This window comes from Cygnus atratus, chromosome 2 (assembly GCF_013377495.2).
Source record: "Cygnus atratus isolate AKBS03 ecotype Queensland, Australia chromosome 2, CAtr_DNAZoo_HiC_assembly, whole genome shotgun sequence".
NCBI classification, from domain to species: Eukaryota; Metazoa; Chordata; class Aves; order Anseriformes; family Anatidae; genus Cygnus; species Cygnus atratus.
The window spans coordinates 136,797,421-137,325,454 of NC_066363.1; the positions used below are offsets into that span (position 1 = coordinate 136,797,421).

Consider the following 528,034-nt stretch of genomic DNA (forward strand, 5'->3'; position numbering starts at 1 on the left):
TAGATTTGCAAGAAGTTGCACTTCTAGGGAAATGTTTTCACTGTTTGCTAGACCTAGATCCACTCCTAAGGCCTGCAGACTGCAATGACCACATTGCAAGGCTGGTCAGGATCTAAAGACATAAATAACCAGCCCTGTGGTATATCTGTCACTAACCCCTTTAGCCGTGCCAGAGACAATGGTCAACTGTGCCAGAAAGCCCTCTGCATCCTGGCAAACAACCTCAGCTCTCTTTTGGAGAAATACTGAATGGGAGGTAAGTTCACCCTGGGACAGAGTAAGCAGGTTTCTATTGCCTCATCTTTGGTGTTCAGGGCTATCTGAGATGGCCTGGCCAGTCTCACCTGACCCCAGCAGCTGGAGAACATAGTCTTCCATAAACCCTCTCCCCATCAATGATGGTTTGGTGTCTGGGGACATCTTAAATGGCGTTAGACACCTACTGCCCTGAGGTGGTTGGTGTCTTCCCATGGAAAAACTCCCAAAGCTGGGGTTAGATCAGACATCTAAATGCCAGGAGGCTAGTGGCTTAAGGTGGGCTACACATCTAAAATGTTTTGGAAGAGATTTTATTGTCTGATAAATTGTAAATACAGCCAGCAGTGAGTGCATCTGCACACGTATGTGCACGTTTGTTTTGTCCTCCATATGTGTCCTATCAGTGGGCATGCGCATATTGGACCCAGCACACAGAAAACGTTGAACAAGCACCAAAAACAGTGCAGGTCCTTGACTCTAGATCGAGACCTTAATTCCTTCAAAACCAGGAGGTGTTGGGATCTGAGATTTTGAGCAGACAGAGCCCTGCAAACCTCTGGTTCTCCTGCTCCCCTCCGCTGCCTCCCACCACAGTGTGGCTGAGGAGAGTTGGGGAATGCACTGACTTTGCCAGCTGGGCGCAGCCATGCCCTGGGGGGAAATTCACCCCTGGTCCCTGCAGCAGAGCTCGTGTGTATGCTGGTGCAAGAGGTCTGCTCGCCTCAGTCGTTGCTTGCCCGGCTCCCAGTGTAATTAATTGACATGAAATTATCCAACCATTTTTCAAACCCTGACCCATTGTTTGGATCAGTGACCTCCTGTAGCACCAAATTCCACAGGTTGACTACATACTGTGTGAAGTAATATTTCTATCCATTTACTAGCCATTAATTTCTGGCCTTTGGGAAATCTGAAATATGTATGATCATGTGAAGGATCTCGAGCCGTTCATAGCTGTATGTTGTGTGAAACACATTTGCTCATTTAACCAACTCCCAAGCTCATTTGGCCCTGACCTGAGCGCCAGGCAAGACAAATCAGCCCAGAAGGCAAGAGGAATAACATGAAGCATGCTGCCAGCTGTTAGATGAGCAAACGGGGAGCTACAGAGATTCCCAGAGCCAAATTCTTATCTTATTTATGATAGCATAAATCTAGAGTAACTGCACTGAATTATTCTGGATTTACCCTTCTGTAAAAGAGATCAGAATCTGACACTCACTTTGGAAACTTCCTTCCTCCGATTTCCATCCTTACTAGGAACAGAATGAGACACCATTGTGCCGCAGCTTTTTCAAATATTTCTGTGCAGAAAAGGATCAAATAACCAACAGTCCCAGGGAAAAGAAAAAAAAAATCCCATGCAAAACTTTGCATAATCAACAGAAATCTCCCAGTGTTACAAATCCAGAGGTTGCAATGCCATGAGAACTGGGCAGAGTTTAAGTCTGAAGTGTCCTTTGTCTCTCTGTCCAGCCCATACAGGCATCTGTCCTGCTGTGGGTCGCAGCTGATCAGAGCAGTGGGGCTGAATTTGGTGAGCGGGGAACACTCAGAGCAGGAGCAAAGATGCTGCAGATGAAAGGGAAAGAACTGCAAGCAGGTCTGAGTGTGTGCTAGCAACGCGAATGCAATGTTCCTTGCTTTTTTTTCCATCTTCTCCGTGCCCCTTATGGTAGTATCATGAGGCTGCAGCAAGAGAGAAGCAATACACAAATGCTGTAAAAGAAATATGGAGCAGGCTGTAATTCTGAGTTATGTAACAACGTGTTGTTACAAACCAGACTGTCCTGAAAAGAATATTACTGCTTCCCTCATTTCTAGTAAAGTCCCCAACTTCATTTTCCTAACACGTACTATTTTATTGCCAGTGTGTTTTATGCAAGACACGCCTGATTTGCAAAAGTAGTTCTGAACAGTTTCTTAAACTGATTACTTTGCAAAACATTCTGGGACATTTAATTGAAATGGCATCACCGTGTTTTAAAACATTGTAGTGTTAAATAAACTTGACCTGTAGTACCAAAGCACTCATTTTTCTCCAGCTACGTCATACCCTTGAAATGCATATGTACGTATATAAACCCTGGCTTCCCCAGCTGAAAGACAAATGCAAGCCCCCGTTCAAAAATAATGAAGCTCCCACCTTGTCCCAGAGGAAGAGGCTCTAAGAAAGGAGTGGCTTGATCTTAACTACCAATGGAGAATGAGGTTGAAGGAGAGGTGAGGTGCACCCAGCTCCATTCCTGCAGGTACAGAGCCCCAGGGGTGACCCAGCTGTGGTTGTGCTGGGGAGAGGGGGGTCGAGCATCCCCATGTGATGGGGCTGGGGGCAGCAGGGGAGAGGCTCTGGGCAAGGAGAAGGTCGCTCACCATTGCACCCTGTTCTTGGCCTCCCCATCACCCTGCCTCTAACTGAGGCCATGGAGGTCTCGAGCTGCCAGCAGCCACCCTGTGGCCCTCACAGGGCAGAGACCCTCGTCTCTTCCCCCACGCTGTCCCTCCATCGGTGCCCTTCCTTGGGTTGGAGCTGAAGAAAGGAAAGAGGCAGCTCGGCGCGGCTACCCAAACCAGTGAGCTGTGCTTGAAGACCAATAAAACTATTATCTGCTGGTGTCGAGCCAAGAATCCATTAATGACAGGCTGGTATCTCCCCAGGAATGTAAAATGTTTTACTAAATAAACATTAAAGCAGGAAACCTTCTACTTCTGTCAGTAGGTAAAACTCCAGCGTGCTTCTATCCCAAGGAGGGAGAGCCAAGAGGTGAGCAGAAAAACATTGTTTCACTGATAAAAAAAAAATATTTAGTACCAGGAGGAGCCGGTGAGATGTGTTATACAGTGCCTTACACAGCATGATGAGTGGCTCTGTGCTTTCCTGGGATCAAATAATTGACTGTACAGAAAGGAGAGGAAGGCAGTGGTCTGTGCAGGCAGAAGGCTCCATCATGCTGGAAATAAACTCACAAATTTTTGAACATGTTTTTTGGCCATCAAGCAGAATTTAGAATGAAGGAAAGCAGAAATCTTAACAAGATTTTTTTTTTCTTTTCCTTTTTTTTCATCTGGGCATCACAGCAGTGTGCTTGCACTGTTACACATGGGAAACATTACAGAAAAACTGTACAAGCTAACATTCCCTTCCCCCAGCACGTGAAACACCCTGTAGCGCACTGCATATCTGAAGGTCCTCCCAGTGCTGGTGTGTGAGATCTCCATCTGGGGGCAGAATCTGTGTCCTTCATGCCAGCTGTCCCCTCCTTGTAAAACTTGTAAATCTTGTGGACACTTGTAAATCTCGTGGCTCCTCCAAACTCCATCCCCTGCAGAAGAAATTGTCTTTATACACTAGATAAGGGTTTGCCCCCCTCCATGCACAGCTGAAAGGAGAGGCTGCATGGAACCTGGTCTGAGGTTGAAGCAGGTGGATGTGGTCTCACCAGCAGGATGTGTGTGAAAGCCACCTGCAGGACACATCTATCCTGCCTCCAAGTCAGCACAGAGGCTTTGAGGCTACTTGCAAGGGGACGGAAGGGAAAAGACTCAGGGGAAGCAGTGCAAAAATCTAAATCAAGACCCATGGTTATTGAGATGAGACCATCCTGAGGTACCAGGTGCAGATCACTGGTGCCATGGGCTTACAGCATGAATTAGCTGAATACTTACATTTTTTTTTTGCTTTAAACTTTACTCCCCTGTTTGCTGTCTGTTGGCTTTTGCATCGGATGCCCATCTGCACAGACACATACCAGCGAGCTTGACTACAGCTACATCTATGCAGGAAGAAAGGAGCTCAGAGCCAGACCCTCAGCTGCAGTAAATCAAGCAGCCGTGGATTCAGGCCAACAGAGACCATGCGTGAGATCTCCCAGTTTCTCCTCTCAAATTGTTACACTAAACTAAACAGAAGATTCAGTAGCTCCCTATCTGTGTCTTGGTTTTGCACTCTGGCATTTTGTCTGAACCCACGTGCCAAGGTAAATACAAGAAGGATGATCACACCAGAACTGCATTTGGATTGTCAGTGACTCACCTGCTCACATAACCACCTCTGTAAGGAAAGGTGGGTGTAGTTTTCACCTCTCGCTGTTTTAGGGAAGCAGAGGCATAATTCATGTGGTCTTGCACAGACACCCCGCCTGAAAGAAGATCTCTATAATTCCAGAGAGCAAAAGGAATTAAGTTCTGATTATGGAGGTAGAACTCCTTGGTTCATGCTGTGGTGTGCTGTTTTTCTGTTACAGCCCTGCACAGGGGACATCTCTCTTGAAACTTGGCAGTGAAAGGTGGTGTCACCCTCAGGGCACTGCATGCACGGGGATACCTGACACCAGCACCAGGAAAGCCAAGGTCCAGCAGCTCCATCCTTCACTCCTACCTGTCTGGCTCACACAGCAGCCAAAATATAACCAATGAAACCGAGATGACAGCATCCTCCCCGCTGCTTTATAATGCAGAGCCAGCATGAAGACCTTTGTTTCAGATTCATTCTGGACCACTTCTTCATTAAGGAAGGGGTTGGAGATGGAAAAAAAAAAAAAAAGAAACCTGTTTTTTTTTTCCCCAGAGACCATATAGATGATACAGCCCAATGTGTCCTGGGCTCACTAGCTGCCTAGAAGTAATTGCTGTGTGCAGCCCATCAGACAAACAAATGAGCAAGGGCTGTGGCATCCGAAGGTGACCAGCAGCTTGCTGCTCCACAGTGCTAAGGGAGTCACTCTGGTTTCACATCTGGGCCAAGCTGTTACATTTGTGTGACCTTTTAAAATCAGTGAACTTTTTGAGAAATACACAGGCAGCCAAATATTTAGGTCTTCCGAGTTACTGTGGGCCATTAAGTATTATTTACGTATCACAAACACATGGCTGAAGAGAGACAGAGCTGTCCAAAGTTTGGACTGCGCGTCAACTATTCACTTAATGTACTTTCTCAGTCATTAAAGATGAACACTGTTTGTCACCAAGAGCTTAATCAGAGTCCATTTCTGGTGGGTATGGATATCCAGCTCTGTCCCTCCAAGGTGTTGGGTCAGGGCTTCCCCGTGTTCCCGAGGATGGCAGCATCTACATGCCCTCCTGATTACAGACACTCCCTCACCTGCAAAAGTAGATCTTCTCCCTGCCACAACACTGCTGTGCACTATTCTGCTGCAAGGGTTAGGTAAATCAAAGCCTTCAATTCCTCTCTGGCTTAGTAATGGCATTTACTTCCCCACCTAAGGCAGGGGCCATGAACCCACCTTGCTGCTGCCATCAGCTGAGCCTTGTACAAATCATCACGCAAGACTTGTCTGCTGGCCCTCACCATAACCCTGCGTTTCACCTCCTGGGAACCCTCCTCCAGGTGAAAGATTTCATACTTGGTGCTAAGAGGTTAAAATGGTTGTAGATATCAGCAGCCCCCCCCCCCCCCCCATGAACAAATCCAGTGCCAGTTGTTGCTGTTTGATTTGGGGAGCCCTAATTTAAGAGGCTTTGAGGGAGCTCAACGCACCAAATGTACTGAGTGCCAAAGCTGCTAAAAATCCAGAACTTTTAGAAGAAAATGTCAGTCTGGGGACACAGAAGCTGAAGATCCTGAAGTCACTTTGTGCCTAGCCTCAGCTGCTCAGGGCTGTGCGTAGCTGCCAGCATCAGAGTTAACCATTTGGTGTGCAGGAACCTGTGGAAATCTCCCAGCAACCAATTTATTCCCAGGGTCACATCATTACCACATGAGGGAAGATGCACACACCACACTTTCCAGCAGAATTAGCTCAACCTCTTTGGCTGCTTTCATAGAATCACAGAACCACCTAGGTTGGAAAAGACCTTCAAGATTATCAAGTCCAACAATCACCCTGAAATAGCAAGTCCCAGCACTAAACCATGTCCCTCAGTGCCATGTCCACACATTCCCTCCAGGGATGGGGACTCCACCACTTCCTTGGGCAGCCCATTGCAGTGCTCATTGACCACCCTCTCCGTAATTATATTCTTCCTAACGCCCAGTCTAAACCTCCCTGCTTGCAGAGCTCAATATTCAGAACTGGAGTTGTGCTGCTGAGCTAATACTGGTCACATACATGACATTGTATTAACTCTCCTCCCTGCACAGATTACAGCAAATCCAGAGCATAAGGACTCTGTAATTTATTTCTACTTGTTCCTTTATGTATCTGTATATATATATATATATAACTTTACATTTATCTTTGTTAATAATAAAAATAGCATTTTAAAATCTAATGTTTTGTTGCATGTGGACCCCCATCTTTGCAATACTACAGCAAGAAGCACGCAGGAACCTGTGCACAGGAATGTACACTGAGTCTGCTGCAAAGAGCAACGTGCAGAGGCAGAAAGCATGTCGCAATGTCCACACACTGTGCTGAGCAGGGTTTGTGTTACTGTTTTCAGTCCTCATTGCAATCTTAAAAAAAACTTTTAGAACTGTTCAGTGCAGTCATACTACTTGCTACACCGGGACACATCGCAGGCTATCTGCATCAGCAAAATACCAAGCTGCTGGGGAGGTCTCTGCAGAGGAGCCACCTCCGTCTGCCCTGGGGTCACGTACATATTTCTCCCCTTTCTGCCGCCTTCTAGGAGGAATCTCTTTGAATTCATGAAAACAGGGGATCGGTTGCTCTGTGCAAGTTGCGTCAGGTTAGGTCAAGCAGGAGCCACCAGAGTGCTGGGGAGAGGCAGCATGGCCAAGCTGGGCCAGCCTGGGCTCTGCAAAATAAAATAAATATGTACTGGTGGTGGGAGAAAAAAAATGGAGAAGATAGAGACGGAAACTCATGGAATGTGGGATTTCACTTCCATCCTTGCAAAATCTTCTTTAATACCAACAGTGACAGTGTTTCCGTGATACTTTTCCCACAGCAAAATCTCTTTTGTTCTTGTTTTTGAAATCTGTCTTTTCCAGACAGAGCTTTCCACCATAAAAAAAAAAAAATGTAGCTATTTTTTATGCAAAAATGAGAAAACAAAAACGCACTGGGAGAAAAAAAAAAAAAGTGTTTTTTTTTTTTTACACACCAGAATCACTCTTTACCTTTGCTGTCATTATTTTCCCAGGTTAGCACTGAGGGGAAGGCAAATTGAACTAGCAGGATTTCAAGGGTACAGTGTTCCTGAATGAAATGAATTTTTTATAGCTATGAAAATGAGAGATTTGGGAGCTGGTGCTAACACAGTAAAAGCCACAACAGGGGGTGGGAGAGGCAGGAGAATGAGCAGAGAGCATCACCGGAGGGGCTGGGGGATCGTGCCCTGTGAAACCATAGCACAGAGACTGGGTAGGAGCTGTGCAAGGTCTGGAGAGCAAAGCTGAGTGCACAAGGAACATAGCCTGCAAAAGAAAAAGCACAGGGGAGGGTGTGAAATGAGAGGGTTGTTAACCTGAGCAAAGGGCAGGGATGGTTATTGACTAGCAGTGCTTGGCTGCAATGGAGCAGAGCAGTGTCAGAGCCTGGGTGGGTGCAAGGGAGCCGAGCGAATGACCAGCAGGCAGGGAATGGAAGCACTGAGACGGATGGATCACTCCAGGGCAATGGTTTGTACTCGCTTCATTATTTAAAAGTAGGCTGAGGCAGGTAATTACTCATGAGCCTGACCACGAGGTATTTAGCAGTTGAACTACAGGAGGAACTGCACGCACAGCCTACCTCTGCCTGGCAGGAGGCAGAAGTTGATGATTAATACAGCTGAAGTCACTTTACTGCTCGCCTCTCCACGAGCCTGTTCTCCTCGAGGAATAGGTCTGCTGCGAGCAGCCAGGATCCTGCCAGCCCAGGGATGCTGAGAAATGCCACCGGTACCTCACAAGGCGATGGAGGAGCCAGGCATGGTCGCAGACTGAGCGAGAGGTGGGCACTGTGTACTCCGCCTTCCCTGGGGACAAGAGGGACAAGGCATGGCAATGCCAGCCCAAAGTCACAGCCCTGCTAAGAAGCCCAGCCTGTCTGCAGGTGCTGGCTTCTGAATGTGCACCTGGGGGTGCAGAGCTCAGCAATAGCTTTGTTGGGCTGTACTTTGCCTGTTGTGACAACAAGAGGCTTAATTGTGAGCAGCACTATGAAACCAGTGAGATAGATGTAAGCACCAGCTGATACTCAATACCAGGAATGACCTGTCTTATATGTCCTCTCGCTGTTCTGGTAGAAGCCTACCAGAATGCAGGACACATGTTTTCCAACTCAATAGCAGGTATCCAGCTGGAGAAATGTGTTTCCCTGAATTATGGCCATATGCTATATATCCTGCTTCAACATATCATATCATGTTCCATCTGCACAGAATTTGACACTGCATAAAACAATCTGCTTTGAGTTTGAACGCATATACTTCCTCGCACAAAACAAAACCCTCCTGCTGAAATGGCTGCAAATCCAAATGCCTTGGAGTTTCTGGTGAGGCTCTGCCATGAGAAAAAAAAAAAAAAAAAAAAAAAAGAGCAGGACCAAAGATGTAGGGAGGTGAAGGCATCTGAAACAAATTCCACCTTCTCACTGATAACATTGTCCTAAAGACTGGGCAGAGTGGAAAGAGCAGGGCCCAGAGCATGAAATAGCAGCAGACACACTAGCACTATCGAGCTATACAAAGCACAGTGCGTAGGAGTACATTGTTCAGGCTTTCTCAAGGCTGCTCTAGCTCTTTCACATCTGTAACAGTGCTGCACTTAAAAGGGAGCCAAAGAGTAGATGCCTCAGCAATTTCTAATGCTATAGTGCTCGGCGGTATAGAAAAATTCGGAAAACGTTTGTGCACGAAGATGGCTCCTCCTCACACGAACAAGCTGCTAGGACACGTCAATGTGGCCAAAGAAAAATTCCACAAGCAATACAGAAAAAGGGATGTTGATTTTGTTTGTTTGTTTGTTTGTTTGCTTGTTTTCCCAAGAAAATCTGATTATTTTCAAACTGTTTGGCATGCTTGTAATGGCCCCAGGGTGATCCCATCTGCCTCACCCCCTCAGGCATTCACCCTCTCCTAAGGAGTCCCATTCTTCACTAGGAAGAAAGTCAGAAATATTTGAGAAGTCCTTAATGTTGAACACCTCTTCTTTATTTCCTCTCTCTCTCCCCAAACCCTTCAGCCAGATTTGCCATAGCTGCTGTTTGATGGCTCTGCTGCCTGTTTTGTCAGTGGTGAATCTGGTTGCCTTGTCCCTCAGCAGACCAGCCTTTGGCAGAGATACATCCTGGGTTAAACAGCGTTGTAGGGCTCTAGTTTACATAGAACAAAAAGAAACAGCAACTAAACGATAACGAAGGGTCAGTACAACTTCAGCACCGCTTATGAAAAGAGCCAGCTTGGTGTTAGGTATTGGCAAAAAGGGACAGGAATATTTTTAACTGCATTCCAGTTCCAACAGATACTTATTTCACTAAAATAACAGGACAAATCAGCTAACACTGGGGAGCCTGTGGCATCATGGATGCTGATCTTCAGTGGTGGAACATGTGTGAATGGGTATATGAACAGAGCAGGTACTCCACATCCAGCTCATGGCTGTGCCGAGGGCTGGCAGACACATCTGAGGGGTGCTTCCTCTTGAGCCTGCAGTATTTCTGGTTCAGGATGAATCGGAGCTTTCTGTGTGCTTTTATCTGGCCAATCACAATGACATACAAAACTCTTCAGAGATCCTCATCTGGCCAAATATCAATAGTAAATGATAAAAAGAAGAGTGATGCCAAATTAACAAAATCCCATCTCTGAAAAGTGTCTGGGAGTCAGCTACAGTACACGGCAGTGTTGTGTGCAGCACATCTACTGGAAAGTTGAGATTACTGTTTTTTGGGAAACTGAGGTTTGGGACTTTTATGGACAGTATTGGTGTTAACAGTAGATCTTGTCTGTTGAATGCACAGAAGCCCATCAGAATTGCACGTTGTTGTCATGCCATAAGCCACTGTCAGTTTTATGATAGCAACAAGAGTCTCTTCCCAAGCACAGGACTCCACTAGAGTGGGAGCAAACAAAGGGTCTCACCCTGAAGCATTCAGCTGTCTGTATTAAACAGAATGCCTTACATAAAGTTACCAGAGACATTTATTCCACTAACGACATCCCAGCAGGAGGACTGTCCAGCCGAGGTGCCACAATAGGCATTGCAATAAATCCCCTTCTCCCCATTTTAAGTTGCAAAATCCAGGCCTGTATTTCCCAAGGGAGTTAATTGCAGATGAGTGCTTAGCAGGATTTTTAGGAGCGCCATGGCATCCATTCTCCTTGGTCTCAGGCAGCTAATGATGAAAAGACCTTAGGTGCTGTGACACTGCAGACAGCTCTCCGTACGCTGAGCCGCCAGAAGCCGTGCTGCTGCTTCTTCTGATGGCCAAGAACTGAGTAAGGCCCATCCAGGTAGTCATTTTTGAAAATATTTCTGAGAGCATAGAGAGAAAGAAGGGGAGGAAGGCCTGGTCTGCGAGCCATGAGCTACCCACACTCCCCACTTATCATGCCCAGATAAAATCACCGGGCCCAACTGTTATTCTTTCAGCATCCAGAAGACATCAGAAAGTGATCTGCAAGAACATAATCATTCGTGTTCTAAAACTGGGCACAGGACTTTGCTTGACCCCTAATCAATCCAAAGCACTACGGAGTATTTCCCATATCTATCATCCCAGTTATTTTATCCTGGAATATCCAGGGCAACGGGATCATTTGTTACCTCACATTCAGATTCCATCCCACTAAAAAGCCCAGATTCTTTCTGGCCAGATTTTGCATCTTTTTCTTGAGATCATCTTTCCTTAAATGTAATACTTTATACTTCTTTCTACCACATTTGACTGTACTTGTGTCAAACCACCCCTTTAATGTAGCAATTTGGAAACCCATTTTCTTAAGTGCTTGAGTTTCATTTCACTCTTATCAGAAAAGAAAATTAGACTAGCTGGATATGATTTGTCTTGGATAAATTCATGTCAGCTGTTTTTATCACATCATCATTCTGCAGTTATGAAGCACACAATGTTGTTTTTGCATTTTTTTTCAGCATTTTTCGATGTACTTGGGATAGCTGAGACAGGCTGGCTGATCTGTAATTCTTGGTAACTCATAATTCTTCCATATTTTTAAATATAATTCTTAGTATTTCAAAAAATGACTGTGGCTCACTGTTTAATTATACCAGAGAAACTGTCATCAGGACTTGACTATGTACATTTAATTCAAATGTCCTTTCACTTTTTTTTTTTTCTGTGGTCTGCGTTTCAGTTCCCTTGCTAGCTCTAAGAACGTTTGGCCTCTTGTATCAGGCAAGCTCTATTCACAAAGGTGCGTCACACTTCAGCCTGTCCTGTCATTCATCCTTTGTTCACCATCCCCCTGAAGTGACAATCTTTTTTCTTCTTTTTCTCTTATCTGTTTTTTCTGTCCCCTTTCACATTTTTTACACTTTAGCCTTTCTCTTCTGCTAGTCATAGAATCACAAAATCATTTATGTTGGAGAAGACCTCTGAGGTCATCAAGTCCAACCATTGACCTAGCACTGCCAAGTCTATCATTAAGCCATGTCCCTAAGCACCACATTGATGTGTCTTTAGAAGACCTCCAGGGATGGTGACTTAACCACTTCCCTGGGCAGCCTGTTCCAATGCCTCACAACACTTTCAGTGAATAAATTTTTCTTAATGTCCAACCTAAGCCTCGCCTGGCACAACTTGAGGCCATTTCCTCTTGTCCTATTGCTTGTTGCTTGGGAGAAGAGACCAACCCTCACCCCACTAAAGCCTCCTTTGAGGTGATTATAGAGAGCAATAAGGTCTCCCCTGAGCCTCCTTTTATCCAGGCTAAACAATCCCAGTTCCCTTTGCCATTCCTCATAGGACTTCTGTTCCAGACCCTTCACCAGCTTCATTGTCTTTCTCTGGACACGTTCCAGCACCCCAATGTCCTTCTTGTAGTGAGGGGCCCAAAACTGAACACAGTATTCAAGATGCAACCTCACCAGAGCTGAGTACAGGTGGATAACCCCTTCCCTAGCCCTGCTGGCCACACTATTTCTGATACAAGCCAGGATGCTGTTGGCCTTCTTGGCCTCCTGAGCACACCGCTGGCTCATATTCAGCCAGATATTGACCAATACCCCCAGGCCCCTTTCCACCGGGCAGGTTGCCAGCCACTCTTCCCCCAGCCTGTAGCACTGCATGGGGTTGTTGTGCCCCAAGTGCAGGGCCTGGCACTTGGCCTTGTTGAACCTCATACAGTTGGCCTCAACCCATGAGTCCATCCTATCCAGATTCCTCTGCTGGGATCCTACCTTTGAGCAGATCAACACTCCTGCCCAACTTGGAGTCATCTGGGAATTTACTGAAGGTGCACTCGATCCCCTCATCCAGATCATTGATAAAGATATTGAAGAGAACAGGCCCCAGTACTGAGCCCCAGCCCCAATTCTTACACCACTTGCTACCGGCCTCTAACTGGATGTCTTTTTTCACCTTTTGTATAATGCATTTTTGCTGTCAGATATGGCTCCTGACTCAAGCACCCTGGTTTCTTTCATCACTGTCCTTGCCAGCAGGATAGCTTCCTACGGGACCTTCAGTATATGGACTTCTACCAAATTGCCTGTTTCTTTCCTTCCTTTCCCCTTCTAGCCCCTCCCTGAAGGACCTTCCCTATCAGTTCCCTGAATGTGTGGAAATCTGCCTTACAGGAGTCATTTGGTCTTGCTCTCCTCCTTTTCCACCAATGCATGAGCTCCAATTGCCTTTGAGCAAGTTCCTCTTCATTAGTCATATCTATCACAGCCTTATCTGGCCGTGTCTCCTGTAGCTGCCTCCACACTTTGAAACAGAAAGTTGTCCCAACACATTCCAAAAACTTGAGGAACTGTCTGTGCTCTGCTGCTTTTTGTGGTTTTATTTTTGATTTTTCTTACAACAGATATCTGATTAGATAAAGTCCTTGATTACCACTACCTCATATCCTCAGTATGCTTCTGGTAGTTGCTCAAAAAAATTGGCATCAACCTTCTCTTCCTCGTTAGGTGATCATTAGTAGAGACATACTGTTCCTCTCTATTTTATCTCCAACAGCTCTGTCTCTCCCACTTTCTGGCCATGCATTCATAATATGTCAGATAATACTCTTCCCTTTTCTCCTGCCTGTCCTTCCCACACAAATTACACTCTCCACTAATATTAAAGTTCTGCAATTTATTCTGCAGAGTCTGTGTGATGCTGATTAAAGTGTAGCCTTTGTTGTGTCCCAAGACTTCTAGTTCTTCCTGTTTATTCTCCATACTCTTAGCATTAGTGTAAAGACATCTCAGATGTTTGGCAGTTTGCCCTTACATTATCCCTTCTGTCCTTCTATGGCCCTCCTGCAATTTCCCACTTCCACCCCAGAAATGAGTTGTCAACCAGACCTCCAATTTTTGTATTCACCTGAGGTCTCTCCTGCCCACCCAGATGAAAGCCAGTGTCCTTGGATCCTTCTCACTTGTTCTTCCCTAGCGCTAAAATTCTGTCACTCTGAAAAATAATGGTATTTTTTCTAATTAAGCAATTGCTCTGCAAGATGGAAATTCCCCTGAGAGTCTTCATAAAGAACAGGGCAGAAAGCTGTTAGTAGGAAAGGGGTCTTGGGGGGATAAAAGTCCCCAGTCTGATTTCAGGCTCCTCATCTCCAGAGAGAGCGTCGACAGCAGATGTAATTAAAACTAACACTAATTTTGCAGCAGCACGTGGTGGCCCAAATGCTAGCATGTGACCAAATATAGGGGCTCATCAGGCTGAAGCCAGGCAAAACTAGCCCCAATTAAAACCTTGGAAGAACCCTTCCTAATTCCCAGCTGTACAATGTACTAAATAATAACGCGTATTCACTGAGATTGGTCAGATCGAGCGGTACTTTGCAGGGCTGTAGTCATCGAGGAATAGGCAGCTGATGAGCACAGCAGGGGTAACACGCTGACTCTCCTCCCTCACAATCACGAACAGCTGGAACATCCACAGTTTACAACCGGCCTGACATCGCAAAGCAACAAGCACAAATATTTGGAAATCTAACGGTATAATATAGCTGGATGCTGACAGGAGAACCCCACTCCAGAGGAAAAAACTCCTTCACGGCACATGGCCGCTATGCGAGAGAACAAATTGCACGCTATTGCAACCTACTGTCCTGCTGCCCAGCCTCTGGATGACTGAGAGGCCTGAACTTCAGTCACTCGGCTTCCCCAAGGCTTCAGATGTGCTTCTGAAGCAAAGGTGGAGAGAATATAAAGGAAGAAGCTTCATTCAATGTCATTGACTCTGTCCCTCTGCTAACATTTGAGGTTAAACTCTGAGGTGTGAAAAATGAACATGCTAATTTTACATATTTCAGTGAACAGACTGAACTCTCATCTACATGGAAATAATGGAGAGGAAGGCTGGAACTATTGGTCATGTGGGGCATGAGGGGGTCCAGCATTTTTCCACACACACACAAAAAAAAAGTAAAAATATAGCCCCCCTAAATACATGTAAGAGAGAACTTGGGGTCTATAAAGGGGGAACAGCACTTCCAAAGAAAGGACTTAAGCTCCAAACCATTTCTTTTTTCACTCAAATACTCATTATTTAATTGTTCTGCTGGATAATATCTCTATTTTAGAGAAGTGCATGTCATTTTTTTGTGTGTTTGAGCAACTCAGCCAGTGGGATGGATGAATTGGGTAACGCTCGCTGATAGGCATCCCACAGCCAGGCAGGCTGACTTCAGCTGTCTTCTATCTGCTGGTGTCTGTTCCCACTACTTAATAGATTCTGCTCCCTCTTCTGGCCAGCAACATAATAAAAGAAATCATTTCCCCTTTTCAAATATGATTTTGAGCATGGGGAGTTGAGAAATGGAAAAGAAAATTCATATTACTTTGGCAGGACAAAGAGATCTGAGCTACACATCCACTGAGTTACCATATTTGGATTTCTCTGTAACAAAGGCTTTCAGTATTTGTGGTAAAAGCTGAAAAAATAGTTACTGGTATTTTTGTTCAGCTCGCTGGTTAGCACTTGGGGGGAGAGTGGGACGGGGCAGAGAGAAAAGACCATCTGTCAGCCCTGCTGTATCCCTTCGCTTCTCCTCCTCAGCACTGTGCTGTTTCTCTCAGTTTTGTACAAAAGAATATTGCAGAACTAAAAAAGGAAATGGAGAGAGATTCCGTCTTTAGGAAGAGCAGACTTGCCAAAATGGGCTCAGATGTTACATTAGCTATAGCATCCAAAGGACGTGCTCATCAAGGCCAGCGTTTCCTCTCTTGCAGCAAGTGAAGTCCAAAAGTTTTGTCTCCAAAGCAGATACTGCAGATTCTGAATATTTAGGTCTTTTTTTTCAGGTCTTTTCATTCCCCTAGGAGATAAAAAATCAGAGACATTTGGTAAAAGGGCTTTCAAACCTTTCCTGGCCATCAGAGATGTCTCCTAAAAACAGTTAATGTAGGAGAAGGTACAAAGCACTCTGCAGTGTACATCCAACACACAAAATCTTCACTGTTGCTTCTTAAGGACTTCTTTTGAGGCGAGTTCTCCTAGGTCTCCCCCAGCTGGACTTTGTCTGACCAAACTCCCCAGAAGCACACCTGAGGTGCACCAGAAAGGAGAGCTCAGTGACACTGCAGCTTGCTACCAAGCGTGCCATGTACAGGCTTGCAACAGAAGCCATACTGGGCTTCACGCTGAAAGGAAACTGCATGAAAAACACGGTGTTAACCAAAGCACGGTCTGTACACCTGATGCAGTTGTGCTCCCCGGTCACTGAAATCAAGAGGTGATTCATTCAGCCTTCAATCAATTTGCTATCTGTGAATTTTGAAAAATCTTGGCTTTTTACATTGTGTTCATTTCCAGTTTACAGCACCTGAAGTGTCTTGATTACTTTTGCCAAGAGAGCGTGTTCCAGACTGTTGGGTTGTGGATTTTCTGTGTCATTTTTCCATTGCTTTCCTCCATAATGAGAGCAGGAGCTTGGTCCATAGATCAAGGAGGTGGGAGCAGCCACCAAAATCCACGCCAGCCAGAATACCACTTTAAACCCAGCTTTAAAACCGAAGCTCTTTTTAAAGCTGCTATTCCCAAATCTACTATTAGTCATGAACTTGAAGCACTAATAAATACTAAAGAGAAATATTCCTCTGAAAGTTGTACCGACACTAAGGCTGGACTCTTCTGCAGGTCTCTCAGCTGCTGCTGTTCAGACGCCCAGGCCCAATCCTGCAGCTCTTTGTTCAAGCACCAGTCCAAGCAGGAGGCTTGCCAGAGAAAAGCATGCAAGATCAGATCTTGTGCTCTGGTAGCAATTCCACTTTATATGAAAAGAACCTTGTTTTCAACCACATTCCACGGTTGCCACAAGGTAAGCAGCTCTTGCAGCTCTCGGGCATGTAAGACGAGGCTTTTTTGGGGTGTTTTGTTTTTTGATGGGGTCTCAGACCCCCCGGGCTTCCTGCACTTGAGAGCACCCCGTCCTCTGCACACATTGTCATGAGAGAGGACGGGACTTCTCTTACTGAAACAACTACTCAGTGAATAGTTCTTCATTATCTACGAGATAACCAGGAAAGATTTAATAAATATATTACCCATTGCATCAAAAAAATAAATATCATTTATAAAACATTCATTATCTTTTGCTCATCGTCATAATACAGTGTATATACACGTGCCCAGTACAGATGAGATTTACAAACGGTTGCCTGAATTTTTCCACTTCATGCATTCTCCCACTTACAGTACCGTAAATCACCGCATCAAATGCATAAAGTCATAATGCAGCTTCCTGCAAATTTCTGCCACCAGTACATACCAAAGATCTTGTGAGAGTACAAAAAGTCTTCGAATAGGAAGAATGGCTTTAGGTAAGTCTTAAAGTGGCACTTGCTCCAACTCAGCTCTGCAGCATTTTAGCACTGGAGCCAACATTTGAGAGCTCAGATCTGCTTAACCAAAATAATAGAACATATAAAAGCAAGCTGACTTTTTGGAAAAAAAAAAGTTTAATAATACAGTAATAGTTGTAGTATCGTCCAGTAAAGGTGTATTGTAAAAATGTTCTGAATATTAATTTACCTCAGATTACTTTAGAGTTGTAAATACTTGCATTATAGTGAGGTAGACAGTAAAAAAAAAAAAAAAAAAAAAAAAAAAAAAGGTCTTTTCTCCATTATTAGCACAGAATTAAAATCTTGTAATAATATTTTAAGGAAACGATAATGTTAAGTAAGAATGAAATATTTGATTAATGCTTAATTCTGTACAACTCAAATATAAACTTTTAAAAATATTAGAAATTATAACATTTCGAGTGCATATAATGTTTTGTACATTAAAAAAAAAAAGAGAAATGCCTGTTGTTCATCTCCATTTTGCACTTTTCAGTCTGTTTAAATAAACGAATATTTACAACTTTTATATGAACAACAGTGCATCCCAGGCAAAATGTGCATTTTAAATTATTGCTCCTGGTCGAGTCTTTTTACTAGCATTTTATATTATTATTCTCTTCTCTCTCTTTTTTATTTTTTTTTTCCTTTTTCCACCAATTTGTAGCTCTGAGACACCGGAGGAGCTAACGACTCCGGCCATCAGTGGGGGAAAGCCTGAGCCTACAAACAGTCGCATCAGGAAAAGGGCTCGGCACGCCTCCAAGTGCACTTTCCTCGGGTGAAGCTGAGCCCAAAGGTGGGAAGGGACCAGCAAGCGGACATAAATGCCTTTTCCAGCGCCACTTTTGCGTGTAATACTGCTGCAGGTTGCCAGAGCCCCCGAGCTGGGGCTGCCCAGGGATCTGGAGCTGCCCAGGGATCCGTCCCTGCGTTGCTGCACTTGGTCGTGAAATCCGAGGGAGTTTTCCTTTCCCCTTCACCCCGCTTGTGCTTTCTGTAACACTTCGCTCTTTTCACAGTTTTTTTCATTGCTGTCTTAAAATATAACCTAACTGGTAATTACAATCTTGAGCAATTCTTTTTTTTTTCTTTCTTTCTTTCTTTCTTTCTTTTTTTTTTTTTTTTCCTCGAGGGGGAGGAAGAAGGGGGAGGCTATTTGTGGCCGGTAATCTTGCAGGAATGTGAAAGAGAGAGGGCAGAAATGAAATAGCCCTTTTCAGAGGAACTTCAGAGACGGGGCTCGGTCCGCTCCCTCTCCCTCCCCCGGTTATTTTTTTTTTGTACTTGGGGAATTGCCTTCACCTTCGGAGGGAGGGGAGATGGCCAGATAAAGCCCGGGGTGGGGGGGGGGAGGCACGGGAAGGGAGACCCGGTGGGGCGCTAGGAGGAGCAGGAGGAGAGGAGGAGGAGGAGGAGGAGGAATTGGAGGAGGAAGAGGAGGAGGAGGAGAGGAGGAGGAGGAGGTGAGGAGGAGGAGGAAGAAGATAAGGAGGGGAGGAGGAAGAAGAGGAGGAGGAAGAAGAGGAGGAGGAAGGGAATAGGAGGAGGAGGAAGAGGAAGGGAATAGGAGGAGGAGGAAGGGAACCGGAGGAGGAGGAAGGGAAGAGGGGGACCATCGTCCTCCCCGCGGCTCCCGGCTCCCCGCCGCCCCCCTCCTCGCCCTTCCTCGCTCTTCATCCGACGTCTTCCTCACCCTCCGCCGCCAGGCGCAGCCCCGGCCCCCCGCCGAGGGGCGCCCGCCCGCTACCTGCAGCCGCACGACTCGACCACCATGTCCTCGTACTGCTTGTACACCACGTTGTTGCCCGCGTCGATGTAGAGGATGCTGATGGGAGTCAATTTGGTGGGCACGCAGCAGCTGGGCGGCGTGGAGCCGGGGTCCATGGAGTTCATCAGGGTCTGGATGATGGCGTGGTTGGTGGGCTCCAGGTGGGAGCGCAGCGGGAAGTCGCACACCCCCTCGCAGTGGTACGCCTCGTACTCCAGGGGGGCGATGATCCAGTCGTCCCAGCCCAGCTCCTTGAAGTTGACGTGCAGCGGCTTCTTGCTGCAGCGCAGCCTCGCCTTCTTGCCGTGCCTCTTGCCGTGCCGGCTGGGCGAGGCGGTGCGGCGCTGGCGGGGCGGCCGGCGGCCGGCGGGAGGAGGAGGAGGAGGAGGAGGAGGCGGCGGTGGAGGAGCCCCCAGCTCTGCCCGCAGCTCCCCGAGGAGGCTCCGCCGCCGGGAGCGGGTGAAGACCACCAGCAGCGCCCTCTCCTGAGGCGGCCTCGTCCCCCTGCCGAAGCCCAGGCCGCGCAGGTCCAGCCAGCGGCGGGGCGGAGGGGAGCCGCGGCCGGGCGAGGCGCGGAGCTCCAGGCAGAGCTGCCGTCGGGGCCGCTCCCCCCGCAGGCCCTGGCGCACGTCGAACACCTCCCAGCCGCCCGGCCGGGCCTCCAGGCTGCGGGAGCCCAGCGGCAGAGGGGAGAGGCAGGGGAAGAGCTGCAGGACGGGGGCGGCCGGAGGGGGCGGAGGGGGCGGCGGGCGGCCGCGGGGGGGCGGCGGAACAGGCGCAGCTCGGCCCCCACCAGCTCCTCCTTGTCCGAGAGGGTGGACACGTCGAACAGGTACTTCTGGCGCCTCAGGGGAGCGGGAGAGAGGTCGTCTGCGGGGGGAGAAAAGAGAATTGAAAGGGAGTGCTCGGGGAGGGGGCGAGCTGAGGGGGGTACGGGAATGGGGAGGGAGGGAGGGCAGGGCGCCCCAAAACCACCTCGGAGGGACCCCTGGGGCTGAGGTGGGGTCGAGGGGCAGAAGGAGGGGAGGGGAAGGGATGGGGATTGGGATGGGGATGGGGATGGGGATGGGGATGGGGATGGGGATGGGGATGGGGATGGGGTTGGGGACGGGCAGGGCAGAGAAAGAAGAGAAGAGAAGAGAAGAGAAGAGAAGAGAAGAGAAGAGAAGAGAAGAGAAGAGAAGAGAAGAGAAGAGAAGAGAAGAGAAGAGAAGAGAAGAGAAGAGAAGAGAAGAGAAGAGAAGAGAAGAGAAGAGAAGAGAAGAGAAGGGAAGGGAAGGGAAGGGAAGGGAAGGGAAGAGAAGAGAAGGAACTACACCAGACAGGAGATCCCATTCCCACACCAGAGGCAGCACATGGCAGCCCTTACTCAGGCATGGCCTTGGCCAATCAGCCCAGCCAGCATCCACAGTGTGCTTGGATACATATCTACATATATACATATGCACATATATACTTATATGTTCTTCTTCAAGAGAAAAAAAATAGACTTCTTTTTGACACATGGGTGTACAAAATGCAGCACAGAAAGCAAACCAGATATCCCTGAGCTGCTTTCCAATAAAATGTTTACAACCCAGCAAATACAAAAATTCCCAAAGCCCCCGGGTTTCCCCAGAAGCTAGTAAAGCTTGTGTATATTTCAATAGTAAAAGTGTCACTGGAGCCTCTGTTCAGCAGCCCCTCGCCGCTTTTCCAAGCTCAGCCTGCTCCAGAGGCCGAAAGGGAGCCTAAAGAAATATACAGCCCCTGTTATTTATTGATACCAAAGGTCATCGCTATTCCTAATCAGTGTATTTCACAACCTCGGCTCTACTTGACAGGTCTGGGGGAACCTCCTGGGGGGGGGCAGGAGGGACAACGGGATGATTTATGGAAACCAAGACCTTCAGGCATGCCACAGCGATGTAAAAATGAGTGCGGCTCAGCACGCAGGCCAGCAGCGAGGATTTACGCACCGGAGAGTCGCGGTGCGTGGCTGCGTGTTCCCACAGCCACCGAGAGGGAAGAGAGGGAGTGTGGGGGCTCCGGTGGGGATGGTGGGGAAGCAACCTGCCCCACTGGCTGCCCCGGGGAGGGGAAGCCCTCTCGCGGGGATCCCGGGGGGAGACTGTAAGAAACAACCCCCTGAAAGATGGGGATGCCCCAGGTGATGGCAACAGCTCCTCTATAGACCCGAAAAAACAAAACAAAACAAAACAAAACAAAAAGATAAGTAAAAACGGCCCTGGGGAGCGGCGCAGAGGGGGGTCAGCCAGAAGGGGGAGTGCACCCCGAGGGCACGACCCAATCCCCCAAACCCCTCTCCTCCTCCTCCTCCTCGCCTGTCGCCCCCCCAGTGCTGCCTGCGCGCACACGGCCGGGGGCACCTGGTGGGCGCAGCGGGGGCTCCTGGCATCGCCGGGCTGCGGCGAAGCTTTCCACCTCCCCCGCTTCTCCAGCGACCCCCAGGGACGCAGAGCAGCCCCTTACCCCTGCCCTCACCCCCGGGGTTAGGATGCGGCCCCCTTACCCCTGCCCTCACCCCCCGGCTTTAGGACCGGCCACGGCTCCATCTCTGCCGGGGTGGTGGGGTCAGGTTTGGTTCCCGAGGGAGATGCTCGCCCTCTTTGGCATTCCCCTTTCGGCATGGGGTGGAGGGGGGAGCAGGGGGCTGCTTCCAGCCCCGCGTCCCTCCCGAGCCAAATCTCCTCCCCCAGCCCTTTCTCGGGGGAGGGCACAGGTGGCAGCGCGGCGCGGCCCCGCCGGGGGTGTGGATTAGGAGGCAGGGAAACGGGGAGACAAGTTCCCCGCGGGTCCCTGCTGCAGGGGTTGTGAAGGCTCTGCAGACCCTTTTGGGAGGGCAAGGGGGCAGCCAGCTCCGCTCTGCGGCTCCCAGAGTTTGCCCCGGGGGGGTGGCCGTGCAAAACGCGCTCTCCACCAGCATCCTCCCAGGCCGCAGCCTGGCGGGGCTGGGGCACGGCGGTGGCCCGTCGTGTGGCACGGCACGCCGGGGACACGGCCACCGGGAGCAGGAAGGTGGCCCCGGGCGAGCGGGGCTGCGAGCCGGGCTCCGGCAGCAGCAGCTCCGCGGTGGAAAAGTCCCGCTGGTTGCGGCGGTTCCCGGCTCTTTTGTCAGCGAGGGGCAGGGATCCCGGTTATTTCAAATAAGCGGCTTCGGATCCGATCAGATAAACGCTATTTATTCGCTCTCGTAACCTAATAATTCCAGATGAATACATAATCCTAACCCGGGACTGGCTCGCTCCCAGTGCGGTCGGGAGGGTGGGAGAAAAAAAAAAAAAAAAAAACAGAGGAGGAAAAGAAAAAAAAAAGTAAGGAAAAAAAAAATCAGGGAGAGAAAGCGGCACCTCGGGAGCCTCCAGAAGCAGGGCAGGGGTGGCTCTGCTTTGGGGACCTTTGTTCCGGCACACAGGACAAGGAAGGCGAGGGGACACCCGGGCTGTCCCCATCCCTTTGTGCGACCCGGGACTCGGCATCTCCGGGTTTCCGCCGAAGCAGAGAAGGGTTTGGGGTGAACCCCGTGGTTTCTACCACCCTGCTCAAAGCTCTGCCTTTTTCTCGGGCCAGCTGAGGCTGTCCCTATTGTTAGTCCAGTTCCTGAATTATTTGGAGAGAGCCGGGCAGGGGAAAGCACACATGGCTGCAAACGCCCCGAGGGTCTGTGTCTATGCTCGCAGCGTTAATTTAGACGAATTTTAGCTACGTAAGGGGCATTAGCCTTATTTCCACTCGCCGTTGTTTATTTTTGCAGGCCAAGATAAAATATCGGGGGCGGGCAGCGGGGGAGAGAGAAAGGAGCCTGCTACGCCGGATTTAAGCGTGTGCCACCGGCGGGGGACGGAGCAGAGCCCTCCCCAGGGCTTCGGGACAAGGACAGGGACAGGGGCAGGGACAGGGGCAGGGACATGGGCAGGGGTCGGGGGGGCTGTGCCGAGCCCCTGCCCGCCCCTTCCCCGGCTTGGCGGTGCCGGCGGCTCTGTCGTCCCCGCGGCGAAACCCCTTTCGTGGCCGCGACGTTTCCTTTAATTCCCCGTGGGAAGCACCTCGGGCTTCCCAGCTCCTCTTTGTCGCAGGCAGCCCGGCCTTTGAGGCGAGCCGGGGGTTAAGGAAGGCTACACCGAGTTTCCCTTTTCATGGCAGATCAGGTACCGGGCTGCCGGCCAATTCATCAGGGCTCGGATCTGAACTTTACATCACTGCAAATTATACCCAAAACCGCATTCGAGAAGAATTTCCCCCGTTCCCGAATTCTCTTTCGAGCCGCATTTAAACTCGCAAACCAAAAGCACATTCGCAGTATTAAAAGACCCCTCGCAGCCGCTCGCTGGAAATTAAAGCCCGTGTAATGGGGACGGGCTGCCCCTTGTCTGCGGAGTCGCAACGCTGACAGGTATTTGCTTTCGGAGCCCTGCGAACAAGGGGCTGCCTCTCCATGTGTGGCATTTCCCCGGCTCTCAAGTCCTCGGCTCCGATCGTTTGTTTTTTTGTTACACCGGCTTGAGGAGAGCGAAACGTTTCGTTCGCCTGCCTGGCGAGTTACGGGGGAAAGACGGACGAATTCCTCGGGCGAGTTCCTAAATCTACCCAAAGCCGAGCAAACCAACGTGTGTGTGTGTGGGGGGGGGCTGTTTCCAGCCCCAAAACGCGGCGGGGAGGCGCACGGCTGCAACCTACCTTCCATCCCCGGCTCGCAGCATCCGTGCCGGGAAGGCTGCCCCGGGATGGGCAGCGGCAGCCCCGGTCCCCGGCTCGGTTTCGCCGCTTCCCAGCAGCCGGTCCCGGTCCCCGAGAGCTCCGGAGGGGGCTCCGGGGGGCTCCGGGGGGCTCCGGGCTCCGGGTCTGCCCGCCCCGCCGCGGGAGATGCGCTGGGGAGGAGAGGGGCCTCCCCGGGGGGGCTCTGCCTGCCGTAAGAGACACCAACACCCCCCCCGTTTGCCACCGTTTCGCCCCCCGAAATATTTCGATCGACGAGAAATCACGGCTTCTTCCTGCCCCTCCCGGCTTCGTTCGCGTCGCCGAAACGGGACCGAATATCTCCGGGACTCGGAGCTAAGAAAAGCAGCGAGGGGACGCTTCGGAGCATTATTTCTGGGCTGGAAGAGCCGGGATGCAGGGAGAAAAAAAAAAATCCAAACAATATCCAGATCTGCCCACAACTAGCAAGGGCTGAAACTTCCCCTCTCGCTCGGAAACCACATTTCAGGCACACAACGATTTCCGATCGCAGCCTGCCGCGAAATCTCCAGCGCAAGGGAACGAGCAATTCTCCGACCAGCTGCTTTTTTTCTCCAGGACTGCGAAGGGAGGAGGAGAACGAGTACGGCGAGGCTGCGGGCTGGGGGCTCAGCCGCTGCCCGGGCTTGGCCCGGGGCTGCTCCGGGTTTTCTCGCCTCCCGGTTCCCGGTTGGGGTCAGCCCAGCCCTGGGCGCTGGAAATTGAGCAGCCCCAAAACGGAGAGCTCGATCCCACCGTTCTCAAAACAATAATAATAAAAAAAAAAATAAAAATCATCATAATAATCATAGTAATAATAAAAGGGGGCCTCCTCGCACGCCCTGCCGGGGGATTTCTGGATTAAAAATAATGACAATAAAATAAAATAAAAATCGGTTCTAGGATGGGGTTCGAAACGAGCATCCTGACACGCTCGAGCCCCCCCCTCCCCTTAGCCGAGCGACCCCGCAGCGCTACCTGTGCCGCGGGCGCTGCGCGGCCCCGCTCCGCCTCTGCCCGCGGAGGATTCCCGAAAGAAAACGAACACAAACTAAGGAAAAAAAAAAAAAAAAAGGAAAAAAAATCATCGAAAAAAAAAAAAAAACATTTTTCACCCAATTTGCTCCGGTAACGGCTTTAGCGCTCGCTCCTCGCCCGGGCGCACGGCTGGGCTTGGAAGCGGCTGCTCGCTGCCTCGCTGCGGCCGTCTGGTGTGCATTAGTGTTTTTATAAGGGGCTCAAACAAATCGAATACAAGGTCACCAAATAATTAACAGTTGCGAATTCCCTCCTTCCCCATTAAAATACTTCCCCGCTTATATTTCATTTTCCTTCTGCCAACGACAACACTGCCTGGGCAAAAGGCGCTGCGCGGATTGCACTGCGGCGCAGCTCTCGGTCCGCCCAGAAACCCGCTGTTTTGCATCAACATGTTGCACCAGAGGAACTCCGAGAGGGATTTACGCTCTTTCCTTTTGCCCCACGAACAGCCGGACCACCTCCAGCCCCTGCCCGGGGGCTCTCCCCTTCCTCCTCGCCCCCCTCGCTACCCTAAGGGCAGCGCACCCCAAGCCCATCCGATGGAGCTGGCGGAGGAAAAAGGGAGGAAAAAAGGGGACGAGCTCACGTTGCCGTCTCCCCGTCCCTGCCGGGCGAAAATCCCTCTGCTCCGGGAGTCTTTCGGCCCCAAAAAGGGGGAGGCGAGACGAAACCCCGGCAGCTCCCCCCCCCCCAACCCGTGGGTGCCGCTCCTCCAGGGACACCCCGCTGAAAATCGCGCATCCCTCGCACGATTTAGTTTTCGGTTTGTTCCGAGCCATGCCGCCGTTCGTGCTCCTTGTGGCTTTGCTTGTTTAGGGGCTGCCTTCTCCAGCTCCCTCCCGCTTTCCTCTTTTTTTCCCCCCCCCCTTTTTTTTTTTTCCTGCCTGGTGGAGCCCTTGCAGCTCCTAATTGTCCTGCCTTGCCGTGGAGCGCCAATGCTGGGGGTCCTGAGGCCAGCAAGAGCACCATCTGCGTTTTAATGAGTTACTTCATGTGCCAACAGTAATTTTCCTACATTCAGCTAGGTCCTGTCTGATCTTGCGACCGTAACAAGGGGGAGCGAGTGGGGGGCGGGAGGAGGTGGAGAAGGGGGAATCGCAAATCCTTCCCCCCCCCACTTTCTGCACTCTTTCTATCGCTAGGAAAAAAAATGCATATATATATATATATGTATGTATGTATGTATATATGGCAGTGGTGTGGCTCTCGAGCTAGCCTGAAAGGGATCCTATTAGCTCCAGGGGGAAGGAAAGAAAGAAGCCGAGAGCAGGGTGCGATGGCTGGGGCCGGGCCGGGCCGTCCTGGGGTGCAAACCCTATCGGGGAGCGATGCTTTGCGGCCAAAACCGCCCCCCTATTCGGCTGCAGTCCCCCCCAAACCCTGCCGACAAGGTAGAGCCACGGCCGTAGGTAAAGCTCAGCCCGTCTAATTGGGTCCATTTGGGAGGCTATATTGTCTGCAAATGAATCGACAGCAAGTTTTCCCCCCCGCCCCGCTTTCCCCGAGCAAAGGCTGCTCATCAGCAGCACCACCGCAGCTCGCCAATTAAGCGGGCTAGGAGCCCACGGGGAGGTGGGCAGTAAACCAGCTCCCACTTCAGAGGAACGGAAGCTTCTCTTGAAGTTTTTTTGGTGATGTGCCATTGGCTGGTCCGCTTCATTACGGGAGACTAGACAATATTTGATATGTTATGACATGAACACTCAATTAGATCACTGAGTTGAAATACTCCAATCAGTGGCTTGATGCTAAGCAACCCTCTGAAGGTCCAGCAGAAGGTCACAGCCTGTGACACATCAAATCAAAATCAATGGGGGAAAAGTGAGGCTTTCCCTTAATCAAACCGGGACTTCTGTTAGCAAATCACTTCCCCCGGAGTACAATCTCCCATGCAGCAAGATGAGCTAAATTTGTTAAATTAACTGTCTTTCTTCGGCTTAGCAAGAATAGGATGATCTCGAACGGGGCTTTATCTCCCCCGATTTTTCTGCTGGGGAAAAGCGGCCGAGGCCGTTCTTTTAAGGCTGAGCTTTCGAAACCCTGTGCCTGGAAAGTCCCCCACCCACACCCCCTTTTTTAAAAGACCTTCATGGGGCAAAGGCAGAAAGCAAAACCCTCCTGTCCCCTGCCCCTTGTCCCTTGTCCCTTGTCCCTCGTCCCTTGTCCCTTGTCCCCTGTCCCTAGGAGCCGTCTGGGCACCGCGGGGGCACCGACCCGCGCCCCCAGCCCCGACGGCGCCCCCGGCCCCGGCACCCAAGGGACACCGAGGGACACCCAAGCCCCCGAGATGGGTGGGGGGGACACACGGGGACAAGGACGGGGGCCAGAGCTGGCCCCTGCAGGGGGTGTAGGGGAGGAGAGGCTGAAAGCTCGCAGAGGGATCCGGGTTGGTTTTGGGGCTGCGCGGCTGCTGCAGCTCCGGGGAGCCGTGGGGTTTGCGCGGCGCCGTGTTTTGTCCCCAAAATCGAGGGGTCCCGGCGAGTCCCGGGGGATCCCGGGAGGGGGCTGCGGGGTCTTCAAGCAGGGGGGAAGGAAAAGACGCGCAACCTTCGTTAAGAACCTCTTACTGAGTCTGTCATTAACGGCCCGCAAACCGGCATAATGCGAATTAATGAATACCTAAATAAATCAATAACTATCCGGGGGGCATTTTGAGGGAAGGGAATTTCTGTTTTCCCCTGGACCCGCACGCAACCTGCGCCCCCTGCCCTGAGTCCGAGCTATAAAAGAGCGAGGGGAAAGCAGAGCGAGGGCCGGGCCCCCCGGGGCTGCGGGTCGCGGAGGGGTCCCGGGAGCCCAGCGGCATCGCTGCTGCCTTGGGGACAGCGGGGTCAAGGCCTGGGACCCTGCTGTCCCCGTCCTACCTGTGCCTCTCCCTCCTCCGGGCTCCCCGCGAGGGGCGCAGCCCCTGCCCCGAGGGAGCCGAGGGCCGGGTCCTCCTCATCCACGGCCACCCCCGGGGCTGTCCCCACATCCAGGACTTTTAAAGGAAGCGGGATGCGGCCCCAAACAGGCGGCAGCCCGCAGCTGAGCCCCGCTCCGCCCCCCCGTCGGGGCACGTCGGGGCCCGGCGCTACCTGGGCTCGGAGCGGCCCCGGCCAAACGCCGCAGCCCGGCCCCGGCGCTTCCCGGTGCTCTCGCAGGTAAATCCCGATAAAGCAGGGCGGCTTTAGGCAGCGAGTGTTTGCCCTCGGTCAGTTTGAACTTTCTATTTGCCTTAGAGCTGAAGCGATAAGGGAGAGATCTTTCCTTTGGCAGAAGGAAATAAACCAGAAGAGCTTTTTCTTTCTTTCTATTTTTTTTTCTTTCATTTTTTTTTTCCAAGGTTGCATTTACACCCGTGCTTCGCCTGCAGATCGGGCGGGGGCTGCTTTTTCCCTGCCCCCGAGCCGATCTGGGGACGACCACGCGTGGGTCCCGCACGCAGCTCCGGGATTCCCGCTGCGGGCCACTTTGCTTTAAAATAAATGCACAAGTTCCCCAAAGACACCGAGGGGAAGGAAAATAAAAAGAAGGAAAGGAAAGAAGGAGGAGTATAAAAAAAAAAAAAGCCTAACCCAAAAAATAAAGCACGCTGCGGGGAGATGGGGGGGTACGGGGGGGGGGGTCGGCGCTTACCTTGTCCCCTATCCACGAAACTAGTGATGGTGTTGGCGGACTTGGAGGACTGGAAAAAGCTGGCGTTGATGCCCAGCTTCTCGGCGATGGAGTAGGTCCTGAAGAGGGACAGCATGTATTCGTGGGGCTCCGCCCTGGGGGGCGCCCGGCCCCCGGGCTGTCCCCCCTGCCTCTGCCGGCTCTCCCGGGGGGACCGCGGCGCCCTGCGGCCCCTGCCGCCCTTGGCGAGCTCCTCGGCGGCGGGGAGGGAGGCCGGGAGGCAGCACGGTAAATCCCAGAGGAGGCCGGCGAGCAAGGCGGCGGAGAGCAGGGCCCGGCTCGCATTCATAGCGATCGCGGCGGGGCGGCGGCCCGACGTGAGGCTCCGGCGGCCCGACGTGCGGCGGGGACTGCGCGGCGGAGCGGCGCCGAGCGGGGAACTGCACCCGGGCGGGCCCGGCCCGGCTCGGCCCGCCCCGCCCCGCCGCCGCCCGGACCGCCCCGCCGCCCCCGGACCGCCCCGTGGGGCGGGCTGGGTGCCCGAGCCGGCCGGCGGCGGGGGGCCAAGGGAGGGCGAAGGAGGGCGAAGGGGGGCGAAGGGTGCTCGGGGGGGTCGGGGAGGGGAAGGGGAGACGCGGGGAGAGGGGAGGGGAGGGCTGATGGGGAGACCCGGGGGTGCGGGGCACCTGCGGGGCCGGGGAGGGGGGGCTCTGAGCCAGCCCCGGGTCACGTCGCAAGTGACAGTCCCAGCTACCTGAAAGGAGGTGTGGGGAGCTGGGGTCGGCCTCTTCTCACGGATAACTGGCGATAGGACTAGAGGGAATGGCCTCACATTGTGCCAGGGGAGGTTTAGTTTGGAAATGAGGAGACATTTCTTCTCAGAGAGAGCAGTCAGGCACTGGGATGGGTTGCCCAGCGAGGTGGTGGCGTCACCGTCCCTGGGGGTGTTCAAGGAAAGGTTGGACGTGGTGCCTGGGGACACGGTTCAGTGGGTGATATTGGTGGCAGGGGGATGGTTGGAGCAGGTGGTCTTGGAGGTCTTTTCCAACCCTAATGATTCTGTGATTCTGTGCTGTCTTTCTCTTAAAATCTGCCTGAGAGGAACCGCCCCAAGAGGAGCAGGGTGCCAGGCTGGGGCCCAGGAATGGCAGCACTGGACCAGCACCACCTGCAGGATCAGCGGGGCAGCCGGGGCAGACTGCTCCCAGCAGGGCCCACCCAGGTCCCTCCTGCACTGTCGGAAGGGTTCACCCATTTATTTATGTGTGGCTTTTCAGAAAATTGCGTCCCCTGTCGTAAGACTCATCTATCCAAATGATTATATCCATCCACCTCTATGGTTCACAGCCCTGGACAAAGAGGACAAATTTGCACAATCCCGTCTCTCCTGCTCCCTCCTTGCTTCTTCCCAGCTTCTCCTTGTTATCCTGCCTGAACCATAGCACTCTTCCTGCACGCAGCCACAAGCCATCCTCCTCTGCTTCCCCACATCGCTCTGCCCTGTGCTGAGCTCCCCTGCTCTCCTCTCCTCATCTTCCCCTGCTGTCCTCTTCCCCATTTCTTCCATGAGGACGGTGAGGGGGGCATTCAAAGCCAACGAGGGGCTTGGGTCCCAAGTCACCGAGACATCTCCACCGGGGAACAAGACCACGCTGGGGCAGCCCCACGCGATGCTGAGCGGGCTCCCTGGGCTGGCGCTTTCCCGGCCAGCTCCCAGGCTTGCTCCAAGCTGTAGCTTGTGCCGGGGGCTGCCCTCAGCCAGCACTCTGGATGGGACCACGTAGATGTGGGACACGCCGTATCACTTGGATTAGAGAGGGCCAGTCCTTGGCTTGGCTTCTTTCTTGTCTTTCACTTCTCATGCCCATCCCCTGGCTTCACGTCCGCCCTCGTGTTCATTCCCCTTCCCTTTTATCTGCTGCTTTCTGCTCCCCTCCCCTCAGCCCCGCTGCTCCGGTGCCTCACTTTTGTTCCTTCTGCTCCCCTTTGCCATTCTCATCCTTTCTACTCCATGCTGAGCATTTGGGCTATTTTTTCTTGCCATGACCCACTTTCTGCTGGAGCCTTATCACTCCTTTTTTTTTGTTTCCTCCTGCCCCTTTTGTGCCCTCCTCACCCTTTCCACGCTCCTTTCTGCTATCTCCCATCAGCTGCCCAGCTCCAGTTTCTTCTCTGCCAACTTCTGCCCAACCTGAGTCGCCCGGGGCCCATTCTTCTCTGTCGTGCTGCATTTCATTGTCCTATTTTCCCTTTTATGATATTGTTCCGCTTCCCACATCCCCTCCTTGTGGTGCCCAGCACTGCTGTTGCTGCACTGCTGCCCTTTCCCACTCCCACCCCGCTGTTTTCCAGGGTCCCCCTGCAGCTCCCCATGTGCCTGTTCCCTTCCTCCCTTTGTCTCTCAGTCCCTCTCTCCTCTTCCCTCTTTGTTCTCCGCTTTTTCCTCCATTGGCCTCCTCTCCTCCCAAGGGAAGGTGGTTTCATACTAATGCAGAGCTGCAAGGGTCGAGTGGTCCCAAGAGCACCTCTCATCCCGCTGACTTCATTTCTACCTGCTGCTTTCGCGCTTTTTATGCACTCTCTGAAGTCGACTCAGATGGCTGCTCTCCACCCCCATTTGTGTATCATGGGCCCGATTCGAAGCCCTTGCACTCAACGGGGGTCTTTCCATGGCTCAGGTCACCTCTCGGTGCTTGGGCTATCGTTCCTCCCACACCCTGTGCACACCCAACAGCATAAGCAGGTAGCAGAAACAGCAGAATTACCCAACCCGTGCTGCCCCTCTCTCTGTTTATGGCAGCGTCAGGCCCCGTCCTATTGACATGACCGAAGACAATGCCATTGTTCAAGAGCATGCAGTTAATTGCCACGACAGCGAGCTAAGTGAACGACGGAGCGCAAGGAACTGAGAAGACGCGGCGTGCCGCGGTCCCATCGGTGCGAGGGACTCGCAAGTCCCCAAATGCCTGGAGAAGTTTGGGGTCATACTGGGGAGGAGAAAATTGGGAGGCTCGGGGCCCACGAACCAAGGCGGCAGCCCCGGGGCTCGTGGCTCGGCACACGGCACGATGCCGGCAGCAGCAACAATGAGAGCAGGGAAAAAAAGAATAGCCGCGGCCAGAAAAGAATAATAGCATTTTTATTTTTTTTTAAAATGGTTTCCTTTCCGGTTTTCTCAACAATAAAAGTTGGCCGGATTTCAGGTTATAATTGCATTATAAATATTTTGTAACAATTTTCTGTTTGATATACATTTCTCCAAGCTGAAGCAATTTGGGGAAGCTTTCTAAACCGCAGTTTTAAAAGCTGTTTCCTGAATTTCCTTGCACAAGGACACACAATTTTCACATGTTTCGAATTTCTTGCTTTCTGTCAATTTTTCTATTCTGGAAAAAGAATCACCAGAGGCAAAATCTGAAAACCAGGAGACGGCTAAAAGCAAATATATTTTTTTTTTCCCCTGAAAACTTAATGGAAATTTCTCTTGTTATTATCACAAAAGGAGCAACGTTGTTTGGGGCTAGTGTCAGAGGTGGAAATTTATCCCTGCACAAGTGGTCGACCGATGGCCTAAGCAATACCCGGTGCATCTCTATTTTGTGGGCTCTTGGAAGATCTACAAAAGGTGTGCGAGTGGCATTTGTACAGAGCTGATCAGTTTGCAGGCAGTCCCTCTTACTCTCTTTTATTTTATTTTTATTTTTTTTCAGCTAGACTGTGGTTTGTTTTAACATGAACAACCCATCGTATGCTTTTATTTCTGCGACCCCAAGTCATCCTCTATTAGGATGACTAGCAAATACACCCAGTCACAATATGGACTTCTTCCCCCTTTACCACAAACAGCTCTTAAAGCCTGTGTTCAGATCACGTAATCAGGGGGTAGGGATTCCTACGGGCATGGCAGTCAGCATAACGTTTTCTGAAACGCCCGTGTGGTCCATATGTGCTGATTTCCAGCCTTACACCAGCCCCCACACGCCGCGGCTTTGTGAACGGGACTTGTCTTCCAAAGGCCCCAGGTCTGGGGCATCAAGCTCCCGTTGCTTTTAGCTACAACATATTTAGCATCTCCGCTTCCTTGCTGCAGCACTCCCGAAAATGTTGTTGTGCAGTGCCCCATACTAGCAGGAATATTTGTGTTTTCAGGAGGTGGATTTTGACCCAAAAGTTGCTTCCACTTCCCAGAGCCACCTTCCTCCTTCCAGCTCCTCTCCCTCTCCATGCACATCGGGCTGCCTGCTCCTGGCTCATAGCATCCTTGAGGACAGAGCACTGAGCTCCCTTGTCTTGGCCCACCACATTAGCCAAATTTTGTGTTTTCGCTCAATACAGCAAACCATCACTTTTCCTTTTTCTCGGCATGCATGTTTCAGACGGCACACTTTAAAAACTGTTACATAAACCTCAAAATCCTAAGCAGACCAAGAATTTTAACCGTCAAAACAACAGCATGCGAACAAAAAGGAGGTGAAAATAGCCAGAACATGCCTAGATAAATCGGGTTGCTTTAGGAAACCCTGCACCAGCCTCCTGTTGTGGTCCGGCGAGGAAAGCAGCTTCGCTCCCTGGCCACCCCGTACAGGATGCTCGGCTCCCCCAGGGAAGCCCCACACGCTCTGCGGGCACTTGTGCAGTCCCCCAGGCAGGCAAGGACTTTCATGTTGCTGCTCATTTCACTTCTGTCTTTGCCGGTTGGTCTTTTCACAAGAAAAGTCAAAGTCGGGGAAAGTAACGGGGCTAACCCTATGCGACAACTGTTGCTCTCCGCAGCGTTTTATTTTGCCATGAACCAGTGGCAACGTCGCTTCCCTGCAAGCTCTCCGCATTTTTGTCACTGTCCTAGATTAGAACCACATTGTCTCCTGCTCACAGTTAAAAACTTAATATATGGGCATGAAAGCGGAGCCACTCCTGCATTCTTGGAGCATCAAAACACATCCTGACATCGGGGAAACAAACAGCGGCACGAGAAAGTGGGGATGTTTGTAATATCAGAGTGGTTCTCATTTCGTCCGCCCTGGCGTAGAAAATCAAATTATATAGGAAATTGTCTTTCCTGTTTAGGATCATATTTGTTTTTGAAAAATTACTACCAACTTTGTAAACATTAAAATAGAAGCAATAAAGATGTGAAATTTCACACAGGGGATCTACAATGTTTGTATAATTATAAGCATATGGTTACTTTACATGAGGTCTCTGTTATACTTTTATTTACTAGTGCTTTGGGAAAACAGAGGTTCTCAAATTCAGTGTTTATTTACATGTATAGGGAATGTCACAATCCCCGTTAACCTGTCATAATCTGTAATTCTGCTTCGGAGCCCCAGCTATATAAACTGAACCACCAGTTTTATTATCATTTATGATTTGTTCAGCTATGCTGCTCACTCGGACAATTTCTCCTTTTTCTAAATAACGTGCGTGCCCTGCTGCCAGCTGCCAAATGGGAACAACTCACCGCCTAGGTGCCTGGGCAGCTCCTCAGAGCTAATTCCAGCTGCCAGAGGGCTAAAAACAAAAGGCGACAGCTTTGGTGCAGCATTGTCTCGTCCGAGCTTGGTGGCACTTGGATTCATTGTTTTCTGCCTGACTTTCCGCTAAGCCCTGAGTCCAGCCCCGGAGGATACTCAGCATTTCTGCTTTGGTGCTGAGTATCCGCGGTTCCTAATTTTGTAGGACACAAAAGGACCTCAACCCCGGCAGGATCCAGCCCTCCATTTGTGGGCTGAATTATAATATTTGTTGTCTTTAATACTTAGTGTCCATATGCCCAGCTTTGCTTTCTGTTTCAGTGCAATGAGAGCAGGAACTAATACATGAATAGTAGCTTCAGATCTTAGAAAAAAGGGGGAATAATTTGCAAACATTTATTGCACTTTTCCATTCTGCATTAGGATGCTTACAGATTTGACAAATTAGATTTAACTGTGTTTGGGGGGGGTTGTTTTCTTTTTCCCTTTTTTTTTTTGGTTTTGTTTTTTTTTTTTTTCCTTTGGTGAATACCCTAGCTGAGGCTTCCAGCTTTGGCTTTGCGCAGGCTGGTGCTTTGAAACGATGTTCCCTGTCATGAATGATCCCAACCACACACTCTGCCTGCAGATTAACCGGGGCATGCAGCAAATTCTTCTTTTTTTTTTTTTTGAGAGGGACTCCTTGCAAAAAAATGTATCTCCGCGGTTTGGCCTAACAGCACAAAGGAATTTATTTACATCCTTTCATTTTACGATTCCTTTCTGATTTCCCTTGCTTCACTCTCAACACTTCAGCCTTGCAAGGGCACTTTGAGCATGGCAGCTGGGTATTTCGGGTTTCAGGCCCTGTCTACGCAGGGGAATTTAAGATGTCCCAGCCATTGTCCTGACACTAGGACAGGCCCCTCAGCCCCTGGGGGTGTTGGGGTGCAGCTTCGTGGAGAACCCAAAGACGTGGGTAGCAGCCTCATCTGTACTCACACAACCTCAGCAGTTTCCCTGCATCCCTTCTTGCTGCTGTTTCTGCCTCTTCCCTCATTTCAACTGAGAAGTCCCTAACAAAGGTGTCGGAGGAAGCCCCCTGGGAAACATCTCCTTCCAGGGCAAAATTCCTGTAGAGCCGTGGTGATGCCTTGGTGCCAGGAGCTGTGCTGCAGCCATCCTCGAGCTGCAGGGCATGGGAAGGGAAGGCAAAGACTGAATGAACCCTGTGATGGTGACAGCTGTTGTGTTAATTCCACTTATTTTTCCTCATTTCTTTTTTATTCTGTTGTACTCCATCTCACCAAATGTCCAGATTTTCCTTTCCTTTCTTTTCCTTTTTCTTTTTTTTCTTTTCCTTTTTTTCTTTTTTCCTTTCCTTTCCTTTCCTTTCCTTTCCTTTCCTTTCCTTTCCTTTCCTTTCCTTTCCTTTCCTTTCCTTTCCTTTCCTTTCCTTTCCTTTCCTTTTCTCTTTTCTTTTCTTTTCTTTTCTTTTCTTTTCTTTTCTTTTCTTTTCTTTTCTTTTCTTTTCTTTTCTTTTCTTTTCTTTTCTTTCTTTTCTCTTTTCTTTCTCTTCTCTTCTCTTCTCTTCTCTTCTCTTCTCTTCTCTTCTCTTCTCTTCTCTTCTCTTCTCTTCTCTTCTCTTCTCTTCTCTTCTCTTCTCTTCTCTTCTCTTCTCTTCTCTTCTCTTCTCTTCTCTTCTCTTCTCTTCTCCTCTGTTTTGATTTAAAAACCCACTGTTCCCAACCCTGATGCAGCAAGAGACAGGCACCAAAAGGGGCAGCCAGTGACCTTGCCCCTGGAAGCACCTTGTCCATGGGGCAGTGAAGCTGTCCTCGCCCAGAGATGCTGTCCTGTCCCCAGCCAGGCACGGCATCCGCATTCTTTCTCCTTCCCAAATTAACTCAGTTATTTTGCTGAGTAAAAGAGGATTAAACAAGTAGTAAGATGTTATCATTAGAGGCTTCCTATTAAACTATTACTATAAATACTGGCACAGGGAGGATTCAGCTTCCTCAAGCTAAGCATGTTAACAGCTAATGTTTCCTTAAACATTGCCCGCAGAACGCATTGGCTGACCCAAATGTTTATTGGCGCTACCCCTCACAAAACCAGACCCGTTTATTTGAAGTTACTCCGACTGCTTTATATTTAGGGCGGCAGTGCAGTTACCTTCTACATAAAACTGCACCATTAAATAGATTCTCCAAACGATTTTCAACACCACGAAGGCAAAAGAATGATGCAAAGGACTGCTGAAGCTCAAAAAGAAGCTTTCACAAGGCAGAGCACAGCAAAAATCCCTGACCCATAGTGTATTTCGATTCCTTTTGCAGTTTAATCATAATCTTGGATTCCCTTATTTGAAACACTTGCTCTGGGATTAATTAAATCAGCCGGTCTGATCCTGGAGCTACCGATACGTACACTCAGCCTTTATTTTTTCCTAATGTAAGTTTTTTTTTCTACATATAGGGGTACTGGTAGCAAGCCAGAGAAATGCTAGTGTGCTGTAGCATAGCTTGCATGAGCAAAGAGCATTTCCAGCAGCAGACTGAAAATATTAGCCCCTCCAGAAGCAGAAAACACGGGCATTGTTTTTACGCTTGGTGTTTTATCAATGACAACCAAACAGCAGACAAGCCCTTTGGAAAGCCAGGCTGGAAACGCATGGTGCAGGTTCATCCCCTGTGCTCACTGCAGATGAAGCAGAGGAGAGATGCACAATGCTTTGGGATGTACTGGTCTGCCTCTGAATTTCCAGGGTCCGGGGAGATTTATCCATGCTGGGCCTGAGCCCAAAGCCCTCTGAAGGTGAGGGGAGTCTTGGACGGGGCTGAGGTGAGAGGTTTTGTTTCTAGGGTTATTGGGAACGAGCTGCTTCTGTTCAGAGTGTGTCTCCATCACACGAGGAAGGGTGTAAGCATGGCTCTGATTGACATCTGTGGGAGTCGTGGCTGTGGTGCCTTCCCCACGTGCCGAGCATCCCGCAGGTAACAGCCCACGTGCCTGCACAGGAATTCCTTCCCAAGGCTGCACACATTTCTCCTTGGTGTACAAGAAGACCAGGCATTCTGTAACTGCTAGGAACAGGCTGTCTGAAAGGTGTTTTATTAACTAAAGTTTGGGGAGAAAATGAAACTGAAAAGAATACGACTGCATATTAAACTACATGAAGTGGTCATGAAAACTGGGGATCTCTGTATCATAAAATTTTAACAGCTGGATGAAATCAATGGGGATTTTCCTTTTTTTTTTCTTTTCTTTTTCTTTTTTCTTTTTGTTGAGCTTAAGAAAGAAATAGAAAAAAAAAGAAAAGCTTCATTTTACTCAAGCAAGCTATTTATTCAGTTCAGCTTTCTCTGCTTAATTGCAGCAGTTGTCTTTCTTTCTCCACAAATATAAGTCCTGCCCATGCCCTTACTATGCCACCCCTGGCGTAGGCATCCTGCAGCAGGAGGTGTTCAATAGAATCCCCAAATATTTCTTTGGCAAAGGGACTAAGCCCCAAAGCAAGGCAATAGCAATGCTTGGCTGTTTGGCAGGGCATCTTCTATTCCATCACCTGTAGTCACAGCCCAGACTTTCCCTTATTAGGTTTATTTTGCTATAGCACTGCTTCCTTCTTGTTGATGTCAACACTTTCTTTGAGGTAGCTTAAGAAGGATTTCACAGACTGAACTTTATCAGAGCTATAGAAAAGGAAAGCATTGGCCAAAAAATAAAAATAAAAAAGAAATGTAGCGGGCTTCTTATCAAAAAATTAATGTAGATGTTTAGAAAACAAGGCCAGAATTGTGTACAACTTACTGGAATCATATTGCTCGATAGCTCCACTGAGGACTCCCTTATTCATTCAGGGATTAACGGGATATTATTCAGCATAAGTTTGATGGCGCTCAGTCTGACTTGTATGGGTTTGCTCAGGCAGCCTTAGGAACTCACATGTTTCCTCAGCTTGTCGTTTTTTCCATGTCTGTTAAAATGCCAACCAAACTGAGACTTCTGACTTGACATTCCAATGGTTGCATTCCGAAGTTTGTTTATTACGATAACTTTACTCATCATTTACTGATTCCTTGTGAAACCTACCGTGAATGTATCCGAGGAAAAATCTTCTGTTTTCATATTTTCTGCCCATTCAGACCCAACTTGTTTCTCAAGCCATAGTTTCCAGAGCAGAGGTTTGCTTCTGGATGAAGCTTCCCAACGTCCAGCCTGGAGAATAGCAGACACCCAAGGGACTGAGCTCCACGAGCTCCTACGGGGGCGCGGGGTGATGCAGGATGGAGCACCAGCAGTCTGCTAGGGCAGCACCTGGGCTAACCCGCAAAAAGAACAAACAGCCTGGGAGGTTCTCCCATTCAGCCTTCCAATGCCTTTGAAGGGTTACCCCAAATCTCGTTTTCCATGTTTCTCCCACAAAAGTTGATTGGAAACCCTTATTGAAGTGGAAGGGAGTCGCTGCTGAATGCTGGTTCAGGGAGGATGCTGCCGGGGTCCTGGGCAGAGCTGGGTGCTGTGAGCCACCAACACAACCAGGTTATCAGGGCCAAGAGCCAGCAGCACCCTTGGCGGCTCACAGCAGGGTCACACCGCAGCGGCTCGGCTCAGGGATGCGTGCCAGGGGCCAGCACGAAGAAATAAGCAGTGAGAAGGCTTTGCCTTCAGCCCCATGACAAACTGCTCCCTCTCCTCGGGAGAACCATGGAGCATCACCACGCATCACTCAGAATTCAAAAAAATAAATAAAAAAAAAATAAAAACACAAACGCGACGACAAGCCTTCTGGGGAATAGGCTCAGCTGAAAACCCCGGTGATGCTGTGATGCTCCCACGCGGGGAACATCGTGGCAGCCTCACGGGCGGTGAACCTCGGCGATTTGTCCCGGCGAGGCCGAGAGGGTCCCGCGGCAGCCCGGGGCCGTGCCGGGCCGGGCCGTGCCCGGGGCGGCAGCGACACCTCGCGGCCACGCGGCGTGGGAACCGGGCCCGGGCACGGACACGCGGGGGGCTCGGGACACGAACAGCCCCAACGGAGCTGCCTGCGTGGGGGGAACGCGGAGTAAGCAATAAGTTACAGAAAAAAATAAATTAATGAATTAAAAAGTCGAATAACCAATTCCCCACATGGCTGGGACGTAAGGAAGCGGTGCTGATGAAGGTGCTGATTAAAACAGTAGTAGAATGCAAACATTTTTTTTTAATTTATTTTATTTTATTATTTTATTTTATTTTTATTTTATTTTATTTTATTTTATTTTATTTATTTTATTTTATTTTATTTTATTTTATTTTATTGTTTTGTTTTGTTTTGTTTTATTTTATTATTTTTTATTTTTATTTTATTTTACTTCATTTGCCTTACTTTACATTACTTTTACTTTACTTTACCTTACTTTACTTTACTTTATTTTACTCTATTATTTCCTGGGGTGAGGATGTATGGGCAAACAACTGAGGTGCCCAGAGTTGATAAAACTCTGGCCTGTGGTGTGCTCATTTCTGTGCTGAAAGCAGCAGCTTCCAGGCTGGTTTTCACACATGATGCAAGCCTTTTGCACTGCAAGCGTACACCAGCAACTACACCAGAGATACGAAGCAGCTACAAAGAACACGCAAGATGAAGAAATAGGAAGGTGGCTGTAGAGACCCTGGGCATCCAACCTGGAAATCACAAGCACCACCTCACAGCACAGGGGACTGATGAGATAAAAGCTTTTCGCAGAAAAAAAAAAAATGAAGAGGAGAAAAGCAGGGCTATGAAAAAGTGATAGCTATTTTCTCTCCAAAGAGCCACACTTTTCCTTGGACTCAAAGGCTAATTTATAAACCCAGCAAGAGCTATGCATGGGATTACCATCTCGTAAAGGGAGAATTGGGAAGAATTGGGAAGTCTTGAGAGCACAGCTGGGGTGAACAGCACCCACGCAGCCAGAGGTGCCCGCAGGAGCTGTGACCTGTACAGCCACAGCACTCCATCGGCTGGAGCATCCTCGAGGGCATGGCTGCAGGATGGCCCCACATCACCCGAGCCCTGCTTGCTGCTCCTTGGGAAGGTTTCCTCTTGATGTAGAAGGGCCTTTTAATATTTTTTTTCTTTTCGAGCATTCACGTACATTTTGTCCTTTCGGCTTGCTGATAAATGTAGCAGTCTGCTTTCCATTTTCACAATGTGTTTTGCCCACGAACTTAATCTTCCCATCAGATGTTGAGAGCTGCAGACGCACTTGGAAAGCTCTCAGCTCACATGCGCTGCCCCAGACCACACCTTTTCCTTGAGGAATTCCCAGGCTTTCAACTTGAGACTGTGATCTCGGTAAACCCTCGTCTGTGATGTCTGAATATTTGCAATGCTTCTCATTGTTCAGGACTTAGCAGCAGCCAAGTGCACGGGGCAGCTTGCCATTCACCGGCAGAAATGTGCCGGCCTTCCTCCAGTGCACCGGCCCCGGAGCAATTTGCAGAAGGGCACTGCTCTTAAAAATGCTCGCTCTGGACATGAGAGACAGTCTTAAAACCGTGCCTGGGCTCCTCGGTGCTTCCTAAGCTTTGGCACAAGGCAAGGGAGAGCCTGGGAGTTGCAGTGAGAGAAAAATGTCCATGGTACATAAATAAGATCTAAGACTAACGGAGCTGTAAGAACAATAATTGCAGAGCTACACGCTGGTAAATTTTTATCGCACAATAATACACACGGCACCAGCAGAGAGAGGCTCTGATTTCTTTGCTTGAGCATACAAAGTACCACACATTTATGAAAGCACCATTCCGATTCTGTTATGCTGCTCGGAATGTGTTTGAAAAGCACATTAAAGTGTGGGGAAGTGTCCAAAAAAGTTGGATTGGTCTGTTTTATGACTGACAGGAAAGGCCAAGCAATTATCTGAACTCCTGATGGGACAATTTTGTTCAGATGTATTTTGGGGTCAGGAGGCAAGGATTTCATCAGAGAGAGTTCTCCAGATTATGAAATGTACAATGTGTCCAAAACAAGGTCTGAAGTTGATTAGACGTAAGTATTCAAAAGGAAATGATTTACATGACAGCATTGAATGTATTGTCCTCTCAGAAAGATCCGACCCAGCCATGCTGAGATAACTCATTTATGAAATAGGACTTGCGGACCCGGCTAGGAGACGTTTTTTTTTTGTTGTTTTTTTTTTTTTTTTTTTCTTTTTCCTTATAATGCTTTGCAGGGAATTAGTATATAAATCTTCGTGGACCAGGTGAAAATACAGGAACCATTCTCAGCTGGTGTGAATCAGCGTGACTCTACCGACCAGGCTGAGGTACATCAGCAGAAAGCTGGGGACAAGGTTTCTGGGTGTGCTAAAAGGCACTGCTATGTTTGTCATGGCCACTGGGCATGCAGAGCCCTCTCGGGAGAGGCTCTTGAAGCTGGAAGAGATGGTGCTGGTGTCTCACAGGGCTTTGCCATGAGGAAAGGCTGCAATTTGCACCAGCAGCCAGCCAGAGGATGGAGCGGGATTGCTCCGCTCTCCTGGGCTGCCTCCTCTTTACCTCACATAAGATGTAGTCAGAGTCTTCTTAGGAAAAGGCTGCATAAAAAACATATTTAAAAAAAATAAACCATTCTATATTTTCTCTTCTTCCTTCTTTTTTCTATCACTTTTTTGTATTTGAGTGGACAAAGCTGCCTATTTGCAAGTGTTTTATCCCTGGTGTGTTTAAATGCTGTTGTTTATTTCTACGGCTTTTGCATTTTTGTCTTCAAATTCTGGCAGGCATGCATATTTCTCTGTGAAATACTGAGAATGAGTATTTTGAAATTCAAACAGGTTCCCCTTTGTGAGCTTTCTCCTTACAGGTGAGATCCCTTTCTCACACCTTCTTAGAGGGCTTTGCAAAGGTCCCTCATGCTTTTAGCAAGACAGGCTCGATTTCTCCAGAAGATTTATGATGAGTCACAACTTAATCAAGGAACCAAGAAAGATTCATTTTTCATACAACTTGTACAGCATCATCACCTGGGAGGCTCAGTCCTAGTAAATCTTCCTGGCATACCATGAAGGGTGATCCCAAATTTTCAGAGGCTCCCCAAATGCAAACTGAAGGGACACGCTGCTTTATGTCTCCTTCCAAGACAAAAAGAAATATGTTTGTGAAATAAGCCCTCTATATGGTAATTTAATTTGTGGCAGATGTGCCCAATGGTGATGACATCACCCCAAAGCAGGTCTTTTCTCCTTCTCCACTCCCCCCGCCCAGCTTCACAGGAAAGATGCAGAACGTAAGGGGATTTATCAGGTGTCTTTTCAAAAATGTGCTTTATATCCTGAAGTGCCTCGGCGAGCTGGTTTTCCTAGGTAAAAACAGCTGTGAGCTCAGGATTGGGCCAGGCAAACAGAGAAAAAGACTGCACAAAGAATTTCCAGTAAGCATGGATGTTGTGGGTAGGTGGAATAAAATCAAATGTGCATCTCATTTGTCTTTAAGCATGTGTTTCCTTTTGCTTTTCATCTGAAAGCGAATTCGGTGCTGGATTTACCAGCAAGAGACCGTCTCTGGCTGATAAACCAAGCTCCATCCAATTAATCATCGCCAGCCCTGACGAGACAGCCAGCACAGTTGTAATGTATGTCAGCTCCCCCAGTGGTTTTGGTTCTCTGCACACCCCTCCTCAAAATTTCCACCTGCTGCCAAGTTCACACAGCATCGGTTAACGTTTGTCGTCGTGCCCAAGGGTTTGGTGTCCGGGACCTGGGGCTGCCTGGGGGATGTAGGCATCTCTGGGGAGAACTAAACCTAGGACTGAGGTGGGATTCTGAGTCCAAAGTCCCAATTTATTTGGATTTTAGGTGGCCAAGATCTTTCCTCTATTTCATACCAGAAGAAATTTATTAAACAGAAGAAACACAGGACTTTGCAATGTAGCATGCAGAAAGGGGTTTTGGAGCATGCTTTTGCAGACGTAGCATGCAAGGGATTTTGTTTTAATTCTCTGCAGTTGTTGTGTGCTAAACGATCCCAGGGTGGCTGAGGCCGGCAGGGCCCTCTGGAGGCCACCCGGTGCCACCCGTGCCCAAGCAGGGACACCCAGAGCAGGGTGCCCAGCACCACGTCCAGGCGGCTTCTGAAGGGCTCCAAGGAGGAGACCCCACAGCCTCTGGGCAGCCTGTGCCAGGGCTCCGTCACCCGCACAGCACAGAAGTGCTCCTGGTGCTCAGGGGGAGCCTCCTGGGGGCCAGTTTGTGCCCAGGGCCTCCTGTCCTGGCACTGGGCACCACTGCACACAGCCTGGCTCCGTCCTCCCTGCACCCTCCCCTCAGGGATTTACAGACCGCGATGAGGTCCCCTGAGCCTCCTCTTCTCCATGCTGAGCAGTCCCAGCCCCTTTCCTTCTAGGAGAGCTGCTCCAGGCCCTTCATTATCTTCATGGCCCTTTGCTGGACTCTCTCAGATATGTCCAGATCTTGTTACTGGGAAGCACACCGGAAATACTGCAGTCTTTCCACTGTGGTCCTACACAAAAAAAATGAGGGATCCCATGGCACAGGGCATCTCTCTAGCCTGGTTGTGTGAGGGGACATTCAAGATATGTCATCACCCTAGCATGGGGACACCCATTACCCTAACCTGCTCCCATCTACACAGTGGAAAACCCCCATGCTTTCACCACCAAATCCCACAGCTGCAGGAAAAACCCTTTCCTGCAGTGCCTGCTCTTTTTGCTCTTTAAATATCAGCAGCCAGAAATGAGCACAGTGAGTGCCAGAGACATGAAATGGTTGTTGGAGGGTGAGTGCCAGCACTATCAGCGTGGTCACGCTGGCTGCTGCTGGACCCCACCTAACCCCCACAGCCCTGCTTGGGGGATGCAGGGCACTGCCAGCATCCTGACTTTTGGGGGATGGAATGGGTTTGGAGAGCACTGAGAGCTGTGCTGACCATGCTGGGGGGCAGAATTTATCCAGAAATAGGCATATTTCAGAAAAGAAAAATAGATTAGGACAAAATTATTTTTACTGTAGCCATTTAGGTCTTGGCTTTGTGCAAATTGTTTCAAGCCATTGCCTCTTGCTAGGTGGGTCAGTGGGCCAAATCCGATGATAAATACAAAACTCTGAGATCATTATTCCCTCCTTGGATTTTAACTGATGAAAAGCTCTGTTCTGTTTGGCTGGGCTGCAGTCCAAAGCCCGGTGACCACCCCGCTGCAGCAAAATGCTGAATTAAGTTATTCTTGAAAAACTAAAACATCGCCGGGACTTTTACTGATAGGAAACAGATAAAGTCCACTGTGTCTCTTTCCTTAATATTTTATGCCCTTGCAATCATCTTCCTCCAGGCTTGAAAAACCTCTTGCTGTCCAATAATGTAACAGCCAGGGCGCCAAGGAGCACCACTGATTTTTTCTCTAGGATTTTGTTCCTGGAGGGCAGGGGGAGCCCGGCCACCGTGGGCAAAGCACGGCAGGACAGGGCTTTCTCCTGCCTCAGCATTGACCAGAACACGTCTCTGCTGTTTGCGAGTGCCCACCAAAACCTAGGTTGAAGCATCATCCTCACAGGTGTTAGCAGCATGGACTGGACCTTGGTTAAACTCATGCTTTTCTTCTATAGGTTTTAATTTGGGTCATGACCTGAATGTATTTTCGGAGGAGGTGTAACTTGTAGGCTTATCATTCAACTCCACCTTGCTTCTGATTCCAAGCGGGGATGAGCATTTCGGGCCAAAAAGAGAGCCAAGTCCCTCAGACACATCCACCTCCACTGCAGTAGGTGAAACTTGCTTTCCACGAGAGTTCCCAAGCACGTTATGGCAAATTTCCCCAAACCTGCTGCAGCTGCGCTGGCGGTGGGCCAGCAAGCTGGAGGCAGCGTGGAATTGAATATCGAGGTGCAACATACATATCCCAGAGCTACCAGCACCAGAGGCTCTGCCCCGCATGTGGCGGCGGTGGCAGAAGGAGTGCGTGGGGATGGGGATGGGGTGAGGCATCCCTCACTGTGTGGGGAGGAGGAGGTAGGGATGGAGACGGTGCCTGGCTGCCCGTGGCATCCAGCACGTGCTAGGACAACCCTTGGAGGAGCCAGCCGGACTCGGATGTTAGCATCCTCCAGTCTCGGGAACTGGTTAGGAAAAACTAAAAGAGGGCAATCAGAAAGTGTAGCAAAAACTAATTGCCTCTTCTCCTGTGAAGAATGACAAAACCCTGAGCACCAGGAGCACTTCTGTGCTGTGCGGGTGACGGAGCCCTGGCACAGGCTGCCCAGAGGCTGTGGGGTCTCCTCCTTGGAGCCCTTCAGAAGCCGCCTGGACGTGGTGCTGGGCACCCTGCTCTGGGTGTCCCTGCTTGGGCACGGGTGGCACCGGGTGGCCTCCAGAGGGCCCTGCCGGCCTCAGCCACTCTGGGATCTGCGGTTCCCCACCAAGGAGGGTATCTGTAACCTTTCCTTCCCTGCAGCAGCAACCTGTCCTGGTCTGGGTATAACTATGTCCCTCTGTTTTCCTACTTCTCTGCAAGGTCTACATGTTAACATCAATCCTCTCTTGAATTGAGGAGAATTATTTTTACCTTGAAATGGCAACAGTTTTACATGTGACAGGCAGGAGGTGGTGATACGCACCTTGACCATAGCGGGGCATTTGGATCCGTCCCTCGTGAGGTTCTTGTCAGGCCAGCTAAGAAATGCAGCCCAGATGAAGTCATTAGTCGGTGGGTGCGCAAGTGGTTGAGAAACATGCTGAACTTATCACGGTTTGCCATTGAACTGAAAATTCTTTTTTAATGGGGTCACCCGGGGTCTGTCCGGGGCCTGTTTCTGTTTGATATTTTCATTGGTAACTCGGATAATGGAATAAAGTATGCTTATAAAATCTGCCCATCACGCTAAGCCAGGAGGATTGCGAGCGTATTGGGGCCCAGGATTAAAATTCAAAATAGCTCTGAAAAATCGGAGAGGTTTTCCAGAATCAACAAATGGAACCAGATAGAGACATGTGCAAAGAGGTCAAAAGGGCTCGTAGTGAGACAGGGGATGGCAGGCTGGATGGATGGCAGAAGAGACCTGGGAGCTGCTGTGGAGCGAGCACGGACTGGGTGACCGTAGTGGCACCAAAGGGTGTACCCATGGGATGGGAAAAGCCAGAGCTGGGTGGTAACGTCGTGGTGGTGGGAACATGCCAGCTCGAGTGCTGTGTCCAGCATCACCTCTCTAGAAAGATGTAAACGAAATAGAAAGCCTGGAGAGACTGACAGGGGTGTTAAGAGGTTTATAAAACCTGACCTGTGAGGAAGGGTTGAAAGAACTTGGGGTTGTTTGGTCTAGAAAAGATGGATGGGGCTGGAGGGAGCAGGATAACAGCCTTCTGAGGTGACTGTGAAGAGGGTGAAGATCAGTTGCCTTGATGTCCAGTAAGCGTGGACAAAGAGTAGTAGGTTTAACTGGAAACAAAGGAGGTTTAGGTCAGATATGAGGACAAACCTCCCAGCTATAATCAAAGATAAGCTCAGGAGCAAGCTACCCACGTGGGGGTTGGGGACGACAGCCATTAGAGGTTTTTAAGAATCTCAGGTACCTGAAGACAGCAATGGAGCTCTCTTCTAAAGCCTCACTCCTGAAGTTTAAGCAGATCTGGTGCTTGGGAGAGGCTCTCAGGAACCATCTAACACCATAGCACTGATGTTGGAAATTGAGTCAGTCTCCACAATGCTGTCCCTAATTGAAGCGCTAAAAAGTGAAATACCAAAGCTGCAAATGGCAAAGGTAGCTGTGCTTCTTTGTACCTCAGACCAATTGTACACTGGTAAGTCATTGTCCTTCTGTTTCCCCACTTTTTTCCTTGCGAGACAGCCTGTGATAAAGTGTGCTTTAAAAAGCACACAGTTAAACAAGACATGCAATCTGCTTGCTATTATAGATCCTGCCTCGAGCCATGAATCAGTGCCTCTTCCCCACGACAGTCCTGGGTTATTCGAGCATATAGGTTTGTGTTCTAGGAAACAGTAAAAATTGTCTCCTCAATGATAAATAATTGCTTCTCCTTTAGAAGCACTTGTTATCACCTCCTCGAACTGAATATTTTTAGTACTAGCAAAGTATCTTCTTTTCAGCTCCCTGGAGACATCTGCTCTCCATATGGCCGACTTGCCACTGCTTACACAGCCTGTTTCTGGGAAGGAGACTCTTGATATGACAAATTGCAATTATTTCCAGCTCCTCGAACCCTTCACTAGTTCCTGATTCATGTAATCAAGCTTAAAGAATTCTGCACAACCATACATTTTTTAATCGCTCTCGGCGACGACGTTCATGTCCCATTGCTTCTGCTGTCAGCAAGCTGCCCTTAGAGCATCAGGTGCTGAGCCCACCTAGGGTGTGTCATCCCCAGGGACACTTCTGCTCCCCCCAGCCCCTCTGATCCCCTGCAGGAACCCATGGGAAGCATCACGGTGGCACCATCCCTCTGGCCTTGCTGCTGGCACAGGGGTGCAACCCCTCTGAAGAGCCCCGGAGCCATGACCCATGCTGGAAAAGTGGGACCACCCCATTGCTGTGCTGCTGCTTTCTGTGGTTTCTAAACCTCACGCTCTGAAGCGAAAGCTTATTCTGCCATCACATGGTGGGGCCATCTTTTTTTTTTTTGTCCAGTTTGGCAGTGCCTGCCAGAGTATGGATCAAGAGCTGAAAGATAACGCATTGTGCATATATCTATAGTTACCTCTTATTCCCTGGAGTACCTTGTGATGTATGTGTACTCTCTGATCTCACTCTGTAAAACACATGCACTATTCGAATGTATTTCCTCGTGCCTTGCTGCAGGAACTGTCAGTTTGAATCTTTATAGAAGTAGTTACAGTAAAAAGAGACACAAAGCTATGTCAAGTAATTCATTCAGCACAACAGAACGATATTGCAAATAGCAGCAGAGGAAAACCTCACAGCTGATATTTTAAGGGCAAGACCTTCATAAAGATTTAGTGGGCAGTGCTGGATATTAATACTTTTCACTCTGGATATTTACGTATTTTAATCAGTCAAAGCACCCGCTTTCCTTCCACACTATCAGAAATCAAGAAGCTGCCATGCAACCGATCACAAAAGCCTCGTGTGTGGGAGAAGCTCTGCCAAAGCCCCGCTGGGCTGCAGAGATTTGGGCAGCACTCGTGTCAGAGCAGGGTGTAATGCTGAGCCCCCACAGCACCCTCAGCCATCCCTTGTATGGAACCAGTGCTGATTTCAGCTTGAAAATCTGATGCTTGGAGCTTTCTGCACACTATCGTTCCCAAGATCTATAGCTGAAACTCCAAGGGTATAATACGTGGCCATGAGAAACTCATACAGCCATACTATCTTTTCTGTAGTATATATTATATCCCTCTTAATTAGAAATAAGAGAAGTAATTATTTTGGCAGCTAAGTGCCACATACGAAATTCTTGGAGAAAAGTACTCCGGACCCCACTGAAAATACCATGGACAAAGTAAAAGCAGAGTAGCAAAGGTGAAGCATAAAACCTGGGGGGAAAAAAAAACAATGTTTTTGTTAAATTTTTGGTTAGTGAGAAACTAGCCTACCTGTCTTTTTATCCGCTAAGTAAGACATATGGGACACAGATTTTGTTTCTTGCAAATTAAAATAACATGTGGACTTGCTCTTTTGAGTGAGTTCAGAAATCTGTGCTTTATGGATATGCAAATAAATTCTGCATATGAGGCAGCATACAGGGCACATTCAGCAAGCACGACATCGCTTGGCTCCTGCACGTACGACAGTTTCTGCAGTTAAACAATATTAAATGCATTGGCAACTCATTGCACCATTGAGGACCTAAAGGGCAAAGATGTGTCAAACTCCGTGCGCTGCTTTGTCTCAACCTTTCCTACACCCAAGGTTAGAGCAGGACAGTTCAGCAGCGTGTTCCCCACTCTGAGCCACTGCCAACATTTTTTTAACGGGATTAAATTTTGCCTTGTTACTGTACAAAGACACGTTTTAAGCATGCTTGGCCATTCATTTGGAGTAGGATTCTCTTTCGCTGAACTATTATCCTGGATTTGTGAAGAGCGAAGTCTTTATTTCATTACTCATCATAATTCTTCTCTTTGGATTTATCCAATTAGTAGTAGAGCTAATAGGAGGAGAAGCAAAGTTAGATGTACTAAAATCTTTAAAAGCTTTCCCCCTCTGTTAGTAACTCTACCAGTAATTGAATAAATACTGGGAGGAGTGCAGCCTTTTGATGTATGTTTAATTAAAAAAAAAAATACTGAATAAGCAATAAGCAGAGGAACTCTCCTGAGGTGCTGCCCTGCCTTACCGAAGCAGAAGGAGGTTTACAGACTGCAGCAATACCAACCACAGCTAAACCAAGGCACGGGCTGCTCAGTGAGAGGGCTCGGAGGCTGGGGTGGGGATGGGGATGGATAGGAGATCTCTGCCGAACTGTGGCCCCAGCATTTGCTGCCCCAGGCAGTAGAGCAGCAGGGATCACCACTCCCAGCAGAGTCTTTCTTGGGCCACGATGCAGGTGGCAGTCACAGCCACGGCAGACCAAACCTGCTGAAAACATTTCTGTTTGCTGCTAATGCTGAATGAAGCTGTAACTAGAAAGCAATTGAAGTTTAGAGCTACCCAGGCTGGTTTTCCTCGCACTGCTGAGCAGCCACTGGGGCTCTGCACCTTGTACCAGCAGAGACAGATCCATCCCCAGCACTGCAGTGCCACTTCATCCTCCAGGACCAGCATGGGGCCTGTGCTGAAGTCCACAGCAGAAGGGAGCAGTGCACACCTGGGTCAGGCTAAGGGGGTCGGGCAGGTGCAGCTCACGTCCCTGCACTGGAGGATACCAGCAGCATGCTACAACTCTGCAATAGCTGCAGTCTTTACAAAAAAACAGGCAGTGGGGCAGTATCTGCACTACCACAGACACAAAGTCTTACCCAAGGCTTGTTCACCACCATAAAATGTCCTCCACCATATTTTTTTGAGCACTCAGCTGTGAACGTATCAGGAATGGGAAAAAGCAACCTTTGGTTCCTGCAATTGTTCAGTAGGGCAAGTCCCTCACTTGCTTAAACGTGGATTTATTAAGGACTTGATTCTGATCTTATTTCACAGCTACATAATTCCACCACTATGAAGTTGTCCCAAATGACTTTTAAATGCAGCACATGAACATGGAAAAATTAGGAGGATTGCCAAGATGTGCTTGGGGAGAGCATTCTTAGATTTGATTGTGATGTAGAAGATGGAGCACAAAGCCGGATTCTGCCCTCTGGAAGAGTGGTAGCAGCCAGGAGCGAGGATGTCAGAGCTGCACTGGTAAATAGGAGAGGAAAACTAAGACAATGGCTTCTATCACAGACGGACATTCTCTTTCTAGTTTTGTTCCAAAACCCTTTCCATTTCTGTGGATCAAGCATGACCATTAGTAACTAATTGTGCTGTGTAATTAAGCAGGGTCACTCAGCTACTTCTCGTACAGGGCCCAGGACAACACTTCTAACAATGACTGCACCGCCTCCAGCCCAAAAGCCACTATTGGTAGAATTAAAAGAAATTTATGGCAAAAATTAAAACATTTATATTTTAACATCTCCAGACTTTATTAGGTGTTCTTTATACAGTCATCTGGTATGTTTAAAGAGTGAGCAATCATATAAAAGGAAATATGGTCATAACTGATTGAAGTAATAAAACCCTGAAACTAAATAACATCTCATAACTCATTACACAGCATATATTAGATTTCATTACATCAGTATATGACTTAGTAGTAAATTCTCTTGTTGGTCATAAACCTCCAAAGTGTTGTCATCCTGAAAAATGAAATTAAAAAAGAGAAGACAATGCCAGGACGCTGTGGTGGTGCTCGTACTGTTACGGCACAGCCCCACCTGCCGTTGGGGCCAACCAGCCTCGATGGGATGAGGAAGGGACGTCAGGGAACCAGGCCACCAGCACATGTCACCCCATGGAAATGCCAGCACAGGAGCTTCCTAAACCCTTCCCTCTTCCTGAGGCTCAAGCATCAGCAACCCAACAGTTGGGATGCTGAGGCCTGAAGGCTCTTCAGGACACTGGTGCCTTCTGCTGTCCTTCAGAGCGTGCCCTGTGAGACCTGTGCCCTGCTCACGGGTGGGGAGGAGAAAAGCAGGACTCGTTCCCAACACGAGCTCACCAGGTCTCCCGTGCCTGGCTCCTCCCCTCCTCCATTTAACAGTTTATAATTACAGAGCACCCGATCAGCAGCTGTGCTGCTTGCAACATCTGGGAGATCTTAAGGCAGATCCTGCTCCAAGCTGCACTGATGTAATTGTTTTGCTGGGTGAAGGATGATAACTCTCCCCACGTGTGTATATACACTCCTTCAAAATAATCCAATGGTTTTTTTGAAGATCGCTTATGTCAACACGTGCTTTATTGTGTCTTATGTGTTTTAAGTGCTGGATGGGAGCAGCTGGAGGAGAAGTCCCCTTTCAAAGCACACCTCCTCTCGTTCTCCTTGAAACAGTTTGTTGAATCACTGCGAAGCATCGAGGCTTTAATGGCTGCTTTGGAGGCGTCTGGCCACACAGCAGATCCACGGGGTTAGATATATGTATTAAAAGGTAAGTATAAGAATTAAATAAATTCCCCAGTGCTCTAGGGGTGGAGATGGCTACTCCCCTCCTTTCCACAGGAAAGCTCACAACCAGGTAAGGAGGAGGCTGTGCAAAGCTTGGCACACTGTATCCTATATCTTGCACCAAAAATCTACCCTGGGGACCAGCTGCAAACCTACAAGCTGTCCCACATAAGATGCTGCTCCCAGCAGAAGCTGTCCTCCAGGGGTGGGCAGGAGACGAGCCACATAGTGATGCTCCTCGGGGCAAGCCAGGTGGACCTGGGCTACCACACAGAAACTTTACACTACAGATATGAAACGTGTCACAATTGTATTACCAGTCCTATAATGGGTGTAGCAGTGTCTCCTTAAAGCAGCTGTAGTTCTGGAAGGAAATATAGTTTTTATTCTGTATTTTGCAGGGGGAGGAGAAGGCATCCCTGCCCCAACGCAGACTCAGGTCCTGATTCTGCCCTGCTGCAGTGCAAGGATTTCTAGCAGTGCCTCAATAAAGCTCAGAAATGCTGATCTCACCTCTCCTCTGGTAACTCGGCGTTTGCAATGCACAGAGCAGAGCTGAGCCAAGCCTCACCTGGCAGCAGCATACATTTTGCTTTTTATCAGAGCCACCTCCACACTCCTGTGACAGTCTCGTTAGCTCTAATAGCCAGGCTGGGCTCCGAGCATCAGCACAGCCCTGCTTGTACACCGATGGAAAATTAAAGGAGCTTTTCTCCATCTTCTTCGATATGAGAACGCAGCTGAGGATCTTTCAGCATTTGGAGAACTTTTGGTCAATTGAAGCAAACCAAACATACCTAGATGCTTTTACGACATTTCAGAGCAGTGTCTTTTTGAAGCTAATACTCCACCAGGGAGCACAGCTCGCAGACAAAAGCCGTCTGAAGTGCCTTGAAGAGATCTGAGCCTTGGGTTCTGCACTTTGCTGCTTATAAACAATCATTTCAATCTGCCGGGCCGCGGCGGGAGTATGAGGCTTCATAAAAGGGCTTAGGTGTTGTAATACTGAGCACAGCAGCGTTCTGCTGGGTGTCTCGCTCTCCAGCCTCCCCGTGCAGTCCAGAAGATTTAGACACAAAGAACCAGATCCGTGCAGGCCAGCAGGGAACCACTTTAGGAAACGCTGAAGAGAGCACAGCCCAGCTGTGCTGAGTGAGGTGCCTCTTTCTGATCAGGTTTCAAGCCCCAGCTCCCTTCCCAGAGTAGGGACTGAAGCAGCACACACTCATAAAACAGCAACAGCAATTAGAGCACTTGCTTAGGCTTTGGAAGGGAAAGATCCAGGTCTCCTCTTTCACTGCAGAGATGTGAACTCCCCGCTCCCAGACCCACGCTACGACTATTGGGGTATCCTCCTGAAGCCCTTCTGGCTTTCATGGAAAGAAACAGATGAGGTTGGGCCAGGGGAGGTGGACACTTCAGTCATCCCTGAGCACTCTGGCAGCAGGACAGAGAGCTTGAGCACCTTTCTGGCACAGTTTGATGGGTAATACTCCAATAATCTTTAGAGAAGACTGAAGCCTCAGTGAGTGCCACGAACTGGGGGTTCCCAGAGTTAAGCCACACAGGTGTCACCCTCTCTGGTGGCCTGCAAAGCACCAGCATTTTGTGAAGAAAAGGAATCGAGCTCATGGCCTGCCAGCATAAACTAATGTTAAATCACTAGTGAATTGAAAGTATTGAGGCGGTCTTCCCCAGGCTTTCTATGAGAAGACCCACCTTGCCAGGAAAGCAGAAGCCAAGGCGATTTCTGGCACCCCAGCTTATCAGAGCAGCCTGCCACCTAGTCCAGCACCACCAGCACTGAGGTCCTGGGCAAGCCAAGATCTGTTCAACACTGAAGCATTTACATAACTTTACTTGAGGAAACTTGCACCTCTGCACAGCCTGCAGAGGAGTTTGGGGAAACCGAGCTCTGGGATCAGACCCAGTTCTCGAACAGTACTTAGATACTAACCCAAACAGTTTACAGCAGAGATAGTCACCCTAATATTTTCCAAAATCTCAGTCCTTTGGGCCTTAGACTAGCTGGAAAAGAGGCTAAGAAGTGAAGTCACTCAAGGCACTTAAGGCAGCTGCATACCAGGAGGGACACCGAGTTCCAGCTCTGGTCTCACCCCAGAGCAGCGGTGGTGCAGGTTGCATCTCCCTGCCCTGCACTGCAACGTTTGCCCTTACCACAGCCGAAATTTCAGTCCACGAAAGCTGATGACACAACAACACTGCGGTGAAACCCTTTGGATAATCTTTGACTTTTGCTACCTAGAGGGAAAATGCTTCAAGTAGGAATGTGTTTAGCATAATAATGCTAAAACAGTTCCATTGCAATGACAAGCATGATGTTTCATCAAAATTCTTCGGAGATTTGTATCTGCTGCAGCTCTCCTTTGGATGGGAGTTGGATGTAAAACAAGCATATGTTTCTCGTTACGGAGCTGCAGAAAAATCCATTGTTTCTTGGTTGACTGATGTGAAATTTAAAGAAATCAGTCTGCCATAACAAACACGATCTTCAGCAATCAAAACCTATTCTTATATTTCACTATGTCTTTAATCGAAGAACTTGAAGTGAAAGTTCACTTAAAAATTACGAAAATTAATTCAAGCTAAAACTGTCAAACTGCAGGATTAATATTATTAACTCGGACTTTCTTAATTTGACACAAATAATTCTGATGTGCCTAAAATGCTGTGAACTCAGGCTAGAAAAAGATCCCAGTAATTTAAGAAATCTATATAGAATTCATATAAAATATATGAAGATCAAGGTTTTAAAATCAAGTTTGGAAACTCAAGATGCACACTGCTGCCTTGTGCATTATGATATGACCTTAAGTTACAGGTTCATTTTTTTTTTTCCAGTAGGAACCCCTTTCTCATTTAAGAGTACTTTTCAATCTTCTGTACACAGCACAACCTTGCGTACTGCACTCTGCACAGGTCACAGAAGTATCAGCTCCCATATTTTTACACTTACCACCCTAGGAATGAGGAAGGAGGTCTTTTTCAACTCAAATTCCTCACGAGATTTGCTCTCAGTACCACCTCCTGTAGTATCAGTGGTGTGCCCAAACGAATACCAACGCTTTTGTCTAGAAGTTTTTCAGAACAGAGATATTGAAATGAGCTAAGGCAAATGGAAGTCAGAGATCAGTGAACAGTCAAAGTGCCTTGCACAGTGCTACAGAAAAACCTAATGAAAGAAAAACAAGTTCTCCAAGACAGAATGCTGTTTTCTTCTTCATCAGACTACCTTTCCATCCCTGTCAATCTATCCCCCTTTAGCGCTATCAATCTTTTCCTTAAAATCAGACAATTTTTCAGATTGTAAACCCATAGCTGCAAAACCCTACGCTCTTCACAGAACAGCACACAGCCTACACCAGAAATGGGGCAGGACCCCACGGCTGCACAGGTAGGATGGAAGTGTTACAAGGAGATTATAGATATATGCAATCCCCCCCCCCCCTTTTTTTTTTTTTTTTGCAAGACCATTCATCCCCATCCTAGACATTTTTAAGGAAAAATTAAGAACTCAAAAATGGCAATCACACTGACCCTGCATTCTGTCACTAGCAGGATTCAGGTATTTCGTACAAACTCTTATGTTTCAGCTAGCTACCGATTCACACTAGTAACTCAGAACACAGAAAAGAACACTACAGGGTGAAATATGAAATGTCTTGCAAGTTACTCAGCTGCCAGCTGGTAGCACAAGCATCCAAATCCTACATTATGTATTCTAGATAAGAGCTTACAATCTCTAACATGGAAGTGCTACAACTCCTGGTTCCAGGGCAGAGGTCCCCCTTGCACACTGACCTGCCTCCTCCCTGTTTCACATTATTTTTAGATTCTCTTAAATGTCTCAAAGAATACTCACCCATCTCTGCCAGAAAACCAAATACATTTTCCTTTCCAATATCACACTGAGAAATAAGCCAACAGTCTTCAATGACCTCTTGAAAAATACTTCAACGGAAAACTACTGTACAGTATGGGAACTTCACACTGATTAATCTACATCAGAAGCATCCGAAAACATGCCTAAATGGAAGCTGTCAATCTGAGCTGGTCAACAAGTAAGCTTTTGACACTGCTTCCTTTTATCTTCTCCCCTAAAACTTCAATAAAGATTGCTTGGAAAGACTTTTATTAACCTCCACCACTTCCCTCTGACTCTTGAAACATGATACATGAGCGTAAAGAGGTCAATGATTTCAGAAGTGTGATGCCAATTGGCACATGGATGCTTGGCATCCTCCTCAGAGGTCAGACTATTTTCAAGTGCTCGTGGCCAGCAAACCCCTTTTGTCTACCCCAACTTATTTTTGAAAACCTTTGAACGTTAATCCAAACCAATGGTCAAATAAACAGATACGATCTTTCTACAAAACTGTAGCTTTCATAGAACTTTGACCAATTATGCCTCTCAAATGCTCCTTCCATTAGATAATTTAAGTTCTCTAATATTATTTAATAGCTAATGAAGTAGTTCTAATTCCACTGGAAAAAAAAAAAAGTATTCTAATAATTCCATACAACAGAATTGTGGAACTTTCAGGTCTTACCTGTCCCTTGAAGAAAATTAGGAAGTTCTCAAAAACCCATCAGCAAATGATGTATATACTTCAATACGATTTTGCTATAGGAGGTGAAGGAAACCTCACATTCTTAATGTAACTTCCACACAAATTTTTAAGGAATATTGGTAATGCAGATATTTTTGTAGCAATTTGTTTTACCATACCAGGTTGTGAAGCATTGAAATAAATATTTCACCTAGTACTTGCTCTACCCACTTTACAGTTGTAAGCAACTGAAGCAAGCAGATAAGACTACTCTGAGTCACGACTAAGATATGGATTAGAAGTAGGAATGGAAGCTATTTGGTTATATATTAATCCAAAGATACAGGCATGATTTGCTCTATATTTATGTACTTTTTTTTTTTTTAACTGCTCTTTAGCTTTTGGTCCACAGATTACTGGATGTCGCAGACAAGCATGCATAATAAAAGAGATATCATGTTACTACTGCACAAGATTGTGCACTTCATATAGAGGGATATAATAGGCCTCAAATTCTGCAATTTGTGTGCAACACCAAAGACTGTCTCAGAATTAACACTACCATTATACCATGGAAGACTAAACTCAAGGTCTTCAGCCAGCAAGGGCTGGCGCTTTCTGGACACAGCTGAACTGCTTCTGTGTTTAAGCAGAGCCCAAATTCTGTGCAACTCTAATATTAAGTCTGTTAGCATGATGGTTTAAAGTAATTGGTGCCACTCACTGTAAATAACATGCTCTAGGCCAAGAAAAAAATACATGGGATGTTAATTATACCGTAGAAAGCACATCAGCTTTTTAAAAGGATAAAATCAAGATGAAATGAGACAGTCATTAAGGTTTATATGAAAATAATCTTGTAAGCATTGACAACACACATGGTATAAAGAGCTAGTAAAATATTTCCTGATTTTATGATTAAGGAACCATTTACATTTGTCATTACTGAAATATATATGTGCCTAGATACACAGAGTATCCCATGCTGCTGTCTCATGACACCACTGTCACATCAAACACTGGTCCAGTATTCTCATCTCCAGGGAGAAGTGGTGACAAAGGAAACAGCACCCCCATTTTAAGTTAACAGAGGAACTAGCAGCAGCAGCCTTGGGCAATTCTTACCCTACCCTCTAACTGCAGGAAACAGCTGTACTCTGAAAAGAGTAAGAAGCTGGAATGAAGACTGCATACCATTAAGCTAATATGTAATGTATATGCTCATAGGAAAGATTTGAACATTAACCTGTTAACATTTACAAAGAAGTCTTCCAAGGAGATTTTATACTTTGACACGTTTATTTTAGTTGGATGAACAGAACCCATGAACAAGCTGAAACAAGTGTTCCTTCAGCCTCACATTTGCCTCCCTGAAGACTTTAATAACCAAATGTTTAGAGATATCAGAAATATGTGGATATTAACATGAAGTAGTAGTTCAATAGCTATTTTTTGTTCCATGCTTCTCTTTCAAGTCGTTCACGGATTACTTCTTTAAGGTACGGTTCAAGATAATGCTTATCCTGAAAAAGAAGAGAATATTTAAGATTAGTTAACTTAAACTCAAAAGGGAGGTCCAGAAACAATTCAAACCATCCTACAGATTACTTCTCTCTCATTCCTCCTCAGATTTAACTACAAACCAATGTACAGAGGGGGAAGAGAAAAAAAGAACTATGTTACTCATTCTGAAAAGGTAAACTTGGTACCTACCAAGTCTGCAATGACAAACTCTAATGCAACCACTGCTAATTCTTAATGCTTCCCCAATATTAACAAGTAAAATGATGCCTTCAGCTATAACTTCATAATTTTTTTTGACAAATATCCAAGTGCGCAAGATCCACCTTAATTAGATCAAGTCCAAGTAAAATTTTCGTCACGCTGGAGAAGCTTATTTTGAACTTAGCTTCTAAACAGCACTGCAGACAAATTGAAACAGAACACCTTGTCTGTGCATAACGGCAAACCAAACTGCTGCTCAAGCAACTTTTGCAGTCAATACCAAAGTATGACCAATAACACCACAAGAAACAACCTCCACTTCTATACAGAAATTAATGTTCTTATATTATTTTCCAGTCCAAAGTTTAGTGAAAAAGTTCCTGCCAGGTGATTTGGAGAAAGCTGAAACGAGCAGTAATGTAAAGTCTGAATTATTCCACTACAAAGAAACACGTTAATTAAAAATAAAAAGGAAGGTGTAGCTTGATTTGGTTTTCAAATTACAGTAAGACATTTATTTTAATACAAGGCTTTCCTTTAAATTATTGACATTTTCATGAATAAAAGCTTTGGCTCAAGATTTTCTACAAAACCAAGAAACTCATTCAAAAGAATTTCCAAGCCAGTTAGAGCATACTTCCTTACCTGACAGCTTAGAATATTTCATCTGAATATAGAAGTGCTATAGTTTTGAGCTGTAGTTTAAGCCTTTGTCATCTTGAGCAAAAAGATAAAATTTCCAATCTTAAAATACAGATTTTTAAACAGCATTCAAAAGCTGTGTTTTTCATAGGTATCCTAAGAGATGCACACTCATACTCGTTATAAATAACATGGAAGCATGCATCTCTTCACAGAGACTGAAAATCCCAATGACACTACAACGATCAGTCTTAAAGACCTCCACCTTGAGGCAACTCTGTACACATACCTCTTCGTATTTCACCCACTGGTCTTTCGGAAGGATCTGATGTTTCAGGCTTAAGTCAAGTGCTCGCTTTATGCGAAACATTCTTTCATTGTAAAGATCCTCTGGAAGTCTCTTCAGTGCTTCTTTTACATCGTCGTCTTCATAAAACGTATCATCTCGCATTAATCCTGTACCAACGATATTTTACATTATCACTGAGTAGATGTTCCTAAGTAAGATTTAGGACCAACACAGGTGTTTTTGCGTAACATAGACATTACACTTAAAACGCAAAACTGTGAGGGGAAAAAAAAAAAAAAAAAAAAAAAAAAAAACAACCCAGACAAAGAGAACCCCTAACTGCTCACAGAGAACAAATTGTGAACGCTGACATTCACATACTCTATTTAATTCCTCTTTCTCCTTTTCTTAAGAAGGCATATGGAAAATCAATATTTGATTTAATGTGTTTCATAAGATTATACAGAATATATGCAGAACAGTAACTATTCAGGATCTGATGGGTAGACTTATGCTCACTTTATTTCATATCCTTGATTTCAGATGACTGTCTAGGTAAAAGCTTTAAAAGCTGATTCTATCACAGTCAGTCAACTGCAGATGTGACTACTTCAGTACATAAGAATTATTTTCTAAACTCCAGTGTGCATAATGCCTTGATCTCCATCAGCTACAACAAGCAATGGAAACATGAACCTACTGATTTTTTTTTGTGCCTGAGTTTCCACTTCTTCCCTCCATCAGAACTTAGTTCAGGGAGGTGTAACTAGCCTTCTGACAGCATAAGAAGATCCCCACGCTGTTTTTGGAGTGAAGAATTTCTGGAATTTAACCAAACCCGCTTTAAATTTCAGCATTAGCAACGAAGAACAAAATGTTACTTCTGTAACATTTCAAAATTGATACAGATCACAAATGCACACCTATTGCCTTGAGGTTAAAGGTCTTGCTCTCATGTTACTGAGTTGGCAGGAGTCTCCCAGTAAAAAAGAGATTTCCTTTGAGCCATATATTCTTGAAAATATAAGGCGTGGTTTTGTAGTTTCTGTTTAAAGGCACAAGATGCATGGCTGCTAGTTTAACCCATAGATTTCAGTCACATTCACAGAAAATGGAACAAATGTATTAATGCCATCAAGAATTTCAGTGGATAGATAGCACTTCACCTCTAGAAGTGAGTGATCAAAGAATAAACTTTAGTCTTTCAATTTTCTTTTTTCTTTCTAGCTTTCCTGGGGCAGGCATGTTAACTTCTTTAAATGATGCCCTGAAGTTGCAGCCAGTGCTAGTAACAGTCTCTGAATACTCAAATTATCTTGTCATTCAAGAACAGCTCTGCAATCTATATTGTTGAAACAAACTTGGTAATAACAAGGGACAAATTAATGATAATACCATCAAGGCAATTCCCTTCACATAAAGAAACACTATTTTTACAGCTACTTTCCCATTATACAGGCCAGAGAGACATCAGCTCAAGTTACAGTGATACAAAGTGCAAAAATAGCTAAATCCTTTTATACAGGTTGGATACTTTGCAAAAGTAACCCAGACAGACCAACTGCTATTAGCAGCAATCTCCCAGTTTGGAATGCAGCCCTTGGGAAGGTAACAAGATTAGCAGGTACTAACCCATGCAATTAACTTGGTGGGAAATTTTTTTTTAAAAAAATCAAGCTTTCAGGACTGCTTTCTGGAAGTTTTTTCAACAGCTCCAGCTTAACCTTAGATGTTACAAGTTATTTCACTGAAGAACAACCACAGAAACAACAGAAAAGAAGTCACTGACTCATTACTAGGTAGCGGTCATGATGACCAAAGCTGTTGATAACTTTCTTCTCGAAAGAAAAGTAGTAGCTATCGTTGATAAAAAGACATGCATCAAATTGCTCATACATACACCAGTTATGAACCATAACTAGATGGAGAACTGTTAATCATGCAAAATTTTTAAGGCTTAACGAAACACTCACCGAGCTTGTTGAATCCAGCTGCATTGTAATACCACTTGCGGATTCTGTCAATCAGACGGCCACCTCCTGAAACTGAAAGTGACTGTCATCAGTCGGGGAACACGATGAAATGCAACCTTGCACACCGCTACGACAGTATGCAAGTATCTGTTGACTGCTTTCATGTACAGTAACGCAACACCACGTCAGGTTTGAACTTGAGCATGTATGACCAGGCCTCTCTGCTTTCCAGTACTCTTACATGGATACTGAGCATACAGAACGAGTGCTTGTTCCATACAATATTCTGACCTCTGTTTCACTCAATTTAAAAATTAGAGTATTTTAAGACTTGGAACACTGCTAACAAGTCATTCCCAAACACATCAGCAACAGCTTTAAGCTCCATAACTCTTACTTGAGCTAAAACTATAGTGTTTACCACCCTGTTTTTCAAAGCATTTACCTAAGTTTCACAGCTCTCATTACGGGTTAATGCGATTTCAAGACCAGCATATTATGTTGTTAACCTTCTGCTCCCCTCTCCAATTACCTAAATACTATTCCAGACCTGCTTTTTCAAACAGCTGCCAAAGTCAACGGGAAGGTCAGTGCTGAAACCTCAGAAGAATCATTGGCTTTAAGAAGAATTAAAGCACGCAAAATGCAGGATACTGATCTTTTCCTAGCTGTGATTTTGGATATCAAAGGTGGGTTGGTTGGTTGTTTTTTAAGTGTAGTCAAGTACTGTGCAGTTCCAAATTAAATTTGACAAGGGTCTGGAAACCTAAAAACAGCATAGTTCAGGCAATGCAGTGAACACAAGGTTATGTTTCATGACTTTAGGTTGGTTGCCTTATGAAGCCACTTCAGAAAGCCAGTGCTAAGTGTGATACCAGCACACTGTCAGCATATCGCCTGATCAGACTTCGACCTTCACATTTTAGGAGCTGAGAAGAAATCACACTAAATGAACCAAGCCCGAAGCCGCTACTTATTACAGAATGGTTTGGGTTGGAAGGGACCTTAAAGCCCACCCAGTTCCAGCCCCCTGCCACGGGCAGGGACACCTCCCACCAGACCAGGTTGCCCAAAGCCCCATCCAGCCTGGCCTTGAGCACCTCCAGGGATGGGGCACCCACAGCTTCTCTGGGCAGCCTGTGCCAGGGCCTCACCACCGACCCCCGCAGCCCCCCCCGAGCCGCCCCCCCCGCTCACCGCTCGCCCTGGCCGCCATGTTGACCTCGGCGCGGCGCGCTGCCTGCTGGGGAGAGCAAGGGGCGCATGCGCGGCGGGGCGGGTTCGATCCGGGCACGGCCGTGAGGGGAGGAGCGGGAGCGGGGCCGGGGACAGCGCTTTGCCGGTTGTCCCTGAAGAAAGGTCCCGCTGCGCTTCTAAAGACAAAGACAAAAATAAAATGAAGAAAAAAAGTTGAATTATGCCACCAATCTTGCCCCACCAGGCAATTTCAGGCGGCTGAGCGCGATGCGCAGCCTTACAGCAGCACTGAGGGCGCCCTTCAGGCAGCCGCTGCCCCGCAGCAAGAACAGCGCCGCAGGAAATTTTTGTCAGCTTGCAGCCAAAAAGGATTTGGCGTGACTCGAGGTGGTCTTCTCCCCCCGCTCCCCTTTTCTTTTAGCACTTCTCTCGGTTGTCTTTCTGCACGGTGTTTCTGGGAAGCGATTTTGGCATAAGCTCACACAGCATTTCAAGGAACCAGTTTAGCTCTGGCAGCGGTATTTTTTTTTTACATTTAAATTAAAAGCTCAAAGTTTAAGAAATTCACAACATACGTATTCTATAAATTGTAATGGTTTAGCACACGGTGATTGTGCTAAGGGCAGCCAACTAGATTTGCAAAACCAAACTATTTTAGCATTCTGAACCCGCACGTTTTCTGTGATCATTTCTCTTACTAAATTGCTTGAAGACTATAGTTTATTAGCATTTAATAATTAAAAACATTATCTTAAGTTAGATTTAGATCTCTGGGTTTGAAAGGAAGGAGTGGGGAAGCGTTCAGCCATCCCATTTTCAGCCACCACTGCAGCTGATGCTTGTGCATCTCCAGCAGAAACAGTCAACATGACAGAGGATTTCAGTGATCAGTGTCGTGATCAGAACAGGAACAAGAGAGCATCATGACAGACATCAAATGCAGCTTTTTCCTGCGTTTCAAATGAAGATGTTCTGGTAAATCAATCTGTGTACTGCTTATCCTGATGCCATTCCTTACCTTGGGTGGTGTTGCAATTCAAATTTTGATTTTTATTCTGGGTAAAAGTCCCAAGTTGGGATGCGGAGAACTCACTGCTCTTCTCATTCTTTAAATTGCCCTTTAACGTTACTGTATTTCCCCCCTGATTAGGGGAATTTAACCTTTTGCATTTTATTCTGCTATCTGCATTCAGAATCTTCAGGCTTTTACTCCTGTGGCCCAAATAGGTATTTTAAGTTCCAACCTTTAAAAAAAACCCGACATTTTCATTAAATAAAAAGCTTAAATACAAATGACAACATCTGGATTTCAATTTCCTGACCTATTTTAACTGAAAGAATAGAAACTTGTAAACAATAAACTATTAGTTTGCATTTGTGCAAAGTTAGTTTCTTCACTTTGCCCAAATACACTGTGAAACATTTCGTAATTCTGTATTAATGTGGTTTATTCACCAGTAGTATTAACTACTTTTAATACTCCCACAATTTCTATTTTACTTCAGTTATAACTGAGCAAGATAACTATCAATTAAGTACACACTATAGCTTTTTTTTTGTACAGTTTGTTACATCTATACTAAAGCCATACAAATCACATCAGGGTGGAGTAAAACTGCTTCTGCCTCTCAACAGTGCAGAAATGACTTAAAACTAGACGTGTCCCTGAAATCTAGAAGGAGCTTTTCTTCTTATAAATTTGCCTAGATTCAATTTGCTGATTTTCTGTTACATTTCAAGCCCAATTTCACTGTTTAGCTTTTAGGATACTAACTTCAGCAGCCAGCTTTACGAAGAAACACCTGTGTAACCTGTTGAAAAGTGCCTTCTTTTATGATGGGCTCCACATGTCATACTGTACTTCTCTCTACCATACAAAAGAACAAATAACATTACTAGCTCTTAAGATGACTGGGAAAAAAATTAAGTCCCTAACCATTTTTTCCATCTCCCAAGCTTCTGAAGTTATTGAAAGAAAAAAAAAAATCACCTTAATTTACTTTTGTTAGCATGCTCCATCATTCACACTGAATTAAAAGTTAGCAATTAATTACAAGGATCACATCAATAGCAATCAGCATATACTTACCTAATCCTTTTGAAATACACTTTTTAATTCACCGTAAAGTGACTGTACGCCTTTACATCCTACTAGTGTTTCATAAATAATGACTTCTTAAACAAATAATTAAACAAGTTTGAGACCATAAAAGGGAGCATTTTAAAAAAAATGTTTATTTTACAACTTTATTCTATTCCTTTCTACATGTGTTAATAATTAAATAGTTTTTAAGAATTTTTCAAAGTCCTGTATAGAGGCTTTGGCAATCTCTGTACAGAACACCTCATCCGGCAAGGATACTAGCTGGTCCAGAGAGATGTAGCTGGGTTTTGCTGGGTCATACTGGGCTCTTCCCAAAAATATAAGAAACATGTGTCTCTCTTTGATACGTAATAGCTTTGAGTTGAAAACCTAAGAAAGAAAAAAAGGGGAGAATGTTTTAGGTAGCCTACATTTCAGATTCTGATGAATCTGAAAAACAAAAACATTTTTTAGACAAAATGGGGATCTAGCAAGAAAATATTCTACATCTTTTCCTCTCATTTATGTCAACCATCAGTTAGGTTGTATTTAAATACAAAAACGACAGGCTCAGCTGCCCTAGTCATGTCCTGAAACTCACCGGTTTTGAAGATGGCAAGGAAGAACAGAAAGACTGACAACACCAACAACACAGAGTGGAGGAAACTAACCACTTACTCTTCCAGAAAGAGAACAAAAATAATGAGGTGAAGCATCACAAAGCCACAATAAAGACAACTGAGAAGGAAGTGAACAGGACTTGTGATCACTTACAGGTCAAGGAGGACAAAAGTGAGACATGGATTGGAGTTATAGAAAGCATTGGTGCTAAGATACGTTAGATACCAAGATAAGAAACCAAAATCCAGAAGAGGAGTCATTTTCCCCATACAAGTTTGGCTTTTTAGCCAGTTAAATAAGAATCAGTTAGCATTAGACTTGCTTTAGGAAAGTTGTTGTTGCAGTTTGGAAGTAGCAATTTTTTTTTCCCTTGTTCCTTTTTTTTTCCCCTTGTAAGAAGTTAGAGTAACTGCCTGTCAGCACTTGATGAAGTGAGAAATGCTTTGAACTTTTACTTTGTGAGGAAATAACTGTAATGAGAAGATGGAACAAAAATCATCAAGAAATTCATTTATTTTCACTGTTTATTGCTGCAGCAGAAGGAAGGTCAATCTGACTGCATAAAGGATAAAACTTCCTTTGCCTTTAAACTGTATTTTCAGATCTTGGGATGTACAAAATTTAATTTTTAATTAAGCAAATATGAAATAAATGGTTATATGTTTATCCTGCTTACTGAGCAGATCCTCTGCATAATCTGTCTTCTTTCATGTCTCTTACACACAGAAGATTTCAGGACAAGGAATCCCTAAGCTGGTAGTAATTCTCTTTTATGAATCCAAAAGAGACGGGCATGATTATTTCTGTCAAAAACTTAAAATTGACCAGACTCGGGGCTGGAAGGGCACATACACAAGGGACAGAAGAAAGGCACTTTTACACTTGAATACTCAACAGTTGCTGACTTGCTAATAAAAGTCTTCCCAATTAGAGTAAAAGCCACATATAAATTGAACAATTGTGTCCTGCATACAGCGAGCCTCCACTTTCACCAAACTAGTGAAACAGTTATGCACACAACAATTTATCCCTAGATTAACAGCTCACCTGAGGAAAGCGAGTAAGCATGTGGTGGGGAATGCCCATTATGTTGTGCAGGTAGTCAAATGTCTGTCGGAGTCTCTTTCTACTTGCAGTTAAAATCTTGGGGGTTTTATACGCTATCTGTTGAATCTCGTTACGTTGAAAACCGAACTCAATTTGACAAACCTGAAAGAGGATAGAATTTGATTTTCAGAAGTCAGCTACAGCAAACAGCTTATTTTAACATGCCACTGAAATAAACTTATGCAAAATTCTTCTACCCTTTGTCACACAGCAATATGAATGCAAGCCATATCATCATCTTCCAGTTCTCTGAAGTCAGAGTTTAAACTGTTTATCATCCTGCATTAAAGTGCAATTTGCTTATGGAGTATTCCTGAAGTTAAGATGGCTTCTGTGAATGCTATCTATTTTTCAGTTTGTCCAAGATATGAACAAAAAAGCTTGTGTCTCAGTATGCATGGCAGTTACAAGCATAAAAATTCTCCCCAGAGAATCCTTCCTAAGTTGAACCTGAAAGAGTTGTGTGGAATATGCAGCGTATTCAGTTTATTTTACAGTTGGTTCATGTCTAAAGTAAGATGTCTTTTTCAAAGACTGCCTTGACTTCAATTATGGTTTCCCAAAAGGAAAAACAAAACAGATTTTTTCAATAAAATCATGAGAACTCCTCCCGACACGCAGGATGGCAAGCAGTTCACTGAGTTGTTGAGAAAGGAATTCAGCATAGAAGAGTGTCTGGTAATTCAACCAGTTCTTCTATCCTCCAGTGACATTTACAAGGAGCTTGTTTTCTGTCATGAATTGGGTGTGCTTGCCAGGCAACATAGGCAGACTTTCAAATCCAGCTCAGGTACTTCTTCACAGCTGGCACAAAGATGGTGCTTTTGTGTGTCCAGTTTGATGTGCCAAGACAGCTCTTTTCCAGGACTGCCTGGCAAACGCAGAGGGAAGGGCACGAAACTGGGTTTTGAAGATACTGTAGGATTTCCAGGTCCTTACAGGCAATCGTTTCTAGAGATGACTTTAATCAGGTCTTTCGACTCCTGATTCTTCCTTATCTGCTTTATAAATATTTGTGCATCACAAGGAACTAATCAAGACAGCATTCAAGTATGAAGAGATGTGTTTGCACTGTTGTGGTGCTTTCCACAGATCTGAGTTAGCAGGGGTAGCTCGCTGCAGTAAGAAGTATGACTGCAAGTAAGACTTCTTGTTAAGTCAGTGGAGACATACGGCTGGCCCCACTGCAGTTAACTGGGGCAAGTCGCTTCACCTTTTCTCTTCTACTCCGTGAAACGTCTTCCTCGACATAAATAGTGAGCTCAAGTGTAACTTGCTTTGACTGCACTCGGATGATATATTTAATACTCAGTAACTCTCTACATCATGTATGTTAATATCCTTACTGTGCAAGTCCTGGCAATGATCAACACACCCTACACGATTCCCACAACAGATGGTGGTAACGCAAACTTTCCAGCTTTACCCTCTCAAAAAAATCTCTAATTGTGCTTGAAGAGACCTTTGGAGGATAGAATAATCTATCCTTGAGCCTGCTTAGTCCATGATCAGTATCTTTTGGAAGCCAACGTGAGTTGCAACCGTTATTTCCAAATAGCAGCCCACTCAGTGAGGGGTAGCACCAAATCACTCCTGAAGCGGCGTTACAGGGTTATGCTTTGAGAATGCTGCTTGCTCACCACCAGTTTAAATCACGCAGGTCTGACTTCAGATTCTGAGTCCGAAACATCCAACCTCCTGAAAAGCTGGAGCTTCTAATCATCCGTAGATTCAAATATCAAGGACCTAAAATTCCTTCTCCTCTCTTCATACGTTAAAAATAAGGATGCTACACTTCACATTTCCTTGCAGATAGACAAGATAGTCACATAGAACAGCGAGTCTCAAAAAACGCATTCATTATAATATACTGAATCCCCAGCCTGTGGAAACAATGTTCATTAAAAAGAAAGCAGTATTAATTGGAACAGGCTGTTACTTTCCAGTCTCCTCCCTTACCACACACACACATTTCAGATTGCAAGATTCCCAGTGCTTAATGGTTTCAGAGCAGTGAGTCTGTGTGAAAATTATATATTTTAATTCATAGTTATGCATTATAGGGTAATGGGACTTCTCAAATTGTTAGACTACATCATGCTGTTTGGCCTAGCTGGCTTTACAGCACAATAATTAAACCAATACACAGTTACATTTTCAAAGGGGAAAGGAGTCCCTGTGGGTTTGAAGTTATTTACCCAACAGTTGTTAATAACGACCATCTGCTATCAGACAATAGGTGTCAAATGCGCATTTTGGCAGACTAGCTACCTGCCAAGAGGAAAATAATCAAACGCACATTTCTTGCTCCTAAATCCTCATGAACAATTCAAGTTAGCAAAAAAACACAGTAATTAAGGGGAAAAAAAAGGAGAGAGCAAGCCCTATTTTTCACTCATTGTAAAAAAATGGGTAACAATTTGTGTCATCAGATAGCAAAATCTGGCAGGAAGGGACCCAGATGAAGTTTCTAACCTACATCTGAATAGAAGACAGAATAAGACATTGTTCCACGTATGCTGTACACTGGCAAACCGTAGAGGAAAAGAAGTGGTCTGACAAAATCCGCAGTTATTTTCCATCTTCACTAGAATTATTTCATGGAATTCTTTCTGTACAGGATTCTTCTCCAGAGAATTTTACCTTCTGTCAACTCTTAGTCTATGCAGGTACTCAATATATTTTTTAACTTCTATTAACAAGCTTACCTGAAGATTCTCTTTTACAGGCTCTAATTTGCCAGTCAGTAGCCTTGGCAGACGAATTACCAGATCCTTTGTCTGCAATTAGGGAAAACACACAAGGAAAGATTACCATGAGAGCATGGCGCAAATATATCTGTGAAAGAAAAATACAGATTTATTTTTTTTGCAATTGGAAGAGCGATGCACTTTCACTCGCATTTCATTTTCTCTCTAGCCCAAAGCTGAGTTTGCATGAAACAGCTATGCATTAAGATGCAAAAAGTTACTCAAACATCATGTTAATTTGGAGAACAAAAAATACCATAGCCACTATAAAACAGATGGGGAGAGGGAGTAAAAACATTCCCCCAAAGTAGAAATCATGCTGAAAAGCCCTCTCTCAGTACTTGAGTTGTTTCTCCCCATCTCTTTAAAGAGAAGTAAACAAAACACTACCTGCTAGAGGCTATAAAAGGATTTTTCAACTGTAGTGCTTTATTTGTCTACCTTGGGATTTAGTAACACCGTAACATTATGGCAACACAAGAAATCACTCCACATCCCCTGAGCCATGGGACTACTTGTAATCCAACCTGAGTACAAGGCAGTGACTAAACCCTTTTCCGGAGACATCTCTTACCTCAAGCCTGGAAAGGCCAAGAACAGGCACTGTGACAGCTATGACTCTTCAACTAATAGAAGCCAATAGAAGAACGCACGATTCCCCTTGAAAATTGACATTTATTGCAATCACCAGCTACTGCAGGAAATAACTCACATTGCCCACTCACATTCTAAGCAGCTCCAGCTACTAGCTCCTCTGACTATCCCAAAGCATGGTGCTAAATACCTGCCAAGCATGTTACTGTGTGGTAAGCACTCTGAGAAACAAAGACTACCCTTGGTGAACTAGCACGTAACTTGGCATTTAGTTTGATATTGTATTTGCAGATTAGACTATTTTTCACTGACGAGTTAAGTGTTACAGTATCTCGAACAGATGAAGAGAGCCAATTAATCTGCTTCAAGTTAAAAAACTGCTTGCACCAAAAGGATTCAGTCCTGTGAACTACTGCAAATAATAAAACTGGGTACACACATGCTTCTTTGTCAATATTCTGCAGCCAATTGTCTTCAAGAACTGTACTTGAGGATATTTTGAATGTCAGATGTCCTATTACATCTATGGAAGGTTAAAATCACGTTATACCTTCCTGTAATCCTGTGTTACGTTGGTAACGTCAGCAGGGCTTGTGGATAACCTCCCAGCACTGCCATGTAAGCATTCATGTTCTGAGACTTTACAGATGTCATTGACAAGGTACCTAAAGACTTCAGACTATAGTTTTTACCTTTTTTACACTGAGGCCAAGTTCATTTTTGAAGAAACCCAGTCTGTTATCCAATCTTTCCACTGAAAACAACAGCAAATATGGAGCTCTTGAGACCATCTGAGCAATTTCTGTGTTACCAAATTTTTTTGATTTTAGGTAAGCCACTCTAGAAAGAGAACAAAAACAAAATAAAATCAAGTGATGAAAATTTTATTGCCTCCATTTATTCAGTACTTGCTTAAATTCCTCAGTGATATCTTATAAACGGACAGATGTTCTAGCATTAACATGCAACTCTGCCAAAAATAATTAGGGGGAAATCTGCAGTTATCATAAAAGCAAAATACCATCCCTTCCAATTAATTAGAAGTAAAATAAACCTCAGAGCAGAATGTCAATACCGAAGACAGATTTTAATTCCTTCCAGCTGTACTTAAGCAGATAACTATGTTAACCTACATTTAACTACCAGCCTGTCTCCTAGATTGCAAACACATTAATAGATCATCATAGGGTATGGACAAGAAGATATACACAGCCTCTTGCTATTTTAATCAATTCCATTTCTACTGCTGAAAGAACAGAGTACTATACCTCATACATCCCTGTTTTGCCAATAGCACTGGAGGAGAAATATCATACAACAATGCCATCTGTAGAGACATTGTCCAAAGAGACATTTCTAAATCAGCTGAAGTTACTTTGGTTACCATAGGTCCCTACTTTCAGTCGCTGGTCCAAGGATTTAGTCACAAAACATCTGGTTGTCAGAAAGGTGAAAGGACTGACTAAAGTTTTTATGTTTAACAGATCTTTGTTTCTTTCCAACTCAAAACTTTTTCCAATTTCTATTGAATTCAGTGAAAGTGAAATCCTGCTTCAAGTACTACTTACAATAGATTATTACCATAGCTCCCAGGAAAAAAAAAAAAAAAGAATGGGAGGGAAAATACAGCATACAAAAGAGACATGATTAACCCATTTGCCACCATTTACAAAAAACATACTGGTATCTGAAGAGGTTCCCTTTGGTTACAGATGATCAGAAACATAAGTAACTTGTTGTCAGATGAACTTTGGGCATACAAGAACTGATTTCATCTGACTAATTAAGATATTGCATAGACTGCAGAACATTCTGCAGAAATAGATACTCAGCGAAAGACGCTTGGTCTTATAGTGGGGAAAAAAGGCTGTGTGTTACATTATGTCTTGTGGAGAGAAAAAAGTAAAACACCTTCCAGTACCTTCTAGCCACTACAACCTCCCTCTCTTTCCACAAACCCTCAGAAATGAAATAACTGTAAGTGAAAAAATCTCTTCAGAGAAGATGTAAGAACATCTAGAGAACCAATTCCCAACTGAGCAGGTATCCCAACACAGAAGGTAGCAGCCTAGTCTTCAGACAACACTGATGGAACTGGCTACAGAAACCTGAGAGACAAGGACATCAGGAGGGGGAAGAAATGCAGAATAAAAAAATAAATAATTGTCCCTTCAAAATTTATCCCGTTATGTTTTGAATGCTGCAGTTTGGCTATGCTGTACTTCTTCCATTCCATTTTTCAAGGACACAACTGCCAAGCATCCTAGAAACAGAGCTAAATGAACAGATTAAAAATAATAAAAAAAAAATAATATTTTGGTTGTCCTGACTCCCATCCTTTTTTATCCTGGGAACAAGTCATTAAGATTCATACCTGAAGCACTTCTCTACAACCTGGAAAGGCAAGAAGATTCGAAGAGAGACAGCAAGATTATAATCAGCTGACTCCAGGAGATGGTATATCAGAGAAGAACAGTCATTCAATCTGACCATGGCTTGAGATAACTCTGTGAGCACTGGCACCAAGGTCAGCCCTCGTTCTCCTACGGCAGTCAGCAGTTGTGTGTAGCATGTTAGCAGTTTTAAGTCATCATTAACAACACCATAAAAACAAAGCATCTGGTGCAGCTGCAGTACAGACACTGATTTGCAACTGTCAGAATTGTTATGAGTTATGGAATGTTTTGACTTTTACAGTGTTTATCTGAAGTCAAATGCCAAATCTATTGAAATTTGTGTTTTGTTTCCTGGCAACACGGAATCCACAGCAATAAAACATTCCAGAGTGATGTAACCAATACCGTGTCCATCTGCAGTGAAGCGTTTATGCGAAGGTGATACTCAGCTTTCAAAGACGGCTATCTGAGCCACATTCACCCTCTGCAGCACACTTACCGTAGAGATTACATTAAACCATTCATCAATGCCAAAGCGAGATAAACTTACTGAAAAATCAAGCCGTTGAATAAGAAGAAATTGGATTGTACTGTTCAGCCCCCATTTCACTAACTAGATAGTGACACAGGACAGTCACTGAAAAACAAATCTGACTTCACAGGTGAGTTAGAATGCTTATCAGAGAAAAAAAATACATTCTTCAGGAGAGTACAGGCAACTCAGACAATCTCAACTCAAGACTACTGCTGAAAAATGAGCTAGTTTCTTTCTGGATGCTGTTTCTCAAAGTCCACTTACTGAACAAAAGGATGGAACACAGGACAAAGAAGGAAAAGTCAGGTCTGTGTTAGACCTGAGTCTGCTAGTATACCTGTTTCCAAAAAGCTGTATTTTCAGATTTCTGTCTTGGACAGCTACTACATGCAAAATCTAAGCAGGCAGCCTTTCTTTTCTGGATTTTCTAAATACCAAGATATTTTGAGTTCATTACAAAGCACGCATGCGCACACAAGTTGTTCTGCAAAAGAAGAACTGAATTAATGCAATGCTTAACGTAATTTTGAGAATACGTGCCCATTCTCCTGCATTTTTTTCTATAGTCAACACACCTAACGAAAGTATGGATCAGAAGAATGAATTAATTTCATTTCAGAATCTGTTATTAAAAAGATACACAACAAGCAAACACAGCTGAGTAAATAAAGCTAGGATATATGTAACTACAAGAGAAACCAGTAAAGTACACTCCTATAGTCTAGAGCTGGTACCTTGAGTATCTCATATCTTAACGTTATCCCACCTGCCAGAATCTAGAAAGAAACAGCAAAGCAAAGGAATAAAGAGAAACTGTTTGTAGCCATAAACCGAAAAGGGAAAAGACTGGAACACAGTTACAAGCTACCACATTGGCCCTGTGGCAGGAACATTTGCACAAAAACATACGCTCAAAACCTACACTCAATTATTTCAGATAAATGAAGAATTAAGAAGGACATTTTTGGGGAAAAATAGATTATTACAATGCATTATTTTAAATATCTTGAATATTTTAAGTTCAGGATATTTAACTTTAGGGAGGATTTGAAGGGTTTTCTGCCACAGATACAAACTTTATCTTTGAAGTTCTGGAAATAATCCTCCAAAGTTAACAGCCCAAAAATACTGAGGACACACTTCTGTGAATGTATATTCAGTCGCAACCATAAGACCAGCAACAGCACAGGTATCTCAGCCACTGCAGTATGAAGCCCAGCACCCTAGCTTAAGCTCATTGCACAGTTGAAATCTGCACAAAAGCAGCCAAGGTGCACATGTATGTGGCAAAACCCGATGGTTGATTTCGGACACAAGAATGAACAGCTGCTGTAAGTAACATTTTAGACCCTGCCACACACACAGCTCCTCAATAATCGTGTTTTACCCACTGTTATCCCTTCAACTCAGCTACAGTTTCATAAAGCTACTTAAAAACCACACAAAACAGTGTTATCCCATTATATCTTTAGAACTGCTCAGACAAAGATTTGTTAATGAAATAATGGCCACTGAAGAGGATGTTCCACCGTTGGCAGAGAACAAGCAATACTGCTAAACAGCTTGATTCAGACAACACTAAAACCAGTGAAATTAACAGTCAGACTTCAGTTAACGACTGACACATATCCCAACTTTCTAAATCATACTGCTGGAAAAAAGGAGTATACGAATATGTCTATCTTATTTCTTCACTGCTTTCAGTCAAGTAGCTGTTATATTCAGAATGCAACATGTTCTGAAGTTAAGCGTTCGCTAGACAGGCAGACTGTATGAAGTACAGTCTGCAGTGCACAGGATCTAGATTTGAGACAGGACTAGGAGGAGGTGATGCAGAAAACAAAAGTTTGACAGTAAATGGAGAAAACAGCTTGTTTCCCTTACAGTCTCTGAATAAAGATCCATAAACGCAATGACTTAAGAAAATAAGCCATTCCACCTCTAGGGGTTTTGGTAAACACACGCATACACAAAGAAGCTTTAAAAAATAAATAAAAAAATCACATCAGCAACAACAACAAAAAAACAACTCCAAGAGGCAGTTAACTAAATAAGCTTTGGTCTAAGACATGAGATCTTACACAGAGACTGGCATTCATCCTCATGCACAAACAAGCTTGAATGACACCAAGGGCCAGTCTAGTGCAATACAAGTGGGAACACAAACAATGAAAATTGGTTCATGGTAGTCTTGTGCTCAGTTTGGGCTGGACAACAAGAAAAAAGTCACTAAAACACTGTGCTGCTATTAAAATTAAGCACAGAAAAGCTCTGCTCTGCTTCTTTTACTGCAGAATCCACAAGGTAAAATTACATATATCATATAGAATATGGTTTTGAAGTATGATTGATAGAAGACAAAATCCATGACCAGTCATCAGTATCTCCACATCTGCAGATCACTACATGCGCAATCAACATCTGACAACAACAATACGAAAAAAGAGGTTTACATTGTTCTCCAACTTAATGGAAGCCTCAGGGAGCATAGTTTTGGAATCTAATCTGACACGGGTAAAGCGAGTGGCTTAGGATGGCAAGCTGCTTCTTCTGTGGCAGAGACAGGAACAGACGTTTCAGCCTGAGCAGCCGATCTTTGCACCAGTGCTGGACAGGTAAGTAGGACATCAGAAACTGCTGCAGGGTGAGCACAGGCATGTACGCACACAGGTAGCATGAGAATTGCACCTGACGAGCAGCAATGATTGCTTGCACCTCCAGACACGGCAGACACAAGGAACCTCGTTCTGCTGAAACCCTTTCTTTCTGTGCACCAGCAGAAGCTGCTGCCAGCCATGTCTCGGCCAAACTCTCCTCCCTGCTCTTAACCCACGAATGTTAAGGCTCCTGATGGAAGGACTAAAAGAGGTGTATGCCTTGATACACAGCAAAGAATCGGTCAGCTCAGGTATCCTACTCCCTCATTCCCACTGTTCCCGCTATACCTTACCCACAGCTGATGCTATCCAACCTCTCCTGACAGCTCCTCACCTACTAGAGCAATCCTCGCTCTTCCAAACTTTTAACTGCCTTGCCATTGCAAGCCAGCCTGCAACATGATTCACTTAACCAACAGTAAGCAACAACTGCATGGAGAGAGGTGGCTGAACAGCCCCACACCCAAGAGTTGAGCCCACTCAAGCACTTGGCCTAATGCAGTCCCAAGCACATACTTACAGATGGATAAATCAAGGCACGAAATCAGATAACACGTATGCAAGGGGCAGTCTCCTTGGTGAGTCAGTTCCAAGCTGCTACCAAAAGAGATGGTCTTGTTCTGTTTCTCCTCCTGTCTGAAATACGCTTCTCCTCACCCTTTGTACGGAAACTAGCAGCACACAGCCACATATCTCACAAGTCTGACTGAAAACTTAAACGATAAATTTTGGTAATGGTCAGTTTTCAGATGGATCAGGGGGTTGACTCAACTTATAACACCGCTACCACACTAATGCTGACTGATGACAAAGGAACACGGAGCCAAGGGATTAAGTGAGGAAGTAAGCAGCAGCAGCAGCAACGGGCGTTCAGACAAGCTTAAGACAACTCCGAAACTACATCTTCAAGGCCGGGGGCTTAACATCCTGTTGCTACTTAAAAGGCATACCTGGTTTCGAGAGCTTCCAGATCTTCACCTAGGATGTACGGATTTCTGGTCAGGAACAGTCCCAGCTGATTGTCTTCTACACCCACGTCCTTAAGAAACAGGAGTATTTTTTTTATATCTTTCTCAAAGTCCAAGGTCAGTAAGAGCTGACCTGCCTTTTGACGTTTCTCCACTTGGGATAAGTCAACTCCTACAACAAATAAAATGAGATACTGTTTTAATTAAACACAGACCTCATTCCCTATAAATGTTTCAGAAAGGCATGCTGATGTTTCTAGGACTTCTTTTTTTTTCCCCCTCACTTATTTAAGCATACTTTGATTGCTTAACACAGTAAGGTCATGATACCTCCTATATGATGGAAATATTCCAGATAAAACAAGCAGATTGGTTTCAGACTTTTGCTAAGATTATTTTCTGAAGGATGACATCTCCAATGAATCCTGCACGTGAGGAATCAAACACACCAGTGTGTGCCACACACAGTGACCTACTCTTGTCGCACGGAAGCATCTGTACAAGAAATTCCTAACTCCATTATACCTGGGACAATTTTGCAGTGAGTGATTCACACAACAATTTCTTACTGCACAGTGCCAGATCTCCCCATCACAAACATTTGTTTCACCAGCCTTTCTGGTATTCCTCGTGCTTTTGGGAAGCGAGGAAGAAGCCAGCAGCCTTGGACTCAGCTATCTTTCCCGCACAGTCCAAATGCTTTCTGATGAAAACTCCCACCCCCTCATTCTTTCCTATTCAGTCTACTGTGCCCCACTTTTACAGTTCTGCATAGCAATCACTCTCCTTCCTTCCTGGGAGGGAGAGCTGCAGGATCTTTCGCAGCAAATTAAAACATCCTTATCCAGCCCAAATGAAAAGACCAACCAACTTGCACAAAGTGCTCCCTACCTCCAGAAGTTCTGGGAGATATGCCAAGGGAGTAGAGCTAGGCAGCCTCGTCTTTAACTAATACAGCATTCAGTAAGTCATACAGCCTCTTCTTTTTCCATTCACCCTGCATAACATTCTGCTGCCTATAGCAATAGTCACTGTTCCTATAGCTTGAAATTTTCAAATTTACAAAGCCACCACTAAGATCAAAGCACAAATTACAGGAACTCCAAAGCCCAGGGAAACCACACAAACAAAATCACACATACCTAGCTGGACAAGCTTCGTTAGGGTTTCTGAGTGATCAACATAATCTCGGAGCGTGGAAGACTGAAGGGGAAGAAGTGGATCCGCAAGGATCTGTACGGCTTCTTCCTCAGAAATCTCCTCCAAAGCAGATGAAGGCAGAACATCATCCCAGTCTAGGGAATAAATACAGAACAAAGTGCATTTTGTGAATGACAAAGCCGTTCCCCTCAAACGCTACGCAGATCTTTGAATCCGTTTCAAAATGCAAGAACACTTTGCAAGAGATGAAGAGCCAAACTATTGCTGTGTGAAAGCACATGAAAACAGGCTCTGCTCCCAGTTTTTGCTTCTGTAACACTGCCTTGCCACTGCCCATCAAGTCTTCCTCATATGGCCAAATCCAAGCTTAGCCCCCAGGTAGCCTGCCTTCGGTCTCCCAGCTCGATCACACAACAGATCACACCCCCTTCTTGAAAATTCTTCTTTCATGTCTCCACAGATTTAATCTTGCCTGATTACATCCAAACCAAAAGCTAACGTGAAGATTTTTCATAGCCTGATAAGTGCGCCACCTGGCTCCTCTTCCAAATCCAGTGCTTGAGCTGCAGTTGTTTCCAACCTTCAAGGCATTTCACAGACAACTCCAACTGAGCCGTGATGTCTTACCCATTACAAGATGGCTGCTGACTGCCACCAGCTCTGACAGCCAAAGAAACAGAGCTCTGCCTGCTCATTAAGGTTTCCAAGTAAGCATCATTACACTTGCTTCCACTTAAGTGTGTTCAAAGTCACAGAACTCCTTGGTTTTTTTTTGGAAAACATTTCTCTAAACTCATTTATTTTTCCACTGATAGAAGCTCACAGAAGAACAGAAGACAGATCAAGATTGCTGTTTTGCAGGCTGACCGCTAGCATTCACCTCAATTGTCAAGCTGATCACTCGTACTAATTACAAACTCCTCAGGATGGCAATTTTCCGTGTCCTGTTCCTTAGCATGACAACTTCCTGGAAACTAAGGTGATGCTCTTGCGTGTTAAAAACACAAAGCTACACCTGAACAAGAAGAGGTTCCAAAGCCAGCAGGAAGATTCTGATGTTCTAGGAAAAGTTGTATAGACTAGCTCAATTATTGTAGCTCTTACCACTTCTTTTTCTCCAAGCCTCATAAACAGAAGCACGGTGGAACATTTTTAGCAACGTTAACAATTTAAACAGTCATAACAGCTCTCTATGAATTTGTATGGATATGAAGCATTTTCCTTCAGAACCAAACCCATACACACCAAGAGCCATTCTGGTAGCACTTTTTTGCTACTTTTTTTTGGTTAGACATGCATCTTTTGGCCGCTCCAAGTTCTTTGAATCTCCTATCAGGAAACAGGCCTCAAATGATAAAAAAAATAGAAAAAAACAATTATGTTTCTTCCATTATGCGCTGCCAACTAGGCAAATTGCTCCATGCATAGCAGTAAGTCTGCCTGTGGATAAAAATCTGGCACGTAGATCAGCTGTGTTGCAGGTGTGGCCATATACAAGCTGGCTGACCTGTCAGCTCTGGTGCACCACTGTTTCCAGAACCAGCTGCAAAAACACACAGACCTCAGCTGCTGCTCTGAGCCACCCCAAAAATAAGCTCTGTAGGATCCAAGCTGGCTGGACTTAAAGCTGAGCCTGAACATACAGGACTGCTTAATAACGCCAGATCAAGTTTCCTCAACATACATACAAAAACCATTTTTCCGAGGGTGGGATATGTTATCCTCCCTCAGATATAAGTATCTGAGTGAGGATAAAGAAATGCCACTCTGAAAATGTTTACTGGAGGAAAGTGAGGCTATTTTGTCAGGGCAACAACGCTAAGGAGACCTTGCATCTATCTGCTTTCCCTCAACAGAGGGTTTGACGAAGCATTTCTCATCGTGACAGTTCTTAAGAAGGCTTCACACTCTGCTGCCTCCTGTTGCCCATTCCTAATCATCCTGGAACACCCCTCAGGCGTACCGCATCAATGTATGAGCTGCTTTGGGAGTGGCCTCCCTGACACCTGCTCAGCTACTACAAGTAGTTATGAGAAGCTCCTCAGCTGGCTGCTCTAGACTGAAGTTTCTACCCAGCATGCTGTATTTTTATATTAGCTTAAAGGTACTCTTTATAGACTAGAGCTATCACAGGAATTCTGCATTAGCTATGGGACTAAAACCAAGTGAAAGTCACGAAATTCAGGTAAATATTTTAATTAAACTGGACAACAAAAAAAGAGAGCCAATGGCAATACAAGAAACATGACTTGGAGATTAAGAAGAAAGGGTATCCTCAAGGCCTCTTACCTTCACACAGTATTTCTGTGTTCAGGTCGGGGATTGTTTCTGGTTTCGCTTGTTCCTGTTTTGCTGGTAACAACAAATTACTTTCAGGAGAAGATGAGGATCCATCCTCGGCACTGGCAGGCTGCGAACAGTTTTCTACTGATACATGTCTGTATGTCTGCAATCCCCACGGCAGAAAGCTGCGTCTAGAAGCCAACAAAACCAGAGGGGCAGCCCCCTGACATGCCTGCACCGCCTTGCTGGAGCTCCTCAGCCTGTGCAGCTCGGCAGCACGGGCTGCTTTCAGCCAGCAGCAGCAGCGGGAGGCCGGCCGAGCCCACAGCGCCATCCTCCACCTCAGCGCGGCATCCTGCGGGGAGAGAAAGGCCAGAAGGAGGAATAAGGACGGCGCTGCCCCCACCTCACCCAGCGGGCAGGCAGCGGAGCGCTAATTACCCCCCCACGGAGCCCACCGCCCCCCAGGCAGCCATTTTAGAGCTCCACACACCCAACAAACCCCACCAGCGGAGGGCTGGCCACCTCCACAGCCACCGGGAAACAGCCACCGAGCCCGGCGGGGGGGATGAGAGCAACCGTTGGGGACCGTTAACGGCCGTTAGGGACCGTTAGGGACCGTTGGGAACCGTTAACGGCCGTTAGGGACCACTAACGGTCGTTGGGCCGCGCCGCCGCCTCACCTGCCCCTCTCAGCGCCCTCCTCCCCACGCGGCCGCGTGCTCCCGACGAAACCATTCCGGCGCAGGCAGAGGGGTGTCCGGGCGCGGAGGGGCCGTCCCATAGCCCGTAAAAGAGGGAGGGGATCGCGCCTTCCCCCCCCCCATTTCTCCCGTTTCGTCTCGCCCTCCCCCGGCCGCGGTGGCCCCGCCCGTGGGGGCGGTGGGCGCGGCGCTGCTCCCTCAGCGCCTCAGCGGGAGGCGGCGGCGGGGCCCGGCCCGGGCCGGCCGAAGGCGAAGCGTTGGGGTGAGGGAAAAGGACGGGGTGGGGGGAAAAAAGGTCCCGAAATGGCGTCGTGCGTGGGTAGCCGGACCCTGAGCAAGGACGACGTGAACTACCGGCTGCACTTCCGCATGATCAACGAGCAGCAGGTGGAGGACATCACGCTGGAGTTCTTCTACCGGCCGCACACCATCACCCTGCTCAGCTTCACCATCCTCAGCCTCATGGCCTTCGCCTTCACCAGGTGAGCGGCCCCTGGGGGGGCTCTGGGGTGAAGGGGAGGGGGCTGGGGTCCCTATGGGGTCCCTATGGGGTTCTGGGAGGCTCCTGTGGGGTCCCTATAGTGTTCTGGGGGGTCTCTATGGCGTCCTTATAGGGTTCTGGGTGGTCCCTATGGGGCTGCTGTAGGGTCCCTAAGAGGTTCTGGGGGGTCCCTATGGGATCCCCAGGGGATTCTGGGGGATCCCTATGGGATCCCCACGGGGTTCTGGGCTGTACGGCCCACCTCAGGCCCAAAGGGGGTGGAAAACCCCCCTCAGAGAAGCACCCTGCTCTTCTGTGGTGTTTCTTCAGACTTGGTGGTCTTCTCGCTAAAAATGAGCGTGTGGCTCCAGCAGCGCACAAAAATGGCTCTTTGCTAGGTTATCACGGGGCTCGGCAATGATATTACACCGGCAGGTAATTTACCAAGGGTTCATGTGTGGCAGTGACTGTTCTGTGTCATCGTTTTCATGCAGCGTGCTTTATCTGGGGCCCATCGCCCGTTGGTGTAGGCCCTGGTACTGATAAGTGTAGCCACATCCTTTCCCTACCGTAGGAACAGCCTTCACCACCGCAGTCGTGCGTGGAAATAAAGCTGAAGACAGGCACAGGTATTTTCAGGAGCCTTATTTGTAAACAAAAGGTATAGTAGGGCAGGCTGCGGGGTACCTTGCAGCGTTGTTCCAGGTTGTCCATATTTTTTTATTGCCTCCTACTGAATGGGACTGTGAAGACAATATTAGCATCCTCGTCTAGATTCAGTTTCTTGTGCAGTTTCTGGGCAAATAGGGATTCTGGAGAGGTTCTGGCTGAGCTAGTGCATCAGGTTTTGGATTCATTTATGCTTTAGTGATGTTGTATGTATGTAATTGCAGATTGCAATGGCCTTGTTCATTATACTGTGCATTTGACAGAAGACCATCCTTACTTATTCCTAGGCCTGAGATACAATTCAGCATGTAATCTTCAATATCTGAGGGATCCCTTTTTAACAGTTAAATCAGAGATGTTTCTATGTGTTGGTACAATATTTAATCAGGAAGCCTTGCTATAAGTGTTCCTCTTGCCTCATATTCCCGTCTGATAACTTGTCCTGCTGTCGGGCTAATTTAGGTCAAATTGACGACGTATTGGGGAATTCTCATCCAGACATCATTCTGAGGGACTAGTGGAATTGATTGCTCACCTTTGGGAGAAGAAAAGGCTCCTGCCTTTAATTCTTCCAAGCAGAGGATGAGTCAGGCAGCAGGTTCAGGACTATGCACTCTTCTTGGCCCAAAGAATATTTCTTGAATTCTCAGGTGGTTTGTTTTTTTTTTCCTGAAGAGGATTGGTAACTTTTCTTTCCATTTGTCTTGCTAGCTTTCTAACTCGCTTCGGTTTCATGTTTTTTCCCCTTTTTCTTTCTCTGCTCAGCCTCACTTCCTGTGTTTAAGTACCTATTGACTTCTCTTTAACACTTCCCCGTTACTCCTCTTGTTAGGTTGTGAGAGTTACTATTTTTTGGTGTGTTTTTTTTCCTTCCCCTTTTCTGCTATTTCCAGCCATCACAGGAATTTCCTAAATCAGGGTGATACCAGAGTGCTGCCTCTGTTGCCTTATTTGGGACACTGCTCAAACCATATGTTCTGCCTGAAAAGCCGAGGGGGAAGGGAATAGCTCCCCATGTGCTTCCAGTGTGTGCTCCCAGCTCTGGGCTTTCTGCTCCCATCAGCTTCTTGCACAAGCCTCCAGTGGCTGTGTTCATATTTCCTCCTCCTGTGCTCAGTAAGGTGTGACAAATGATTCCTCTTCCTTGCTTCCCCTATGCTGTCAGATGTTCCTTAGCACTCCTGATCAATTTATAAAGCAGGGGATTTTTTCCATGATACATTCATATTGATGTTCAGCAAAATGTTTTTTCAGGAACTTCAGCATAGGCAGAGGAAATCTGGCTTCCCTTAAAGTCTCTCTTGCCTCTTCTGTAATTGTTCAGTGCCAGAAATACACGACGGTTCACATGAACTTACAAAATGCTTTTTCCCTCGGATATACCAAGCCTCCCTTGGGATCACTGGGAGCAGATGACACCGCCTTTGAGCTGGCAGATGAGGGCGAGACAGGACTTCAGGTAGCAGGAATGTTCACAGAGCAGTAATCAGAATGCAGAGGAAGAAACGTGAGTGTTTTTAGCTTCTCCATTTTAAAGCATGGGGTAGTGGGCATTCTGTTTTTAAAGCACATCCTTCTGGTGCCTCTGACAAAGGCTGCAGCTGCCGAGGTTGTTTCCTGCTGAACGAGCCAGACGCAGGCTCCTCTGCTTCCAGGCCGCACCCCGGAGCAGAGGCATGAAGTGGCTCTCGCTTTCCCTGCCCCTTTCCTCCCTGGAGCAGAGGGATGTGGCCCTTTCCCAGCCCCGAGGCGACCTGCAGGAGGGCAGGTGGCTGCTGGAGGGGATGTTTGTGGAGCACAGCAGCATTTATGGAAGATTTCTTTTCCCCTACGCTCTAAATTTAGCATCCTTGCTATTTTTACCCCAGTTCAGTGTCCTCAATTCTTCTCGTTGTGATTTAATACCTACTTTATGTTTTTGCAAGATACTAGTGGAATGCAGTGCTCTGGAACACGGAGAAGATCAGGAGAGAAGAAAAGATTATGAAGTTATGAGGTGCTTTGTTTTTTATTATTTCTTCAAAAAGCGCCAGACTTGAAAAACGCATTTGTGAAGTGGGTTTAAACCGAGAGAATTTTCTTCCGTCCTCCCACACGAGCGTTAGAAATCTCATTTGTGCTGCATGAACGCTGATATTTCCAAGTCAGCATCAAAGTTCCTGAGGCTAAGCGAGGAGATGATTTAGCACATTTTCCCTGATTGCAGCTTGTTGTGATCGCGTCTTTCCTCCACCGGTTATTTTGCCTCCCTGTTTCCTTCGGTGTCCTCAGACTAACTCTTCTGGGCAAGCGTTGTAATTCTTATCTTAACTAGCACGCCGCAGCAGGTCTCTTGCTGCTACCTGTCTTTACCTGCTTCTGGCAAGAAGGTCGGTTATCTATCCCTTCTGAGAGGCACCTCCAAACAAACCAGCCAGAAATGCTTCTGCCACTCGCTTGGGATGAGGAGCAGTTGAGCCCTGCCTGGCCACGCTGAGTTGTGCGGCGATGTGACTTCGGTAATCTCTTCAGAATAAAGAAATCCCCCCCAGTTGGTGGCACCAGTGACAGCCTGTGGTATTTGCATGCATTAAAGCAGGAGTATGGCTTTGGCTGAGCCCTCGGGGCCTGAGGCTCTGTCTGGGAAGGGCTCTGGATGAGACGAGCTCTGGGGGTTGCCAAGGGAGCCAGAGTTAAGTCCTGGAGCTGGGGATTCGGGGCTGGCGTGAAGTGTCAGCCTGTGCAGCGTGGCTGCTGGAAAATGACTGGTAAGTCCGGAGTCAGCTGGTTTAAGGAAAATGCTGTCGGGAGTCCCCAAGGCGTGCAGAGAAACCATTCATGTTTAATGTACTTTTTGCTGCCATGCAGATGAACTAACACAGCGCTCGAATGTCTCCTAATGATGAAAGTCTGCCATGGAGCTATTAAGGTTCGGTTCTGAGGGAAAGGGAAATAATTTGGCAAAGAGAGAGACTTTATGGCTGCAGCAAATATATCTACCGTGGAGCACATTTGTGCTGTCACAGATTATTACTGAACCATCCAGAAAAGTGACAAATGCTCTGCCAGAAAGAGCTGTAGTCCCTCTAAAGTTGTCTGGGACCTTTTTTGTGTCTTGGGTTGGGAATAAATAAAGGAATTTATTTAAATAGATAAACTGATCACAAGTGCATTAAAATTACCCAGATAGAGAAACTTTGAGCAGTAGTAACTGATACATTGTGAAATAGTAGTTGTGCTTGTTACTGTAGTTTGAAGCTTTTCTAATTTTATTGCTGAAGCCTCCTAGAAGCTGACTGCTGATGAGAAGGCTTGGGTGCTGTTTTTGTTAATCTCACTGTGGGACTCTTCTTTCTCTTGCAGGTAGAATATAAATTCTATAATATATATTAGAGGTATAATAGGTAGAATATAAATTCTACCTGCAGGAGAAAGAAGAGCTTGGTCAGGTGTGCCTTGAATTCTTAGATCTCTCTTCTGGTCGTAGTATGACAGTAGCACAAATAATAACCGGTATGTTATTCATCAGAAAACAGGTTAATATTTTCTTTTAGGTTTGGCTGTCTCTCTGGTATACAAAGTTTCCAAGCAGTGTGAGGCGAGATGCTTTTCTGTGGGTTACCCCCAACCCCAGCAGAGGGGGTCTGTGTCAAGGGTACACAATCCGGTAAAATATTAAAGGCTGATTGGAGTAACACTTTTCCCTGACCCTGCTCTCGCTTCAGGCATTTGGCATTGGGAACAGGCCAAGGGAAGTAAGGGGGATTGCAGGGTCAACCAAAACAGCAGAAGGGAAGCTGGGAATTGCGACCAGGCTTCCAGAGTCTTGGTCTTGGTCACCATTTGCAGTGTAAAAGTACTTCTGATGATTTTTCTGTGAAAATTAAGAAGGTAGGATTTTTTTCACGTTGCTTTAAATTTAGTTACTGTTAGAAGTCACTGCAGAAGCAATGCTCCTGGCTTGCAGGTGTGGATTATGTTTAACCACCTTGTAAGAAAGGATAGCCAGAAGTGCAGAGTGAAAATCGTTCGCTGCAATTACTGTCTTGTCTTGGTACATAACCAGCATGCTTATTTCTTCTAGTTTCCATGTAATCTTTTATTTAAGTAAGTACATCTTCAGAGCCTTTCAACTTCATCCTCAAAATAATACTTTAACACTTTGATGTTCTCGCTCTCTCTTCAGGGATGATTCTGTCCCAGAGGAAAATATTTGGAGGGGTATCCTCTCGGTGATTTTCTTCTTTCTAATCATCAGTGTTCTAGCCTTTCCCAATGGTGAGTAAGGTCCATACATCATTTTTTGCAGCGTGTGAATTTGCCTTTATTGCCACTACATTTATTTTGATTAAAGTGCCACTTTTAAATGTAATTTTTCTCTACTCTCCTGAATTCCCTTATGTTAAGGGACAGTATAAAAATGGGTTGCAGTCACGCTGAGTGGAGATAACAGTGAAGTGCCAGTTATTTATAGCTTGTCTGTACCTAACAAGGAAGTCGGGTTTTCAAAATCGGCGTCCACATTTGCAGGTGCACAGCTGCAGCTCAGACTGCGAAATAGTGATGCTGCCAGATCCTTCAGTAATGTTTCAAAACACGCTGCCTCCGTGTGTTTTAACAGAAGTGTAATTCTGCAGTAATTGTGAGACGTAACGCGTAAATCACCTGGTGGTGGTTAGGAACCCTCTACATCACATTACAGTGTAAAACCACAGTTGCTCAGTAGAGATTTAAGTCAGACAAAGATTTTGGAAATTGTATGGGGAGCAGAAAGTCCAAAGGGGGTAAAATCTGTGGGTGACACTTAGTTCTGCAGAGGAAATGCTGTCTTTCCTGGTTTTATTTATTTTAAATTTTTGCTCGTTGCTGTCAGCAAGAGCATAATTCTTGGGTCAATTCCAACCAGTCTTAGGATCGGCAGTGTTCAGAAATAAATGACCGGTGATTTTGCTCATGGCATGCTCCTGGGATGTATCTTTCTAATGTTTGAGCATTATTAATTGATGGCTTTCACAAAACGCTCCCTGAAAAACCAAGCGTCAGAGAAAAATGAACTCCATGCTTACAACTGTGAAAGAGCAATCCACAGCTTGCACTGAAAAAAATAATTCGCCGTATCTTGCTCCCTAACTGTACGTTTCATGTTTAGATGTTTCCTACTTTTTCCAGGCTCATCTTTTCTGCATTTTGCATTAACTCAGGTGTTTTTAATCTGATAAAGTCAGGTTAACCACTGGCTTTAAAGTAAATAATAGTGACACCGGTGAAGAGCACGGGTATCTTAGATGCTATTAGATGTAGGATACTTAGTTTGGAAGTTTTAGGAGGCCTGTTTGCTAACATTTCATGGTCATGTGAAGGCTGAGCACCATGTTTCTTTGCTAGCGTGCAAAAAGAGTGTGTTTGACTTCACTGAGAGCAAGCCGTGAGTTAGCTGTGGTCTAGAAAGCAGAGCAAGAGATTCTCAGCTGAGATATGGTATATGCTAAGCAATGGTATACTGCTGTTTTGGGAACAGCTCCCATTAAAATAATTGAATGTTATGTTTATGTCCTGCTAATCGGCAGTCTCTTTCCCCTCTCAAATGTGCTGCTACATTTTTAATTTTTTTAATATACAGGCAGGAGCCCCAAAGTTTTGGGTATGTTATACAGCTTGACAGAGAATGGTCCGTGCTTATGTCAAACTTCGGATGAGAAATGCCGTTCTTACTGTTTTCTAACAGGCTTTTTGTTTACCCTCCGCAGGACCTTTTACACGTCCCCACCCTGCAATATGGCGAATGGTTTTTGGTAAGTTTTAAGTTGTGTTTCTGACTCAGTGCTTCGGCAGGACCGACCATTTTTCTTTTCCGATGAATGGATTTGTCATGAAACATAATTTGTGTCAAACTTCTGTGGATAACTCTTCCCTCCCACTTCTGAGCTGTTGCTTATAATCTGTTCTTAATTATGTTTGGGAGCGTCATTGGAGTTTCTCTGTGGTGGGATGGTGTAAATTAAATCATCAGAAAAGGAGCATTCCCTCTGATTCTCTGTTTTAATCCTGTTTTGTCGATGTGTTTCCTAATTCCTCTACTGCCATCTCTTCCCAACTCAAAAAGTTTTTTTTATAGCTGCTGTATGAACTAGCTTACTTCTAACTAAATCCAGTTCAGTAGAGTGATTCTTTATCTGCAAAACATGCTATTTTTCTTAAACAGCAGAGTTGTACAGCTGAATATGCATTTATTAATATTCCTACTGTGTATTTTTTCATTTTTTTTTAATTTCAGCAAAATTGCTGTAAATATTAATTGTATTCATAGTTGGGAAAATAATTCTATTAACTACAGAAGTTACTGAGTGAAATCCTGCTCCTTAAACGTCTGAATTACATGGCAGGAACATAAACACTTTAAAAATAACTTAGAGTTCACAGAGCACAGCCTAAATGTTAAGCATATTTACAAAGAATTAGGTAGATTTGATTTCAAAGCTGGTCCTTTTCTTTTTAACGGGACTATGAATGTCCCTCTCTCCTGCCACTTCATAGAGCTAAAAATAAGTAGCTTCCCAAAGTAGCTGATTACTCATCTGTTGACATTGGGAGGATACTGCTGATTAGATAGTACTGGTTAAAGAATCCTGCTGCTTTTGAAGCTGGGGAAACACAGGTCCTACTGCTCGCTTCTGATTACAGCAAATGTAAATTAAAAGAGCTTGCCCAGTCAGAGCTTGACCCCCTGTATTTCTGGGGAAAAACTGCAAGGAAAAATGAGTGACATTTTCCCCTCTGTAATCCTGCTCCCTTTGGCATGACTTACTTAGCCATGCTAGAGGTCTCAGATCTGTACAGTCGATGAAAGGCAGGAATGGCACATCTTCAGCAGTTCAGGACGCACCCCCACCCACAGGCTGCACTTATTTTAGCAGTTTGGCGTCTGTTCACCTGATGCATTTTAGGGCTACACTGCAGAAGACAGTACAGACTCCCTGTACATGTGTGTGCACTTGAATGGAACTTTTCTAGCACATCTGGGGGTTAATAACGCTGCAGTTCTTCTTTTCATAATTGCTATAGTTTGTTTTGGATGGCAGATACGAAGTTTATTCACGTTAATTTTTCTACCCTCCATGACATCACTGCAGGACACAAGTTTGAGTGCTAGACTGTAGCATTGGTGTGTTTATGTGCCTCTTCCAAATGTGGTCTTAGATATCTGTGAGCTTGTGAGTAGTACAAAGATACGTTCCCAAAAGCAGCTTCATCTATCTACAGATCTACACCTAGGACCCTTCTTAACTTCATACAAGTTTTGATTTTTTTTTTTTGTAAAATCTGTACTCTGACGTTGGGAGGAGAGAGGAGGTAGTCTCAAATGCAATGGTGTTTCTTAATTTATAATGGTATGAAAGCATATCATCATCTTTACCTTCAAAAGCTTCAAACAGCAAATTTTCCAACTCGCAAAAGTAACTCGAGCATGCCAGTCCTCCAGTGTATATTTGTAACCACTCTTTGTTGTCAGATTAGTAAATTGATCTTGGTGCTGAAATCTGCATTTAGGCTTGGAGGCTAGCATTAATGAGACCAACAATACTTAAAGTAAAGGCAAAAAGCCAATCCAGTCCTGTGGTCCTGATGTCTCTCTTACTACAGAGCTTCCTGATCTCAGACTTGTGTTACTCGTGCCCAAACTGTCTGGACTGATTCTTTTTCGACTGGGTTGATAGGGCTGAGCACGTATCGTATCACAAGAAGCAGGAGATAATACGAAAGACGGAGTGCTCAAAGGTTACCGCCTGCCTTGTTTCTTAAGCTTCTTTGCTTGTAGCCGCTGTAGGTAGGAAACTTAATTGTGCAAAGTGGGCATGTGCTGAGTAACAGTTTGAAAGCTTTTTGGACCTTCTGTGTCCAAAATTTTTTTTGTGAATGTGATTCTAAAGCGGAGTCTTTTGGCAGGTCTCAGCGTGCTTTATTTTCTGTTCCTGGTGTTCGTGCTCTTCCTTAACTTTGAGCAGGTAAAAGCAGTGATGTACTGGCTGGATCCTAATCTTCGGTACGCCACAAGGGAAGCAGATATTATGGTATGTATCCTCGGCACCTTATTGGACATTTTGGCTACTTTAGGTATGTTTCGCGTGAGCGGGAAGGGATAAATCTGAATTTACTGGCATGTGCAATGCAAGGTTGTGCCTGTACTTGATAGAGTCAACGAGCCTTTTGTGTCAACTGCTATTTAGTGACATTGAAATCAGTTGGTGTGAAAAACAGTCTTCTGGGAGAGCAGATTCAAGAAAGGGGGAGAAAAAAAAAATAAAAAAAAATTGGCTGCACAACAACGACTGGGAGAGGGGAGCGCGAAGCAGCCCTGCAGACCCCAAGGCCACTGCAGAAGGAGGGCAGGAGGTGCTCCGGGCACAGAGCAGAAGTTCCCCTGTGGCGAGGCCCCTGGTGGGACGTTTTACAGGACGTGCAGTGGTGGTGGTGAGGCACGGGCAGCCTGCTGTTAGGGCGCCGGGAGGACACGTTCCTAAATGGAGCCTGAGCATGGGCGGTGGTGGTGTTGCTGAGCAACAAAAGGGAGCTGACACGAAGAGTCTGCTGGTAAGCCAGGCTCACCTGGCTCTCCTGTCATTTAAGCTAGAAATAAATTCAAGTCGGGGGAGGACTAGTATTACTGCTGGCACAGAACCACAGTACAGCAGATTTCCTGCTGGTAGCAGCAGCGGAAACTTCTGAACTACTGATCCTGATAACTGTCATCTAAAGAAAGTTGGAGTAAATTTTTGAATTGCAATGATAATGGAGGCTGCAGTTTGGTCTCTTGTTCTGGCAAAGTTGCTTGAGTATAAAAGAAAGTTAAACGCATGTCATTGTATGACTGGCAGAGTGGCAGCTGAAAAGATGATGTATGGGGTGGGGGGGTCCTAGTAAAAATAAAAGCAAAAATGTTTTTTTCTCTTTTCATATATATACCAGGCGAGAGTCCTGAAAAAGAAGCTTACTTTTAAAGTATAACCTTAATTGTGTCCAGTCATCACAGAATTTCAGATACCATGGCATAACTAGGAGCCTGTACCTTCCTTTGTATGTTGAGTGCTTCTTGTGCTTTTGCTCAGGAAGAGAAATACAACGGCTTTAAGACTTACTTGTGCATGTAGATCAAGGTACCAAAATGACTTCGATTCAGAGTTCCCTGAGATTTGATCCTGGATGTTTTTCTTTATATGTGTGTGAGGGAAAAGAAGCAGAAATGAGGATAGCAACTCTAGTGTGTGTGTGTGGATTTGTCCAACACCCTGCCAAGCTGTTTCCAGTTGTGCTTGGAATGCAGCATATAAACCAGTTTCAGATCCCTTTGGGTACTTGCACTAAAGCTGCAGCTTTACCATCCTTAGGACAGGTGAAACACCTTTCTCTGAATGATAACAGCACTGGCATCTGCAAAAAGCAGTATCACGCTTTCACGTCAGGGAGCACCGCCAACAGGGGATACTTACAGTTCCATGGTGGGACCGATCTGCCTCTTGACAGGGAACGTGAGAGATGGGAGGAGTATTTGTGTGAAATTCTGCATTCTTGTCTTTATGGAGACCAGGATTTAATCATTTCTCTACCATCCCTTTTTCAACTTGATCACGGTTCATTTGTGCAGGGTTAGCAATAGTTCTGGCCTGAGGGAGAAGCCTTTCTCAATTCAACAGCTCTGAGCAGTGCTGTGTTGTTACCTGCAGATGGCAATGTATATTTTAGGAGAGTTGGAGAGCAGAGGGTTCTGTATGTGTGCATTTCCAGTTGGGGGTAGTTCAGTTTGTGCCCGGTGACAGACAGACAACCCCTCAGATTCAGCTTCCTGGTAGAATCCTGATTTATTTATCTATTTCAAGCGGGCAGTGATTTCTAGCTCTTGCTGTACAACGTGATCAGAGAACACATTTCCTTTGATATTGGTGACTGAAATATTAATCGATATTCTTAAGGAATCGACCGCTCATCTATAACAACTGTTGCCAGTTCACTTTGATTTATTTCTTCCCCCTCTTCATCCCTATGACCTTCTCAATATGAATGTGTCCTTGGAAATTGAGAAAAGTAAAGCAATAAGGATACTCAAGTGAACATTGAGATCAATATCTTGACATCACAAACTGGTGAGGATTAGTTATTGATGAGCACTTCTGAACCCCAGACGTCACGAAGGTGGGGAAAGGTAGTTATGTCAAATCAAAACCCCAAAAGAAAAGCAAATAACTGTTTTCTGGAGTACTGTTGTTTGCTGTTGTTATTATTGATTTCACTGCTTCTGCTGTTCCTCTATCACGTGAGAAATACATGCTCCACTAAGCACCGATGTCTACGTTATCTCCCTTTAAATTAGAGCTGTACTGTGATGACCTTGAGTCTCGGTCTCACAAGTTTTCCTGCAGAGTTCAGGAGAAGAAGGGGGTATATTTTAATATCTTTATGATTTCAGGCTTGTTGCACTGGGTAGAAAGGAATTCCCTCGTTCTAGTGTTTCTGCAGCTGCCGGTAATTGAAGTTCTGTTTGTTTATATCTTTTATCTTTAACAGGAGTATGCTGTGAACTGCCATGTTATCACTTGGGAGAGAATCCTCAGCCACTTTGATATATTTGCTTTTGGGCATTTCTGGGGCTGGGCTATGAAGGCTTTGCTGATCCGCAGCTACGGGCTGTGCTGGACTATTAGCATCACCTGGGAGCTCACGGAGGTAGGTCACCCGTTTATCTCAAGCGTAAGAAAACACGTGAGCCTTTAATTGTTCCGGGGGAGAAGGTGAATGTTCCTAGAAGGATGACTCACTAGCTCTCAGTACAGATCTATATTTTAAGCCTTATAAACCAGGTGCAGAGCAATTAGTTGGGTTGCACTAGTGGAGAACAGCAAGCTGAGCTTTAGGTAAGTTGGGCAGGTGGTGGTTTACCTGAGTAGAAGGGAATTCTTGGCCAGCATATTGATGCCATCCATACTTCGTATTTCTGCTGTAATAGGTGCCAACCCTCATATTATTTCAGGTGCTGATTTGTACACCCTGGTTTTGAGCAGTTATTCTCCGTTTTCACCTTGCGGTACCTGTCGTCAACTGTCATGATTCCCTTACTCCAAATATAATGGCATTTAAACATTTTGTATGGTTTATACACCATAAAAATGTTTAAATACTGCACAGTGAAAAGGAGTTGAGGGATCCCCAAGGGAAGTGAGAGGACCCGAGGGGAGAAGTCTATATGAAAGAGCAGGATATCACGCAGCGTGCTGTTTTCTGTTATGAGGCCTGAGGGCGTAACCACTTGTTTAGTTAAGTCATACCCCACAAGCCTCATTTATTCACGTTCACTGACATAAAAATGAGGTTTTTATTGGACCAGGATTTAAATTAGTTCACACCCATTGTAGTCCTCTGTACCATGGTTTGGGGGACCATTGACTTATTTTTGTTATCCAGCTTTACCATGATTCTCCCAAGCATGTGTTTAAGTCAGTTAAAATAGGATTTAGAAGTGTCAAAAGTTATTTAAAAAAAAAAAAACAAACTACAGATACCTAACTTGATTTAGTCAATTGACTATTGCTTGGGCTGCCGATCTTTATTGGTAGATCTGTTTTGAGCGTTCAAGCTGATTAATTAGAATATGCGTCACCAAAAATGCAAGGATGTGTTTTTATAAAAAAAAAAAAAAAGTTTCATGATATTCTTTGATGGGACAATTCAGAGAAAAAAAAATCCACTTTTTATCAGCTTTGAGGGCAGTGTAGTTTAACCTGTTGTACTTAAAATACCGAATGTAAATATAAACACGTGAAATTAACCTTTAAAGCTAGTTTTCTGTAGAGCTTACCTTCTTGACAATGCTTGGCTTATCTGACAGTGCATTTATAATTCAGAAATATAGATAAGGATCTAGTTGTCTGAAATTAAATTTTGGGGTTTGAAAATATTGGTGCCATGAACTCATATCCAAAAAATGTTTTGTTCTGTGGCATTCAAGGATACGCTGTTTTTTAAGCAGTTTTTTGAAACTGTTTTAAGCTCAGAATTTCACAAGTACCCATTCACAAAGAACAACTTTGGTAGTTATTGTACTCATTTTTCCCCTGGAAAAGAAGTTTAAATTGTGATTTGTTTCACACACTCTCTTATCGTTCAGTTGATCTTTACACAACCATCGCCTTCAACTTGACACCGCGTGGAGTGTCTAGTGTTCCCACTTGCTGAAAGGCAGATCATTGGGACAGACAATGTGTTGGGTAAGGTTCAACATATGGAGAGGTTATCACCACCCAAATGGATTTTTAATGAATTGGTTAATTCAGGAGAGTCATTAGAAACCTGCAGAAGTTATCAGGGCAGTTACATCGGGATTTAGCTGTGCATCTCCTGTTAGCATTAATGGATTTGAGCCGGCTCCCCATTCTGAAATGGGACACTTGGCTCACGCTGCTTACTATCGGATTAAAGCTGGGACGTGGGCAGGCCTTGGTCTCTTGTTCTGAGAAAGCAGCGAGCAGCTCCGAGACGGACTGCCCAACACCTGTGGGCTGTTCTTTGCTGCCTCACTACCTGTAACTTCTGGTGCCTTTGTCTGGATTATTGCATAGTGAGATTCATAGCCTGGTGTCCCTTTTTGTGTTAAATTTACTTAAAGCATGAAAGGGAAGCTGTTTGTAGCAAGATAACAAGCAGCACTGTATAGCTTAAGGCCTGAAGAGAAGTCAAATTTTCTTCTTTACAGGTTGAAATTCAATATAGTGTTGGCAAAGACAGCCAAGCTGCTTTGATACATTTTGCAAGAGTTTTCAAAGGGAGGGTCACTTGTCAACATCAGGCACTGTGGTTTATTTTAACTTGACCACTAGTCATTTTTGCTGTGTACCGAGAACATTCTTCTTGTTCCTTTTCACACATCTGATTTTGGGGGTATTTTATTTATGCATTCGTCAACAAAAGATACTCTGCCACAAAATCGTACCGATAATATTCCACAGACACACAAACCAAATTATGTATGTTCATTTACTGACAAAACTTGTGCCATGCTTATGGGAGGGTTATTTACTTACCTATGTGTTTTGTTAAGCAGCTGCATGAGTATTTCAAGGGGACAGCTTAACATGTGGCTCTGTCGAGTGCCAGTCCACAGCTAGATTTTTTTTCAGTCTCTAACTTCTGGGTTGCTCTGATTTTTTTTTCTAATTATTTTATTTTTCTCCCCTTGCAGAACAAATAATAAAATTATTTTCCTTTTAAAGGAGGATGAGAAGAGCTGAATCCATTTCTCAGTAAATTATGCTCGTATCTTGCCTCAACTGTGGCCATCTGGCCAATCGTCTTCCTCCACTCTAACAAAAGCTATCAAAATTATCTGTAACTACATTTAACTGCCTTACTGATGCCTCATAGTAGCCTTCAGTTAAGCTGAGGATTAAGTTCAGAAAGGAACTGATTGGTCTTATGTACTCTTACCCAAAGCCTTCCAAAGTTAGTGGAAGGAATCCCATCAAATTTCAGTGATTGTGGCTCATGTCCTTGAAGTATGGTGTGTACTGAAAAACTGACATTTGAATGTGTTCTTAAAAATGAGTTTGTATTAATTCTGTGCCGTTCCTCACCCAGAATCTTTTTGCTGTATTCTGTAGCTCTTCTTCATGCACCTTCTGCCTAACTTTGCTGAATGCTGGTGGGATCAAGTCATTTTGGACATCCTGCTTTGTAACGGGGGTGGCATCTGGTTGGGCATGGTAGTTTGTCGTTTCTTGGAGATGAGGACCTATCACTGGGCAAGCTTCAAGTAGGTCTAAATTAAAGCTTAATTAAATATTGTTTAATATTAAATTATTTGGAAAAGAGACCTTTGCATATGTAAAATGCGTGTAGTACAGAAATAACATGCAGTCTGCACATGCTAACAGTGCTGTAAATTTAAGTCTTAAAAATCAATTTGATATTAATATTACTTTAGAGCATATCTTTGTAAATATGACTATGTATATATTTTTTCTTTGCAATCTAAGTTACAAGTATTGATGCCAAATGGGGGGGGAGCAAAGCTATTTGCATTTTTCAGTTTATCTTTTTTCACGAATAAAACTTTGAGGAAGGCAATGAACAAAGCTAATTGTAATTGCTTTTCTCCTTATACAATGTTTGTAAACTCTAGATTTGGGTTTGGCTTGATGAGACAGTGTGGCAGTCTGTCAGTATGAAAAAGGAATCAGGCTGGTTGTACCTGTGTTGTGAATTACCTTACCCCGCTGCTGACCCTCTAAAATAAATGAAGTATTTGCAAAATAAAGTAGCATTTGCTGTATAAAAGGGCAACAGCTTGTGGCTGAGTAGGCTCCAGTTCTTAGCTCTCCCACTGTGGTTTCTTCTGTAGTTTTTGCCCACCTTCTTCCCTGCCAGTAGGTGACCAGCATTGTTACCTGCACTTACCAGTGGTATAGATGAAACAGGGTTAAGCACAATGAGTTGCCAAAGGACAGTGCAACTTGAATCAATATCAGAGATGTTAATGCCTTGGGTTAATATCAGAGACGGAAAAGGAGCTTAAACCTTGACTTCCAGATTTGTACCCTGCGTGGACTTCTGTGCTGCTTTCTTCTTTTACTCCCAAGTTCGTTCATTGCTCTGAGAACCATCCAGCCTTCAGCCTCAATTCAGTTTTCCCACATTTCAGTTCAGGCAGAATAATGAGCATTACAGTTGATGTTCCCTCTGATTTTGGAGACCTTACTGAGAATTAAAACAGATAGCAGAATATCTTTGGCAGAACTAGTTTTTACTATTCTTGTGGGATATTTTTCTTGTAGACTTTTTGGACCTTTAATGTGAGGAGGAACTGCAGAGAATGAGAAGCTTTTGCTTATGCCCTTTTGTTTTCTTTTCCCTTTTTTGATGAATAAACAGGGATCTTAAAGATTAGAATATTTCCCCCCCGTCCTGCCCCCCTTAACCTCTTTAACCTTAGATTCCACTAGCCTAAGAGAACATAAATATTACAAAAATGAAATCTGAATCTTTTTTTTTTTCCCCAGAAGGGCCAAGGAAATAGATTGAAAGCTGACTTCTAACCCAGAAATCTCTGGATTTTTTTCTTAGAATTCCCTGTCCTTTGGGTGGTGTTGCTCATCTGAATTGTTACCAAAAGCAATAACCATAACTCATCTGACAGATGAACCTCCATTCACATCCCCTTTCAAAAGGGAATTTAAAAATCTGTTAGCTTATGACAGTGCTACCACATTTCTCTGGAAGAGAGAGCATCTAAATATCAGAATAGCAAGGGCTGTGTGTGCTGTAAGCGCAGTATGCTTGACCCTGTGGAGCCAGCCTCTTAAGCATTTGGGTAACAAGTCTGACAGATCCCTGAAGGACTGATGTCTGTGAGCTCTGGAACAAGGAGGCATTGGGATAAGAGCAGTGGCAACATAGCCAAAGGAGAAATATCCTCTAGATTCTTCAAGGCATTTGGAGAACTGTAATCCTCATCTCTTTTTCCTTCGTGGAGAGAATGAGATGCATTTTTCAGGTAGTTACTGACTCAAGGTAGAGGTGGGTGGGCTTTCATAGCAGAATGTGTCCTGCCTGAAATGCTTAACAGATCACATTTCTCAGTTCCCCCTTGCCTGGTACACAGTTCTTTCTGTAAAGATCTTTGCTATCCAGCAAAAAAAGTGTGATAGTTCTGGAACCTCCGTAACATGGCTATTGCTCTTTTTTTTTTTTTCCTTGCCTCTTCCTTGTCTTTACTCCAGCCATTCTCTTTTTCTAGGGATATTCACACGACCACAGGGAAAATCAAAAGAGCTGTATTGCAGTTCACCCCAGCCAGCTGGACCTACGTCCGCTGGTTTGACCCTAAGTCTTCATTTCAAAGAGTGGCTGGAATCTACCTTTTCATGATCATTTGGCAGGTAAGAAATAAATTCTGTGAAATCAAAGCTGCCATCAGCTCAGTTACTTATTGGCTGTGTTCGGCTAAAAGATATTCTGATGCAATGTATGGCTGTCACTGAAATGCACAATTAAATGAATTGATCATACAAAGCTAGTCGGGGCATTGTTCACAGGAGTTACACGATAGTTCGGGAGTGTAATTACAGAATCTGTGGAAAAGGGGGAAAAAAACACAAACGTTACAGCTTGCTGCACTGGCCATCAGTTTACTCTTTGCAACTGATACAGTTTTAAAAACTGCCAGACAGGTGTTTTGTGTGTGTTTTTTTGTTTGTTTGTTTGTTTTTGTTTTTGTTTTTTTTTCTTTCCTATTAACTTTTGGATGGATCACTGATACTCACAATTCTGGCTGGGATCCAGCAAGACTCCATAATATGTCCCAATTGCTTGGTACGTAGTCAGGCAAATGCTGACAGAATTCACTAAAATAGATTGTTGTTGTTGTTAACTTGCCATATTTAATTTTTGAAAGGAGAACTAGAAGTGTTTAATGGTTTGTGGGTTTTTTTTTGGTTGGTTGGTTTCTGTTTTAAATAGATAAGATCTCTTGTACCCCTCTACAAAACTTGCCTCAGTTATTCGTACCTGATTTAGTATATGAAAGATGCCAGAAGCCTTCTGCAGTGCAAGTTAGTGTCTGGTCCAGATTTCATCAAAGAGACTAAATACTTTCATAGAGGTGTCTAGGGGAGAATTCCTTGTTTTAATTGTTCATTCCTTGCTTCTCCTAGGCACTTTAAATCCTCAGCCTAACAAGCAAGGCTATAGTGGAGCATTAAATAGTCCTTCTCTGTTTAAGTTACCGTATTAACCTTTGTGATTTTTCTGTAGTAATTCATTAAAAGTTATGCAAGTTGAACGCTACTAACTGTCTTTTTTTATTTTTATGTAGCTGACTGAGTTGAACACGTTCTTTTTGAAACATATCTTCGTGTTCCAAGCAAGCCACCCTTTAAGCTGGGGGAGAATTCTCTTCATAGGAATCATTACAGCACCCACTGTAAGGTAATTTTTTTTTCTTATGTTCAGAGTAACTTGACTTCTAGGGACCCAAGAACAATGTGTAATTTGTGAAAGACTACAGTGCTTTTCAAGAAATTCATGCTTTAGCCACCATGAAAAGCAAAAACAATCACCAGTTCTCAATAAAGTGTCTTTTCTGCCCAGTAAACTAGTAAGGTAAAATATATGTAACATCTGTGTTTCCATAGGGATGCAGAACCTCTCTGTTCCATCTTCTGTTTGTATAGCAGCTGCATACTTTATCCTTGAGGACTGAGTGCATGCAGAAATTTGAGTTGATGATTCAGATGCTTGCAAAACTGTAGATGAGGGGAAAATAGAGCTGCTGTTTTTTCTGAGTTCCTTATGTTGCTTGTCTACAGGAAATGTTAGCATGTTATAAGAGAAGATAGAACATTACCTTATTCTGAATAATAGAACAACATATATGCTGTGTTTACTCTTGTGTAGAAACTACCCTGCTTTTATTCATGCATGCTATTTCATATTGTCACAGGAAAAAAAAAGAGGACATAGCTGAATGTAGACAGAATTCACACTGTTTTGATGTTAAGAAACAAGGAATTTCCCATTCATGAGTAAAGCGATGTTACCTTGGACAGCTAAATAGCAGCCATGCGTTGTTTTATTCCTAAAATAGTGTTTTTTAAAGCTGGTAGTTGCTAAAGTTATGTGCGGTGATTTCACAGTGTTAATTAAATCACCTTAAACATCCTTTAATCTCCTAAATGAGTTTTCAGGTGTTTTATGGCACTTCACAGCCTGTAAAGATCTTTATTCTTAAACAATCCTTATGTTGTTTGATTATTAATGCTTGGCTTCCCCCTCTGTCAGCAGAAATCAGAGACTGGGGAAAGGAACTTTGTTCTCATTTATTTAGGGTTCTCCTCTCTTTTAAAAGAGAGGATTTTTAAATTCTCTTAAAAATTTAGGAGCTTAAAGAAAACAGAGCAGAATGGTCTTTAGACTGTTTACAAAGTAGTGAGAAAAGAAATACATGCCGGTTAGAGCGCTCACCCAGGATATGGGGTAGCCACGTTCGCTTACTTCCAAGATTCAAACCCACGTCTCTCAAGAAAGTGCAATTGTTAGCAAATTAAACAGAAACTGTGGAAAAAGTGGGGGATTTTCTAATTCTTCTAAGCTGTTGTGTGTTGCCTAAAGGAATTGCAGATTCAGTGGAGAGACAGGAGGCAAATATGTAGCTCTGCTAGCCTACTAGTTTGGGTACTTTCCCAGTCCTTGCTCTCAGGATTGTTTTCTGTGTTGTTTCAAGCTATTTGATCTATGTGATAATCTGTCCTGCTAGAATTGAAGCCATCTGGTAGACATCCAGCATGATTGCATGTGAATTCAAGCATCAGCACTTCATTTTCAGTACAGATCCATTTGTAACATAAACTAGATTTTAGACTTTTCGAAATGTAAATGTTCTGGGGACTTCCAGCATCGCTGAAGAATGTTCTTGTGTTTTCCTTCGCAGGCAATACTATGCCTACCTCACAGATACGCAGTGCAAGAGGGTGGGAACTCAGTGCTGGGTGTTCGGGTAAGTGTTCTTGCCGCGTACAAACCCAAAGCACTTGGAGAGGTATTAAGTGTGAATCCAGCACAGAAGCAGGCTTGAAACTAGATGAAGCCAGTTTCTGTCTTGTGGTGGTTTTAGTATAAATAACAGTAAAGAGAGATTTTTCTTCTTTTTGCAAGTTCAGAGGAAAGGAAAATTCTGGATTTAGAGGTAGAACATGAGAATTGATGGAATGAGTAAGAAGAAGAATAAAAGGAAGATCTAGAAACTGCTGGATAAAGCTAGCCTCCTTCAAAGTAGCATTGGCCTTGCTGCCTGTATTCTCAGTCAGGTGAGAAGGATAAAGGTTTTGCACCTACTGCTTTCCGGTCACTAGAGTAACATTTACCAGGCTGTCAAGGTGGGCATTGCTGCTATTTGAGGAATCACAACAAAAGACGGTGAAACAAGCCACAGTTCTCAAAAATTTCTATTCTGCTCTTAAAGAGGGAAAAGAATAACACTCTGAACAGTGGTTGCCTTGACTACGATCTCCTTCAACATGACCTTTAAATGAAGAGTTTGCAAGACTGCTTCTGGTGAGAACTTCCTTCTCTAGATGGCTTGACTAAAATGCAACCTTCTGGAAACCAGAAGCGTATGCTGTTGTGGTGTTGTAAAAGCTCGCAAACAAACAACACAGTAATGTCCCTCTGGTTCATGACTTGGAAGCTTACAAACGGGCAAGCATAAAAGATCCTAAATCAAGTCTTATGGAAAAAAATATATGTCAATTTTAAGAAACTATTAAAGAAGCTCATTTCTGATGGCAGTGATTTTAAATGAAAACAGGCATTTCATTCTCATTGTCAAGATTAGTGTATGTCTTATCTCCAGTTGTCTAAATCATTTTTGTGCTTAATAGAAGCAGCTGTTGCTTAAATTAGCATAGCATTTCAATGAGCCATAAAATGCTCAAATCTAGTTTAGATACAGTGCTCTGGCAAACTGCCCCTCACCTTTATTGTTGGTCTCAGGGATGTCCCAGCATTTAAGGAAGTGCTGAACTGTCAGGCTTGTGTTCAGGGACACTACATCACCATTAGCAATACCCATTTTTCAACAGTTAGTTGAGATGAGAGCAGAGCATGCTGCAATGTAATTGAAGGGATTTCTACTCTTGCTTTAAATGTACCCTGGAGAACATGACACATGTCTCCGTGGGTTTGGAAAGACTTAAATATTCACCTCTTTCACTGAGATTCCGCCTTCCTGGATGAATCTATTACTGTCTTCAACTCATGATCATAACATCCAGTGGATATTCAAAAGGTAGTAACTTTCTGTTCTTGTTTAGTTTTACTGGTGCTGAGTAGGAGTTAGTAATGTGTTCTGTAAGCCTAAATCCCCTCGCCTCAAAACATGCGTTGTGATTACTAAAGAGAGACTGCAACTTACATAGTCCTTAAAAAGGCATTGGCTTTTTTTAATGATCATTACAGAGTAACCTGTCTTTCTGGATTTGGTATGGATGTTGCTTGAAGATGAAGGTAACTTATCAATCAAACAGTTAATATGACTACTTAATTTACAATTAAAATCAAATAAACTTGCTCTGTTTGTGCGTAAACATCTTAGTAGCGACAGAGCAACTGAATTAACATTTCAGAGATTCACATTTAAATATAGATGTTTTACTGAAATATGTATTTAAATGATTTAGGAATTGAGAGGTTTGTAGGGAAAAGAAGAAATGAGGCAATCTCAGTCTTATAAAAGTCTTATAAGCTCAGTCTTATAAAAGATGCATTTTAAACTATTTTATAATTTGGGGGGGGGGGTGGAGGAATTTTCAAAGTTTGTGCTCTGAAGGAAGAAAGATACGCTCCCTATTTCATCCAAGAGAAATAATGTCAACATATTCTTTTACAAGATGAAGGGAAATGTAATTCTGAATGTTTGCTTTCTGACTCAAATCATTGAGGATTGATTACAGCAACTATCAGCCTTTGTTCAAAGCTCTCACTGAACACGTTCGTATACTAAGTCAGAAAATAGATATTCAAATAAATTTTTGTGATTGCATATCTGCAGTCTGATCTAATTGTGGAAAGTGTGCACAGTGCAAGTATTCTTCGTGCTGCTTGTTGCTGTAATCTGCTGGAAAAAACAGAGCACTGCCAGGAGCTGGTGGAAGCTTTGGATTCATATCCCCTTCATTCCACCCCAAGCAGCAGAGAGGGCTCCATAGCTTTGAGCCTAACAAGATGTAAATACCTGGTGATGAGAGGGAGATGGAGCTTGGTTTTATTCTTACAGTGCTGAATAGGAGAGTAAATATAGCAATTTTTCCTCTCAATTTCTCCATAAATCCTCTAATATTATAGCATGGACCTGAGTTTACACATAAACCAGAGCAAACGTGTGGGCTCTCAGAGAACGTGGAATACTGTTTCAAGTTGTTTTTCTCGTTAAAATACTGAGGTGAGCAAAGTAACCTATTTAGAATTGTAGTAAATTTGTGTCCTGCAGAGAAATATCCAAAGCGTAGTTCTAGTTCACCCAACAGGGAGTCTATTGGTCGTTCAGCATGCAAAAGACATTTATATCTGGTGAGGGCTGAAGTACAGTGGTACGTATAAACAGAAATTCTCTGCTATTGGCATACGTTCCTGCTTGTTCCTTGGACAGAGGCTTGTGGAATTGTGGACTACTAGCTTAGCACTTTCTGTGGGCTGTTTATGCTGAAGAAAAATAAAGAATGAAAAATACATTTTCCAAAGACTTTGAGTTAATGCTGTTGTTGGGGAGATGCGTGCTCACTAGAGAGTAGTGCTTGTTTAGAGCTGACCGTCCTGAGTCTGGGTTGTGGACACGAGAGTTAAGTCCTTTGTGTTTGTAACCACTTTTTTCCTTCCCTTTCTCTTTTATTTACTCACAGGGTTATTGCTTTCCTTGAAGCTATTGTGTGCATAAAGTTTGGACAGGATCTTTTTTCCAAAACACAAATACTGTATGTTGTGTTTTGGCTTCTCTGCGTGGTAAGTGAGATTTCTCATGTGAAACATAAGGCACAGCAAAGGCATTGAAAGCATCTAAACAGCTTCCTCTCTGGAACATTGGCAGCAGGGGATCGTTGTGAGGGAATGCTGGGGAAGGACTTTGTGCATGTCCTAGGAAGAGCAAATGTGAGATCATTTAGAACGTACTCTGAAGGGACAAGAATAACTCTCTTTCTCAGTTCTTGACCTAGTAGAATGTAGCCACTTAACCAGTACTTAACAAAGAAACAAACTGTGGTTATAGAACTTCTCTTTGTGAGAGAAAATGACAGCTCAGTTGAGGATAATTTGGGAGCTCCTTCCGATGGTGCCCTCTGGAAGAGAACAGGAGGAGTTAATGAATAGCATTAATAAGTAATGCATGTTGCTTCACACTGAAGTCTTACAACTGCATAAGCCCTGCTTTATCAGGAAAATCGTTTTCACTCAGCCTGCAACTTTCTGTGCTTCAGTGTGATGACTGCAAATGCAGCATGAAATGCCCATTTTACAACAGTAAACACACGTTAGTCTTGCCCGACTTGTAACTCTGATGCCAAACGCATTTTAATGAAAAATAAGGCATTTCTACTGGGCTGTGACAGATAAATGCTGCTCCCTTCTGACTGGGAATGCAGTTTGAACAGGTGATAGGAAGTTGGAATTTATTGTTCTGTTATTTAGCTTGATTATTTTATTCCAAAAACTTCAGAGTTTTTATTCCAAAACTTCAGAAGTACTGAATTGCTTCCTCTGTCAGATCACCACAAAACCAAAAATGAAACCCAACCTGAAGTATGGAGCAGGGAGGAGGAGAATTGTTTTTCTCCCAGACTGATTATTCTGGTAACATACCTACAAATGCTTACTAACTGCCCTTTTGTGGTGACTATGCAGGATGAGGACAAAAATCATAGTGACAGTGGATCCTGCATGTATGGGAGTGATCATATGCATTCTTATGGTCCCACTGAAAACTGGTCTGTATGCCTCAGGGTAGCAGAATGTACGCGTATCCTAAAGTTGGAGCACAAGTTTTAATTGCTGTGAAAAAAGATGCAGAGAGAAACAGAGCATGGAAGTCTCCAGATGTGGAATCTCCAGGAATTCAAAGACCTTAAACCAGCTAGGAATTTGGAAAAAAAAAAATTACAATTTTTTTTCTCTCCTTCCTTGTTTAGGCCTTTACAACTTTCCTGTGTTTGTATGGAATGGTTTGGTACGCAGAATACTACGGCCACCGAGAAAAGGTACTTTACTGGGAAACCTGTTCTTGTTTTATACCAGAGTTAAACGACAAAGCTACTAGATGTTAGGATTCTTTAACAGAGCTAACATACGTCGGGGAGAGGGGGATGGTTTGGAGTCTAGCTGAAGTCAATAGAAAGAACTCTGAATTCAGTGAGCCTTGGACAGATCCCAGCTTAACGCTGTGGTTTCTAAAGAATGCTGTCCTCTTGGATACTCAAAACGAGGCTGTAATTTTGGCAAAGCATTCAGGGATGAATGGTCAGCTAATGTTCCCATTGTACAGGTGGAATGCTAGGGGAATATTAAGAACGCTTGGTTACACAACAGATCACCTGGCAAGTGGTGAATTCTTACTGTGCCATCTGTGTTGTACCTCTTAACTATGAAGGGAAACGTCCTAAGTGCTGGTTGTATGCTTTACCAGGACTTCTGCCACAGTTTCCATCTACAAGTCTGTGCTGGTCTCAAGAACCAGCATCCCAATGACGTGTCCCTCTTGTTTTTTGCAGACCTTATCAGAAAGTGAAGACAGCCCATACAGTCCAGATGCTTCCTGGCTTCATTCTAAATTCAGCAGAGGTATCGACACTTTTACATGCGTGTTCTTAAAGTGGGAGCATTATTGCTTAGCATTAGGAAATGAGGCTTGCGAAACTTACCTTGGAGACAGCTGGACTTCCTTAAACATCCCTGCAGGAGCCATGCACATAAATCATCTACAAAGCTATTTGGTTTTACTGCCTTTTTTTCTTCCAACTCTTAGAAATGTATTTATCTTTTCGTGGAGCAGTTTCTTTTTTCTCCTGCTATTCCAGATCATTCTTGCATTCTTGTAGGTTTAGGACATTATATATTTCATAAGTGTCCCGGATGGGTTTTCTACCTAAACATTGCATGTTTGAGTTTAAATATGAGTACGAATTATACTTTTATTCCTCCTTTTTAAGAAAGTAAAGTATGTGCCCTGGAGCTTATGTTCTTGCTGACACTTGCCTAGTTAGTGCAGTGCTGATAGTCATAAACAGCTTCTTCTGTACTTAAAGGCAGCCCACCTCTCTAACTACTTCTCCCTACACTAGAGGTCAGTTACTTTACTCTTTCTTTTACTCTTTAGTGTGGGCTTATTGAAAAAAATCAAGCTTCACATCTGGAAGTGACCTGTCAGAGCTCACGCTCCAGATGTGTTAGTATCATTAAAATATTTCTTATTTATCATATACTTGAAAAGCACCTACAACTGAGCTTTTTTATATACCAAATGTGGTTTCTCTAGATGCAGATATTAACTTATTCTCAGTTTAGTGCATCTGTGGACTTCTATATGGAGAAAAATTGCTTGCACTCGAAAAGTCTCGCCTTTATACATGCTGGAGAAATCTAGCCAAGCAAATATTTGTTCTCTGACTTTATCAGTTTCTTCGTTAATTGCAAACTTCAGCCTCTTCCATGGTTTCCTCTTGGAGTCTTGTTTCAGTTCCCATTGTCTCCCTTTGCTTTCTCAGAGTCAAACACTGCCTGTCAAGAAAGACTGAATCTGTGACTCCAGTTTCATAGTTCTTCTATTCTGATAGTAATAAAACTTCTGCCAGTAACAAAAGTGTAGAGATTTGAATTATTGATGTCATCTCAAAATAGAAGATGCTTCACCGCTATATTCTGCTATGAGAAACTTCTAAAATTTCTTGTAAGAGGAAGAATTTTACAGGTCTTAAATTTGTTTTCATTCTTTTTTTTAATTAGGCCACTAGATGGAGTACGAGTACCAGTCAGTTTGTATTAGCTTGAATTATTCCATACTGTAAATGCTGTAGCTCCAGAAAGCCTTCACTGTCTTTCAAACAAGAAATTTGTCAATGTCAAATAGCCAAAAAGTGTTTATTTCTCAGCAGGTGCTGACAATAGCCCACCGAAACATACGGTCAATAGTGAAAGCCATTCATCTCGAAGGAGGAATCGGCACTCCAAATCAAAAGTAACAAATGGAATTGGCAAGAAATAAGAAAGGTGTCTGAAGATACTCTCCGATGTGATTAGAGATGACAAAGAAAATCAGACCTGGTTCTGAGTTTCCAAATGGAAGATTGATTTTTTTTTATTATTTTTTTTTTTTAATTTTAAATTTAAAAAAAAGGTGTTGAAGAAAAGGATGGTCAAGGTGGAGCCACCGGTGTAGTGCAACTCATCGCCTGCTGATACTTGCCATTCACTGATTTAAACCTAGTTTCTTCAGCATGTGGCAGCAGAAGCTAATGAAGAGTATGCTGGAAAGAAAAATAATTTTGTCATAGCAGGTACACCCTGTTCTGTGTTCAGGTGTTACAAGTGCATTTTAGTATCATAGCTGAGGACATAAACATGAAGGTTAGTAAACTGATAATCAGTTTGCATGGTTGATTGGATTGTTCTGTTTCACTGTGTTTTTGTTGTTTTCTAGACGAGTATGCAATCCTTTGACTAAAAGCCACTGCCCATCTTTCTCGCAACTAAACTTTTCTATACGGCAGTTAGTAAATATTTAAAATGTCCATACGCGTAGACGGCTGCTTGCTTTTATTTAAAGACTCTACAGACCTGGTGACAGTGGTTTTACCAGCTGAGTAATGGGTCCAGGTTTCTTGTAAATGATGTGAAATTGACCTTCAAATACTGTTCTTTTTGTTCTGTATTGTCCTTCTGCTTGACTGTTACATATTCTATTTCTTTGAACGTTTTAAAATCCTTGTATAAAAACCTGTTGCAAAATAGAGAGGGCCGTGCCTCCTGCCCTCAGAGACAGATATCTCATTTAGTTGGTTTTTCTTCTTTACTGCAGCGTTTTGCATCTTCAAGTGCAAGTCTGCCATTCTTTCAGCTGTGTCACATTGCGTTCAGTGTTCCTTCCTGCTCCCCTTTAATTTGCCTCTGCCTCAGCTGGAACCAAGAAATCCCAGCTTCTTCAGACTGAAAGCAGAAACTGCTTTGAAGGCTCTGGTGCCCTACCAAGCCTGATGATAAGGCAGGGTTGTGGTGTTTTTTTTGTTTGTTTGTTTGTTTTTGTTTTGTTTTGTTTTTTTTCTGGAGCCGAGTTGCTTACTACTTCCGTAAACATAATTATTTGTGAAGACTTGCTGTAGTCTTTTGGTGTCTGAGAGCTAGCAAGATATTACTGTGATACACTGCCTTGGTTTGTGCTTCCTATCACGCAGTTGGACACCCAACAGCAAAGTGACTCTTTCATGCAGATTTTTTTTTCTTTTTTTTGGGGGGGGAGGAGGAGGGGTTTGAAATATTAAATCCAATGTCTGGTAACGTAGATAATGCTCCAGGTGTGACCATAATGATTAAATCAAGAGCAATCTGCTCCTGTGTTAAGTTTTCAAAATGTTTTTGTGCCAATTAAATTTGGGGGTTGCTAGAGGTAGGTAGCTTAGGTAAGGGTAATACCCTTAGCCACTAGTCTTCAGAAGAACCTGGGATTTTCTTTTTCTATTAGTAAGTTACTTTGATTTGCCACAGAGTAACTACTAAAGAAAATGCAGCAGAGACTTTATACAAGTGTATGATACTGTAAATAGGAGGAAAAAAAAAAAGTATCCTGTGTAATCCATGAATTCCTGTGTGCCACAGATGATCGACATTTTCAATGCACTTAACTGTTGCTGCTGAACTCCTCAAAGGCCCCTTGTTCCCCACCCCCCTTTTCAATCAAGTAAGTGTACAACTTCAGAGGTGACACAGTGGAAGCTGCTAGATCAGCATTGCTACGGTGACATTAAATGTTACGTGGGAAAAAACGATAGGAAGACTTTCAGGCTTTCCTGCAACTACTTGGTTTTCATTCATATTAGCAGATCCATGTATTATCGTCTCTCTCTCTTTATTTGTGGTGTGCTGCATATTGATGAATGTAGATTTCTTTGGATATTCAGCTCGTTACTTTATTTTCTTGGTTAATAAGTCAGTCTGTGTAAGACTGAAGAATGGCATTGTAAATTTTCTATTGATCCAATACCAAAGCAAGAGGTTGGAAGCTGAATGGTTTCGATACAGTAAGTACTGTGGTTGTGCAAGGCGAGAGCCGGTTTTGTACTTGCAAGGTGTATGCACACCAGCTGTATCTACAACGCTTCCGTGTGCAAGCAGATGCTGAGGTACACCATCTAGTTGCCTGTGGGGACAAGCACACCTTTTGTAACTGCAGACCTTGGTGCTTACGCTGCTGCACTGCACCCTAAAAACTGAAAAGGCAAATACGAAGTGTTGTCTTGTTGGAAGCTGACTTCTCTATGCTGTTACAACAGCGCTGGCCTTGAAGAAATGTTGTTTGACAACATCTTTTTAAATATTTCCCATGATTTTTTGTTTGTTTGTTTTTGCTACTCTGAAAGAGGGAGGGCTAGGGTGAGGGGAAACAACTAAACTCTTCAAGTGCTGCTTGGAAAATGGTATTTCCTGTCCTCTGTCAACAGTTCTGCCTGGAATTCACACGTGTTCTCACAAGTCCTCTGCTGACTGACAACTGTACTTTCAGCTCCATCGTCTTTGGATGTGAGCTTTGCACTAGCAGGCTTTGGAAAGGTGCTTTTGATCACTTCTGTAAACTTCAAGTGATCCCAGTTTTATCATTTTACTACGCTATTGCTGAATTTGGTATGTGTGCGACACCTACAATGACAAATCACCGAGCTGTTTAGCAACAAGCGTCCGTGTATGAAATCTGCTGCTTGAACAGTATTTTGTAATAGTCACAGATGCACTGTCCTGTTTTTAACTACTTATTCTGCCTCAACATCTCCTCCTTACTCTCCTGCTTCCGATGTTCTTTCTCTGTCCTCTGGCGATCTCCCCTGCTGCCGGTGAGAGATCTGAGTTGGCCCCCCAGAGGCTGTCCATCAGCGATGTCAGTCATTGAAGGGAGGCTAATTCGGGGCAGCAGGGCATAAGCAAAGGGTTGTGGCAAGAATTTATGTAGTGGACTAAATAAAAACAAAGTTTTAAGGTGCAAGCATGAAGTGAACCAGTGCCAGCCTGGAGTATTGGATTCCAGTACTAAAGTTGCTGTATAGATCATGTACAGCATCCAATTAAATAGTGGGAGTGTAATTTCAACCAGCGCTTTTGTTACTCTTCTGTGAAGATGATCGTTTATTGTTCCATCTGTTAAAACTTTTAATATTTTTTACCATGTTATCGCAAGAGGACACAGATGTTACCATGTATTTAATAGTTTTGAATAGAGTTGCTCTGTATTGATTGCAAAGTATTGTATTTTGCAATAACTCAGTAAATCAACCCATGTCACCCGTGTCTGTGTGTCTGTCTGTACTTGCAAGGCATAGGAGAAGATTACATACTTTAGAAGTTATTACGTACCTTTAGAAGTTATTTTATTGTACGTAATTGCACGCTGACAAATGTAGCAGTTCCTGCGCAGCAATTTATTATTTCAGTGCAACAGATCTGATAATACAAACAGCTGTATGCCTTCTGGAGCTTCTGTAGCATATAGGATAAACCTTGTCTTAAACAATCCCGTTATTCTTTTTGGATTTGTTTTACTACTGGACGAGAGAACTTGAGTTGCGAGATGGCCTCCAGACAGATCTTCAAAGGAGAAACGAGACTTCCTGTGGAAGAACAGTGAGAGAGGCTGCTAGCAAGTAAACTTGTGCCAGCATAATGGTGTCATCGAGTATCAAAAATACTCTGCTTTGGCTTACGCTGCTGCCATAGTTTCCATAACAGCAGTTTGTTGTTGTTTTTGTATATATATATAAAAAAAAAACTGATTGTGAGCTGCTGATTGCTCCTCTTCTGTTAGCATTAGCCTGATGTCTGGTGTGCAAAGGCTTTCCCTTTTTTCCTCAGTTCCTTCTCTCTACAGGCAGTGAATACTTGTTGGGAAAGACTTCAACATAACTTATCTTCTTGAATGCTAATTTACATAGAGAGCCAATAAATTCTGAGGCTGTAGTGACACGTGGAAGTTTTTTCAACCTCTGAGGACAGCAAAGAGGCAAATGTTGAGTTTGTAGATCTTCTGAAGAGTGGGAAAAGACCTGATGAAACAGATTATAACTACTACCTTCCTCAAGACAGCTTACTGCATTGGAGGAGATGTTTTTTATATCCTATTTCTGATCAATTAATGTTGTAAAATACTGGAGAAAATGAAGCATCCTTTAACAAGTAACACATCAAAAACGTGTTCCTCTGTAAGCATGCAACCTTGCTACCTCTGAAGGATTGCTCCTTGTAGCTGTGTCCTGGTAGTTGCTGCTGAAGGTAGAGCTGTGGGCTGCAGTGTCAGAGTAGAGTCAGATGAGCCAGGTTAGCCAATCCATAGCCACATTAGTTACGTTTCTACTCGCTCATCCCGTGGCAGAGCTTGTGTGCTACGCTTGATAAAGTGATTTGGCACAGACGGGAAGCTGGATCCAGAACTGCTGTGGTGTCTGTCTGTCTTGGGGAATATGACCTGATTGAAAAAGGTACTGGTGCCCATGCCTGCTTTGGCAGCTGCAGTTCTTTGAGTTATAGTGTCTTAGAGGAGTTGCTGCTTCCAGCTACTCAGAATTGCTCTCTCAGAAGTAGAGAGGAGCCCAGCAACTTTTATTTTTATTTTTTAACTTTTTTTTTCTTAGATATGAGTGCTCACATTCAGCTACATCCTGATTACATGCCCATAGGTCTAGGCACTGCTCTCCTATGCCACTCTTCTCCCACTGGTATTTCTCCTTATGACTATGTTGGAGGACTGTAAAGACTACATGGTCACGGGGTGTGGTTTAACCAGAGGTTTCTCAGCTGATTTTAAGCCTTTTATGTTCAAAATAACTTGAAATATTCTGCTTCCCACCCCCTCTGGGTTTGCTCTGCCTTGTTTATCTATCCACGTAGTTTTGTTTTCTGGAGCCCTCGCAGATACTGGTCCTGTCTCAACAAGTTAAGGTAGTTCCATAAAGGTGCAGTTTCACAAATGGATAAAATGAATTTTGGACAAACACCCCCCGAGTTACTGAATTTAATTTTGTGGCTGGGGAGGCTGGTCAGGATTTGAGGACACATTTTTAAGAAAGTAGGGCTAGAAACCCACAAAGCCTTCGTACAGAAGGCTCAAAGCACAAGGGCAGCATGACTGCTGGTGTTTGCCCAGGGAGATTTGTGTACCTGCCCCCCTCTGAAGCCAGCTGATGCGTGGAGCAAGGTTTAAGAGGTGAGCCCTGGAGAGAAGTGCCCTGGCACTGTGGCAGTAGGTGGAGTACACCTGGTGTAGGGCCATAAGACCATCCAGGTGGTCTCTAGATAGAATCAGCCTGGGACTAACGAGGTCAGGTGTTACTTTGCACCAGCTCTGCCTGCTTCCAGCTCCTTTTGGAGTTACTGCTATGCCTTCACACTCCTCAGCCTGTCTGGGTCTGGAAGGACTTACCAGAGAAGGTGTGAAGATAGGCAGCTGTCAGGCTTAAAGCAGCTCCTCGTGTTTTATATGGTACCTATCAATCTGATAACCCGGCTGTATGTGAGAGTCCATGCATAAACCCCCGCTAGAGACCCAGTTTGGGTCTGGAAGGAATACCAATGCTTCTTTTGTTCTGAAGGATTTCAGATTCGTTGCCTTTGACAAAATACACTTGGCTATTCTCAACAGAACACCTTGAGCAGATCCTCTACAACTCTTCTGGAGTGTGTCTTCCACCCAGCTGCTCACTACAGACAGCTGCAGCAAAATGTATCAACCTTCTTCATACTTTAAAGAAGAGTCCAAGTCGTGGTTATCTCAAAGGGCTTTGGAAATGTTCGGTAGCAATCATTTTTTCCCAGCTCCTTTCTACAACTTTAATTTGGATCCTATCTTGTATTTCCTTCATTTCTCAGACCAGGATCGGTGTCTCATGCTTGGACTTCGCTTCTCTCACAAAGGAGCACTCGTGCTGCCCTCAGCAGTCTAAATTGTATTATGATAAGGCCAAGGGAGTTTTTACTTCAATTTGGGGGAAAAAAAAAAAAGTCTGGGAAAGAATGTAAATTGTAAACATTGAATTCCTATAATCAGCAACAACGTAAGTGCCAGACTATACTAAGCATACACATGGATTTAATTTTCATAGTTTTCATGGATCTCGGCTTGCAGATGATCGTGAAATAACTGGATAGCTTATTTAATGCGTTTTGGAGTAGGGGAATTTACAGCGGTAGCATTCCTATGGATGTCATCCAGAGTATGTTCTGCAATTGTTGTGCCCTCCAATTCAGTGTTGCAGTGGGTTTTGCTTAAAAAAATAATGCATAAAATGCTCTTGTGTATGTACATATATGTCTACCAGGTGAGCCATCTCATCAAAACGCTCAGGGCCTGATTGAGTGTAGCCTCTGTGACAGTGACTACTGTGTGTCTGGGTGCTTGAAGGCGTCCAAGTCTGTCTGTATGCACACAGTGTCCAGGAGGATGGACACGAATCCGAGCGGCAGCCTCTAGGTGCTGCTGTAACACAAACACAGAGAACGGGACCTGGATTTTCAAACGTTGCTTCTAATTTTGGGCTGCCAGCTTTAGCCACCCTGGCTCAGTTTTAAAGGCTTCGTAACTCCTGTTGACTTTAATTACACGTGCCAGACAAGCAGGCCTGCAAAGCGCCCGTGTTGTCAAACTTGCTGCAGAACAACCAAAGCAAAATAAAATCAAATGAGTAGCTTTGGGGAGGCTTTTAATTAAAACGTGAAATGATAGCTCTTGTCTTCGGAGAATAAGCGAGAGAAAGACTTCTATTTTGGTTGCTACCAAGCGTACAGACTACCAATTTGTTGCCCAAGTACCTTCCCTGTTTGCAGGAAGCTCTGCTCTCTGCAGAAGATCTTTGGGCTGAAGCCCTGGGCAGGGTTCTTCTGGCTCTCCTCCTCTTACCGCTGCCCTTTGTGCAGGGCATCGGGGTGGGACAGGGTGACCGCTGTTGGAAGGGGTGGTTTGGTTTCTGCTCCCAGGAGCGCTGCCGCACCAGGCTCGCCTCCATTTCAGCCTGTTGCAGTGAAGCTCTGAGCTTGTCTGCTTGCTCAGATGAGCCCGTCCCTCCTCCCTGCAGCCTGGTTTGGGAAAGGGAAGCCGCTGTGCAGATCAATATTGCCTCGCGTCTTTATGTGGCTCAGAATTTGGAAGAGTTCAGTGGGCGTTCAGGACTTCATGCCATCCCCAAAGAATTTCCATTTTTCCAATAAGAGCCAGTTGTCACCGAGCATTTATTTTAAAGGTTTTGAAAATCCTTTCAGTCCCAAACCTCAATGGGGCACCTGACTTGTACCATTTACCATGACTTCTATCTGTCAGCTTTGAGATGTTCCTATTGACCTAGAGAAAAAGAAGTCTAGATCGTTTAACATGCCTGTGGGGAGCTGGGGGAAGAAATTACAGCCCTCGTTCCTTGGGACGAAACATGATGTCCTTGCTTTTCTGAATCTCCTCTGTACAGGGTCACCACCAGTAGAAACCTGTAGTGGTTTCCTTGTAGCCTGACTTCAGTACTTGCTTTCACAAAGCTCTCAATGGACAGGAAAAAGAACATGGTGAAAAGTACCACTAAAGGGAACATTTCCATTAATTAAATAAATGATCTGGAAGAAAACTAGGACCTTTTATTGAATTAGCAGAGACATTTAGGGTTGGTGCTGGTTTTTTTCTCCCCTCTGTGCTGTACAAGCAGCAGGTGATGCAAAATGGTGCTTGGAACTCATTGAACATTCGTGGCTCTGCCCACTAGCTGACTTTGCTGTACTTGGATCAAAAATCCGGATCTCCATGTTCCGTTTGCCCACGTTTCAAGTGCATTTGGAGTGGTGGCACGGAGATTGGGGCGGAGAAACCGGCTGCATTAGAGCTGAAATGCGATTTCCTGGCGATGTTCTCTAAACAACCCAAAACGTCTCAGGCTGAAGCGTTCCCCTTGTTGACTCCAGGTCCAGGCAGCTCGTGTCGTTCATTGGGGCCCATTGCTTTCCACAGCGGTAACGTCATTACCACTAACGACCTTTCATGCTGTACTTTTTTTTTTTTTTCCTTGCACCACTCCAATGTCGAAGGAATTTCTCTGAAACAATGCATAGGACATTGCAACGTTGATGGGGGTGGTCAGTAAGTTCACGTTGAAGATCAGAAACGGGGACAAAGGGTAAGTGACTTGTCTATGTTTCCTCAGGAAGCTGAAGACAAAGATTAGAGTAAGATCCCAGATCTTCAGTTCCCAGGCTGTAACCACAAAATTATCATGGGACTCGCTAAAAAAAAAGTGCTTCTGTAGTAAATCCAAAAATGTTATCCACATTTCTTAATCCCTACAAATGAAAACATACTGTACTACACAAAAACGAAACAGGAGTGAGGTGACACCACCCCCATTTCTATTCTGGTCTTCGTTTTATTTAGCTGGGTTACTTCAATTTACCTACCTTTTCCAATGAGCTTTCACGACCTATACCTCGGCTGTTGATTTAAAACTAGTGTTTACTAAGGTAGGTAAACACGCGTAGGGCAAAGTAGATCTCCAGAGTGCAGATTTTAGTCGGAGCACACACATTTCTCTTTCTGGCTGCTCTGTGACTTGTGCTTCTGCTGCGCAAAGGCGTGTTGTGTTAGATCACCGTGGTTCCTACCAGACCTAGCAGCTCCGTGCTTTTCTCCTTGACACCTGTGGCCTAACACATCAGACTTCCCAAGCAATGAAACAGGCAGGCAGTTTGTGTTCTTCACAGCTCATCCATCCAAGCGATGTTGGGTGAATCAGGGCTGCAGACGGGACATCAGCCGGGGGCTGGGAATGAGGCTCTCATGCTGGTTTTGAATTGCAGCCAGTTTCAAAGGGAAATTGTAGCCCTTTGGAAGACCAATGCCCATTGTTAGCCCCCGCACACATTAAAAGAAAAAAAAATTCAGCTGGAGCTGTTCTAAAATAAATAACATGCAGTGTTTTGGTCTCACAGGCTCCTTGCTGCTTGTTGGGGCACACGCAGGTGCTGGACCCACTCTGGCTGCAGAGCCAGTCCCTGCCACATCTGCCCTGAGGTGCGAGATTATTTCAGACCTTTTGCTTCTCTCAGGTGTGGCCATTTGTCACGAGACCACGATCCCTTCTGTCTCTGAGCTCACTGACTGCAAATCTGTCCCTGTTTTGGGCCTCTGGTATGATCATGGCTTGCCTCTTGCGTATCCGACCATCTGCCTTCTAGCAAGTTTCCAGAGGGCCTTTCTGAGGAAAGCTGCAGCGATTAGCTGATAGCACAGGCCTGTATCTCTCAGCAGATCTTGCAAATGTAGGTCTTTGCTGCTGAGGCATTGGCTTGGCTATGGAGGTGGCTGTGGATATTCCTTGTGCGCCACTGGTTGTTCAAACTGGCTGCATACAAGAGCCATGACTCCATGCCAAATCACCACGGTATTTCCAAGCACGTTCTGACTTAAAACTATACCATTATAGATCACCTGGAGTGCCAAGTACCGAAACACGGTTGCCTCTCTGAAGACCTCGATGTCTACGAAGCCCAAAGCCAAGATAAGGCAGGAGTGTGGCTACTGCATAAACTTAAACTTTTCCTTCTTTTTTAATGAGAAACCTATTTTCCACGGGTTGGAGCACCCAGGCAGGCATTATATTCGTGCACCTACATGAGGAAACTGTATTTTGTAGAAGTGGATGTTTTAACACGGTCCTGACCCTAACGCCAGGACTTAAGTCAGGCCCTCAAGTTTTGGGGTTTGCATTTATCAGAATTGCCTTTGCATCATGCTGTTTTCCTTGTTTGGTTAAAGGAAAAATAAATGAGATAAAGACCAAAGTGAGTTTGTACCAGGTGAAAGTTTTGGTTTCTGCTCTTTAAATGCTGTTCTCAAACATGTTCCAGGCCCGGGTGTTTGCTTCCATCAGCCACACTCTTCCGCCTTGATACGTCAAAGATCTCTCATCAAGGACCAATTACTTTTTGTACTTGACAGGATGCCAACTATTTTAAAGTAAATATGAACCAAAAACGCTGCTCTTGTTTCTGAGCAGCATTCAGGGCTCATCTCTGTCCTTCCATCTCACATGATCCCACAACGCTTCCCCTTTCAGTGGGTGGCCGGGGACAGCGGTGGCCCCTTGAGAGTCTGGTCCAGCCTCTGTTCTCCTCCTCCATCCACAATTGTTTTTTGCTCATCTCCCTCAGCAACTGGAGGCCTAGATTCAACCTCTTGTTGAAGGGGAGGTGGAGGGGAACTTGTCACTGTTGAGACAAGCGACAGAAGCATGGGGTCACCACAGGCCTCCTTGGCAGTCAATAACAGGCAATGTTCAGGAGGTACCTTCAAAGAGCAAGGCAGATCACGGACGGTTTAATCGCCCTCTGGAGATGCAGCTGACCTCAGAAGAAGCCTCCAAGGATCGCAGCAGGCGTGTGGCTACCCCAGCACCTCCTGAGAGTGCCCAAATTGCAAGGGACAGGCTCAGGCCTTTGTCCCATGTCGCTTCACTGATTTCAGCCACCCATCGTTTTTCCCTTCTCCTCATGCCGTTCTGCTGTTTTCCAAATGCCTTGGAGAGCCCTTTATGCACTCTGGAAAAGTTTTTGAGCTGTGTGTAAGCACCCGAATCTTAGCTGTGAAAGCCCGAGTGCACACCTGAACTCGTATGTCTGCCCAGAGGGGCACTGGGGTGGAAATCAGGACAGGTGTGCTCCAGTGATGGGGAACTCCCATCGGAGGGGCTGCTGCGTATCCAACACCACACTGGTGCAATTCCCAGTTCCACCTTCACTGGGGCACTGTTTGCTTTCAGGCTGCCACTGGTACTCTGAGCCTGCCACAGGGTCAGAAAGGAAAGACGAGATCAGTGCCAGAATGAACACGTAGTTCATGTATTTTCTTATAGGACCCGCTAATTTTATATGGTTTTCCTGCTCATGTGATAAACGATATTCAGCGTAGGAAAAGATATGAGACAAACCTTTATTTCTTCGAACTATCCCCATATGAAGATGTAATTCATATTCCCCAGCTTCCTCCCTTAGGAGCTAGCTATGGCTGTTAGAAGAGGGTTAAACCATCTCTCTAGGAAGCAGAGAACTTTATCATAGCTAAGCAGGATTAACACACGTAATCCCCTTACAAAGCTACTTGCCTTCCAACTCTGGTGCATAAAAATAAAAAAAGGATTGGATCAATGTTATTTTTCTCATACCTAATTTGAGAACAATAGAGCACATTAAGTAATTAAAATGTTCACCTTTAAGGTGCTTAAAAGCACGTCTGCTGGCAGATGTATAATTAGCTCCAGTTAGCTCCTTGCTTGTTTACTTCAGTTAATTTATCTCATGTGGGGTCTTTGGGCTTGGAACTTTATTTAGAAAATGGTTTGTGGCTGCGTAAGGTGATGCAGCAGAATAGGTGGGGACCACAGTAAAAATATATATATATATAAATGGTCATCTACTGAACCAACATGCATGCTAATATAGGGCATTTTGGCTCCCCCTTGTTATGCCATCTGCATTTATCTCTTGCCAGAACTACGGTTCTTAATGGGCTGGGTAAAATCACCCCAAATAGTCTCATTTTTCTTGTGTTGTTTTTCTTACAAGGGGGCACCAGTCTGCTCTGCCTGCCTCTGCACATGGCATACAAAGAAGAGTTTTTTCAACTTTCTTTAATGGGGTTGGCTTGCAGAGAAGTGGATCCAGGTGCTCCCAGACCCTGTGGGCATTTTGAGAAGCAGGAAGGTGTCATTTGGGGCAGGGCACCTCCACGTGCACCAGATAAAAGCCAGCCTTCAGTGATGAGGGTTGTCTTGCCTTGGTCCCATTTTGTTTGTGCCCATGCATGGGAGGCTGTCTGGAGACACAAGGAGCAGACTTTTTGCCCATTTTCATGTGCCTCCTGCTGACGGCTTACAGACCGCCTGAAAGCCAGAGAATGTGGGCTGGCAAGACGTCAGGACAGACAGACAGAGCCCCGTGTGGATGGGAGAGGCGGCAGCACTGCAGGCAGCACAGCGGGTGGGTATGTCCCCTTTCCTTTGCTTGGTTTTCATCAGGTATCTTAAAAAATCGGACAGCACTGGGAAAGCAAGCCTTGGGGGATCACTTGTGTGCATTTATTGTCCCGGTGCTGTGCGGGACTCTGCTGAAGAGCCCCCAGGCGGTTAGCATTTATGATCCAGATAAGACACATGGGAGGCTGGAAGATAATGACTGACACTGGGGAGGAGGGAAAAATATTCGGTATTATTATGCTGACGCTTTGTGAGCACTGCAGAGGAAGTGAGCCTTCAAAGTGCGAAACCTCCAGCACTTGAAATGATAAGCAGAGCCTACAGAAATCAGCTTGTGGGATCTGCCTCTCTTGCTAAGCTGTCTTTGAAGGTTTGGGGGTTGTTTGCTTTCAGTTCCCCCTGGGAAGCTTTCCCACCTCTCCGCTCTTGCTTGCTGATGGGAGCTACACTCCCACATCTGTAGGCATCTGTGTTCCAGTGGCAGGCAGGGATAAAACCCAGTATTTTTCGCACAGTATAAATGATTGTACTTCCCTGTAGGTCTTGAGTTCAACAGCCACAGGAGACTGAGCCTGTCAGCAAATGAACCCTTCATGGCTTTTGCTTTCTCAGTGAAGTGTTGGTTTCATGGCTCCTGACAAGTGCATCTCAATAGAAAAATCATGTGTGCAAGGTGACTTTTTTTTCTGTCCAGTTGAAAACTTCTCTGTAGTTTCCTGTTTTTACTGTCTTGCTTCATGAGCAAAACCCACCATGACAGCTTCCCCGCCAAACCTGCAGCAGCATCTTCGATGTTCCAGCAGCCCTGGACAGGCTAAAGGTCCTGAAGAGCTCCTCCCTCACAGCCCACTTCAGCCTTTCCAGCTGCCACAGAGCTGAAACCGAGCGTGGACAGCTGCTGGTCTAGGATAAGGCCACCAAAGCTGGTGGAGATTGACCAGATGTGGATCCACCCGCCGGATGGGGCCTGCTCCTCCTGCTCTGCTGCCGAGCCAGCGTCCCAGCACCTGCTCTCAGCTGTAGGCCGGATGAACATAAGGAGCCTTCAAACTTGGCTTGGCCAATGTTTACTGGGGTGGAAAGAGGACAAATCCCAGGCATATGGTGTTCCCCTGCTTTTCTGTCCCCTAACCATCCCTCTGTTTGACCACTAGTGAGCCCACGTCAGTTAATCAGCTCTCACAGGGTGTCCGTAGTACCTCCGGCCTTCAGCTGGCCCTCACCAGATGCTGAAGGAAGTTGAGGAGCTTCAGCTTTACCAGACAGTGCCCACCCCTGCAGGGCACTGTCCTAGACCTGGGAGCCTCCAGGACTGGGTCAAGTTGTACCCCAGGCCTCTTAGCGGCTGCAGGAAAGAAGCAAGATCTTATGTCTGCCAAGCAGAGAGCCAGCTCCTTCCAGGGATGGGCCATGTTAGGCTGAGTGCAGGATGAGCACAGCTCAGAGCAGTCAGAGATGAAGCCAGCTCCAGGAGAAATGCCTACGTGAAAAGTCAGTGCACGACGGGGACTTGAAGCCACATCTCCAGATGAGAAACTCCAGGCCTTGGGAGACGGACTAGGAAATGGGACAAAAGGTAGCAATTGTGTGTGTTTATCACTTCAGAGATCTGCCTCACCCTCTGACTTCACCCTTCCTGTAGCAGTTGGGTCACCCTGACCTACATTTCAGACCGCAATTTTGGATTTCACAGGACCACAATGAAGACAAGGAAGAGCACAGAGGGCTTTCCTGGTAGATTTGCGAGGAGCAGGTGGGCTTGCATCCAGGTCTGGAGAGCAATGTACTGAAAAAAGTCTTGAACTATTCCCATCCCCAAGTCCTGGAGTACGAGATTTTCTTTACAAACCCCTGTCACCAAAACCAGCCACCACGGGGGTGCACGGGTGCTACGGGTGGAGAAATCCAACCAGCGGTTCCCCATTAAGGCTAAGTCTCCTTCTCATGGGCAGGGATAAAGGTTAGCTCAGCTGTGCAAACTGATTTATATTCGGCTGCACGTGGCCACAGATCGCACCTTTTGTTCCTGGCAGATGCGAATACGGTGTGTTTGCTCTGAAAGTTCACTGTTTCTCATGCAAAATCTTTCCCCTCGCTGTTCATCACGGAGACGTGGAGTTTTGCTTGGCAGGGGGACAGCACAGGAGGGTGGGCAGCCTGGGTGGGAAGAGTCGGTGCCCGGCGTGTGGGGTTTCCTCTTCTCCTCTGAACCCCTGTGCAACTTCCAACAGCTTGGTGAAATGCAAATGGAAAAAGTCTTCCAAGCTGCTGAGAGCAAAGGGAAGACATCTTTCAGTGAAAGGAGGAGCAGGACAGCAGTGCACACAGCCAGTGACAGAAAACTTGTCTCAAGTCTTTTTCCAGCCTGGAGACTGGATTCAAACAAGGGAGCTGTCAGGGCTCAGGGCTGTTTTTCAAAGGTGTAGCTATTTTTTCAGCTGACCTCTCTGTTCCGCCTTGTCTTTGCTCTGGATGTGAGGGCCTGGCATGCCAGCTTCCCTAATTACCTGAAGGGATGCACCCAACCTCACTCAGCTGACGGTTGCCATCGTGAACAGCACATCCCAGGTCCAACCCTACATTTTTGGGTAGCCTATAAGGGGGGTATATCAGACATATCTCTGCTCAGTTACTCAGCCAGCTTTGCCACTGTCTAACAGAGCAAGCTAAAATGGCTCTGCCTGGCTCTGAAAGTCACTCCATGAAGAATTTTTCAAGGATTTAAAATTTTAATTTATAAGAGCTCTTTACCCTCTCCCCCCATTTTATATATTTATTTTTTCTGAATTCCCTCTTTTTCTGGAATTATCATCTCTATTCTGTGGCAATTATAAAATGACCTGAATAATTTGATCCAGACAAACTCTTATAAGAAATTTCTGCTTGAGCTTTGGATATAATGGAGAAACTCTCCCCATGAATATTTTATGCTGCAATGTTAGAAAATGCATATATACATATATACATACATATGTGTATATATAAGTGAGCATTTGCAAATCATTTCCCTTGCTCTGTGAGCTGAGAAAATAATGAAGGAAAGTTATTAGATAATATTATGCTGTTGGCCACAGAGCTGTTTCAAGGTTATTATCCAGCCTGTTGCCCTCAGCACAAAAAAGCTGACTGCACATTCTGCCTGTTCCAAAACTCATCGTGCTAAACACAGGACTAAACCGCAGGCGCAGAACCGAAGAGCACGGGAGAAATGGAAAAGCTATTCCTGAAGCTGGCAGTCAACAACAGGATCTTGAAAAATGATTTGCTTGGATTTAGCAGCATTTCTTCTTCCTCTGCTCCAGACAGGGCTCTGCTAGGAGACGGTTTGGTCTGCTGTGGTTGAACCAGCTGTTGAAATCCCAGCCAGGTCCTGAATGAGCTAAAAACTCATTAGAAGCTGCCTTCAGCGAGCTCTGCTTTCCCAAGCATCACTGCCTCCTCACCTAGGCAATTTGCTGCCCGCCATCAAACCAACAGGTAGCTTATTCCTGCTCGGGCTGTGAGCAGGTGTCCCTGGCTCCTGGCCCCGGCTGGTCACGTAGCAGCACTCCCGTGCCTTCAAATGTCATTGTCCCTAAGCACGGGGATCTTCTAGTGGCACCGGTACAATTGCATTAGTGGTTGGATGAGTCCTGCTGAGATGAGAGGGTCGAGGGAGTTTGGGGGTTCTGCATCAGCACTTCAAGGCTTCAGCAGGTCAGCTATGTTCAAAAGCACGACAGAAGTGAGGGGCTGAGCTGGAAAGCCAGAGGAGAAGTCTAATCTGGGAGTGCCTCTCTGGGAGTAACTTTGTTGAGCCAGAGGATCTCTCCTGGTATTGGTACGGCTCCATTGGAAAACCTTGCTGGTATACCAGCCTAGTAATGTGAACGTGAGCCAGATCAGCTACACCAGGGAAAAATTGCTGATGTTTCTTAGTTTACCCACTGGATTTCTGCCAGTACAGCACTGGGATGTAGGACTGGGGCTGTTTGCAGATCTGACACACATCTGTGGCTGGCTGACATCTTTGACCAAGAGATCAAGGGGACAGGAGACAGAGGCACTGCTCCACGCTTGGATTTGCTGATGGGCAGCAAATTGCTTGGGAGAGCAGGCAGCAGTGCTCAGGAAATCAGAGCTCCACAGAATCACAGAATGGTTTGGGTTGGAAGGGACCTTAAAGCCCACCCAGATCCAACCCCCTGCCATGGGCAGGGACACCTCCCACCAAACCAGGTTGCCCCAAACCCCATCCAGCCTGGCACCAGCAAGGCAGCCCTGGCTTCAAAGGCAGAGTCAGAATTCATGCTCTTCCCCCCCTTTAGCAGTTTCTTGCCATCCTACCCCCACGTCTTCACTTCTACTCAGGTGGAGGACATTTCAAGACAGCATATCCCCACTCTAATGTGCTGTTGCTTGCAGAACTGCTCTGGATTTAAAAGGAGCGATGTTTTACTGGCTTGCTTCTACCTGGCTCGGCTGCCCACGGGTGTCCCCAACGCTGGGCTGTGGCATGGAAGGGGATGCAGGTGGCCACGTGGAGCTGAGTTCAAGCTTTCCCTGCCATCTGGCTCAGCTGTGGAAACAGGCGAGCAGCCGGAGCCCGGTGTGGTTTCAGCAGGTTCAGCACAAGCCCAGCTTGGGCTGAGACCGTCCTGGCCCCGGCACTGCACCCGGGCTGAGGCCACCCGAGATGCTTAGGGGCCTCGTGCCGCAGTCCTCCGTCAATCCTTCTCACGTGCACGTGCTGCAGACCTTCCTCTGATGATTCGATAACACAAATTGCCCATTTACTTTCATTTCAATTGTGCGTGACTGGATCAAAGGATGCACACTCTCTCTGCTTCAATTACACATTTTGGTTTAATGTGGTCCAGATGGCTATTTCATCTCATCTTTTATATTTATTCATGGCCTTTCTATTTATCTTCCCTAAAACAAATACTCACTCGTAGGCGTATATTAATTCAGGGACAAGAACTGCCTCGATCAATATGTTGAGGTTAAGTTTCTACACCACAATATGTCCTATGTACATAATTTCTATTTTTATTACCCCACTGCAAGCCTCAAATATATGAGCAATTTCTTTAAAGAGTTTACTTTGGCTTTTTCTTAAATTTAAACAAATTACATCTATCCCGATCATTAGATTTACAATATGCAGATATTCTTTCATTGACCTTTTGGTTAAACCCCTCTGCAAACTTTGGCTGAACACTAGCAAACTTGCAAAAATACCAAGCAGCCAAAAATGTTTGCCAACATTACATTGCAATGCCTCTGACCATGGTGTGGGTGTCCAGAAGAAGATAAGATTTGTTGTCAAACTTATGAGACCAGTGTGTGAGTAAAAACAGGGGGAAAGCTTGAGAGACCAACAAGAGAAAATAACAAGACTTTTCTATTTATGTCTACGTTGTCTCTCAAGCTGAAGCTGATGGTTGGGTGCTGTGGGTTGGCTTTGGGGGGATTGGCTTTTGCTGCTGGTGGGGACCTGAAGGCAGCACCTGGCACAGAGGTGGCATGAGCACAAGGAGCATGGGATGTGTCTGGAGATAGGGCTCGAGCCACAGGACGGCTGGTTGAATCAGGGGAGGGAGCTGAGAAGGAGTTGTTTAACCTTTCTGGCATTCGATTTGGGCTTTTGGTTCTTGTTTGGATAATGGGATTGCAATTCCTTTTGGTACACTTATTCTAAGAACATCTGAAACACGGCCGCAGCCAGGCAACAGACTTTCATTTCGTGTAATCTGATTTTAGCTTCAGTGATTAGCCGCTCTGTTGTCAACAGCAAAATCTAATTGTCATTGTAGTTTCTCTTCTGGAGCCAATACGTGCTAACGTCTTGCAAACAGGATTTCGTCTCACGCCTTCTCTTCTCATGTAATGGCTCCCAAGACATTAGCAAACAGAAATCTTCAGGTCAGAAATAATTTCAGGCTGAGACGTGAGGAAGCTGGTAGCAATCAGTAGCCAGTTTTTCTGCTGTATAAAATAGGCACAGTGAACTACCTTTTAATACTTGGGGCATTAATAATGGCCTGAAAATCTGATATCTATATGCCTTTTTTTTTAGCATACTTAATATAAAGTTACCTTTCATGACATACATTGGATCAGGTGTCCCAGAATCAAATTGTCGGCAGCATTTTTGACCCGTACTTTCATGAGTGAGAGTGATAGCTCCAGAAATCAGTCTTAAACTGGGACTAGACGGGTTGTTCCCTTCCTGACAAAGTTTCATTGTGAATTATTTTCTGTCGGTAAAATGATTTCCTATAGAGAATTTTTTTTTGTTTTGAAAAGGGATGGGGTAACAATTTTCAACAGATTTTTCCCTCCCCTGCCAATCCCATTAAATCAAAGAACCAGTTAGTTATCTTAAATACAAATCCTCAGCCTGGGAGGAGAAGGAGATGTCAAAGATGGCACGAGGCAAGATTCCTTGGGACGTGGGACAGTGCTGCTAACGCCACACGTGTGTGTGACAGCATCCACAAAGTGCCACGCAGCAGCTTTTGGACTCTCTGCCCATGGAGCTCCCTTTGGGATACCCTGCACACTTCCAGCCTAAAAGTAAGTTAAAAGTCACCCCAAGTTCATGCTTCAAATAAAAAAGAGAAGAAGAAAAAAAAAAAGAAAAAAAAACACATGAGAAAACACGAGCTTTCCAGTGAAATGACCTCTGACTAACTGGAAAAGCAGGAACAGTACACAGTCACCCTCAATGCAGTGGCATAAGAGTTTGCCCACACGAATTAAAGTCCATCTGTTTGTCAATATTTCTCCAGTTGTGCCCCCGGGATTTCTAGGGCACCTGTGTGTTTGTTTGTCCCGAGCCCCGAGCCACGCCAGTCGCCGCAGATCAGCACACGCCGCCTGGTGCTGCCGGCGTAGGAGGGGGGTGACACCCGCCAGGCTGGCCACCGTCCCCACCAGTCTGGTGAAGTTTCTCGATGGCTAAACCACTCTTTTCCCACTCAAAATGTACCTGAATGAGGCATCATCATCTTTGCTCATAACAGCATGTGTAAGGCTGGAGCTGGCCTCGGGCAATTGGGCTTGACCTAAACATTGGAGACCTCACAGCCAGTAGACCTGGGCAGGCTTGGCCCATCCAACATTTTCCCCATATCCAACATTTTTTCACCCCAGTGGGGTGAAAATTTCCACACACGGGTGGGCTTCCATGTACGGCCCATCACTGTAGCTTGGCTGTAGGAAGGATGCTTGCTCCGGTGCGAGGTGGCAGCCAGTTCGGTTGGTGGCATGCGCTGAGATGGGGCACAAACAGGAGCAGAAAGGGGCATGGGATTTCGAGGGTCTGTGAGGCAGCCTTTCCAAAGGGAGGAGGGGAGATGATTGTTTCACTCCAAAATCTACATTGGCAGAGTCTCAGCTATAACTGCATGCTGTAACTTGGCTTCAGAGTCACGGTATACACCCCGGGCAACACAAATGGTTTCAGTTGCGGCAGCTATAAGAAGAACTGTTAATTTGTCGATTTTCTGGGTAAACAATAAATACACATGTTACGATAAAATCTGACCACAAATTTGCTGGTCAGAATTTCTGTTCCTTAAATATAACATCTCTGGGAGCATGTTTTCCAGATCCCTTCCCAGGCTTACCCACTGCAAACCACCCGGTACTTTGGAGGGCGTAGGCTCGCACGGAGCCAGCCGGGCAGGAGGACAGCACAGAGATTTTGGTTGCGCTCATTAGTCCCTGCATTAACAGTTGAAACCTGCAATAACTTGGATTATATCTGTACGATACATCCTGCATATGCACCTGTAGTGATTTCATAGAAGTTTAATAACCATTCATGCTGCTGGAAGGGGAGACGGGTTTCTTATTTCTTGCTCTTGCGCATGTTATCCCAGATTCACTTTCCTTTATTGCTGTGATTTTCCTTCCTCTGTTTGACCTCAGCCCCATAGGACATCTTTAGCCAGATTACTGACAACTGATTTAATCGGTGTTATGGGGATGAACTCTGAGAGGCTCTCGTGGAACAACGTGAGCTGCCTGGTGTTGGCAACCAGTCATAACATGCCCCACCTCATTTTCCTTTTCTATTAATTCTTGCAGTGTTGAGTGATGATGCTCCTCCTTGTGAGTGGATTGTTTTCGGACAGAAACAGGATGCTGCACAGTTCTGAGAGTGGTTTTGCTATTGCTTTTAATAAATGTCACTGCAGCACTAGATGGGAATTTAACTCATGGTGTGTGGGGTTGGAAAGCAAGAAGCCAGCGGTCCTACACCCGGCTCAGCTGGACAGGCTGTGATCCAGGTCTTTTGGGTACCTCTGTGGAATAAGGCAGTGCGAGCACAGTGCTACCAGGGCACTTCATCTGGAGCTGCAGGGTTCTGGGGAATGGATCCCATTTGGGGCCAGCTTATAGCTGGGGCTGGGGCAGGCCTGGCTCCTTTGGGGAGGTGTTTTCTGGGGAGAGCGATGTGTGTGGGGTGGTGGAGTTAGTGGTGTCACCAGCTCTTCTGGCATGTGAGCAGTATCTAGGAAGCATTAATTTTAGCAAGAGAAAGTGACCTTGTGAAAGGGCAAGTACATGGAGAGCTCTGAGTAAAAGACACATGACTACCAAGGAGCATGATTGCTTCCGAACCATGAAATAATGGAAGTGGCTTGTATATTTTCTTTCGCTGGTGTTGCTTATAGACAGCAGTTATACAGCAGCACTTGAGTTTCCTCTCTGGAAATACACTGTAGACCACAGGAAATTGCTAAGTCTAAATAAATGGACTTATTAACTAAATAGGAAATCTACCAAGACAAGCCTCCTTGTGATCACATTTCCCATTGCGTTCTAGTAACTCTTTGAAACTCATGCAGAAATCCTGAAAATCCAAGTAGCTGGAACCACATGGATCGTCCCTAACCAGCACAGCTGCGTGAAGAAGGACATGGGGGTGGATCCTGCAGGGGGACAGAAGCATTGACTCACGCAGTACCACTAGCAGATATCTCCCACAACTTTCACAGCATGGGATCTTAGGTGGTTCTCTACATTTTGAATCACAACTCTCCCACTTTCTCAACATTTTCTCAATCCCCTTGCCTTGTTACCAGGGTTAGCTCCACACTGTGGAGCTAATTGCTCCCCATGCATTGGGATGTGGCACTTTCAACGTGACAGAAATTGCTGCAGCCAAGCATGCCAGCCTCTGAGAACCCACTGAAATTGCTTGACTCACCTTGGTAACACTGTAGGTAATGGCAGGATTGTATTAACTTAGTACTGCCATGAGGGGAAAACGAATCCCACAGAGACAGGCACAAGAGGCTGGTAATAGCAACTGCTGCCCACAAGACATATTAGAAAAATCTCATGCTGAAAAAACGTTGTTTTAAAGCTGTTTGATTCATTGGCTTCTTCCTTGGCAATGTAAAAGAAGTTGAGAAAAATACACTAGGAATAGAACAGAAGGCGGCACTACTCAAGTTCAGGAATAAGAAGAAATCTTTTGCTGCCATGGTGCAAGCAAGGATTGACTAAATGCCATCGCAAAAGGCTAATATCTGAGAACTGTAGTGCATTTCTGTAACTGCACAACGCCCCAGGAATTGGCTGTTCAATGCTGCCAGAGGTCCTCTGGGAACACAGCTGGGTCTGTACCGATGGGACAACACGGAGCCAACAGCTTCTGAGGAACCTGGGGCACGCGGGTGGCTGAGAAGTGGTCCAAAAACTCGCTGAGGTCTTTGCTAAATGGACCGAGCTCCAGCCCAAGACTCTTCAGCTCCTTTTATCCCCACTGTCCTGGGGCAGCTGCCCCAGAGGAGGTGCGCCTGGAGGCAAGAAGGGGCTTGCTGGCCGTGGTTGCCCAGACCTTGCTCTGGCAGGCTGGAGGACATGTGGGACAGGTCGAGCATGTACACACACCGAGGTCCAGGAACAGAAGTCCTCCTGGCTCAGACACTCTTGATGTGTCCTGCTGCTCCTGCCCTTTCCAGACTTAGTTTATCTTTTTCAACTTCTGGTAGCCAGAATCGAAGGCAAACCTCTAGGTTACATCTTACCAGTACCTTGAAAAATAGGACCAACAATTCCCATTTCCACTGGAAATGTTTCAGTACTTACTTCGTTGCTTGTCACATTGTGTTGGTGATTTATAGCCTGCCAATAACTGAGGCACCTGCAATTTTTCCTTCTGCTCTTAATTTAACTCCTGGTTTACTGTAGGAATCATCATTTTTGATCCCTAAGTGCCTGAATTCCCATTTGCCATTCCATTTCTATAATCCCCATTTGTTACCTCTGCCTTCAAAGTTACCTCATTCTCCCCATCCAATAGCCAGCCCAAACTGATAATGTTCTGAGGTCTATGTCACAGGCACACTGTTTTAAACCACACCATTAATCAAGATACACACACACACAAAAAAAAAGAAATCCTCCTCAGTCTGACTCTTCTACCAGAATTATCCTCTAATCCTGTAATTCCCTATTCATGCTTTTTACCTATTTCTTTTTCTTGGCCTTTATCGTTAGATCCCCTCTTCCCCATTTCAACAAATAATTTCCCCTGTGTTCTCCCATCAGTTGGTTCACTGGAGTCCAGATAGATGAGATCTGCGATCCGTAAAATTTCCATCATCCACACGATCAGCTCCTTATTAAAGAAAAATCTCTACACCTACCATTTTAAGCCATTTTCCAGTTACCCCCATGCTTGTGATTACCTTTCCATGCAAAATGCATTTTAAATCACAGAGTCTTCCAGAACCAGACTTTATGGAGGGGAGAGAAATAGTTTGGGAATTGCCTAGATCATTTTCCTCTCTGGTGCTTCGTTAAATGTAGGGTTTTCATTCTCTTCATTCTTAAGCCAAACAGTGCTATTCCTTACCTGAGAGATTTGCTACAAATCACCACAATCAAATCTTCTCTTTCACAGAGTAGGTCTTGGAAAGCTTGAGCACACAGAGCTCTCCATGTACTGCTTCTCCCCGTGATGTGGCAGGATTTGGTGACAGTACAGGTGGCCAAATGCTGCAGAAGGTGTTTTGACTGGGATCAGAGCTTGGAGGGGATGCGTACACCCTGCAGGGAGAAGACAAGGAGCAAATGCCTTAGTGATTGGAAAAGGCCATGGATCCGTCAGGTGGCTGAGCTACCAGGAGCTGCCCAACAAGAGCAAGCCTGGCTCTGCCAGGAGGAAGAGAGTTCAGGCCTTAAAGACAGCACTGGCAGGTCGCTCATCCTCCATGGAAAGGAGCTTTGATGGACAACCATTTCTCTGTCCAGTTAAGAAGCAACACTAATGAGCGTGGTCTTGCCAGACCACGGCCTGAAGCACAGCTCTGGGATGAACCCATCAGGACTTGGATGGTGTTTGTGTGCAACCCTGCAAACCTCTCCAGTATCTCCAGCAACTTTTTAAGGAGCCAGTTCTTGATGCTGATTTCAAAGGGGTTTTGAAGCACTCGCAATTTTGTATTACAGCCGTGTTGGGCTTGAAGGAAGAAGTGTCCACGAGGGTTGTTCAAATGCTATTTTTACTTCTGCAAACAAAGGAACCCTTGATACCAAATGAGTGAGTATATCCCTCAAGTATGCTGGCCTGTCTAAATACGGAGATATTAGTAAGCATTTATTTTCATTGTCCGAAAAAGGAGGAATTACTGTTTCCTTTTTTTATTTTTTATTTTAATTTTAATGGAGAGGAGAAAAAAAGCCCCTTGGACAAGGACACTTTTTTATTTTCCCAAGAAAGATAATTCTTCTCTCTGTGTGCAATATCGGCCTTGCTTCTGCAACAAAAATATTCTTTCAGGATATTTTGATTATGTCCCTTGGGGGGATATCATCATCAGCTGTTTTCCAGATGTTGTAGTCTTTCTTAATCATACTTTCTCACTGGTTGTGAGATCTGATTCAAAACCAAAGAATGTCATCCCATCCGGCACAGCTCTTCTGAGTCCCCAGGAAGTGTTTATTTTTGCAGTTTACATACATGAATTTAATTAAAAGATAAAGTGAAATAAATCTATCTAGAGTGTAGTTAGGCATACAGCACTCTGCTGGCAGTCTGGAGCTACCAGCGTTGCCACTAGGAGGTAAATGTTCAGGAGTTTTTATCATCTGTTTTCTCCATCAGGTTGAACTTTACAGCTCTACTGTGGGGAACGCTGGGTGCCTTTTTCTGTAGTCTTTGGGTTCAAAGAGTGGAGCAAGCACACATGGTACTAACCTTCAGTCCTCTCCCAGCCTCCAGCTATTTTCAGCCAGAAACCTCCTGAGCCAGCTGTGATTCCTGTGTCTCCAGCAATTCTTCAAGGACCTCCCCCTCGTTACCATGTCCAGGCTCCCTTGAGTCCTTCCAACGTGTTCCTTAGCTGGGTGTCCCACAGATGCATCCTCGGCTGCCTGAAGGACCACCTCCTTTTGCTGGTGTTCAGCATGGCTCCCGCTATCTCCACTTTGTGCCAGAAGATTCTTACAACCTCCCCAAAATGTGTCTCCTTACCATGGAGGGGAGCCCCTCCTTGCTCCTCTGATCTGGGGCAGACAGCCATGCCTCCTCTGCCGTCGCCCTTGCGTGCTTCATGGGATGCCCTCTGGTTACACCAAACTGATGCTCCCCTTGGCCATGAGGGGACAAGGACTGCACCAGGTTGCAGTACTTGGGCAAGCCATGGAGATCTACAGTGATGTTTTCCATTTTGTTCCTACTTCCCTAAATGACTTAAAATTTACTTTTTGAACACTAGTAAAACCGAGAGGAAATTTTCACAGAACTAGCTGTCATAACCACAAAGTAACCAGTTCCTCAGCAGTATAATTAGCCATGTTTTTTGTGAAGTCGAGATTTTTCTTCCCTTATTCATTGCTTTATATTTACCTGCAATGATCTCACATTATTGCTCACCTCCTAGTCTAGGCCATTTACAGGTATATTGATCAGCATGTCCTAGCACAAATTACAAGGTAAGTTGGTGTGTTCCTCCACTGCAAACCACAGATTCCAGAGTGGCTGAGGCCGGCAGGGCCCTCTGGAGGCCCCCTGGTGCCACCCGTGCCCAAGCAGGGACACCCAGAGCAGGGTGCCCAGCACCACGTCCAGGCGGCTTCTGAAGGGCTCCAAGGAGGAGACCCCACAGCCTCTGGGCAGCCTGTGCCAGGGCTCCGTCACCCGCACAGCACAGAAGTGCTTGGGGTGCTCAGGGGGAGCCTCCTGGGGGCCAGTTTGTGCCCAGAGTCTCCTATCCTGGGACTGGGCACCACTGGAAAGTCATGAAGTCATGTTTCGTTTCCTCTCTTATGCCCACGTCTGTTTTCCCTAAGAACTGGTGAGGAGTTTTGTCAGAAGCCTTTGGTCAAGGAGCCCTGGCAAGGCAATATGATTCGCTGCATCTGTTGAGAGATTCTTCCACCAGCTCCGTGATGCAGGAATCTGCCTCACTCCAGGCACCTGACTGGTTTCTAGACTGAAATTCTCCATCCAAAAGACTGTTTTCCCCATTGACTCCATACTCCAAGTCATCATTTATTCCTGCATGTAATAGAGGTCAACTGCTCCTTAATCAAAACAGCACTTTCTACATCCATTTCATAGTGTATAATAACAGCTCATTGTGTACTCCTGCTCTTAAAACTAAGTTTCCCATGCATGTCTCAGTGGGTTCATGCAGCACCTTGTTTGGTGGCGTCCTGGCCGTTGATGAGCCTCTGGGATCTCGCTGGAAGCCCAAGGTGCAGATGACAGCCATCCTGGGCAAGTCAGACCACACCTGGTGCACACACTGCCAGCCTGGGATGTTACTTGCTGCATAACAAGAGGTATTCCCTAACCAGAAACACAAAACGTATTTTTGAAAAAAATAAGCTCTATTTCTAAAAATGTATGTGGTTTTGGGAGGTAGTTTTTCCATTAATTTTGATGACAACTGAAATAATTTCTTTTCATTGTTGTTACATTAATCCTCCAGGAATCTTTGTTCTAGGGCATGTTGAGTTCAATGAATTTCTATTGTTTCGTTCATAAACGCCCAAATCTTAAAAATGTCTGAACACAGCAGAGCTTTATGGGCAGACCAAAAAAAAAAAAAAAAAATGTCCTATATGTGGATGTTGAAAATATTTTTTAAATGGATGCCAAATGTTAGGCTAGCAACCTTGAGAGTTTGGACACTCCTCCTAGAAATGCAGATGAAGGGAAAAGTCTCTAAGAAGTTTTTAAATATTTTACTCTGGATTTTCCTAATTATCAGCACCCTTGGGATTTGCAGTTTTGGGAAGAAGGATGTGGTGTGGCCCTGTGGCTTTGCAAAGCCCGAGACTGCATGAGGTGTCCTTTGGCAAGGCTGAAGACAAAACCTATCACCTCCTTCCACTCTCCCAAATTTTCTGCTGGGCAGACCAATCACAAGTCAGGCTGGGGCCACAATGCTGCAAGCATCCCAGGGTGAGCCGAGGAAACTGGCTGGGAAACTTGGTCCTGCTGAGGTGTTCTCAGTGTACGTGATCACTCGTTTCTCTTCTTTTCCTCCTTCTTTTCCTCTGCCACATCTAGACACGAGAATGCCTTCACAAAGCTCATCACTAGTCGGTTTTGAGCACACATATTTTCAAGGTTTTACCCTCCCCAGACATCCCTTTGTTTCTTTATCTTGAAATACAAGTTGCCAGCCAGCTAGGACACTGGGTCTTATTTATGTGTTACCTCAGCATTTTCATAGAATCAGAATCATCTAGTTTGGAAAAGACCTTCAAGAGCATCAATCAAATCATCAACCTGACCTACCATGTCCCTCAGTGCCACATCCACACATGTCATAAATACCTCCAGGGATGGGGACTCAACCACTTCCCTGGGCAGCCCACTCCAATGCTTGTCACACCATGAAGAAATTCTTCCTAATGCCCAATCTAAACCTCCCCTGGCATAATGTGAGACCATTTCCTCACGTTCTTTTGCTACTATACAAGATCTGGGTCTGACCCCATCCATTCTCACCTTCCCCAGGACAGAGACAAAGGAGAAAAGAGTCCAAACATCAACATTCTCAAGAAAACAAGGCAGAATAATTATTTTACTGGTAGGAATTGCCATGTCTGCCATTTACTTTTGATGTCAGTCTATTGCTGTAGTGGGAGGAGAAGCCCACAGATGTGGATGGTGGAAGAGGGTGATCCAGGAGCCTGTGCTTGGCTGCTATTACATTGATCCATCTCCAGTGGCTGCAGGGTCCCGAGGGGCTGGAGATGGAAGTCCTTCTGACCTTGGTATGCCTGAGGTGATTTGGGCACTTGTTAACCTACTGCAGAGTTACACAAGTCTCGCTTAGAGGAAGAAAGAACCATAAACCACAGGATGAAAACATACACACTGGCAAGCAATAATTTCCCATTTTTTGGGCTTTTGCAAAGGAAGTGGATGCAGGTGAATTAAGATTGGAATGCAGTTTCTAATTTGTTGACATTTGGTTACTCAAGTGCTTAAGAGATACAGCAAAACCTTACCTGCAGTTTAATGTAATTGCCATCCAATAGGAAGTGCAGACTGCTTATTTCTGTGCTCTTTCTGATTTATAGCTCCCATGTAAACTCTACACAGACTTCACAGAACAGGGCTGTGACAGGTTCAAGGATTAAGGTCTTCACTGTACATTTCCATTAAAAAAAAATCCTCATATTTGCCAGAGGCAGCCTGCAGTTTGTTTTCATAAAGAGGAAGTGCAGTGAACTTCTTCACAGAGACTTCACTTACGATCTTCCTCATTTCATGTCCCCTTAATCTTAAAATAGACCTTCTAGGCTGAAAGTCGATGGTTCCACTTTGTACAGGGAAAGTATAGCAGAGCAGTGTGAGATGAAATGTAGGAACTAGTCCAGGATGACGCAATGAAGAAAACTTCTTCAGCTGCAACTGCTGAACTAGCCAGGATGTGCAAATCACCTCTCTCCTTCAAGCTGAAATGAAAATGCAACTGAAAATATAATTTCTGGGAGGGATGAGTGATAGTCACAGGATCAGCTGTAAAAAAAGGAAGTCGTTTAAATGTATGAAGTTTGCATTAGCAGCTGTTGGAGGGCAGATGAACAGAAATTATTTGCTGATCATGCCAAACATTTTTAGAGGTTCTTCTCATTTATTCTAGTAACATATGTGTGCGCTGATTCTTTCACTACGAAGCGCTATTTAGCCTGCAGAGAACCACATTTCACCGTGCTTGCACTGTAAAACCACTATAGGAAGAGTTTAGCGAACAGTTAATGACTTCCTTAAAAGAATAATACAGTTAACAGTTGAGAGGATGTACAGCTAAATATGGCCCTTATAAAACTTAGCAGATTGCATTAAAAAACAGACGTGCAGGAAGTGTCTAGTTCCTATTAGAACTGATTGTACACAGTTGCATGGGAAGAAATAAATTTAGTGTACAGAATTTTACATCACATCCTTTGAAAGCAGCGAAATTCTCTGGGGTCCACAGATCTGTGCATCTGGTCCACATGCACATACATACACACACAAACAATTAACTGGCGTGCAGTTACTTTAAAGGAAAATACACATCTAAAAGTCAGAGCCTGCACAGGCTGAAGCAAATGTCAGTGTTCGTACTGACTGCAACAGTCCCTGCTTGGGTTGCACCCAAATCTGAGAGCTGGACTCTCCTCTTCTTGACACCACACTCGCCTGGGGGAACTCCATGCGTGTACAAAAGAGAGAGATGTACACTCCTGCGCTTTGTGTGTTAAAAAAAAAAATAATGTAATTCTGATCTCTTCTTTGATCTAATTTCTATTTTAGAAATAAGACCGGATCTAATTCTAAAATGTTCATCATCAGATGGATCATTTATTATGAACAGCAGGTATGCATTCTGCCTTACTCTAACTGACTGATTTTATGGGATTCTGCATGTTTATTTTGAGGGTATTTTCAGGTAAAAGATCTGAAGCCGGAATAATCTAGCATTAAAAGGTGGCTGTTCACAGGAGCTTGAAAAACCTTTCTCAACTGTATTTGAAATGATTTTTTATTCATTTGCAAGGACGTCAAAGAATCAATTTGCCTCTAGCCACAGTCCTGACGCCGGCAGGCACAGCCAAGGAAATGACCCAGAGAGCAACAAGACGAACCTGTGATGAAATCCAAAGTAAAATTGCCTACTAGAAGCCTAAAGAACTAGACTCAGAGTGTGTCCATGGACTCAAACCCGAGGGTTTAGTTCCCAAAAGACACACTTCCCATCAATATTTGGTGAAATTTCAAGCCTGTGCTGTGAGGATGCCCCAGCTGGGTTCATGAGGAGGAGGGAGATTTCAGGCTGCCTGCACACAGTGTGGGCTCTCACCTTTGAGTAGTGGCTTGGGCTGCTCTGTAGACCCCAGCAGGGACAAGAGTCATGCAGGCTCTCGTTTCTGGAGAAGATAAAAATTCAGAAAAAAAAAAAGAGGAACTTTTAAAACCAAGCATCCTTGAAAGCCCTTAGTCTGTATCACCCCAGAAGGATCCCCCATCCTTTGGTGCCCAGTCCATCACAAGGAGAAGGGTTAAAAACCCAGACTGACAGAACAAAGCAGCAGCCGTAGTACCACGGAGACTTTGGCAGGTGGATAACGAGGTACCTCCTGTAGTGACATATTTTCATATTCTAAGAAGCAAATGAAACCAGTGTGGCTGACCCATCTGCACTCGCAGTACCACTAAGCAAGAGGGAAGTGAAGAGCAACACTGTTGTAAAGAAGAGGGTTTAGCAAACAAAGAGGACTTTTTCATTATGGGGTCTGGGTTTTATGTTGTATTTTTATTGCTGCAGATGGCTTTGTGTGGGATATAGCAGCTATCCTGCTGTGTCGGAAGAATTATGTTCAATTTAAATGTCTGAATTTCCACTCTACAGGTTTTGTAGGAAATAAATAAACAGTTTCATGCAAGAAATGAGCAGAAGGCTGTCTGCTGTACACGGCATTTACAAATCATTTATTTGTCATCTGATATTTAATGGAGTACCTTGCGTCAAGAATATTGAGACAAAAAGTGAAATTAAATGACTGACACTGTCCGGTATGTGCTGCCAAGGCAGAATTATTCTTTGCTCTGACCAAAGGTGCCTGTTCCAGCCATGCCTTGGCAGCTCCGAAGTCGATTAGCCAGTATGCAGGGTTGTTTCCGCTGGCACCTGCCAGCTTCGAATCAAAACGGTGCAGCAAAACCTCCATCCACAATCAGGGCATGAGCAGCATTTCATTAAAATTAGGTAACTTCTGAACTATAGGAGAACTTTATATTAAGAAAATTCAATGCAGCAGCAGAATGCCATTGAGCAGCATGCTTAATGCATCGTTATTATTTACTATCTGCTAGAAGTTAAATATCATTGATAAATATTTTTATTTGCTACAGATTTGAAGAGCCCATAAGAGCCAGAGGGAAATCTACCAGAGCAGAAACAAGTTCTCTGATGTTCTTCATAACAGTAGTCTTACCAAGTCTAATCACTTTTCCTGCTTAGTGCTATTCAAGCAATAGAAATGTTCAATAGCAGGACTATGTGTCATTTTGTATGGTTTTGCTTAGATAATTCCTCTGCTGAATTTATCTGGCAAGAATGGGAGATTGCCATGTGAAAAGGATGACCCCACTCCATCAGCTAACCCATGTTGCTTCTTGGGACATCAGTAGATTGGGAAAAAAAAATTACTTTTACCCACTAACAGCAGCATCAAGCTTTTAATGATCAAGTTTGTCATCACAAACAGCACTGACAGTCACCTTCCTGAGAGCCCACACAAAAGGAGTGGAGTCCCCAGCATCTCGTGACACCATTTTCCAGCTCTGCTGAAGTGCTTGGGCTAACAGCCACTCTACCTGTGGCTCTGGCATAGGTCGTCCTGAGCTGGAGTGATACGTTTATGTATTTACACATACAAATATAGGCAGAGGTGTTGCTTAGAAAGTACTTCCAGCAACAGAACTGGCAGAGATCTGCTTCTGTTGAGTCCTAACTACTGAGCAGGGGTAACACCAAGTGCTGCACAGCAGGGCTGTCACCACCCAGCCATCATCGCCTAACCAAAACACCACCAGCATTGCAGTTAGCACACGCAAAAAATCTTGCAATTCACCCTGTTTGCCCAAGATGTCAACCCTGTACTTCACCCTATTTGCCCAAGACATCAACAAGGACTCAGGAGTTTCTTGTCTCTGCCGGCATTTCTGGTGAGACTCAGGTTCCTGGTCCAGCAGCAGGGAGCAGAGGCACGAGTCCTTGGCAGTGCTGCTGCCATCTGTAGTCACAGCTTGGACCTGGGAGTGCTTCCTGGTGTCGTTGAGGAGTTCATTAGCTCACTTCTGTGGCATCACGTCACATCAGGCTCTCAGCCACAATGATACCAGTGACCACAGTTGTCTCTGAAGTCATCTTAAGAAGAGTGGTCATCTCAGCAGAGTTTCTTCCCCCTCTTGGGGTGTGGAGAAGTTGCTCAGTAAATGCTCTCACCCAAGCTGACATCCTCATACAAGAAAGTGTCATCCTGAGCAAGATCTCCCAAGTGTTTTCTTCAGCTTACAAGCAGGAGATTGTCTTTCACCCAATGATTCATTGACCCTCTGTTGCACCGTCCTCCGTTGCTTCAAGCCAGCAGCCCTCTGAGCAGGCACACGACCGCCATCCCCCACGTCACACATTTCACACAGCCCTTGATACCTGGAGAACCTGTTGTGTCTTGTGTCCTGCAGCTCCATGTAGAACAATGTGGCTTTTCCCAGGACGTGCCACTTGGTACCATTTCTATGTGGGATCCAGCTTCAGAGTCCCCATATTTTCTTCTGCCTGATGCTTCTTTTCTAACAAAGCCTTTGGGGTTTTCTGCTCTGGCTGAAGGACCAGGGCAAGGCTGCCCTCTGTAAGTTCCAGTCTTAAATCATTGAATAATATCCTTTGTTTGTCACAGGTTAGACCTGGGGCTTCCAACTCCCTATTACAAAGGTCTTCAAGACAAAAATCCTCTAAGTAAAGACAACGAGGATCAGAAAAAAACAGGGGAGGTAGGTTTTTATCTTTATAGCAAGGACTGAAGAAAGAAATTAAAATTGTCAGAGCTGAAGAGGCATTTCCCTGCAGCCATTTTTATATACCAGAGATGTGACGTGTTGAGACCATGTAGGTGCACGGCCACACTACTACAGTAACACCGCCAAACAGCCACCAGCCCACAGCCTTCTCTGTGGGAAGAAGGTGGATCAGGGTGAGGGTTAGACCTCCAGGAGATCCCTGCATTGCCAGCTGGAGGCAACTCACATCATTTCTTAAGAACAAGCCCTTGAGCTGCCTACCTGCATGACCCTTAGGCAAGGTTTTGGGTGACCCAGGTGATGCACTCCTAGGTGTATATCTGCAAGATATACAAGAGACTTTTTGTCTCAATATTCTTGATGCAAGGTAATCCATGCAAGGTACCCAGGGCACATGAGGTCATTAGGGAGCTGCTAATGACATGCATGGACAAGAAGCGCTTCCCACCAGAAAAAAAGCTGCAGCAGCTCAGGTTGGTGGTGTATCGGTCACCAAGGTGCTCCATCTGTACCTCTGAGACTCATCACCCAACCCATGTCCCCATGGAGCACATCAGACACAGCCCTGGCTAATTGCTGGTGGCATCCCGGCTTACCAAGGGTCAGCCCTAGCCCTGCCTTTCTCAAAACAAGCTTAATAATGATTAACTTCAGGCTGCATGAGGAGAAAACAAACATTGACTAATAACCTTGATTTCCCAGCACACACAGCTCCGATTATTTTTTTAACATTGGCTCCTCTTGCCTTTCTGTTTGCCTGGGAAACACCAATCCAATGCATTGCCCCCTTTCTGCAGCTTTATACCGAGGGAACGGCGGAAAATCTGGGGTGGTGAATCAGTGATGCAAAGCGAAGCCTGCGACCTGCCAGCATCGCCGCAGCTCCTTTTCTTCCTCTTACCTTATGAATTAATTTGCCATCATGTCAGTTCAATTGTAACTAAACCGGCTTCTTTCCTTCCTTTTTTTTTTTTTTTTTTTTTTTTTTATGATGCACTCTGCAGTGCTCCGCATAGCCTGAAGGTTTCGAATGGCATGTAAATGGATATTGCCCTGCGAGCTGCATTCTGCCGTACAATCGCCACCATCTCTTAAGTCTTAAAAGCCAGAGCATGATGTGAATTATAGGCTTTTCTTCTCCATGTGGGGCTCACAGCTTATAGTCCTAAATTACATTTTGTCAGCCTGTTAACAAAGCAAGATAGAAGACCATTAAAAATAAGCTGCAGTTATGTAAGTGTTCATGAGTGTCTAAATATTAATGTCAGGACTCTGCATAATGGAAGTGCTCTAAATAATCCTTTTTAGCCTTTGTAGTTTAATCTTTATTCATATTTTATCCATTAGTTACCTTCGAATAGCGTGGTTCTTTTGATAACTAAGAGGCCGTGAATAACACTCACTGAAATTGCAACATCCTTGTCTTTCACTGCCGCAGTCAAAAATGACTGTATTCCTGGGGCTGTTTTGTCTTTGGCATTTTAATTGCAAATGATCCACGCTACCTGCAGCAGATTAAACAAAAAAATGCAAACATCCCTTTGCCCATCTCTTGCCTCACTCTGCTGTCTGCAGGAGTACTCGAAATCTCAGCCCACTCCCATTACTGGTGCTTAACTCATACCACTCTAATTCCCAGCGTTATTTACTGGTTTCCAAAACTTACCAATAAAATGCTGCCTCGATGATGTCAAGGTGATAAGATAAAATGATAAAAGGCAGGAATTAAAAGCTTTCATGCTGTTCCTAACTAGCTGCCACCATCCACAACCCATCTATTGTGTTAGTGAATTGCAGGGCTTGGCTGGAGGCCACAGTGGTGTGCTCTGCGTATGCTGTAATATCCAACTGCGGGAGAGAAAAGGTTCGTTTATTTTATTTGCTCTCAGTATGGTACCTTCCCTGCCCTACCAGGGCTTTCATCTAGAAAACACATGAGCAGTAGCTGAATGCAAGGGGTGTAATATTTGCGCGTTAAACGAAAAGAGACCTCAGGTAGTCATTTGTCACGTCGTGGCAGCAGGCTGTACCTCGCGCACAGGCAGCTGAAACATCTGCCGGAGCCCAGAAGGTCCATCTCCTCTGGTCCTCCCTCCTGGTCATCACATCCATTTACATCTCACAGCTACTCTGCCATGGCCGGTAGCACCTGCAGACTTCTCCCTGCTGCACAGGCAAAGCACGTGCCCACCACAGAGGGCTCCCCCTCCACCAGTGTGGACTACTCGAGGTTTTGAGACAAGAATAAATTCCATAAATATCCAAGCCTTCCATTTCTCAGCAAATGCAGGGACAAGCTCATTGCTTCGCTATTTTGTAAATGCGTCTGTACCAGCTGGTTGTAAAGTTTTGAAATCTGTCTCCAAAACGCTCAGTAATTTGTTTGTTAGTTTAGATTGCACTTACTTACTTTAAAGCAGCCAAGCAAGAGGGACTGGAAAACTGTGAGAGGGCTTCCAACAGGACACTGATCCAGTTTAACTCAGTCCATCATCACTATTAAGGTCATGGCCATTCTCGTGTCCCCCAGAGCCATGGGAATGCTATGCAGCAAGATGGGGAATTGCCCTCGTGAAGAGATTCCTCACCATCAGATTTACGGGCACGGATATATCCTAGGTTGAGACACAGTCTTGGGATCCTGTTGTGAAAGCTCTGCCATGACGGTCAGGTTTCTAAGGAAGCTGGGATCACGTTATGTGCTGTTGAGAAAGTTCTCCGTGCCGGTGCCAGATGATTCACGGGGTCACACTGGAGCACGTTGCAGAAATAGCTGCTGCTAGGAGAGAGCATCCCAAACTGTGGCCTACAAAGCAAACCCTACAGCGTGAATCACGTGGGAGTGATTCTCTCCCCTTACTTCCAGCTGCTAAATTGCTTAAAATGTTGCTAAAAATATGACTATTGCTTAATATTACCCTTATACGTAGTCTTTCTGCAACAGAGTCTCACAAGTTGTATGGGGAAATCCTCCCACTCATGTGACAAAAATATTTGATAACTCTTCAGCATCTAAATTTTCCAGGGGAGGCATCCGTTTTCCCTATTTTTAAGCACATTCTTCCTAAATTGGTTGAATGAATGTGGTTATTAGATCATCAAAGAAGTGAAAAGGAGGCCCCAAAAGTGGTGCTGCCAGCCCATCGGTGGAGAGAGTTGGAGCAGTGAGGGGGCCGGGGTGCACGGTGCTTTGCTGCCCTGAACCAAGGCGGCTGGCATCAATACCCCCTGGTTTTGGAAATACCCATGGGGATGGATGCTTTTATTTTCTTTCAGGGCTTCTGTTGATGGTAATAACTTTAAATGAGAACATAAATTTTCACTCCTATTACCCATTCTCTCTAGAGCACCGCAACATCCTGAATTATCGCAGAAATAAGTAATTAGGTACCACCACAGTGTCTAAATGTTATTTGATTTTGAACAGTGACTTCAAGGAAATCAATGACAAAAGAAAATTCAGCTCCCTGGCTTGCTATGAGTAGGATTTTTGGCTGCTAACAGAGCAATAAATCAAGTGAGCATACAGAGGTTTTGTACCATAACAGGTGACTCTAAACATTTCTTTAAGCTTTGCGGAGTGCTTGCAAAATGATATATTTTCACAATAAAAGCACAGAAACTGTAAGTGCGTGCAGAATTTGCACAAGGTTGGTCTTATCTTTTTATGTTTGTGCATCCACACACACCCCTACACAAACGTGCACACGTATGCACACACACATAAGGCTGGTTAAATGGTGAAAGGAATCTACATTTTTGATATCTTTTAATACCCCATGTTCGGTTTGCTACAAAGTGTGGAACGATATTACTGACATTTTGACAGTATTTGGACAACTGTTGATGCCTGCAAAAATCCAGTGGAAGTTTGATGAACTGTAGAGCAAATGTGTCTTCGCAGCAGAAATGCATTGTTTTCCGCGTGCCATTCTCTCCTCTCCTCTTTAAAATACTTCAGCCATCTAATCCGGGATCAGAAATGACACCGTGTCACTTAAATTGCCAGTCGCACAAAACAAGTAATGAACGGTGAGTAGCTGAAACAAAAAAAGTTGGTGCACAACCCGTAATCTGAAAATCATCTTTACAAGCAATCCCATGACTGCTTAGAAACAGCAAATACGTTTTAAGAAATTGGTGCAGGCTCACAAATTGATCTCCTAACCACAAACCGGGACAAAGTATTCATAGCCCCAAGCAACAACTCTCACATCATTATGGCAGAAGAATCGGGTGGTGGTGCCTAGGAGGTGCTTCTAGGGGAGCCTGCTGTGATCTCTCTGTGCTGCCTGATATTTTAGATTGTGCCAGGTGCTTGTGGCCCTCTCCTGTGATGTTCTGATATTGCTCTGGCCTCGCAAGAGCCCTTACCTCAGGGGGAGAGGATGGCCATCAGTCCCGTGTTTCAGCACAGCTGAAAGCACAGGAGGATGATGTTTGCCCTGTGCTTTTGGATCTTTCCAGCTCTGAGCTTGAAGTTTTGCTGGCAAACGCTGGCAAAAGGTGCCTGAGACCTCTGCAGGAGGCACAAAGAGGGTTGGAGGGATGCAGGGAGAGGTTCAGTGGCACATCCATGTGAGCCAGAGTTACCGCCCAACTAAGGGCTGTGGGGCTGTAATAAGAAAACCTCCCCCTTCCTTACATCTCCTCTTACACACAACCTGCAAAAAGCATACATGAATAAGCATGAAGTAGTTATGTTTTCCGTCAGCGCTGTATGCCAGAAATGGGCTTTAGTTCTTTGTTGGCTTCCAGTTTGTGTTAACAGCATAGAGTGAAAGTGATTGCTGAGCAAAGGCCGAACTGGAGAGAGCTGCAGGGATTGTGAAAAATGAATGGCATCTCTGACCTGCTGCATGGCGTGAACGTGGGCTGCACGGCACCTTTGGGATCTTGCAAAGCACAATCACTGACCAGGCATCACATATTTTCCACCTGAAAAAAAAAATAAAAAAAGAGCTATTTACTCTATTTTCTCTTTGAAATCCTTGGAAGCTCTGCTAGAATAAACTCTCTAATCCTGTTTGAACAAGTGCGATTTTATATTCTCAGTGTTTGCTTTGAGTTGCGTTACAAACCCCCATAGCCGCTCACTTGGAAAAATGCTTGTGGCTCAAATACGTTGAATAGATAAAAACAAACACTGCTTGCTTTTCTGATTGAATTAAAAGCATTTTATTTAATGTGTTTACAAAATCTTCTACACGTAATAGGAATTCACTGTAAAATCGGAACAGCAATTTTAGGACTTTTTGAATTTGTTGCCCAGTAATTGCAATAATTTGATTATGTTAGAAAGACAGATTAAAAATTCAGGAAATTGGGTCTCTCTTCAGTAAAATGAAAATAGGTTGTAGGAGACAGATACTTGGGCAGCAAATGCTACACGACTTGCTTCTGCAAACAGCCAGCTGTTCCCATGCGGCGTACCGAAGGGGGTGAAAAGTTTTGATTTGGGATGGCAGCACGCTGTGTGTAGTCATCCAACCGTCCTTGGGCAAGGGGACAAAACTCCCGAAACCCCTTTAGGAAAGCACAGGGCAGCAAGGTCCCGTCATCTCCTGGCTCGGTACTTGGAGGCTGCTCACACGAATGACTCAGTGAACGCGCGTACAGTTTGTCATTTCGGGTTTCATCAGTCCGTGAGTGTGCCTGGCAGTATGTAGCCGTCCTGGAAAAAGGTTCTCCTTGAAATTTTGGTGTGCCCGAATGCCCTTTGCCTGTATTGCACCTTCTGTACCTGCCCTGCCTGAAGGCAGGAGCCCACTGAAATGAAAACTGGAGTTTGGAGTTGGACTCGATGATCCCTATGGGTCCCTTCCAACTCGGGATATTCTATGATTCTATGATTCTAAAACAGCTGGGATATATGTCATGGGGAGTTTGGCCTTATATTGTGTTTTGCACGCTTGGGGTATGTAAAATGGCAGAGTAAGTTCATCAGATGGTAGCAACCCTGCAACCATACCACGTAGGGAGTTCTTTGGTGCAGCAGTACTCATGGCCTTGAACATGTATTGTGGCGTGTCTCATGGTCAGAAGGAGCTTTGGCGACATCGCTGGGGTTACACATTCACTCTTCTTTTTTGAGGAATGGCACGGGATTGATCTCTGAACCAGAGGGTGGCACAGAGGTGACCTGTGTGTTTTTCTCCCGTGTCAGACAGGAGAGGAGCAGGGAATTCAGCTGCCCTCTTCCAGTCACTTGGGGTCTGGTGTCGGTACTAGAGAGAGCAAGAGAAGTCTGCCTGGGTATGAACACCACCAAAATCCAGACATCACTAAAAAAAGGGTTCTCCTCTGAATCCTCCTTACTGGCACCCATTCCCATGGGAGGCCGAACCTTTCCCTTCACCAGGTGTGCAGATTTTGGGAACCTCTGCAGGAAAACCTTCCGGTTCTGTTAAATCGGAGCAGCATCACCCTTACCTTCCCCACAGCCACTACAGCCTGAGGAGGCACTTCTGGCTCCCACTGATGCTCGCCCACTCTCCCTAATCTCAGTTTCTACCTGTTTATCCCTCACTTTCAGGAAATTTATTGTGAAGCTAATACAGATGGAAACCTCCACCCACGAGGTCATAACTCTGATGGAAATCCTCTAAACCATTTATACCTCCCAAAGATTTTTTTTTTTAAGCACTCATGTTGTCAGCAGCACATTTGGGATTAATCTCAGATTTCCATTAAAAAGGCACACTCCTTATCTGGCATGTTGTCACTATTCAGTACATCTTCCTGATACTTTTCAAAGAGCAGGTCCGGACTAGAAATGTAATTTTTGAACTATAGGAGGTAGAATAGCCCTTCAGAGTTTCACCGGGGAGCTGTATTGTGGTTGAGTTATTTTTCTTTATTGCTTTTTGGTGCTGTTGTGACCATAAACCCCAACGAACTGTTGTGGGAGGTAGGAAGGCAGTGAGGGCACCCCAGAAGAGCACACTGGCAGAGAAGGACATGAGCCTCTGCGGTTGCTTTTTGTATTGTGGTGCAGCATGGTCCAAAAATGCCCGTGCTGTCACACCATCAATTATTATTACAGAGGCAACATAAAAGATCTTACAGTAAGGGTTTGTGAAAGCGAGCGTAGCTGCAACTTGCCATCACAGAGAGCTGGGGGTGCAGGGGGCTGCTCTCGGATGTGGAGGAAAGCATCCCCACATGGTGCTCACAGAAGCACAGCATCACAGGGTGTCTGAGGCCGGCAGGGCCCTCTGGAGCCACCCGGTGCCACCCGTGCCCAAGCAGGGACACCCAGAGCAGGGTGCCCAGCACCACGTCCAGGCGGCTTCTGAAGGGCTCCAAGGAGGAGACCCCACAGCCTCTGGGCAGCCTGTGCCAGGGCTCCGTCACCTGCACAGCAAACAGGGCTCTTGTAGGTCAGCCATCCTCTCTCCTGCCATTGACACCAGCCAATTATCAGGCAGAAATTCAGGTCTGGGGGTCTCTTTAGATCCGTACTAGCCTGCAGTGAAGATGGACACCCCAAAGGGGCTTGCCTGGCCCAGCGTGGTCATTGCATGACAAGCCAGACCCTCAGGCACACAGCGATGCCCGCAGAGCTTCTTATTGATGTGATGCTGGAACACCGGGACAGCAAATTGAATTTAGTCTCTTAATAACTTCTATTTAGATTTGCTTTAGTAATGGATAAAAATTAAGGCCTAAAAGCGTTGGAGACCACAATCTTTTTAGACATTCAAGCTCTTGAGAAGTGAGACGTGAATCTCCAAATATCATGGGAAAGAAATGCATGACTCAGGACTGTGCCCTGGCCACAAGAAATGCTGGAAATTGTTTCACTCTGAAGGAGGTGAGCAGGAGCTTCAGAGGTGTCTTTTCTCCTGGCTTTTGGGTACTCCTGGGCCTAAGAACAGAATCACAGAATCACAGAATCGTCTAGGTTGGAAGAGACCTCCAAGATCATCTAGTCCAACCTCTGACCTAACACTAACAAGACCTCCACTAAACCATATCACTAAGCTCTACATCTAAACGTCTCTTAAAGACCTCCAGGGATGGTGACTCGACCACTTCCCTGGGCAGCCCATTCCAATGCCTAACAACCCTTTCAGTAAAGAATTTCCTCCTAATATCCAACCTAAACCTCCGCTGGCGCAACTTCAGCCCATTCCCCCTTGTCCTGTCACCAGGCACGTGGGAGAATAGACCAACCCCCACCTCGCTACAGCCTCCTTTAAGGTACCTGTAGAGAGCGATAAGGTCGCCCCTGAGCCTCCTCTTCTCCAGGCTGAACAATCGCAGCTCCCTCAGCCGCTCCTCATAAGACTTGTTCTCCAGACCCCTCACCAGCTTCGTTGCCCTTCTCTGGACTCTCTCGAGCACCTCCATGTCCTTCTTGTAGCGAGGGGCCCAAAACTGAACACAGTACTCAAGGTGCGTCCTCACCAGAGCCAAGTACAGGGGGACAATCACCTCCCTAGACCTGCTGGCCATGCTGTTTCTTATACAAGCCAGGATGCTGTTGGCCTTCTTGGCCACCTGAGCACACTGCTGGCTCATATTCAGCTGACTATCAACCAATACTCTCAGGTCCTTCTCGGCCAGGCAGCTTTCCAGCCACTCATCTCCCAGCCTGTAGCTCTGCTTGGGGTTGTTGCGCCCCAGGTGCAGGACCCGGCACTTGGCCTTGTTGAACTTCATACAGTTGACCTCAGCCCATCGGTCCAGCCTATCCAGATCGATAGGCATCATAAAGACAGGGACTTAACTGGTGAAAATGAAATTGTCTTTCTACATGTCTGCAACAAGCTCTCTCTCTTTTCTGAAATTTTTTGAGAGAAGCAAGGAATATTTTGCAAAATCCACACCATGACTATCAGGGCTTGAAGAAACAGTGCTCTAAGCTGCTGAAAAAGGACCAAAGCCTTCAGCAATGGATTTATCAAAATGCTTGAATGAACCCTTCTGAATGTGAAGTGGACTGGTATCCTTGATAATAAGGATTCTGACCTTGTTAAATAATAATGTAGGATTTTTGAAGCAAATAAACTCCTGGGGCCTACTATTGTCACTGTACTTTTCATCTCAGTAAATTCAGAGGACTATAACTGTTGAAGATTTATTTTATTGTGAATTTCTGAAGGAAAATCCACGTTAAAAAGCAAGGGCTGGAGCTGTGGCAGATGGTGCTATTCTGAGAAGAAATTAGTGTTTAATAAAGATTGTAATAGTGTGAACCAGATGTTCATCTCACATTTTATCTTTGAAAAGATTTGGGAGAGTGCCAGATAGATACATATGTGCATCACAGAGCTTGAAAAAATACACAACTGGATCCCCTGGGGCTCGTTAAGGGAGGAGTCACATTTTGCAAGCCATCAAACTCAACTGAAAAAAAAAGCAAGATCTGTTTAAGCTGTGACTAAGTATCTCCTAGGAACTCTCCTTCACTGCTCACATGGCAGAGCAGCACTCCAGCAGAATAAGGGTGGCAGTAATCCATTTTTCCAATGAAAACAGCGAGTCTGGTTTGATCACATCACATAGAAATCTTTCGGAAAATAGTACTCAGCTCAGGAAGGCAAGCTTGTAATGATATGTTGCTCTCCTTGGGCTCTGTCTAGCCTCACACGTGGTGCAGTTTCTCAGCCCAGAGAGAACCCTGCACACTCTTCACGGGGTGACATTTTTGGCTTGGCTGCCTGCAAGAAGCACAACTGTGCTTCCACTTCTGCTCAGGAACAGGGTCCTCCCTCCCTTCCTCCGTCCCTGAGGGCTGGCCCTGTGAGAGTGACTTCATTGGATGACTGTAAAAATTGGTTATTTTGACCTCGTTCCCCTTCTGAACTTACAGTAGACAGGTCTTTGACCCAAATGATACCTCAAAGGTGCATGAGGCCTGACTATTTCCACCTGGCAAAGATGCACCCTGCTGTAGTAGAAGAGCTCTGGATGGATAACTGCATGAACCCAAGACAAAGGAAGCTGCCATCGGTACCTGTAGGCATAGGATGCGATCCCTTTATTTTTAGGGGGAGGCTTATTCCCAAAACAGCATGTGCAGTAGGTACCAATGCTGGCAGCCATGTTACTGCAATGAAAGTAGGCACCTATCACAGGATGCAGAATTTATTATCAGCTCCTCTTGTTAAGGTAGAAGCCAAAAGTTCTCCATAAATCTACAGAACCTCCGAGTTCCTGCTGCCCTCCTTTAGCATCCAAACAAGCTCAAGAAGCAAGGATACATGAGGCAGAGCAGAGGAACACTTGGGAAATTATCTTACCATAAGCCTGTGGTGGATGCACTTGCCAGGATCTCTTTTTGTGCACGGCGTTTGTACTTCTGAGTGTTGCTGGGGGATTCAACATCACAGCCAGTTTTGCTGTCAGAGCTCAAGGTGCACTCTCAGAACTTGTTTTGTACATGGGCAATATGTTTTGCATAAACTCAAAAACTGCATTTATTAATGGGATTTTAATTAAGAGGACTAGCTATACTGTGCACACTTGCTTGAGAAGTGATTCACATCAATTTCTTTGTTACTAGCCAGTTATAAATCAATAAAATATGTCCATACAGAGGATCTGACTGGTATGAAATGCAAGGCTGATTCACAGACTGCTTGTATTTACATTCCAGTTCAAGGTCTCCTCAGTAGGGCAAGGCGTTGTCCTGTAAACAGCACTCTTATCTTCTGCAGTGTATTTTCTTGTGGCTCAGATGCAAAATTCAGCTACTGCCATTCAGCTGTGGAGTAAGTGCTTTAGCTTAAAACTCTCCCACCAGAGTTCATGCTGAGTTGCTTTACCTTGCAATTAGAGCAGGTGAGGAGATCACAAAGATGATTATGGATGCTTATGGGAACTCAGTTGATGCAAGGCTAGTTACTTAACTCAGATTTCCACTGAAGCCCTGGAACTAAAATAAAGGTTATTCTCAGTGACAGCATTTTTTGTGTATGTAAACGTGCAGGAGAACTCATTAAGGACTTTATTCTTCTCTGAAATTCTTAGCAGTCACACCAAAACCCTGTGCTGCTGAAAGTGTCCTTCCAGAGTTGGAAGTTAATGAATTTAAAATGATGTTCATTACAGAAAAGAAGAGGGAAAAATTGTAAGTGTCATCATATCACATTAGTGAAGAATTTGGAAAGGAAATAAGGAGTCATCTTTTTAAATGTGAAGACATTTGCGTGGCTTTCCAGCTTTCCTGTGCTACTACAGAAGCACTGCAGCTTGTACTGTCAAGCCAATCCCACTTCTTTGAAGAATTTCTTAAGAATATTAACAAGTAAAAGCAGCTCAGATCTGTGAAGTGAGGGCCACACCAGAAAGAGTGCACCAGCAGGCCAAGCCCTCCAGCATAGCTGGGGAACATGGGCTCATTGCTGACCAAGGTGCAGCCAGCATTGCACCTGGAAATCAGCGATGTCACCTGCCTGAACCATCTGCATCTGTTCACGGAGCACCTAAACAGAGAAACTAGTGAGACAGAAGCAACAATTTCCCTTGTGTCTAAAGAGCTGTTGTAACACTTCAGGCAACGTACAAGCAGATAACTTTAACAGCAAATTGTTCATAATTTTCTTGGCCACAGAAGACTTCTTCTTTGCCTTTGTCCCAGGTTCTGTCCTGAAGGACTCCAACACTGCCCAGTGTCCACTGCACACCAATGCTCTGGCCAGATCCTGCAAGCACGCATGCACGGGCAGTGACTCACAGAGCAGTCCCAATGGCACACACATGGGAATACTCAAGGGAGCTCTGTTGCTCATATGGGTTATCATTAAGAAATGGGGCCTTTATAGTAATGTTTATGACTGTGCCTACTGCCCCACATAAAGAAAGAGGGAAGGAAGAAAGCACCCACTGCCTTCATCAAGGTGCAGGAGATGATTCCCACTCCAGTGCATGTTGCTCTTTTTCCTCCCTTTTGCTCGCACCCTTCTCCCTCCCTCCTGTCCTCCCATTTCCTTCCGCCACTACAAAGCCCTTCAAAGATCAAAGTCATCATTGACCATGAGTTTGCACAATGTTTCTGCTTTGACACTGGCTGGGAGCCAGCTGGCATGTGTTAAAAACTATCATCAGAATCTGTTTAATTACTGTTCCCAATGCAGTATTTTAACAAAACACTGGAACGGACACAGTTCCAGCAAGCTTGTGCCCAGTGATGGGACACTGCAGAAGTGCAGCCATGACTTTGATGTTGGCTGTTTTAATTCCTTTTTATTTCATTCTGTTAATCCACTTTTTGGCCTGCTTGAAAAGATGCTTTTGTAAATACAGTAAAAGCAGATCCCTGAGATTTTCCCCAGTGTGGTATGAATTTTTTAATATAAGAGATCCCATATAGATTTGGACTGAAAGTGTACTGCTCACAAAAGGATGCTTCCCCTGCTAGGGCTTCTCCTACCTACGACCTGCTGTCAGATAAGGACACTTCCTGCTAGCCTCAGAGCCGAGGGCTAGCACAGTGACCAGCTGCTCCAGGCAGGGTCTGCAATTAATCTAATTGTTAACATCCAGGGGAGGTTTAGGTTGGAAATCAGGAGACATTTCTTCTCAGAAGGAGCAGTCAGGCATTGGAATGGGTTGCCTAGGGAGGTGGTGGAGTCACCGTCCTTGGGGGTGTTCAAGGAAAGGTTGGACGTGGTGCTTAGGGACATGGTTTAGTGGGTGACACTGGTGGTAGGGGGATGGTTGGACCAGATGATCTTGGAGGTCTTTTCCAACCTTAATGATTCTGTGATTCTAAAAACCCATTGCTGCTGCTTCTAAGCATTTCCTTTGATATATGTTGTGACTTCTGGTCTTGCCCAGATCCACTGGGTGGTTCCTCTGGCTCACACCTTCCCTGATCTGGACATTCCTGCTGCCTGCAGGGATCACATGCGGCCTAGACCCAGGTAGCCAGCAGTTCCCTGCACTGCAGGCCCCATGCCATGCTGGGCGTATCATCTGCACTGCTGCCCAGAATTATACCACATGGTTGACAGCCACAAGTCTCCAAACAACTGTATTCAAACTGTGGGAAGGCAAAGACTCCATGGGACAGAGAAGTCTGAGGTACCTGACAGCAGAAGAGCACCCAGTCTGTGATACTACAGCACCATCCATTGACATATAACCACGTCAGTCTCTGGCCATTGCACAAGTTGTCTCTCTTTTGAGGAGTGAAACCGTGTTATCACAACTGCTTTGACTATGGTTAGGTATCTGTTAACCTTCTTGGCACCCAGGAACCCAAGCTGCAGGTGCCCAGGGTGGATGGGGATGACAAGGCAAGTCCTGCAGCCCAGGCCATGCTGTCCTGGCAGACGCGTCCTCCAATGAGCCAGGGAACCACTCCTGCCATTCTGCAGAGGACAGCCTCTTTGGCAGCTGGAGGGACTGTGAATAATCCATTTGAGCTCCTGCCACCAGTGCTAAAGTGTGATCAGTACGCAATGATGCCAACAACACAGTCTGAACCTTCTCCTACTTCAGTGACGAACCCAGCCACTCCAACGGTGACAGACAAATGCCAGGATGTAGGGGACGTTCAGAAGAACATTCCCCTTCACACAGATCCTGGGACAGAAAGGCGGTCCCACAGTCAGAGCACAGGACAGCATTGCACACAGGTCATGTATTCTCCTGGTGAAGCGAGGGGGACATACACCCCCACTTTACCTCAGCTCATGTGACAAACATGGCTTCTTGCCCTACTTCCATGCCACATCACGCGGCCTGATGTGGCCCTCAGCCCCAAGAGCCCTGACTCCTATTGTCTTGCCACAAGTGAAATACAGACAGGACAATTATTCATCCTGCTCATCTCTCCTAAATCCCAGGGAGAAGGAGTTCTTCAGGACCTCCTGGATTCTGGACTGGGAGTCTCAGCACCCAGGGTGCCCCAGCAGGACCTAGGACATGCGGTGGCTGGGGGATGCAGCACTGAGTCCTGTGAGGAGGCTGTTTTCACTTCTCACTGATAACTCCTCTACTGCTCTTTCTTGCATATTAATAAGCTCCATCTCCCCCTGGATTTAATGAAGGGTGAACTGCTAGGGGCATTTGTTCAAGACGACAACAGAAACTTCAGATACATAGTCACCCTATCTCAGCAACTGGGGTCTGCAAAGCTAGCCAGGGTTTATCCTGAGGATGAGGCTAAAATCTTACCATCAGAGAGTTGAAATGGGAATTTTATCATTGATTTGGGACTTCCCCCAGTTTTTCAGTGAGATTTCCAGCACTTTAACTGCATGTTGAGATAAAAAGACCGCACATGATGCTGTCGCACTGGTGTTTAGCTGTGCTGCTTCCAAGCTTGGTTTGACCTAAGACAAGAGTTGGGAGTGGAGGGGAGGAAGGGGAGACAGGCTGGGCAGGAAGCAGAGTCCAGTGAACTTTTCCAAACCTTAAACAACTGCTCTTGGCCTGGATTCAGTGTGTACGATGGACCAAGGTTCAGGGTGATTTATTTCTTCTGGAATTGTTTCACATCTCTGGATGTAATGTGTGGTGTTGGCTCCCTCTCCTAAAGAAAGCAGGCCTTCCGACGTAGGCTTTCAAAGTGATCAGCCATTTATCTGTAGTGCAGCATTTGCCTTCTCTGCATTCACAAATTTGGAACTAATACCCTGTACGACATAGCATTTAATGAGTTTGTCTCCCGAGTCCTGCAAAGCATTTAAAATCCTTTTGATGGCATTTTCTCTTCAGTAATTAACGTCTTATCAGTGAGTTTTGCAGAGAACAATGGCCTGATTCTCCTCCGATGCCATTTTACATCTCTGTAGCTTCGCTGACTGCAAATGAGTTACTCCTGCTTTGCATAGTGTGAGGGGAGAATTAAGACCTTAAGCCTACCACTATTTAATTGCATGCTTTGAACTCATTTTCTCTCATTCAGAATTTGTCCTTTGCTTGCAGCACGACATAATTCCCATTTTACTATCATTAGGAAGCTGGTCATTACCGAGAATGTGTATACACTATCCTTTGATTTCAGAAAACCCAAATGAGGAGCACTCTAGCCTCCCTTGGAAGCCAGCCAGGAGAAGCCCCACACCTCATGGTCTCATGGTGATAGGTGGTGGCTCTTCTCCTCCCCTGGGTGCCAGACTGCCCTCAGGGACTGCTCTACAAGCACTGAAGGACATTGATCATTATTTCATTTCATCCCTAATAAGCCACCTCTTATAGATACTTGATGATTTTGCAATTACATTTACATAAAAAATAAAAGCCCAAAACATGAAAATGAAGCTTTTTCTCTAGCATGAAAAGTCCAGCTGCATTTTCTCTTAAAAATGGTCAGGCTCTCCTTGTACTGCAGACTAATTTGTTTTGATGCTCACAGGATGTATATCCTGAGATTGGAACAATTATGCTGAAACACGCATGACCTGGACTCATCTTTATTTTATTTTTTTGGCTCTGGATCCAGTTCTATCATGAGAAGGTAAAAACAACAGCAGCAGACAGAGAAACAGAAATGCAAAGAAAAACAAATAGCTATGATAAGGCCTGACATAGACAGATGCCCACTTGTGGTTGGAATATATTTTGTTTTGGTTTGGTTTTATATATGTATTTATATCTGAACTGTAATTTAGGTAGCAAGTACTGCATTAAGATGCTTTCATCAATTACATACAACTGAGCTAACTTTAGCATGCTCAGTGTGTTATATGGGCAAGTCCTGCAGTACCTGTTTACTCACCTCAGTTAGGAGGTGATAAGTGGTGCCAATTAATGTCAGTGACTATTTCATATGTGCAAGCATTACTCATGTAGGTAGGGATTTCCAGAGACAGATGGCAGAAGTCAGTTATTCAAAGTGTGACGTTGTGTGCTATATTGTAAGAGTAACATTAAGAAAACCTTTGCTACAAGAGCCTTCAAGCTACAAAGCAAAGCGCTCAGAGCTGAGAAACATCCAACATTAAGGTTGTCCTTGCAGCTAGTGCCTTCTGATACCATCTTTAATTATAGTCTTCTTTGTCATTGTCTCTGTAGCTTTCAACTTCTGCAACAAAACGCTGCATGGATCTCACTGGCAGCATCACCTCTCGCAACACAGCCTATTATTTATGCCGATCGGGCCACGCAGAGTGCTGGGGCAGACAGACATCTTCCCTTAGCTATTTGCTGACAGCAGAGGAACGTGGAGCCTTACAAGCGGAGGTGTAGTTTTGAGATCTGGAAGAGAACACAGCTGGCCCATGACTGGCAGTTCCTGCCTGGTCTTTATAGGGTATTCTCCATCTTCTTCTCCTGAGTGCTGGACCACTTCACTTTCCTTCCTCGCTACCTCTGTTGGCATCTCGCATCGTGGCTCTGCCCCTCTGCCCCCTCTTCCCATGCCAACACCTTCCTCCACCCCTCCTCTCCTCCTGCTCCCACCATGCTCCTCCTGCCCCTCCTCACTCTCCAGCTCTTACAACCACAGCCCCTCTATTCCTCTGTGGGTAAACCAGGTTCCCTTCTCATCCCCCTCGCTGCTCAGGCACACACAGCAGACCTTGTCTCTCAAGGGCTGGGAGGAAATCTACAGCAAGCCCTTTTATTTGGAGACCAACCGCAGAGACATTTCTGCGGCTCTCAGCTGGAACGTGCCTGGCGGAGATGGGATTTTTAGATCTCAGAATTCAACAAGTCTCTACCGAGCATGTACAAACTGCAAAGAGAGTAATGCTTACACGTGGTCCAGATTGGGGTGTCATTTGCCAAATGTGTTGAAAAGCAAATTTCTGTTGTTTGGTTGACTCCTTCTGCCAAATGTTTGCTCTGTGCTTCCATGCATGGAGGTAAAACATCTCCTCAAAGAAATGTTTGAAAGAATTTGGCTTACCATAGACAAAATAACATACTTTCCCCTAACCTTGCTCTTGAATGCAGATGCACTATTCTAGATAAAACTTTCAAAACAAAAATAAAACAAAACAGAAGAAGTCAGCCGGAGGCTGATACCCAGCATAGGAAATTTCAGCTCGATGCATTAAACTTTGGCAAATGTATAAGCAACTGACAACAGGATATAATAATGAAAAAGTGTTGGGCAATCTCTGCACCTATAATTCATAACTCCTACACATTTTAAGATAATGGAAATTACTCATGTTCATCAGGAATTGAATAGATGCCTCTGTTATTACTTGTATTATTCAGTTAGCAGCAGCAGCCAAATGTATGTCTAACTGACTTTCATTAACTTCAGCGGTATACCTGGCGGAATTAAAATCTACTCCAATTCAACCCTTCTGTATTTTTCTCCCGATGTACCCCATACAAACCTTAACCATGATACGATCTTTTGGGATAATAAACTAAATCAACAATGCATTTCATTTGCAGGGATTGTCGTGCAGGAGACGCTTCCAAGTATGCAAATTTCTCAAGGAAATATTGAGCCATGGCTCTAAATGAAACTTCCAGAGATAAAGAATTATCTCTTCTATTTTAAAGGTAGGTTTTGTTGTAATAAAAAGGAAAGCATAATAGCCTTGGCTAGAATGGCAGAATGGTAAATTTTACCCTTTTCAGGAGGCCAGCACAGACTGAAGCCCTCAAGGCAGTGAACATCTAGAGCCAAAACTGGGAAAACAACATTTCTTGTCAAAGTCTTCTAATTTTTGGTGACCCTAGCTGTCAGTAATGTGTCATTTCATTTGCTCTTGCTCTTTGGTAGGCATCTCTCCCCTAAATCAGCAAGGCACTTCAGGCCTGTATTTTACATTTAAAGGCTTCAGTGAGTTGCTGAATAGCAGGGACTTAGACCTCCTCTAGGAGTGTTGCCAAATCTGGGGTTTAATGCCAAGTTTTAAGGTCATCTTTGAATCTGGATGAGTGGCTGGTTCAGGTGTCCCCCTCTACATGGGTATCGCAACTTCTGGAATGTAAATCTTCTGGAAAACCTGTTAACATCATTCCCACCATGCAGGAGATCATCTCAGCATCTCACCTACCTCACCTGAAGCCTTCACCTCTCCAGCATTGCTCTTCCCGCAGCAATGCCCCAAAGCCTGTGTTCATTTGTACCCACTACAACTTGTTCCAAAGCAACAAACACAAAATGGCTTCATTTTCATGCTGCTCCTAGCCTGCTTTTACCCTGCCTATCATCTCCTGCAAGACTGCTGCTTGTGCTCTGCCAGCAATGCCAGCCTTTACCTTTGGTTTTTATTTTCTTTCCTTATGCAGGGGAAGAACTCGTGGTCTTCACCATCCTTCTCCACCTCCATCCTTACCTCTCTTCTTTTCCATGGAAAATGAACCCAAAACATTTGGTCTGTTACAAATTTCAGTTGTTGCATGGCTCAGATGCAGGCCGAGCTCAGACTTTCTGCTGTGTTTGTACAAAGTGCAGCTCTCAGTCCTGTTGAACAGCCTCAGTGCTCCCACAGCAGACACAACAAGTGCTGGTTGCTTAATGGTGTCCTTAGCTCCTACCATGCTGCTGTTCCAGCTACTGGGGAGGGCACAGTTCTTGTAGACATATTTTGTATTTCATATCTAACCAAAATAGGAAGAATAAAAAATAAATAACCAGCATCTGTCTATGATTCAGAAGCTGCACAGCAGAAGAGGTCTTTGAATCAAAGGGAAACAAAGATGTCGCTGGGCATTTTGAGGATGCTTAGAAGAGGTACCCTTGGAACTAGAGCCTGTTGAAGAAGGTTGCCTGTTCATTCAACTTCAGTGCTAAGAACCGACATAGAAAAGAACAGTTCAGTGGCATGTTACCTAAATTACTGCCACCTCTCCCATGGTTCAAAAGGCTGCTCTTTAAATAGTCCCACGAGCAACAGCCCTGCCCTACCACATCCCTAAATTCAGGTTATAACACAGAAATTAACACGACTGCACTAGCAAATATTTGGTAAGATCTTCTTATAGAAGAGTTGGGTGGTTTTATTGTTGATAAATTAGAAATATAAAATTTGGTAGTTTGGGGACATAGTAATAAACCTCACAATGACATGTCCTGCTTATGTATTTTAAAACCTTTATTTCAGATTGTTGCTGACATGGGTTCAAACAGATTCAACATCAGCTGCTTTGTTTTATATATCTCATCTATTCCTTTTCATGGGTTCTTCTCTATGAATAAGTTATTTGGGAAAATTTGTCACCCCTCCTGACCTTTGAACGTGATGCCAAAGCTACCCCACCATGGGCACAAATGCAGCCACCAATCACTCGTACAACAAAGGTCAGCTACAGCCAACGCCACCTCACCTCCGATTCACCTACAGCATGACATTTCGGATCTGCTGTGCTTGCTGATGCTTTGGGCCAAGCGTTCTCAGTCTTGCCCTGTGTTATTGGCCAAATCTTAATGGAGAAACCGTGTTATTAAGAGTATTCCTCCACCTGTGGCTCTCTCACCTTATCCCTACTGGTGGTGCAAGTCACCTGCAGCATGTAGTCGTGTAGAAATGGAGGCTTGGGAATTGCTTGGGAACTTGTTAAACACACTTCTTACCTGTGACTTGGCAGCTGTAGGCTGAGGTCCTTTTCCCAAGATTTCCAAAATTGCTTTTTGCACAGCTGCTGCCTCTTTCTGACGATGACTCTTCCTTAAAATGCCAGTAGCCTCATGGCACATCCCACTAAAAGGGCCCTGCAAAGCCCTCTCTATTCTCTGCACCACTCCTGGGTTAAGAAATGTGGCTCTGTGCTTTGAGCAGCCAGTGCATGTGAACCAGAGCCAGGAACAGAGGCTACAAACCCAGGAGATGAACTTCCCGCTAGGAAAGACCCTGAGCTGAATGCTCAAGTTTGGTGGACTTTTGGGTTATAGCTGGGGCTTTTCTGTGGTTGATAACCACACTGCATGTGCTGCACTCAAGGTCCTTCCAGAAGATAAAACGTTTTGCAAAAAACTGCACTTGGGTGAAGTTTGTCCGTTTCTGCATGGGCCATCTTCATCTCTCTCCAGCCTGGTTTTCATCAATGTCAGGGCTGTGATGGGAGGGCTGGTGCCTGTTGGAAAGCCAGGAGAACTCCGCATGGCATGAAGGAAATGTGGTGATGTCTGCCCAGCAGTCTGGACCAGAAACGCCCCGAGCCTGCAGCTTTCCCTTGGCAGCTCCATCGCATCGCCTGTCTCTGATTACCCTCTCATTGTAGTCCTTATTACGTAATTACTTTGGGTTAAAACCACTTTGTTTCAGATTCCTGCTGGGCCTCCCACTTGCTTCTATCCCTGTGAAACCGGGTGACAAGCGGAGCAGGTGCCAGTGCCCCTGTCGTTCTCCATGGGGCCATGCACGGAAATGCTCCCTGCTGGAGGGGCAGGGGTGTGGGGAGGCAGCAAGTGGTTCCCCAAACAACCTGTAGTTATTTCTGTGACCTACAGGGACTGTTTCTTTTCTCTTCTTTCCTCCTCATGTTCATTTCTATCCGTCCAAATCACCTATCCAGCTCCTGGTCCTCGTTCCTGCTCCTTCTAGCATTAGTGTGTGGGCTTAGCATCATGCTTGGCATCAGAGGGGTTTCCCTTGCATTTAAGGCTGTGTGCAGGTGTTTGCAGGTGTTGCAGGTCTTTCACCAGCTGTATGGACTGTGTGGAGCTGTATGGGCTGTGTGGAGCCCACTGGCTGCTGTTGCCTTCGCTTAAGGAGCTCCTTCCCTTAGCTGGTTGCAGATTACATTTTGGTCCTTGAGATATTCTGCTTAGTACATAAATCCCTGATTATCACAGAGTGTAACATGAAGGAAAAGGTGAGCCCAAGCTCACTGGTTTATTTACTGAAGACATGTGTCTGTAAGGTTTGAATGCCAAAAAACAAACAAACAAACAACAAAAAAAAACAACAAACAACAGAACTTCTGTAGTAAATCACCTAGCCCTCAGTGTTTGACAAGCCTTAGGATGCTTCCTGTACTCAGCTTTTCTGTCTTCCCATTTGCTCTTTTATGTTGCTTGTTTTTAACACTGAGTTCTGTTTTCAGGCTATTAAGGATCCTGCCAGCATAAGCGATGCTATTTCTGGTCTCTGCTTTGACTTTGGGAAAGCTGCAGCCTCTTCAGGCCTTCCACCCCTGCAGACAGGGATGCCTGTAGGACCCCAGATCCCGCACATTTGGCCCAACTGGATCCTTCCTCCCCTTGCTTCACTGCACTTCGCTTCCCCCCATCCAACCGTACTGAAATTGTTGCTTAGTTCGTTAGGTTGCGATCCAGCCACCTGTCAAGGAAGAGGATACACAGAACCGGGCCCTAAATATTTGCAACGGGCTTTGAAGGGGAAGGAATCTCTTAAACAATCCGCTCGTGTGCGACACCCACCAGGAGCAGACCGTTGAAAAGCTGGCAAGATTTCCGTGGTGAACGCAGCCTAAAAATCAATGACATGGTGTGTCTGGGAGGTGGACTGAGGACCAGCACGCGCGGGAGCTGGTGAGAGGTACGATCCTGGGACAGGGTCACAGGCAGCACGGCCATCTACCCTCTGGGGACAAGTGTCCTGCACCCCTCAGCACAGAGGTGCACCTTCATCTGGGAGAGGCTGGGAAGGTGGCAGCCTGCTTGTGCTAAATTAACTGCGTTTTACTGCATTAGCTGGCATTCCTGTGGTGACAGGAAGGCAACCGGAGCAGGGCCTGAAGGCGCTGGGATCTCACCACCACCCGAAGGCCGAAGCATGCAAGGCAAAGGGCAAGCAAGGTGAAGGACGTGGAGAAGCACTGACACCAGGGAGCCTCACCCCGCTGCTCCAGCTTCTCACCCCGCTTCTCCTGGGGGCTGTCCTGGCTTCCTCTGGGGCAGGGGCCTGGAAAAGGGATGGGCTTGGCTAGGCCAGCAGCGACCATTATGGGCACAGGGGCCACCCGAGCCAGGCTACAAGGCCCAGCCTGAGCTTTCTGAGTGTAAGGAGGAGTGACAGACGTCGCTTTCACATGTGTCTGGTGGACTTGCTTGCTGGTGGGATTGCGCTGGCAAAGGCGCCCGGCTCAGGCCGAGGCTCCTCAGCTCTGCAATGCCACCATTTTTCCCAGCTGAGAAACAGCATGGACTCGCCACAGCGAGACTTCTTGTTTTGGCTTCTTGGTGCTGTCAATTCCTGAAATATTCGGTTTGAAGGCACGGCTCCCGGATCCTCGTGACTGGGGGCGAATCGCAGCCCTCTGTCGCTCGCCACCCTCTCGCTCCTAAAACTTTCTGAGTCTCCTTGCTGAGGGAAAAAAGCCTGAAAAATAGGGGCAGAAAGCCAAGAGGGGACCCCAACACCGTGATTTTTAACCCCCGTCCTATTATTTCCCCCCCCCCCTCCCGACACCTGACGCTGCCTTCCAGGCTGACAGGGGAGGGCGGCAAGGGGCAGCGCGGCCGGATCCGGCGCTGCGAACACGCGGCAGCGGGCAGGTTTCCCTCGGAGAGAATACAAAAAAAAAAATAAAAATTAAATTAAATAATAAAATTAAACCGGAGGGAGGCTTTCCAGGTCCCGGCTTTCATACGGGGCCAGCCCCCGCTCGCTCGGGCCCGCGGCGCTGCTCATGTTTTCCACTTGGGGGGGAGGAGGGCGAGGGAGGGGAGGCCGGGGCGGGGGTGGAGGTTTGGGGAGGAGGGAGGGAAGGAGGGTGAGGGGGGGGGGGGGGGAGGAAAGTTGCTTGAATTTGCGAGAGCCGGTGGCGGCGCCTCCTCCTTCCACTGGCTGGGGGAGCTGCCAATCTGTGTTGTAATCCTGCAGGAATTTCTGCGGGGTTTAACTGGGAGCCGCGCCGCCGCCGCCGAGCACTCGGGGCGGAGGGCGGGCGGGGAAGAGGGAGGGAGGCAGGACGGAGGGAGGCAGCCGGAGTAGCAGCAGCAGCAGCGGCAGCACCTTCAGCACCCTCAGCAGCAGCAGCAGCCTCAGCAGCAGCCTCAGCCCCGGCTTTGGGCAGCTTTGTGCCGCCGGGCGGAGCGGAGGGGGCCGGAGGGCGGCAGCGGCTTTTTGGGCCCCGCGCCCCCCCCCTCCCACCCCAGCCCGGGCGCTGCCGAGCGGCCGCGGCCCCGCTTTTCTCCTTTGTGCCGGGCCCCGCGGGAATAATGCGGGGCGTGTGGCTAGCGCTAGCCCTCAGCTTCGTGGCCTGCGCCTCCGGGCAGCCGGTGAGTGAGCGGCGGGACGGGGGGGGACCCGGCGGGATGCGACGGGGTGGGACGGGACGGGATGGGGGTGGCCGCTGCCCAGCCCCGGCTGTGCCGCATGGGGCAGGGGTCTCGCCTTGGGGGGCGCCTGGTGCCGGCTGTCCCCCCCCTCCCCCCCCCCCCCCCCCCAAAACCTTTCCATCCCCAGCAGGAGAAGCGGGGAGCGCCCTGCTGCCTTCCAGCCAGCCTCACCCCCAAGTTTGCCGTCCACCTCCCCTCCCCAGCCCCGCTCAAAAAGGACACCAAAAATTGAAATTCTTACAAAATCACAAATTTATTCAGCCGTCACCGAATATAGGACCCCCCCAAACCCCCTGTCCCAGAGCCTGCGGCTGCCCCTTCCCGCAGATGCTGAGGAGGATTCAAGCATCCACAAGTGGCTCCGCTGACCGGGGAGCTCTGCTTAATGCAATTAATTCCCTTCTCGGGATTCCCACTTCCCAAAAAGCCGCTCTCCGTATAAGCGATCCCACCCGTCAGCTGCACGGAGCTGGAGAAGGCATTGGGAAAGGGTTTCAGTCTTCTCCATCGCTGCTTTGAGGCTGTCTGGAGGGAAGGGGGCACGCGAATGACACGGTTGCAGCGTTGGGGCAGATATTGAGAAATAATAACGTGGGGTTTCAGTATGAAATGAAAATACCACGACGATTTAATCCAATTAAAAGGAGCTGCTCCGCTGAACTAAATAATGTCACCGGCACCGATTCACTTCTGAAGTTGTCTGGCTGTTGGATAAATTAGCCCGGTCTCAGCTTTTGTGAAATTTGGCTCGTTATTAGTGATTTCTTAGGACACAATTGCAAAACCCTTTTCCTAAGGACTAATTAAAAATGAGTTGTGTACAGCACCGACTCCTGCTTCCGCTAAGCGTAACTGCGTTGCCCCTTGCTAATGAGGTACAATATATTTTAATTTTATAGAAACGCCGTTCTTACAAAGTTCTCTGATGGCGTAATAACTATTAAACTGCCGCAGCAATTAGTAAAGTATTACGTTTTATGTTCTTTTTGCCTTAGGATGAACAGGCTCCCGCAGCAGGAGGCGGGCTGTCGGGGTGTACCGGTGCGGGGCAAGGGGGAGCCTGGCCCTGGTGCAGCGCCCTCGCTGCTGCCAGAAAGTTGTGGAGAGATTGGAAAAATAAAGGGAAGCTAGGTTTGGTTTGGTTTTGTTCCCCCCCCACACTTGTGTTTTTTCTTTCGCTGTGTCTGGCAGTGGCTACGTGGTCCCTTAAGGCTGGATTTTGTAGAGCAGTCTCTGGGAAAACACGGATGCCAAATGTGTTGTCTGTGCAGAATGCTGTCCTGGTTGGAACAGGAGTTTTATACAGATGCTTAAAAAAACCTGCTAGCTCCTGGAGGACTGTCAAGTGGTTTTAGCTCCAAATTTCTTCCCCTTTGTTTGATTCTGTTGTTATTGTTGTTATTTTGGCAGGGCGATAAGCTAAAAATTTCTCCTTCCTGATGAAGTAAATGATGCAAGAGATTTTTTTTAGCAGGGGAGGGGAGGACAGCAGGAGATTCTCATCTCTGAAGCCACGAATTCCCTGCGTTTGCTTCCTGTAACCAACAAACCCTGCTGTTTACTGGGCTGGACCACATTGATGTCAGAATTGTGTTAGAAACGTACCGGAGATGCATCCTGCTGCTGAAGTGGGAACAGTGTGCCCGTGCGCCCTGGCGTGGGCTCTCACGCTGCAGATGTGCTCCAGTGTGCGAGGCAGACATTTGGGGATGGAGGGAGCCCATCCTGCTGTGCCCTGTGGCAAGCATCGCCCACAGCAAAGCTGGTGGATGGCAGCTGGGGTTTGCGGGATGGTTTGCTGGGCAAGGGGGACGTCAGGTTAGAGCGGAGTCTGGTAATGCCAGCAGCCGTGGAGGTGCTGTGGGGATTCACCCAGGCTTGGCTTGAATGGAAAAGGAAAAAAGTGCTTTTTAGGTACCTTAAAGTTTTCCTGGTTTGCTTTTAGGAGAGGGAGGGAGAGCGATGTAAAACTGCTGGATAGAGAAGGCAAACTCTGTAAGTGAGAGGTCCGGTGTGTCTCTTAAGAGCTTGGGTTCAGCCCTGATGATAGCAGGAGTCAGCGCTCGCTGATTTTAATAGCAACAGAGAGCAGCGCCAAGTATCTCGCTGTCCTTGTCAGTTCCCATTCTGCAGAAGCTGATAAACCTTTCCGCTTCTTCCTGCTCCACATCAGTGGGAGTAATGGTTTTCCAGAGCCTGCCTGGTGCTCTAATCCCCTCGGCGAGCCAAAGCTTTGCTGGCTGGCAGGCTGTTGTACGTACCGCACCGTACGGGTGCTGCTCTCGCAACCAGGAGGAGAGCCGCGGCTCTCCTCTTCCTTCGTGGTGTTTCTGGAGTCGGGGGGCTTTGCTTCACGCCAGCTCCCCCAGCAATGCACATGCAGGGTTGGTTTGCATGCATTCAGTGAAACAGAGCACTGCGGCATCGACATCAACTGTGTGGTCTTTCTCTTCCTCCTGCAAGCGTCTGAGCGCAGCTTTGTTGACATAAATGCAGTTATTGAGGGAGGATACCGGGGTAATATTTGGTATGTTTTTCAGAAATGTTTATGTTTCAGAAGCATGGTGCTGTAATTTGCCTGCGTTTGTTTCTAATGGTTGCTTTGCTTTTGAAATTCGGAGAATTGATACTGTGTCAGGGAGGAGGCATGTTTGTTTGTTTAGTTTTTGAAACATGCAGCTAGACTTTGGAGATAGCAGTTAGAGAGCTGCCGAGGAGATAGGTGGTGTTTCAGTTTTACGTGAGTGCCTTTCCTAAGCGTGTTAAATCTGCGTCGCCAACCGAGTTCCGAAGGAAGATTGGAAACTTTTTAGTCCCGATTCATTTCCACTCTTCCCCAGCTCACATGGGCTGCTTCTCACCGCAGAATTAGCGAAGACCTGCCCATTGCTCCGTGGTGTGGCAGCAGCCGGAGCCAGCCAGCGCTGTCCGACCGGCTGCTCCCCTCGCCCGGGCTGAGCACCGTGCCGTCACCTGCGGGAAATTTGGGAGAGCTCTGGCTTTCGCCTCCAGCCGCGGGTTTTGCCCTTGTGGTGCTGCAGCGAAGTCGCTGCTGGAAGCCTCCCCCTATCTGGATGTTCCCAGGAGCCACTTTCTGGGACTAGGTTTCCCTCCCAGGTTAGCTTATCTTTTAAAAATTAAAGAATAGATGTTTCCTGACCCGAGATCAAACACGGAGGCAGTTTCTCTTTTTAATATCTTAGCCCCGAGGTCTGCATTGGAGCCGACTTAATATTCAGGCCTACAGTGCAGAGATGTTTTCTCTGCATTTTTTTCTAGATCCCTATCGGGGAAGAAGATGAGAGCCTCGTCTTCAAGGGCGAGTCAGGACAAATACCTCCGAGTTTGAAGTCGGGTGCCGGGGTTGTGGTTCTTGGGCAGGTGAAGCCTCTGTGGTAGGTGTGCAGCAATTGCTGCAGCTAATGGGATAGAGATGGCGGACTCTGGCGAGCGAGCCACGAGCCTTGGGTTTATTTGAAGTTTTGATGGATCTAAGTTTCTGTGGTTGTAATCTTAAGCGCAATCTCTGGATGACCAGGTGAAGGCCTGATTGCTTGGCTACTGGAGGTCAAGGCCTGATTTCTTGGCCAGCAGAGGTGCAAGTTATGAAAAACCCCACTTCAAACACACAGCCGTGATCTACTGACTCTAGAGAGGATGGCGGAGAGCTATCTGCTGTCCTCATTGGGGGACATGGCCACATTCGGGCAGGGAGTCCTGGGCTTGGGGAAGAGCTCAATCCTATGTGCAGCAGCCGAGCTCCTAGAGGAGCAGCCAGTTGCTTGTAGAGCTCTCTGTTTGCCCTGCTCTTCATGGCCGATTGTCTTTATAAAACGTCAAGCAGAAGCATATGGGTGGCGTTTATTAATTGCATTATCTCCCCGAATTGACTTTTGCCGTTGACAGTTTAAACATTTTCCTTATGGCCAAGAGTTACAGGCTTTAGTGAGGCTCAGAGACTGAACAAAGGACTCTTGTCTACTTACGGAAAAGTACTCCTTTGTCATCTGAATAGATTTGACCGACCAGGATTTTTAACAGAAATGTTGTGTTTGAGAATGGAAAGCTTATTCTAGGCCCCATGTAAGACCCTGCTTGAATGTAAGTCATAAAGATGCCCTCTGTGTTGCTGCATTTGAGAGAGAATGCACAAGTAATGAGCAAGCAATTTGGTCCGCATTCAAGTTGCTTTACTTTCTGCCTTGCAGCAAGCATGAGAAAATTACTTTAGGCTCTTCTGCGAACAGATTCTTGTTTGGTTATCTTCGGTTCATGCTTACAAGATGATAATAAACTGCTATCTGTAATCTTTTCGGGACTAGTAATTTATTCATAGGTTACATGGCACTATTCGCTGATTTGGGAACAAGATTTCTTTTCCTCACGTTGAAATATAATTTGCAATCTCTTGAGTAAAGACTGCATTAGTGTTTGACCCTGTAATAATGACAGTTCTCCGTATGTATGTTGTTTTCTTGATTAGCTCAGCCCTGAGGGATGCTTTCAAAAGCATACTAGATACTTAGGCAGAAATACAAAATACATGTAATCCTCCAGCGTATTGGAAAACTGATTGCAGAAGGAGAAAAAAAGTGTTTAACAACCATTCGCAACAAGTACTTCTGCGTGGAACAAATGATTTTTGTCGATGCCTTAAGGAGGGGGGTTCATCTAAAGTGAAATAATGACTAATAGGGTGTTGAGGAATCTGCAGGACTTGGCCTTGTCTCTAGACAGGCTATTAGCGTGTCACACAAGCCGTGCTCAGCTAAAGCCTGAGCTGGACGCTCCATCTGAAATCACTATTTTTAGTTTATATATAAACAACTTCCTCAGAAATCTCTCTTATAAGCTAAATTGTTTTGTTCCAAAGGTGAATTGATTTTGGGGAAGTTCAAATAAAAACCTGCTTGGCTGTGTTTGAGTTGTGAGTGTGAAGATGAATACCTATTTTGTACTCTTATTAAAGGTAAGGAGACAAAGGGACTTGCAGAAGGTCAAACAGCCTGTGGAATATGCAGGAACCGAATCAAAAGTTCAGAAAGTACCACTGTGATTAACAACCAGCATGTATTGTCTGGATTTAAATATTATGTTGTCAGACGTGTTGTTCCTGCTTGATTAACCATAATATAGCATAATTTTCTCTAGAGGTGCTTCCACATTGATGGAGGTCACTTGTCACCTTTCAAAGCAGCGTGAAGTGGCCCCGTCCTTATTTTCTGAACAGTATTTCACAAGTGTGAATGTAAGTGGTCTCATGGAGCTGTGGGAAACACAGCTGAAGCAGTACGGCATGGGAGGTGAAGTACTTCTCAGGGAGTGGTTGGGTGCGTGACCGCTGTGGCCTCCAGACTAAGAATGTTTTGAGAGAAAAATCATAATCTGCTTGCTGCCACCGTGAACTGACAACCTAACTAGGTCTTTCATCTTTCCTATCTTCCCCGGGATCCTCTCTGGTGTGTTCATTGCCTGCCATTAGATAGCTCCGCAGAAGTAAGCTTTCCTCTTTCCCTGGGCTGAGCTGCATTAATCCCAGCTGTGCCCTGGTGGGTTTTGGTGACCCTGAGGTACCTGTGGGAACACCTGGCTGGCCACAACAGCTGGAGGACACAGCTGTGACCAGCTAAACCCCATGCACTCGGTCTCTCTTGGCTTTAAGAGCTGAGTCTTGTTTGCTTTTCATATGGGGTCTGCAGGGGAAGGCTGATACTGGTTTGGTGTACCTTACAGGAGAGGACAGCTGTCCAGAAGACAGATTCTTCCTTTGCTGGGTTAATTATCCTTGCTCACTCTGAATGTGGAGATCCCAGAATCAGTGTGTCACTTAAACTGATTACCGGGTGAAAGCCTGCACAAAGCCTTTCCTTTCAAATCACTTTCAAGTATTGTGCAGTTCCTCATTCACATATACAGTCACGGAGGTGTGACGTTGATGGTGTACTTATTATTTAAAATGAAAACCTTGCAAGGGAAGCAAAGCGGAAGGGTGAAGCTAGTTCAAAGTAATGGAAATGCACCATCACTGGGACATGCAAAAATCAAGCTTCCATTGAATTTAAATTTGTGGCATTGTATAAATAAAAATAGGTATGGCTTAGCCCTATAAATAGCAATAATTCCTGCAGCAAGGATGTGCATAAAGTAATATTGGTGAGAAACAGGATTCTGAGTTGTCTGGGTTGCAGAGCATCCCATCCCTATCCTGGCTGTGGGGCTGTGTCTCCTTCCAGCCAGGAGCTCATGGGTGCTCGATACTTGCACAAGCCACTGGTGGCAGTGCAAGCTTGGCTAATGTGGGAGTTTGTACAGCAAGGAGACGGAGTGTCCATGAACAGAATGTGTGAAACTGGTTATGTTAGCAACTGGCTTGTGTAAGTCTCATTGTGAGAAGGTGAGAACTTCTCAAGCACTGCTGGGGCAGCAGACAGTGTTAGAAGATTAATACCTTAGGATTATTAGTGACTTAAGCATCTGTAGCGTGTGGAACTCACTCTCTTTCTACATGGCAGAACAATAAAGATGACTAATAGTGGGGACAGAAATGAAAAGTTACCAAGGTGCCATATATACCTCCTAAATTCTTGTCTTGTGGTATGAAATGAAGCTTCTTGGAGGGTGTTTGAAATTAAGCGTGCGTAGAGGCTGTACTGCATGGAGCATTTAGCACTGAGTTCTCTGTAGGTGTTGCAATTCTATCTTGGAAGTTCTTTGAAACTTTGGGTGTGTGTATTTTATGTAGATCTTTATTCTACATAGGTCTCAATTCTACATATATCTTTTTACTTTGTGTACTTTTGTGTGTGTGTGTGTCTTCTTTTATGAAAGGCTGTATGCCTTTCAAGTGTCAGGAAAAGAAATACGCCGCAGAACACAAGAACTGACAGTTAAATAAACAGAACAAGGCCATGCTCAAAGTTTTCTCAGTAGTTCTCCTGGCCTGGAATCAGGCTGGGAAGAGCAGCTTCTCTGACCTTATTTGCCAGGAAAAAAGCCTTAAACACAAGGTGGTCTTTACGTATATTTTTCCTCTTGTTTCTTTACTTGTAATTTAATGCGACAGTTTTGCAACAGTTTTCCTCCCTAAATAGGATTTGATCCTCCATGGCACTAACAGGTGTTTTTGATTTTATTCTCCAGCAAAGCCTTCCCTCTGTCCTCAAAGCCTTGGTAAGGGGACAGGAATGTGTTTGTCACTGTGAAACATGAGTGAGTTGGAAAAAAATCTTTCTAAATAGGAGAAAAAAAAAGTGGAAATAATAGCAAGGGAGTCAATGCATAAACCCGTACCTGACCTGTCCTGGCTGGGAGATGGCACCAGCACTGTTGTGGCACCAGTGGTCTCCCAGCTCAGCCAAAATCACATATCCATGTCTCAGCTTGAATTGACTGAATTTGTCAGGCTTTCTTCATCTTTTCCTCCCTTTTGACCAAAACACTTTGCTGGATATGTCTGTCTGCTGTGTGAAAACATGGCTGCTTCCAGAAGTTTCCAGAGAGTTTGGCCGTGAGCGGGAGGTGGCTGAGGAAGGCCTGTGGCTAACCAGGAGGTTGTTTCTGCTCTTCTGTCACCAGCTGGGGTCCTCCTGATGGAGCATCTGTTGGGATGTGAAGGGGAGGGATATTAATAAGATAAATTGATATCATTTAACAGCTTTATCTCCAGCCTGTTGAATAACGTTTGGAAACCACACCGCGGCCTGATGGCCTGAATACGCAGGCCTTCAGGGTGAGGAAGGTGGGTCCCATGGGCACCGCTCAAAAACTGACGTGTTTCCTCAGGGTGCCCAGGTGCAGTAGTCACTGGACATCATAGAATCGTTAGGGTTGGAAAAGACCTTCAAGACCATCTGGTCCGACCATCCCCCTACCACCAATGTCACCCACTAAACCATGTCCCTAAGCGCCAGGCCCAACGTTTCCTTGAGCACCCCCAAAGGAGACAGGATGTTAGGGTCAACAGTGACTGAATGTGTCTCCGCTCGTGCTGTGTATCAGAAATGCTTTTCTTGCTGGTGGTGTTTAGTCCAAGCTGCCACGTTTAGTCAAAGAGCAGGGCCATGCTTGGGCACTACAAGGGGAGATCTCGATACCTTTGGTGGGACTCCAGGCTCTGTCCCAGGTAGCGTTTCTTCTGGGTTGGGGAGACACAGGTATGTCCTTGACACTGTGCTGAGCCTCAGTGGATGGGGAGAAATTCATAGCTGCTGAAAACACCAGAGCATCGGGTACTCTTAATAGTATTGCTGTGCTGGAAATGTCATTTCTTGTCTGTTTTGTTACTGTAGGGCATTAGAAAGGGGAAATGACCTTTCTTTCTTTTTGTTCCTGTTCTTACTGCGACTCAAAACCTTGAAAAGCATATTCTACCCTTGGCTGGCTTGGGGTTTTGTCATTTCACTAATGCTACTTTCCTGACCGTATCTCTCCCACTTAACCAAGAGTTAGTGACCTGGTATCTTGATGTAGGTCTCTTTAGGTGGATACCTGCAACTGGCCTTCTGCCTGGTGGCATAAATTGTCATAACACCAAAAGCCAGATAAACTTCACAGTGATGAAGGTTTTCTGAGACTTTTTTGAGAACTGTGTATCTTGTCTATGGGTTAAAGAAGTCTTTGAGCTTGTGAATATTTAGTAATACTACTGTGGTTGTGAGTCTATCACTTTAATTTTTGTTTTTCTCATCTTCTCAATGTGCACTGGAAGAATTAGGCAGCTTTGATAGGAATAGGTTTATGGTAGGATAAAAACTTTGTCTGGGGAAGAAATGTTTGTTTGTTTTTTCTACAATACAGTTACGAGTGTTTGTGATACTTCTTCACCGTGTACTTCTTGCTGTTTCATGTAAAATCTGAGGACCTTACTACTGATTTAAACATGTAAAGGAAGACTGTTTTCCCGGGAAGACTGAGAAAAATTCTTCTAATAAATACTGCCAGTCTCAACCAAAGTATGTGGGTTCCCTCTTCATGAAGATTGTGGCTGTATTGTGGTTGGAGCTGGCACAATTCCTGTGTAGTAGAGTAGCTCACATGGCATTTATGCATTTGTTTGTGATCAGAGATGAAGGCATCCTAAGAGAGGATTAGCAAGATTTCTATTTTTTTTTTCTCTGTGGCTTTCTGTAGGTGCACAGAAAAAGCTAATCTCTCCCTCTCTTGTTGTTTAATGCAGCTCATATAATTGGAAAACCTCCTTAGAAGGGTCTGGGGCAGACAGCTGTGCCAGCTGTGCAATTAGTAGTGTCACCTAATGGGAGTGGAGTGGAGTGGAAAGCAAAACAAGGAGCAATAGGATGCTTCTGTGCATCTTTACAATGTTCCCTACAGCCAAGCTTGCTACAGTGAACTCAGCTGTGAATTTGAAGAGCAGAAAAAAAGATTTTCTTACCACCAGTGTAGTTATACTGTTGGGCTCCACAAAGGGTGTATTTGACCCTAAAGTTACTGCTCTGGCTATATAGCACTCTTTTTACTTCCTGAAGCATGCAGTCTTTGGGTTTGGGCATCGTTGTAGATAATTTGCAGATTAGTTTATTAATGAAAGTTTACCTGACTGGTAGTGAGCGTGCTCTGTTGGCTGTTCTTTAGAGGGTGAACAGTAAAGTTGAGTTGTATGATTACCTGATTTATATTTCCAGGGCCAGTTTTTTGGTCTTTGCCTTCCCAGCTTGGCTACTGGAGAATGCTGTATTTGGGGGTAGCTCTGAACTCCTTAAGGGCAGGAGATGACACTGAGCTTGGTGTGTGGATCTCCAGCTTGGTGCTTCCATTGTTCATTACTGTGATGCTAATCACCTAGCCATGCATGCATATTCAGGGAGTGTTTAGTTAAGGGTGCGTGTGGGGAAATCCTAATTCCCCAAACTGTGCGGAGTTACGTGGTCGTCATATTTGAAATGTGTGACCAATGGTTACAAAGGATGTTTTTTGTAAATGCTGTTGATCTGGTGGCATATGTCAGGGACTGGAAAATGTAGGCTATTTATAATTATCCACAGGTGGAGAGAGAGGCAGCACTGCACAGTACTAGTAATAATTATCAGCAGTGTAGAAAGTTCATCTCTTAAGCCATTGGTTCTAACACACTAAAAAGTATCTGATCTGGAATCTGGCACAGCCTTCAAATGGAGCCGTTCAAAGGAGTCCTGACCTAATTTTGCTAAGGAAGTGTGCAAGCCTTCCTCGTTCTGCTAATTTCTTGCAGAAGGTTTCAATGATAGTCTTCCTACCCTACATGTGCATGTATTTTACTGCAGAGCATTTTGAATAAAAGCAGCCATTACCAGCCAGGTGGTAAATATAGCATGCAGCTTAGCAGAAATGACCTTCAATTAAGCAGAGGCGGTCCCTTCTCCTGCGCCGTGCAGTTGTCAATTACTTTTTTTTTTAAGACTATTTTTGCCGTGTCTTTTTGTGAATAATTGCAAAGCCAGAAGCACAGTGCTGGCTCTGTGTGTAAGAGCAGACTTCGTGCTTATGCTGAACTCCTCTTCCAGTGAACACCTCAAAAATTTGGAGTGTCTAACAAATAGAAGTTTGCTTTCTTTTCCAGGGAAATACATCATTAATTATGAAACATTGTCCACTGAGCTATGTAAATTTTTCTGTTAAAGGATATAGCACAAATTCTTTGACTTTCCTTGGGATAAATCAAAGCAGAAGTGATGACGTTATATCTTAATGGGCTTTCATCTTCAAAAGAAAACTGGGGGGGGAGGGAAATCTATTTTTCAACAGTGGTACAACACCACATACTGCAATAGAGCTCAGGTTTTCCTTGTTATTGGCTGTGTAGGTGTAGGCTGTTTTTATCATAAGATAAAAACAAACAAAGCAACCTGAACCGAGGGCTTTTAAATTGTCTCACCTGTCACTCACACGTTTTCTCATGCCATTATCACTGCAGTGTTGTTGTAAGACTACTGGTTTCCTACCAGAAACACAGCCTTTTGTTCAGTATGGTTATTTGACTCGTGGTAATGGTATGTCTGAGCAACACTGCTCAGAACACAGTAACTGTAGTGCGCTTAATTGTAATTTGTGTCTTAAGTTCCTTATTTACTCTTTTCCTCTACAATCTCTTGTGCTTCCAGCCTCATTAGACTGATTTATTTATTTATTTATTTCCTCCCTGCTGCTTTCGCACTGTCAAGCAAGCCAGGTAACTGCTAGTATTGGCACTGCTCTCTGGTCTCATGTTGCAAGCACAGGATCCAAGAGCAGAAAACGAGGTAAATGAAAAGTTGGGTCTGCTCTGGTCGTTCGCCCTCCGCCGGGAATCCTTCTGCTGGCTCGGCTGAGGGTGGCTGCTGGTGATAAAGGGGGAGCAAGGAGGGGACAGGGGATGACAGAGGCCCCTGTGGGGAGCGATTCGGAGCGGCTGGTACATCCTGGCCAGACCGTAATGCAAGGAAAAGCTGGAGGTGGCTGGTGTGGGGCGGAGGAGTCGCTGTGCTGCTCCACCTCTGGCCAGCCAGCTGTGTCTGGCAGCACGCGAGTCAAGCATTTAAGCAGACGTGGATGATTTGAGCACCGTATCCCTCATCCCCTCTGCTTTTTGGAAAGCGAGCGTGTGGAGCCAAACGTTGTGCATGGCGGTCCTCGCTGCCTTTGGGTTCTCTTGGAAGCTGGGTTGTGCTCCAGCGGGCACGGGGCAGGACGGGGTGGCAGGCGCAGCGAGCCCGTGCTCTTCTGGGACCTCAGCATCCCTGTGTGCAAGCGCCTTGGCTTTTGAAGCCATCGGTAACCGCCCGCCCAAACAGCGGGGAGCCCGCAGGAGCTGGGATTAGTTTGAGAAGTGTCCGGTTACGAGGGGGCTCTAATCAAGGTGACAGCTGCTTTCCCCATGCTGCATTGAAACAAAATCTCCCAAACCCTGAGACAAAGCCTCACCAAAGACGTTAACCTCAGCGCTCTTACTCTTTCCACAAGTTGCTGGATCACTTAGCGCCGTTCACTAATGAAATACTGGAGGGGTAATCTCTTTCCGTGGATGCCAGAGGGGAAAACCGAGCATCGCTATCCCTGGGCCGCGTACACGTGCTCTTTTTACGCTTGCCCTGAAGTATTTATGCCAGAGTTTCCTAATCATGGGGTTCTTCTCCCAGCATCACAAAACATAAATCCTGCGTTGCTTGGCATGCCAACCTATTATTTTAAATAAGTATCTAGGCCTGCCCTTAAGTAACCATTTCTTTCTTTGGCTACTTAAGCTGCCACACTTTATCAGCAATCCAGGGGTGAAGAATGGGAGGTGCTACCTGAAATAGCATTGGTGTGCTGCTGCTGGGGAGAAGTGTGTTCAAGGAACGGACTGTAAGAGCCCTCCCATGGCTCTATTTATACCTCCCATCTAATAATACCTACCTTTTTTTTTTTTTTTTAAAGTCTCCTGTGGGTATCTTACCCACAGGAAAAAACAAAAATACCTTCCCAGGTTTTGGGGTCAGTTTGTTTCCAGTTATGAAGGGCAAGCTTGTGGGGAAGAGCTTTATGCGAAAGAGTGAAATAAATGAAGACCATCACAAATTACTGGTTTGGGGTTGTGACTAAAGTTTTAGGAGTCATCCTCTGATACAGAGCCTTTCTTAGCAGGTTCCTCCTCAAAGAAAACTAGTCCTGGGCTTTATTTTTTTGGGGGGGGCGGGGTGGTGGTGGTGCTAGAGCAGTAAGGTAGATTTCCTTCAAGGCAAAGGGCTATCTTCCCAGGTCTGCCTCTCCAGAGGCTCTGTCACAACAGTATCAGAAAATGGGAGGTTGAACTGGGAAGCTGGAGTCTGCAAAGGCAGCAAGGGTGAGAGATTTAAAAATCATGGAAGACAAGGCCAAAGCTGATCTGATTGCTGAGCCTCACTGCGCAGAGATGTAACTTCACCTGTTGCAAGCCACCTGCCCCATCCCCTTTCCCCTTTCTGGTTAGGATAGGCAAGAACAAGGAGCAAAAGGACTCGGGGGGGTGGGGGGGGGAGAATCAACTTGAAACTTGACTCACAGGGGCGTGATACACATTTAAGAGGTGGTCCAACAGTAACTTGAAAGCCTGAGGAAGGTGGAGCTGGCAGATGGGGGCGGGCGGGCAGGTCCCAGCTGCAGGGCTGTGCAGGAGGCCCCGGCCCCACCACCAGCGCCCTCTGCATGGCTGCCCCATTCCCCTGGCCTCCAGCCGTGACTGAAAACCTCGCCTTTCCCTGGCCACAGAGCCTTCTGCAGCCAGCGTATGGAAAAGCACATCTGTATCACTTCATTTGTGGTCAGCAATGTGAAATGTTTCCAGAGCTGAGAGTACGCGCTGAGCAGTGCTGATAGGTCCCAAAGAAATGGGACGAGAGTTAAGGTACTGGTACATGAGCTTTGTATTTCCCAGCTGTCAGCTGTTTGGTTATTTCGAAGCATTTGCTTTATCCTTTTATTGTTCCTAAGTTGCGCCTAGCTTGGACCTGCTGTGTGGAGACCATGTTGGAAGACGCGCTTGTTGAAGCGAAGAAACCGCTCAGCAGTGAGGAAGCATGAACAACTGACTAAGAGCTTTTCTGCCTCATGATTTTTATTCCGCCAGTGTCTGGAGAAATAGGTAACCCCATAACAAGTATCCCTGGAGCAGAAGACTAAGTGGTGTAGGCCACAACAGCCATGGTTGCATCCAGGCTTTGATAGTGGGACTGCTTAGGCCGAACTCTGCCAGTGGGGACAGATGGGGTGTGCCAAGTGCCTGCTCCTGCAGCAGACGTCGCACACGTTTCCTCTTTAAAAATTCCCGTTTTTGTTTATTTTTATTTATTTATTTATTTTCCTTACAACACAAGTAGCTGCTGGAACAGTAAGGCAGACCTCTCACTTGAGGTGACAGCTTCCTCCAAGGGAACAGGAACAAACACCAGGAAAATTGAAGGGAGAGGCATTCATACAAGAATTTTTCAGGGCTGTTTTGTTTTCTTTTTCCATATGTATTTTTAATCCTCTCATGCTGGCGGTGGAAGAGGCATCAGAAGGCAGCGCGTTCATTAGGTGTGGTGTGGGACTTGTGAAGCCTGACCAAAATGAATACGCTTTGCTGGGTGGTCATTGAGTACGTGCTCTGGAAATAACTCCTTCATTTTCTCTTGAGGTTTGGGAGATGAAGGGGGACTTTCATTCAGCCTTCCTACTTATTTAAAATAATATGTTGGCATGCCAAGCAGCTCAGGATTTATTTTTTCTGATGCTGGGAGAAGAACCCCGTGATTAGGAAACTCTGGTGGTTTGTGAATCCCAGTCTGTTTTCTTGTATTTTAGATGCTTGTGTTTGTTGTATGGTAAGGTGTGCACAAAAGTAAAAGAAAGTGTATTTTGGGGAAGGTTGTGCGATGGGTGATGTTTTCTGAAAGAACAGTGTGTCTCTTCTGGCAGCATCATGGTCAAACAAGTAAATATGTATTTTGGTAAGGAGCCCAATTTTGAAAACATCCATGGATCTGTCCCTTCATACACTCCTTAGCGTGCTTGTAATTACAGCCAGTCTCTGAAAATACCACAGACATCACGTCAAGTATTCTTGTAATTTTTTTCATATTTCATGAACTTAAAATTATTTTTTTTAGTTGTGTGATAAAGGTCTGGATTGCTCCACTGTAAATACACTGTGTTTCTAGTATAATGAGCACAAGTTAGGGATGAAGTAGCCCAGAACTCCGGTGGTGGTTTCTTGGCACTTTCTATGGAAGAAAATGTAGCTGAGTGCTGACTTCTGTTTATTTGTGACCTCAGCTGAAACTGTTGCTAACAGAATTTATTTGGGCATTTGTATTTTCAGCGCAGATGGATCTGTCCTGAGCTAACAAACAAACAAAAATAACCCTAACCATTTCCCTGATGAGAATTTAGGAGATGGGAGTACTGCTGTATTGCTGCTGCTGATCTCCTGTGGGTATGGAGGGCATTGAGGAAGTCAGGCTGTGAGACACAGGGAGAGAGGAGAGCCACAGCATGACTTCATGTGCTGAAAATCTTTCATCTGGTGACTGCTCACAACCAAGTGGTATCACTCCAGGAAAGTTACTCACGTGTTGGAAGTGGCTGCAGCAATGGACAGGAGAGAGGCAGCTTTCCCTGGAAGGATGGAAAAAATGAAGAAAAACTGCTGTAACCATAACTTTTGATTCCTTCTACTTCTGTTTTTATTCTTTTCTTGTTGTTGTTGTTGTCTTTTGGTACATGGAGGGCGTTGGTGCAATCAGTCCCGTGCTGTGCTCTGTCCAGGGGCCACGCAAAGCACTGATGAGGAGCAAGCAGGTACCCAGCACCCTAGGGTACCCTGGGCATGTGTGGGAGCTGGAGGTGAAGGAATTGCCTCCTCTTACCCAAACCCGAGCTGCTCACCTCCTCTGAAATGATGCTTGGTCTGGGGAGCATGGCATTGTTGCAAGTAATCTCGTGAAAGATGAGTGAGAAGGCAGCGGTGGATTTATCGGCGGCGCTCGGGGAAGTGGAGGTGTGTCTGCTGCCGCGGCTGCTCTTGAGAAAGCAGAGGGCCACCTTCTCTAGGAGAACTGGGGCAGGGTGGTAGGTCATAGCAGGCTGTTTGTGGAGGAAATAAACCAGAAATACCACTTGGAGTATCTGAACTCATGTGGAAATACATAGATAAGGCTGCTCTGTCAATACTTCAGCACAATGGAAGAGATCTCTAGCTCTTACAGGAACAACAACAAATAAGTTACTGCCTTGTTAAGCTCACGTATGCTTCTAGTAAAGTACCTGTATTTTATCAGAGTGTCTTTGGAAATCTATGTGATTCAAGCCTTTCAGTATATGAATTAGCCAAGTTTAAGGCAACGCATCACAGTGCATATGGTTATAATGCTCCTGCTTATATGATGAAAATTAGGTAATATTTTATAATTTTACGAGCTATTAAAACTTATTTAGCTTTCACCTAATAAATATTTATTAGCTGCTAAATATCAGTCATTAATGCCTGATAAACGAGGTTCTCCAGGAGGCAGCTTCAGCTAGGAAGGCATCTCTCCCCTTCCTTCCCTGCACAGCTCTGCATTAAGCAAGGTCCTTCCCACCTGCTGCTTTTTGCCTGAGGTTGGAATTTCCCCTTTTCAGTGCTCGTCACTGAGCCTGGATGGAGATACAGGGATCTTGCACTCTCCCAGCACTCAGAAAGGGGGTATTTCTTTGGGAGAAATCCTCTTAGAGGTGTGAATTCATTTGCTGCGCAGGGAGGATTGAAATGGAACATCTATTCAAGCTGCGCTGTGATTTTCTTCGCTGGAGTTCAGATGGATATTATGCATGTCACAGGGCTCAGTTCCCGAACACATTTTTTACTCGTTGAAGTCTGCTTTTAAATGTCAATATACTCACCTCTTAAGTTTAAGCATCCAGAATTGACAGGTATTTTTTCAGAACTAGACTTTGTGGAGGGGAAAGGAGGAAGGCAGTATTAAAATAAAGCTCAGTGGGACTGCTGGTTTAGCTTTAGCATCAGTGGATGACAAGCTTGGGAGTACTACAGATGCCATTTTCCAGGACAGCGTGGGCCGTGCAAATATGTGTAGAGTTCTTGGTTGCTTTTGGGGTGGGCAGGATTTTCTACAGAGCAAGAAAACAGTAATTCAGCCATGTGCATTATGGCTGTTTGATTGGAAGGGCAAAACTCCATTTATATACGGAAGCATCTTACGTTACAAGGGAAAAAGGCAGGACAATGGGAAGCTTAAAAAAAAAAAAAAAGGCCAGAATGGTGCTGTTTTGTTTGTTAAGAAACAGCAAACGAGGTAACGACTTACCAAATGAAAAGATTCACCTCAAAGTCTAACTGGTTATGCTGTGCGTGGTCAGTTATGGTCTAGCAATCTAACCTCCAGCTACAGCTTGGGGTGTGCTGCTGGGTCTTTAAAAAAGAAATGGTTGTTCAGTGGTGTTTTGCCGATGCATTAGGTGGTGGTTTGCTGCGGAATTGCCTTTCAGAAGTTAGGGACTTCACATTTTCAAACGTAAAGTTTCTAGTGCCTGGCAGTTTAAGGATTTCCATGCATCAGCATGATCCATACGGATAATGGAGCCAGATTGAGTTATATGCTTTCGCCCTTTAAAAGGCCAACCATTCTGTGCAGTTTTGCAGGAGAAACTGTATTAATTTCCTTTGTCAGTCATTGCGTTCTGTGCGAGGGTTTATTTTTCTTAAGAAACCACAGCATATGAAACTTTGAGGATTAAAAGTAACTTTGAAGAGTGTAATTACAACTCGGTTCTCCGCTGCATTGCACTTGTTTTGTAAACTGTAACTGTGCAGCTGAACTTCCCCTTTGAATGAAGCCTTATGCACCACGAGGGTTAATATTTAAACCAAACCACCTGCTTAAAATTGGCTACCCATTACCCCAGTTCCATTAAATTAGGAACTCTGGTAACAAAGTGAAAAGGTTCTTGCTTTATAGCCTGAGCCACTTTCCCACCCTCAGGCATCGGACTTATTTTAAGTCTCTTGCTCGGAAGAAAATAGAATTCAGTCCTTCAGTTGCACATGACTGTCTCAGCGTGGCGAAAATAGAAACCGGTGCTATCCCAGATGCATAATTCATCCCGTAGCTAGCAGGCATTCATGCAATACAGTAAATTGCAAGGGCTGCTTCGAGCACGCCGCGTGTGCGGGTGAACAACGGAGCGGGGCTGCGGTGCCCGTGCTCGGTGCCCTTCCCATCGTATGCTCAGGGCAGATCGGCCACTTCTTTCCTGCACCGGTGGGACAGGTGCTGGGAGAATCAGGACTGGGGCCCGGGGAGCCTGGTTTTGTTGAAGCAAACATTCACCTTGCATCTGCTTCAGTTACGGGGAAGCTTAATGCGCTCCTGGTGGAACGCAAAGGGAAGCGATGTGTAAATGAACAGGCTGCAGCTTTGCTGGTATCCCTTTGATGAAAAGATGTAGCTTGAGGCTTTACAGAAAACGTCTGAATTTGTATATGAAAAAGTAGTTTTGTAAGTTATATCACTGACGTGTGATGTATTTTTCTTCCTTCCGTCTTTCCCCCAGATGGTGTTGTTTGCTTCTTCCCCTCCATCACATCAATATTACTAGTTACTGCCACCAAAACTGGAGAGTTGGGATTCAGACTGTTCGCTGTTGAGTATTCAAGAAGTGCAGCAGAATGTAGATCATGTAAATAGCAAAAATCTTTGCTTCTGAGCAAAAGAGAATTTCCCAATTTCCATTAAAAAATATAGAAACTTTTGTTCTTGGTTTTATCTGAGCAAATGCCATCGACTGGAGTCGAGTTTGTGTTGCAGCAGTCAGAGATCTTACAAACACTGTAGTTTGGAGACACTGAAGGATGAAATAACCTCAGGTATAAAGAGGAATACAGAAAGGTTTTGTTGTTTATCTCACGGAGTGAAAACATGACAAAGGGAGCTAACCTGTTACTTGTTTTAATAATAGATACATACACATCTTTTTCTCCTCTAGTTTCATCTGAGAGGAATGAACACTGAACAGTGAAAAGAAATATGGCATGTCAGGGACAGGCAGAAGTTTAGGTGGCTTCTCAGCAGAGAGGAAATGCTTCAAAGTGCGTCCTGTACAGCTGCACAGCAAAACTTTTCATTCATTAGGATGCATTTTGAAAGAGATTTGTTATGCTCTTCTGCATGTGGGCCAGGGCCACAGGTTGGCCACACGGCCTCAGTTCCTAAAGCTCGCCTGGATCAGGAGGGTTGAGGATTTTCCTCATCAAGGGAGCGAGGTTTCACTCGCCATGGGTCCTTGTTGCAGGAGTCAAGCGCGTGTGCTTAGCTCTGCATGGTCTTAGTTGCGCTGGGATTTAGGACAACCACAGTTTCGGTTCACTTTGCCTACGACTGTGTTAGATGCTGTTGAAGAAAGTGTTTTGGTTGCCTAGCACTAAATAGCAGTTTGTCCCTCACTTCGCTTGGCTCTTCAGCTTCTTGCGATGGTTGACCTTTAAATAAAACTCTGTGGGACTGGGATACAGTTTGTGTTGTGACGGGTATGAGCTGGGTTCCCGCTGGGCCTCGTGTGTTAGCCACGTGTAATAGCTGTGGCCTGGGGAGGCTGGTGGTGATGTTCAGTTTAGGTGGATTCCACGTGTTACACTGGCACCTATGCCACTCTTCAGGATCTCTTAATTGTTATAGCTGGGCACTGAATAAAAAGATTGTAGGGGTTTAAAGCACAAGCACATACTTGTGTAGTGTCTTACCGTAATTGGTGTTGCAATAAGTAAGGGGGGAAGTAAATAAATAATGAAGAGAATTTGTATTTTATGAGCAATCCTTTACAGCATGAATTAGAACAAACAAACAAAAACCCCACAACAACAAAAAGCACATCGGATCAGATGCAACCCCTGACTTAATCACGTGCTCCATGCTCAGTGGGCTAAGCAAGCCCCGGTGGTGTCCCTAGTGGGATTCCTTGTGCATAACGTGAGGTGTGGATGAGGGCATCTCATGGAGGTCCAAGCTCAGAGTCGTAGGCTGTGGGCAGGTCCTAATCCAAAAGTACCAGGGCAGCGGGCCAAAGCTGACCCACTGTGTTCCTCGCAGGGTTTGCTGACTGTGTTAAAACGCTCCCTGAAGTTGTTGCATGGTTTTAGATGGCTCCAGCAATGGCCAAAGCACGCTCTTGGCTGCTGGCTATTTACTTATTTTTTTATGAACAAAATAATGTAGGCAACGTTATTGCTCCAGAGAGAGGGCAGAATGGTACAAAATTCAATACCGGCACCAGAGGACACAAGCACTCAGGGAGCAGTGCTGCACGGGCTGCTTTATCCAAACCATATTTCACTGAAAAGGCTGTGAAAGAAGCAAATCCCACCAAGGGCTGTGCCTGCCTAGCCCAGGCTGAGCAGGAGCAGCTGACAAATGCAGGGAAGAGGAAGCTGACAGCCTCGTAGGTTCATCCTGGGAACTGCCGCTGCTTAAAAAGGTATAAATAAATAAAGTGAATCAAATTATATAAACCAAAGGCAATTTACGTGCTGCGTTTGGCAGTGAAAGTTATGAATGCAGCTCCGAGGGGGGATGCAGATCACTGGAGACAAACACGGGGTTGTCTCGGTGGAACAGATGAGTAACTCCACATGAGACTTCTGTACGAGCTGCTCACTTGTTCTGGCCAGCCCTTCGGAGAGGGAACTCAAGTGGCACAAGTTCGTGAGTCTTGACAAGTTTTCGCCGCGCCGACTGGAAGAGAGGGTGTTCCTCCTGGGCCTCAGGCGAAAGCTGTTAGCTGCTGGGATTGTACTTACAGCACCTGGCAATGTGCGTGTGTAGGTGCTGGTTTAGTGGTGCAGAGGCTGGGCACAAGAACTCCAGTGGTGTCACAGGGTTGGGTCTCCCAGTGCTGATGCTGCTCATGGTGCCTGGACTGAAGCCTCTGCCTTAATTTTGGTCTTACTACTCAGCATCCGTGGAAGTCACTCTTGTTTCTGATCCTGTCCTGTTTCCTGACAGATGAGTATTGGTGTCATGTCCTCTATCGATTAGGCACAGCTGAGGTTTAGTTTATTGGGGTGGGTTGTACTTAGCTTAAAATTCCTGGATTGTAGTTCAGCTTTAGAAAAACAGCTTGCTAAAATCTATTACGTAGAGTGCCTCAAACTCTCCAGGAATTGAGTGCGACACCAAGCTGGGTGCTTCGAGGAAGCCTGGGGCAACCTGACCCCTCTTTACTCATCATTCTCTGCCCTGCAGCGTGTGTCATGACCGGGTTTGGGTCATCCCCTTCCCTCTCACACCTTTTTCCTTGTGGTTATCAGCTGAAATGACAGGCCAGCATTTTGAACCATGCTGGGCTCTGGGTGGCACGTCAATGGTTAGCCCAGAGCAGCATTTGCCTTTCCAGCCTGGGCATCCGCAGTGTGTGCTCCCCATGTGCTGCAAGCCACGGATGGGGAGATTTGCTCTCTCCTTGTCTCTCCAAAGCTGTCTGCTCTGCCCCTGCACTGGGACACCGGCATGATTCTGGGGTACGTACCCCATGAGGGCAGCAAGGCTGTGTCTCCAAAGCCCTTGGTAAGCCCTACTCCATTCCAGAGGGCTTGCAGAACCACCTTGGGCTTTGCCAAATCCTTCCCTCTCTGCCGTTAGGGCTGGCAGACGAGCGTGATTAAAAATAGAGCTGGCTGCTAACTGTTGAATCCCCAGGTGGCTGAATTTCCATGTAATAGGACTTTCACCATAATTTATCTGCTTGGGGTATATCAGTGATGAAAAGCTGCCTTTCTGCAATCACAGTTTTATTCATCGCATTTTGTTTCTGCAGTTGCTCAGCTTTTATGTCACTCATCTTTGCTAGTAGGTGGCTTTTGCTACTGTAAAATTTGAGGAACTCTTTTGAAGAGAAGCTACACTCCTTTATTGCACCTGCTCTAGTATGTCTTTTCTTTCCTTTCTTCCTCTCTTGCTTTCCTTGTACTTAAGCCTTTTGAGGAAGCTGATTTCCAGCTCGTCCTGGTGTGGTGACTTGGCTGATATGACCCGTGTTTGTCCCTCGAAGTGTGTGACATCTGCTTGTGTAATGTTTACGAAGCCAGGATATGCAGGGGAACTTTTTCCCCCTCCCCTTGTCCAAATAAAGTGTCAGCCTTGGACCTCTCCCCTCTCAGGTACACCAAGGCACTGCAGCCCTGAAAGGTGTTGTGTGAGCTTGAAAACAAAATATAATTTGCACGTAGGGTTTCCGCTGGTGTGCCACATCACCCTGCTTCACCAGCCTTTTGCAGAACATGACAAGGAAAACATAAAATTGTTAATGAAATATTTGTATGGAAACTACAAGCATTTTACCATAGATCCATATTTTTTCCATAACTTAGCTTAAACTGTTCACTTTTAGAAAGTGCATATGTTATAAAGCTATGTTATTCTGCTTTTATTATCCTTTATATATATTTTATATAAAGTTTTTATACAAATACACCTTTTTAACGCAGTTAACTTCCTGTGTAACTTTCTTGGGAGCTGTGAGATACTGAATGAACATTCCTCCTGTTTCGTGAAGCATCTTGCCTTTGTTAGCATACAATGTTTCTGCAATTCATTAAGCTTTATAAGAGTTTCTTCAACGTGAATGAAAAGAATTGCAGGTATTTCAGGAATCTATGAATAGCTATTTCATAATAAGGGGCTAATAAGAGAGGAGCATTTTTTCCTGGTAATCTGAGTTTCAAGAGCTGCGAGCACTAAGAGCTCAGTGTTACGGTCTCATTGCTAAAACTTGATACTTCAGCTGCATAAAAGAAAGCTGTAGTCTTCAATGAGATTGTGGAGAGAGAAAAATACGGACCTGTGCTGTGTCAGAATATTTCTTGGCCCAGCAGTGAGCGAGCACCTAATTCTCTTTATCTGATCCAGAAGTGACAGCAGCGTTATGTTCGGCGTGGCCAAGAGCTAGAGTAGAAGGAGGGTGGCTGGATAATAAGTCTCATTCGAGTGCCTGTAAAAAGCAAATAGGTAAATTACTTGCAAATCCTATAGTATGCTACAAGTCTGTCTCTGGTAAGGAGCATGAAATAATTCTGCTTTGGAAAAGGCATCTTGGAATGATCATTTTGCCTCTTAGAAAAGTAATTCTGCTCGATTTGCTTTCCTCTGTGTAGTGAATTGCGGGAGCTGCTGTGAGAGCCCTTCAACCTTAATGCCTTCCTTTTAGGAAGTGGTATTGCTAATGGGAAGTTGTACAGATTAGGTTGTATCAGTGCCTGGTTTCTATCAAACAGCTTGGCAGGAATTGCGGCATACTCTGCTAATAGATTAGGTTCTCTAATGGTGTATCTTTACAAGCACAATCTCAAATGAGATACTGTAGGGTGGCTTTTGTTTCATGACTGTACTTAAGAGTATTGCCTTTAAATCATGGGCGCTTATTGTGCTTCAGTTTACTTATGTTTAATTTTTAAGCAAGGATTCCCTTGAGCCATGTACTCAGTTTTACTTAAGCCCCATAATAAGGTAAGTATCAGATGAGGATGATTGTTTAACAGCCATGGATTTTCACAGTATAATTAAGGTTAATGTTTTCCTAAACTTATTTGGTTTTCTATCTTTTTCAATTAGTGTCTAATATAAAAGATAGGTTTTTAGGCTATCTCTGTTCTAATTTTTTGTTTTTTCCTAATGTGATTTAATTATTTCTCAGGGGGGAAGAGCTGTCTGCTTTGGCTTCAATATTTCAGCAACGTATAAATTTACAGGAATATGCAGAGCCCTGTGCTCTGATGTGCTGGGGGTTTCATTTGAGGTGCCAAAGAGGCAGGAGTGCCAATAAAACAAAGCTCTTTTTTACTTGCCAGCAGCCTTAGGCTTTTGCTATTGGGGAATATCACCACAAAATAAGTAAGTCTAAACTTACACTCAGCGCTTATCCTATATCAGTTTTGAAAATAACATTCATTCCTTCCCAAAGAGAGATTCGATTTAATGCTACTGGTTCAAGGTACATTGGCTTTATCAGTAAGACACAGGCACATCCTTCCCACGTATTTGAAAGGAGTAGAAACATTTAGATGATGTCTCACTTAACACAGGAGAAATTGTAGGCCCAGAAAATAGAGTTCACTGAGCAACTTTAAACTGAGAATGTGTTTTGTGCCATAAAACGACAGAATGTGCATAGAGTGTGCTCCTTGCTAATGCCTTCTAGTTATCTGTTACTGTTGTTGTAGCAACTACACGTGAAAATCAAGGAAATTTAGAAGGATGTGAAAGCTTTCTAAACCAGGTAAAGATAACAAAAAATCTGTGTCCCCCCACAGCCCCTGTTCTGTCCTTAAGGTGTCGTGAGGAGTTTGTGTATTGTTTTCTGTTCCTTACAAGAAGTACTTGTATTAAAAAGAAATAAAAAAAGCCCTGTGGGAAAGCCTGTTCTGTAGGAAGCTGTCAAACCTTTCTAGTTGTATATGCAGGAAAGCTTATGTGCTACTTGCACAAAATGTAATTGCTCCAATGTTTAACTTAATCACAGACCTCAGGAGTAAACAGGAATTAAAATCAGGTCAGGGACTTGTCCTTCCTTGGTGGCGGTTGGATTTTGGGAAGGTTGGTTTTTTGTTTTTTTTTTTGGTGTATAGAACTTTATTTTTTCTAAAGTTGTCCTTTTATCCCCTTAGAATTACTGCAGTAAAGCAAAATGCCTGCCTTCAGTATAGGTGAGTGCAGTATGGAGTACAGTCATGCATCTCTTTTCTTTTTTTTACTGCCTGTACAAATTGCATTCTACATGTCATGCTGTGGTGTATTAGTAGGCAGTCTGATTTATACTTGAAAAAAAAATACCATTGCGAGTGTTTTTGAGAACCTGGGAAGGAAGGAAATAGGTAGTCCTTCTTGTTAGCTTTCAGTGGAGTGCTCTGAAATGGTCGCCCTACAGTCAGCAGAACAAAAGCCCTCTTGTTGGTTTATGAGTTTTGGGGTGTGCCTACACCCTAAAAATGTCTTAATAACATTTATCTTGGAAGGTTCATTTGGAGCTTTCATCAGCACCTTGTTGAGGAGGGGAGAGCTATCATCAGTCCCCCTGCCTGGCCAAAATGTGACTTAATCCAGCTGAGAGGGAAACCTCAGCTGTAACGTATCAGCCTGTGCAACTCCAGCCTGGGCCTGTCTTTCTGGCCTTGAAGAAAAAAGTGAATCGTTCACCAAGATTTTCCATTAATCTCTGCAAAGGTATTGCTGGTGAGCTGTACGATGAGAAACTCTGGAAGTAGAAGATCTGTAGGGGTTTTAATACCACCAGCAGGCAGCTGGTAGTGCTGCACTTGGCTGAGGATCCAGCTCAGGACTGCAGCCTGCATGTCATTTTTGTAGGCCTCTGAAGCCTGGTAGGAAGGACGCCTTCCTCTTTTCCACCTTCAGCTTCTCACAGTGGCAAAAGGGAGGAGGATTGTCCTTTCCAGAAGAAGCTGTACCTGCTCTAGCACCCCGTGCTCCCACGGCCTCCAACAGGGATGGACGTGTCATGGAGGCAGGGGGTGAGGGGCTGGTGGCTGCTCGTGTGAGGAATGACAGGTTTGGCCCAGGCCTTGTTGTGCTGACCATGCGAGGAGCTTCCAAGGGGTGGAGGTGTACTCTGGAAGACCTAAACAAGACTTAAAGTGCTTCTTGGAAAGCTGACCTTGAGCGAGTAATTTGCCATATAGGAGCTGGACTCAATGATCCTTGTGGGTCCCTTCCAACTTGGGACATTCTGTGATTATATATAAAACTTGGTTATTTTACCACGAAGCTTGTGATTGTCTTGTGCTGGAAAGGCTTTGCTGTTCCAGACCTCACGGAGGGTTTTTCCTGTGTGAAGCTGATGCTTGTACTTAGGCACCTACTTGCAGATGCCAATGTGTGGGCCTCACACTTGAGCTTGCACTTCAGCCAGTAGGTCTGGACACTGCTTCTGTTTGGTTTCAGTGCCCTGATATTAACTTTTTGTGCCATCCGGGATACCTTCAGGCACTGGGGAGGTCTGCAAAGCCCTGGAGGTTGTGATGGGACCTGCGGGAGGTGCATGTCCTGGAGCAGGAGCTGGAGGCAAGGCAGGGCACCTGGGCATCCCGAATAGGACTGCATACCAGTGATTAAGAAGCTGAACTGGACCCTGGGTTCCGCTGTTTGGAGTGACTAGAGCTCCAGCAATTAAAACAGGATTTTAGACGCTGACCTCAAGGCAAACGTCTGCTTAAAAGTGTGTGTCTTTGCCTGGAGGTGGATCCCCCACTTTGCGCCTGGCCCTCTGGGCAGTGGGGACTCCCCAGGAAGGGGTTTTGGATTCTCCATGCTTGTTTATGCCTTTTTCTTTTCCTTTTCCCCTATCACTGAAGAACAGTGATGGTGCTTCAGGTTGGGGCCAGGAAGCACGCCGATATCCTGTAATTGCCTCTCAGACATTAGCTGGGAAGTGGCTTTTGTATAATTGTCTTGTTTTGTTCTCAGCTTGTTTGTTCCCACAGCCTCCTATTACATTAGGACAATATGTCCCTCTCGGAAGGTTTTCTAAGCCACTGTAAGGTAATTTCATCTTGCTGACCAGGACACCATTGTTGGTAAATGCATTATATGCAGGTATCCTTAGGGGGCTTCATACTGCGTGGGCATTTATCAATAGCCTGACTCAAAAGAGAAGAAGGTGGCACAGGAACAGGAGCAGGAGTGTTGCCTTATGCTGAAGGAACAGGTCCTTGTTGTCCGTAGGCAGAATAGGTGCGTAATTACCAGAACCTGTGAGCACTTTTTGACACAAGCGCATTTCATGTTTACAGGTTGACTATAGGTCAATTTTTCTACTATTCTGTAATTGATAGGTACACACTGCTCTTACCCAAGAGCATATATTTATGGTTCATGAAGGATTTAGTAGGTAAATGTCTCTAAAATGATAATCAGCATGTTTAACTGCAGCAGTTTTCCTGCCATGCAATTCTGGTTTGATTCTTTTCACCACTAGCAAACTCCATTAGTTTCTCATTTCACACCTGGGAGACTTCTGATGCTAACTGTGTTGCAGAATTTCAAGAAGGAGTCTCGCTTGCATTTGGATGCCAGTCTTACTGCCTTTGATTTTTTTTTTTTTTTAAGAGCAAAGCCAAATTTACATAGTGAAGGACTATGAATTTTGAACAATTGAGTGGTTTCTGTCTCTTTGCATGAAAGATATGGGATGTTTAATTTTAAGCTTTAATAGATTACACTTCATTCTCATTGTGCGTGAGAAAGCAAAATATGTTTATGCAGTCTCTGGGTTTTATATAGCATTACATCCTTCCGAGATAATGCAAGTCTAAATAGTCACGTACCTTGTGGATTTTGATTACTGTAACACACTTTAGCTACTCCTTTGGTTTTGATCCTTTTTTTATTTTCAAAGTGGCACGTGGAGAATCTTATTTCTAAAGCAATGCGTTCAGTGTGCACTCCCCTGTACACAGCGGATAGTATTGAGGAAGGAATCTGATATCTGTTACCATTTGTTTAATGGCTATGCAGGGTGGAATTAACAACTGGAAGAGAGTCATAGCGCTCCAAGTGTGAAACAATAGCAGCCATCAAAAGACTATAAGCAGCATTCAAGGGGGTAAAAAGTTTACAAATTTTGCTGGCTAATTAGCCCAGTACTATGTGCCAGAGGAGTTGCTTTTCTATACAGCCAGGTCTGCACATTTAGTCGCAAAACAGCGATGTCTGGGTGCTTGTGTAGCACAGAGCTGTAATAGCTGCTGTTGTGCATGGCCAGAGAAATACAGCCTTTCCTCGCTGAAAGAAGCCTGCAGTCAGGAGTTATGCTGCGCTTGCTTTTTCTTCCTTCCTTATACAGCATCCAGAGAAATGAGCACCCGCTGTCCAAGCCCAGGGACAAGTCGCCTACTTGGTTGGGTTAGAAAGTGTCATTACCAATAAACAGAGATCCCTTCTTGGAACCATCAGCTGCAAAAGTATGGGGCTGCGCTCTGAAGGCGTAGGGTTTGGTTTTTTTTCAGTGCAGCTTACGGCAGCGCTGAGATCCTGAGGTTTCTTTCTAAGCCTCGTAAATACCCTGTTGTTGCAGTAATTGTTCCCTTGGAAAATGCAGAAGATTTGCTGGCTTTGCAAAGTGCCTCTCCACTGTGTTATTTCAAAACTCGTTCAGACCAACTGGAACCTGACTTTATAGGTGCCATTTCATTTCAGTCAGAGATTGACACCCGAGTTTAACTTGTGTTTAGCTCTAAACTGTTGGTTTGCATCTTGTATACAACAGGAGTTTTGGTAGCTGTGCCCTGTGGCTCCAGGGGATTACCTTTTTAATTTTTTTCCTCCTGGAAGTCAGATTGAGCACTTCCTGAAGATGCTAAATACTTCAGAAAGAACACATTCTCTCTGGATGTTTTCGTTAATAGGTTGGTTTTGGTTGGAAGAGAGGTGTCTGAGTTCAGACACCTAAAACCAGGACTGCGAGCAGCCATTGATCTGTAGAAGGAGCTTTTGGTCCTAAATTTAAGTGCTCTGAGATGCGTGACTGAAATACATAGTGACTGTCTCCCCATCTTCTCAGTCTCACCTGAGAGTGCTGCTCCATTAAAGCCCTGAAATGGATAACCTTGCGTGAGGCCTGTGGCTTCAAAATGAGAGGTAAAGTCTGTCTGTAGCAATTATGCTAATTGTATAAATGATACCGAGAGGGAAAGAAATGGTCACGAGTGTTGATTTTGTGTTGCCAGCTGACAGGCAATGCCTTCTGGGCACTCTCTGCAGCCCTGCAGCCCCAGAAGCTCACTCTGTCTCTCTCACTTCACTGCTCAGGTACCAGCTGTGCTCGTGTAAGTGGCCATGGACTTATGGTAATGACTTTATGAAATGCCTTTGCTTACAAAATCCAGTTATCCAAGTCCATTGCCAGCGTGTGCTTGCCGTGGCACACCACGGGACACGTGGCAGTTCCCCCTCGGGTCGCCACTTTGATCCTTCACCTCCCTGTGCCAAGCAGAAAGCGGCACCGAGAGGAGGAGCAGATGCAGATGAGAGGTTTGAAAAACTCCTTAGGTTTCGTCCAAGGCTGTCTTTTAGGCCAAGGCACTTTCCGCCAGGCCAGCTGAAAGCCCCATCCCATGCAGGAGCCACCATCGAGCTCGGGTGGCGGCCGAGCAGCAGGTGCTGGGCTCCCTGTCCAGACCAGCCGCGATGCTGCATACTTGCCAGAGGCTCAGGGTTTATTGGTGAGTAAATATGTGGGGCAGGAGCTGCCTTTAAATTAGCTGTCAGCTGAGATGTGTGAAACCCGCTGTCAATGTCCCAGTTAGAGAGAACTGGTTTCACCTTTGCTGCATCTCAATTAAATGGCGTAACTCACACGTCTGTGGGAGAGCCTGTCTGCCCCAGCCAAATGATGCAAGAGGCTCTGCCACATGAAATCCTTGCTTTGGGAAGAGGATGAAGGGCTGGACAGGTGACAGATGCTAGTCATGCGCTTTGTATACCAAAGGGAACACCGTGCAACACAATAAAGGAATATTTAAAGGCTGGGCATTAATCCGCGCAGCTCCAGAAGTAGGATAATCCAGGTGTGACCTGCCACAAGGTGCGGCGAGTCCCTGGAGCTGCCTGCCATCAGCCTTACTGCAACCCTGGTCCCATGGCTCGGTCAGAGGGCCCACGTCCCCTTCTTGGCCTTGGTTTCCCTGCCAGGGAAGCTGCTTTTGTTCCCTTGGGCACGGCCATCAGCCGTGTGCCCGCGGAGCTGTTGCTAGCCAGGTCTGCGTAGCTCTGTGAGTGAGGGATGCTTACATCTTAACAAAAACGTGTCAGCACGGATTAGGTTGTTAAAAGGAATGAAGTAAGCCTTTGAATCCCCAACATGACAGTCTTAATCCCAGAGTCATTACAACAGCAAGCAACAAGTCTGGAAAAGCCGTGGAGTTGGAGGCTGCTGCCTGGGATGGCTGCAGGCGGAGCAGCCCAGCTCTCCGGGGCCACCGCCGCCTCCTCCTGTAGTGCTGGGGTTTCAAAAGGAGGGAAGATGAGGATACGCTGCTCTCCTTTGGCAAAGCCACCGTGCTTTTATTACAATAGTGCATCCAGAGGGGATATAACATGGCAAATGGCTGCCCGAACTGGGGGGTTTATGGTATCTTCTGCGCTTTGCTTTGAGAATACAAGCCTGAGACTTGACGTGTGCTGGGATCGCTGTGGATGCTGACTGAATCTGTGATTAATTCATCTTTAGCTTTGGGGTATAAAAAGGGAGTATGTGCCCTGGAAATTTTTCCAGCTGCTTACAGAGAAGCAATAATGAAAGTTCAGCGTTGAGATTGATTGATTACTCGCAGATTATAGAGCAGTAATTGCAGACAGTTTTACTGTTAAACACTGCTTGGTATTAAACCACTTTTTTATAGCAGACTAGGAAGGCAGATGTCCATTTAATCTGTTTGGCTCCTTCAGCACTGCATAATGTCATGAATGACAACCTTCTCCAGCAAAATGGAAACCTTCGGCTGCGTGTTCCAGTGGAGCACGCCTGGAAGCGAGTGAGCAGCTTGTTCCGCCGAGTGAGTCATGGCTGAACGTGAGCTTTACTTCGAGGTGATCGAGCTGACTATCAATCAGTAACAGGGTGTTAAATGGATTCCCTAAGGTGGTATAAGGTGGAGAACTGGTGTTGAGGTATCCTAAACTATCCCTTTTGTTTGCATGAATCTTCCGTATTTGTTTAAAAAAGAAAGCAGTACAGACTGTACTGAGTTGATAAAATTTATAAGTGACGCTTTTATATTTTGCTTCAGCAAAGACTGAAGGAACACTTCCCATTTTTTGTTACCTTTGGATTGCAGCTTTAATGAGCACAAAGAGTGGAGCAGCAGAACCCCCTTGGTCTCCACAAAATGGGATTTCTGAAAATCAGGTCCCATTCGCTAGACCGGGCTTGCTGGACTTGCCGCAGAGCTGGCCCAGGCTGGGCGAGGAGAAGTTAACTTCCTGCGCGTGCATGCCCGGGCACAGCTCGATGGAAACTTCTCATCAGCTTTCTAATGACCATCTGGGCTTTTCACTGCGCATGCAAATTGTGTGCAGCTTCAGACCGGCTCTAGTGGGAAAGCAATGAAGAAAAAGCATTGTTTGTCCCCGTAAAGGCCACCGGCGGCTCGCCCGGAGGAGCGCGTTGGGCTCCCAGCGCCGTTTGCTGCCTGCTTGAAGCTGGTGGCTGCTGACGCGGTGTGTGGGGCGAGTAGCAGCGGGGCAGGTTGGATGTACCTGTCTGGGATGTAGCAGGTTGGAGGTACCTGTCCTTTTCCCTGTTTGGTCTGTGTTGGAAGCTGCAAGAACATCCATAGCAGACTTCAAACTGGGAAGAGCGTTAGGCTCGCTGAACATTGCCTGTTCCTTCTTTTTAAAATTGCAAACGGCCTAATGAAGAAAGTGGTATTTGGGTAGGAAATAAAGAGCGAGCCCTTGCTTCACAGCAGACCGAGGAGCAGCCGAGCAGATGGGGCTGTCGACAGCGCCTTGTGACTCTTGCCTCACTCTGGTAATTGAAAACCAGAGCATTATCCTGCAGCTTGTTTTCTTCCGCCTGCGCTATTTTCTTGGGTTTATGTCACTTTTTGGTGTTCTTCCCCATAACTGTTCATTTTTTTCCCCTTCAAACTAATTTTACAAGAGCGGAATAGAGGCTTGTTAAGCCTTTTGGTTGCATAACCTGCTGTATTTGAGCCATAAGCCAGTAATCTGCTCTTTGAGACCGTCACACGTTTCCCGTGGGGATTGCAGCATGAGTGTATGTGTGTGCACACGTAATTAATGGAGGAAGGAAAATCTCTGCCAGGAGTTGAACGAGGGCCTTTATTCTCCAGAAGGGACGGTGCTCTGTCAGTCTGGGAAACGAACTGTTTCAGCACAGCAAATTCTTGGGGTGTCAGTGCAGCTTGATAAGCCAATTTCTCCATAAGGGAAGCGTAGCTATGTGTTTCACAGGATGATATTATTCATTTATTTGTGGGATGAGTCCAGTATGGACTCACTTTTTAAAGAAATGGAGTGAGCTGATGACTCCACTTTATCAAAATGCCGGTAGCTGTTCCGTTCTTCTGCCTAACGATTGTTGTTTATTGTGTCATTAGGAAGTCAGATGAACTTCTGAGTGACTTTTAAGAAACAACATCAGTGACAAACATGAATAGAGTTTCCAGCAGAAATGCTCTTCAGCTTCTCAGTTCTCAAGTGGTTCCTGGTCATCTTCTGTCCTCATTCAATTACTGTCCTTGAAAATGGCATATGAAAGTACCTTTCTAATCTCTTCTGTCTGTCCAAAGTGCGTGAAGAAGTGCTGCTTGCCATGATGTAACATGTTGCAATTGCCTCCTCACAATTTTCTTCCCCAATGTATCATATAAAGCTGTCTCCATTTATATTATTTGCAGAATTGTATTTATCAACGAGTTCTTAATCTAATTTGCTGAAGTCTGGTTATCAGACAACCTGATTTACACACTTCATGCTCTGCCCTGTACGGAGAGGTTTACTCTTGATTGAAGTCCAAATGTCTAAACTGAAATGAAGTTAAACTATTATTGTAAGAGAAAAAAATCTCTCAACAGTTTACAATACGACCACGTTACAGGTGCATTCTTCTATCTCTCTGCTACATTTTTAACATATACATCTACACGTTGTATTGCTCTCATATAAAGCAGTCCTTGACTATTCTGTTTTCTTAGGTACACAGATGCAAGTGTACTAGTAGTGTTGTGGCAGCGCAAAACTTGTGGTCTTGCTGTGGCAGATGTGCAAGTTTTGCCGTATGGTCTCTCTAACTAAGCAGGGTCTTTACGCTTCCCCTGTTTGTCCTCAGATTTGTTTTTAAGCTTCCAGAACTCAGGGAAGTGAACAGGTTTGTGTGAGGTCAGGTCTGTTAAGCAGCCAACATCCTTACTGCTTAGGCTGATGAAACCCCTTTTTGTTTTTTTTCCATTTCAGAGTGCCGAGTGACCCTTTTTACTGAAGCAAACAAAAACAGGAACTAAGAAGCTTTCTAATTCCGTCAGTGTAGCAACCTTTTTTTATTGTTTGCAGAGGAAAAGCAGTGTTTTGAATTAAACTTCTGTTATTAATCTGGGGATAGCCTTGTAAAGTACAATTGCTTTGGACGTATCTACAATGAATCCTTAAGAGAACGTGTTCGTTTGATTGACAGCTACATAGAGCAGATTATGTGCTGCATTTCTGAAGCAGAACTTTTGGAAAGAAAAGAAGGTGCTGATAATAGGAATACATTTGTGCTGTATCTACAGTAACTCAAGGTTGGCAGGTTACTTACCCATTATGTTCATTATTTTTGCCAACGCCTAGCTATGTTAAGGAAAATAAAGATGCCAGCGCTGAATTAGTTCCTTCCATAAAACATTAGTTAAAAGGTGTACTCCTGGTACTCGCAAACTTTACTGAACCAGAGACTTAAAAAAACATTTCTTCTTTCCATTTGCTCAGGAAGGTACAGATTTAACGTGGGAATACCAGTTCTGATGGCACGCAGAGTCGCTGGCCACACCAGCTTTCAAGTTTTGAAACTTAGAAGTGAAAGGGAGAGCTTTTGTAGATAGCGTGCGGACTCGTAGGCAAATAGCCGTGGCAGCTAAAACCGTCCTTGTTGCAGCCTTTTCCCTGCTTTTGCATTTGCTGGAGGATATTGCTGTCGAAGAGCTGAAAGTTCTCAGCCGTCACGATTTACATGATTATTCCACGCGGTGAAGTGCTGTTGATAGGAAGCCCAAGAGCCCTGCTGACGCAGCAATGCACAGAGCGCAGCTCCGGGGCAGCGGGCGCACGTTTCAGCTCAGCGGTCTCAGCTGCGGGATGTGACCTTGGCGGGCAGACCCATGGGAAGAGCATTGACTCGACCCCAAGCCCAGAGTTGCTCACCATATAAGTATTCCTGTTCAGTAGGAAGGTAGAGGAAGCACGGATGTGCCTTGATAATTTGGGAGGGGAGGAGAGAGAGGGAAGCTCTCAAGGCATGCCCAGTGAGGAGAATAGGCTGCTCGCCTGTGCCCATCCATCGGTTATAATTCAGGGAAGACTGCTGTGCTGGCACTTGGCTTCTCGGTTGATACCGCCAGGCTCGAGCCTGCAGAAGACTGAGATTGCTTTTTGATGTGTGCTGATGTGTGGAGGGTTGAGGTTTGCTTTTCCTACCGTGCCACAGAAATACGGTCCTCAAACTGGCGACCTTTATCTGACAAGGGATTTAACAGTAATGCTTATTGTTGTTTTTTTTGAGTTCGAAGCATGAGAAATTTACCTTTCTTTTTCCTCTTCACTTGCTCACCTCCCAAGCCAGGTGCTGTGTTTTTTTTACTGAGTAGGTAAACACATTTTCTAGCTTCTGTTTCTCTACAACAGATACTAAAAAAAAGTGTACAAATGAAATTGCGTGCTCTAGAAAAGACGTGGATTTGGTCTGTTTCTTCTGCTGTGCATTCATGTTGCCCCCTCACAGGAGGCAGCTTAAGTGGTTAGCCAGACTCCTGGCAGCAGTGCAGTGATCTGTAGGATATTAGAAGTGTATCACGAAAATAAGGAAAAATAAAAATTAAAACGGAACTTGACAGACCCTTTTCTGGTTTCTGCTCAGTACCTCCCCGTTTTGTGCTGTATTGTAAGCAGGGCTTTAGCAATAATACAGGCAAAGCCTAACAAAGAGACTTGCTTGCTGGCAGAAAGTTGCTTAAAATAACTTACAGAGGATAAAGAGGCTGCCCAGGTCAATAATGCTGTGAAATCCTCAATGTGCAGCAGCTCCAGGAGGTTTTGTAGGCATATGGATTTTTAAAAGCTTTAGACTGTTGATCAGGCAGTAGAGATTGCAGAGTGCTGCTAACCTCGTATTGATGGTGTTGGGACATCTTTATGAAGGGTCAGGGTTTGGCTGTAGAAATAGTGAAATCCTTGTTCCCTTCAGCAGATCTCTGATCTAAAGTATGAATGCTAGGAGAAAGAAAGAGTTGTTTAGTGCTTTGTTGACAAATATTAAATATAATTAAGAGTCTTTGTTGTGTTTTACTCTTCAGTCAGGTCTATGACTGTCAAAAATGCTGTCAGACAACTTACCTGGCTTACTTTCCTTTAAATCAAGGGAAGCAAATTTCCCTTCGTTGTGGGAGGGAATATATTCTTTTTTTTCTGTTGTATATAGGATTATTTTTACAGCACCATCTGAAGGTAATCAATATGAAGAAAGCTTAATTTAGCCATTTTTCATTGAAGGTAGGCAGTCATGATAACCGGGAGGAACTTTGTTATCATTTCTGTGGTCCTCCAGGTAAAGCAGCAGCTTTCTTGCCCGTGCTTTAAAATGAAAAATTATAACTCACTGAAGGGGTGGCCCTTTTGTGTAATTCCAGCTGAAACTTTTAATTTGAGCAATTCCTATATATTCACAGCAGACTACCTGATTCATTTTCTCTTCCTCTCCCCGACCGCCTGGCTGGGAAGCTGGCTGGGGCTGCAGGCAGGGAGCCCACCCCGTCTGTCGTCCCGGGCTGGGGAGCCGGGCGGGCTTGCCGGGGTGTCCCAGCCTTTTCTTCTCCCTGGTGGAAGCGGGGGAGCCGTGCCTGAAGGGCAGCATACCAGACAGAAGACTGCTCCTGATGCCGTGCCGCCTGTGCAAGCTGCCGTATCTCTGATTTCGCTCAACCACTTTTATAGAAGAAGTTATTAGAGTGATGTTTTATCCCATCTGAAGTAAATTCGTCTCTTATCTTTGTACACATCAAAGGGAATATGAACACCGAGCCTTTGTAGCAGAAATTCAGTGAAGTAAGACGGGATCAGAGCGCCGAATCCAACAACTTAATCTTGTAGACCAGTAAGATGAGTGGGTGTTAGACTGGTTGGCACCTGGAAACACAATAAAGTTGTTTGTTGTCTTACGGTTTGGGGATCTGGGATACAAAGTGGTATCTCACGAGGATGAACCTGGTCTCTTCGTGTCTTCTGCTTGCTGTTTCTGTCCGAGAAGCAGAAAGCAGCAGTGATACCATTTGTCTGCTTGGCTTCTCCTGACCTAACTTAACCCGATTTTCGGTTTATCCGTTCTGCCAGAGGACAAACTGATCCCTCAGCTCTGCACTTCCAGCCACCACCTGACCAGGTGGAAATAGTTACCTGAACACATGCAGAAGCAATCATTTCTGTGGACCCAACGAAGAAGACAGCATATGCAGTGTGTTCTGCTGGTTTACACGAAGTTCACACTAAACTGCAGTTCAATTTGCATTTTATATCATTAGGTACCATTTTTTGGTGGAAAATCTTCACTGTTTCTCAGCACCCAGAGTAATATAAAAGACATTGATTTGTGGTTTGTTTGTTTTTTTAAGATATTTATTTAAAAGGGGATTCTTTTCTCTCATGTTGAGGGCACAGCCTGTATATCCTGTTGAAACAAAACTGAGAGTATAGCATTTCATCTAAGCATTCTTAAAGCTTGCTGGAGCTTTACTTTCCTTAAGTAAGAGCCTAGTGAGCCTGGGATATTGATGTGTTACCACCAGCATCCGTCTCTGTTCTAGAGGGTCCAGGGTTTCTCTTAGTTTAGAGCAGTTTATGACCATCTTCTGAAATGCGTTGCACATGTTTGCTGGAAAGGGGGAAATTCCTTCAGGCAATTGCTATGATAGCACACAATTTTAGAAAGATCAAACAGATTTCAGATCTGCCAGTGGCTGTTTTTCACCTGCAGAGAGCTTTGGTGGAACGTCACCAGAGTCTGCTGACTATATCTGGGAAACAGAAGTGCTCGCTGAGGTCCGTGGACCTTGTTGTTCAACGACTAATTGTCTATTGAATAACAGGTTATGCTTGCTCACCGTGCTGCATTCAAGAAGTGCAAATAATCTGTCTTTAAACTGTGAAGCCTGATTCCTTATCACCTTTGACAAGCTTCAGGTGCAATGCATAATCTTTACTGGTAATATTTAATTGGCGTTCAATGTAACTTGAATAATGTATTTGTTTTATATGCAATCTGCCTGTTCATTCTAAAGGAATTTAATTGGTTGAGATAGCTTATTGCAAATTGCTGCTACTAGCGGCAAAAATGTCTTAATTTAAACAGTTTCATGTTAGTTGATTGTGGACTCCTCACATGGGGTTATTTTGTTTAAATCCACGGACTGGAAAGGAATCGATATGGGGCTTTTGAAACTGGTGGAGGTTTGCAGTGCTCCCACTACGATTGATTACAGCTGCTTTTGTAGGGCTCGAAAAAGAACAACCTGTATTAAAAACATCATTCTTTGGTATGAGCTTGAACAGTTCCAAATAGGTTTCCATGGGGGCTGCCCTGCAATTTGACCACTTCAAGGGATTGCAGTAATCACCAGTGGGCCAGGGCAGTGAGGCAGAGGAAAGGCTATTAGGTGGGAAGTTATTGGCATGCATGCCAGGGAGGTTGCCCTGGCAGCTTTAATCATTCATCCACATTCTCGAGAGGAGGGAGGAAAATTACGTGTTCGTTCCTCTGATTGATTAGGAAGAAGGATCGGTAAAGCATAAAAGGAAAGGGGAGGCGTGGATGGAAAAGCCAACGCACATCAAAAGCACTGACCGGGGCAGGTACGGGTAGTTAGGACCTGGATTGCAAAAGTTACCTGCGTCTCCCATTAGGGTCAGGCTGGTGACGAGCGATTTGAAGATACCCTAACCTCTTCATTCAGCGCTTTCAAAGGAACACATTTAGCTTCTCGGTCACGGCTGTGCCTTAAATTTAACCTGTCTGCACATTGGCTGATGTGTCCTGAAGAAACTGATTAGCGTTTTGAGCCATGACAACGATTTGCATGGTGTTTTTGATCCTATTTTTGGTGAAACTGATCAGTGCTTTTTGGGAAACGTGCAGAAAATTGCTATGCTAATTGAGATAAATCAATCTGTGATGCACATTGCTGGCTGCTAGCTGCTGATGCCGGTTTGCCGGCACATTGCCCTTTCATATTTCAGTCTGGAGTAGCACTTTGGAAGCTGATTCAGCTGTAGCCCACCTAAAATAGTTTCCCTGTTATACTGTGCCTACGTCAAAGGCAGAGTTGAAGAATAAACTGTTCTTTGTACTGATTGATGGCTTGGCATGAAGGCTGCAAGAGCTTTGAATCTTTTAATTTTGGGATTCCCAGAGAAACTTTGGCGTTAAACTTTCACTTTTACGTGGGAAGCTAGAATTGCTTCATACTCTACCCTGACTGTTAAGCAGTCTTGAGGTTTTAAAGGTAAAGGAGACAATTAAGCTGCAGTGTTCGGTTCTCGGTTTCACGGAGAGAATGGCCTGCTGGGGTAGAGTCAGGGAATGCCAAAATCATATAAAATCAGGGGCTTCATGTAAACAGCACAGCAGCACTGTTTGTTTGTAGTTTTGTTTGTTTATATCAGATTTGCCTTATGCTCCATCATTCCTAAGTAATGGTTGGAGTAAATCTATATGGCAATTGGATTAGGAGGGTTCCTTGGTCCTATCCTGTAGCCTCTGCGGAGGGGGTCTGACCACACAGCTCCTGTTCCCCTCTGGGGCCTAGAACAGCAGGAAGTTTTGAGTGCTGTAGAAAAAAAATAAAACGCATCAGTTTCAGCATTTTCAGCATATCTGTAATCTAGGTAACTTTTACTTGCCGAGTTGTGGGTTAAGGCTATGGGACAGCTGAGAAGACTGCCCTAGTGAGGAGCTGCTCTTGACTGGGGTATAGCAATGGCAGAGGCACAGAGAGGCAGAGCTTTGTTGTTTCAGGAGATTCTGTATAACCAAATAAAGAGGTAGGTATCTTCTGCAGGATGGGTAATGAAGGCATCTCTTGTAGGGGCAGACCCACCTCTGGTCTTGCACAGTGGTCCTTTAATACATCTTCAAGTGGGCTAAAGCCTGGTTGAATAGCCTAGGAGGGCTGTTGGATAACTGGAGTGATCTCTGTTACACACCTTCTAAATGTCTGTTGCAGCTGGAGTGCATGGAGCAAGTTCTTTGTTCTGTTCTTTGTCCCAAATTGGCACTCATGGTAAAAATGAAAGCTCTATCCCCACCTGCTGCAGTGCTTGCCTCCCTCCTGCATCTTTGTATAGCGACCTCCGTCCCACCCTGGGCAGCACAGTTACTGGACGAGGAATTGGGTTAATAGAGAAGAAGTTTGATCTAGTGGATAAATGGTGCACAGCTGGAAGTCAGATGCTGTGAGAAGAAGTGGAAAGATAGAAGCTTTTTCCATTGGAATTTACCTCAAACAGGCCAGAACGTTAGAGGACATTTATCTTTCTCCTCAAGGCAGGACAAGCCTCAGCTCCAAAACTGTAAGCAGGCCAAAGACTCGCTATAGAGATCTGTGAGTCTTTCTAATGGGAAGAAAACCAATTCCAATTAAGCTTGAACAAGTTCTGTTATCATTTTAAGTTCTGTTGTCACGTAATGTACCATACGGCATGCAATCGCACATTTGGGAAAATTTCTGAAGGCGCAGATGATTGTTAGAAAACAGACACACAAGTTTCTGTGACTTTGTTAGAGTGTGAACTGCAATCTATCGACTGCAACGTTGCTTTGGTATGTGGCCATCAGCAAAGGGTGGCTGGGATGGTGGTGGCTTGTTCGTGTCTCCTCACCTTGGGGTGCTCTTTGCCTTCAGGTATTTCCCCGTGAGCACCGTGGCTGTGGTGTTGTCTTCTTCAGCACGAGCTACGAGGCTGCCGAAATGCCTGACACCAGTGAAATTTGTTTTTATTAATTCTGTCGCTGTCAAATATGCCTCTGTTTTGGTAATTAGCCTGGCGTAACAGACTGTGTGCATCTTAAAAGCACACATATTTTGACTCTTGGCTCCGACGTCAGGCAATCTCTGTACATCAGCTCGTTGGGTAGACTCCCGCTGCTGAGCGCTCGCAGTAGCGAGGCGCTTTTCACTACTTGTGTTTATTTCGGGCTCGACGCTTTTCCTCAACCACCACAAATGGTCAGACGCTTTCTTCATCCGTCAGGGGAGGTTCAAAGCCCGGAGCTATGGTTTTGTGCAGCATCAGGAAGTTCTCCTACACGAGGCCCAAGCAGCGTGAATAATCTTTCTGGCGTGTGGTGCCGGCGCCACACCAGGCCGCACCAGGCCGGGCTGCTGATGGTGCTGGGTTTAGTAGGGACGCTCGTACAAAGCCGACGTGCTGTTTTACCCTTACCTGAGGAAGGGCAGCGAACATCCTCTATGCTTTTAAAAACCCCTTTTGGAAATCAGCTGTACCGGAATGAGTCACTGAAATCCAACCGTGTTGATTCCTTGGCCAAAAACGATGGTGGGGGAGGCAGGGGAACGGAGCATGGCGGTACAGGCAGTTCCCGGCGTGAGGCTGGTTTTCACATCGCCTCTGCGGACGAGCAGGACTGGCACTGAAAGTCTGCGGCCCTGGGGAGCACTTACGGGGTTTCGTGCAGTGCCGAGGTAGAGCTGGGAGATGGCTACTGTGTCAGAAATGATTCAGGGGAAATGAGCAAAGCAGATGGTTGTGTCCCTACGAAACGCTGGCTCTGAAACTAGCAAAATTCAGTCTAATGCCTCTTGTTATGGAAAGAAGGCTTCTGCTATGATTGCAATTGCCCTAACTGTTGTGTAGGGCAGCTTTCCTGTGGCCAATACCCACCCCGCTAACATCACCCTTGTGCAGGCAGCATGGTGTCTCCAAGGAAGAAAATGGGGACCCCTCAGAGCGTTGTGCATAAATTACACTGCTATTTATTAGCATCCGATTTTTTTTTTTTAAATCCCATAGCACTCCACCCTTGTAACCCATATCACCACTGTTTCTGCCTAAGGTCCCATTACAGTTGGTTTTTGTTGAGAAGAATTTGGCCTGTGAGTGCTTAAAAGTGGCCACCACAACCTTGAAAGGAAATAGTAAGGACTACCTCGATAGTAGTACTTCTTTCCTTCCCCTTTCTTCTGTGCCCAGCTGTAGGACATATCATTGAATGGAAAGAAAGGCATCCGTAATAAGACATTTGGTGGAAAATATTCTTGGAGAGTCCAATCTCATAATGTACAAACCTCCCTCAAAATCTTGTGTTGGTAGCAGGGTGCAGGCAGGCCACACAGGGGTGCTCAGGCTGAAGGAGGGGGGTGAGCACTGTCGGAGCCATCAGCAGCTCGTCCCTGGGAAAAGCAACATGATGGAAATGGCAGGAAGAGTATGACCTCTGGGTAACGCGTTTCTCTGGGAAAAAGTAGTTTCTTGTTTCAAATAGAATCACAGAATGGTTTGGGTTGGAAGGGACCCTAAAGCCCACCCAGTTCCAGCCCCCTGCCATGGGCAGGGACACCTCCCACCAGACCAGGTTGCCCAAAGCCCCATCCAGCCTGGCCCTGAGCACCTCCAGGGATGGGGCAGCCACAGCTTCTCTGAGCAATCATGACTTTTATTCCTGGATCAAGTTAACAAGCTCTTTAGGGAACGGTCTCACCAGCCTTCCTGGTGTAATGAGGAAAGACAAACAGCGAGCAGCGTTAGCAAGATGCCTGCTGGCTTTGGGATCAGCACCTGTTGCTGAGGTCTGTTAGGACATAGATCATAGTCCTTTTGCAGGAAGCTTACAAGGAAGCACAGTTTTTCCTTCTTTTCTCCAGCTTTCTGTGGGAGTTTGTGCAGTGGCCCTCAGGCTTTAGATGAATTTATGCACGTATTTAGCTTTCCAAAAAGGTAGTACATATGGACGGTAACTCACTTTGATGAATTCAGAATCACCAGCTGAACATACTTTTATACCTGCGCTAATTGAACAGCACAATCTGCTAATAGAAGAGGAAAATGTGTTTTCCTTTCTCCTCCTTACATACAAGATTTCTGACTAATCAACAGCTGTAATGCTTGCAAATTTTTAGAGCCTTCTGGCTTAGAGATTTGTGATATAACATCACTTTTAAAATATTAGTCTGGTTCTGTGCATACTAAACGGGTTACATCTAAAAGATTTCCATCTGGGGAAAAACGGAGGCAGTGTACCATTAATAACCTTGCTGCAAACCTCAAATTCTCTATCCCATAGATATACCAAAAAAGGGAGAGAGAGAAATTTGAGTGCATCTGTAAGTAATAAAATGTTTCCTTCCATATGTCAGTTACTCATTGTTGTTTCAAACAGCCACGACATGCGTGGTAGACATGACTTCCTCCTCTTTCTTCTCCACTGCTCCTCACACCAGCTTTCTTGGCTTCGTCCTTATGGCATACATGTCTTTAATGTCTTGCTCCTAAATCATCCCTACATGATGGGAGGACTGACTGTAACAACAGGCCTGCAAAAGGGAATGGCTAGTACAGGGCAATCTTTACTTTTTTTTTTAAATACATAAATAAATGTGTGCCATCCATTTCCAGCCCTACTGCTGTCTGAGGATTGTTTTTAATTTTTGCCATCACAATTTTGATTAATGATTTATGCCTTTCATAAGAAGTTGAATCAGGGTTTGTTTTTTTTTTGTTTCCTCTCATTTTGTGCCAGAATGAGAGGTGGTTTTTTTTGTTGTTGTTGTTTTTTATTTTTAGGATGTCCTGGATGATCCTGAATCTATTAACATAAAAATCATTACAAATTTAAGCTTTACTAAAATAAAGACTTTGAGATTTCAAATTCAGCATATAACTGGTATGGGAGTATCTTCTATTTAGTACTTGATGGGTGCTAATCTGCACTACATCCATGAGATTTAGATTTTATGCCAGTATAGTCAATAACCAGACAGGAATCAGTGATCGTTGGCATGTAGTATGTGAAGTATTCAGGTCACAGGATTTTGCAGCATTATATTCTTGGAATAAAAAAGTAAGTGGGATAACAATGATGGACGAGAATGCAGTCTCTGTCAAGAGGTAATGAGCAGTTTTTGTGGCTTCAGGGCCAGATTAAAGGACTGATAACGTAGACATCCCTGCCTGGTGTTCCTGCCGTTTTAATAGAACTGAAAATAATGCTGTTACATAAAAGTGACACGAGGGCCATCAATTCAATTGTTAGCCATGGGAAATAGCCCCTTAAATATTTGGCCTTCAGAGTAACTTACAGAAGATTCATGGAGTTAGAATTTGCAAAGTTATTTTTCTCCTAAATGCATTAAAGTGCTACTACAGACCTTTCTCTGTGCAAGCATGCTGACAATAGGCTCATTTTTCCAACTTATCTTTTGTGGACACCCTGGAATTGGTCCACGGGCCCCCATGGATTCCCAGCTGACAAGCAAGAAAACGTTTGTCGAGCAAATATTAAATCAAATTCATTTTACATAGCATAAAATTGCGAAGCTTAGCTTCAGTGCTTGATATTCACTTAAGCACCGCGATGTATTCTTTTATTTCTATTAACTGGCTCTCATTTTTCTAAGCTTAATCTCCACAGAATTATTTTTAATGTCTGTGCAAAAATGTTAACTCTTTTTTCTTTCTTATTATTTCTTAAGACAATTTCTGTTCCAAGTGGGCTAAAGGAGTTGTGTGCTGCTGAGCAACTGGGAAAGGAGACACAAGCTGAGGGTGTAGAGGGGATGCTCCCATCCTGACTCTGGTAGCCAGCTTGCAGAGAGACTACACGGGGACAGTGCAGTGCATTTGTCCGTGCCAATGCCCGGGGATTTTTAAGCCAGGGATTGCTTCTTTGCCCTTCTGCTTTGAGAGGGGGCTTGTGTCCTGCCCAGGTTCCACAGGAGAGACCATTCATAATGGAAATGGGCTGAAACAAGGGACTTTCTGTCCAGAGAAGCTGCAAAGCGTCTTCCTCAGATGGAGCTTGAGGTCTAATCTGGGTGCACTTGGGGTTCACTCTAACATTTATTTCTCCATATAGTAAACAGTGTACTAGATCTATAAGAGTCTGTGGGGAACAGCTTTCTCATTCTGATGGAGTCGTGCCACCCACAACACAAGATATTCAATAATTTTTCACACTGTATGTCCTTTGCATCCCCAGAATAAAAGACAATGGATGCTAAAATTACTGCTGAAAACTACCCAGGCGTTTCTTCCATTTCTGTTCCTCTGTTTTCAGCTGATTTAAAGCTTACGAACATCTCGGCATAGCTAGAAAAGAAAGCTTTTGGCAGCCAAAAAGCCATAAATCATTGAAAGAAATGGAGTGAATATGATGGTAGGGAGCCTGGCTGAGTAGGGCACTCAAAGCTTGGGCTGGGTTTGGTTGGCTGCTGAGCTGTCTTTCAGAAACCGAGTCTTTGGAAGAACTTGTCCAGGGTCTTTTCAGTCTTTGACGACTCCTGTGAGGCTGGGAAGAGCAACAAAACAGGGTTGTTTGTTTTGGAGGAGGGGCATTTGCTTGTTGTTGTTGTTTGATTTGTTTTTTCTCTTTTTTTTTTTTTATTGTTATTTGTTCAATTCTGCTAAGTTTGCTTCTGATACAGACAGAAATGGGAAATGGCCTGGGGAATAAATAAGTTGATTGTTAAGTTTGTATTTTTATTCAATAGTAAAAATTCCGGGCATGGATTTGGGATGCCTCTGTTCTCACGCAGACCTATTTTCATTCATTAGCATTTGCAAACCCAGGCGGCTTCTCAGCCGTTGCCAAATCCTATTGGCAATTTCCATTGTTACAAAATTTCTACAGGTAGATCATATTTTTTTTCTCAGCTTGGAGTTGGTAATATTTATTATCCTTGATACCTTTTCAATACTGTGTGTCTTTTCTGTGCTCATTGCCAGCCACCTGCATTTCCTTTTAATAATGTTTTGTTTTTTCCTGCCTGATGTTGAGGAGCGGGCTGTTTTTACTGGGATGGTGGCCGAGAGTAAAACGGGGTGAAGTGGCTTGTTCCATTGTCGCCGTCCGATCAATAGCAGGATATTTGTTCTGCACTGGGGAGTTGTTTTCCTATACGGAAGCGGTCTCAGCTGAGTCTTAATTACAATACCACCTTTGCACCTACCGAGGCACTTGAAGGCTTCCTTTGGAGACATCTTTTAAAGGAATTGAGTCATTGATGGTGACCAGACATCGTCTTGAATTTCTGCTTTGGACTGCAGCCAGCTGTAGGCAGACCGTGTGAACTAGAAGCAGCAGCTGAGAGCAGGCCTTTTGTAAACCTATCTTAAAAACAGTCGCCGTGTGTCCGTCTGTCCATCCGTCACCCCACCCCATATCCCACAGGTAAAAGGTGCAGTACCAAGAGCAGACTTTGACCAAGCACCATTTGATTTTTCTCCTCTTTAGAAGAAAAAAAGGGTAATACTGTTTTAGTTCAGAGCTGTTAGAAGAGCCTTGGGTACTGACAGTGTAAAGGTCTGTCACTCTGATATACTCTTATTTTTTTCACCTGAAGGGAAAAAGTTACCTTAGAAACTCAGATTTGGGTCGTCTTATACATGAGTTACACCTTTCACAGTTTATTACCTCTTTAGGAAAGCTGTAGTGAATATTTTGTTGAATAAAATGGCCAATCAATGCCATGCAGTAAAAAGTGATCACAGTTGGAAACTCTTGGGACTCAGAATGGAGTTTTGGGTGATTATGTGAGATGCATGTTGGCGTAATATTGCACTTTGCCTTATAACTCACAGAGTCCCAGGACATCTGAGGATGGCAGGGCCCTCTGGAGCCACCCGGTGCCACCCGTGCCCAAGCAGGGACACCCAGAGCAGGGTGCCCAGCACCACGTCCAGGCGGCTTCTGAAGGGCTCCAAGGAGGAGACCCCACAGCCTCTGGGCAGCCTGTGCCAGGGCTCCGTCACCCGCACAGCACAGAAGTGCTTCCTGAAAAAACTCCATTGGCAACTGCCATACTTCTCCTTTTTTCAACAAGTCGTGGCAAACATGTTCACAAAAAAATGATGGTGAAATTACTAGCAGTCATAGAGGCAGGTACATTCTTGGTAATCAAAGCCACATAGCTGCCATAGGGCAGTTTATGCTCTGAGGAATCACAAGCTGCTATGGAGGAAGACAATTTCTAATCTTTCAAAGCCCGAATTGTCAGTCTAAAGTGATTATTGACACCTTGTTCTATTGGTGGCTCATTACAGCAGAATCTGTCTTTTGTGGGGAAATAACTTGTAGACTTGTGGTGGAAGTCACAAGAAGCCAATTTTTATAGCCTGTTGAAGCTAAAGCTAAATTTTAGGAGAGAGGCCTCGATTTAGAAATTGAGGTAGGTCGCCTAACCAGAATTTGGTAGATGTGCTATCGATCCATCTGGAAATGTCATAATCCTTAATCAACAGCATTGTCTTTTAAATATTTGTATTTTGTAGGCCCTGTTGTTCATTCTAACTTGTAAAGAGTTTAGCGAGGTTTGGCTCGATGTACATCAGAGATGTTTCCTGATACGCACTCTTATTGCTTCCCATTTGAGATCGAATGACTGACTTCAGATGACAGCCCTTAGATTTGTATACTTGAGGTCTTGACAGAGGGTTTCAGTCCTGGGATTTGCTTCTTTCTTTTTACAGAAGTACTTCAGAGTGTATTGCAAATCCTGTTTATTCATTCATGCATTTAATGAGATGAAGTGTGATCTGAAGGAGACTTGCTTCCCACAGATTGGATAGTTTCTTAGTTTTCATTGGGTAGCCTTGGATATTTTTTATGCTATGATTTTTACAAATTTCGTTAACGTATTCAACAAATGCGTTGCATAAACTGAAAATATAAACTGTTCAGTATACTAACATCAACCTTGGAAATAGGAGAGAAAATTAAGCCTGCTATGCTAGAGAACTGTTATCTTTCTAACCATTCACTTTTATCTGTTTTCCAGAGAGCAGATTTGACCTCTGATAAGGATTTATACCTGGACAACAGCTCTGTTGAAGAAGCATCAGGCGTCTATCCAATTGATGATGATGATTATTCTTCTGGGTCAGGTTCAGGTAAGTTAACATGTCACAATTTGATTTTTAAAAGAAATAATACAGTTGTTTAAGGAAAAACTGTGCAGTTTTCCTGCGTGAGCTGGATATCCTTTCAGTATCATCATCAGTGCTCTATTTACAGAGCACTGAGCACCCCTGAGGCCTGGGTTTTAAATATTAACTTTCTGCTCTTACTCCTTAGTTGCATCATTTCGCTCCTCCCCCCTGCATGTTATTTTCTCTCTGCTCTCCCTCCTTGTTTCTGCGTAGATCTCTCTGGAGTTTAGAAGTAAGGATTAGAGAAAGCTTACTTCTCCCTTGGCATAATGCTAATTTAGCAGTCTGTATGAAAACATAGCAGCAGCGATCTTGTTTTCTCTTATATGCTTTCAGGTTCACGTAAACAGTGTCCATTTATTTGTTGTTGTTCTTTTAAATTTAGAAATCTGGAAACTGCCAGACACATGACAGTTTTCTCTGAGTTAATTACATCCATATAGTGGATAAAGAAATTCATAAACATAACATACTAAGTTCTCAGACTTAAACACTCATTAGAGGCATGTAGCTAGCTCATCATTTTTCAAAAAAACTGTCAGTGAAACCTCATTAATCATTTCTCTTAGAAAGCCTCTTTATGGAACGTCTTCTAGACTGGCTGGGAGACTCCAGCTTTTAAAAGCTAGGTGCAGGATTGTATGGTAGATCTGGAAGAGACGTTTCCTTGTTGCTGTTAGTGTTTGCTGTGCTATTGTGGTCCCGTGTATTTTCCAAGTTTGTTACTTGTTTATTTGGTGTTGTGCTTTTTGTAATCTGTCTTTCGATGTTTATATGTACTTGTGAATCTTTAAAGGTCAAGCCCTTCTTTTGTAGCACCTTGTCTTTGCTGCAGTTGTAAGCCGCAGCTGAGATTTTTCAGAGGGATTTTTTTTTTCCTTTCTTGTGGAGGTTCAAAGACTTGTTAAAACGAGGTCTGCAAAAGTCTGATTTTGCTGTCAGACAAATTCAGGCTCATTGGCCACCGTCACCTGAGTGATACCCAGCATTTTAAAGCCTTCCACAAGGTGAATTTTACACTCCAGTGTGATCAGAGGCTTAATCAGACCTCCTTGCTGCAGACATCTTTGAGGGAAAATTTCAGATTTCATCTGGGGGGGAGGAGGGAAGACGATTTACAATTCAGTGACTTCATACAGTTCCCAGGACTGTCTAAGTAAAATTCTGATCTTTGAGAAAATTGCCATCCCATTCTGTCATGTCTTCAGGTGCTGGTGACTTTGTAAGCCTCGGTGAAAGGAGATAGGTTGAGCATGAACAGAGTTATGGAGAAGGGTCTATTTTCGTTTGTTTTCATCTGTCTGTGACATTTTAGCAATTTCTTATATGGAAGATTCAAAACACATCCCTTCTTTTGAAGTGGAAAGACTTCAAAAGAACTGGCTTCAGACTTCCTTAACCCATCTAAGTAGAAGAAGCGGATCCTGAAGGACAGAAAGTACCTCTAGACATCACCAACAGTAATGCCTTTACTTTCTCTTCTCTCCTTTCCTGTGCTCAGCTTTGAGCTATGGATGGAAGATGGAGTGCATAACGCACTGAGAAAATTGAGAGCTCTGGCACCTCATGCGACCTCTGGCAATCTCTCTTTCTTTCCTGTAAGGAAGTCAAAGAAGTCTCATAAGCTGAGACTATATGGATAGCCCTCCAGAAAGCACATGTGACAGTACCACAATCTAATCCTTTTGAACAAAGGAAGAGGTCTAAGTTCGAATACTCTTCTGAGCAATGTTCAATCCTTAAGAAAAAAAAAAATCTCAAAAGGGAAGGAAATCGTCATCCCCTTTCCCCTGCTTAGCCTCACAGCCTACACCTAGGAGAGTGAGTCTAGATATATTTACTGCTATCTCCATTTTGTGAGGTTGAAAGTGTCCTGGGGTTGTACCAACGATGAATTTTCCTCATACTGTGTTGAATGTGGCTTCCTCTACTTGATACTCAGTGATGTAGTGTTCCTAGCTGCAAGAGACTTCCTACGCAAGACTGGTTTTCTTGCTATGTAATTCCACTCCAAGCAAACAGATCCAAGATGACAATGTGCTGACTCCTTTCCTTGGTATGAAAATTGCTAGCTGCCACCAGGCCTATGGAGATAGACAGAAATTGTCAGCACCACTGTTAATGCCCTTGCAGGTTTGCAAGTGGCATTAACATAGGCAAATGTCACTGTAAGTATGACACATTTCAAACTAAAATTTGGCTGAGGGCTTTTTCTAAGGAGATCAAAAAAGGTGATGGTGGCCTGCTTTTTTTTTTTCCACTTTTATTTTCTTTCATAGCCTTTTTATTCTTCATGTACATTCAGTTTCATTTACCTAACTGTTCAGTCTGAATCCTTTGGTCAACAGTTCTTGAAGGAGCTATGCCTGCTTCCCTGTGGTCCTGTATCAACATCTGCAGTGAATTAATGAGTGTATTGTTTCCTTCTTGCAGTGTCCTTATCTGAGGAGATGCCTCTTCCATCATCACTTGTTTTAGTGTATGTGTTCATATATAGCATAATAACGAAATCATAGAATCATACAGTATCCCAAGTTGGAAGGGACCCCCATGGATCAAGTCCAACTCCTGGCTCCACACAGCACCACCCCAAAATCAGACCCTATGTCTGAGAGCGTTGTCCAAACACTCCTTGAACTCCAGCAGGCTTGGTGCTGTGACCACTGCCCTGGGGAGCCTGTCCCAGTGCCCGACCACCCTCTGGGTGCAGAACCTTTCCCTAACCCCCAGCCTGACCCTCCCCTGTCCCAGCTCCATGCCGTTCCCTCGGGTCCTGTCGCTGTCCCCAGGGAGCAGAGCTCAGCGCCTGCCCCTCCGCTCCCCTCGTGAGGGAGCTGCAGGCCGCCATGAGGCCTCCCCTCAGCCTGCTCTGCTCTGCGCTGAGCAAACCAAGGGACCTCAGCCGCTCCTCATGTGTCTTCCCCTCTAGACCGTTCACCATCTTTATTGTCCTCCTTTGGACACTCGCTAATAGTTTTAAAGTTTTCCTGCTTATACACAACTTGAAATGTTATTAACTACTGGTATTTTTAGCTATGGCATGAAAGATCTTAACTGAGCTCTGGTCTTGCCTGGCAGTAGCTGCTAAGCACCATGACTACCCTTATGTCCAGGAAAGGCACCATCTCTACTAGGTTTGTCTGCAAGCTCTTTGGAAGAGTATCTGATTCTTGGGTCTTCTCTTAAGCTATTCCTGGTCTGTGCAATACATATCAGAATCTGGTTCAGATTTTTGCTTCCCCTTCTCCCACCCTAATAATTCTTGGTCAATAGCAGCCTGAGTTGAGAATGTTTTAGTTATCTCAGGATGAACTGGGTCTACACTGACATTGTGGCTGGGGACCGTTCTTGGAGGCCAGTTATGGTGGTAGGGCTGGAGCTCCTCCAAGAAATCCAGAACAGGAGTCCTTCTCCATGGCTGGACAGCAGTTTTGGAGCCTGATGGCAGGGTGGTGGTGGGTCTACGGTTATTCTTTCTTCAAGTCTTGGATTTTATTTTTTTCTTCCTCATGTGAGAATTAACAGAGACAGGACATGCATGCACACTGTTTCTTTCAGCTACAGCTCCCTGATAGGGCACAAATATTACGGTCATAGTGTCATCCCTGGTTGTCTAATGCTGTATTGATTAAGGGTTGGGCTGGAGGCTTGTCATGTGAATCAGAGTGAGATAAGCCTGCTAAAAAAGTGCCAGTCAGGTATGTGTCACGATGATAGGGATGGAAGGTGTGAAATCGATGCTGGGTCTGTCTGTGCCCACCTTATGCCAGGCTTGCTCATGGTGGCAGTACTCCCAGAGGGAGATGTGCAGCAGCAAACAGTCGTGATGCCAAAAGATAGTGTGAAATGCTTGGATTGTTTGGTAGGAAGAGTTAATCACTGGCTACTTGGCAAGTAAGAGTGCTAACTACCATCGGCTTTTTGTAGTATGCAGTAACTTAAGCTGGCACAGTCTTGATTTGCTGACAAGTTTTCTCAAGCAGCAAGAGGGTTAAGGAGCATTTGTGTTCCTATTATCCAAGGGCAAGCTAGTAGTTGGCACATCACTGAGGACTGTTTTAGATATTTCCAATACTACAGCACAATCTAGAGCTATTTTGTCCACAGTGAAGATAGTTGGGAATCCTGAAGAAGCTGCAGTGCATAAAAGATGGTAGAGAGCTCTCAACTCTTTACTGGAGCTGAGAGAGATGGATATGGATTTCATTACTGCAGGGTTCTTGTGGTGCTGTCACTAAAGGGGCAGTATCCACTTGTAGAGGATCTCAAGGCAGTTAATACCCGGCACTGTCTCCAAGCTGGCTAGTTCCAGAAACCTTCTAAAGAGACAGTGATTTTCAAGAGGAAGAAGTGAACTCTTATACTCCGACCATTTCCCAGTATTCCTCTTAACAGCCTAGTATGAAGTTATGTTCATGACACTCTGTACAATTTTTCTTTTCTACTTGGATTTGGAGAGGGGGACTGATCTGTTTCGTCGTTGTTGATTTTTTTACTTTTAGAGAACACGATACTCTATAAAACTCTACTCCTATGTTGTGGAGAGCGTTAGAGAGGTTTTCTGTTTGTGTTCGGTTTTGATCTCCCAGTCCTATTTACAGGTAATTCTGACAATGTTATGGTCTGCTTAGGAAAGGAAATGCCTTCCTCTTGTTTAGACCTACTCCATGCCAAGCATAGACCTGTCTAGATAAAACTAATCATAAAGCAGGAGCTATGGGGATGTGTCTGAGCCAGTACCTGAGTCAGGCTTAGAGGACAGCAGCCTCAGTGTTTTGGGGATTGTCAGGACTTCCCTGAGGCCATACGGAGGAGGAGTTGGGTCCCTTTGGTGCAAGTCTAGCAACCAGTCCAGAGGTTAGATTAGTCACCCAGTTGTTGAGAGACCTGAGACCTGTATCCTCCGTAATCAGAGAGTTTCAGACCTGTAACTCTCACCATTTTATCTGGCAGATAGAACTATTGCCTGAAGCAAAGGTGGCATTTAAGAATTCGGAGGAGCAGTTGTGATTAAATGGGATTTATCATTTCATAGAGGAAAAAAAAAAAAGAAAGAAAAAGTTCTGTACTCTCAAAGTCTGTTTTATCAGATCTCTAATCTGATCATAAATTTTAATTTCCCTGACTGTGAAAGTCTTGTATAATTTGGAGGAACTTGGAAGGTAAAGCAGGCTGAACTATCCATTGGGCTCTTATTTCTCAAAGAAAACTCTTGAGGCAACGACAGAAAAATGTTCCTGTTGGATGCCTTTCTTCACCTTTGTTTTGCAGCAGGATGTTGGTTTTTGATCTTTGAGTAGCATTTCAGGAAAGCACCTGATTCTTGTTGTGAGGTCTTTATTCTGAAGGTTGCATTGTAATTTTGGTATTTCTGAATAGTTTTCCGGTGATTCTGTGATGGCAGCTTTCATACACTACTTTTTTAATTATTTCACGTTTTCTTTCCTACTGTACAAGAGTTGTCTGAGTTACTGTCTTGTTAACACCCTTTCTTTCAAAGCTTGAAGGTACATAATTTAAACTTCTGCTTTTGTGCTTGGATTTTCAGCCTTTCTCTAGAAAAATAAGATAAAAGTCAGTTTGGAACAAGTGAGTCATACTATTCTGTTGTAAGTTGATATATTTTTATTTGTTGGATATTGCTCTTACAGACATTTGCTGGACATATTACCCAATAGTTATTTGGGTAACCGTCGTCTGTAATGAGCAGAACACATTGAGATTCCTAAGGAGAGGTCCAAGAATAGATCTATTCTTTTCCTCTTTCAGCCCTAGCAATAATTTAGGCTATTGTCTGTGTCTTCTCCCTTCCAGTATCACTGAAGGATATTTATTAGACCTGTCCATCCTGTCCATTATCTTATTCTAAAGGAGCCTTCATACTCCAGCAGGGCTTTGAATGTTGAGGAAATGAAATGTAAGGTCATCTTTAGGTAATTTTTTGTCCTCTTAGCCTTTATGTCAAAAGAAAAAGGCTTTTGCATTATGTGGAGTTGAGAAATATGTGAATTCCTGGTGACTGAAATATACGCTAGTAACAATATTTTCGTAGACAGAAGCTACTCGGTTTTTATAGTTAAGGGTTTAACAGGTTTGCTATAGAGGAGGGGTATTTTTGTTGTCAAAGCAGTGCATCACAGGGAAAAACTGCCCGGTTCACATAGTTTAAGTCAAACCAGAAGCGAAGAAGTGCATCAAGTGATTTATGACACGTAATTAATTGGCAATCATTGAACTATACCTTCAGGATCAATATCAGTGACACAATGGATAACCACACTATCAGCCACGTGCGAAATGGTAACATGCAACTACAAATTTCCAAGCCCATTCTGCAACTGATCCCAATACCTCCCACGTGCACTCAGACTTGGTTGCACACTCACATCCCCCTCACAGGCCAAGATGTTGCAAGCCCCCCTCGTCTGGGCGTGCAGGACCGCCTGCCCACACACCCCTGCTGTGCCCCAGGGTGCTGGTCCCCATGGGAGACCTGGAGGTGCCACAGGGCCCTCTCAGACAGGGTCTCACCAGCTCTGGCTGCTGCTTCCACTGCAGGGTTCCTCCCCCTGTTACAAGTATTCATGCATTTTTCATCCTTCCTTTCAGACTGGTTTCTTCTGTTTCAAAAGCATCATTGTAATTTCCTGGTTACTGCTTAATCCAGCTGATGGTCCCCTTCCTCTTTAATGGGATCAGCCGGGGTAAACGTCCCCCTGATGGTTTAGGGCACACTGGTTGCACTCACATTTTTATCTTAACAGGCATTGTTTTCTAGGCCATTTGACAAGGGTTGGTTGTACGAGCACACCTACCCTCAAAGTTGTAATAAAAATGTAATAGGACTGGAAGAATTTCACAAGTCAATGAAATGTCATCTCTTTTGTCTCCAGGTGCTGAAGAAGATGAGGATAGCACAGTGATAACAACATCCAGAACAGTTCCAAAGTTACCAACAGCTAGTGATGCATCTAGAGCTGAGACCACCACGGTGAAAATGCAGACCAAGATGCCTGCACAAACAAAGGTGCGTGCATAAAGACAGCACCATTTAAAACGGTCCTGCTATACCCCATTGATGCCTTGATGTTAATTTTGTTTGATTTATATCAGTTGAAAAAAGAAAAAAACACAAACTATTTATTTAGGATAAAATATTAGGCGATATTGGATATTAGGAGAAATTTATTTACTGAAGGGGTTGTGCCACGTTGGAACAGGCTGCCCAGGGAAGCTGTTGAGTCACCATCCCTGGAGGTCTCCAAGAAACCTGTAGACATAGAACTTAGTAGCATGGTTTAGTGGTGGGCTTGTCAGTACTAGGTTGAAGGTTGGACTAGATGATCTTAGAGGACTTTTCCAACCCAAACGATTCTATAATTCTATGATTTAATGTTACTGCAGCCTTTTAGAGGAGTACAGAGCTGCTCAATTTCATTTCTACTAGGAAGTCTGTGTAATAACAGCTGGATTTCTCATGAAAGAAGAGAGAGATTAAAAAAATAATTATGATACACAAAACACAATTTTTCATGATACCTTTGAATCTGAGCTCTATCTGTTTTACAGCTTTCAAAGAGTTATTCCAAAATTCAACATGAAACTTCCCTTCTCAAAGGAAAACTTTGTGTGGTTTGACTGTGATTTGAATACTTTCCAGGTTCCATTTAGTATTTCAGTGTTTTCTTCCATCACCATAGGTAATATTTTCTAAGTTACCCTCTAAGGTGTTTTGAGTATAACATATCTGATGTATTAATTTCAGAATTGTTATTTTGAGTGTGAGGTCCTGTATCTGGGCTGGGGCAATCCCAAGCACAAATACAGGCTGGGCGGAGGATGGATTGAAAGCAGTCCTGAGGAGAAGGACCTGGGGGTGCTGGCGGATGAGAAGCTCAACATGAGCCATCAATGTGTGCTTGCAGCCCAGAAAGCCAACCGTATCCTGGGCTGCACCAAAAGCAGCGTGGCCAGCAGGGCGAGGGAGGTGATTGTCCTCCTCTGCTCTGCTCTTGTGAGACCCCACCTGGAGCCTGCGTTCAGCTCTGGGGCCCCCAGCACAAGGACATGGGCCTGTTGGAGAGAGTCCTGAGGAGGCCATGAAGATGACCAAGGGGCTGGAGCGCCTCTCCTATGCAGACAGGCTGAGGGAGCTGGGGTTGTTCAGCCTGGAGAAGAGAAGGCTCCAGGGAGACCTTACAGCGGCCTTCCAGTGCCTAAAGGGGGCCTACAGGAAAGCTGGGGAGGGACTTTTTGTCAGGGAGTGTTGGGATAGGACAAGGGGGAATGGCTTTAAACTGAAAGAGGGGAGATTTAGGTTAGATATTAGGAAGAAATTCTTCACTCAGAGGGCAGTGAGGCCCTGGCACAGGCTGCCCAGAGAAGCTGTGGATGCCCCATCCCTGGAGGTGCTCAAGGCCAGGCTGGATGGGGCTTTGGGCAACCTGGTCTGGTGGGAGGTGTCCCTGCCCATGGCAGGGGTCTGGAACTGGATGGGCTTTAAGGTCCCTTCCAACCCAAACCATTCGATGATTTCATTCAGAGGCCCAAATTCCTATAAACATAGACAATGTTTAACAGCTGTTTGCTAAATATATTTTTGGAGGTTTTAAAATTCTGGATAGTGTTTTTCATTCCAACATCATGACAACGATTAGATCCATTTTCAGCGTCTAAAACAGCTTTCTGTGGTCAGAAAACAACCCATGTGCTGTGACTGTCAGTACTGTGAAGCACATGAGTGGGGCCACCAAAGTTTTGTGGCTGCCTGTGGCCAACAGCGACTGTGCAGACTTGCAGTGTTCCTGTCTGTAAGGGCTGCTCTGTTTTTGTTTCTGTGCTAGTCACCTGAAGAAATCGATAAAGAGGAAAGGCCTGAGGTGGATGCCAAGAAAAAGAGTGACGAGCCAGGGGATGACACTGACGTGTTCACCGAAAAGCATTCAGAAAACCTATTCCAGAGAACAGAAGTTCTGGCAGGTAAGGTGTAGTTTGTCAAGATCCACCTCACCAAAAATAACAGAAAATATAGGGCATCCATATCAAATAACACAAACTCAGCATGTGTTTTCTTGGTAGATTCTTGAACATATACGCAGAGGGTAGCCAGGGTTTGATTTGATGAGAATGAGATGGGCATCTTCTGGAGTTATTCAATAGCAAAGGCTGTTGCTAACTGATTTGACACCCACAAGTTGCATGTTGCCTACTCAGTATCTGGAGCTTCCACAGCTTGGAAAAGGAGTTGCAATTTGGGTTGATGCTTATGGTGCAGAAATATGTTTCTCACCAATGCTCTTAGGAGCACAGTGCTGTCTGGTACAGGCGGACACTGCCTGGGAGGAGCTCACTGCAGGGTTGGATGGATAAGTGGTTGGATGGAGAGGAATGGATGAGCACCATCCTCAGGATATGGAGGGTCCATTTCCATGCACAGCCCAGGAAGGCACAGGCTTGCCACCAGTGTTTTCCAGTGGCTTTTCTACATGTGATTTTTTTGGGACATAAGACCTGTGTTTACAAATATATTTTTTTCCCATGTCTCAGAAGGGGATGTTGAAAGGGAGTGTTAGGTCACACAGTTTTGTACCTTGCTTCCTTCTAAGCACTGAAATGTGAAACAGCAGTAATATCCACGTTGGTGGAAGCATGTGGGTTTGCTCTTGAAGTCTAGCTGGAGATGTTGCTTTCTACTCTCCAGCAAGTATGTGATGAATGTAATGCCTCTATTCCTACAGCTCCATGAAATGTAGTCTCCTATTATTCATCAATAGGAAATTCATTTCAGTCAAGAGCCACCAAGTGAACACACAGAGAAAAGGAATCACCCATTTTTTAGCTAGTGTAACAAAGTAGTTCTTTCAAGGCTGAAAATGCCAACTGTTGGAAAATCAGTTTGAAAGGAACTTATGTTTTATTATTATAAATGAAGATAACTTTATGCTCCGGCAATACTGGTAACTTTGTTAGCTGAGCTTTTGATAATTTATTTAGAAATATGGGTTGTTGAATCAGTCGCAGGTGGAATGCCCTTTTAAATTATTTCCTTCATTAAAATAAACAGGCTTTCTCAGAATGTATTTCAGGCTGCTAATAATCGAGATGGTTTCAGAATGGGAGCCCTTTTGTGCAATTTGAAAATAATGGCAAATTCATTGCGTGAGATGAAAAAGAAAGATGGTGCTCAACCTGTTCTTCTGGCACATTGTGAATCTCTTTCTTTGATTACAGCTGTTATTGCTGGCGGAGTTATCGGTTTTCTTTTCGCAATCTTCCTTATCCTGCTGCTGGTATATCGCATGAGAAAGAAGGATGAAGGCAGCTACGACCTTGGTGAACGTAAACCATCCAGTGCTGCCTATCAAAAGGCACCTACTAAGGAGTTTTATGCATAAAATTCCTATTAGTGTCTCTATTTATGAGATCACTGAACTTTTTTAAATAAAGCTTTTGCATAGAATAATGAAGATCTTTTTTTTTTTCATTAAAGAGCCATTACGGCACCTTTATGATAAAATCCCATTGTATTTAAAACTTTTCATGTATTCCTTTAAAAAATGTAAAATTAAAACTTAACATTTGCAGTGTTCTGTGAATAACAGTGGCAAAGCATTATTTTATAAAACCATTGATGTTCACTGAATCATTTTTAAAACTTTATGCATAAATATAAAATAATGAAAATGATTGTTTTATCCTATGGTTCAATGAAAGTTGTTTAATTTTTGTCAGCATGTCTCAGATTGATCTTACAAGTTAGTTTTTATTTCATTAATTTATCTGTTTCCAAAAAAAAAGCCTTTTTGTAGTTGTCATGGTGCAATTTGTCTTCAGATAATTCAGATAACAGTAACTTTTAGTGTAAATGTAATTTTTCAGCTATGTAAACTTTAACCTCCACTTTGTATAAATTTAAGTGTCAGAATATCAATTTTACACTTCGCATTGTTTCTCAGCGTACCTGTAGCTTCAGTGAGATTTGTAACAGCAAATTAATGTGTAAAATTGGATTATTACTACAAACTGTATAGTCGTATTCTTACTAAACAAATCTCCTGTGAGGAAGATTTGAGGTAAGCTACTGACAAACCTAAGCAAACCCAAAGACTCTAACAGTATTTTGAGAAGTTGCTGCAGATTTCTATGGCCACTGTATTTGTTAATTATTTGCAATTTGAAGGTACAAGTAGGGGTTTAAATTTTTGTTCTTTAAAAATGCATTTAAGTTGTAAACGTCTTTTAAAGCCTTTGAAGTGCCTATGATTATATGTAACTTGTCGCAGACTGGTGTTAATGAGTATATAACAGTAAAAGAAAATGTTGGTATTTTATAAGCACAGACAATTCTAATGGTAACTTTTGTAGTCTTACATGGATAGACATAATTGTAATTCGGGAACATAAACACTACTGAATAAATCATGTGGCCTAATACTGAAAATTCCATTGTGATATACTTTTGTACGTTATTTGTTTCATGTCTGGTTGGTTATGTTTTAATGTCACAAAGTACATCCAGTAGATCTTCAAAAAAAAAAAAAAAGACCAAAAAAAAAAAAAGGCAACAACAAAGGCTGTTGATAAGGCTGATCCTTGGACCAGATTTACTGCTGAAATGGCAGAGAAAGCCTGGAATGTTTAAGTGTTTCATCTGGTGCATGAGTTATAAGTCTCTCAACCTTTGCATTATATTTAATGGCAGTATTGACACAGACCTGTTCTTCCTGCAAATGTTGTTTTCAGTACTGTAAAATTCACAGGAGTACCCAGTTTCATTTATTATGTATATCAGCTTTTGATTTGTTGTTCAGGTTTGTTTTTTTACCCTGGCCTTTTGGAGAAATTTGTTTTGTTCTGCTCGGACTCCAGCAGAAGAGTTGAGACAAGTGGAATATCCTCATAAGAGAAGAAAGAAATATTCCAAGTAGAAGAGAAAAGGCTCTGTTGCTTAGACCACAGATAGGTGTTGGATAGAGGGACATGTGGAGAAGACGATAGTCTGCCTCCCTATATTATGCTTTGTAACAGACAAATGGCTTCGTCTTCTGCTCTGTTAGCCTCTGCTCTTTTGATTTTGAAATTTCCAAAATAGGCGTTCAGGATGTGGAGCTGAACTGCTTCTCAGAAATGGCAATGTATTGTAAATAAGATCTGGTAGCTCGTCAGATAAGAGTTGCGTCACTTGTATTTGTCGCTGTCCCAGGTTCAGTGGTCATTTAGGAACAAACGAATGCTATCCTGTGCTAAAATATTTAATATATTGCTTTTTAAATTACTTATACTTACTGGCAAGTTTTTTCAAAGCCATACAAGTTCAACAAGTAAAAACAGGGTAAGAATTGAACAGGTATATCTTATTGTGCAATATTTAGTGAAATTCAATTAGTAAAATAACTGCTTGAAATAACTGTGCCAAGAAAAGAAAATTTCTGGCAAATGCTGTGCCACTGCTGTAAAATAAAGCATTTGTTAAAGTGCCAAAATAAAGTCTACCATGCCTAAACTAATACTTTATTTGTACAGTCTGACATCCAGTTTTTTGAAGCCCACTTCGCTTGAGGTAGTAGATCTGAGTTTTCTTCAAGGGTCTCACTTTAAGGGTCTTTTAATGAATCTCACTGTAAGTATAGCCATGCATATAAAACACCAGACAAATTGTCTCCTCCTCCATAAGCAAACTGATACTAAGAAGCTGTTTTCTTTTTATTTATACATTTTAGATTCCACCTCTATACTTAATGCCGAGGATACTTTATCCGATGTAGACATCTGTTGCAATTACGCAGGCTGTCAAATATCATGCTTGTGTGGTTCCTTCTGCTAACAAGCAGAGGCAATGTTAAAGTTTCAGCTCTATTTCACCTCCTGTCTTTTCTTCTCCTGCACGTCCCTTTTCCTCTCTGTCACATTATAATCTCAGCCATAACCATCGGTTTGGTTTCCATCGGCCTAAGAGCCCGGCTGCTGCAGCTATCCATCTTCCAGCACCGCTATTCATAAGGGACGGGCAGCTGAATGCGCTTCTCTTACACCGAGACTTCCTAGCATTAGCTGGTCTCCAGTTTTGCTTCCCTTTTGTTCTCCCCTTCCTGGATGTGTTTCTAGCAATACTCTGGCTCCGAGTGGATGTTGCTGGGCAGCTGCGAGCCCCGGTGCCAAGCCGCGGGTGCTGCACTGCCTGCGGGCAGCCAGCAGCGGCAGCCGGGGCTCAGGGTGGCTTCTCCTAAAGTCCCCCAGCTCCTCTCCACTGGAGCTGCTGTGGCAACTGGGAAAGCCCTCAGCCACCTGATGCAGCACCTCCTTGGGAGCGATGGGCTTTAATATTGATCAAAAAGCCATTTTGCTTTGATTTATTCTGGGCTGTACAGGGGTACTTCCTTTTAGTTTATTTGCTAACGAGGCCCAGTGCAAGTAGCCTAAAGCTTGCATTAGACAGAGTCTCTTTACGTTAGGTGGAGTCTCTCACTTTTGTTTTATCTGTGGAAATATAAATTCAGAAGTTGACATCCTGGTTCCTCTTCTTTCTGACTTTAAAAGTGAATTGTAGCTCATGTTTACAGGCTGCATTTCTTTTTTTCTTTTTTTTTTCTTTGAGCATTACAATTCATCAAAACTTCAGAAATTAAAAACAAAATTGTCCTCTTGTCAATAACTGATCTGCATATCAAGAGAATTGCATATTGCATATCCATGACTTCGGCTACATGTTGCTTATTTTCCCTTGGATTTGTGTATTGAAATGATTATGGAGTGTGGTCTTAAGTGACAGACGCTATTTTTAAGCAACTTAACAATACAGGAATTTTTTGTTAGGGAAGAATTATCCAGATTTTAAAAGATTAAAACTATAGGTCTTAATTTTAATAGAGATGATGACAGTATGCTTAGTATAGTTTGTTCAAGTAAGTGAACGAGATGTGCAAAGGAATCTGTTGGGGGACAGATCTCTAAGAAAACTGTTATTCTGATGGATGGGAATAATATAGCAATTATTTTTATATTTTTGTATACGTGTATCACACAGCTCTGAGTCTTGGCGCGAAAACGTAGTGCTGTGAACTTTCAGATCCCTGCCCATCCCTAACTTTCTTCTGGTTCAGGAAGCTCGACTCTGATGCACAGCTTGTCTGAGAAAAGATAGAGCAAAGTGTCCCTCCTCCTGGCACGTCCTCTGGCCCTGGGATTGCTCGTGGCTGTAGCAGAAGGGCTTCGCTAAGGAGCTGGAACAGGAGCAGGACTGCTGACACGTGCATTTCATTTCCTCCTGCCTCTTCTGATGGCCCGGTGCTGGGTTCAGCTGTGTGGGTGGGACGTGGAGGAGCTGTAACCCAACCCCGCCGGTGGAAACGATGCTTTGCAGAGCTTTCTTCCTCTCTCAAGTCAAGCGAGTTGTATGTTTTTGCTTTAAAAGCAAACAAACGATAAAGCTTAGGCTCAGTGTAGCTGGAAATGGAAACGTGGTCTCCTGGCCTGGCTCCTGTGAAGCGATTTCTCACGTGCATCAGATGTGCAGAATAGCCACTCGTGTGGGTGGAAACGCTGAAAAAACGCTCTGTGTGCCTGCAGTATCCGAGCTTAGTTTTGGGAGGGGGTGAGGGGCACGTGTGGAGGAGACAGGGACCATGTGGAACCACAGACGTTAATTTGGGGTGAGTGGTCAGAAGGCAAGAAGAGAAACTGTCCCGACAGCGCGTGCTTTCTGCTGCAAGTTACAAGGCTTTTTGTCTCCTTGAGTTGTTGCCGTCACACTGAATTTGCTCTTTGGAGAGAATCTGTGGGCAGGAGCAGGGGCAGATGGTGGTGGTGTTGCCTGAGAGACTCCCTGTTTGCATACAGGGACCCAAGACAGTGCTACCTGCTGCCGCTGTTGCCAGCCTCAGCTTCTGCTGGCTACCTGCCCCCCAGATTTGCAGAGGAATTACAACAGCAAAACACGTGGAGGGTCTGCAGGGGTGACCCCTGCACCTTCTGCTGTCCCCAGGAGGTGCAGAGAGGGCAGCAGGAGGCGAGGGTGATGCGTTGCACTTGGGACGGTCTCATCCTGTTGTCCATGCAAGGTAGGACGTAGAGGACGAGACGCAACTGGGGCCTTCCAGTTGGGGCGTGCTGTTGAGCACTGAGGCAACTTCCCATTTCTTTTTCATGCTTGGGAGATGTTGAGCTTTCACTACCCCCAACTCTTTTGGAATCAGATGTATTTATGGTTGAGTTTTTTAATTCATATTGCAGCTTTAAAACTGTGCTGGAGTTGGGCTGGGGCTGAGGCGCGCTCTCTGATGGCTGCAGGTCAGGCCCGAAGAGTTCTTCCAGCATGGCAGTTCAGCCTGGAGTGAGAGGAATTAGGAAGGCTCGTGGAAAAAAAATCCAGAAAAAAATATTACAAAACCTGTAATAGTTTGTTTAAAATAAACAGAGTCTAAGCTCTCCGTAGGAGGTGACTTCATTTATCTTTCTTCTGGGGCATTATGCAATTTTTCTCATGGAACTTTTGTTGATTTGCTGAATGCAGAGGAAGCTTCTGATTTTTTATTTATTTATTTATTCTGTTTTTAATCCTAAAATGAACCCGGCACTGACGTATAAGAAACAGTAATTCCACCAGGCATGGCAGCTATTTGAAGCTTATCTAGTGGTGGGAAACTCAGCTCTGCAGAGGAAAAATGTGTGTCCTAGTTACTCACCCCCTTCCTACGGCCATACGTGGTCCTAAAGTCCAAACAAAGTTTGGTGCCCATTTTCCTGAACTCCTGTGGTGGAACTGGAGCTTTCTGTAAACACTGCAGTTCTCCAGAGGACACCAAAGAGAAATGGGAACAGACATACTTTTGATGTTTCTGTGTCATAGCCCATAATACTAACGCTCATCTCCCTCCTACACCCCTTTCTAAATATAGCAGCCGGGGAGAAGTCAACAACCACCAGGCTAAATACTACTGAAAGAATGTAAAACAGCCCAAAGTTCAGTTTTCCTCATTCATCCCTGTAATTTCCAATACCGCAGAACTAACCGAGGAGTCTCTTGTCACAGAAGGAGCAGCGCAACGTGTGCGTCCTTCGGGACCAGCCCACGGTGCCAGCTGAGTTAATGCTGACTGGGGAAGAAAAGTTTCTTGTGAAGGAACAGCTCTTGGGGCCGAGGCTCAGGCTGCTGATGGCACGGTTTAATTTCTGTCCAGGCTGAAAAGCTGGAAGGGAGGGCTGTGCTCGGACCTGGTGCCTCACTTCTGGGCTGTGATATTCATGCTGTTGATGCAAGGCGTGAGGAACAATTCTAGAAAATCTTTACCATCTGAGCTCCATCTTGGAGGAAAACCTTCCCTGAGGATCACAATCAGTTTAAGTTATTGATTATAACTAAAGCAGCAGCAAGAAACCTTGCTTTAAAGCATCAGCTTTTACCTTGCTTTGCATATGCTCGGTTATTTTCCTGAATAAAATTAGTTTTCATTGGTTTACTTGTAACCAAACATAAACTTTATAATCAATTTTGTCTTTTTTGCTCTGCAGGAGCACATACTATTTACATATTTATATTACTACATAACTTACCTTACACTCTTTAATTCTAGTTTTGCCTTTCTGTTATGCTAAAAATGGTAAATAAATATTTATTTACCAGCTGACTCAATTTATAGCTGTTATTTGCCTTATTGACTGAGCAATTCAACCACAGTGTCTTTTAAGCCTTTGAAACCAGTAGGTCTCAATCTTTCATTTTCTATAGGTTGGAAGAGTACCAGCTTTCCTGATTTTTTTTTTTTTATTTTAGCTTCTAAGTGATTTTATCAAAAAAGGACTGAAAATGAAGAAAAAAAAAAAAGACAGAGATTTTTGTACCTTCAGAAGAGCTGTCAGAGAGTCTAAAGTTTTCTTTTATCCTCTCAAACTGGTTAGCGGTGCTCAGCCATGTGATTTCTCCCAATTCATAGTTTGATTTTTGTAACAGCCCTGGCAGTAGAAATCATCATTTTTCTCTGCCAGTCTTTTTATAATGCATTCAACCACTAAAAGCTCAGTGGAATTTTACTTCAGCCTTTCCTGATATGACTTTTAATGTTGATTCTGAAACTCCATAGACTTGTTCAGGTCTGGTTCTTCTGGATTCCAAGAAATACCATACCTGGTCTTAAAAAAAGCAATATATTCCATACACAAGCTCTTAGGATCTTTGCAACATGTGTATCAAACCTTTCAAACTGAGGTCAGACAGACGTTTACAAATTTGAGTAAGAACCATGCCATCTTGTAAATATTTACTGTGGGGGTTCAGAAGAGGTGAACAAACTTTTCCATTGTACCCTGCAGATGGACGCCACATAAATATTTATTTATTTTTTAATTGTAACACATTGACTCTCTTGCAGAATCAGTTTTTCTGCATTTAAGTGATTAATGATATACCAGCTCTTCTTGACTTCAGTGGCCAGTTAGGAATCTTGCAGATAAACCTAGAACAACGTATTGGTAAAGTATGCAGTGTTGTACAGAGTTGGGAGTTTTATCTGTTTGCATTCAAAACCCAACGAAACCAAAATCCTCCTACTTTTAGGCATTTTTAGGTGGTAACAAGCTATTTTGGCGCTCAGTTTCTGTCCACCTGTCTCATATCTGCCACTCCAGGAACTCTCTCTCTCCCAGTCCAGTTGACCAAAGCACCATTACCTAGGGAAGTCAAACTCCTGTTCAGCTTTCCATCTGCCTCCAGTAGGTGGATATTTTATTGGCTCACCCTTTATGAAGACAGTCTGTACCATGTTCAACACAGTTCAACCCAGTCCTGAGCCCAGGGAGTAACTATGTTTTCATGCAGGACATCGGGGTTGCAAAGAACGTCCTTTGAACTTGGAACTCACTGTTGCAATTAAGGTGTCATGAAAAAAATACTGCTTTGGTACATGGCAAGACAGAGAACACCATTTACTCTAAGTCCATATAACCAAAAAGAAAATATGTATTTTATTTACATTTTTAGAAGAATCAGTGGATTTAAAGACATTGAGGATGGTTATATGTTGAATAAGTTGAACCTGGATTTTATAATCATGAAAATGTTGAGATGAACAAAGGTCCATAGCTTTAGTGGAGAGAGCTCCTGAGAAAAAATTGCTCATAATTGAATTCCTTCATAAGGAAAGTTATTTATAGCAGTATTATTTAATGTATATTTAATGCAAATATATGGTAATTGGTGTTAGATATCCATATGCCTTTTTTTTTTTGTAAACGCAGGAATGAAGGAGGACTCATGTATTACTGGCCCAACTACTACCTGAAGACTGGAGATCCACAGGAATGAACAGAGCAGGCTCCTTGAATCTGTGGTTTTACACTAGGTGCCCTTGCCCTGCATCAGTGGCAGCACAAGTCACCCAGGTTATAAGGAGATTCAAATGGGAACAGATTCTATCAGTGCTTAACAAAACCTTTCTGTAGTATGGCAAATGTATTGCCACTGTAAATAGTTTTCTAGTAATCTACGGGAGAACTCGCATTGCCAGGCCATATCTTACTAGCTGGTTTTGCTGCCAGAACTTTTGTCAGGTCATGAGTTACTGATATTTTTATGTCCCTGGAGCATGTGCGCTCATCGCTGCTTCTTTGAGGTGCTGCATGCCCCCGCTGCAAGAGGCTGTAACAGCAGAAGGCTGCTGCACACGGGGTAAGAACCCAAGGCTTGCAGCTGACAACTTTGCTATGTCCTTGGAGAATGCACACAGTGGCATGTTGCTGTTAGCTATATGTTGCCTTGTGTTGTTCAGAGAGGAAATTTAAGGAAGAGAGGCTGGATTTTGTTGGCTTGTAAATCGAATTAGTTTGAGAATGAATAGAAACTTGGGGCAACTAATGCCAACTTCTGATGATAAACCTGTACAGCACATGCTCAGCTGAGATGTCTCCCAGGCAAGCATGCCCTACCAACCCACTGCCTTCAGGTGTTCTGCTCTCTGCTGATCTTCCCAATATATGAAAAAAAGTCTCCAACACAGCAGCAGAAAAGCTAGAAAAATGAAGAACTGTGTAGAAAGATAGATGCCAGAAGGTGCTTGCTGTTGTTTTGTTTTCTTTTTTTTTTCTTTTCTTTTTTCTTTTTCAATAGTGTCCCTACCTTTTTCTCCATTATATGCGCAATTAGGATATATTAATTTGCTGCCATGCTACATGTATAGAAAGACATACAAGCCAGGGTTAAACTCGAACACTTTTTCCTAGGCAGAACTGAAAAACAGCACTTCTTGGGAACTTAAGAATATTTCTTTTCAGCTCCTTTAACTGAAAAAGAAAAGGAAAGAAAAGGTGAAGTTTGCATTAATTAGCAGTCCATGGTTATCTGCCTACAGTGGAAAGCAAAAAAATAAAAAAAAAAACACACAAAAAACTTTAAATGAACAAAACATCTTCTCGTGGTACTGAAATATGATGTGGACCTAGAAGAGACTTTTGGGAGAGTGTCAAAAAATGGAAAATACTTCAACAAAGTAAACAAATGTCATAAAATGAAAGTAGAGAACACGCTGATAAACACGGGGAGCTGGTATATTGGTAATTCCTTCAGGCTGATACAGTGTGCTCCCACTTCAAACACCTTTTGTGTTTGTACCTGCACTGGCAGCTTTTCAAAGGACTCTCATACTTTCCCCTCTTCCCACCCCCCCACTTTACATAATAATTAGTATGTGAATATGCTTGTGATTTCTTCATATTATTTTAATATAGTCACAATGTAGAGACTTCAGTGAAGTTTGGAATGCCACAGAAACAGCCCTTGCTCCAGAAAATATGCAGCCTAAACAGACTGGAAAAACAAAGCACCGAGAAATAACATCATACTGATCCCATGTGGGGAGAAGCATAGTACCAAGCAACTGTCATTTCAGAAGAGATTCAAGATATTTTCAGCCAGTTTCCTGTGCCTAACAGCAGACTGCAGCAGTTGCTTCATATACTGTGTAGTAAAAGGTGAAAAAATCCAGCAGTAAGAAGTGTCATCCTTCCTCACATTTGGTTTCATTCCCCTTTCTAGGAGTTAGATACTGGCTTATTCCCTGAAGCACAAAGTTACAATCAGATAATTCTGATTATTTTTGACATTCATATATATCCAATCCCTTTCTTGAATATTAAGTAAGTTCTTTAGTCTGACACTGTTCCTACCAGTGTCATCATAGCAGCCCTGTAAAGATACATCCGTATGGGTGACTTCAAGCACTTGAATTGTCTAAATCAGTTCAAATTTATGCAAGATGGATCACTTGGGTGATTTGGAGATTTCAGGAGAGGGGTGGGGGCTATGGTTTTGCCCGGTGTAGCTTATAAAGTCTGCGAAAGTTAATGCAGGTCTCCTCAGCTCCAGCCTCTCCCTGATTTGCAATTACAATCCCTAGGAGGGAAGAACAGTAATCTGAAAGTCCTAAAGCTGCTAAGTGAAGGAAAACAAAATTATGCATTTAGTGAATAATGCAAAATATGAGAAAATAATGTAAGAGATGGGTGTGATGAAAATACCTTTCCTGAGGCTAAGTGGGTATTGATGTGTTTCAAACCCATAAACAGATTTGTGCATGTTCCTGGCTGAAGAGGAGTGGGGTGGAGTTCTAGGTTGTGTTATTACCTCTCTTTACATGCTCTTATTTATTGCTTCACAAGCAAAGACAGCAGCAGACATGAGCAGTGTGTTTTTTTTTCCTTCTGACCCGGGATCAGTGACAGCCATGGCAAGATTTCTCCATCCATCTGACTATGTGATGACAGGGAAAAAAGATGGCTCATTATCATCACTCATTCTTCTAAATCCTTGGCTGGAGAAGCATTAATAAAGGAAGCTAATTCAGGAAAAATTAATTGGAAGCCAGGTTTGGGAAGTAATTTAATCGAAAAGGGGGAAAATGGAGAGAGAAGGAAGGAGTCAACCCTCTCTCAGGAGTCAACCCAGATTCTAAATTCAAATACAAGTGCATTTTTATGTGAGCTCCTTCATGCAGATCTGTCCTATGTTCCATCTCTCATTGGAAGCAAAAAGGAAATTCATACATTGGTAGTTAAGTTTCAGAAGTTGTGGTGGCAGCTCCCAGCCTCTGAGGATAGGTGGTATATTTTCTTGCAGGACTTAGAGCAACTCATTTATAACTACTCGTTCACTGTGTATAATCTCTTTACAAAGTCCCTGACTCTGATGCTGACAGCCTGTAAGGCAGGGTATGTAAAGAATATACATAACCCACAGGGAAGAGACAGAAGGACAGGCAGATCTGTAATAACAATTTATATGTGTAACAGTTTCATTTAAACAGTTATTTTGCCACCCTCGGTGGAGCAGGGCTTTCAAGGACCGTGGCTGTTTGAGTGGAACATATTACTGCATCCCACTGGAGTGCTCTGTGATCTTTGCAGAAGAGGACACAGCCAGTGCAGCAAAAAATGTGTTATCTAGATTGTCCACTGAAAAACACAAGTGAAGAAATACAAGTGACTCGCCTCAAATAAAGGGGTGGAAGAGCCAGGCTAGCAGGGACAGCCATTTCTTATAATAATGTCTCTTCCAAATCCCCCAGCAAGGTACACACTGGTGAAACTTACTAGTATTACAGCCTTTTCACTTCGGGAGAAAGTTCATGAATACTAGAACACTGTGTTGAACATTAGAGGGAAATTCTTCACCGTCTTCCTGCTAAAGCAGCTTTTTGGAAACATACCAAGGGCTTTGATCCCCAAAACACTTACCTGTAAGCACTTGGGTAGTCCCATTGACTTAAATGGAACTAATCAAGTGCTTAAATTCAAGTGTTTGCAGATTAAGACTTATGTTTGAATTTTAAGATCTTATCTACAGAAGAAATTGCACCCATTTACTTAAGTGTTTTCATAAACACACCTTTATTTAAATGAATGCGATGTTACTTGTGGATGAGGCCCTAACGTGAAGAGTGGTGGCCCTACATCAGTTCACAGCAGTGTGAAGACAAGTGACAGCTCTCAGTGCTGGAAGCCATCAGCAGGCGATGTGATGCTGTTATGCTCTGAAATACCCACCGAGAAGGCAATTGCCACTGTGCAGGAGGTGTGAAAGCCTCCCTGTGCCTTGTCCCTTTGCCACACACCCTCACACAACAGACACAACGAGCCATCCTACAGCCATCCTGAAGCTGGTGAGGGGCCTGGAGCCCAAGTCCTGTGAAGAGCGGCTGAGGGAACTGGGGTTGTTCAGTCTGGGGAAGAGGAGGCTCAGGGGAGACCTTATTGCTCTCTACAGGTACCTGAAAGGAAGGTGTGGGGAGCTGGGGGTCGGCCTCTTCTCACAGGTAACTAGGGATAGGGAATGGCCTCAAGTTGTGCCAAGGGAGGTTCAGGCTGGAAATGAGGAGACATTTTTTCTCAGAAAGAGCAGTCAGGCATTGGGACGGGTTGCCCAGGGAGGTGGTGGCATCACAGTCCCTGGGGGTGTTCAAGGAAAGGTTGGACGTAGTGCTTAGGGACTTGGTTTAGTGGGTGACACTGGTGGTAGGGGGATGGTTGGATCAGATGATCTTGGAGGTCTTTTCCTACCCTAATGATTCTATGATCCAGAACCGCAGACCCGCATAGCAGGGTAACTACCGCGCTGGGCTCAGTAGGAAACCTCTGAAACTGCAGGGACAGGGAATTTCTGCACCCGAGAGGGTTCCTCCCCGAGGCCCTGCCTGACCCCGTCCCCGTCCCCCGCCCCGCGGCCGCTCCTCCTCCTCCGCCCCCTGCGGCCCCAGCCGGCCCGGCGGAGGCGGGGGCCGTGCTGGCGCCGCGGCAGCCCGGTGTGCTCGGGGAAGGTGCGTGTTCGCTCCCCTCCTTCTCCTCCTCTTTCTCCTCCTCCTCCTCCTCCTCGCAGGGAGCCGGGCGGGGCGGGGGTTCGGGGGGCATCCTGCGGGGAAGCTCGCCCGGGCACCCTCGCCGCTCTGCGGGGACCGCTCGTGTGGCTGAGGATGGGGGGGCGGAGGCCGCCATCTTGTCCCGGAGCCGGCTCCCCCCCCGACATGGCGCCCTTGGGTGCTGCCATGCCCTGCCCTGCCTTGCCCGGCCGGGGGGCGGTGGGTCGGAGGGGGCAGCCGTCAGCCCTGCTTCCCCACACACAGCCAGAAACACGTTCCTCCCGCCTCCTTCCTCTCTTAGGAATTAAAAAAATATATATAGACGTCAGGATATAGCTGGCACTACGCACGTGGGACGCGTGGTCAGCGCCCCTGCAAAGAGCCGGGCACGGTGCTGCCCCCACAGCAATGCCACTGGAAACGCGGGCGTAAATTAGATGTTACGTTTCATGGCACATCATAGCGGAGAAGTGCAAGCGTGCAAAGTGGTTTCGTGCTTCTGAGCAGGAAGCTTCAGTAACTAGTGCCGTTTAGGTTTGTTTTGACAGGAATTTATTCTTCAAAGCCTACCTTTTCCAAGTTGATGGGAAAGAGAAAAGAGAAGGAGAGGGGCAGTTTTACATAAGTGTATACAATTTTATGTACGTATACACATATTTTATAGGACTACTCAATATATGAAAGAAAAGTAAGATACAAAAACCTATAAATTCTGCAAACTAAATCAGATTTTTCTAAGGAACTATTAGATACAGAGCAGCCTTTTGAATCTCATGGCTGTGTCTGACAAGCTGCAAGTCTACTTTGAGTACTACACGAGTGAAAGTTCAAAATACAAGCACTGGATTTGTATTTGATTGTTGATTACCAGCTTTTGCCTTCAAGCTGCAGAATTCTTGGGTCCTGACTTTTCCAGGTGCTGAATGAGCACCCAAAAGGCCTGTTCGTCCAGCACCTGGAATCCCGATTTTGCGTTTTTTTAGGCCTCAGTTTTAAAAAATCTGTCTGTCTGGTTTTCATTCAGTTCAAAATTAGATTAATTTTTACTGTTTCTGGAAACTGTTTCACATCTGCTATCCTTTTTATATCAAAACACTGCGAGAGTGTATTAATCTGTCGATGAAAGGGGCGTGCGTGGGTGTTTTCTCTTATAAAGCAATCTTTGGTAGGACTGTAGAACAGATTCCCTGTGAGGGAATTGGAAGGACTGCTTACATCTACGTCTTTATCTAGAATGTATCTTTCTCTTTTAGCTTGAGACATTTGTAAGATTTAAGGTATGATGACAAAGGTTGGCCTTGATTTTGCTTCAGTTATTTGTCTGCAAGGACGAAGCCATTCTCATGCTTACCTACTATCACTCTTTAAAAACACATCTTCTAGTCTTGACTGGTGTTTTTTTCTGTTAGATTATTATTTTAAATAAGATCTACAATGCTTCTGTCCCCAAGGAAACCCAGCAACACCTACTGTATCTGTGAGAGTTTGTAAGTCTCTTGTTTTCTTGTAAATTTTGACTCGTTTCTTCAGACATACCCGCTCTATCTTAATAGAACTTATGAGTTTTGCCTTGCTATCGGTGTTGCTTTACCCAAACTTCAGTCTTTTTGATGTAGTTTGTAGAGATAAACTTGGATCAGAGCTGCTGCAGCTTTACAGATTCATACTAAGCCTTTGTCTTACCTGATCTTGTTTCTTGGTGTTTAAAATATATGTAATTCTTCTGAACAGCAGAACAGTAAGATGCTAAATCAGATAAGAGCAGATTGCAAATCTGGGCTGAGGAAGAACAACCTGCCATTGACCCCTGTTGGGAGACATCTGACAGTAAAAGCTCATATAAATTCTTATTTGTTTTATAACATGGTTTTGCAAATGCCTGCGTGTCTTTAACACCAAATCGGGAGAGGAAGTAACTTAATCTCTCATTGTTGATATAATTGCACAAACTCATAATGCTCACAGCATTCATTTTTCTGTTTCTGCTATAGCATATAAACTTTCTTGTTTTAAGCTTGAAAACTTTGTCATGTCATTTCTTCCTGCCTTTCCAGTTGTGGGAGGATGAAGATGAAGGATGGCAGTACATCTAAGAGATAGCAGCTGCAGGGGTGAAATACTTTGCTTAAAAAAGTACTTTGTGCGTAGAAATGTACAAAATGATTACAATCTTGAAGCTCTACAGTTCTTTCTGTTCTGTCTCGACAGGAAATATTATCTGTCAAAAACTGCATTGCAGCAATCTTTCACGTTTTTGTTACCAAATGTCTACAATAATCTCAAAGTACTGAAATAAATGTAAGCTCTTTCTTCATTTGACCCCCAGTCACTTACATTTTTCACTCTGATGGCAATAGTGAATTTTTAGCTCTGATTTGTAATCTCCTAAATGCCAATTTCTTGATTAAGTCAGAATTTCAGACAGAATCTGTGGAGAATGTTCCACTCCTTTTTGTTTCGGTTTTACAATAGAAGACAAAACTGTATGTCAACTTGTGAAAAATGTTAATCTTGTTAGCCTCTAGTTTTAAAAATGATGCTTTGGGTACCTTGATTTTACAAGAGGCATAATTTCTTTTTGAGACAGAGAGAATGGACCCGTGTTTTTGTTGTTGTGGTGGTTTTTGTTTTTAACAGAGAGCATTGAGACATTTGGATTTCTGAATTCTCATTTGGATTTCTTATTTCTGTACGGGTATTAAGAATAGCAATGTTTTCTCAGAGTCTTTTAAATCTAATTAACATAGATCTGTTTGAAGAATTTTCTCCACAGTGGGTGTAAGAGAAAAAAGTGAAAATCCTTTTGGTACTGTTGCTGTCAAGGAGGGATTCAGCTGAAGTATCTAATGAACAGGCATTCGAATTAAAACATCTCCCTGAGAAGCTGTTTGTACGTTTTGTCAAAATGTTTCTCTGTACTACCCGCTGCAGTGAGAGGTGTGGTAAAAGATCTGCGATCTTTAAACATGACTTTAAAAGATGCAAAATTTGTTTTAGAAAATAAAAATTGCAGTCAAATTGTTCTCAGTTCTTAATCTCTGAAGATGAATTCTAAATCAGGAACCTATATGTTATAGTGAGGGCATGTTAATCTTGGGTAATGTATCATAGACATTCCTTACATCATAGGAAATACAAGCAGCTAGGAAGATTTACTTTAAACTTTTCCAAGTGACCATTCTGCCTTCAGTAGAACAGTGACATTTGCCACCACTTCAGGATTTGCCCAAACTTGTTTTTCGACCCCACTGATTTAGCATCTCGTGCAACTGAGAATTGTTGTTACCCTCATGAAGTCCATTTTAGTACTGATGTGAGGAAACGGTTCTGGTTTTAATCTATTTGATTTTTCTTTTTTTTTTTTTTTTTTTCCAGTTGCTCATTATAGTGTCTGATCTTTTACTCAAACATAGCACTAGTACATTTCCTGCTAGAACACTGTGTATGAAAGGGAATGAGATCACTCTTCTGCCCTCCCCCAATTTTTCTAGCTTTCATCTGTTACATGTATATTGATATCCTGTGTCTTTAATTTTTGTGTTAGTTTTTTTTTTCAGAGGAGGCACTTGACTGGGAATTTACATAAGACAAGTGAGTCGAAAGTAATTTTGTGTTTCAAGTAGCCCCACAAAAGGGGCTTATGTAATATTGTGCATGTGCCAATAGACATTTGAGAAAGCACTGTGCTTTTTCAAGGCCTTGAAGTGAGATCTGAGGCAGTAGACTCAGTTGGGAGAGCGGGCACTTTTTTATCCGTAGCTGTCGGAAACCAAAACATAAATTTGATTTATCTGTAATGGTTTCCCCTTCTACTCTTCACAGGTTTTGAGATTAGCATTTCTGGTCTTGCTGATTCTTACTATTCTGAATCGCAGGGCTCACCTTCTAGGGCTCTCTAGTTGTGCTCTCCCATACAAAACGTGAGTGCTCTTCCACGGCAGACTGCAAAAACACGCCTTGGAGTTCTAGTTTGTTGAAATTCTTTATTGCTTGGGAAGCAGAAAGAATTCTAAGTTACTAATTTCTTTAAGATTGATCATGTAGTGCAGTGGGTTGTTAATATTTCCTCTTATGACAACTAGATAAGCCAGAAGGGTGTACTACTCATCTCAGGTAATGTATTCAGCACTGCCAAAACATGTACAGAGCAGACAATTTCTACCTTGCTGATGCACTCTGAGATACCCTAGAAGGAGAAGTCAACTTAATTTTAATTACTTGTTCAGTTTGGTTGTCTTGAAAGAGTTGTTAGGTAAGGAAAGTCTAGAGGCTGTTCCGAAGCAAGAGAAAGTCTCAGGAACAGGCTGGAAAGAAATTGTGTATAGGCTCTGAGTTACTGCCCTTGTCAAATTTGGCTGCAGTTACTGCAGGGGTTTCCACCCCAGTGCCAGAGGAGGTGGAAGGAGCAGAGTTTTCAGGACGCTTTTTAGGATCCAGGCACTGCACAGTCCAACCAACCTTCCTTTGAGTAGTACGCCCCATTTTCTCCTCGGCAGTCACCTACTGGTACTAATGCTCATGATTAATTTCTGCAAACAGAGAATCAAGATGTTTTTCACTGGATTGGTTCCCAGAACCGACTTGTTGCCTGGCCACATGGGCAAGGTTCTGGTGTAATTTTGTGGAGGGCAAAGCCACAGCAGTGCTGACCTAGATGGACTTAAGCCACCACTGATCCAAACGTTGTTGCACCGTCCGTAGACTGTTAAAAATACACCTACAGTGACTTTAATACACGTTACTACTGCAGCTAACATCTCTGATTCATGCTTTATTTTGGGCTTACCAGATAGGGCTGAAGAAAAAACTTGCAGAAAGGGTGGTGATGAGCAGGAGTCTCTCCATGGCTACTCTTCAAGGAGTAACCAAATGAGGATGGATGTGCATGTTTCCAGCAAGTCGTGCTGCCCAGGCCAGCAGGTACATCTTGCAGAGTTACCTCGTGTGCAGTACAGTTGTAATTACTAAAAAGACCTGGCGTAGCCAAACCCAACACATCTGGTGCAGGTGGATCATACGGGGCTGTTGGGTGGTTGTCCAGTTTTGGACTGCTGCAGAACCACTGGGCACCTCTGGGTCCTTTAGCAAATCTGGTGGAGAGAGAGGAGAAAGTAGCTGACCTGGAAGAAATGTGGAGGGAGCAGCTTACCCTGGGGGTTGAAACAGCTTTTAAAAGTCTGCTGTGCTTATAGCAGGTGGCAACACTGTCTTCAGCCTCACATCTTAATTTGGCTGGGACAACAAGAAGATATGGGCAGAATAAAATGATTGTTCTTTTTTTTACATATGGCTCTAGGTGAGCTGAAAACTTACTAGCAAGTCTTTTCGCCTAGAGAAAAAGGTATTTCTCAGTATTTTTTCTATTTGCGATCCTCTCATTGCTCAAAGTAGGTCTGTTTTTTTTTTTTTTTGGCCCAGAATATTGCTTTTGAGTAAAGATAATCCTATTGACACAACAGCATGAGTTGTTTTGTGTTCGTAAGTGAGCAAGACTTTACGCTTTCCCTAGAATGGGAATTTTGGCACGGCTAGAAATGCTGATTTTTTTTTTCCACATCATACTCTCCTGTCTAATGTTGTTTATACTCTAACAATCTGTGAAAATTGCTTTATGGCTTAAGCTATTAGGCTGAAAGAAGTTTATGTGTGTGTTAGGCTTTATTTGAAGAGGTATCGGTTATCAGTGGTGATAGATCCCACGTTTCTTTGATCCAAATCATAAGACAAATTTTATTGGAAGTAGAAGGGTAAAAACTAAGCCTACTAAGTGAGTCCTTTATTCGTGACCCTAATATTAAGTCAAAAGGTGAACCCGGCAGTTAAAAACCATTTGGGCTGCGATATGTGTGCCTGTGAAGCAGATCTGGACTTTATGTGCTTGTTTGTTTTTCTGAAACCGGATCTGTTTCCTTGGGACTATGGCGCAGCCCTCCCAGCTGGCTTAGCACTGGGCTAGATACCACACGCGTGTCTGACCTGCCATCGTGCTTCTGCAGCTCTCGAGTGTTTACCGAAGCCAGAGCAGTTATTTGTGCGTGGGTGCGATAGTAAATAGGCATTTGATTTTCCAGCTCTTTTTCCTGTCCTTTCACATGCTCTCTATCTTCTTTGGCATGGCAGTTCTCTGTTGCTTCTTTTCTCAGTGCGTTGGTATTGGAATTAAATGTAGTCAGGCGCCTGCTCTCTGAAACCCAGAGCATGCAGCCCAGTTGAGTAGCATGCAAACAGGAGTGGGAGCATGGGAAAGTTCCTTTGAAGAATGCTATATAAAAATAACTATTGCAAGCTTATCAGTATGTGAACTGTATATAAAAAAACAGATGCACGCTGGATAAATAATAATAACTCGAGTAGGCATCTAATACAACCTCCCCAAACTATCAGAGTGAAGCATGCTGTCTAACAGCTGTCCCTGCAGAGAAGCGGCACGGGAAGGATGGAAGTCAGCTAACAGGAGCCTTTTTTCCTGGAAAACATTTTCGGCTGTGGTGAGGTAACAGCTGGGCTGTGAGCTGCAAGCATCTCTGCAGCTGTGGGTGGTGGGCTGCGCAAGCTCAGCTGCTCCTCTGACAGCAGCAGGTAACTTCACTGCAGCAAAAGCTTTCGTCCGGGAATTAAACGGGAAAGGAAGTTTAAGAAATGCAGGCTTTCTGCTGACCTTGCCTCTCTCCACATGTACCTATCAAAGTACTTTGTATTCAACGAGTAGGGCTGCGGTAAGCGTGGAGTAAGGGGTGTAGGATTAGCGTTGCCTTTAGTCCTGTGCCAGTGGCTCACTGGGAAGTTGTCAGAGTTGTCAGACTGCTACGTCCTGCATTGACCAAAGCACTGCACGGGGCCCAGCCCGGCTTCCAGGTGGTTTCAAAGAAGAGCTTTCTGAGGAGCGACCCTAATAGGAAACCGTGGAAACATGGGCAGGTGTGGTGAGCTTGTCATCCTGCACGGAACGCTGCTTTACTTTTATGTGAGCTCTACCTGATAGATTGACCCTGCTTGCAGGCTAATGGATGTGATAAAATCTAAACCACAATTTATGTAAGTGATTTCTAAGGGGTAATTTATGTATCCCCCAATATCAGTTGTGTTTTAATTTGGACTTGCAGTTCAGTTCATGAAGGGACTGACATTTACATCATCTGGATTCGCTGAAGGAGGCAGAGGCTGCGTTTTTTCCTCCCACTAATAACGCCAGACCCCCAATGTTAAATAGTCCCCCTGCTCATGCTGTGGACAAAGCCCCCTGAATTTTACGCCATGTGTGACAGGGCAAATGAGTGGTTTTGAAGATCACTGGTCATTTATAACTCAATCAAAGTGCTCTGAGTGGGTTGATTCTGCAAGCTTTTGTCTCCTTAATGGTTGGCCTTGTGACTAGAAGCACTTAAAGGTGGCGTTCCCAGAGCTGTGTTTGCAGAGAGCTGCTTAACAGGTAGGGTAAAAGCCAGAGGTGTCCCAGTACGAGGGGACCCTGCCCAGTTTGATAGCACCATGGCTAAAAGCAATTTAAAGAGGAACTGGCTTCGCTTTTTAGCGTGTTCCGGGCCACTTCACATTTCTGTGGGAAAATCACAACCGTAAGCAAACCTACAGCAGACCCAAGAGCTTTGGGCTGTCATGTGCGAGAGCAGAAGGACAGGGTGAGCAATTTGGGGTCTGGCTGTGGAAGTGGGGGCCCTCCGGGCTCTGTGTGCTTCCTGAGCTCGAGTGCATCCCTTCTCCTGGGCCCGGTGTGTTCGTGGCAGCAGCTGGGAGCTGGCTTTCTCTAAAACAACCAGTGTAAAAACTTCCTTCGGAGTGTGGGAGCTGACACCTGCCTGTCCCCTTTCTCTTACACAGTCTGAACGATGCAGCAGTGTTTAAGGCCTGGGAGGAAACCTTTAGCTGTTTTGTTTCCTCCTGTATTTCCTTGGCATCATTTAATCCGTGAGTATTACCAGTCAGGCGCAGCGGTAAAGTCATGTCAGCGTAAAGACAGAGAGATGTCTTACCATAATATTTGCGGAAAGAGGGCTGATCACCCTGTCTTTAATAGCGCTGCAGATGCTGTACAAGGCGTGCCAGATGCTGTACGACGCGTGCCAGGCAATGGCACATCTGTACACCTCGTCGGCTCCAGCCTGCTAAGATCAGTATCTTCCCTTCACGTGACGCTCAAGTACAGTATCAGCTTTTGTGCAGTCACATTCAGAACTGTGGTAAATATCTGGGTCAAGGAGGTGGTACCACAGCTAGTTGGACAGCTAGAACAAAGCTAGAATAAAGAACCTGTGAGTGTTTTAAAGGGTGGATCTCTGTTTCTTTTTCCAATACCGTGGGATTCAAACAAGAACTGTGTTGAGAAAAGGCAGTTTCATGGTTCATTAAACCACCTTCCTTCTCACAAATGTTTTTTTGCCATTTTGGAAAGCCGTTTCCAGTGTAGCTCATAAACATCTTTTGGCATTGGTACTTTTTTCATGTATTTTGGAACTCCTGTCGGTATTTGTGTGTGTACATCCTGTGTTATCTCTGCAGGTATACCTGTGCAAGAACAAGGCATTTATTTTTGCTTGGAGAGTTACTTGTGCTAACAACATTGTCTAAATTATATTATATTATATCACATTGCTTTTGATCTTTTTTTCTAAAGACTTTTTGATGAAACTTTGAAAAAAAAAAAAATTCTGGAACCCAGTGGCTTCTCTTGAGAAATGCTACTCAAGGGCAGTGGTTAATGATCCTGAACCTGAAAACTGTACTGTACACATATTCTGCATTTAGCTTTAGAGACAATTTGTTATGTAAGCATCTTACTAAGTAGCAAATATAGTTTATAGTAAGGGATACCATTAGTCCAGTGCTGCTATACTGAAATATTTTAATTTGAGCACGTGGGTGGGATTTAAACATATAAATTGCTAATGCGACTGCTTCTCCTGGTGATACATCTGTGGACTGAGAAATAAACATAGTCCTCCAAAAGAAGCTTTAGACTCTTGATTCCACTTCGAACATCTGCTCAGGCTTGTGCTGTTACTTTTGGCTACTTCAGAGAGAAGTTTATTCTGTTTTCAGCCTTCTGCTGAACGGTAATTCGTCAAAAGGTATTAAGAAATCGGTGTTCGTTCAGGTGTCATGGTTCTGAGCAGTGTGCTCCTGCCTTTCTCATTAAAAAACAGAGGACCTCTAACACACACCTTGCTACTTCTAGCTGCAGTATCTTGGAGAACTAAATATTCAAAACTAACTTCAAATTTTGCACTGATGTGCTTTCACCTGAAAATTTTATACATCTAGGCTTCGCGGTATGTATTTTCCCATCTTAAAATCTTGTCTACACATAAAATGTTTAACACTTAAAGAAGTTTTTCTAACCTGTAACAGCTCAGCTCAGTGTAAGATCTTCCACAGATCACCTGCCTGATGAATCCTTGGAGGCCCTGCATAAGAATTCTGGATGGAAACATGCCAGCTGTGTTAGTGCATGAACAGAAACAAATGGAGAACAGGCTTTTTTGGGTTTTTAATAACAGCATACTAGAAACTGTAAGTGTTTACCTTTAGAAATATTTTGCTCTGCCCCATAAAAAAACTTAAATACATCTTTAAAAATTCATATTTGGAAATAGAATTGCTTGACTCAGAAAAGCATGAATCGCCATACCCAGACTCACTTGTGTCAGCATTTGTTACTGTTATCTCTGTATAATTGGTGTGTTTACTCCACGGAATGTTCTTTTATTCTTTTTTTCTTTTTTTTGCTTTGATTTCCAGTTGACTCTTTGTACTCCGACCATATGTCTCACTGCAGCAAGCTTTTGATCGGCTCCTCTTGGTGGTGGCAGCAGAAAGGGCTTGAATAGTCAGGCTAATTGAAACGTCTTTCATGTTGCTACTGAGGAGCTTGGAGATGTCGCTTTTGGGTTCCTCCTCCTCCAGTCGTTTACCCATTTCATCTGTCTGTAGTTGTAAGTTTGTAATGGCGTGCTTATCTCAGTGCCTCTGCAGTGGCTAGTGCTGTGAACCTAATCTGAACTGGGACTTAAAAAAAAGTAAAAGAATATTTACGGTGATAGATATCTTCTCTAATAACTGACTTTTTTTTGTTGTTGTTGTTCTGCAATAGCAAAATTGTTGAATAACTTTTGTCTCTTAAATGGCAGTGAAAAATAGAAGTTTTATCTGGAATCAGAACCTCCTCGTGCATAGTAGCTGTGCTGAGCAGAGTAGGCAAACGTTGGCTGCACTGGGGAGTAGCTTTGGCTAAGAAATGGTGTTGGAGCTTTCCTCAGCATCAGAAAGAGGTCTGCCTTTGCAGTTTGTTTCTCAAAATTGGCTAAACCCCAGCTCTGTGTCAAGCTCTTGGAGGAAAGTATATTTATCTTGTTTACAGTCTTTTCTTTTCCTTGGTTCTTTACATTTAAATATGTGAAGCTTTCTTCTGTTTGTACATTGCAATGCAGTCTGCTCTGGCATGGTGGCCCCAACCGTGCATCGCTGCTGAGCTGTAGCAATTTATGTCTGATGTTGACATGTTGGACTACAGTAAGATATTTGAGCACCCTATATTATGCCCTTGTGAGCATGACAAAATCATAAACGACATACTTCATAGCATGCCTCGTTGAAATTAATATCCTTTTCCACCCTTAATACGAGCAAAGAAACGTGTACATCATAAAAATCGTTTTTCTGTCAAGTGTAGTGAGCAATTCTTGATGCTGCCCCCTTTCATATGGTTAGTTGTATTTCCAAATTTGCCCTTTGTTGCTCTGGAAAGCGAAGGCTTGGTGGATGTATCTCACAGTGAGGACGCAAAAGACTAGAATATCAGTTTTCTTAGCAAGTCTAGCAATATGTTCACCACATTTATCAGCTTCACAAAACCACTTGAATGTCGATACTATACTATGAGGAGCACAACTTTTCTTGTGACTACAAAGACTATGAAAAAACTTCAAGATATTCAGACAAGTTACAATAATTTTAATCTGGGAACTTTATTTATTAGTTTGGAATTGTGGTGCTAGCTATACCTGTAAAATTAGATTGTAGGTGTATGGAGAAAATTAACTAAAGTGGTTGGATGCTTTTGAATATGTTGGTCTTTTTTGTCCTTCAAAGCATTTACAATTCGCATAACTGGTTGACTTAAAATGAATATATTTTTTCATATTCTTTGTAGGTATGTACTCATAGAGGAATGCTGTGTCATATAAGGAAAAGCAGAGAGTTTAATGTAAGAGTTTACAAATCCAGAGTGATATATGAGGAATACAGTTGAGATTATCAGCTGACATAACTTTCAGTAAGGCCAGACAGGTCACTTCATCAGAAAACGTGGCCAGTTACACTTCACTACATAATTAATAACTCAGGTTACCTATTTTGTTGCTTCATTTTGGCAAAAAGCGACAACAAACCCCAACCTTAGTAGCGTACAGTCACCCTCAAAACTCAGATTTAATTGTCAGGAGGCACCGAAAGTATTTGTGTTTCCTGGCCCAAATGTGGAGCAACATGAAGCACACACGTGTTCCCTAGGACTGAGCAGCCTTTTGCTGACCTGCTGCTTGGAGGAGCGCCAAGAGGCGCCTGCGTGTGCCAGATACTTGGCATTTTGATTGCTTTTGGCTTTCACAGGGGTCGCAGACCAACTTGTGACGGTGACAGCCCTGTGCTGGCTGCTGGTAGAAAAACTCGCTTTGCTCCTGTTACAACTTCGACCCATCAGCTTCAGCGGTTTATGCTAACCAGTGATAAGGACTGCTCAGTTGCTCCGAGGTCTTACCTTCTTCATTTAGGCTTTGTCCTGGTATGAAGATAGATTTCATCTTTTGGCCAGATGCAATCTGCTTGTCTTTTAGTAAAAACTCAGAAGGAAAATATTCAGCATCGGAATTACTGGAATTAACAGTAAGTGAAGCATAGAAGATGTCTTGCTGAACATGTTTTCAAAAAGAAGCTTGGTTTAGGGTGTTGGGTGATAGGTATTGAAGTATGAGACCATATGGGCAATTTTTGTCTTTGCTGACCCCTAATTTATAGCCTCGTGTTTCTCTCTTGGTCCCGTTATCCTTTTCCATAGCCTAATTCACCTTCTCAGGTAAGAGAATAAGAAGAGGTTGTGAGAGAAGATTCCTGTGCTTATATTGTCTCAAGAAGAAGGGTGTGTTTTTCTCCTGTAGGAGAGGCTGAAGGAACAATATGCAGCTCTGAAGAGTTTATGTCTCGGTTACATAGGAATTTTGTGAAAAGATACAAGATGTACATCTGTCCAGAGGACCTTCACAATCAAGAAAGGCTCACTGAATTAGTAAGAGGCCACCAAGGTTTAGTCTTGGAAGGGGTGTGTATGAATGCACTTGTTTTTTGTGTGTGTGTTTCTGTGTCTGAAGACAACATCTCTTGTTTTTTACACCAGAACAATACTGACGAGCTTGAAGGAAATGTCACCTAAGTTGAGCATCAAAATACCAGATAAATTTAATTACATCCCTGTTCTGTTACATTATGATTTAACTGTCCAAAATCTGCCCCCCTCATTGTCTTTTAATGCCATCAGCTGGCGTTGGCTCCATACTTTGGCATTCACTGGAGTATGAACAACATTGTGTACTTCTTCATTGTTGCTTCCTTGCTGTCTTACTTTCAGTGAATGTTTCTGCTCTATTCAGTTATTCTCCTCTAAAAATCCCGCTGAATTCTTGTCTTTTGCCTCTGAAAAGATAATGTTCTCCCTTTTGTGAACTGTTTGTATTTGGAATGCTCATTAAGAATTACATCAGTTGCTACATGGCCTAGGCATTGTTCTGTGCTAATTTCTTTGTTTTTTTTTTTTTCCTTTTTAAAATTTTTGTCTTGGCTGCCACTGCTTCTTAGGGAAGTTGCAGAGTGATTGTTTCTGGAGCTTTGCTGGGAGGGAGCTCTGCACATGGCTTGCGGCGTGATTCTTTGGGGTTACTCTCTTCCATTTTAGCAGCATCTGCTGAGTGTATCAAGGTACCTGTTGCTATTCTGAGGCTTGGAGGTGCAGAAAGAGTTAAGTGCAGTTCCTTTTACTGCTTCCTTCCTATGTTAAGCTGGAGGACTTCCCACACGGAATATAAATATGGTTTGACCGTTTTCCTTTGCCAGATTGGGAGCTACATCTGTGGTGTCTCTGAGCAGATTTGGACTTTCTCTGTTTTGATCCTTAGACCTCTTTAAATGTTTTCTTTCCTATTGTGTTCACGGAAGTCAGTATCACTAGTTGGTCATACGTGGTCATGCACGACTAGGCCATTCTTATCTTTTCAAGGATTTCAGGATGTATCTTGAGTTGCAGTAAATCTGGATAGTTCTTCTGGAGTTAGCAGAGGTAAAACAGCTCACAGTTTGGTGTTCTCTGTGGACTTCATGGTCAAGTATAATAAGATTTGGTAATGTTTTCAAAGTCTTGTATCCGTATTGTGTTATGCTTTTTCTTTCCTTAGCTTTAGGTGTAAAAAAGCTGATTTTAAGGACTTAGTAATATAAAAGGGAACTTTGACTGTGTCTGTTCCCTAAGCCAAGATTTTCTAACTGACTTGTGAATAAAATGTGCTCCCAGATGAGGAGTCTTGACAATTCTGCAAGAGCAACCTTTGAGGAATGTCCACTTTCCTGCTTCACTCTTCAAGGTCATAAAGCCTTTTTTTTTTCTTTTTTTTTTTCCCCTTTTTTTTCCCCTTGTCTTTCTACGTGATGGAAGAACTCAGTGACTTTATTTTTAGGCAGAAATCTCCTCCTCACTTTGCAAGTCCACCTAGCCTTCCAGCCATCCTACTCCACGGCTGTCACAACAAACTTCCTTTCAGATGCTGTTAAGTGCATGAGACATCGCTGTGCAGCGTGTGAGTTTGTTACCCTGGGGCTTCTCAGTCTATTCTAATGTTATCAAAACTCCTGCGTGCTTTCAAGGTTTCCTACATTCCTTGGAGGAAAATCAAATGGTACATGGTTGGGAAACTGATAGACACTTCACAGGTTTAGCAGATTTTACAGATTTTCTAGAGAGAAATTAAGTGGTTAGTATCCTCGATTTAATGTTTTCTTTCCTCGTTTCCCATAATCACGATTCTTGTGAACTCTCTCTACCCTTTTGTCTGTATTTTCAACTGGGATTTTGGGAAAACTTTGCCCCACTGGAGCAGAAGCATTGCTCTAGCTTTGTTTATCTTATATCTGTTCCCTCTGCCCCTCTTGCAGTTATCTGGTTGCTGGAGGTGGAGTTCTCAGCTGAGGTATTTATTTTTTTTTATCCTTTCTGTTGCGCTTTTCTATCTGTTACATGTAAGTAATTTGTATTACAATGATTATAATGGAGGTAACGTAGGTAGTCTGTTTACAGATCAGTTGTGCTAAAGCTCTTTTATATAAGGAAAAGAAGAAAACCACAAAAGATGAAGATTCCGATGATCTTGCCCTTTAACATCAAAGACAGTAGTTTGCTGTGGACAAATGGATCAGTCAATAGGTGGAAATATCTTTAAAGTAGCTACTTAGCTTCTGGTAAATGCATCTTACAGTCTCTGCACAAAGAAGGTAACGTGCTGTACATTTTATTCTCTCATACTACTCGTTGGAGCTGTAAAGCACTTAATTCCTGCCTTTTATTTCTCTTTTACTTCTCTAACCTTTTCCCCGTGATATTTCAGTCCTTTCAGCTTGTGTTTATGGGTTCATCTCATACATCGTCTCATTCAGTCGCAGATTTAGGCTGAAAGAGCCTTGAGCTCATGTAGTCCATACCCACCTACTTAAGCAGGGTCAGCCTATACTTCTTCAGCTTCCCTGCAAGGATCTTATGGGAGACTGTGACAAAAGCCTTAGTAATGTCACGATAATCCACTGCTCCTCTCTCATCTACCAAGCCAGTCATTTTGTCCCAGAAGGCTCTCGGGTTAATTAAGCGTGGTTTCCCCTTGGTGAGGTTATGATGACTATTCCCAGTCACCTTCTTGTCCTTCATATATTTGGGAATGGTTTGCAGGAGGATCTTCTCCCCTCACCTTGCCAGGGATCGACTGGCCTGTGCTTGGCCACATCTTACTTCTTGGGGGTAGGACTGACATGACCTTTCAAAGACAGCTGAGGGTGGCCTCGCAGCGCCATCAGCCAGCTCTCTCAGCACTTGGGGGAGCAGCCCATCAGGCCCTATGGATTTACAGATGTCCAAGTTGTTTTTAGTGCTCACTAAGTGGGTGCTCCTCCACTGAGAGTAAGTCTTCCTTGCTCCGGGCTTTCTCACTGAAAAGTTTCCCAGCTTTTTCTCACTGTCTTTTGCTTCCCCCCCCGCCCCCTTTTTTTTTTTTTTTTTGATTAGGATTTTTTCAGGGAGAAATCTCTCTACTCAGACTATATTCAGAACAAATCCATCCCTCTGCATATGGGTTCCAGGTAGTGCCTTGGCTGGATGCCCACTGTCTACTCCACCTGAAGCTAAAAGAACTGGAACCCTTTTACCTTACTGCCGTTCAGCTTTGCCCCTCATTTTGGACCACAGGGTTGCCATGGTGGCTAAGCATGCTCCTCTACCCTGGAAAGTTAGGAGTGTGTATAACCCTTCGAGCTGGAGCTGATTAAGCCCTGAGCCGTGCTGAAGTTTGAGAAACCGAGTTCATCTGGCAGAAACCTGCAGTGCCTGAGTTCTGCTCAGAGTCTCAGTTCTGCTCAAAATGGCAGGAAGAGCAGTGGTGGCTCCCACTTGTTGCTTCACATGCCAGCAGTCAGAAGTCCATCTCAAGAAGTGGAAGGTGCGAGTTGTAGGTTTCACACCTCCTTGAGAGCTTCACTCTTTAGAACACCCTAAACACGAGTGTGGGCAGGGCTGGAACGGGACCCTTCTGTGTCCTTGCCATGCTTGCAGGGTTTGCAAGGTCAGGGAAATAAAGCGGAGGAAGCTTAACAGGAACGCTCTGTTGAGCATCCTTGCCTGCTGGAAGGGCAAGGAGAATCCCAGATGCTTAACCCTAATTTAGAAAATGCTTATTTTGCACCAAAGACCCACGGAATGAGTTGCATTAACAGGGCTGCGAGAAAGGACAGTAGACACAGACACAGACACAGATTTCTAGGTTGGAAGAGACCTCAAGATCATCGAGTCCAACCTCCGACCTAACACTAAGTACTCCACTAAACCATATCGCTAAGCTCTACATCTAAACGTCTTTTAAAGACCTCCAGGGATGGTGACTCCACCACCTCCCTGGGCAGCCCGTTCCAATGCTTAATAACCCTTTCGGTAAAGAAGTACTTCCTAACATCCAACCTAAAACTCCCCTGTCGCAACTTTCGCCCATTCCCCCTCGTCCTGTCACCAGGCACGTGGGAGAACAGACCAACCCCCACCTCGCTACAGCTTCCTTTAAGGTAACTGTAGAGAGCGATAAGGTCGCTCCTGAGCCTCCTCTTCTCCAGGCTGAACAAGCCCAGCTCCCTCAGCCGCTCCTCGTAAGACTTGTTCTCCAGACCCCTCACCAGCTTGGTCGCCCTTCTCTGGACTCGCTCGAGCACGTCCATGTCCTTCCTGTAGCGAGGGGCCCAAAACTGAACACAGTACTCGAGGTGCGGCCTCACCAGAGCCGAGTACAGGGGCACAATCACTTCCCTAGACCTGCTGGCCACGCTGCTTCTTATACAGGCCAGGATGCTGTTGGCCTTCTTGGCCACCTGAGCACACTGCTGGCTCATATTCAGCCGACTATCAACCAATACTCCCAGGTCCTTCTCGGCCAGGCAGCTTTCCAGCCACTCATCTCCCAGCCTGTAGCTCTGCTTGGGGTTGTTGCGCCCCAGGTGCAGGACCCGGCACTTGGCCTTCTTGAACTTCATACAGTTGACCTCAGCACTTCCTGAAAATGTGTTTTCTTCCTATCTCATTTTGCTCTTAAAGTTTTACTGAAGACATTCAATGAATAATTAAATGCATTGAAAATTTGTGCCTGCCCTGTTATTAATTAATGTATTTATTGAATTTGGCTGGCATAGTGATGTTCATTTGCTAGTGAAATGTGCAAAAATCAGTACTCTTTTCCCAGCTGACTCACAGGGGTGACAAACTTGATGCTGCAGAGACTGAGACGACAGATGAGCTGTTCTCTCGCCGAATTAGCAGTGGAGAGATTCCTGTATTGCATGTCCAAGAGAGTATGACACTGCCTAGTAAGGAATTATTTCTGAATGCTACTAGCCATTGGCTAGATTTTGCTATTAGACTATTCAAAGAAGGTACAGTAAATTATCTTCCTATCCTTGTGTCTTTGCCCAGGGTTTGAGACCAGGTATGTGCCCCACCACAGGGCAGTGGCAGGGTGCTTGTGGTGAGTATGTTGCATCCTCAAAAGCCCTGGAAACACGTCTGTTCTGTGTTCAGGAGGAAATTCCTGGAAGAAGAGTGGCTCTTAAATGCAGCTCCTCTGGAGCAGCCTTTGGAGTGAGGATGCTGCTGGTTTTGAACGAGGCCAGGAAGAGCAAAGGAAACATTTCTTAGTTAAGGAGAGTGTGATAACTGTGTTTTCATTTCTCCATTGAAAAAAACGCGTGAAGTTGGTAGCTCAGGGCTCTTTGAGGTTTTAAATGCTAATTAAAAAATCCCCCAGTGTTTTCCGTTTAACAACCTAAGTGCATCAGCATTGTCTAGTAGAGTTTCAAACCCTTAAACAAACAAAAGCCCAAATTTAAAATTTTTGAAACTAATTCTACAAAATCGTTGTCTTACTCCACTCGGCAAGAATTTGTCTTTCGGCAAAAATCAGATTATCTTGCTTATTTCTTTGTGGATGATGAGTCTGGCAAAAATCAGGGAAGGAGCATGGTCATCCTGAGAAAATTACTGATGTCTCTTGCAGAGGATGTCTGTGAGCATGTAATTAACTGGTCCAAAGGGAAGGAGCATGGGGAAAGTACAGAGCTGAGCAATAAAAATACACCAATGCTCTCTCGGTGTACTGTAACCACAAATAAGCAGTAACTCAGACTGTCACAGGCTTTTTGCAGTTCTCTGTCAGTGTCCTGAGATAGCCCCGGAGCCTTCTGCTCCTGCTGGTGTAAGACCTTTGCCCTGTCTTGTGGCAATGAGAGAGGAGATCTGTGCTTTATCGTTCATGGGTAAGATCGCAGGTGACTTCAGAGAATCAGAGTTACAGAATGGGTTGGGTTGGAAGGGACCTTAAAGCCCACCCAGGTCCACCCCCCTGCCATGGGCAGGGACACCTCCCACCAGACCAGGTTGCCCAAAGCCCCATCCAGCCTGGCCTTGAGCACCTCCAGGGATGGGGCACCCACAGCTTCTCTGGGCAGCCTGTGCCAGGGCCTCACCGCCCTTGTAATTTCTGTTCCTTTAGGAAAACGAAACAGCACGTCACCGTGAAGAATCTTCTCCTGCCTCCATCTCAAGTTTAGGAGACATTTGACTAGTTGAGGAGAATAGCTTAATATTATATTGCTCAAGGTACTTAACTTGCTTGACGTAACTTATTTAACTTGCTCTTTGTGAGAAGGCCCATAAAGGCTTTTGAAAGGCTGGCAGTTTGTACTGATTATCATATGAACTAGGCTTGGTGGCTCCAAAAGTCTTGTGTACATTTTTATTTTATTTTATTATTATTTTTTTGTTTGTTTACCGTGATTTCCTGGATTCTGATGAATCTGAATTTCCATGATTTTGATGAGTCCTGGAAATGTGGTTTAATCTTTTTCTTCGTATGTTTTAATTCTACAGAATTTTTGTTGTACCAGCCGGCGTTTAAGATGGTGTCTTATGAGTGCGTGCCTGGTGGGTCTGCCCCGTTTCTTGGGAGCTGATCAGAGCTCTCAGTCCATCTTGTGGGTTGCTTCTTCTGTTTCCGCTGATGAAGCTGTGCTTCTAGGTGCACTAATACACGCAGCATGGGGAGTACACCCAAGGAATTGGAGATCTGTGAGCAGGTGCGGGGCTGTCGTCCTGTCGGGATCACGGAGATGTGGTGAGCTAGCTCAGGTGCCTGGAATGCTGCGATGGATGGATACCAGCTCTTCGGGTTTGTTGGACTTGATGGCCTCCAGGGGTCCCTTCCAATGTCACCATCCCACAATTCTGTGGTACATTCCTCACTTTCCAGAAGTTATGCTTTAAAGTTACAAGTGGTTTCTTATAGCAATACATAGAGACTGGTACCAACTAGACTCTTCACTGTGGTTGGTAATTCAGCTTTTCCTGGCATGCTCTGTCACTGTTAAGGTGAAGCTTCTTTGGAAGGACAAGGTGAATACAAAAAAGGAGAAAAAAAAATCAGAAGTGGCCACTGTACAAACTACCAAACTTACATCTGCATTTCCTAGATTCTTGTTTATCTCATAAGTTTTCTGGAAAGAGGGGAAGACAAAGGAGTAGCTCCTGAACCTTACACCGAAACAAAGACTTCTGGGTGGAAATATAAATACTCTGAAGCTAAGAGAGGACAGGGGAGGAAACGGGACACGGCGCATATTAGCTGCGATGTCAGAATTCATTGTATGTTGAGGTCATTTCATTGTTTCAAAGGCTTCTTTTTATTCGTTTATTTATAGCAAACGCCGGAAAATGGTCCAGAATAAACTTCTTGAGAAACTGAGTTTGGCTATTTGTGTTTCATTTTAACAACCGTAGACAGAGAGGTAGTTTCTTAGCTTAGATCATTCAGAGCGGAGCTTGCAGAAGCTCTGGACACAAATGTGGTGTGCTCTCCCTGGGGTGCAAAACTGGTGTGCTCATTTCTGCTCTCTCAAGCATTGGCTTGGCTGCTGGCTTGCTCTGTGGCTTTTGGTAGTGGGAGCTGATTCAAGAATATCTTGCAATCAGTGTTCTGTGGTGGTCGAACGAGACAAACACTCTGCTCCTTTCTGACGTTTTGATTTACAAAGTTATTTGTGAAATTTGCCTGCTCTGTGAAATGGCTGGGAATTGATGCTCTCAGTTAAAGCTCCCGTAGTGTGGAATGCTATGGAAATAAAGACCAGTTTTCTTTGTACAACGCATGAGAATATATGTGGATATAATATGTGCAAATACATGGATATATGCGTACACACTCACTGCCTTCACCCTGCTTTTGTACTGGATGCCTGTAACATCGTGAACCAAAACCACAAGCTGAGTATATTATCATAATTCCTCAGGTCAGTGTTTATAAAATGAAGAGTATAACTCGTAAGAAATACTAACTAAATACAAATAGGAAAGAAGGATATCTTGGAAATCTAACAGTGGGAGGTTTTAGCAATACTTCTGCTGTACATGTCTGCTTTATCTGTCTTTTATCCACATTACCCAACTAATTAGTCCTTGGCTATCTGTAGAAAAATTGTTTCAAAGTAAAACATCTTTTGTAGAGTGAAGTTGAACATTAGCCTTTAGTATTACTATATTTCAGGGGCAAATTTCATTCTCTTTGAAAAATATCAATGTGTTCATGAAAATGGCAAGAGTGCTGAATCCAAATCTTCTCTGCCTACTAGTAGTTGTCACTTCCCTGGCTGTCACTAGTCACTATTTTTTAAGTTTCTTAGTAGCTGCAGGTATAGGACTGATTTAAGGGCCTTATTTCCTAGTGTTTGGTTTTAGGTGTTTAGTGTTGAAGACTAATATTTAATGTGCAGATGTCAGGCTGATTTAAATTCAAAGGAAAATGAGACAATTACATTTCCTTTTGTGTATATCAGTAAAGACCTTTATATTTTGGGTTTGGATAGTCATGCTTTGTGTGTCGTAAGAGCTTTGCAGCTACTCCAGCTGATCCAGAGGCTTCTTTGTCAGTTCAGTTACTACAGATGAAGTGCAGATAAACTTTCTTTTTTCACAGGATTGAAAATTTAAAAAAAAATCTTAAAAATGAGGACTTTTAATGATAAAATGGATACACTATAAAGTTAATGAAGCTTACTTTTGGTATTCAACATGGAATCAATGCCTCTGGCACTGCACCTCTCTCTGGCGCTGCTGGCATCAGTCCTGAAGAGATACACCAGATAATATGAAATTTTGTTTCTTTCTTAATTATTTATGCACTGGAGAAATGAATACTTTCTTCAGGGGGAGCACTGGGCCTAAATTCCTTCGACATCTTTCTAGAACAAGAGAAAGTGCTCTCCTGATCGTGAAGATAGAGATTAAGAAGGAGTTTTATTCATGAATGGTTTAAGAAATGTTTTTGTCCAGATGTTTTGTGTGAAGGCATCCAGTTCCGCACTTACGGCAAATCCTGCTTCTAGCAGAAAGGACTCACAAGGCTCCTGTTGGATGGAAGCAGCACTGGGTTTTTACTCAGTGGAGAGTATGATTATTTAAAGAGATGCTGCATTCCACAGACGTTTCCGAAGACCACAACAAAGGTTGTGTCCAGTTGTCTAAGTATCTTTTTCATTTGCTTTCAATAATTGTGTCCTCTATTTGATTCTGCTTTCCTGCCAGTTCTGATCAAAGCATTTTCATGATAAACTGATTTCTTTTCATTTTGCTTTGTCTGCCAATCCAAATAACAAGAAAAGAATATTGCTGATAACTGTATGATTTTTTTTTGTGTGTGTGTGTTTTTTAATATTCTTTTTCTCTCTTCCAACAGGCCATCTGTGGAAAAGAGGGAAAAAATGAAATACCTATCCTTAATATTTTTCATGAGTTTATTACCACAATATGCTGGCAAGTCTCTGAGCGGAGATGGCAGTCACCCAAAAACATTTGAAGATATTAAAAATGAGATAGCTGGCTATTCTGATATTGCTAAAGCTATTATTGATCTTGCTGTTCACGGAAAAGCTCAGAACAGATCCTACGAAAGGTTAGCGGTTTTCGCTGATACCGTAGGACCTAGACTCAGCGGTTCGAAAAATCTAGATGCAGCCATCAAGTATATGTTCAGTGCCCTGCAGAAAGACGGGCTGGAAAATGTGCACCTGGAGCCTGTGAAAGTGCCTCACTGGGAAAGAGGAGAAGAGCTTGCCATGATGCTGGAACCGAGGAATCACAGCATCGCTATTCTGGGACTCGGGAGCAGTGTTGCAACTCCTCCAGAAGGTGATATTTCTTTTTGGAATTAAGTATCACTTGCGTTTTAACACCAAACTATCGTACCCCAACAAAATCTTCTCTCAGTCAACAAACTGAAGTTTTCTTCTGGCTGTAGTTGCTCTGTGAGACAAGACACTGATTTTCTGGGATTTTTATGTCTGACATGGTTGTGAATGATGCAGTTTGGTGGAGTTCAGTTTGGCTGAACTGTAAAATTCCAGTCGATTCCTGAACCCTCCATTAAATCTATAACCTTTGCTTTAATGCTGCTGAGCCTTGCTCACAAACGCTCTGCTCCTCTGCTGAGGAGGGTGGGCAGTTTGTTTTGTGACCTGGGCTTCTCTGGCCCTACCTTTTTTTGGCCAGAGAAAGTCCCTCTCTCCATGGGGTGCTGAGCTGACGATTGATTTCTGCTCTGCTTGCCATGCTGTGCCCTGCCAAGCTGAGCACTCAGCTCTGGCAGAAAACGAGACAGCAGGAAGAGGAGGAGAATCTCATGCTGAGCGGGAAGTGCTAGCCCCTTGCTAAGTGTGGCGATCGGTATCTGTTTGTCCTTTCCTTCGCCCCACCTCCTCCCTCTTCTTTCCACTCGCTGTCGTATGGAGGCATCTTTGGCACCTGCTGCACAAAGGTGTGCTGCCTTTTAGTAGATCATACATGACGTGTTACTTGAGGAACATGAATGATCTTTAGGGCTCAGCAAAACTCAGGTATTTCGAGCCCCAAAATCTTACCTTCCTTGCTAACAAACCAGTTTGTAAGATTCTTTTTTCGTGCATATCATTGAGGGGCCTGCTCAGGATTGCTGTGTAGAGCCTGGATGGCAACCTTCTTCTGGGACTGCTCTGCATAAATAACAATAGGCTTATTCCTAGATGGCTTCAAAAGCATTCATGTTCCTTTATGAGAAAATAAATTTGGTTTAGGACATAGAAAGTAACATCATGCTCATATTTTCTTAGAAACTGTAATTTTTTCTGATAGTGAGCGTTCTGTCTGAAATGAAACAAATCGTGTATATAAGCTGTTTGGTTTAGAAAAAAATGTATAGCCCTTCAAAATGCAACAAATTTTAATATATTTAGAATAAACCTTACTGGCTCTGAGAAGCTACTCCTTTAAGTTTTGTCAGAGGTATTTCTGCATGTTGAGGTAAATGGGCCTAAATGCAAAGCAACTAAAACATTTAACAGTATCTGCTTACCCCACGATATGTCTAAGGCTTAGTGGTTTGACAGGAGAGTATTTACAGCAAAGGTTGAACCTACAGCTTATTTTGCATCCATTCCACTCCTATTCTAAGCTTTCTAAAACGGAAGCTAAAATTAAAATGGTGTTCTGGTGTTGTGCAAGTGGTACTGAACCTGCAAAGAGAACCTGCAATTAAATCGTGGTGAACGTCTTTGCATCCTGCAAAGTCTGTGCTGCTGCCCTTCCTCAGCTGCGTGGTCGTTTGCACTTGCCTCGTCTTACTCCTGGGTTTGCTGTTTAGAGAGATGCCAAGTTTACATGCTGAAAAATGCTCACAGTGGCTAACTGTGTCCTTCGTTTTTGACTGTGATCTTATTATGTTGATGACTGAGATCGACCATGGCTCTGAAGAGGTGTATGCAGATAGGAGAGAACTGCACGGTGGTAAGCTCCCTGATGAAGAGCCGGCAGCTTCTCATACCCGGTAGAACCACCTTGCCTGAATTACTTCTCTTTTACTTAACATCTACATTTCTGTTTGTGGCTGTTGAGGTTTCTTCTGGTCTCATCTTGCTCTGTCCGAGCTGTGACAGGTTTTGGTGCAGGAGGAGGGCACGCAAGGTTGCCAGTCCCCAGTGAGCTCTTGGCTCTCACTCCGCCGGACGGAAAGGCCCAGACCTGGGATATGTGCTGCTCAGAGGGCCCCTACGGCTCACACTCATCCCAAACAAGGAGTAAAATCCGTGTGCTTTGACTTTTTAAAATGGCCACTTCATCGTTTCTGAGGAATTTCTTCCCAGGTCCGTTCCTTCCGCTCTAACCAGTGATTGTCACTCTGCCCTGTTCTTGAGAAAAAGGGATAGGCGGCTGCTGTAAATTGCATTTGAAATATTTGAACCATTTCCCTCAGTCAGGGAATATCATCAGTTCTGATTTCTCTTGCTTTAGCCAAGAAGCTGTGGGAATGTGAGTCATCCTGTAATCAAAATAAGGCAACTTGATACAAGATGTTTAACGCTGATTGTCCTGGCTTTGCACTGCTGTTGCTGCACAGAATCCGATCGTGGAGATCCACTGCTGCCGCGCCGAGCTGTGCCAGAGGGATGCTGTAAAGGCCGAGGGCTAGCTGCTAGATCTGGCCGTTAGAGCCTGGGCTCTAACCCAGGGGTGCAGACACCCATCAGAGCTGCACCCAGAGCGGACTCTACAGGTAATCCCAAAGGTGTTTGGTACTAGCTCAGTGGTTGTCACGCTTTTTTAATCACAGTACTCCAATTGGGATATATTTCAGACCCCTCAGTTTACAAAGCACTGTCTGTGGAGCCTTGACAGATCCCTTCCGTGACACTACTGATCCCTGCTGGCACCCAGAGGACAGCTCTGGCCGGACTTTCTGTCCTTCAGGATCTGGGGACAGGGTTAAAGCAAGGCGAGGGACCCGGTGGCAGGCACAGGAGACCATTTCTTGCTTTCTCAACCTCTCAGCCATGTTCTGAATTCCTCCCTGCCCGTTATGTGCCACCAGTCTTGAGAGCCGATGAGCTAAGATAATAGGAAACATTGGCAGATGTTTTAAAAGCTGCTTCTCCCTGGTTGTGACGAGTGCTTCACTCTGGACTCGGTGGCCCCACTGTGCCCGCAGAGCTGTGAGTGGAGCTCTGCTCCTACAGCTAGCAGTCTGAAGGGCTCTTTATTAAAATGGCAGTAGCGTAACAGTGGTTAGAAACCTGGCTTTGGGTGCTGGAAATTCAGGGTTTATTTTATTTTCTCTTCTATGGAAATTCAAGCCCATCTTTCCTAAGAGTGACCCAATGGCCAGAGCACACGCTAAGTCTGCTCACTTTCCATTTCGGCGTCTGCTGTGAGCATCTGGAAAAAAATCCATGATACTTTCGGGCAGAAACAGGAAGCTCTTAATAGTAGCAGTATTTTAGATTTGGATCTTAAGGCAGTGTTGACTCTGCAATACACGGAGTGCCTCGCTTCCTGCAGGTTTTTTATCTAACCCATCCCTGTGAGGTTGAAAACCTTATGGGACGAGGACAGAGCTTTGCCACTTTCTTGGATTTGCCTGGATTTGCCCGCTTTGGCCCAGATAGGAGTTTGGCATGCATCTGGTTGGCTGGCTCAAGGTTGGAACGGTTCTGATGATGTGCAGGAGGCTTTTTGGTACCTTATGATCTTGTGGAGAAAATCCGCATTTCCGTATTTTATTCTTCAGGACTGGGCGACATGCCAGGATGACAAGTTTCCAGATTCGGTCTGATTTACAGAGCAAAAAGGGCAGGACAGAAAAGATTAGAATTTGTGTCTAAGAGGAAAAACCATATTCCCTTTTAAATTTTTTAAATTTCAAATCCCAAGATTTGAAGGTGTTGGGTCAGAGAGAAAGCTTTCTCTTCGTTTGATCTCATTACAAGGAGGGAGTAATTTTCATGCCTGTCTTAGTGACAGGGAGAAGAGAAACACGAAATGCAGAGTGACCTGGATTTGCAGAAGTCATCAGAGATTGAAAATGGTCACCGCCTCAAAGAAATGGATTCCTAGGTAACACACGGGATTAAATGTTAGAAAGCGCTCAGTTTAGGGAACTGAGAAACTAGAGGTTTACCATATTTAGTCAAAGTCCTTGTGTCATTTCCAGTGTTTCAACACTGGCAAAACATTCAGATATATATAGAGTGGCTGTGTTGCTTTCTGGTAGTTCTGATTATATCCCCAAAATTCTGAGGAAAACAGATATAATTGTTGCTTTGAGTATCCCATAATTGAAGAAAACTAGTAGTTCAGCAGATGTTTGACCATAAAGTATCAAAGAATTCATATTTTTTGCATGTGTTTTAAAATGCACATTATTTTTCCTGATGGATGTCGGCCTCTGACATTTCGTTTTAAAGAAATACTGACAAGGAGAATAAACCCCAGAATGCAGCCTGCCCTAACCGCCTCCCCTAGAAAGGAACATCCTCTGGTTTCTATGTACTGTTTGTTGCAGCGAAACTGAAGTAACCCGAATATAAAAATGATGTATTGGCAGACTTTCTCCTAGTTTGTTTGTTAGAGTCTTGGGATTTTTTTGTTTAACTATCAACAACATTTGGTCCAGTCTTGCTCTTACAGAAGGTGGTGGGAGTTTTGCCACTTACATAATAAGAATATAATTCCATCCTGTTGCTTATGAAATAGGGATGGTAATGTGTCACGAAGCTGTTGAAGGAATGTGGTGTCGCCGTAGGCTTCACAGTCTTTTTAAGCCAGGGATGCTGCTGAAAGAAGTGGTCTGGCCCCAGTCCTGTCTGATGTATTTTCCACTAGTGCTGACCCTCCTTTTTTGTTTCTCAGTGGTGATGTGGATTAGGGAATCCAGCTGGATTAACAAAAGGCCAACAAAAAAGTTGATTTTAATGTGTAACAGAGGAATTAACCTTGCGATGCCAACATCTTAGGTGACCACTGACCTACTGGGAGAGGACATTCTTCTGGTGGAAGGGTAGAATCACAGATTCATTTAGGTTGGAAAAGACCTCTAAGATCATCAAGTCCAACCATTAACCTAGCATGGTACTCACTTTGATGAGGGCTTCAGTGCTTACAAGCACAGGGTGGAGAGAACAGTGCAAGGCAAAGCTCTCCTTCCATGTTCAGTGGATCCCCGTTTTTCTGTGCGTAGGATTGACATTTCATTTTGAGACCGTGAACCTAAATATTGGATGCCTGGATTGTTTTTATTATTATTATTATTATTATTATTACTTAGAGCAATGCTATTTGCAGAATGATAATTACACTGCTATTTTTCTTGGAATGTAAAAGATCATGTCCATTAAGGACCTTAGACGCTGTGGTTTTCAGTGGCCTGGCATCTGGGCTGAAAGCTATTCCAATGGCATTTTAAAGATTTAGAGAGTGGGAGTACTCTGTGGTTTTGAGGTGAGCGTGCTGTCTGGGAAGGACGTGGCTTCCAGTCGCTGCTATAATGAATATTCAAATGAACTATATAGACCAGCAGCAGCAGAAAATTGGATTTTCAGGTCTTGACCCTTTTCAGGGTTGCAGAATTTAGGGTGATTATCTCAAAGCCAGGAAGCCCAGGCTGAAGCTTCTGCCTCGCACTAATGGTGTGTGATTTTCCGAGTGCACATGGAAACGCGCGCACAGCGGGGTGCTGCCACCTTCCCTCCCATGTGTTTCCTGTGCATTTGGAAAATCATACACCAGTAGTGTGAGGCATCCAGGAACAGGATCCAGACTCCCCACAGGTTGTGTGGCATGCCCGTGTACCGTTCAGGGCTGCTCCTGGGAGCAGCAGATGCTGCAGTGCTACCGTACAGCCCTCCCTGCATCTACTGCCCTGCTCGGCTGGCTTCCACGGCGTCGTGCTGGGGGTCGGATCCAGCCCCCTGGCTGCTGGGATTAACTGCCACACAGTAAGCTACACGTTATTGAAACCAAACTGCTGTAATGAGATCCAGTACTTGCTGGAAATGTAACTCACAGTTGTTGAAAATGTAACTATTATGTAGTGTTTATTTTTCTCCGTGTTCTTCTTGAAGAACTGAGTAGTATATTTAGTCTCTGTGCCGTGCATCAGAGCTGCATAGCCTCATATCCTTTTGGATAACTCTCCTATGTAATTTTAGTTTCATGAAGTAATTCTCTTTGCTGTTCCACGGAGTAGGTGAGGTCACATTTTCCAAAAGTATATTCAGATTTTACAAAATCTTTCTTCCTGATAAAAGCCCTCCTCTTTGTTTCACAGTTTCCCTTAAAATATTTGCTCTTCATTTTATGATTGTTTTCAACACATTGATATGTGTTGATAGAACAAAGATGTTCCTAGATGCTAAGAGTATCTTAAATTTTCAGTAGATGCTGACAGTTTTTGAGGGAGGAGAAAATGTGGTGATGTGAATCTTTCATTTACTTCACCTTGACACCAAGCCTTACGTTGATGAGATCACTGTGAACACAGAATTTGGGTTAGTTTTTCTGAAAATCTTGTTGAGTTGTGTGGGACTTCTGGAGAAAGCTGAGCTTCCCAGAGAAAGCTGCAAAGCAACATGCCCTTAAAAATACATAAAATTGTGACAGGTACTGGCTCTTGTTCGTAGCTTACAATTACAGAATTGCACATGCAAGTTCATTCTTCGTTGGAAGCCATTCCATTGGAAAGCTTTTGGCTTAGGCCCCCTTGCTAAGTGATAACCTGCATAAACCTTTGCTCTTCTCAGGAGTCCAAGAAAACCTTCTCCTAGACATTTAATATGATGAACATAACTACCATGGACATTGAGTGCTGCTGCAGAGTAGGTTTACTTCTGTTTTCTTTAGAAAATAGACCGAAGTCTAGGTCTTCATGGCATCCAGACCGTACTTCCTCAGTTTAGCTGCAAGGATGCTTTAGGAAACGGTGTCAAAGGCTTCACCGAAATCAAGATACACCACGTCCACTGCCTTGCCGTCATCTATCCACCCGGTTATATCCTCATAAAAGGCTATCAGGTTGGTCAAGCACGACTTCCCCTTGGTGAAGCCATGTTGACTGCCCCTAATGACCCTTCTGTCCTTGATATGTCTAGAAACAATGCCAAGGATAAGTTGTTCCATCACCTCACCAGGGATGGAGGTGAGGCTGACCGGTCTATAGTTACCCGTGTCCTCTTTCTTGCCCTTTTTGAAGACCGTAGTGACATTTGCTTTCTTCCAGTCCTCAGGCACCTCTCCTGATGCCCATGACTTACCAAAGATGGTGGAGAGTGGCCTAGCAATGACTTCCGCCAGCTCCCTCAGCACCCACGGATGCATCCCATCAGGACCCATGGACTTGTGGATGTCCAGCTTGGTTAACTGGTCCTTAACACAGCCCTCATCAACTAAGGCAAACTCCTCCTTTATTCCGACTTCTTCTGGGGCCTCAGGGGTATGGGGCTCCTCAGGAGAGCCTCTGGCATTACAGACAGAGACAAAGAAGGCATTCAGTAACTCTGCCTTCTCTTTATCTTCTGTCACCAGGGCACCCACCTCATTCATTAGTGGGCCTACATTGCCTCTAGTGTTAGTTTTATCCGCAGTGTATTTGATTTTTCTGTTGTCCCTGACCCCTCTTGTAAAGTGTAATTCTAAGGAGGCCTTAGCTTTCCTAGTTGCCTCCCTGCATCCTCTGACAGCAGCCATATATTCCTCCCAAGTGGCCAGCCCCTCCTTCCATGATCTGTAGACTCTCCTCTGCCACTTGAGTTTGCCCGGCAATTCTCTGTTTAACCATGCAGGTCTCCTGGCTCTCTTTCCTGGCTTCCTGCCTCTTGGGATGCTCTGTTCTTGAGCTCGGAAGAAGCAGTCCTTGAACACCGACCAGCTGTCTTGGTCCCCTTTTCCTTCAAGTACCTTGTCCCATGGGATTTCCCCTAGCAAATGCTTGAAAAGGCCAAAGTCGGCCCTACTGAAGTCCAGGGCTGCAATTCTGCTCAGTTGCCTGCTTGTTCCCACCATTAACACTTTTTCTGTACCTTAATGAGAATTTTTCTGTACCTTAATAAGAAACAGCACGGTGTGGTTCACTGTTTAATGCAAGAAACGGGAGGAAAGCCACAGTACTGCCTGGATTCTTCGTCTCCCTGGCCCAACCCAACAACACGCATACTGTTTGACGTGGCGAGAACAACTAAACAGTCTTCAGCTTCATACAGTCAGCCAAGCCATGTTCATAATTCTGTCCTCTAGGCTTCGGGCCCTTTGCTTAGCTAATTCACCAAATGTTATTAATCTCCTGGACAGTGCAAGTTATAATCTCTGTATAAGTAAACAGGCAGTTCAGCTCCCTCCTTACATGGATTTTCTGAACACTTCTGTTCAATAGCACGCAGCCAAGCTCTGGGTCAGGTACTGATAAGAGTAAGAAAGAAATAGAACAGCGTTGGACATGGGAAGCAGAGCCCTGAGGCACTGAATTGGTGGGCGATGCCAGGAGAAAAGTTTGGTTAGTTAGGTTAAAGGCTCAGTAAGGTGAGGCATTTCTCTTTTTAAAAAGCAATAACTCACTCTCCTTTGAGAGAAACTGCTGGGCTTTTTCTTTCGTTTCTGCCTTTGCACTGGAGGTCTTAGGGTGGTTTGTGTGTGTTCACGTATTTATTTAAAACAAACATTGTTCGTGTCGCTTTAATAGATGAGACTGAAATGGTATAAAATGGGACCAAAATGCAAATGAGACATTGAATTAGTCAGGAGTTACACAAGAGTGAACTTCTGTTTTGTTATGGAAAGCACCGTAATTGATGCTTTATGTATAGCATGCTGCCATTTAAGTTAAACTTGCAGAGAGAACCTTTGTTCTGCTTTGTCAAAGGATACCTTTATATAGCTGCTTTAAGAACACTGAGAAGTAGAGAGATCCTGGGCTGGAGTTTGCAGCTCTGCACTCTTTTCCATAGCTTTAGCTCCCATAAGGCTCCCTGCATGAATTCCTAATGCCTGCCTTCTAGGGAGGGCCGTAAACGAACCGGTCTCTGACATTTCGTAGGGATTATAGATAGTTGCTAGCTGTCTGTGGCATTCTTTAAAAACCATCCAGAGTGGGTGTTTGTTCATTAATGCAGCAAAGCACTGCCAAGAACAGTTACACTCCTTGCTTCCCTTGACGAGCAGTCAGTAACACAACGTCTGCCCCTCCAGCGTGTGCTGCACAACCCAACAGGAGCGTTGGGCTGAGCGACTCTCATCTGTTATGAGAGCTGCTGTGAAATACGGATTGCAGCATCAGCCTACTGAGACCTTGACTTGTCTTGTGGAAAATGAAATTTTGCAGCTACCTGGCTTTATTTCCAGTGGCACGGTTCCACGCGCAGAATGATCCTGTCACTGGGATGCTCCTTAGGTAGGTGGTTGAACCTCTAGTTCATTAGTCAGCTGGAGTCTGAGGTTTGAACTGAGGTTTGAAGGTGAGTCTTGGTTTGGCTTTCTGCGCCTCTTTTTGTAAAGCTGAGAATCTGAATAGTTATTCACTTACAATTTTTACACCTCTCACACTAGCTTAGTTCTGTAGCTAAAATCCACTGGCCTTTCTTGTAGCAGTAGATGTCTCATGCCCTCTTAGTGGTGCACTCTTAAGAAACCAGACTTTTTGTATGAAACAGTTTCTTTAAGGTTTTGAAGTATTCTATAGTTTGATCTTAAAGAAACCATGAGCCGGATACACAGATGCTGGGAGAGGTGATCTTCCCATTTTTTTTCTGACAGTTCTTTTCATATATCACAGTGCTAAATGCAAGACTGAAAAACTCTGCAAATCTTATACCAAAAAAAAGGAATTTAAAGGAGGAACATTTTCTTTTTAAAACCTGATAGTTTGACTTCTTCGACAAATCCTTACTAGACCTTTGTTACTAGTTTAAGTTTTCGCTGACGTATTTTGTGACTTCTAGGTGAGATGTACAGCACTAAAATTTCAGGCATCCATTACTAGTTCTATATTTAGAAGAGAAGTCCTAGCCTACATGGTTCAGGAGTTCCGACTTATCTCTGTAATCAGTCAATAAAATTGGATTTTAAGCATAGTGGTAATTTTAATGAACTGCTTCTTAAATGGCGTGAAATATAGCTGTTTAATTCATGTCCTGAAAAGTTAGAAGCATTCTCTGGCCTTGGGAAAAGCTAGTTATGTGTAAATTCCTTTTTTTTTTTTTTTCAAGCAGGATAATGTAGCAATTTAAAACTATTCCAGCTATTACAAACAACCAGCTGGGTGGGATCTAACCATGTGTGAAGAGTTTTCCATATGTACCTGCTGTGTTCCTGTGTCGTAGCTGGGAAAGAGAGGTTCCTGGGAAAATTCCCCAAAGGAGTTGCAGTAGAATTGTGATATTCTTCTGAATGAAATACAAAGATTTTTTGATACATATAAGCATACTGCAACATTTTTTTGAAACTGTAGAGCCTTAATTTCATTTCATTTGTGGACTTAATCATTTTCTAAGTGTTTCAGCCTAAAAATATGTGCTTTCATTTGTCTGATGTTAAGCTAAGTTGTTTAGCAACATATCAAAACAATTCCATGAAAAGATTGCTATCTTTTTTATTAATCCCATAGGCAGCTTTTGCAAATGTTTTTGTACTGTAAATGATTGCTGTGAGGCATTAAAGCACATTTCGAGAACAGAGTTCCCCCCGTGTATCCCTCTTGCCCTTCAAGATATGTTTTAACACCAACCTGATAGATGGCACTTAGAGAACCGCGTGTGCTTGGTTCAGGGTGCTGCTACAGCTATTCAGTACCAATCCCCAATGAAGCTTTTTACGTTGTCTTCCTTTTCCACTAAGAATTTGGTTCAGATTTCTTGTATTCTGTACAACCCATGTTTTTTAGGAGAGTTATAGGAAAGCAGTGTAAAACCACTGGAATACTTTCTTTCAGGAATTACAGCGGAAGTTATAGTGGTAGCCTCTTTTGATGAACTGCACAGAAGAGCTCAAGAGGCCAAGGGGAAGATTGTTGTCTACAACCAGCCTTTCGTCAGTTATGGTGAAACTGTGCGGTACAGATCGCAGGGAGCTGTGGAAGCTGCAAAAGTCGGAGCAGTGGCATCCCTCATTAGATCCATTGCTTCTTTTTCTATCGATAGGTAAGCATTTTTCTCTTTTCTCCCCGTGTCTCACGTTTCAGCCTTTAGTTCACGTGTCATTTGTGGGCAGGCATTTTTGTTCTTTACAACCTAAACGTTGCCAGTTATGAGTGGGTGTTTGGTTTTGAAACCATTGGCTGCACAATAGTTCTTTTCCCCTGTGCTTTGTCATTCTTTCAAAATGTTTTCATTTTTTGTTACTGATCCAAATTGTGTGATTTTTTTTAAAGAACTTCCTGCATTCTCGAGGCTACCATAAATATTCCGAGATAACCACAATCAAATGGCTGTGGTGATAACATGTATCAGACTGTGAGTGATATCTATATATTTGGCTGGAATGGAGGTGCGCAGTTTTTACTGTATCGGTATTTTCCCAGCACTAGGCTGACTTGTAGTAGATGAAGCAGTAGTCTGACATTACTGAAATAAACATGTTTTAGTTCTCTGATCGGTAACAGAGTTCTTTATTTTATCTGGTGATTATTTTCTGACTCTGAAAGCTTATACTTAAAATGCTCACCTGGGCTGAAAACCACGAGCTGAGGCGTAGAGAGAAAATGGAGAAGAGTCCAGGCATCAGCTACACACAATTTTTTAACACAGCATTTTTAAACTGCGACGCATTTCTTCGTGAGCTTAATGCCTGTGGTGAGCTTTGCCTACGCTAGCCTGCTGGCTGAGAGGAGAAATCCCACAGGCTCAGACCGCAGAGCTGGACTGAGGGCCATGGACGAGCCAGAGCCTTCTCCCTGCCCTCCCTCCTGAACGTGAGCTGCAGGCTGAGCTCCAGCCGGCACGACTGCAGGCAGGAGTAGCAGGGGCTTTCGCTGGTGTCAGGCACAAAGCTTGACTGCCTACACTGAAGGGCTGTGGCAATAAAACCCCTTAGGTAAGACAGCATAAAAGGAAAAAGAAAGAGGTGCTGTATTTTGTGATATTGATCTGTTTGGCATACGTGTGATCGGAGCAGTGCGGGTCATCTGTCCCCACACCCCCAGCTGCCCGTTAGGTCTTTACCCAAAGAGGAGTCATTGGCTGCAGTGACCCTGACCCTGAATGTCATAAACTGGAATTGTGTCCTGTTTGGATAATGGCATGAGTCTTTTTGATCTGTGCTCCTCAGTTTTCTTTCTACAGGAGTCTTGGGAAGGGGCGGTCTGGCTTTGGGTCTTGGTTCGGGCTGGGACTGGGACGTGGCTGGGATGGGCACTTGGAAGCACGCTCGATTCCACCATTTGAGACAACGTAAGTGGTCACATTTCGGCAGTATCAAGTGTGCAAGCCTCACCATTTGTGATACTTCAGAAAGCCTGAGAAATGCAGTAATGCCAACTGACTGAATTGGTCATGTGCAGAGGACAGCTCTGCTGCCAGAGTAGTTTGATAGCATTTTTATACGCTTCATGTTCCCCTGAAGGAACATATTAAAAATATATGCTCCATATTCCCCTAAAGAAGCTGACTTTCTCAGAAATAAAGTATTTTGAATTCACGTATCATCCAAACTATATTAGTGTATTTCTTGGTGCTCCACAAATGTAGCAGTTTACAATATATTTTCTAATACTAATACTTTTCTAATAAATGTAATAATATTGAACAGCGACTAGAATATATTTCAAAACAGTTTTATGAAGGAAAAGTTATCTTTTGAAAATAGTCTTATTTGTTATCATCAAAGCATATTGCAACCTATAATCCTTTGATTGTCTGAAAACCAGAAGGTGATCTGAACGCTGTTCTTTCCAGTCCTTACTGCTGTTGCCCTGCAGAGGTGTCCATTTGGAAGTTACTCTTCATATCTTCTGTTCGCCAGACTATTTCTGGAAGTGTATTTTAACAAGTAATGGAAAATTCAGAGCTGAGGAGCAGAGGTGGAGGCTGAAGGTAGTCAAGCCTGTTTATAAGGTCTGGGTACTGGCGTTACAGTTATTTCAGAATTGAATGAAGAGAGAGGAGAAACAGATGCCAAACGCATGTTTGTTTAGAAGTATGCAATCCTTAATCTAGGCTGGGGGCTGAGGTGTCATTCGCAAAAGCAAGTTTGAATTTAGATGCTGCCAGGAAGCATTTTTTTCATGAGACGTTCTTTCTGTCTTTTCTCCATTTACCTTCACTTAGGGTTTTCTGGGTGGGGGGAGGAACTGGTTAATCTCCTTTTGCCTGTAATAAGGGAAGTGTTCAGGTCTGGTGTGTCACTTCTGCCCCTCTGTCATGCAGAGGTCTGTTTGTTGTGCTTCTACCAGAAAAGAGGCATTGCTGTAGGCAAGATGGGTTCTCTTGCCTCCTGTGCCTCCTCCTGTGTTTTCTCCTGTTCACTGTCTGTGTGTCTCCTTGTCTGTCCTGCTGACTTGCTGTGCTGGCGGACTCTGCTGGACGTGGTGCCTCTCCTCAGTCAGTGTCAGAGGCTCTGCTTGTTCAAGTTGCTGTTGCCTTTTGGATTGATTGATAGCAAATGCTGCATTGCTGGAGGGAACAGGGTGCTAGAAGGATGAGAGATGGAAGGTAAAGAGCTGATAAAAGGCTTCTTAGTGTTGTGAAAGAAACTCTTGCATTCTTACAGTTTGCCTACTGCTATTTTGTTGACCAGAGCTTTTACTTTGGGGAACCTGCGTGTGTACATGCACACCTATTTATGCGTAGCTGATGCATGGCAGTTTTCCAAAGCATCCTGGAAACATGTTGAAAGAAAGTGTCCTCCTCCTCATACTACACTGTTCCTCTTTCCTCAGGTCAGCGAAAGGCAAAACTTCACAGTCTTTAAAAATTATATATATATATATATATATATTTTTAAGATTGCAACCTGTTTTGGACAGATCTTGTCACTTATTCTATTTGCAAGAAATGAAATGGGCTGGAAGAATGGAAACTACTTTATAGTGTGACTTCTAGGTGATCTTGCAATGCAAAAAAAATATTGGCAGGTTAAAAACAGGTACATTCTAGTAGATTAACATCTTGGGCTTATTAGGGCAGGTTATTAAAATTTACTGACAAGACAGAATTGGTAAAATTCCAGTGTGAATTAAATCAGTGTTCTCTTGCTGGCAGCTTGCTGGCTGTTCCTTGTTCCAGAGATGGCAAGCAGCTGCCATGTTGTCAAGGGCAAAAACTGTGCATCCTGAAAGAAACCTTTGAGCAGAGGTTATGGGGGCAGCTTATTTTTCTTCAAGATATGGCAGCATAGGTATGGAAGCTATGAAACTGGTAGGGGTCTCAGGCACACCAACGCTGAATGAGGGCAAGAAGGAATGAACTTCAGTATACTCAGGAAAACTCACTGCTGTGTTTCTATTAGGGCTCATGCCAACTCATTGGTGATAGTGAAGGACGTGAAGGATTTGTTGTTGAGTTTCCAGGAGTAGATTCATTTATTTAGGACTGAAGTGGTAATTGAATAAGAAATAAAATTGCCAAGAGCATCTCTTTTGGCCTGTGCAGAGAGGACAGTAGTTGCATGGTTTGTATTACCACGTTGTCCAGCTGTTGTGCCTCCTTAGGAGAGATCCTGGAATTGTCCCCACGTTGTTTTAGAGTCAAATAGTTCTCTTACTACTTCATAGATACCATGTTATGAGTGAATTTTTCTACTTAAGAGAAAGTCATAGTAATAGGCAGGTAATTTGCCTTGCCCTCCCTGCAGATGGTGTGTTTATGACAACCTTTTTCCCAGTAAGAAATTCCAACGTGGGGGCAGTTTGGTGGTGAGACCACTTAAATCTGGATATTAGGAGTAAAGAGTGACAGAACTACTTTTAATGAACCTTCTTCAATAACACGTTATTGTAATTAGTCAACATCATCCGTGGTGTTTGGCTTTTTGGAGAAACCAGGATGTTGACTTTTTTGGCTTTATAACTTCTCTGTACTGTGATTAATGGTCTTGTACAAGCTAATGCGTGTAATACATACATTTGCTGATGTGTACAATGACTGGATGAATTTCTCAGTTTGTAGCAGACATTCTTATGGCAAAAATACTCAATTTACGAAGTGTGGTTAAAAATGTGGTTGTAATAAACTAGCCCTAAGTCTGCTTTTTTGCTTCCTAGCTCTAAGCTTTTAGAACTTATAGGTAAGAGGTAGCCTTCTGCTGTTGAAATGGCCCAGTAATATTTGTCCTGTGGTGAATGTACTCTTATCACTCTGAGACTGTAACAAAATCTTTCTGTTCCTCAAGAGCCACAGATTAGATAAAGTCGTAACACGACGTCTTGTAATAATAACCCTTCTAGAGGCACTAGAAAGAAGCAAAATGGAGTGTTTTTCAAGAACTCAGAAAGTTCCCTAAACTTCTAAGACATAAATGCCAAGGGATCAATTACTATATATATTTCTTGTAATGCTGCAGAACAGTCTCTCTTAATATATATGAAATCCAATGGGTAAAAGGCCAAAATAGGCCAAGTAGTCCTTTGACCTAGTGTGGAGGCTGTTAACAAGGACCCAGAACTCAGTCAAGTTCTTCTCAAAGGTTTTCTTGGGGGGCTGAATTCAGCATCTTACATCTGGAAAAAAAAGTAATTTCCTTCACTTTCTCTTCCCTTCTTCAGGCTACATGTGGCCAGGACACAGTATCTGCCCTAGTGACTAATCCGAAGCTGTGTCTGGGTGAAAGCTGAGTGCGTGAGTGGCATGTTGCAGCTCAGGATTTATTGCAGAGGTTGCGCGGATAGCTTGAGTGGATGCATATGACACAGCTAAGTGCAAGCATGCCAGGGCTGGAATATCATTTTGTGGAGTATGTGTGAATTTGAAAAGTGTTGCTTTTCCTCTCTCTTCATTTCCCATTTTTCTATCCCTACTTGGTTTGTTTTCTTTTGCCCTATATTGTAACGTACGCCGTTTGTGTATATACGTTGTACCCTCAAAAATGTATCTTGTATTTTCTTTCCCGCTCCTGCTTTTTCTTTTATTCTTCGTAAACAATTCTTACCCTTCTCAATCTCTGTCAGTGAGTGTGGGTGTCATTTTTTGGCTCTCACGTGCTGGCACAGTGACTTCTTACCACGTCACCTCTTCCAAATGCTTGGTCTGCTGCCTTTGGGTCCAGATGTGAAGCTTGCCTGCTAAGGAGAGCTTCCTCCTTTCATTGAAACGCCAGGTCTAAGGAAAGTAAGGGCTTCTTTTCAGAGATACTCGACGTCTTCTACTTGTTCTACCAAGTTTTCTGAAATCTGGAATGGTACAGTAGTTTTGATAGGATTTCTTTTGCCTTTTTTTTTTTCTTTTAGCAAGGAGATGCATCTGGCCTTTAAAACTGGTGTATTTTCTTTCAGTTGCTGTTGCTTCTGGTTGTGCCATGAGCCCTGGAGGCTCCTTTCCCTCCTGTTCTGCCCCTCCTTCCACCATGTATGCCAGTCTTAGGAACCTTTCCTCCTATGACCTGTCCTGTTCTTTTCCTCATGCCTCGCCACGAAGGCGGAGCACTGCTGTGTCTACGTGGGATTGAATTTCAGCTCGTAAGCCCTCCTGAGCAGCACTAGGCCAAGACCCATGTGTTAGCAGTTTTCTGGTAATATGAGAGTTGGCGTGACCTGAGTCCAGCCTGCTCATGAGCCGTAGGAGGGTCCCTCAGCATCTCTCCAGCTCTGTGTAGGGGTAGTCTAACTGAGCAGACCCCTGTTCTCTTCCATGTGTCGTAGCCTGGAGGTGAAGCAGATGAGAGAAGTCACTTTGCCCTAGAAAGCTGCTCCTGTTGCCCATTAAGTGGCCTGGATCACCATTTGGATTTTCAGCCAAAAAATCTTAACCTCTGTGTAAATTTCTAAAAGCTGATCTGCATCATAAAATAATTTCGGGAACTCTGTGGCTAACTACTCCCTGTTTACTAACTTTTTTTTTTTTTTTCATTTTGGGTATTTAATAAAGCAGTCGCTGCAAGCAGGCAAGCCTGTGGTAGCCCAGAATAGGAGTTAAGTTTGCCATCACTTTTTCTTCAGTAACACCATCTGTTTTAGAGTGAGACTGGTCATCCAGATGGCTCTTCAACTGAAAAATTCAGCTTTTCAGGCATTTGAGTTTAACTAAAAATTTTCATTGCCTCTGGCACTCACTGAAAGGAAAATAATGAAGTTTCTTTATATATACAAAATGAAGTAGGATTTTTGTATAATTAATTCTTGTAAGCTTTTGCTTCACTTCCCTTTGTCCCCCCAGTACTCATCCACCCTATTTTCTGATCTACAGATAGCATCCGGGTAGTTACGTGATCTTCTGGGCTGCTGGAAGCGTGTGGCCTCGGTGGCATCTCTGGCCACGTTCAGGGACCAGGCTGATGCCTGCAGGATGTGTGATGGAGAAAACCCAACACGTAACATCCCTGGCCAGGCATACAGGCTTCGTGTGTGTGAGCCGTCAGTACCCTGGGTGCTCCTGAAATTTGGTGCCCTCTCCTCGAGCTGTGTCAGTTCAGGAATTTGCAGTTACTCCAGCTTTTGGTTTGTTAGCACATTTGGTTAATTTCCTGCAGCTCTGCTCAGACCTCTCAATTTCACTTTGCTTCTAATTAAGCTAGGCTTGGGTTCTCAAGTCTGCAGGAGTGGGATATATTTTAATTCATCTGTAAACCTGCTTCCCTGTTTTTTGGTTAATGAAATAATCTTGTGTTTTGTTCTCTTGGGAGTAGGGAAAATATTTTATTGGTTATCTGAATTTTTTGCTCTTCTGAGCGCTCATCATCCTGACATCTTCCAAAACACAAATCTTTATTCTACAACTGATTTTTATTTGATCATATAATTAAAATAAAAAATAATATATATTTTTAAATAAATCTGCAATTAAAGAATTAAAGTTTATTATTTTAGGTGCAACAACTCAGACTGAGCATGCGTTAGCAGCCGGGCCATGCTAGGTGCACTGATGTGCATCTTCTGGTTTAGTTTCATCAGGGAGGAATCCAGCACTGGCACTCTGGGAGGTTCACGTCTGTCAATTCAAACTAAAAGGCTGCACAGACACACCTTGTGAGACCTTTGAGACAGTCATGTTATCTATGCAATGCTTGAAACTGTTTGTAGTGGTCAGAGATACGTCTTCTGTGGTACCAAGATTCACTTCCCAGGTGTGGGATGTCACTCGTCATTATCAAATGGCAGTTCCAAGAGGGGACAGGGACAGAGCTGAGCCTTTCTGTGTGCCAGGAAAAGGAACTTCAGGATATTTGCTGTGTGGCAGCCAAGCGTGTCTCCTTGATGCTGATGTGTATGTAAAATCCAACAAGGATTGGAAGGACTGGAAATAAAGACTTCGCATATATTACTTGTGGATATGACCCCTTCATTTATTTTATTCAAGAAACTTTCTTTGCTCACCACCATCTTGCAGTGGCAGAGTACTTGCTGTTACTATTGCTGTGTTTTTTAGGTAGCTTTGTTCCTTCCTAGCATGTGAATTCTTTGCTCACGAGGTGAAGTGGTGGATGTGTATGTTGAAGAGTTATTTTCTTGCGTCAGGGAGGCGAATGCAGCCCTGGTCAGTTTAGAATTGATCTCTGAGGGAGCTGGGAGACTGATGAGCCTGGTTCTCCCCTGCCCAGTACTGAGTGTGCTCGCTTTTGATGCTGCAGAACTATTGTAAAAATAGTCTCCTTGTGAGCAGGCAGCATCCTCTCTCTGCTTTGCACGGGCTTGAGGAATGCACAGGGAGTAAAGGCAGCAGGAGGCTGGCCATAGCTACACCCAGCAAGAGTCGTTCTGTAGCATGAATGAAGAAGAAATCAGAAAGTGCCACTGATTATCTGGGAACACTTCTCACAGATGGATTAGGATAGCAGCAAAAGCTGTTCATAGGAAACGTTGCAATTAGAGACCGTCCTAGGGCAATATCCTATGGTAACGGGATACAGCAATGTTGTCTTCTGTTCTACCGAGGGATGAAGGAACGAGGATAAAACCCTGGTTTGTGGTGTAGTAAGGGGGAGTAAGAACATAGCATGTTTTGTAAGTCTCTGGTGAAGTTGTGAAAGATTCTAGTTACGTTCCTGGCACTGTGCACGTAGCCTTGTTTCCCTCAGAGGTCTGAATTGGTGGTGTGCTGTGGGATTTATTTCCTTGCCCTTCACTTAGGGGCTTTCCCTCCAGGACATCTCTGTATGTCGTTGACTGACAATTCATTAATTTTTACTTTGCTTCCTATGTTCCCTGAAGGCCAACATGCCAGACCGCATTCTGCAGTGCAGGCTTTGTGCTCTCTTTTGGGCAAACCCTAGCTGTCAGCCAGATAACTTAGATGTCCTTAGGAGAACAGGAGCCTGTGCTTTAGGAGGTGATTGTATTGTACGGTGCTTTCGTGCTGTCTGAGCAGTGATTAAGGAATCAAATTTCAGGAAACTTCACAATGGTGAGAAATCTGCAGATGGTGGTTCGTAAGTCCTAAGTTCTGTTTGCTTGGAACAGTGTAACTTTATTTTTATTTTATTTTTATTTATTTTTTCCAGTAGGCGTATTTGTTTTCTTACAAAGTCAGTAAAATGTCAGTGAGACTAACAAGGGCTTTCTCTACTTCCACCTAGTTTTGGCTACTGATCTTCAGGAATATATACTTCTAACAGGGAAGAGTTTAATCCATCTACTCTCCAGTAATATAAGCGGTGTCCTGCTTATAAGCATATAAGCAGAAACAGGTAAAAGACTGCTAAAATCAGTGTCAATAGGCTTCGTTATCCAGAAAGATGCTTTGAGAATAATGGTCCTTTTGAAATCCATAATTCCTCACCAGTAGCTTCCCAAGGCAAACCTTGATCAATGTAGTATTCAAGTTTTTTCTTCTCTTCTGGCCCACCCACTCTCCTAACTCATAGGTTTTGTTGATGGCTAGATGGCCACCCGTGTCATGAGTAACGAATGTTAACTCTGGCCCTGTTCGGGTACTCTCAACACCCACTGATAGATTTCCAAATATCCTTCAGTCAGTAAAATAAAAAGGAACAATTTTATTCTGCCTTTGCATTACTGGTTCACGTATGTAAAGATGTTGACCTTAAAAAACTGCCAAGTCTTGGGTTTCTTGTAGTGAACCTTAAGGAGTTATGGCTGTGCTCGCTGTGGGCTGGGCACCGGGATTTCTTGTACTTTTCTGTGATTCCCTGTTACCTTAACCCTAATCAGCTCTGGCTTTCTTCAGCTCTCTTGGCCCCTTCTGTGTCTGTATGAGTATCTGTGCGTATGAAAACCCTGTTAGCAAGTTCAGAACCACCTACCATGATCATAACGTCTTGCTCCGTCAGTCGCAGGTCCTGTTCTAACGTTCTTGCGTTATTCAAATTTCTTGATTAAACTGACAAATCTCTCACCTATATGTGGAGACCGTAAATATAGAGGATAAAAAGAAAACCTGTCAAAACTGCAGGTAAGGATTCCCCAAAGGGATCTGAGTAATACAGTGCCAACAAATTATTTTCACAAGGGGTGTATTTATTACTTAGCTGCTGCTAAGATGTGAGAAGCGTGCGGGCTGTCATTTCATTTCACTCTAATTCTCTGTGATTTTTCAGTGGAAGTATAGCGCTGAGGACTTTATCTGGAGTGGTTATCTCCAGAGCTTGTGAGCCCATGGCTGTGGATGACTGCGATAGATTAAACAGTACCAGGGTGGTTGTGTCAGAACGGTACATAATTGGTATTTGGGGAACCCTAGCCTAATACTCGCACTTTTTCAACAAAAAAATAAAGAAGGTCGTGGGAAGGGCTGTGCTGTGCTGCTTCTTGATGTGTTCTGGGATTACCTCCACTAATTTCAAGATATACTGCAACTCACTTTTTGATTTTCATCTAAAACAGCTTGGATGGATGCCTAGTTTATAGATTTGCCTGCGTATCCAGTTTTGTTATTTTCACGTCTTGTAGTTGGTTTTCCAGTTTGTACTTTCCACTGAGCATTGCTTCCACTTCCTATGCTACTCAAGGTACTTTTTCAAAATCTATTTGATCTAATGATTTTTTTTAATCTACAAATTACAGAAGTTTCATTATGTTTTAGTTAAGTTTCATTAAGTTTTATTTATGAAACGTGTTGTGTCTGCACTAGAACATCTGAAGTATTTTTTTTTCAAGGTTTACTACTGATGTTCAAAAGTGAACACAAGTTTATGTGGGACTGGGGCTAGATTTGTGTTTCAAAATCTGTTTGATGCATGCAACAAAATGTTTTATTTTGATGTGTAACCTTTTACTTATGTCCTGTAAAACAAACAAGCAAACAAACAGAGTGCCACTTGTTGAATACACTTAATGCACTAGTCAACTGTTAATTTCCACAATCTCTCTGCTTTATGCACCAGGCATGCAGGGGATTTGGGAGTGCTAATTCCTCGTTTTGTTTTGCCTTGTTTGCTCAAACACGTGAGCAAACATGCATTGTTTGCTCCAACAGATTATGATTTCTCTCTGGAAGAATGCTTGCATTGTTTTTCAGGGGAAGGGGGCCTCTGGTTTTGCTGGTTCTTCCACTTCCCACAGCCGTGCTTGTGGCTTGTCCATATGGTAGGGTATTTCTGTGTTATTTCATTAAATGCTGTCTTCACATAGGATGGTCTCACCCTGCTGCGTTAGCTGCAGTGTGATGCATGTCAGGCATTTGGGTATGATCAGCTAGACCTGTTTGTATGATGAAAACATACTTCTGGCACAGAAATTTTGACTTGCGTTTCTAGGAAGTCAGAGCCAATTATTCCATGGTTATTATTTAGAATTATTTTCTAAATATATGCCGTTGCTGATAGCCAACAGTAATACTGGGCTCTTCCTTATAGAAGTAATGTCTTGTGCCTCGTAAGTGTAACCGTTTCAATTACTCTAATCTTTTTCTCCAGCTTTGTTTTCCCCTTCAAATCCAATCAGTCACCTGAGCCTCTCTCATCGTGTCCATCTTGTTGCATCAAATACTAATTCTTTGATCTTCCTGCAGGGTAAGGCTAAATGGTGAAGATCCTTCTCCATCTGGTTTATTAAATGAGCGGTGCCAACTCCTGTCTCTGCTCTGCCGGTGATGCCAGCTTTGATTACTTGCCTCTTGTCTTCTCCTTCAGGCTCCTTATACTTTCTCTCATCCTGCTTCTATATTTAGGAGGATGGTGCAAACCTAAAGCTGTAACTTTGCTCTCTTCCAACTTTCCTTTTTAAACCTGACCTTTGGTTTGATATTTATAGATCATTCCCATATGTCATTGGGTGGGTAGGTAAAGAGGGTCTGTGACTTCTAAACTGTTTCACCAATACCTTGTTTTCCTAGTCACTCTCAGCAGTATTTCTGCATTGGCTGTCTAATGTGAATATTGCAAATACTCTGTGACACAGAGGAGTGTTGTCTTTGATATGTTTCTCTTCACTATTAAGCAGGATTGAGCTTGGACTACAATTCCTGTTTTTTTGTCTACTGTGATCACAAAAAGAGAATATTTGTTCTAAGAATAAGAAACAGAAAGGATCCACAAAATTTTCGATTTACTATTTCTATTTGGATACCATCACATTAGCAAGCTGGTGACTATGGAGTCAAAATATACCTCAGTAAGAAACATTTGAAACCATTGCACCATTTGATTCTAGACATTTGTTTACAGGACAACAAAATAAACTTGTGTCAGATGGGGGAGAATAATCACATGAATTAATTTCAACCAGGGATTCTGCCCTTGGGTTCCCCCGGGATCCTGAGAAGCTCACTGCTATTTCTCTGTTTCCCTGTATTCGAGCAGAGGTAATATTTTTGGAACGTCAACGTCATGTAACATTTTATGTTGTTTGCTGAAGAAAGACATCATTAAAAGTTGACTTTTCTGAACTGTGATTAGGTAGTCAATAATAAATTCTGCTGTAATTTGCCTGCACCAAAACCAGTTACAATCCTATCATGCCGTAACAGCGGGTGGCTACTTATGCTAATTAATGCACTATATAACCATGGGGTTTTATTAAGAAATAAAATATGGAGTGTGTGATTGTTAACCTCTGCTGGGTTGAGATTCCAGGTTGCCTTAGCAGAGGTGTGTTGGAAGAGTCTGGCAGGAGGCGAATGGCAGAGGCTACAGGTCATTATTTTGAATACCTTATTTTCAAATGTAAATACTTAAAAGCAAGTGGTTGACTGTAGCTCAAATCACTTGGATTTTGAGTTCAATTCAGTAACAACTCGCCACGAGAGACTTGAAGCCTCTGGAAACAGTGTGAAGGAGCTGGAATTTCATAAAAGTACAAGGCTTTTCCTAAGTAACAGCTCTTTATTATCAAGGAGAACATGAAGATTAGAAATCAGGTGCTGGGATTTGAAGGTGATTGAGCCAGAAGTCTGAGGTCTGGAAAAAGTGAGCTTATGGGAGGGATGTAAGGAAGGCTTTAATAGTTGTTCTATAACCCGTGTATTGCTTGCTCCTTTTCAGGGAGTAGACTGTGGTCCTTTGAGGACGGTCTTTGTCTCTCTCTCAGTATCTCCTCCTGCAGTCTCTAAAGAAGGAAACAACTTCCAGGGCTCCCAGTTTCAAGCTCTGAGAAGGCTGCAGTTATTGCTGGGGAGGCATGGGAGAGCCAAAAAGAGTTTGAGGGGACCAGGGATTCACTTGAGCAGGGATTCAGCGCTGTCCAAATGCAGCCAGCACCTGGAATCCAGTATGCTGGTGTGCTGGGTTCAACTGAGAGGTCCTCCAAGGCTGTATGTAACTCCATGAAACTGTTTGTGTTTTCTCTCTCTTGCTCTATTTAGTTTATAATGCAGAAAATTGAGGAAAACAGGAGTTGTATGCTGCAGTGTCTTGAGAGAATTCTAATACTCGAGTGTTACCAGAAATGTGATGTGAATGGGCGTACCCATGAGAAAACTTAGCAGAGCTACTTGGAATAATAAGTGCAGCTGCAATTTATGATTTTAGAAACAAATGTTTTTCAGAACCTAAAATTAGGCTTCTATCATGGTAAATCTTTGTATGGTACTTCTCAGTAACGCTCAGTGGGGGATTCTTTTAACCCTTCCCCATTTAGAGCAGTACCTTTTATTCCTCAGATATTTTTAAGTTACTTACTGTTAGATGTAGGAGTTAGAGAAAAGGTGGCAGAATCCAGGCAAGTGGGAAAAGGTGACAGGGAACTGGAGAACACCACCGTGAATCACAGACATTCAGGTAATGCTTGCCCTACAAAGTTTCCGGAGAAAGGAAAGGAAAATGCCATTTGTTCCTCTGAGGGTCTTCCCCATAAGGTGTCTAAATTGGAACAGCTAGTGTAATTGGTCATACATTTAAAATAAATGAATAAATAAATAAAGGAACACTTTGAAATGTGTAGATCAGTGTGAGCTCATCAAGTGATGTGCTTGGCTATATATCTGTCTAAGCTGAAGATATTAGAAAGAGGATGCTGTTGCTGTCAAGTAGATCTAGCTGCGTAAAGAAAACGTGATGGTATTTCAAAGCCCTCAGAACAGTTTGATGTGTTTTGGAAACTGGGGGATATTAGTTAAAGCATCTGTGGGACTTGAAGGGGGTTTTAGTGCAAGTTTGTTTTTGGCTGAGAAATTCTAACCACAGTTATGCAACGTTTTCCACCTCCACCCAGGTTTTTCAGAAAGACTTGACAGGGGTTAGCAGGGAGTGGAGCTCAGGAGCTGTCAAGGTTTGCAACCCAGCCTGGCCATTGGGGTTTCAGAAGGATGCCGCCAGATGGGTCTGTCTCACCCAAATGTTTCAGTGTTGTCAAAACAGGAATTTCCAAGAAAGAAAAGGTTTTATCAGCATCTTTGCTACCAGGCCATTCAGTATGTTCAGAGCTCTGGTTTTGAGGCAGCAAGACGTGGCACTGTGTGATGTGCCATGGGTCATATCAGCCATCGCCTGCTCATTGCAGGTGAACAGCTCAGTGGTTAAGTCATGGATCGAGCACTGTGCAAAACCAGGAGTTTTGTTAACTCTGTTATTAATCAGTGTATGGGGTCATCATAACATTCACCTGCAAGTCAGTGAACCTTTATGTTCATGTAGATGAGTATTAAAAACCCACTTGTGGGGCTGTGTACAAAGGCTTTGCAAGCTGCAAGTCATCTTTGGGCTGCACTTAGAGAACAACTGCTTTAAACTACATGATGAATAGTTATGAACTGCATACATTCAGAGTTGTTCTGTAGCATTCAGTGTTTGTTTATAGACAAGCTAGGTTTGATAAAAATACCATTTCCAGTGAATTATTTAAGTACCTCCACTATGCTTACACATAAGTATAGTACAGAGTATTTTACAGAAACAACTTTTTGCTTGACAGCTGAAACTGAATTCAAACTCTATGTACTAGGTTGTAAAAAAAAAACAGTTCTGCCTCTAAAATTGTATGCTACCCTTCTTTCTGAATAGATACAGTTTTTAACAGATTTTCTATTTATAAAGTAATGTATGTGGTCTCAGTGTTAACATTAGCCATGAGCAATCACTAACATAATTTTCCTGCATAATGTTCTATAGGAACTAAAAGTTATTCCTATTTGACATTTCAACACCAGAAGAAAATTCCCACTTGTAATTGAGTTATTGCTCTGCAGTGCTGCACAAGGGGGGCTTCAGCCTTTTTGTGGCCTGAGCTTTAAGGCCGTACGTGGTGCATGGTGTGTGTATGTGTATGTGAATGCAGGTGACTCGCTGCATGCCCTTCCTCATGGAGGCAGCCTGAACAGAAGTGACACCTGGGACAGATCGGGGAGGAGGAAGCCCATGGTCTGCTTGACAGCCCTCTGCTCCTGCAGCTATTGGAGGTGAGCAGGGAGAGCTGCAGCTGTCACTTTTCAGGTGGTCTGGAATCTCGTAATGTTCCTAAGTCCAATTCACCTTCACAGAATCACAGAATTGTAGGGGTTGGAAGGGACCTCAAGAGATCATCGGGTCCAACCCCCTGCCAAAGCAGGTTCCCTGGAGCAGGTTGCCCAGGTAGGCGTCCAGATGGGCCTTGAATATCTCCAGAGAAGGAGACTCCACAACCTCCCTGGGCAGCCTGTGCCAGTGCTGCGTCACCCTCACCGTGAAGAAGTTCTTTCGCATGTTGGTGCAGAACGTCCTGGGCTCCATCTTGTGGCCATTGCCCCTTGTCCTGTCCCCACAAACCACTGAAAAGAGGTTGGCCAAATCTCTCTGTCTCCCACACCTCAGGTGTTTATAAACATTGGTAAGAACCCCTCTCAGTCTTCTCTTCTCAAGGCTGAACAGACCCAGGTCTCTCAGCCTTTCCTCACAGGGAAGATGCTCCAGGCCCTGTATCATCTTTGTGGCCCTTTGTGGACCTTCTCCGCCATTCTTCTGACACGACTGTCCGTGCACTCATGTCTCTTGATTAGGGCCCAAAAGTGTGCACATTTAAATTTACTTGCAGACTGCCAAAGTCACAATTATTGTTGGACCTTCTGAGTAAAGCCTCCAGCCTGCTACCTTTTATCCAAAACCATTTTCCTTAGCAACCTGGATGAACTAATGAAACGGAAAGAAAATTGTGTTGTTTCAGGCAGTCTCTCTTCCAACAGAGACTCTGATAGGCACTCTTAATTAGGTTATAAAGAGATCCATAAAAGCAGAGTGGAGAATAATCTTTTCTCTCCCCTTTAGCAGATGATGAAGGAATCATCATATATCCAGGATTAAATAGAGAGCAAATCCTCAAATAATAAGCAAAATAGCATGAATAAGTAGAATATATTGAAGAGCGTGATAAACTTGATATCTAAAATAAAACAGCAAGAGAGGAAATGTTGCCATTTTACAGATGCTTCTCTTTTCTTTTTGAGGAAGGAAAATGACTTGACTTCTTAAGACTGAACCATTTTCTTGGGAAACCCCTGCATTTATTTCCTGGTAGCAGCCGCCGTGTGCTGGGTATTCTCCTGCACATTCCCAAGGCGACTGGCAGTGCGGGAAGATCCCAGAACGGATTCAGTCGTTCTCCCTCCTGTGCTTTGCACTGGAAAGATTTCTTTCAGCCTGACGCTCTTCATTTACCAGGAATAGCACTAATTGCAGGGAGAGAAGCTGTTCAGGGGTAATATGGACCTACTGGGGGATTTTGTATTTCATTTGATTTAGATGATGAAGCTTTTGGGAGAATCTGCCGCAGTCAAAAAATACAGCTGGGGAACGAGTGCTCATGCTTGGCATGACATTTTGCCATGCTGCTCAATATTAGGACTAATTTTGAGGAGTTATTATAGTGTTGTAATAAGCTTTAAAAATATGTTCTGTTGCTGAAAGGGACTTTTCTGCTTACAGTGGATTTCAAGCTTAAGACTGACAAATTCAGATTATAACTACGCAGCGACAGGCAGACTTAGCCTGAGTTTTGAAAATAAAAGCAGACTGTTTTATTTGTCAAGTCAGTGTACACTACTGGATAAAGTAGCCTGAATGCTCAAACATTTACATTTCATTTTGTGTTTCATGAATGTCACTGTATAATGTATGAACTGCATAGGCAAATAGAAAGATCAGGTGATGCTAAAATAGTTGCTTTCATGTGGAGCTACTAAAACCTCTTACTTAAGGAGAAAGTAAGTGGTGTCTCCTCTGTACTATTTTCACTAAAATACTTTTTGTTCTCTCGCCCTCATTTTTGTTTTCCACTTGAACACAGAATGTATTGGATTTTATTTCTTGTTAAATGGAACATCAAAAAGGAGTTCACTATTCTATAGAAATGAAATCTGTGGGAGTAAGAAGAGCATTTGTGTAGTGAAGATGTTTCAGAGCTTCAGTTTTCTTCAGAAAATAAAGGGGCTCAATGAGTGTCTTCTGGTGGCTTTTGGTTTGCTCACTGCTTGAGACTGCATCCAGTCAGGTCCTTTGCTCTTTCTTTTCATATCCCTTCAAGCAGTCAGATTTTAAAGCCTGTTTTTTTTTTTTTTTTTTTTTTTTTTTCCCCTGCTATTGAATTTCATGGAACCTTTGCCACTGATTTTCAGTGAAAACCCCACAAACAACAAAAAAGATCACTAGATTTCTCTATTTTCTCTCTTGTATTTCACTCCTGGGATTTACTTCTGTACTATCTATGGAGGTAATACTAAAGTTCTTCTACTGTCTAGTTTTTACAGTTAAAAGCTCTCCCCTTTTATCCTTCTAAATGTTTGCCTTTGGTGCTAAGATACAGTTCTTTCTTCTGCAGTCTTCAGGGGCTTTTCCCCCCTCTGTCATTCACATTCCTGTCTTGTGTTTTTTTCCTAGACTGCCCTTGTATTCCTGTTGACCCTTAAAGCCTTATTTTTCAAACTGTAAAATCATACTTCCATGCGACTTTGTGTTGCAGCACCAGCCTATTGTAGAGAAAAGGTATTCCTAAATATATTTCTATTTAAGATATTTCATTTGTCTGATGGAGGACATTGCTTGAAGAGTATACTGCTCTAGAGGATGTGAGGTGTAGAGAAGAAAGGGAGGAAGAAAATCTCATCTTTGATTTTGAAAGTTTTCCCTGACTCTCCTCTATCTTCTTCTGCAATTACCTGATTAAAAGGAAGAAGTTTCATTGTGGGTAAGACCAGTATCCTCCTTCCCTACCCTTTCCCTTCAGTTCACTGGAAGCTGTTGGCTGTGTGCCACCCTTTAGCAGGACCACGTTCTGGAAGGATGAGGAGCCTCCCCTTAACAGCCCCTAACGCTCTGCAGTCCGTGCCAGAGGAAGTTCAAGTTTCCAGAGTCACTTCATGTGCGTGCGTGAGTGTGGGAAGCCTTGACCTTCCCTGTTCCTCACTGCAACGAAGCAGAGATTTGGAAGCACTGATACGGTACTTGGCCCTTCCCTGAAAGCCGGGATGCTGCTTCACACCTGTTTGTGCACAAAAATTTTATTGTGAGCATTCATTACCGGTAGTAATGAACGTCATTAAGTGGAGAAGGTATGAAGGCCAGATAAGTATTCTAGACAGCTGGCTGAGTATAGTTTGCTTATGTATTGCTAGCCCTGTGGAGCCTCTTTGATTCTCTGCTTTCCAAATAAAGAAATGCATTTTTTGTTTGTGTGTGTTTGGACTTACTTACATCCTTCCTGTAGGTATAAAATACATCTGTTAGCAATGAGGTTTTTTAGTCTGTCCTGTGTGCTTACTAGACTCCGGCGATTGTGGGGTCACTGAAGATATAAATACGGATTCCGCTCAAGGCTGAGGAGCCAGGAGTTCAAGAAGAAAAAATAAAAAGAAACCCCATGAAGCCAGAAGTCTTGCAGCTGCTGGCGATTAGGATTGTCATTGGCGTCCCCTCTAGGAGCCCTCCTCTAACATACCTATGGTAGCGTGCGGCAGGCAGCTGCGGTCCCACAAGGCAGGGATGTAAACACGGGAGGAAGGAGGTCGGTCGGTCGTGTTGAGCACGAGGAGGCCAAACAGGTGTGTGACTTCTGTGTTCCCTCAAGGTATTGTCAGCTGCTGGAGAATCGGCCTAATGCCTTTAAGATGCAGAGAGCGTCTTTTTTGGTTGAAGAGCAGCTGATAAAAGCCTCCAGTTTATACTGAAGTTTGGAAAGGGTTGTGCAGGCTGTTCCTCTTTCAGTCTTACAGTCCCGGGATGGAATTCATTGGATTTGCTTCATTTGATCATTTTACCATTAACAGTTGCTTTCTGCTTCTTGTTTGACAAACCATATCTAATCCGTGCAATTTTTTAAAAACTTTTGTGGTTTTTGGAGAATTCCCATGGTGTATGTGTACTGAATATTATAATGAAACACAAACATATACGTGTTAGTTGCATTCTGCAGCCTAGCGCATATATAATTATGTCAAAGCTATTATGCTTATTTGGTAAAGCTTAATTTTAATGAATGCCTAGTACTGATTAGATGCAGTTTTCCAAATGTTGATTTAAATGGAGTCCATATGGTAACAGAGCGACGCTGTCGTCTTTTTCAAAGGGAGTTTTTCTTGGTAAGGCCAACGGTCTCTGCAATCTCTTGTACACTCTGTTACACTTCTGCAGATGCTACACCAATTAAAGGTTGGTGCAAGTAATCTGGAAGAGTTTGTATAACTAGACTCCAAATATTTTATCCCTGGTAGCAGACAGCTATATTATCTTCCATAGTTGTACAAGACTATACTTTTGCTTCTTAGTTTCTCCGAATTTTCTGTGTGTATTCGTATTTTGTTTCCAATTTAACAGTCTTGCTATTATTTCAGCTTGCAGTAAACCAACAAATGAAATCCTACAAAGCCAATATAAAAAGCAAACAAAGCAAGAGAATATTTGGGACAAATGATGACAGAAACACAAAATTAAACTCGCTTTATTCCTTTCATATTTTGCCAAGTGGCTGTAAATGGGGAATAGTCTTGATTTTATTTTTAAAAACCCAAGTTGTCTCAGAAGATTAATAATACTTTTGACATTTTGACTAATTATGTTACAATTTAAGGCATTTTGGCCTCTCGATCCAGATAATGGTGAGGCTCTTGGAAGAATGTACACAGTCTGAGTGTGCACAAGGACATGCTTTGTTTTGTAAGGCCTTTGCTGCTGTGTACTTCATGGTGCTGGAAAATGCTGGAGTGGAGTTCAGCTTTTGCCATGCTGCTTTTGATAACGAGAAAGATACTGCAGCGAGGCAGACACGATTAGCTGCTCTCCATAGCTAAGCGTGAGATCGAGGTGTACGGTTTCCCATCTGTTTTGCTACAGGATGTTCCATCGTTCCTTTAAAACGTAAAGCTTTGTTTGTCAGGGGGAGCCAAAGGAGGAGGAGGACGCAGTCCTATGACCACCAGTTAAGGCTGTGATCTTGCTATGGGTAAGCTAGGGGTTAATGCAGTCATAGGGCTATTTAAGAAAGCATTTTGTGATTTTGGTCAGTAATGAAATAGCTGATCTAATACGAACGTTGAGTTTACATGTGTTTGGTGTAGTGAACATGACACGGGACCTGAAGAAAATCCATGGTCCTGTATGTGACTGGAATTTCACGATTCAGTGAAACGTATGCTCAATGTTAGTATAAGGGCATAAACTAAGCTGCTCAGACAACCTAGATATTTTATTTCCCAGTCCTGTATTTCTGTACAGGGTTAGTGTGAAGAATTGTGCGCTGGGAGGTGTGTGTGTGTGTGTATGCACGTGATGGCTGAAATAGATCTTTGTAAGCTTTGGTATTAGAAGTTTTTTATTGTTTTTTTTTTTGTTTGTTTGTTTTAGAATCATGTCAGAGTTCTTGTAATGCTGTGCTTGCTTTTCCCTTTAGGAGAAAAAGTTGTCTTCACCTGAGGCTTCAGCTCAAGATGTGTTTTCTATCAGAGCATCCAGTTTAGCTTGAAGCACTGGTTCTTCAGTTTATTTGTCCTTAGGCATTTTAGCTTATCTCGGGGATAAGGGTCAGTAGGCAAGGAACAAAATAATGAACCATGCGAGGTCAGCTACCACAGTAAAAAATAGTTAGAACTGACCTGACACCAGCAGCACATCCTTTCATCAACAGCTTTTAGTGTCTCCACATTTGATTATTTTACTTGGAAGAGAAGCTAATTAGCTAGCAGCCTCTTGACTGTTCTTATCCTTCCTTTGCACTTTCCTGTAGGATGCGAACCACATCTGTGTCGTACTGCTTACTTGACATGCACCTTGAGCAGAGAGAATGTTTTATTTGTGGGAGCCTCTCCTCTGCTGTTGTTATTCATACTGTGATACTTCTCTTAAATACCTTCCAAGATGTGAAATCCAAGTGTTTATCAGAAGCAAAACCCAACAGCTTTATTTATCTGAATCTTGACAGCTGTTGAATAGGAATGTCAAGACCGAATGATGATGACTTTTTATTACCATGAACAGGTTTATGAAGAATGATTCTAGCTCAGTGTGTTCAATTTCTTTAAACAGTTTAAACATGGAGATGAGGTAATCCAGTAGATAAAATCTGAAGAACAGGTGCTTTTGTTAAAAAATAAAATAAAAAAGGACGTAAAAGCCCAGCCCCCTCTCCACTACTGAACACCAAGCTATGGGATTAGAGTATGGGTATGTTAAATATTACATGATGTAATTAGCCTTAATGTTTTCCAAAATGAATTCAGGATGACAGCATCAGGACAGTGTACTTTTGAAGCACCAGAGGCTGGCATCACCCCCAGGTGTATAGGAGACACTGAAGGTGCGCGGTGCCTGCCTGCAAGTACAAACATTGCAAAGACCAATGATGATCCTGAGTCAGGTTTGCTTTGTGATCCCCCTTTCAAGCTGGTTCTCTATGGTACTTTTCTTTCTTTTCTTTTTCAAGGGGGCAAGGAATGGAAAGTGCAAGTCTGATTAATTTTTTTTTTTAAATCCTTTTTCTTTAGAAAGAATATCCACCGTCATATTTGTTTAGACACAGTGAAAGAAACCTTCCTTGTCTACCACTACCCAAATTCTCTCTCCCAAACCACTTCCGCTTTGCTCTGTTCTGAGCCAGACGCAGGGCTGCTTCTGTCCATCTTCATCTTTTTACACACAGGGTCTCATTTCTTCTCTAGTTTGTTTGGCTAGTTCTTGCTCAAGTCTTGCCATATGGTCAGCAGGTGTTAAGTTTTTGGTTCTCTCTGCATAAAAGGGGTGTAATTTACTTAGTATACTCTCTGACACTTTTTAAAGCAATTTAATGAGATATACTGGACACATGGTGTGTTTTACATGCATGTAGGCTTTATTTAGGTATATCCCAAGATGCTCAGTCTCTGCTATGGATGTTTCCTAGTATCAGAGTATGCGAGTTGGTCTTCTGGTAGGAATATACGGTCCTGTGATACTGTAGTGGTAATGCTTAGTCTATTTTCCATTTTGTAACAGTCACTTGGATGGTCATTCATTGCCTTCAGATCCTGGTAACATATGAACAGTTGCTGCTTCTACCTGCCTATGGCAAAATTTCATAATTTGGGTACTTGGGTTTACCATAGTAGTCTTGGCAGGGTAGTGGTTCGAGCATGAAGAAGACAAGACTACCAGCTGCCTTCAAGGTTTAATTTTTGTGCTAGCTAAAGTAAACTCTCTACCTGCAAATGTCCATTCATGTGAGTTATGTTAGCACGCATGCATCTCCAGAAGTTGTCAGAAGCTTTATTCACAGTTGCTGTGGAGCACTGGGACCGAGCATCTGAAGGAAATGTAATTGCTCCTTACATTGGAGCAACAGTTTTAGGGGGTTCTTTTGTTGAGCATCTGGGAAATAACGGGAGGAATGAAATCAATACAGGTGGTGATAAAACTTGAATTACTGTAGTTCAGCAGTTCCACAACATGTTAGTACCGAGCCATTATCTTGCCAGAAGACACAGGTGAATGGGTTCATTTAAAATGAGTGGAAACTGCTTGTTTCTGCACAGTTGCTGAAATGTAGGGTTTTTCTGAACATTAATACATAAAATTGTCATATCATGGGGTGTTTTTTTTTTTCCAGTGTGGTGTTGTTTGTTTTATTTTTTATTTTTTTTGGAAAGTCTACTGGTTTACATTCTGTGTGTATCCCCAAACACTCAAAGAAATATTAAACGTATGCAGTAAAATGTTGTAGTTTAAAAATTGGGGCTGGGGACTGTTACAGGAGCAAAGGGAAAGAAAAAAGTATGTAAGATCTGAACTTGTAAGTCCCTGTGAGTGCATCCAGCTCAGGAAGGATTGCATGGCACAAGACATTCAGCCTACCTCGATGTTTGTCTGGAGGCTGGGGAAGCTTGGTTATTTTAAAGGTGAGCTTCTGGTCACCCCATCTGCACAGCTGATGAGGCAGAGAGGCTCCAGCCTTCCTATGAGGTTCAGCCATAAACAGCAAGGAGCAAAAACCTCTTGAACTGTTTCCACCTAATAAAGAGATCTGTCCACACTCTGGGGAAGCTCCCATGGAAGCTCGGTACATGATTTTTAGTATTTTCTTTTCAATTAAATGTTTTTGTATATCTACTCCGCTGGTTGTGTTACTGATTACAGTATGTCTTAATATTGCTAAGTTGAGAAGGATTTATTCTTCTAAACAACTAGAACTGAATAATCTCTCCCATTTTATCTAATCAATTATCCCTAGAAAGTGAATCTCTCCACACGTCTCCTCCAGGAGTATCTTAAGTATTTTTTCCAGATTAGAAAACGTAAAAATCACAGATTTTTTTTATTTTGTTTGTTTAAATATGTAAAAATATGTCTTTGTCTTTTTTAAAAAAGAAGTGTCTAATTCTGTTGAATTACATGTCTGCTTCTGTAAGTAGGTTCATAGGTGAAGATTTTCACATATTGGGCAAGCAGCTCTGGGTGTCCCTGCTTGAGCAGATGGTAGGACCAGATGGCCTCCAGAGGTCCCTGCCAGCCTCAGTCATGCTGTGATTAATATAGGGATAACATATAATTAATATATGGATAACATATAATTAATATATGGTAAAAGCTAATGTGAAGAATGTCTGTAATCTGGCTTGAAAGCTTCAACTAGCCTTCGTTTGTAGGTAACATGTAGGTAAAGATAGGTAAAACTATAGAAATTACTTTCGGAAGCTTCATTCCACAGACATTTCACTGATAGTCATTATTTAGTAACTGAGATAAATGGCATATTCATAAGGGTACTGAGGAAGCCTTTACGTGACTGGGTATTTTATGGATATTGGAAATGCCTTTCCTGAGTAGTGTCTGAAATCTGAGAATTACAAACTAGACCTTAACTAAAGAGAGAGAAATCTGGTCACAGATGTGTTATTTCAGCTTAAAATCTCAGTGCAGAGGATGGCCAGTACTGAAGATCTGCTCATGCAGAGCTTTGCCCTAATATTTCAATGTGCACTTCTAAGCTTACTTTAGGATTTAGGACATGTAGTTGTACCCCAGTCCATCTCAGGCCATTCCTGTGCTATCAGAATGGTTCTCAGGTATTCCTTGAGTCTGTCCTCATCACAGGCTCTGAAGCAAGGAGAGGTGTTGTTCCCGATTTATTAGAGGGAAGTGAAGGAAATGAATGGTTTAATATCAGGAATTCAGGCATACATCTACATCCTGATTTCTTCCTTTTTTTCCCTGCATACAGTTTTTCTGCAGATCTGCTCTAAAGATCTCAACCCAGGCACCAGAAAGTAAGAAATAGGTAAATAATGGCTAAATGTGAAAAACAAAACAAACAAACAAACTTGGAGGAACTTGTTAAGGAACTTGTCCATTAACTTTTTTCTCTTTTTCTTTTTGATTTAAAATTTAATCTCCACAAGGCACAGCTATTCCTATACAGAAGAGAGTGAGGCCTTTTTGTCTAGTGGGGCACGTTTTTCTTCATTTATGCATAATTTGTGTAAAGTTTACTGATTTTTTTTTGATTTCATTTATTTCATCAACAGTTAGTGGTTGGAGTCTCAAGTTTGTAGAGAATGAGGAAATGTACATTTAGTTTATGGTCTCATTGTCTTATTTTTTCTGAAGTCTGTCATATTAATGCTCTTCAAAACAGGTGTGTTTTAGATAGCCAGTCTGATATTGAAATAAATGAAGTAGTGAACTTTAATTTCATTACTTGTCATAGGAAAAAAATGCACTTCTTACACTTACTTCTGCTCGCTTACCGACTTTTTGTTGTTTTTTCTTCCTGATGAAGCAGCGAAGGAAGTGTGCTATTGACTAGTATCAAAGCATAATGTTGATCTAAATAGTGCTGACACAGAGTAACTTCCCAGACATACAGAATGGTGACAGTCAGATATACTGATTTGTATAAAAACAATTCAGGTATTTTATTGAAAGATATATTTCCACATAGTAACTGTCTTTCTTTTGAAGGTATGCTGGGGGTGGCAGTGAAAGTATGCTTTTTAATAATTCTGTAGCGATGATAATAATTTACAAGCTAAGTTGTTAACACTGTATTTTTATTTTTCTTTTCTATAGCCCACATACCGGGTGGCAGAATTATCAGTCTGGCATACCCCGGATTCCCACTGCTTGCATCTCTGTGGAAGATGCTGAAATGATGTCACGAATGTCTTTGCGGGGCACTAAGATTGTTGTGTACCTGAAGATGGGGGCCAGGACCTATCCAGACTCTCCTTCCTTTAACACTGTGGCAGAGATAGTTGGAAACAAGTACCCAGAGCAGGTGAGTGAGAATATATGAGAAGAAACTTATTTTGCTCTTAAAAAATCAGAAACAAACAAACCCAGAGAACATCACTTTTAAGAAATGCCTCAGATAAGCACCTTTTAGTCACCTGTTCTTCCTCATTTCAGATATCTCAGCATTTCATTCTTTACCAGGTAGCAGGTTTGAAACAACCAGGCTCAGTCCTGATGCACTAGGATGTACTGATGTAGTATTTTACAAGACTTGTAAAAATTATTGTATTCCAAGAAGAGGAAATTCAACTAAATTGTACACAATTTAACCTCCTACGTTGTTTCCGTAGCTTAAAGCTCGCATTAACTAGTGCCATCTGCACAGATGCCACAGAGCATGTATGGAAGCAGAAGTGAAATCCTAGCACTGCAACAATACAGTTATTTTTCTTAATAACTAAAAGAAAGTTATAGTTACCATAAGGATTTTTGCTCTGAGTTTGCATGTTGTTCTGTTTATAATCTGCAAGCGGTTTCTTTATCAGCCAAATAAGCCAGATTCTGCTGTCTGGAAATAAAATTGTTTGTCCGAGTTTTTCTTCAACTGTAAAAGTGAATACAGAATGTCGGTTAAACTTTTTTTTTAAATATTTTTTTTCTTATGCAGACCATTGCTGCATTTAGCTGTAGTTGTATGCGTGTCAGGTTGGAGCAATAAGCCGTCAACACTAAAAAGTAGCTACTAGTTCTGTTTGAACATTGGTTGATCCTAAATTGCTCATTTCCATTTTAAGACTTTCTTCTTGCTTTCTCTTTTCTTCCAATTTCCTGGCCAAAAATCATACAAACTAAATTTATTGTGCTGGAGGACTTGTTCTAGTATGCCGTCTCTTCTATGTCAGCTTACAAGACAGAATGAATTTTCTGGCAGTGTGGTATATCATGAAAATGCTGATGCAGCCTCACTCACAGCAGCACTAGGAATTGCTGCTGAAGTACATCTACTGAGCTGTGATTCATTTTTGTAAACATTGTAGTTTTCTAACTTCAATGGAAAATTGAATGACTATCTCCGTCCTTTAAACCAGCCGTAGTTCTTACAAGGGTTTACCTGTTCTGAAATAGAAATTTTGTGGTTTTGGCTTGTGAGGTCTCAAAATCCTCAGTGTTAGCACAAATGCACAATTTCTGCAGCTTGATCGCTGGGCAAGAAAAAAAAAGTAATGATCATTTGTGGTTGATTGGTTTAGTTTTATGAAACACGTGGACTGAGTTAAAGATGGTGCCCAAACTTTTAAAGTAGGGAACAGCTAATTTAATTATATGTCATCTGAAGTTTTAGTAATGCTTCTAATCAGCTAGTATGCTATCTTCCCTGAATTATGTTTGGTGGATTTCAAAATTATGGCATTTCAACTCAGATTATAAAGTGTCCAAATGTAACCTTCAAGTATGTTTAAAGATGCTTGCGTGTACTTTATTTTCCCTTTGCTATCTGACTCTTGTTTCTTTAAGTAATGAAATGGATTGTGATCGCTTCACTTCTTACTCTGAGAAGCTCAGGTTTTTGAAACACTGGGTAAAGATTTATTTACAAGCCCCCTGCTGATGTTAATGGGAGTGGTAGTGTACACACTTTGAAAAAGTAACCAAGAAACAGAAAAATAAAACAAGTGAATGTTTAGTTTTGTATAGTACTCAGTTCCTCTTGGAACCTTAATGGATGCTTCAGCACTCTTAATTCTACTTTGTTACTCCATTAAAAACTGGAACCATCTAACTATTCAGGCAATAAAATACACTGCAGACCCAAACTCTTACAATGTCTTTTATACCAGAGTGTTTGGAAATGCATTACAAGTCCAGTGGAAGAGAAAGGTGCTGTTTCTGTGGGCCAAAATTTCAATTTAAAGTTTGAACTGAAACAAAAGCAAATCTGGATCTCTGAACTTGGGGTGAGAAATTAGCAGCGGGTGGAATAGCTATTACAAAGGTCTGAAGTCAGAGAGCTGAAAATTAGGCTGCAGTCTGTGAAACATGATCACAGATATCACGGCTAATTATAAGTTAAAAAAACCGGAACGTAATTGAAAACGAGGGTCACCGTGAAGCCTGGTGAGAAGCAACACAGTTCTAGATGTAACTGCACGTTAGGAATGTTTGTACTTGTCCATGTATTGACTAGAAGTTAATATACTGCCTGGGTTATAAATAGTTCATTAATTCCTCCTGTGAGATTTTAGCATGTTTATTAAATGTAATCACCGAGAACCGAAACCATAATTGTCTGCAAATTTGCTCTGTTGCAAGCGGAGTTGATTATTGTTATTATTTGACCGCTCTTGCAGCATGACCAGTTCGGTGTCTCCTTTTTAAGTCATTTTTCCAAGTGTTTTTTGTGTTTTTTTGCGTGTTGCATCTGACAGTGGAGGGAGGAGAGAGGGGTGTAAAACTAGAAAAAAGTTACTGAAAACAGAAAATAAAGTTGAAATACTTTTGACATATTTTCCTACCAATTTGCTGTATTTTAGACTTAGTGTTCTTAAACTTTTGTAATACTTACTTTTTTTTTGCTGCTGCAAGAAATGTTTGTTATCATGACAACTGGTGGAATTGTTGAACTTGCAGACCTCTATTTAGGTTCCTGTGCTTAACTTTAATACATCTACGTTTCTGAATAACTTAAAGCAATAAGAGAAATCTAATTACTGCTTTGTGGAAGCATCAAGCTCTCAGGAATGTGTGCATCTTCAAAAGCAATTGACATGACTTGAGTGCAGGTGTCCTGTTGCTTTTTGAGGAAACTCTGCTCCCAGTAACAGTTGGCTGAACAGTTAACCCAGAGATACTTCGAGTTTCTGCTCTGATATATCCTTTCTGTTTGGCCAGCCAGTAGCAGTAAACAAATGCTTCAGCATCAATTGCTCTGTTCCAACGTGGCCAGCCAGTAGCAGTAAACAAGTGCTTTAGCATCTATTGCTCCAAGATAAATGTACTTTGAAACCTACCATAAGCTGCAACTTTGCACTACCAAGTTTCTAAGTGGTGTATAAAAAATCTGAAGAGTAAAAGTAAGTGCACTTTATCACGCTGCCAGTAAAGTCTCCCATCTCATCAATCTCTCTGTTCTATTTCTCCTTGTATTATCCTTTCTAAGCCAGGGAAGGGCTGCTTTTCCTGGACAGCACCCATAAAGTCACAGTGGGCATGACTTTGTGTTCTGAGCAGAGACATCCAGTGTCCTCACTGTCACTCCTGAGGTGCTTGTTCAGTGCCTGCTGAAGCCTGAATCCCTTTAAATGCCCAAAGGAGGTGAGCCTGTGCCCATAAGATAATGAATTCAAGATCAAGCTTTTCTACATACAAGTAGTTCGGAACAGTGAGAACAAACATGCTATGACTTGATGCCCTGGCAACCTTCCTGAGCTTGGAATCACATTCTCACGGTGCTTAGGACAGCAGCAAGAGTGGAAAACCTGTGGGTTGTGGGACTTAACATATTTCAGCCTGTATGACTCCTGAGAGTTGAGCCAAAGAGTTTGTGAAATGAAAAAATATGGTAGCAGAGCCTCCTCAGTTCCAGGCTGTTGCAGAGGAGATACATTGACAGCCTGTTCCTGACTTTTGTTTTGGGAAAGGAGTTTTTGAAGCGCATTGTTGAACCTGGGACGATGCTGCTAGCATCCTTGTGTACTGCATTGTGTACTGGTGAGATGTTTTGTATAAACTGTGTAAGCTGACACTGGAGACTGGCTGACTGAGAAATTCACAAGTTAACTAGTGTGGTTTTCATTTGAAATTCAGGCAGAGCTGGCAGTAAAACATGTTTGTCTTTTCAGTTTAGTACAGATGTAACACGATTGGTCTTAAAGTGCAGAAGCAACCATTCCCGTCTCTGGGGAAATGATATAAATAGTGGCTGTTTCTTGTTAGTCTGGCTTCAACGTACCTAATGTGCCAAACACGGAACCACAAAATATTTGATTAACTGCAAAGGTATCAAAGTGGATAAAGTTATAACTCATTTATAATCCTGACTTTCAGTATCTTTCCATACTGCATATTTCTTGGTGTGCAGTGCTGTTTTACTTATCTTACAGTTACTAAGTGATGGGAAAACTGTTTCCTAAGCGCCCTACAAAGTACATACCTTTAATGGGTGCTCATTATTCTGTGATCTTGCATAAATACCGTAGAGCACAAAAAGGGGGGCTTATGAGTAGGTTTTTTAGAATCCTGAATAGCTGTTCCAGGAATTCTGCACTGCTTTCTTGCCTCCTGTTTTTATGGAGTGCCATATCTACAAAAAGTACCATTTGAAAAGTGACTCTATTTTGAACACCATGGGCATTAAAGACCACTAAAGAATGTGCTGTAGCTCTGAGCCAGGTTTGGACAGCACTTTGAAAGTAGAAGTCCTAAGAGTGACCCGAGAAAGAGAGATGCTAAGGTAATAGATTGTGAATTTTTTTACCAATTTGCAATTGGTGGAACAGAATCTGTTCTACAAAGGAAATAGCAGCTTATTTACTTTTTCATTCTTCTTCCTTTCCCTGCTTCAAAAATCAGCCCTCTCTTGGAATTTATGATACTGGGCAAAACTCCAGGGAACAAGAGAACATGAAAAATGTCCAGGCTTCTGAGTCTGTTAGGCATTCATGCACATAAGGAAAGAAATAATTTGTAGACCTCTTCCCCGCCCCCCTCACCCCAAAAAGAAGAAAATAAAAAAAAAATAAAAGAAACAGGAAAAAAAGGCTTCTCTGAAGATGTGTAATACTCAGTACAATGTTGTTTTATGGCCTGGCATCAGTTCTACACTCGTTAACAAAATGTCTATCCATTAGCCCTTTGATGTGGCTTCCAGATATCCCTATGCTCAGACTAAACCATGCATACAATGGAGTTTGGAGTGGAGATGTTTTCAGAGCCTGGTGCCATCACGTTGTGGCTCCATTATCACATTTTCTCCATGTGGATTGTTTTGCTGTTCGTTCCAAAACGTTGAAGGGTTTGTAAGTGCACTTCTGTGAGGCTGTCTTGAGCGACTGTAAGTTGATGCTTGTCACAGCTACCCTCAGAATTCAAGAGGTGATTATGGAGATTGGGTTTTTCAGAGTGCCAGCCCATTACTTCATGATAGCATACTAATGGGAAAGAAGATTAAAGAGAAACAGTGGAAAAGAAACCAGAGAAAGGGTGAAGAAGGAACATTGCCATTGTTAGGAAATGTTGTATTTTCTTTGAAAATTTTGGGTCAATATTTGCTGAAAGAAATAGTACCCTATATATGTTTGTGTGCATGTGTTATCAGTAACAGGGCTTCGTACTATTATTTGGGGGATAGTTTTTATGGTGTGCCTTGCAGGAGGGGCAATACTGCCATCACTTGTTCTTAAACAGAGGTCTTGTCATGGTTAAAACAGGTAAATTAATGTGAAACTGATATGGAGGAAGACTTTTCTTTGTAACCTCACCATTTTTCAGATGTTTTCTTTGTTCAATCTGCCGGAAGGCCTACAAAATTGTAAGTCTGAAGTGCATGCTAAATTTTGTGGTGTATAGAGCTTGCCAAACCTTCTAAAACTTGAAATGCCCATTTAAAACTCAAGATCTAACTAAAAGCATTTAATTCTTCTGGGGAGAACTTGGCAATAGTTTTTCTTCTGATTCTGAATGCATTTAAGTAGGCATTTCTTTTAGAAACCTCAATATCTGTGTATGCAACAAATACATCTTAACAGGTGATTTGTATGGACATGATTGATGTTGTTAAGGGGCAGTGGTCAAAAAACATTGTACCACTTAGATTGTGTTTGAAATATCGGTGGAACAAGTGAATGTGTATATGTGGACGAAAGGTTCTAAGTGGCTTACATCTTTTTAAAAATGATTCTTCTGATAGTTTTGCTGGAAGGCATCAGTTTACATTCACCAGTGCAATGTGACCTTTGTAATGTTCAGATGTTACCACAATGACTAGACCATATGTATAAACAGGGAGCTGAGAATAGGGAAAAGGGCCTGGTCAGCCATCATTGCTGATCTTTGCGAGGTCTTAGAATCACAGAATCATTAAGGTTGGAAAAGACCTCCACGATCACCTGGTCCAACCATCACCCTACTACCAATATCACCCACTAAACCATGTCCCTAAGCACCACGTCCAAGCTTTCCTTGAACACCCCCAGGGACGGTGACTCCACCACCTCCCTGGGCAACCCGTCCCAGTGCCTGACTGCTCTTTCTGAGAAGAAATGTCTCCTCATTTCCAACCTGATCCTCCCCTGGCACAACTTGAGGCCATTCCCTCTTGTCCTGTCACTAGTTATCTGTGAGAAGAGACCAACCCCCAGCTCCCCACACCTTCCGTTCAGGTATCTATAGAGAGCAATAAGGTCTCCCCTGAGCCTCCTCTTCCCCAGACTAAACGACCCCAGTTCCCTCAGCCGCTCCTCACAGGACTTGTGTCCCAGGCCCTTCACCAGCTTCGTAGCCCTTCTCTGGACATGTTTCCAGGGCCTTGATGTCATTCTTGTACTGAGGGGCCCAAAACTGAACACAGTACTTGAGGTGCGGCCTCAGCAGGGAAACTATCACCTTCCTGAAGGAACAATACGTTAGCCTTAATTGTCTTCAGTGCCGGTGTCCAGTGGGGGCAGGACCTTCTTAAAATGGGCTAAGTCAACCTGCTGGCAGGCACCTGGTTATAATCTAGGTTCCTGCAGTGCCAGTGTTACAGTGACCAGGGATGAGGACATCTTGGTGGCCTTCTTCACCAGAGTCAATTGGAGTCTGGAAGAACTGAATGCTGCCCAAAACTCCTTGTCAGGCCTTCCTTCTGCACAGTAATCTGAGCATGGGTTTTAGCTACTCTGCTTCCTCAACTGCAACCTACTAAATTGTGACACTAGAAATTAAAATGTAACATTTAGGTTGCTTGTTCTGTGGGCTAGCAAATTTATCTAAGCACACAGTTTTGTAGTCTTTTTGATGATACTAGTATAAGCAGATACACTGTAATATTTTTTTCTTCCTACCCATTCCTTTGTCTTTACTCCCACACAGCAGTTTGAAGAATTACTATGGGATTTTATTTCAGTAATAATTTACAAATACGCACAGGGTTTAGAGAACAATTGTGAAAACTTCTTTTTTTTTTTCTCCACATTGAAAAAGTTATCTTCTAAAATTACACTGGATCCTTCTTGCATTCTAATACACGAGAGTATCTAAAGGGTAGTCCTGGCTTTGGCAGATGTAGTACTGGCCTGAGGCATGAAGTAAAAAAAGCACAATATTGAGGAGGAAGGAGGAGAGAAACTATTGTACTTTTCATTATGAATAAGTAGGTGCCAGAAATGCTAGTGCCAGGTGTCAAGGATTAGTGTAAAAACATCTGTTCACTACAGTAGTAGTCAAATAGCTGTAGTAATATGCTTTTATTTGTTAGGTGCAGACCGTGTGCTAGACCTTGTACAAGAGAAGGAGGACAACCAAGACAGTTTCATGTCCTAGTGAGTCTGCAGTCCAGGAGATGAATGCAGTGCTAAAAAATTTACATGTTTTCCACGCAAGTCTAATGAAAAACTGCATGTTTAAGAACATGTGGGTTGGATGATCTGTTCAGTGTAGATTCAGAGGTTCCAACACATGGTACCAATGTGGAGGAAGATCTGGTTGATGGAGCTAACATTGTCGCTGAAGTAGAGGGGAAACACTAAAAGCAGTGAAATCTAAAATGTTCAGGCTGCGGCTGAGGTGAAAGTGGGAAAGAACTTGGTCAGTCACACTGAAATGTTAACCAAAGTGGTTCAACAGTAGAGGTGTTATGGCAAGAAATGTATGGTTGCAGCAGCTGAGAGAAATGTTTACTCAGTCATGTAGGGTTCATAGTTTTGATGGGCACAGACATGGTATTCTTGAGAAACATTGAACCAGCTGCAACAATATGGGTAGTCTTCACATACTGTGAATTCACTTGTTAGGATTTCATGCTTCACATTTCCGCTTTATAAGAACAAGAAGTAGAGATGGTGAAAATGATGAGCTGACCACAGTTGCTGTGCTCTTTAAGAGAATTAGATTCAACTCCTTGGTTTGCTTCACTAGTATGTGCTTCAAAACTCAGATATCATTCATTCTTATTATCTTAAACCATTGTTATACAGTTCTTTATACAGTTTCATCAGCCTAAAAAGAGTATCTTCGGCTTCTAAGATGTTAAAGGCCTTGCACTTTGCCACTGTTGCTTTACTGTACATTGTAGGCACAACAATGCAAAATGATTTATTGTGGTTTGTCAAAGCAAAATAAACTGTAAAGCACATTATACCAGTAAGGTTTATTCAAACTGATAGTGTATGAAACATTAAAGGTCTTGTAAGGCTGGCATAAAATCTCAATTATGTCAAAGAACAAGTTTTGTTTATAGAGTTTCTCAGTTACTATTGGTGCTTATACCAACAATATATCATGAAGTAATATGCAAGTTATCTAGAATTTCATTGAGAGCAAATATACTTCTAATTCATTTTAACAGGTAGAAGAAATTTTTTGACAAATTTCTGATTTACATGGTTGACAGATAGGAGCAGCTTCATGTTTGTAGGTCCTGGTCCTCATGAGGGACTTCAACCACAAGGATATCTGTTGGAGGGACAACATAATCTAGACATAAGCAATTCAGGAATGCACTGCTAATAACTTCCTTCTCCAAGTGATAGAGGAAACAATGAGGAGAGGTGCTCTGCTGGGCTTGATTCTCACCAACAGTGAGGGGCTTGGAAGTATGTAGGTCAAAGGCAGCTTTGGCTGCAGTGACAGAGATGCTGGAGTTCAGGGAATGGGGGCTGCGGTCAGTCCCTGATGCTTCATCTCTGCCGCTCCTTCATGGTAACTCTCTGCCCCTGCTCCAATATGGGGTCCCTCCCACGGGATGCCGTCCTTCCCGAACTGAGCCTGCGGGGGCTGCCCACAGGCAGCAGCTCTTCAAGAACTGCTCCCACACGGCTCCGTACCACGGGGTCCATCCCCCAGGAGCAAACTGCTCCAGCACGAGTCCCCCACGGGCGGCAGCTCCCCCCAGACCCCCTGCTCCTGCGTGGGCTCCTCTCCACGGGCTGCAGCTCCGGCCCGGGGCCTGCTCCTGCGGGGGCTCTCCATGGACCGCAGCCTCCTCCAGGCCACATCCACCTGCTCCACCGGGGGCTCCTCCACGGGCTGCAGCGTGGAGATCTGCTCCGTGTGGGACCCGTGGGCTGCAGGGGGACAGCCTGCTCCACCAGGGGCCTCTCCACAGGCCGCAGGGGAACTGCTGCTGAGTGCCTGCAGCACCTCCTGCCCTCCTGCTGCACTGACCTGGGGGTCTGCAGGGCTGCTTCTCACTGCTCTCTCCCAGCTGCTGTTGCCCAGCAGGTTTTTTCCTGTTCTAAAATCTGCTCTCCCAGAGGCACAAACAACATGGCTTATTGGCTCAGCTCTGGGCAGCAGTGGGTCCCTTAGGAGCTGGCTGAAACTGGCCCTTATCTAACATGGGGCAGCTTCTGGACTCTTCTCGCAGAGGCCACCCCTGCAGCCCCCTGGTACCAAAACCTTGCCACATAAACCCAATACACCTGTACAAGAGGGACATGGACATAGCAGACAGAGTCCAATGAAGGACCATGGAGATGGTGAAGGGCCTGGAGCAGCTCTCCTTTGAGGAGAGGCTGAGAGCTGGGACTGCTCAGCCTGGAGAAGAGGAGGCTCAGGGGGATCTCATCACTGTCTGTAAATCCCTGAGGGGAGGGTGCAGGGAGGACGGAGCCGGGCTGTGTGCAGTGGTGCCCAGTGCCAGGACAGGAGGCCCTGGGCACAAACTGGCCCCCAGGAGGCTCCCCCTGAGCACCCCAAGCACTTCTGTGCTGTGCGGGTGACGGAGCCCTGGCACAGGCTGCCCAGAGGCTGTGGGGTCTCCTCCTTGGAGCCCTTCAGAAGCCGCCTGGACGTGGTGCTGGGCACCCTGCTCTGGGTGTCCCTGCTTGGGCACGGGTGGCACCAGGGGTCCTCCAGAGCTCCCTGCCAGCCTCAGCCACTCTGGGATTCTGACTTCTTTCAGTCATACTAGTCAGAAAAGTTAACTGCTTTCTGTGTTTAAGACTGAGATCCTACACTGACAATGTGCAAACTGGAAATGGAAGTGTAAACATACGAGGTAATTTAAAAACATAAATATACATAAAATAAGTACCACACTTACTTGATTTTTCAAATACAAAGTAAATTTCCTTTTTTTTTTGTATCTTTACTTACTTTTTTTTTTTTTTCAGGAAACTTATTCATGGTTAGATATTCACCTTTAGCGTACAAATTCTGGGAGTTTCCAATACACAGATTACACTTTTTTATTGAAGTTACAAAGGAATAAAAGCAAAGGGCCTGTTAAAGTGCCTTTAAGAGAAAAAAAATATTTGTCCTACAGGTTTTTTAGGTTTACATCTTTAGACATGCTGAAAAGTGTGTTTCTCACTGTGTGCATTTGGTTTCCCCATTAGTTTTTATTCTGTCATTTATTCCATAGGCTGATTTACAAATTTGAACAAAAATAAACGAAAATGCTTGTTCTTCTAATAGTTGCACAGTCCCTTGACGTCTGATATCTATTGCAGTGTTGGAATTTAGGACCTCTTTGTGAAATGTTAGTCTCAAGACCAGTGTATAATGTCTTGGTATAAACTACTTCACCACCACCCCCCACCCCAAATCCCATTTCATCTATTCATATTTAAATTATCGTATACAGGGTGGAGAGTGGAATAATACCATGATGTAAGATGAATCAATAGTCTGTAAACTATACTGATGTAGAAATTGCATCAAATCAGTGGTTTTTTCCTCGAGTGCAGAGAAGCAAGCAAATAAAGTAGAATTTTACTTGTGGTTTAAATATTTTAGCTCAGCAGGGAGGGATGTTAATGCTGTCTCAGTACTTCTGTATTGTTTAATATTCTGGGCTTTATGTTTTAATCGTGTGCCTGGTCTAATGCTCATTGTGCTTAGTTTGTGCTTTCACTGATGTTAAGTGGACAAAGGCTTTTCTCATCCTTTATGTGTGCCAAGTTTAATGTACTGCTTGTGAGAGAAGGTATTTCATGAAATAATATTCCTTCGCTCTAATGGAATTTGTTGCTGTAAGCTATATATACGACAGTTTCAGGACACCTTCTTCTGTGGTGTGCTGCTCAGCAGAGTAGAGCATGTTCTACCATTCCAAATGGGAAATATCTATCATCCAGCTTCTTGCCAACAGTGATTACTGAGCTCTAAAACGTGATGTCCTCACCACTCTTCCCCTTTCAAATAATCAGGAAGAGGACCTGAGATCACGTTATTCATTGTGAAGGAAAGGAAAAACAAGATCTTGAACTGTTGACAAGAATGTTCCTCTCTGTCTTATCTTACAAGCAGATACTACAGCTTGTGGTCTGCTGGCGTGTGTGATTTTGTTTCTTGGCATTGCAAACCTGAAGTCAGAGATTTAGATGTCTTGGATCTATGTTCTCTGCTTCTGCCTCAAGTCCACTGACCTCAGCTTATATGCTAAAGTGCTCCAGGGATCTATTCACTTAACTGGAATTAATGCTCAGATGATACTTTATTTGCCTGTATCTTAACACATTCTGCAAGTTGCTCAGCAAGTCTTTCTGGAAGTCTGCAGCTGTTATGCTGTGCATATAAATAGCCTATAGTTAATAAGTCTATTTATAGCAAGCCTGAGTCTGAAGGTTTTTTTTCTCATTCATTAGAGTTTCCAACCTTCAAATAAGTTAGACAGGATAATTGGATTGTACCCTTACCCACCAAGTATGGTGCGTCTACTTTTTCATTGATTAATTTGGTAGTCTAATTTAAAATTGCCTAGACATATTTAAATGGTGAATTTCAGGAAAGAGATGCAGTTAAGTATTAAGAAATATAAATAAGCTGGCTTTGATGGGTTGGTGAAATTTCAACACGTTTGGTAATGATAATGTTCTACATTATATTACAATATATAAAGCTTTATATTCTTTATATGTGGACTTAACCCTCATCGTCCCTGTAGAATAACCAACAGGCCATTCAGAATGGTTGACATTATTTGTTGCAGAAAGTCAGCAATGGCTAACACTCAAATTACTTGCATTTCTATTTATCTGTATCAGGTTTTCCTGTGAATTAAGAAGTAAGGGGATGTTCTCGGTCACACTTCAGTGCAGGCTTCCAAATCTGGTGATGGCTGGAGCAGCATGAGGGAAGGAAGAATGCGATTGCAAGTATTGCCAGGGTCATAAAGATAAAATACTACATAATCTGGAGGACAGAACAACAATTCAGAATAATCTTGACAAATTGGTAGAAATCTTAATTACTCGGCAGAATGAAGTGTGATCTACTTGTCTTTGGGATGAAGAAATTGAATGTACAGTGTGTGCCTGATAGGGTGGCTCATACAGGGTCCTTGCCGTATTTGCTGAGAACAGTTGTGAGGTACTTAGGGCTCAGCAGGTGTAGTAAAACTTGCGACACAAAAGTGAGGAGATGACATCCAGCTTTTCTTGGAAACGCACGTCCTGCCGCGTGAGCAAGCATGTTTCAGGCAGATCCACAAATTGAGGGGTTGAATGGTGGCGCTTGGAGAAGGTGTTTGTACAGAGGCAGGTGGAGGCACTGAGACAGTCCTCGGGAGTGCCTAAAGCTGCTGAGAGAGCTTCTGATCGCTGGGCATGCTGTAACTGATGCAGAGGTTTTGTTTTTCTATTTGTCTGTGCAGCACATTTAAAGGTGTTTTAGTGACCTGTAAGCTTAGGATTGTGCAATATCATAAAGCATGAATGCTAGTTATTTAAGATCCAGACAATAATATGTAGATGGGAAAATACATGTTTTTCCTGTCTGTCAAATCACTTGCTGCAAGTTTCTGTTGAAAGCACAAAGAAAATTCATTTCTGTTTCCCAATTAGGGAAAAAGTATGTCTAAAGGAAAAAACAAGAAATCCCAACAAAACATTTCCCTGCTTAACAGAGAATCGTTTAATACATTTAATTAAGCCACCAAGAAGTTGAAGAGAGAGCAGCTAGTTGCAGTAATTTTAACTGATTGGATCCAGTGGCATTGAAGATGTTTGAACTGCTGTAAATAATTTTTGTGTGTTTTTAAAGAATCTTTTTTGTCTATAATTGCATTTTCGTTTACATTTGTATCTTAGGAATAGATAAGGGTTTCTTCTCTCAGGGTGGTAAAAAAGATAATAGCCTGGTTTCAATAACTTCATTTTGCTTCCTTGAGCACTTTAAAATCTCTTGATGAATCTTTGAAGCAGAGAACTGATCCTTTTTTCCTTTCATTTATCTGAAACCACATATTTAACTGTAATGTGGATTATAATTGCTAATACCAACATAAAGCTAGGAGGTAGAACCAAGCGGAACCAGAGATGAGGGACTATTGTGTACTGCCATGAATAAAGACAGCACGTTGCTGTTCGGATGCAGCACTGACCTGGGGTACGTGTGCAGTGAAAGTAGGTAATGTGGTGTCTTTCCCATCACGTAACTCAAAGCTTCCACCTCCTGTGGTGCAGACTGAGAGTCAGCTTTGTCCCTGTCTTCCCTGGTGAGTGAGCTGCAGTTATAAACTATATCCTATAGTAGGATATAGTTTAGTATCCTATAGTAGGATACTAAAGTAGGATACTAAGTAGGATATAGTATAGTATCCTATAGTATCCACACAAATTATTTATCTTAAACAGCATAATAATGTACAATTAGTTTAAAACCAAATTCATAATTAAGAAACCTCAGTTTATCTAAGGCTCTCTAGACAGTCATATGTGAAGAACCTCTTTGTTTTCAGAGCTCTCTTCATTTTTTGCTGCAGCATCTCAGGTTTAATCAAACCTTTGCCTTTAAAAGAATATAAAATGATTTTCTGCTACAGTTTTAACAAACATGCCCGTTTAAAGGTTTTGTTCTGCAATCGAGATCAAAATTGGTTGGATGTGTGTATCAATACGTAAGATCAATACAAAAGTAATAATAATGTTTATTACAAACTTCTTTGAACATTTTAAAAGAGATCTGGAAATAGCCTTTTTAAAGAGTTTTCTTACACTTGGTTTTTATGCTTTTTGAAGAGAATAAAAATGAGGGAAAACTGATACCACAAAAAGCAAAATCACTCTTTCACATTCATAACGAATGGCACAAAAATATTTAACTGTGATGAATAAAAGCACTCTCTATGTGACCTGCCTATTACAAATTTACTAAAGCAAGGTAAATGAATTGAGGATGCCACAACGTGACCTACTGCTTCAATCTTTGACCTGGTACAATCTTCACCATGGGAACAGTACCCCCACAGGAGATAACAAGCTGCAGCGTGAAGACAGCATTGGTGGAGATGCCAAATTTCTAGCTCCCTTCCCCTCCCATCCCATCGTAAACCAACAGCCTTCCCCTGGCCTTAATCCCGGCCAGCTGGATTACTGCAGTCCCTTTTTGAAGTGGTGCAGATAGTCTTTCCTCCTTCTCCCATTTGTTTGAAATTAAGCACAGGGATCATTTTATTTTATTTTTTTGCTGTGCTGCAGCAAGAGACTTGCACTGTGGCCTGCAAAGTGGCAAATGATTGAAACCCTTTCGGTGGTCGATGAAATGAGTCGGCGCAGTTTAGGGAGGAGGAAGGAAGTGGTGTGCAGGTCTGAAGGCTGTGACTTGCAGCTCCGTGGCTCAGCCATGAATAGGCTGTCATGTCATGTGCTAGGAGCACGTTTTTGAATGAATACATAGTGTGGAAAAGCTGTATTGAAATACTCATTCTGTGTTTTTCTGTCAACTTGATGTACTTTTGTGGTATTTAACTGTAAGCCCGCTCTGCCGTTACCCTGCTGAGTGCTCACATGTGTGATGGATGCGGCTTCCCCGGCGCTGCTGCTTTGTGCTGGGGAGTTCTCATCCTGCAGGGGCAAATCCCAGGGAAAACTGAAGGCAGTATGAGGCTGGGGCTTGCCATTGATTGTTTCTAAAGAGATTTTTCCTCTTCAGTTGACCACTTGATGTAATCCGTGTGGTGCTAGTCATGTGAGGCACATTTGTTTCGGTTACAAATGTAAAGTAATTGCTCTTGGATTTTGAGCTGACCTACAGAGTTGCCTCTCCTACCCAACATCATTACCTTAGTTCTGGGAAGTGGTTAATTATGAAGTGCAAGACAGAAATATTCAGATAATAGTTTCTTGTTCAGGTGGTTAAGCATTAAACCCCAAAGAAACTGAATGTGCCAGCTGCCACTTTCTACTGAACTTCTCACTCCCAAGCAAAGTCATGGAGACAGTACTCAGAGGCTACCGTAAGCTCATCTGATAGAATTTAATGTTCTGGAACTGGCATCGTCACATCCAGGCCAGAAGATGATCCACCTTTGTTGCAATGATAATGTTTAAGAGAGATACAACATTTATGTCTTCCTGAGTTCTCTGCTAAAATGTGCCAGGTTGTTCCTGATTCAGCACGTGTGAGTAGTGATGAAACTCTCACCATTCAGTGCTCTTTTCCTACTTTTAAACAACCTCAGGGAATTGTGGGGTGAATCGTTAAGACAACGTGGACTCCAGTATAATAATAAGGGGATGACACAAAGTCTGCACGTTCTTTCTTCCTTAAGACATATTTCTGTAGCAATAGGACCAAGATCACGTTGATCTGATGCTTAGATGTGGTCATTTCATGAATGAAGAGTGGCTAGATAAAGGTGAACTTGACAGAGCATAGTTCTGATGGGAACAAAAGAAGTTCTGCAGATCTGGTACTACCGTTTGATAAATTTGATTTAGTCAGATTCAAGATAAGGAACCTTCTGTACTGCTGTTCCATTTTATGGGCCTGTGGTATCTAAAAATACAGGATGAAGACTGTAAACTGTGTATTATGCTTCTCTGGTATTATGGACCACATTCTGACAAAGCTGGTGTAGGAGTCATTATTTCTCAAAGGTGGTCCAAGACTGTAGAATTAAATTCCTCAGGAAATAAGGACTTTCACTGGCCGCCTGTTCCAGAGGAAGGCAGCTTCCTTTGATCTCTTTTTCTCTTCCATGGAAATACTGCGTCACGTACATCTGCAAACACTGTTTCTCCAGCAAAAGTAAACACAAGTTTCTAGAAGAAGAGATTCCAATACAAGTTTTTTTCCCCGTGTAATAAATTAAAGGACAAATAGTATGGGACAGATATTCATCCAGCAGAATGATTCACTGGCAGTGGATGTTTAACATGTGCTGATTATAGCAATTAATAGATGGCCAGGATGTACTCTGATACTAAAGCTGTGAATAAAGATATTTTAAACTAACTATTCTTGAAAAAAAACAGCTAAGGATGGAGCCGGTATTAGATTTTAGTCCCTTGATTTAGATAATAAGTATGTCTTAAATACCAGGGAAAGATCAGGCTTTGGGAATTGGTGGTTCTACCTGATAAAAGAGGCACCAGTTCCATGAAAATCTCTACCAAAATTTTAGGGCCTCCACCCAGCAGGTTGTCCGGTAGGCGAACTGATGGTAAGAAACCAAAAATGAAATACTGGTTGAAGTTTCCGCAGTTTGCATCTGGTCTGCAAAAGCATTTGAGGGAGGCATTGCCTTCTTCCTGCCACTTGTGTCTGGACTGATCATGCACTTGGAAACAGAAAATCACCGGGGAATAGCATGGCATTTGTATTCCCCCCTGCAAAGAAACGTGTGCCGTGGTGATACACAGTCCAGAGGAGCCGTCCCTGTGAGGGTTCACGCCCATGACCCATCAGGTAAAAGAAACCCAACTTCCCAGTCCACGCATTCAAGTTCTGCCCTTGGATGAAGTCATTACTTTGCCTGGGGATTCTCTTGGATTTTGTAGTCCTCCTGGATGCCCAAATATTCATGCTGCTAGTATACACTGGCTTAAATTTAGTTTGCCAAAAGATGCAGTAGGCCAGATCCATGACTCATGATGATATGTATTTTTCTTTTTAACAGGAGATTAAGCAGCTTCTCCAAGACACAGCAAATAACCAAATAGCAGTAGTCTGCATGCTGAGCTCCCATTTCGGTCTTCTGCTGACTGCAGTAGTTCATTAGCAAATAAAGAATCGAGATCTGATGCTAAGTACCTTAATTTTAATGCTCTACATGTCTCCACTGTCCATTTTTACATACATTCTTCAAAACCTCTACAGTTAGGTTGTCAGCCATTGGACAAGTAGGAGATAACTGCCAAGGGAGCTGAAAATAAATGACGTGGATTCTTTTGAGAAGAAGATCAGACTTCATATCCATTTATTAGGATTGTAACATTCCCTTTCTGCTTGCATGCTGCTTGTCCCAACTAAGTATGTCTCTGAGTGAATGGGGTTATATTTCTTCTAGGGCTAGGAGAAAGAGTTTTCAATTTTTGTTTTCATGGGAATGTGTTGGGACAATGATGAGGGGGACCTTAAGTACCAAGGCAAATGTATTCTAAGTTTATTTTTATTTAAAAAAATAAATTAATGCCATATGTGTTGAGTCCCCTTTTTGGTTGCTGGAAGTTTTGTGTTGTACAGCCTGGCTTGCAGAGCTTTGAGAGAAGTCTTTGGCTGGAAACGCACGTTCTGCACCGAGGCAGGAATATTTTTGTTCGGTTACTCTGCTCATTCCAAGGAGAGCTGGAAAATTTTGCGAGAAATTTTTGCTGTGTAAGATGCTTTGTTTCTGGGTGTGACAGTGCACAAATAATATATATCTGACATACTTGGGTTTGGAGTTACGTTGCTTTTGGCGATCTTATCAGGAAGATATTCAGTGAATGTAGTCAGAGCTGGGAATGGACCAGAGCACACATAAAACAATAACTAAAGCAACTCACTTTTTCTTGCAATTCTAACCCAGCTGAGCTTCTTAGTAGACAGATTTTTAAAATTATATCTAGTAACCAGAATTATATCTGCAAACTCCGTTTTGATAAAGGCTTATAAACTATTTATTTACGAGGCAGTGAAGAGGACAACATGCAGTGACTGAATCAAACAGGTTCTGTTTGTTGGAGCGTATTTTTATTCCCTTACCTCTACCACTGTTTACCCATACAGTGTATTTTCAGCTTGGAACTGAACATACACTCAGTTTTTAACTGTGTAGAGACATCTTTTGAAACCTGTGGCACTGTTTTCGGCTTTTTGCTTTGTCTTACATGGCCGAAAAATAGTACAACCGAAAGCAGATTTGGTACTTTTGATTTACTGTCTTGCTCGAAAGCATATGTGACATTGCACTCAGGAACTATAACTCTTCTTAAGATAAAAGAAATTGTTATAATCCTTTCACTAGCTAATTTCTGTGCGCTGCAGATGGATTGCTGTGTATCCAGGGAAAATTGCTCAAGGGAAAAAAAGACTTTGTGACTTTTATTTAGTGCATTTTGTGCAGCAGTTACCAGGCTAGACAGAATGATTAATAAATTACTGGTTTAGTAACTCGGAGGGAATCACTTTTGCTGTAACTGAATTACTGACAAAATCATACAACAACAACAAAAAAAGGGTTTTACAGTGAAATTAAATATTTTGAATGGTGCTTTCTATACTTGACAAGCTAATGTACTCTTTTTATGGAATAAATCATTTTGCTGTGGTTTAGCAGGGGTAGAGTTGGGATATCACGCAGAATTTGAACGTTTGTGGAGCACTAGATTTATTAAGATGCCACAAGTGATTCTGCTGAAGAAATACGTGCCCTTCTATTTCAACACAGTTTTAGTACTGAAGTTGCCTTAGTATGCGCTCTCACACCCCGCCATGCTGTGACAGCAAGCCTGCAGGATCAGCTTAGTGAAGTTGAACCTGAGCTCTGTGAAGCCGAACAGAGAGGGGAAGAAGGCCACCTGGAGATGTACCCAGCCCCAGCCCTGCTCCAGGCGTGGTTCGGAAAAGCCCGCGGCTCTGCCAGCATCTCCGTGAAGCTGGGAGGATTCAGGTAGGCGCTCAGGAAGGAGCAGGCCGATAACTCCGTGATGGAGGTGTGCTTCCACCAGTAGTGGAAGACTGGCTTTAAAGTGCCTTTTGATCCGTATTTATTTCCCCACCCAGAAATAAAACGTGAGGTTTCTCAGACTAGCAAATAGGCCAAACATTTCAGGACTCCTAAATAAGTGTCTAATGCAGAATTGTTCTTTGCCCTGTGTGCTCCAAGCTGAGCACAGGCATTCTGCTTTTTAATTTCCTGACCTGCTTTGTGTTGTTTGTGTTGATCACGTTTCCTCTAAGCTTTTAGCAATCCCGGCTAAAGCTCCTTTGTATGCACAGAATGCTTAACATTTGTCACACAGAGATTTTTTTATGTGCACGCTTGTTGTTTAGGGTGGGTTTTTTTGAGGGACGGCACGTTTTTGTCAGCAGAAAGTGGACTTAATCATGAACTGTGCTTTTTTGTGATATTTCGAGCAAGCAAACATGGTTCATACAGTTTCCTTCTGTGTTCAGCAGTTCCGGAAGAGAAACCAAACAGCCGTATCTGTTTAGACTGCCTCCATTCTGCCGGTCCTTTGTAGCCCTGCCAAAGTTCTCCACATCACTGAGCCTCCCAGTTAAAAACAGAGCCCACTTCACTTTGTTCCTGGGGCTGAAAGCCGCTCACAGTATGGGATTTGGGGACTGAAATTCTTTCAAGAATGAATTACACTCTACCAGCTAGAGCAGTCAGAGGAGTAAATCAAAGGGATTATTTGTTTTGACTGGTGCCTGATTTGTTTTTGCCAATATTATGCTCAGTCAGAAAATTAAAAAAAGCCCCTTAATTAAGTGTGATATTTTTATAAGCAAAAAACAGACAGAAGAATCTGGCTTAGCTTTCACTGTGTCCTCCATGCAGGGACTTTATCAACTGAACCATACTGGATGCTTTCTGTTACATGTTCTAATGGACAACAATCACGTTTTAAAAATTGGGTGAGAGGATTATGGTTTGTATAATACCGTGATTAAGCAGGGGACAAAAGATTGTACCTATATCTAACAATCTGATCATGGGAATTTCTCTGCTTCTATAAATTGTTTATAAAGAATTAAAAACAAAATGACAGAAATGCAGATGACCGTGATATGAAGCGGGCAAAGCAAAATGATTTTAGGGCAAAAAGAAAACTTTTTTTGTTCTTCAGTTTTCTGAGCATTTGAAAGGAACTGTGATGAGATACAACTTTAGATTTATTTATTTTTAATTGTTAGCAAATAATTACAAATGACTGCTGGAGAAACTACTACTCATCCTGGGACTATTTCCAGCAGGTTGTAAAACTATTTAGGAGACTTAAAGAAAGAGAATAGGAATGAACTGTTGCTTTCAATGTTATAAAAGTATGTTAAAAATTGTTCTGAAATAGTTAATGTTACTAGCTCAGAATTCTTGTTGCTGAGCTTCAGAAGTCTTTCTTTGATTATGAACTTAAGAAAAGTTGGATAGGACTAGTTAAATACGCTATATAATTGCAAGTGAAAATTATGAGCACTGTTACTGTATAGCCTTTGGTAAAAAGATTTCAGGAGATAAGGCAGGTAGGTGTCTCTAGCATTTTATCACAATACCAGAACAGTTACACATGCAATGAACTTATTTGCACAGGCAAATAAGGAAATCTACCTGATTGATATTCGTGGATTGCATTTTGACACTCTTCAGTTAAATTGCAGTGTTAATAGTTGGAAAATACTGATTCTTTGGGTCCTGTAGGACTCAAAATAGTTTTATACGCTTAACATAGTTTTAATAGATAAGGTAAAATATTTCTGAGAATACATTTGAAAATTAGGTATTTACCCAGGAGCAGTGCTAAAGAAAGGGTGCTTGAAGGATGGGAGAAAGCAGCTTTAAAGATGCGATGGACGCCACTTCTGAATCTAGACATAAGCGGTAACCGTATCTGTGTGAAATTACCGCTTTCATTCATTCAAAATTGTTTCTTTTGGAAATTCATTTGGTGATGAATATTTCATAGCTCATGCATATTTTTATTGAAACAGAAAATGTTTTGAACAGTGCTAGTAGGTGAGGTTTAGAGCTGCATTATTCATCTATTTGGTATGATAAATGTGTATATACAGACTGTTAGTTCAGTACTTAGTAATAACTGCTTAAAGCTTTGTACCCATTGCGACTTCAAAATCAAGTGTGGGGAGCAAAATCTCTGGGTCAGGCACTTACGTTCTTTCTCTGGGAGAAAGTTTTTTTTTCTGAAAGTGGTCCTGTTGACTTGGGCAAGTCTCTGTTTTATTTAGGGGGATGTAAGTTAGCTGTATGTTAGCCAGTATCATTAAATGTCCCACCCACCGAGCGATGGGTGTGGTAGCACCTGCACACCTCTGCTTTTCTCTTGTGTCTTCTGGCACACCGACTGCAGCTGTGGCAGAGCACTGACTGCGAGCTTTATAGGATTCTTGGAGGTTTTTACATTCAGGTCACGGAGTTTCTTAACATACAGACCTATAGTTTGAAGCTGAGTGGATGTTCTAGAGGAACGAGTGAAGTGGGTTAATTGCTTTCAATGAAGTCTGTTGCTGAAAAGCTACTGTCTTGTGCTTGTACAATGGTGGAATTTCACAGGCACTGAAAACTGGGATCAGATATCCACATCTTGCAGCCCAGGTACAGTTAGCCACATAATGTCATCCTCTGTGGAAATATTTAGTGCCTGCTAAACATGTAAATGAGACCAAGTGGTGTTTTCATCTAGATGAAACAATAACTTGATTGCCCTTCTAATTTTGCTAAATTCAAATAGCTGTGGTTGTGTCCACAGTATCCCAAGTTTTCCAGACGTTTAAGCAGAACAGCAGGGTAATTACTCTCCCAAAGATTTTACAGTTGAATGTAGGGGTGAGTTAAGTAGATGACACATAGGAAGCAATTAAAATACTGCTTTGTAAAAGTTTAGAAGTACAGAAGTTGAAATAAAAGTTCCAAAAGTTCAGAGCAACTACAGAAAGCTGTTTAAGAGAAGTGGGTGAAGCAAGGGGATTAAATTTGCTAAGAGGATTTTGAGGCATGGGGAGTGACATGGTTGGGCAGTAGAAAGAGAAATCCTTTTACTCGGTCATGTTTAACTGAGGAATTAGGAATGCCAGGAAAAAAGAGGTCACAGAGGGGAGGCAGAGAAAAAGGATGGACAGAGGTGTGAATCGCAGTATGTGCACAAGGAATTAAAACAAAAATTACTTCACAAGATGCTGAGAGAGAGGAGACCCAAGCTTTTGAAATCGTGACACAGAAAGAGAAACAAATAAAGGCAGATAAGAAATTTGAGAGTCTCTTTAACTATTCAGCTCCACTGAAACCGTAATCTGTTCTAATAGCAAGCATTTCTTGCAGGCTCATATAGGTCCTAGAGGTGTCTGTCAGTTGGCTGCCTCTGGCGCTCACAAACTCTCCTTTCCAGTTATTTTGTTCCTGATGGTCACACCTAGATTTAAATCGTATGTATGCAGTATTTTTTTCAACCCTTTCTATGATTAATAATGTCAAGAACTCCCAGCTAACCTGCTTTTAATCCCTTTTTCCCCAGCTTGACATAGAAAGGCTGGAACGAACTTCGTGGAGCTGTCACACCACTAAGTAACACAGTCGTAGGGGTTTCTTGCAGTTTAGGTATGTTAGATGTGAATTCACCTGGAAGTCCATCTTTATCATTCAGTTTTAACTCCTGTGAAGGAATAATACTGAGTACTTTAAAGGAATTCAGTGGAAAGAACACAAAAGGTAGGCACAGGATGGGGAATGACAGGAGAGAATGACTGTGGGGTAATTACATATTCCAGAAATTAGTGGGTTGGTGGGGGAGGAGGACAAAATGTCTGCATACAGCATGAATAATTGCTTGAGATAAACTAAGAAGGGAAAATTTAGATGAAATACCATGAAAAGCTTCCTTAGAGAGTAGTTTAGGTGTCTACAGAATGGCTGATTGGTTAGCTCCCAAAGTTTCCCCGTTTCATGTTTTAAATGTTTCAAATACTGCAAAATACTGAAAAAAAAGACAAGTTTGCCGTCACATTATGCCTCATCTGTGTATAATTTTCAGTCTGTTTTTGTTAGTTTCACTATTCTATCAAACAAACTTCTACTTAAAAAAGCAAAACAAATCCTACGTCAGAATGAATAAGCAGCTGAGCTGAGCTTTGCTCAGCTGTCTTCTTACTGGAGGGGCCTTTGGATACCCCAGATCCAAAGAGGACAAAGGGCTACTGGGCTGTGGTCTATCATATCCAAACCCCCAGCCTTGGATTTGTGAAATGAGCTCAAAGCTGAATTTCCCTTTTTCATTTCCTTTGTTGTTTTTGGCTTATGTTCAGTCAGTGAACGTGACAGAAGGATGTCATTTGGAACAATTGAGGAAGGTGTTGTTTTTATTTATTTATTTAAATGATTTAGGATTGTTTCTGTGACCTGGAAAGTTTGGGAGAAAAGCGAAAAGGAAAAACAAAGGAGCTTCTAAAGTAGCTGTATGTGCAGCCTGCAGAAGACTGGTGACCTTCATTTGATAATTCCCCATCCATGTAGCAGACAGTGAATGAGTCAAAGGTAGCAGTGGCAGAAATTACACAGCTGTTGGGTGAAGACTCCATTGTAGTTGTCTTTATAACAGACTTTTGGAATTGGCTGAACTTCTGCTGGCCTTGCACTTGCAGCCTTGTACATCTTTGATGCTGCTTTGGTATTCACAGTGTGTTGTTAAGATGTTTTCCTCTTGCTCATCCAGTCCTTTGATCTCTTTTGTTCTGATAGAAATTGAAATTAGCCTGGACTCTTTCAGCAGCTTTCTGGACATAATGTCATCTACCTTTTGAAAAAATCCATCTTCTCCTAATATGCATTTTGGTGACCTGTTTTTAGTTTTTTTTTTTTCCAGATGCTTCTTGTGTAGTAAAATCTAGCTCTCAAGGCAGGGAATTTTGCATTTTATGTCAGTGCTAACAGTGACTTGACCAAACTGGATGTATTTTGCTGAGCTACGTGAAAGCAGCTCCAACTAAATTGTTTTAAAGTGAATTTGTCCAACATGGAGATAAAATGGGATCTAGCTGTATTTACATCTAAACATTTCATGGAAAAATGAGATGAATTGACTATCTGGTAAGAAGCATCACTCCCGGAGGACAGCCCGTTTGCTGGACAGGGGTCTTAATAGCTGGCTATTTACATGGGACATTAATGCATGGAGTATGTTATGTAAACCAAGAGAAATTACAAATACTCTAAACATGGCTGGGTTCAGATGGCTGCAGCAAGACTAATCAAAACTATATTTAAACTGTTAGCTGTAAGTGTTTAGACGTGATTGAACAAATTGTTTCTTGGCTGGTGTAGAGAGGGCTTACGTTCAGCTTCAAAGGCTTTCACACAGGGTCAGAGTTTCCTTATCCTTCTCTTATATAAAAGCCATGAGAAAAGATCTATGCCCTTCTCTTCTTTCCTGCTCTGTTGACATGTGTGTTCATACTTGCACTGATGTCCTTAATGCATTATCCAGTAGTTGTCTTTTGCATCTCCTTTCATAAAAAAAAGTGGCTCTCATCCTCTGCCATGCTAGTCCAGAGAAAAATGTTTTATTTTATTGTACTTCTTTTAATAGAATTTTAATTCTGTAATCTGATGGTACTCTCTTCTGCTTCTGTCATGTTTGTTTTGTTTTGTTTCGTTTGTCTCTTTTTTTTTTTTAAATCTGTCAAAATGTTGTGTAGGAGATGTTATTTACCATTGTATCTATTAAACAATTCAGGTGTGTGGCAAGTGTTCAGTTGCTTCAGATACTGTACGAGGATAGTTCTTAGAGCAAGCACCGAGAGAAGAAACTTCAGACCCAACCACCAAGCACACACAATGAATGGCTCCTTTGTGCATGTGGTTAACATGTTCCAACTAATAAACCTCGCTAGCACTTTCATTTATAAAGGATGCTCTGCCAAAGCTCTTGACACTGAAAACAGCAATTTTATTCAGTAAATATAAATTTATTTTAAATTACAATGTCCTTGCAGACAAAAGCAGCAAACCCCGTTCTTTGTTTACCAACCTGCTTGCCACAGACTATTGCTTTAAGTTCAAAATATCAGGTCATTCTCTGCAGAAACACACAACTTTCCCTGGCAAAAGCTTGTTGTGGTGGACATCTTCATTTCGAGAGACATGAGGATATTGTCTGTGTATGCAGGGAGCATCCAAACTGCACCAAATCCAATAACCATCCATTGCAGATATAAAGCACCCATCTTTTACATTGCTTCAAATCAGAGCGTGACGTATGCAAACTGGGCTTTTTCATCAACGAGATTTCTCACTGCGATGGGTAGAAGGAGGGCATATACATGGATGCTGGACACATCACTGAACACCAGGGAAGTTACTCAAATGCTGTGATGGGTTCTGGGATGGAATGAAATGAAATAATAGTCCTAGGTTGTAGTTTCAATTAGAGGAAAAAAAATAGAAAAATATATGAACTCAGAGTACGGTCCAGGCTCTGTAGATCATGTGGAGGGAAGAATTGGGAGTAAAGTGTTTTTAGCTCATACATTAATTTCTTAGGATGTCTCTGACATCGTGCCTTGTCTGGATTAAAATCATTTGTATTCAAGAGTTCTTTTGTCTCCTATATGTAAACAAACAAACAAACAAAAACAAGAATATGTTCCCTGGAATTTCAACCACTGGTCATGTGTTCACTGCTCCATACTTCTGATGAGATAGCAATACACTTGGCAGTTATTTCCTTTCTATTGAGAATCCTGGAAAAGCACTTTTTCTTGCTATGGCTGGTTGACGCAAGGAAAATGCCTTTACAAATATTTAATAGTAGGCTGGAGACGAGAAATATGATTTAATATCCAGTAAGATGTGGGCTTATGAAAAACTGTGTATAAGGTCCTGGATTTGGGGGAAAACAAATGCTTTGTGATAACAGAAAACAGAAGCATTAAAGGCAGATCCTTTGTTTTATTTTAACACATTGTTATTGCTGGCCTAGATAATCTAACCATCAGTATTTCCTCTCAAGTATAAGAAAATGTACTTCTGTGGTTTTGGTCTAATTCTAGGTTCCACAATGTTACTTCAGAAAAGGAATTTGCTACAAATGTCACACTAAGTGAACTTTAATCTTGTAACACTCCATTGTGTTTTGTGCATGCATGCATTTTCTCATCTTGAAAAACATGTGCATCTCATTTTACATATAAACTGTTGTTGATTTAAGTCTTTGATGATCTGAGATTAGATTCTGAAAACTAAAAATTTAATAACTTGTGGGGCATTTAGGGGTACTTGAAATGTTCCATGTTCTGGTTAGAGTGCATACACACATCATATCTGAAGATATATGGTCCTTTATGAAGTACTGAAGATGTATGGTGCTTTATGAAGTGTTTTCTGGTTTTCTTCTCTGCTTCCTCCACGGTGGTCAAACTGTCAATAAATAGACTCTAGTGGCTGAATTAGTTGAGAGGAAATTGAGGTTGAATATTGGAGAGGCAGCAGAAAACAATGAAATGGGACAATAAAGTAGCTTTCCAGGCTACGTCTCATTTTCACCATCTCTGGTTGCTGAGTGGAGGTTACCCTCTCCCCTCTGTCCTTACTATCAGTGCTTGTTTTCCTTTCTTTCAGATAAGGCTGCTCTGATTCAGCCCAAGTCAGGGCAGTGGGAAAGGAGAGAAACATCGTGAGAAGAGCAACGCCGTTTTTTTGTGGTTTGGTAGCCACAGTTACACACCAAAGCTGGCTGACCGCTTATATCTGTAAGAGAAATCATGTCAGGATGGGGAGACGGGGAGGGAGCTTTTAGTTACAAGCTGGTAAAGTTTTTCTTGCTCATGAAAACCACTGTGAAAATAGGGATGTGACTGCTAATCAAGATAGTCTGGAGAGTGGGTGAAGGAGGGGCTCCAGCCACTGTTAGAGCAGCCATGGTGAATGTGGTGTGTGGGGACACCGAAACAACCTTGGGATGCAAAATCATTGGCACAACTTTTGTTACTACTTAAAATGTCACTGCTTAAGAGGTACCTTGAGCTTTTATTGTGCTTTATCCTTATTCCCAGAGGAAACTTAGGTCCCTTATAACCATTTAAAATCTTTTCCTGCAATACATTTACAAGCTGGTCCTGGTTCTCAGTGTTTCATGGGGGTAATTTGGAGAGATTTCCTGACTACAGGAATCTGCTATAGCTCAATAGACACAGATAGATCACTGTTGAGGCAGTCTAGCACGTTTTGTATATGTTTGTGTGTGTTTTCTGAACTTCTGGTATTCAATTGTCTTCACTGGTGACATTCTTGGAGCAAACGACATTACAACACAGCCACTAATACATGAGTTGCCAAGATCTGTTCCCAAGGAGCCGTTTATATAAATTTCTTCCCCTCAAACCTATACTAATTTGATGGTACTGGCAACGAGTGTCATGGGCAATTCTGGTGACATGCTTGAATTTGAATCAACCCTTTCTACAGAATTGCAGAAACTCTTTATCTGCAGCTTTCTCTGTAGCTCATGTGACTTCTTCACTATTTCTGCTAAATTCTTCAGTAATGCCTTATTAAAGAAAAAAACATTAGCTTTTGTAGGAAAACATGTTTACTGGGAAATGTAGAATAGCACTGTATCAGTTGTGGAATAGAAAGTAACAGTAAGGTTGCTTGTTGGATTGCAAAGTTTGTAGGCAAAGCCCTAGAAATACTTGGGTGCTGTGTCTTTTTTACTTAAGCGTGTCTCAGTTACGGTTATAATGGTGTAATTATGGTAGCACTGTTAGTATCAGATGTCCTGCAGCTGGAAAGGAATTTACCAGGGTGAGATCTGCAAGTACACTGTGGGCTATGCAGACATAGGGGTTTCAGAAGATGAGCGTGCAGCTCGCATGTTTTGGGGATATGTGCATTGCAGGGGAGCTGTTCTTTGGAGCTGCTTTCTCCAACCGAGTGTCTTTGACACCTGTTGTTCAAGTAAGCCATCCTGCCAAGCTGAGGCGTTTCAGTATGGCAGGAATAGCAGCCCATTAGCAGAGCAGTTTTGTCTTTTTGGATCGTAGTAATAGAACAAGTTAATTTGCATTATGTTTCATTTGTTACATGCAAACTCCAAGAAAATGCTTGCTAGAAGACCAGTCTAGTAAAAGATCACGTTTCCTGCTTGTCCTGACCTTATTTTGTCGTCAGCATTTGTCAAAGCCATAATTTCACTGTCCTCCAGTGTTACCACCTTTGAAGCAACCAGTCACTCACATTCCCTTCTGTCTGTCCCTGCCACATGTAAACAAAAAGGGAACTGTCTGCATAAAGGCTTAAGTCCCTTGAGGAGAAAGTGGAGGAGATAAGAAATGCTGGCCATCCTTCAAGCATCTGTTCTTCTTTCAACGGGAGTGAAGCATCCAAGAATGGCTTGGGAAGTCAGTAGTAAATTTTATAAGACATCGGTGGGAGAAGAGTTTAGAGAGAGCTTACAGATTCCTATCAGTTATTCTGAAATTGTTGTGTTATTAAACCCACTAACATGGGAATAAAAATTGCTGAATGCACTGTAATGATAAACATATGAACAGATTTTCTAATGCAGCTACTTCTGATAACAAGAACTGGAGCTGATATATTAAGAGAATCTTGTTCCTCATGCCCCTAATTCTCTGTGTGCCATTTTGTTAGAGCTTAATTTAAAGGCTAGAATTAGTTTCTTTGAACATTCAACCATTAAAATATTTAAACAGGTACAGTCCTGATACAATCTTAACTAAACATGCCTTTCAGACTTACTAATCTGGGACATAAAATCAGTTTTGTGTACTACTGTGATAACCATTGTGTTTAATTTTGAAAGTTAAAGGTACAAAACCTAATAAAATTAGAATAGGAGCCTCCGAGAACAGTGCCTGAAGGAGAAATTAAATTCGTCTCCACAAAAACAAATATGAAATGAAGTACAAATAGTACAGCAATAATAATTTTAGTAAGACACAATGTTTCATTAAAAAAATCAGCCATCTTTATTGCACTTTAGTACAAGGGTTGTGGAGGCTGAGTAAATGTAGGGTCTTTTCAATGCATATTTTGGAGGTGATTGAAGACTGATATCTAATAGAGCTCAATAGAGCTTGTCAGCTGGTTAGCCAGTGCTATAAAAATGTCAGAATTTCTATGGGCTTACATTCCTCTATCATGTGTGAAATTGGGGGCTGCAAGGACAGTTAAGTAAATAAGGTATTTCAACCTGCAGCCACAGGAAGAGAAACTGCAGGGGGATGACATTGGCAATGAGACACCAAACCTTTCAGATGAAGGTCAGGAATTCGAGTGCAAGGTGAAGTGACAGGAAGTATTAGTTAGCACTGACAGATTTTGAGAGGCCTAGGGACATAAATTTGATGATAAGTCCAAGTAGACAGAAACCCACATCACACAAACCATCTGTATAACGTGGACCTTGCTGGTGTTTCTGGTCTTTTTCTTTCGGATTTCCCCTCTGTAGCTGGACACGGGGAAAAAAATCATGCTGCCAACATGTTCACAAGTTCAGAAAGTTTCCCATGCTGTGCAGGACATACAGAAATTTGTGCTGGTGAAAAATGTCAAATGACACCAATCTGCAGCCATTCCTAAGACACTTGACAGGGAGGAGATGGAGACCCATCAAAGCAAAGCGTGGCTCAGCTCAATCCCAAAGTGTGGCCACGAAGATACCTCTCCCACTTTCAGGATGAGTCCCTTCCAGTGAATACACAGATGTTTCATACAAGCTGGACCAATTCATACAAGATAATTTCCACTTTCTGGTATCCCAGCCTGTGGTATTTACATCATGATTTTGGAATGAGGCAGGACGAGAGGCTTACTTACCTCGTCCCTTTCTGTTACTGCAGTTGACTTGCTTTCCACCTTTCTCCAGGGTTTGTCCAGAGCCATGACTTATCTATCTGCTGTTACCTTCTGTGCAAGGGAAGTAGTGTTTTTTGCCTGGTATGTGCATATGATAAAAGACGGCAATAGGCAATACCCATGAAGTGCCCAGATGACTCTTGCACTTCAAACACTTCCCAGCCTTGTGGTATGCCAAACCTGTTGAAGTGTGTGTTGCCTCTGTCTTCTCCTGTTTTGCTGAAGCTGCACTTTGCACCACGTTTTCTGAAGTCCCCTGCACTCCAAATGAATTCCAGAGCCGTTGCATTACTGGTTCTAGTAACAAAGTGAGACTCGTCTGATTTTCAGCAGAAATTTCACCCTGGGAATTATCCTGACAGCTGTTGTCTAGTCTGTTATTTTCCAGAAGTTGAGTTTGATAAATCAACGTATTCTCCATCTTGGTGAAAACTTTTGCCAAACATACTGTAAGTTTCATGATAGTGTATAAACAAAATATTGGGGACGGATGAACATGAATGGGGAGCTATCACTTTGTATCGAAAGTCATGGCTTTTGAAATACACTAATGGGAATCGAGTAGGGAAATAAAGTCAGTGTTATTTGCAAGTACATATCTGTGTCTCTGTGAATATAACTTCTGATTTGCTGGAGTTGTAGACAGGTACTAGAAATTGTGGAGTGAGTTTTCATTTGTGTAAGTAGATACAGCTCCAATATTTTCCAGTAATATAACGCAGGGATTTTTTAGTACTTTCTGTGAACACTTTCATTAAAATAGGAATAAATGCTAATCATCTCTGAATCTCTACATAATATACAGTTGTTTAGTCCCATTTTACTGATAAAGAGATCAATACAATATAATTAACTAATTTGAATTTAGAGTTGAGAAATTCATGATTTTCTAAGTCTGCATTCTACCTCAGAAGAAGTACTGTTTTAATTTTCTGAAAATAAAGGAAACCAAAGGGACTGTTGATGCTGAAAGAAGAATTGTAATCTGAAAATGATGTTGAGACTTTGAAGACACGTCTCATACAATATATAAAGCAATTCTTTCAGGATCAGTATAAGATAAAGACAGTTTGATGTTGCAAGCCAAATAATGATCTGTTTCTAAGGGTTCTTGCATCAGTTCATAAAAGTGTTAGATGAAAATTGCAAATAATTCCCTGAAATGGATTTCGTACCAACTTTAATTTTTTACCATGATTCTGACTACCCTAAGTAGAAGAAAGGTCTTTTCTTCTTGTGCCAGTAAAATACTGTATTGAAGATTACAATTGTACTTCAGCTGTCTGGATACTGAAGGACATACTCGAGTTTGGTAGAATTGATGTCCAAGTTGTGTTCTGCTTCTTGGTCTCTTTAATGAAATTTTCAGAGCCAAAATAAATGTGGGTTATTTATAGTGCCACAAGAAAATGAGAATTATTAATTCTGGAATCAATGTTATAATTAAAAAAAAAAGGGGGGGGGAGATCTCTGGAGATCATGTAGTCCAACCCCATGCTCAAAGCCAGGTCAGTTAGAGCAGGTTTCTTAGGGCGTGTGTTTTGCATATCTCCAAGGATAGAGGTTCCCTCACAGCCTCTCTGGGTAATGGTTTCAGTGTTTTAAAAATCTTATTAGAAAAAAGTTTTTTTTTTTTTCTTATTTTTAAATGGACTGTCTTCTGTTTCAGTGTGTGCTTGTTGCCCCTTGCTCTGTCAGTGGACTCCGCACAGGAGTGTACAAACACACTTGCTGAGTGGAAGAATCACCTTCCTTGACCTGAGGGCTGATACAGTTGTGTACAGCGAGGCCACATTGCTGGCTCATGACCTTCTCGCCAAGCTGTTTCCAGCAGGTCAGCTGCCTGCCTTCGTACACAGGAGTTTTTCCTCCCCAGATTCCGAATTTCGCATTTCTGCTTGCTAAACTTCATGAGGCTCCTCATGGGCTGAATTCTCCAGCCTGTCAGGGTTCCTCTGAATGGCAACAGGGCTCTCTGGTTTATCAGATGCTCCTCCCAGTGCTGTATCATCAGTGAACTTGCTGAGGGGGTGTTTTGTCTTATCTCCCATGAAGATATTTAACATGGTTGGACCCGGTATCGATGCCTGGGGCACAGCACTAGTGACAGGCCTCCACTTGGCTTTTGTGACACTGATCATGACCCTCTGGCCCAGCAGTTCAGTCAGTTTTCAGTCCACATTACTGTCCTTATAGCTAATTCATACTTCATCGGTTTGTCTATGAGGATATTGTGGAAGCCAGCGTTAGATCCTGTAGGTCCCAGGATCCCCCAATTCTGAGGAAAGGTGTTACATTCGCTTTCTTCCGTTTCTCAGAAGCCTCACTGATTGCCATGACATTTCAAGGAGTGGCCCATCAGGACCTACGGATTTGTGTATATCTAATGCATTTAAATGTTTGCTAACTCTATCCTCCTACACTGAGGTACATATTCCTCACTCCAGACTTTCCCATGTTTCTCAGTAACCTAGAATTCCTGAATGCTGATCTTGCCAGTAGAGACTGGGGTAAAAAAAGCCCTGAGTACCTCAGCCATCTCCGTGTCACTATGTCACCAGCCCTCTGTTCCTCTGCCTGCTCCCCAGGCAGCGTGGGTTACTGCGTCCCTTACCACTTCTCAGTAACTTCCAACCCCCCCATAGCTGCCCTTCTGGAAATGCATGAGGTTAGTGCTGCTTTGAAAAGTTTTAAAGATAATCTTAGCTAGCAAAATACTGAGGAAACTCGTGCAGATGCCAGGAACGTAGGATAAACCATAGAGATAAGAAAGGGTTACAGTAATCAAATGAAGGACTAATTGGGTGTTTTAGTATACTTCACAATGAAATCCTTTAAGTAGCCAAGGAAGAAGTGGCAGGAGCCTGGCCTAAGAGTGGATTTGTGGAGTAAGAGGAGAGCATCAGAAGAGCCTCATTTATGGCTGTAATTATAGCTGTGAATGTAGGCCTGTGAATCTGTGACCATGGAAATACTTAATGCTGACAGCAGAAGGTTTTTGCCATCACAGCAGAAAGGTGTGGAGCCACCTCTACTAGAGAACCAGGAGCAAAAGTGACTATTGTCACTTTTGATAGATCTTTATGACAGTAGAAGTGGGATTGAGACAGTTTTGGAAGAACTGATTCTAATGGTGAAGGACAATAGCGCGGTAAAAGGCAAAAATTTCATTTTCATTGTGTTCAGCTGGTGGTGATGAATTAAGTAAAAGTTTCTAGAGATGTAAAATTATGAGGTAGGCTTGTGAGCTAACAACATTTGAATCGCAATTTAGCTTCTGAATGCTGCAATGAGGGCTCAGTAGGGCACATTTTAAAAAAGCTTGTGTTAACATAGGTGTTAGAAAAATTATTTTCCTAATAGCAAACATTGAAACACTTTGTCCAGAGAAGTTGTAGAAACTCCATCTTTGGAGATTTTCCGAAGTCAACTGGACAGTGCAATCACGTTGAAGTTGACCCTGCTGTAGGCACGGTGTGGAAGTAGATGAGCACCCAGAGGTCCCTTCCAACCTCAAGTGTTCTCTGATTCCAAATGTCTGGCACTGGAACATAAACGTTATGTTTTATAGCCTCCTGCCTTGTAGTTCTCTGATATTATTACAACCATATAAGGATTTATTTGACTTGCTTCCAACAGCAATGTTGGGAATTTGGAAAATGAAATGTACTTTCTTCAGGATATTTCAGAGCTGGCTACTTAGGATGGCTTTCAGGACATTTTGGGTCATCTGAATGCTCTAAGGCAGTGACAATGGGGCATGGGGTCTGACTTAAGGGGTCCTCTAGTGTTCTGAAAAGAAAATAGCTGTGTAACGTTTTGCAGAGAAATCTACAATTTCAGAAAGTGATGCTTTCACAGTAGTGCATAGTACCATAGGGTACAGATAGGATGGTTTGGGTTAATACTTTAATGAAACACTAGGCATTGTAAGTGTTTATTTTAGCTGAAATTAATTTAAATGTCTGATGAAAGAAATTTCAAAGCTATAACATTTGTGAATATTGCTATATCTGTAGTAATGTGGTGGAATCATATATTTCCCTAAAGTGAAAAATACATAAATGAAGACTCTATAAAATAATTAATTTCTCCATACATAAATCATCTGCTACATATGTAAGGGAAATCTTCCATAGGTAAATGTAGAAAAAGGATTGTTACTCTCTACACATCAGGTCACACATTTTCAGCTTTGATACAGGGACATTTGCAGAGATTCTTTGCTAATCTTTGATCTGTAAACATGGCTTCTACATCATCATCTTTATGCAAGTGTAGGTGATATTCCAATGGTAGCTGATTTGTTCAGATGTCATTATTGGTATGATTTTTACTCTTAAAGCGTCTAAGAGGTGGACTGAAATGTATAAATTGCAATCCTTATTTTTGAAACAGCATTTTGAAGAATGACATTATTTCTGAAACATTGCAGTTTGGGAAATAGGAAATAAAAATAAAATATTCTAGGGAACTTAAATAAGGAAATGCTAGGTCTAAAAATCCAACATTTAATAAGAAAATGGTAATCATTTCAATACTTGGTTATCTTTTGAATATTCATGTAGTTTGTGTGTCTTTCTACCTTTACTACAGTTTCCTTATCAGTAATAACTTATTTTCAGACTAATTTTCTCCTTCACCATCCTATACTTCATAAATGCTATCAGCCCATGCTATTTCACTACTCAGTGGTTTTGAGATTGACTTCAAACAGGAAGGTTTTGTTGCAGTACTTTCTAAGTACACTTTATTTTCTACCACTTTTGCAAAATACAGATTCAGCTTTAAAGAGTTTACTGTATATTCTGACACACAGGCTCTTTGAAGGTTAATCAGCTTTTTACCAGTAATAGGGTTTGATTTTTGTGTGACTAAGTGAGTTGCTTCTGTTTCATGGGCAGATCTATCATTTAATCAGAAGCCTGGAAGTTAAGACTTACTACGCTGCCTATTAAGTAGAAAAGACAGTTTTTGTTTTAATCATTTTTTTTTTCTTTCTGAACTTCACTGTATCTTTAGGACTGTAAATTAGTTGAGACAGCAAGACTGATTATTTGAAAGCCATTTCTAATGTGCATGAAATCTAATAAAAGGAAATGTACAGTGAAGTCATATTATTTGGACACCAAAGCTAAAAACTAATTTGAAGAAATATTCTTATATACACGAAATAAAATCCACTAAATGTGGTAATGTTCCTGATTTACATTTAGAGCATGATTTAATCCAATTGCAGTCTAACTGGAGGCAGTTAGTGTTTTCTTAAAAGGCAAGTACAGAAACTCACAAATCTTTTTTCACATATTTGTAGCCCAAAACAATTATTTAGAAAATGGTCAGGGTAAACTTTCACAAAGACTTTTTATCAAGTAAGTGTGTTGGTTTTTTTTTGCAGCTGAACATCTCTGATACAGTTACATGTTTGAATTTAGCTCTTAAGTTGATGGAATTACACATGAAAGAATAGACTTCTGTTTAAACATAACTGGATATTTCTGGTAGTAATGAGCTATGCTTTTTAAAATAGAGTTTATATTCAAAAATATTCATATTATATATTTATATATCTAACCTCACATGTAAATTTAATTCTAATTCTGTGCCATATAGTGCTATGTTGCTGATGTGGACTCTGCTTTCGCAGTTTTTTCCTCCCATGCAGAGTTTGAAATAATTGCAGTATTGATAACAAATTCAGTGTCCCTGCAAATGCTATTTAAATAGTTATTGTTATTATGCTGTGCTTGAGAAGTTTCCTTCTAGTGGCTGCAGTGTCTCTGTTTTGGAAGAGCTGAGTTGGATTCCAGATGGGAAGATCAAGCCAGACAAATTTGCTGCAGTCTTTTAAGCAGATAGGATTAAAAGTGCTGATTTGTTTAGATTTAGGAAGGCCTTTGATGGAAAAGACAACAGACTGATTTACAGAATGTTACTGGATGATACAAATAAATATCTATCATAAATATTTTAAAACTTAAGGAATGTTGGCTCGTGTAAAGGAATGTGATTCTGCCTGGACATGAAGTACTGAGCAGGAATGGTAGATAATTCTTTAATTTGTCATTTGTTTTGCTGCTTGATTCGAAGGGGTGAGTTGAGGTTTGGGGTAGAATAGTGAAGAAAATGGGTCAGGGTAAAAGACCTAATTACACACCAAAATTTTATTCCATTAAGATGACAGATTTTTTTTTCTTCTTCTAAAAATGCAGAAGAGAATACAGTCTGCACACTAAGAATTACTTTGAAAGAGGCAGGTGACTGTGGACAGTGCTACCAGTTTTGCTATGTGGGTAAGCTGTAGAAAAACATACTGCTTGGTGTTGCCATTTTCCAGACCGCATTTGAAAGTGCTTCTGTAGATGATGCTAATACATTCTAGGACTGAGAGCCATGCCAGATTTACTACTTCAGTTTGCAAATTGGTGTATGTGAAGACTTTGTTTAATCATAGTTTTGAAGGCAAGGTAACCGTGATGGGCTTAAATTTAGGACTGCCAGCTGTTTTATTTGTCCATTAGTTAGGTACGTGATATGCTGTCTTCCTCTTTTCCCTTGTTCTCTCTCTGTTGTTAACACAGTGAAATGAAGAAAATCTTCAGATTCTTATAAACTGAAGCCATCTGGCAGTTCATAGTTGTTATACTGCCCAAATGGGCAGATTACTCAAGATGTACTCACTATACTTAGGAGCACAGGACTATATTACATAGTGGATTCCTCTATCTGAGAAGTTGGGATTAAGAATTTTCAAGTCGTGGTTTACTTAGTGTCAGAAATTTTGTTTTAGTCTGGGGAAAACAGAAAATAGTGAAGTGAGAAAATGTTTGTATGTGTGAAGAGTAACAAATGTCTGGGGAAGGAGAGAATTTATAGGCAATTTTTGGATTGGATTGAATTTAGAATACTAATTATTAACTGACTTCTGTCTTCCATTAATTTTAGTCCAAATATGGATCAACTATATGTGGTGTTCATATGTATAGGTTATGTATTGTACAGATACCCCATGCACTGAAAGGAGGTGATTCCTGCCGATAAAATATCCAGTCAAATAGTGTAAGACCTTATTGTGCTACACAGAGCTAATGATGGTCCTATTTAGAAGCAAACTGAAGAAGAAAGAACCACAGAAAAAAATTAATAAAAATGCTTCTCATGAGATTCCAGGTAATTCATCAACTGGGTTGGAACACCATAGACTTTGCCTGAGCAAACAACTAAATGGTGGCCATAGTTGGCTGAAAATGTAGACAAGCGGTTGAAAAGAACTTAAGTTACAGTCTAGACTGCTTCACTGTTTTAGTTTGAACTTCAGGCATACAGGCAGTTGGAGTTTGAATGTGTCTTGGCTAAAGACGTTTGATAAAGGTCCTACTTTATTAAAGGTCCTAGGACATTAACCTCTCTCCATGAAGTCTTCTTCACCCATGAAGGGCAAAGATGAATGATGGCTTCATTACTCTTCCATTACCATCTATCTACCTGAGTGGCATGAAATAACATTGAACGCTGGCTTTTACAACTTGATGCAAATATTATTCTAGATTGGAGTCCATGACTGAAAATGTTTCCTAACATTTATCATTTATCATCTCTAATGTTGCATAGAAAGAAGCCTTTGCTTCGTACCTGTAGAGGAGCAAGTGAGTTTACGGAGACTTAACTAGAAGTGAAATGGACTTTTCCTAAAACACCCTCTAACCAAGCAGAACTTAGTTCATCTACATTTTATGGAGTCATTATGTGACAAATTGAATAAGCATGTGTGAATACATATGGAATGGAAGATTAATTTTAGTGGCAAAAACCATCATGCTTAAAAGGATAACCCTGTGACATGTGCAGAAGTGTGTGAACAGGTGGTTCCTCTTTCTGATCTTATTTTTAAAACATAAAATACAAAAATACATAGTTTTATAAATATATAAAAAATAATGTAAATTTTAAAACATTTTAATATGCTTGATTGAAATGCTGGGCATGACTTAAAAGCAACCAGTGGTCATCATAATGTTAGTGCAGATGGCAATAGAATAATTCATCTTCTATTTGAAATGTTACCTGAAGTTTCACTTCTCCTGTTGCATCGTATCAGGACTGTGTCTATGGTCTTATTTTTTTAGCTGTGTCACTGCAGGAATGCCAAATCTGAAGTTGTCATGTGGCACGTAAGCTATCTTATCTTAATGTGTTTTTGGTTCATTTGTCAAATGTGTTTTGCTGTATTTTTGCTGTCTTATACAAATGCTTGTGGTTTCTCTGTATATTTAGAACAAATACTTACACTTACATATACTTACTTAAATTGCTTTGCAGTGATTACATTCTGTTGGCATGTGCTGACATTTTTATATGGGTGTTTTGTGCAAATGTAAGTCATTAGCCTGTGTGCAGATTTGGAGGTGAGAGCCACGTAACAGATTTGAAAGCAATGATAAAAATATAACAATCATATTTCCTTGTTCACTTAAACTGCCCTTCTTACTATTCCACATGTACATAGAATTATAATATTGTTTTAAATAATATGGTGGTTTAGCATGAATTTCAGAAATATTTCCATTCATTGTCCCAAATATATTTTATCTCCCTAAAGACCAAGATAAACACAGTGTTAGTGTTTTTGTTGTTTTGTGATTGTGTCTTATTTTAAGAATGTCTATGGCTAGCTATCAGCCAGATCACTGAAACTTTCATTTTAGTAGGTGCTGCAGAAACATGATCGTTAAAAAAACAACAGTTCAGCAAAAGCTTTCACATAGAAGTACATTGGTTGTATTTATGTAATTGCTCTTGGCATCCATTTAAGTCACTTTAAGTAAAAGTTCACCCATAAAATTATCTAACATTCTCAATCTACTTGAACCTTGATCTGTTTTGGTGTAACATTCTGGAGTTGGTAAAGATGCTTTGTGATTGGAGTCTGTAATCACAAACAGCTTTACACCACCTTCTTCTGATTCAAAATTTTCTGCTGTTGCAATATGTGGTGTGCACAGAAATAAGGAGTAATTCCCTATCAGACACTCATGTTGAGGTTGTTGCCAGGGAACAGCATTAGTGCCGTCTTCTTTCACTGCTAAAGTCAAGGCATTGTTTCTATTGTAAACTTGGTTCTCAATGAGTTTATAAACTTGATATAAATAGTTCACTTCAGCTTCAAGTTGCATTTCCCAGGAGAGTGAATAGTTATCTTTCTAAAACCAATTTTTGCTCTAAGTAAACAAACCACATGGCAACGTTTAAGTTGTGGAATAGACATCCTTTATACTGCAATTATCCTTTCACTCAAAGCCCTTTTCTTTTCTTTTCTTTTCTTTTCTTTTCTTTTCTTTTCTTTTCTTTTCTTTTCTTTTCTTTTCTTTTTTTTTCTCTTCTCTTCTCTTCTCTTCTCTTCTCTTCTCTTCTCTTCTCTTCTCTTCTCTTCTCTTCTCTTCTCTTCTTTCTTTTTTTTTCAGAGGACAACAGAGTCTGCAGCAGTTGGCTGCAGAATGCAGCATTCTTTGAGATTTGTCCTCCATGCATGTGTTGCAGTGGGGCTGCAGGTGTCACAAGCTCTCGAAGCATGGTTCATACGAGTGCTAGTGTGTGTGTGTGTGTGTGTGTGTGCTCTCAGTCCTCCTGTATAAGAAAACAAAAAGATCAATGAGTAACATAGTAAGCATAGCTGTTTTGCTTTCATTTCAGAAAGGTTTCTACCTTAAAAGCTGGCATGGCTTTTTTTAGATTATTTGGTTTGAAGATATGTTGCTATTGTGGAAGTGGCTGGCTACAGAGTTAAAACTTCTGCAGTGAAGTGTGCCTGAAAGTCCTGCTGTTTGCAGGCTTTCACTTGGGGCCTGGGGAGGATCATGGCACTACACTGGAGGAATACCTCCTGAGTAAATCTGAAGCTTTTGCAGAGGATCCTGCAGTGGAAATTCAAGCATGTTTGCAGGAGCAGAGGTTTTGGAATAAAGGCTGCAACCTGTCTGTCTGCTACCAAGAAAATTGTGGTGGGCTGCAAAGCAAACACATGTTTAGGCAAAGCTGGATAAGCACAAAAGAGAGTTGAAGCATCTGAGAAGGAAAGAGTAAGTCATTCTCAGATTTTGATCACAATGTTTTCCAGCTTCTAAAGCATCACACTTCTGTTTCTTATCATGCACACATTTATAAACATTTCATGATGCATTTTCTAAATATAAAGGGATGTGGTGCATTCGGATTAGAGCCATGGCAATACAGTAGATATGACTGTAATTCATCAAGGCCCTTGTTAAATACAAAGAGGAGTTTTAGCTGTTTTACCTGAGATTGCATTTAGTTGGATGAAAAAATGCCGTGATTTGATGAGCACATTTTTGTCTTGCTGCAGTCCGTGATCTGTTTGTGCATTATTTTTAATAACCAGTGAAAACTTACTGAGATATCTGTCATGTGAGGAGGAAAGTAGTTAGTTAGTTCCTTGCAATGTTAGCTGCACACTTAGCAGCATACGCTCTCACCCTCCGGGGCTGATAACAGGAAAAATTGTTCTCATTATCTGTGCTATAGTAGTTGTCCTGTGATGAATGAAAGCTAAGATGAAAAGCCAGGAGATTGTCATCCCTTAATTCTTTGGGGAACAGAAGGTAGCAGGAGGAGCAAGTGTTTTTCACCATCTTCTACGCCCCAAAACTCTGAGACCCTATTGACATCAGCTGACTGGGGAGCTGGAAATGTCCCTTCATATATGGCCAGTTCTGGGCAGGACACGGGTGTGTGCTCCAGGGTCTCCTTCAGTTTTTCCTCAGTGCTGAATTGTCATAGGATGGACACTTCTACAACATGCCACAAGTGCTCTTTGCTGGTGCCTGTTCTTCAAAGACTCAGGTGGAGTCTTCAAAGACTGGGTGCCTCAGGCCCAGCACCACCAGCCAGTCAAGGGAAGGGATTGTCCTGCTCTGCTCTGCGCTGTGCAGGCTCACCTCAAGCACTGTGTGCGGTTTTGGGAGTCACAATATAAGGACATAAAACTATTAGAGAGTGGCTACACAGATGGTGACGGGTCTAGAGGGCAAGGTGTATAAGAAGCGGCTGAGGTCCCTTGGTTTGTTCAGCCCAGAGCAGAGAAGGCTGAGGGGAGGCCTCATGGCGACCTGCAGCTCCCTCACGAGGGGAGCGGAGGAGCAGGTGCTGAGCTCTGCTCTCTGGGGACAGCGACAGGACCCGAGGGAACGGCATGGAGCTGGGACAGGGGAGGAAGGGTCAGGCTGGGTGTTAGGGAAAGGTTCTGCACCCCGAGGGTGGTCGGGCACTGGGACAGGCTCCCCAGAGCAGTGGTCACGGCACCGAGCCTGCTGGAGTTCAAGAAGCGTGTGGATAATGCTCTCAGCCATGTGGTCTGAATTTTGGGTAGTCCTGTGTGGAGCCAGGAGTTGGATTTGATGATCCTTGTGGGTCCCTTCTAACTCAAGACATTCTATCATTCTGTGATTCCGTGAGTTCTGGTATTGGTGTGATTCTGCTTGTCAACATTTCAAAAAGAGTTCAGAGTGTTTCTGGAGACACATACAGTGCTATCATCTACTGTAGTCACAAAAGTCTCTTCACAGAAATACCATCTGGGACTTGCTAGCATGTAGTTTTTAATTTAAAATTGCCTTATGACTAATGGAACTATAAAATACCTTGTCATTGTTGTAGCACATAGGGGATCCAGTAATAAATTAGAGGTCCTCTGTGGTAGGAGCCATAGATATATAATAAAGCAACAACCTCTGTCTGGGAACACTTCAGTATATGTTCATATTTCTTACATATGCACCCAGAAATAGGGCTAATCAAATTTCATACTTAAGGGCTTAAACAGTTCACGGCTGGAACGTGAAAGAAATTTTCCCCATTCTGCAATATGGTAGTCCTGGAGAGTATGGACTTCGTTAATGTACAACACAAAACTCTTCATTTAACGTTTTCTCACAGCATAGCTAGTTTGATTTAGGCAGTGGTTTGAGGCAGTAGGATGCATTTGGCCATCTCAGATTTATGTTCAGTGACTAGAGAACAATGTTTTAGTTTTATGTGAATGTTTTTTTTCCTCGTGTTTTGAACTAAAAAGTCAAATTTATGACAAAGTCATTAAAATGCATAAATGCTGAACTGACTTTTCTGATTTACTGTTTTCATATAGATATATTTTCTCATAATTGCTTTTCCAGATTGTATTGGTCAGTGGACATCTGGACAGCTGGGATGTTGGGCAGGGAGCTATGGATGACGGTGGTGGAGCATTTATATCATGGGAAGCATTATCACTCATTAAGGATCTGGGTAAATATTTAATTTAAAATATTTTTAATGCATTTCATTTCCAGAACATTTTGTGTGTTGTCTAAACTGGATTTTCTATTTTATCCATTCCTCTGAGAACAAATATTCATACTTAGTATAAATATTTTGCAAGTTCGTCTGTTAACCCCCTTCTTTCATCATAGGGGTCATCCAAAAGCAACACATCAGTCAGTGGTCTAGAAAGTACTTTGAGCCTGCATGGTCACCATTATCAGAGAATGAAAGCACAGTGTAAGATATAGTAACTAGGTAACATAGAAAGAAGTCAATCTTTTATTTTTTCTTAATGAATTCCTTCCTATTAAAGATGATGAAGCTTCGTGAAATCACATGAATATCAGCCTTCTGATATTTTTCTCTGCCTTTTAAGCAGCACTGTCTTTGAGCACATTCCTAAATCTTTCCCTATCTTACAAGTTGCTTTTCCAGTGGCTGCTCAGTTAATTTAATTCACACACTCTTACCTCACTCTTGATAACTTCTCATCTACATCTCTCTTGAGAACATGCATCTGTGACTGGATCCAGACCATGATGCTACCTCTTGACTTCTTTTTTTTTCACCTACATATAGGGATAATCATCAAAACTGAGTCTAAACTTAACAGAAATTCATATTTAAGAGTCCATTCCCCTTGAATGTTCTTCCTAAACAAATTTATATCCTGCCTAGACTTGTTCCACCAATTGTTGATAGATACAGCTAGACCATCAAGATGATGGGCTCTTAGGTTTGTATTTTAGGGCTGATTTCCTGATCATTCGCACTTCTTTTATGTTGCTGTGTTTGTGGGCATTGTTTTTTTTTTTTGGACTGTTACAGCTGATTTCTTTGTCAAGTTAATCCAGGACAGAGGAGGCTCACACTCGAGTTTCCTCACTACAAGGATATAGTTCTGTAAAATTTAACTTAACCACAGTGCCCTGTCAAAACATTTTGTCTCATCAAGTAATGTGATGGTATAGTTCCTCAGAGACTGGAGGGTGAGTGTGGCACAGCCATTGTAAAGGGGCTCCAAGGTCAGCTGTGGGAATGCAGTTCATCCCCAGCATCTCCCAGACTGTGGTCTACAGTCAGGTACTGCTGCCAGAGATCATCTAGACATTGACCTAATTGGCACTGTATTTAAATTAGTCATGAATGAAACATCCAGTTCATCTGCCTGTGTTCTCCATACACCTAGCCTCTCAAAATTTGGTCTGGCGTCCTGCTGTTCTTAGTCTGCTGTGTGATTTCTGATCTCTGAAGTGTGGATTCCAGTCTTACTCCTTGATCTGTAGTTTTTTGCTATTTTTACTTCCATATGGACTTTTGTCACTACACCCCTCAAAACTAGATCAAAACAGACTTCTTAGATTGTTGCATTGATATCCATGGATGCTTTCATCAGATGGAACCTGTTTTTCCTCATCATTCCTTTTTTCCAGAACTGTAACCTGTGGTCAATAGGAATGCTCTAAGTATTCCTTTAAAAAATAAAATCAGCTGCTGTTCCTGCTCTTGGCTCTGGCAGAGTTTAAATAAGAAACTAGCCTTTCCTGCTTCTAATCAGAAGGATTTGTGCACTTGAACAATCTCAGTGTTTCTTGAAGAGCTCTTTGTAGGCAAGCTCTGTTATGAGATTAGCCACTCTCATACTGCAGTGATGAACATCAGACATCTTTGCGTATTGCTGTTTCTTTATTTTGCATTATTTGAGCCCCTTATCTCTCGTTTTGCCAGCCTCAGAATAACTGGAATATCAGTATGTGACTGAAAACAAAATGCATGTGTTTTACTTTTTGTTCTTTAAAAGTGAACTAAAAAGGATTCTTCTACAGAAGAAACCAGGCCTACTCTTTCTTTTAGTGTTTTTAAATCTTTTTTTTTATGATTCTTGGGAAATTGCCTATGCTCCCTCCACCTCCAGGAAGAAAAGTTGTGTCTGTATTTGCTGATTCTATTCTATTCAGAACAAACTGTTTTGCGTCTCTTAAGGGCAAATTCATGGTGGCATTGTATAATTCGTATTCACTGGGTTTCCTTTCAGGCATGAATGAAATGCATCACTCTCTGCTTGTTCAAATATTTGGTTTCCTCTAGTAGTAGCTTGTGTGTTTGCTGTACAACCTGTGGTGAAATGCTGTTTTCTCAGCTGGGAAATGTCTGAGCCTTTGCTGATGCCCTCTGTTCTGGTTAGCTGTTGCGTCAAGCTTTTCTTGTTATACCAGTGTTCTGCAGGAAAATACAACTGGGAGAGAATATCTGGGTCATCCAATCTAACCTGTAGGTGTAACCACGTGGGATAGCGCCTTTCATCTTCTGTAGCAGTTTGGTTAGTGCAGATTTTATATCTTATGGTGCATATAAAATCTGACCCCAAAAAATGACAGCAAAGTGACTGATGTGCAGATTGTGTGAGAAGTTAATTAATTAGCTTTATCTACAGCCAATTCCATAAGTTGTATTTTCAGAGTGCGCTATTTCCAAGCATTGTCTCTTGAACTGTGGAGGCTTGGCTTCATATCCTTCTGGACCCCAATAAAGTTAGCGTCAGTTCATGCGTGGCATGGGAATAAGCCAGCTAAACGAGCTTGTCTGATGCACTTGTCAAATTTTTGGCTGTTTACTGGGACTCTTAAAGTCATGGTGCATTGCGTAGCCATGAAATCTGCGTCTGTGTGTTGTATAACTGATCTTAGAAATACAGATATGTGATCTGAAAGCTGAAGTGGACATTCTGAAATACAAATTTTACAGTATAAAACTTCTGTTACGTGTAGTGAGGACTACTGCTTCCATGTCTGCTGTAGCCCCTTGGTTCCATAAAAGCAAGATACCGCTACGCTATTTGAGCAAGTCTTTTCAGAGGTGATCTAATAGCACTGCATCATGATATCACTGTGACCCTCGGGCATGGCGAGTGGACACAAGTTCTGCCTGGTAATTTGGATTTTGGTAATTCCATTACTTGAAAAATGGTTGTAGTTGGAATAGTATTCTGTACTTTAACATAACCCCTCCCCAAACCGTTTAGTAGCTATTGGCGTAGGACCAAATACATGAAATTCATTTTAAAATCATTAAAATTATTGCTTAAATGTTTACATTTTAAGCGATGAAGTTTATTTTCTTGCTCTGGTTAAAAGTATTTAACAGGTTTTACTTTTATTTCTAAATAAATCAAGTACTGAATGTGTTAAGTTTTATATTTTCTGAATCTTCAGTGTTGGCTTTTATTTTTCTTTAATTGAGCTGACAGTTTCTGTGCTATATTCATATCTTTTTTTTCTTAATGGTGTTTTTGTAGATTTCCAGACACTGTAACAGTTAGCTGGATGTTCGCTGTAAGAACACACAACAGTAGCACAGTCTCAAGTAGCTTCACACAGAGACTTCAACACTTCAACTTTTTTGAGGGAAAAAATGGAACCTATTGCTTTTGGTAGGATTTTTTTTTTCCATTTCACGTGGATGTTGCTTCTTTTTGAGACTAAAGGAGTCAGCCTGGAGTCAGATGAAGAAGCATCTTCTGGGGGTGAGTTGTTCTGCGTCTTCCGCACCAACATGATGAGAACGGGCATCTTCTGGAGGTGCCTTTGTCTCTCGTCCTTTTCCAGAGAGAAAACACAGGCAGCAAATTCAGACTAAATGCCTACTTTTAGATGGATTACAATTCAACAAGGTGAATCTTGCTCTAAGTGGCTATTCCACAGCCACCCAATGCAGAAACTGAACCCCACATTTCTGTTCTGTGTGTTTGTAGCTTCACTCTCGAAAAAAAAAAAAGCTTTCTACAATGTACTGATAAATGTCTGCACTCATCTGTGCACATGTTGGTACCAGCACAGGTTGTAGGTATCTCCTGACCTGAGCGAACAGAAGCATTTCACGCAGTGCACCCAAACCAATTTCTGCTTGCTGTTGTGCCACGCTACGCTCTTCCCACTGCTTGCTTTGCTGGAAGCCAAACTCAGAAACATTCACCAACTAGTGGCCGTTCTGGCTAATGGTATCCAAATGGGTCTTTTCTCCCAGTAAACGCTGAAGTTCAATGAAGCACAAAGGAAAGAAAAATATGTACTTTTTTTCCTAGCACTCTTGAAGCTTATATACGCCACTGATGGGCAAGAACACTGGCAAGCTACTTCGTGGTTAATTTGCTCAAAAAACAAAGGTTAATTTGCTCAAAAAACAACATTTTCACAGAAGTTGTTTATGTGAAGAAAGATTAAAGTTTCAGTCAGTTGGTGCTCTTTATTCTTTTTTTATGGGAATAGAGACATCTTTAAAGGCGCCAGGGCGCCTTAGCTGGTCTGAACTGGAAAACTCCCTTTCCATCAGTGGGGCTGTGGCTGTTACGATTATCCGAGGACTTCTGATGCTTGAAAAAATGCCCTTCAATACTGCAGACAAGGTTTGCAAGGCAGTAAGCTTGTGCAACTGTGCTGCAGTTTGCCTGCAGCTGTGTCTGTCAGCTGCCGCCTTCCCCAGCCCTCCTCAGTTTTTAACCTTTTGATCAATTCTAACTACATTTGATAGAGGCATAGAAATATTTAGAATATGAAGTTCTGATACGTTCTTTGCAAATGAGTGATTGAGGAGAGATGGATGAGTGCCTTTCTGTCCCAGCTGAGGAAAAGGCAGGAAGAAACTCTGCTTTTATCCTTTTTTGAATGATGACAAATGCCTGTTTAATCAGCACACATATAGCTTTGGAGTAAGCACCAGGTCTTTTTTCTTGTGCCTCTGCCAGCAAGTTCTGTGGGGTAGTTGCAAATACTGCTACTGTTGTGAGAGCATTGTTTGGGGGTAATTTAGAGATAATGAGAAGGCACTGGGGGTATTTTGGGGAGAAGCAGCTGAGGGGTTCCTGTCTTTAAACAGATGTAATCCATAGGGTATTGCATGAGCTGTGATGTGGTGTGAAGGTATTTGGAAATTGTAGAAGAGACAGCACACAAGCAAGTTGGGGTTTTCTCGTTTTGCAGAACAACTCTGTTACTAATTACAGTCTCGAAACCTCAAACCCGTCCTGTTTTCAGGTTGGATTTATAATTTTCCAATTTTACATTTGCTAGTTCATGTGCAAAAAAAGGTGTCTTTGGAGATACCCAATGCCGTTTGCCTCAGCATTCTGATGGTAGAGTCATTACAGCTGTGGTGTCATTTGAAGCACAAGTTTTCTTGTCCCTGTGTCACATAAGGTTTACAAAAGAAGTTGGCTTTCCAGGTGAGGTGAAAGACTAGTTAAACAGCTATTCATAAAAAATTCCTATAAAATTACCCCAAGAATTATCTTGATGCCATATTGTACCTTTACCTAGCTCTACAGGTTGCACTGACAGCCTGTGGCACTCGGTCCCGCTGTGGATGGTGATTGCCTGTTTCTGTCCAGGATGAATTTCTGTTCCCTCACCATTTCAAGCCTTCTGCTGCCATGGAGGCCTTGCTCAGAACTAATACTTGCTGATGGCGTTTTTGAGCAAGAAGCAGGTGGCATGTATCCAGTGATTTCAGAGCTCTAGCCGTTGCTTTCTGTTTGCTCCTAATCTCGCCGTGTTCCTGCATCGCTTGGCCCAGGTAGGCAATTCCCACCCGAGGCCGCAGGTGGCCTCCCTGGGGAAAATGTGGGTGAAGCTCTCTGGCAAAGCCACCTTCTTCTCCAGCTCTGGAAACACGGGACTTTTATCCTTAAAAGGAAGCTCGGGGAACTGAATAACAAGAGTAACGGAGAAAAGCGTTTAGCAGGTGATCATATGGTGGTTTCCAAGCATAACATTTTATGCCCCTTAAATGCAGTAGAGAGCCCACTGGAGTGAGAGATGCAGTTGATTTTAGTTGATGAATTTCACTGCTTTCTTCTGAAAAACTTCAGATATTGTATCTGTTGTGTCTGTTTTTAATTGAAACAGCTGGAGCCAAATTTCAGTTTGTTTGTTTGGTTTTTTTTCCATTGATTGGAGTTGCTACTTGACACTACAGTCTAACTTACTTTCAGTCTCACCTCTGCTAACAGGGGAGGAATCAAATAGTCTTTTGATCACATCCTGAGTTTCTTCCAGCAACGTTTATGCAGAGGCTCTCCCTCCTTATTCAGAAATGTGCTTTCTGCCTTTACATGGCTGTGTTTGGGTCTCAACACTCCTTTGTTAGTCAGCTTGTGTTGTTCTCTGAAGCCCAGATGTGCACATGTCCACCACTGCTGCCCAGTCGTGTGTTTACCTGGTGCATCCTCAGAAGAAATCCATTGACTGTGCTGTGAATTTGCCAAATCACAAACATACCCTCAGCTCCTTGAACAGAAACATGTAAGGCATTGGGAGTTATCACTATCTAAGATCTTGCCCGTGTTGAAGTAGCTGGTAGAGACTTCATGAAAGGCACCTGCATTCCAAAGACAGCTATAATGATGGTTTGTGGCACAGAGTAAACGTTTCCCTCCTTCTGGTGTTGTCTCATGTGCACTGAGCTCATGTCCCGTCATGTCTGCATGGCACATGAGACCAGGAAGTCTCCTGCTAGGACTGGGCCTCCGAGTGCTTCTGGGAATCCTGGCTCTTCCATGTAAAAAATATTTGCTATGGGGAAGTGCCAGAGACAGCGAATACCAGGAGTCAAATAGATGAACCAGGCACATTTTCCTCTTCTGCAGGCTAGGGCAGGATGCACGATGCCGTCGCTGCTATAGCAGCCTGATGAAGGAAGGGTTATTGTTGACAAAGTCTAATCCCAGCCATCACACCTTTTACATGGCCTTCCTACATTCCTAGACTATGATATGTACGCACTCAAGAAAGGGAGAAATTTATGGTGATAGGTTCGGTGCATACTTCCCCCTCTTCCTCTCTTTACCAGTGTTAGAAGGAAATGGGAGTTTCCTGAGCTGACTTCCCTGTAGATGAAGACATGGATCTGGTACAACCAAATTTCTATTTCCTAGCATAAAGGCATAGAAAACTTAAGTGTTTTTAAAACAACACACGTAAGGATTTCAAGGTGCGACCTGAATTATATTTTATGTAACTCATAAGGAGTTGATTAGGCAGTTTTTTCCACCTTAAAACTTATTTTAAACAGAACTTCTAACTCTCCTCTGAGTTATACCCATGACTAATGTGACTCAAAAACCATAAGACAGATTTCGATTCAGTTCTCTGTAGTCTTTGTATGAAGTTACACTTCTCGATTCCAAATTCACTGGCTAATATATGAGGACTAAAGATACATTTTATTAAAAAAAATTATTGGAGTCATTCCTTTTCTGCTAGTTTAATTGAAGTCATATAACTGCGATTTTAACTTACTTTATAAAAATTTTGTTGAACTTGTTTTGGAATTTCCTGTAGCTCTGGTGGTGTAGTTGTTTGCTGTCTACAAGATATGTTGTGAAACATCGTTAAATGACTGCTTTTATAGTAGGCTTTTTTTTTTTTTCAGATTAGATATCCCTGATAGGAGCTCCTTGTTCTTACATTCTTTCCACTTCCCGAACGTTGCACATTTTATTCTGGCCTTCATATTTTGCAAATCTGTTAACTATACTTGATATGAAGTATGTGTGTATGCTGGTACACTACAACTACATTTAAACCTTGATTTCAACAAACAACTGAATGCATATTTGACAAATACTTAAATCTTCAATTTCCATAGTGAGTTGACATAGCAGGGGGGTGACAGCAGACATATAAAGTTGTTAATTGAGCAGTAAATTTAGGCTTACAGCTCTCCTTAACCATGTTGCCCTGTGTCCTGTGTACTGCTGCTACTCTGCAAGCTGTGATTTAGCCAGGAAATTCAAGTTCAAAAAGGTGCTTTATTTATCTATGAAAATCTTAAAGACCAGGTGACAGAAGCTATTGTGATTTTTTGTCCAAATCTGTAACTCCGCTGGCATGGTGCAATACTGAAATCCTTTCTGGATGAAGTCAGAGTCATCTTGTCCTTGCTGTCAGGTTTTCTTTCTTTTTTTTTTCTTTTTTTTTTCTTTTTTTTTTTCTTTTTTTTTTTTAAGGCGTATATTTTCCATATGGTGAGACAAGCGTGGTTGGTGCATTTTCTGAATCATCAGCTCTGAGGACAGTGTAGATGCTGCAACAGATTTGGGCTTCTGCCAGTACAAACAGAGGGACAGCAAAAGCAGAAGGTAGAGCCACAACACAGAAAAGGTCAAAACATGTTTTACGCTTGTAACACCAGAGAAAGAGAGGGAGAGAGGCCTGCATTGCCTTTTTAGCTCCAGAAGAATTTTATGAGATCTCTGAATACCTTTCAGGGGGGAGTTTTTTCCTAAAGAGGAAGAGGGTGCATTTTCAGGGTGTTTTCTTTTTAATGGGATGTGGAGGAAATGGCAGCAGCAGCAGAAGCAGTGTAGGGAATGGAAGAGTGCTCTGCTTTCATGTTCTGCTGGTAAACAGGCAAATAGAGGATTTATTTATTTATTTATTTGTTTTTGACGTGACTTTGACTTCACGACACTACACTAATTGGTTCTTTGTTGCAACATCCCAAGAATCCCAAGCACAGAAGAGCACATTTCTGTGCTCCTCTTCCGAGCTGTTTCTGAGCCATGCAGGGTGGTGGCTCGGAGGCAGGCACCTGGCGAGCGCTTGCTGCAGCAGCTCTGCCACCTCACCCAAATGCAGCACAATGTACGGAGCTCCAGGCTGAGGCACCCTCTTCTCCCCATCTCCACTGTTAGAAGGCTTAATATGTGTTATTTTTAGTTACTAGACTTGCAAATCATTTGCAGCTTTCCCCTCTAGTCTTGTATATACAGCTCCTTCCTTAACGTTTCCTCTTGGATATTACATCACTTTCTTAAAATAAATCTACCTAAAACTTCTCATGTTCTCCACCTTTATTCTTCTGTAAATCTGCCCTTCCTATTCTGTCATAAGCTTATACTTTCCTAAAAACAGAAAAAAATGCTTTGATTAATCCCAGATTTAATTAATGCTGCTTGCCTGCTCCTCTAGCTCTGTAAAACCCAGTCCTTTCCAGATATGAGCCCTGCCTCATATCCTGCTTGCCTTGCAGTTTCCACTCCCCCTCTTTTCAGAGGCTTGTCCAAAAAGCTTCTCCCATTCTGTGAGTGCGGCAGCTGTGTCCTCTTCCCACCCAAAGCACAACATCTGAGCCCTTCACTGGCATCAGTTGTGGTGGAGCTACTGGCCCTTACCTCCAGGCACTGTCTGGCTTGGCTTGTCTCATTTCCTACTTTCCAGTGTCCTGCCCATTTTCTGTCTTTTTCTTCTTGTGATTCCAAATCTCTTCTCCAGCTGACCCATGTACCTGTCAGACAGCCTGGCTTTCTCCCAGGCCTTGGAGACCTCATTTTTCTTTACTGCAGAACTTCAAGATGAACTGATTTATTCACTTGCCAGCATCCTGTCCAACCAACATCTTGTCCTCAGTACTACAAGCAAAACCTGTGCAACAGAACAAAGAAAAATCAAGTAGATTACATTATGCCTTTTTAATGAGAAAGCAAGGGCAGTTTCTCAAACAACAAGCTGTTGCCTTTCTTTAACTTTATGCTCACTAGAGAATTACAAATATATCATAATCATGGTTTACATAATACTAACATTTTTTAAAGTGTGCTTTGTCTTCTCAAAGCGTATAACTTTGATAGCATTAAGATTTTCTCTGTTAAATCAGTGTTTTTCACTCAATTTTGAAGAAAAAAAAAAAACTTCCTTTAAATGAAATGCCTGACTAGGATTTTTTAATGCAATGTCTAACTAGACAAACGCTTTCCAGCACAAAGAGTGATATTAGCACTCTTAATCATGGAAGATTTTTTTCTAATAACAGAATGAACGCACAAATCCTTCAGTTTTAAAATGAAAACTTCTTCATATTCAGAGGAAAAGTCTGGACATCCTAATTTGATTGCATTATCATTTACAATTTATAAAATGTATCTTTACATGTAGTGTTTGAAATTAGCCAGAGAAACAGGATGCTAAGGTGAAGAGAGTTTTCTCTAAAACAGGTCTTACCCATTCCACAGAATACAGAAATTAGGTAATAGTCTCTAAAATACTTGGGAATATTCAAATATTTGTCTTCTTTTTCAAAAGCTATCAGACCTCTCTCAGACAAGCAATAGTGATGGGTAGCAAATGTTAGGAATTTGTGTATTCTCAGCGTATTGGGACCTTAGGCTACATCTATAGCAGAGGCCAAAACTGCAGAGCAAGTGTGGACTCCTCCTGTGGAAATACTATGGAAAATAAGACTGCAACACCGAAACTGTGTACAATACATTAGAAGGAAAACCAGCTTAAAAAGTTATCATGGCTTGGTGAAAGTGACCTTACTTGATAGTTCACTTGAGGTCTAGACCGGAATAAGGAAAATTAAAACTAAAAGTATCAGTGGTATATAGAAGAGGCAGTGTAATGAGAATGCAACGAGAGCTAAAATATGTAACTTGCCATGAAGCCCAGCAGTTTAATTAAACCAGCAAATAAAGCATTTGCTGAGATTCTGGAAATTTCAGAAAATTGCCTGTTTCCCAATCTGTTAATGGTTGAAACACTTTAGCAGATCAAATCTAAAAGAAAATGAAAAAAACTCTGAATATTTGGCCAGATTAAAAAAAATTAACAGAGCATTACTAGATTGGAGAGGATTTTAATGATGCATAAAGGGACTGCTAGTGTGTTGTAAGCAAAACAGAGCAATTAAGAATGAGTATTGATACAGCTAATTTGACCCTAAAATATGTACCAGAAATTGCTTTTTTTTTTTTTTTTTCCTGAAGGCTGCCAGTAAAGTCACAAGAGACTTGGGAAATTTCCGTGTTAACTGCAACAAAGAAGGCATAGCAGGAGAGAGAACAGAGAAAGCAGGAAGCATAGCATGGGAGAAACTCAGACTGGCTGTGTTCACTGTGTTGTGTATCTTAGTCCTTTTTGTATATATACCCTTTTAAAGAAATTTCAGGCAACAGCTAATAATGCAGAAAAATAAGTAGCTCATGATGTTAAATACAGCAGTGGGACAGTTTTGGGGATGATATATCTGTATGTACCTCTCCATAGAAGCTCCTGAAGCAAATATATCAGCATCTTAGGCAGTATGAGACTAAGGGATCGGGTAGTGCAATTTTTTCTACTTTGTGACTCAGTTCAAGGCTTTGTTAGGCCATTTATGTGTGGTGTGGGGAGGGTAAAACTGGCAAAGCCCTAAAATACCTAATGGTTTTCATAGTTCCAGAGGGCATGGGGGGGTTACAGTCATTTTCCTTTGTACTGTATACCGATGAGCTTCAGTCCCATCTTTATACTGCTGAGGAGCTTCTCCTCTCTTCAGGTAATGCAACTTATTACAAATTGTCCTAAAAATCATTAGGGGTGGGAAATAAATGCAGCTCATATGTTGAAGAAATAGGAATAGGCTATAGAAATTCAAAACAAAAAGATAGTGTAGGCATGCATATACAGGCTTAGCCTGCTTTCCTATGTACAGGCATATCCTAATTGCAGCATATGTATTTTATCACTGAATACTGTATAAATGGAAATTAAAAATGTTTTACCTGTTAGTTTAGTAACATAGAATCATAGTATATAGGACCCGCAAGGATCGCTGAGTCCAACTCTTGGGTCTGCACAGAACCACCCAAAAATCAGGCCGTGTATCTGAGATCGTTGTCCAAATGCTTCTTGAACTCCGTCAGCTCGGTGCTGTGACCACAGTGAAGGATGCAGAACCTTTCCCTAACCCCCAGCCTGACCCTCCCCTGTCCCAGCTCCATGCCGTTCCCTCGGGTCCTGTCGCTGTCCCCAGAGAGCAGAGCTCAGCGCCTGCCCCTCCGCTCCCCTCGTGAGGGAGCTGCAGGCCGCCATGAGGCCTCCCCTCAGCCTGCTCTGCTCTGGGCTGAGCAAACCAAGCGACCTCAGCCGCTCCTCATACGTCTAGCCTCTAGACCCTTCACCATCTCTGTAGCCCTCTGTGGCCACTTTCTTATAGTTTTATGTCCTTATATTGTGACTCCCAAAACTGCACACAGTGCCCGAGGTAAGATTGCACCAGCACAGAGCAAAGCAGGACAATCTCTTTCCTCAACCCGCTGGTGGTGCTGGGCCTGAGGCACTCCACTACAATGCACATCCATTTGCAGTGTGCTAATATGCCTCTTGTAAGCTGAACAGCTATTTGATTCGTTTGCGGGTGATACCAGTGTCTTGGTTTGCAGAGTAAAAAATCCTTTGTTTCACTATGTTTTCAAAAGATGATCGGTATTACAACACCATGATGACTTCTCTTGAAGAAGTCTGATTAGCTATCATACACTGGCTTCTTAGAAAACACCGTGTCTTCATACTTAATCCTCCCCATCAGTAAGAATTTATGTTTATAAAGTGGAAAAATATTTACTAAAGGAAATTCAGTATTTACAATACTGATCTTTATTTTGATTAAAAAAGACACAACTCAAGTTCTCCCTCATGGTTTATGTGCTATCATGAGGGTGGAGCACATTTATTTATTTTTTACATAATATGTGACAGATTATCATAATTTGTATATGCTTATACCAGACGATACATTTCAATTTTGCTGTGTGGGAATCTCTCAAGCAGGAGCAAGATGTGCAGGATATAAAATTCAAGTTTTGCATAGTGTCCTGGTAAGTGCCTTATCACAGGGAGATCATCCACTGTTGTACGAACATACGTGGATTAAATCAACACTATCATGCCTAAAAAATACCCATTTTAAAATTAATGTAAAAGTGTGTATATATATACATGTACACACATGTATATATGTACATACATGTGTATACACATATATATATACACACTTCCATGTTATTTGCTGGTAATTATCTCTTATGTAAAGTATGAAAGAAAGGCTTTTGGCAAAGTACTTTATTGTAGTTGACAGTTGACGTCAGACTACTTAGTTAATACCTCTTTTCTAGTACGATTACAAATCTGTTTTTTCTCAAGCATTTGTGTTTTTTGGCTAACCTAAGCTTGCTGCTGACATCTGCAAGTCTGAGTACTTTAGTGTAATTTAAAAGAAACAGAATATCAAATCATTAAGAGCTGCATCAAAGTATTACTGAAGTGGTCAAGCAATCGTTAATACAGCACCTGGAGACAGTGAAACCGCAAGCAGCTACTACAGCACTGAGGGTGTATAATGCAGAAGTAGCCTGGGATAAATGTTTTCATTTCATCCTTTAACTTGGGAGCCCAGGTGCACCATAGTGTATCTTTCACTTGGGATAAACCATAGGAGTGCAGAGACTGATCGGTAAAATGCACCTTTGTGCTATACTATGACTGCGTTTCTCAGTTAAGGGTAACGTAGAGAAAAAAAAAAAAAGCTGCTTCTTTTTTTTTTTTAAATATTGGAAGTATGTACATTTGTAAATTATTCTGTAGATGGAGGGAGATCTGTAGATGTATTGGTTTTGGTCTTAGTTGTGTGAGTTTAGAAGGAATAATCTGAGTACCAACTATAACCTTTTGAAGTTTATCCTCCTGTAAAATCCCTGCTGTTCTTTTTATTGGGATGCTGAAGTAGGATGGAAGCTGTAGGATTTGGGTGTTTTTGAGTAGGTGTTGAGCTCTGCAACTTCCACTTGAGTTACTTAATTTCAGATATGAGTGACCCAGGAAAGGCACAGTAGGATCCTTGCACCAGTGAATACAGTTATAACCTACTGCACTTTTCCAAAACAATCTATGTATTTAAATATTCTGGGTAAGTTGAAAAAAAAAATCTCTTCTGTCCTTTGCTTTAGAATATGTAATATTTCAAAAGGGGGAGGCACTGTTTTATTTTGAAACAGTTTTCCTTAATTTTAAAATTTGCTACACGCCCCTGACACTCATCAAAGAACATAGTTTTCTACTCCAAGTGTTATTTTATCATGTCTTTTCAGTACGCATTTGGGCTGTGATCTGCAAGATTTTGTGGCAGTGTTTTGTTCCTTAGGAACCAGTAGATTTTAAGAAACGAACCAAAACTGGTAATTTTAATTAAAAAAAAAAAAAAAGTTGTAGCTTAAGTATAGTAGTTCATATTTTTAATAAAGGCATGCATTCAGAATATTCTTGGCAATTTTACTTGTGAATACTGGATTTATTTGATGTACTTTGATCAGAATAGCTGTGTTTTTAATAACAGGTAGATAAATTCTTATCACTTCAAGATAATGAGGAAATTAGATTTTCCTCTGTATACTTTCTTTTGTTTTTAAAATAGATGCCTCTAGACTTTATGACTTTTTTTTTTTTTTTAAGATTTCCTATTTAATTTCAGTAGAGCGCACAAGTGAATCTGCTCATAGAATTTACAAAGCTCAGCAGGGCTTTTTCTCCCCTCCATTTTAATAGAAAGATGCTATGACCAGCTACAAAGGGGCCGTATGGACCTCAGAATTCTTCCACGTAAGTGAGCTGAGACCTTCTCAAACTCTGGCAGAGAATCAGAGAGCAGCCAGGCTTACAGCCTCTAGGGGTTAAACACCAACAGGCATCTCTCACCCTTGGTCCTAGTCCCCCGTTGGACAGCAGCGTCTTTATTTTCAGACTAACAGCGCTTCATCTCCCATGGCTGGAAGGAGGCAGAAGATGCTGCTCCCCTGTCTCAAACATCTCCTACCCAAGCCACTTGCACAGCCTTGGTGTGGTGGGCTGGAGGCTGAGCTTCAGTGCTTTGTGTTTTGTGCTAGGACAAACAGCCTTTTGCTGGCACCTTTGTTCACTGCTAAAGCTGCAAATGAAGAGCCAGCTCTTGTAATGGAGCCACTGACACATTTGTGGTTATTTTGTGTGTAAAATCTTCCTAACATCAACATGATTACTATTTTAGTATCTTAATTTTCTCTCATTGGCCATCTGGCTGATTTGAAATGCGAAGGAGGCTAATCCTGTGCTGTAATGATTTAGGAGAAGAGCAGGAAATCCACTGGGATGGAGGGGGGGAGAGGGGGGAGAACTGTTTTTAAAGTAATGAGAGCTGATGACCTGTCTGTTTACAGACAGCAGGTCAATATTTAGAAAATACACTTTTTAATCCCTTGATTCTCTTCTTTGTGCTTCTTTCATTATGAAATAATGGACAAGCCAAGGTGGTTTTTTTTTTTCAGATTTTGAATATAACTTTTACACTCTGTCTTCAGTTATTAGGATTGCTAACATGTAATTTCTAGAAGGAAACCTTTGGTTGATTTTCTTTGGGTTGAGGAAGAAAACTAATGAAGGTCAGGTCTATTTGTAGACTTCATCCATTTCAGCTAGGAAATTAATTCAGTTTTGACAGTGATACTGATATTATTTCTCCTCAGCACAGAAGTGTGTGGGGTCATTTATGCTTTATTGTTTGTTATATTCTCCTATCTGGCTTATTTTCTTTTTAATAGTTTTGAGGAGGTTATTTTTGCTGAAACATAATTAGCTTTACACTGTACAGAAAGCGCTGTTTATTCTTGGTCTGCTTGCTCTTCAGTGCTCTCAGATTTGATGTCTCATATGTATTTGTTTATGAGTACAATCAATCAAATAAATAAAGGGCAACAACATCTGTCTGTTTGGATGTGCCGTAGCAGAAACAGTTTCAAAATATATCTGAGAACTTATCTTTCTTGCTGAGCTATTATAACAAAATACAGAGTGGCCTTGTGTTTGCTGTGTTTTAAAAAAGCTTTGCATACATTCAGCAGGCAGTTGTATTTCAGATTCCAGAGTACAGATTGTCTCTTTTCATTGGTCTGATAAAAAGCAAAATAATACTGTAGTGCCTCTCGGTTCCTGGAAAGGGGAAACATTTATCTTGAAAATCGAGTAGCTCATTTCCAATTAATTGTAATAAATTAAGCATGACAGGAAAAATATTAATTCTCATGAAAATTGCATTTGGATCTGCTGAAAGCATACATACATTATTTACTGCAGACCACTAGGATGGCAGCATATGTATCAGAAATCTATCAAGGTAGTCATTTGATGTTACATTTTGCGGACACCTACATTGTTTCCCCCAGGTTTGCTCTTCCTCTGCTACTGCATCAGAGGCCTAGTAGCAGCACCACAACAAACTACCCTTTTCTCTCACGGTTTCTCTCCTTGCACCCCAGTCCTTCCCAAAAACAAACCCAAAGCACTGTGGACAACAAAACCCACACTAGAAGTAGGTTGTGTTTGTTGAAGTTAGACCTGACTGAATGGAAACTGGCTTTTCTGCAATTGGGAGATGGAGACAAATGCAGACAAATGCTCAGATAAACAAATACTTAGTACTAAAACCAACATTTAAAATTATATTTTAGGACTTCGTCCAAAAAGAACTCTGCGCATGGTGCTATGGACAGGAGAAGAACAAGGAGGAGTAGGTGCTGAGCAATACTACCAGTTGCACAAGGTAAGTAACGTCTTCAGATGATTTGCTTGACAGCACTTTTCTCTATAGTTTTGTATTTTTTTTCTACTCATTATTTTTGTCTGAATATTCAGCTTAATATCTGACTGGAAATAGTGATTCCAGTTCTGCCTGAGAGTGTGTTTTCTGTCTCCTATCATAAATGTAAACTTCATTTTATATTTAACATAATGTGACGTGTACATGCATACACATGTTCCATTTGATTTAACATATTCTATCACAAAACTTCTGAAACAGCTATTTCATGAGGATAGCTGCGATAGCTTTCAAGCATAGCTAGCTTTCTGGGGATGAATGAGGAATGCTCCACATGTGTTGGTAATATAAATAAATTTTGTTTGGCTTACATATTTCTGCTTCATTGCATTTTCTCATAATATTTTACAATGTAAAACATGAAATAATACAAAGAAAAATCTTTGCAATCTTAACTTATTTTAATGGTGTCTAATCTAACATACTCTGTGTCAATTATTAATTTTATGGGATCTGGAATATTTTAAATGCTTGATTTCTGATGAGGCAAACTCTGTGACTGGTTATCAGGGTAAAAATATTGTATATTATCACATCTGATCCATCTGTGAACAATGGCATTTTCAAAGTACAGCAAGACATAAAGGACAGTTGCATAAAACTTTTTTGGAGATAAGTCTTTAGAGTACGTATCTTTTTCCCCATAAATGTATCCTGTATCTGCATAACTAAGCTTAAGTATTTATCTTTTATTTTGTTCCCTAATGTAGTAGTATTTACTCTCAATGATGATTGGTACGTCTGAGACAAAGATACGAGACGAGTAAGAATGTGTTTAGGAAGTCACCTGCTGTATGATCGTAGGCAAGCAGACTCAGAAGAAAGTAGTAAATTCCTAAAATAAATTTTTAGTGGTAAACAGCCTAACAGAACAAATATGTGAAAGTTTCACTTTGAATCAACCTCATTGTGATGAACAAGACTAAACCAATTTTCATCTTCAATAGAGTGGTCAGAGATAGCATCACAGTGGTTTTGGTTTTGTGGCTAATTGAGGAATGGTCAATTATTTCCCACTAACTTGTTTAACATTACTAAGAACTGTGTTTAACTACCCATGCATAATGTAGTCTCCTTTATACTTCTACCTTATAGAGGTAGCTCAGCTCTCTCATTTGGAAGAGGAACACAGGAATTTGCTTTTTCAGATTCAGGGAGGTGACAGATTGCAGTTTGCCAAGTATTAAGGGCTCCGGATTTACCATGGATACTCTGGTGTTCAGCGGAATTAAACTAGCATGAAATGTTCTGGAATACATAGCAAGGGAAAGAGATGCTTCTCATTTACAGAAGTGCATTTTAGAAGAGCTGGAAGGGACGAAGCAGATGTTTTGTGCCTGTGCATGCTGCTCGTGAGAAGTGTATCACCTCTGTAGATTTTGAAAAGAACACCCATTTCCGTCTTGAAAAACCAGCTCCATCCTATGCTCTTAGAATTGTCAGCAACACGTGAAATTGTCTTATCCACTTCTCATATTTTTCCAAAAAGTCTGTATTTCAGTGTTGTCCCTAGTATTTATATTCAGAATTAATACCAAAAAGTAGGCTTAAGGATCAAATAGGAAAATATAAAACAGATTTGGGTGTTGTTTGAAAGATATTTGGTTACTTTGCTTTTAAACTGACAAAGATGTGTCTCAATTTTTGCTGTGCTGTTGTGATTCCATCTGGATGGTGTGCTTTGTGAAGAAACCACAGTCTAACTTGACATGAATTTGTAATTTGCATGGAGAATTTAAGCAGAAATTATATCCGTCTGTTGTTTGTTGTTCTTGTTTCCCCCCTGCCATGTGATCTGGCATAATTATAAATTGATACAACTCTAGGACATCGCATTACTCATAATAACAAAATAAAGCAGATTAATACTGTACATTATATTTAGCATGAAAAATATCTTAACCTTTTAATGATTCACTTGTGCAAATTTCTGGCAATTAGGGTAGTATGGCACAAAACATTGCTTCTTGATGTTAATGAGTACAAGTTAAGTAAGAGTGGTATTTAAAGATGCCTTGTTAAATGAAAGATGGGCCGTATGACTCATCTGCCTGGCTGGGCTTATTATGACTTTAGTTCACTACAAACAAGTAGAAATATGAATGCTGTAATTCAGCACAGACAGACATGGATTTCCTTGACATTGTAAATCACGTCCTTGTGTCAGTGGAAATGTGGCAGAGGAGAAGAAATGAAGACAATATAGTACTGGACAAGTACAAATACTCTTACTTTTGTAGCTTATGTATTTTTTTCTTTCAATTTAATTTCAGGTCTTTCTTCCTCATCTGTCATAGTAGGTTGCCACTGTTGTACAAGTAATAAGTTACTGCAGAAATAACAGATAGCAGCAATGTGGTGATTTTACTATGGTGCAGATAATTAACTCATATCCCTGCGTAATTGCATTATTTGTATCACTCTCAAGTATTTCTGTAGAGCCCAGTTTTGCAGTGTCTGTTTTTTAAAACGAGTCATAGGGTATATCAGCTGTTAAGAGCTTTATCAGAAAGTAAGAGCTGCCATATTGGGTTGACCAAAGCACAGCCTAACCCTGTCTCCTGTTTGTGACAGCATTCAGTGAATAGATGCTTAGGAAAAGCGTGTTTGCCCAACTGCAGTTAGGGTAAGCTCAGTCACATAAATTACTAATGCAACTACTTTTTTCATTTTATAAAATATTTTTCTGGAGAGACTCTCACAGTCCTCATCTATGTCTCCCTTTGTATGATTTTTCCAAGACGCTTCCAAGAGCTGAGAGCCAAATATCATCCAGCAGTGCTAGTGCCTCCATTAGTGCCGGGGTACCTGCCACCCACCAGTACATCCCACAAAACCTGCCTGGTTTAGACTGGGATAGAAACCTCCTAGGGGAATCACCAGCATCTTTGCTCCCAAAGAAAACACCCATTGATGGGCTCAGTGCTTTTAATTGGTGGCCAGTACTTAGATTTAATCCTAGGCTGGAAATAGACCTGATTTTCCTTTACAGTAAAGACTTCCTACCATGATGAAGGGTAACGAAATAAAAGGATCTAAGTGTAAGTCAGGCTCCAGATCTTGGTGTACAACACTACATTTAAAGTCTTTGCCCAGTGCTTAGTTGTGTGACCTGGTTGCTGAGGAGGGCTCTAATGTATAGACAATATAGATAACTATAAAAATAGGAAATATTGGAACTGCCACTTTCAAAGTTGCATGGAAGAAACAGGAAGGTGGTTTAATAATTCTGGAGGGATTCCCATTGCATCTCTTCTGTACAGACTCTCCTACACCCTTCATCAACAGCACCTGAGTGCCCTCCAGTAGGGTTTTAAGTATTTCACACGTTTACTCTTATGTTTTCTTCATGAGGGGAGAAGGAATTGTATGTAATGAAGTGTCTTGCCTTGGTAGAGACTTCTGTAGTTTGTTGTTTTAAATGTATCTGTCACTCTACGCTTTTCAGAGGGAAAGGCCGAAGACGCGCACCTTGCATTTATCTTGCAAGTTGCTGCGACTGGTGTTGGCCCTTTGTTCTCGCTTCACTTCATTGCTTTGGACTGGTCTCCGCCAAAGATACATGTACCATGACCACAAGGTTACCAGTTTTTACCCAGTTGAATTAAGGGACTATGAATAGCAGGTAATTATTTTGGAATAGAAATATTGAATACAATCTCCCAGGAAAGCAAATACATGTTGTAATTAGCAGATAAAGAGATACTAGGCCAAATTCAAATTTGCTTTAGTAACTCTGTTACCATCATCGGAGGCATTAATGTGTTATAAATTTATTTAAAACTGTATTAGGGAAAGCATTCTTACAATATTTCTGCATGTTTTTATTGCTGCCTTAATGATGTTTATGGTACTTACTAAATTCCTGGTGCACATACCATATACTGCTTTAACATTAACATTTAACTTTAGGAAAGGTTTGACCTTATGGAAGATATTAATCATCAGTGTTTTCTATGGTTTCCTTTTTGTGTTTATTACCTAGAAGGTCTGCTATTTTGCCCAAACTGGGTCGGCATAAAAACAGGACTTTCTGAAATTTGCTAATATAAATATTCTTTGTTGATGCTCACACGAGGTTTATCATGTAATTTACTAACAACTTACTTTCTCCAAGAAGCAAATATCCAAAAAAATTATTGTCGCTTGCAGGTAAAATGATTCTTCCCCAGAAAAGATTGGCTCCTCAAAACGGGAGTTTTCAGAAAACTCATGGATTTCAACATTCTGATTATTTCCCAAGATACTAAATACTCTGGTGAAATGTGAGATGTGTTTGTGAGTGATTTGAACCAAACACATCCAGGACTTGCATATGGATTCTTTTATCCCAATGAAATGTGTTGACCATTTGGCTATTAACTGTTCTCGGGAAATATTCTCTGTAATCAGAAGTTAAAACTAGTGCTTTTCGTTTTGACCACTTCTGTCCTGTTGTGCCCTTACTCTCTCTCCTCTATTTCCATCTCTTGTCTTACCTTCAAAAGACATGGGAGGCTCTTGGGTCTATGACTAGCTTTTTATGTTGTGTTTGTGCTGGAGATAACACCATGAGTTGCTGGACATGAGGCCTCCTGTGGACACTACCACACATAATAAACTTCATTAATACCACCTGATCTTTGTGGACGAATCTGATGGTTTTCTTTTTGATTTGAATTTAAACAGGACACAAAAGAATAATGCTGCTGGTCTTCTCTCTGGATGCCTTCTTTCATGATGAATGTGGGATGTGTTTAGCAAATTAACAATAACCATGTTATTTTTTTCTATGTTCTGTTAGTTTAGATTTGTGCAATACAATGCCTAAAAAGCAAGAAGGGTTTAAAGAAGAGAAACAAGAAAATGAACAGAAAACAATTTGTTTTAGTTATGGATACAGGGTTATTTCAGCAAAGGGAAAAACACAACTGCACAGGACGCAGAAAGATAGAAATGAAAAAAGAGCCTCTGAAGCCTCAAGCCCTTGGTCACAAAATCTCCTTGCTTTTTGAGTACTTATTTTGAGAATTCTTTGACTTCCCTGTCATTTTGTTGTCCTCCATTTTGATTTAGGCAAATACCCTAATGTGGAGATCTCTAGGCGATCGGGCTGATAGCGCTATTTTAACATTCTGCTGTGAATCGCCAACTTGAGAAATGGAAGAAACGAATAAAAAGAGAAGGGTTCAGTTACAAAACACCTATAGAAAATAATTGCACTGTATTCTTCAGAACTTCAGTTAATAGCCAGTAGCATCCTTGATTGTATTCACCACAGGAAAACTAATATAATTATACAATTATATTTTATACCAGTTCTAGGTCAGCAGGATTTCATAATTCTTAATATAGAAGTGTCATGCTGCTACTGAAAACTGCAGAGAAAATCAGATTTTGCTAAAACACAAAGAATTGTTGATTCCTTACCTTGCCTGAAGCAGGGAGGACACAGAATCGGTCATTTCAGTTTGTCTCTTGGCTGCCTGATCTTGGTTCCATCTGAGCAAATTTTGTACATGTCCAGTGTTCAGCAAACTTCTGTCTTTGTATGTTTTCTCCCTTTTCTTTCCCTCATAGCAGACAGCAGAGCTGCCGTCTGAAACTTCTGAATTGGTGGGGTGTCGGCCTGTACTGTCCAGAAGGAAACATTAGGTTCCTTGTATTACATCAGGTACACAAAATGAACAGCAACCCAACAGATGAAGTCCGTAGACTTGTTTTAATATTTATTTAATACAGTGCCTCCACAACTGTCACTTGCTTTGCCTTAAAAATGATATTGCTCATCAAAGGATTGTTTAGGCCTTATGAGAGCATTAATTCAGTAATTAAATGTGTATAACAACTAATTTTAAACAGTGTAGAGAGAGAGAATCATATATACACATACATACACGCACACATACATGCCTACTAAGTCTTTATTATCTGTAAGCTTCATCTGTGAAGCTAGCCCCAGTATGTATGGGAATGGCCTCCAAGGACAAACTGGCAATGTAGGTGTCCTTTCTCCTCCTCAAAGTCCTTCCGCCAGTTCTGTCATTGTGCAGGGCTGACTGGAGTTCTTAAAGGAGACCTCTTTTGAGGATAGCTATTCCTCTGCCTTCATATTCCAGACCAACCACTGGTCGTCAGTACTTTGGGAAGTTGTGCTGTAGGAAAGGTGGGATCCTTCTATCCAAACTCCCCGCAGATGTGCAGGACACACAAAACTGTCACCTCCTGTTGGCTCACCATGATGAACTTTCTCCTCAGTGACCTCTCTTCTTTTTAACGTTGCACCTCTTATCTAGATCAGAACCTAAAAGCATTCTGTGTAAAAACAAGAAACATTAAAGATCTGCATGCTGTGCTAACTTCTAAGGTGTTGCTGATGTATTTTAATCAATCTGTTCTTGAAAGTTACACAAGTAGTCATTTGCTTGCTGAAAATGCATACATCAGGAAAAATCATCTTTGATTTAAACCACAACCCTTAATTAGAAAATACTGGCAGTGTTGCCTGTTTTCAAATGAAAACCTGAAACTTTTCAAAAAGGGATCAGTCATTCAGAGTCACAGGGAGTGTGTGACTCCCCTATATTTGAACAGTAAAAGGCTTTAAGTTATGGTATGTTTTCCAGGAAGAGCACTTCTCTTTGACATGCCTCTTTGTCAAAGAAAAAAAAAAGTCTGAAGACAAGGCTACAGGTAATCTGATGCGTACCTTGCTTGGCATGCTGCTGTCTTCAGAGCTGCCTGCTTTTTCTTGTATATCATCCCTGGGAACTCACAGTCCTGAATGGTGATCTCTGTGACTGCTGGCAAGTGGTTGCAGAGGAAACAGCAGCGGTATTGTACAGGGCAAGACGTGCTAGTAGCATGTTTGTAGTGAGTGAAATGCTAATAAGTACATGGCCAAATGCTGCTCCAAGCCTGTTGAAGTTACTGGGACTTTTGTTGTTGGCTTCTCGGAGGTCACTACCCTGTAACTCTAAAACTAGAGAACAACCCATAAAATCCTCGGACTTTTTATGGACAACTTTCCCACAAAGTGTGGCAGGAAAAGCATGGGTCATGTTCATACCTTATCATCTATCAAAAGCGGTGCTAATCTTCATCCTTACAGCAACTTTCTCCCATAGAATGACACGGTGATTTACAAAGATTTCTAACTCTCAGTGTTCCCGATTTTCCCTGTCCTCATTCAAAAAGGGTCTGAGCTGTATGATTGTGCTCATAGCTGTGTTTATTACATGTGGATGCTGGCGCATCTCTGCTCCCTAACAGCTGGTCTGCTTTTTCTTGTATTTTTATTTATGCTGTTGGCTTCATTAAACAATCTTGATCCTAAACAGCAACTCAAAAATGCACTACACCATGTTTATATTATTAAATCCTTACGAATATTATCTGTTTTTTTTTTCTTCTTTTCCAGCTGTCACATCCACTTAGGTGTTTACAGTGTTTTCTCTTGACTTTCTCATAGTCCTAGTTGTCAGCCTAACAAACTTGGGTGTCGATTTAAACACACTTCTAAGTAATGCAAGCAGGACGGCTGTCGTTGCACCATAAGTTTTACATCATGGTCGTTGCCTTGCTATATTTGGCTTCAAACTGCTGTGAGTCAAATACTGGAATACCAGTGTTGGTGTTTCCTAAGGTGTAAATCAATAACAAAAAGCTGAAAATGCACTGTCAGATTAACTGATGTCCCTTATTACTGGAACAAATTAACCATTAGTCAAGGACAGTGCTCTGCCATTGAAAACTTCAGTATTTTTTCTGTAAAGTGATGATTTTTCTCAGTGGAATTAAAAATAAAACCAGTAATGGGGACAAGTTATAACACTGTTTTAAATAGCCCCAAATTACCAAAGGCTTTTAGGATAGCTGTTCCCTCCCTTATCCTTACAGATATCTCACTGCTTTAGCTGGGTAGGAGGAATTGCCATTAGTGACTCAGGTTAGTCATGAGATGTTGGAGTCTAGTTTTAACATCTGGTAAGAATTATGGGGATTTTGAGGGAATGAGTAGCTACCTGTATGACTGGCATTCCCAGCATCAACTGTAGATGGTACGTGTTTCTCACCAACAGAAGTACCAGTAATTGTTTGTCATGTGTATAGCAAGGTGTTTTTTTCATAATTGAAAGGATTTTACTGCAGTTTCATGTTTTCACGTGTTTACCTTAGAGATGAGAAACACCTATGTTTTGGTTTTGCTTGACAGATAAAAAAAATCATTTTATAGCTAAAACAGAAATTAAAGAAATTAAAATAAAAAGTAGGATAAGTATAGGCAAGGATATATGCCTATTTGCATATTCAATAAAAATAGCAACCTGTAAAAAGCCAATTTTCCCGTGCAATATTTACTGTAATGTTTCATTTAGATATTTAGTCAAAGAGCTAAACACGATAAGATAAAGAGAAGTGACCTATTCTGTGACCAAGTCAGAGGAAGATAAAGAATAAAAGTCTGGTTTGAAGTTCAGAGAATCAGGTAGAAGGTTACGCCACCGAGATACAATTTTCTGATATGTGCCAAGAGAAGTGGCAAAGTACCAGGATGCAGAAAATGGGATTACTCTCTGAAAAAAAAAAAAAAGTGTACTGAGTTTAAAATGCTTGTTTAAATGATGCATTCAGTATGGGGAAAAACGAAAGAAACAGCTGAGCCTACAGTTATGTTATAAAATCTTCCTGTTTTGTTCTCCTGTTCCCTTGAATTAGCCAAGGGAGCACTGTACTGTCTCAGCCTGCTTTGATAAGTGCCAGTTATCCCTGCACCATAAAGTGCAAAGGACAAAAGATGCATCTTCCCTGTAGCATATTTCTCAGTGTGTATTTCTTTCCATAGAAGTAGAAATGCTAATACACATATACAAAAGCAGGTATAGTGAAAGCAACTCCCCCCCCCCTTTTTTTTTTTAAATTGCAATACCCTACTTTCGTACTTAACAGTGAATAGATTTAAAATTAATCCTATCTTCCAGTAGGCAAAATAGGGAAAAAACTTTCTCAAGGATACATGGTACTTCAAGTAGTTGTGACCTGTTTCTTTTCTGTCCCCTAATGAATCTAGTTTCTTTCCCAAGAGCATTTTGTTTTCGTGTCACTCCCGCACGTTCTAAGAATTGAACAGCTTTCTTCCAGAGGAAGAATATGGTGTAACGTATCGTGGGTGGTTTGCTTTCTCAGTTTCATATTAAAAACACATGTGAACATTTATATGAGAAAGAAAACAATTGAAGACTACAGTAATAATACTAGCAGATTATGAAGTCTTGCTATTCAGATTTATTACACAAAGATGGTTTACATTCTGAAATATTCTTTCTGTTGTACCTGCAATTTTTTAACGTCATTTGTCCCATTTACAGTACAGTGTGTTTTTCTTGGCCAGCTTCTCTCCCACCACATCGAAAGAGCCAGCGAATCACAATTTCATGTTGAGACTCATGACCTGTAGTACTGCATTTGATGGTAGGCTTAGATGTATCCTAATTCCTTACATGTACTCTTTGAAAAAATGTAGGGGTTTTTTTATTGTATAATAATGGTGATTGCCAATTTGGTGGCAGTGTTAGTTATTTTCACCTTGATTTCAAGTAGTTAGATGGGTGGATAGATAGATTGGTTATTTTAAGTTATTAGAACATTGATGGTTGCTTCTTCTTTTGCAAAGATTTGAAATTAATTCTATTAATGGTTGTTTCTAAGTTAGAAATGAATTAGTGAGTAACCTCTGCTATGTTAGAGCATATTCTCAAAAGAGAAGTGTCCAGGTAAAGACGAGCATAAAACACAACTCTTGACAAATTCTATAAAGAACTTTTGAAAACTTGCTGGGCCAGGTTTTGATACTTGTGCAATATTCACAGCCACCTGTACTTCATATGTGGTTTTATATCCAAAAAAAATGTGAAGAAATTCTTTACTGAATTGTGGGCTTGTATAACCTGCTAATGGCATGGATCTGTTACTCATCGGTATCACTTATCTCTTGTAGTGACTTTTTTGTACTAACCCGTGACAGCCATAAAATTTTAGAATCAGGCCTGGGCACAGGAGTAAAATCTACAGTCCCCTACACGTGTGAGTAGGTTCTCTTGGTCACATTCAAGGTAGTCTGAAGTATATTTTTTTTTCATCCTGACCCGGCCTATTGTGCTTCGCAAAAAATGTTATGTAGCTCTCAAATAGAAGGAAACTTTCCTTTGTGTAAAGTCTGTAAGTACTTTATTCCAATTAGACCTTTGTGATTGAGTGCTCTGGGTGTACAAGAGGCAAATAAATGGCTCTGGATGCTAAGTTTTATTCTTTAAGCTAAAAAGAATCTACCAGGTGTAGACTAAAAGCAAATGTTATTATGCCGTTTATACATGAAAACATAACATTTCATGTTTCCTGTAAGGGCCTACCTTGCAAAACGCTAACTTCCCTTAAAACAGACATGACTCCTTCAGGTCAGGAGGAACCTTGGCATTTCAGTCCTCTAACTGAAGTCAGTTGACTACATGGTATATTGAAAATTAAATGTTTCTGAAGAGGCAACAGCTGTTTTTGTCAAGTGGGATGGCCTTCACAGTCTAAGCAAGCTTTGCATGCGTCTAATTTTAAAGCTGACCGGGCTGCATACCCTCACCTCTGCACCAGAATTTCTGGAGTTGCGGCTCTGAGAAGGAAGTGAGAGCTGCAAGTGAAAGCTGAGATACCCAACTGGTATTTAGGGACAGGGTTTAGTGGGTGACATTGGTCGTAGGGTGATGGTTGGACCAGATGATCTTGGAGGTCTTTTCCAAACTTAATGATTCTATGATTTTATTTCCTAAGTTCCCAAGTAGCTGGGGACAGCTGGCCAGTCATGTTGTGGCTTCTACAAAGTATTGATGCCTCATAACTGAACTTGAACTGTTGCGATGTTTTCATACAGAAATATTAGACCCCTTCGTTTATGCTTATGTACAATCACAGGAAGCATTTCTCTGATCCTTAAACAGATGTATGTTATGCTGTCACAGTGACTTGTAGAATCCAATATATGCTGCCACTTAAAATAGAAATCACAAACCCATATGTTCTTTCCTTACATGTTTAGGAAAATATCTCCAACTTCGATATCGTCATGGAGTCTGATGAGGGCACCTTCAAGCCATCTGGGCTGGCTTTTACTGGAAATGCTAAAGCTCGTGACATCATCAAAGAGATCATGGCTCTGCTGCTGCCTATCAACATTACAGATGTTTTCGACAACGCAGATGGAACAGACATCGATTACTGGATGAGGGACGGGGTGCCCGGTGAGAGTACTTTGCAAATAAAACCCTTTCCATGCAGTGGCACATTGGGAGGGAGTTCCTGCAGGGCTCTGGGAGTTTGGTGGTTTGAAGATAGTAGGAAGCACTTCCCCTCAAGGAATAGTATTTACCGTAGATAAAATGCAGCAATGTTAAAAGGTAGCCAACAAAAATAGGACATAATAGGTATTTGAGCTTCAGTTTAATAACGGTATAGATTATATATAGCATAACATGCCTAAAATCTTCTTTTAGGCTTTAAGGATTTATAATAATTAATCCCAGACTGGTGGTTTATAAATAGTAAACTAAGGCAGAGGGGAATTCTCCAATGCAAAACAAATAACTTTTTTATTATTACCATTTCAACTTTGAAATACGGGGCTTTTTTCCACTGTTTTATATTTATATGAAGAAACAATATTTTTGAGACTTGCCATTTAAAATGTTATGGGGCTAAAGAGGTAAAATTCTGCAAAGTTCAAATTGTTTTAGGGATTTATTCGGAGTATTATATCTGTGTCCTGGTAAGGAGAAGCTTGTCGGTGAAGAGGCTTGCAAGCTGGGAGAGAGGTCCCCCACTGGCAGCCTCCCCAGCCAGGAGACCCCATGCTGCACAGGGTTTTACAGAGCACGAGAGTCCCAATTAGAGGCCAGCCTGGGTAAAGCCTTAGTGAATTTCCACGGTAGTTTCCACTCTGAAATAATACTGCAAAGAAAAATGTTTCATAACACTGATACTTAAAAAATTATGGTCAGTTTTAAATTTTTAAGGTCCTTTTTTTTTTGGTGCTTTATGACTGAAGTAGGCTGGTGCATTTCTCATGCCAGTTTTACTGGTAGTTAATATATGCTTGGAATGTCTTAGTAGTTGGTTAACTGAGTTGTTTCTTACCTGGTCTTGTGGAAGACACGGTGAGTTGTGGATTTTATTCTTTTCGTTTAGTGGCAGAACTCTTTTCTTCTTGCTCACGTTGGGTGTACCAAGATACCATAACGTCGACTACCTCATTAAAGGGATGGAAGTCTAATTTTCAAAGCGAAATTTCTATGCTGGACAAGAAGTATGGATGAATGGATATTGTTAAACAGCCAGAGATTCATCTTCAGTTGGCGTGCTGTTCTGCAGATGATGTTCTAGCTGTTCAGTGTGATGTCATACGGCTGTGACACGGATGTGCACTCATGTTCCTAGGCTCTGCTTGTGCATCTCACATGTGCATTAGGACCTTGTGCTGGGTTGAGAGACTGTAAGCACTGCTGAGAGGCTGTAGCTGTGATGTGCATCGTCCTCCGTAGCCTGTAAATGCCTGTGCAAAGACACGTGGTCCAGAATTTCCGACTGACGTGTCTACACTGTCTATACTCAGCTGGTACTCAGAAAATGCAAGTGTGTCAGAAGAAATTCCTAGGTAAGACACTGGGGACAGCACATTAGGGATGTCACAGACAGTAACTGGGGACTTCCATTGTAATTCCAGCCAGTGGGTGGTGGATCATGGAAGAAGATGCTAAATAATGGTGTTCAGCTGTGTTCAATAAGACCCTGCTCTCAGGAACAGGACCCAGGAAAAGAGGGAGCCCAGATCTCTCAGCATGGGTCTCAGTGGTCAGATAAGACTCTGGTGTCTTCAGAAAGGATAAGCTATGAAAAATGCCATACCCTATTAGCTCACTTTACACCTTAGGTCTTAGAATATAAATACACCAGCACTGAGATGTCTGTTTTAAAATGAATATGATTTGCTTTCCTATTAAAAATTTGGCACATTAATTGATTGTGGGGTGGGTTTTTTTGCTGTCTGAAGCTTCGATTCATTTAACTTCCTGTTAAGCAAATAACAAAGTGTTCTTACAGCATAAGGAACAGTGATTCTTTTTTCCCCGCTGAGCCCTGATGGAAAGGAATTAATTCCACTAAAAACGTTTCTGCTGCTTTGGATTGTATTTCATACTGTACCAGGCAGAAGTCTAAGACATCTTGTAATCTTCACGCCTTGTCTGCAGTATTCTCACTGCTCGAATGAGTCCTTATGGTATATAATAACATTGGAACAAATTGAACAGCTTCTATAATTTTGTCCAATTCAAACAAGCAGTCAAGTGTTGACACTTCATCAGTTTTATTTAAATATTTTCTTGAAAGTACACTTGGTGGCTTTCTTTCTGCAACAGTTAGCGAAAATATGGTGTACTTCTTGAACAATGAGAATGGTTTCTGACATCATTTCTCTAGCATTTTGCTCTTTTGCTGTATTAAATGGATTCTCAGATTCAACTTTTTAGACACTATTAAAATTCTGCTCCTCCTGCTCCATTTGGTGGAAAGACCCACAGAGCACAACAGTACGTGTGGCTCTCAGAGCTGTTTGTAGCTGCTTCTGAGACAGCCACAGCGACTCCAGCTTCTTACTCTCTGAAATTCCCAACATTTTTATTTTTAATGGACATGCAGTGAAAAGTTCTTTGTAATGTTCCATAAATTTTTGCAAGAAAAAGGTGGTGACTACTCTGAGAATTAAGGATGAAAGAGGCTAGATGAGTTCAGAGCACTTTGCAAACGATAGAATGAAGCTTAAAAAACATCCCTAAAGTACAAGCAAGGTGACCTGCACCGAACACAACATTTTAATGCTTTGTGTCTGCAGGGTATTAAATATATTTCCATCAGTGGCCTGTACATTTGATTATTTTGAGAAGAGTTCAGCCCAGCAATGAGGAATGTCTGTAGCTGTGTTTTTGTAGTGATAGCCAGTTTTTGGCTACTGAAAATATTTGTTTAGCATTTGCTTTGCTTTTTCATGGAGCAGACATCAAATGAATTTATTTTTTTTTTGTGGTGGTATATTTTATGCTGTGGTTTTACATTTAGAGGTGATCATTGATCCTAAGACCACTTCTTTATTAATTATGCAATTAACTTCCACAGTTTTCTTTGTAGGGGTTCAATTATGTATTTGTTTTTAGTTTGGCATGCATCTAAACTGTTGCACATACAGGTGTTCCTTTCCCATACTATGACCTAATCAAGTTTAACCAGGATTTGCAAATATTCTCCAGGTGGGGAGACAGGTTGATTTCTTGATTTCTTTTTGGTTTTGGCTTGGTTTGGCTTCTGTACATGCTTTTTCACAGCAGACTTGTTCAGTGTCTGAAAGGGTTAAAAAGCCATTCAGCCAGCCCAGCTAGACCAGTATTTTTGTTAAAAAAGCAAGACCCGATGATGACAAGATTGCCTCTAAAGTAATTTAAACCAATTCCTAAGGTAATAGCATTGAGGCTGGGTCAGCTGTCCCTGCAAGCTTTTGGAAACTGAGAAGGGGGAATAAGGTGATTATGGTTGTATTACGGTGTCCAAGGAACACTAGTTCAGCTTCAGGTACCAGAGGAGAAGAAAACAGGTGCTGCCCCATTTTGGCAAAGGGAAAGGTGCTATGATAAAGTATTTCCAGAGGGTTGGTTCAAGGGTGCAAGTTCTGCAGGGCTTGTAAGGGAGGTTATCTCTTGCTGCAGTGCTTCTGACGGGAACACTTGTCCATGAGGAACTGAGCTGTATTTGAGACCAAGCTGACCCAGGACATCAAACAACTCTCAGAAGGCATGTGGCAACTCTTCTATTTAAAATTCAACCAGGGACCTAAAGATGAAACTCCTTTTTATGGTGTCACTCTGTACCTTGCTGGTTGTTCCTGCTCTCTGTCTCCACAGTGACAGGGTCTTGCTTTTTTGTTACATTACATGAGGGGAGGAATTATTCTTCCAGAAATGAATAAACCAGTAGTTCATCTAACTTTAATGTTTCTACAAAAATCAAAAATTCATTGCTAACCCAATCTATTAGTCATTTTCCCAGAGCTGGCAAACAAATACTATCATACATCATTTCTCTCATTTTTATATTTTTCAAGTGCTTCTTTATTACCTCCATATAAAATAAGATTTATTTTGGCCCTTGGATGCTGGACTTCGACATGCACTATTTCCTTTCTTATCACGTAAGAGGTCGAGTCCTTCGGTTCCTCTCCTTTTCCAGACCCTTGCCCCCTGTCCCTCCCATCTTCACATGTCCTTGTAGCACAAAACACCAGCACGTGCCTGCCTGCGTGCTTGAGCCAAGCCTGATCTTCTGCATGGTGTCAGCCAGAGGCATGCTTAAGAAAGTGGTGTAACAGGAAAACACTCTGACTTGGGCTTGCCAGCTGGGCACAGAGTTGGATAGGCTATTTCCCAAATTCTAAGTGGGTAGACTCCGTTAACTCTTGGCTGTATCACTGTTTGGAAGTAATACTTTGATGCTTGAAGCCTTGTCCCTCAGCATACCTGCTTCATAGTCTCTGCAGACTTGGGCAATCTTTGGATCCACTTTCTAAGCTTCTTTTTATAGGCAGAAGAATAGCAACCGTAAGAAAAAGGAAGAAAAATCAGATTCTCCTAGGCTAGGACTTCACAGACCAGTGCTGAGGAGCCTTTGTTTTGGCTGTGCAGGGGTAGTGAATGTTTCATTTTACAAGGATCTTCCTATAATATGAAGGAAAGAAAAACTGGTTTCCTGAAAAAATACAGACATTAAGCATAACTTCCTCACTTTGATCTGTAATATTTGTGTGATTTGTGATCCGAGCTGTTTAGTGCAGAGCATCGCATGAAGAGCTCCAGTTATTTCATCAAGTGACTAACACAAGTGGAATGTCTCCTGCTTGCTCATGGAGCAAAAAGCTGAACAAATCTAAACACTACTCATGAAATTAGCTTACCCATCATATCCAAGTACTTAGATCATTTTAGATACTCCATAGGTGCTGCATTCCTGTACTTGCTGAGTTAGTTCCAATGTGCTGAAGCACACCACTGCCACCAGGAGCCAGCCGCCACGTGCCTGATTCGCTTTTGTGTGGAAATGAAGGGGAAGGGACTTAAAATATGCATCTGTGTCTTGCCTGAGTCTGGATCTTAGTAAGTCTGAGATAGATCTATCAGCACTGTTGTATGATAATTAGCAAAATCATATTGCTTTTTCCAGGTCATTCGTTTCCTTTTAAATATTTTATCATTTCAAAGGGAAATAGCGAATGAGTGTGTTCCTCTGCAGAAGTCAAATTTTCTGCAACTTGGGAGGTATTAAATTAAACCGGTATGCTAAGAGAACAATTTTAATTGCTTGGCACTTAAAGAACCTACTATAAGAGCTACAGCTATTAGAACCATTTAAAATCTTGATTGCAGTTCGAACCATGTGTATTAATCTGTAAAATAATTCAACTATGCTCTAATTTATCATTGTTCCATAAAAATAGGCTTTTCAAATTAGAAATTGCTCTAGAGTAATTAAATGAATTTAATATGCTGCAAATTTTTATGAAGGTGGATACCTTAAAACGCTCGTAGTTTAGCATAATATCTCAGTTACATTAGCCTTTCATATGACCTTTTCTACTTTTAATAAAGTTAATAAAGTCTTTAAGGCTAATCGTTTAATGAAAGGACTAGTCTGTAGGTTATGGTGTGTTTTCTTACTAGCTGTGCTATATGACTACCAGACAAGCTTGATCATACTTTAAATACAGTTCTTTCCACCTTTGTTCTTCTTGGATATGATTCTTGTTTTGGCATATTGGAATATTGAACTACTTCTAATAATTAGCAGGAAGCATCAGAATTGCAAGTTTGTTTGTTTGATGTAGACTAGACACAAGACATGCAAATATTCAGCTGGGATGATACTGCTGGAGAGAGGGATTACGTTAGGAGATTAGGCATAGTGCCCAAATGCAAATTTTGCTGGTAGTTTTAACAGGGCTCCTATAATCTGTTTCTCATTAGAGCATGTACATTTCTAACACGAGGGCACAGGGTAGTTCTGTTAGAGCAAAAATATTGTGTCATTTTGGGGGCAAAATATTTCATGATTACAGCTAATACTTGAAAACTGCTCATTCACACTAATTTTACCACAAATTAAGGCTACTTATAAATGAATTTTCTTAAGTCCACTTTAGCTATGAGCTCCCACTGTATAGTAGTAATAAGTTTTAAGAGTAGTATATTAGAGACAGATAGAAATATTCAGAAGAGAAAGGTCAACTCAAGCAAGGGTGAATGCTGCTATTACTAGCAGGTAGCATTAAGCCGTTTTACTACATGCAATATAAGAGGCATTTCAGCGAGAGCAAGATCACAAAAGAACTGCGGGAAGACCTGAAAGTCTAGAAATTGTACCTTACAGTGAGAAGCTGGAGATGTTAAAATCTCTTTCAGTTTATGCAAAGGTATGCCAGTTTATGCAAAATGATGACTCAGGCACAGCATACATATTAGGCTGGGAACAGATTTTTCTAATGACACCACCTTTTTGCCTCGTTTTAAAAAATAGTTCATTAGCAATTCAGTCCGAGTCCAAAAAATTTCAAAGTGAAAGAAAGCAAACACCTAGCTGTAAGGTTAGATAGCTACAGAAGCCACTTGCAGTCGTGGTGAATTCTCTATCATTTTGAATGTGTAAAGCAAGACTTGGATGTCCTTCAAAAAGTAAAGGGTAATTCAAGCAGGAGGAATGGGTTTGAGGCAGTAGTTACAAGGGGAGGTTCTGTGCCATGTGCTATTCAGAAGAGTTGATTAGATGGTAATGGGTCTTGCTGGCCTTAAAAAAATCTGTGGATCTGCCAGTAAATTTTACGAGCACTTTCCATAGTGAAATGCCTCCTTCCTATTTAAATGTCACTTAATTCAAGCAGCATAGATTTTTCAATATCAAAAGCTCTTGTCTTTAGTTTGAACAACATTTAGGTAGTCCCAACTACAATTAAAAATGTGCAACTATTTTTACCTTGCCAATTCCAGAATGAATTTGAATTGTGAAATAAAAAAAATATTTCCAAAGCTCTATCCTACATTGACGAACAGCTTGAATTTCTTTATTTCTACTTACTATCGTTTCTTCAGTATCTGTGATGCATTTTATTTGACAATGTTTTCTTGGTTGTCATAAGCTCTGAATTGCTTCACACTGGCATAGCAGCTGATACTACATAGCACTTATATTTATCTTTCAAAAAACGAAGGCAAGGCAGCTTTAAAATAATTTCATATGAGTATTACAGTAAATCATCTAGAAACACTGGCATTTTGATTGTGTTTTATAAATCTGTAAGAAGTAAATTTTTTTCCAGCTCAGCACTCTACAAATACTAAATAATGCCATTAATATAGTAATTAAAAGTGAAATTAAGGTGTTTCAAACCAAATCATAAATTACAGCGGTTATTGCACTTTTTAGCTAGTGGACTTCTTTTTCTTAAAGATATTTGGACCCTGTTACTTCTGTGAATATCAAATGGTTGATTTTATTTCCTAGTTTTAGTTGCTTGCTCTTCAGAAAAGTTACAGGAGGTGAATTGAGGTAGAAGACCCCATTATATAAGTTCCTTCTCTAAGCAGACAAAATTCCTTAAAGTTTCAAAAATCATCAATAAATTTGTTCCTGCCACTCACCTTTTTTTTAGCAGGAGAATACGCTCTGTCTCAGAAAAGAAACACTGAAAAATATCTGACTGTGAATCTCATTTGGTTTTGGGGTGTGGTTGTTTTTTTTTTTTTTTCTGGCTTTGTCTCTGAGGGGCATATTAATTCTCTATTGTTTATTGCTTAGGAAAGCTGAATTCTGTTTCTGTGGGTGGGAATATTCTTCTCATATGGAAGCATTTGCCATTTGTTGATCCTAAAAAATCTAGTGTCCTACATTAGCACACAGAGCTCAGTGTTAACATGTTAAATATGCAGTTTGGAAGTACAAGTTACTTAAGCCTTATTCCTAGAACTGTCCTCAATTTCACCGAAGCTCCAGCAAATAATGAAGTAAATAGGAAAAAAAGGGGTTTAATTGGTGTTTTGTAAGGAAGCTGGAGGTGGAAAAGTGTTTGCCAACGAAAAAGTGTGAAAGTTAGATGCAATTCTCTCCACTTTTTTCTTTTCTTTCTGGAATTTGACTGTATGAAAAATGAGATACATTCACAAGGTGGAAATGTACGGAGATTTCTAGCCAAATGTGTAATACTGAATGGTTGTTCAGAACAGCAGCAGCAATATCTGTGGATTTCTGGATTTCATTCCTGGAAAACAGACTATAATGGCATCAATATTAAAATCTGAATAAAAAATAAACTGTTCAGTAGTTGAGCATTCCAGGAAGACCACTTGTAAACTACTCCTGATGGGAAGGGCACAGGTTAAAAGGATTAAGATCTGGCTTGCAGCTCTCAAAGTAGTTTCCTACATGAAGTCGTATGATGAGTGTTTCTAATAGGATTCTTCACGGATTGGTACATCCTCAAGTATTCAGAGTTTCCATCAGTGGTTTGGAATAAAGTTTAAAATCACAACTTATTTAAAAAGCGCACAAAACACAGCTGACGTAAATACTATCGGGATGATGAGAACAAGCTGATATCTGGGCAGGGCTTTATTTTTAGAAGGCTTTTTTTTTTTTTTTTTTTTTTTCTTGGTAAAATAGACCCAACCTGATCCAAGGTGTGCTTACTTGATGCCTGTTTTAAGGAAGAAAGGAATTTCCTTCAGGTATTTCTTTCTTCATTGCCCACAGACAGATGCCAGGGGACTAGCTTGGTCCAGGGGACTAAGTGCCAGGGGACCAGATATGCAGGCTGAAGATGTTAGGTGTGATGAACCTCAGCTCAAGAGAAGTTTTAGAGAATTATTTCGGTTGAGCAGGATGTTTGGAAGTCACACTGTCCAACCTTCTGCTCCAAGCAGGACTATCTTCAAAATTAGATAACATTGCTCAGGGCCTTATCCATCTTGTGAAAATATCTGAAGTAGAGATCCCACAGCCTCTCTGAGGAACTTGTTACATCGCTTAAACACCTTTATTGTGGGGAGGGGGAAAAAAAAGTTAGGTCAGCTAGCTGGAATCTCTCTTATTTCTGCTTGTCCCTATTGCCTCTTCTCTTTTCTGTGTGCTATTTTGAGAAAACTTTGACTCCATCATAATCACTCTTTAGACAGTGGAAGACAGGAAGAGGGTGCCCCTTGGCCCTCTCTTCTCTCCTCTAAATAAACCCAGTTCCCTCAGCCTCTTTATATTTCATGTGCTCTAGTCCTCTGGTCATGTCAGTCCACTCTGTCCAGATGATTCACATCTTTCTTGTACTGGAGGCTCCCCAAAAGATGCAATATTTAGAAAAATCTCTTCCTTTGACCTGTTGGCTACCCTGTTGCTCATGTTGCCCCACATTACTTTCATTGCCTCAACATCTCACTGATGACTCTTGTTCAGGGTGACCTGTTGAATTTTCTTAGGTCCTTCTCAGGCCACTTCTCCTGGGTTTTGAGCTCTCTGAGCTTCCAGCATATGAGCTGCTCCTTCCACAAACTTAACAAAGACGCTTTCCATCCCTGTTGTCCAGGTCACTGCCGAAGATGAGAAGGGTATTGACCTGGTATAGACCCCTGAGCACCACTCACATCCAGCCACCAGTTAGCCCTCAATCTGTGGATGGTTATCCTTGGAGCCCAGCAGTCTGGTCAGTTTTCCACCCACTTTTATTCCACCTCTCCAATCCATAATTTTCCTGAGGACAGAGGTTGGTTAGTTCGCCTGACTCTTAGTTCTCCGAATCCTGCTGCTATGTGTTTTTTTTTTGTTGTTTTGTTTTGTTTTGTTTTTTATGATGGGCATAATATTTGCCTTTTTCCAGTCACTGGGGACTTCCCCTGATTGCCAAAACTTTTCCAAGATGATAGAGAGGAACCTCTCAGAGACATTGACCACCTCCCTCATGCAGCCCATCCAATCCCATCAATTTGTATATGCCCCGTTTACTTAAACAATCCCTAATTTGGTCTTCCAATACCATGAGTAGCACCTGTTCCCCTTCCCTCCTAACCCTGCTACCAGGCAGAGACCTGAGAGTTACTTTAAAATAAACCACACCGATTACCTTCGTTATATTCTTTCATTACTCATTATAGCTAATATTGCTAATAATATCGCACTTCTTTTTCCTAAGCAATCTGAAAGTTTTACATGGAAAGAAGGCTGTAAAGACGTCTTGGCTGACTGTGCAGAGCATGTTGAGCATTTAAACCAAGTATGGTTTTGATCCAGGATCGGGAAGCTTTTTAGTGACAGAGCTTTAGATATTACTCAGAAAGCTCATCCCCTCCTTAAGCAGCAAACACATCTCACTTTCATTTACAGGTGGCATTTTAGGTGTAAATGTCTGAGGCTTCTGAAGAATGCTTTTAGTGGTAGACCTAGCTGAACAAATACAGAGCTCAGAAAACGATTACAGAGACATCTTCCTCAGAGGAGCAAGTTCAAAATTACTTCAGTGGTAGTCTCTCCAGGAAATCTTCAACATTTATAAACTTCAGAATCGGAACCCTTCTAACTATTTGTCTTCAAAACAGATTTTACAGATGTGGTCTGCAGTGCTACTGAATTTCTGAGGAGCAGAATTTATTGAGCACCATGAATCTTTTTGACCAATTTTCCCATTGGATCTCTCTCTTTCCAATGATGTCATGTGTGTTTTCATATAATAATTCCAGTCAATTCAGCTGTGGAAGAGTCACAGAAAAACACTAATTTTGAAAGAAACAGAATGCACGTTTGTATTTTGCAAATCCATGAGAAAGGACTGTGGGCTGCATAGGACTGCAAGAGAGAAGATACTGTGTTATTGTTCTGGCTCTGACATAAGCTGCCATCCTCCCCAGTTTCATGCTTCCTCAGTTTCTTTAATGATAACAGTTACCTCAGAGGTGCTGAGGAGCTGCTTTTTGTCTGTAAGGTGCAATAAAGAAAAAGGAGTCTTTATTACCTTCCTTAATAATTAATCTGGTCCATCTTCGGCTTGAATCATCAGATCTTGCATTTATTTAGCACAAGAATAGCTCTCCTGATCAAACAGAGTGAGTGCATGTAAAGAAAACAGCAGCTTATGTGGAAAGAGCTTCCTACAGATGTATTTTAGGGGCACATAGACAAATCTGTCAGCAAGGACAAAGCGTGCACCTAAATGTGAGCAGCAGTTTATTCAAGTCCTCCATCCGAAGAGCCAGAAAACCTCATTAAGAATTATTATCCATCAGGGCCTCTCCGTCCACAGCTCTCGGCTATTTGCAGTGCCTGTGACAGAGCGCTGTCTCAATCACCATGTAGGGCTTGGAAATCCACCAAAGAAAATGGGCACTTTTCCTGTTGCTTAGCTGGCTAAACTGGATTTTAAAACAGTTCAGTTCTATTAACCATATTAAACCCGAGCAATGATCTTCTGGGACAGCAGAATTTCCGTAGTTGTTGCTGCTGTTTTTAAGGAAGGCTACAGTAAAGAAATAGCTGGAAGCAGGGATGTTCAGACTCTGGTCTCCAGACTCCTGAAGGACTCTGGATTACTCCTGAAAACGTACAACTTCATCTGCAGCAAAGAAGAGAGCAGGTTCGTTGTCAGTGGGCTTGGTTATCCATCTGTTGTTGGTAGGGATCATCCGTGTGTAAGAAAATGTTTATGGATATTAAAATTGGAAGCAGTTGAAAGCTACTGATGTGGCATTGTGCAGGAGAAAAAATGTTTAGCAGTTTGGTTTTTGAAAGGTTGGATTCTCCATCCCTACTAGCAGAGACTTTAGGGTTTAGAGCATTGGCATTTTACAGCTATCCTGAATTCCCTCAGGGTAGGTAACGTGCAAACACGTCACCAGCTGGAAGCTACTGGAAGCAGCTTACAGAAGTAAATTAGAGATACGAGACAGAAAAACTAAAATTGTTTTTATATCTGAGGACAGAGGTTGTAGTGAAGAATCATGGAGTGGTGTTACCAGAATGAGGGATGTCTGCATTGCCTGTCTACTTCCCCGATCCCCAAATCCAAAACCACAGCCACAACAAACAAAGCACAGTGCAAACAAACAAAGGTGCTGGGAGCGGGCTGAGAAACATCGGTGTTCAGCTGCCCTCTGTGACCAGACAAATGGGAAGAAGCAGAAACCAAACTTAGCACCAGTGAAGCAACCGATGTGTTTTTCCGAAATGTTTATGCCTTGTACTCCCTAAATGGGAAGCTTTGGGTTTACTAAATGGGTAAAACTCCTAGTGTTATTTTCAATGCACACACACATCGCTGTTTATATGAAATATTTAGGAGCAGGAGAATTTCTTGATGTAAAGTTCTTATTTCTAGGCTGTTCGGGACATGCAGCAGGAAGTTATTCCAGAAGTTTGCAATGCAGTGGAGTGCTGCATGCAAGGTCCAATTGGGCTGGTGATCCTGAATTTCAGTCCACCTTGCAGGCCAAAACTGGCCGTAGTCTTGGGTCAAGATGAGAGCCAGATAAAGTTTAGTAGACTGTAGTTATTTTAGAAAGGCATCCAAACAGACAAGATTTCAAAGAACCACAGAGCTGGCAAGGATGTCTCAAGAGATCCTCTAAACATCCTTTCCAGCGCAGTCTCGCTGATGCCTGGGTTGTTTCTTTCACATTTATTTGTGCTGTTCTTGAAGAGCTACTGTAATGGAAACAGTCTCACCAGCCCGTCTGTCCCCGTGCTTAGGGAGGTTTTTCTAGTACCTAATCTAACTCTTTCTTGCTGCAATTTAAGCACATTAGTTCTCTCTCTCCATTATGAACCCAGAGACATGGTTGTTTCTTTCCTTTTGCAGCAGGCTTTTGTGTGAAGTTGATTTTTTCCTTTTGTGGTGCACTATTTTATACTTGCCCTTGCTGAACAACATCCTGTTTTTTTTTCAAGCGTCTCCAGTTTATGAAGATCACTTAGCAAATTCTCCTCTTGCCCTCAGAGATGCTGCTGTACGTCCGTGCCTGATGGCACCCCCGTAGCACAGGCAAACTCTAGTCCGTCATTTTGGCCTATGGGGAAAATACCAACCAACCTGTGGTGCCCCACTCCATGCATCCTTCCATTCTTCTCTGTCCACAAGCACACTGTCCACCCTTGTAATGTACACCTTTTTCTCTGTCTCTCGTGGCATTATCATTAATAATGGTGCATTAAATCTCTTCTAGTGTCCTCAGAGATCAACATAACTTTGAGCTTTTGTATGTGTTTTATGGGATCAGAAAGTAAGTTCAAAGGGAGCCATCGTGTATATGGAGGACACAGGCTAAGGTGCTGGATCATACTATATTCTAGTAGCATCTGGATGTCGCAGTGCTTTTATGACTGACATTAAAAGTATTGATCCTAAATTTATGTTTTGGTGTTTCTTCGTATGTAGAATGCATTGCAGAAGGAGTTTCTTTAAGCAGGTTAGGTCTTTAACTTCTTAAGGAAAGAATGATATTGTAAAATATTGATTTCTATAAACAACATCTATTTTGATGAGATTGTAATAGGAAATAACAGAATGGTGAGTTCCACTAAGAACAAACATTTAGTTAAAATCTTGAGCAAAGATAGAAACTGTTTTTTTTTTTAAGTTTTTGTTTCACATATGTATCAAGTCATACAAACGTGCATGGTTGGACTTTATGATTGGTTTTACTGCTTTATTTCACTTTGTGAGAACAGTTTGTGGTGTCTTTTATTTTCATCTGTTTGGAGTTGGAAAGAATTAAAAAGCAGAATTGTGTCATTTATTGCAAAATGAAAAGCCCATCTTTCCATTGTAAGGATGCCAGTTCTCTGCACCACATATAACTGCAGCAGTTTAATATGGGTTACAAATTATTAATTTAATCAAAGCAAACCAATCCTTACACTGTACAAGCTACTCCAGAATTTGTTGCAAATGCGAACATAAACCACCAAGCTAGTTACAGGTTTTATGAGATTGACCTGCTGTGTGTTAAGGTGGACATCTCCAACAAAACATAACCATCCTCTCTGGAAAAATAAATTAAAATAAGGTGAAAGATGTATATGAACAGCACAGGAAAGGAAAATAGTCATCCTCTGAAATACTGTATTATAGATGATGCTCTGTTATATTATAGAGAATAACTATTCACCTTTTCTTATACAACTGGAGGATCAGATTATCAACACCAACCAGAGAACTGACATAAGACAAAAGGACAAGCTCCTCTGGGCAATGCGTAATTGAATGGAAGAAATCAGCACCACAAGATGTTTTGGAAACCACAATCAAACATCAATTTTAAAAGGACGGACTACTGCATGGGAAAAAGGCCTAGCAAGGGGTGTTGATGACAATGATATGAATGCAACTTCCTTTTCAAAAAGTCCCTAAATCGCAGGTGGCTGGGCAGATACACTGAAGGAAATCCCTCTGGTTCTCCCATTCTTTCTCACAGCACTGGCTGTTACTACCAGGCTAGTTGAAGCTGTGTGGGATTTTTTTTCCCCAGTTAGGCTTTTTTAACATTCTAAGTAGTGATAGTCTACATATGGTCTACATAGTGCCAAATAGTCTGGATAACCAGACTCAGCGGCCTTTTACGGTCAGTACAGTCAGTGGCCTTTTAGATGCAGGAATGTTTTGCTTGTTCTTTCAAGTGTTAGCATGTTAGCATGCTTCAGCTCTTTTCCTTGAGCCTTTGACTCTGTACCGTGCAAATCTGAGGCTCTCTTTCTGCAGCTGGGTGTCTGTGGGCTCCACATGCAAGATCTGGCCCAAGCTGAAAGGCAGTGTAAGGCAAATAGGGAGGGGAAGGAGAGAGGGAGGATGAAGTGGCTGGGGCAGTGCTCTATGGATTCTTAGGCTTGCAGCTTCGCAGACTATCTGCTTTCAAATGAAAACACCTTTTAGTTTGTTTCCAGATTTAGGCCAGAAATAAACAGGAAATGTGCATTATACCAGTGATTGTTATTGATTCCTTGCTTATTATTTCTGTTCTGTGCTTTAAAAACACTAACCTCATCTGCAAACACATGAGACCGTGCAGCAGGACACCTTCACTTCAGAATTACAGGGACTCTGAAATAAGCTGCACGGGTTTGAAATCACAAAATCACAGAATGGTTTGGGGTCTCACAAGAGCAGAGCAGAGGGGGACAATCACCTCCCTCGCCCTGCTGGCCACGCTGCTTTTGGTGCAGCCCAGGATATGGCTGGCTTTCTGGGCTGCAAGCAGACATTGCCAGCTTGTGTTGATTTTCTCATCAACCAACACCCCCAGGTCCTTCTCCTCAAGGCTGCTCTCAATCCATTCTCTGCCCAGCCTGTATTTGTGCTTGGGATTGCCCCGGCCCAGATACAGGACCTCGCACTCGGCCTTGTTGAACCTCACGCGGCTCACACAGGCCCACCTCTCAGGCCTGCCCAGGTCCCTCTGGATGGCAGCCCTTCCCTCCAGCATGTCAACTGCACCACACAGCTTGGTGTCATGGACAAACTTGCTGCAGGTGCACTCAATTTCACTGTCCATGTCACTGACAAAGATGTTAAATAGTGCCGGTCCCAATGCTGACCCCTGAGGAACACCACTCATTACTGATCTCCACCTGGACACTGAGCCATTGACCACAACTCTGAGTGCAACCATCCAGCCAGTTCCTTACCACCAGGTGGTCCTTCCGTCACATCCATGTCTCTCCAAGACAAGGATATCGTGGGGGACAATGTTGAATGCTTTGCACAAGTCCAGGTAGATGATGTCAGTTGCTCTTCCCCTACCCACCAATGCTGTAACCCTGTCATAGAAGGCCACCAGATTTGTCAGGCACAATCTGCCCTTAGTGGGTTAATAGTAATAAATAAATAAATAAAGTTGTTAGCATCTTTTCATTTGTATTTCAGAGCTGAATTAAATCCTCCTGTACATGGTATAGATGTCACCAAAAGAAGTCTTTGGAAAAACACTGCTGAAGGCTGAGCATTATTGTTTTTCTTCCTCTCAGACCCTATCTGGTGCATCTTACAGACTAACTGAGGCTGCTCATCACGTTAACAGTAGTCCCTGGAGAGACCAGGCAGCACTGGTGCAGGTGGTACCTACCTAGTTTGTACCATTTTCAGACAAGCCATAGTGCATAATCCTTTTGTCATCTGTTCACAGCCTGTACACAGCAAGCTGCAGGGAGGCTCCTGAGCTGCTTGCACAGAAGTGCCACTGTCAGCCTTGAACAACACATTTCAAGGCTGGACATTTCAGGACTTAGTCACCTGCAGTAGCTTGTCGTCTCGGCCTGAGCGATTTTAGCCCTTCTAACGTCTAACTAGGAAGCAGATTTCATTCGGCAGCTAAAGCTGATCAACATGTTTTGAACATCATGATGTTGAAAACATCCCAGATTACACACCTGTAATTTTAAATCCTTAAGATGTGCTAAACGGGAAGCATTGAGAAAAGTTAATTAGTCCGCCCGCCTCTTCCTTCACTTGCTAATTGCTACGAGTACTGTTCCTGTCCACCAAAAGCTGCTGGCTAGCTTCTAGGGCAGGTGTTCATGTGCATCGCAATTAAAAGCACATAAATTGGATGCTGTTGAAGCCTCCAAGTGCTCTGCATTTATGCCTCTTGTTTTGGAAGATTTGGGAGAAGGAAGGGATCATCACTTGTCATGTGGTGTGCAAATGCCATTTGCTTTCTTTCTTTTTTTTCCATGTAGATCCTTGCTTTTGGTCAGACGAGTAGCTACCAAGAAATCTATTCACGGTAAAACAATTTTGAGACATGGTGCAGTGGTTTTGAGAACATTACTTTGGGGCTTTTAAAAGCTATTTCACTCTGTATATTCAGCCTAGCCACAACTTAATGGCACTCTCCCTTGGCCCAAGGGGTGACTTCAGGTCTCTTGATCAGCGAGCAAGCAGGACGGGGCTGCGTCTGGGAAGTATCCCTGGCGGTCACGTCCCTCTGCCAGCAATCCTTGGGGTTCAGCTAAGAAAGAAAATAAACTCTTCTTAATAACCCAACAGGTCTGGACGGTCCTGGCTCTGCCTCCCCCAGCTGTGAGCCTCCTTCCCCGCCGCTGGCCAAAGCTTGCAGCTCGCCTTCGCCTTGCAGCTCGCTGGCTTGCAGCTCGCCTTCCCTGGCTCCCTGCACATCGGCCGCACTCGCCCCCCTTCTGCCTCAGCAAGCTGTGCAAAGAAAAATCTGCATCCCTATTTTAGGGTTTGGCTTAACTTCGGTACAGTGGAGAGAAAGTAGAGCATCCTTTCTCCCGAAGAGAAATAGGGCAGCATTCAATGTGCGTCCTCTTCATGGATAGCGTTATTCCAGGCCTTTTGCTTCTTTTCTGTGGTCGTTCTCTTTTTCTTTTTGATTTGCAGTGCATTTTAAATTCATTGAGACAGGAAAAAGTGTGATTGCTCTTTCACTGCTTCAAGAAAAGGATATTTGGCTGCTCCATTCACTGAAATAGATTGCTGTAGAGGCACTCTGGGTGCCTTTTCTAATTCCAGTTAAGCCTTGGGCTCTTGGTACACAGCGCAAGACAGAATCTAATTATTGAAATAATTATTATTGCCTTCTCTGCTACAGCGTGGTTTTTAAAACCCTGAGCCACATTTGGAGTCCCAGTTCTGGACCCTGCTGGCATCGGAGGGAAGCAATTGCAGTCTGTCAGCCCAGAACAATGTGACTGTACTCACCTGCAATGAGCTACTCATTTCAAATCTTCCTTGTGTATTTTTTGACCCTGAAAAGAATATGTGACAGCAAAAAGTTTCCTGTTCTTCAGTCAATGCGTTGTGATTTCAATGGCTGCATTTTTGAAAAGATGGCATTTTTTTTTCACCTCTTCTGAGGAATCTGATACTAGCTGAGGTTGGGCTTGGGCTACACAAGACTAATGAGACCTACCTTTTTTCTTCCATGTCAGTCCTTGTAGGAGTGGGAAATAGAAAGTATTCAAGCAATAATCAGGCAAAACTATTTTGCAAAAATGATTTTGCAACTACAGATCCTAAAAAGACAAAAATCAACCTTTTTCTTTCTTTCTTTCTTTCTTTCTTTCTTTCTTTCTTTCTTTCTTTCTTTCTTTCTTTTCTTTCTTTTCTTTTTCTTTTTCTTTTTTTTGTTATCAAATGCCTGACAGTTTTAAAGAGAGGATGTAAAAGTAAAATAAATATTGGCAAGAGCATTAAAGCTTTTTCATTCAGATGTTATTTTTAAGTAACACCTTTAGTTCTAGCTTGGCTGAGTAGTCTTTCCAGTCCTTTGAGTTTATAGCAAGATACAGATTTAGCATTCTCGGCTCCTGAAAGGTTTTTAATTATGTGTGGGTTGGTATATGTGTATGTGCTTGCTGTGTCAAAATGTCTTCACTACATGGATTTGAGAGGAACCAAATGCCTTACTCATATCTGCTCTTTTCCAATGAAACATGAATGTTTGGCACGATTTGCTAGACTGTAATGTTATCTATGTTCTCAGCCTTTTCTTAATGGTGAAATTAGAATAGCAAACCTTTTCATCGATTTAAGAAGTGTAATCAAAATCAAGGTAAGTAGGCGAGGATAGGGATCTAAATCCATCAAATCTGGGTTTAATGTCCCAGCTGTCTGTCAGATTGGATTCTGGTTATGAAAAGTTGCACTGAAAGTTGCACTTTCTCTCCTGTGAAAGGCAAGTACAGCAATGCAGAGATTAAGATTTTTTAATGGAGTGTAATACAGCTTTCTCCATTAAAATAATTCTAAACATTTTGTAATAATCTTGCGTAGATCACATCACTTGTTCTGGGCTGCTCCCAATCACTGGCTCTTTTTCCCTTCTGCATCGGGCTGTGGATGGTTTTTGAAAGCAACCCCATAAAAAGCTTTACAAGAGGGCACTTGCCCTTGATTTCTTTGTCTTAAACTCAAGTCCAAGTGTCTTTGATTTATACAGCTGTAAACACTGCTCTAAGCTTTAGCACCGTCACGGTATATCAGAAGGGTGGCAGGGAGTGTTTAAAGTAATAAAGGTTCGTTTACTTAGCATTGCACAGAGTGTCACTGTTATCAAATTATCTACATTTATTGCATCACATGTAAAACATCGTGCCATTTGGAGCTATGCATGAAATTTCTGTAAAAGCTGCACCAAGGAACGTTAGCATGTAATTTAAAATGGGATCTTGGACATTTTTATTCCCAAATGGTGAAAAATATGTATTGATTCTTGATTTGTGCAATAGTATAATTGCAATGGAGATAATTAGATTGTAGCTGGAGGAAGATTTTCCAAGGTGGACTCATAGCTCAGCAGGCAGGGGTGGCAGGATACACGAGTGCCATCTTCTGCTTCCGTACAGTTTCACCCAACCAGTTTTCTTTTTTAAAATAACAAATTAATAAGAAAAAAAAAGGTAGGCCCAGCATGTTCTGTGCATGGTAACACAGAGAATGAATGCAGTACACCTATCTTTAGGCAAATGATATTTTCACTTACTGCTGTGATTGAGTTTCTGTCACCGAAAGGAAGCAACCTTTCAACTTAAAATTAATTGTCAGTATCTCTTAGGGATCTCTCTGAGCTTCATGACTTATCTTTTACTCTTAATATATTTGCATTGTGACAAATGACTCAGCCTGTTTATGCCATGGTAAACCAGCTGTCACATCAACTCAGACTTGCAGGAATAAAGAATCATACTAGGTAGGGACATTGCTTTATTTACCCTTTGTTTTTCTTATATTAGTAGTGCTGTGTGGATTAATCAGAGGCCACATTCAGCTAGTGATATGCTGCAGAGCCTGAGCAGGTGGAAGGAATTTCTTTGTTCCCCCCCTTAAAGGACAAATATCCTTGAATTTTTCCGCATCTTTTCTGAGTGAAGCCCCGTGTCACTCCATTTGAAACTGCAGCCAACAGTGTTGCAGCATGTGTCTTAACTATACCTGGATTCTTTTTTATATTTATTTTTAAAATATGTTGTTTCTTTGTAGCTTTTCTGAGAAAAATATGAAAATTATTGGTCAAGAAAATAAAAACATTAGTTTCAGGAGTGTGTTTTTTTTCTTTCCTGGTTCTTGGTGTTCACAGCCCGTGGAACAATGCCATGTGTGTATCAGAACAGGGAGAATTAGTAGGACTTTGGTTTAGAAATGGCACAAAACCCCAGATCTGAACAACCCTGAACCTTGCGATAAGATCAGATCTGAACTTTGTTTCAAGCACCTCTCTGTTTTTCTATTAATAATGAACTAGTTAGATATATGCGGGTTTGTAGATCAAATGACAGAAGGATTTCATCACCAATATCTGGAGCATCTAACATTTATTAGGAAATAGCCTATATTGGTTTAGTATGTACTGTAGCTTAGTATGCATTAATCAGAGTAACAATAGATAATATTAAGTATGTCATAGTCATGTTAAGTGTTGTCATAGTCATAGTTTTAAGTATTGTCACAGTTAAGAGTTGTCATAGTCATAGTATTATACCAGCCTTGTCTCATGGTCCTGCAGATGAAATCCACCATCCCCTTCAAGTGTTCAGAGTCTCAATGGGATATGACAGCAGAGAGGCAGCAAAAAACACTGCTTGTCCTGCTGGTGTGGTTGTATAAATACACAGTTTTTTGTGCTGTATAAAATATAACCAGCTTGTAGTTTGCTTAGGGTGTGTTTTCCTTACAGTAGGGTTGGCCATTTTTCTTCACAACTAGTTCACCACCAGGATAGTCATTAACTGGCTTTGGTCATCATCTGGACAGATCAGAGCTCTGCTAAGCCAGGTGCCATGAAATTTTCTAGGAGGTAGCAAATTGCTAGAGAGACCCTGCAAGAAGTTTGTGATTAAGCATCCAGTTGTGTTCATGTCCGGGGCAGGTTAGAGCCCGCAGGGAACTTCAATGGAAAGCTGCACATTTCCTCTGAATATGATGCCTCCTCTGGGAAGGCAGACCTAAAGGCTTGCATTAAATTGAGCTGCAAATTTGGCTTAGGAAATACCTCCATTAAATGTGAAATACAGGGAAGCTTCCTGAACTGATTGCAAATGTGAGTATAGATGATTCCTGCAGACACATATGCTGCAAAAACGCTGATGCACAGCTCATTCCCCTGGATCCTGCTCCCCACATCAGAGGTTCAGGCTATCTGGGGGCGTGCGTGTCTCCCCTGATCGTCTGGGGATGTTCAGAGGTCGGTAGCACAGAGTTTCTCCGTGCAACAAGTGTCTACTGCTGAGCTCTGACAGCAAGCTTCGTGGCTAGCAGAGGATGGCGAAGAAAGGACTTTAATGCTTTGGGTTTCTAAGCAGGTTTGTGGCATCGGCTACATGGTGCAGTTGCACAGCAGGTATAGAGATTTTGAGAAATGCATGTGGTTAGGAAAGATGGTTCGCATGGTTCTCAGTCTCACTAAGCACTTCGCTTGACCCTCGTGTGTGACATTTAAAGGCTAATCAGTAAATCGCATGCTCAAACTTTTAACTGCTTTGCAGAACTGAGGCACAAATAAGTGCATGAAGATGAATCCTAGATTAGAGAAACTGCCAATTTTGCAGTGACTTTCGTCCATCTTAAGCAGTGTTTAAAAGAGAATGCAAAACGTAAAGGATTTATAAATTCAACAACCAATTTAAAAATATCAGCTTTGTTAAGTAGTCTCTACATAATATATGTAGTCACATACCTCATTTTAAAGAAAGCACGAATGAAATAAGCTGTATTAAAATATACAGAATAGATACCTACAGTTAATACAGGTATATAATCCCAAACTGAAGTGCCCTGTCTACGTAAGGACCTGTGAGTCATTGAGCAGGGTGGTGACAAAGCCAGAAGGGCAGACCTTACAGCAGCCTTCCAGTGCCTAAAGGGGGCTACAGGAAAGCTGGGGAGGGACTCTTTGGCAGGGGGTACAGGGATAGGGCAAGGTGGAATGGTTTTTAAACGAAAAGAGGGGAGATTTAGATTAGAGATTGAGAGGAAAATCTTGACTCAGAGGGTGGTGAGGCCCTGGCACAGGCTGCCCAGAGAAGCTGTGGGTGCCCCATCCCTGGAGGTGCTCAAGGCCAGGCTGGATGGGGCCTTGGGCAACCTGGTGTGGTGGGAGGTGTCCCTGCTATGGCAGGGGGCTGGAACTGGGTGGGCTTTAAGGTCCCTTCCAACCCAAACCATTCTGTGGATGTGTGATTCTATAAGGACTCCAAGGACAAAAAAATATGAAAGTAGTAGAACGGTCAGTGTGGCTTATGAAGAAAGAAGTCATGACTCACCCGTCTAGTAAAGCTTTTTCGGAGGAGTTAATACCCATTTTTGTAATTGGATCTGGTCAGCAAAGTACAGTTCAGTTCTCAAAAGCCCCAACATCAAAGACCTTTAGAGAAATAAATTACTGGGAGGTAAGAGGTATTTCCCTCTTGCAGAGTAATATCTGACTGAAAGGAGGTAGAAATAAAATGTCAGTTTTCAGAATGGAGAAAGAGCTCTGTTAGGCTGCCCAGCAACATTTTTGGAAAACTTTGGGTGATGGCCTAGCTCAATGTTAGCCACAAATGGAGCAAATAGCAAGTTGGCAAAATTTACTGGTGCCTACTCCAAATGTTTCACATACAAACTGAAGCTGTGAAAAATGTGACAATGATCTTGTAATAGGAAGTGCTTAAGTGATAAAACACCCAGTGGCATTTCAGTGCCACCAAACGCAGAGTAGTGCAGTTTGTTACACATGTGCTGTGCATACATGAAAACAGGATCCAGATTAGTTATTTTCAGATCTGCAAAATCAAATCAAGATAATTGTCTGAAGTGTCAGTTCAGTACCCAGGCACAGTGAGAAGCACTGAGCTGTGTGCTGCAGTGGGAGAACCGGAGGAAAATATCAAGGGGTCTGTGTTGTGGGACGCTGCAGTTACATCACACTGACTTGTGTAGGCAGTTTTGGGCTTCTCGTCACAGGAATGATGAAGCAGGATGAGAAGAGGGACAAGAAGAGTCACGGCAGCCTGCATCCTCAGAGGTATTAGTGGTTTCTGTGTATGGAGGACTCTTCAGATTGGAAAAAACTGCTGAGGTAGTGTATGATAAAAACATATGAAAGCATCAACAGTATGAAGAAGGTGAAAGAGGAAAGGCAGGGCACCGCTCCTGCAGCTCCCAGCACAAGAACCACAGTGTGCCCACATGACACGATGGGCACACAGTGCATTGCCACGGGGAGCTTTGGGGGGCAGAGGTGTAAATAAGTTCAAAAATGGGATTGGTAAGTCTGTGGAGGATCACTCCAGCAGTGGTGCTCAAAACACACTGGGCTGCATGCAGCTTTCTGAGGTTATAGTGTCTGGAAACATCCAGCCAAATGGCATGGGGTACTTTCCCTACAGGGAGGATAGGTGGAGGAAGAGCTTCCAGTGACCTTCATGGGTGAAGCTTCGTCTGTTTATTCCCCATCGAGGGCAGTTCAATGTTAGAAACCGGTCAACCTGCGTAGAACTACTTCCTTCTCTGAAACCTCATTTTCTAAGATTTTATGCAAGTGTAAATTGAATCCTCAGCTGCCACCATTCCTCCACCACAACGAGTGAAAGGTTAATACGCTGCAAACATAGCCGTGATAATCCTGAGCTGTAATTTAGTCTGTTTAGTGTATCCAGAGGATTAATTCTCAAATGCATTAAGCAAAATAAGAAATAGTGCACACTTCATATTGTCTCCCTTACACTGTAGTCTCATGTAATTAGTCACTGAAACAACTGACTGAAAGATTTCCCTCTGCCTTCTTGTTTGAGTCATGAATTTTAAAGACTTTTGAGAGAATGACTCAGGAGGTGAAACAGCAGGACTTCTGATGTTATTTATAAAATCTGTACAGGAAAGTATTTCAGTGTCTGTAGCCATGAAACTTGGGCAACTTAACCTGTAATATCATCATTTGAGACTAAATGACAGGAGAACGAATGCTGTCAGCGCCTCACTAAACAGCATTAACATTCTCCATTGTCTCTGCCTGCTTGAAAAATGGATAATGAAATAATTGACATTAAAACCAGCTATCAACTACAGGTTGTCGCGTGAAAGAAGAAGTTGGAATATACACTAAAATACATGCAGGAACCATCTGCACTAATAGGATTTTCATTACAGTAATAGCTCTGAAGACTGCGTATAACTGAGGGCAGCTCACAAAGCATCTGGGCAACACCAACACGAGCAGCAGGATGCTCCTCAGGGCTTGGAGCACAGGGGATGCAGTGGCATGGGGTAGCCCTCCAGCCAGCCCATCCTAAACAGAGGTAATATTGTAGGAGATTTACTGCCTTAAGACTTGTGATGTTGCTGGGTTTTTAGAAAGACACCAAATGAAAATAAAAAATAGACTAAGACGTTTTATTCCTGTTCGAATCTTTTATCTTTTTTTTTTTATTTATTTCCTTGCTAGCTCTTTGACACATACCCTTTTGAGGAAAAATTGTGTCTCCCCACCTCTTCCCTGCAGTTCTGACCTTTCAAAATGTCTAGGGCAGCAATGCTCCAGCTATGAGAAGTCAGAGGCTATTGATTCTGTTACTGTATGGGCATATACGTACCCCCACATCCCAATTTCAGAGGGAATGTGGGAGCACAAAGCAGAGTTAGCACTCTGGTGTAAGTAGGAAAATGCTCTTGTCTTCAGCATTTTATATTTTCCTGGTACATAGCAGTTTTTAACTGCATAATGATTGTGATGTGTCCCTTTGCCTCTTTTTTTCTGAGTACTCAGTGTAAAGAACATATATGTATTTCATCAGGTCTTGCTTTATTTCCAAGGCAGTGTATTTTTCGTATGTTTCTGAATAGTGCCGTTAATGTTAAAAAGGTCGGAAACTGGAATAAATTTGGTAGTCAAGGAGTTTTACTTATGTCTTACGGAAAAACCAGGAAGCAAAAGCAATCTCCAATAGATGAAAAAAGGAGTCTGTCTTTTGTGGACAGGAAAATCAGTGCAGAAATAAAAATAAAGTTTCAGATCAGGTATTTGTATTTACATCCTGCTATCAGCAGTTCTTTTGATAGCTTGCAGGTTTGTCTTGACAGTAAGATGAAGCTAGAAGAAGTAGGTACTTGGAATGTGTGAGATGTGCACATACAAGTAATCTTGCAAAGCTTTTTTTTTTTTTTTAGCTTTATAAACTTTTGGAAACATTGGGCAAAATGTCCTTTGTTGAGGCATTTCCAACTTTGCTGTTAGGAGGTAGTATAGCTTGCTCAACAGGGCACTGGTCTAGGCTCAGATGTTCAACATTTATTCCTTTCTCAGCTGCTGTGAGAAAATGAATGTGCCATTTCATCTCTGCATGCCTCTCTCACCCTGCAGTCCCTCTGGTCTATTTAGAGTGTATGCTCTTCTGAGCTGGAGTCTTTCTTTTTCTTTTTTTTTTTCTGGAGAGGTATATATGCTGTGTGAAACAGTGGAGTGGCAATTCTGTCATCCCCTCTAGGGACTACTGTAAAATGAAACCTAAAAAAGTTACACATTGCTTATATGTTGTTGTAATTCATTAACATATTAACTTCACTATATATGGCAATGTACACGTAGAGGTCAGTATCCCAAAGATCTAACCGTAGTATTGAAGACCCAGCACACCCAAGAGACCTTACACAAACATTGGGGAATTTCCAATTTTATCTGGAAGTTTAATGGAATAGTTGTGTGGCAAAGTTTTCTTGAAAGCAAAAACAACTGTGAGGTCATTGACAGGGCTGTACAGCAGACATACTGACTTCAGGATTCACATTTGGCTTCCTTCAGCCAAATTCTATGTGGTGTATTTAAAAAAATGAAAACAAATGTAGGGAGGAATTTAATGCAAAATACTTTGCATTGAAAAAATACTCTGTAGATATTATATGCTTTACCCCTTGAAGATACCTGGGTTTTATGGAAACTACCTTTCCAATCATGCTCATAATAACTAATTTTCCAGTCATTGTTTGCACAAATGAAAAATAATTTTAATGCTAAAATATCTGGCCACAGAGTGTAATTCCAGTGATGACTTATTACAGCAATGTATATGAAGGCAGCACTGTGTCTGACTGTGACTGACAAGAAGCAGTGGTCATAACTGACAACGCTCATCATTCATTTTGTGATTCATTCATCCTCTTCCTGCTACAGCAGTGTGTCATCTTATTAAGTTGGCAAGAAAAAAATGTGCCATACACTTTATTAACACGTAAAGAATTTTTGTCTAATGTAGGTATGTTGTAAGTCAGGTAAATATTCCGCTCAGCAGCCAATTAATATTCACAGTGTGCATTTCATGCTGAGATCAGAAGCTAGAAAGGCCGGGCTGTTTTTCAGAATTCCTCAACGCATGTTTGTGGATTTTCATCAAGATACTCTTACACAGCTGATTACTGAAAATACATTGTCAGTATCAATTACCAAAGCAGCTGCTTTTACCTGCCTTATGCAGCGCATCAAACTGTGTGTAAAATAGCTGGTTATGCAGAGACTCGTGAAAGGAGTTTAAGACATGAAGGAGAGAACTGAAGAATTTCACAGAATCACAGAATTGTAGGGGTTGGAAGGGACCTCAAGAGACCATCGGATCCAACCCCCTGCCAAAGCAGGTTCCCTGGAGCAGGTTGCCCAGGTAGGCGTCCAGATGGGCCTTGAATATCTCCAGAGAAGGAGACTCCACAACCTCCCTGGGCAGCCTGTTGCAGTGCTCCATCACCCTCACTGTGAAGAAGTTCTTTCGCATGTTGGTGCAGAACTTCCTGGGCTCCATCTTGTGGCCATTGCCCCTTGTCCTGTCCCCACAAACCACTGAAAAGAGGTTGGCCAAATCCCTCTGTCTCCCACACCTCAGGTGTTTATAAACATTGATAAGATCTACAATGGACACACCATTTGTTTATGGTGTGTCCGTTGTAGGAGATGTCTGAATTAGCCAAGGAAATGGCACCAAGGGTTACAGAGTCACACAGAACGGGTCAAGCTGGAGGGGATCTCTTGGGACCATCTGGTCCAACGCCCCTCCTCGAGCAGGGTCTGCTACAGGAGGTTGCCCAGAGCGGTGTCCAGTCAGGGTTTGGGTATCTCCAAGGTACTCCAAGGATACTCCACAGCCTGGCTGGATGACCTGTGCCAGTGTTTGAACACCCTCATAGTGGCAAATAAAAAATAAAAAGGGGGTTCTCATGTACAGATAGATTTTCATGTGTTTTATTTTTCATGTGCCCATTGCCTCTTCTCCTGTCAGTGGGTACTACAGAGAAGAGTCTGTCTCCCTCTTTTTCATCCCCCTTCCATTTGGTATTTATACCCACTGAGAAAATCTCCTGAACAGTCCCAGCTCTCAGCCTCTCCTCCCAGGAGAGCTGCTCCAGGCCCTTAATGATCTCAGTGGCCCTTCCTCTGACTCTCTCCATCAAGGAGCTCCAGATGGATAGATGCGGTTCCTAGGGATGATGCCCCCGGTGCAGCAGCACAGAAGGAGGCATATATTACTCCTGCTCCATGAGGTAACCACCATCTGGGAGCAGGAAGCAAGATCCTGATGGCATATTCGTGACAGTACCTTAGGCAAGTCACAAACAGAGCAAATGGAGAGGGCGGTGGGGTTTGCAACGGTAGCAGCAGCAGGAGGGCAGACAACAGTTGTTACATTTGGTTGTTGCTTCTGGTAACAGTGACCGTAATTCACATTAGTAAAATGGCTGCTTTGGTGCAGTTTTACACCGTTGCCTTATTTTTCTCACTACTGCATGACAGTGATTTGATTCATGAAGAAAGGCTTGTGCATGGTGGCAAGGCTTGGGAGATGGCTAGTCTTAGAGGAAGGTGCAGCACCTGGGGAAGGTAAGACAGGTTTATATCTGAGGGGCTGGTTGAACTGTGTGTAGCAGGCCTGCAACGCTTAGGATCAGTGTGCTTCCTAGAAGTGGGGTTGGATCGCAGGACACCCGCCTGCTGTGCTAAGGGAACCCCTGTGATTAATGATTTTCCCAGCTCGGATGACACCTGTATCACTCTAACCCCTCCAGTGCAATTTGGGTTTTCAGCAGGCATTTGATCACAAGAGACCATATGCTGGTCCTACATGTTTTTAAAAATATTACCTTTGTGGAGTAAGTTGGGCAAGTGCTGCACAAGGGACTCTGCTCTGCAACTGAGCACAGAATCAATTTCAGCAGCAGCTTGCTCACGTTCACTAATAGGCCAGGTATAAGGGGGTGATCTCAGGAGCTGAAAGCAGGAAAACAAAACAAAAAACCACAGCCCTCACAACAAAGAAAGCCAAGCTGCGAAGTTGGAGGCATCAGGTAGTTATTTGCATCTGACCAACTTTTGCAAGCATTTCCCACAAATGTCAGCCAAGCAAGGCAGTGCCTCGCTGCATCGAGGAGAAGCAGGCCGAGCGTGCTGTAGTTCCCTAAGCACACTCATGGTCCTACCAAAGAGTGGGCTGCTCCAGACACGAGGTATTTCTTCCATGGCTCCTCCATCAGACCCATGCCAGTGGGTCCCCCCAGGCACTGGGGGTCACGAATGGCACTAAATATCTGCCTTTAGGTAGCTGAACTGCACCACCGTCCTAAAGAGGCATTCCTGCTACTTTGTAATGGAATTATGAATTAACTGGGTGTTATCTTACTGAAACTGTAAATGATTAATTATTTTCAGTTTTTGATTTCCAGTATTTCTGATTCAGTCAAACAATAAGTACAGCATTTTTGGCAGCTGCTTTTAACATTCCCTATTTTCATGCCATAACATTTACTACATCCAGCTAGAAGTAATTTCTCAGTAAATTCTTTATTGGCCAGCAGTGTTCCTCATGTGATTTGCATCACTGTAAATGTGAACAGACTGCAAAAGGCCGATTAAAGGGGGTTGTTTGGCAAACATCCCCTTTTTCGTTATGGGTGTTCTTGTTCTGCAATCTGGAACACAAGGAAAGTAGCAAAAGACCATAAAATGGGATAGTGGAGCACCAAGCCCATCACTTGTTTTTCTGTTTGAGTATTGTTTCCACCTGGAAATCAGAATTAAATACGTGATGCATACCTACATAATGCCTCCCTTCTGAGGCTTTTTAAGTACTTAATTAGACCTTTCAGCACTCTCGTAAGGCTGTATGCCATTCACTTTGTAGGTGGCTAGCATGGAGATGGGTGAATAATTTATTGGCAGATTTATGAGGCATGGCTACTCATCTGTTTTACTTGACTGCTAGCTTATGCAGCTTGCAAAAATAAACCTCCATTTGTTACTATCTGTTGTTCCTGAGGGAAATGTCACCATCTAAACAGTAAGAGCAACAACAAAAACTTAAATCATTTAGGTGAAAAAGCAAAAGAGTTGGCAAATGGAGTTTTGAACTTTGTATCTAGATTTTTTTTTTTCTGATTTCTCACTGTGTTTAAAACTTCTGGAATTGGCAAATTCAGCTTCCAGATAGACTTTGTTTGAGAAAGGTTAATAATATAGTGGCTATGTGGGATCCAGTATGGTCAGCCAGCTGATCTATGTTGAAATCTTACTGTCTGAAACATTATGCAGAATTCTTCTCTCCCTTTCTCCTAAATTCTGTAGGATGACTGTTTATATTCGAAGCATTTTTTCTTTTGTTAGTGTTTTAGAAAAAGGGCTGTAGCATCCTGCTGACTTTATTTAGGTAATTCGACATGACTGCAGTCTGCAGAGTATCTCAGAACTTCCCTCCTCACAGTCATCTGCACAGGTTCATCTCAGTCCTGGATGCATTTGCTGGTGAAGGGGCAATATTCAGCATCTTCCCACAGCCTGGCGACCTCTGGAAGCCATAAATATCTTCTGGCAACTCACGTTAGTGCAGGGGAGCCTCAAGTTTGGAGTAGGAGACATGAAAATTGCTTGCAGTTATACCTGTGCCTGAGGATGTATCATGTCTAGAGGCTTGTGTGAGGTGTTCACCTGTAAGCTTCTCTTGTATTCAAAGCTAAGAGTATAGATTTTCACTTTTGTTTCTGATTACATAGGATAAAACTACTTTTGTGGGGTCTTTCCATTAGTCTCATAAGATGTTTACAGGTCAGTGACTCAAGTGATAGCCTAAGACATCGAAGAAACAATGTGGCCAGTTTCGGAACCCTTCAATATTTTCTCTGCTCACACACTGCTCACACACTCCCTGACAAATCCTTCTGCCAGAGTTCTTACACAGTAATTGCTGGTGTCAAAGTTAGATCATTTTCTGATTTTTAAATCAATTTAGAGAAACAAATCTATTTCAGCATTTTGGGGAGTTAAACATTACAAAGGGAAGGGTATTTATCCTTGTACCATTCACAGAGAAAAAACACTACTCTCTAAGTCCATAATTACTATGATTAGTGGAATGTCTACTACAAATTCCAGACAACAAATTTTTACCCTAAGTCTTATAAAAATATTCAAAAACTATAATGGATTTTCCTCAGTGACTTAACTCATAATGCATCTGTAGGGCAGAATTCCATCAGTTAAAGAATTTATCATAGTTCAATTACTTTATGGTTGTATATATTTAAAAGAATTCAGAATAAAATTTTAAAAGTGAGTATGAGTTGACATAAATTCAATGCTAAAATTATTGGAACATATTTCAGCACCTGTAACCAACCCAGTGACTTCAGTGGGATTGCATTGGTTCAAGTCAGTGGCAAACAAGTCTCTTAAGAGCAAGAAGAGACTCTTAAAATGAAATCACAAACTGTATAACCATATGCTGTAGCATTTGGTCTTTCTCTCTTATGAAGGGATCTTCATTCCATATGGGATGGACTTATAAAATGTGTTACCTTTCTTTTCTTTCGCCCTAAAATAGCAGTGAAAGAAGCAGTCCAGGTCAGTTCCCATCATGGCAGTAATTGCGTAGTGAGAGCTGGACTGTGTCCAGAATGACTATGTGAGCAATCAAAACATATGTGTTGTAGGAATGTATGGTTATGCTGTGAGAAATGTTGGTTTCATTCTCTTCAAAGGCTTCAGGCATCTCAGTGAAACCAATAAGGATCATAATAGTAAGTCTTACGAACACACGTGAATTTATCAAAGCCCTCATCATCTGATGCTGATTTTCTACTCCATGTAAATAAATATATGAATATTTATTTATTTATATGAATAATTTATTTATTTCATCTTTATAATCAAACAATCCTGTTTGTTTCTGTATTACTTGACAGAGTAGGAGTAATCTCAGTCTGTATTTCTGACTGGAGCCTATAGCTCTTACTCTTGAGCTTGTGTCAGAATTTGTTTTCTCAGTTCCACGACTAACCAGGGAGTAGGGATCTTCTGTGCTAGGTGCTTCCCACACAGAGAGCTGTGGACCTTCTAGCCCTGATCAGCTTGTAGAGTAAATGAATCAGTACAAAGGAGTTACAAGCATTGAATCAGAGTGGTGTTGGCAAATAGCACATTTTCAAAATTTTGTGTGGAGTTCTGTTAGGATGGGAGGGTTGTTGAGAGAAAAGCAAAGCAGATGGAAGCTGATAAAATGGAAAGATGGAAGCTGTGTCCAGTAATGGGCTCTTTGTTATGTGAGACACGGAGAGTCCACCGAAGGGCCATGAAGATGATGAAGGGCCTGGAGCAGCTCTCTTTTGAGGAGAGGCTGAGAGCTGGGACTGCTAAGCCTGGAGAAGAGGAGGCTCAGGGGATCTCATCACTCTCTGTAAATCACTGAGGGGAGGGTGCAGGGAGGACGGAGCCCGGCTGTGTGCAGTGGTGCCCAGTGCCAGGACAGGAGGCCCTGGGCACAAACTGGCCCCCAGGAGGCTCCCCCTGAGCACCAGGAGCACTTCTGTACTGTGCGGGTGACGGAGCCCTGGCACAGGCTGCCCAGAGGCTGTGGGGTCTCCTCCTTGGAGCCCTTCAGAAGCCGCCTGGACGTGGTGCTGGGCACCCTGCTCTGGGTGTCCCTGCTTGGGCACGGGTGGCACCAGGTGGCTCCAGAGGGCCCTGCCAGTCTCAGCCACCCTGGCAGTCTGTGATAAAACCACAAAAAGAGGCAGAGATAATGAACTCAAAGGAACTGGAATGAGAAAGGAAGTCAAAGAGGGGCATAGGAGGTTGGACCAGGAGATTGGCCAGAATGAAAAGCACAAATACCACACCAGCATCTCTGCTGCAGCCTCTGGTGGGGCAGCAGCTTCTGCTTCTCTTGCCTTCGGTCTACTTTGAGGCTTTATTTGTGCTGCCTGAGCCCACACAGCTTGAGGCAGCTCAGTCCTTTCTGTGCCTGTGGGCCCCAGGGGGAGGCAGCTGTTCCTGACGAGGAAGAACTGTGCCTTCACCCAACTTGCCTTGCCCCTGTTTGACAAGGGCTCCTGACAGCTGCTGGAAGGTAGGCCCGGCGTACCTCGGGCTATCTGGAAAGCTGCAGTGAAACAGCACAGCATCGTCACGAACTGAGGCTCAAAAGTAAAAGCAAATTCCAAAAGCTTTCCTCAGCACGGATCGCAGCAAGGAAAGGATTCATAACGAAGCAGTCACTAGCCATCTGAGCAGGCATAAATATTGATATTACTTCTCACAACTAAAGACTCGGTTTCTGCGGGAGTAAGAACAGAAGGAAGTGCCGCCACGTGGGGGTTATTGCATGGATTTTCCTGGTTGGACTCTGGTAATCGTAGAGGAAAATGGATGTGTACTGTTACTGAGGAAAGAAGCCTCTCAGGGAAGTGCAGCTTTTCCCCGGTGTGAATTTTTGCTGCCTCGTGCTCCCTCAAGTCAATTAACCTAAAACCTACAAATGGCACATGCCATGGCTCCTCACAGTTATTATATGGAGTTGCATGTGGATTCAATAACAAACAGTGCAGGAATGGATTCAAGTTTATATTCCTCTTTAAATATTTGTATTCCTATAATGGAATATTGCCCATTTTTCTCCGTAGGTGCCAGCTTGCGTGATGACCTCAGTAAATACTTCTGGTTTCATCATTCTCAAGGGGACACGATGACAGTTCAGGATCCAAACCAGATGAATCTCTGTGCTGCTGTTTGGACTGTTGTCTCCTATGTAATTGCTGACATGGAAGAGATGTTGCCAAGGTAATAAAACAGCAAGAAAGAAGATTTCTGTTCTTCAGTAAAGGTTGTGAGTCCACTAATGCATGTGGTCTACAGCTGTAGGAAATTCCTTTTTTTCACCCTGATTTTGCACATTATTATATCTGTTTCCCTCAAAGTTGCATACTCCTTTACACATTCCTGATTCTTTTTGCTGCTTTAATGTTTTCCATTTGTGATTTTCCATTCAAGTTTATTTTTTAAGTACTTTTTAAATTTTCGATGAAAGTATGATGCCTCTCTGTCATAGTAAAATATTCATTTCTATACAAACTGATCCTGTGCAGCAGGAAAAAATGTAAGGAAATAAATTCATTGCATCAGAATAATTATTGTATTGAGTTAGTGAACATGTTTATGAGTTAATTATCTGCCTTTCAATCTGTGCATTCATATGATATTCTATTAATAAAACAGCCTTTTCTACTTACTCTTTTAAGGCAATGCTGTATTTTTCAGGCTCTAGGACAAATTAATCATAGAATCATTAAATGGCTTGGGTTGGAAGGGATCTTGAAGATGATCTAGTGCCAACCCTTCCCTGCCATGCGCAGGGATGCCACCTTGGCTGTTCTAATGGTAATATATAGTAAAATGGTCAGTTAATTGTCAAACTGGTAAAATGGTATGGCTTTAGATAGCTCAGTCAGCCCCTACTGCTGAATCTTAATAAAGATCTTCATGCAAGGCTCGGATAAACCAGGACCTAGAGGATAGAAAGTCAATAACGGGATTTCCAGCTCTCCAGACAGCAGCAGCTCCTGTGTTTCTTTGGTCACCTCCCCATGGAAATCTGTGCCTGTCCTTTTCTTTCTGATGGAAAACTCACAGTAGTGACATGCAGAGAATTGTGCGTGGCAGTTTTTTCTCTGAAATGCCTTGTTGTTTCAGAGACAGCCATCACAGCTGTGATCTGTGGCCTTCACTACTTGCCAACTGATGTCCAAATGAAGTGTAAGAGCAGATTTTGGTTCATGCTGCTGAAGCCATTCACAGAGCTGCCCCTCTCTCTTTGCTGGGATGCTCTTCCCTGCTGGAATTTAGGCAAAAGGACGCTGGTACATGGGCACTTTTAAGGAGGAGTGAACCTGGGAATTTGATTATTATATTCTACCCTGTGGTTTGGTTTTGTTTGGTTTGGTTTGGTTTGTTGTTGTTTTCTTTGTTAGTTTGGTTGGTTTGGTTTTGCTTTGTTTTTGCTTTGTTTTGTTTGTTTTGCCTTCCTGCTGAAAGATGTTTTATATTCAGAGTTTTGGAAGTTTCTGTAAAGCAGATAAAGACTGGTGTTGGGGAACATTTTAGAGCATATGATTTCTTCTCATTTCTTTGTGACATGGTGCTTGTTTGTGGTTTTAAATTTTACAACAAGCAGACTTGCTGATGTGACTAACTGCTGCAATATAATCAATGCAAAACAACGGATGTAACAAACAATGCACGGTATTAAACCAAATGGCAGGCAATCTCATGTGCTGTTGATCAGTTCTGTAGTTGAGCAATAGCTTAGTGATGGGCCATTCATTTTTATGGAATTAATAACTGTGATACCTGTTTACCATGATAAACCCCCTAATAGCGGTTTTACATCACATTTATTAAATATTTCAATTTTCCCTCCAAATCATTTCAGGAACATAAAAGCTGCCTGAGATACTCTGCTATTTCTTTTTGAAGAAACAGTATTGAAATAAAGTTGGCAAAAATGTCCTATGCTTTCAAGGCATGTCGTGTGTGTGTGTTCATTTTTCCTTACTTGTTTGGCAAGAGCAAAGCTAGTGATGCTCACTGCTGACATGCCCTCAACTGTCTCTGAATCCAGCCTTTTGACCTTCATAGAATACATCAACTCTCTTCTGCATCCTTTTTCCTCAAGGTATGCTGCTGTCTACATCAGAGGTTCAGAAGGGTTTTCAGTGAAGTTAAATTTATTGTTACAAGTCTTCACCTGTGCTCACCTGAAAACAGGGTTTATTTGTGTTTTTCTCCATTGTTGAAGGAAATCCTTAATTGCCTTAAGTCAGGCAGAGCATCTTGGGAGTCAGGAATGCCCTCTGGAGCGAAGAACAATGATGCTGTATGCACGTTGACTCCAAAATACGTCCCAAGACGTGCTTGTTGGCTCATAGGTTAAATAAGATAGGCCATAAAAATTAAAACCATAGTGCCCCCGAAGAAAATTTAACCTTCACAGCAACTTCAGATACATACAGAGCAGATTTTGAAAAAAAATATATATATATATCAAGAATCAAGATTACAATCTTATTTTTATATTAACTGAAATTAACTTTTATATATAAAATATATGTGTATTATATACATATAATATATGCATATTTATATATATATAGTAACTTTTATTTCTGAATTTGATTTTTCTGAAAGATTTTTTTTTCCTTATAAAATCTGGTTTTGATTAAAATAAGACATGGTCTTTTTGATTCACCTCTTCTATTTGGTCTGACCTGCAGTAGTTCTCAGATCTTAAATTTTGGCTGTTCACAGTGCTCTCCTGATGTAACAGGCATAACCTTGCCTGTTCAAAAATTTCCATAAATGGAGGGATGTTAATAAATTTCTTTCCTTTCCCAGTGGGTTTTTGTACCTGCTGTGCAATGGCTCATCATTATCCCTGCTCAGTGAAGCAACTCTGCTGTATCAATTTCTGGCAATTAAACATATATAAGTTGATCAATTTTCAATTCAAAGAACTTCTTAAGTGATACAGGTATACCAACATAACTTTCCCTTCCACTTGTACGCCACCTCTCATCTTTGAGTAACCTGGTTGTCTTACTTCAGTTGAGAAAATAGTAGTTGAGAATATTATGTATATATCATTGTCAGGGTCACCTGTCATAAATTTTTGCTTTTGGTAAGTATTTTGACGTCGTTCTAAGATAAAGAGACCATGTGTATGTTTCCCTCTGATAAAATAAAATGCTGTCAGCTTTGGACTAGATTGCTTTTTGCCTGCAAAGGTCTGTGAGCTTAGAGCTGAAAAAAGAGCAGTAATATTTAAATATGTGTCAAAAAATTTAAATTTCAAATAAACATTTTCCTGAAGGTATTACAAATCTCTTGCATCTGGTGAGAAGAAGGGAGGCCCCTGGGTAGGCTTCCTTTCTGCTACAACTCAAAGCTTTCAGACACAGTTACAGAGGGACGAGTCAGATACATAATTCATTTACCCGATCAGACTATAGCACAAATGCTGATGAAAAGTCTCTTTTCAATACTGCATAAAGTAACGTAGGTAATTTTGCCAGTAATAAAAGAAAAAATATAGGATTGGGAACAAAGTTGCTGCTTTTGTCCTTCGTGTGTCAAGACATTATCGGAGTTTCACTGCCACTATTTGAATGATTTAGTTTTATATGATCCCACAAGAGTTTTACCTCTCTTAAAATAATTAAAACCAAAGGAAGGGAGTTATTTCTTTGGGCCAAGAGATGAAGCTGTTCTTCTGCTGTTACACTGCAAACATCGCTGGCTGCATATTTAGTTAGTATGCTTCCCCCATGACAATTTGAGACACTTCCATTTACCATGAGTAAATATCAAGCTGATCTTGATATCTATATCTGTCTCATGAAATATACATACCATCTAAATGTGCCCAAATGATTAATTTACTGCTGTGTAATGATTAGCATAAAAATCTCATCACTGCACAGGATAGAAATGTTACCACTAATTGCTGGTTGAAGAGAACAATGTTTTCTGCATAGAAATTAATGATGCATGCATCGCAGCTTACTCTCGAATGGGAAAATTCAAGACTTTCTGGAAGAGAAGCTTCTTGACTTTGTTTCTTCTCTTTTCGACTAAATGATATGAGAGCTGGATCATGTATGATAGAAAGGAGTAATATTTTGTGCAGTTACTTCTGGAAGCTCCAGCCCCTTTCTATGAAGGTTTGGCCAGCTACAGAACTGTGATACGTAATCACAGTTGTTTCATAAATATATTCGGCTAGCACCTGATGGAGGCCTTAAGGCACCTCCTTTCTTATTAATCTGCTTTGCCCTTGGAGCAGGGACCTCCGTGACAACTTAATATCCAGCTCTGTTTTTGGCTCGCAGTTTGATTTCACTTCAGGACAGACCAGCCTCCTTTATTTATGTTACATTTTTCTTTTCCAAGGCTTTTTGGTCTTTCACTCTGTCTTTCTCAGTGTCTGTACAGTGATACGGACACTAGGAATGACTGACTGACTGAGAAAATCTGCATATTTTATGCCTTGGGGCTCAAGAACTGCAAGGTACAGTTGAGATGACGCTGAAGAGCACGTTGGTGAGAGCTCCATCAGGGCCACCACTTGCCCTTATCACTGGCTACGGTAGTGGCAGGCAGAGCTTTGTATGGAAACTAAAGAGGGAAGCTCCAGAGGAGAGACCACAAAAATTAGAGCAAGATAACACAGAGGCAGGGACAACGGCTTCAAGTACTGGTTTTTACTCTGCTGTGCTGGGTGAGCTGAGAAGCGCTACCTGAACCTGCCTCAGATTCAGTGGTCAATGGTAGCAGTGATGTTTCTCCTATTCTCTCATGCTTGGGGTAGCCTGAATTAACAACTCAGTATTAAAATTCACGATGCATGTAAAAATGCAAGTTCATAGCAGAGTTGAGGTCCCATTGGAAGACAAGAATAAGACATAAGGGATGTTTAGCCACGTGAGAATTCATCTGTAAAATGTGTGTGTTTTAGGAGTTACTATTTGCATATACATTACTTGTATTATTTGCATTTGCATTGCTATTTGCATCTGCTATTTGTCATGACAAACAATAAGAAACATTCCTGATAATGGTATTTCGAAATAGAAAGTGGTCATTACGTGTATCTGTTTTAAAGCAATGGCACTTTGCATCCAGGAAGGACGTGGGACAATTGTGTGTGTGTCCATTACACACATAGTACTATTTATATATTTCATTTCACAGCTGTGCACTGTCACACACAGACCAAGTCTCTTTCCCAGTCACCGCAGACTACTGGTGATTTTTCAGTATTATTGTGGGAAGCCTTTTTTAATGGGAAAAGAGGAAAAGAGAGTAAGTCCTTTTTTTTTTTTTTTTTTTTTTTTTTTTTTTTTACCCCAAAACCACACAGGCAATCAGTCCTAAAGCTAAGTTTAGGGTACAGAAGTTCCTACATTACCCAAAGCGTACTGCCTGTAAATGAGATGTCACTCTCTTTTTATACTGAGATCATTTTGAAGCTGAGGTGTAAAATTTTGCGCAAAAATGATGTTTTTGAGTCAGTACACAAATTCAAGAGAGAGAGATGAGAAAGTTATTTTTATGTTTTCCATCATCTGAAAAAGTTACTAACTTCTGGAAGGAAGATAAGGAGGTCTACACCCTTTATATGAACCTTAAAAGCTATTCAAACATAGCAACACCCCTTTCCCTCTCTATGCATAGTACAGGGAAGCTTTCTTATCCTGAAGGTTACATCTTCATTTCTGCTTTTTATCAAAGTATTTATCTTACCTGCAGAATTTGCCAAAAAAAAATACAATAAAATAAAAATCTGGGTTAAGAGAGTGGCAACTATAGTCTTTAGTCTTAGTTGGAGCTGAGATAAAAGTACTTGCATGTATCTTGATAAATACAAAAAGTCTTGTGAATGGACTGTATATTTAGGAGTCTTTGAAAATGTGATTTCACTGTGGTTCTTTGTGACTTGTGTTATAATTTCTGGAATTTTTTGACTTCAGTTTTGTGAATATGATTATTCAATATTTTACTTACCCTAAATCATCTCTACCCCTGCCTTTTCTGGGTGTATTATGTCAGTGATACAGCTGCAGAGAATTTGTATCTTATTGCCTGTACTTAAAAACAACTTTCCCGGTTCTTTTATACTTCAAGTTGTCATGTTGGATTTTGCTTTAAATTTCTATCACTAGGACAGAAAAGTATCAAGGCTTTTAGTATCATATACAATGTAGAGAGGCTAATGATTGCTTAAAAGCAGATAACAAAATATCTACATTTTTAAATAAAATTGCCATGCTGTTATTTCTGTGCCTATTATCAAGCTTTAGCTCATCAGTAAGTTGAGTTTAATAAAAGGATTTACTAGAAAGCGAGTCATGGGACATTTAACCATGCAGAGTTTAACAAGCATAAATCACTGCATAGTTTCTGAATGGAAATAAAGTGTTGACTGCTCTACCCCTCCAAATTGCTCCTCGTAGAAGCAGAGGAGGCTATAAATATCTACAGGGAAGTGCATGCTTCTCTTTAGCAGTGATTCTCAATGCTGAGCTCTGCACAGTATTTATTTTGTCTTTATAATGTAGCCTGAACCTCGACCATGAAATGTTGAGAAGCAAATGCACACTAGTTGTGAATTCCTATATGCCCTTTTTGGCATGGTAAACAGGATATAGCTCTGCTGGGAACAGAGCCTGGCTTTAATATTACTCTCCCTCCGTGCAGGGGTCCTTTTGGCTGTAAGGGAAGCTTATTGGAAGGCTAAGTATGAGCAGTAGAATTAATTACCTTAAAATTTTGTCTTGTTAGTTCTTCATAAAATGATGAAAATGCATTTTTATGTACAAATACCTTTAGCTTGTTTAAAAGCTGACCTTAGTTCTTGGCATGTGAAGTTGCTGAAACCTGTCTTTGTTCATCTCATAAAGAGTAGTGTTTCCATACGTATAAGATAAAATATTTCAGTAAACTCTGTGTAAGTACCATATGCATTAAACAGCAACCTATCAACGTTGTAAAAATGAGACTGTTTATTAAGAGAAATAAATTTCTAATTATAAAGAGAGGATTCATTTGGCAAGTTGATAGAAGGGACTGGACTTGATAGAAGGAGTCTAGGCTTTTGATTAAAATCCCCTTTCAGATGTGTCACACTGAGCATTCACTTGAACTCAAAGGACAAATTAGAGCAAATCTGCATCTACTTGTCTGTCGATCAAACTCCCAGCAGTGTGTGTTGGTATCAGCAGGGGCTGCTCCGCAGGAGGCTGGGTGGTTCCAAATTTCTCCATCCCCTACGTGTTTGATAACACACTGCGTGTGCTATATTCCTGGCTATAAGTACTGTGGAAGCTTGAATTTATGGGGTGAGGACCACAGGCATTTGCTGGGAATGTTTTGCAAGAAAAGAGTGATACAGCTGTGCCCGACACCGGGTCTTTGTGTTATAAATAATAAACCAGCTGTTGATAGCTCAGCCACTTGTGTCAGCCTGGGTGGTTGCCCCATATCCCATGGTAAGGGCGATCACCCCAGGCCTCACGTAGAGAAAAGAGGACTGAAGATTGGTTGACCCCAAGCTCCTTCCACACAGCTAATGCGGGATCACCACAGAGACTCCGCTCAGCCCCTGGGTGCAGAGGTCTGTTGCATCCATGGCACTGAAATGAGAGGAGAGTTTTCAAGCTTGGTGACTGTGTGTAGGTGAAAATATATATATATATATGTATATATTTTTTTTTTTTTTTCCACTCCAAATGGTTGAAGTTCAGGAAGAGCTTGGGGTCACAGGCTCTTTTTTTTTTTCCCCTCACAAATAGCCTGAATTATAGTTCAAACTGCAGCACTTGTATGTGTTTTAAACTTGGATTCGCAGTGGATTTGTAATATATAACATTGTCATCACACTGTGAAATCACTGAAGTCGAATACTTTTCATGTTCCATATCTCTGCGTTTCAGGACTGTGTCTAAACAAGCAGGAACAGAAATGGCTGTCAGTGGAGTGCTTGACGGTATCTTCAAAGCATAAGAACTGAGTAAACATTTGCTGTGTGTGCTTTATTAGGTGTCAATGAAAACTTTATCCCTCCCATCCTCATCTGTGACGTGATGGATGGGGAAAACCTTACTGCTCTATGTTTCTGCCATGGTTAGTCTTAGAGTTGCTGCTGCAGTACTTCTAAATCTGTTTGAGGTGTGAGATTATACAAGACATCAGGATTTGGCAAACATCAGAGGGGTTGCAAATGTACTAACGTTGTTTATTGCGCGGTGTTTATGATCCTTTAAAACAGAAGTTTTGGAGTTTTGCACTATCTGCAGAAATGTTATAGTGACCGGCTAGAGCTTTGGGAGATCTCTGTTAGTTGTAAAATAGCAAAATGAAATTAAGACCTGTTTTTTTTTTAAGTTATCAATTTTAGATTCCTCTGTAGAAAAAAAAAAAAAAAGAAAAAAAAAATCAACACAGTTTAAAATAACTGTAGAAAGAATTCCCAGAGTTCTTTTGATTTACACTGACTAAAAATATGAAGAAATGAAGATAGAAGCTTCAGATAAGCATTGGTCACGTCAGTAGGAATTTCTTTTAAAATATTTGCAAATGTGCACAGATGGTATTGGGTGTTCTGCACTGTAGCAGGGAAAGCAGTTTTCCCAAAATTATTGTGATTTCTACAAAAATCCTTCTGTTGCCATTAATCCCCAGCATTCTAACAAGCTCCAAATTTACTGCCATGCTGTAAAAATCTGCTTTCTGGCCACTTTTTTTCCTTTGGATCAGCTCAGTCTGGTGGTTTTAACATAGGACAATAAAGCAGGAACTCCCAAGCCCTAATCCTGACTCTGTAACCATCTTGCTGGGTGGTCTTGGCACACCTTACAGGTACGTCTCCTGTGTGGATTTAATCTGTGAAAAATAAAACCAAAAATGGTCTATTTCCTAGACTGGATGCTATCAAAAGCATGGAACACTGTTTGTTCAAATGAGGAATCCTTTATCTTTGGTCATAACCTGAAAGCAGCTGAGGTTTTGGCATCATGTAATTACGGTCCATAGGTGAGTTAACTTTGCAACTAAACAATAACAGCTTGGCTAGAATCTAAATACCATTGTGGCCTGACTTCACTGCGACTGATTCATAGTTTGGAATGGAAAACATATCAGAATTTTGTGGGTTTTTTTGACCTCAAAACAGATGAAACCTTGGAGTTGTGGAGTGTTTTCTGTTGGTTAAAAAATTGGATCCTCTGCATGTGAAATTGTAGACCTTTCCCTTCAAAGACCTGAGCAGAGACTTCAAGAAAGTAGCATCAAGAGGAAAAAATAGAAATGTTTAGTACAAAAATCATCATGCGTAGTAATACCATGAGCCTGTAAAGGGGGAATGTATTCCAAAATTGAAGTGTTGGTTGTTTGGCTGTTTCCAAAAATGAGAGTTAGGTTCCACCCTTCTGCATTATTCTGGACAAAAATCCACACAAAACTCACGTATGCTGCTTCTGTTCATGGTGGTTACGGAGCCTTCAGTACAAATAATTAGGAGTCATCCCTCATAAAGTATTACAAGTTAGTGAAATGTCAGAGGATTTCCCTCTATGTTCAGTTTTATTACAAATTCTTTTACTTTCCTTTCCATTTCCTTAGTAGATACAATTAATGACACTGAAGGCTTCTCAGGGTATAAATTAAAGTGAGAATTTGAAGTAATGCCAGTGGCTTAAGAAGACTGTTTACTGATAACTCTGTTTTCAAGCTCCTGAATACATCAATTACTTGCTTTTTCACCTGCCAACCCCTGGCTCCAGATTTGATACATGGTATTAACTGCATCACTTTGCTAAAGGAAATTACAACAGAACTTAGTTATATAAAACTGCTCTTTGTACTTTAGGTGAAACTAAAATTCAAAACGACTTCACGGCCTCAAATACTTTTTTCCAAATGCTTTCATTAAAAGTCAATTTCAATTTGTGTCACTAGCAATGCGCATATTCACAATTCACACAGCCAAAAAACAAAGCAGCATGAGGAGAATTTATTCCTCCTGCAGGCAGTCAGGTAATCAAAAAGTTTTGGGGAATAAAGTTGAACCAGCAATTACGTACAATGGATCTGAGATGCTGCTCCCCTCTAAACTGGAGTCAGGCTTCAGATTTCAGAAACCACATCAGTTTGCCAGCAACGACCACCAAAACCAATTTAATGTCATATGACAAAGAGAAGGAATGAACACCGTATTTATGTCTTGCATTTAGTGTGGAAAAATACCTCAACATCTTTAGGGAAATGCGATGTATAAAGTAAAATGCCAAGAAGTGCAAGTGGGAAGATGAGAAATTCGTAATGCGCCCACATACAGTAACATAGCACTATCATACCTGAGGCACTCAACTGTTCCGTGAGCTGGAAAAAATAAAGAGGAAACTGAAGACCAAAATGCCTACTTTTAGTGCAACTACATAAGAAGTTAGAAGTTTGAATCCAGGAAACACTCCAGTTGCCTCAGATGTTGTTATAGGACCAAGACTTGGTCTGGCTGATGGCAGGCTTGGAAGTTTAAAGCAGCTTTAAGCAGACCTAAGCCAGCTGGATGGAAGAAGTGTATAAGTGATGGGTTCGTTACTGTTCATCACCCAAGTAGGTGAAAATCAGCTGATCTTGGTGCACTTTTATTAGGATTCTGGTTCAAGGGAAATTGGAAACAACAACCCTTGGTGCCAGAACTCTTGTACGAAGTTGTGGTTGGAAACTGCAGTGTGTAATATTGCTGTAGCAGGGCTTTTCATCTTTCTTTTTCCTTTCACAGAGGATGTTTCACACTGCATGTTTCATGCAGTCAGTTCTGAGTCTTTTGTCAAGGTTTACTTTAAAGTTTGAAATTGATGGGCTTCCCACTATTTCCCCTGAGCAAGTTTTCTTTGCAATGAATCTTCTCTGCAAACTTCTTTGGAGCTTGTAACTGACCAGTGGGATAACACTGGTGGTCAATGTGCTTGCAGAATCTTCAGGCATAAAAAATCTGCCCTTTGATTGGTCATCTAGGAGAAAATGGAGTTCGTGCGACTGCAGATGTTGATGATTTATTTATATTGCACGCAGTGATTCTTAATTGAAGAAAGAAAGGGAGAAAAGCCCAACTGTTTTGCTGCTTCTCCAGCTCTCTGAGGTCAGCTGCCTTCATGGGATTTCAGCAGCAGCAGGAGGATAACAGGTGGAAGGAAAACTGATGCATGGATCATGGGGGCAGTGCTCTTCAGCCGTCATATCGCTGTGCTATTTGCCTTCAGTATGTCACTGAAAATTCAATATCTCAATAACACATCCAGAGCAGGCTTGAGAAATCCAAAGGGCATTTCTGGCTCACCTGTCTTTATAGAGGAGACTCTGAAATGTCCAGACTTGCATCCCTTCCCCCCAAAGGGCTTTAGGTAGGACTGTAGGTTGCTATCTAATACTTCAGTGTAAACAACAGGAATAAGAGTGCATCAAAGATTGTTTTTACACTTTAATCTTTAGAAAGAAAAAAATGATTGCACATTTTTGATCATGGGTGAAGCAAAAGATACTGCACAGATGAAGTGACACGTTTCGCGGCAGGAGAAAGGTATGGTTGTGGAAGATAAAAGGAAGGTGCACATTTTCTCACTACTGAATTTTTCTGATGATGTATCTTACAGCAAATCTCTCTTTCGTGTTTTAAGGATTCATAATTTAGCTCAAATTAAATAGCCAGCTGATTTGCATTTTAAAGAATAGTGTGGTTAATAAATAGAAAGAAGATCAGAGAGCTATGATGTAGCAAGTCCTCTGAAAGTTTCTTAATGGCAGTTAATGAAGAGAACTTCAGAATCAATACATGACTTTCCTGGGAGCCGACGTAAAGTCATTAAGACAGGAGTAATATAATGCAAGCTAGGGTGCTTGCAAGAATTCAAGCATTTGCATCCTGGGTGCCTTGTGTCTGAGGTAAAAGATCAAAACTTCTGCGAAGCAAAGTGTTACAACAGTCTAATTTGTGCAAAACAAGAGCTTTCACGAGAAACTGAAAATCATTCCCTCAAAGTGGCTGTATCATTTTGGCAACATTTCACAAAAAGTTGCATTCTCTTCTTGACTGGCTGCAGAGAGATAGATGGAGTTTTGTTTTGTTTTGAGAAAACTCGCTGCTATCTTCCTTTGTGCTGTGTGAAATGAAAAGACTGTTGCTGGCACAAAGGCCAACCCTACCGTGAGTGCTGTATACTGTTTTTCATTGTGTCGCTTAAAGTCTTTTATTTCCCACCTCTCCCCACCCCCTAGACCTAGCTACGAAAGCCCAACAAGACCTCAAAGCAAACAAGATTTTAATGCAACAAAAACAAAACCCAGCTATATTTTAAGGCTTTAAAATATTTTTCTTTCTTCGTTCACACAGCTACCTATTTACCCTCAAACCCAGGCAGTCTCTGTGGTTCAAGCTGTTTACATCAAGAGACTCCTCTCCATCCCCATCTTCCAGTGGTGCTTTCTGGGCACTTGTATTAACTGTCATGTACTGATGCAGCTTCGTGGTGTTCTGGTGCAATGTAGAAAAGTCTCATTACAACTAGAAAAGCTCTTGAAATTTAATTTTTAGAGTTTTTTTTTTCATTTTTTTTTCCATGTTGCTTCCTTTGGGTTTGGATGGTGATAGGCAGCGAACATCCCTTTAATCCTAACTGTGTCTTTGGGGAAACAACAACAACAAAAATAAATTAATTAATTAATTAATTAATTAATAAAAAACACAGAGAAGTTGCCCAGAGAAGCTGTGGATGCCTCATCCCTGGAGGTGCTCAAGGCCAGGCTGGATGGGGCTTTGGGCAACCTGGTGTGGTGGGAGGTGTCCCTGCCCATAGCAGGGGGTTGGAACTGGGTGGGCTTTAAGGTCCCTTCCAACCCAAACCATTCTGTGAGTCTCTGAGTCTATGAAAACAACCAGAGGAAAGCCTGTCCCTTGAGACTTGAATATAAACAAGTGCTCCATGCTGGCACTTAGATTTGGCATGGCACTAGGGCTCAGGAAGGATCAGCGTTACAGCTTGCAAGCCAGTGACTGGCATGTGTTGCTCCTCAGACAGAGGGAACTTCCACTAAGTTGGACACTGAGCACAGCTTTCTGTACTGTATTTTCCTCTGAGTCTCAAGTCTGAAGAAACCCCATACTCTCAAAGGAAACTCAGTCATAAAACTGCTGTTTCTCTTGGCTTCATGGTGAAGATGTGGTGGAAAAAGTAAGTTCCTCAGTGAATTTAGGTTGTTGCTATATATAGACCTAGTTCTGTGTAAAAACATAGGAGACTTGGGAAACCTGATAAAAAAATGTGAAGGCACAAAGCCAGTTACAATCATTGTGATTTTGGGTTTTGTCGAGGAGAACCTATAATGTATTTTATGGAGTATTTAGAGCTGACATTTTAGTAAAGCCAATTGCAGATCTTGAATGCACAGAGCCAGGCTAGCTCCACTCACTGCCAAATTCGAACACCTCAGTTGCTGGGCCTTCTCCACAGTCATCTTGCACTAATGTACTGTAATGCCTACCCTTACACAGAGTTGTAGAAAGTGGTTCAAGATCACACTAATATCTCCAAAGTCAATATCTGAGCGAACTGTATCCATTTAGTGGTATCGGCTGACCCTTCCAGCTGAATGGCTGGAAGCAGCCATTTGTAACTGAAATCCATGTTTACCCAAGATTTTCTACTTACTTGAAAAGCAATTGTAGGTTAATGGTGCCTTTGGCTGGCCAGCCCTGAAGCAATCCCAAACGGTCCCTGGCATTGCCTCCTGGTCCTTTGGAAGGACCACAAGTGAGGGCTACCATCGCCTGTGCAGTTTCTGAAACAGGCTACAGCTGTAACACACCAGGGCTGGAGAATAGGAGTTTGCTGGCTTCTGGCCATGGGATTTGCTTTCCCAATAGGCGAGCAGCTGCTTTGGCTCCACATGGAGGTGTAGGAACAGCGGTGGGTCTTTCCACAAGTCCTGAGATAACCCGTGTCAGCACGGTGACAGACCAGTGGGTGAGGCACAGCCACCATCCTAGTCTACCCGTTTGTAGTCTGAAAGATATTCCTTGGCATTGCTTCCTTTCCAACACTGGTAAAGGGAATGTTAGCAGTTTCAATGTTAATGAAATATACAGCAAAGTACAAAAGTACCCTCTGTTTGTTAGATGATGCTGTAAGATGTGGAGTGTTCTTATATCAGGTGTATTAAACATAAGATACAGAGCTTGCTTGCAAATGCATATTGCAAAGACTATCATGTTTTCTGTCCTGTGATAAAGCTTATTCGATGCACAAGGAAGATATTTAGAGACACATTCCTGACTTAAAGTCACTGGTACCTATATGGAGGGAGGTAAAGCCTGACAAAAATCAGACCATGCAATTCTAGAAGTTATTAATTGCACAGGTTGGTTTAATTTAAATGCATTTAAAAAAAAAAAAAAACGTTTTTTTTAGTTCTTTTGTAAGAACATCAGAGTAGGTCTACCCTTTTATTTATTCACATATAGGAAGGAGTTAGTTGAATGTAGGCAGCAGCTGCTTTGATTGGCCTAGTAAACTTTTTTCCATGTGTAAAAGGCAGTGTAGAAAATACACCGAGAAGTTCTTGGAAGAGGAAAGTAGTAGGGAGAGGCATTGTGAAAAGAAGCATAAAAGAAGAGCCAGAACAGAGTTTATTTGTCTAGTTCATGTAATTCCCCAAGCTACAGACTCCTGCTTTGGGGATAAATAGAGCCAGGGTCTTCATTCCTCCCCATGTGAGCAGGAAGAAGCTATGCACCACACAGAGCCTTCAGCAGCATCCCTGAGCTCAGCTGCAACCAGACTACATTTGTGTTTTTGTTGTTGTTGTTGTTGTTGTTTTTCATATACAGATGAGAAGGAGAGGATTTTCCTTCTGCCTTCTGTATTTGACTTTTTCTTGTGTCAGAGATATAATGGACATCCAAGTGAAAACCAGGCTGCAGTGCAAGGTGATTGGCTGTGTTTAATAAAAATAAGTCCTTGATCTTTTATTTTTATTTTACTTGCTCCTAGCAGATGCTGTAGAAATCACAGAAATTTGACTTCTTCCAGTTTCTTCTGCAGTCCTTTGGAGAAGGAATAGAGCAGACCCCTTCACGCAGCTTTTCTGTTCTTCACAGCAGGAGGCCCACATCTCACTGGATCATCTAAGAAATATTGCATTATCAGCTCCTAATCACGATTCTCAAGTAAATAATTAATCTGAGAAGTAACTGAACATGCTGCAAAATTTTGGCCTGTGCAGTGGTTGGAAATAAAGGCAGATCTTATTGGTGATCTCTAGAAGATGTGACATTTTACATATGCACATGAATCTAGGTGGTGACTCCCAAATGAATGTTGAATTCTTTAAAGGAGGAACAAGCAGTATTAGTTATAATTAAGTAAATGGATCTGTAGTGTGTTAAGGCCCAGTGTTTGGGATTTGGAGTTCAGAATGGATACTTTTGTTTGACTGCCGATGGTTTATTTCCCTGTCAGGAGTGCCCATGGCTGCCCTGGGAAAGGATTCCCAGCTGGGGAGAGCCCAGGCTGCTCGTTTTGCTGGGCTGAGATCAAGAAGTGTCCTCTGTGTTGGGCATAGGTCAAATCTGGGAAATGAAGGATGCTGGTGAAGGAGAGTGGGCAGCTCTTCCACCTGCAGAGAAGTTTTCTACAGCAATAGAAGTTCCTGGGAGAAAACAGAGGCAGTGAGCCTTTATCCAGTCACCTGCCAAGAGCCCACGTTCTCATCGCAAACTCCAAATTTCTTTTTGTATGCTCTGGAAGTGTTGGTGACGTGGACAGAGAAATTGAGTGTACCCTCAGCAAGTTTGTCCATGACACCAAGCTGTGTGGTGCAGTTGACATGCCGGAGGGAAGGGCTGCCATCCAGAGGGACCTGGGCAGGCCTGAGAGGTGGGCCTGTGTGAGCCTCTTGAGGTTCAACAAGGCCGAGTGTGAGGTCCTGCATCTGGGCCGGGGCAATCCCAAGCACAAATACAGGCTGGGCAGAGAATGGGTTGAGAGCAGCCCTGAGGAGAAGGACCTGGGGGTGGTGGCGGATGAGAAGCTCAACATGAGCCAGCGATGTGTGCTTGCAGCCCAGAAAGCCAACCATGTCCTGGGCTGCACCAAAAGCAGCGTGGCCAGCAGGGCGAGGGAGGTGATTGTCCTCCTCTGCTCTGCTCTTGTGAGACCCCACCTGGAGCCTGCGTTCAGCTCTGGGGCCCCCAGCACAAGGACATGAGCCTGTTGGAGAGAGTCCTGAGGAGGCCATGAAGATGACCAAGGGGCTGGAGCGCCTCTCCTATGCAGACAGGCTGAGGGAGCTGGGGTTGTTCAGCCTGGAGAAGAGAAGGCTCCAGGGAGACCTTACAGCGGCCTTCCAGTGCCTAAAGGGGGCCTACAGGAAAGCTGGGGAGGGACTCTTTGTCAAGGAGTGTTGGGATAGGACAAGGGGGAATGGCTTTAAACTGAAAGAGGGGAGATTTAGATTACATATAAGAAATAGATTCTTCACTGTAAGGGTGATGAGGCACTGGCACAGTTTGCCCACAGAATGCCCCATCCCTGGAGGTGCTCAAGGCCAGGCTGGATGGGGCTTTGGGCAACCTGGTGTGGTGGGAGATGTCCTTGCCCATGGCAGGGGGTGGAACTGGGTGGGCTTTAAGGTCCCTTCCAACCCAAACCATTATGTGGTTCTGTGCTTCTATGATTCTATGCATGCACTGATCAGCTAGGACCATGTTACAGACAATAACTTTGTTCCAGGAATTTCTGACAGCATTTGTTGTTGTCGTTTGTTTTTCACAGCACTGACATATTAATCGCATTAGGGAGTGTAATAAAAACCTCAGCTGAATTGACCCAGTCTTCCTGTCTTTTCAAATCTCTCCTACCATAATGCACTGAAAAATAAAATAATTTGAAACAATAAACTTTCATCTCCTTCCCACACCTTCATTCAAAATTAGAGTAGGCCTGCAGGTCCTAATTATTATGATAAGCAATAATTAATTTAGATACCTATGAGTCACCATTAAAACTTAGAGATCTCTAGCACAGTAAGTCTGTGTATGTGCATGTAAATGCCATACAGAAAATCCAGTCCTAGCGGCACTGAAGTTGTGTAAGCAAGAGAAAAACTTTTAAACTCAAATGATCATACTGGACCTGTGTTTTGTGTACTTGCTGTATAAGGCAAGCCCTTATACAGATTGCATATACTATTGGCCATACCTGTGAATAGCCAGATACGATCTCAGCTAAGTTTCCAATTTGCTTCTAGCCTCCCTGGTTTTTTTTACTTAGACAAACATTTCGTTAACTTCAATGGGAGCACAGTCCAACCTTAGCATCAGGCCCTGGGATTTAAAACTGCAACTCTATAATTAAACATACATTAAAACATCCACTAACAGTTTTGGTGGTGGTGGTTGTTTTGTTAGTTTTTATGATTATTTTTTTTAACGTTTTGTTGTTGTTGCTTTTGTTTGTTTGTTTGCTTTGTTTCTAAGTAGTTGCACAAAGAATACTGATTAGAAATCTGAAATGCCATTGATTTGAACACTGTTTGGGGAATGATGGGTGGAAAAAAAATTGCAGTGCAAGCTTCACAGTGTGTACTTCCTGGCTTGCACAGTACATGCCTATAAAGAGAAATTGCTGTGGAATGCCTTTCCTGCAAAATAGCTCCATTTTCATGCATTGTAGAGCTTCATCATCTTCTCTTCCTGGGCTGTATTACTTTACATCCATATGAAACATTTTCAGTATGTAATTTCAGCAGGATCTCCACAACCGATTTCCTTTTTATTTGTCAAGACACTACTTTTTTAATCATCTCTGTTAATGAAATATTCCTACAAGATGATGTAAAATAAATTAACCTGATATCAACTCATATTCTTGTATGTGAATGGCTGAGTTCAAGGCTGCATTCTTTGTATGACATAAATATCTATAAATGGATATAAGAATGTGGTTTGATTACATGCCACTTAAAATAGCAAAGATGTTACAACCGGACCTGGCGGAAATTTTCTGCATGAATCATCTTTTTTCCCCAAAGAAGGAGTGACATTTATGGAAAGAATTCATTTCCTTCTGAAGTTTGGGAAGGAAAGAGAATCATGACAAATAATCACTTAGGTATTTCCAGATTTGAGACTTAAATGGTTTTTATTCCTTCATTTTTTCTCCCCATCTTTCTTCTCCTTTGCAAGTGGCAGAGTAGGTCTCTGGGCTATGAGATTCTGAGGTCTTATTCCCCTCTCACCAACTTTTCAAACAGTGAGGATATAGAAGGGATAGTTCAAAGGTAAGACTCCTCAGATATTATCTATTCTAATGAGTTCAGGAGAAAACTTACAAATTCATTTTCAAAATTCTTTTATATATATATATTGGTTTGTGGTGTTTTCTTTTCGGATGTTATGTTTCTTTGAAATTGTCCACTATCTGTTTTTTTTTTTTTTTCCTTTATTCAGCTCAACCTTTTGACAGTATTTTGAAATACCAAAACACAGCCTAGCATTAAATTATGCTATGGTGAAATTATAAATATAATACAACAGATTAAACACAGGTGGACTTAGAGTTGCAGCAAATCTCTGCATTTTAAGCTGGATTTCAGTCATATTTAGAGCTGTGATTTGAGTTGCTACATGATAGGCTAAACTTTTCCCTGTTTGTCATCTCGTGCTGCCTGTTTGCAGTCTGTAATTACCAGCTGCATCTCTGCCTGCCTCTCCCAGCCGCGTGGAGTCTGAGCATATTGCTGATTCTTCAGAGCTGGAGCAGTCACAAACTTCAGGCTATTCCTATTACCTTTGCCCAATATCCAGTTCATCATCTATGATGACCAGTTGAAATACCGGGTCCCAAAATACAGCCTCTCCTCTTCTTTCCCTCCCTTCTCTCCCTGAGGGTCCCTCTCTGATCAAGCAGCCCTCTGCACTGTTCTGGAGCTGAATGTCTCTACCCCCAGCTTGGACCAAGCCCATGCTGGCACAAAATAATTCAAGGCTGTTTTTTCTGGCGGTCTGGACCCTTTGCACACAGCACAGAGTATTTCCATTGCAACTTATTGATTTCTGGTAAAGTGTGGCCTCCGTTTATAACCCTTTGCTGTTTAACAGCCCACATTAAAGGCTGTGTAAATTCCTTCAGAAATACCAGTGGATCAAAGGAAAAGCCAGAGTGTTGATTTATCCTATGGAAGACAGGGAAGGGACACAAGCTGCCTTCCCATCCTCTGCAGAGGAACCGGGCACAACCTCTCTGTCCCTAAAAGGCTGGTCCCACCACCACCAGCAGAGGCAGAGCCTTCAGCTGCTCTGAGATGTGGGTGCCTTGTAAAGAAATACTGGAGCAGAAGAAATTCATGAAGGGGGATTGTTCCTAAAGGCCTCAGCCAGACCATACCCAAGTGAGGATGTGATGTGCCCATGCTGACCCTTCCAGGCATCAGCAAGCCCCAAACCTGCCTCCAAATCCAAGATCCACATCTAAAAACACACCATAGAGCCTACAGAGAAGTCTGTTGCCTTTGCCTATATTCCAATGTGTTTCCGTCGTTTGAGTTCCTGGACTTGTGACAGTTTTCTGCTGAGGTTGGCCTTATGGCTGGTCCAAGACAGGGCCTGAGGGGCTCAGTCATCCCTCGGAGCTTTGGTTTCAACTGGATGCAGCAGAAGCACAACCTGAAGGTCTTATGGACAAAGACAATGCTTAAGGCTTTAGTCTTCACTCTGCTCTAGCCAAGACCCGGGAGGAGATGGGAGAAACCTCTCTCTCCCCATCATGACCACCAGTGGTCAGAAACAGGAGGGCTGGAAAAGGAGACCCGTAGAGCAAGGGTACGTCCACTATCCAAAAAAGTACTGCTACCCATAGAGGCCATTCTGTCCAACAGAGAGGAGCAAATGTGGTGTTTGGAGATGAAACCACATGTTCTGAACTAGATTTCAAATACGGACTGAAGACCAGGCTAACCAGTACCTTATTTTGAGATAAGACAACATTTTTCTTGTTGCATGGGACTGCACACATGCACATCACTGTGGTTTATCAGTCTTTAAGTTGGTCCAAGAAGTAGGGAGGTGAGGCCAGGATGGAGAAATAAGAGTCAGAGATGCCAGTACAGCCAGAAGAATGGTCCATGAGCAAACCTAGCTGTTGCTGCAGTCTTTTCATATGCTGTCTTCTGGCAAATCAGTCAAAACCAGAAGATGGTGGGCAGCCTTGCAGAGCTAGCCAATTCCAGCATCTTCTGATTTGTAGCTGTGACCACAATGTAGTAGCTCACACATCACTTCTGTGGAGGGAGCATCACCTGGGCCTCCGTGTGGTAGTGGAGGGAGCATGTTTCCTGCAGGCAGTCTGCAAAGGGAAAGCCAAAAGGGCACACTCTGTCACGATACCCTCAAGAGCACGGTGAAGACAATGTGTTGGGTTTGGCCTCTGGGACACTGCAGGGGCATTCTTACTGTGCAGCCACAGCAAAGACGGGTCAGGGTGGGGATGTGGCTTTGGGGTAGGGTGGTGAGAACTTGAGCTGTTGGGTGGGACACAGCATGGGTTGGAGGGAAGCCGTACAAGCAAGGAATCAGAGCAGTGTTTCTTTTTAGGACTGTCACAAGTGCTGCGGAGGGTGAGCTCTTTTGAAAAGTGCCTTCCACTAAAGTGCTGACGAAGTATTTCAGAAGCAAGCTAAGCAAAAACAAACTAACTAACACTGGGAAATAGGAGATCCTTATGGACTGCCCACATTCTTATTTCACCCAGCACTTTAGCACCCAGATATCTGATATTTTCTCAGTATGGATGGTCCATTGGAGGTGGAGGGAGACATAGGTGGAGAGCTCAGCCTGGTGGCCAGGAATCCCCTGTTCACCTCTGCTCCATTCTCTCCTGTGTGGCCACGGGCAACTGGTTGACCTGAATTCCTGTCTGCCTTAATGGGGGACACCTCCCAGTTGAGTTATCAGGCTCAAGTCATGTAGAACTTGTAGAAATGCAAAGTATCTTTATTTCATGTTTATAGGATGGCAGGAACCTTCACTGTTACGTGATTAGTATGGATGGCTCCATGTCTGTGGGGTGCCTGAAAGGTGAATCCGTTGTTGACCAGCAGCAGCACTTATAGGAGATTTGCATCTTGAGAAGAGTTGAGCTTTAAGTGAATCATAGTTTACCCTTGTTACCCTTGGTATAACACAGAGTTGTGTGCTGCTACTTAAATATCTTTAAGTAAAAGTTTTGGTGCAGTAGATTCAGCTTAAAACGTAGCGAGTTGCTGTGAGGGTATGGCATGAAAGGGAAAGTCAGGGGCTTTCCCACCAGCCCAGTGCTGTCTATCGGAGGCAGCTCAGGAGAGGAAAACCTCTTGCTCTAGCACAGCCAGGTAAAGAAAGAGGTCTCCTTATATCACACTTTTTCCTGGGCTTTTCTGGAGCCCTCTCAGCCTTTGCCACTAGCCTCGTGCTGACATCCTGAGGGATGCGGAGGAGGGGAGCCTGCTCTCCTGAGCATCCCCAACACTGGCTGGGGAGAGCAGTGGGCTCTTCCCCTGGGTTTCACTGGGAACTGCAGCATTGCAGCGCCCAGCTTCCAGGTTTGAGACCTAGGGCACAGTTTGGGTTGCAAAGGGGATTTGGGGCAATGAGCCAGGCTGTCAAGGTCCTGGTTGGCTCCCTGGCATGCCTTGTGCTGTGAGATGTTTCTGTTCTTCACACAAAGGCCCTTATTAGCAATGGAGAAATCAGTCTTCATTCATAGGTGGGAATAGACACCTGGAAGAGGCCAGGAGTCTGCAAAACACTTCTGAGCATCTTCAAGGTAAAAAATACTGAGGCGGTGAGTGTTACCTGCTGGTAACAGAGCAGAGAGGGAACACAAAACCAAGCAGATGGGACAAGTGCACTGTAGTCAGCTGAAAGTGTGTGAGGAAATAGCTGCATTATTATTAAAAGACAGATGCACTGGGGAGTCCAAAGCCTAAAAGTCCCTTCATTGTCAAGCTAAAGGCTCCAAAGAGCTGTGGCTAAAATATGAGATATCAGCCCAACAGTTCTGTTTATACAGACTTCTCCAAACAGATCTCCTGTCAGAGCTTTTGCTCCTGCAAAATCTTTCTTTTCTCTTGTGTTTTGATTTCTTTCATCTTAAAGGACATTCTGCCATTTCCCAATCTGTAAATAAAACTCGCTCTGATAAAGGTCGCCAGCTCAGTCTCCGGGAAGAACTGCCCTGCAGTGAAAGGCAAAGCCAATTCGGGACTTGCCAGCGCTGCCCTTTGAAGCCTCTGCTGCCAAGGTCTAATGAACATTGTCCAGCTCCTGGCACCTGCTAAACCTGCAGGAACAGCAGATCTTCCCTGTGCAATTATCCTGTGCAGCAAAATCAGGATTTCTGGAGCTTTATAACGGGTCAGGAGAGTGCCATGGTGGGCAGAGTAGAATTGCACCAGGAAAACATCCCTAGTGGATTTGGTGGTGCATGTTTTGCTTGCCATGCATGCTGCGTGTGTGTATGCTGGAGTGCAGCGATCCCCTGCCAAAAGCCAGCTCCTTTGGCAACTCCTGCCTGAATTACACGGGAAAATATTTGGCAAATCACACGCTGACATGTTTATCTTGTTAGCTGTCAGGATGAGTAAGTGTGCAAGCTGAATGCTATCATTCAGCTCGAATGGAGAAATAGCTACTGCTCATGAAATCTGACACAATAAACATATTTTCAAGCATGGCTTTTGTCAGATGCATATTTATCCTTTGTTCAGCCCCTGTCATAAGTGACCCTAAATGGACCTGTGCTCACTGGCGGCCCCAAGACCCAGCTTAGGGCTCGCTTGGTGACACTGTGCAATCCCGGGACAACAAAGTGACCCTGTTGCTTGCTTATAAATGACGGATTGAGTTAGCTCCTGCCCCGGCAGATATACATTTACATGTCTTCTAGCATCTAATTACACAGAAGCATCCCACAGAAAGCTCATATTTGGGCTTTTAATGCTAATCCAATAAAAAAAGCAATGCAGCCATTTCAAGATAATTATGGCATCAGCAACCCCCTGCCTGCTTGCAGGCAGGCATTCATGGGAACCCCTCGTGGGTGTTCAAGCAGTGTGAGAAAATAGCGAGCGCATTGAATCCCATTTCTGTGGCACAACCATTTCAGTGTGTTAGAGTACCTCAGAGCTAAGAAATCTCTGAAACATCAACATTTGGTTTCCTGCTTGATCAGAGCTGGCCTTGCCTGAGGCAGGGTGTGATACCATACTGCTCCGTTGTTTTCCAGAATTAAGAATAGCAAAGCTTGTCCGATCGGCTCCCTCGCCAGCAATATCAAAGTGCCTCATTCACATTAAAAGCTTCAAGCTTTGGCCCATTTCCCTTCTGATATTGACATAAAGGGGAGCGGGAGGAGGAAACAGAGGATTGAAGGTTTCCTCATCTCTGGCCACTTGTCCTTGCTCTGCAGGGCGAGTTTTTAAAGGGATGGCTTGGAAAGTTCAGTGCAGTGCGTGCATGAGAATGAATGTGTTGCTCAAAAACCTGGGCCAGCCTTTTAGGGCTGCCAACATTAAGCAAGCAAGGATGGGTCTAAATCAGAGGTCTGCGCAGTAGGATAAGACCAGGAAATCAGCACAAGCTCTGGGAAGGCAGCATGGAGTCACACAGCTCAGAAAGAAAAATGTGGCATGCCGATGTGAACTGGCAATGCGGCGAAAGATGAACATTAGCAGTGCTGTGCTCTACATCAGCAGTGGCAAAGACATGCAAAAGACAACTTTATTTTAACTTTTTTTTTTTTTCAGCTCCAACCACATCTGGTGTTCTGAGAACCTGAAGGGTGAGAGACCAGCACCTGGAGTCAGGAGAGGCCTGAGATGTCAGAGGATGGTATGGAAACCACAGCTCCTCCTGGCCTACGCCAGCAGGGCCCCCCTCCTCTGTTATCCCACTGCACACCCCCTGGGTCCCCACCTGGTCCTCTGCAGAGGAATAACTCTTCCTGAATGAGCAGCTGCTCCATATTTTCTTTTATCTGCAGAGGTCAACGTGTGGCCTGCACCACGCAACACTGCACACCACATCTCCTGCGGCTTCCCTTGTGAGACATTCCTCAGCCCAGGGACAGCATCCACATGAAGCAGAGCATTACTGAAAGCTCTGAGGAGCTTTTTTATGTTTGCCCACCTCAGTAAATCAAAGACAGCACCGTTCCTCACATGGATGTCATTTAAATTAAGGTAAAGTCATGCATGAGGTTTCTGCAGTAGATGACACCGTAGTTGCTTTGCATCCCCTTCAATCTTTCTCAGCAAAAGTCTGCAAATTTACCCAGTTCAGCTTATGAACTGCAGGACTGAGCAGCACCTACACCTTCACGTCGCTCAAACTCTCTTTTCTCTCTCTGGACATGAATGCTAGCCCCTTGTGTGCTACTGAATGAGTTGCAGGCAGGAGACTATGGCCTGGTGAGTTATGCCGGTAGTCCTGACGTCTGACAGCTAGCATGGGCTTCAAGGGAAAGAGCAGGTTGTGCTGGGACAGGAGGGCAGATCCAATGGGAGAATCTACTTTTTAAGCTGAAGAGACACGGGTTAACGTGTCTGCCTGAGCCCAGGTCGCTCCTCAGTCCACATAAAAGATTTTACCTGGAGTAAAGCAGAAAGCAGTAAAGCCAATTATTTCACAAAGGACTTCTATGACTAATGTGTTCACTCTCCTCTTCCAGTGGAATGACCTATATTTGCTTTTGATATAAAATTTTTCATAGGGAGCAATCTCACCTTCAGGTGTTTTTACTTGCACTTGTCACATGCATTTCACTGGCAAAAAAAGTCTTTCTTTTAAAGTACGCCTTCTGTCTATCTTTCTTTCTGTCCTCATTACTCATTCACAAAGCTTAGAAAATCTTTCTAGACCCACAGTCAGCTCACTGTCATTTGAAGAATGAGCATTTTCCCAACCAAAATAACCTCTACATTTTCATTTGTAATTTAAGCTAGGAAAAAAAAAAAAAAAAAGAAAAAAGCATTAAGCCATCCCTCAGCCTTCATCGCATCCAGGAAGTATTGCACCTGTGTTTCGCGCCCTCCATAGATGCATGGTGAAGAATTAATCCCAGAGGCGGGCAGGCATTTCTATTTCTAGTTTATGAATATTCACAGCTGAAGGACTACATAATTAAAAAACAATGTCAGTACAGCGAGGGGAAGGAGGTGATGTTCTGCTGGTGGGACGAGACCCCTGCTCTGCCCCAGTCCTTTTAATGATATTGAGTTTCTCTTTTCAGCTGTATCTACCCAGTAGGTAGGGGCACATATGATCCCTGGATGGCTTCCTTGCCCAGCTCAGGTTTCCACGTGGCTATGAAAAGAAGTCCCAGATCATGGTCCCTTCCTGCCTGATTCCTTTTGAGGAGAAACCCACAGTCACAAAAGGTTTCTGGAAGGATAGACAGCTTCTACAGGGCAGCCAGCCAGGTGTGCTGTCCCAGAGCTGTCCCTCTTCTCAGCAGGTGAGCACTTAGAATCATAGAATCATAGAGTCATCCAGGTTGGAAAAGACCTCTAAGATAATCTAGTCCAACCATCTAGTCCATCTAGCCTTCTTGGCCACCTGGGCACACTGCTGGCTCACATTCAGCTGACTATCAACCAATACCCTGAGGCCCCTTTCCGCCAGGCAGGTTTCCAGCCACTCTCCCCCAGCCTGTAGTGTTGCATGGGGTTGTTGCACCCCAGGTGTAGGATCCGGCACTTGGCCTTGTTGAACTTCATACAGCTGGTTTTGGCCCATTGATCCAACCTGTCCAGATCCCTCTGCAGAGCCTTCCTACCCTCGGGCAGATCAACACTCACTCCTCACTTGGTGTTGTCTGCAAATTTACTGAGGGTGCACTCGATCCCCTCATCCAGATCATTGATAAGGATATTGAAGAGAACTGGCCCTAGTACTGAGCTCTGGGGGCACCACGAGTGACCGGCCTCCAGCTGGATTTAACTCCACTCACCACGACTCTTTGGGCCTGGCCACCCAGCCAGTTTTTAACCCAATGAGGCATACACCCATCCAAGCCACGAGCAGCCAGTTTCTCCAGGAGAATGCTGTAGGAATCGGTAACAAAAGCCTTAGTGAAATCTAGCCAAACCATATCCACCGCCTTTCCCTTGTCCACTGAGCGTGTCACATTGCTGTAGAAGGAGATCAGGTTTGTCAAGCAGGACCTGCCTTTGATAGACCCATGCTGACTGGGCCTGATCGCCTGGTTGCCCTGTTAGTGCTGTGTGATGGCACTCAAGATAGTCTGCTCCAGGAGCTTCCCCACCACCAAGGGCAGACTGACAGGCCTGTATTTTCCCGGATCCTCCTTCTGGCCTTCCCTGTAGATGGGCGTCACGTTTGCTAGCTGCCAGTTGACTGGGACCTCCCCTGATAGCCAGGACTGCTGATAAATGATGGAAAGCAGCTTGGTGAGCACTTCCACCAGCTCCCTCAGTACCCTCGGGTGGATCCCATCTGGCCCCATAGACTTGTTTACATCTGCATGGTTTAGCAGGATGCTAACCGTTTCCTTGTGGATGATGAGGGCTTCATCCTGCTCCCTGTCCCTACCTACTAGCTCAGGGGACTGAGAATCCATAGAACAACTGGTCTTGCTGCTAAGGACTGAGGCAAAGAAGGCATTAAGTACCTCAGCCTTTTCCACGTCTCTTGTCACTGTGTTTCCCCCCACATCCAATAAAGGATGGAGATTCTGCTTAGTCCTCCTTTTCTTGTTTATGTACTTATAAAAACGTTTTTTACTGAGTTTAACAGCAGTAGCCAGATTGAGCTCAAATTGGGCTTTGGCCCTCCTAGTTTTCTCCCTGCACAGCCTCATGATAACTTTGTAGTCCTCCTGAGTGGCCTGCCACTTCTTCCAAAGGCCATAAACCCTCTTTTTCTTCCTGAGCTCTAGCCACTGCTCTCTGTTCAGCCAGGCCAGTCTTCTTCTGCACTTTGCTCTCTGCAAAGGAGCAATCCAAACCCTGGCTTCCTCCCTAAATTCTCCAAGCAGCTCAAATATGTTTTCAGTCTCTTGGGCTCAAAATTCAGCTTCTCTTTAAAGCAGCAAATGTGCACCCTTAGGGGCAAGGCCTGTGCCCCTCTCTGTATGTTTACAGACAATCAGTGCCAGCCTCAGCAGTAGTTTCTAACAATAACCAAGTGATTGGGTGGGCTGAAACAAATCATCTTTCTGTCCATTCATATCTAAAAGAAAGAGACATCCTCAGACATCCTCAGCTTCCCAGGAACCTTCGTCTATGATCTGTTTTGCTGGTGCTGCATCTTCCCAAGATGAACTGTGCAGCCTGGATCCAGCTGTGGGGTCTGGCACACTTCAGAGAGAAGCGATGGTCGTGCTCTGTCACTATAATCTGGCTAGCAAATTGATGCAGTTTCCAAAAATCCTTGTAAAATACACTCTAATTAGGCAATTTTACAAAGCTTACAAATGGTGCAGGGAGGGTGTGTGTTGTTTTGTTGTTTTTGTTTTGTTTTGTTTTTCAAACCTGATGGAATATAATGGATCCTAACAGGGTAGTTATGCTTTAGTGTTGCAGTCTTGCTTATTTAGCTGATTTTGGCCTCCTGTACTCTAAATGTGCCTTTTGGTTAATCCATCAGCTGCCATTAATTTATGCTAACTGAGCAATCTGAAATATGCAGACATTTTCATAGAAAGTCCTAAGCAAGAAAAATTCAGTCAGGTTGATGTTCATTTGGTACCCACCAGACTGACCAGTGTGTTCACAAGAAGCCCCTGGTATGAAGCATCAAGACTCGGACAAGTGTGCTTTGGTACAAGTCTAGGGAAAACCCAGACATGCTCAGGGCACCTGGGAAGAAACACAGAGCAGCTGAGCTCTGCCAAGTCCCTTAGGCTTTCCCTCACAGCTCTTCCAAATAAAGAGGCCTGAAAGTGTGGGTATTGGGCAAACACTGAGTAACCCAAGTTTGGGGCTGATGGATGCTTCTGAAAGGGTGCCTCATCCTACTGCTATGAACATCAACATCATGCAAGAAGTTCTTAGGGCTTAGCCACTACAACCATCCTATTGCTCTTTATATTTTCACTTTTGATGGGAACATCTCTTTGTCTTTTCTTTTTTGTCTTGCAAAGAAAGAGACGCGCCAGCTGTGACAGACCAGGCAGATCCTCGCTCTGCTTGCTCCCATTGCCCAAGTACAAGGCGATCATCACCTAGTGCTGTTCCCAGCTCTGCTCTCCTAAACCTTCCTTGCATAAGGCATAAATGCCACTTTATATTTGAGGTTTGGCAACAGTGTTAGTATTTCCTGTCAGGAAAAAAGGAAGCAGCATGCTCCCACAGCTCCCAGATCTGCCATGTTTTGAAATGAGAGCTCACCTCTGGAAAGACAACTGCCTCCACTGGTGTTCAAGTGCAAACTTCACAACATGTTAACACAGAAAAAATACAGTCATTCTCTTCCAAATCAGGGCATAGTTGGTGCTTCACTCACTGGGACATTGAGTATTTTGGGCAAGTGAGAAATCCCTCAGGTTTTGGAGGAATCCCTGTGATTGCAGCTCATGTAGGTATGCCTGAGGTCAATTGTGGCTGCTAAAAATGCTGTTAATGCTGATATATAATGTAATTATGCTGATAAAAACTATCCAGTGTTTTTCTGTCCTCAATTTACACCTGCCTGGTGACCTCGCTGCTATCCTAGCACTGCTTGGCTTTAGTTTTGGTGGTGGAAGGCACTGTTCTACCCCAGGCCAGGGGCAGAGCTGGAGGCAGCTCTGGTCTGGGGTTTCTAATTGCAGCCCAGTGCCAGCAGCCCTCCGTAGATCCTCATCACAATGGTACAGATGGATTTGCTAAGCTATTTCCTTTTTCCTTTTTCACTTCTGTAAAACTGCTAAATCATTAACATGTTAATGATTTCATAAATTGGCAAGCACGTTTTAATTGAATTTGCTCCTCAAGTGTATGTGGAGAAGGGGAACAGCATTAGAGCAGTTAGGAATGGAAGAAGTCTATTAGATCTTGCTTTTCCCTCTGGGACACTCACTAAATATAAAATTGGATTCCACTTGCCGGTAAATTGGTGGCCATAGAGAAGATGTTGTTTTAAGAAGACAGTGTTTTCACTTGCCTTCAGAGGCCACTAATTCTTTTATTTTCTTATTATTTTGCAGTGGAGATCTAAGACACCCTCTGAACAAACTTGGGAGGAGTCAGTGGTAGGTAAAAAAAATGATCTCCACATCCGATGGTCCTGGAGGCCTCTGTCTGGGAACTGTTGGCCTTGTGCCTTGGTCCTTCCAAGAGCAGGCAGTGCTGGTCTCCTCTCCATGGCAATGAGGCTTGAAACTGAATTAGGGCTGAGCTGGGGCATAGGTCTCAGAGCAGAAGTTGTCCCCAGCTCTGCAGCTCCGGGCTTTGGTGGGAGGCTTGGCGTGTGCTCCTACATCCTGGCTTTGAGGCGTCCCTGTCCCTGTGGCCTCCCCATGTGGCTGGCCTGAGTGCAGAGCTGATGGAAAGGAGCTGACAATTTACTTTATGATTTTCATGAGCAACTATTAATCATCCTATTTCTCCTCTGTCTGTTATTTTCAGAGACTCAAAAGGAGCATTAAACAAATAATAAACTTCTTTCGACTAAGGAGGATTAGAGTCAAATGCTCAAACAAAGGACAGCAGGGACTTAAGCAAAATTATATTTTCCATTTGTCTTTCTACACCAAACCCCAGGGCAACAATCTCAGACTGCACATTTTGTAACTTTAAAGGAGCCTCAGCAGTTTTATTTCATCTCAAGCATGGTGGAAGCAAAACTTGTGAAAAGGGACCCAGACAAAGCTATTGAAGTTCAGTTCAATCACGTGCTTTGGAGGAAAGCTGTGTGATACAAAAGGAAACGTTCTCAGAATCATCTAAAAAGTGACTCTGGAGTCCAACACCATGCTGGGGACCTGTCCTTTACAGCCATTTTGGAGCTTTTGGAAATGTTAACCATCCAATTTTGTGTGGATATTTCTCCATCACTCAGGACTAGGAGATATTAAAGGAAAAGTGAGAAGATTGCTTTCACAAAGCTCTCCCAAAGATGAATTCAGCCTCAGAAGCAGGAAGCAGCCAAGGATATACCTTTCACCTAGAGAGGAGGAAGGTATCATCCCAAACTGAACCTCCAGGCTGCCTGCAAGCATGTGCTTTCTGCAAAAGTCAACCTGAACCTTATTCTCAAAGGAATTCAGCTGCTATTGGAAATCCCACACCAGCTCAGGAAGGACATTCCTAAATTAATACAATTTTAAGAACTTCCAGCTTCAACAAGTTACTGGTGGTGAATTGATATAATAGCATGAATAACATTGAAAGCTGAAGAGCTTTCAATTACCATACATATGCCAACAGAAAGAATGAAAACTATGAATTGTATGTGGGAAAGCTGAACTGGGATGAGTCAGCAATGAGTTGACAAAATGTATATTTGTAACGGGGATTCACACACCTCTGTTTGCTACTGCTGGGTCTGCTTTTTGCCATTCCTCACACCGCCCCTGTCTTTTCCTTGCATGTTCCTGCCTGGCCAAGAGAAGTTCAAGGGCAACTGCTTAATGGTACAAAAGGGAATGAAGGAAGTGGAGAAGGAGTTTGAACGTGGCTGATCCTGCCAAAAGGATGAGCTGTGTTCTGGAAAAAAAAAAAAAAGGTGCAGAGTCACCAGCCAAAGAAAGAGATGGAGGAGATGTCTTCTTCATCCTTTTGGCATACAGGCTGTCTTAATGCTTTCCTGCCTTCCTTTGCATAATGGCACCGGAAACCTGTAACGTATTTACTGCCATTGGAAATGCTGAGCCTGAGCACTGGGGATGTGTGGGACAATGGAGACACCACAGAGCTGAAGCTGTGAATGCTGACACTGAATGAGTTGCCAAAGCTTGCCATGAATAATGTAAGAATAGCTCCAACCCTTTTCCTGCCCGAGCGGGTAGGTTTGAATGAATTCAGTGCTAATGTGCTCTCTGACAGCATATGCTGCCAACTGTATTTTCATGGGGTATAGTGGGAAAACTTAAAATCAGCCATCAGAGCTAAACTGCTCCCCATTTCTCTGCAAGATTGTTACTGCTGAGCATAAATATGCATATGATAAAAATGGTCATTTTTTCTGAGCAGAATGACTGCAGGTAGCTTACAATCAGTGCTGGATGCTGGTAGTGCAGTGAGAACTTTCCCTGCATCTCCCCTGCTGGCATCTCCCAATAGAAACTGTATTCAAACCCACTTCTGCAAACAAATTGCTGTCGCTCTGTGAGCAGCACTTTTGCTGGTGCTTTCAGAACGTGCTGTGGCATGCTGTCATCTCTGTGGAAATACACAGAAAGGGGCTGGTGTGCCTCTATCACTCTGCCCTTTTCACTGGAAATAAGTGGAAAATTGACAAAAAAATAAATATATATGGAGAAATCAAGATTAAAGAAGGTACTCCAGGTGTCATAGTTTGGCAGAACAGTGCTTCGAGTAATTGGTGTAACTAGAATCGGCCAACTGCTCCCAGACCAGAGGAGTCCCATTCTGGCCATGCAGGGGGTCAGCCGTATTCATGCAGTGAAATCCGGGCATGCTGCTTTTAGGGGGGCATACGATGGTGCATGGAGGGAGGATTAGCACTGGAGGGAAGAAGTGGTGCTGTTCCTCATGGGAAGCTCTCATTTCTCAGTGTTTTCCAGACAAATTGAGGAGGGTTGGACAGAATTCAGCTCATTGCTCTTCTTGGTGGCTAAACATTATTGCAAAACCTGATTGGTTCATACAGTTCAAACCAAATCAAGGTTGGAGTGGTGTGTTAATTTATTAATGATACATAATGAACTGGAAATCACTGAACTACACATCCAGGACTGGTATCAGTAATACAACAGATAACCACAGCGCCAGCCACTTACAAAGTGCAACTACATCCAATGACAAATTTCCAGCCCTCCTTCTGCAACTGATCCCAAAACGCCGTAGGTACACACACAGACCTGTGATGGTGGAGGTAAGGTCAGTTTTTCGCATGACATCTTGCAAACTGATTTCCTAGTTAGCACAGGTACACCACCACTAAGAAGACCCAGGACCACTTTAGGTTTGGGTTCTTGAACATTGCAATAGAGGTGGAAAGGTTTAATAAATGACCTGCCAAGGAAAACTCCAAGGGCTGCTTCATGCACTTGCAATAACTCCTCCAGCCTTGATGGGGAAGACCCCTCCTCTTTGTTCTTTGTGTTTTTTGTTGTTATTGTTGTTTTGGTCCCACCCTTAAAGAAGGTGCTCTCTCCCAGAGAAACGTGTTACACCAACCTACTGCTGAAGTTTAAAAAGCATCTATGTCTGCCTGACCCTCCAACCCCATTACTGCAGTATGACAACTTGGAAGGAGTTTGCTCATCAAGAAGACAGCATAGGGCAGTAGACAGTCGTGTGTCAGAACGTGCTGTGACACTTTTGCTGTGTGTTGGTATAACAGGCTTCTGGGAAATCACCTTTTTAATGATCTGTAGCAGTCTTAGGAAGGCATCAGGTTTCTCTGAGGGGGTGAAGAAGCAAAGAGCTCTGACCTGCACACAAAGTCAAGAACATTGATATTTGAGAGACTGTGAACTGATCTGACCCACATAAATAAAATACCTTTCATCATTCATATGCCATCTTTAGGGATCCCTCCTTTCTGCTAATAAGTGTGTTTTCAGATGCTGAGTTACGGATTACCAACTTTTAAGCTCTGAAACCAAGATATATTTTAACAGGTTTTAAGCTATGATATTTGATTCTTCAGGGGGCCCAGAGTTAGAAAGTCAAACAAACCAGAGCACAGTTCTTTCTGCAGAGACCTTGGGTTGTGGTTAATGGAAACAGCAGAGCTTGCAATATGTACGTACTGCCCTGGCCAAGTCCTACATTTTGTTAAAGTCGGTGGTGATGGGGAAAAATCATCTGATCTCCAGAAAACTTCAGCTCTTCTGTGCTTTTGGAAACACTTGCAGAAGTTATCACAGTACTATATAGCATCAAGGTCTCAGTCTTATTCCTTAAATGAAGAATAAGAGGATAGTGAATTTTGGAATGAAACTAAATTTTACAGCACATGAACTCATGATGGAATAAGAGCTTGGATAAACATCCTCTTTTCCATGAGCTCTGTCAGATCTGCTCTGTCATTTTTCAGAAGGGAGAAGGGGCAGTAACTGGTGTCTACTTCTTTATGCAGACCACGTTTTACAAGAACAGGTAATTCATTAAATTTAATTTTAAATTTGTAGTTCATTAAATCCTAGTTTTACTCACAAGAAGGCAGGGGAGAGAAAACTCATTTTGTTTGTCTTTTCACTTCAGCTCCCATGGGCTAATTGCATTGGAGAGTCTGAAGTAATTCAAGTATTACCAGGAGCACAGTGGGTGAAGAGCATCATATTTCACAGACGAGAAGGAAGAAATTCACCCTAGGCTTGAGCCTTGAGGATGGAAAACCAGGAGAAACACACAGTAGCCGTTCCACTGCAAACACCCTGACATTTCTGTACCATGATAGATGTTACAGCTTTTATAAATAGATACTGAAACTGAAAACGTCTTTCCTTGTGTGAAGAGTACTTGTTCTCTAATTCAAATGAACTAAAACAAACACAAAATATGTTTCAATGAAAAGCTAAGTCAGCAGTGCTATTAAGCTGTTTGGGATTTGCACCTAGTCCTAGCCTGGGATTTAAGTGAATAATGTGGTCCAAAGGAGTTGTTAATCTGAAGTAAAAATGTGTGAAAATGAAACATTGCTTTACTTTTTAAGGAAAAGGTCTTGTATTATAAAAGATCTGTTGACACTTATTCGAATACTTTTCTCAAAGTATACTGGAAGAAATTGGCTGTCTTAGTGTCTAAAACTGGCAGTGTGTTAGTATCAGATGTTGTTGGGTTTATAATAATACCAAGCTTTAATAATATAAGGAAAATAACAATTTTTAAAGCATAACACTTCTTTGCTTTTTATTCCACATGAAGCACCAAAATCACATTTAACATACCTACTGCTTGGAAGTCAGTATCTCTGACTGTCCTAAAAGATAATCGGATCATGTCATTAAAAATCCCATGCCTTGTTTCTGCACGAAAATTTGATCAGGAACTGTATTTAGTCAAAATTTCTAACATCTCAACAAGTCAATAGTCATCTAATCAGAAACGCTTTAGGAAAAGGTTTCTTTATGTAGTTCAGATCACCTTTGTGGTCTTCCATGGAATAAATATGGAGACTTCCAGGTGATGTTAAATATACATAATTGCAGCTGAGTTTATTGGCAAGTAGCGAAAGCTTTTGAAACATTTTGTCTGTATCAAATACGATTTATGTGACCTCTTTAGGATGAAGTGGGCCCTGACCCCAAATCTGATCTGAGCTTTTCTGAAGCCTTTACCTTCAGGCTTAAGCTTCTTGTAAATCCTCCTCATAGTTCTTGCTAGGACAGCTAACATCTGTCTGTATTAGTTCTATACATCTTCTATAGACTGAAATGTTGCCAAGCAAGAAAAATAACTGTGCTTTATCACTCTCGCTTCTCTTCACTATGAGGCCCTTGAGTGATGCTTGGCTTTTGGTTGAGAAGAAAGGAGCTCAAAATGCATTTATGAGGCATGTAAAAGGATGCTCTTGTGACTGCTCAGTCTGCTGACGTTAGTCTTGCTAAACAGGCATCTTGATGCATAGACGTGAACCCTGGAAATTATGGGTCTGGTATTCATTCCAAAATTCAAACTGGAACTTCTGACAAAAGGATTTCTAATATGGGCCCATTCCAAGGTGGGCAGGCTGATGCGTGTAGATAGCCTGATGGCACACAGCTGATCAAAGGCCAAACAAACACACACTGGTCTTTGTATTTACAAGGAAAACTCATCACTCTACCTTCTGATTGCATAAAGAGCAGCCCTACACCTCAGCATCACACTATTTGATCACACACCTCACTGAAGGGAAGAGCTGACAGAGGGCCAAATCTCTCAATGATCCAAATGTCCTAATTCTCAAATGCTCCAAATACTTTCCTTCCTCTAGGGCTTCAGTAATACTAGGCTCTGTTTGCAAACAGAATCCTAGTAATAAGCCTTACTACCAAATTCTATTTGCAGTGAAGCAAGTATCTGTATAAAATGCAGAGAACTAAACAAAATGTGAAATGGAATAAAACTTATTTCAGAAGTTAAAAGTAGCTACTTTACAGGGTTCAGACTTATCCAGTGATGTAAATCAATTTAATTTAGTAGGATTATGTAACAGAAATCTAGCTTAATACATCACAGTGATAATACTTACCAAACCCCTAATCTTTTGTTAATTTTCCTAATTTGTATTCCTGTAATTTTGTGTTTTTGTTAGCTATTTCTGGTATACTCTCTATGTAGTATATCAGCTCTCCATGTAGTATATCAACTTTCTGTTGAGCTAGCTACTTATTTCTGCAGAACACAACAGCAATAAAGATAGATAGTGACATATTTGTCTAAAGCTTGAAAACCAAAATGTGTCATTCAGAGCAAAGAAAAACCTTAGTTTATGGCCTTTCCTTATTAAAAACCATTAAAGTGTTAGCTTTATTGATGTTTTCCTGAGAAAGAGAACAGTTTGAAAGGGCACATCTGGAAAGCTCGGTGATGTTCAGTGACAGCACGTTCTCAAGGAATTCCCTGTGAAGAAGAGGTGCCCACGCTGGGATCATCCTTCTGCCAACATCCACCACTTTGCTACAAAATCTGTGTGGCATTTCCAGGAACGGCAAATTGCATGTGTCCACCTGAGTGTTCGTGTCCCACGTCAGTGACTAAAGGAAATGGAAATCTTCTTTTATCCAACCTAGCTGAAGGAGTTGTTCAAAGGAGCCCGTGGGTTCTGCCTAGGCTGAAAGGTAGCTCATGAAGTAGCTGGACGTGGTGGCTGAGCAGGAGGAGGAATAATGTGCTCTCCCGAAGGGATGCGAGCACCACAGTAACCCGCACAGAAAGCTGTGACAGGGTTTTAGAAAAGTGATATTTCTTTTGATTAAGAGCAGAATCAGAGAGTTTAGAGACTACAGAGGGACTGAATAGACTTGATTTTTGTCTGTTTCAGTTATGAAGAACAACTTAATCAAGTGTTATGGGTAAAGCTGACAGGGATCCAGGGCTCCTGCAGTTATAAACCTGACTCCACCTCTGAGCTGAGCAATTCAGGCAGACTCTTGACTCTGCCAGATAATCTTAAGGTTGAAGTAGGAGCAGTAATATAGACAGAACTTGGACAAACGTATTCACAGTGATTAAGCAGCCCATCATTTGCATTCCCTTGTGTGTCCTTTGGCAGCTATTTGCTCTGGAGTCTGTCAGCTGAGATGAGATGAGGTGAGACCCATCAGCAGCTTCTAGATGCTATCGGTGACAGTGAGGCCTACCCCTACCCACATCGGGGTTGGAGAGTACTCAGGGAGGTGGTGATGGACTCCAGAGCAAGCTTGCACTTCCCTGGCTGGCACACAGCCTGATCATCATTGCCATCCCTTTCTCCCCGGGTCAGTGCTGCCTTCGAGACATCATCATGGAGATAACATACAGGAGAGGGCCCTCCCTTGTCGGGTTTGACCCCTCCAGGCATTTTGTCAGTCCTAAATAGCAGCCTGTGCTAGTCAGTCCGGCTTTGATTCTGCACTGATACAGGCAATAAGCCGCAGAACAGTTGCTCTGCAGTTGTAATCTTTCCCCTCTTATCTTCTCCCAGAAAAAAATAATTTGCACATCTTTGCTCAGCTGATTTCTCCAAACTTACCTCAGAGTCTTATCTCTGTTGAGTCAATACATAACCATGTGAAAATCTAAACAGAAAGCCGCTTTCTTTGCTGTGTAATTTGAGGAAGGGGAAAGGGGGGTTAATAGGTAATTTGCAGGACCCAGATTGGAGGGCAAATCAATTCTTGGTAGAACTCCATGGTTCAGCAGCCATGGATGAGATCTGACTTGTGACAGGCAAAAATGTTGATAAAGCTGAAAAGCCAGCGGGAGGCAAGTGATGGGTTTCAAGGCACAAGGGGAAATCAGCATCCAGTTGCTAGGTGATACGCATCAAGCAGGCCACGCTTTCTTCCGAAGAGATGAACATGTTTTTTTTTTTCCTTTGTTTTGTTTTAACAAATATGATTACATCTAGCAAATCACAGTACATGCACGTACACACAGCCCTTTCTGCTCTCGTGCTTCTCCTGGCTGATGGATTGATATTTTTTATAACCCAAGCTTCTCTTTCTGAGCTATTCTCTACAGTTAATGAAATCTAACTGAGACCCTTGTAGTGGCTGAAGAGGAAGTTTTGTGTCAGCAATGGAGACAAGTCCACAAACTTAGTTCAAATCTTCCCACTCAGCCAGGCTCTAAAGAAGTCTCTGTGCTTTCTCTCTCAAGAATGCCCAATAATAGCAATTTGATAGTAGCTGTAGCTGAGCTGGCTTTCTTCCTGTTGCTGGAAATCAGAGCCAACCTTCAGCATAGTGTCCATATATTTACACTTCGTCTCTGTGCTTCTACTTCCCTCATTTGCAGGTAGGACCGAACATCAGTCCTGCGTTGTTTGAGTTGATGCCAATAGCTGAGGTTAAGTTAAAACCCAAATCATTTCACTGAGTGAAGGTTTAACTGTTAAACTATCCAAAGTTTACTCTTTTATTCAAAGTAATGTCTTAACTGTGGGGCTGTTCAACGTTGTCTTAATTAGTGGAGTTGTAATAATTCAAATTTCTGATAGGAGGAGAGGATTATGAACAAGAACAAAGCTCCAGTTTCTTATCAGCATGCTTGGCTTTCTTTGTGTGGTCGCAGTACACAGCGCAGTGTATCTGTCTCTTCCCAAGGGTGTGCTTTAGGAGATAATGTCTGTAACGGCTGCTTTTGGCAGAAAACTCCAGACATATCTTCGATTTGCCTGGGAATTAACCCAGAACTGGAGCAAGCCTAGACTCTTCCTGAAAAGGAGATGTCTTCCTTCATCTCTCTTATGGTTACACATTATTTCAGGCTTCCTTGGTTGGGTAGTGCTTATTATAATCTAAGTCTCACTAATCAGGTCTGGCATAACCAGCCCCCTAAATTCAGCCTAAAATTCATCCACCAGGTTGGTTTAGGTATGCTGTGCCCCCTGGCTCCATGAAGAGCCTCGGAGAGCCGAGTGCTTGCAGGCTCATCACGGCCACCAATGTGATGTGCAAGGCTATGCAACATCTTCTGGCTTGGCTCGTGTGGACTTGTGTGCCTTTGTCCATATCGACACAATGCTCACTTTCCCCATCATAAATAGTTCTAAATACATGTTTTCTTTTGTCCTCTTGGTTTAAATTCCTTAAGGAATGGGGCACTGAGCCCTTTATAAAGAGGCAGCCCACAGCAAGGTTCAGAAGATGGCAGTGACACGCTTGTATCCAGCAATTTGTGTGATTTTCCTCCCAGGTCAGGCAACAGGGATTTCAGCAGAGCCTCGCTGGCACCTTCTTGAGATTTAATCCAAAAGCAGTATTTGACTTTTTAAACTACCAAATGTGATTATCTCTCCTTACTAAAAGGCAGTTTTCTCTGTGCATGCTCATAGTTTAATGCGGAAAATGTGACATGACAAAGAGCAGCAATATGCCAAGAGCTCTCCTCAGGACAGAATACAGCTTAAAATTCCTTTTACGTTTTTTGAAAGTAAGAGTGTGCCTTGATATTTCTATGATAGTGAACCTACTTCTGGCTTTTTGTTCTGGAGCCCATCCCTGCAAATAGCCTCCTTCTGCTTCAGGTTAAGGTTCACAACATCACTGGAAACATCCTGATAATATGGCACAGCACCATCCATCAGGGCTGAAAAGCATTGTGTTACTCCTCATACAGCAGCTGTGGCCAACTGTGCTGTGAAAGTGCATGTTTGCTAAGGACATGCAAGCATCCATGCAGCGTGACCACATGGGGCATCAGCTCGTGGGGGCTGTGGGTGCTGTGGTGTTTGAGTCAGCAGCTCGGATGGCTGCTGGAGTTCCCAATTTTTACCTTCAGGGCCAGAAGCAAGTCTGAAGGATAAAGTATGGTGAAGGGCAGAGATATCAGGAAAGGGAATGATGGATGGTCCCACGAGCTGCTGTGGCCACCATGAGCAATGGTTGTTACATGGAGCAAGTGATGCTCAGCAGCTCTGAACAACTTGTTGCAACTATTCCCCTTGGTTTATTTTAACAAATCCTGGTTCTTGTTAATGTGATCCTCTCCTGCATCTGCCCCCATGCCCCAAAGCAGAGCCAGCTGCCCCAAGGACTTCAGGGACAGCAAAAACTGGGCCCAGGCAGTGCAGACACTGCCATGAAACAACACAGCATCCCTCATCCAGTGAGGAGGATGCACAGCCTGGGTGATGTTTGATTGCCTATACCCCAGAGGATCAGCAAGGAAAACTCCTTCTAGGAAAGCAACTGTGTTAGAGGCTTAAGGGGGCATTTTCACAAAAGACAGCTTATTTAAGTGGTTTTTACCCCAGAAAAATGACAGTTTAGTGTTGTATACTTTCAGCATCCCTTCTTGTCTGATAGCATCTTTTCTCCCTGCAGCCCTCAGACTTATATAGGCTGTGTCTGTTCTTCTGAACAGAGCCACCTGGGGACCATTTGGTAGCCCTGTGGCACAAGTGAGCTTGCCCCTTCTGCCCCACAACAGGGAGATTTTGGCAGTGGTCCTTGGCACGCACCATCCCCTGAGTTGTGGCTGGGCAGGGGCCAGGAAAGTGCTCATTGGCATGGGCAAAACTGGTGCTGGGGAACGTGCTTGGAGTTTAACAGTAGGGGAGACAATGGGAGAACGCCCAACCCAGGCTCTCCACACTTTTCTTACGTATTAATTTAAGTACAGCCACACCAACACTGCAGCTGCCATGGCTTCCAGATAGAGTTGGCTGGCTGAAATTTCTTGCAGAGAAGGTTTAATCTAAAAAATATCCTGTATATGCTCCCTCCCCCCTTTCCTCCCCCTCCCCCAGTTTAATTTTGAACACAATAGATTAATTTTGAACATTTACATCATTGCACATTTCTAGCTTAGGAAAAAAAGAAAAAAAAATGAAGCCCCTGTAGCTGAAGTATTTTTTTCCCATTTTGAATTCATTCTTAACTTTCTGAAGAAAGAGAGATGCTTCATTTGACATTTTCACTTCACATTTCTACTGAGAGAATCTCAGTTTTCCAAATAGCTTTAGTTGTGTGTTTTGTTTTTTTTTTTCTTCCTGAGGAATTGTCAGATATAACTTACAACTTACATTAAACTCTCATCTTCAACAGACGTGATATAAGCTCCTTTAGCTGTGAAAATGGAATTGGTTTTGCCTGAATTACAAATATATTAAAAACACTTCTCCATTGCCTGTGAATCAAATACTTTATTTCCTATTCAAGCAAAAAATATCCCACTCACATCACACAAGCAGGGCTGGAATAGCAGTACCATTATTTAGACTTGAGATCACCAAATGGGATCAATTTTAAGTAGACAGTGTCAGGAGCTGATAACTCCAGCAGCTACTGAAACTGCTTCTAACAACTTACAAATTCAGAATTTTTATTGTTTTTTATGCAAAAAGGTATGCGACTGTTTCAGCTCGAAGGCTTCTTTCCCTGATAGTCCTGTCTGTAGCAAAAACAACAAACCTTTAGTGCGCATTGCGTATGCCTTAGGTTACCTTGTTCTTAGGATGTGCTGTTGTATTTCCACTCCAGCTGAAGCCATCATCAATGGTTGTGGGGACCAAGACTTTTATTAGTACAAATTAGACTGGCATATTGCTTTGATGTCTTATTTATTTTATTTTATTTTATTTTATTTTTATTTTTATTTTATTTTATTTTATTTTTATTTTTATTTTATTTTATTTTAATTTATTCTAATTTATTTTAATTTTATTTTATTTATCAACATATTGACAAACTTTTCCTCAATTCTCTTTTCCACTAATGAGCTCAGAGCAGCAGGAAAAAAAAAGAAAAAAAAAGAAAAAACAAAACAAAACAAAAAAACAAACACAAGGGTATGGAGACCAGCCACACTCCTGGGACTTGCACATACGCTAGGATCTAGAAGTGCTGATCTATCAAGGCCAGCAATGTTTTAACCATCTACTGTGCTGGAACCAGTTTCACCCTCCTGTAATTCCCTCTATCCCAGTGTAATTACTCCAGGGATACATGTGGCTCCTGATGCTGTGTGCAAAACAAGCTGGCTGGGTTCTACCATGTACAGACTCTGGAAAAAATAATAATAATTAAAAAAAAGACCTTAGAGGAAGATGATGTATATTGTGGCAGCTACTCTGGCTCAGGAAAAATATACGAATTTATCAAAAGTAATGAGTTTATTTAAGATTACTGTATCCTAACATTCTAGAATGAGAATTACCTAATTATTTTTTAAATAACAAGGCCACTGATTTATGGAAAAGTCCATGTGGCCTCTAAGAGTATAGTTCCTTTCTGGATGGGGGAGAGAGGATGTAGCTATAAGGCCAACACATACAATCAAAAAAGAAAAATGACAAAAACATGCTTTCAGGAAGGGGAAGGAGTGCTTCTGTGCATGGGACATTTGAGATATAAGGCAATAAAAGGGAAATTCAGAGTCTACCGCAGCAGAGGCACTGCTCCCCCACTTGCCCAAGAGGAAAGGGCAGGTTTCCTGAGACAGGCACCAAACAAGCTAACAGAGACCCTGTGAGTGCTCTGTGGTCTAGGGGACATTTTCCTGCTGGAAATGCACATCTCTCTGCCCAAGGGTACCAGAGAGCATTTTCCCTGCAGCAGAGCAGGCAGTGCTGACATCCCAGAACGTCTGCAGAAAGGCAGCGGCTTTGCCTGGCAGCTTGGGCTTGCCAAAATCTCTGCTTAGTGGGGTTTTTAAAGCCTCTCTCCTTTCCCTGCTGGCATCAGAAGGGTTCCTCTCTAAGGACAACGCTTACACGGGTTCCCCTGTAAGCCAGAGCATTCAGGGATATGTTAGCTGTACCCAGCCTCCTGTAAGAGCAGTAGTTATGGGCACCTTCAACCCACCACATCAGCATCTCTGACCCAACCCATCTGCAGGCAGATTTTCAGCTGCTGGGGCTCTTACGATGGCTTATGCCTGCAGCACTATATCCCAGAGCTGAACCCAGCCAGGGGCCAAGGCTCTCGTGGTTTAATGTAATGAGACATTACCCTTTTGGCTACAGCAGAGAGATGACCTTGAATGATAGCAGGAGTACTGATCCGCAGAGCGGTTATGTACAGTTCTGAATCAGATTAACATTTACTTGTATTGGGTTGTTTGGTAAGGATCTATCTGTTCGCTTTCCAAAAGGGAGCTGTAATGGCCAGGGTGATTTTCTAAAGAACACACGAAGGGATAAACCCAGAGATGGAGCAGGATTCTTGCAGAAAACCTGCTGCCCCAGAGACTGTGTGTTTATCTTTCACATCCCTTGAAGGCGGGCTTCAAAGTTTTTGGTGGGTTAGCTGTATTGCAAAGACAGTGGACTCAGTCCACAACAGCCAGCATTCATGGTATAAAACAGCCAAGCTGATGAAGAACTGACATCTTGGTTATGAATAACAATTATTGTGCTTAATTATTTAGGTTAAAAAAAAACCTTCAGCTTGACTCTATCTCTTAAGGCTTTTGTGTGTATGTTTTTTTTTTGTTATGTTGTTTGTTTTTTTTGAAGAAAATCTACTCCTCGAGTCTCAAGCCATGGCTGGAGGAATGCCTTTCATATTGCCAAAGCAGGAGGGTGCCTGACCTGCTAGCTGTGCTGGCCACTGCTCGGTTCTCAAGGCTTGAAAAGACCAGTAATTGTGTTTTGCTGCTTGTAACGTGATGTGGTCTACCATTGTATGCAGCAATATATCAGTGTGAAAGGAAACCCAGATAGTTGTTGTCCATGAGCAGTAAGAGGCCACACAGAGCTGTCCCATAAGTGATACTTGCATTTCCCACGGGAATAGACCAGGCGGTTTGATAAGCTGTCCTGCAAAGCACCCTAACGCTTTCAGACAACAGGGAAAGAACATGTTTAATTTTTGCAGCAATTTTGTGATCTCAGGAAGCGATAGCCAGAGTTAGCTGAGGTGATGGGGAGCTTTAATCTCACTGCTGTGTAAACAGTGCCGGGACATGCTATGAGGAGCTCTGGTAGTCACTGCCACTGTCGGGGTGGCACCAGGGTGCGTTGGCTTGGAAGTGATGACACCACGTTTGAGTTACAGATGCAGTGGAGACCTCCAGGAGGTCACTGTGCAAGCCAGAGGCTGCCTGAAAATGGCACCTTCATGGAAGCTTTCTGCCCAGACCTCTGTGTCTGCCCAGCAGGAACATCTGGATTTGCTTCTTTATGTCTCGTGCGTTAGGCACTGCTTAAAAGGCTCTTGATGCTGCTTGCAGGATTTTTTAAATCAAAAAACACGTGTGGGATCAGACAAAACTGCCTGTGCCTCTGTCCTGCATTTGGTCTTGTACGATCAGTAGTGGCTCAGCCCTTTGCTTTTTCTTCCTCTGCCTTGTACCTTGTCTCCCATACATACCCTTTGAGTGATGGCAATTTTCTGTTACATTTTAGTACCAAAATTGCTACCCAAGAGTTTTGTGACAGGAAGATCTGAAGATGAAAAAAATCTCACATTTTTAAAGTGAGATTTCTAAAATCGCACATTTCCATTTTTATTTTTAATTATAAAAACATTTCATATGAGTTGTTTTTTTTTTTTATCATATTCCAGCAGCTCTTGACTGAACTACTGCAGTCCATGGGAATTTTTATTCTGTTGCCTACCTTATTGTCTAAATGAATGGTTAACAGAACACAGAGAAATGAATGACGTGAGGAAGACAGATTTCTATGTTGCAGGAAGGACACACATACCCTTCCTTTACTCTCATGCTCTTGTGAGAGTGGGATGGACATGAAGAGAGGACAGATCTGGGAGTTGTTTCTTCTTGCCATGTGACATGGGTCACATACTGCTTTCTTCTAACGTGATGGAAGGAAGATCATTAGTTTAGGGAAAACAGTGCTGCCAACCCATTTTCCTGCATTTCCTTCTGTTTCCATGCAAGACTCCTAGTTTTATTTTCATTTTTCCTGCCTTTCCTATTACTTCAGTTTCAAAGGGGGAACATGTACATCCTGCTAGCTCTGTGATGTAAATGACAGGCTGGTGGCTCACACAGAACACAGGGCAGCAAAGCTACCGCAGTAGCAGAGAAACCCCTACACTTCTGGGTGATCAACTATTTTCATGATTAAACTCAAACTAGGTAACGTTTTGCTCTCACAGAGCCATTTATTTCTCCCACTCTGCCTTTAACAGCCTTTGGACTCCTCAGCCTTTCACGTGTGACTCCGACTCTCTCCAAACAATTGCTGATACCTGCTTCAACAACAGGATCTCCTGGGCCACCTGAAGACTTAAAGCTCGCTAACCCTGAAGCAATTTCAGATTCTTGGCTCAAATGTGGTGCTAAATGCAAGTGAAGGAGCCCAGCTGCAACCGAGGTGCCGCAGCCTAGCTGGCTCTATTCCTATCACACCACAGTCTTGCAGATCTCCTTTCAGAGCACGCTTGCCTCTCCCCTCGTACTTCACATTTAAAGCAAACCCAGAGGTTTGTTGTTACAGCGTGATAGGGATATTTTCTCAGGCATAAAAGTCAAATGGAAAATAGCATTGGTGGGTCCTTCCAATGCAGGGAAATTCAAAGGCACACTTAAAGTAACTTTTGCAGTTTATTCTAGCCTCTGTGGTCATTTCTGCGCGTTTTTAGAAGAATGCATGAGCTTCCATAGGACTTGCAGCATCATGCCAGAGCTTGAAATGGAGCACATCGAGCTCTTCAGAGAATCCATCCCAGGAGTGGGTGTTTAATGTCCAGCCTGCTTCTGTCGGGCTTCGGTGTCTTTATGGCTCTGTTTACAAAAGAGCAAAATCCCCAGCCTCCAATTTGAATGCCACTAGTCATTTGTAACCTTAGAAAGCACAGAGCAGCAAAACATGAAATTTGCTCCTTTTTCATTTCCACTCCGCCACCCCCCTCTTCCTCTCTCCTTTGAAATGCACTCACCGCTTGCCAGTATGGTACAGCTTGTTAACTGGCTGCCACTCTGATTTTTCACAAGTTTGCCACGTCGCAGTGACAAGACCATGTCGGGGCCCAGATGCTTCAGAGTAAATAAATAGCACATCTGGGATTTGGAAATGGGCCGTCGCTATATTATGGAAAAAGCTGGGGTGGAATCACATCCAAAGAATACACAGCTGGAAACCGTTAAGTCTGGAAGGAAAGAGAGAGAGAGAGAGAAAAAAAAAAAAAAGGAGGCGAAAACTCAGGGATTACTACCGCTTGAGATCTTGTGCATTATAATTGCTGAGAAACAGAAACTCAGTTTACACAGCAGTTAAATTAATGGCATTCCTGAAAAATTGATAGTTTATAATAATTGACCTCAAGGAACATAAAGGCAGCACAGGGTGGGAGGCTCGACTCCTCGCTGTCTGGCTCTCCCTGGCGTGTTTGGGAACATCACAGCTATGTGGATCCGGGAACGAGCTGGTGGGAGCACGGTGCTGCTGGAGCGAAGCGAGTGCCCCACGGAGCCAGGCTGCTGAGCATCGCTGCCTCCCAGCCCCTGAGCATCCCACAGCTCTCAGGCTGTGCCCGAAGGCAGGGGACCACCACTGGGATGGGGATGGTCGCACTCCCCACATCGCAGCCACAGCCGGAGGAGCAGCGTCCCCGTAGATGATTCATGAGGGTGAATCAGCAGCCGCTGCTCCCACCCACTCCCCGAGCCAAAACCGTGCACTGCTTCCACCAAGGGCAAGGTAAATCCAGGACAGGGGAGGCAAGGAGGAACCTGAAATAGAATGAAACTGTATCTTTGGGCTTTTTAAAAATTATTTTTATTTTGTTGGACAAGTTTCCTCACATAAAAAAAAAAAGAAACAAAACCCTCAGACAGTAAAGCGACTGTTAGCAATTATTTTAAGCACTGCTCCAAGGGAGGCACACATCATGCAGAAAAGCTCCTACGTCTCATGTGGGCACTAGTCCTAGTGCAGAGCTGCCGATGGAGCACCAGGCGCTGCCACTGCCCCCATGCTCGGAGCGCCTCTCCTTCCAGTAACTCTTTAATAGCTCTGAATGATGCTGTTTTCCTCGGATGAGATAACCACTGATTGCAGCTCAGAGCCAGCCAGGCTATGGCACCAAGTATCCTCTGTCCAAAGACAACGCAGTAGCCTCTGCTTGTGCAATAGGTTCATTGCACATCAGAGAGGGGAAAACATTTTTTCACTTTTGCCCTCTCTTGTCTGCCAGGCTCCCTCCCCCTGATAGGCATTAATACAGATTTGTAATTGCATAAATTTAAAATGTGTTAACAGAGCAAACCCCAGATTCTAAATCTAAATAATCCCACTAGGGCAGCTTTGGGTCTGTATCATATGTATAAAACAGGGTTAATCTGCAGTGGAGGTAGGTGGTGCTACAGATGCTTCACTGTAGTCTTGTATGTTTAAGAAGCCTTTTATTTTGCCAGGACAAATGTCATTTAATTTCCTTCATGCCTCACACTGGGGCTTGAGTATTTCCTAGCATTTATTTTATTTACCGTACCACTTTTTCCATTTTACAGTTAAGAAAGAGGGTATTTTGGCAAAACACTTGAAAGTCTTTAGGCACAAGAACCTAAAAACTGTCTCTAAATGATTCTGGTGCTGCAGTTGTAGGGGTATGAAGTGAAGAGCCCCATGTTTGGTGCCTCTGTCCTTTACATGGAGCACAGGAGGGATGAATGCTGAAATGTGTGTGTGCAACCTGCAGGGCATGGTGCTGCCCATGGCTGGCCACGGAGGGTCTGGGGATCAGGCAAGTCCTCAGTGCTGCCCCATCCATGGTTAAACACCTGAGTCAGTGCTGGGGCTGCCTTCCAACTGGGGATGAGCAAATCGATTCTTCTACCTCCAAGAATTACCCCCTTCCCAGTCAGACTATCATGCCAGCCACTGAGGCAGCCCCCTTGAACACATCCTCACCTGCATTTCTGCTGTGCCCTCATTTATGCTTTACTTAACCCTAAACCCTTATTACATTAAGGTTAGGGTGAAAGCATATGCTGGGCTGCATGCACAGAGAAGAAACCAAAAGCCTGAGGCTAAGAGCGTGATATTTTGGGAGAGCCAGAGTTAGATCAAGCAGACTTTGTTGTGTACCCATGTCAGAAAACCAGGTGTTTGCTCATTCTGCCACAGTGTGCTCTGTGTTTCATCTGTGTACTGCAGTTACACTTTTACTATAGTTATTTCTTGAAGCCCCAGGGAGGATTGGACATGAGCTGCTCTACAGGCTTAGCGGGTTATATGCCAGGTTATTGGGTTCAGTTGTGTTATTAAAAATTAACTGAAAGAAATCGCATGGCCTGGGCAGTGCAGGAAATACATACCATAAAACAAATCTGCAGGAATTTCTGAGGCTGCGTTAATCCAAACTAAACAAAATATCCCACAGAAGGCTGGAGGCAAGCCCTGGCTCCCCAACCACTCAGCACCCTCTTCCCCAGAGCTCTTTTGAAGGTGACCCTGTTCACCCCCTCAAAGAAAGGCCTGGGGAGCCCACTCTCAGGAGAGGATGAAGAGGGAAAAGTCCCGAGTGGAGAAGATGTCTCCTTGTAATGTTAAGTCCATTTGATCTTTCTGCAGCATCATAGTTTCTATCGACCTGGCACCATGTTTTTAATGGGTCCTCTTTGAAGGGACTGGACCCTTGCCGGCTGAATCGAAACCTGAGTTCCCTTGTCACAACTGATGTAAGCTTTTCATAGCCTGAGATTCACTTAAAAACTGCTCTGCAGTGCCATGCCCAACCTGCAGTGCCTGGCACAAGTGCAGCAGGACTATGCCTTCCATGCCATGTGTGCACAGCTCTGTAGTGCTACTACAGGCCGTGGGAGGGAAGGGTCTGGTTGTCACTAGTTAGCACCATCACAGCCCCACTGCACCCACTGACATGCATGATCCCCTCACACTCACCCTCCAGCTGTGAGGCCTTAGTTCCTCCCTGCACATGCAGGTTTGTTGAAGACCTCCCCCTTTGAGGGCCTACAAATGTGAGGCTTCTCCAAGTTGTCTGAAGAAGGCCTCATCTACTTCTTCCTCATCAGGCGGTCTGTAGCAGACCCACCACACTGTCACCTACATTGGTCTGCCTTCCAATCCAGCCCCATGAGCACCCAGCAGGTCACCATCCCAGCTACTGGTCAGTGGCTCAAGCCATGCTGTCAGAGAAGAGGAGCCTGTCTACACTGCGTGCTGGTTCAGTGCCAAACACCCAAAGCATTTCTTGTCCTACGGATCCTGCAGCATCAGCTGCTTCAGACTGGGAAGATCGGCCCACAAGATGTCCTCTCTGCAGCCCAGAGGAGGAGACCGGCCTAAAGACGAGCACCATAGGAGCTTGGGGTCCGAGCAGCAGCAGGATCAAGGGCACAGTGGAAGGGAACACATTGTCTCTGAGAGCACCAGGCATGCTTCAGACATGTATGGATTTTGTATGGACCAAATGAGTGCTATAAATGCTCATGGTTGCAAAAGGTTGTAGAGCAGCTGTTGCACACTGTGTGCTCTGAAGTATCTGCTCTGTCACAGGGTTCTAACCTTGACTGTTGTGTACACAGGCAGTTCACAAAAGATCTCAGCAGGATTCAGTGCTGTCATCACAAAAGCCAAGAGTGGTTTTGATTTGCCAAGCAATTAATTTTAGCAAGTGGAACTTTCTCTTCAATCTAATCCTAAATATTTTTGTGTAAACTACTCTCAGACATTAGAGGACTCGATTATTTTTACTCTGTGAATCCCTACATAGTGATAGTAGAAATAGTCTTACTTAATATAGATTAGTATAGACAAATAAATAAAAGCTCAGAAACAAACAACAACAACAACAACAAAAATGTGACTTTGATAGTGCTAGAATCATCTCAGAACCACCTAGAAAAGTCAGGGCTGGTTTTGCACTGGTCATGCATCTTCCAGATGCTGTTTGCAGTGGTGGGTCACATTGTCACATTGCATGGGCTTGCATTCATCTCACAAGCTGAGCTATTTCTTTCTAATGAAAGTTTAGGTTTTGGAACACTGTTTGTAGCTAGTTAAACTATTGGAGAAGAGTAAAAAGCTGAAGTCCCTCTGAAACATGCCAGTGCCACTCAGTCTGAATTTGTTTGTGCTTATTTGAAAATATGCTTTTGGCCCATCTGGCTCTGTTTGTTTGTTTCCTTCTTGGGTTTTAATTGTTGTTGCTGCCCATTTGTTGCTTTTTAAGGATGATATGGCTTTAGAATTAGTACAAAATGGAAAATTTTATGTCAAGCATTTCATTACGCTTTCAGTTTAATCTGTTAAAGATGGCATTGATACACTGATTGTTTTTATTAAAAAGGGAGAGGCCCCTATTTCTAAATTTCTCTAGAATTCTATTTTATTTATTTACAAAGTCCATTATAATAATGAGGGCTGAGCAGACTCTTAAAGTATCATTCTCTTTTTAAAACGTAGTATTTTTCATTTTAAATCGGGTAGATAAGAAAGAAAAGAGAGGTCAGCAGAGGGCTCGGGCAGTTGCCCATGCTACAGGAGCTGTTGAGAGAGTCTCTGGGTTGGTGCGGGACAAGATGGGTTCTTCACAGGCTGATATCGTGCTGCAAACATGCAGACTTGCAGAATCAGAGCACATGTCAGAAGCACTGAGCATTTCAGACCCACAGCTTTGGGAAGATTTTCGCATGACTGTTTTGACAGGTCACGTCAATCTGTCTCTGGCACGCTCAAACAGCCAGGACTATGTCTGTCCCCAGAGGTTGACCAGACATTCTCTTGGCCAAATAAAATGGTCATCCTTGCCAGGTTTTGAGTGCATCATACGGCTGTATTATTCCCATCCACAGTCCCCTATTCATTAGCATATGCTGAGTGCCAGTGTTAATTGCTTTCTCATCCCATGTCTGTGTGGTGGGAGAGCTCATCCCTCACTGCGTGGTGGTCTGCAGCTTTTGCCTGGGTTTCTACCAGGGTTTTTTTTGGTTTGGGGAATATTAATTTCCCAGAGAGGATCTCGTAGCTTCTTGTAAAGCCTTGCAAGGTTGTGTAGGTCAGGATAGTACAAGAGTTTCCTCAGTTGGGTAATTAATTTCTGTATTTAGGATTAATCTTTTCTCTTGTTACTCTCATGTCCCTTTTTTCTACTATTAGACTTCTGAAAGTGTCTTATCAACACAAGACTCTTATTAGCTTTGCATGTAAATTTACAGTGATGTATCTGTACCTGTATCTTCTACTAATCTATTATATTTAATTCTCACCTTGCCTTTTGTAGCTTTTACTGTACATTTTTCCCCTGTTGACAGCCTAACCCTACTACTTGAACTGAATCAAAACAGAGTATTTTAGGGGAGGATTGGTAAAGCTGATGGAAGTTTTTGCTTATGTTACCAAATTTTCTGATTTTGCTTAATCTTTTAACTCAGGTTAATTTCTTTTCATATTTCATAATACAAACTGAAAAGTTTCATTAGGAAAACAGGTGTGTTAAACATTATAGCAGTTCCAAAAGTAAACATTTCATGTCAAAATAGTTTTGCATTGACAGCTTTATTCCCTCCTTAATTCTTCTTGACCTAAAAACCTTTCACCAAACTCAACCCAAGATCATAGTCACTGTGAGTACCATTGATATTCTATTTTTAGCATATTCACCAGTAATTAATACATTTATATATGTTCCATCTCTGTTTCACACATCTTGTATTCAGACAGTCTTTTCCTGTAAGCTTTTTTCTGCATCTGCTGGTCTTAATTCCTTGGCAGGTGTTAGAAACCTTTCTTCCAACGCTGAAATCTTGCACTGAGCCCATGATGTTTGCCCTCCAAGTATTCAGCGTACTGCTCATTGTGACTAGCACTGTTTTTCGTGTACATTTCCCAGAGTGGTAATCAAAACAAATGGAATACTAGACAAAAGCACTGCCATGAAGGAGCAGAAAAAATAGCTCATACAAGTCTCCCGTTCTGCATGGGACCAAAATTGTATTTTAAGCAGTAACTGGCTGTTGGTGCAGCAGGCAGCTCTTCATCACCACCAGAACACTGGCAGACACGTCCTGAACACCATTTCCATTCTTTCTGATGTTTCTTTTCAAAGGGAATACTTGTCTCTGGGCATTGTCTTTTATTTACTGTGTCTTAACTGTCTTCTTTTTAATGCTTATTGGTCCATGCTTACTTTACTTCAAAAAACAACTTTTTTTGATCTTCCTTTTTTTTTTTTTTTTTTTTTTTTTTTTTTGTAGTAAGATATTCAGATCTGAACTGGAATGGACAACCTTATGCAGTTAGATATCAGTGGTACACTTTTTGAAAGCTACTGATGAGAAAGTGGTTAAGAAAATATTTCTGGAGGCTACAGGATTCCTTTCAAGAGGAGAAGAGTCCTTTCTTCTTCATAAAAACTAGAAAAAGCAGAGAAGAAAGAAGGAAAATATTCTCTTTTGTGCTAAGCCAAACATATATAGATAGGTATTAAAATATATCTGGCTGATATTAAAATATATTTGACTATTCCACTGAGTGGAAGAGGGGAAACATAACCCCCATATCTAAAAAGGGAAAAAAAAGGAAGACCCAGGGAACTACAGGCCAGTTGGTCTCACCTCTGTGCCCAGAAAGGTCATGGAGCAGATCCTCCTGGAAACTATGCTAGAGCTCATGGAAAATAAGGAGATGATTGGTGACAGCCAACATGGCTTCACTAAGGGCAGATCGTGCCTGACAAATCTGGTGGCCTTCTACGATGGGGTTACAGCATTGGTGGGTAGGGGAAGAGCAACTGACATCATTTACCTGGACTTGTGCAAAGCACTTGACACTGTCCCCCACAACATCCTTGTCTCTAAATTGGAGAGACGTGGATGTGACAGATGGACCACTTGGTGGTAAGGAACTGGCTGGATGGTCGCACTCAAAGAGTTGCGGTCAGTGGCTCAGTGTCCAGGTGGAGATCAGTAACGAGTGGTGTTCCTCTGGGGTCAGAATTGGGACTGGCACTATCTAACGTGTGTCAGTGACATGGACCCACTGTCCATGCACCCCAGTGCACCCCCAGCAAGTTTGCTGATGACACCAAGCTGTGTGGTGAGGTCGACATGCTGGAGGGAAGGGACGCCATCCAGAGGGACCTGGGCAGGCCTGAAAGGCGGGCCTGTGTGGATCTCACAGAGGGTACATTTAGATTAGACATTAGGAAGAAATTCCTCACTCAGAGGGTGGTGAGGCCCTGGCACAGGCTGCCCAGAGAAGCTGTGGGTGCCCCATCCCTGGAGGTGCTCAAGGCCAGGCTGGATGGGGCTTTGGGCAACCTGGTGTGGTGGGAGGTGTCCCTGCCCATGGCAGGGGGCTGGAACTGGGTGGGCTTTAAGGTCCCTTCCAACCCAAACCATTCTGTGGATGTGTGATTCTATGACATTTTTCAAAGATTTCTCTACTCTTGGAAAAGTGTCTTGCAAAAACATTTTCCCAAGTTGGTGTCCTTTCAAGATGTATTGAATCCTGTGTTATAACTCCCTGTCTGAAGGACAAACCAGCAATGTGTTGAGATGCAAGCTCAGTCACCAGGCTCTCATTTCCATATCTGGCGGTGACAATACCTTATTTTCCTCTCCCTGATATACTGATAAATAGCCAAGATAAACAGAATTATATTCTGGAGAGTCATTGCCTGACAAAAAACACAGTGTTTTGGATCCCAAACCACTCCCTACTTAAATCCTTTCTCCTCTTTTAATTTATCTGTATCCTCGAGCCCTGAAAATTTAATTAAAATAGCTCGGTACTCCAAACCTTTCACTGGTTTTCCTGTACCACAGAAGGGGATGCTGGGTGTTTAAAGAAACACTGTTCTGACTTACCACAGGTAGTGATACTATCTGGAAACAATGAATAATATATTTATTGAAAATTTAACTTTTTTTTTTCTTTTTCTCCGTTGCTAGTATTAATTAATATCTTTAGCTCCCGACACCTTATAAAAATTAATGTATAGTATGTTGTATGAGCACCATATCTTCTTTTCCTCTTGCAAAGACTAGCAGTATGGGCCAAGGTAGTTACATGCATTTCTGCCATCCTTGCCAGTTACCTCCCCAGGGTCCCATGAAACTGTGGTCACATTATGGGAAGAGGAGAGGATTCCCACAATGCTTACATAGCAAAAATTGTCCATCTGACGAGCACAAATTTCAGTCTCTGCAGGGCAAGATCAGTTCAAGTTTACAAACAGAGATTCAAGTCACTGAAATAGAAAAATATCACAGTCAAAAATAGCTTGTAATGCATTTTTCTTACCCCCACTAGTTTTCTTGTTCCTCAGCACAAGGGCTAGGTAGAATTCAGTCATTCAGTGGGTGATGCCAGGCAGGAGCCACGCATCCATTCATCCATGGCCTCACAGCTTGCTGTGGAAATGTCTCCTTTCAAGGCACACGTTCCCCAAACCAAGCTACCCTTCCCACACAATGCACCAAGCCATTCTGGCTGCAAGGAAAAGCCTTCAGAAAATGTACTGATGCACAGCAATGTGCCACACCCCACAAGGATGCTAAAACAATAACTTACAGACTTGGGAACTGCCTTATAGTGTCAGGAGACATTAGGTCAAAGAGCTTCACTGAGATCATGACTAAGATCTTACTAGAAAAGGAAAACACAGTGAGAGGCGAAAATTAATATGACAAAAGAAATTCTAGGAGTTGCCCTAAGGTAATTGCACATTGTCATAGTTAAATCATTAAATTTTATTCTTGCTATAGCTTGCTTTACTGAAATAGTAAAATGCACACTCATGCACAACCTTGTATTTTTTTTTTGCATTTTGAATCTTTTTGCTGCAGTCCGAGATAGCTATAAAAAGATGTAATGAGTAAGAAGCTATTCCCAAATCATTCAGCCTGTCATTCATGAAGTTACTTGTACACTTTCAGCCAAGAAAGGAGCTACACCTTGCTCTGCCAGATCAAAAAGTCTAGAGCTTTCAAAGTAAGGGAAGATGGGAGTTGGCATGTAGGACATTTGATTTCTCACCCCTAAAACACTGTTGCTATTACTAAATTGGTTACTCATAAGATTGAAATACAGGGTTTTGACAGGTCTACTTTCTTACATAGCTTTCTGCTTTTCTGGAGATGGAAGCATAAGCAGACTTAATCTGCATTTGTTACAAAGAAAAGCATTTATTCTTGTCAGAAAAATCAGAGAAGAGAAGACCTGAAGAAATATTAAAGTTGTAAAAAGGTTTGATCAACTGAAATAAGATAAACTCTTCAGTCTGATGAGAAGTCTGGAAAAGTAAGAGACTCAGTCTAAAAACTAGGAAATTAAGAGTGAAAGGGGAATTCAGGCACAGCTATTTCAATCAAAAAGTAATAAGCATGTGGAATAAATTATTGCTAGGTGAAGCTATTGAAGCAAATAACAGTAATGAATTTAAAAGACAGCTAGACATCTTTATGGAGAGAGCAGAAACTTCACATTTTTCCTACTTACATACTTTGGGTTAGATCCAATAAAGGACTTAGGTGTATAAAGAGGGACTTAAGATGACTTTAACTGCTTAAATCCAGAAATACACTCAAAAAAACCAAAAACAAAAACAAGAAAAAAACCAGCTGACTACTGCAGATGCTGGAAGCACACAGGTTATGTACCCCATCCCTCACCCCACCCCCCAAATGCAGTAGCAGCTGCCTCTTTAACTTTACAGCTATGTGAAGGGTAGCACCAATCTGTGCCAACTTTGATACAGTGATTTAATAATAACACCAGGAGGAGTGGAGGACCCTGCTAATTTTCTGCTCTGGGGGACTGAAATCTCCACATCCCATGCAGCAGGAAAGGGTGAGTCCCAGTTCCTGAGAGAGTTTAATTTTGCAGAAGGGCATTTCAGATTCACTAAATCAGAAAAGAAAGAAAAAAAAAATTAAGTTTTTCTTTTTTTTTTTTTAAAGTGAGAGGTTGCATGAGTACATCCTACTGGCTGGAAAGACGGGGGAAATCCCAAGATCTGGTTGCTCTTTCCCAGGACTGTTGCTGTTGTTTGTATCACACTGTCTTTTTATTATTGGTGAATAGCCTTGATGGTTACAAAATTCGTGTTATTATTCTGGGACACTTCTACCATGGCTTATAAAAGACTTTTATTGGACTTGCAGGTCTTAGAAAAACACTCATTTCTGTATTTGCTAGCAGCTTGAAGCTGCCAGGGGAGAGCACCACTGGAAGCCCACGAGGTAGTTATGGTTCCCGATCTGGAAGGCATGAGTCAACTGGGCAACGTAAGCCCCAGATCATAAATACATGCTGAGCTCTGACTAACATTTACACAAGCCAAAGAAAGGCCGTGGGCTCGAATTCAGAAGCTTTCGGGACATTTCAAGCTGTCTGCAAGATGTCCCCTTCCCTCTCCCCAGCTTCCCACCCACCTAAATTACAATCACATGTTATCGGAGTGACTCCGACATGGCTACAAAGAGAAACCACGTTGTTTTTCATTCAGGCTGAGTCACGCACTGCCGAGCTGCTGGGATGGGTGATCCTTGGGGTGCTGCCTGCAGGGGGATGTGCTGTGTTCAGGGACTGGGGGCTCCGGGCAGCCCCGGGGAGGTGGCACCCCCATTGTGCCAGGTCAGAGCTTTCTAAGGACTTGCTGTAACTCACACTGCGCTCTGTAATCTCTGCAAACCCACACGATTAGTGCACAACTGCGGCTATTTTGCAAACAGTCCCAGCTGCTGAGGGAGTTAAACCTCTCTAAGGTTTACATTGATTTACACCCCTTCCCCTCTTGCATTAAAGCTCTAAAACAGAAAATCTACCTTGACAAGATTTGAGCTGATAAGGAAGTATCCTGTTAAAATTTGTAGTGATAAGCACACTGCACTGATTTTCTGAATTAACTCCCTGCACAGCCCAAACAAAACGTGCTCAGTGATATAATTATACCATGCGTGGATCGCTGTGATAAAACTTTCTTCTTTACATCTGGCTTGGGGGCGACAAGTGAAGGGAAAAATGTTGGGGGTGGGTATGCTGGAGTTGGGAAGGTGACCTGGTTGTTTGGATGTAGACCTAGGGATGGCCTGAGTGAAGGAAAAGGCGGAGGCTGTCACGAAACAAAGGGACTGGTCTTGAAAAGCAGGTGGGCAAGCATTCCTGACAAACCGTGAAACACAGCAGGCTACTATTTTTAAAGCAAGAGGGCTGTTATAATTTAGAGGAAAGGTGAGAAATTACTTCTGAAACAGCCAACTTTTATTTTTCCCCTTAAAGAATTTGGTTTGCTCCTATATCTGCATTTCTGTTGAAGTACAGCAAGTGGTTGCACAAGTGAAGATCGTGGGTTAAGCAGAGAACGAAGAGGCAAAAATCTGCTTCTATCTAATCCTGTCTCTGAGACTGATTCAGGCTTTGACCTTGAGAACATCACTTAACCTCAAAGGAATAACTTGCAGATTCATTAGCTGGTCCTGGAGGAGTGCTTTGAAGATGAAAAGGGCTTTATAAGTGGCAAATATTATTATGTGTTCTGGGACCTGGAAATTTTCAATGTTTGTATATATAATCATTTTTACAGAGGATTTGCTACATAAAAGAAACCATAAATTTTGCTGGAAATTGCAAGATTGCAGATAAGCACTGTGTTTTCCAACTGAAAGGATTTTTCATTGAAATGGTTCTCTTCCTTTCCATAAACCCTTTACAACATGAGCCAGGATAACCACTTTGCTCAGCTGTTTGCCTGTGTTTTTTGTTTTTTGTTTTTTTAAGGGGACCAATTGCCTGGTTCAGTGAGAGCAAGACCAAGGGAGGCATTTACAGGGATGATGCTCTTGAGCTCCACAGCGTGGACTTGTCTCCAGCCGTGGGTTGGATGGGCTGTGCCCTCCTCAGTGCGTGAGGAGCAGAGACCATGTGCAAGAGGAAGGCAGACCTACAGTTGGTAAAGCTTTAGCACCCTGTTGGCAGCAGAAAAGAAAGCAAGCGAGAGCACAGATACACTGACTCCAAAGAGGTGGTTTGCTCCGTAGGCTTCAAAGGAAGATTTTGCATTACTGTCGTGTTAGGATTTCTCCTTTGAATCAGCTTTCAAAGAAGGCAGCTGCACAGAGCTGTTCCATGTCCTGTACTATAAGATAGATTTTGATATGTTTATGAACAGGATTAGGTGGCATGATGCCTTCGACAAGATGGGATTGAACTACAGTCCAGGAGGTCTCTCACCTTCACGTGTCCCATCTTGTCATGCACAACTGAATCTGTGATAGTGCTATTGACAGCAGCAGCTTGAAGCTTGTGTGCTTATTAATTATCCCAAAAGGGCTGGCTCTTTAGGGGTATCCCAGCCCTGCAGAGAGCTGCCAGAAGCATGGTATTGATCATCCAGCTGAGCCCACATCACGCTGCCAAGGAAGACTGCAATGCTCTCAGAGGCAGAACTTCTTTGCACAGCTTTTAGAAGACCTGTCAAAGACAAGACAGCTTCTTGCCCATGCAGTGTTATCAATTTTTTATTAGTGTTGATACAGCATGCATCATACATACAGGTTGTGTGTGAGTGCACAATGGGCATGAGCTTGCAACTTCCATCCATTTCAATCAGTTTCAGGCATGTTATCCCCTTAATCTGGATGAAATTGGCTGACTCAAATCCTATAGCCTCCACTTAATCAAATTGCTTATTGAAATCAATGGAGATTCTGCCTGAGCCAGCACTGCCTCGTTTGTCCTATTGCCTCTGCAATGGTCATGCGCATTTGTATATGTGAAACAGAGATGGGCGTAGTGTAAAGATGTACACTGCTTTGGAAATCACACAGGGACCTTTAAGGGATAAATATAACTGAAACTGGTTGTCCTGAAGGTGAGGGCACTGAACATCAGTTCTCAATGAGACCTTTTCACTTTTTTTCTTTTTTTTTTTTTTTGCTTGGCTGACGGTATTTAATTTGCTATAAGCTCCAGAAAACAGTTATTTTGGGATCATGCTGGAAATGCAAAGCTGCCATTAAGACAAATTAGAGATCCTTGAAGTCACAAAGCAGGTCAGAAATGTGAAGGTACCAAGTTTTAAGCTTTTTCCTCTGGAATAACCACAGTGACCCGAATATCCCCTGAGGGAAAACACTGCTGTGGGGGAAAACACTGGTGGAAGACATTACCCTTCAACCAGGTCTTGGTCTTCGCATGCAAAATGAGTCACTTGATTGCAGTAAGGAGGTTGGTTTGAGCCTATATCTCCTAACATGAAGAAATCTCCAGCAGATAAGGCCACGTGTTTAATGCTCATGTATGAATCTTAAGCAAGACTGAATTCCTGGACAAAATGGAAAAAAATGTCTGGAAACTTCTCCTGAAGTTCTGCCTTCTCTCACCTCATGGAGTTTTCTCACTGGCCAGCACCAGGGATTACATCTCAGTGCAAAAGTGTCTTCTTCTGCTCCCCTTGCTGCCTGGAAGTAAGACGTGCTTGTTTCACACTAGGCAGAATTACTGGCACTAGGACTCTGTACATACTTTTTCCCATTCTCACTCCTCAAATATCCCAAATCACTCTGCTGCAGGATGCTCTGAACAGATGCCTGCTTCTCACTTGCACAGCACCCACCATGGTGGGGCTCTGCCTCTCACCAAGGGATACATCTTACTGAGTAAAACCCACGGAGACGCTCGTAGCAGCACTGCAGTTACCTCAGCTCACCACTGCACGAAAGGGAATTTGTCGGAGAATCACATTGTGCACAGCAGGATGCAGGAGTAATCCAGCATCTGGCACAAGCAAGCGTTAATTACCTGATCTGGTTGGAGAGAGAACCGAAGCATGGAGAACATTTAATTATCCGCACTATCTTTAGCATGTCCAGAGTATTTTTGTACTTCCTATTACCTCTGTAGCAGAGATTTCATTTTTTCCATGTAAAAGATTTTAATTACATAAAATGCTCAATTAGAACGTTAATTTCCATTTAAAACAATAAATACACCATTCAAATCACTGACTCGCCCTTAATTTCTCTAACAGGCCTTTCAAACTTTTCAATAGATGTTCCCAGTTCTCCTCCCATTAACAGAGTCTGTGGGGATCCTGAGCATCAGACGTATTATGGCCGCTCTCTGCAGCTTTATTTAAAGGAGAGAAATCTGGATCCTGTGCCAGGCCGTCCTTCCCTCAGCTTCCCCCTCCAATATCTGTCCTGCAGACAGCCTGGAGGACAGCCAGACTACTGGTTGGAAAGGTCTGTGCTATAGGAACTGATTTTGGCAGCCAGTAACTGGACATGTTGCAGTGAAGTTTGTGTTACAGCAAATCTGGTTTCAAAGGAAATCATATTGCCACAGGCATCGGACAAAGGTGGGATTGTACGAATCCCTCCCAGCCCTGAGGCCCTCTCCTCTCACAGCAGTGTAAGGGATGCCTCCTGCTGCTCCCTCTCACCAGCATCCATGCCCACCACGCCACTGGAGTAAAAGCCTAAAGACGACAGCCTGCTCCGAAACTGATGCTACAGCTCTCTTTGAAAATTATTGTGTAGTAGAAAATTATGAATGAGGAGAAAGAATGGAGGACAGCCATCAGAGGTTCCTACTGAGGAGAAAAGGAGACCCCGGTTTGGTTTCCCTGGTTCCCACATGGTTCCTGCCTTTGGGATCTGGATCAGGAAATCTCTCCACATTGTTTCTTGGTGTGGGATCAAAGGCGCTACTATCAGGAGGGTTTGGGGCAGAGGGAAGAAGGATGGGGCAGGAGGGGCCCTGGGGCCTCCCAGCCTGGAGAGGGGTGCAGTAAGGGAGAGGGTCCAGGGGGCTCGTGCATGTGAGCGTGCTTGGAAACTGTGGCTACAGCTCCTTCCCACGGGGTAGAGGAGTCTCTCCATTTTCCTGAGAGGGGACTGAAGCACAGGACAAGCTAAACGACTTGGTGAGAGGATCCAGCATCCAATCGCATATTTTTTAAATAGAAAACTGTGGTTTGACCACACAGATGTTGCCTTTTTTCAGCAGACCTGGAATTTTGATTTTTCAAGGCTGTTCTCAGTCTCCCAGTCACTGACATTTCTGGCTGAAAATTTTAAATGGAAAAAAAAAAAAAGCCATAGAAAATCCTTCTTCCACCATCTTCCCTCCAGCTCTTGCAGTGTGGCTATAGTCACTCTGGAAATCTATGGCCATGCTGGAGCTACATCCCAGATTAATGTCCTCTTCCAGCAGGAGCAGAAACCTATCCCTGAGCTCCAGCAGAAGGAAGAGCCCCAGCTCTTTGTGCCTGTCCATACGACATCATGCAACACCAGGCACAGAAACCTGACCAAGCACTGAGCCGTCTTGCAGAGGTTCTTTGAGCAATGCTGCCCTTTTAACAGCACTTTTGTCTTGGCTTCAAGTATCCCACCTGTCTGCAGGGCTGATTAGCTTGAGCAGAGGCTTATCAAAGGCATGAAACCTTGCATTATGCTATTGCAAACCTCCTGCTACTGCTCAGAGAACAGCAGACATCAATCTATTTGGGGATGAAATTATAAATAAGCAGAAAAACAGTACATGAATAAAACAAAGTGAAAGCAACCTGCGTATCACAGAAGTATGTGACAAGTGACACTCTTTCCCATGGATGACTGAAAATGCGAAAAAGAAAAATGAGAGGTGAAGATGAAGTACAAATGAATGAGAAAACTAGTGGGAAAAGACAAAAAAAGAAAGAAACTAGAAGAAGTTATTTCAAACTAGACATTAGGCAAGCTAAAGAGGTGACTGCAGTAGGATGCAATATCACTGCCTACCCAGGATTTGCATCAGGGACTGGCATGGCCCTCTTATTTAATTACATGCTGATACACCATCATGAGACCTCATGGGAAATCTTGCAAGGTCTTGTGACAGGTATTAAATTAGTATTTGCCTTCACCATAAATATAATCTGATCAAAAAACATTTCATGTGTGCAAGGAAGCCAAGTCTGAAAAAGAATGAGCCAGCTATAAAAAGAAATAGCATCTATAAAAACATCCATTGTGGAAGAGAAGTTGCAGATGATCAGATTTTTTTTTTCTTTGAATATGCAGCACAGAAGGAGTCGTGCATGATTTCAAATGTAGACACATTCCCTACACTGTGCACAGTCAGAGTGAAATGGGGCTACTGTTCCTCAGCTATTCTAAATATGAGCTGCCACCCAAAGAAGTGAGTGATGTTGTCCGTCAAGGGCTGGAGTGAGGACCAGCCAGCCAGAAGTTTCCACCTCCTCCCCTGTACCTGTGTTAGGGTCTGCACAGCCTGAGTGTATCTATATCAGAGCACATCTTCTTTCTCAGGGGTTTTCAGAGTGGGATCAGTTCCCAGAGCTGACTCTCTGCATGAAGGCAAGGCAAGGCCAGGCATGGCAAGGCATGGCAAGGTGGCAGGGGTTACTCAAGGCTGTGCAGTTTCAGAGTTGCAGACAAACATGACTAAGTCCAGCCCTGAGTCCTAAGGAGATCCCACACAAAGCCCTCACCTCAGCAGAGGTAAAAAGCCAGGACACAGAGGAGCATGTGCTCTGTGGTGACATTGCTGGTGAATCCCATGACTAGCAGCAGAAGGACAGATGGTATTTCCCTTTAGATGCTTCTCTTCATTTTCATCATTTTCTGGAAGGTTAACATTGGACAAATGTCTGAACACTTAGCTGTTTATTCAAACTACACATTCAGCCCTTTCAAGGTTTGCTCATTAATGGGGGTATCAAGTTTACTTAGCTTCACCAAGAACAGATGCATATGATAAATAAAGGTTCTGGTGAGCTTCTGTTAAGGTCTGGCCAGTTTTTGCTAGGAGGGGAGTCAAGCTTTTCCACTGAGTGATCAGTGAATTAAAGCAGCACTGTTTTGTTGTTGTTGTTGTTTGTTTGTGTGCTTTTTCTGATGCGTCATATGACTTGATAAATGCATTCATTTCTTATTAGAACTGTTTGCAAACAGAAGAAAAATAAACAGGAAAAAATGGACTGTTAAAAGTCAGTGACCTTGGAAAATAAATGGTAAATATTTTTAAGATAGAAAAGAAAGGAGCAATGCTGAAAACTTTATTAAACAATTGGTATCATACTCTAACTTCTAACTTCTTTAAACTAGCCTGCCATTTTTATTGTATTTCACATCTTCCTGTGATGATTCTTCTCATGCTGTATTTGTTATGGAGGAAGTTTAATTAGATTTCCTAAAGACAGTGATTACATTCCCTCTCTCGGTGGTACCGGAAGCTGTACCCTGTGAGAACCAAGTTCCTTATGACCTCCTACACCATGCAACCCTCACATTGCTTCCAGATGGAGCAAGAAGTGAGGGCTCCAAGAGTTGGGTTAAAGTTTGGAAGAAAGCTAAGTGTTTCTTTTCTCTCTGCATTTACAGCAACAACACTTTTTTTTTTTCTCCAGGATTTAGTCCTTTTCAAAAGACAAGGTTGCCCATAACCCACATTTTCTTATAAATTGGAGAGGAGACACCAGAAATCTAGGATGATTGCTGTGTGTGGTAAAAGAAGTGTCCTACAGCAGCTCAGAAGCTTCAATGAAATGTAAATAAGGTGTTTTTATTGATAGCACGTATGTTGCCTTTGTGTTATAAATCACTGCACTGGGACCGACTGCCCTGATTTGGAATTCTGTGGGCAAGAGTCTCAGCTGCAAGTCCAGAATAACTGATGGGATGCAGAAAACATCTTTCCCTTAAATCAACTTAATATCTACATACTCCTTGAGTTAATGCTGACGTTTGACACATCTTTGAGAAACCTCTGGGCTTTTCTAAATTCCTTTCAGTTTTGTATGCTCCCAGAGGTCATGCCAGGTAGAGGATCTTTGAGGCGTGGGGACATCCAGGTCATGCTTCTTCTCTCCACCATGGGAATTAGGAAGGGCACAGTTCAAAGCTCCCAAGCTTTACACGGCACCTGGAAATCTCTCTGCCACGGCTTTGCTTTCAACATACAGATGTCAACATACAGGTCTCATGTCAACTGTTCTAGGATGAAGGACAACACAAGGACAGACAAAGGGCAGCCAGATGCCAGATTCCTGGTGTTTGTCCGCCGAGAATTATAGTGTGTTTTTTTTTTTTTCTCTGTTATGTGATGCTTGAGGTGTGGCTTAGCTAATACTACAGATAGCATTGCAATGATCCTATTGAGAAAAGGAAGCTGAATTCACTTTCAGTAGTTTGTGCCAACCTCTTCATGAGCTGTGCTGCATGGTTTATTTCCTTGGGGACATGGAGAGGGACATGTTTGGCTACTTGGGAAAGGGAAGTTGAACCAGGGAGAAGTGTTTTAGAAGGAAATGAAGACTTCATTTTTCAGTTTTAAGACATGACCAAGCACCTCAGAAAGTATTGACCACAGCTCCGTGCAGTTCTCAAGACAAGGTGATGGGCCAGCAGAACACCACTGTTGGGAAAGAGAAGCTGTCTTTGTGAAGAGGCCCAGGGTGATCAGAGTGGGTACCACGTCCCCCCCTCTCCTTACTGCAGGTCTGCACAATCACCCCAAGGCTCTCCCTAAACAGGTGTCTGCTTCCACACCTGCACACTCCAGGTAAGGTCTCAGCATGGGGCACATGGTGTCCCCCAAAGGTGCATACCAGGGATGCTACACACCAAAAATACAGACTCAGCGAGGAAGGAGTCAGATGAAAAGTACATTCATTTGACATCTTTTGTGGCTCTCGCAGGTGTTTTCTTGGCTGTGAGTGTGAGGAAATCTGTGGGAGGTAAGGTAGTGTTCAGGGAACTTTCTTCATTCCTGGAAAAAGATATCAGACAAACGCTTTGGTAGTCTTTTTAAACAGTCTTTCATACTTGTTTCCTGCATTTTGCCTTTGAAATGAATTTTCCTGATACAGTTCTCATTGCCATGGTTTGTGTACTCACTTATGGCTTTGCCATCTGCAAACAATTTTGCTATCCAAAGCTTTCTACACCTTTTGGCCACACATATTCTCATTATATAAGCAGTAAATTGCTCTATACTTTTTGAGGCCTTGACCTGTTATTAATAGCTTTGTTTTATAAGTGCAACTTAAAAATCAGGACATTCTTTGTGTGCTTACTCACCACACAGGCTCCTAGCCCTCAGATCCTTGCACAGGAGAAATGCCAGTGAGTTTGGAAGCGTCATTTTCTTTAACAAAACATATAGATGGATCTTTCAATATCTCTGCTTTGAGAGGGGTTTGGTTTGAAATCCTTGATATGTATTAAGACAGGATTGAAATCTGCTATGCTGTTTTCAAGCTCTGCAAATAGTATATTTAATTAATTAGAGAAATACCTTTTTTTTTTTAGTTTGAGAGGAAATATAAATATAGAATATTAGAATTTTAGATATGATTTTAAGCCTTTTTTTTTGTTTGTTTGTTTGAGAGGAAATATAAAGATAGAATATTAGAATTTTAGATATGATTTTAAGCTTTTTTTTTTTTTTTTTTGAGAAGGAAAATTAAGAAGCTGACAAGGAAATTTCTAGGGCAATAAGTCATTGTAAATTGTGTGTGTGAGCATTAGCACTGCCGACAGAGTGCAACATGCATGTCCTTGTCTCATGTCATGTGTCAGATTAGGACTGCACCCTCTCTGCTCCGTGCATGCTAAGGGTTAATCATGAAAGGCAAAAATCTATCTAGGCTAACTGAAAAAGAAGCAAGAAGATTAATGACCAATGACATCCATCAAAAGAGAGAATACACTGTTGAATAATTAAATTAAGAGTATCCATAATGCCATTAATTATAAAAAACATTGAACAAATTCAGCTTTGAAAAATTGCTTTGGCAAATGACATGACTACTTTTTGTAATAATACATGCTACAGAAATAGTATATTCTAGAAAAATTGCTATCAAACACAGCAATACACACATTGTGTGAATTTCACTCCCACCCAGAAGACCTCCCAAAGGTCAGTGTGCCATTTAAACCCTCTGAGTGAAATCTCAGCCCCATTGCAGTAATAGGAATTTTAACATTGACTTCAATGGAAACATGCTTTCCCCCAGATATTTTGAGAGGTAATTGAGCCTAACATGATGAATAGACCATCTGTACAGTCATGAATCTTAGCCACAGAAAACATTCAGAACTAATGGAGGAGGAAGATGTAGGACCTCTTTGAACCAAGCTCCAAAGGGGTGGTGTTTCACTGTCACAGGTAATAAGAGAGGACTTGTGATATCTAGGAAAAAAAAAAAAAGCATGTTTAATAAAAAAGTTGAAAAATACTTCATTATTCCTAGAAAAATTCAAAAAAGTGCTGAAAAAGAACTTGATTGTATCCCAGTGAAATGTTCTTAAAACACGTGTGTTTGTGTCTGTGTAGTTCAGCATGAATTATTGCACTTCTTTTCCCAACCAAATTCCATATCTGGAAAAGAACCTCTATTTTTTACAATTCTGAATCAACATATGAAATTTACTCACATAAATAAAAGCGATTCAACAGAATATCAAGATGAAGATATTTGTATTTTTTCTTCTATCTTATGTATTTCTAAATTTTATCTTCCTGATTATAAACAAAATATTTAAACCTTTACTCTGAGTTTTTACAATATCTTCCTCCTGTGAGGTGCTTATCTTTCTATAGGTATTACTTTAGACCAGAATTTGGCTTGTGCCCATTTTATGGAGGAATGTGTAATAAGGCTATTTTTCAGCCATGTTAAATATTAATCCAACCAGCAGATAGTTTATGTTGTCCCAAAATAGAGCTTCCTGATGAGAGGTACTATACTTTCTTCTGAGAGCATTGTTTTTTTTTGTTTTTGTTTTTGTTTGTTTGTTTTTGTTTTTGTTTTGTTTTTCTAACTTCTTCCAGTTAGGAAGAAAATTCCATATGAGCATATTTTTTCTGAAGCTGCCCATATCCATAAACTTTTCTTTTTCCTTGATTTGCCCTGTGATTTTGTCCACACAGAAAAGCTATTGAACTATTTAATAATATTGTCCCCATTTTTTTGCTTCTCTATTCATGCAGAGAAGCTGGCTGTGGTTAGTAGGAAAACACGAGTCTAGTCCTTGTTCACATCAAGACCCTTGGTGTCATTCTGGTGGGGTAAGGAGCATCTCTGGAGGAAAGCAAGAAGAGTGCCCAAGCAGCCCCTGGAGGAGGCACCTCCAGTGCAGGGGCAGCACAGAGGTGGCCGTGGGCTTTATAAACCTCCATGACACGGAGGGGATTATCTCAGCAGTTGGAGAACATCTGCTGGGGAATGCAGCTGTAGAAGACAAAAAAGGCTGAAAAGGCAACAGGAAGGAATCTGTAATCTTATGATAATGCATTAGGAAGGGTTAAGGGGTGAACAGCATGACAGGAAGCATGACAGAAAGACCTAGAAATGTCCCAAAAGTAGCTGGAGGACCTTGAAGGGCCTAGTGTGGGAGGGCCTGGAGCTTGGAAGCAGCAGTGGGGCCTGAGGGCACCTGGCTCTTCCTTCTGCAGCTGGGAAAGAGACCCAACGTTGCCTTCACCATCCAGGCAGGGAAGGGGTGTTCCTGAGCAGTGCCATCTCTGCAGAAACACCTTCTATTGCAAAACCACAACTTTGTTTCTCACACTGGGCAGTGGCGTGGGGACACAGGGCTGATCAGCCAAGCACTGCGGCTGGTCCTGCCACTTGTGCATGGCCTGCCGTGCGGCACTGCTGTGTGACACTTACAGCCCCTTGTTGAAGGATGTCTATAGGGTCTGCTCAGAGCAGGCAATGAACCTGCCCATGGGCCTGGGCACCCTGCTCTGGGTGTCCCTGTTTCAGCAGGGGTAGCACCAGGTGGCCTCCATAGGGCCCTGCCCGCCTCAGCCACTCTGGGATTTTGTGTTTTTGTGATTAAAATATGTGTGCTTTGTTTCCAGGCTTGTGTAGAGGTGGGTACTGGAGCACTGGCACTGCCTAAGGGCAACAGCTAGCATGGGGCTCAGTATCTGCTCCTTCCCCTTCTGCTGCCAAATGCCCTGTCCATCAAACCATGGCTGCATGCAGCTCTGCACTGTACTGGAGGGAAGCTGCAAATATTTACTTCCTCACAGCTTCTGCCTCACACGTGCCCCAAGAAAAACAAAATAAAATCACCATAAAAACCATCCTGCCGCAATGGACTTTGCCTCCTAGCAGGGGCCCACCTATCCTGCTGGAGAAGATAGTTACAATATGTTTACTAGCCCTAAAGTGGATAATATTAGGAGGATATAGTACCCCATAGTTTTGCAACCTTATTTTTTAGTAGATCAAATCTGAATTATGTCAGTTCCAGTGCATTTTTCTGCATACATGCTATGTTAGTACATGGAGCTAGCAATTTAGAGAGCGGGGAAGATGTTTAGCAGTGCAGGGAAGCACGCACATAACTGACACCTGTTTTATACAAACCTCACGCTCTGTATACAGGCAAAGTTACAAGGGAGGCATTTGTTGGGATTTCTGTTTTTATTACATAAACACTCTTGACAGCAGAAAAACCTGCTTTGATAGGCTGATTTGGAAATATTTTTAAATATCCTGCAGGCATATAAATTTTGGAAACTCCACAGCAAATAGCAGCTTCCGTATTAAGCAGACAGGAATTGCTCTGTTTAAAAAACTCAAAGGCTGTGATACAAATCCATGTGTGTCAGGAAGGCAAAAGCTAATATGGTGATAAAGCATCCCTCTTAGCTTTGGTCTTGGTTGCTCAACACAAAGTGCAGCACAACCCTGATTACATCGACAATGGCAGCCCAAACACGGATTTCCCCTCCATGTTTCTTTCTACCAAGTTTGTCCCACAACTTCCAAGTTATATGAGCTGCCACTTCTGTGTTTATGACTGTAAGCTTTATCCTACTATTTAAAAGGAGGCAATATCTGGTGGCAATGTGTAGGGAGGTAAGTCCTAATAAGGTGGTGTATTTGTTACTTCTTTCAGTAGCCAATTCAGCCTCTTTGAACTTCTTGTAAACAGATGCTTGAGTGCACCATCTAGCTGCTGTGGCTGAAATCCTACTGTAAATATTGTTTTCTCAGTGCAGAATATTGCTAGGTTCATAGTCACTGCTAAGATTTTCCTTGGCAGAAGAAGCATCATCTGAATTACAATCGGATGTCATTATATCATCTGCAACATCTGTAGTCAGGATATATTTGGCATGTCAAGGCTGGGGGGAAGGAGAAAGCATCCTCAGTAACACAGCAGTGCCGGAACTTGGGAAGAGAGCCACAAGGGAATTAGGTTGTGTCCAAACACAATGCTGCTTTCAAGCACTTACTGTGTGGTGGGGAATGGCCTCTGGAAACTATTATTTTAGAAGCAACAACAAGAAACATCACTGTTTTGGGGAAACTTAGGACAGTCAACTGTTAACTGCAGGCTCCATTGTAACAGCGATACTGCGAGGAAGGGACGACCTGGTTTCAGGTCATGCTCTCCAAGCAGAGAGGGCTTCAAAGACCATTCAGGGCAGAAATGGGATCATCTGGGCAGGAAGGTGACTGTATCAGAAGAGGTTGTGTCTGTATAAGATTAAAAGGCCCAGCTGATTCATCTTTTGGTCTCCTGCTTCTGCACGGTCCATGTGCTCCCATCCTATGGCTGAATCAAAGGATGTAATGAAGAGTCTGGTCCTGCTCCTCTGGATTTATTGCTGCAGCGGGATTTCTTCCTCCTGCAGTCAGAGATAAGATTTTATTTTTGCTTGAGGCTCTTCGATCATAAGTCTGGATTTGTGATCATCTTTCTGTGTCATTCATGCCTGTTGCTTTCTCTATCCTAATAAATAACAAGGAAAAGAGAGTGACTTGTAAGCCTAAATCCGCCCCTGTAACCATTCATGGTTAGTGATTGCCATTAAGGTATACTTGAGCTTCTCTCTCGAATAGATGCAAACAATTATTATCATGCTGTTTTCCTCATTTTCTTGATGTCTGTTTTGAGTGGCAACTGCAATATATATTTTATAAGGCTCACTTCATTTCTAACCAGTATTAGTAAAAGCAGGATAGGAGAGCATGTGCGGAGAATGGGGGGAGGAATCAACTGTCAAGGAGTGAAGATGAGAGGCTCTCCCAGACACTCAGCCATGCTGCTGTCAGGCAACAACCTGGTATATCGCAGATTTTTTCAGGAAATCTTCTATAACCCTTAGGGATAGAACATCCCTGCAAATAGCTCAAGTCACCTAATGTACTTGTGTTATGCTCTGAGTTTTCCAGACGTACCAGAATTAAAAACATATTTTATACTTTTTTTTTTTCTACTGAGCCCTTTCTTTTTCCTTATGATGCTGCTTGGAAGATCCAAGCCTTCCAAATCTGAAATATCCCCTCAAAACATACCTGTAGAGCTTCAAGGATGTTACAGAATGAAGCAGAGAAAATGAAGCTTTGACATAACGGGGGGTAGGGAGGTGGAGACATAATGGAGATGTTTCTTTCAATTAAGCATGTTTTTCAAGGTATATTTAATGATTTGCTGCTGGGTAAAACAGCTTAATTATTTCTGATGTTTGTTAACAGCAGAACACGTGCATGAATGGAAACAGTCTGCTTTCTCAAAGGCTCTCAGGTAAAAAGAAGGATAAGAAACAGTGATAACTTCATGCTTTGGAAATATATTTTTTTAGTTTAAACATCAGGCTTTGCAGGTTATAACACAAACAACCCTGTTATTTATGAAAAAGTAACTAAGTCTTTTGCCACCAATTTTCTTTCAGTGAATAGCTACCAAGGCTCAGTTCCACACCAAACATGAAGCTCTGAGGACCTCACCTGCCCCAGTTACTTAAAACAGGTCCTTTCCCCCAGAGTGCAGATGTTCAATGTTCTGCCCTACTTAGTAAGTAAGAGTTAGAGCAAAACTCCCAAGCAATTAAAATATTAAATGGGCAAAAGAGCATACACCTGGGGAGAACCCTGAGGGGATTCCTTTCTAAACCAGAACCACCTTTGTCTATATTATTTCTAGTGGGTGTTTCTTTAGATCCTCTGTAAGGGGTGGAGACTCCATGACTGGCTTATTGCAAAGCAAATTTTCCTAAGTCACCTATGTGGTAACTCAGTCACATTACTCCTTTTCCAGTCCCAATTAATTCTATCACTCTTCAAATCGGCTTTTTACTTATCTGCAGACTAATATCAGACTTCCCTCTTGCTTCTCTTTTTTAGACTAAATTTTTTCCAGTAAGTCTTGTGGTGAATACCACAGAGAGACCAGCTGGTCAAAAGAGGTGTTGTCCTACTGTATTTAGCATTGGTGTGGCCTAACCTTGAATGGCCAAGCAGTTGTACTCGATGATCTTTGTATCTGAACTATTCTATTCTTCTACTCTACTCTACTCTAATCTCTGCTCTGCTCTGCTCTGCTCTGCTCTATTCTCTGGGAGCCATCACTCCTCTCTGTTCTTTGCCCTTCTGCAATGAGGAAAGTGGATGCTTACTGCCACTAAGGCAGAATTCCCACTAACAAAAGCAAGACCCAAACTAAACTCATAGAGGCAAACAACGAGTCTAACCATCATACAGTGAGATAAATCCAGCACCTCCCCTCCCAGAGAGAGCACTCCCAAGAAAAAGTGCTGGACTGACAGCTTTAAGCTCAATAGGAAGGCTGGTCTGCAGCTCAGGCACTAATGCAAGATTTAGCAGGCAATCTTAGGTGCGAGGTTGGGTGTAACACCACCACCAGTCATTGTCCCAGCACAGAAGGGGCTCTGCGCCATTTCCTCGATAATGGAGTAACGCAGCCTTTACAGCCATATGAATTTTTATGAAGTCATAGAAACCACAGAACTAAAATATGCATGGATATGACTTTATATATGTGTCTATACAGTATTTGCATGTTTATTTCAATTAAGGGAGCTTAATTTCTCAAATAGTGCTAACTGTACTCTCAATGTGATATTTTCTTAAACAGCTACTGTGCATTTTAACCCAAAGTTCCTTTACACATATCACACTCCCTTTCTCTGATACCATAGCAAAGAAAAAATAAGGAGGAAAGATGGAAGTAGATATTTGAAATGCATTACCCTGAATATAGCTTTTTGTCTGTGCAATTTTTCATGAGTATAACTGTGAAGCTACACAGGGGAGCTTTTGTTGAATACAAAAGCAAAGGTTTTACAAAGTCCCTTTTCAGACTGGGTTTGCTTTAAGTAGGCTTTGATGTTTATGGGATTGTCAGAAGTAGGCAGTGGTTCCTAATAAGAAGACTCAGATTTTGAACTGTGTTACATTTCTGAGACTGCTCAGCCTGGAGAAGAGGAGGCTCAGGGGGATCTCATCACTGTCCTGTAAATCCCTGAGGGGAGGGAGCAGGGAGGACAGAGCCGGGCTGTGTCCAGTGGTGTCCAGTGCCAGGACAGGAGGCCCTGGGCACAAACTGGCCCCCAGGAGGCTCCCCCTGAGCACCAGGAGCACTTCTGTGCTGTGCGGGTGACGGAGCCCTGGCACAGGCTGCCCAGAGGCTGTGGGGTCTCCTCCTTGGAGCCCTTCAGAAGCCGCCTGGACGTGGTGCTGGGCACCCTGCTCTGGGTGTCCCTGCTTGGGCACGGGTGGCACCTGGTGGCCTCCAGAGGGTCCTGCCAGCCTCAGCCTCTCTGGGATCCTGTGATACAGATATATGAATGGCCTAAAATTAAAAACAGTGCTGTGAAGCTGTGCAGTGTTGAAGATGGCTTAACTTCAATATTTGTATAGTCTATTATTATGATATATTTTTAAGACCAGCTACAATAATAATGTATGCAATGATGTGGTATCTTTTCATCATCATGCATCCATATAAATTAATTAAATTTGGATTTCTATTTGATATGTGTATTATATATATTTAAAATACTTGTAACCACAAGAGCTCAGTAATTTCACAATTAATATCTTTAGTGAACACAATATTTCTCTTAATAGGATTTAATTTTCTCAAATTCATTCAGTGTCTCCAAGCATTCAGTTTGTGCCTTTGTTATGCTTTAATTCTACTAATGGACTGCTTTTCTCTCAACATGCACAATATTTTTAATTTTCAAATTAAGTCAGATGAATCATATTGTTCTGAGGCCCTCTCCTGCTAATATAAGAACGTAAGTATTTCTGCATGAAGATGTTCTGGAGAGATTTCATGCTTGGTGTGCTTTCTTAGCTGAGCCTTTGAAATCCTTTTCCTCCATGCACATACCAAAATGCAGATATAATAGTTATACATGCATAAAAAATTGAGCTATTTCCTACATATATGTAGGAAACAGTGCACACTCAAAGGCATGTTGAGCTTCAGAGTTATTTACAGCAACATTTTTTTTGTTATCACCCTATAAATCTTGAAAGCTTTTGCTGATGGAGAGTGGGCAGGAAGCAGTAGAGCAGCATGTGTTTCTCTTTGTGCTTTGGGGAGTCACTGGCTGGTGGGATGTTGGCAGATGTTGAGGTCAGGGACAGACAAAGCCAGCACAAGGCTGGGAAAAGGCTCACTTGGCCTCTTTGCCCTGTGTCTGTGCCAAATGGGCCAGGGCAAGCACTAGTGATGGCCCTTCAGGGTCAGCAAGAGCAAGTCCATCTCTTTGCTAACTCAGTAAGTTTTCATGACCACTTAAGCTGGACTTTTCACCACCACCCTGAAATTTTCAGTCCTTTCTTCTGTAGCCATTCATTTAGATGGCAGAAGGTTAATTCCCTAGTACCAGCAGAAGGTGACTTGCTCATAGAGCTATGACAGTAGGACCTTCATCAAGAAAATTTTTGAGCAGCCCCATGTTACACCATCCATTTTTGTTCTTGAGCTTTAATCACTCCTACAATTCACCTGCTCTTTCACCTCTAAATGTTTCCTGTAATATATGAGTATCCTTTCCTTGATGATAGAAAAAGCCCTTTGAAATCAGTAGACCAAACTCACCCCATCACACTTGGGCTGTATTGCAGGTGGATCTGTGTTAGGAGCCTATCTCCTTAGGCTGCCTGTGGTGAGAGTAGAGCAGCAGGAGGTCCTGCACATCTCTGAGCTCGATGATCTTATGCAGCTCCTTGTGTCTGCACTGACTGCAGAGGCAGTCCGAAGGAGTTCAGCTCCAAAATCAGTGAAGTCATCAAGTGAACCTCTTGAATTCAGGTCTCTTAATGGTCTCAGGTTGCACCAGAGGAAGTTTAGACTGGACATTAGGAAGTGGTGGAGTCCCCACCCCTGTAGGTGTTTAAGACAGTGCAGACGCAGTACTAAGGGACATGATTTAGTGACGGGACTCAGCAGGTCAGGTTGATGATTGGACTTCATGATCCTGAAGGTCTTTTCCAAGCTAGGTGATTCTATTGTGTTGTATCTTTGCACCTCACTTTTTGTGTTCCGTTTTGGCCCCCTCGCTACAAGAAGGATATTGAGTTGCTCAAGCGTGTGCAGAGAAGGGCAACAATGCTGGTGAAGGGACAAGAAAACAAGGTGAGGAGCAGCTGAAGGAACTGGGGCTGTTTAGTCTGGAGCTGAGGAAGCTCAGGGGAGACCTGCGTCGCTCTCTACAACTACCTGTGAGGAGGTTGCAGCGAGGAGGGGGTCAGTCTCTTTTCTCAGGTGACAAGTGATACAACACAAGGAAATTGTCTCGAGTTGTGCCAGGGGAGGTTTGGGTTGGATATTAGGAAGAATTTCTTCATGGAGAGGGTGGTCAAGTATTGGAAGTGGTGGAGTCCCCACCCCTGGAGGTATTTAAGACATGTGGATATGGCACTGAGGGACATGGTTTAGTGCTTGGACTTGGTAAGTCATATTTGATGGTTGGAGTTGGTGATCTTGAAGGTCTTTTCCAGCACGGATGATTCTATGATTCTATAGATTTCAGCGCCTGTGGTTTTGCCATGCAATGGAACATGATTCTCCAAAGTACTGGAATCCCAACATTGTGCCAGTGCTGAGAGACAAGAGTGTATTATTTTGGGCTCAGCAATATATACAACTATACTGCTCTAGAGAGCTGAAATTGCATTTGCTTTGCAGTTTCATGCTTTGGTGTGCTTTGTGTCTGTACAATGTTTGGGGTTCTTGAGGTGCCACTCGTAGATACATCCTAAAGAAGTGAATGTGCATCCCTCTTTACTTTACACATGCTTTTCTGAGCCTTTCTCCTTTCAGCCTGTCAGACAGAGCCATTAAATGTCCAGCTTTACCATCTCATTTAATTGTATTCATTAGCTTGTGAAGACATCCATGCATTCACAGACATCAGCTAGTGAAGGCCAGTAAATTATGGAAAACTGGTGCATCCGGATCGGCCTCTTCCAGGTGTCTGGGATGTCAGAGGTAGGCAGGAGCCTGCAGAGGCCTTTCTGGAGGTAACCTGCGGAGCCTGGAGGAGGCAAGATGTGTTTCAGATGGGCTTTATCCTGGCTCACTTGAGTACGGACATTGCAGAAAAGGGCGCACAACAGCAATGAGGAGGATCAAGCAAGCCATATCAACGCAACCAACTTCACTGCAAATTTATACTTTTTGGAGGCTCCTGCTCCGGCAGACAGCTGCCACAGCTCTTGAGGAGTGCAAATGCCATAAGAGGCTCTGTTTCCAGTGTCCCTTGCCTGGTACATCTCTGATGACTGTGTTCTCCAGCATGAGGAGTGCTTCACCTTCACCTTACTCCAGAAGTGGAGACAGGAGGCTATGTTATCAAAGACCTGCTGACTCAGATGAGGTAGATAATCAAGAGGATCTGGAACCCCATGTTTGGTGTGAAATTACAAATAGAAGATAATACATTGTAGGAAAATATCACAGAAAATTCCTCCCTTGAAGAAACTAACACATGAATGACCCCTGCCCCTTGGGACCCACCCAGATCTCCACCCCAGAGAGGAGCACAGCTGTCTGCCGTCGCTCCTCCCGCACGGTTATTCATCCTCCTGGTTTTCTTCCATGGACACGTCACCCCCTAGTAGCCTCCCTTCAGCAGATTCCCAGTGTTCCTGCAGGCATCTTTCCCTAGCTCGGCATCCTTTTTCCAGGCTCTTTGGGAACATTCTCCTGACTAATTTTCTGTGATTTTCTGTGGCAGTAGCGAGACCTTCAGTGCTCCTTGTGTATTTTCTGTCCTTCACCTGGCGGCTCTGAGGTGAGAATTGGCACTGCTGACCGTGAAAGAGCTGGCAGCCATGGGCCTTGCTGCATCTAAACATTTATTTCAGATTGCTCATGTCCATTGTTTTGCAGTGTCAGAGAAGTCTGAGTGCAAAATGTGGAAATGGTGCCTAGTCACTGTCACGTTTTCCTGCCTGCGCTCTGAGTCACAGTGCTCTGGTTAAAGGGAAATAAAAAGCACAGGTAAAACTCAAGCTGGCAGAAGCAGCGTGCTGCAGCAAAGCACGCTGTGTTTGGTGCTGCCTCCTGTATCAACCGGATCACCAGGAGAGCTCCAGTTCCACGTGTCCCTCATTTCAATGCAGTGCAATGCAAGGAGCACTCTGCTTGATTTTCCAGGTGCAGGGGTGAATCAGCATTTAGCAAAGTGCTCTGCCTTGTCCAATGGAGTACCGGAGATCTGGGGAGTATGGAAGAGGAATAAATGTAAAACAACATTTATTTTTGATGAGGTCACTTTCCTGACCACAACCACACAGGATCCTTTATGGGTGACTGTCAGCTTGGCGGGGCTAACACATTCTGCTCTCCCACAGCCTCACTTTGCCTCATCCCTCCTGCTAAGCATCTGGTGCAGACAGCGAACCGTAAACTATCCTCTGTCTGCTGGAATTTGGATGCTTCAGCCTAGCGACTGGTGCAGAAAATGAAAAGAGCGCCTTGGAGCTAACAAACATTCAGGGTCAGCAAACTGCCCGCCGGCTGCCTTTGGAAAGCAGAACGCTGTAGTTGCCTGGTGGGGAAGAGCAGGAGTAATTGCAGGAAGTCAACTAATTCATGCACAACAAAGCTAATCATTAACAGTGGGCTACACAGCCCTTCTTCTGCAGTGCTGACCAATTACTTCCAAGTCGTGTTTTAAGGCTAATGTGTAACAAGTGCTGCTCAGTAGCTGGAGCAGAAGGCATCTCACTGGGTGTGTGGATGTCTGCTCCCTCCCTCATCCTTGAGCTGGAGCAAGTCTCACTCCTCGGGCTGCTAGTGCAACGTTATTGATTACTGATGGATATGTTGTTATTAAAAGCAGAAAGTCAAAGGGGCAGGCCTGGCTAGGATTTCTGTTCACTAGAAATTATTGTGGTTCAACTCCTTTGTTCCCATGTTTGTCCTGAAGAGAAAGAAACCCATAGACCTGGCCTTAAACAGGGATGGGCTCACCCAGATCACAGCTGCAGTCAATCTCTGGCCCTATTGCCAGTGACAAAGATGCAGAAAAAGAGCACACCTGACAGCTGGGGGGAAATCCAGACGATGATCTAGTTTTGCCCTACAGCTCTTCAGTTCTGATTTACCTCCTACTTCACATCTTCAGGTAAAGTGTTGTTGGCACAGTTCAGTGCTGGTTGCTGCTGGATGGGAAAGAGTTTTCCTTCTGGCTAATTCCCATTTGAACAGCCAGGGGTAAGAAGAATGACGGTGTTAATAAGATGATCTTGGTGAGAGATTTGAGTAGAGAACAAAACAACACTGGCTAAAGCAGGTGCCATCAGTGAATGACAGGGAGACATGGGAATATAAGAGGGACAAATTTTGGATACTTACAAAAGGGTGAAAACTTTGAATCTGGTCTCAGTGTCCCAACATGCCACCCACTTCTATAAGTGACTGGGTTTGACATATGTATTTGTGTGTATGTATGAAGGTGCAGTCACCAGGAAGCAAAACAGTAATTGCATGGGCTTTAATGGGTTTTCAGTCTTCTTCCACGAGGAAAAACAAATCCTAAAATTAAGCATCCACTTGGCACTTAGAGCTGCAATTTTTATGTTGCATTAGCAGGCACCTGGCACTAGCACGATGAATGTGCTGGGGGACGCTGCTATTTAAGCCACGAGCAGGTACGACGTGACAGTGCCTTTCTGCTGGGTGCCTTGCTTATACAACCATGCAAATACTTCCTGGAGAATAAATTACCCAGCCAATTTCCTCTGTTTTCCTGTTTGTAAATTGCCTCTGAGTAGCTCCTGTTTTTCTTGAATGTGCTTTTAGTAAATACATCAGGCTATGGACAAGCAGCTTATTGTGAATGCTCAGTGTTTAAGAGTCAAGTTGGTTTCGTGCATTTTAATTTTATACAAAAGCGATTTCTATTTTCTGGATGGATGAAAGTTAAGTCCCACAGAGTCTGGTTTCTGGTGTGAACACTCATTCTTAGAAGTCAACCTTGCATTTGTGTGTGCCTATTTGATGTTTTCCATTTAAAATTATTTCTTTGACAAAATAGCTCTGTCTGGGAGCTCAGTGATCCCAGCGGAAAGGCTGTGCAAACTGCAGTAAGCAAGAGATGCAGCTCCCTGGGGGGTTCAGAAATGGCTGTTTATCACCAAATGTTTGTGTTGGTCATCACAGCATCTTTGGTGCTGCTTTGGTGCTCTGTGTAGCTCCTAGGAGCCTCACACCAAAACATGAATGACACCAGCTGGGCACAGACCAGAGGCTGGGATACAGGCCACGTATCTGTGAGTGCAGGAAAAGGTCAGGTGAGGAGTAATTCAGGTAGAGATGGCTACACCAGATCTTACCCATTCAAAGATTATCCTGGAGAGGAGACACTGAAAATGTGAGTGCTACTATGGTTGTCTTTGCTGACTTAGATCATTCAGTGCAGCACCTTCAATGTTGCAGACCACAGTTAGTGCCAGGTCCTGTGCCTAAACCCTTGTGTGTATTATCCAGTGATGTGCCTGCTCCCCTTTCCTATGGGAGTCACTCATTACAGTGCTGCAAAAGGGAGTTTTGGACTTTAAACCAGTCCCGTGGTGTAGGACATGGTTTTCTGTTTCACTTATATGAGAGGAGGTATACCCATTGCAGCTGGACTTAAGCTGATCCGATTTAAACCGGAAAAGTACCCGGCACCACTGGTGGCATTTTGCCAATGAGTGTGTGAAATGTTGACATCTTTGATGTCTCATATAACCCTTTGAAAAACATTTATTTTTTTTTTTAATTCTAGGAAAAGGTACAAATTCAAACTATTTCTAAGATTTTCTCCAAGAGCTCTTACATACAGCAACCAATGTTCAGGAATATTTTAACAAGAATATAAGAAGACTATCCCTTTGAATAAAAACTGAAGACTGGTTTTATTGCTATTCGTTACGCCACTCAGCTGCATTCCACAAACACTTGTGTTTACCAGAATGCTAGTAAAAAGAAGAAATGTTGTAAACATTTGAGTGAATGTGGATTTATACAAAAACTTTTGCCCCCAGAACATTAAAGTAGCTGTCTTAAAATGTCTCTTTTGATTTAGGAAGGATCTGGTGAGAGAGTAGAAATCCTGTATAACACTGATTGTTAGTAGTAAAAAAATCTAAATAACTCCATTGCATTTGGTGTACTTATTTTGGATTTATAGACGTATGCTGAAACCAGATCCAAGCTTTTATTTTTACAGACTTTTTTTTCTTTTTTAATCTAATATGGCTTTCAGAGGAAGTACTTTGAATCAAGTTCTGTTGTGTTTGTTTGTTCTGTGCTTCATAAAATTGTATAAAGTGATTTAATCTCTGTCTGATCGTGGGACTGAAGATAATGTAATAATAAGGCTTAGTAAAATCGCATCAGAGAAAATTAGGCTCTTTTGTAACGTCAGAAAAATGTTACTTTATCTGTGAAGATGTCTAATTTCCAGTGAAGTCTGCCAGAAAACCAGCAGGTATAGGTTGCTGCTGTGTGGGGGCTTTCCTTATCTGTAGCCTTGGCACACATCCCTGCGCTTCCTCTGGGTGTCCCGACAGCAGAGATCTCTGTGCATCCAACAGCCACTGGTCTCTGTGTCACCCCACTTCTGTCGACTGTCTGAAAGCCTTAGGTCATCCAGGACCTGAAGGATATTGCACCATTGCTGACTTACTTAAAAAATAGAGATGTATTTCCTAGGCTGTAAGGTATGAAATGGAAATGGCCAAATCTCTGCAAACCATAGTTCTCGCAGGGACACAGAGATGTACCTCAAGAAATCAGGGGGCCACATAAATTAATGCACCTCCTGTGTCGTGTCTAGTCATCCCTGGGACAAGGAATCAGCAGTCCAAAAAGCTCTGGGAGAACAAAATCAGGCTGCCAGTGACTGACCTGGATTTGGTGGGACTCCCTCAACCAACCCAAACTCCTGGGAAACAGCAGAAGATGCTTGGAAATGGGGACACAGGCCAGGAATCTTTAGGATGAAGGTACATTCTTTATTTCCTTAACGAAAAATGGATCAAATGTTTTCAGAACAATGAGCATTTGAAACACTTGTGCTAATTTAGAAGTTTCTCATGAATTTTGTTCCTGATTTGGAATCTAGGTGGTGGGTTTTTTTTGTTTGTTTGTTTTTTCATTCTAGCAGAATTACCTGTCCACCGTGGATATCTGAGTTTGATTCAAAGTATTACTTTAACAATTCTAAAAGACGATAAACCCCCCTCTCTTCTTTCTCCCAAATTTGTTTTTCCCCAGTGCTCCACTAGTAATTTTGCTGTGTCTCTTTGTGATGATGATACATCATGATGGGGAAAAGGGAACTTGTAGCAGGTTTGCAGACTTTGGCATGAGAGATTTTTACCTTTTTACCTGGCTTTACAGTACCTTCAGGAAAGTAGCATATGAGCCTTACTGCAAAGACTAGATTTTGTTCACGTGACACATGATGGATTCCAGCTTTCTCCATGAGAAGAGAGAGCATTTGACTCTGAAGAGTACAGGATTTCCACAGCTGTTAAATCTGCTTAATTTTATAGGCCAGGATGTTTGCCCACAGGCTCAGGTGTAACACTTACCCCTAGATCCTTTGTGAGTGGCGGAGAACTGTAAAGCCTGAAGAGGAGCTGTGGCAGGAAATCTGGAAGGATATTCTTGTCTGAACACTGGAAGCAGAGGGGTTGATCAAATCGGTCAAGTTTTGAGGGCTGCAACACGTGCCCAAGTTGTTGCTGCTCTGCTGTACTGTCTGGTCTGTGAAGATGCTAAGTTTGCCTTCTACATTTAGGTGTGTGGACCTTCAAGGGAGATACTGGAGGGGTGGATTTTCTGATCTTGAGGATTAGGAGCTGCAGTAATTCACTGCAGTTTATTTTCATTCTGACCACTAGAAGAACAGCCTAGCATGAGTTGGACTTAAATTATCTACTTTATTTCCTACACCGATCATTGACTTTGCTGCTGAAAAGATAACTGTCGAGATTCACTAACCGCAACATGAGAAAGCTACAAACAGGACTCTGCAAGAAATCCTTCCCAGATTTCCACACTTCCAATTTCTTTATCAGACACAGACACAGATTTCTAGGTTGGAAGAGACCTCAAGATCATCGAGTCCAACCTCCGACCTAACACTAAGTACTCCACTAAACCATATCGCTAAGCTCTACATCTAAACGTCTTTTAAAGACCTCCAGGGATGGTGACTCCACCACCTCCCTGGGCAGCCCGTTCCAATGCTTAATAACCCTTTCGGTAAAGAAGTACTTCCTAACATCCAACCTAAAACTCCCCTGTCGCAACTTTCGCCCATTCCCCCTTGTCCTGTCACCAGGCACGTGGGAGAACAGACCAACCCCCACCTCGCTACAGCCTCCTTTAAGGTACCTGTAGAGAGCGATGAGGTCGCCCCTGAGCCTCCTCTTTTCCAGGCTGAACAAGCCCAGCTCCCTCAGCCGCTCCTCGTAAGACTTGTTCTCCAGACCCCTCACCAGCTTGGTCGCCCTTCTCTGGACTCGCTCGAGCACGTCCATGTCCTTCCTGTAGCGAGGGGCCCAAAACTGAACACAGTACTCGAGGTGCGGCCTCACCAGAGCCGAGTACAGGGGGACAATCACTTCCCTAGACCTGCTGGCCACACTGCTTCTTATACAGGCCAGGATGCTGTTGGCCTTCTTGGCCACCTGAGCACACTGCTGGCTCATATTCAGCTGACTATCAACCAATACTCCCAGGTCCTTCTCGGCCAGGCAGCTTTCCAACCACTCATCTCCCAGCCTGTAGCTCTGCTTGGGGTTATTGCGCCCCAGGTGCAGGACCCGGCACTTGGCCTTGTTGAACTTCATACAGTTGACCTCAGCCCATCGCTCCAGCCTATCCAGATCCTCCTGCAGAGCCTTCCTGCCCTCGAGCAGATCGACACACGCACTTAGCTTGGTGTCATCTGCAAACTTACTGAGGGTGCACTGGACGCCCTCATCCAGATCATCGATAAAGATATTAAAGAGGACCGGCCCCAGTACCGAGCCCTGGGGGACACCACTTGTGACCAGCCTCCAACCAGATTTGACTCCATTCACCACAACTCTCTGGGCCCGGCTATCCAGCCAGTTTCTAACCCAGCGAAGCATACGCCAGTCCAAGCCCCGAGCAGCCAGTTTCTTGAGGAGAATGTTGTGGGAAACGGTGTCAAAAGCCTTACTGAGGTCAAGGTAAACCACATCCACAGCCCTTCCCTCATCCACCAAGTGCGTCACTTTGTCATAGAAGGAGATCAGGTTCGTCAAGCAGGACCTGCCTTTCATAAACCCATGCTGACTGGGCCTGATCGCCTGCTTGCCCTGCAAGTGCCGCGTGATGACCCTCAAGATAATCTGCTCCATGAGCTTTCCTGGCACTGAGGTCAAACTGATAGGCCTATAGTTCCCCGGGTCTGCCCTCCGGCCCTTCTTATAGATGGGCGTCACATTGGCTAGCCGCCAGTCAACTGGGACCTCCCCCGATAGCCAGGACTGCCGATAAATGATGGAAAGCGGCTCGGCCAGCTCCTCCGCCAGTTTTTTCAGTACCCTCGGGTGCATCCCATCCGGCCCCATCGACTTGCGCACATCCAAGCTCCTTAGCAGGTCGCCAACCTCGCCAACCATTTCCTCATGAATAGCGAAGGCCACATCCTGCTCCCCATCCCCTTCCACCAGCTCAGGGCACTGGGTATCCAGAGAACAACCGGTATTGCTGCTAAAGACTGAGGCAAAGGCAGCATTAAGCACCTCAGCCTTTTCCTCATCCTTAGTAACTAGGTTTCCCCTCGCATCCAGTAAAGGATGGAGATTCTCCTTAGTCCTCCGTTTCGCGTTGATATATTTGTAAAAGGATTTTTTGTTGTCTTTAACGGCAGTAGCCAGGTTGAGCTCCAGATGAGCTTTGGCCTTTCTAATTTTCTCCCTGCACAGCCTCGCTACATCCTTGTAGTCCTCCTCAGTGGCCCGCCCTTTTTTCCAAAGATTATGAACCCTCTTTTTTCTGCTCAGCACAAGCCGCAACTCTCTGTTGAGCCAGGCCGGTCTTCTTCCATGCCGGCTCGTCTTTGGGCACGTGGGGACGGACCGCTCCTGTGCCGTTCAGATTTCCTTCTTGAGGAGCGCCCAGCCTTCCTGGACTCCTCTGCCCTTCAGAACCGCCTCCCAAGGGACTCGGCCAACCAGTGTCCTGAGCAGCTCAAAGTCAGCCCTCCGGAAGTCCAAGACAGCAGTTTTACTGGTCCCCTTCCTGGCCTCGCCAAGAATAGAGAACTCTACCATTTCGTGGTCACTCTGTCCAAGACAGTTTCCGACCACCACATCTCCCACCAGTCCTTCTCTGTTTGTGAAGAGAAGGTCTAGCGGGGCACCACCCCTGGTAGGTTCACTGACCAGCTGTGTCAGGAAGCTATCTCCCACGCTCTCCAGAAACGTCCTAGACTGCTTTCTCTGTGCCGTGTTGTGTTTCCAGGATATATCCGGGAAGTTGAAGTCCCCCACGAGGACAAGCGCCGACGATTTTGCAACTTCTGTCAGTTGCCTATAAAACTCCTCATCCGTCTCCTCATCCTGGTTCGGCGGTCTATAACAGACCCTGACCAGGACGCTAGTCTTGCCGGCCTTCCCGCAGATCCTAACCCACAGGGATTCAACCTTATCATTCCCAGCCTGGAGTTCCACAACATCAAAAGATTCTCTAATGTAGAGAGCCACGCCACCACCCCCTCTGTGCTGCCTGTCCCTCCTGAAGAGCCGATAGCCAGGCATTGCAGCACTCCAGTCGTGGGAGCGGTCCCACCACGTCTCCGTGATGGCAACGAAGTCGTAGCCTTCCTGCTGCACAATGGCTTCCAGCTCCTCCTGTTTGTTACCCATGCTGTGTGCATTAGTGTAGATGCACTTCAGCTGGGCCATCGCCTTCTTCCCCAGCCTAGCCATTGTTTCCCCCGGCACGGCTCCAACAAGCCTTGTTTGAGCCCCGTCCCCCTTCTTGCCTAGTTTAAAGCTCTCTCTATGAGCCCCGCCAGCTCCTGGCCTAGGATCCGTTTTCCCCTTGGAGATAGGGACCCGTCTGGGACCATCAGGCCGGGTGCCGAGTAAAGCTCCCCATGGTGAAAAAACCCAAAATTTCTGTGCTGGCACCAGCCTCTGAGCCACCTATTAACCACGTGAGCTTTCCATGTCCTCTCCGTGCCTCTCCCTTCCCCCGTAGGGATAGACGAAAACACCACCTGCACTCCCGCTCCCTCCACCAATCGTCCCAGCCCCCTATAGTCCTGTTTGATAGCCTTGAGGCTTCTCTTTTCAAGATCATCACTGCCAGCCTGGACTATCAAAAGAGGGTAGTAGTCAGAGGGGCGAACCAGGTTTGGAAGCTTCCTGGTAACGTCTCTGACACTGGCCCCAGGGAGGCAGCAGACTTCCCTATGCGTGGGGTCAGGCCGACAAATAGGGCCCTCCGTTCCCCTGAGGAGGGAGTCGCCCACAACAATCACCCTTCTTTCTTTCTTGGTGGAGGCAGTCCTGAGGCGTGGAGTCAACTTCCTCACCTCAGGCATCCTCCTGGGTAGGCTTCCTACCTCGTCCTCACCCACTGGTCTCTCAAGCTCCAGGGCCTCAAACCTATTGTTCAAGGGCACCTGGCACCTGTTCAAGGGCACCTATTGTTCAAGGGCACCACTATCAAAGCATTTGCAATTCTCATTTCAAAGTCATGGAAATAATAACCAATATTGGGTAAAAATAATGATAGATATTTAATCAAAAGTTAGAAAATGTGATGGATAGCCACCGGCAATGACATTTCTGATTACCTGACTGTGCCAGAACAAACAATTCACAAAACAAAGCTACCACTCCAGAGATTGCACGTTCCCAGGTGAGAACTGAAGCAAATCAAAAATGGGTCAGTGAATAGTAGATTATTTAATTTCTTTGGAGTAATTTTAAGTAAACCGCTGTGCCATGTGACTGTATCTATACATTATTCAGTGGCTGGGACATGCAGTCAGGGTGGTAAGTAAAGAAATCTACTCTTAACCTCAAGCCATTAATAGCTGGTTGATGAACTGAATCGCAAGAGCTTGTTGTGCTTCAGTGAGCTGAACACAAAGCCTCCTGTGTAAATATTCACTCAGATAAGTGAATTCACTCTGGCTGCATTTCTTCCATTTCCTGTCACTCATGCACGTGCTCTAGCTGCTGTATTTTAGCCACACCTAGTATGAGTATTAAACTTGAAAATAAGAGTAGTCACACAGACAACTAGCAGTCATCTGATCTTTAGATAGAAGGAACCATTCTATCTGGCCATAGGTTGTCAAAACTGATCAGCAGGCATGGTATGTCGTGATACGGAAACTTCAGTAAATTCTGTCTATGACAACTTATGGGGAGCTTGTCTGTCTGGAACAGGCAAATCAATCCTAACTGTATCACCACTGTATTTGTCCATGCATATCACCCCAACACAAAAACCATACTGGAGAGTCTGTGCAAGAAGACCAGCAAAGCAGCAGAAAATGCTACTGATGAGAGAATAGAAATGATCTTCTCTTTTGTTGGTAGTCAGTTATTTCTGATAGAAATCCTGGCAGAACCAAAGCTTCTTTAAAGAATTGGCTAGAGAGAGGGGAAGATGCTTCTCACCTTCTCTGAGAAGGAGTAATCTGCATGGAAGGAACCACAGAGGTGGGTATAAGATCTCATACATTAAAAACATTAACTTAAGCAGAGCTTTACATTCTCTTCCATATTATAGCTATAAGAATGTATGAGAATGACCATCATCACAGGGAAGAGCAGAGCATCCCACCCTGGCTCTTTTTGGCCACACATTGTACGTGCTAGGAGAAATACTTGAGGATCAAGAGCTATTGGATTGCTCCTGCTCCTCCTATATGTTCAAAACATTGATTTGCTAATTGGGTTTGGAAGGCCACATCTGTCAGCTAAGATGCATGTTTTAATCTTTGAATTTCACGTCTACTCCTTTTTGGTTGTATCTTGAACTATTCTTGCTTCCAATGGGAAAAAATAAGTTATATGTCAAACTAAAGAAGCAAAGTTGACAGTTTGGAAAAAAAAAAAGAGGAAGAATGGAAGACAGAAAGAAAGAAAAAGAAATAAAGAAACTTCATGTATGTATTTCTTCCAGTTATTTGCATTATTCTAACCTAAAATGAGAGAAAAAGAAATGGAAGAAATGGCCGGTTTAATACAGGCTCCCCACTTACATCATAGCAAGGTTAATCAAAAGATCTCAGTAGGGACTCCTTTCACAGTCTGCTCATGTTACCATTTTAGGGTTACTCTGCAGGAGCTTTGCTATGTTTTTTATCTCTACTCAGAGGCAGCGGGTTTTTTCCATCTCTGTGTATGGTACCACTCAATAGACTGAGGATGTAAGAAATTTCCTGGCATGTAAACAGAATGCTATAGTGAAGACAGCAGATTTTGACTTTTAATACGTTTCCACTACATGTTCTGAATCTCAGTTCTTACAGCATTTTTATTTTACTCACAATTTCTGGTCTGCTAATTCCTGATGGGCTCCTTTCCCATTTCATTATTATCACCTATTTCTTTCACTTTTCTTTTGACCCTTCGTTCCCCCTTGACTCCTTTGTCTTTCACTTGTATGCCCGGATTTTCTTCTGCTTCTAGTTCCTTTCATTCCATTCTCTTGTATTAGCTTTTACCTCCAACTCTTCCTTTGTGTTGTCCTCTTCCTTGCCCTCACATCCTTCATTTTCTAGAAAATTGCCACATTGGCGTGAATTACTGGGGAAAGGTTGGAGATACGAGTCTTTGGGGACAGAGGAATTTATCAACAATCAAGTTTGTGAACAAAAGCCAGTTTCTGTTTCAGACAAAGCTAAGCCATTAGGAGAGAAGGAATTATTTTTGAAGACTGCAGAAGGAAGTCAGCCTAGGAGTCAAGGTGATAGGCTCCACATTGGATATACTGCAGGCTTGCTGTGTGACCTTGAGTAAATTACCCAGCCTTCATGTGCCAGGATGAGCAATTTACCTACCTGTTAAAATTACCACAACAATATTTCTGTCTTAGGAGTGCTTCAAAGTTTAATTAAGCTTGGTAAGCACTCGAACATTCTTCATTTAGTATAATTATTGTCATTATGTATTAACCCACTACGACATTCTAGAGGCAGTAGATGTTTTAACTACTCCCTTTCAGTCTTAAATAAGACAGTATCCTTCCACTACGTTTAGCCAATAATTAAATTGTTTTGGAATATATATTAATTATGGCTGGAATTACAGTGATCGGTTGAAATCTCTAGAAGATCTCTGAATTCCACAAAAGCCCTGAACAAATACACAGATGCTGAACTCACCCAACTCCTCTGTGTACCAGAGGCCCAAAGTCCCCAGCTGCCTGAGGAAGGCTGCCTTCACGTGCCTTCACCAACCTTTACTTTTAGCATAGGATATGCTGTATACAGTGGCTCAGATGTTTCTTGATTGTTTACTGTCAATGAATTTAGTGACTCCTTGTGGACGAGGCTACGCTTCAGCAAAATTCTCTCAAAAAACCAGAACACCTCCAAATGTGAGGAGATGCTTCAGCATCTAAGGCTGGCCAGTGCTGTCTGCCACCTTCTCGTGGTCACTGGAGAATGCACAGGGGAGGAGATTCATGCCAAGAATGAGACAGCAGAGCCCAGCCTGCTGCACCCACTTGGGATAGCTTTGTGTCACTGAAGGTGGTGGGGAACCCCCAGGTCTGGTTGGGTAGCTCTTTCGTGAGTAAAGCACATCCTTTGACTTCATGGGAGAGTCAGGAGAGTGGAGTGCTTTGAAATTAGGCTTGCTATCTGTTCTCTGTCCTGTATAAGCACCTGTTCACCTTAATTCATTTATACAAATCTAAGAGAGAATGAGATTTCAACATAGCTTTGCACAAGAATTTTGCACAAATGAAATCCAGTTAATTCTTTTTATCAAAAGTGGATAAGCCTCTTTTGATTTATTCTTGCTAAAAATGCAGGCTGACGTTTTGCTCATAACTCTAAACCACTCCCTTCAAGATATTTCCAAGTCACTTCTTTCCACAAAGACATGGATAAGATCTCATTTGTGAGACTCTCAGCTGACATGGCTTTCATATGAATTCCTCACCCCTGACAAGGGAAGCTAAAACCTACTTCTCCCATGCATCTCAAAGTGAAATTCAGTACCTTTTTGTCTGACTGTTTATCATTTCTTGCAAATACTCAAATCCATTTCCTTTGGAAAAGGTTTGTCTTTATATGACAGGCATACAAATAGGTTTTATTATAATACTCTATTCATTGGTGCAGCTTAGCCTGGAGATAAAAAGGAATTCATTTTCTAGATTTTCCCTGAATGTCATCTCTGCATTATCAGAGTTCTTAACTCAAGAAGAATAAGCTAAAGAAAAAAATATGAACTGACACATTGTACCTGACTTCATGTTAGTGACCAAGAGCCCAAGCTTCCCCCCGGTGAATTGAATCAAAGTGGAATCAAGAGTGAGAGATTAGGCAGAAAAGCACCCGGTCATCTGAATTTCAATAATGGTAACTTAGAGTAAGACAGTGTAATCTTTTAAATATTAATAGTGAACTCTGCTTACTTATCCATAACGTTGTATATGCCCTAAAGGTCAGAAAAAATGTATTTCCTTTTCACCTTTTTTTTTTCTGACAGACTTTGACATGTATATCTGTGTTTCTTTCTAAAAACAAAAAATTACCATATTATCATGCTAGACCCCTTGCTGGTAAAGCAAAGCAGCCTATCATGACTGTGAAGAATCCGCAGATAATAATCTCTCGATTATTATCTTGCCTTTATTTTTTTTTCTGCTGAGACTTGAAGAAAACCAGAGCAGGAGTCCCTGCAGGCACGTTTGCTGTAACTGTTCATGGCCATTAACCATCAATGTGAGTTGGTCTTGTAGGGCTATTATTCGGTGCTGTACAACCAGCGCCAGATGGCTAAAGGTACATATGAACATAACTCTTACCTTCTGCATAGCATAAATCAGGGCCCTGCAATCCCAGCTGATGGCTGCTTTCACACGTGGTAGCTGCAATGTCCCCTTGTGCTCGTCAGTGGGTATTCCTGCCATGGGAAACATCCACACTTTCAAAAACCCTCACTGCACCACTCTGTCCAATGCTCAAAACACTTCTGCAAGTTGTGCTGACTGGGAAGTAGTCCAGCACTATGATTTGTGGCACATCGAGGGATTTAGATATGTATCAGCAACTGCAGAGGTTCTGCTGATTATAAGAGAAAGACAGAGCATGGGCTGAAAGCTTCATTCTATCAAAGTCAAGGAAAATATGTTTAGAAACAGAGTAGCAAAAATAAAATAAAAAAGCACTAACTGGAGAAGATTCATACTGCCTATCTCCACCAAGTTTCTCCTCTTCGAGAGCTGAGCTGATGAAATGAAGAGTGACTCCCGTTAACAGACATCAAGTAGCCCATGGCCCAGCCAGTATGTCCACTGAGGCATGGGCTCCTGGCATGGTTATACAGGCTGGGCAGGTCACAAGCCCCATCCTCTAAAGGAAGACTTATGGTGGTTCTTATGGAACCACTATATTCTTTGCTGTCCTGTTTCCACCAAGGAGATAGAAAGAGATGCTCCTTGGAATTTGCCCCTTCTTTTCATCTCACTACTGAACTCCAGAGAAATTCCTTGAATGGCAAGTGTAATGATAGCTGAGTTGCAAGTAAAACTACGAAATCTTGATATGCTTATCAAAATGTGAAGCAAATTAAATAGTGTTGCTCTGAATAGTTAGGGTACTGCCCATCATGCTGCTGCTCTCTCTCTTATTGCTTCCTAAATTCACCTATTGTCTGATTCAGTCTCACCAGCAGCCTTGTCTTACAAATTATATAAAATAATTTAAGAAATTAAAATTAAGACAAGAACTTCATCAAAGGGCAAGCATTAGCATGACAATAACACCTAAACACCAATCATGAGGGGCAGGCATGATATTAGAAAGGGGTTGTTCAGAGTGCCGCAGTTTCCAGGCTGGTCCCTTTGCTAGTGCTAAGATCTGTAGTAAAGGCAATCAGTCTGTGGTCTGATCTGATTTTGTAGTGTCAGGTCTGACTTTAGGACAGTCAGTAGAGCTTCTTGACTCAAACTAAGGAAAAAGCTAAATTCAAAGAGAATTTTGTTTGTTTGTTTGTTTGTTTTAAATTGAAGTCTGTCTGTTTCCATGTTTAGTGAGCCAGAAGCAGTTTTATCAAATGTTCTATGTCTTCGGACAAAAATTACCCAGAAATTTGCTTTAAAATGCATCATGTAGTGTGGGCTCTGGTTCTTCTGTTACTGTATAATTAAGCAGGAGTTATTTTGCTTTCCTTGTGAGGAAGCTATGTTGTCTTAAATGCTCTTTAAGGCTTGTTTCCCTTAGTATCTCATTTCTCTAAGAATCAAGCAGGAATTAGGAAGCACTGATCTCAGGGGCCCATGGGTCTGGGTGGAAGCCCATCCCACAGGCACTCAAAGATCTCCTGCTTTTCAGGATCCTGATGACATGGTGGTCCTGGAAAGAGGGCAGGCAGTGCTTCCACGTGTTTAAATAGACATCCCTAAGCTGGATGGAAGAACCTAAAACCTCTCAGGGCTGCCCCGAAGGAACCTGAAATACAGACAACCTGGGACTTTGGTGACAGTGATGGACTTTGATTTCTTGAGCAGTACTGAATCTGGTGAATAAGACAGTGTTGTTAATGATTTACGTAGGTTAAGACTGGCACTGCCTTTTGAGTTTCTTTCTTCTATAAACATTATTATTTGAGTCTGGAAAATGGTAATGTTCCAGACACATGGTAACACTGGCAGAAGACTTTCAAGCAAAACTTTGAATATAGATAGCAGTGTGTGTATATGCACATGTAGATAAAGGAGGCAGAGAAAAAGACTGTTAAATATATTCTCTGTCATTCTGTCTCTTCTTTTTATAAAATCTAATTTGTAAAGGATCATTGAGCTCCAAGTCATTGCTATAACAAAGTAGACAGTTTGATCTAGAACAGCTGATCCATGAATATCTTAAAGACTAATTTGTGGCTTTGAATTTTTCCTGACCATTAAAACCAGGTTAAATTTTTTTTCCTTAAAAAAAAAAAAAAATCTCCAAGAAGTTTTACCATATTATCAGACCTATTTCTAAGGAGAAGTAAATGTCTCCACTACTTATTCTTGAAGCAATGCTTGTGATCCAAACATAAACATGTGGTCCTAGATTCTGCAGTAAATGTAAAGCTCCAGAAGGTAGGTATGATCTTGAAGGTTCTATGGATCCTATTAGACATTCAATTCTGCCTTGAACTGTACAGGAACCCCAAGAACTAACCTGAATTGTGCATTTCAGTAGATTACAGTATCAAAAAGTGCCTAAAGTCCTGTTGCGAATTCATCCAGCTAAGGACACAGAAGCTTTGAGAAAGCTCTTCATTGCATATGATAGAATCTATTTGCCTCATAATTGTAGTACTGGTTCCATAAAGAGACCCCCAGCAGTTGCTAATTGCATCCAGAAAACTCATTACATTATACCAATTGGATTTTTAATTAGAAATGCAGATGGCAACTCATTTATTACTGTTGTAAGATCCAACTGGGAGAGAAATCTCAATTCTGTTTTGGATTCATTCACCTTTTGGATGCTGGAAAAGAATGAGGAATGAGAATGGTGAAACTGTGACTGATTGTATGCCTTCCAATAAAGATGCATTATTGCACAGAGGCTGAAGGTCACAAGAAGTAAAAGGAAGAAGCATCTAGGAAGCCGATTTCAGAAACATAAGGAGCTTACAAAAAGTTCTGTTGGGATAGCAAGCTGAGAAGTTGAGAAGCTAAAAGTTAGCCAAACTGATTTTGCAGAGATACTGATACACGCTTCTCCCTTCTTCTCAGTGGAGAGAATGGAGGTGAGCATCTCAACCTACGATTAAAATTCCCTTTTGTCTGTAAGTCCTTCCCTCACTGTGTAGAAGAAATGTGCCTCGTGCTGGCAGCGGTTAGCCTGTTAAGGCAGCAGTGCTGTGTGCCAAAGTGCTTGGAAGCGATTGGGATTCTGCTCCTGATGGTGGTCACTGCAGGACCCAGCAGTCTCTTGACTACACAACAGGCAAGGTCATGCCCTTGCACCATTGAGGACTAATAAAATCCAAGACTGACATTTTTCTCTGTTTGCCTTGTCCTTTTGGACTGTGAATTCTTTGGGAAAGCAGCTCACAATTATATATTTCTGCAGCCTGGAGCAATGCAGTCCTTGACTCAGCATGAACAGACAGCAAGCTCAGTGCTGCCCAGCTCTTTCCTCTGATGGTGTAAAAGGTGTGTGGGAGCCTATATGCCGTATTTCTGCACCTTTTTTTTTGTTCAGTTGAGTCTTCTCATTTTGTCCTTTTTGTTTAGAAACACTGTGCTCTGTCTCTTCCACTCGTATGCCATCAGGAAAAAAGACAAGTGTTTCTCTTCTGCTGTAATGAAATCACTTGAAAATAAAATACTGTTAGCCCAAGTCAACATGAAGAGGTGAATGCTATCAACGTGTTGGTTACTGTTTCCTCTATAGACACCTTCTTTTTTGTGTGTGTGAATCTCTGTCAAGTGGACAAAATAAAGTGTTCTTACCTGCAAATCCTGTGAACACCAGGCTATTGTCTTGGGTCATGAAAGAGTAGCACAGCAACAAGGACATGGATTCTCTTTTATAGTCTCCTGTTGCCCGTCAGAAAACTTCAACATTGCTAGAATTCCTAATGAGAACTTGGGGGTAAAAAAAACTTGGAAGCTTTTATTGCAATTTTTAATTTGTGAGTTATTAGAACTACACATTCTATTTCTACTAATATTAGAATGTTATTATTCTGAAAGTTGTGCTTTCAGAAATACTTTTAATCCTTTCTGAGTACATGTCAGAGCCTGCTACTTGTTGCTCTGGATAAGTGAACAATTGCTCGTCTTGCTTTCTGTGATGCCAGAAAATTAAATGAAGGCACCAACCAAGAAAGCAATCCTGCTACAGCCTGAAAGAGGGTGCTTGCTTTTTCCTTTAACTCAGAGGGCAGCAGGAACAGCCTCACTGGCTGCACAGGGCCACCTCCTTTCATTCATAGTTGCTCATGCTATTTCATTCCAGGAAAAGATCAAAGTTCCAAATATAATTTATCTCACCTGGTGCATCCCATTTTAAGTTCCTGAGTTCATTTGCTTTAACGAGGACAAATTTTAGCCATTCAGGCTGTCTTTCTGCATTACATTCTTCCTGAATTCTTTCTTTAGTTAAAAAACACCTGCTTGGTGTAAGGTCTAACACCAGCACAGTATTTGAACTTTACCAAAAGCAGACCTACTGTTAGGAATCTATTTTGCTGTTCTGTTAGAAAAAGATGTCTTATATAAAGCCAGATGATGAAATTCTGCAATACAGTTGTTTAGCATGGGCATGGTGGCCATGCTAAATTTTGGCAGCTATATCTACCATGCTCTTTGTCAGTAGTATTTGAGCAGTAGTGAAAAACTAGTATAAAATTGTTCTGCATTTTAAGAAATTTGTTTAAGAATCCTGATAAACACTAAACCACATTTTCTTACACTTCTCATAACTTGGCATTTGTCTTCCAAAAAAATAAATGACCTTGATCAATGAGGATGGTTACAAGCCTCTCTGATGGGAATAATCCAAGTGGGAACTACGCACCTTGGACCTAGAGGCTGCAGTAGCAAGTTGACAAGAAAGCCAAGGAGTGGGGTTAAGTGTGTATTTTTACAGAATTGTCTTGTCCATTGTCTTGATTTCCCAAAAGGTCACTGGTACAAAACATGCCATTCGTCTACATGCTATTCCAGGTAAATACCTAATTGTCACAAATATCATCCTGCACCAGTGAAGTCCATCCACCAGGTAATAGCTCTCTTTTTCTCTGAAAAACTCTGTGAGTAAAAGCAAGAAAATATAAAGCATAGATATTGATATTGAGTATGTATGTATAAGTGTTAGCATGGCTTGGGTTTGTTTATTAGGATAATTTTGGAGCTGTAGCATGCTGTGGTACAGTTTAGAAGCTCACTGATGCAGCATGAATTGATTTACTGACAATAACTGGGGAAATGGGCTTAGCCCTGTTGCTACTCTACTATTTCAACTACAAAAAATCAGAGCAAAGTGAATGGATATCTTTTTCGGGTACAGGAGTCAGATAACTGCAGGTAGGCAATTATATATGGTCTTCTTCTCTACAAGTTTCAACACTGGAACAGGATTATTTTTAACTTTGGAGGAAAGGATCACCATGGAAACGTAATGAAGCATGAGAGTGATCTGACTGATTGACAATGTTAGAGCAAAGGAAGATTGACGTGAAAGGCAGAGATAAAATTTGCACTGCTCTAAGACGCAGTTCCCGTAGTAGCTGAATCATCAGGTCTCGTTTTCCAGACACTGGTATTACGTGAGATTTTCTTGTCCTTATACAAGAGGAACATGTTGTAGAGGTCACATTTTCTCTCTGACACATTGTCAGTCACAGGGATGGTAACAACACTGAAGACCTCTCTAATTATGTAACAAAAGGTTAACTCCTGGAAGAAAAGGTTTAAGTGCTACCTTGCTATAAATCCATAGATTAGTTTGGGCTTCTCTGTAATAAAGTTATGAAGCTTTGCCCACAGTTCTTTATGCAAAAATATGAGGTACTTGTAACCTTGAAATGTTTTGCAAATTCATTTTGGTTTATCAAATTTTTCATTGTATGGAAAGGGCAAGAATGGAAAATGCTCTTGCAGAATAGTTATTTCAGCCTCTCAATTTGAAATTAACTTTTGGTTTGGAATGACAAATCATTTTATTCTTACTTATAAAACACTCCCATGACTGAAATAAAATATTCTGAATCATAGTGAATAAAATATTTAATTCCACTTGAAAGTATGTTTTCAACTTATTTGTTCACATTAAAACAAATCCAAAAACTTATGACTATTTTAAATTTAGGTTGATCTGATCCCCTTGAACTGTCTATGCAGAGAAAAAAAAAGATATTTCCAAGTCTTGAATTCACTATTTCAAGTGCAAACCTTCATTTTCTCCCCTTGCTATAAAGCAAATTTTATAATCTTCTGTAGGACTATTCTTCTAATCTCTCACGGTAGTTGTAACATCAGGAGATGCCTTCATTTCCAAGAACAACTGAGCAGGGGACAAATGCCATTAACCTAGTCTGTGATCTGCAGCCTTGCAAAGAGGGTTTTCACTTGTTCTGTGCTGCTAGCTCAGCCCAGCTCGCTTTGTCCCATGGCTCCCTCTAGCTCATGCCCTTCTGCTCGATAACAGACTCCCTCATTCACTGGCACTTTAAAAAGTACATTGTGTGTATTTTTCTTTATTCTGCAGTATATTGAGTGTATTTTTCTTTGTTCTATAGTGTTTCCTTATATATTTATTTACTGACCTATTTTTACTCAGTGTACTCTTTATTCTGGAGGATTTTTCAGCCCTAAATCCCAAAGCTCTGGATACATGCTAAGTCTTTAAATTGGCCGAGAGCCACAGTTGGCAGAGTCAGAAAGAGTTCAGGAACACGATTTTCAGTCATCCTCCACAATTTAAGGACAAAGCATCTGATCTAGAGTGGTCACGGGAAAGCAGCATAATCACTTTTAAGATAGTTCAAGCACAACATTGATGCAGATGTTAAAATAAGTCCTGACCACAGTGACCCTTCATGGCCATTTCTGTTTTTCACTTCAGCACAAAGCAAAGAATAAACTCCCATTACCTCACTGAAAAGCCCATAGGGAGCCAAGCCTGATGTTACATCAACTGCAGACGTTTGGTGGTTTATTGTGGTATGGAGACCTATGCGATAGTGCACATTCTTCCTGCAACAACGCCTTTGTCTCATGCTTGGTGCCAAGTCCATCATGGGGTGACTAACAGCAGATTGCCTTGTGGGGGAAAAGCTTTCTGCTGTTTTGTATCTGAGCTATGTCGATTCTGTCAGGAGAGCCAGCCAAAGTGCACCCTTCGGACTTTGCAATGTGGCCCCTTGGGAACACGAGCAGATTTTCTGCTCTATTAGCAACTGCTCTACAATAAAGGAGGCTGGAGTGGGAATCCTGGGGTCAGAATTTGTCACAGGTGCAGTGGGAGCACAGAAGGAGGAACTGCAGGGCTACTGGAAGAAACCCACGGGACAACAGGAAAAGGAGAGAAGAAAGAAAGGAAAAGTAAGAGAGGAAACAGCAGGAAAAAAAAAATAATTGTACAGTCAAAAAGCATTCAGTGGGAAATATTTATTTACAAAGGTAGAAGAAGATTGTTCTTAACTCATAATGACTACTTTGATAATTAGCAAACTCTGTGAGCTGCTATCTACTGTAGCACACATGGAGTAGCTTGGGGTGGAAAACATCTTCTGGGCATGCCACGATCCATGGGTCTCATCTCTCCTCTTCCCCAGCCTTTCTACAAGCAAACCTTTCAGGAACAGATTTTAAAATGTATTTGGATAACTATAACCTGAGAACTTGGTGTTTAAATACAATTGGTGTTTAAACAAAGATCTGAGCTTTAGAGACAGACATTTAAAGTCATTCCGGCAGCTGAACACTTGACAGCACCAAGTTGCTGAGTTGCTGTTGAAATCAATGGGAGTCCTTGGCTTTTATCTTTAAAATGAGGAAAATAATAGTTTAATGAACACAGTTGCTAGGGCAGCTAGAGATACCAAGTTCTGCCATTTTGTACAGACGCAGGCACATTCGATTACGTGTCTGTCCTGCTAATGCTCTCTGCCCTGCTAAGAGCTGGCAGGTTTTCCTTTGCCCTTCAGGGCTGGTGCCCGTATTGCTGGGGCAGAGGATGCCAGGTGCCCTCTCCTCCTCCTCCATCAATTCAGAGTGGCCAGGTGTGTAGCACGGCAGCAATCAGCCTGTAGTGGCTACCCGAAGATATGTCAGAAAACAGTGGTGTTGTGATGGCCCGGTTTATTCATGTCTATCAGTCATGTTGATAACCAGTATTATAACACCATTCAGAGACTTGAGATTAGCTTTTCTTGTTCCCAGTGCCTGGCTTCACTGGTATTGATGAATAGATTAAAAGTAATCGTATGGACTGACAGTTATCGAAAAGTCTCTGTGAAAGATCTGGTGAGTTGATTAAAGAAGGATCCTAAGGGTATTTCCCAGACATCTCCAAGCATGAAATTTCCTTGCATTCTCACCGCATATCAGGGGTAAAATGTCCTGAAGAGATTTCTTGTTACAGCTGTGCTGTGGCCCAGTAGGTTGGTGTCTTCTTGTATTTTGAACAGTGATGTTGCAGCCTTCTGAATCAATGTCATCTAAGAAGCCTCCAAGTGATATTTATGAAAAACAGTGCTTTACAGATTTATGGGAGAAGTTCCCTTCAGATGAAAATGATTAGTGTGAAGTTTAGTTAGAATCTCAGTAGTTTATATAGATAAATCTAGGTCTTTAAGCAGCTTGCCTGCTGCCAGAATGAAAGAAGAAATGTGCATTAAAGCTGCTAACACTCCTTGATAACCCAAATCCATAATTCTTCCTGAGGGAATATTTTCAGTCTGTAAACAGAAAATCTACTGTAAATGCCACACTGATGTTAGCTCAGTATGGCACTGAATCACTGAGTAGAGTACTGCAGAAATTAAATGGCTATTATGTTATGAATTAATTATATATCCTTGGTTGATTTTTTTTATGATTGTGATGGGTAATAATAATTACACAACTGCACACTGTGTTCAGGTATATAATGCTAAGTAATTGTTTTATTTTCCTTGTGTGTCTATGTTTCCAAATCCTAATTTTTTTAATGGAAATAGCTGGTGACATCTCTGATGGATGGTGTTTCATGTTTAATAGAAATGAGAGATGAAGAGAAAGAGCAGTGGCACTAAGAGCTGACTGAGGAAGCAAGTGTGGAGCATGTAGAAGCCAGCTGGGGCAATATTCTTAACAGAGGATATGTGGCACAAGGTAAGGCAAAAAGGTTTTGAATATTTTACGTTATCACCGATATCAGAGTATTTAATTAGGTGACAATGAATAAAAAAAAATGTAGCTATCTAGATCATCTTTCTGTGAACCAGAAATCAGCAGAGGGAATGGCTGCTGATTGTCAGGATGTTTCATCCCGTATTAATGTACCTGGCTATACATAACAGAAGAATATTAACAAAGGAAAGCTTTGAGCTGAAAAGTTGAATGAAACACCCAAATACATAATGCAGTGAAGAACAATCACCTTTGCTTGATACAATGAATTTAGCTTGATTTTTTCCTTTAAGCTGATGTAAGAGGACAAATTAGCTCTCGATCCTGCATCTGAATTGACAAGACTGTGGGGTTCATACAGTTTGTCCTGGGATACTGGGAAGACTCACAAAATTGCCTTCCCTCCACTCCCACACTGCTGGGAAGGAATTAAGATTGAAACTCCAGTGATCTAGCACACCCTCTGAACAGGTACTGGCTTCACAGATATTCTCCACATCTGATGGATTATTTATCTAAGCTGACCTTGCCACCAAAAGATGTCAAGGAACCATGATGTGCCATCCTGCTCTCTGAGTTAATTTTATGGCCTGTGGGCTAACTAATTGGGAAAATCTAGGAGAGGTAGAGAAAGGCATCTTTCTGGTCTGACTTGTGCATCTTCTGCAGGAGGAGAGAAACCCTTGTGCAGGGGTGTATTAAGTGTACCAAACTACAGAGCCTGGTGGTTTCTCCAGGACCTCTCAGTTCTGGATATATTTTTTCTTTCACCTTTTCATTCATACCCACGTGTGGTGGTTTTACTCAGTTGGGCAGCCAAGCTCCACCACAACTGCTCTCTCACTCCCCCTCCTCAAATAGAAAGGGGGAGAAAATACAATGGAAAGGGCTCAAGGGTTGAGATAAGGATGGGGAGATCACTTAAAAACTATCATCACAAGCAAAACAGACTCAGCATAGGGATATTAATGTAATTTATAGCATATTTCTAACAAGCTAGAGCAGTGAGAACCCAAAAAAAAAAAAGGCCACCTTCCCCCCATCCACCCTCTTCCACCTCCTGCCCCCAAGCAGTGACAGGGAATGGGGAATGGGGGCTGCGATCAGTCCCTGACGCTTCATCTCCACAGCTTCTTTATGGTCAATGTCTGCCCCTGCTCCAATATGGGGTCCCTCCCACGGGATGCCATCCTTCCCGAACTGAGCCTGCGGGAGCTGCCCACAGGCAGCAGCTCTTCAAGAACTGCTCCCACACGGCTCCGTACCACGGGGTCCATCCCCCAGGAGCAAACTGCTCCAGCACGGGTCCCCCACGGGCGGCAGTTCCCCCCAGACCCCTTGCTCCTGCGTGGGCTCCTCTCCACGGGCTGCAGCTCCGGCCTGGGGCCTGCTCCTGCGGGGGCTCTCCATGGGCCGCAGCCTCCTCCAGGCCACATCCGCCTGCTCCACCGGGGGCTCCTCCATGGGCTGCAGCGTGGAGATCTGCTCCTTGTGGGACCCGTGGGCTGCAGGGGGACAGCCTGCTCCACCAGGGGTCTCTCCACAGGCCACAGGGGAACTTGAACTCCAGTGCCTGGAGCACCTCCTGTCCTCCTGCTACACTGACCTTGGGGCTGCAGGGATGGTTCTCACTGCTCTCTCCCAGTTGCTGTTGTGCAGCAGGTTTTTCTTCCTTCTTATATCTGTTCTCACAGAGGCACAAAAAACATGGCTTATTGGCTCCGCTTTGGGCAGTGGCAAGTCCCTTTGGAGCTGGCTGAAACTGGCCCTAATTTTCTGGATTCTTCTCACAGTGGCCATCCCTGCAGCACCCCGCTGCCAAAACCTTGCCACATAAACCCAATACACCATCCCACCAAGACCTCACTGTGTCACATACGCTCTTTGTTATCTTCCCTTTGGGACTGGCCAAGCTGTTCCTTCACAGAGGGTTCACTGGAGATCCTGGTGAAGTAGTTGGAAATTTGTCCTCATCCTGTTGCATTGCTGGATAGAGCTTCTTGGTCACATTCTTGGAACAGTTGGCATTCTCAGGAGTACTCTGTTTGGTGTACGACCTTCTATGTTTTTGACCCTTTAAAACTCTTGAAACACTGCTCCCCTCCCCTTTTTCATTCATTATTCATTCTTAGAATATTTTTTCCCAGCTCTCTTTTTCTCTCACCCCTCCATTCTGAAGAATAATCCATATTTTGTCAGGGACAGGCTGAGGCTTATCTTTAAAAGGAAAAAGTGACAGAAACACAATTCTTAAGCAAATGCTTTGCTAAGGTTAAGAGCAGGGTAAAAACATACACCTTCCCATAAATACTTTCCTTACTGGTAAAAAAAAAAAAATCAGCTCATGAGATTTCCTTTAATTTTGTAGTTAGAAACACCCAGATAGTCTCTATACCATTAAAATATTTGTCAAGTCTTCCCTTTATTGTATGGAGATTTCTTGCATCCACAATATTACTTAGCAAGGGGTTCCACAGATCTACTTCTACTTGCGGTGTGAATAACCAGGTCCTATTGTTTGCTCGGACCCTGGCTCCCATAAGCTACATTTTTGGAGCCTTGCTTCTAGCATGTGAAGAGATGATGAACAGTAAAATTACACATTTCCTTGTGATGATTCTGTAGACCCTAAATATATCTGCCCTGTAAGCTGTCATTTCTTCACGTTGAACTTTCAGCTAATTCAACTGTTGCTTTTACAGGAGTTTTCCATAGCTTTGATTATTTCTTTTGCCTTCTTCTTACCCTTTCTAGTTCCTTATATTCTTTCTTTGAACATGAATGTTTGATTTGTGTTTCCTTAAGTACCATAAAGCACTGAACTGATGTTTTCATGGAACTGTCAATAATAACACCAAAATGTAGCTGCTCATGAAAAGTGATGGTTAGTTTAGAGCCCATGCATGAAACTAGAATTATTTTCTTCCCCATGTAAATCACATTACATTGTATGCATGTTGAGTTTTATCTGACCTTTTATTGCCCAGTTTCCTTAGGTTGTAGGCCTTTCTGCAGCTCACCTGGCTGTGCTCATCTGTACTATCCTAAATAACTGTGCATTACCAGCAAGCTTTGTCACCTTGCTGTTCACCACCTGTCCAAATTACTTGTGAAAAAGTTAAACAGCAGAGATTCAAGTACAGACCTTTCTGTTGATGACTTCCCTTTATCTTAAGAGCTGGATGTTTATTGCTCCCTTCCGTCTCCTATGTTTTAGCAAATTATTTATCCATTCTATAACCTTTCATTTTATCCCAATGGAAAAAAAAATAGAGTGAAGGGATAGCAGAGTTAAGTAAAAAAAATATACATCTCTTGAGGAAAAATACATGAGGGAAAAATAGAAAGAAAGAAGTGCCAGGAAAGAAGAAAGCTCTTTAAACAGCCTGTGAAAGTTGCTGTTTGTCTTCTTCCACTTAAACACATAAAACAAAAAACCTTCCTTTGTCTAAACTGCTTGTATCCAATTCAGTTCAATTGGGAATAAAACGTTACTGTTCTGAGGATGTGGAGAGAAATTGAGTACAACAGAGAACACATTATTTTCTTTGAAGACTGTCTTCATCAGCCCTTACTTGAAAAAATAAAGGAGAAAACCATAGAGAATAAACAAGCAGCCTAGAAAAATCTATATATTAAAGAAACAAGTACTTCTCAAGAGGTTCTTCCAATATTAAAATCTCTTCTCCCAAGAGCCATGAAGAATCTTTCATTTCCAAGACTGACACTGACTCTGAGTGAGCAGCCAATACACAATAAAATGGGAAAAGACACACTTGTCAGCTTCCCAGAAGCTGACATCAAGAACAGTGTTTCTGAATCACAGTCCACAGAGCCTGAAATTCAAGGAACAATTAAAGAGTTTAAAGATGTAGCAGAAGAACTAGCAGACGAAAAGCAGAATATTGCACTGCTGAAATAAATACAGGGTGGGTTTTTTTTTGTTGTTTGTTTTTGTTTGTTTGTTTTGTTTTGTTTCTTTGTTTATTTGTTCATTTTTTTCTCTAGAATTGTAGAAAAGTTCTTCTTGACTTCCTGTCACTGCTATAGAAACAAATTGGAATGAACTTAAGGTCATATTATAGAAAATGGGTATAACTAATTATATTCAAATAGCTTTAGAACAGTGGGACAAAAATAAAAAATAAAATAAATAAATAAACAAACTGTCCAGAAAGGATAGATGGGAAGAGGAATGTCTGTAGTACCTATGGGATGATAAGTTACATACTGCAGCAGAGGTGAAATTATCCCCTCTGACAGATAGTTTGTGTCTATACAGTCAAGACTATAATGATTATATGTCCAGTTTTTCATAAGTATCTAGGTATAATCATCTTTCCTTTCTTTCCTGAATGAGATGTAATGGTTAGTTGTGGCTGACATTTTTCTCAGCCCCTCCAGCAGGTTTATCAAGGTGATTGGCATTGTGGTTTTTTGGGACCTGTGCCTGCTCTTCAGTTCTTCACGGGATAAGGAGCTGTGACAACTGTTACAGAGATCTCCAGCTCATACTGCAAGTCAAAGACAAAGGATGCACAACTAAGCTCAGGAAAATAAATCCATGCTCTTATGACTCATTCAAAATCTGTAGTCTAGTGACTCTCCCATCCAAACCTGGTGTACTTTCACACTGAATACCAGTCCACACTCTGTTAGTAACTGATACACACCAGCTACTTCACGTAACCATTTCTGAATTATTGTCATCTGATATGGTCAATGTGGAGATGAGAATAAAGTAAACAACTATTACTCAAAGTTTCCCTAGACTGAAGTTAAAGAAACCCAAGTTGTTTAAATTCAATAACAAGTGTACACAGTCTTGGAGTCATGCACATATTCATATGGAGTAACTAATTACCAAGCTTGATATCTACATTAATAATGTCTTGCATGTGCTGTCCACACTTGTAACATGCCAGAAGTTTTGTAGAATGTGTATATAACCAATAAATTATATATTTAATGTGAGTGTACTCCTACTGCTAAAGGGCTGTGATCTTCTGGGCAGAACAAACAAAGTAGTTTTCGTGTTTGCCTTAAGGACAAGCCAGCAGTATCTCATAAAACATTCAAATACCACTAGGACAAGCAAGAAAAGAGGGAGATCACCACAGGTTTCTACACATAAAATCATCATTTATACCTGAATCCCAAAACCTGACTCCTGGTAGTATCAAGAATGAGGACAGCAAAGAAAACAAGATTCAGAAGGTGGCAGGGCTTCCTAGGAAGGCATGACCCCATCCTGATGGACAGGATCCCAGGTAAGGTTTACATTTCAGATCAAGGGTAGCTCAAAAGGTAAGCAAATATTGCTCTGAACACTGAATGCTTACATGTGAAAACAGACCAAAATCTCAGGATTCTAGGTAAAAGATAACAAGTAAATAGTATTTGATATATTTAAATTGTGTTATTTTCTGCATGTGACCTTTGTATCCAAGCTTACAACTAAAATCCGATCTCAGGTTTACCTAATACAGCTTATATTTGCTTTACTATTGTGCCTGTCTAGTGATGAAAGCAAAAAGATAGAAAAAAAAAATACCCCGTCTCCCTGGAGGCAGTGGATGTAAAGTGTATATAAACAGCCTCACTAACGTGTACCAAGAAATATGCTGAGGAAAGAGGTGGAATTGAGTGTTTTCTACAAGGCTGTACTGCCAGGTGCTGAGCTGTGGAAGGACAGAAGCTAGTGATCATTATACAAGTCAGAGATGTTGATGGATACTCCATGGCTCAAGGCTATCTATAATCCCAGAGTAGCACAAAACCTGCAAGTCATCTGAAACGAACGAAATTGGTAGTCCCTCTGGTATCATTGACTGCAGAGTATGCAAGGCAGTCATAAGAAGTCTCTTAGATGTGCTTCTGGAAAGGAATACTGAGAAAAAATGAAAGAAATTTGTGCCAAGAAAAATAATTTCTTTATATCGTGGAAACATAATCCAAGGCATGCCATGAAAGAAATTCTCTCTGGCTAGAAGGCAACTAAACATTATTTTCTGTGGTCGAACAGCATTATTGTAGACTAAATAGTGAAGCTGATGTTTGAAGAGTCTGAATTGAAAGCAGCAACAAACTTCCCCTCACTCCCCGCCTCCCGGGGTTTGTTTGCTTTAAAATCAGTGATAGATTTGATAGAATCTGATGGTATCAAAGAACTGCTTAGCAGTAGGATATCTTTTCCTCTCTAGCTACAAAGAGGCATATCTTACAAGAGAATTTGTATATTCTAGGCATGCACGTATTAATGAACAAATATGCAGACTCAGAACCTCCAGATACCTTTTTGCAATTTAATCTTGCTGACTTGGAATGGTTCAAAGAAAGAAGTTTTCTTTCGTAACCATTACTTTGTACTTGCACAGAATAAACAGGTGCAATATTGACATGACAAACTAGAAAGCAGGTGTTTTAATTAAAGCAGCCATAGGACGGATCATTTGCAACATCTCTACAACCACAACTAAGTGATCTCAGTGTCTTGGTGTTAACGGAGCTCATTTAGGAGGCATCAGAACATTTAGAAAATACTGCAAGTATTTGTTTTCTATCTCCTAGCTTGTAGGGCTACCACAGAATATTCATTCCACCTCCAGCATAGCTTGAGTCAACATTAGAAATTCCCCTGCATTGTAGCTATAGAGTTAATTGGCTTCATTCGCATTCAGTAGTTATTTATTATGCAAAGATGTGAACATTAAGAAGACTTCGCCGTGGCAGTTAGTCAGTGTATAAGCTTCACAGAGGCTCCTTACACACTGAAGAAGTTCACCTTTAAGATGCAGGTCCCTGGAGGCATTCCAGCCCCATGTCAGGGATGCAGTCCACAAACCAGCATGATGTTCACAGCAGGTCGTCTGGAAGGCCCCTCAGTGACAGTCTTAGGTTGTCAGGGCTCTCTCTAGACATGGTAGCAATAGGAAGAGAGGACAACCTAGTTGTGAGGACCTCACAGAAGGATTTCAGCTGCTCCTTACAACTCCAAGCATGGCTAAAGGTGATGTGAGGAGCTGGACTTCTGTCTGCCAGAAAACAGGAAAGCAGGTGAGCTGTTCTGGAAGGACTGGACCAGAGATGGATATAAACTACAACCAAAAAGAAAAATGGTTGTTATTCTAACGCTTTGTTTCAAAGAGCGAGAGACTTTCCCCAACTGCATTTTTTCTCAAGTATTCACTCTTTTTGTTGGTCCCAATCCAAGCTGTAGTAAACAGGCTTCTGTGCCACAAAACCACCGCCACTAATAAAACTCCACTGAAAAATCTCAGCATGGACAAGCTTTGAATTATCACAAAGACTGAAATAATAACACATTCTGAACATTGCATTTCTATTAAATAACTAATTCTAGCAATACCGGTGAAAGAGAAATGACTATGGAAGAAATCTTGTAAGATTTACTCAAAAGCAGAAAGCTGTCCACCATGAGAATCAAGACAATGAGTTCAGATTCCTGAGTTATTTGCTTTGGGGTGCTGTGGCGATTATGCCATGAGCTTTCCTGCTGACACATCTCTTAGGGTCTCTCATCTCAGTGAAAGGTCAGGTCTTGGTGAAGCAGTAGCAGAACTCCAGTTCTTACAATATGCTGTCTTAATATAAATCAGCGTTAAAAATTGATTTTATTTAATGTGTCAGAGTAGTGGTGGCAACAGTCCAGTAACTATTACATGAGGTGGAGATTCACCTGTGGAGTGAGGCAGGACAGGTAGCTAGGGGCAGCACCACCATAGCTGTCCCCAGGGAAGCCACTCTTGTAGCAGAGGGAACTTTCTGAGCCAGGCTTTCAGAGCGGGCATATCACTCTTTGGGTGGGAAGGAACAGTAGGGAAAGTCATCATTTGCCATCTAAGGGCTCTTTGTGGGTTGCGGGTGTCATTGCCTGGGAGGTTATTCTCACTAGCTAACCACCAGGAGTTCAGCCATCCCTGAGCGTTTAGTGGGGGACCAACTGGGAACAGGAACCTCATCATGGTCGTGTCCAGCTCTGCAGTCCTCCTTTGTCAATTAAATATCCTAGTAAACATTTAGCATGTTGTAGCCATTTAGGACCTGATTTTTTGGTGTGGTTGTCACCTGCCCTTCCCTTGAGTTTCAGCATAGGATTGATTAAATATTCTTCCTACAGAAAAGTGGTGTTTCAACTTAAGTTAAAATGTTTGGAGATGGAACCTTTTTCTTTGAAAAAAAATCATTATTTTTTGTTGGAAAAGCAGTAACATTCAGCTGTAAGCCTTTTTATCCAGGTTATTTGATTTTCTGACAAAAACTCAAAGCTCTCTATGGGGCAAGTTCTCTCCATTTTATAACCAGATCTGATTATTTGATGCCTGCCTTCTCTGGAAATGTAGTATATTCTTTAAACCCTTTTGTCCCACAAGTATTTCTGTTGCACTTTAAATTATCTTCCTTTTGACTGCCTTTTACTATAGGAGTTCTCAGTGCTGTGATGCTCATCTCGCCGTTCTCATTCCAGGTCTGAGATCCATATTAGAAACTTCCATAACAAGAACCTTTTATGTAGCTCAAACATTTGTTACCCTCTGAATCCCACTTTTCTACTTTTTGCAGACCGGTGTTGCTTCATTGTCCCTTTCAGTTGCACACCTCCACAAGGATCTCCCTCCTATTATAGCTGTGCCACCTGGGTTACTTCATCCTCCAAAATCAAATGGTGTAATTTCTCTCATCTTTTTCCTTTATTAGTATCTATTGGTGATCACCAGTATGTGAAGAGACATACAAAATAGAAACAAGCTCATTCAGTTTAAGGTGGTAATCTTATAGACGTCTATTTATCCTTTCATAATGAGTTTGTATCTTGAATTGAATGGGATTACACAAGTGTATACAGTTGCTCACCTGTATAAGAGTTCCAGCCAAAATAAAGGAAATAATTATTCAGACTATTTGCAACAGAACCACAACATAAAAATCTCCTGAAGACAACTCTTTCTCCTTCTGTGTTTCTTCCTTCATCAGCTGCCACCTTCCCATTGCATTGGCTTTTAATTAGGGCTTTCTGCCTGTGTAGGTTAGCTTACCAGTTTTGTGGAACTTCTTGTATGAGAACATACATGAGAACACTCTGCTGTGTTTGCAGGAAAGGGGGATACTTCTTCATTAGGCTGGGACCATCTTTCCTTTTTTTGTCCTCTAATATGTTTGAGACATCTCAGAACACTGCTAAAACATTCATGAAGAGACAAGATCAGGATATTAAGCATACAAGTTACACATATTTTCAGAACAGATTTTCCTAAAATCTGTATCCCGCATATCTGACACTATCAGAAAATGTTTCTTTGTTTAAAAATTGTGTGATAAATGACAATACCCAGCTGGGAAACACCAGGCAATGTATATTGCTAAGACCTTCCAGGGTACAATCAACCACATGCAGAAAAATGAGGGGGAAACAGAGGGTGTTGTATTCATGTGAAAGCAAACGTGTGTGTCTGTTTATCGACCAGCATACCTCTGATTGCACTTCAAATCATCAAATAAATAACATGCCCCAGAAGGTAAATTATTAAATAAAATACATCTTCAAGTGCACCTTTTTTTTTTCAAATGTACAAAGAATATAGACCAACCACATCTCACTAGGACAAGAAGAGCTCAAAGCAAGATTTTCCTATCTTTAAGAGGGTAAATGATGACAGTCTGTGAGAAAATGTTTTTTTAAAGCATCCTTGACACAGCCGTCCTTGTCACAGTGGTGGTTTTTTTGTTGTTTCTCTTTTTGTCTAGAACTTCCCTGCATGTAAAGCAAAACATCTGCTTATGGATGTTTCATCACTGATGACACCTATAACTATTGGCAATTACTCTTTTCCTGTTCATAACTGTTTGGCATTTATTTTAAAGGTGGCAACCTTAGAAAAGACAAAAATGACTGATCTCTTGAGCAGGCTCCAAATGTCACATTGTGAAAGATGTTGTTTTATCATCAGCATATGGCATCTGTCTGGGCTCCTTAAAGAAGTCTCTAGCTGGAAAAGAAATGCTCTCTTAGCAGGATCTTTGTGTCTCCAGCTTTTAGGCAGCCTTGACTGAAACACCATTCTGAACATTATTTACCTTCAACTTAATTTGATCCTCAGGAATTTACACATAGTTTAAAGTTTCAGAATAAATTCCTCAACTAACTCCTCATTAAATTTACTTGAAGGGTTCTTTTATGATTAAAACAAGCTGGTTCCCAGAAGACTGTATCTGCATAAATGTACACATTAGTCTTTAAGACTACCCACATCCTGGTACTGTGGTTGCCTGTGCTTTTTAATGAAGAGTGAACTCCGCAGTATATTTGCTGTGCCAGGAATCAAGATATTTTCAGTATGCTGCCAGATAAGGAATTTATTTGAGCCTTTATTAGGGCCTTCTTATTTTGTATTCTGTGTTTCATTCAAAACTACTTTTTTTTTTTTTCTCAAAAAATTATGGTTATAGTTGATAATGAAACAGGGGCAGAAGAGTTGCAGGACTGGGCAGTGACGGATGCTATGGCAACTAGAACAGGTCTGAAAAATGCTTTCATGCAGAGTATTTAAGTCACAAAAATTATAACAAGAGAAAGCTAATTAGCAATTTAAGCAGGCACCTTTGACTCGAGAAGTGAAGGGCTCTGGAATGCTAGCAGCTGATATTGTTACAGCTTATTTGAAAGTGCTTTTAATTTGTTGTGGGTTGTTTCACTGCATTTCAAGGAATACAAATTGAAATTCATGCTAGCTTTTTGCCAGTTTCTTCCAGGGTAAATCCAGACTCCTACAGCAAAAAGTCTGCCAGGAAAAGAGGCTGTGGCAATGGAAAAAAATAACCAGCCAGCTATGGCCACACCATCGCTGGTGAGCCAAATAATGAATAGAAGTTGTAGTTCTTTCAGGAAAGAACCATGGTCAGGGAAGTTGAAGGAATGATGGTTTTAATGTGTTCATCTAACAAATGTAGCCCAAAGATTTTCTAAATTCTTTAGCTTCAAAAAATCCAGTTTAGAGTGGCAGCCTGACTCATTTGCTTTTCATGTTTTCTCCAAGCACAAGTGACCAGGTTAATCTGCAGAAGTACGCCTGAATCCTCCTGATATGACTTGGTCTCCTGTATTTTTCTGAGAAATGATCTGCTTGCTTCTGGGGAGCAGCAAATTCTGTGTCTCCTATGGACACATACACGCATGTACCTTCATGAGTTTCCTTCAGCTCTTGATTTTCAAGATGTGTAGGGCAGCTATCCTGAGCTGATGCCCAGTTTAGCCTCCTTCTAAAAAACACAACTCTTCTTTCTTCCCCTTACAATAATACTATTGACTGATAGACTTTAATGGCTTGGCTGAGCTACTGGAGACACCCTCCAAGCATGGCCACCTTGGCGTGATGACATAGTTCTCTTTGCAGACCAAGGCACAGCTTGCAAGGGTGGTTACAGGTGATGAAAATGACCTGAAAGTGAAGGGCTATTCAGAGAAACATATACCTCTACTTCCTGTTGATTTTGTGTGATGAGGGTCTGGGATGCTCTGTGTAATAGGAAACCTCAGAAATGGTTAAAAATGTTGCTGTCAATCCTGAGCTTTTTCCCTGAATGTGCCAGGATGCAGGATGCAAAGCCATAGGAATTAGAGGAGGCAGCCAGGGGCCGGTGCTGTCTCTGAGATGGTGAGTCCTGCTGGAAACTGCCCAGAGGACAAGTCTGATGCAGAGCCACCTGTGTGGCCCGTGATGAGACAACTCACTGAAAAGGGTAGAGCTGACTTCTGGAGGAATGCTATCCTCTAGCTTAAGTAGACTGAGTCTGCAGTGGAAGAGGAAGAATCGATTCCAGGACTTGGAATGTCTTTGTACCTTTGCTATAAGGCTCTAAGACCTCTTTTATTACCCCCAGATTACAGTGAATTGATTCTCAGTGGTCCTGCAGATTTTTAATAATCACATCCCATAACATGCGGCAGCACAACACAGATCAGGTGAGTTTTACACAGAGGGTTTGCTGTGCTGGCTGAAATATTTGCTGGTTCATGTCAAAGTCACAAGGAACTGTTCTATAGTCAGTATCTCAACAACAACAAATTACAAGAGTGTTTCTGCAGAGTCCTTGTAACTGCATCAAATTTGGCCTAATATAAAAGACTATGGAACAGAGACAGGATTCTATATAGATCACAAGCCCCTCTAAATTAGATGTTGACCTTTTGCTTCCAGAACTTCAGAGACTATTTTCTTTAAAGTTGCCTCAGCGGCTACTCTTTCTAAAGAAAATAAATGTTGTTTTAGTTCAGCTCCTGGGGGCTGCACACTGCTGAGGTGGTAACAGCTAGCTCAGGTGACACTGAGTGAAGGTGAAGAACTAAAATGCCGTCTTTGGTAAGAAAATGTAGGTGATAGATGAAAACACACTTCTTGATTGTGTCCTGTACTGAAAGTACATGAGAGTTCAGTAAATTGATCCTGGTTTATTAAGAAAGCAATATTATTTTTAGAAGCAAAAGTCTGAAAAACAGCCTCTCAGTCTGGTTCTGCAGTGACTCAGAGGCACGGAACAGAGACCAGCTGGAGACCCTTTGCTGTTTTACCACCGCAGCTGCACAGTCCCATGCTGGTTGAAAGTCATGGTGCACTCAGACACTGTCCTGAAGATTTGACTTCTTTTGCAGTTCAGCTGGAGCAGTTCAGGCAGTTCATGAGAACAGGAGAGTACGCATGGACTGACAGGTCACCAACAACTATAAGCTTCCAGCCAGGGAAAACAAGGGCCTAAATGCATCCAGAAGCACACATAGGAGGCCAGACCCAGGATGAGGGACATCAACAGTAATGACAGGGCCAGCATTAGGCAAGGCAGCTTGCGGAGTGGACGGGGCCCCTCCAGAAGCAGAAAGATGCTCCCCACTTTTTAATCCTTTTCCTCACACTCTGAGGTTAGTGGTGACCAAGAGATGCTAACCTGGAGAAGCTGTTAGCTGATTACCATGCTCCACCTTTCAAGGGGACTGAAAAGATCAGTCAACCCCAAGAGCAGCAAGGCCAGAAAAAAACACAGCGGTGCACCTTTTTAGCCACGTGCAATTCCCTTTAGCTAGGTGCAGACCAGTTCTTTCCCCATAAAAAAAATGTATTGACATGTAAGACAACATGTTGTCTCTCACAAGCCATGGTGACTCTTAAGTCCCCCACACCCTGTGGTTCACGTCTTGATTGCTAGTCTCTGTTATTGAATCCATCTGTCACACCATAACATTGAACTGGAAAGGGTGGCAAATGGCCAAGGAACTTTTCCAGAGCTGTAACACAAGATATTCAGCAGTTCCAGTAAGAACCTCCTAACCCTCATCTAATTGACGTATGAAACCAATGAAAAAAATGTAGGACTCAAACCAAAATATGAAACCACAATTTGTTTGATTTTGTTTTTATCAATTCACCGTACTGATTCCCTCTTCATTTTTATTTTTATTTTTTCTACATGGAGAGGTAGAGGTTTTACAAGTGTGTGCCCAAGACACCTCCTGGGTCTAGGCAAAATATTTGCCTCCAATCTTGTTGAAACTGAACCTGAAGTTTGCTTTGGGGTGTTTTCCTGAATGTCAGCCTATGGACATGAAAATCTGGCCAACAGTTCTGTTGGTTGTAGTTCTGTGCTCTCAGGTTTATGTCTACCCTTTTCCATGGAGTCTGATGCCATGTGTCAATGGCAGTGGACTAGCTTGGAGCCAGGGGCACAATCATTGTGTTAACAAACCAGCACCATTGTAGTGCCACACTGATGTGTCTCCCTTGCTTTCAACACCCAAATAAGTATCTCTTCATGGCTTTGTGCTGTGCTATGTAGATTCAATAGCTTGCTCAATGCCTTTTGGCATTCCTATATTCCTATTATCCTATTCCTATTATTATTCCTATATCATTCCTATTTTCCAGCAACTGCTCCTCATTTTCTCTCTGTCTCAAAATATGAAGTGGAGGGAAGAAATGCAAAGGTCTGTTGAAAAACTACTGTTTATTTAAGGTTTCTGTTGTACCTCCATCCATTGAGGGAGAGCGGATTTGGCACAATGAGCTTCCATAGACTGCCACAATTCCATGCTTGCAAGAAATTCTCCTGGGTGTGATCTATTTGTTGCTAGTGTTTAACTACTCTTAGGTTGTTGGTGTGTAGTTGCTGTTGACATTTTTTTTATTTCCAAGATAATTTAAAGCTAAAATTCCGGCTATGTAGATGGAAGAGGTTACACATTCCTTACCCGGGTCAGGTTTCTAGTGACAACTGTGGGAGATCTGCATGTGCACTGGCTGTTGGGTTGGACCTACTACTACTGGCTTACAACAGAGTCTGTTCTGCAGTGTTTACTGGCTGCTACCTGCTGCTCAGCAGCCAACTGAAAACGTGGAGAACACAAGGCCAAGCTCCATTCCTGGTGGAACCCCAGTAGATTTACGTAAACTGAAGTTGGCTCAAACGATGTTGTAAAATCCATGAAATGAAAGGCTGCTGTTTCTGCAGAAATACTTCAGCAATGATGATACTTTGTTAGTTAACAGCTGCTACTGCCATCCCAAAAACCATGAGCACTGTGATTTCTTCAGACTGTGTATTACTGAGGGCTCTTCTTTTGAAAAAGCTTTATTGATCAAATCAGTCTACTTAATGCACAGTAATTAGCAGCTCTGTATTTGGTTTCCACATCTTAATACATTTAAATTACGTCTATCATTTGATTAAGATACTGAAGTATTCTCCGGAAGGGACAGATAATAACTTTGGTGAAGAAAAAAAAAAAAAAAAGAAAAGTCCTGTTATTAAATTTTAATATCAGTCAATCTCTGGGATTAAAATACTGTTGATATCAATATAATACTACAGTAGTCGTCTAGCTTGTCAGCTCTCTATGCTCCTGTGCCTCAAGATCTGTCTGTGTGTGTCTTTTTTGTCATTAATATGTCAAAATGCCTTTATTTCTAGGCTTAATAAAGTTGCTTATGGAAAAATCTTTCTCAGAGGAGTAGTTAATTTGATCCTTTATCTTAAGCCAATGTTTTTCATTTAGTTTTCTAAGCAAGTAAAAGGTCAATTAACACATATGTAATAATGGAACAGTGTCCACATATCTTCCTTGAAATCTCTAAGGTATCATTGAATGTGATTACGTAGAAACATTGCTAATTTCACTTGCAGCTCTCCGTTATCTTATTTGAAATGTGCCTTAAAATACATCTCTAACTCCCATGTTCAGCAAATAATATTCTATTTTAACACTAAAGTATAACACAAAATGATTATCACACAAGTACAGTCATAATTAAGTTCTAGCTACAAATTAGTCTATGCACAGATGTCCTTCTCATTTTACCAGTCAATATAAAAATGGAATATTATTCCAGTTTTATTTTCAATCAGAATGCCATTACCAAATACTTTAAGAAATAGCGTTTGTTAATTAAAAACAAATACTACCCTTGAATGCTGAAAGTAGTTCTGATTTTCTCTCTTTTTCTCCCCCACAGCTTAGTATTAAAAATTAAATATTCTGTAAAAAGAGCAGATATATATTCCTTTAGTGATGTCCACACCTACTCACCTACAAAGAGCTGTCTTCAGGTGTCTTTACTACTTACACTTACGACTTACATTGCAGTTGATTTAAATCTTAATTGCCAAAGTTTGGAAGGAAAATAGCCTACCTACCAAGGGGGGAAAAAAAAAAATCTTGTGCTTATCTTTTCTTATACATTCTTTGAAGAACTTTTTCTCTATCTGTCAGGGAAATATTGCCTAGCTTTGGTCTAACCCGTTCTTTATATTTATACTCATAGGTGATGCACAGCTCTAGTGCCAATAAACTAGAGCCAATAGCAGGTAATCACTGATTGCTTCACTTTCTTGTACAGGGCTGATTTCACTGGTGGTATTACTAAACACAGTCTCTCCAAAGTCTTTCCAGTTTTATTTTTGTGCTGTTCCTTCTTTGTTATATTAAATTTCTGACATCACTGCATTTTCTATCCAGGACAATTGTCTTGCTGAAAACAGAGCTCTGGAATTAGCATTTGTGTTGTGCGTGGCTAACTGAAAGGCTTCAACTCTTACAGGAATAGTTTATGTATACAACAAGCAAATGTTGCAAATGAGAAACTGGAACCAAATCAATACTGTAAAAGGAATTTGAAAAGTTTCATCAAGTTGTCTGTCAGCAGTCTCATTCTCTTTAATTCCTTTATTAAAACCAGCATTTAGTAGTTTATTATATGAGATCATTTAGGTTGAAACACTACCCCCATTCATCCTGTGGCCAGATAGTGTAGCAGAAATTTTACAATTCCACTTTAGATAGCGAGGAGCTGAAAAACAGCAAGGTAGCATGGCTTCCTTTTGAATCCTACACCCGTGTCACATGAAGGCATTTTCTATAAACATGTGCTCTGACTATACTGTAAATCAGTACACAGCTCTTTACTCTTTCTTCTTGAAATAAGATGGATTTCATCCTTAGATGATGATTAGTACTTCATTTATTCATTCCCTGCCATCTGGGAATATAAATCCTTTCACACTGGCATTTGAGTAGCTTTTCAGTGCTTTACATCCTTGAGCACTTAAGAACTAATCACATCCTCAATACGGTTTTGTGCTCTGGATTATCTATGGCAGCAGAAGAGGAACAGCTTCTCTCCTGGCAGGCGGGAACACCCTGTTGGTCAGCTTTTATTTCCTGGTAGGAAGGTGAAGCAGAAATTTCTTGCAGTTTTGGCCTTTATTAGTTCTGCTATTCCTGATACCCTGAAGAAACTACACTCTGGATTTGAACTGAAAGAAAGCTTCCCCCACTCCAGGGCACATCCCAAGACTGGCCAGACTGTCAAACACAGGTTGGGTTTCTAATGCTGCCACCTCTCCCAGTAGAAACTATAATATTGCTTCAGCTGCTTTCTGGGTGGTGGCATTGTCTGTTTGTCGAGAATACTGATGGACAGGCATCAAATGCCCAAGAAAAAAAAAGTACTGGGTTTTAAAAATGTTGTATACTGGCTGGGAACAACTTCCCTAGGAGGCTCTGGGCAGCCACAGAAATGAAGAGAACATGTAGAGATGGGCCCGAAGACATTCTGGATGTCGTTGGTGACAAATCAGATATTGTTACGCTCGTTTTATGCCAAATCTTTGCTGGCTTCTGGAGAGAGGGGAGATAGACCATTTTGGCACTCACAACTGCCAGGAGCTGGGGCCAACTTGGGTCAGGAGGTGGTGGAAAAAGGGAAAGCGATGCCCTTGAGCTGGGGACATGAACCAGAAACAAGAAATTAGAAAGTTCAGAAGGCTAGTGAGTTACCCCATTTAGTCCAACAGAGTGAGGAGCAAGAGAAGAAAAAAGGAATAAAAAAGAAAAAAAAAATAAGACTAGCAATTTCAGGTGAAAAAGAGACTGTTCAAGAGTGGCCTCATGAAGCCAATTTGAACAGGGGAATGTGATCTTCAAAGGCCAAGGAAGCGGCATGGTAATGTGGGAAGGTGCAGGGCTGCTCTAATAGATATTAACTCCCATTTTATCTGAAATTATTTTTTCCCAGGAACAAGAACAGGCAGCTCACAGTCATCCTCTCCCCCACCCTCAGCTGGGCTGAGCACAGCCTTAGCACAGCTGACAACGTAGCCCTTAATCTTGTTTCTCCGGACAAATGGATGAAAGCCATGTATCATCCTTCCCTTGTTGACTTTTACTTCTGGCACCATTTGTTTCCATTTCATTTTAAGGTCAGTATGAATTGTCTTGGGCAAAAATGACTTAATAATGAAATTAATAAAATGAAAGAATGTTAAAGTAATACTATAAACACATACTTTGGCAAACAGTTCAGCAAGAGAGGCCTTAGATCTGATTATTATTGTGTTTCATAAATATACCTAAGCCATTCCTCAGCATAAAATTTAAGATAGCACAGTCCCTTCTAGGCTGCGGATTCATAACTTTTATAAAACTCATCAAGGTTTGCTGCATGAAACTCGCCAGTCTAGAGGCTGTGATATAACTGATTGCTTTAATATAATTTTCTAGCAAAATGTTCCATGAAACACTGTGTCTTGAGATACCATCTGAAAGTTGTTTGGGAAAAGTGTGGGAGGACCAGGATTCAAGACTGTATGGCAACTGACAAAATAGAGTCCTAAAGTTGTAATAAAAATGATTCCTTGGAATAGGAAGTTCTGTTTGCTCTTTGAAACTGAGAGTAAGAGAAGCAAAAATTATATTTGATATTTAACCAAACAGAACAGGTGGGGCTCTTTACATTCCAGTCAGAGAAAGCAAGTACGTGAGTCATCCTGCAAGATAGCAGGTTAAGGCAACAAACAGAAAAGAAAAATAGTCCATGGAAAGAAGAAAATAACATTGCCATAAAACATGACTTCTTACACATAGGTTTACTAGACAAGAGATGTGGCAAAACACATCATAGGCCATGAAGCTACTAGTAACTAGTAACCCAGGGTCATATGGAGGAAATGAAGGCAACAGGAGGCTGGGGACACATCACTTGAAGAAAAAAACAACAACAACATGGCAACACTTCAGTCAAGGATAACTAAAAATCTGGATCTGGAAGGGATTCATGAATGAACAAAATATGAAATTATTTTTCAGAGCTTTGCAGATTGAGCATAATCTTATGCCTATACTGAAATGTGCAGAAAGTGCTGCTGTTTTGCACAGATGACTACATGAGGAGCAAAGCCCTCATCAGGCCTTCCACTGTGACAGAGGAACAGAAGAGATCTGATGATTTTCTACTAACGCCATGACACAACTTCTTCTTCCACAGAAAAAAACATTAAGTTCACTCTGTCAATTAACTTCTACCCTTCTCATAATAAACACTGAAAGACTAATTTAACTAAGCACAGCAGTAAATCAAAGATGTGTGTATACAGAGTAAAATTGCTTCTTTTCTTTTTTCAGTTACAAGACGACCATCTGACTCCAATGATAATCAGCCACTCCACATGATCCCCATTAGCTCAGTCCATGGAACACCTGAACAAAAGCCAAAGGAACTTGGATGTGTTCCTCATTCTGCCTTTTCTTTATTTTATTATTTTTTTCATCTAAACATCTGTTTTCCCATGTTGACACATGAGCTCATAACTTGCTGAACAAAGACAACCCGGGCCTTCATGTAACAGCATGTTTGTGTAGGTAGCATTGGGCTTTCTGATGCTTTCTAGATACCAGTCCTGCCCTTTAGCCTGCTGCCCAAATTCACTGGCACTTTGTAAGGAATGGGCAAGAGCCACTGAATACTTCTTGCATGGGGTATCATTTTCAAAACATAACCAGAAGTTACAGCATCGTTTAATAAGGGGTATTGGTTAAATATAGCATTATAAGGAAAACATGACCGTGATTACTTCATGAATAGCAATGCTGTGATCACTCTCACAGATCACTTCTATTTAACTGCACAGCACCATAGCATTTTCAAAACAAATGGAATACACATGCCCTAATCTGAAGCTCTTACATTTTAGGGTCACAGTCCTGTAAAAACGTGCACTTTTCCAAGACCTCCTGCAACACTCAATGCTAAGTATGTGTGGGTACCATCTCAAAGGATCAGGGCCTCAGCCTCCAGTCTTTCAGTCATGTGTTCTCCATGTGGAGAGCTATGAAAAGTGTAAGTAAGTGCTTGCAGATCGAATAAGTGAATTTAGAAACGAGATGAAAGATAAAAAGCTAGGGATTACAAAATGGAAATACAAAGTGGAGTTGCTTTGGAGCGTGATGAGTTTTGTGCTCATCCTGCTCGTGTTGGCTTCTCGTTGTTTACATTATGGACTCTGTGTACCAGAACACAGTTCCACCCCCGTACATGTATCCTAAATGAAGGTGGATTCAATGTTAGGCATTGAAACATTTTAAAAGTTTTAGCAGTTTACAGTATTAAAGGTCTTCTTGCACTAAAGCGATGAGTGTTATTTTTTAAAAGAAAGTTTGGGTAAAGGCAAATACTTTCATTTCATTGCTTTGTTCTTGATTGCATAAGGAGAAGATGGAGAACTGGAATCAGGAAAGTGAAGGGGACACAGGATGATGACAAAGGACACAGGAGTTGTTGCAGGAGGATCTTGGAAATGAATGAAAGAATGAGTGCCATCAGTAGGTTAGGAAGGCAGAGCAGCAGTGGTATGGTTGTATGGATGGTGGTCTTTTAGGCAACTTAGTTAACTGTGTCAGGGCACCAGCACCAGCTCCAGAGAGCTGGGATGTTGAAAGCTCCTCCAGATGCTGGTGGCACAGAAGTGGAGAAGACCCTGGTGCACAGAGTGGCTCTGGATCCGTTGGAAGAAGTCCAAGCTGAGGACCAGCAAATGCGTTTTCAGTGGACTTTGGGTTCATTCTGTTTTCTTTGTGTTGTGATTCTTCAGGCACAATTTTATTTCTTTCTCTTCAGCTCACTTCAGGGAGCCTGGAAATGCCACTGTGGATTTCTGGAAATGCCTGTTTCCATCATGTTTATTGTTCAAAGGTTAAAGATGTAGCCATAATTACTACTGTTTCAGCCACAAAAGATAGCCGTAACTTCGCGTATTAGCCACCACCACCCATCAGCTACAGGAATGATCTCACATGTCTTTCCCTTCTAGGAAGAGTGTTCAGATGCCAGTTTTGTCTGACTCTGGCCCTGTGACAAGCACAAATAACAAGAGTTGTGGATTCTTAGATCCACGTACAGCAGGGGCAAAGGAATGCAGCTTGTATCTATTTGCGTGTGTTGCAAAGATGTGTTGCATCAGAGGTAAAAGCTGTGTGCTGTCTGTACAGTACAGACTGGATGAGAGTTCCTGCTGTCCGGTTTGAGGGGAAGGCTGGGGAGGGCAGGCAGTTAAACTCAGGACGAACAGGGTCCCTATAGGTTGCTTTAGCTTCTGCACAGGCTCAATGTCTGTGCAGCACGTCTGGCCAGCTGCTGCTGAAGAGGGCAAGAAAAACTTCTCAACTCCCCCAAATTTCTGGACCTGCTTTTTTTCATACCTTCTCTTCCACTGACTCTCTCTGTGACCCCATAATGAACCAGGCCAGGGAGCTAAACCAGCACCCAACTATTTGTATTTCTGCTAAGTTGGGATCCAGCTGATCCAGCTCCCTATGACAGGTCAAGGGATCTCCCACTGCAGTGATGGTGAGCCTCTGCACATCCTGGGGAGACCCTGGGCCACCAAGCTATGAAAAAACCTAAAGTGCTTTGGGATTTACACTGGTTTTCCAACCTCTCACTCTGCAGAGACTGTTTTTTTTAAGCACATCTCAAGGGCAGGTGACTGAGGGCAGCTCATTCCCACCAGCAGCTCCTCCTGCACAGGAAGCCCTGGAGGGTCCTCAGTCCACACCAGAAATCCCCATCAGCATGATACGGAGTCACAGATTTTGGTCATGTGCAAATGCCAAGCACTTCTGTAGAATTTTTAGGAAGTAAGCATCTCAGTCCTCAACAGGGATATGGATATGGAAGTAGGAAGAGGCTGTAGCTTTCTCCCAGGTAATCTGGCAGGGTCAGGAAGGATTTCCCAGCAGCAGTGTCAGAAATACTGATTTTCTGCTGTGACAGGAATGCGGAGCCTTGACAGGTCAAGTGAAGATGAAAGCCGCCTCTATGAAGGCTCAGAACCTTCTGACTGACCTTTGGGCTCACTACACAAGCATTTTCACACAATGATAAACTGTCATATCATCAGCTAAGTAGTGCTGCTGTTGTGCTTCTGATTCAGGGCTCTTCTGAAGGACTTCTCTCATCACTGTGCAGGGTGCTGAGGTGACTCTTCATTATAAGGTCTTTCAGAGAGAAGGTGTGATGGCAGCAACTGGCCCACACACCAGGGGTAAATGTTGTGGGCCCAGATACTTAAGAGGTCTTGAGTCATGTATACACAGCTATAGAAACCTATCAATCTGCTAGTAGCAGGCCCTGCAGAAACACAGGGCTGGATGCTGCCCCTGCCCTAAGAGACTTGCAATCTAATTTGGGAGAAGACCAAATGGAAAGGGAGAAGGAAAAACATTAAATAATAAGAACAAATATTTATATAGCTGCTTGCACAACATAGTAACTACAAGCAGCTAAAGTCTTAGAGATTCAAACAGGATTAAACATTAAGAAGAAACACTTTACAACTGCACGGAGAATCTGGGAAAGGTTGCTCGGAGAGATTGCTTGGACAGAAAGATTGTTTCGTGCAATTCCATGATTCTGCTGATTTGTATCATGCTCAGCTGTCCCACAGGTTTCATATCTGAGATCTTCCTTCAAAGGGAACAGTCGTTCTCAGAAATCCAGTTAGAAAAAGATATCCCAGCCCTAAGGTGCAGGTGGCAAACAGGCAGCCACGACAGACTGGATGGCTTAAGGAAGAGTAATGTTACAATCACAAGAGACTCAGAATTATGAAATGTCTTCATGGAAAATTTGCATGCAATGAAATTCAACAAGAACAAGTTTTACAAATCTGCTTTCATGCTCTGCATTTACATTTAGGGCAGATTTAAGCATGTATTTCAATTATAGCAGTTGCAGTACAAATTCATTCACACAGCTTGGTTCCAAACGCTTTATTCTGATTTATAAAAACAACATTGTAAAGAATGAGAAATATCTTTCTAGGTCCTTTAAATAGCTTTCTGTATTGTAAGCTGAGTGCCTCACAGTTATCCTCACAGTCCTATTAATTAAGAAAATGCTGTTACCCTCAGTACCATGACAAAGCAAGGTGATGATACAGAAGACACAGACCTTTAAAGTTTTCAGGTACCCATGGGAAGGTCCCATGGGAGCTTCCAATGAAAGGGAATGTGGGTGTTTGATGATCAAAGTGCTTTGCAGCATGGCCGAGAAAATCAAGCCTGCCTCTTTGCAAACTCAGGGACTCTAACAAGAGTGGCATCTTTCCTGCACACAGCATTGTTCATACTACGTGCTTGGTCATAAGAGGGTTCAGACTTCCCTTTCCCCACCCTTCCTTGCTCTTGTGTACATCTACCTGAGAAATACTGTACATAAAGCGCCAGCAATGCAGGGATAGAGGAACCTTGTGCTTAGGAGATCCTATACCTAAATAAAGAGTCCAGGACATAACCAAATTCCAGATCACTTTTATAAATCTGATAGTGTAAGCAAATTTATGTAAAGTAATGCTGATTGTAATCCCACAGAATGGAACTGCCACAGCAGTGCTAAATCATATTTAAACCTCAATAGTTTCTCTTTCTTACTGCTGTTTTTCTGCCATATTCTTTCATGCCATGGTCTGTATAGATGAATAGAGGTGAAATGATACATGTGCTGCATACAGCTTTATTTATGTCATACCAGGCTTATGCATTTTGATTCTAGAATAAAGAAAAATTACTTCTCCTAAGGTCGAGATTCTAACGAGAGGATTGTTATTTCACTTGATGCATGAAAACATTTATGTTTCAGACTGCCAATACCTACCGCAAGGAAGAGGGAAAAAGGTAAGATAAGAAGTGTTTAGTCAGGCTTTATCTTCTTCCCACTTTTGTCTTTCTCTCCTTCCAGATACATGAAAGGGAAGGAGCACACAACAATTAGCTCTTAACAAACCAGACTAAAACCCAAAAAAGTCTCCCGATTCTTATCAGAGCAGTGACACAGCAACACAGTGTTGAGAAGAATGTATGAAAATATTTTGCAAATAAGTACACTTGCTCCTGAGACACCTGCTTATGACCAATTGTCATTTGCTTCCAATTCTTGATAGAAATTTTATTATACCAGAAATTTTATCATACAAGAAATCTTATCATATAAGAAATTGTATCATGCAAGAAGACCAACGCTGCATTCACTGCCACTTGAGTCACACATCTGACTACACAGATAATTTAGAAATACTGTTTGTCTTCTTATCCACCTTTGAAGTCTAGCAGTCCAATGTTACATTCTGATGTAAGTGCTACTAAATACTTCATGCCATATTTCACATTGGCCTGGAAGCTAGCCTTTGCAAAGTGTTAAATTTTCTCCTGGATATACTTATCCCTTCTAGTTACACAGGAGGAGACAACAGGACTTGCTCAGGGACAATTTCAACACCTAGCCCTTGGCATACACCTTGTAGGAAATACCTTTAAATCAAAAACAAATTCTGAAAGTCTTAGATTAAATTGTCTTCAACATGAATAGCTGGTGTGTCACCACGGGTTATACTGGATAACCAATGGAAAAAATGGTAATATATTTGCTTTATGACACCTTCTGCTGTATGGAATGGCTTCAAAATTAAGTGTGGGTAAAACTTCTATCCACATAGTAGTAACATCAATAGTAGTAATAGTAATAATATCAATAAAACATTATCTGTTATTATCTAGTTTTGCCAAGAGACTTGCTATCAGAATTAAGAACTTCCAGATCTGTTTACTTCCAGTTGTTCATTGAGCAATTGACTATATAGTCACAGAACCATGTCAAACAGCAATGCAACATTTCTGATTAGGTGTGAAGATGCTGCCTAGGAATCATCCCTGCCCTGTCAGGAGCTGGTCATTCTCTGAGGAGTGTTTCTTGGAAGAGAAGATCAGAAACAGTAATGAAGAAATTTTAAAATGAAATACTGTAAAGAAATGACCTCCTCAAGCACCATGCAATCAAGACAACCCAGCCAGCAAAGAAAAAAGAAATCCAACTCCCTATCAATAAAGTTGCAAAACTTATATAGTTTCCTTAGCATACCTTCTTTAGGGTATCAAGCAAGAATAGTTTTAGTCTTCTCAGCTGAACAGCTCTTGAGTGAAAGCCTAGATGCTGCAGCATCTCCCACATGGGAGCCTAGCAGCTTTGAGTTAGAAAGTGCCAAGAAAAAATTAGTATGAAAAGCTAATTTGATATAATTCCTATTGAAGATGGTCTTTGATACCACTGCTCAGATATGGAAAATAATTCGGAGTCTGCAAGAGAAGCCACAGACTTTTGACTGTAGACACCTATCTATCTCCTGCTATTTCTTTTGCTTTTTCTTTCCCTGGTTGGAACATTTTTTTTCTTAAGAAATGGACAAGTAATAATAGAATGAAGCACACGGCACTGAAATTAGAGCTCTCTATCAGCTTCTTATGTCATGAGGTGAACTTTACTATAACTCCTCTGACTATCTGGACTTAAAAAAGGAGAGAGGGAACTAATGAGTACAGTAGGAAGAATGGCAGTAAAAATAGACTCGATTTCAACATTTACTGTGAAGCACATCAGGGTTTGAAATTTGCTGTATTTTGGCCAGACTTGTATGAGGTGCTTCTGTTAAAAAATGCCCAGCTGAATTCTGGTCTGAAAGAATTCAGACACTGATTTGCATTATAGGTAGCAATTCACGTGATTCAGTAACAGGAAATGTTAGTATTCAGATGTCATAAACACATGCCAAGTGAGAAAAGTTGGTTTTGAACAGCTAAATCACTTATTGTTGTTTCGGTTAATTTTTATTTTTTTTTTCCGAAAAGGCTTTAGGAAAGTAATCATAAAGAAAGAAAAGTATACATCTAGGAAATGACCTAACACATAAGAAATATGGTACCCTTTAATCAAGCTACTTAATATATTTTTGAAATGCATGTATCTTCAGGATGTGTTATTCAGGTTTTAGCTCCTGCTTTTATCGATGTTCCAGGTCCCATGGCTGACATCCTGAACTGGATGTCAGGGTTACATTGGATAAGCAATATCTGCCATCTGCTGGAAGGATGTTTTCTAGCACTGACGAGGCTGGCACGATTTGGTCAGGTGGCCAAACGTAGGAAAACTGAACGAATAGGATTCTGGAAGAATCTGAGAAATTGAAACTTAATCTGTGGCACAACAGAGACCTTTAGATATTATTTACCAGAGGGTAAATGAGCCACAGAAGAGAAGCGATTTACAGTGCAATCCATGGAAGAGGACTGGAGACTCGGTCTAAGACCTGGCCCATTCCTCTGTGCAGGATCCCACACTGCACTCATTTTAGCTCATAAACCCCACTAAAAACATGTTTGTATTCATAGCATTTTGACAGAACAATCCTCCTCTATCCATTCTGCAAGTATTTGCCAGAAATAGTGTTAACAGCATACACCAATACTGCACATTCAAAGAGAAAAGGGCCTCAGTCTTCCCTCCTTTTTTTACATAAGAAGCAAGGCATTTAATTTAACCTTGGTGATAAAATTTTTAAAAAAGGGAATCAAGTCCAACGTTCCTGTAAAGTTATTAATAATACAGATGGCTGCGGTTACACACATCTATATTGCACATAGATAGACTTTTGCATTAAATTTCTCGGGGATTTTGACAGAACACCATTGTTTGGCTGTGCTTCGTAGTGCATTTGAAACTGTTCCAGTTAGACCTTGAATTCATATTTCCATGATGTGAATGGATGGAGAGAAAGGGTATAACCACCTCCGAGCTAAAAGAGATAGCACATTGCCTTTGCTGCTCTTCGGTGAGCAGTGGTATACTACCTGGCTAATACACGAGTGGGTTGCAGTTGAACTGGTAGTACTGACTGCTGGGACAATTACCCAAAATTTCCCAATCCACAGGCTTGTTATCAGTTGCATACACTTTTGCTATGCACTAATTGTTCAGTCTGGAATTTTCCATGCTGGATGTTTGCCTTGGGACAATCTTCTGGAAAACTTCAGTGAAAAGCTTTCAGCTGTTTCTGAAAACACAACTGAGGAAAAAAAAAATACATTGTTTTGACCATGTTAAAAAATTCTGGCAGGCTTTTCTCTGAATAGCTGCAGTGCAGTCATCCTTTGGTACAGGGACTTCCTGTTTGCAAGCTGGGTGGCCTATTTATTGGAGATTAACTTCCTGCTATCCTCACGAAATTTTACCAAAATTTGGCCACATTATAAAACTTGGAGCCTGTGCATAGCAGATGTTTTCAGTAGAGACCCCAGTTTTGAATTAAACTCTCCAAGACCCCATCCACCCCAGCAGGCTCCAGTCTCCAGCTGCCCTCCGGACTTTCCCCATGTTTCTGTTTCTGAGCTGTTGTTGTTGCTGGATGAAGTCTGGGCATGCGATCTGAGAGCAAGGCTGTACCCTTGTAGTCCCTCAGTCAGTCTTGTAGTCTCTCAGCAGTCAGCATTGGGTCTTGGTGGTGATAGGAGAGATAAAGGGGAGCTGCTCAGGCCGTGGTATGGGTGGCATGGCATGGCATGGCATGGCATGGCATGGCATGGCATGGCAGCTGCAGCGTGAGAAAGGAAAGCTGGAAAAGCTGCCAAGGTGCAATATTCATGGAAGATAAAAGGCTGAAGTGGGCAGTTTAAGATCTAGTTTGAGAGAGGATTCAGATAAGGGTCTGGAGGAGTCTGAGATTGAACAACATGTTGTCAGGAAGGGGGTATGAAAAAGAGATGGTTTTAATTAATGGTCAGATATGGTGGAAATAGTGAGAAATGTCTAGGAGAAGATGCACGGACTAGAAGCTGAGATTGCATGAAGAATCTAAAGGAAGAGATTGAAAATCATTGTGAATGGGGAAGCTGAGGAAGAAAGACCAGATGGGGAGCTAGGAGAGAAGAAATAGAGATTAGCGCTGGCTTGAGAAATCTGTCAGACTGAATGTTCCCAGCCATCATTTATTTCAAGATTCCTTGAGCAATACGGAATGTACATCTCAGTGGACTATGTATGAGGCATGGGCAGAAGGCTAGGTATCTCCACATTACTTGAACACATATTATCTTTTCTTCCCATTTCATTCACCGATCTGCTCTTGTGATGCATTTACTTCTAGTGTAGTAAAGGAAACTTTGTTGTTTGCTGGTCAAGATGTGCTGTGAAGTGGTGGCTGTGGTATTTTCCATTTTCCTTTCCTTTCCTTTCCTTTCCTTTCCTTTCCTTTCCTTTCCTTTCCTTTCCTTTCCTTTCCTTTCCTTTCCTTTCCTTTCCTTTCCTTTCCTTTCCTTTCCTTTCCTTTCCTTTCCTTTCCTTTCCTTTCCTTTCCTTCCCTTCCCTTCCCTTCCCTTCCCTTCCCTTCCCTTCCCTTCCCTTCCCTTCCCTTCCCTTCCCTTCCCTTCCCTTCCCTTCCCTTCCCTTCCCTTCCCTTCCCTTCCCTTCCCTTCCCTTCCCTTCCCTTCCCTTCCCTTCCCTTCCCTTCCCTTCCCTTCCCTTCCCTTCCCTTCCCTTCCCTTCCCTTCCCTTCCCTTCCCTTCCCTTCCCTTCCCTTCCCTTCCCTTCCCTTCCCTTCCCTTCCCTTCCCTTCCCTTCCCTTCCCTTCCCTTCCCTTCCCTTCCCTTCCCTTCCCTTCCCTTCCCTTCCCTTCCCTTCCCTTCCCTTCCCTTCCCTTCCCTTCCCTCTCCTCTCCTCTCCTCTCCTCTCCTCTCCTCTCCTCTCCTCTCCTCTCCTCTCCTCTCCTCTCTTTTCTTTTCCTTTCTTCTTTTCTTTTTTCTTTTCTTTTCTTTTCTTTTCTTTTCTTTTCTTTTCTTTTCTTTTCTTTTCTTTTCTTTTCTTTTCTTTTCTTCTTCGTTTCATTTCGCTTCATTTCATTTCGTTTCGTTTCATGTTTTGCCCACTTCCCTCAGGAAGGTTGTGCATTCTCTCTTTTCTTCACAGACTAGGAGGGAAGGTGTGATAGGGAAGACACAGTGCTTCTCTCATTCTTACAGGCTGCCTTAAAAATAGATCTCAAGTCTTTTCATGCCTCTTCTGGTAAGAAAAGAGCTGAAAAGCATAAGCACATGCCCAGAGTGTCAGCGCATGGGGAACCACAGGATGGAGAGGCCAAGATGCTTAGGCAAAGCTGCGAGCAGCTGGCAGTGAGCACCAACAGGACTCAAAGTTGCTGCAGTTCTTGCACTGGGTCTTGTGAATATCCCACAACGTCCTTGGCCGTATGCTAATTTTCCTGAGACATCTTGTCACAGGAATTCCCTACCAGTTTGCTCATAATTTTGACGAACACCACATTGGTTTCAGGAGCACTCCACTGATAGGCAGTTTGTAATCCTTTATTTTTTTTTGATTTTCATAATTATGGTTAGAGTATGAGTTATTTTGTGACTTCAGCAATAAACAGGGTGCCATCTTTTCATGCAGCTGAGGAGCAGGGGGAGAAGTACCACAGAGACAAACAGAAGCTGTGTCCCTTCCCACTGAAGACTGTAGTGGAAAAACCAATTTCCATGAAAGCAAGTAAAAATATAAAATATATGTCAGAATAGGAGAAACTTAGTCATGTGTATAACACTATGGATGAATGGACTTAGAATATGTACTGACTCACCACTCCCTGAAAAACTGCACATAAAATCTGCAACATCCTGTAAAAATGTGTGTTTTGCTAACTAGCTAAAAAGGATTCAATTATTTAAAATATTTCATGTATATCTGGGTTACAGTTTTTTGAGAGCCTGACTAAAGCTACCACAACTGATCTTCAGTCTCTTTAGACTGGATTTAGAACAAATATGAAAGAACAGCCCATGTTATTCAGTGATAGACAAGGAAGGCTTTTAAACTAAGTGGGTGATGTGTGTACTTAAAGGCTTCCATTGCTCTCTGGTGGCAAAAGTTCCCAGGCACCAAACCTTTCCTGAGTGGTCAAAAACAGAAGTTTTTTTTCAGCCTCCTCTAAATTCTAAGCTGTTTTCTTTCATCTTTTTTTCAATCCACCCTTGCTTGTTCCTGTCTTGGGTTCATGCGAGTGCAAAGACAGTTCTGTGGTACTGCTGCCTGGTGCCCAGAAAAAGTAGAGCTGTGCAATAGCTGCTCTGTCTTACGTGCTGCAGCTAATTAGTGTCAGGAGGAACAAAATCAGAAAGAAAAAAAAAGGCACATTCAAAATATACCTTTTTTTTTTTTTTTTTTAAGGATTAAAAATTGATTTTACTCTCCTGGACTGGTGTCAGGAAGACATAACCCAAACCATGCAAGTATACTTCCAATGTGGGGTGATGTTTTTATTCCTCGTGTACAACATTGATCCCTCCCCCTCTCAGCTGGCAACATTGAGGCAGAACTAAAAAAAAATCTTTTGAGACTCACTTGGAACTTGCTCCTGCCTCTCTGTAGCCCAGTTTCTGGATGTCTGAGCTTCAATTCACAGACACATGCCAATACAAAGCCCCATATTGAGCTCAATGGGATCATTTGTGACACTTTTCTTCGTGACATGATTTCATGGTTTTGGCAAGTCCTTAAGCCTCTCCGCTAAGGAGCATTTCAATTCCCTGGTCTCTGGGTAGTTTGTCTTTGTTTAAAATTCCTTCCACTTGCTATCATGTAGCCAAGTTTCCAAAGCTGCAGAGGTGCTGAAGCTGGGAGAGAGGCACAAAAGGGCCAAGGGCATGGCAAACATTTCTGAAAGAAACCACTGAGTACCTGGGGGAGAGGACTGACTGTGTGTGCAAAAGGTCCACATTGTGCCTGCGAACCCAGAACCCTTGGATACTGACCAAGGATTACATGGTCAGTAAACACTTTCAAACCTTGTAGATGGGATAGGAGATATCTAACAAGATTTATCATAAAGTAAGGTTTCAGTGGCAGTAACTGTCTTGTTGTTCTGTTTGTACACTACACATCTGAGTGGGTTCCCATGATGGAAATTCGCTGCACAATACAAATAACAAAAACTTGGACTATCCAAGGATCCTCCAAGCAGATAAATTCTAGACCAGTTAAATTCCCCTTGCACTTCTGCACCTTCAGGAAGCAGAAAACTAGTGCGAAGTCCTATTCTTTTGGTGGTTTCTGGCTGAGAATATTAGTGCACAGCATGGAGAGCTACACTTGTCCAGCACTTTCGCCTCAGTGTTTTTCTCCAGGTGCTGCTCGCCTGTTTTTTTCTACTTGGCACTATGGTGAAAAGCTTTCTGGCTGATCTGCATCAATCATCGGTGCTGGATAAAGCTGTTGACATTCTTACAGCAGACAAAATGAAATGGATGCAAGCTTGGGAATCCTGTTTTCTAATACTTTACTGCAGTGTCTTAACAACCACATGCAGTGCTCCTAGTCAGTGGCTTCTCATTAAAATGTCACATAACTAATCAGAATTACAGATAATACAAGGAAATCAGCCATTTTTAGTGTCGTCATTACTACCAGTGCAGCTCTCACTTTTCCCTTGTACCCTAGTGGATTGCAAGTAGTTGCTGTCATGGTTGAGGATAATGAAGGGAGCACAGGGACCAAATCAAAGTGTTTTTTTGCTTGGTTGTTTGTTTGTTTAAGTAATCCCAGACAATTTCCTGACACTGTAAACCTCTGACTATCCTTTTCTCTCCAAATCTTCCCTTCTCCAGCACCACAGCATCTTTTCCCCTTTTCTGAGCATTACATACTCTAGTTCTCACCTTCTTCAGGAGAAGACGGTTCCAAAAGATCATTCAACTTCTGCTGTAATGTCTTTGATGCTTGGAGAGTTATCAGCTTACGCAGACACATCAACCAGGTTGGAAATGTGCCAGGTGCTTCTTAGCAGCCAAGACAGATACAAGATCTCTAAGGAAGAGCCAAAACCAGAGTACATTAAGTCAAATGTTCCTTCTTTATCGCAGGATGCTGTTCTTCGCTAACAAGTGGAGCAGATGGAGCTTCTTTCATGCTTTTCCCATCCAGACTGATCCATTCAGATATTTGGGTCATTACAGCAGTAACTAAAAGCAACAATGTGCCCCATAGCACATCATCAACAGGACTCTAGTGTACCAGACCCCACAAACAAATGATAACAATACAGTAAAAAACATGCATTATTTTGCCCTGAAGAGTTTGCACTGCAACACAGTCAAGATAAAGCAAGATGCAACATATATATACAGTATTTGTAGTAAAGGACAGCAAACATTTTAACTATATTATATGTTAGTTCTTGTTTCGTGTTCAGTTATCTAATGTACTATACTGGGATATGTTTAATGAAAAAAAAAATCAGTGAATGATTTACATGGAGTATGTAATTAGTAAAGGGCAAGAGTGCAGGCATAACTTGGGAATGAAAAACAGGGCAGGATGCAGGGAAACAGGATGGGATAGAGGAAGGTAAGTCAGAGGGCAGATAGATGAGGTCATGGAAAAGACAGTAGAAGGAACGGGTCCAAAAAGATGGGGAAAAAAAAAAAAAAAAGACTAGTGTCCTGTGTGAAGCACACAGTATATCATGTGTGCCCTGTTGAATAAATGAACCATCTACTGGCCTATTAAAAAAATATCTTCTCTTCATTACTTTTTGAGTGTTACTGCAAGAAATGCAGTATTTCGGAAGGATTTGTCCCAGAGAACTTTGAGAAGAAAAAAATACCTACCATAAACAGAAATACTTTAAAAGATTATCCGGACATCAGCATTAGGAATTGCATATAACTATTAGAGGCACTTTGGCATCCGCATAATTGTATCACCTTGGATTTTAATAGGGATCCATTGTCTTGTAAAGATTTTTAAGCATCTGTTAGTTCTTCCCTAATGCACTCAGACTGCTGATATCCTGAGAATACGTTCTTATTATTGTTCAGTATAATTCCCCAAAGAATATCCCACACTTCATGAGAGGATTTGAGAGTCTGATTTTAATACAGGAAATAGAATATCTATTTTAGACACAGTAAAAATGGGGCAGCAATTGTTGAACAGTCTCCATAAATGACATGTAATAAAACTAAGTATCATAAAAGCTGGCCTTTAGGCTAGGCGATTGAATATTCTGTATAATTTCAAAGGGACTTTAAAAATAAAACAGAAAAAAAGAAGACAGAAGGACATGCAGAAGTTTGTTAAAGTCAGAGGCCACAGGCTGGTAAGATGTGCTGATAGCACAAAGACAGCACAGCTGCAGGTAGAAGGCTAGGATGCTGCTCAGAAATTTGGTGTGCAGCCTGCAGCAGCTCTATCATAGCAGTTCATGATCATTGGGTATGTTTTGAAAAATATATGGAACTAAACACCTGTGACTTCTTAGTTTTTTTTTTTTTTTCTTTTAAATTAAACACTTAGGCCAGTTCACCTTTTTGAAGCTATAAAATCCTTCTTAAAGTTCAATATATAGAAGAATGAATTAATAATGAATTTGGTAAAAATAGAACTAAAGGAAAGTGTTCATGAATTTGAATCAAAGTGCTGACTAGCAGTTTTAGCTAGCAGACAGGGTGGAAAAATCCATACAGGTTGAAACAGTTCAACTTCTTTGCAATAAAATGTTTTTGTTCAGGAATGCCAAAAACTTTAAAATATGAATTTTTGTTTCAAAAGAATATTTTCTCGCATTTTAAAAATAGCCTAAGCTAAAATGAGAAGAAGGCTAAGCAAAAGTCTAAGACTAAGCAAAAAAAAGCGCTGAGCTCTTCTCTCTGGGGACAGCGACAGGACCCGAGGGAACAGCATGGAGCTGGGACAGGGGAGGGTCAGGCTGGGTGTTAGGGAAAGGTTCTGCACCCAGAGGGTGGTCGGGCACTGGGACAGGCTCCCCAGGGAGTGGTCATGGCACCGAGCCTGCCGGAGTTCCAAAAGCTTTTGGACAACGCCCTCAGACACATGGTCTGATTTTTGGGTGGTCCTTTGGGAACCCAGGAGTTGGACTCGATGTTCTTTGTGGGTCCCTTCCAACTTGGGATATTCTATGGTTCTATGAAAAGAGATAACTAAATGAAACAGGAAAAAAAGTCACATTTCACATTTTGGCCAATATTGTTTGTGCTGTTTCTGAATAGAATTTTTGCCATTGTCCCCATTGTTCTGGTTTAGCTTTCAGCCCCAAATACCTATTTAATTATCAGCTTTCATTTTATTTACAACACTGATTATTTACTGATTTTCAGGCTCTATAAGTCTATTTTCTCAGTGTAAAATTCACTATTTTCTCAATACTTAAAAGACTGGAGCATACGACATGGAAGGAGAGTTGGTTTCGGTAAACCTGTAGTAGAGATGACTAAGGGGGAATTAACTGATGCCTTCAGCTAACTAAAGAAGAGTTATAGAGAAAACAGAGCCAGACGCTTATCAAATGTGTGCAGCAGAAAGAAAGGAGGAGATAATGGTTGCAAGCTGCATCACAGGAAATTCCAGTGCCATATAAAGATAACATCCTTCACAAGGATGGCCAAGCACTGAAACCTGAAACTAGAGAACCTGAAAAATCTCCATTCTTGGAGATTTTCAAAGCCTGACAGGGCAAGGCTGAGCAACCTGGTCAAACTTCATAATTAGACCTGCTTTGAGCAGGGGATGGGGATAGATGGGCCCAGCCAACCTAACTCACTCTGTAATGTTAAATGTGAAGGTTCTGCATAGTACCACTCTGGTTTAGATCAAAACCACACATGGAATGATTAAGTAACAACCACATGGTTCCCAAAAAGTCCCAGTCAGACTAGGAGTCACACTAGGAATCAGGTCTGTGTGAAACGTCATAGGAATCTAGATGGCCTCTTTCATGCTCTTCTTCAGACTTTCAGTTGAGCTTGCCTAATGTCTAGGAGGAAATTTTCAAAAGCAAACACTTCTTCTCATTGCCTATGTAAGACATTTGAATAGGTTGAGTCCAATAAAAAGAGTAAATGTGAATAATGTACTCTGAGTATTCACAGTCCTTAATTATTAGTAGGTGTTGGACTATTGGGTTTGTGTTGGACTACTCCAATCAAATTTCCAACGAAAAAAAATTGCATGGCCATCACATGGTACCCAAATGAGACAGAGGCACGTCCTAGTCAGTATGGACACAGCCCACCAGCTATACGAGAGTTTTGAGCACTGTAGGTACGTCAGCGTGTGCCACCCAGGACCAGGAGCTGAAACTATCCCTGGGATTATTTTATTGAGCACTGTAGATTTAACCTTTAGAATGATCTTTCAGGAAGCCAGGCTCCGTGGAATTTTAAATGAGGCTGAGTTTTTTAGTAAGGCCTCTGCACAGGAATAATTTCAATCTGAAGTAGATTTTAGGATCAGCTAAATATTTTTTTTCCTATTAGATTTTCTAAAAAGTCTAATTGGTATGTAAATTCTCACATTAAGAACAACTAAGAATGCCAAATCAAGTACCCAAAAGTTAGGAAATGCCAGACTTAGCATTGACAGTGCAGATTGAATCCACATATGCTCCATGTATTATTCATAGTTTCATGGCTGTTTTTTCTCCTCCCAAGGGACTATACAGCTTTCACCTACTAGAAAAGGGACTGAAAACCCATGATATCCTAGTGTGAGGAAGGGTTTTCAAGAGTATAGCTGCCCAGAACTGGTTGCCTCTGTGGCAGCCCTTCCTCACAGCCATGGGTGTTCAGAATTCACAGCACCCTGACCCAGACCTGGCTTCTTACAGGAGCCCCAGGTGTGCTACATCAAAAGCTCACCGAAAGGGAGACATTTCCCTTAGTGACTGTCATTTCCTTGAATGGGAGTTTTCTGATAACATTTGGTATTTTGGAATATTCCCAATGACCTCTAGGTCAGAACTGCAGAAACTAGCCTGTGCCTATAATATAGTTATTTGGGGCAGAAACCAGAGGAACAACTAAAAGAGCTTGAAGAGGTCTACAACACACTGATGTCCCTGCCTCCTGTTACTAGCTGGCTCAGGTACTGACAGCATAGGATACTCCGCATTGTAGACTGTGGTGCAAAAGGTTAAATGCATAAATGAGCCTGCACACTTTGCTTCTGTAATTGCATTGCTAATAAATGAACCACGCAGTTTCAAGCCAACTTGGTTCCATCTGTATAAACAGCAACCACCTCTTGATTGAAAGGCTGTATTAGGAAAACTGTCTTGCCTATGAAATGAAGCTGTGAAAACTCTCCAAAGATAAATGTTAGAAGACCTATTACGTGGGATATTTAATGTACACTTGACAAAATACAGAAAACAAGTTTGTATTACCACAGATATAAGTTAATAGGCCTATAATTCTGTGTTTGCGTTTTGTTAATTCAAACTTTTTTATTCCCAGCTGGGTAGCAAGTCTTTGCATATTTATTTTTCTCAGCGCTTAAGGCTGATAGAAATTTGAATGCGAACAGTCTGCCAAAGTGTTCTTCACCTCCCAAGACACTCATGAGCTCCATCAGTCATAACGACAATTTAGCTTTGATGCCTAAGCACTATTTATGTCAAAAGTTTAATGAGAACAGACTTACCCTTCATACAGGGAATTAAGATCATGATTTTTGTGGGAATGTTTCTACATTTGCATGATATGGTTATACACAAGAATGTGAGCGATAATAAAAAAATAATGTAAAATGAATAAATACTTTGAAGACAGTATTCCTTAGCAGTGAATTTTGATTTAGGATTCTGTGTCAGCTCCAGAAGCTGAACATATCAATGGGAAAAATAAATAAGGTGAACTTACAAGGTACAAGCGGAGCATGGATTACTCGCCTTTTAACTGAAATGTCCTCTTCCTGTCCCCTTAAGTAGGAAAGAAATCTTTCCTGAGGCTTTGCAGTAGAAAAACTGAAATTGTCCCAAGACTTGCTGAAATCATTCACTACTATGAGAAGAGGAGGTCACTGAGTGTTAGCCCAGGTCAGCCAACCACAGCCCAAATGAACAAGTCCTTAAGCCACAATTTTTTTTTCACCCTATACCTTCCTTCAACAGACCCTTTAGGGCCCCTCTCCAGATGAAACCCTGTGCTTTGTTTCTCTCCCAACCCTAAACCTATATGCTGGTGGAGACTTAGCCTAAAAGACCCCAACTATGGCTCAGATCAATATGTCCTCAGGGGAGAATTCTGTTTGCATGTCCCTCTTTCCTCTAACAGCCCTTTTCCTGACCCACTCCCTGCCTTCTTCCTTTCCAAACACAAACTCTCTTACCCTTAAACTGTGATATAGGATATAGCTGAAGCTTAGCACAACACCACTAGGCTTTGCCTTTTGGAGCACAGTCTCAGGCATTAAATTTTCTGCCACCCAATCCTTCCCTTCACAGCCCTTTTTGAAGTCTATTCCAGCAGGAGCTCTAGCCTTTGTCTTTCTACCAATCCTAACCCTAACCTAAACCTTAACCTCATTTAGCTGAATGAAATTTAGCCCAAAGTAGCCTAGCCCTAGCCCAGATAAATATGTCTGGCATGTAAACTGAAGCTAAGCATAAGATCTCAGTCATGGCCCGGGTGAAAAAGATCTCAGAGGAGAATCCTTTTGACAACCCACTCTTCCCCTTGGCAGCCCCTTGCCAGACAACTACAGCTGGAAATCCCACTCCTTCTATTTCTTCTAACCCTTACCCCAAACCTAGGTGTCAGCTGAGCCCTAGCCTGACAGACCCAGACATAGTCCAGGTGAACATGTCTCCAGCAAACAATTCTTCCAACCCCTGCTGTCCTTCAGCAGTCCCTTTCCAATCCCTAAACAAACAGATCTTTAGACTTTCTTCCTTCTCTGAAACCAAAACATAACCAAGTTCCTAAGCACAGTTGTGGACTGAGACTTAGCCCAAGGCCCCTAACCACCACCCACATGAGAAACTTCTCAGAGAGTAATTCTTTTTGCAGCCCCTTTCCTTCCCCAGTCCAAAAAGAGATACAAATTTTGTCTGTTCCCTGTCCCTAAGCCTAATTTTAGCCTGAGCTCTAAAACCCAACACCAACTGAGACGGCCAAAGACCCCAAGCCATTGCCAAGATGACCAAGTTCTCAGAAGAGGAATTCTTCAGCAATTCTTTTTCAGGTTGACTTCAAGCGGAGCTCTAGACTCTGCCCCCTTAGAACTCCAACTTAGCCTGAACGCAAAGGATGGGTTGAGCCTTAACTCCAAATTGTGTTAATGGCGTACTGTGTTCACCTTAGAGTAATTTGGGGTCATGATGTATGTGAGATAATACAACAGCCAATCTTGTCCAAGATTTTGTCAAATTTTGTCCCAAGATTTGTCAACTTCCTGACATGAAAGAAACCTTACATTTGTTTTGTCAGGATTCTATCTTCTTTCTTTAAATGCTGAGAGGCTTAATTTACTTCTGCTATATCCACCTGACTTCTAGTCTAAAGAATATCCAGAACTGCAAGGACATAGGGCTTCCATACTGATTTACAATAATCATAAAATCTCATGGAACTGATATTTTTGAAGCATTAGTTTCTTTTTCTGCACACCATATCAAAGAACAGGTTCTGAGATTTAAATACTTTCGTGCACCCTCTGTATACTTCTCCATAAAAACCTTCTGCCAGTTCAAATTTTATTGCAATAATTTTATTTTTAGGCTTAGAGCCGTTGCAAGTTATTATACAGGATATGCTTAATAATGGTTGTAAAACAAGAAAGGAAGAAGGAAAAGGGGAAGAAGTGAGATTACAAAAAAAAAAATCTTTATTCTTTCTGGCTCTGTAATTGTATTCTCGTTTGTAATGAGAATAATCAACCTTCTGCTCTGATTCTTTGGAGAATGATGTAAGAAACATTTTATATTCAGCACTGCCAGAAAGTGTCCTTGGGATAGCTTTGGTCAAATAAATCCATTAAGATATTTGAAGATTAATATTAAATTGCTATTTGTATCAAAATTAGTATGAAGTAGATTGTTTGCTTTATCTGATGTGCACAGTCTCAGTAGTAAGTTCCTGCCATTTTTAATGTTACCAAAACACAAACTTCCTGCAAAATATTTCAATCAGTGACAAATTTTATGTCTACTTATTGCTGTACCACATTAGTTCAGAATAAAAAGATAAATTTCAGATTCATTTGTTTCACCATCCCAAGCAAACTGAAACGGGCTATGTTCAAGGCGGATCTGCTACCTTTTTAACACCAATCTGTTTCCTACGTCTGCGCTGCTATTCACGGTGTTGCCACTCGGTGGTGCTACGGGGCCACAAAAACTTCAGCGGATCTTAAATCCAACCGCTTATATTTTTCAATCGAGACTCATCAGGTTCTTGCAGTGTTTTCTTGCCTAGGTAACTTTAAAATGAACAAAATCTATGTTCTATGGCCTGTGTTTTAAAAAACAATGCTTTCAAATTTGCAGGTGTTTTTCAGATAATGTATTTTGTACTAAAACTACATGATCACTGTTCTGCCACCCCTATCTATATAGGGCGGTATCTAAACTAAGCAACTACTTACAGAGTAAGAATTTATTTGGCATGTTAGGGGGGCTCAGTTGTGCAACTGTCTGTACCATGAAAACTAACATTTTCCAATACATGTGTATAGTCTATGCTGAAGCATAAACACACAGAAAAAGTATTAGGACTTTCAATAAATTTAATCTTCAAAAAGTATATAACTGTCTATTAGTAAAATGTCCTGCCTTAGACAGTTGCTACAACTACTTTCAGCAATACCTTTCATTCCAACTTAAGTCAATTAGAAAAGAAGCACTTGACCGCCTGTTTAAAGGTGGCATAATAAGAAAAAAAATCTCAAGAACACTTCTGAAATACTTTACAAAGAACTCTATGAACTTTTAAAACATAAATACTTGTGTGTGAAAAATATACTGACTTTACAAAATAAGGCAAAGCTACTAGTATACAAAAACAGTGTAAGCTATCACTGTGCTGTTTAAACAAACATTATTTTACTATATTTCAGATTTCAAGTATCCCATACAGGCTTCTTTCTGCCATACTATGAGATGAACACCCTCTATAAGTAAAGTTGCAAGCTGAAAGAATGGGACGTGCTGTTAGCTTCCATCAATGTCGCACTGCAAAAGACTAAAGCTGCAGTGACTGTAAAGCTTCTCGACCATGTCAGCTCCTGGGGTCTGACATCTAAAATTCCACAGGAACCCTGGACGCTGTGAGGCCAGGTTTCTGAAAAATAAAAATAAAGACATGACATGCATTCAGGATCAAATTTTTGAGAGCTCATTTTTAAAGTGCATGGATAAATTAAGATTTGGAGTCCAGGCAGTATTTTACATAAAGCTCACCAATTAATTCCACATGTTAAGCCAGCCGTGGGAGTTGAGATCTTAGGAAATAAGGCACTTGGAAAGCATCTATGTTGTTACACTACCTTGGCTAGTATATTTCGAAATTACACCGATTTTTCAATGGCATTTTTAAAAACCTTCTCTGCGAAAGAGAAGGCCTCTGAACGTCCATGAAACGGGCCTCTG

General features: G+C 43.0%; 7 protein-coding genes and 1 long non-coding RNA gene across 21 annotated transcripts; 4 read left to right on the forward strand and 4 right to left on the reverse strand.

The window, feature by feature from the left end:
- Window positions 1–18,701: 18,701 nt before the first annotated feature.
- On the reverse strand, window positions 18,702–28,608 carry GDF6 (growth differentiation factor 6). The gene is given in 3 exon segments (XM_035546356.2): window positions 18,702–19,645; window positions 19,648–19,775; window positions 28,281–28,608. Coding segments are annotated over 3 exon segments (1,221 nt in total). The 3' UTR covers window positions 18,702–18,880.
- A 28,559-nt stretch (window positions 28,609–57,167) lies between these two features.
- Window positions 57,168–61,868, reverse strand: LOC118247841 (cytochrome b-c1 complex subunit 7). The gene is made up of 4 exons (XM_035546159.2): window positions 61,714–61,868; window positions 60,517–60,588; window positions 58,544–58,710; window positions 57,168–57,410 (listed from the first exon to the last, which is right to left on the reverse strand). Exons 1-4 carry the CDS (start codon window positions 61,730–61,732, stop codon window positions 57,333–57,335), a joined length of 336 nt encoding a protein of 111 aa, XP_035402052.1. The 5' UTR covers window positions 61,733–61,868; the 3' UTR covers window positions 57,168–57,332.
- A 2,061-nt stretch (window positions 61,869–63,929) lies between these two features.
- On the reverse strand, window positions 63,930–79,742 carry MTERF3 (mitochondrial transcription termination factor 3). Of its 2 annotated transcripts, none has more exons than XM_035546156.2 (8): window positions 79,552–79,742; window positions 78,875–79,223; window positions 76,567–76,719; window positions 75,407–75,596; window positions 69,561–69,708; window positions 68,233–68,304; window positions 65,465–65,626; window positions 63,930–64,186 (listed from the first exon to the last, which is right to left on the reverse strand). In XM_035546156.2, the coding sequence occupies exons 2-8, from the start codon at window positions 79,200–79,202 to the stop codon at window positions 63,992–63,994; spliced, it is 1,248 nt and encodes a 415-aa protein (XP_035402049.1). In that variant the 5' UTR covers window positions 79,203–79,223; window positions 79,552–79,742; the 3' UTR covers window positions 63,930–63,991. The 2 variants fall into 2 exon arrangements, with proteins under 2 accessions (XP_035402049.1, XP_035402048.1); XM_035546155.2 differs by having other exon boundaries at window positions 79,362–79,558.
- PTDSS1 (phosphatidylserine synthase 1) lies at window positions 79,742–108,771 on the forward strand. 6 transcript variants are annotated; one of them, XR_007707801.1, is made up of 15 exons: window positions 79,742–80,054; window positions 84,888–84,979; window positions 86,449–86,493; window positions 88,646–88,770; window positions 91,259–91,417; window positions 94,345–94,496; window positions 96,480–96,621; window positions 97,557–97,669; window positions 99,171–99,236; window positions 102,136–102,235; window positions 103,417–103,485; window positions 103,996–104,065; window positions 105,373–105,847; window positions 107,093–107,174; window positions 107,935–108,771. XR_007707801.1 is itself a non-coding variant. In XM_035546153.2 (14 exons), exons 1-13 carry the CDS (start codon window positions 79,876–79,878, stop codon window positions 105,483–105,485), a joined length of 1,425 nt encoding a protein of 474 aa, XP_035402046.1. In that variant the 5' UTR covers window positions 79,742–79,875; the 3' UTR covers window positions 105,486–105,490; window positions 105,618–108,771. The 6 variants fall into 6 exon arrangements, 4 of the variants coding, with proteins under 4 accessions (XP_035402046.1, XP_035402047.1, XP_035402045.1 ...); XR_007707802.1 differs by having other exon boundaries at window positions 105,376–105,847; XM_035546153.2 differs by having other exon boundaries at window positions 105,373–105,490; window positions 105,618–108,771.
- A 13,922-nt stretch (window positions 108,772–122,693) lies between these two features.
- On the reverse strand, window positions 122,694–140,262 carry LOC118247896 (uncharacterized). The gene is made up of 5 exons (XR_004778611.2): window positions 139,546–140,262; window positions 134,793–134,859; window positions 132,952–133,401; window positions 128,336–128,529; window positions 122,694–123,444 (listed from the first exon to the last, which is right to left on the reverse strand). It is a non-coding gene; the product is annotated as an uncharacterized LOC118247896 (long non-coding RNA).
- Window positions 140,263–160,129: 19,867 nt separating this feature from the next.
- Window positions 160,130–219,534, forward strand: SDC2 (syndecan 2). Its single transcript, XM_035546168.2, has 5 exons — window positions 160,130–160,571; window positions 206,878–206,989; window positions 213,922–214,055; window positions 215,872–216,007; window positions 217,259–219,534. Exons 1-5 carry the CDS (start codon window positions 160,512–160,514, stop codon window positions 217,420–217,422), a joined length of 606 nt encoding a protein of 201 aa, XP_035402061.1. The 5' UTR covers window positions 160,130–160,511; the 3' UTR covers window positions 217,423–219,534.
- A 10,219-nt stretch (window positions 219,535–229,753) lies between these two features.
- CPQ (carboxypeptidase Q) lies at window positions 229,754–421,803 on the forward strand. 8 transcript variants are annotated; one of them, XM_035546181.2, is made up of 12 exons: window positions 229,754–229,824; window positions 251,442–251,893; window positions 262,485–262,692; window positions 287,528–287,735; window positions 329,831–329,942; window positions 346,249–346,340; window positions 357,463–357,664; window positions 390,397–390,553; window positions 414,164–414,248; window positions 414,400–414,598; window positions 419,566–419,610; window positions 419,987–421,803. In XM_035546181.2, exons 2-10 carry the CDS (start codon window positions 251,467–251,469, stop codon window positions 414,511–414,513), a joined length of 1,605 nt encoding a protein of 534 aa, XP_035402074.1. In that variant the 5' UTR covers window positions 229,754–229,824; window positions 251,442–251,466; the 3' UTR covers window positions 414,514–414,598; window positions 419,566–419,610; window positions 419,987–421,803. The 8 variants fall into 8 exon arrangements, with proteins under 8 accessions (XP_035402074.1, XP_035402076.1, XP_035402078.1 ...); XM_035546180.2 differs by lacking the exon at window positions 229,754–229,824 and adding an exon at window positions 250,845–251,211; XM_050708853.1 differs by lacking the exons at window positions 229,754–229,824; window positions 419,566–419,610 and adding an exon at window positions 250,845–251,211.
- Window positions 236,138–249,455, forward strand: LOC118247855 (uncharacterized). Its single transcript, XM_050708855.1, has 10 exons — window positions 236,138–236,356; window positions 237,700–237,786; window positions 237,896–238,058; window positions 243,434–243,503; window positions 243,597–243,716; window positions 244,072–244,106; window positions 246,903–247,026; window positions 247,133–247,184; window positions 248,208–248,314; window positions 248,585–249,455. The coding sequence occupies exons 1-9, from the start codon at window positions 236,256–236,258 to the stop codon at window positions 248,263–248,265; spliced, it is 810 nt and encodes a 269-aa protein (XP_050564812.1). The 5' UTR covers window positions 236,138–236,255; the 3' UTR covers window positions 248,266–248,314; window positions 248,585–249,455.
- Window positions 421,804–528,034: the final 106,231 nt, after the last annotated feature.

What these genes read in the sequence shown, in the direction of transcription:
- LOC118247855 (XM_050708855.1), top strand. Translation starts at nt 236,256, where the DNA reads ATGCTGTCTAACAGCTGTCCCTGCAGAGAAGCGGCACGGGAAGGATGG. An exon ending in CAGTCACATTCAGAACTGTG is followed by an intron (nt 238,059 to 243,433) that starts GTAAATATCTGG and finishes ATGTGCTCCCAG; the next exon opens with ATGAGGAGTCTTGACAATTC. An exon ending in GAGACATCGCTGTGCAGCGT is followed by an intron (nt 243,717 to 244,071) that starts GTGAGTTTGTTA and finishes CCCCTCTTGCAG; the next exon opens with TTATCTGGTTGCTGGAGGTG.
- CPQ (XM_035546181.2), top strand. Translation starts at nt 251,467, where the DNA reads ATGAAATACCTATCCTTAATATTTTTCATGAGTTTATTACCACAATAT. An exon ending in ATCACTCATTAAGGATCTGG is followed by an intron (nt 329,943 to 346,248) that starts GTAAATATTTAA and finishes ATTATATTTTAG; the next exon opens with GACTTCGTCCAAAAAGAACT. An exon ending in GCCTGAGATGTCAGAGGATG is followed by an intron (nt 414,249 to 414,399) that starts GTATGGAAACCA and finishes TTTTATCTGCAG; the next exon opens with AGGTCAACGTGTGGCCTGCA.
- SDC2 (XM_035546168.2), top strand. Translation starts at nt 160,512, where the DNA reads ATGCGGGGCGTGTGGCTAGCGCTAGCCCTCAGCTTCGTGGCCTGCGCC. An exon ending in CCTGCGCCTCCGGGCAGCCG is followed by an intron (nt 160,572 to 206,877) that starts GTGAGTGAGCGG and finishes TCTGTTTTCCAG; the next exon opens with AGAGCAGATTTGACCTCTGA. An exon ending in AGATGCCTGCACAAACAAAG is followed by an intron (nt 214,056 to 215,871) that starts GTGCGTGCATAA and finishes TTTCTGTGCTAG; the next exon opens with TCACCTGAAGAAATCGATAA.
- PTDSS1 (XM_035546153.2), top strand. Translation starts at nt 79,876, where the DNA reads ATGGCGTCGTGCGTGGGTAGCCGGACCCTGAGCAAGGACGACGTGAAC. An exon ending in ATGGCCTTCGCCTTCACCAG is followed by an intron (nt 80,055 to 84,887) that starts GTGAGCGGCCCC and finishes CTCTCTCTTCAG; the next exon opens with GGATGATTCTGTCCCAGAGG. An exon ending in TGTTCTAGCCTTTCCCAATG is followed by an intron (nt 84,980 to 86,448) that starts GTGAGTAAGGTC and finishes TACCCTCCGCAG; the next exon opens with GACCTTTTACACGTCCCCAC.
- LOC118247841 (XM_035546159.2), bottom strand. An exon ending in AGCTGGATTCAACAAGCTCG is followed by an intron (nt 58,711 to 60,516) that starts GTGAGTGTTTCG and finishes TCGTTGGTACAG; the next exon opens with GATTAATGCGAGATGATACG. An exon ending in AGTGGGTGAAATACGAAGAG is followed by an intron (nt 57,411 to 58,543) that starts GTATGTGTACAG and finishes CTTCTTTTTCAG; the next exon opens with GATAAGCATTATCTTGAACC.
- MTERF3 (XM_035546156.2), bottom strand. Translation starts at nt 79,202, where the DNA reads ATGGCGCTGTGGGCTCGGCCGGCCTCCCGCTGCTGCTGCTGGCTGAAA. An exon ending in CACAGAAATACTGTGTGAAG is followed by an intron (nt 76,720 to 78,874) that starts GTAAGAGGCCTT and finishes TTTATTCCCTAG; the next exon opens with ACTGGGATGATGTTCTGCCT. An exon ending in CTGTAAAAGAGAATCTTCAG is followed by an intron (nt 65,627 to 68,232) that starts GTAAGCTTGTTA and finishes ATCCTCTTTCAG; the next exon opens with GTTTGTCAAATTGAGTTCGG.